At 39.1% G+C, this 435,730-nt stretch overlaps 22 protein-coding genes and 2 long non-coding RNA genes across 39 annotated transcripts in view; 11 read left to right on the forward strand and 13 right to left on the reverse strand.

Moving 5' to 3' along the window:
* schip1 (schwannomin interacting protein 1) overlaps positions 1–127,557 on the reverse strand; it is a 147,365-nt gene extending 19,808 nt beyond the window's left edge. The window contains exons 1-9 of one of the 4 annotated variants that reach the window (XM_077722308.1): positions 127,407–127,557; positions 127,216–127,306; positions 122,549–122,616; positions 121,847–121,936; positions 120,322–120,433; positions 84,299–84,363; positions 84,107–84,178; positions 83,703–83,838; positions 20,320–21,090 (exon numbers count right to left, since the gene is read on the reverse strand). In XM_077722308.1, coding sequence (XP_077578434.1) covers positions 20,320–21,090; positions 83,703–83,838; positions 84,107–84,178; positions 84,299–84,363; positions 120,322–120,433; positions 121,847–121,936; positions 122,549–122,616; positions 127,216–127,306; positions 127,407–127,429 — 1,428 coding nt within the window. In that variant the 5' untranslated portion in view covers positions 127,430–127,557. Of the gene's footprint in view, positions 1–4,337; positions 4,603–9,274; positions 9,673–20,319; positions 21,091–24,331; positions 24,797–83,702; positions 83,839–84,106; positions 84,179–84,298; positions 84,364–120,321; positions 120,434–121,846; positions 121,937–122,548; positions 122,617–127,215; positions 127,307–127,406 lie in introns of those variants that run through there. The other 3 variants (XM_077722309.1, XM_077722311.1, XM_077722310.1) reach the window with 3 other exon arrangements.
* mfsd1 (major facilitator superfamily domain containing 1) lies at positions 127,425–136,969 on the reverse strand. 3 transcript variants are annotated; one of them, XR_013327076.1, is made up of 18 exons: positions 136,722–136,969; positions 136,590–136,642; positions 135,435–135,547; positions 135,324–135,366; positions 135,186–135,253; positions 134,625–134,733; positions 134,449–134,551; positions 133,779–133,877; positions 133,512–133,623; positions 132,243–132,299; positions 131,827–131,983; positions 131,555–131,652; positions 131,347–131,459; positions 131,207–131,254; positions 131,043–131,109; positions 129,429–129,534; positions 129,031–129,141; positions 127,425–127,484 (listed from the first exon to the last, which is right to left on the reverse strand). XR_013327076.1 is itself a non-coding variant. In XM_077722312.1 (17 exons), the coding sequence occupies exons 1-17, from the start codon at positions 136,882–136,884 to the stop codon at positions 129,082–129,084; spliced, it is 1,569 nt and encodes a 522-aa protein (XP_077578438.1). In that variant the 5' UTR covers positions 136,885–136,969; the 3' UTR covers positions 128,480–129,081. The 3 variants fall into 3 exon arrangements, 2 of the variants coding, with proteins under 2 accessions (XP_077578438.1, XP_077578439.1); XM_077722312.1 differs by lacking the exon at positions 127,425–127,484 and having other exon boundaries at positions 128,480–129,141; XM_077722313.1 differs by lacking the exons at positions 127,425–127,484; positions 129,031–129,141; positions 129,429–129,534 and adding an exon at positions 129,613–130,245 and having other exon boundaries at positions 136,722–136,968.
* Positions 136,970–138,463: 1,494 nt separating this feature from the next.
* Positions 138,464–142,089, reverse strand: p2ry13 (purinergic receptor P2Y13). Its single transcript, XM_077723180.1, has 4 exons — positions 141,957–142,089; positions 140,893–141,084; positions 140,325–140,714; positions 138,464–140,022 (listed from the first exon to the last, which is right to left on the reverse strand). The coding sequence occupies exons 2-4, from the start codon at positions 141,070–141,072 to the stop codon at positions 139,564–139,566; spliced, it is 1,029 nt and encodes a 342-aa protein (XP_077579306.1). The 5' UTR covers positions 141,073–141,084; positions 141,957–142,089; the 3' UTR covers positions 138,464–139,563.
* A 215-nt stretch (positions 142,090–142,304) lies between these two features.
* On the reverse strand, positions 142,305–148,483 carry p2ry12 (purinergic receptor P2Y12). 2 transcript variants are annotated; one of them, XR_013327212.1, is made up of 4 exons: positions 148,111–148,483; positions 147,526–147,777; positions 143,940–146,937; positions 142,305–142,446 (listed from the first exon to the last, which is right to left on the reverse strand). XR_013327212.1 is itself a non-coding variant. In XM_077723179.1 (3 exons), the coding sequence occupies exons 2-3, from the start codon at positions 147,763–147,765 to the stop codon at positions 146,089–146,091; spliced, it is 1,089 nt and encodes a 362-aa protein (XP_077579305.1). In that variant the 5' UTR covers positions 147,766–147,777; positions 148,111–148,483; the 3' UTR covers positions 143,218–146,088. The 2 variants fall into 2 exon arrangements, 1 of the variants encoding a protein (XP_077579305.1); XM_077723179.1 differs by lacking the exon at positions 142,305–142,446 and having other exon boundaries at positions 143,218–146,937.
* Positions 148,484–151,486: 3,003 nt separating this feature from the next.
* On the reverse strand, positions 151,487–161,330 carry igsf10 (immunoglobulin superfamily, member 10). The gene is made up of 9 exons (XM_077723415.1): positions 161,110–161,330; positions 160,524–160,653; positions 160,012–160,402; positions 159,077–159,829; positions 157,329–158,990; positions 156,029–157,225; positions 154,926–155,829; positions 154,359–154,728; positions 151,487–154,283 (listed from the first exon to the last, which is right to left on the reverse strand). Exons 1-9 carry the CDS (start codon positions 161,316–161,318, stop codon positions 152,739–152,741), a joined length of 7,161 nt encoding a protein of 2,386 aa, XP_077579541.1. The 5' UTR covers positions 161,319–161,330; the 3' UTR covers positions 151,487–152,738.
* Positions 161,331–168,308: 6,978 nt separating this feature from the next.
* On the forward strand, positions 168,309–173,938 carry aadac (arylacetamide deacetylase). Its single transcript, XM_077722554.1, has 5 exons — positions 168,309–168,732; positions 169,903–170,131; positions 170,969–171,038; positions 171,997–172,168; positions 172,445–173,938. Exons 1-5 carry the CDS (start codon positions 168,592–168,594, stop codon positions 173,069–173,071), a joined length of 1,239 nt encoding a protein of 412 aa, XP_077578680.1. The 5' UTR covers positions 168,309–168,591; the 3' UTR covers positions 173,072–173,938.
* LOC144200415 (succinate receptor 1-like) lies at positions 168,992–281,010 on the reverse strand. Of its 4 annotated transcripts, XR_013327107.1 has the most exons (12): positions 280,808–281,010; positions 265,694–265,776; positions 247,543–247,648; positions 240,474–240,621; positions 238,752–238,856; positions 231,239–231,367; positions 218,550–218,644; positions 198,516–198,605; positions 197,980–198,134; positions 175,371–175,479; positions 171,473–171,582; positions 168,992–170,154 (listed from the first exon to the last, which is right to left on the reverse strand). XR_013327107.1 is itself a non-coding variant. In XM_077722559.1 (2 exons), exons 1-2 carry the CDS (start codon positions 179,350–179,352, stop codon positions 177,734–177,736), a joined length of 954 nt encoding a protein of 317 aa, XP_077578685.1. In that variant the 5' UTR covers positions 179,353–179,479; the 3' UTR covers positions 175,910–177,733. The 4 variants fall into 4 exon arrangements, 1 of the variants encoding a protein (XP_077578685.1); XR_013327108.1 differs by lacking the exons at positions 197,980–198,134; positions 198,516–198,605; positions 218,550–218,644; ... (4 more) ...; positions 265,694–265,776; positions 280,808–281,010 and adding an exon at positions 179,350–179,480; XR_013327109.1 differs by lacking the exons at positions 171,473–171,582; positions 197,980–198,134; positions 198,516–198,605; ... (5 more) ...; positions 265,694–265,776; positions 280,808–281,010 and adding an exon at positions 179,350–179,480.
* Positions 190,838–239,922, forward strand: LOC144200414 (muscleblind-like protein 1). Of its 4 annotated transcripts, none has more exons than XM_077722556.1 (10): positions 190,838–191,006; positions 212,131–212,896; positions 227,087–227,257; positions 231,173–231,373; positions 234,323–234,562; positions 234,669–234,819; positions 235,566–235,601; positions 236,180–236,271; positions 236,438–236,511; positions 236,905–239,922. In XM_077722556.1, exons 2-9 carry the CDS (start codon positions 212,723–212,725, stop codon positions 236,492–236,494), a joined length of 1,122 nt encoding a protein of 373 aa, XP_077578682.1. In that variant the 5' UTR covers positions 190,838–191,006; positions 212,131–212,722; the 3' UTR covers positions 236,495–236,511; positions 236,905–239,922. The 4 variants fall into 4 exon arrangements, with proteins under 4 accessions (XP_077578682.1, XP_077578681.1, XP_077578683.1 ...); XM_077722555.1 differs by lacking the exon at positions 190,838–191,006 and adding an exon at positions 196,606–196,766; XM_077722557.1 differs by lacking the exon at positions 190,838–191,006 and adding an exon at positions 196,606–196,766 and having other exon boundaries at positions 234,702–234,819.
* On the forward strand, positions 249,810–254,538 carry p2ry1 (purinergic receptor P2Y1). Of its 2 annotated transcripts, none has more exons than XM_077723319.1 (2): positions 249,810–250,148; positions 251,827–254,538. In XM_077723319.1, the coding sequence occupies exon 2, from the start codon at positions 251,860–251,862 to the stop codon at positions 252,913–252,915; it is 1,056 nt and encodes a 351-aa protein (XP_077579445.1). In that variant the 5' UTR covers positions 249,810–250,148; positions 251,827–251,859; the 3' UTR covers positions 252,916–254,538. The 2 variants fall into 2 exon arrangements, with proteins under 2 accessions (XP_077579445.1, XP_077579444.1); XM_077723318.1 differs by having other exon boundaries at positions 249,811–250,148; positions 251,796–254,538.
* Positions 262,053–264,583, forward strand: LOC144200416 (ras-related protein Rap-2b). Its single transcript, XM_077722561.1, has 2 exons — positions 262,053–263,142; positions 264,245–264,583. The coding sequence occupies exon 1, from the start codon at positions 262,544–262,546 to the stop codon at positions 263,093–263,095; it is 552 nt and encodes a 183-aa protein (XP_077578687.1). The 5' UTR covers positions 262,053–262,543; the 3' UTR covers positions 263,096–263,142; positions 264,245–264,583.
* Positions 281,011–281,618: 608 nt separating the features above from the next.
* Positions 281,619–300,565, forward strand: LOC144200412 (rho guanine nucleotide exchange factor 26-like). Its single transcript, XM_077722553.1, has 16 exons — positions 281,619–281,777; positions 283,031–283,397; positions 283,906–285,256; positions 285,500–285,551; positions 285,663–285,802; positions 287,958–288,014; positions 288,250–288,410; positions 291,038–291,190; positions 291,313–291,442; positions 291,881–291,955; positions 292,031–292,120; positions 292,194–292,348; positions 294,978–295,187; positions 299,308–299,378; positions 299,472–299,576; positions 299,683–300,565. Exons 3-16 carry the CDS (start codon positions 283,994–283,996, stop codon positions 299,823–299,825), a joined length of 2,805 nt encoding a protein of 934 aa, XP_077578679.1. The 5' UTR covers positions 281,619–281,777; positions 283,031–283,397; positions 283,906–283,993; the 3' UTR covers positions 299,826–300,565.
* A 438-nt stretch (positions 300,566–301,003) lies between these two features.
* Positions 301,004–302,866, forward strand: LOC144200711 (uncharacterized). The gene is made up of 6 exons (XR_013327179.1): positions 301,004–301,454; positions 301,532–301,623; positions 302,177–302,241; positions 302,324–302,612; positions 302,673–302,703; positions 302,782–302,866. It is a non-coding gene; the product is annotated as an uncharacterized LOC144200711 (long non-coding RNA).
* Positions 302,867–303,395: 529 nt separating this feature from the next.
* Positions 303,396–305,039, reverse strand: LOC144200785 (uncharacterized). Of its 3 annotated transcripts, none has more exons than XR_013327194.1 (7): positions 305,007–305,039; positions 304,369–304,417; positions 304,028–304,092; positions 303,894–303,956; positions 303,725–303,778; positions 303,600–303,655; positions 303,396–303,484 (listed from the first exon to the last, which is right to left on the reverse strand). It is a non-coding gene; the product is annotated as an uncharacterized LOC144200785 (long non-coding RNA). The 3 variants fall into 3 exon arrangements; XR_013327196.1 differs by having other exon boundaries at positions 304,028–304,248; XR_013327195.1 differs by having other exon boundaries at positions 304,028–304,248; positions 304,369–305,027.
* A 717-nt stretch (positions 305,040–305,756) lies between these two features.
* On the reverse strand, positions 305,757–317,048 carry dhx36 (DEAH (Asp-Glu-Ala-His) box polypeptide 36). The gene is made up of 26 exons (XM_077723327.1): positions 316,558–317,048; positions 316,293–316,408; positions 316,114–316,197; positions 315,740–315,968; positions 315,638–315,676; positions 315,386–315,556; positions 315,186–315,265; positions 314,711–314,785; positions 313,844–314,010; positions 313,676–313,757; positions 313,301–313,441; positions 313,031–313,136; positions 312,332–312,422; positions 312,021–312,076; positions 311,857–311,921; positions 311,387–311,530; positions 311,110–311,227; positions 309,734–309,832; positions 309,094–309,267; positions 308,909–308,995; positions 308,737–308,820; positions 308,127–308,226; positions 307,936–308,026; positions 307,297–307,417; positions 306,381–306,533; positions 305,757–306,262 (listed from the first exon to the last, which is right to left on the reverse strand). Exons 1-26 carry the CDS (start codon positions 316,936–316,938, stop codon positions 306,026–306,028), a joined length of 3,291 nt encoding a protein of 1,096 aa, XP_077579453.1. The 5' UTR covers positions 316,939–317,048; the 3' UTR covers positions 305,757–306,025.
* A 949-nt stretch (positions 317,049–317,997) lies between these two features.
* LOC144200915 (putative G-protein coupled receptor 149) lies at positions 317,998–329,475 on the reverse strand. Its single transcript, XM_077723293.1, has 6 exons — positions 329,433–329,475; positions 325,162–326,147; positions 324,049–324,228; positions 323,469–323,968; positions 320,712–320,855; positions 317,998–320,164 (listed from the first exon to the last, which is right to left on the reverse strand). The coding sequence occupies exons 2-6, from the start codon at positions 326,123–326,125 to the stop codon at positions 319,658–319,660; spliced, it is 2,295 nt and encodes a 764-aa protein (XP_077579419.1). The 5' UTR covers positions 326,126–326,147; positions 329,433–329,475; the 3' UTR covers positions 317,998–319,657.
* A 3,914-nt stretch (positions 329,476–333,389) lies between these two features.
* On the forward strand, positions 333,390–358,003 carry LOC144200093 (neprilysin-like). The gene is made up of 23 exons (XM_077721992.1): positions 333,390–333,713; positions 339,300–339,476; positions 340,362–340,397; positions 341,526–341,687; positions 348,020–348,100; positions 349,017–349,112; positions 349,176–349,294; positions 349,398–349,466; positions 349,911–350,045; positions 350,514–350,615; positions 350,718–350,854; positions 350,966–351,059; positions 351,179–351,307; positions 352,450–352,548; positions 352,635–352,712; positions 352,853–352,956; positions 353,201–353,256; positions 353,882–354,001; positions 354,789–354,922; positions 355,220–355,285; positions 355,481–355,576; positions 355,642–355,718; positions 355,804–358,003. The coding sequence occupies exons 1-23, from the start codon at positions 333,671–333,673 to the stop codon at positions 355,901–355,903; spliced, it is 2,310 nt and encodes a 769-aa protein (XP_077578118.1). The 5' UTR covers positions 333,390–333,670; the 3' UTR covers positions 355,904–358,003.
* A 4,326-nt stretch (positions 358,004–362,329) lies between these two features.
* On the reverse strand, positions 362,330–366,499 carry LOC144200644 (extracellular calcium-sensing receptor-like). Its single transcript, XM_077722889.1, has 8 exons — positions 366,071–366,499; positions 365,845–365,952; positions 365,505–365,671; positions 364,986–365,439; positions 364,401–364,631; positions 363,918–364,041; positions 363,365–363,837; positions 362,330–362,783 (listed from the first exon to the last, which is right to left on the reverse strand). The coding sequence occupies exons 1-8, from the start codon at positions 366,089–366,091 to the stop codon at positions 362,349–362,351; spliced, it is 2,013 nt and encodes a 670-aa protein (XP_077579015.1). The 5' UTR covers positions 366,092–366,499; the 3' UTR covers positions 362,330–362,348.
* A 4,194-nt stretch (positions 366,500–370,693) lies between these two features.
* Positions 370,694–373,652, forward strand: LOC144200096 (extracellular calcium-sensing receptor-like). Its single transcript, XM_077721994.1, has 6 exons — positions 370,694–370,884; positions 370,954–371,245; positions 371,328–372,116; positions 372,187–372,408; positions 372,481–372,604; positions 372,739–373,652. The coding sequence occupies exons 1-6, from the start codon at positions 370,796–370,798 to the stop codon at positions 373,650–373,652; spliced, it is 2,430 nt and encodes an 809-aa protein (XP_077578120.1). The 5' UTR covers positions 370,694–370,795.
* A 681-nt stretch (positions 373,653–374,333) lies between these two features.
* LOC144200094 (extracellular calcium-sensing receptor-like) lies at positions 374,334–377,282 on the forward strand. Its single transcript, XM_077721993.1, has 6 exons — positions 374,334–374,473; positions 374,594–374,882; positions 374,961–375,770; positions 375,885–376,112; positions 376,186–376,309; positions 376,378–377,282. Exons 1-6 carry the CDS (start codon positions 374,457–374,459, stop codon positions 377,280–377,282), a joined length of 2,373 nt encoding a protein of 790 aa, XP_077578119.1. The 5' UTR covers positions 374,334–374,456.
* A 4,151-nt stretch (positions 377,283–381,433) lies between these two features.
* Positions 381,434–384,582, forward strand: LOC144200824 (extracellular calcium-sensing receptor-like). Its single transcript, XM_077723152.1, has 6 exons — positions 381,434–381,645; positions 381,710–381,977; positions 382,146–382,958; positions 383,060–383,290; positions 383,374–383,497; positions 383,579–384,582. The coding sequence occupies exons 1-6, from the start codon at positions 381,440–381,442 to the stop codon at positions 384,487–384,489; spliced, it is 2,553 nt and encodes an 850-aa protein (XP_077579278.1). The 5' UTR covers positions 381,434–381,439; the 3' UTR covers positions 384,490–384,582.
* Positions 384,583–385,441: 859 nt separating this feature from the next.
* LOC144200104 (extracellular calcium-sensing receptor-like) lies at positions 385,442–388,166 on the forward strand. The gene is made up of 5 exons (XM_077722006.1): positions 385,442–385,720; positions 385,813–386,631; positions 386,746–386,967; positions 387,073–387,196; positions 387,268–388,166. Exons 1-5 carry the CDS (start codon positions 385,442–385,444, stop codon positions 388,164–388,166), a joined length of 2,343 nt encoding a protein of 780 aa, XP_077578132.1.
* A 508-nt stretch (positions 388,167–388,674) lies between these two features.
* Positions 388,675–392,840, reverse strand: LOC144200105 (extracellular calcium-sensing receptor-like). Its single transcript, XM_077722007.1, has 10 exons — positions 392,645–392,840; positions 392,492–392,574; positions 391,972–392,151; positions 391,608–391,796; positions 391,055–391,528; positions 390,544–390,661; positions 390,240–390,350; positions 389,975–390,168; positions 389,214–389,495; positions 388,675–389,097 (listed from the first exon to the last, which is right to left on the reverse strand). The coding sequence occupies exons 1-10, from the start codon at positions 392,838–392,840 to the stop codon at positions 388,675–388,677; spliced, it is 2,250 nt and encodes a 749-aa protein (XP_077578133.1).
* A 2,761-nt stretch (positions 392,841–395,601) lies between these two features.
* On the reverse strand, positions 395,602–430,198 carry plch1 (phospholipase C, eta 1). Its single transcript, XM_077722008.1, has 24 exons — positions 429,959–430,198; positions 424,819–424,916; positions 415,334–415,480; positions 413,414–413,657; positions 413,200–413,329; positions 411,472–411,642; positions 411,052–411,145; positions 409,578–409,781; positions 409,097–409,217; positions 407,359–407,530; positions 406,207–406,314; positions 404,853–405,011; positions 404,190–404,252; positions 403,927–404,021; positions 403,496–403,593; positions 403,232–403,411; positions 402,767–402,874; positions 402,553–402,677; positions 402,289–402,373; positions 401,858–402,004; positions 401,596–401,675; positions 401,402–401,461; positions 400,742–401,126; positions 395,602–399,457 (listed from the first exon to the last, which is right to left on the reverse strand). The coding sequence occupies exons 2-24, from the start codon at positions 424,895–424,897 to the stop codon at positions 396,960–396,962; spliced, it is 5,553 nt and encodes a 1,850-aa protein (XP_077578134.1). The 5' UTR covers positions 424,898–424,916; positions 429,959–430,198; the 3' UTR covers positions 395,602–396,959.
* Positions 430,199–431,658: 1,460 nt separating this feature from the next.
* c18h3orf33 (c18h3orf33 homolog (H. sapiens)) lies at positions 431,659–434,478 on the reverse strand. Its single transcript, XM_077722820.1, has 5 exons — positions 434,317–434,478; positions 433,753–433,812; positions 433,161–433,320; positions 432,363–432,523; positions 431,659–432,288 (listed from the first exon to the last, which is right to left on the reverse strand). The coding sequence occupies exons 1-5, from the start codon at positions 434,452–434,454 to the stop codon at positions 432,034–432,036; spliced, it is 774 nt and encodes a 257-aa protein (XP_077578946.1). The 5' UTR covers positions 434,455–434,478; the 3' UTR covers positions 431,659–432,033.
* Between the last annotated feature and the right edge of the window lie 1,252 nt (positions 434,479–435,730).

The following is a 435,730-nucleotide window of genomic DNA, read 5'->3' on the forward strand; positions in this document are numbered from 1 at the left end:
GGGCTCCTAATTTTCACAGAGAGTCCAGGTGTCATCTTATAACGAGTCGCGACATAAAGGATGAACTCAGCTGAACCTGCAAAACCTGTGAATTAAATTCAATGTTATTTCCACATATTACCCAAAATACATGTTCACAAGCAAGTGAATCTGTTACATCAAGAACACACAGCCAAATACTGATGTGACTTGCGTCTTGATGTGATTTTTCTGAAAAATGCAAAATGGACAAAAAAAATATTCATGGCGATAGGTGATAAATAGAAATCAAAGTAGAACGTGAGTTCTTCCATCGAGGCTCTGTCACCTTTCCTATTCCTCTGATATCCGCCGCTGCCATTCCACATGTGCCTTATCTACCTGATTCAGCCTGGCCAGAGGCCTGTCACACACTCCAGGCATTTCCTTCTATTGTCACACAGTCTGCCTTGGACTGTCTTCTCCCAAACCATCCTTTTTTCGCCAAGAATTTCCTCTTTTTCCATCTTATCTCACCTACAAGAGATCAGCCACCATTTGCCAACAAACAAAATCCAAGCAAGTAGACTTCAGATAGCACAAAACAGAGTAAACCTAGTACTCCTATTTCTTCACACACAAAAGGAAACATCAAATCTAATCCTATTTACATATATAATTACAATGTCTAAGATAGGCCATGGGAAACTTGCCACTCTTGGTTCCATTAAGATGGTGACAATGGAAGTCAATTCACTTTGCAACAACGCTAAATTGCCCCTCTGATCTTACCGTAAAGCTAAGTAAGGTGAACAGAGACACATCTTTTGCATTACAATGACATTTCAAAAGCAATCCATATAACCAGACCAATAACAACAATAGACACACGTTCTAAGCTTTTGATTACGATTCAATACAAAGATAAATCCATTAGCAGTCCAAACACACAAAGTATCTTTGAGTCTGTCACTCATGTCTGGACATGTTTTAATTCAAATTACCAGAGGTTATTTTGCATGAAAGGCTCCAAGGCCAATAGTCAATGTGCATTGCAAATGTAAACCTTGTTTTGATAAAGTTTGACCCTTTAAATTGTGTACAGGATTTTTTTTTGTTCAGAGAGCACAATAGCACTTACTGTTTTTGTCTAAACGTCATCTGTTTCTATTGTGAGCTTGGGTGGGCTGCGTGAGGGATAACAAACATCGTAAAGTATTTACAGAGGCGTGGAATACGACACCGCAGCGCACGATTGCCGAATGGGAAGTCGACGCGTGCCGCTGCTTGTTTTGCCTCCGCTCTCATCAACTGACCTGTTAATGTGCCCTGTCGAACTTTACATAAACGGCACTGGAGCTGCAGCATATAGAATTGCAAAGTAATCAAACGAATAGTTTATTGGAGCTTTGTCTTTCGGCTGTGAGTTTACTAGCTCTTTTGGTCAAAATGAAATCCAAACTTTTCCTGCCAGTTTTCCACGGATGGAAGATTTGCAGCAATCGCTTTAAATCCCTAAATGGTCAAATTGTCTTGGAGTGCTTCCATTTTTCCTGAAAGGATGATGAGATGAAAAATTGCAGAATCCATTGAATTAACATTTCAATGTGGGCCAAAGAGGATAATAGTGACAGCTCTAACGACCTCCTTTATCCTCGAGTATCCCAAAGGGTCCAAATTAGATTGGGGAGGAACACAATTAAGCTAATGTGTGTTTTCCACAAATTGACAAAGTGAAGAAAAACCCTCATTGATGAAGGTAATTCCTCCTCCTCAACATTGCAGTGGAACCTTTCATTTTGTGAGGGGAACCAGCCCACTCATTTGATTGAGAGACTTGAATATCAACACAAGAGTGGAGAGGATTTATTCCATTTGAGCTAGGGATGTTCAAACTATGGCTTGTGGGCTTACTGGGGACAACTGTCCAGTTTTTCTTGGATCTCTATTGCAGCCAATGAGGTAATGCATTACAATACATTACACACACCCATTGTGATTCTCAGTTCAACACGTTAACGTGGGCGGACCTTAAAACTAAAATATTTGGACAAGGCACCCATCTGTGACTTCCTATTTTCTCCATTTCCCCTTAACTGTGGTATTAACAGCTTTGTGGATATCAGCACAGTTCAAATAACCACTACAGTAAAACAGTTAAATCATCATGTTTCAAATGCTTAAGCTAATATCCACATGTAAAAAAAATAGCCATGTTTCCATTGAAATGTATAATTCCTTTCAAGCTATGTTATTTATGTCCACCTTTCTCTTTCGCCCTCCAGCCCACAGTACATGCTCTCTCGTGTTTTTCTACCAGCACAATGGAAGCTTTTCATCCAGTCACTCTGTGACTGGATATACTACACACGACAGTGTTCATGCAAGAACACACAACCACACACCAGCACGCACTAGATTTTGCTCGTGCAGGCTTGACATTGCAACGCACCTGTCCGAGTGTGTCTGGAGAAGTGATTACACAACCTTCAAAGCGGGGGTGAAGGGCTATTGGAATCCTCAGGGATCAGATTCCATTACTAAACAATTACTAGTATTATGAATATTAGGAGTAATTGCGGACAAACTTTTTCCAAACAGCTCTAATGAGGTTTTATAAGGCTCAGAAGCAATTATTATTCAGGAATCAACATGCCTGAAACTAACCAAGCTTTGCAAGTGTGTATATATGTCATAAAATACCCCCAGGAACTTCATATGAAATATTATTTTCTTATTCTCAAAGGACTTGTCCTATCGTTTGTATTTGTTTCCCCCTGGAAGTGTTGTCAACATACATGTATGTATAAATGCATGTATAAATGCACGTATAAATGCACGTATAAATGTACGTATAAATGCACGTATAAATGCACGTATAAATACATACACACACACAAACACATACATACATATTTCTCACTATGGCTCCCTGATATTCACCATATTTAAAAGTCAAGGTTATAAATGCACATTTTCATAAATAGAGCAGCGCCACCAAGCATAATGTTCAGATCATGGAAGGAGGTGTGCCACATTTAAAGGGGATGATTTGATCATTTTTGATTATTGGAGAATGGAAACAGCAGCACAAATCTCCCTTTTTTTTTTTTTTTGCTTGTGCCTGTCTGAAAAATTAACAGTATTTCTCCTCTCTATGCAACAGTCTAGACTTGCACTGGACACAAAAATGTAGCCTTCAATATTCAGCCTGTTTTGGCCAGTCTACATAACTATGATGCTAGAAAAATTCCATGTCCCTACATTGTTGATATTCTAAACAGAGTACAGCTTCACTCTGATATCTTTTCCAGTGCTGACAGTGATCTCCTGCTACTTTCATAGCTTTACAAACACACAAGGTCAGCGCGTGTTTTGACTATGCAGTATAGTAAGCACACAAGGGCTCACACACTTAGGTATTTTTATGTTCATCTCATAATTTCATATACATATGGTGCACCATGTTCAATCCAGCTCATTTTTTCTGTTCAAGGAAACATTCCATGCCAGAATATAGTTTTGCTCTTTGAACCTCCGCAAAGTTCGGCTACAGGCCAGTGCAATGCTGCTCCTGCCACTCAGCCTGGCAAAAAAACAGCTCTGTAAAGGGTAGCAAAAGAACGGTGTGTGTGTGTCAAGACAAATGGGGGAGGGCAACTGAGATAAAGGACAGATTCAGAAGAAGAATAGGGACGCAGTGACAAAAGGAGCAGGTCGAGACAGGACAATAGCATCCTCAAGTTACATTTGAGCTTTTCCTTTCCGGAAGGGTCACATGATGCAGCTTTGTGTTGCAATGCTGTGTAGAACAATCTATACAGGCCTTAGAACTAAAAAGCCGGGCTAATGAGACAATTACGTAATACTGTACGACAATAATCTTACATTCTTAACATCGACAAACTGCATGAACCCCAACACAACCACAATAGTGTCAGATGGGTGAATTCAACCATGTGCAGGTATTTTTCTGTTATTTTTCTCCAGAGTAAGAAAGATTAGACAACCACATTCCAGAATAGAAAACAGCCTGATTTCCATTGTTATTAAACAAGGGTGCAATCTCAAAATGTGAATCCTTCAGCACACACACAAAAAACACACCCTAAAACACATGCCAACATATTAAAGTTCAAGCATGATGAAAAATACATTAATTCATTAACACAATCTTGTATAATGACAATAAAGGCATTCAATTTAATGTAAATGTAATCTTTGCGCTCCACCTAAGAAGATATTTATGTATAATACTTCACATGTGGCACATATATACAACAACAACTAAAATATTTGGGCCTGTCCTGTTGATTGTCAGTGTTGAATTCCCATTTACAGGACAAAATGAAAAGCTAAACGGTACCAGTCACTTTTACCTCTTTGTAGTCGTCGCTAAGGCAAAGGCACGAAGCGTGCGTGATGACGTGTTCAACGTCATCGCATCTTTCTGCGTGATCCAGGGCCTGCCTCATCTCGCTCCCACACTTTGGCGAGCGTCATTCAATCCAGGCTCGCTGCCCAGCTTGAACTTTGTCTATGATCCGAACATATACAACTAGTACTCCAATCTACTCATCTAAACTGATGTATTTCCTGCTCATCCTCTCTTAGAGGCTGTGTGGAAGTTTCTCACTGTCTAGGATGCCTCCCAATGGAATGTGAAAGCATAGTGGTCAGAGGTAGAGACCACTTTTAGACCCTCCCTGCTTTAAACCCTCTGGTCAGGACGACCTCTCACAGGAGAAAATCCTCCCAGTGTATGTGTGTGGGTTTTTTTCTCCCTCCTCTTTACACATTCTGACGTGTGGCTAGCAGCTGCTTGCAGCCACATTGGAAAAAAAAGAACGCTCAGCAAGAATGGCCACGTGGAAAAAAGGTACCAGACCACGAAGAGGATTTCTTTTTATATGCTTCACTTGTTTTATGTCCAAAAGGGAGATTAACACAATTAAAAGCATTTTGGGAACTATTCTCTGGTTTCTTTAAAACACTTTAATGGGAAACTGACTATTTTTGGTCATTAAAAAATGGCATCCAGATATTTGGGCATCATCTAGGCCACAATATTAACATTTGGTATACAACTATGACATATATGACCTAAAAAGTCTTAACTGTACAATTTGGTAATCATTATAAAAAAAAGGGAAAATAATTTGCTTGATGGGGTTTTTTATGCAGTTAATTCATTTAGTTATTGTTCTACTTTTGTCATAATATACAAAAATTGCTTTATGAAAGGGGAAGCTGTAAAACATGTCCAACAGTGAATTATATGAACTATCCATGTAAAGGTTCACCATCCAAACCTCCCCACCCATTAGGCTGCACTATGAAAATAATCTTTAGAGGAGTTCAGACAATCATGTCTGCAACTTCGTCTCAGACTTGAGAAAGTTTGCTGTGTAGCTCATGATCTCATCACTGCAAGACATTATTGAGCTATGACTCAGTATTTGCAAGGGATGGAAAATTAGAATAAACCCCCAATCATTTTACGTAAACAAACAAACCTACCGGTCACCTTTCATGAAAATTACCATCATTTTTGGGGTCTCATAACATCCTATACTTGTTTAAATAATTCATCCCTTTCACATATAATTGATTAATCGATATCAGTAATACTACAACACAGCAAAACAAGAGGGGAATGCTAAATATTGCTGAGGCATGTCTTGAAGGAAAGATGAGACTGGCCTAGACAAATCATGAAATATTCATAGAGTTGGGGTGGAATATCAGCAAAACAGTGTCAAATATCAAACACACACACAACCAAGATCAATGTAAATTCCATTGTAAGTAAGCTAAATAAACCTAAATTACACACTTGCAAACCTCATTAGAGCATTCTACAAATTAAAGATGGAAAAAGTGACCTCCCACCACCACACACACAGGCACACACTTATGGACTAATAAAAGAGCCTTTAGCATCGCGATCGAGTGGATTTGAAGGGTGGGGCAGCTTCATTACTAAGGCTGACTTCACATTTAAGGTGAAGTCACTCTTGATCTACATGGCTTTTTCTTTTCAGAATAGGCTGATGGGGTTTAAATACACACTCCTGCTTAAGATCGCCGCTTCGGGCCTACTTGCAGGGTTGAGTTGGGGCTTGTTCTCTGCATGGGTGCACTTTGGAGATGGTTAAATAGCGAGGGAATGGCGTGACTGTCAGGTGAGGGTGAGGAGGATGCATGGGGTGGTGCTTGTCGAAGAGGGGCCGAAAGAGAGAGACATAAACACACTGAAAAAGGCTTTTTGTTCCAAGTGAACAGAGGGTGACTGTGAGAGAGAGAGAGAGGGATCCTGGCACCACCCCCATGGGCTTGGCATGAAAAGCCATTACACTCTGTGAGTGTATGAGTGTGTTTCAATATGGTCAATGCTGGTGCAACTCATTCTATAGTGATAAGAAAAGTTCTATTCGAACATGACCACTTTTAAGTAATATATTATAGTTACTAAGCCGAAAATCAGACTGAGGTCCTCCTTATTAAAGTTTAAGTACTCAAATTTGCCAAAGCAGAATGCATAAGCAATCAGCAGATGAAATCACTATAGTAATGGCAAACTTTTATTTGGGATGCGAGTAAATCAACATATGAACTCATTAAGCTCATGTCTCAAGGTATTACTGTAGTAATAATAATACTACTAGTACATACAGCCGTCATATTGTGCTCTGTGATTGGCTGGTCACCAAGTCAGGGTGTTCTCCCACATGATGCCCACACTTGGTTAGGATAAGCACCATGTGAGGATAAGTGACATGGAAAGGCAACACTGTCCCGCCAGGGTTTGTTTGCTAGCATACAAATGATTGGTTAACATTTACAGCACATCTAAAAGTTCCACACTCACACAATAGATTTTTTTCAGGGGCAAAACCAACGAAAGAGAAGTGGGTCTGCTGCTATAGCAACTTGGCCACAATATCTCCATGGTGACGCTATGTGTTCTAAACAAATTGGGCGGTGAGGGGACTATGGGACGGCCTATGGCGAGGTCTTTAAAAAAAAACTTCTTTTGGTGGTCCTGATAATAGCTGAAGTGTCAATTCAGCATAGTAAATATTTCCCTATGTCCAAGGTTTTTATTGGACTAATTTCATCCATTTATGAGCTTGCCCCATGACCCGAGGAGGGTTTAAGGTCTTTGAGATGCTGACATTACTCTTGCCGCTTGATAAATCTCCTCATATTGCTTTGCAGTGATTGTGGCGCTGTTACTGACGGCCAAGACAGCTCTATCAAGCGTTATGGTGATGTCAATAAAACAACAACAACAACAACAACAACAACAACAACAACAACAAATGACTAGAAATAGCTGTTTGTTTTTACATACTTTGGCCCTGCCAATGCCATCGTGGTAACAGTTTGGGTATGAAGAATTCCCTAACAAATAGTTTTGAGCTACATTAGAAGAGAAAGAGCAATTCAAGTCAAACATCTGACCATAAAATACAAAAGTATCTTGCAATCTCCACCTTCTGTGTCCCAGTACTTTTGTGCATGAGCTTACATACACAATTTCCAATGTGTGTACGTCTATACATGAGGGGCGCTGTCCTTTGCTGGTTGCCAGGTTACAGCTCTAATTAAAGGTCTCCAGAGAGTTGCTGTTATCAGAGACTGAATCCTCTGTTCCACTGGCCATCCTCTTTCTCTCATTTGCTCTTTCTTTCTATGCCTTATCCGTACGCCTCTGCATGCAACATCCCATTCGCACATTTCTCTCTTTTCCATTTTCATGAATTTCCAACCTCAGATGAATATTTTGCCATCAATTTTCCCTCCTCCTCCCCATAAGAAATCTGGCACCGTCCATCCCAGTGAGTGCTGTCGATATTCCTCTTGTTACTGTTTAATCTCTGCCTTTCAGCTCTTTCTCTACTTGCCCATAGGCATCCCTTCAGTCCATGCTTATCTCTGGCCTTTTACTGGTATCTGTCTGTCACTTTCTCCTTTTGTTTATTATCTAGCTGCAAACATAAGAGGAAATCCTTATCCTGTTACAGCTAGTACCCCCCTCCCACCAAATAGACAAAAAAATCCACCCACACTCCTGACACAGTCACAGACATTTAGAAACGGAAATAAAAAAAATGAGTGGGATGATGTGAGTCACGGATGAAGATTGTTGGATTTGGTGTTGGTAAAGCCATATAGACAAATCTATCTAGGTAAACCGCAAAAGATACATTTCAATGACCTAATGACAAAATATGAAATGAACTACTATTTACAAGGCAACACAATGACTGATTTTAAATTTAGTAGGGCCACGTCCATAATAAATCCCAAAACATCCCAACTTTAGCTCCTTCCCCAAATCCTGATATCCTCACTGGACATTAATAACCTTTCATTACAATGTGTATTACCAAAATCCTAGAAAACTCATTATTCTGCACAAACCTCAAAACAAATGCCATAATTAAGTCAAATTAAATAAACAGAATAATTGCATGACAACCAGTGGATGTTGTATCCACATTATCGCAGCATGAAGAATAAATATAAATAATTTCTTTAGTAACGGGAAGCACTCAATTGAATTGGTGGCCCGAAAAAACATGCAGCAGATTCAGTAGACTTTGATATAAAAGGGTATTTCTAATTAAATGCAATGAGGTCAACATAGTGAAAATTAAAAGCCTGACATTAATGATATGCAGATTTGCACACATCATTCACTGTTCTTGCTATGTTTTCAACCTCCCCTTTGGGTTGCCTCCCTTGGCATATACAGGGAGTTGATCTCTCTCCTGCCTTTTATCGACCATCTTCTTCTACCTTTCATCTTCCTCCCCACATTGTATACTCCACCCTATTTTTACAGAAGAGATGTACAGCTGTCACCTGACTTACTTGTTCAACATCACTACTGCCAGTGAGTGAGTGCTACATATTTGGAAAGCAGGTAAACAACTCCATGCCATTTCCTTTCAATTGCCCCCCGCAAAGTACGGCATTTAAGGCATTGTCGTTCCAGAATAGTCTTAAAAAGTCACATAAGGGCTACTTAGTGCTTAATTTGCAGGCTAAAGAGGCAGATGGAGGAGTTGGACAGGAGATTGGACATTATTCCCTTAAGTTAAGTGCTTCCTTGGCAACCATATGCATCATATTGACAACCCAAATCATATAACAAAATAACTCAAACATCTACCAGATAAGATGTACAAGTGTTTCCTATCCATACATTGCAACATCACAACAAATTAGGACAGAAGTCAACAAATAAAGCTAAGAAAAGTGACATTAAAAGACATTTTTTACTTCTATTCTAGCTGACATCTACCTTGTAGGAGCAGTTTTCCTGGTGGACCATCGTTCACTGCATCCTAGAAGCTACGCCGGTACTGAGTTGGGAGAGGAGGACTGCAAGCGGGACCGGGAGAAGAGTTCCCAGTCCTGCAGTGGTATTCCAGCAGGAAAGAGGAGCCGGGAACCCGCCCCAGATCTCAATCTGGCTATAAAAATCAAATAAAAATCTCGATTTGTCCCGACTGCCTCTCGCCTTGTCTGTGGAGTATCTCAGCCTGTTTTATGGGTTTGACCAAGAGAAGAGAAAAAACTTGATTCACGATTCCTTCTGCTTTTCAAAAGCCAAAAGCGTGAGGGGACCGAGTGGCAAGAGGAGGGGTGTGGGAACAAGAGAGAGAAAAATAGGAGGGGAGCGCTGAAAAGCAACGCACACTCTCACACGGTCGCCTCTCTGGAAATGGGGAGGAGCCACTAGGCTGAATGCTCCATAGTTTGAATGGAGAAAGGAGGTATGCTAAGAGAAAAGAGGGCGGCTGAGGTCAAGGTTGGGGTGTCAAAGTGCTGAATGCCAGACAAAATGACCAGTGACCCTCACTTTTCTAAACACCCATCAGAATTAAGGGCATGTTATCTTTACAGTGAGCATTACAAAAAAATGATAATATTAATATACAATGTGCTCTTTATTTACTACATCTGCACCGTTTTATGTAATTTAATCCACAATGTATGTGGCAATCTTGCAATTTTGCAGCCACAAACTCAGCACATACTGCGAGAAACCACCACTAGAAACAAAAATATTTATCTTTTTTTCCTATATGATGTTTATATTTAAGCGTTCTTGTTAGTGACATGTTTCCTTATTTTCAGAGTGCACAACCATGACAACAGAAATGGAATCCTGCAAAAATACTCAGTCTCTGCATGCCTCTGTGGGATTATAATCTCAGCGGCGGCAGATGGCCTCCCCATAATCCACACGCAGGCCAGTCGACTCCCATAATCCTCTCTGCACCTCCTCATTCTCTACCATAACATCTACGTAGAAGGTAAAGGCGAGTCCTACTGTATATCACTTAGTGGATCTTGCCTGATCTCGGCGAGAGTTAAATATACTGTAAATACTGCAATAAAAACAGTCATTTATGCTTGAATTAAGACAACATGAGAGTATTATATCAAATCTACTTTCACAGAAGACATTTCATTTTGAAATTTGCCTCACCACAATCAGATATATATTAATTTGCGAATGAAATGAACTAATCCATCAATTCAATTGCTATTTCTGCTTTTTGTTCCCTGGCGCCATCTCACAGGCAAGATCTCCATCTTCATATTGATGTGTGGCGGGTGATGCCACGCTTCCTGACAGGACCGCTCTTTGGATTAATGGCTTGGATGCGAATCAATGCAGCCACCGCTCGGATCGTTGCATCTCACGGTCAAAATACTAGCCAATACGGTTTGACACCCCCCTCCGCTGCGTCTCGTCACGCCATCTGAACGCAATTATCTGTGTGGGACATTGACCTGTGCCAAAGTTATTTTTCTTGCAATGACTGAATGAAAACACACTGTGTAGTTTACACAGAGTTTAGAGTCAATGCGTTAAATGAGGTGGAACAGTTTGTGGGGAAGACTGTATAAGAAGAAGGTGACAAAGTGAACCATAAATCAAAAAAACTAGAACGATTTTCGAACACATACTGCCTTATAGATATATACATATAGATATATACCTAATATATACATATCTATGTATATATTTTTTTAAATCTCTCACATGGACATATGACAGTTGAAGGACAACAGCTTGGCAGATCATTTATGAAAAGACAGTGGACCTAGCACTGACCCCTGTGGTACCCCCAGACTGTTATTCTGTGAAGTACAATTTTCAATTTAGCACAGTTGGTGAGAAAGCTACATGAAAAAAAATTCACCCACTGATTAATCCAGGCCTAGATTTAGGAACACAACAATTGCCATGGCAGCACTGTGCCCCAAGTTACCTCTGCTTCTCTTCAAATGGTTTCCAAGGTTACAATCTGATTCAGAACGCAGATGGAGAAAAAACATAGAATCTATTTATCATCAACAAAGCAATCTGAAAAAAATAGGCACCAGTCTTAAAACAATATTTTTGAACGGAGACCACAGTTTGGGGTCCCATGCAATTAAAATCATTGATGGGCAGAGTTAAACATCGATATTGAAGGTCAGCTGAACACGGTTATAGGAGAACAAAAAACATAGCTCTATGCCGCCTGTAATGTTGAATCTGAATTATGCATGCGGGGAGTCAGGCGCTCACTTTTAAGTGCAGCGTTCATGCTGAGAGGGAGCGCCACATTGTCGAGTGCCACCTCTCTTCACACGTCAACACAATTCACATACGTGTGCATGCCAGGCAATGTGTATTTAACCCTAACAGCGTGGGCGTATTTATAGACGTGAAGAGAAATGATGAATACTTAATCAGGAGGAAATGATTTGGGAGTGACAAGCAATGTGCTAGTAGGGTGCGGAAAGAGCTCAAATGTGACTGCCAGAGGAAGTCAATGCAGACGGTTTTAGGAGTTTTCCTTCAATGGCGTATGGTTTGCCATATTTTAAGATCAATTATTTCACATGATAAACTGAGAATTGGTTTGTTGATGTGTAGTAAGCCAAGAAAAAGCTAATTATTTTCAGCATATGGATCTTTTTGGTTATCATTTATTTATTCAGCAAGATTACGCAAAGATTTGCTAACCTTTTGGGAATAATGTTGGGGATCCACAACCTATTATTGTCCGCTTACATCGACATCCGCTCAAACTAAATACAGCAGTCACTTTCTATTTCATATTCCTGCCACCCACACATACTGAAGTGGAACAGTAGAGAAAATGGAAATGGTTTAAATTGCCTGGCCTTGGTGGAGGACAGTCTTCTTCTGGGTGTTTTGGCATCTTTTGTATTTTAGCTTTCTTGTTACAAAGACACCTATTTTTTTGTAAAATAAAGCAATGCAGCGCAATGAGTTACTAGAGGCGAAGGTAGGATATTATTTCACCTTGCTGTCTCATCCGTTTATTTTTAATGTTGTGATGGCTAGTGTTTTAGTTCTTTTTTTTTTTACAAAGAAAATTAAAATTGGATTCATGATTTATGTCGCAAAAAAACAATGGTTCATATATTTTAGGTAGGCAATTGCTCCAAAACGAAAACAAACTTTTAATCATTTGTATTTTTAAAACTCTTTGACAAGATAATGTTATTTAGCCAGTGTGTAAAAACCCATGATAGTGGGATTTGAAATGAAAATACATTGTAAACGAAATAACCATCCTGCCTCAACAATTTGCAAATCTAACTGTTGTCTCTCAGCATCCCGTCTCCTCTTAATGAAGAGTAGCTTGTCCACTCTTATGCCAATTGTTCCCTTCCCTCTTTCGGATGGCAGGTGGCTGTAACTACATTCGCTTCCTTTTCATTACTCCAATCCAAAGCTGCCGCCCTTCCCTTATGACTCGTGGCCTTGCCATGCCTCACAGCAGGGAAGACGGCAGCCCAGATGCTTTTAGTGCGCTGACATTTCGCACCAGTGCAAAAACACTGCATAGCGAAGCAGGTTGGCTCAGTGTGAGGGCGAGAATTTGGCGGTAATGAGCTCGCTCTGACAGGGAGAAAGAGAGTGTGTGTGTGTGTGGGGATGTCGTGTTCATTCACCGGAGTTGCGCTAATGAGGCCTGCGGTTGGTCCTGGAAATACCGAGCCTGCTGTGACCACCAGGCTGTAGTAATACTTCACATTTTGATGTGTCCCAACATGTGACTACCAACTGGGTTAAAGACCGACAGGAAAGCAATTACACTTGCAAGTAGAAATTAGAATTCATGAAGGAAGAGTCCATAGCTATTTGAAGCCTAACCATGCCACAGTTAACATAAAACACAGTGATGATTCGATTCCTTCCTTACAACTATACAACAAAATGCAGTAGAAAATCACAAAGTGGTAGAGGAGATAGGCAGAGAAGGACTCTCCAGTGAGAAGACACAAAATGCAAATAATTTACAGCGCCAAAACATATTTTTTCATATCGTTTTACCCATACTATATCTCAATGTATGATCTCAAAGGCATGTAATCACATTCTAAACTCAACTAATCTGCATCAAACCACTTAGCCTCTCCTGACACACATTTTATGGACCATCTGTACTATTTATTCCCCCCAAAGATATTTGGAACCATCTTAAGGATATTCCCAAAAGAGCAAAAACTGCAATTAGGTGAGTTTTTCAGCAAATAATATTGAATATAATGAACCACAACGCTGCAGGGGATTACTACACATGAAAATATTAAAAAAAAACCTCAGAAAATATCTGAAATTTAAACTGTCATAACGTATGCCATTCTGTTCATCCATCCAGAATCTAACATTTTTAATTATGAATTAATCAGAACATAAAAGCCAACCAAATCAAATGTGTTTAAATTGCCTAGATGCAGAAAATTAAGAAATGAAAGTAGAAAACCTCTTTAAAAATGAATTGCATCTTCATTATTCAAATCGAAGTAATAAAGATGCTTGACTGTGCTGTGGGCAATCGATGAGATAAAAGTGTTCCTCTCACCGGCAACAGATGAAGCGCTCAGCATGCTAGAGTACACTTTCCTACACACATGCACACAAGCACAACCCCACAGAAAAAAAAAAAAAAAAAACATTGAGACTAAAATATCTCCCTTTTGATCCTAGACTTTGCATGCATGCTCTGTATCTAAGTGCATGTTTTTAAACACAACTCTGTTATATTCTTAGACTGTGATAAACAGGCAACATTTAAAAGCATACTTCTCTGCCTCACAGACCTAAACTATAATTAAATGCACAGAAGACTAGTTTCCAGTTGAAGCACAACCCAAATGAACATTTATGTAGACACGGTTCAAACACAGGTCCATTTCAAGACTTGAGTTGTTGACGCAATAAACGCAGTCCCCCAATTACGGAGCTGACCTGCCTGTTTTTGTGTATGGAACTAAACTCAATGGGGACCGTGTAGTATGTATAGACTTGTGTCAAAGAGACAGACTCCCCACTGCTATGAATAAATCCTCATTTCCTCCAAAGTGCACCCGGACACTGACAGCCGGCACCCCCTCTTTGATCGTGTTTTTCAATGGAACCAGCGGTGGTTGGGGGGGCTTCTATGAAGAGGGCAGCCAGTGCCCTCCTGCTGCATTTTGTCTGACTGAAAACATTAAGCTTTAATGATTCCTGACAGTGTAAGGAAGAGAACAATTAGCATTGCTCACAAATGTTTGGGGGGAAAAAGAGAAGGCAGTATAAGGAGATGGTTCACATTGAATTCATGTTTGAGTGCTAAAACTAATGTCAATAGTGTGACGTCATTGCCATGTGACAGACAGACTGTAACTGACCAATGGAATTACAAATGGCTGCTTTCAAGCGTGAACTCTAAAACAGCTGTGGGCAAAATAAGGGGTGGACTACTAATCCTGTACTATTTGGTCAATTAATTATATTCTTGTGATTATTATTTGTAATTTTGAGTTTATAGTTCACATAGACTTTGATGTGAAACATGTATTCTTCCATTTTGATCAATCTGGGCCTTATAGGTTAATTTAATAAGCAGTCGTAAGTAGTTCTGGGACTGTGTTGAAGTTATCAAACAGAATATATACAAAACAAATGGTGAATTTGTCAATAGTAACAAAAATATAAAAATACATGTGAACTGCTTACACTGTGGAAATCCAGACTATGGCCCACAGGTTCACGATGGCTAGTTTTTATTGGCCTGTAACCAATTGTGAAAATATTCAATATGGCCCACAAAATAATCCTAAATCCAGCCTACATCCTTTTCCATTCCCAGATTTAACACTAGATGGAGGCAATTGCTTAAAAATAGCCTTTACTTGTGTAAAAAAAGTTTTGAAGAATGACAACACAAATATTACTACATATGACTGTTATAAAAACGGTGAATCACAGGGTGTGTTACTGTTAATCTCTTGTGACTATCACCCAGATTAACTGTGAAAGAACTTTACCTCCATGGTCACCATCCCTTCTACACCTAATGTTACACACACCTGCCACATGTTTTCTTCCAGTGATTATCAGGCTACATATAAAAAGTGAACTTTGGCAGCAGATAAGATAATAATAATAATAAAGACCACCATGTTTTTACCATACACAAAGCAAATCAGAGCTGATCTACAATGCAGCCTACTTTGACAACAGTGAACTAATTTGACCCATTTAAGGTAGTTCACCTGTATGACTTGTCTTCCACTCGCTCGTCCTTAAAAATTCTTACAAAATCCACACATCCAACTAAAAAAACTTCTAAAATGTCTGTGAAATTATCTTCCCTTAACTTATATTCCATCCACATCTTGTTTTGAATGTGTGTACCTTCACCATCATGTGACTGGTCAATTCCAACTTCACAGGGCTTCTATTGGTCTAACAGTTGGAAGTTGACCAGCTTTAACAACCATATCCCACCATTAACTCTGGTGTAACTGAGTGTAAAAATCAGGGATGCTGCTCAAAGTGAAGATATTCAAAATAGGTGCATCGTTTACTGCATAGCTTGACATTGAAATACACATTGCATTCAAATTTGACGACTAAGCTCTACATTTTCTCCACATATCAGCACACATGGTTACCTTTGTACACACAACCTCAACAGACAACGTGTCATAACAGAAGAATGTGAGGCCTGAAGCTAGGATGATCCACACAAGACTTTTGCCCAACGACGACTATTTCAATCATCTAATCTTCTAGACATTATCATTTCAAATTGTCCTTCCATTTGTTTTCTTTTGGTTCAATCACAGCAAAATATCATCATGTGCTTTACCTGAGTGAAGCGCCCAGGAGGCGTTGAGGAATCCAAGGTTAAAGTTAGATGTAAAAAAAACTAAACTGACAAAAATGGGGGAAAAAATCCCTGCAACAATGTTCACTGACTGCCAGACTACAATGTAGAGAAAAAGATATCCTTTGAGATAAGAAGGTGAGCGTGTGTACAAGAGTGTTTACGAACTAAGGCAAGACAGTTTAACGCAGAGGAAAAGGCGGTGCAAGTGTATGCGAGCTGGAGGCTCGGGCGTGTTTCACCCGGTGGCACCCACACACATGAACACACCCACAAATGCACATACACGTTAAAAAGCCATGGATAGCCAGCAGAGTTGAACCAGACACCACAGCCTGAGGGGTCACTCTGCATACCTGGCTGAAACCCCTCCACCCCTTCTCCTTCTTTCTCTTTATATTGAACATATTTTATTCTAAATCCTGACACAAAATGACATTTCTTCTTTCATTCCCCTTCCAGTACCTCACATTTTTTTACTGGGTCATTTTGAGTACTGAGAGTGGTTGTTATGGTATTTTTGTAGCGAAGCGAGCTCCAACATAATCACTGGTTTCTCAATCTTTTGCCTTTCTGACTTATGTCTCTCAACTCCTTGCATGCTTTTTTTGGGGCCAGATTGCCCCCAAGCATCAACTTTGTTTTCCCTTTAGCCTTTTTTTTCTTTTATTTTTTATAAAAAAAATACCATCTTCCCCTCAACTCAATGCTTGGCAACTTGCTCAGTCATCCGGAATAAGATCCTTCAAAGGTAGTGGACAACGCTGTACAAAAACATCCTGCAACTCTCGATGGGAATAGGCAATCAATTAGAACCTTTTAATACAGAAGATAAATTTACTCATTTAGGGAATGGAAAATGATCAAGTCCATTGCAGCCATAGTCATATTGTATGGCCTCAAATACAAGTATAGTTATGACCCATTTCTTATGCTGCTTTATTTTTAACTTTGAGGGCTAGTCAGTAATTTAAATGGCTTGGACATCTATTTTCGTCAATAGTAGGGAATGACTTTAATGTGATATTTTGCTCACACTGCATTCAATACAAACTGGTGGTCAAATAAGGTGGATGGATACCTAAAACACATCTCAATTGCATTCAATATTTACAAAGAGAAAATTCATTTTTATGAAGGTAGAAGTGGAATTACAAGTCTTGGAATATGCTATATCTAGAACTGTCGTTTTTTATTTTAATACTGATGCAGGGAGACTGGGTGTGTATGGAGGAAAACACGGAGGGAAAAAAAATAGCCAGAGGGCATGGAGATTTTCTTGATTCCCCGTTAGAGGCAAGCAGGTAAAGCAAGAGATCAAGAACGTGGGCTCACCTCTTCCCAATTACCTCTTGGCAGTCTTGGAAAAACAATATTGCTGTTTATTTTTGCACAATACCGAGCTTAATGGCGGGTTAGGGGTTCAGGTCCCGACGGGCTGCTCTCTGCCACGTGCCTCCCGAGTTAATTAGAAACAACTGACAAAAAGGAGGTCAGCTGATCGCTCTTCTGACCCCACAGTCACAGGCTGAAGGCAGATCCTGAGATTAGAGCAGTTAAAACCCCACCCAAGATAAACACACCTGCACCAATACCACTATTTAACTTCATTCATGCAAAGTGGATGGAAAGAAATATCCCAAAAATATAGTGACAATACTGTATGTCCTATACTTATGAAGTTCACTGAAATGTGAAGACGACTGGCCAGACACCCAAACGACATCTTGCAAACTCATCGTCTAGCCGCCATGTCCCACCAGTCTAGGTGTCGATAAATATTTAATAACATTTTAAAAGCAGCCCCCACGTCTTCCCTTCTGGGTCACTGCTAAATCCTGCCAGTTTGAGGATAAAGACATCCATAAATCATCTGGTAAAGTATAGCTTTTCCAAAAATCTGCCATAATGCTGTTTACGGTCAACTTCACATGCTATATAATAAGTCACTTGACCTTGTGGGGGGGTAAACCAGTTGCTTGGGTCTCGGAAAATGTCCTGATGTTCCAGAGTACAATTTTCATTACATTTATAATATTTGCCACCAGTTATCATGGCATTGAAAGTCAGAATGTCTCCTTTAAAGTGTCACAAAAGCCAAAAAAAGAGGTTCACAAGACTTTATGTTGTGTATTTACCAACAAAGAGAGTGAAATTGAAGCGTATTTGCGGAAATTGACTTTGCGTTAAACAAAATCGATCGACTTAGCGAGCAGCTGTGAAATTCATGTAAAATATCAACTATTTGGGGTTAATTATGGCCTAAAAACACAACATATCATAAGTTCTTGGAGGTCAGAACGAAAAAAAAGCCAAACCATGAAAAAACTTATGACTGATACGGTCTCTAACATTTACACATTAATTTTAAAGCAAATTTGCATACCCCTAGAATACAGCCGATCACCAGCACCACTAAAAATGAAAGCATAGAGCAGGTTCATATACAGGACAGCAGGTTCACCAGTGCCACGTGGCTAAGAAGGGCTTCAACCTTAAGATATCCTCTCCTTTCCGCTCTCTTTCCTCTCTCTTATCGCCCCTCCTCACATCTCCCACTGCATTCTTGACATGCCTTAGGGAGACAAGAGGGTGGAGTGGTGGGCTGGTGGGGGTCTCCGGGATCACAATGCACTTAGAATGGCAGTAACTCCTGCAGCCATTGTTCGTATGCACGGAATAAAAGGCCGTGTAAAAAGAGCTCTGGCCGGCTTTCTCAAATGTGTCTATTTAACACTACTTTTTTTCCAACTGAATGCCAGGTCTCTTCAATTTCCTCTCATTTTTTTCTTCAAAAGTCAAGTAAGTCTCTTTTGAGCTATGCAAAAATAACAAATCTGTTGAAGTTTGGGATTGAATCCAAATGATATAAGAATAAAAATACATCCAACACGACTTCCACATGCCAATGCAACACTACCACCTACTGGTAAAACCTGCAACAGGAGCTCAATCTATTGGCCACCATCCACACACAGGCTACATGTGAGAAAGACAAATTCACACTTAAATTCACAGCACCATTGATGCCTCGATTTGATGACGTCAAATCAAGTGGTGTCACTTTCATTGTTAACTCTTTGGGACAAAAGATAGATTATTGGCTATGATATGCTTGAAATTGGATCGTATAGAGAAAAAAATCCCTCAGCCTGCACATTGCAAAGTCCACACATTTGTGGAGAGATGATATTATGATATTATGATATCATGCTATCATAAGAAAATTAAAAAAAACCTCTGGAATCAACTATGTATGTGATTCATTGTTTATTGTGTCTATTGATATTGGAGTGCCTTCTTTATCATCCCTATAAAGATGCAATTTTCACTCACTGACTCATTTTATAGAAATCCATGCTTATTTGCGTATGCATGACTATATTATATTACTATTCCCTGATGGACAAGACCTACAACCCATAAGGAGTATCACAGAATTAATCATGAAGTAGGAAATGTTGAATTATTTATGTCATTCATCACTGTTACCAAAGATAGAAGACTGACAGTGCTTCCCTGTTAAAATGAATTGGAAAGACTTAAGTAAAATATTTGTGAATTTAGGGATAGTTCTAGTTGATTAGTGGCATTTACAATAATTTCAATAAGGCAAAAAAAATGAGATAACAATGGTAAAAGTTATGGGGCAATGTAAAGTCTAATTGGGCACCAATTCATGGTGATTTTCTGAAGGTAAAATGCCCAGCTGTTGCAATACATTTGTACATATACAAACATTAACGCGAGATCAGTCAAGCAAAGGCAAAATCCTTGGCATCACTTTGTCTGGCCGGGCGTGTGTATTTCCTGCTACAAACACTATTGAGTCACATCCTTCCTTCCTTCCTTCGCACTGCCTAGAGCAGCCTTCCCTTCCCTCCAGCTGTGCATCCCCAACTTCCATGACGGCCAGGTTAATAGCCAGGTCAACATAGCTTAGCGCTACATTAGCTCACTAATCCCTGTTCTTCACTTCGGATAACCTAACCTTGTGTATCTCGAGTCCATCTGACACAGATAAGTGCTGGATTAGAGCAACCCACCAGAGCTTGGGAACACTGAGGAACAGTGTGTGTGTCGAAGAAAAAAAAACCTTTGACATACACAAGAGAAGCAGAGAAGTAAAGAAAGAACAATGCAAACTCACCGAGGTGTAGCTGGTCTTGCCTATGATGTGGTTCTGGTTGTAATTGAGATTTCGGTTCTCCTGTTCTCGGCATTGTAGCCCTGCCAGGTGCCTCTCCAGGGCTGCCCAGTCCATGGTGGGCAGAGTTTCTTCTTCTAGACCTTCTTCTTCTCTGTAGCCCCCCATGCGTCCCACAGTCCCGACACCGCTGCCTCCTCCACCTCCACCGCCGGTGCTACGGCTCCCCCGGCCTTGACTGAAACTGTGGTTCCTCGGCTTGGGAGTCCCCGTAAGTTCTTTCTGTGGTGTAACAGAGGAGTGGAGTGGGTTACTACTGCGGGGGAAAATCAGATTCCCATTTTGTTTAAGTTCCTCGGGGACTGCGCCGTTGGTGGCGGTGCGTACGCTGGGCGCCGGGAGTGGCGGAACAGTCTTTACATCCTGCAATTCATCGGTGAGGCTACGGCTGCTCTTCCTGTAGGCCTCGCTGACCTCTTCGGGCTCTATAACGCCACCTATGCCTTCCTCCTGACCAGGAGCCGGTGGAGAGCTGCAGTCATCTCCGTATTCGCTCTCCCACTCCTCCATCACCTTCTTCTTGTACTCTTGGTAGTCCTCATCCTCCTCATAGTCCTCGAGCGTGACGAGGTCCAGAGAAGGGGATGATTTGTAGTCATCCAACGTGGCCAGGTCAGGAGAAGGGGAGCAGGGTGTGACTTTATTGGAGTTGGACTCTGAGCTTGAGCGGCTGGACGCATCGCTACCCAGGTCCATGCCATCTTCCCGGTAATCCTGTAGAGACACAAGAAAAGTCCAATGGCGTTAGACAAGGAAGCAAAGGGGTTTTTTCATAAAAAACAGAAACACAGAAATGAGCTAGGAGCATTCAACTAAAATCGTGGAGGTCTTGAAATACATTCCATGCAAATTGTTCTATCTTCATGTTTTGTTTTAATGAATAGGACAGTCCAAAAATAAAAATCTGAAGGCATTTTATCAATGTCAAATAACACAAAACTAAACAAAGATTCAAGACATTCTAACAACTGACTTCAGAAAACCGTTTTTGTCTCTTAAATGAGTTGATTGGCTGAGAAAGGTCTTATCACGCATGCCATTGGTCCCTATGTTTCATCAGTACTTTAAATACTTTAGTGGCTTTGTCGCTTTATGTTAGGTTTCAAATCCAAGTGTATCTTTTTGTGACTGTACTTCTGGATTCGTAAGTGACTGTGGTCAAGACTCAGGACTTGTCTAGCAATTATTAACTCTAAAACATGCTGTCTAAGACCCTATCTTGTGGTGCAATGTACTTAATGGGACAAAATACCACACTCCCAAGTTGTTTTGTGTCGTTTCTCGGGCTAAAATGTTTCATTTACATTCTTACACTGGAAATGTTAGGGATCTGATGGCTGTACAAAAGCAGACAAAAAAGTAGACCATTGTCAGATATGCTTGGCAGTTTCCGACTAGCAGCCTCATACCTCCTACTTCCTATCCAGCAGGAACTTCCTCTCCATTCATTATTTTGCAACCAAAGCCCCTTTTAGACCACAAATTCTCATAAACATTCCCCTGAACGTTGCAGAGTCAGCCCAGACATAAACACGTATAGCGAGCTACCCAACCTCTGCATGGCCACCCAGAAACCAAATGCTAAAAACACACGAGCCCAGAGGGACGGAACAATGTTACGACGACTTTGAGTGAGTGACACGTATGTCATAACATGTTCACAACACGGTCTGTTGACTGCAGAACCGCAGTGTAACCTTGACTCTCATTCTACCCCCCCCGCCACCCACGTCCCTTCTGCAATTACAACCCGAGTGATTAGTTCACAGGTAATGAAAACGTCCACACTGTTTACAACCCTTCACCGATCTTCACCTGACCTGAACACATCTGTCAGTGAGGTGCCAAATTTCTGTTCAGCGCCGTCACAAATCTATAACGTCTTTTCAAAGAGAGCTACATTCGCAGTTGCCCTAAAAAGTAAAATGATATATGGAGACAGCTTCTTGTAAGAGTACCCGTCTGTTGGCCAGGCGACGCACAGTAAAAATACTAGTATTAGTCATCATTTCCAACATGTTTACGTCAAGCCTTCCAGGCAAGACTGAAAATCTACTCTTTCCAGACACTTATTTAGGAATGCCTGTATATTATGGTAGTTGTTTCAATAGAATGGCTAGTGCTATTGAACAGTTTTTACCATTTAGTTTTTGAATGGTATGGAAGCACACTGACCTGACCAGTTGTTTTTTCATCTTTTAGTTTCAAACTCTCGATATCATGCAACATTGTTCTAAACGTCATGTATATATGCGTGAGTTGTGTTAGAAAGGTTCCAGGGGTGATGTCACAAATGATATTTTTGAAATCCAAAATATTCTGGTAGGAACAGGCAGACGCTCAGAGCATTTTGAGTCGGTGCCTGTCTACATTGAAGGGAAAACTTGTAGTTTTCCTTAGAAATGTTTGTTCTGTACCATAAACCCTGAAGCATCTCTAACAGACTCTTTGAGAAGCACATTTCTGTATGATGTAATACCACTACTTCTACTATAAATAGTGAGTGACAATATAGTACATGAACATCATGTTTGTGTGACTACTTTTACGAGTATTTAGGAATGGTCTATTAACAATTTGGCTGCTAAGGCCAATGATTGATGTCAAATTTACTTAGAATGGGAGGACGGCACTATCAGCCCTCCCAGTTAAAATTGATTTGACAGCTATCGTTATCACTGGCACTAAATTGGACAAAAACAGTTGTCAACCAAAATTGAACAGTCTTAGCTGATGTTTTTCTAACTACAATATGGGATCTTCTGAATAAATGATGTCACAACATTTGGGGAATAAAAGTTAGACAACAAAAAGCCTCTGCTAGCAAATACGACTCCGTATTAAACACTTTCTATTAAAACCAAGCCATTGCCTCAATGTAGACGGCACAAAAATCCCCGATGTACGTGTAGAATTATGTGCTTTACAAGGGACTTGTGCCCTCTGCAGTTGGCATTTTACAGCCAGAGTGCACAAGCGGCCACCTTTTTAGGTATTGCAGCTATAGCTAGGAATAATTGAGCTATAAAATAAAAACTGTGCAGATCTCAAATCAACCTCACTGAGGTGGTCATCAAACGCAACATACAAGTCAGCATCCCTATTGGGGTGCTGCCTGCCCCATGGTTTTGTAAGCCCCCTACATAAGTGCTGCAAAAGCGACCTTCTGAACCTTTTCCAGGCACTTCAAAAAGTGAGCAGATTGCTTTGCATAGCTTCCAAAAGCGCTGGCTTGTTTCTCCACAAAAAAAGTGCTAATCCGATTTGTGTAGCCTCCAAAACAGAGCAGCGTCTGGTTTGGGTGAAAAAAAAAAGAAAGCTCTATGAACCAATAAATGTGCCGGATTGCTCACATGAACTCAAATACAATATTCTAATCAGTTAAAGTGCCTGTTTATGATAGAGAATAGACGGGAGGGAGGGGAGAAGGCCCTGCAAGACGGCATCCGAAAAGCGGATCCGCGGTGGGATTAGCCAACATCATATACACACACACGAGCATCCACAGACACACACACACAGCCTGGATTTCATTTGGCCACCAAAAGAGACTGCAGGCACATTGGCAGCTGCAGCAGCCTCCCCAAAAGAGGGGTTCCAAGTCGTTTTCTTTGGTGCTTTGCACAAAACAAGGGGGCACCATCACACCAGCCCTGGTGACATATGTGCGCAAGCGTGACATCACTCCCTGCATCTGACTGAATGGAAAAAAAGGTGCGTCTGATTCTCTCTCAATGTGCAGAGTCACTCAGTGTACTGTCATGATGTAATGCCCCCCTCCTCTGCACCCTAAACTCCCAAAAGAAATCAGACACCCCCATCACAAACACGCGTGCGCGTTCACGCGACGGCAGGGAGAGTCAGAAACGCCCATATGTGTTCTAAAACGAGCGCTCGTGGTTTTACCCGGCATGCATAGTCGACCCACAAGTGCAAATAGAAGATTTCTACTCACTGTCATCATCTTGCAAGCTTTCAACCCTCGCCACACGTCTCAAGACATTGTCAAAGTGTCCAAATGACAGCTTACGACGGACTCCCCACCACAAGCAAGCAGCAGCTGATGATGTATCCTAAGGGCGGCTGCTGGCGGTGCCGGCTCGGCCACCGAAATCACAGACTGCCGGGTAAAGAAGAGGACACTGGTGTCCCGGCATCACTGCCGTTAGTCCGTCCGCGTGCGTGTCTCAGCGCACCGGCAGGAGGAGAAAGGCGAATAATTGATTGAATAAGAAGATGAGGGTTGGAAATCCAAAGGGTTCGTGCGTCCTCGTGGAGTGGAGTGACATGAAAGCCAATGCAAAAAGGTCCGTACAACTTACAGAATCGAGCTGACCACCCCCCCTTAAAAGCAATATATTCCCCCCTCCTCTAAAGCAGCGTGCACGTCTGGACTCTGTGAGAAAGTGGCGACAGAAGACAGGCACTGACCTTGCAAATGGTAGAGAGCAAGAGAGGGAGAGAGAGAGAGCAATAGAGAGTGAGAGAGAAAGAGAGAGAGACGGACGGAGGGAGGGAGAGTGAAAGAGAGAGAGAGACAGAGGGAGGGAGAGAGAAAGAGGGGAGGGAGGCGTGGAGGTGAGGGAGAGGAAACTATTTGGGTGAATTATTAAACATTTCTTCTGTTCTGAATTTAGAGCCTCAGACTCACGTGTTAGTGCATCCACTATTTTGGACTCAAATTGATTTCAGCACAAAACTACCATGTCCTGATTTCTTTAATGGCAGGTGACGGACAATAAAAGACTCGGGCTTATATGCTGTCAATTGGATACCAAATGCAAGCCCTCGGTAGGAGATTTAACTCTGGTAGGGCTGGCACGACGATTCCATAGGGGTGTCAAACTCCCTATTTTTGCGCCTGCCAATATGTGGAAGAGGAAGTGCACATTTGGCCGAGGTGATTGGTAGCATAGTTGCTAATGACTGCGAGAGAAAAGGAAGGGGAATTTGCAAGTTGCGACTGACGCACTAAAACACTAGCAAAGCTTTCAAAGACTTAAAGTATTGGATCCTTGTCAGGGTCGCAGGGTGCTGGAACCTATCCCAGCTGACCCCGGGCAAAACTCTTCTAAACTGCTCGCCGCACAAATACAACCATTCAAACAAACACCATTGAGTGGGAATCAAACCCACACTCCCCACACCGAAGTCAGACAAATCAACCACTATATCATTAGTGACATCTTCATCTATATTCATAATAGCGCAAGTCATATAAAATTACACGGTGTGCCTCACTTAAATGACATCACTTCTTAAACAAATACAATGTAACAGGTACAATGATATGACAGTCGTAAGTATTTAATTTGCCATTTTATCTTTCTCTGGCTGCTCAATACATTTTGCTGTGTTCAGTAACTCTACATCCATCTCAACTAGCCAACTGAGTTTATAGACAGATAAATGTTGTTAAAGTTGTCATTACAAAAAAAAGCACTGCTGTTAGGGAGCCATCTGGGGGCCATTTCCCAAACATTTTGCCAGGCTCGCCTCTCGGTGAACCCACGCATTTACAAGATGATGATTAAAGAATTGGATCACCATCCCTTGAGTTCTACTGCGCCGGGAAATGTCTCGGCGAGTCACCCTGCTTCCGCATTGCACATGTTGCCAACTAAGATTTGTATTTGTTTGATGCACAGGAGCAGACCTCAAACATGCTGCGATGAATGTGGAATAGCAATGGGTTCATTCGTATAATAACAGGGTGGTACTTAAAAGACCACCGACTGGGCTGCTCCTAGTATCACGGTGGAGACAGAACCGACTGGGAAGTCCCGCCAAAAGAAGACAGCAGGAGTCCAGAGTAGTGCTGAGGAGCGATTCTCCTTCTCTCTCATTCTTTTGACTCTCTTATCAGTCTGTCCACTCCCCCCTCTTCATTTTGACTCCCCCGATTCCCCAAGCAATACTTGGCCATAGCCAAGAAAAGTGAAGAGTGGTAAAGTCATCTAAGGGCACTTTTTCTTTTTTCATCTTGACAGAATTTGAGCAAGGAGAGCATGGATGCCCTCTAGACAATTCAATACCACTTATGTGTCAAGATATTTTCACTCTTGCACACAAAATATACATGCTCAAGATGGCTTACCTTTTTTCATTCTATTTTTAGCCCATCTATGAAGCTTCAAAAGGCAGATAATAGACTATTATCCAAAAATTTGCAACGTGACTATAGTACATTTCTATCTATCATGTAATATTTGGAAATATTAAAATGTAATTTGTGTATTAGCACCAACTACAGAACTGGAGTGCAACCAGCTTGTTTTGAGCCCCACTGTGAACCATGCTATTAATGTACATACATGGTAATTTCTAAAACTTTTCCCCAGCGTCTTCGTAAATAATGCATGAATCTTAATGAAAAGCCAAGTCAGTAATTTCTGAAGCTAAGCATTTTTCCAGGGGCATACCTCTTGCTTTAGAATCATTTCACATCATCACAAAATTAAGATGATAAGGACCTGTTTATGTACTTTAAGGTTACTCAAAAGTTCAAAGAATATTCCTCATCTGATCAAGCCAGAGGGTTGATAGCTATCAAACTGACATACATTTACATTTACCTTTTCGGCACTGCTCAAAACAACATATTCTCAATCTATGGCATCTAACGGACAGATTCTACCAGCTCGAAAGCAGCAGTCCATCGACCGAAACTATCTTCTGGCAGCAATCATTGAAGGCCCATTGCTGACAGACTGATAAGACCAGAGAAATGAATACCGTTTAGATAACATGGAAAAGTCGGCCGAACATCTTTCTCTGCTTATATCCGTCTCACAGGCTCACTCCTGACAGACAGTGAGAAATTAAAACCGTCTGGGCCTTGTCAGAAACTCACCAACTCTAACAGAGTGACACTAAAAGTGACCTTGGAGGCTTCTCCCTCTCTTCCTCTTGAGCTCTTTGGTGATGTCTAATCCTTAAATAGGCCAAAAGCAAAAGGCAAAAAAAAGAAATAAAGTGCAAAAAACTTGAAGTTGGTCTCAGGCAAGGCATGCAAAAGATTGAGTGTTCTCACTCTAGACGAAAAAGACACAGATGTCCCAAAACCAGACTTCAGACTAAGATGGTAATTGCCATGAATTCAATACTGAACAAAAAAGGAAAAAGAGAGGAATTCAAAATCCTAACTCAATTTTTAGAGAAGACAAATATTGAGCTGGGTGCATGCAAAAAGCTTTTAGATGAGAAGAGGAAAATTGAGTCAATTCTACTCCAGTTATGTTCATGACTTAAGTGCATGAAATAAGATCAGCCACTGTGGGGTATATTCTGTTCTTTTATGGTCCCAGTGGTGGTATTAAGTACTCTGTATTGAAAAACAACCTGACCAAAATACTGCTAAATTTCATATGACAGAACAAATGGTGATTAATATCAAGTTTGTAATTATTGCCTACTACTGCAGTATCTATCAATACTGAGAACAATCAATCAATGAAAGCATTCAGATCATTAGTGTGAAACAATAGCTCCTATGTATATTTCCATGTATTCATTATTCCATCCCATTCAGACACCCTCAATTGTTTTCCAGCCAATCGTAGGGTAAAATTAGAAAAAAAAATAAAACATTTGCATTGATAATCACAACTAAAAGTGTTGAACCAGCCTACCACATCAACCTAAAATGTGATGCATCTGGACGAGTGCATCAAATGCAGATGATGAATAGAGATGTCAAAGGGGCACAATAAAAGGTCAGATTCTTTAACTTGGCTGACTGACCTGCTTTTTTAAATAGAATGGGTGACCAAACCATTGAAAGCAGCCATCAATCTCCCTCCGACGCACAGTAATGATTTACTCCATTCAAGAAAATGGGCACAGGCAAAGAGGAGAAAGTGGCTTGGGGGACATTAAGATGGACTGTCTCCTATATGTTTTTTTTTTCAGTACCTAAACACATTTGTTGCACAATTTTATGATTGTGCTTATTTTCTGTTTATTACATTCCCTGTCAAAGTCTTGGTGCGTTTAGTGGACTGTGCTACTAATACCTGGCTCTAATGTATTGATCCCCCCCTTTCTATACGCTACTTCCAGACAGCAATTTCATTTGGTAACCAAGTGTGAAATGAATTGTGAGAGTAACATCTTGCTCAGTGTTGGACATGTACGCTGTGCCATTTAATCCACTTGAAAGGGAAGCACGTCCGAGTTGCTTGTGTTGTACTGTATGCAGCATATCTATATAATCTATTCGTAGACATAAAAGCGCAGGTTGTCGTTTTATAATTTAAGTATGGTTTGGCATTAGCAAATTAGTCAATACTCCTAAAACCAAAAGTAGCAATCATACATCACCAAAAATAAAGTACAAATACAAAAAACAGGCTACTTGGTAGAAAAATTGAGATGACAAACTAAATCATCAATCAATTTCTTTGAATACAGTCATTGTTTTTAATGTGTTAAGGAGGCAAGGCCTACGTCTGCTGTGGATTTCACCCAGCACAGTTGGGAAAAGTCAGCCAAATCGTTAATGAAGTTATGAATACCATCGTTTGCTGTGACCGAAGAGCTTATCGCCTGCAAGACATGGCCAAGACCTACCCTAGACCCATTTGGACTGCAGCTCACTAATTCTAATTAGAGCAAAAGAATTACAGCAACCAGGAGGGACTTCCTGGTGGGCAATGTGTACTGTTATTGAAGACTTTCTTCAGGAATGTTCCAGGAGGAGGCCTGAACCTTTTTTATATTATGTTGGGATTGAAATAAATTTGCATTTTGATCCCTTCTTTCACTGATTAACTATATGCCAATGCATTTTTTTTTAATTCAGCATCAAGCCATGTACTTAATTGTGTTCAATTGAAGATCTCTCTTCAAAAATTAAGATTTTGCCACGTCTCTCTGTCAGTCCCTTTTAGGCATTACAATATGTATTCTTAGCATTTAGGAAAATGCTTGTTAATCAAAGATGGTTTTGCAGTTCATCAAACTGAGACCCATTAATTTTGATATGATGTTCATTGCAATGCTCAATTAGGTAATCAGAATATTAAATTTGCCTCTCGGTGTGATACAGCATTTGCACATCTTATTAATGCTTGACAATCTGTCAAAAAATGTGGTTATCATAGGAACCCATTTGCTGGTTAGTGGTCATATTCCTGACATGCAACAAGGAAAGAACCAGAAATTTTAGATGCAAATGTGATTAAATCAAATATTTTTTTTAAATTAACTTGAAGACTTGTACATGAACCTGTTTTGACTTTAGATGTACAGTCTGTTGCTTTGGTGATCTATGCTTAACTGACTACTTTATTCCTGATAACAGCCATGGAATTGGATTTAACTCAATTGAAGACGTATGGTAGGTGCGCTTCAGATAAAAAAAAAAAAAAAAAGTAGATCAGCTGCAAACTTTGCAGCCTGCCAAAATCAGGGTAAGTGTACAGTCATCTAGAGCCGGAAACAGTCCAATACATGCCCCCAGCCTCTTGTTGTCTTGCCTCTACTGTTGCCAAAGCTTCTGCCGTGCCCCAAGCTCAGCTTTGCAGTGTGAAAGATGTCTACAAGATTTACAGCCTGCACAAAATTGGATGGTTTCTCAAGTGTTTTTTTTTGTGTGCAGAATTTGCACCTGCGTTTTGCCACATCCTCTCATAAACAACTAAATGTCCAGACAGAGCGGTGTAAAAAAGCAATGGCAGTGATTGATGGAGGAAATCAAATCAAGTGGGGCTAAATGAGATAGAAGGAACGAGTTGATGCAAAAAAGCATTTTTTTTTCTAATTTATCAAAAGAAAAAATTCAAACATATCATTGTGGGAGGGAAAAGACCAGACACAAATCATTTTAACTATCAATTAGACCCATGTGGACACAAATATGCACTATTTGTCGCTTGATTGTGAGAAGGCAGTCATGCTAGTTCCATAGAAAATGAATTGAACGAGAGCTATGTTGCCTCCCGTGTATCTCGCCCATGATACTTAAGTACAAAAGGAAATGTTTAGCACAAAACATAAAGTTGGTTTGAATATTCATCTGTTCTGGGCCTTTCTATAAATTTCATGCTGAATTGGCGCCATTAAATGGAGCTAAACTTGTGTTCTGCAGTATAGAGCTGTAAATGCAAATGTTTAAAATACATGTATATGCACAAACCGACTTGCTGAAAATGGTCATTTGTTTTTAATTGCATTTAGGACTGCATGCAGAAAAGGTCAACCTTTGCATCATTTTATGATATTTCATTTGATTAATGGCAGCCAAGTTGCTCCCATATTCAAACGTTATCCTGCCATAAAATATCAAGCTAATCTTGGCCACAGCACCACTATAATTAATCAGTTTCCTTTTAGTGTTCATTCAGCTGTTGCTAATAACTGTTATACCATCCTTGAATTTTACATATATTTGTGTAGATTTAATGTAAGCCAATTCCTGATAAAATGATCCCTGCCTTTCTTTAAGATAAGATCAGCAAATCATTTTAAAAATATTTAATTATATTATGTATCTTTATTACATTAGATGATTTCATTTCATTTAATATGTCTACAATTTAATACTTTTGATATCTTTGCCACCAGCATGCCAAAACAAAACAAAAAAATATTCTGAAGTCTAAAACCGCTAACCAAAAAATCTATAATAATTTTGAAAATCATATTCATCCCTATACCCCAAAGCAGACATTGAGAGATTAGAGGATGAAATAATTGGGGGCAGAGTGAAGGAGTTTGAGATGAGATTATAGCAGTTGGAGGCATAATAGCCACCTTTTTATCAGAGGATTATGGTGTATAATACAACTGTGATGATTAGCGCTAATCCATGACCACGGAGCATGGATAATGGAGAATCAGTCGATAGATTGCCAGCATTTATATGAAATACATGTTTGGTTATGTATTTACAACTGCTGCATATTATCCGAGGCTTCCTAGAGAGATAATTGTACGCCCCTAAGGCGCTAGATTGGCCGTCACGTCATGGCAAGTGAATCATACCGTACTTTTGCAGCACTGATCTTTTCGGAGATTAAACGATATCTACTGCGTTGTTTGAAAAAGACAAATTCACTCTAAGCACCTCCAGACAAATGCACTAGTTGAGGTTTAAACATTTTCTCTTCTCCAAAAAACTATAAAAGCTGAGACTCAGAAGATGTTTGAGTAAAAACCAATCTCCAAACCAAATTAAGGATGTTTTGGCTGTTAATATACCCGTAGGCGGAGCTTATCACGTTCCAACCACCCAAGTATTCCTTGTTACTGGCCGCAAGCCTCTGCCAATGTGTCATGATCCTCACTGACCCGAATCTCTTTTTGCTTGCTACTTTCTTATTCATCTTCTATCACCTGCTCCTCCTACAGGCTCAAAAAGTGCCCATGCTCCACACAGCATGAAAGATAGCTTCTGTAAGGGCTTGGAGGGTAAATAGGCGCGAGGGCAAAAAGCGCAAACTCCAGGATGACGAATCAGCAAGCAAATGGACCCTGCAATCGAGTGTGTTGAATCATTCAGGAGTTCCGATACAAAATAGGGCACCACGAGAGTAGTGATGTGTATGCATGTATGCATATACAATAATCTACAAAAATGTAAGTCCCTGACTTTACTTGAGAATGACTAATTCACCAATGAACAATGCAATGAATCTTTGTGGTTTATATTGCAAGTTTAAGACTACCACTTTTGACAAAGTTTCATTTGTCTCATAGTCCGAAAGCCAAGGAACACAAGACAATACAGACTTACCCCGTATGATAAATGTGAATATGCCTTATTTTCATTTTATCTTGTGTTGGTGATGATTGTCATTCAATGTCAATTGCAGTGCTAGACCCAGTATGGTGAGGTCGACTCAACCCTAGAGGGGGGCGAGGGAAAGCGAGAGAGGCAAAGGCACAGGGCTGCCTTCATTTTATGTAAACATGATGCAATTTTAATGGACACTAACATCCTTGGCAACCCCTACGTGAGGAAGCGAGGCAATAGATGTGGGAGGATTTCAGACCATTTTGCTTCTTTTGAATCTATCAATTCTACACTGCTTTTCCAACTCGTACCCCATCTTCCTCACTGCTCAACCATCCATCTTCTTCCAGCTAAGGTCTAGTCATGCATATTATCACTAAGCTGGCAGTATTAGGCTCTACTGAGGAATGATTTTGCCCAAAAATGCTCCCCGGGTGCCATCTTACTACCCGCAACTGCATTTTTACAGCTATTGCTCCACAAGCATGCTCCTCTCTGTTGCCTCTGAAATATCATCCATTCCCTGCATCCAGTTATGCGTGCTGTAATTTCTTTCCTCTTTGAACGGTCCAAGGCTTCAAACAGGTGTGACAAGGTTCGATTTCTCACACAATCAAGCCTCCGATTTCCCTCCGGCAGAGCCCGAAATATTGCAGCAAACTCCATAAATCTGCATCGAAGCCGTGGCGAGATGCGCAATGGTTTTGCCGGCTGACAACCTCACACTTGCAGGCAACAGCTTTTGCCCCACGGAGGGTATAAAGGACTCCATTTGAATGGCTATAAAAGATAAAGTGAATGCCATTAAAGTAGCACGCCCAAATAAACACTCATTTTTCATCGTGAAACATCAGAAGACTCCCAGATTGACCGTTTATTTAAAAATCAAGCCAAAACAAGCCATCTGCTATCAAACAAAAATAGTCTCAACTTTTTTTTTCTTCTTTATAGCGGAGTTTATATGAACTAGGTGCATAATTACCATCTAAATCGTCTACCTCAGAACAATTCATTATTCAGGGTTTTTACTCACAATAAATATAACTGCTTATAACATGGGCAAAAGCTGAGAATAATTAAATGTTGGATCTCTGGGTTGCCCTGCTATTTGCTGCCCACCAATTTAGGGTGTCTCTCGCCACAATACCAACTCGTATTATCTGCAACTCCTCACTTGGAATGTAATGGGAATTCCTAGTTTCAATCGGGCGATGTGCAATGCTTAAGAGATGTGCAATCAATATTCACTTATTTATAGTACAAAAGAATCTAATTAAAATAAATAATGAAGTTATTCTAAGTCTGTGTAGTCATTTCCAGTGTGTTCTTGTTCCATGTTTCATTATTTTCACCAAGTACATTCCTTCTCACATAACCCGCTAGCTCATTTGGGACAAACATTGCAAAACAAACATGAAGCAATGAGGCGGAATAGTTTCTGTCTTTGTGTGTCTTGAGATTACACTGCAAGATCTCACATCAGGAAAAAAAAAAGAATACAGCACATTGTCTCACTTACAGAGTTATAAAAAGATCTTTGATAGTTGTCATGATTATGTCAACACTTGATCTTTAAAAAAAATATGAAAGGATTAAGAACTATATAAATATGACCGTTTAGGGAAGTATATTGCATTCACCTTAAAGAAAAATAGTAATAAAAAAGCCCTGATCATTTAAAATAAATAAATATGATACTGCACATTCACTTGGCCTGTAGCTCAGCTTGAATTCATTGATGCCTAAATGCAAAGGATTTGAGATTATGAATACGGAAAAGGGCTAAATTGTACAATAGGGTTACTGACTTTACTGCGAAGGAAGGAAAAATTCTTAAAATAGCCTGGCTATATTTGCACCACACTTAATATCAAAAGGTAGGTATTTGTGGAGGAAAGCCGCCAACTGACCCATTATATTGAGGTCTTCTATTATATATTATTATGCCAGCTTTGGGTAAAATGATTCAATATGCAACATGTGTTTCACTTTGCAGATGTTGAGTTTGGAACATTCCTAGTTCTCCAGCGTGAGCATAGTGAGGCCATCATTGGCAGAACTGAATTCTAATCACAGCGGCAAGGTCAACTAAGCAATCCCCATCCACGCAAATGTCACTGTTACCCCAGCTCGGACACGGCTCTCCGCACACGCCATCGCAACATCCCACTATTGATCATGCACTAATTAGGGAATGGATAAGGGACTGATGTTGTACAATGGCATACAGGAACTGTCTTTAATTACACACTTGTACTCACCCAAATAGCCAATTTCAAATGCAACGTTTTATACAGCTAAAAAACGATGAGTGATCACAACCTGAATTAACCTGACACACAAACAGATGAAAATAAGTAAGAAGCGTCACAACATATTCCTGTGGCGTTCGAGCCACGGGAAAAGATTACTGAGCGAATTACTTACTGACTACAGTCACGAGACGAGCTTACGCATTTTCAACACTAGTGTGACGTTGTGAGTGGAATCAGACTGACGAGAACTGGAAACCTTGGTTTGACAGGCTGAACATATAACTTGGTGAGACTATAGTGCATTGGCGGGGGGAACAGTTAAAAACAGGACTTTTTGAACATGTATGTATCATCACAGACATTTTTTATCAACGCAAAATTACACACTTTAAACACTTAAATTACACAGCAAATTTGTAGTGTGTAGTTGTACATATTAACGCAAATCATCTAAAAGACTTCATTTAAATTTAACTGTTCCACTGTTACAAAAAGGGAGAGAGAGAGAGAGAGAGAGAGTTCACCATTTTGTCTTTGTTGTATTTTATGGGCATGTGTGTACAGAGAAGAAGAAAAGAGGGCTTTTTACAAGGTGCTTGGTCAGTTAACGATAGAGTAAAAGGGAAATAAAAGCTAAAAACAAAATAATAATAAGAGATTTCAAAGAGAAAATAGAGTTATGGTGCACCAAGGGTAAACAAAAAGTTGGTTTAAAGGATAAGGCGAATGCAATTAACAGTAAGCATGAGAGGCGCAAAACAGCTCAATTTATATAGAGTCTATATTCATGTCAGCATTATGGGATTTAAAATAAAAGCTTGATTGACGACCATTGCTGTGCTGACATTATTAGATTGATCCAACTGATTAACATTTTAACTAGATACATGCAAAAGTACTTTGTATGCGGTGCACTCAGGCCTTTTATGCATTTAAACGACATATTTCTTTGAAAATATGCATAAAGTCAACTTCTGGACACACAACATGTGTTACATTTTGATGGATGTTACTCCAAATATAGCTCCCTTTCTCTACCTTTGTTGTCCTTGTTTCCCTTATTCGAGTCAATTACCCTGAACCCACTTTTATAAGATGCGAGCCAGCGGCGTGCTGACTAAGACACACGTTATCTACACATCCGCAGAGGATCACAAACAATAACTCATTTCACCAAGCTTCTACCACACATAAACAGACTAGACAGAGGCCTTTAAATATAAGCTGTGAAAAATCGGCATCCGGAACCAGGAGTAACAAAATGCAGATGTATTACAGAATGCATAAGATATGCCGTAATTATATCACCTCTGTTGAATTCTGCTGCACTCGGAGAAATGGATTAGATAGATTGGATTTGCACTTGACTGATTCTGTCCGGGTCCCCTGATGGTAATGACTGCATCTCTTCTCTACCTTAGCTTATAGTGACACAAGTTTAATATGGGCTTCCACGAGAGAGTCTTAAAAATGTCCAGTGGACCACCAAAAATGTTCTTTCCCTCTTGGATATCAAGTTAAAAGAAATGAGAAGAAAACACAAACTTACACAAAAAAAGTATGTTTTTGTAAAGTGGAACAAAATGATGTATTGCATTGAAATAGAAAACGTATCAACTGAAAAATGGACGAGGAAAAGGGCAAAATCATATATAAGACGCACTAGAGTATAAGTTGCATTTTGGGGGGAAACAGCCTAGTTTTACCAAAATTGATTATACAGATTTTCCAACTACTAACTATTTTGCTGATGCTGCTTATGTTTCCACCTTTGCTCTTTTTTTGTGAGGTCATCCAAATGTTACAGATGCTTCTCAGTCCACAAGATGAGTTCTACAACTGCAAACTACAACCACATTGAAAAAATCTAAAAAAAATAGACTCTCCAAATTAAATAAAGTAAGGTGTCTTCTCTCTCACAAGCCTCCACTTTACAGCCCCAATTTCCTCCCAATCTTATTGCCTTTTTACATATTTATGCATGAACAAATGAGCATATCACTATGAATGTCATGCCTTCATCAACTTTTGGCAGCGTTCCTTTTTCTTTTTCACAGGTCATGTTCAGTTCAGTTTGCCTCAGTTGAACATGTACAGTGATGAGTGACTACAGCAATGAAAAGTGAGGGAGGCCATACGGCAGATGGATAATAAATAGAGATGTATCAACGCTGAGAGGGGTGCATTCATATTTCAGGGATTCTGTGATATAAAAGAAGCATAGCAGACATCTTAATGAATTAAAAGTCCATAAAACAAAAGCTGTACATTCCCATTGAACAAGATGAGCTATTTCTCTTTTAAGTTTTTAGCTGTGAAATAAAATGAGGGTAAATAAAAGGCTGCAGTGTAAAACTAGAGCCAAATGTAATCAATCTTCCCTCAAATGCCTTGAGTTGGTTCAAAATGATAACACTTGCCTCTTAAATGAAACACGGAATAGGGAGCATTTTAGCTCCTCCTCTGGCCCACCCTTTGCCCCCTAACTGCAAAAGACGTGAGCCCTAATTTTAGAGTCCGTATTTTTAGCAACAACTCTTAACAAATAAAGTTGTGCTCCTGTCTCCAGTGAAATCAGTAGCATTGATCTGAGACATAACCAAGACGAGAGTCAGATGATCTTTGTAAGCCTTGGAGTGGTCAATAGCCAATCACTGAAATCTCTATGCAGGTAGATAACATCTGCAGCTTCAAGTACATCAACAAGCAGCAGCTACAGTTCCTACCAAGGTTTGAACTGCAGTGAGCTAGATTTCCAAGGAACATCATACAAAAATTGTACAAAATGTCATCTTGTTATTTTTATGTAATCTCAATGGAGACTGGTTAAAAAAAAGAAAAACACTGCAGGTTTTGTTTCAGAGTCATGTGTCTTATCTAAGAATAGACCCCATGGACTTGTCCATGCACATACTGGAAGGCTTCTTGCAGCTCACTGCACCAGAAAGAACGTGTCAACAACATCCTCACTTGCGTTTCACGCGGTCATGTGTGAGCCTCGCACCACAAGCTGTTTTGGTCGCGGACATAAGTCTCGTCCCCACTCCAGTTTCTCTTCACGGATATAGAACAGATCGCTTCTCTCAGTGCTACCAAGGCACAACCGGCCTTGTGGGACAGTGTTTCTGGCGGGTTGTCAGGCTGCTGGGTCCTTTGAGATGAAGTTAGGGTTGGGAAGGCTTCCCTTTGGGATTGACCGGGAGCAGTCACAATGGGAAACGGGATAAAGTAGACAGGATTGATATACTACGATACATTTTAGACCCTTGAGGGAGAAAGGAAAGTAGAAAGTCCTCAACCACCTGACTCTGACCCAATTCGGTCTCCTTTAGAGCCACTTATTCCCCAAACAACCTAGCCAGTTACAACAAACACATGTACAAAAGCAGTGTCGTTCATTTTACTGCCATCTCCGCTGCAATTCCCAGATAAGAAAATGGACAATCAGACTTCATAGTATGGAGACAAAAGACTTTTTTTTGTCTGCCAATCTGCCACAGGCCACTGTCTGTAGGGCATAAAAGCCCAGGGGCCATGCAAAGTAAAAGTGCCAGGACAAAATAGATGATGTCCAGTGATGATGCAAGACTGTTATTGTAAAAGAGTTTCCACATGCCATATTGTGGTTCATTCATTGGGGTTTTAAAGTATCACATAAAAATTTAAATGAATATATCTGGACAGGTGATGATTTTACGGACTGTTACTGCCGAGTTATGTTAAGAAAACACTAACTTATAATGGGAATGGACATGCCATGGGGAATAAAATAATACATGTGCCACTTATGCATAATGGTGATGTGTGGAATGAAAAATTGTACTATCATTGATTTATAAATATTTAATGGCCCCAGCGCTAATTATATTTGTTTATTATAGTATGGGGAAGGTGAACAAGCATGTGGGAAATGTTTTGTAGCTTTGAATGCATATAGAGTAGTCACTTCTTAGAAAACTATACTTATTTATTTGACGATATTACAAAATGTGCAATGATTCAAGACTTTCTCATCATTTTTTCACATGCAGCAGAAACCAAATTTGTAAAATTTTCCAATTTTAAACAATAGCTGACAAAATTGTGTTCTTGCACAACTGCACAGTCATTGGTTTACTGTTCAAGGTGAATACACATTTGATAATATTCATATAAACAGTTTCTGAACGAACAGAGTCTTCATTTAAGATTATCCACTCATACCTTCCATTCACAAATTCTGCCTCACAAAAAGGAGATAGGGCAGGATTCTGCAAATATGTGCCAATATGAAGTGTGTGTTAGATTATCTGCGTGTGCTTGCGTTTGTGTGTCCGTTGCCTTGAGCGTCAGTAGCGGGCAGCCTTTCTCTGGGGCCCATCTGTGTAACCATAGTGATTGAACAGTCTCCATCTCTGTCTGTTAACCTAGCCTTCCCTGTGGGCTGCACTGCTTGTGTATTTTTTGTGTATATGTGTGTATTGTTTTCCCCACAGGCAACTCCACACAGGTTGGTGGCAAAGAATTCATTATAATAGCTCATTAATTTTCCTTAAACCGCTACTGGCTACCACCCATTGTCTCGAGGATATTATTTTATTATTTATTTAATTTTAAATTCACATTGGTCTGTGCTTTTGTTTCTTCTGTGTATGTGTGGCGAAAAACAGAGTGATTTTCACATGACATCTGCTCTATTGAGTGTTTGAAATATTGCACATAGTGCACATTACAGAGTTGCATATCTATATTTCAAATGTAAACAAATCACAAGGCTGTCATTTCAATAGTAATAATGCACTGTACAAAAAGAGAATAGATTGAATGTCTATGTACGTCAATAGCATGTAATAAGTTAAGGACCACTTGCTATAGACTTTATCAGGTACACTTCATTATCTAACATTCCTATAACGCTTACCCCCACTTAGGTCGCAGTGGTCTCATTCCCTTGTTGCAGCCTACCAAGCTCTTTTATTGGATGTGCCCATAGTATATTCTGAATGCATATGGTGCCTGTTTCTCTAATAACCTTTTTAGGGCTGTTATTAGATCAAATAAAAACAGCCTCTCTCTCTTCCTTGGTCAGCACAATAGCTGAGATAAGAGATTCCTTTCTCAATGTCTACACTGTCTACTGACAAGCCTTCACCTTTTCTTTCCTTTTTTTTTTTTTAATGTTATCAGCTCACTCGTGTTGCAGAGCGCAGTGTGACTATCTGATCAGTAATGTATTTCCTCTCCGTGTGGTGGTAGATGCTGATGATGCTGAGGATGATGATCTCAGCCTTTTTGGCAGTGGATTAGAGGACAAAATGAAGGGTGGATAAAAGAAGGGAGGACGGTAGAGTGTGTTGTGTTTAATGAACAGGTTTGCCTCCTCATGGATTGCTGTCTTTTAAACTCTGAAGATAAGAGGCCCCACACTGAGAGGTTCCTATCGGCCACTTACGGCTCGGAAAGGCGTGGATAAAGAGATGGTGGATCTTATCTTCCAGTTTTGGCCTCTTTTGATGCTTATACATATATCAAGGGCGGACGTGTTAAACTGCTTCGATACAGGTGCCCAAGGTAGGCAACTGGAGTCACACGAGTTGAGTGGAGTCATATTTAAGTAGCCAATTTGATTGAGCAATGTTTTAAAATGTATTATAAATATTTTTAAATTCTTAAGAATTAATTTTGTTGCAAAGGTATCAGACTTAGCTACTACCTCTACCAAGTAGTCTTCATTTTAATCTAATTTACCAAGTGTTTGCTCATTTTCATGCTTAAACGTGTTGTTAAATGCCTCACTGAGGCACAAGTAATTAAAAATATTTCCTGATAAAGGCACACTAATTGAACAAGCTACTTGTGAATATTAATGTGTTCATACAAGTTTCTTTGAAAGGTCGAAAACAATGTGCAAATCAAAGCGGTCAAGCTTGAAAAAGAGAAAAACAATATTTAAAAGGACTCTTCATCCCCAGACGATGTGGCTTTACAAGTTCCAGACAAATCAATCATCCCAGCCCTATTGGGATATGAATTATACTGACACGTTCAGTGCACAAGGAGACATCAGAAATAAACAAACAAAATAAATCCAACTGACCGAATCTTATGAACTGGGAATTTAGAGTGCAATGTAAATATGACAATAAATGTCCATCACACAATCCAAACAGGCAGTGAATATTCTGCAAGCCTTTTTCGATTCAGAATATGAAGTCTAATACACCAGCCTTAATCATTGGACCATTTACTGTATACATTTCAAATGCCATTTTACACTGGCAGTAAACCACCTAATTGAATCAAACACTTTATAATGAGTTTCAAACAATACTCAGCGATAATGCCAGTTGGAATAGCAAACTCTACACAATATAATGTAATACAATTCAGAAGTGAACAAAAATCTTTCTAAAATGCCCTGCCACACATTTTATAAAAACAACTAAGAATTCCAGCTTTTCTTTGGTTTTGCCAATGGCAGCACAGGAAATACATGCCAATGACGAGAGAACCAGACTATAAACTTCAGAAAAAATATATCCACTTACAATACAAGAATACTGTATATCCTCTCTGATATCCTAAAATCTTTCTGCTGTGAGACAAAGAAAGATGTTAAAGGTTGTGTGGGCGCCAGTTGCATGAGCCAGATAAAAACGGTGTCTTCATGTGTGTATACGATCTCGCCAAAATAGAAAAAGACAAACACTTCTTTAAAGAAACCATAAAGTCTTGGGCAGGTGGTTTGGAATAGTTAATATATTCCAAGTGCTTGCCCTTGCCTCTTGTCAATAAAAGGTTAAAAAAGCCTGTTGTCAATCAGGCTCACAAATTAATTTGACTAAATAAATATTGCATGTTAGGATTAACATTATTTAAAGAACTTGTACCCAGACAATTAAGTTACCTATCAGTATTAAACGGGCAATAAGAGCTAGGTAAAATCCAGCATTGGCCAGGCATGGTAACCCTGAGACATAATTATATATGAATATCGGAAGAGTAGGCGACCATAAAAAGCAACAGGCTGGCAGCCGTATGCTTTTTTTGCTCTTCCAAGACGACGAACCCCAGAGGAAATTAAACGACGTCTATAATCCCTCCTTGCTCCTCCAAATCAAAATCCCATGACTGAATTTAAGAGCTTGAATATCGCTGTGCATTTATGGGCGTGAAAGAGAGAAGGACATTGAGGAAGTAACAATATGAAGCGGATGCATACAAATGAATACGGATCTCGCCGCAGCAGATGGGCTGGCTGCAGTGTCATGGTGGGAACAACGTTATTTGACAATGTGAAGCTCATATTCAAATGCATAAGAATTTGCATAGCACTGACACTTTCAGACCATGTAATAACGTGTCTGTCCAAAGCTGACAAGTCGAGCATCTGCTTGAATAGCTAAAGCGATGAAATGCTGAATGCTCCGAGTTGTTTACTTACATTTTTTTCCTCTCCCTCTACACATTTCCAATTACTGCATTGCTATATTTACCGGGGAGATCATAAAACAAAATGAAAGAAATGGGATATGTGAAGGCAAAGGATTTGTCTTTTAGCGCTACCTGGATTTATCTTATCCATAAACGAAAAACTTCCATAATTGATTTACCTTATTGTGAACAATGGAGGGATTACAACTAAACACCATGATGGTTGTAACGGCTGTTTATTAGCAAGCCTTTGTAGGGATTAGCAAGGCGGCGAAAGCTCCACTTTAGCTTCGTAGCCTAATAAAATAGTCTTCATAGAGGGGTGTTTAGGTGCAATGAATATCAATGAGTGACTACAGAACAAGTTGAGTAAATGAAAACCATGCATCACGCTGACAGAAGACGCTCCATCTGTGGGCAGACTGCTGCTCGGCACCATGCGATTTGTTCTTTCCTGGCCCGGAGTAGAGTCTTAATTTAGAGTAGTCTCGCCTTTCAAGTTAAGCGGGCAGGTTAATAAATGATTAAATGTCCATGAACCCAATCTTTGTGAATCATATCCTAACACAAGGGGTTTTATGAACTGAATTTCCAGTTAATAGGTACAATCTTAGAAATAATGGTGTTTATTTTAAAGTATTGCTGCTGATTTGCATTATTTAGATAAGAAATAAGTTATTTGGTTGATTTAATGTGTCTACAAATATTCCATAAACATGCTCTCCACATGTTGATAATGTCCAAGTATCTGTGTGTATTGTGAAACTATTTACTTTTACAGATAGTATCATTGTTCCTCAGGGAAAGTAAGGATGCCTTAGGCAAGCGTGGGTGGTCAGCCAAGTGTCTGACATGTCAATCAATCTGGTCCTCAGGGATTCCAAGGACAGTATATACACAAGTTGAGCTGAGCGGTTCAGTGAACATTGAAAGTTTGCTGAAAAATTACTTTGTAAATATTTGACAAGGAAAGTAAAGTTCGAATAACTTTCATGGTCTGGTCTTCAGGTGGAAATTACAGCTTGAAGTCATGAGTTTACAAGCAATGTTGACTTTTTTGTATTCAACAGGCAGCTCATTGTGTTGACTGCCTAAGTTTAACTCCAAAATAAATCCACAATAATGGCCAACATTTTCCGAGTAAATTACACTAATTTCAGCACACAAATATGCCATAACAACTACATTTCAAAGTAAGTCATAAAAGAAAAATGGGTATGAGTCAGCTCTATTAATATAATCTGGCCTTGGTACGCCAACGTGACAACTTATATATATGAGCTATTGGGAGGTACGTGAACCACCGGAGGACTTCATTTCACATGCAGAAAAAAATGTTTTAGGTGTGGATCATGTCTCAAACAACCCAAGAGGGAGACGGGGAGGAGGCAAGAGTGACGCATTCAGGCTGGTGAAAAATGTCGGCGCTTGGTGGTGGTGGGGGTATAAGCGGGGGCCCAGTAGGAGGAAAAGCAATGAAAGCACAAGGGGTGGACACACACGTAAAAGAGTGATGAGGGAGGAGGAGCGCGAAGACATGAAGATGGTGAGGAGGCGGGCCTCTGCGGCCTTGGTATTCCCCTTAAGCGCTACCCCTTAAGTTGTCTTTCACCCAATCCAACCCTCAAAACCTCATTGCTTATTTACAGCAATGCTTCACTCTACTTACAGCAATGCTTCACTCTTCCGCAACTGTGCATATCAGTGGGATATATGTACAAAAGCAGATACAGCATGCATTTAGTTCGCAAAGAGAATGCGGCAAACAAACAGATGGCCCGGCGCGGATATGCATTAACGCTCTCCCTTTAAGTGTCACATTGCTGTACAGTAATGCTTAATATTCCCCACATTGGCTTGCTATCCAGCAGCATGTGAAAAGATGACATAATTAGACAAGCACTAGTAAAAAGTGGTTAAGCTGTGACTGCTATTCTTTGTGGTAACAAGATTCATACTTTCCTTGATGAGACGAGAGGGGAGGTTTCAGGACCCTTCAAAGATTACAAGGAATGTATATATTTTTTTAATAGTCAAATAGACAAAGACGATTATATTTGACCAGTAGCACAACGTTTCCACCATCAAATGTGATTAACATGTGGTTACATGTGCTTACTTGGTCTTCAATGTTTCCACATTGTTCTGATGAGATTTGTTACAAATTCACAAAACTTGAAATATTTGCAACCAATGCTTTCTCTCTATCTTTGCAGTGCATTTTGTTGTTAAAAGTATCTATCAAATCACTATGTATTGTTTTCCACCTAAGTTTTAGCTAAAATTCTATCATTTTACTCAGATGCAGTCATTCACAATAGCTGATGCATCAAAAGGATGGCTAATCTTTTTGATGTCAGCCCCTTGTTCGCTCCAGCAATTACTCAAGCCATTTAAAGATATCCTGTTTTTTGCCTTTCATCCTCCATTTCCCTCTTAAGTCACAGTCATTCAAGCTTGTGTAGGTCACAGACAGACAATCATTTCTTGTCACTTCTGGCAAAATCAATTTCTCTAGGCTCCATTTGAATGCATATTGCTTAGATCTTTGTGTCCTGTTCTTTAGAAAAATACATTTGTACATTCTACATTTAATACCGAAATAAAAAGTTCCAAGACAAAAAAAATTGTCCCATTTATTTCAGTCATGACTGAGTTATAGCCTTGAGATTGTGCTCTATCATCCAATTCTGCTCCCAGTCAGCCAATCAAATATGCTACATGTGTTCTCCTGCTAGGTCACAAAAAACAACAACAAAGCCTGAGAATAAACAAAGCATTCCGCCTACGACAAAGGGCAAGAAGGAGACAGCCACAACATACAGGGTGCTCAAACAAGGCAGCACTTCCTTTTCATGCTCCCCTGGCTGATTTGACTGCTGCTTGACTTGCTGGCTCCCCTCAACGAATGCTTTCACTGCCAGATTCCTGGTGAGGGAGCCAAACAGCAAATGGCACATAACGAGAGAGCTGTAAGCCCTGTTCTGACTCCAAATGACGAGGAATGCCAGCATGGGACACCTGTCGTTTTAGCGTGTGGACATTCTTTAAATGCTCAAAATATATTGAAGTGGATTTAAGATCATTGTTTTAATTGATGAGAGTATGTTCTCAAGACATATTCAAACCAGGAAAGTTCATAGTTCACTGGCTAGACAGACCAGACAGGGCATAGGCATTTATATAGCAACTATTACATTAGGTACAACTGCACCATCCAATGAAATTAGGCCCACCTTACCATACCCACTGACCAAAACTTGCCAACCAACCAACAATACCAACTGTTCCAACCAATTCCTACCCAGAACCCAAAATGTCCTGCCTGCCTCCGTACCAACTAGTCAATCAACTGAGTGCAATTCAACAGCTGTTAGAGCGTAGGTTGTTTTGGATCATATTTGAGTGAGATTATGCAAGATACAGTATAAAACTAAATTCTTTTGTAAAATGTGTCAGATTTGACACTGCATAATTACACCAAAAGAAAAGATCACACTCTCTCCTTGTTCTCTCTGTATATGCTAGTGTTTAATTTTGGCCACTTTGATGAAGGTGAGGGACAATGGGTACGGTGCAGCCATGTGAGTGGAAAGCCAGCAGCTCCCTGTCAGGCTGTCAGAAAAGTAAGCTGGGCCAGCAGCTGTGTGTGAGCATTAGCCCAAGTGCGGGTGTGTATATAAATGTGTGTGTGTGAGTGCAACCCGAGGATAGCTGGACTCAATGCCAGCGACTCAGCGGGAGCCAGCTTCCCTCTCGATGTGACACCTGCTGGCTACAGGCAAGAACAGGACCCACTGGAGATGGGGCTAATGGAAGGTGGCACCTGTCTGTGGATGTGTGAGTGCATTTTGGGACAAATCGATGACACACTTACAGGTTCACCCCATTCATGTGTGCACACTGGAGAGAAAATAATTAACAAGCCCCTTTACGATGATAGTGAAAGAGAGGCAGACATAAGGCACCTTTACTACTACTTTATATGTCTATAAGTAAAACTACATCTGGAACCTTTATATGCATTCATCTATCCACAACCCACCACACCATTCTCCATACATATCTACCCTTCCCCTTTTAACTCCCCACACACTCATAATAAGCATTTGTTAATTTCTCCGATATGGCCCAAAATGTCCATTTCTCACTCCGCCTCCTCTAATTATTTTCCCTGCTCCTTAATTTTCATAGGCTGGCCATTGTTTTTATTCTTGTGCTAATCGGCTAGCAGCAGACACGGCAGCAGAGACTCACTGGGGTGTATGCTCTCAGGAGACATGATGCACATATACGCTGACACCCCCCCTCCACATACACACACACATACACAAAGAGTATGCTGTCGTCCCAGACACAGGAGATTAAACAGCGGTTAATCCTCCAGCAGTGTTTCTGTCTTCTATGGGGCAATTTCGGTCTCGGTGCAATCCATCTACATCCAACACACATGCTCATTCACACAGCTTCACATACACAATCTTGAATCACTGTAAATGTGAAATGTCGACAGGTCATCAAAAGGTCAGACCAAATGGCAGAACAACTCAAGTGAAACAGCATGACTTAATAATTGTAAAACAATACATAGAAAAGTCATCCCTACCTTGAAGTCAATTTGAATTATTTCAGCATTTACACTATACACAGATTTTACACTAACAGTAAAAGAGAGAGATAACCAAAATTGCTTTTGGGAGGAGTAGTTGTGAAGAAGTAGCAACACTGGAAGCTATGTGACAAAATGGGTTACCTTGCAACTACTTACAATGTGTAAGAAAGAAATATATATGGGTGAACGAAAATATAACTATAATAATAACACAAAAACATGTTTTTAACTGTGCGAAGAATCTGTAGTATTTGGACAAAAGCGAACATGGAATCTCGATACAAACCCCAGCCGATTGTTCAGCCGAGAATAATAACGTTATACTACAGTGCCAGAAAAAGCTAAATTATTTATCTGAGAAAGTTTAACGTGCTAAGTAGAAAATCAGAAGATTTTTTTTTTAATTGTAGATTGCCATTTGGCGATTTACAGGGTGGGGGGCTTTTAAGTATCTCTTGACAAGAATCAAGTATAGAACGAGGGGAGGGTTGCCCAAATGGGCAAAATGGGGGGAGTAAATGTGAACCCTTTGAGCCATGGCCAGCCAGACGGATTGGCCTCAGATCAAAAAGATGCCACATGAAAAGAGAAAAGAAATCGGGGTGATTACTCCATTTGCCGCAGAGGAGGCGTTTTCACAAGAAATATCATCCATGCGCATGTCCTCCAAACCAACCTCTGATCCCCCATCTGTCTTTTTTCCTGGAATTTGAAGTCTAACTTTTTTCTTTATTTCATTACCATTATGTTAGAGCGCTTCCAATTGCATCACTCAACTCTATTGGTGAAACAGCAAGGCTCAGTAAGAGTCTATTCTATAGGCCTACTTGAAGGCGGACTTAGATACATAGATGTCGAGAGAGCCACTGGAAGAATGTTTATGTCGATAAATGGACACAAACCAATGATTAACTTTTTGGCAAAAGAAGTATCCGTTGGTCTTGCTGGCATAAGTCTCAAAAGCTTGGACTTCTCCCATGATTTCATTTCACTTTAAATAAAGGGATCACAAAAACCAACAGTGCATGATAGATAATAGCATTTGGATGCCAGGGAACTTAATGGACTTATCATATTACAAAGAACAAAGTATACTCTGCCAAGGAGAAACCTCTGCTGTAGTACATTACAGCATGAATAAAGTCTGTCAGTAAAATGACGCAGTACAAAAAGAAGAGCAGATAACCTCGTCCTGTAGTACAAACATAAGCAAAGTCGGCATCTGACAGAATGAATTAGCTAATGTATGACATGCAAATTTGCTGTAACTTTGTGTAAATGTGACATATTCCTGATAAATATAGATCAAAGAATGCTCTTTTAAAACAATGACAATCCCTGAGATGAAATCTGAGAGGAAACAAACAAAAGGGGGCGTACGATAGTGTGTGAGAGCAAAAAAAGAGAGACATCAATCACAAAGATGAGAGGATAGAGGAGGCATTAAAAGAGAGCAAGTCAGCGGGGGTGTTTTGATGAGTTCATACGAGTTAAGTCCTCTGTGGCCACAAGTCAGGACTTAACTCGGAGAGAAAAGGCTGAAAGGTCAATATTGACTGACACCTTCTCTTCACAGATGGAACACTGCACTTTTGCATGTCCATGAGGCAGCAATCTTTAACAAAAACCTTTACATTGATTTGTTTTCCAACTTTAAATAAGACCTTTCTCTTTTAGGGTGCACCAACTCATGAATCAACTATGCCTACCATGCAGCAACCTGGCCTACATAGACACATTGCAGCAGATTAGCAATTTGATGAAAATAGAGTGAGGCCTTGAGATATCAGTGACCTAAATTACATGTTTTTTGGGATAGCATTGCCTCCAGGTGGCCCAGTGTACACTAAAATGGAGCAGAACAATGTCTAATTAATTGAAACAAAGAATAGGAAAAGAGAAAGAACAACATAAAGCAATTGACATTGTGTTGGACCAAGATATCTGTAAAAACACCATTCATTTCCTGTACTAAGAAAAATCCTGTGTATCAAATACACTGCAGAGATAAAAATGAGTTACTTGAAAACATTTGTAGTCACGTATTGAAGCCATTGAGGGGAAAAAAGCAAAAAATCCCTGAGCTACTCAATGAATCATTACAGATCAATAATGTGCTCTTCCACCATGACAGGACAGCAGAAATGAGGTGCACACGTGGGGGAAAAAAATATAGAATCTAAGTTTCTGCAGTCTAGTAGGAGTCCCATGATATAAGAAATTGCACGGAAATGTTAGCCTTAACAATAACAGTCACAATCATGAGTCCTGATTCCTATTCAAACTGTCTTCTGGTGATAATGACACTCCAATCATGCTTCTTATGCACCCTTTTTCTCTTCTACTCTCTTTTTTTCAAGCTACAAGAACAAAGCTCTTTTTTTTGCCTGTACATATCTGTCACCAATAATGCAGTAGTGAGATGAACAGTGAACAGTGATACAGCAGACATTTCCAAACCCAGAAAATATGGGTTCGATTCCCCTACTAATCTCATCCAAGTACACTTGAGCAAGATACTGAACCCCACATTTCTCCAGATTGTGTTATTTTAGTAGTATGATGACAATATAATGTCAAAGCCCTCTGAGTGGCGTGAAGGTGGAAAGGTGCTAGACAAGTATAAGTCCATTTGCCACAAGCTCCGCCTCAGTTTCTTTGTGTTCACATCACAATTCGAAAAGAATTCAATCTTCCTTGCGGAAATATAAAATGAATTGTGAAATATGTGAGAATATCAATTCTACCATTGAGCTCTTTGACCACCCAGGTGATGCACTCAATCTTATTCTACCTATTGTGCCCAAGGGAATCGACTACACTGTATGTGCCACACAAAATGTTCCCAACGTTATCAGAAGTAATAAGAACATGAGGTGTTCAGTATTATTCTACTGCTTGTATAATAGTGCTGTCCTTTTGCAGTGTTTTCTGTTTTAATTAGCAGGAATTGACAGAATTTCGGACAAAAGAGTGAGTTCATTGTAAAACGCTGATGAACGTGAAGTAACAGTGCTTATGGAAGGACTGAAATAAAGCAGCGTACTGAAGGAGTGAGAGCACAATTTTCAATTCATTAACATGTCATTTTAATTAAGTATAAACTTTGCCTTAAAAGTTTATGCCATTCTCTCTGGTACAGCTATTGACAGTGATAGACACCCAGTCGATTTAGACTGAATCAATTGATCACTGCCAGTGCTTCCAGTCAAAATGGATCGGACATTTATCTCTGTTAATGGGAGACCAATGATTAATTGTAATGTTTTTTTAAAGTCCTGACAAACATTTAATTGATTTTGCTTTTCTATTTGCAATGTTAATAAGTGATGAAATAACTCCATAAACTTCCAGATCTTAAAAGCAGATTAATTATTGGCTTTCAGTTATTAAATATTAAATAGGTGGAAGTCAAGCGAAACCAACATCCAATTAACAATTTTGCTCGCCCCCGGAAAATCTCATCACACGCCAGACAAACTGTTGCTACCTTCAAGTGCCAGCAGTCTTAACTTTTAGCTCTTTGTGATTCAAGGACAGCACTCACTCCGTCAGCCCCCTCCTCTTCCAGAGTGATGAGTCGATGGTAATATAACAGCACTCAAGATAGAAAACATTTTCATAGTCTAACTTTATCCCCCTTTTCCAATCGCTTTCTTGGCCAGGCAAGCCATCTGCGGAAGTGACACCAAGTATCGATCTGACCCTGAAACATCTGCCATTAGTCACACAACCAGAGGAAATATGTGTGACTGGGTCTGGGAGACTGAACTAAGCACCAACATCAGTAATATCGCAAATCTGAAAGAACATTGTAACAATGAATCTTGTGATTTATACTAGTTAAGTGGTTGTTTTAAGCACATAGCATTAAATATATGAATTTACAACCCCAATTCCAAAGAAGTTAATATGTGGTCTCAAATGAACATTGCAACAGAGGAATTTGCAAATTTTGTTCAATACTAACGGAATATACCACAAATCCACGATATATTACACTGAAACAGCCAAACTGATTGGGGTGCAAGAAAGAATGACAGAAAAATGGAAAAAAACCCAAACAAAAAACAATTATAAACCTCTTTGTTCTGTGCACAATAGACGGAGACTGTTGTCGTTTCATTGCACACTACTATCAGCACAAAATTATATGCTAATAACTGTATAGCACAAGGAACCCTGAAGCTTTCTGGGTGAACTGTTATACTATCTGTATGTTCATATTAGTGCGCTTCAGTGAACAGCAGATACAACTAATTGGCAGTCACCGATAAAAAACCTGTATGACATTCTTACGCTGTCTGCCAACAAACATTTGCAAATAAATTAAATGCGTGAGCAAATACAATGTGGGTTATTTTTATAGTTCCATCATTTCCCAAATGAGTTTGTTTCTCCTAATAGGTTTATCATTCATTTTCACAACAAAATAATCGAAAGTATTTCACAATGCATGAATCCAATCCACAAACTTCATTTGCCTTTCCTTATTTTCTACAAGATATGCCTATAATTGCTCCAAGCCAAGAAATGATTTGCAATTAAATTGATATCTTTTTAATTTGTGAAATTGATGAATTTGTTTAATGTATATTTGGCTTGGATCAAAAGTAAAACAGGCTGAGCTACTGACTTGGTTTTAAATGAGGTATATTTGATACTGTATATTCCAAGAACCATGTACTGGATTTTCCGCTCTATGAGGCGCAACTAAAACTAAATTCCCTTTAGCTCAGCTCCATCTAGTTAATCTAAAACAAACTTCTTTAGGAACACAACTGGCCGGATGTTGTTGATTTCTAGTATGTATCTGTGTTCTGTAAAACTATAGAATACATGGATAGATGACAAGCATGTGTTGTGTTTTCTTTCAAGAAAAGGGGGCAGGTGTTGTGTGGCAGTCACATTGAAACTTGTGTCAGTTTGCATCCCATTTCTCCCTAAGGCAACTTTTGTGCCCAGGTGTTGGGCTCGGGTAGGCGAGAAATAACATTGGCAGGAAAAGATGAAACCGGAGATTGTGGCTAGCGGAGCGCATGGGGACTGAGCAAAGATGGAAAGGAAGGTTCCTGAGATTGATTTAGCATCAAAGCACTGTGTTTTTTTCTACTTTTACAACCCATCTTACACAGAAAGACCCACTCTAGCTAACCCCGCAGAGGTTTTTTTTGTCCTGATCTCTAAAACTGCCTGTGTAAATTTGTGAGGAGGGCTCAGACACACACAAACATGACATGCAGACTCACTGGAGCACTGGTTCCCAAAAAGAGAGGGACAAGGCTTAGTATACATTATAATTCCTTTCAGGGTTTTTTATTCCTCTGACTAAAAATGCTCAGTATGTGGGCCACCCTGCACAACATGCACTCATTGTGCCACCAATACTGTCGATTCTACTAATTGAGCCCAGAAAAGATGCATGCTGTGTGATCAAAACAAAACCAAGAGAAGAAAAAAAAGAACCAAATTTACCAGGTGCTCCTTTTTCCAAAAAAACAAACTCATATGTATCTCTGATTCGTGAGCGTAACAACTATTTTCCCATCATTGCTATGGAGACACAAGATTAACTGCTCTTTTATTAACCTTTCGAACACAAGGACTAATCATGCCGTAAATGTGTTTCTTTAAAAAGAAGAAAATGGCAACCTGAACTATAAATCTTCAATATTCATTCATACGGCTCAAAAAGACAAATATTAGCTCACATCTTCCCTTTCATTTTCCTTTAGGATGCATGTCCATTGAGCTCGGTTTAACCTTGACTGGGTCTTAAATGGGGAAATCTACAAGCTATAAAGTTTTATAATAGCCATAACCCTGATTGCCAAGTGTGACCATTCAGTATCTATGTGTCAAACCAGCCCTAGTTTAATCTAATAATTAACCCAAATATGACAGAAAATTCAAAGATATCCAAAGTGTTTTTAAAACTGACACTTAAGTTAAATTAAAAAAAAAGCTTTTTACGCATTATAGTGTGCCCATTGTAAAATATCAGACTTTCAATAGTATTTAGTAGGATTTTTACAGGAGAATTTTGATTAATTCATGCAGGCTAGGCAGCCAGTGGTGAGCATTTACGGCCTCACATTTCTAGGGTCGTGAGTTCGATCCTAGGTTTGTCCTCCTGTGTGGAATTTGCACGCTCTCCATGAGTTTGGGTGGGTTTTCTCCAGGTACACCGGTTTCATACCACATTACAAAAACATGTGTGGCAGGCTGGTTGAGCACTCTAAATTGCTTCTAGGTAAGAGTCTGGAAATGAATGGTTGACCCTCTCTCTGTGCCCTGCGATTGACGGGCCACCAATTCAGGGTGTTGTCCCCTGCCTGGTTCCCAAAGTCAGCTGGGATAGGCTCCAGCATCCCACATGACCCTTGTGAGATCAAAAGGCTATAAAATGAATGAATGAATGAATTAATGAGGCTAAAATTGAATAACCTTTAAACTGTTACGCTGATTTCAATGCAAATCATTAATTCACTTTGTGTAATTGTTGTTGTTTTAGCTTAAATTACATTTTTGAAATGGCATCAGGCTTGGGTGAACATTTAGAAAGATCAAATGTGCACAAAGTGATAGCTTAGAGGAAATTGCATTCTTGGTGCTAAAGCTGTCTAACAACAGTTGTTTGTGATGGGTTTCGCTATTAAAAAAAAAAAAAAAAAGATTTATATTGCTCCTGAGATGAAAAGCAATAGCAGCGGTGAAATATAAACACAATTACAAAACTAAAAACAAACCTACATGTGGTAATAGACTTCAACATACAAATTTGATTGAGGGTCGAAACGATTAGCCTTTCCATTGTTACTTTATGGGGGATTTGATTTAATGGCAGTCACTGCAAGGTATTGCCTGCCTTTCTGTCTTTATATCATATTTGAAAAATTCACCCTGTATGTAAACATAAGAAAAAAAAAAACAAAAATTCCAATGTGTGTATGTTAATAACATACACCCTCATACTTCTTTTTAAACTTATTATTCTCCGTCATCTTACAAATACCTGAACATGGGTTTTATCAGTGACGACATGTAATTTGAAGTGATGATCTGTCATAGTTGTGAAGTGTTACTGTTAAGATGTCCAATGGTTAAAGTGCTAAAATAGAGCGCTTGACATTTTGTACCAATGAATCCCAGCTAGAGCATACTGAACAAAACACCTGTGATGGAGCAGAAGATCCAGACATCATATATTTGCCTCTGTTTTACAGCCCAATTGATTTAGAAATTGAAGCATTAGGGAGTCGTTCGCGTGGGTTGTGGGAAGTGAACAGTCGGGCTTCTACGGGATGTATAATTTGGCATTTGAACGATACAAGGCTATAATGTTTTGCGGGTATGCTTTATGGGCTGCAAAGGGTGTTGCAAATAAAGGGAGAGGAAGACGAATGGGTTTACTCTGTGGCCGACAGCTCTGTGCCTTTTCACCTAGCTTCCCTCCTTCTCGCTCACCTCCTACCCTGCTCTACTTGTTGTCTAGCTTGCGAGGCCCTGTGGTGCAATATTGAACGCCTTGTAAAAGACTCACACTCTGCACATTAGAGCTAGCAGCACTGAAGAAAAGAAAAACGCACACACATAGACATGGCATACATGTCAAAGATATTCGAATGACTTAAGGGCGACTTTCTAAACCAAACGTGCACAGAGGACAAATAGTGGTAGGTGAAAAATGCATTTTCTAGCTTGCTTTCATTTTCCTATGGGCTATAGTACAAGAGAGTGTATTTGTAGGGTCAATGCATTTTATGGGCTACATTTCCATGACAGATGAGCTGATTATTGTGTTGATAAAAGCACTTTACATTGATATTAACACTTATATGTCCCCTTCTATATCTCAGCAGCAGGTGTAATCAAAACATGAACCAGCTCGGCATTCAGAAAATTCAATAAACTACCTTTTGTTGGCAAACATTATGGTAAACTGCCCCCAGACGTAACCTAAACTCTAGTTTGAGTGCTGGACAAAGGACTATAATATAATATGTCCCAAGGGTGGGAAGAGAGTCGGATGAAAGAAAATTATGACAAAGTTGAATTGAAATAGATCAGCCCTGTGGTGACATGTAACAGCTGATGGTATTAGTCACAGTATTAAAAGGACACCCTCCAAATTCCTTTATCGCTCATTTCCTCTGTCTTTCTTAATCCTGAGCAGTAAAGGATTTTGTGTTATCAAACATTTGCTGATATCTGGTACAGGGCTTCCCTTATGTTCTTCCTTGTACCTTTCATATATTTATCTACATGGTTTTGCTTTTACTTTCTTTTCTCTTCTACCATTGATTTTAATTATGCATTCTAACTGTCATTTTGTGGCTTACCACTATGTACAGTACTTTCCCGACTATAATATTTTTATAGCTTGGCTGGGCCTGCGACTAATACTCAAGTGTGATATTTGTTGTTGTATGTTGTTTTTTTCTTTCTGGCAACCAAAAACCTGTTTTTATTTATTTTATTTATTTAATTTTTTGTATGGTATTGTTATCTTAACTGTTATATTTACAAGTGCCTAGTGAGTCCGTTATTCTCCATTTTACTGTTGTTACTTTAACATGTTTGTTCTTATTTTTTGAAAAAATAAAAAGTTGGCCTCCCATAAATGCAACTTATATTCCAGTGTGACTTATATCTATTTTTTTTCATTTTCACTGTGTATTCTTTGGCTGCTCCTGCATACACCCAGCTTTGACTAATAGTCTAAAAAAAACTGTGGTTCTCTTTCCATTTAAATTGTTCTAGATGGAATATGTCCAAGTATACTAATATTTCTGTGTTGATCTGGTAAAAAAGTTCTGCTTATACAATTAATAGTCAATGTATCATGGTGACAACAATATGCCCTTGTATACAAATGTGAGCTATGGATAATTATTTATCAAGATAGAGAAAAATGTGAAACAGAAAGTTGTTAAATCGCTTTTCAAATGAAAGATGAAAAAAAACTGACCAAAATACCAAAGGAATGATTATTTTTTTTTTTGTCCTTTCCATTCTGCTTTCATTAATCTTACACTTTGGTTACCACCCCCTCCATCCAAAGCTGTTTTGCCATTTAAATTAGGAATCCAGACATCAACATTTTAACATTCCATCACTACTGCCAGGCCATAGGCGGTGCAATCGTTAAAGCAGAGCGGAGCGCTCAGTGCAGTCTGATTAGCAAAGGGCCAGCATTGATTTAGCCATCACAGAGAGGAGATAGTGTTCATGTTGATCACATACTTTGCATCCTGCCGCAGATGAGTTAGGGTAGCAGTTTGACACGATTGAAAGTAACTGTGCTGTAAATGCTTCAAAACTATAAAAACATGATTGTGGTTGACAGAAATCTATTCCACCAGACATTTAATGGGTTTTCTCAGGAAACTCAATACAAAAGTAGGCAAAAGAACAACTTGTGTGCAGGAGTTCTATGCAGGCTTTTGAGAAATGACTATTTTTCTCAAGCAGGTCACTTTTTGGGTCATGTGAGCTGATATTTAGGAATATCAAAAAAATAGATTGCTAACATTTAGATTTAGAACTGTTGTTCATTTGGGTACTGGTAACTTTAATTAATCTCAATTCAGTTTAATGCAGCGCAACAACATTTTTCCCCTTGAATGTCAGTTGCAACTCTAGAACAGACTTGTGATTTGAAGATGAATACGTAGTATATGGTTATGTACCTGGTCACCTCAACTACGACACACAACAATCATTTTATATGGTCCGCTAGAAATATAGAACACATACAAATTCATATGAAAAACTAGAAACCTTGGTAAGCAATGAGGAGACTTAATTTACATAAAAAAGGAATAAAGTTCACAATGTGTTGTGCAACCTCTTGATCAGTGGAATCCACCCCCGAGCGGTGCTGTGGTTCACAAGGTCAACTGAGCAATCATCTGACACCTACGCTTTTTGAATCAGGCAGACAGTACATTCAGTCATAGAGTAAAAAAAAAAAAAAGAATGTAAAACACAGGAACAAAATAGGCAAGGCATTAAAATCGAATGGCTCTCTACTGAAAAAGGGCGTCCCTGGATATTAGTACCACTACAACTCCATATAGTGACTTCAATGTATATATTATAAGTTACAAGACATGATCAAAAGAATAAAAAATCGAATGTATCCATGGACAATAGTTGCCAGTGCACTTAAAACCAGGTCAGTCAAAGAATAATCCATAATGAAAGCACACATCAGGCCCTTCTGTAGACTACAACACAGCTCTGGGTATTCAAGTATTACTATGTTTGATACTAAATGGTTACTTTTATTCAAGAAAAAATACCCAGCAAATAAATTGTCAATGATCTTTCAAAGCCTGAAATGCATTACTGGCATTTCAGTTCATTTCAATGGACAAAACTGAAAATGGAGTTACACGCTTAGTCAGGGACCAAATTAAAGTCTTGTATCAAGGTAGCACTCTATAGGATAATTATAAAGGATTGCTCTGCATGTGTGCCTGAATTGAGACTACGGGATGTTGGAGGCCGACGGCATATTTGGCAAAGAGCATCAAGCAGAGGCGATACTTGACAGAGAAATGCAGTCTATTTAGATTACATCGCATGATCTCCCAAGCCCATTAGCACGGAGGAGTAGAAGAGGGGGGTTGGATTGTAGATGTGTGTGGGTGAGAAAAGTACAAACCATGGGTTGACACATCTCAATGTTGGGAAATGAGAGGGATAGGCCAAGCAGAGATGAAGTATGTGGTGGATTCCAGCAATTAAGAGCAGCGTGAAATATTCAAAGAGGGCAGGAATGGAAAAGCCCATCCCTGTGTGACGTAAGATCACAGCAATGGTGGAATAACGCCAGCAGGAGGAGGGTTCTTCTGTGAAACTTGCAATATTGCCTCCCTTTGAGCCTACTGTCAACATTTATTCACGTACACCATGCTGATATGGCAGATCATATCTACGAGTAAAGACATTGACGTGTTCTGCAGCCGTGCTTCGCCTGACAGTTTTAATTAAACAAAATCAGCCCTATTAACAGAAAAGACAGAATGAGTTGAACCCATACCATATTTTGGGTAAAGTTGCCCTTTTTCTAACCAATAAATAGCCAGATTTTGGAAGGAATAGGCTTAATCAACACTCTAAATTGTCTGTAATTTTTCTGGCAAACAATTCAAGCGACTTTCGTGAGGATAAGCAAGAATGAATGAAAATATATTTTAATGTTACCTTTCTAGTCTATCTAGGTTCAAGGGACAGATTTCTCTTTGTCACCAAGCACTTTCTCATGTAAAGTTGGTTGGTTTTATTAAATACACTTCCATATTCTATGAGGACTGTCCTTGAACAGCTTAATGGGTAAAGTGCCTTGAGATGATTGCCAATGTGTATTGAAGCAGTATAAATAAAATTGACTTCCCTTAGAAAATTTTAACCCAGGGACAGCATTTTCCAGCCATTACACATAATATTTACAAATGGACTTTAAGTGTGAAGCAACCCAAGTTAAACCATCACAAATAAAATAATCACAATTGCTCTTGGTCTATAGTACCATCCAGTCTACTTTCCTTTTATCCATGCACACTTCTGACATCTCAAAACATTTAATCGAATGCAACCTCTCTTCATTCCAAGGTCACACCTTCAATTATTTCTTCTCATAGCTGTCAAATTTACCATTCCACCTTCATATCAACTGACATTTTCTTTTCAATATGTCCTTTAGTAAAATATGAGCGAGGGTATCCCCTCACGAGATGGAAGCAGCATTATGGATGACTTCATACAACGGAACAGGCGAGAGGGGCTTGAAGATAGAATGTCTCAGGTCTAAGGACCTGCATACCATACAATTGCCCCAAGAGAGACTGTGTAAATAAATAATATGGAGTGGAAACCATTTGAGCTCTTGCAGAAGAAAATATATGTCACTACATGTGTGATGTTTCAAAAAGTTGGATGTAATAAGTGTGACAGTAAAGAAAATAGGAAGCTAAATTCCCAGAACTCTTGTCTAAGGCAAACACGGGTGCCACTGAATACAATCAAGTCCAAAAGCTAAAATATGTAAGCACTCCACTTGCTGTGTAACCTTGGTGGTGCAAATGCACATGTGAAGATGTCATGAATATTAGTAATATCACTGCTTTATTCCGCCCAGACACGAGCCTCAGAGGCCCATTTTTCCAGTCGTATTTGCTGCATGACGGATGAGACTCATAATCTCTCAACGGATGTCTTGTGCTCATAAATCATTTGATCAAGATGGAGAAATGGAAAGAGTAGGGAGTGAATCATCGCCCTCATATTGTCTATATAATTGTGGTAGTTAGGGTTGGAGCTTATTCCTTCAATTTCCCTCACATGATTACTAAAAAAGATAATATATATATTTCTTAATTGGATCTTAACTTTTACCTGACTATTGGATACATACATACTTACAGTGTGCTCTGTATATAACACTAATAATTGAAATTAGCATCACCAGCTCTTTAAAACTCAATTTGCTGACTTCTATAGAACGACTTCAAATTATCCTTATGAAGGTGCAAAGTTTTTATTATCTTAACTTTAAGTGGGCCTTCTTCAATGGCAACTTTGACACCACCAGTAAACAAGAGTGAGGGCATCAAGGGGGTGATAAACATTACAGTAATGCCTGTACCAAATATCCATCCAAACAGTTGCCATGGAAAGTCATAGCATAATCCATAAATTCAATACATTTGGTTGTTCGCAAGGATGGTGGTCCAGAGCGTAGGTGGGAGGCCGTAAAGGAGAATCAATGGGAACATAAAAAGGACAATACAGGCCACTGATTCCCAGTGTCTTTAGGTAATGGCCCTCGTGAGCTTACATACACACAGAGCAATGTCAAGTCCAAAGCGCAATCTCACACTTTATCAACAGATTTGAGTATTTTCAAGAAAAATGCAGAGTACCCTCAATTGTTAACATAAAGCCTTTGTGGTAAACCTAAATGTATAGTTTAGAAAAAAACAGCCGAACATAAATGTAAACATTTTGAAGGCTTTGATGAAGGCATGAAATAAAAGCAAGATGTTGTTGTCAATGTTCTCCTTCCATTGACATTCATCATTTTTATAGTGTTTAAAAACACCCATATTGAATCGCGTAAACAAACAAGTATGGTTTAGTCTCTTTAGAAATCCCCGAGCACAGTTTTGCAGTGCGAGGCTAGCTCAGCGAAGACAATCTTATATGATTGTAAAGTTGTTTAAAGTCATCATAATTTCCCCTGGGATGCTGTATGTTGTCAACAAAAGACAGCTGTTCCTGACCGACGAGGGGAACTGTCAGCGGTTTGCAAAACCGTGGGTACACACACATTCCATATTAGCTGTTGGCATATGCATCTAAGAGTGCATCACCCAAGCCGTTGCTCGACAAACTTGTCTACCCGTCCCAGACGGAGTGAATTGTGTGAATAGAGACCTGGCCACTTGCTGTCAAGCTAATGCCTGATGTGAAAAAATCTCAACACTCATCTTCACTACAACTGGCTGATTCAATGATAGGGCCACAAAGAGGAAGCATCAAATCAATCTGCAGAAAACAAAAGAGCCAAGGCACAGAAATCAAAGATGAAAAAGCGTGCAACAAAAAGGAAAAATCTAAACTCCTCAAAAAAAAAATGAATCAAAACTTTGTTCAGATTAGGTGTTACAGCAAACCATGGAGAAGCATAAAAGGTGGTTCTCATCATTTTTTTCCCTCATCCTCCTCCAAAGTCATTTCCTCCACGCCCCCCCGTTGCTTGACCGGCATCGCCCTCACGCTCCCCATTAGCGACACTAGCACATTAAATTGTTGTCCTCATAAGGACAGTCAGCACTTGGGAGTTTTAGGTCGTAATTAGCTGTGGAGAAGGTAATTGCATCAGAGTTTACTTTACATTTAATGGGACTGCAGAAAATGTAAGTTGAAAGAATGCATGCTGATTGATTGTACATAGAATCTATTGTTATGTTAGAAATTACGTATCAAGTAAGTTTGATCATCATGTCAATGAGAACTGTTGTCCACAATAGCGCCATTTGCTTTTTAATATCTATATATATTTTAAAAATATTGGGTCGATCGCCAATGTACTAAGATTTAATAATCATTAGGTTCTAATCAGGACCTGAAGTACAACGCCTACAACTTATGCTTACAAAAATTGACTTTCAGAGCTGCTTGGTAACTTGGTCCTTTTATTTTGAAAAGATAAAGACACTTGCCCAATATATGCTTTATTTTGTCATTCTTTGTTGGTAATGACACATCTCAGCTGCCCTCTCTCCGAACTCAATGCCAAGTTTGTTTTTGTTTTAGCCAGCAGTGCACTTGGTGACGCTCCCAATATTATATAAAAGTTTAATGATCAGCCCAAGAGAAAAATGGGTCACTGCAAACATTGAAAGACGAAATATGGCAGAAAGCATACTTTAAATCGCATACTGATACAGTTTTAGTAATATTAATACTATTCAAATCTGTTTTATTTAAAAATCCAATTAGAATTGGTGAAGTAATCACATTTTTAAATTGTTAGTTCATGAAAGTGTTGCTACAAATAACATGAGAACAAGTTACAGACTGCTACGGGTTACAATTTTTGTGCATTTTCTATGCATTCTCCTAACAATACGAGTAATAAATCATCATGTCCCTTCCTCCCCAGCTACCTGATTGTTGCTCATTTGAATATTCTATGAGAATCTCTGTGCAGCCTTTAATCATTTTTAATGACCAGTAAAACCAAAGGGGGCTTCTCGGGCCAAAAACAATGAGGATTTCACAATAATTAATGTATTGATTACATGACCAATTAGCTGCATCAGTGGGAAAGTTTAATTAAGGGCTGCCACACACAAAACCAAATCCCTCACTGTGATGGTTTGTCACCGCTATAGGCAAGCGCCATTTGTAGCCAAGAAGACATGATGGAGTGCGATGTTTGAATAACAAATTCACCAAGTGCAATATTAATCTCATTTACATTTTGAAGATGATTTGCATAAGCGTTATCCCCACTTGAGGGAGAGCACTAAAACAGCCTCAAAGGTCAGGCGTTGCCTCCTGTGCGTGCCTCTCCAGGTAATAACTCCACACTATAGTCGAATGCAAACAGAAAGACAGGCGGCAAAAAGGATCTCACCGCGGGGATCAGTCGGATATGGCCTGATATATAATGCTACTGGTTTCCTCGTTGCATCCAGAGAGGCGGATAAAAGAGCCAAACCAAGCACATGAGAAAACTGAAGGATGCCTGAATAAAAGATGTCCACCTTGTGTGTACTCGTTTCATCAGCCGTGTTTTGCGACATGCTTTTTTTGGCAGTCCTTTTGCTTCACACTGGCTGTGAGACATCATTTAAACCAACACGCATTTCCGGTCGGTGCACAAAGCTGTAGAGAGCATGTGAACTCCGGGGAGACTCAGTGAGGGAGAGCTTAGAGGCTGTCTCGGTCAATATGTCAGCCAGCAGAGGACAAGGGCTGAAGCAGACCACTACTGTGAGGCCACGGAATCCACAGTGAAAGCTAAAACAGGGCTATGTACTACAATAAAGAATCAAGGGCGTCATAAAAGAAACTGACAAACCAATGGAAAAATCTCCAACAGAGGAAAAGCTACCAAAAGTTGAAAAGCAAGCTACTGTATGACGAAATGATTGTATAGCATAATGTCTATCCTTAAAAGGTTGGTAAATTATATTGTTACCATTGGGCTGATGTAGGGCACATCCAAAAGAAAGCAAGTTAGTATTTTTTGGAGATTCTATGAGCACTTTAAAGTAAGTTTTATAAAGGAACAAATTGATAGAATCCCCTAAAAACTGTGTGGTTTTGTGAAATTACTCCATGCTGCATTATGTTGAAAATAACAGATGTTTTAGAATTTAGACAATTGCCTGTTCTGTTAAAACATTATCTCACTAATGCTTCAGTGCAGACTCAAAAAAAGTCAGCCACTTAGGAAGAATGTGCGTGCAGATGAATGGTGCCTTTTAAACCACTTATGTAGTCAACTCTTGTTTTATTTATTGCATCATGACAACAAAACCTATGGAAATGAGTTTTTTTTTTAAGTAAAGTAAATTGGTTTGCTTTTTTAAGATTGAAAGTGCTTTGTCTGGTTAGGAAACAGTAGAGTAAAATTTCCAACCGCAAACAGTGCAGTCTAAGTAAAATTAAATTTGTAAAGGAAGGCATCACTATTTACGGTCTTTTGGCAATGCATTTCTTTCTAATTATTGTGCATATCACATATATTTGAAAAACAATGACCAGTGTAAGTAAATGACAAAGACTCTGCCAACTGCCTGAGCCATTGCCCCACTTTGCCTCAATGAAAAATACACTGTGAAATGATACATTGCTAATTCAACAAATGTATCAGAACCAAACTGAAATATATTTTGTAGAAACCATTCAGGTAATTGATGACCCTGCTAACCAACAAACAGCCATCAAAAAATACATATTGCCATGCCAGAGAAGATAAAATCACAACTTTTCAATTTCCATTGCTTGTTCAAGGCAATGATATAGGTGGCATAAATTCTGATGAATCTTTGATTCACTTGCCCGTTATCTGCACTAATAATCCTCACGCCTGAAGAGCATCACTGATAATAACGGAGGGTGCGGTGTCATGCTAAATAAATGAGAGAAAATCCTCTTAGGGTTCAAACATGCTAATTCAATCATGGATCTGATACGGTGGATGAAGTCGCGCAATGAGATTGGCCATTAGGCATTAGCGTATGTGGCCTAAGGGAACTGTGAGGGAATGTGACAGACCAGCACACACAGTGTTTGATGATGAGCTTAGCATCACTATGCGCAAGCATTCACTATTGCCATCGACAGGAAAATCTCCCATTCACATCCACTTTATCCCATTTCTTAGAACCCACTTGATCCGATCATGCGGCTTCTAGCAAGCTTCAAAGTACACTGCGAGGAGAGTGGAATGTCTAATTCACACAGGTCCTGCTTTCTCTTCTCTCCCGTTGTGTTTATCAGTTGTAGCTTGAAGAAAGAGTTGGATGTTCTGACAAACAGTCAAGACTTCAAAGACATGCAATCACAAAGGCGAAGGACACGCGCAAGTCAACGAGCAAGGATGCAAAGAAAGCGGTGTAGTAATGTGCATGCCTTCTGGGGGTGCTTTGCCTTCATGTGCACCAAAGTGTCAGATGTGCACAGCAATCACACAGATCCATTGGGGTTGTGCGAGTGTACTGAATGCTTCAAAATGTAGGTTCTCTGTTTAGTTTCTCATGGATGTTGTATGAAATCCATCTTATCTGGGTGGGGTTAATATCTACGTGGCTTTCATGGAAAGAGATGCCAAACCTCAGCTTTGTACTAATGGTAAAAGAAACTCAGCAGCATTTTAACAGTTCTCTACTTTCTTTCCCATTGCTATGCTTCAGCTTTGTACTCCTGTCAAAAGAAACTCAGCAGCAATTTAACAGTCCTGTACTTTCTCTCATTTTCTGTGTCCTTCAGACACAAAAAGGCTTCATCCATTAAGAATAGGTGAGAATTAAAAGAACAAAGTAACATACACTATACATTTTGATACACTATTGTAGTTCCTTCATGTTTCAACATCTTTGTTGGTTGCCATTGAGGGACATAATCAAACCAGATCTGCTCTAATAATGAACACATTTAGCATATTACCATTTTACATGTTCACCATTTAAGGAAAAATGTTTTCCTACTGTTCCAACTGCTTAATTGTCATTCAATAAATTAACATACTGGTTGGTGATAGACAACCAACATTATATAATGTGTGGTACTTATTTTGAGTAGTAATGCTGATGTGAAAAGAAAGTGAATCAGTACATCCGATCTAATAAATTAAAGCGATAAAGGTGATAAAATTTCTGATGTTAATCAAAAGTGGGCATTATATAGTGTTTCTGTAAACACATCATGTATTTGATGACGTTAGGTTCAGCAGGTTTACCTGATGAAGTGAGTTCACATGAATGATTCACAGTTTGATAGAACTCCTATGACAACTATTGACCGCCTAAGAAGACTGACGAGCAAAATTTGAGCGTTTCATTTTCATCTACACATCCGACAAGAGGAGCAAATATATACACTCACACACCCACACACTGTCATCCATCACCACGTCCCGTTTGTGGGTTAGAGTCAGCCTTGTAGGAAAGCTGACCGACAGGCCATTAGCCATGTAATTAGCCAGTCGCCAGCACCGTGTAGTGGGCGGTATGTAGATCTAGTCCACAATTAGTCAGTTAAGTTTAATATGGATTGTGATTAAAGAAAGTGAGGCAGAAAATCCTTCAGAAAATTCGTCAACCTCACACTCCCCTACAAGAGATGTCCGATTTGAGCAGTGTGCGTTTTACTAAACAAATGCATGTGCGGGTCAGTGGTCTATGTGGGATTATGGTAACACGACTCAGCAAAAAAGCAGACAGGGGGAAGCCCTGTGCTGTAAAACTAAAGCATGCAAAAACAAATATTTAAAGTACAGATCAGTTAACTGTCCACATAAGTGGAGAGAATACATTAATATTTAAGCGTCGCAAAATACTGGCACACAACCCATTAGAACAAGAAATAAAATACTGTGAAATGTTATTTTCGGTAATTAAATAATTTAGATTTTTTTGTGGACTTGGCAGAGATTAGTAGTACACAGCAATACCGCAAAAAAAAAGAAATAAAGGGGGGAAAAAAGGATCGCTCCATGTTTGTATGAGCAATGCAAAAGTTTATATTGAGCTGTAGGGCTCCTGGGTCATTCAGTCCACAGCTCCATCATTCACCAGCCCTCAGCCTCGATTTAACAAGCAGAATATTCTGAGATAGGAAAAATGTATAAAACATTTCAAGTGGAGATGGAGGTGGGGGGCACACACAAAGAAACAGGCTTCAAGTGACACAGCCTTGTATCGCAAAGGTGACACCCGGGCAGGTGCAGTGATTCATTGGAGAATCCATCCGGGGATGGAAACTTGGTGTGATAAATCAAAAAGCTGCCACAAGACATGAGCACGAGTCACAGCTCACTTAACTGTGACTTCCTAAAAAGTTTTATGTCTGTGTGCATATACCTTCTCCAGGTTTACATGTATGTATACTTGTATGTGCATTTGTGTGTGATATTGTCACTCACATAGTTCTCAGCAAAATACAATACAGTAAGCCAACCGGAATAAGTATTTCCCCAAGCAGAATTATTTTAACTACAAACACAATAATAAACATATTTCTGCATACTGATATAATGGTTGTTGGCATAAACTGTCTAAACAACATAAGACAATTGAGCCATGCAATCGTTACATCTCCCCTGGCCAAGGACATGATTTACAATGTTTACGTCGAGGTGAGTATTAGTTATGGATTGCCAATAAACAACAACTCAATATATGGTGAGCTTGGCTAAAGTGCCAAGAGATGAATGGGCATAGACTAGAAAAGCCAGAAGTGAGGGAAAATTAATATAATTTACTCTATATTTGCTCTGTTTTGGAAAATACTAACTAGCACTCAGACCTAGCTTTTTATCAGCAAGGTAAAAGGACTGTTCCCTTTTGGAGAGTCCATTGTATAATAAAATGTTAACATGCAATTTTAGGAAGAAAGCATGTGTTTTAAATTATAATAAATATCAAGGTTTTCATTAGACTAAATGTTGTCTTATAAAATTTCAATTCCCCCTGGATCTACTTCAAACATTCAGCACCACATATTAACAAAAAAGTTATGATTTATTTCTTAATAATTGGCTGCCATTGATACATAGACATCCAATTCATCCCAGTTGGAATGGATTCAACATGAATCACTGCCAATGGCAGTATATGAGATAATGGGGAATAATGCATGAATATTTCATGTGTGCCAAATAAGTCTCATATAGTGTTTATAAAGCAGCTCAACGAAGCGGTAGCATTTTACAGTCACACTACTGCATCTTAACCTTGAGACTCACTTGTTCACCAGTGAGGAAAAACTCAACTCTGGCTTGGCGTATGCATGATGAATCAAACCGCCAAGCGAACAAATCGTTACTCACCAGCAGCAGAAGCTGACTTTTAGATTCATTGTGGTTCGTGATTCAATAAGACCAAACACCGCAACCGCATAAGTCAGACCTAATTGGGTGCTATTGTGTAGGAGTTTTTATCTGATAGGGTGTCATTTAGTCTACTGCCTGATTGTAAAAGTAAATATGACCATTTGTTATATAGAACGCACAAATTGGCAATAGCTTTGATTTAAATTCAGGAAGGCTGGAACAAAGGATTTTTGCTTCATGTTAACCCTATTTAGGGCAATGATTTAACTCAATGGCTTGCATTAATGATGCTAGAGGTCCAATCAATTTGGACTGAAAAAAAGCTGGCAGCAATCCCTCCGGTCTAAATGGTTTGAACATTGAGCTCCATCAGTGGTACTAAAAAAATAACCATTTGCACTCAGTCTTACCATATGTGTTCCAAATCTTTCGTCCACATCAATTCTTTAGTTCCTTTTAATGTATCATTGTCCCAACTTCCAAGAGAATTAATTGATTGTTTCTCCGTCGTCATCCAGTTTTCATTTCCTTTCGAGAAAGAAGAGCTCCCTAGCAACAATCTCTCTGTCTCCTCGCACTTATCTCACTGTTACGTACCATCACCTTGCTATTCTCACTCACACAAATGCAGACACACTTACACACTAAACTCAGCACGACAACGAGCTTCCAATCGTCGGTGTCTTGAGCATATCACAAACTCATCAAAATTCATTGTGAGGTTTCAACGCAATGAATAAAAGTTTCACATCCTCCCTGCTGAGACTCATCACTTAAACCCCGATCTAATCATTTTTTTTTTTTGAATGGTGGCGGGATGGGACAAAAATATATAAATTAAACAGAGTGACTTGTCGGCGACATGAAGTCTCAACTCTTTGTCAAGTTTTCAGCTCACTTTGAAAGTCAAGCTAAATTATTGCTCAGACTGACAAGAGCTCATTTCCATTGACAGGTGTATGTTTTTTTATTCCATCAGGGCAGACATTCTGCGCATAGAGGACAGGCATGTATGTGAATGAGAGCAAAAGGAATGTGTTGCTGTTATAGAATGAATATGTCTGTTTGTACATCTGGGAAAAACCAGAGCAATGGCCTCATTGCACCATTTTCTTGGTGCATAAAATACTATGCTATCAACTCACAACGTCTGCCTCATTCTCCAGGCGAGCTCATGTGATTGGGGTGAAGGATCTGTGCTCCATTGAAACTCCCTCATCCAAGTTCTTTTCAGGCACGACAACAGTGTGGCCTTTGCACCGATGTGGTAAACTGGACATGTGGGAGACATTTGGATGAGGGGTGGTCTTAGCCGAGTGCTTCCTTCACGTCTGCACAAGTCCTCTAGTCGGGCGCTTAATTGGAAGAAGGATAATGAATGTCCACAAGACCGACGGAAAGTGGAAACATAATGATCCTGTTCCCCTCTTCTGCACAGACCTTTCCTCCATTTATTGTCTCCGTGCTGCTTTAATTTTCTCAATTTTGTTCTGGCCTGTGACCAGCCAGCTTTTATCATTTTTTTCTGCTTATTTTCTTCCCGTACATGCACCTACAGGAGAAATGGCCAATTACCAATTCACCCACATCAATGACTCTCGGGCCTCCTTAATAAGTGTCTAACAAAGTGTGTTCATGTGACATTGGTGGTGCCTAATGACTTCAAACACTTGGGGCTTGATGGAAATGAACTTTTAGGAGCATGAAAACAGGCACAATTGAGATTACGCATGCAAAAATATGTGGAAGATGATGTACTATCTCTACGGTCTGATTTTGAGTATGGAGCTAATTATAAGGAGTGATGCTATAGTATTTCTCCTGATAAATCTAGTAGTCATAGTATGCCAAATGTCATATTAAATGTCGCTGGTTGCGCACTCTTTACCACATGTTTAATCCAGCAATCCAGTTCTTGACTTCCTTCAAATAATAACTACAAATGATCACTGATCAGTCCAAAATATATATCTGTAAAATAACTTGTTGTTATTTTAGTTGATTAATTCTGCAGGCTATTAAACAGCAATACTGGCAAGTTAGCAGATCTTTATCAAATATGCTGATGTCAGAACAATCTCCATTGATTCCTTGTCTCAGTCTTCCATCTGTGATGGATTCAAGAGAAAACATGAGTCTGCATTCTGTTCAGAAAAAGGTGAAATCTACCCTTCATCCACTTATCTAGGTCCTCTGCAGCTTATTTTATTCAGGGTTGCAGTGAACTGGAGAATTCGCCAAAAGAGTCAGAAATATGTCTTGGAATGATGTTATACAATTACAACATGAATAACCACATTTTTGAATAAATATCTCTGACAGATTCATGGATAACTCTACATTCACAGTTTTGTTCCTGGTTGTACTTTTCTTATATAAATCTTGTAAGGAATATCATTAGAACGTAGATAGGCCACCAGTGTTTGGTCGGTATAAAATAAGCACATATGAGAACATAACACTGAGAAAGCATCTCATATTTCCTTAAATAACCTTCTGATTTAAAGCTGACTTTTATGTTTACAGCTATTTCGTGAGTGGCCCAGAAATGGAACCCTGAAAAATGATTCTTACTCAAAAATAAAACCAACTTGACGTTGTGAATGAAATGGCCTTGTTGATATGTGATATATTGAGCTTAAACCTGATTCCAAAGTAATAGTAATTCAATAATGCTCCTGATTTATCGCTCCTGCCTTTCTATAACATATAAACCTGACTTATTCTGCCCCTAATCAACTTTATGTAATTGCACCCGCCACAGCTCGACACGCTTGGAACACACGATGATTTGTATAGCCAAAGTGAGGCAGTTATGATGCTGAAGAGCACCAATAAGATCCAGATAGATGACGTTGCTTGGTTGGCCCACTGAAGAGTCCTTAAACAAAACCCTGAACTCAGGATTTTCTCAAGTGGCCTCAATGGCACTTTAAATGGCGGCCACTTTTTTTCCGCTTTATTCGGCATGGGTATATTATTGTCATTGTAGTGGGTTCAGCTACATTGCCAACATTTCCCAGCCTACGTCAACATAGCAGGTTTTGGTTTCCTTCTCAAGGACAAATTGGCTCGAGTCCGAAACCACAGGTCTTGTGAGCTACATAACCATTTTCACCAACCCTTTGGTAGATATTGAATGATACCCCCCACCCCAAAGTAAGAAAGTAATTATCTCCACTCCGTGCCCTTGAGCGCTGGAGGGACAGGCACGTAGAGTCATGCACGCACTGGCAAACAGAGAAGCTGACAAGGACAGACAGGGAGGAACGTGTCTACTAGCCGTGGTTTCCCCATGCGGTTGTCCATCAGACCAAATGACACGTGAGCAGTTGAGCTCGGTGTGACTTGGATGCAATCCTAATGACTCAACCTGAATGCCAGGGGGGATCCCTGGCAATCAAACATATGCAAGGCGGCACTCAATATTTCATGTAAAAGCATAGATTTCATTGAACAACTCCAACTCTCTCTAATTTTTCATTTTATGTTTTTCAAGTGACACCAAAAGGAGCAACACACACACAAAAAAACCTCAAAAGCAGCTGCTACACGATCACTCATTTTATCTTATACATGCATAGGGTGTGTTCAATGATTAATGTCTGCATAATTGCTCAGCCATGGGTGCTACAAAGTGGAACCATATATGAGGCAAATCTAGTAAACAGTCACTCTCATATACTTCATGTACAATGCCAAAGTCTAAATGTACTACTTTGTTGTTTTTACTCATTACCCCCGCTCAGTTTAAATTCCATTGAAACCCCTTTCACTGTTTGAGGCACAAGGGCATTAAAGAAAAAGTCCACCCTCCAGATTCATAAGAAACCCCCCATCTGTCCGTTATCCTCCATGAACCAGAAAGTATCCTGCGAACTAACAAAACAGATGGACAAAAGAATAGGATGCTACACAACTTTTTCATTGCTTTAGTTGTTTTACTAGTTTTACTGGATATGAGTTCCCATCTTAACTGTGACGATTGTGCTACTGTAAAGGCTGTACAGTATAATACTTATTGGTTCAAGCAATGGAACTTTTTTGTCTGATGTAGGCTAATATATGCTTTGTGGGGTTTTTAAGGCATATGTCAATACAAGGCCATACACAAGGCTGAGCTAGTCCAACAAGCAGACTGATTGTCATCTTTGACTGAACTGCTTTTCATGAGGACTATAAAGAGTAAAAAGTTGGTAGCTGTCCGCCTGCATAAATATTAGTGAACCATAAAACAGACTTGTACATTTTGATGACTCCATCTATAACAATATTGCCATTATTTTCAGATGACTGAGATTAATAACAGAACTGTAGAATCAATTAAAGGGGAATGGCACTAAAGAATAGGAAAAAGTAGCCTAATATTTTGCTTCGTTAGTAGCCATATGTACTGCATTTTGTGCTATAATACATAGAAAAAATGGTTGGTTGTATAGTATGCTCAGTAATTTATGACCATGGCAGTAAGAGAAACATCTATCAAGATTAAGAACTAAATATTGTATAATTGTTTGTAGTCCTGATTCAATGTTGAGCCTCAGGACAAATTTGATTAACAACAATGTCCGAAATCAATTAACAACAAACCCCATTGACTCCCACCTAATATTATAGCCATTGATGAAGCTTTTCCAGATCTGTCATTATTATTCCACCTATGATAAACAACATGAACAAATGTTTTTCCTTTAAGTATTGTAGTCCACAAATAGGAAGTGAGACTAGTTTTCTAAGGTAAAATAACTAACATAGGGAGTATTTGGAAAGTGCTGCCAATCCGTCAACACAGTTAGTTTTTGAGTGGGTGCACATTTGTGTGTAGCTCAAAGACTCAATTATTTTCTGTCTGTAGTCATAAGGATTAAAACTTTTCCCGCTTTCAAAAACAAATTAAAAAAACAAATAAATAAATAAAACCTAATTCATTTGCTGGAAAATGAGGCTAAAAACTAAATTGGTTTTCTCCGCTTCATGAGATAATATAGAAATACATTTGGCATCCACAGATTATATTTATAGTAGGCTGTGTCTGTTTTTCTGTCTCTTTTTCTTCTCCTTAAGACTGATCATTTGACATGATGTCCCGGAGATTAAAAAAAAGCAATCGTCTTGAAAATGAACTAATAACCAAGCAGACTAAACTGAAAAAACACAAAGAAATAAATGACATATGTCAACAGGAAAGATCCCAATCACTGATATAAGGCAAAAACTCTGTTATCTTTGAAGACCTCTACAAAATGAGTTCTTTGCTGTAAGGATTACTGTAAATGCCGAAGGATAAAAGATGAATAGAAGCACAAATTCCCTCATAATGAGGGAAAGGAAACTTTGCCCCCCTGTTATGGTAAGATAGAGATTGGCTATCAACTTGGAAAAACAGCAAAGCCTGCCAGATCAAATCAAATCTGTGAGCTCGAGTCAATTCCAGTTAACTTTAGGGAACACAATACACATAGTTTAGAGTATTTATAAACTAACAAAGCATGTTTTGAAATTGAGAATAAAGCATAGCGTATGTTCAAAGTAATGGAATTTCTGCGAATACTAATCATTTCTGGTTAAAAGTTATATTATGAGAAATATGAATTAGCTCTTATTGATTGATTAGCCTGAAGCTCGAACTACAATCAGCTGTAAATTAGCCTCATGCCTATCACTATTATTATTTTAGAACAAATAAACAAAGTCGATGCAGAAATTGCCTGACAGAGACAGCAACATTTCATTTATTATTGCTTCCAGGTTGTTATAGTTACCTTTTCTGGAGTGAAGGCCCTTCAATCTATCAATCTATCCACACGTGCAAAATTGTCAATGCTCAGAGCAGAGCCTACAGCTTAAATAGTTCCCTGAAGGCTATAAAAAGGTTCATGAGAGCTAAAGAATGCCTATGATTACAACAATTAGACTTATATTTTAGAACTTAGACTTGAAACGCAGTCATGTCTGGAAAAAATAAGTGCTTAAGGTCCCTCTCTGTAACTAGTATTTGTGAAAACATGTCAGAATCTTTCTCTGTTCAATATCAGAGATAGTTGCAAGGGAAGAAAAGTAAGGGGACAATAAGTGAACATGAATCGTTGTATTCTCTTAGAGTAGGGAAGGAAAAAAAAAGAAAACAAGAGGCGCCGGATATAAAACATTCGAGCAGAAATAACACTGCATCCCTGAGGGACCCGCTTCTTTGCATCTTTCACTGCACTTAAAAGCAGATTACCTTGGAGGGAGGAACGCCTCATAAATCTTTTCTCCTCTTTCCTCACATGGCGTGTCCACAGGGGCTATTAAATCAATATGGGACTTTGAGGTCAAGGACAAAGTAGTTGTACTCTTGACCTGTTTGTTCACACATGACACAACACTTGAGACTGGGTAAGCTAATAGTAAAACTTTTTTTTAAATTGTTTATAATTGTCATATCATTACAATGACAACCAAGCCAATGGGGACCCCAACTCTTGTCTAAAGTTTTGGCCAAGGACTAGATCTTACATGTAAAAGTAATGATGAAAATATTTATTTCAGAAAGTGGATACGAATTAAAAGCTTCTGGATTTAATGGACCAAGATGAGAATATGTAATGAGGCTTGGAAGGTGACACTGATATATAGAAGCATAATTTCTAAAATTGTAGTTGTGTTCATCATATGATCACCCAATATAGTACAGCCAGACCATTAGAAAGTTAATACCTTTGCAAACTACAACCACAACACTGAACACATTTCCGAAGCAATACATCACTGACAAAGACAGAAATATAGTAAAGCACTGGTTGTAAAAAAATGTGGTAAGAGTACCAAGAGTGGATTGTGAGCACCCTCTATAAATATTGACTAAATTAAACATTAAAATACTTTTTTTCTTTTCACAAGAGTGAATTAAACAAGTACAGATCGATTATATTTGACTAAAACAGCGATGTATCCACATTTTATATTTCAGAATTGTTTCTATTAATATGTTTATGGTTAGTTTATGTGCAGTATACAATTAATTGATTTTTTTTCTTCTGAAATCTAAACGCAGTTTTAATGCTCAAACTGTGGCTTTTAAAATAACTAAAACATCTGCCTTTATATATTACATTATTAAATACAACACTAATTATCAAGATTTTTAAATCAAAAACTTTGCTTAGGGTAAATGATTTAAAGGTGACAAATCCGTTTGGTGCACGTCTGTCTGGTGGTCCATTTCATTTCCATCAGACTGCAGTGTGCTGTCGCATCTGAACGGATAATAAACTCTGTGACAGGCAAATGAAGACAGGATTTGACCCACCTTCTTTTGTTCACAGCGATATTGCAATCTCAGGGTGGCTCTTATTTAATAAAAAAAATGAACTCATCTAACTCATTTCCTAGAAAAAGATGACCAGGGGTTTGGACAGTGGTACAGATAGCACATTAGATAGTGTGTAATTAAAGGGGCCTGTTGAACTGACAGTCTCAGCATTACAAGCGCAGCTGGCATATTTATATTTCAACAGTAGAGGTGATTGTATTGGGGGAGAATGTCAGAAAATATTCCCTTAGTGATGAATGGAGCTGGAATATGTAGAGAACCCAGAAGTAATTAAGGGACATGCATACTGAGAGAGCTACTAGTACACGTTATGGAGATACAGCCATTTAAAAATAGAAATACAGGCAGACATTATACCTCTACTATGATTTCCATTAGGCGATGTAAAAAAAATGTCATTACAGATGTGAATGTCAAGGGTAATGTTGACAAAAATCATATTTTGTGTTTTAAATGTCATCGTTATTGCCAGTTGAACACCTGTGCCAAGCCGATCTAACCGTGAAGAAAAACCACACGCATTTCGAGATAGCATGTATGCATGAATTATAGCCTCAGTAGGTAAACATACCTGTGAGGTGCATGAATATTTCAATAGGCCTTGCAATGTGGTGCCAATTCTTACGCTTACAGGCTGCTATGGTTGAATTGAAAAGAATATTAGGATGCAACAGGTGTTTATGGAAAATGCCTGGTGGGTTCAGTACTAGACTTTGTTACAAATAAATGCATAATGAGGATACAAAGTATAGAAGATGGTATATCGATGGGTGGTAACAGCATCATTTGTTGTCAAAGAACACATATAAGGTAAGATGCAATGAATGGATAAGTGGTATCCAAAAGACTGAATGAATATAATACAAGAAAAAAGTGATAGTTTAAAAATGTTAAATATGTTTATATTACTTTATCCTTTTCTAGAAGTACACCGACATTGACCGGTGTTCAAACTTGAACCCTATTGAACATGCATTTTATCTGCTAAGGAAAATTCAGAGAGTAAGTTAAAATTTACACTCTCCATGAATATTTAATTTTACATACACTGAATAATACAACCATCAAACGACTACTAAGAATGTCGCCAATATCTGCAGTCGCAACACAAACATTCAACCAAACACATGATTAATTTTGTTTAGTTAATACTATAAATACACTAAAACAATAAATGGATGAAACTGCCTTTACAGAGGAGGGCAGCCTTGTTTTACTAAATAAAATGAGTGGCCAAGCAAGGCAAGTGACTGTAATATTTCATCAGATCCATCATTTAAGAGACATTCCCAACCACTCCCTGATCTTATCTAGGGAATATTCTGAAGCGTATATGGCCGTCAGCTTTAAATATTGCAGAGAAAATGGAGTAGCTCTGCACAGAGCGAACAAAGTGTTCCGCAAGCTAAGATACGTGTTGTGTTTAAAAGGGAATTAAATCATCGAGCGGTAAGTCAAAGCCAGCGTGGCCAGGCGTTCATACGGAAGCACAGTCCAGGAAGTTCTTAACACTTGGGGGACCACGCAGGCTGATGACAATGCCAATGCACACAAACTACACAGTTAAATATTACAAATATATCTATTTACCCTTGAATATAATACTATATCAAAGAAATATGCTGGCTTCCAGTATTGGAAATGATAAAAATCTCCCTCATTGAGAAACCTTGATTCAAATGATCGCCAGTATAATTAAAATCATATCTCGCAATCAAAATTCTGCATGGATGTTTGAACAGCTGAGTATATCTACACTGACTGGATGTTACATTATTTAATTAGATTTGAAGGGAAAAGTAATGTGTAGGTTCGAGGGACTTGAACATGAGACGGTGATGAATATCCAATTTTAGGATGGCAATTCTGCAGACTACTAGTGACGAATCAAGACCTTATACCCAAATGAATACTTCATATATCTACAACTGAATTATTTCTATCCACAAACATCATTTCAGTTATCTGCAATGTAATCATCTGCAGTAAATAACAGTTGTCAGTATATATATCTAAAACAAGGATGAAGTTCTTCATAAAGATGAAAAAAGGATGTACCCTTATAATAATACATTATATGTACACAAATTAGCATGAATATCCCCAGTGTACATGGAAGGACACGAATAATTAATAACACAGAAAGTGGGACAGAAAGCAAGCTCCGCTGTTTAAAAAAATTAAAAATAAATATGGAAAAATAATGTTATATGTTCCTGCTGAACTACCGTGATCCTTGGTGACAAGCTATTTAGTAGCGGAGACATTATATATATATATATATATATGGCAAAATTTGTAATTGTAGAAGTGTACACATTGGCATTATAGCATTTTTAGATGCAATCCTATATTTGGTACAACTCCTATATTCAACATCTCATGCCAGATTTATAGTCTCATGTTGTGTTGCTGTATCTTTATGACCTAATGTCATGTTGTGGATTCATGGTTCTTATACACAGCTAGAACATGCAAAGAGCATGAATTATATGTGTCTATAGCAGCATAAACACTATTTTTTTTGCCTGCTGCTGCACCAGCCACAAGATTAAGAAGTATCTGCATATACAGCAATTAAGTATAGATTTAATTCATATAGCCACTATTTTTTGGGAGAACACAGTGTTGTTTTTGTCATGTTTTCAATGTTTGTGTTTGGTTAAATATTTCTTAAATAGCTTATGCATACAAATGGTTAAACATTATCATTCACCCCCTGCAATCGCCCCGATTATTATGCTTCCTTTTTTCTGTGACTTATCAAGGTTTTTCTTGGTTCGGCATAACAATATTATTTATGTGTAAACAAAACAAAAGACAGTCATGCCTAACCTGCATTTAATTGTAGTGTTCTCATAGAATTAAAATTCAATATGAATGGTTATAATTGGCGGAATATCATTATTGTTTGATATTTTTATTTCATGCATTAAATATCTGGAGAGATACGGTTGCCAAGTTTAATTAAAATATAATTGTAAAGCGTGATGCTATTTCAGTTAAGCCATGGCATCTCGGTCAGTAAACCCTGCTACTCATTTGAATAGATGGAAGTAGCTTAATCACAAGCTCGTTTGCTTGATGCCCGTTTCTAGCAGTCTTTAATTGCCATGAACTCTGGCTAATGACAGAGTGAAAGCCAAGATAAAAAAGAGTAGGGAGATGAGCAAGTTGTGCTGATTGGAGCAGTTGGTGAGGACATTTTGACCACATAAAGGAAAAACTATCTGGTCTTGAGTACAGTGGACAAAGTGGGAAAAAATATGCAACACCATATAGAATATTGTTTATGCCTACACATGTCTACTTGTTCGAGTAGTAAAATTGTATCTATGGGGCTCTCCTACAAAGTGACAACAAACTGAAATAAAGAGGCCAAACCTCTCGGAAATATTGTACTGAAACTTTAAACTGTTTGTCTTTTTTTCATTCTAAATGAATCAAACAGAAATAGACAGGGAAACTTGACAATTAGATTTAAAGTGTGATGAGTGAATTACACCATGTGAATCACTAGGTCAAAACTTTCAGTCCATTAATAACTTCATCAAGATGATTAAGTCAGAATTCATGGACTGATCAAATTATCATTGAACTCAGCAACCTGACCTGGCATGTCTTGAATAGAACATCATCCATTATGTTTCTTACTTGTCTGGACTAAGCAATGGCTCAGTTTGAGTATGAGTGGTTGAAAATTTGGATTTATGTCTGTCTGTATCCCGCCGTGACAATATTTTCTGAAGTTTGAACAAGACAACCTGGCGATAAAATAATATGAAGATGGAGTCCATAACAAAAATATGTTACGTCATGTTAAAAACAAACCTAACATACTGTTTTCCCTCCTTATTAGCAATATTGAAGGCATGTTTAGGGACAGTGGGAGACATCACATCGAGGTGACCAAGAGGACAGACAGTCTCTTCTTGGATTACTGGTCTGGACTGAATTAAAAATATGATAAACACGGGAAAAGTTAGCATCCAACATGAATTCCCTGTTAGTATTTAGTAAGAGTTAGAATGGAAATATCGTTCCGAATTTTGGTCAACTTTTTTTTTTTAATTTAAATCTGCCTTTTCATCATCTTCAATCACCAACATCATTACAAAGATGGATTTCCCATGTTTGGGAGTTATAAAGCGGGAGGAACAAAGGAAATGAACACTTTCCTCTATCTTTTCATTAATCACAAATCAGTTTATTTCTCTCTGGGGAGCCGATCACTCAGTGGGATGGAGAAAAGCCCCTTTCTCCCTTTATCGTTCCCACCTCTTTTTATCTGTTTTCTTTTCCATGTTTTCTTAAAATGCCGACCCCAATAATAAAAATAAAGTTGGATTGTTCAAACTGTAAAACAACGGATGAATGAAGTGAGAGGAACCCTTAATAATCCCAAGAAGAGAAGCAAAAAAATCTCATTCCAAAAAGGGACATGTCGCTTGACGTTATTACTTTTACAGCTCAAGTTCCACATGTATGGTATTCTCTAAAGATTCCCAGTACAATGCCCTCAATTGTATCTATCCATCAAAAGCATAGAGTTTACACCTACAGAACAATAATCCTAAAAGAAGAAACTGTCTCAGCGCAACAAAAAAAAGGACCTCACATAAAACCTACACTCCAACACTTTGGACAATGTGGCCAATATTGCTTTGATTAACTGTGCGAACCCCAATCAATAGATCTCAGGGCCTGAATAAATTTTTATAGCATCAATCTGCTGCTTTTTTTATGTCCACAGTCTCCCAAATTAGACATAATGCACAATTATGGCCTTGTTGGCGGGTGACTACAGGATCACTGAGATAATGGCCTGTTACTGTAATACACATACATCCGAGTATGGCCGCATACTCACAAAGTCTGACATCATTCAGAAACACTTTAATATTTCATTAGAAAGGCACTGAATCAAAAAAAAAAAAGAAAAACTCCATGAGAGGGGATGAAAGCAAAAAATGCAGCCTTTTATAAGGGGCAAAATTATGATAAAAGCATATTCTCTTTGAAAGAGGCACCCTGTGGTGGTGCTGATATGAGAGGAAAAGGCCTCAAATACAAGACTGTAAACTGTGATTTCCACCATATTGTCAAAAAGAACAGAATTGTGTTGAATGCAGGCTAATTGTGTACAGATAATGTCCTATAAATAAAAAGGTCCATTCCCCAGAGAAGAAGAAAATTTTTGCTTTGCAGGTTTCCTGGATTTGGAACTCCTCCCTGTTGTGGGTATCAGCTACGCTACACCAAAGCAGAACAGTGACCCCCCGAGGACTTTACTGGTAACACAATGTTAGAAAACAGGCACCTATCCATTTTTAGATTGCATTCTAAACTGGCAGCAAATGAGTTAGCTTCATCTGGTCTACTATAATCAGACATCCAATATTTCCTAACCAGTAGATTACTATTCATTTTTTTTAATAATTTATTCTAAATCAGTATATTCACACCTGGGAAAAGAAAGTCCTGCACTGTATAGCACGCATGAAAGAGTCCATGTTGAACATGTCACTTCAATGTTAGCTGAGCAGCTGAGTGGTCTTCCCTTTAGATCTATGATCAGAGCGTCTTACCCAATGAGTGTCACAAGAATGTCACTCTGAGAGCTAATTCAAGTCTCCAGCAAGTATGGCAGGTTACAGTTACAAAAGGGTTAACATTGTGTAACCTCCACTGCTCGACTCACCGCACGAACGCCGCTTGGCGAGGAAAAGGTCACTAATGATTTTGTCCGTCAATAACTCTCACGTCAGTGTGCCTCTGCAGTCTCCTGGCTGCCCGCTAAAGGGAGACACAACTTTATATCTGGGTGAGAGATTACGACAGGAGGGATTACGTCCATTAAAGCTTGGTATAGAAACCAGCCCTGGCGGGCTTCTCTTGGGGAATAAGGAGCAGCAGAAAAGCTTGTGTCGGCTGTCTCGTCAATCAATTTACAGTAATGAAAAAAAAAAAAGGAGGAGAGATTAAATGTATGAGCCTGCACGAGACTTTCGGTAAAGTCATTTAAAGAATCCCATTTTTATCCGACTATTTCCTGTGGTATTACTATAACAGGATCATAAAAATCATTGTACCTTTCTTTTTCTGATGAAGGAATGAGTAGGAGGAGATGAGCAATTATATCCAGTGGTGTAATGTGAATGTGGAATTTCCATAGTAACCAAATAGTAGCATAATGTATTATTATAAAATTAAAGAGGCTTAACTCTTTCAAAACCAGTGAGAATGATGTGCCAGTTTTCAGCATTCTGCTTGGAATTTAAATGTGTTAATCACTAATAGATGTCCAAAATGGATTGGATGACTAGCAATGTTAATGGCCGCAAATGATTATTTCCGTTGGCACAGTAGCAAGACGTACACTCATTAGGGATGTCTACAGTTCTTATAGTACACACATTTCCTCAAGTGGTGCATGAAAATGACTAACTTAAACTTGAATGTGTTCAAATTTGGTAAGCACACTAGTATTACTGTAACAGGATCAAGTAATTTGGAGGGCTGTCAGCGATTGGTCGATTTCATTCCAAATGGATTGCCACTGAAAAATGATAATTCAATACTAGCCATCTCTGTTAAAACGGATGTAATATTTATCAGAGTTAATGAACATTCGTAGATTTCATTTGCACTTTTCAAAATCAATGCTTTTTCCAAGAAATAAATTGATGCACAAATGGAGTGCATAAATGGTGCTTTAAAACAGTGACAAGATAATTGCAAACTGGTGAGTGAAGGAAGAAAGAAGGGCAAAGCAACCAACTTAATGTACAGTAAATACAGCAGAGGGGAGCCTGAGGGCCAAGTCAATTCAAACCATGTGATAATGCTTAGCCTTTAGTGTAATATCCCCTTTGCAAGGCTGACACAATGTGTGACCTTTACTGCTTCCCTCCATCCATAGCAATGAAAGGTTGCCCAGTGAACACAAAAAAAGGCGTGATTGAGGCCAGAGCAAGATTCCAGTTTCTACTATGAGTTGAATTAGAGGACATATGCTTTCGGTGCTGCCTGGTGGCTGAGTAATCTCTTAAGGTTCTAAAAGCTTTTTGTACGATGAGCCAGAAAAAAAAATGGCAGCGGGTTATTCCGGGACATCTCTGAAGCTAACCTTTAGAAGCAAATAGGCTGCTGTACAACAATGACTATGCAATCTCAGTGCCGGAAGTCACTGATTTTGGGACATGTGCTGAATTTTAAGGCTAAACACCAAACTCCATTCCATTCAAACCTACCAAACTTTGCCAAATATATCTTATCTCCACAACCAGCTTCTCATTGATGACTGCAAAGACGGATAAATGTAAGTAAATGCAAGGTAAAAAGAGCCAAGGTGAGGGATGAGTGAAGGGCATTCAATAAGAGGGATAAGTAAATGGAAAATTAAAAAAAAGTCAGTTATCTTTCTATATTCTGGGAAGCTGAAAACTCAAAGCTTATCCATTCATCTAAATAGAAAATTAGAAATTAGAATACAAGTGTATTCATAGAACATATTGACCTCTTCTCACAGGGCAATCAACTATTTGTTTACAGTACCTAACCTATTAAACACTCATTGTAATGCAGCAAACATATGATGAAATAAAGTCTGAATAAAATATTCCCTGTTCGAATTCAACTACATTTGAATACAAAATGTAAAATGATGCATAATGCAATTCAGAGCAAAAAGATAATAAGAATTGAACGTGGAACAAATAAAGATATTAAAATGCATCCTATAAATGCATGAAAAAAAACATGTTGCGCAGCAGTGAACTCTAGCGGCGATAATTCGCTCATGCAAGGAAGAATCAGCACCACAAAAGTGGACAGCTCCCCACCTTAAAGATCGTCTTTAAAGTGGCGCACTACCATCAGTTCAAGCGACGTTTCATTTTGGGTCATAATTAATGCAGTAATTTAGTAGCAATACTGCAAGAAATCCCCCACAAAGTTAATAGATTGACATGCAGTAATAAACACATATCAATCATGGTGACAGGCTTTAGTCATCCTTATATTGACATATTCGAGTCCCCGCCACCTTGAAAATGTGTGCATTAAGGTGCGTGTAAATTGATGCGGCAGTATATTATTATGAAAGAATAAAATACCAGCAAATTATGTCATAACAGAGTATAAGACCCAGAGTTTTGCCAGGTTCCCTCTTAATAAAAGCTATCATTTCTGCCTGGCTGGGTTGCTATGGAGCGCAAAGATCGATCATAAAGAGACACATCTACTGTCACCATTGCCATTGAGGTTAGTGAGCCATGGGAGCACTTCTACTTTCTCACATGTTATTTTTCCCCCATAAAAAAATAAAATCCCATGGACATGATGACTGAGCTCAAATTCTTTTCCACATAGAGAAAGAACAAATACTATAAGTATGTTACCATCTTTTTCTAAGCTATGCAATCTTCTTCTAAGAGTGATACTAAAGTCTAAAAGGTTGTAATTAGATGGTGGCAAACAGATGGTGACCACATCGGCGTCCTAATAAAATATGACTGTGTGTATGCCCACATGCATGTGCACAGTCTATAGGGACGGCAGGAACAGATGTCTAATGTAATACAATATAATACTGGTTCAACACAACCCAAAGTGAAAGAAAATTCAAGCATGGTCCGGCTTTTAGTTACTAAAGTGACAGTAATATAAGAAAAATGACTAGGTAGTTTTAATAGTTAGTTGGATTAACCTACAGTATTATTGAGAGGGGTTGTAAACTACTATATACTAACACAAATGCACCTATAGGTAACTACAACAGAGACAATTTCTGTAAAGCAATGATCCTCCGCCCTTCCCCTTGTCAGCAGGTCAAATTCACTGAGCTAAGCAATTCCCAGCAAGCACACAGGGATAAGAAACAGTGTGCACAATATGTGTGACTATAGAATGGCCTCATCATCATGCGCGAGTGTGAAGATACACTTATTTTGCAGTCAAGCACCCCACACTCCTTCACCTGACCTTTTTTTATCCACTAGATTTGAATCTAATCTGTGTTCTCGGCTTTTCTTTGGAGTGTCACAGTAGACAAGTGGCACCTTAAAGAATGGGAAAAAGAAATCTCCAAGACTTAACCCGCCTGTTGACTGCCATCTCGGATATTTTTCTCAGTGTGGAATTATAAGGGACAGAAGAAAAGCACTGGAGGAAATCCAGAGGATATTTTTTGTTATCGGGTTAAAATGGGGGGAAGATGGAGTGGATAGCAATGGTGTATTTTCATGTGAGTGTGTCTATGCTTGTCTAAAGAGTGGGGGGGATTAGGCAAGACATACTGCCTCCTTCTGGACAGCAAACAGATAACACTTTCTAATACACTCAAATCAGCCTACGTTATAAACCGAGGAATTGATAACATCCCAGAATGTAGACAATCAACTCCATAAGCAATCAAGCTGGAATTGAATTTTCCAGTCAAATATCAGCACAAAAAAACACCAAAAATAAAAAAAATTGAACTAAATACTCAGTTATTTACTCTTTAAACTATTTTTTGTTTCTAAATTATGTGAATTGTAGTTATGAAGCCAATAGCCATTTTTCCTTAATTATATATATTTTTAAACAGACATTGGTAAAAAAATAAGGTGCATTGGATTAAGTTGTTTATAAATTAGTCTAATAATTAATATGGAGTGTACCCTATGAAGACAAATGTGAATCCTGATTACTATCATCAACATAATTTCACCATAATATATGATGCAATTATTCAAATAATACTATTCATATTCATAATGAATTTTAAATATCAGTCAAATAAAACCCTATTCAATTCTAAAACTAAAAGCGCAAATATTTCGTATTTGACCCAAAAGTCAGATCAAAACAACTTGACTTCAACATTCTACTAGCAGGCTATTAAAGGTAACCACTTAGGTATGACTTACCGGTGTGCTGCCATCGGAAAGGGTAGCCATGCTGATGGACATGCTCATCTTATCCGACGATGACAGGGAAGATGGGGAGGGGCTCCTCTTGTCTGTTTCCTGCCTTTGAAGGAAGTCACGCCAGGCTCGCTGGATACTGCATGCACGCACACGCACACAGGTTAGTGTTCCATATCAAAAATTGCAATTTCCTCCTCACTAAATCCATATCTTCACCTATTTCTGTCACATAACTACCTAGGTCTACAAGTTTTATATATATATTTTTTATCACTCACAAAACTATCCATCAACGTGTCAGCTTTATGTCGTCTGGCCTTGCGTAAATCACAGCAAGAAAGTTTTAAGTGTTGCTTATAAAGTTTTCTGTGGGTTTGAGGGAAGAGATTTAGAGATAAACTTACATCAACACTTTGGTTTCAAAGGGTGGTATGTTCATGTTGATGTTGTCATCCTGGTCTCCCAGCAGGTCATCACTAGAAGGGGGGAGGTAGAGGACATACATTTTCAGTGTGTAAGGTCAGATATTTTTGATATTTTTTAATGGTGGTTCTGTCTACTTTGTATGAATTTGTTAAAAGATTTAGTTTACTTACGTCTGCAGCTGCAAGCTCCCATCAATAATGTTGTTGAATCCACTCTGGAGGCTCTTGAGCTGCTCCTATGTGACACAAATAGGCAAACCGTTTGCATTGATGTGATTTTCACCAGAAATTTTCTCTGCCATTGCTTTCATTTCACATTAAGTCAGGGTAAACATATCAGAAATGTGAACATATTGGCTAAATGTTCAGATTCTACACATGAAAATGGAAAAACAACCTGCTATTAACACAGCAACCCCATCATACACGATGGTGTGGTACCAAGACTAGCCCTTGGGAGGCAGCATGATACAATCAAGCATGTATGTGCTATTAAAGGCTGAAGACTGTCGTTTTATATAATCTCGTCACCCACAGAGAGAGGCCCACACTTGTAACTTAACTATAATTATGTTGCTCTGCCTGTTGATTGTGAAGGAGGGAAAATGCAACAGTTTTCTCCAACAGGCCAAATACACAAATGTATTAAGAAGGTGAAAAAAAATTAAATACCCATAAAAATCAGGTAAATTTCCTAACTATTTCCCAGTTCTCTCACTTGCTGTGTACTCCCTACTCACGTCATATTCCCTCCCATTCAGCTCCATCCTAATGAGGACAAGGCTGCTTCTGCATAATTGAGCAGACTAATTGAATTACAAGGAAGAAACAAAGTTTAAGTGGAGCAGTTCTTCCTAGAAGAGCCAATGGGGTTCAAATGTGGTCACGAGAGAGCAGCTTGAGTCCAACACGGCAACATTAGCGAAACGATGTGCCATTACGGTGCATATCGGGGCTGTGCTGGGCATGTTAAAGGCAAACTAGGCATTAATGTCAGTAAGACTTTAGAATATTACTTGCCAAATAGAAGTGCAGGGCTTAGTTAGTATTTAAACTGCAAAGTACTACTCTGATAATTATCACTATTGTGTGTGCCTCTAAAAAATAATTAAAGCTTCCTTCTGATGGGCATAAGTTGCATTTTGATGAGCTTTAATTGATAAAAATGTGTACAAAAAGATGCATTATAGAGGAGAATGCGATAATTAAAATTGCTTACAGGTTCTCTTCAGGTCTATTTAGAACATGTTTAAACTATCGGTGTACATTAGGCTGTATTAAATTGATTTCAATATTAAAGTCAAGTGTAACACTGAAAAAAAACCACAAAAACCTCCAAAAAAATATTTTTGGCAACATCACAAACTAGTATTTAGCAAAACTGATGAAAGAACATTAAATATGATAAAAAAATGGTAAGGGTAGTTAAAAAAAACTACATTGCTTATTATGTAGTGGCTGCACATTAACTTTAATGAGTATTCCACTAACTGGAACACCTAATGTCTTCTATTTCCTCAAATTAAAAAAAAAAGGTTTATTTTGGCTATTGGGTGCAATGAGCACTGCTTTTCTCATTACGTGCCCTCCCAGAAGGAACAAGTAGCTCATTAGATAGAATCAAGGGCTGTGATTAGTGATCAATGACCGCTTCAATGTGCTGTTTTACTCTTCAAGTACGTTTGCCTCAGTGGTTGTCTGATGAAAAGAGAAATCCTGAAGGAAAAAAAAAAAACCACCAGCGCAGCTTGAGATTCATACCTTTCTATGATCTCATCTTCCTGGAGAGTCGGAGTCAACATTTCTTTGTTTCCATTGAACAAAAACATTATCTATCTCGACCCAAAAGGACAGCTGACTTCCCATTCATAGTTGTTAGTTTTTACCATTCACAATCAGTCACTTTCAAATATGTCATTTGGGAATTTTCAGATGAGAGAATAGAATATCAAAGAGGGTTAGAAATAGACAAGCATGAAAAGGGAGTATCAATGACTAAAAATAGCTAAAGAGATGCAGAAGTGTCAGAAAGTACAAAAGGAAGTCTCAAAAGTGGGATGTGTGTGTAAGAGAGGATTTGGGATGGCGCTTTGCTTTAAGGTGAGTATGAAGGGGTTAAGCGTTTACAAAGATAAGCTTTGAACATATTGCTTGAAAATGTTGGCTGTGTGTCAGTCAATGTTCTTATACATTGGTGCGCAAGTCACAGAAAGAGATATTGGGAGTGATAGCAACATAGAGCTTGCTAAATACACGTAGAAAATGATAGGGTGATAAATGGAGACTACCAGTTTGAGAGATTAAAAAATTGAGATTGAAATAGATGTATATCTTGAAAGAAAGTGAAAATTAAAGATACTGTAGATAGCCGATGTATAGATACTTGAGTTTTCTATATCTAAACAGATGAAATGGCTCTTTAAATCCTTGCACGTTAATGGAGCAATTCCATTTGTTCTCATTTCTCTCCGTATTTTTAGGTAATCCCAACACAATGTCCAGTTTTTAGGAATTTCTTGGTCTACTACTCCTTCCAATTATGACTTAAAGAAGGGGCAATTTTTCCAAACAAGGATTGGATTTTTTTTCCTTTTTTTATCCAAGGATGTGTAACAAAATGGAAACCCCAAAAATAGACAAAAGGCAACCATAGAAAGATGAAAAATGTAGAAGAATTAATACAGCTACCATACATTTTTCTTTTAAAATTTGTATTCTGGCTAGATATAGGGGAGAACTATTTTAGTTTAATCCTTTAGTAATAATCACATTAATCACATCCTATAAGGAATTGCTGAGCGGTATTTAACCTAGATAAGATATGAGAATTAGCCAATAAGGTGCCGCTGCCTTTTACAGTCTTTGATTTGTGTAGTCTAGCCCTACTAATTGACCCGGTCTGTGAGCGTTTGCTTGCCAAACAGAAATCCTGCTGCCGATATCCGGAGTGCAATGTTCGCCACTTAAGCAAAAGCCTGACTTCAGCAGGACAATTTACAGCGACTACATTGTATCGATTTCAATATCTGCCTCTTTGTGTAATTACTCTGAAGGGGAAATGAAACTTTTGTATCTACTACTCTAGAAAAATGTTGTTAAAGTCACAAGAGCACACCTGTATCTTTACACCTGTGCCTAATTGGACCGTCCCGTCGGTGGAAGCACCACACCGATAAAAAAAATAAAAGTAGCCGATCATAAACTAAACGTTTGCATAATTTAGAGGCGATGCTGACAGGAAATCTATACTCATTTTGGGCTTTGGCAGTGCCAAGCAGGACTGTATTGATTGTTGTGTGGATGTGTGCGTGTTGGTTGATGTGTACGTGTCGGCATGCGTGTCGCTAGATTTATGGTAGAGCCTGGCAAGAAGCGAGGAAAGAGGTGGGATGGCTGGAGGAGAGAAATTCTGATAGAGAAGAGACCTTGAACCCAGAGGAACGTAACCGTGCGGAAAGGAAAGCACACGAACACTCCTAACTCGATTTCCAGCGTGGAAAAAAAGAAGACCATCAAATGCAAAGGTGAAGCGGATGTGTTGACTGGATTTCCAATGTGATAAAGGAAGGCAAACAGGAGAAAAAAAGAGAAAGACACACAGACAAATGTAAAAGTATAGTACACACACTGTTAGTCAAAATATTCAAGACCCAAAAAAGCAAGCAGTTAGAAAAAGTAGACACACAAGGAAAAAAAAGGTGGTTTAACAAGCATGTGTTTTGACAAATGATGTGTAGTGGCTAGTTTCTTTTTATTTAGCATATCTACATATATCTATCTAACTATATGTATATATATGTGTATACATGTGTGCATATAAATGTGTATATACATGTGTGTATATACTATGTGTATAACCATGTGTGGAAATATGTGTATAAATGTGTGTGTATATTTATAAATATTTTTTTTGTTGTTGTTGTAAATATGATAGTGCTTCTCTGCTTGCTGCTGTGGATCGGATATAGTGGACATTCTTTGCTTATGTTTTTTAAAGGAACCCTGGGATATGAGGAGCGACTGGAGTGAAATAGAAATGTATGTTTGCCAATGTAATGGTGCAGGGTCAAAAGTGCTGCAGGGTTTTAGGAGAAGCTCCCTGCTGCTGCCGGACTTTCACATGCTGCATGTCAGCAGTGGATTCATTTCAAGCACCTGCAGCTAGAAGAAAGGCCTGAATAGTGACTTGTCAGTGAACAACCAGGTGCAAGATGAAGGCTACATACAATCTAAAATGTGGCTTTTATTGACTCCATTCTATGTGTCACATGATGTTTCCTCAATTAATGTTTCCTCAATGTTTCCTTCGTGTCTTACAACATTATACTTAAAACCTAGGCAAATAGGCAGACTGGCCAGAAGCCACAAAGTTATTTTCTTACATTGTAGAGGAACTTTTTTAAAATGGATCTTCTCCAGAGCAGAAATAGCTACCCATGTGGAAAAAATAAATAAAAATAATTCATAAATAACAGTTAATAGGTGCCCTTTGCACAGTTGTTTTTTATTTGCTCCTTGCTGCCTAACCTGATATGATCGTTTTGTTTTTTATAAAGCTTATTGTTTTTATATTGACTCTGCTGTGCCGTGGGTTTTTTTTATGGGCAGCCACTATTGTTTGTGTCACATTTTACTGTTGTACTCCTTTGTCCCTTCTATCTATCCTATAATATAATGTTTTAAACCCTGTCTGCTTATCCTATTTTCTATGATAGGATAATAAAAAATATACATTTCATCCGACTGAGTTTTCTCTTTGAATGCAGCAATAACAAAACTCACAATTTGATCCAAATATGACGGTGCCTGTAAATTAAAATACAATACCAAAGCTCTAAAACCCAGACACTTTTCGGAGTTAAAATATTACTACCATTCCAATCGACTGACATTTTGCCATTTTATGTTTTTTATGTAGTTAAAAAAAACAAACAAACTTCAAGTTCAACATTAAGTTACTGCATTAAAATAATGCATTAAGATACTGCATTAGGTCAGTTTATACAACTTATAATCAAAGGATTATCTGAGGTACTAAGGTTTCTGAGTATACCGTATATGTTGGACTATAAGTAACTAATAAGAATACAGAATGAAGAGAAAAAAAACATAAATCGCATTTCTGGAGGACAATTGTTGTTAACATAATTGTTTTTCAGATTACAATAATCTAAAAAAAACAACAACATAATTTTTTTGGTCAAGCCGTAATGCTGATGTGTGTATTAATATTGGAACATTTGTTTCTATGACCATCACAGACCAAAAGTATACGTGCATGTCTAGTTTAGATTGGTCTTTCAACTCTAAACTGGGAAAAAATATCATAAGTTGAGGGTTAGAATGAAGCATGGTGGCGGTATACGAACAAGTGTTTAGTCCCAGAAGAAATTAAATTGGACCAAGGCCAGCCGTCAAACCGGGGAAACAGAGAAACAAGAGAAACGACCCACCAGGCAAATGGCCTTCATTTCGCTCCATACGCAGCATATAAATCTGTCCCTCGCACCTATGACCCATCCACAGACACGCACTTGTGATTTAAATAGCTGTCCCGCTCCTCTAAATGTCCCTTAACTCAGTCAAGGGAGCAGAGTGACAGACAGAGAGAGAAGACAAATGTATGGGCAGACAAACGTCTCGGCAGCCTATAAAAAGACAAAGTCATTTTCGAGTTCTCCTCATTCTCTGCCTTGTTTTCAACTTTCCTGCCCTTTTGAGGTCATCTTTTTAAAGTCACCACTGTGCTACACAAGAGACAGTTTTCCGCTTTTGGCCCCCTCCTTCCCCCCACACACATACAAACATCTCGGTATGTGGCGTAACCCGCATGGCTTGGCTCTGCTCATCGATAGTTGATGAACTTCCTGATGGGAAAAGCTGGCAACAGAACCTCAGCCAGCGTGAGCTCGGGTCACCATTCCGCACCGCAGCACGTTGGCCAGCTGTGTTTGTTCGCTTGATGAATGCAATTAGCTGCACAGTACACACAAACACAAACTTACAAACCCGTACTTTTTGTCCAATTAATCTATGTCTATTTGGTTGAGACCGAAGAATGACGTATGAACCCCATTTTTACTGCCTTTAAAGCCAAAACTGCCAAAGAGCAATGAAGCAAATGTCGAAAGTGATTCAAAAATGACAGGCAAAAGGGCTATTACTGTGGTTGGGACTTTTAAGAGGTTTAAGGCAATGACCATATAATTGCAAAGCCGCTTCTTTAGTTGAACTCAAACTAGGAAACTTTATCATTACCAAACTTTAGATTTCAATTTCAATTCACTTTTCAAAAGGTAGCTTTTGAGTGTTGCCATGTGGTACTTCACTTGTTTGTCAAAAATCCTAAATATATATTATTAAAAATCAATGTGAGTTACAGCAAAACTATTCAACCAGATAGAAGCCAACAAGAGCAACTGAATACAGCTGTATATTATATAATATTGCCTGCTAGATATTGAAGTCTGGATTTACAAGTCCGGATGAAGAAAAGCAATATAAAAGTAATCAAGAAAAAAACATGAATGAAATAAATTTAGAAAAAAAAGAGTTGCTATATTTACTACTCTGAACTCAAATAAAAATGATCGAGAATTAATAACTAAAGCAAGATGATTTAAAAACTATATGTTTAATGTTTATGTAAGTAGCCCACATTTTAAGAGTGAATGTGTGCAAATGTAGCATGGAGCATAATATAATTGGAATCAAGTCCCTTTTTATGTGCAAGTGAACCTAATAATATCTCCACAACTACAATAAAAGCTGTATAAAACACCTGATGGGAGAGCGGAGAGACAAACTGTTTATATTAGTCGGGTGGTACTTTGAATTACCCTGCTGAATACATAAAAAGGTGAAAAACTAAACACCCATGGATCGCATAAAGAACAGAACAAAACAAACAAAGACAATTTGCTTCATAAACAATACTGGCATCTTCTAATTGCATCGACTACTTGGGGCTATTTGGAGTATCACTAGGTAAGCCAGTATAATTATGGGTCGACCTTGAGGCTGGCAGTGGTTCCAGTCACCTCGCAGCCAAAAATCTGTCACAAACCTGCTTCTGCACTGATGGTAGCCTAACTGGTTTCACGCAGCAAGGCACCATCTGCCATAAAAAAATACCTTTTCCACGCTTCCACACACAAATACAGTATATATCCAGGACGCACAAAAAAACGTGTGTAAAGAGGTTAGAGGCAACTTCTATCAGTCTCCAGAGGGTACCCTGGCATAGTCGGTGCCAATTGAGCCACAGGGACTATCAGTAAACTCCAGTATGTGTTTGTCTGTGGAACTGATGTGGCCTGAGACAAGTTGTCGTATATTTTGTCAGACTTGGCCAAAGTCTGGATCTGATTTACTAAAATGTTGTGTGAGCAAAAACGGCAAATGTACTAATGATTTTGGTTCACCTAATCTTAAACTTGCATCTTTCTTAAACATTAGAATTCATTTGGATTGAGGGTCCAGTTAAAGTGGTAACTACTCGCATCCCTCTGGACTAATGACAGTCACCATCACTGGCACAGAACCCAAGCTGCCTAACAAGACTAGAAAATTGAGAAAGCAGATTGCATATACTGGAGCCAAAAACCTCAGAATCTATAATTAAGCCTTTTCGTAATGGCACCAATTGATAGACAAAGGAACTGTTATTAATGATTAAGTGGGGCTAATGTAAAAACAGAATATGCGATAGTTCTAAGGAGGAAATAACAGGTACAAATATTTTAAGATGGATGGATCTAGCTATCTTTACATTGTATGCAACGATACATCATTTTAGACATTTATTTATGTAATCCATCCTCACCCTTCAATGTAACCGTCCACCTATCTGTTATATATCTCAATCTAGCTATCCATTATCTACACATACTTCGCAAAATTATTGCTACAAGGGTTTTCATAAGCCGATTATGTAGCAACATTATTTTTGGAAAGTGCTGAACATGTATGATTTGCTCAAAATATTCGGTAACATAATTAGACTCATAGCTATTAACCAATGAAAACCATATATATGCAGTTACTGTATATATGTGTGTAGGCTGTGGCAAGAAGATTTAAGAACACAGTTAGTCCCAGTTGACTGATATTTAAAGACAGCCAAATGGTCATGCACTTTATAGCCATACATATATGAGCTCCCTGGTTGTCAAGCAGCTGTGGTCATCATATGTAAGGTGTCGGACTAAAACTACATCTGATGGCAACATAAAAGTGCAACCAGCTGCACTGAGGGTCTGAGTGTAGAGCCTCTTTGGGTGTATATTGTTTTTCACAGCTAATTGGCACTTTGCAAATATAAAGATTGAATGCTAGTGTGGGTTTGTGTGTGTGTGGTTAATTATGTATTAAAATTGTGTATGTATGGCACGTCCACTGTAATCCTACTGTAGCTTGGGTTGAGGTAGCATAATTTCCAATTTGTTGATGCAAGACACCAACAAATATTTAAAAAAAAATAACTTGGCAAATTGTAAAAAGTTGCAATCAGCATATATTTGTCCTCCAAAGGAACAGAATCAGAATAACTTGTGAAAATCATTTTTGTGTGTTTCCAAAGGCCCCCAGTGGGCTGCAATCAGAGGGTTGTAAAGGCAGCCATTAATTATGCCAGAACAAACACACAATAAAGCAGCTGCTTTTACAACACAGCTCAATAGTAGCCGTTGTACACGGCAGCCTGGCAACAACACACACATAACTGTACTATTGACTGGTTGGTGTTGAGTGTAATACATACATATATAGAAGATGAAGATCTCAAAGTAAATGCATGCCACTATAAAACGTGTTTTACGATCAAACGTAGGCATCGGCATTGTTGCTTAATAAGATTGTAAAAGCGGCTACAGGGTCAGTTGTAAAAGACGTGCAGACTAAGGACTATGGAGTTCCCTGGGGTCTTTTAGTTTGGGTGATATGATCCAATTTGGGACTTTATTTAGCGGGTAAACACATTTTACTGATGTTATTTAAATTGGACGCAAATTATGTGTCACTTCCTTGCTCCCTGGGGTGTATTGGGCTTTATGAATAAAACAATGAAGGAGTAGTGGTCTTACAGAACTTTAGTCAAAGGCTGAATCACTTCAAAGCAGTATTTTGTAGTTAAATAGTGCCCATTTTGTATGAAACTGTATGCAAGCTTTAAACAACCAGTTAGTTTATCAAAAATATTAGAGCTGGGTGCTATGTCCCTTTAAAGATATGCTAAATACAGACCCATCATGACTTGACGGTTGGGTGGCCTAATAGCTGTCACACAAGTGACAAATAAAAGGGCGTGTTGTTTACAAGGTTGCAGATACACATTCTTTTATAAAGAATCATGTACCAGTACTTGAACTCGCAGTTAAGGACCCTGTCCATTAGCACTAGACCGAGCTCTGTTTCCGGTTTAATGAAGTAGAACGACAGAGAGAAAAGAGGAGGGCTGATTAATGGCAGAAAAAGAACGGGAAAAAGCCTCGCAAGAAGTAACAGGAAAGTGATGCGCTAAGAATGAATGGTGAAGATGAAGATAGTACAGTTTTGGTAAACGTTAAGAATCCAAGGCCGGATACTCCATAATCAAATTAGTCATCAGTAAATATGAAGTTTGTGTTACGTATAAGAATGTGCAGAAACCAATCTATGGTAAACTCTGAACTGGTTGCCAGACAATTACAGGGCACATACAAAATATATTATTTTATAAAAAAAAGATATACTACAACTAAATATTGATGGAAAACTTCAACGCAGAAAAAAATGACTATAGATAATGTACACGCTTGAAGGAAGGGAGCAACCCATACGTGACCAGAAAGTCATACTTAGTCCATCCTGCTTTAGCTCCTCACAATTCCTCTCACTTTTCTACTATAAAATCACTTCAGAAAGCTCTCATGCCCTGCGTCTATGCCCGCTGCTTAATGCCGACCAAAGCTTGACGTGACTCTCCTCGGCTCAGCTGGAAATGATTAAAATCACAGACTGGTCTGCCGGTGGCACTCGGGTGGAACCATTCACACTTAAATAGGCTAAATACGCACACACACAAATGTAGGTAGTCACCTGTGCAGGGTCATGTGGAGAGTGTGTCTCGTTAAGCAGGGGCTACGCTTTTAAAGCCGCCAGAGAAGGTGAGGAGGTGTAGGCGGCTTGAGTGTTCATTAAAGGCTAGCGGTACCGTTCACAGGGAGAAACAAGGCCATAGAGGCAATTAATCTGGCCATAAACAAGGTGTCGCGCTTGTCCGACACAGCCACAAGCACAGGGGCATGACAGTGGCATCTTGGGACGGAAGAGAGATGAGCCATTCGTACCTTCCGGCTCTCCTCATTATGTTTCTGCGCCAAACTTTCAGTAAAATCCAAAGATATAAACACATTTTTACCATCCTTTAAAGCAGAAGGGCACTCATTTGAAATCGGGAGTGATGGCTGGATTTTGATTAAATGACGCTAAATAAAGCATATGGTTTCAAACCTATGGCTAGTGTACCATAAATAGTCCAGAGGGAGTGTTTGGTCGTTTTTTTCCCCTCCACTGTGAACCCTATACTTGTGTGGCTAAATTATGGAGTTTTACAGGCTAATACGTCTTTTGGTGTAAATAGTTTGTAATAGATAGTGAACAGTATCTGGCACAGTGCGCCTATATATGAATAAATAGGTTGGTTTATAGTCATGTGTGCCTTATAGTCTGAAAATTATGGTACATGTTGGGTACTCGTTGTACAAAAACGCCACATTGTTATGTATATGAAAACTCTGTGCATAAAAATCCAATGTGCATTTAATTTCTCAGAGCCGCACTAAAGATTGCAGATGATGAGTTGCATGCCTCTGCCCTATTGAGCAATAATGAGAGCACTGTGATTGCAGGCGCTAAGAATAGTAAAGCTGCTAGAAGTGGGAATGTACCAGTGTGTGTGTGTGTGTGCCAAAATGCCCATGGCGGCACTTTAACTAGATGCATCAGTACAGGGGAAGTTGTAACATTGCTTAGGAGACAAACAGGCCCAGAGTCCAATTCCATTGCTAAGCAATTGACTATAAGACGACGCGTGGAGGGGGGGAAAAAAACAATGAATGATATTCAAGGACAAGTAGAACAAAAGTCTTACAGCTTTTGTCAGAGCGCACGTAAACATTCAACTCCAGAAGAGGTCAATAATAAAGTATAGAGTCAAGGCTCCTTTAGGTCTACTTTTTCCTTCTAACCAATTATATTTAGCTAAAAAACATTTCTCACTGTTATTTCAGGAAACATGGCATTAATAAGCATTGGGGAACCCTGAATGTATTAACGTCATCCCGGTGTGCCTTTACACAATAATGTCACCTTTCAGGGGTAAAATAACGCTGAAATTACCGTTGGGTGTGAGCCATTCAAAGGAAAATGGGATGAAGGTTACGTAAAATTTCTAACATATTTCCAGCCATTCTTTGAACATTATGATTGTTTTATTTTTTCAAGACTAACAAAATAAGTCTTAGTATTAAATATAAACTTCATCAACCAAGGGCGCTGAAATGAAGCATATATGTGGCAAGTCTCTATATGTTAAACATCAAATTAACCAAGTACAAAGCAGCTGTGAGAGGTCATTCATGTTAGCCGACGATGTTGGCACCACACTCAAAATCCAGAGGAGAGCCTAATGATTGTAAAATGAGTCAGATTTGCATGTTCAAATAAAGTCTGAGTATTGAGGTCGGCCCATTGTGATGTCATGGTACAAACGACACATTGTTCAAGGCCTGAAGGAAACTAACAGACTTGATCAACTCTTACTCTCAGGTGATCTACCAATGATAAGAAATAGCCTGTATGGAGAAGCTTCAAAAACACTAGTGCGTTGAAATAATCTGAGTGAAATTTGGATCCCAAAAAACAACATTAAATTGAATGCCATGTAGTATCCTGCAACAGGTGATTCAGTTTGAGCATGCTCACACACACACATTGTATTGCATGTGCTGTACATGTGATTCAAAAGAGTGCTATAAGCATTCAAAAAGAAAAAAAATGGACAGACAAGCTGCACCTTTGCATTCCCTCTCTAAATTGTTGCTTTTGGACAGCATTTATTGGGTGTGTATTTGTAATGAGGTGACATGGCCAGTAAGTGAATGGCAGTAAAGTGAGAGGAAAATTGCATTTATAGCTGTCGGTAAGTGTGCGTGCCCGTGTATGCTATTCATCAAAAAGAACCCACCTGAAGCTTTGAGTGGCAGGTACATGGGTAACTGTCACTTGCTCACAGCTGATGAATATTCACAAGAATATTGCTGCGTTATTCACAGTGCACCCACACGCAACACATGTAAATACAGAAGCACATTGGAGAGGTTTTTGCTTACTCAAACTGACAAACATCAGCCCAAAGCGATGACCTTGAGCTTAAATTATTTCACAACTGCATACTTCCTTCCCTTTGAGTCTTTTAATTTAGAGATATATGACTTAATATCTTGAAAATAGCCTCCAAACAGACATGTGCGCAGGCACGTACAAATACTTGCATGTGCATGCACATGGGCTCTCAAGAGAGGCAGTGAGGCACCAACTTCCTGAACTTCTGAATAAAACATTCCATTTGTATCCAATGGAGACGCACCATAAATCACATTCCCACCCTACCTGCAGAGTATGGGGATGAGATGGGGCACGTGCGAAGGAAGCAGAAAGAGATCCATGCAGGGCTTGTAATAGTGAAAGGTGTTGGAAGAAAGAGCGGAAAGAACATGATGGAGAGCGGAAATCAAATGTAGCCAGATATATGAAATTCGAAGTCTAGAATAAACAGACAAAAGGTATTTGGCAAAATGCTGGGGTTCTGTCTCCAGAACGTACCGACCAAGAACAGAACATCACTGAAGTGGTGTCACACCAAATGTATGCTCAAATCAGGATATTCTTCTTCATTTACAATGTCACAACCACAAATTTACAGATTAAAGTAGACTTTGTGCAGTCATAGCAATATCAGTAAGCTATATCCCCTCATTTTTAGTCCATAATTCATTACTAAGACCAGAAAATCACTTTTTAAAAGTTCTTCTAAGTGAATATACATAGTTTCCATGCCTTCAAAAGTTAAGAGTCATTGAACTATTGTAGTTGCACAATCTTGGATGGGTGTATATTCCTTGACTCATAATTTCACCTCAAGTGGCATTTGATGAATTGGCCACCAAGCACATGTGTGGTTTTACGGCAGTGGGCCCGCTTTGGAGTCAATGAGACAGTTAAAAGGCTCTCTTGCTGCTTTGAGGCGGCAAGAAGGCGACACATTTATCCCTGTTTGAAGTTATGCTGTGTATGTGCAATGACCACGGTGGGAGTAAACAGGACATAAGTCATAAAATGTATCACAATACAGAACAAGGACAGATATCACAGGAAGGTCTATACGGCACAAAGGAACAGCGCATCGCAGACCGTTATCAGCAGAATTTAGTGCGAACAAGTTGAAAACTGATGTTTTTGGGGGAGTTATTTAAAACTCTTGCTGCGTTGGGCCATAAACTGAAACACTAGAGGATTGCATGGCCCTTTAATGGCCCCTGCAGGGCCTCTTTCAAATTGTTTGTGCGTACTGTATGGTAAGGCTATATTAATATTGCAGGTCTTAATGCATAAATCATGAGTATTTTGGTCATATCGGCTCTTTTTGTCCAACTATAAGACTACCTGTTCTTAGTGGACCAAAATTGGGATTTCTGGCTACCTAACCATGCCTAACCTGCCATTCCATCTTTCACAAAGATAAACAAATTGACACACAACACGTCAGACTACAATTACGTTACAAAAAGTATGGCCTAAATCATATTTTAATCCACATCTGAAGTGGCCTAAATTGCACTAGCACACATTGTTGAGACCGTCAAAAAAAGTTACTATTCATTGTGAATAAAGCGAAAGAGAACACCATGATGCAATACGTATGAAAAGCAAAGCACACAAGTTGATGATGCCAGGTGGATTTTTAAAGCAGGGTCACTGACACTAGCCAGGTATCAAACAACGGCTGAGAGAGCGACAAGTGCTTCACAGCTTGCTTGTGTTCATCTCACCATCTGTCCATGTACCTGTGAGTGTGATAACTTTTTTTTTATTTTTTAAGTCCACTCACTCCATTCCATGGTGGGATGACACCCACGAGCATGTCTCGGCCTCCACTAATAGCTCGCCTGCAAATTTACAGCCGGCACATGAGGTTGCATCTCGACCCCGTGTCGTATATCAGTGTGTTACCAACAAACACGGATGGACACAGCTGCAAACGCAAAACTCTTGCAGGGTAAAAATGAATTACAAATGCCAGAGTTGGTTTCTGGCATGCAACTAACAGAAAAGACACCTCCTCGTCTTCTATTTCTATCTTAACACACTGCATATATTCTACTTGCACGATTACAGTGTGCTTTTTCTTCCCCTTCTTTAGTTTGGTTATTAATGGTTCGAATTTAAGTGTAGCATCTCACACTCATTGCTCAGTTCCCCTATTGTCTTATTTAGCTGGTAATACGTGCCCAGCAGACTAATAATTTTAAAGGGACAGCAGGTAACAGCTCAGAGTGTAAACAAACATGCACGTTCCGTACAAGTAAGAGAAGCAGCATTGAAAGCGAGAGAGTGGGGAAAAACACACATCATGGCCATGTTGCAGGGGTAATGGACTCGGTAATTGCTTAGCAACAGGCAACCTGTCTACTGAGGTACCCACTGCTTGTGTGTGTGTGTGTGTGTTTGTTTGCACAAGACACATACACAACATTTATGTTTTCACTTTACCCATCTTGCCCAGTCCCCTGCTGCTCATGCTGTCCTGCTGGCTGGGTTTGTGTCAGATACATCACAACACTACTAAGCCTCACGGACACTTTGTGCGGAGCAATAGACACTCGACAAGAAAGTGGAGAGAGATGAAGAGAAAAACAGGTGTTACAGTTCCCTGGATCCTAAAGATTAAATTGGTTATTGATTGTGTATGTGTATTGGTCTGTTACTCCTCCTATAAAGTGACAATATCTTCTATAATTTGACAGATCAGAGAGAAGGGAGTTGTTAAAAAGGTTGGCAAGTCTACAAGTTTAAGACCCAAACATCACAAAGGAAAGATTGGAGCAGTTATTTTTTTACCATGAATATAATGTATTCAATTTTGAATAATGTAATCTTCTTCTGGAATAAACTTATGGGAATAGTTGTCTTTCAGATGTTTCCATGTCATATTGCACCGCAAAGTTAATTACAATACACAGAGCACCACCTGTGTATAATGTGTGCTATAATTATTCATTTTGTGATTTGACGAGAGCTGTCAAAGATAACAGTATATGCAAAAGTAAAAATAAATACTCATCTTTGTCAATCAATCTAAAAAAATACTTCTTTCAAGAAAATAACTCACATCAAACAATATAATTTATCATCCATTCATCTGTTTTCCACATCATTATTCGGGGTCATAAGAAGCTGGTGTCAATCCCAGCTGATTTAAAGGTGACAGATGGGATGGAACTTGAAAAGATCACATGTCAATCACAGCCCTGACATATGGAGAAGGACAAGCATTGAAATTCACGTTCACACCTTCAGGCAATTTACTGTCTTCAAGGAAACTACCAGATAGTTGCATCTGCCGTAACGCATATCGTCAAATAGTGATGCGTCTGTCACTTTAAAGTAAATGCTATAATAATCTTTACTGGATTTATTAGATTTGCACTTGTGCCCCTTTCTATACATCTTAAAATATCAGTGGATATAACAACGGGGAGGCCAGCTATCAGCAGGCATTGAAGACCACAAGAAATACCAGAGTCACACATTGGAAAAATTACTGTTCCATTGTATGATCACAGGAAATCAATCAGGGGTGTTCATTTTGGTCGATTTTCAATTCATTGCAGATATTGGGACAGCACGTAGGAAGGTGTGCCGAGTACCTGCTGGGAAAATAAACTTACAGACCCCCCGCAGAAAAGCAACGCCTCGAGCTCACCAACCTTGACGCGGCCAGAATAAAATGTAAATTCATACAATAAAACAGTTAGTAACTAGAATGGCATTCAGTAGAGCACAGACATTTGCCAAGGTTGAACTGTGATCAAAAAAGATTTAAGTTCGCAGGCAAGTTAATGACGGTTGAAGTAAAAAAGATTAAAAAAAACAGGACTGCCATTCTTGATTTTGGTGTTACAGGGAATGCATTCTAAATTTTAGTTAGAAAAAAACTGAGCCGGTCATTTTAATTATTGTAATTGAGCATTGCTCATAAATCCTGGGACTGATTATTGCACGCCTTGAAATTAAGCCAAGACTGTTATAAAATAAATATTGTGATTATATTTTAATAGAGTGAATTTCACCTCAAATTCCCAACACGTCTTGTGGTGGCCTTCTTTATAAACAAATTATGGCATTTTTCTCTCAATGTAGTAGTGTTAGTACCTAGCTGTACATTATAATTTTGTTCATTCTCATTACCTAATCACCCAGTCCTAAATGTATGCAGCTATAACCCAGGTGTACCGGACTTCTTGCCCAAGTCAGCTGCAACACTAACGAGTTGGGTAAAAAATTAATAGATGGATGGGAGTTTTTTGAAGACAGCATAAGTAATAATCCCACAAGAAAGTTTCTACTTGTGGGATAATGATAAATTGATTATCTGCTCATTCATTTTCCTCTAACTATGGCATGCCAAATAATGCCTGAGGGTTTCTGCTGCCTTTTCGTCATCCCACCGTTTGTCTCCTGGTGAGAGGAAACGAGGGAGGGTAGCGTCTCTTCCCACATGACTACTAATGGACAAGAGATGGGAGTCATCATGTCGGGGAGCCAAACTAAGGGGTCAAGGTTGAGGGAGGAATGCGTGGATGGGCATAAAAAGAAACAACGTCAGGGAAAAGGGTGTGTAAGACTGAGATAAAAATCAAAAATTTTGGCAAAAAAAACAATACATGAAGGAGATGCAGTGGAGTAAGATGAGAACATGAAAAAGTGTTGTGTTTAGCTGCTATGAATAGGGAAAGAGGATGAAAGCGTTTGGGAAAATGAATAATTCAGGCACAAAAACAAGGGGATCAGCAGACAGGAACCCCTTCACGCACCTGCACACAGTCACACCTGCATAGAGCTGTTTGCCGTCCAACATTTAAGTCTTTTTCAGGCAAAAAAGCTTTCATTTGCAATGCACCGCGGGTTCACGCCCTTGAATCTCTGACCTTTTCCTACTCTTCAGGGAGTGCTTTGATACGTGTGCTTGTAAATATGGTGACGCACAAGACCAACAAAGCTGATTATTTACCACACAAAAAGAGTAATACTGCCTGATGCTGTATTTAAAATCAACAGGATTGTGCTTTGATTGTTGACTTGTAGCTGTACATCAGCCAAGAACACTTAAATATGTACCCGCTGCTCCGACATGGCCAAATCATACTAACAAAACACTAATAGCAATAAGCTGGAAAGAGAGGGGGTGGGCAAATTGGATTTCTCTGCTAGTATATAATCATTTCACTGAGAGAAAGAGTATTGAAAGCTGGCACGGTATAAAAATCTACATTTTTTTAGACTCAGCTGTATTGATGTTGGCCAGCAAGTACACAGTAAATATTGAGTTTTGGAAATGTTTGCAAGTGCACTAGTGGGTGATTACTGACCCTCTCCGTCTACTGCTTCATCTCTCCATCCATCTTGGCGGCACACAACTTAACCACGCTCCTGCTGGCTCTCCATTTATCCCTCGGAATAAATTCTCTGTTATGGTGTCTCATAAAACAGACACGTTTCACCCGCACACAACTCCAATATATATACTTGCATCCTTGCACATATACTGTGATTAATGTTGGAACAATCAGATAAACCCAAACTGTGTAAACAGGGAAAAAGTCATTCTCACTGAGATTCAGTGGTAAATCTTATAAAAGGCACTTTATTACCATCATAACAAAAGTCAATCCTGTCAGTTTAAAGCCATGTGAGTTTCATACACCAGAACAATGGTACACCTAAAAATGCTTCATACTATTCTATTATAAAAAACATATTTTGTAAGGTTGTTCATTCAGTCAACTTCTAAACTGCTGCTTTTCTTCACAAAGGTTGTTGGGGTGCTGGAGCCTATCCCAACTAACAAATGATTTGGAAGAGTCCTCTCAAAACAGATGACTGTTAACAAAAGCTCTAATAAGGGGTTCTAATTTTTCCAGATGGCAGGATCCATTTAAAATTAGTAGAAAAAATGCCTCCCAAGTGGCAGTGCTCAGAGCTTTTGGTCAATTTTATTGATTGATCCATGTAGAAAATCCCCCCAGAAAATTTTCTTTGATTTATCTGGTGTGATCAAAAGCGCCCCGGGAATCGCTTACCGCACGCCTTCTAGGAAACATGCACACCATTATGAGAATTGCCTTCAAATGATCTATTTTTGTGGCTCTTGAGCCCACCCTTTAACAGCAAAGCCTTCCATCACACCGGACTGGATGGATCAATGTTGGCATTGATGGTCACTTCCCACACACATTTACTCTTTGCTTCCCCATAAAGCTGTGATTTCCTTCTCCCCTTGTCTGCTCTTTGTCTGACGCCCTTTATCTCAAAGTTAATCTCCTTAAAACAACAATCTCCTCATGCCTCCCCTGCTTTGTCTTAACAGCCTCTTTCTATCCTCCACGTGGACATTTGTCTCTGTGGTACCAGACCTCTCAATCTTTCTGCCCGTCTGGCCTGCCAGCCTTCCTTCATTTCTCGACGCTAATATGTCCAACCATCACTCTTCCCAGTCGCAACAACTCTGCTTTTGTTTCCTCTTGTGGACAACCTTGATGGATGCTTGTCTTGGTATTCAGCGTCACATCATTTTCAAGGTCAAACTAGATAACGGTCATATCCATGTAACAGAGCCTTACACTTTTAAGAGAGGGCATCCATTTCTTTAATGGCAGTTATTTGCGAGCGCAATAACAGTTAGATAACAACCAAAAAAAGAGGAATACATTACGTCAATCTAAAAAAAGAATGGTTCTCCCAGGGCTTGTGTGGGTTTTCTCCAGGTACTCTGGTTTCCTCCCACACTCCCAAAACATGCTTGGTCGGCAGGTTGAAGACTTTAAATTTCCCCTACGTATGAGTGTGACTGGTGGTCCATAACCTTGTGGCCAGCGATTGGCTGACAATTGATTCAATGTATGAATTGATGAATAAGAAAAAAATGAAATAACCACTTCACTTTACGTAAGTGATTGGCTTCTTCTGACACAAAATCTAGATGGGGACAAAACAGAAACTCGTGAAAAAATGACCCAAAAAATAGTTAGGGGAGAGGAGAAGAAGGCAGAGTTGCACAGCGAGACGGCAAAGTTGCGTTTCTTACTGATTCAAAGACGTTTGGGGCAGAAGGAGATTAAAGAGTGAGGCCACCTTAGGCAACACGATGAGGTGGTTAAAAAAAATGGAATAGTGGAACATATAGTTGAGTTACACAAATTGCTGCAGTAGTTGGCTTCTAGGCAGTTACCTGAAGTATGTTCCTTATGTGTTTATTGGCCTAGCAAGAGAAGAGACACTGTGTGATAAAGTTTATGCCAGACAGTATAATGCTTCACCTTTATTTTTTTTCCACTAGTTGCCTGCCCATCATGAACAATGTGAGCCACAACCATTTGGATCTTTTTTTTAATTATTTTTTTTACAAGGCTCAATCTATCATATTTATATCAATCTAATTTATAAAAAAAAATGTGGGAGAATGTAGAGTACTTGTCAAATATTATAAGTGGTATAAAAATGGATGAAAGAGAAGATTTTTTTTGTCAACAACTTCATTTCACCTCAAAACGGTGGTCAGTAGATTATGCGGTGTTTAAGAGGAGATGAAGCGGGGCAAGCAGAAGAAGACACCAACAATGGCCATTTAATTGTGAAGTCAGCAACCCATGGACGCCTTCGGCCTCAACTCATTACGATGGCGGCTTTCTGCCAACACCATCTGCAGCAAAGCTCGCACTCAGCTGCGTCTCACTCAAGCATATTATCCCCAGCATAATTGCTGCATTACTGAATGTCAATATAACAATAATCGGTTTCAAAGGGCCAAAGACAACAAGGACAAATCTTGGAATAACATTCACTCTCCACCAATTTGCTACACTCAATACGGACTCGGATGCCACTTGTATCTTGGACTGCCCAAGTTAATGGATCATTACTGAAAAGCAGCGTGCAAAACTCTGCATTATTGTATTCACTGCTGAGGAATCGAGAGGGTTGTATCATCTTTTATCTGAGATGATTAGCTGCACTTATCTCACAGGATGACAGCGCATGTGTGCAAGAGATAAGACTCAAATCTATAACCTTTCTTGGGACTCTTATTTATATATATTTAAAAAAAAAAAGCATCCAACCAAATCCACAGTTTTCGAAATGTAATAAATACATTGGGTTTAGGTTATAGAAAGACATGCAGGGGCTAATTCCTTTATAATTACGATCCAAATGCAAATGTATATACTTGAAACATAACCAAAAACCAGAGCTTTTTCTCTTGATACAAACAAGTCTTGTCGGAAAGTATTGTCCATTCCCAATTTCAAGGCTCATTGGTTGTTGTTTGTTATGCTGTTCACTGGTGGGGCACTGTGCAATTAGCAGGTCTCAATGATTAACATCACCAATGGAAAGTAAAGAATCTGATCTTGAGTTAATAGAACCCTTAAGTCTTCCGAGAGGGCAAAAAAGATCACATTTATTTATAATTATTTTAAGTCCTATTGGCAAATTGCCCAATACAAAAACCCTAATGCAAATGTGCGGTAGGGATGATGAATGAATGCTTGGTTTGAACCAACTCACTATCTTTTTGACAGTGAGAGTTATCAATACTGGACGGAATTGAGTATAAATGTGAACAAATGATTGAGTGTCTGAATGTGATTGGATAAAAGGACTGGGGCCTATGACCAAGCAAGCTGATATTTTTGGAGGAAAATAACTTCCTGTAACCGCACAAAGCTTGCGTGACATTAGAAAGTATTAATTTCCTAAAATTATCAGTTCTATACAAGTCCAAAATATTTGAAAAAAATACATTACTGCCACCCACAGGTCTGGAATTTACCAAAAGAGAGAGAAACATTCACTAAGAGCAGTCAAGTTAAGACTCACTGAATCTTGGAGCACTTTAAATCTCAATTTTGTCATCAGCCATACAGTCTGTCTAACAGTGTTTCTTAAATAGCGCCATTCAAGTCATGCTTTAGTGACTGAGACAGACTAATGGCAAGGAGAGTCAGCCAACCAAAACATTGCGGGCCAGTCAGCCGAAGGGGACGCAACTGTCAGGTATTTTAAAGCATGCTGTGGAGATCTGAACAAACAGACACAGATCTTCTTCTGGGCTCGACAATTTACAGTTGATGCCTCTTTTATGGTTGCAGGAGAAAAGAGAAGGAGACTGTGCAACCTTGAAGTGAAGAGAAGGTTGAGGCACGGATAAATCTGAGACCACAGTGCGTTGGTGGGACAGGAAATAACTAACAAAAGCCGCATGGAGAAGCGAATGAGGAATGACTTAAAAGAACAGCTCTGACCTTGACACTCATGTACTCTTTAAAACTAATAAAAAGTCTACCGCATCTTAAACCAGCAAAAGGTTGGTTTAATGAGGCAGTAGAACCATGTGGAGTATCAAAGCTATCCGGGAGAAAAATCGTTTAAAAGGGGAGAAAAAAAACATTCAGGAAAACCAGGATTAAAAGGTGTCTAGAAAATGGACAGCACATTAATTATCTCCTGTAGTTGCAGTATAAATGGAATGCATACATAACTTATTTTAGTCCTTCCAGAAAACAAATACATACTGCAATCTTTTCACACTACTCTGAAAAAACGCTACAAATCATCTACGGGAATTAATATGATTTCAATTTGTATTAAATCTAAACACAAATAGTCTGGCGAGCCACCAGATTGTTATCAAATTCAGTGGTCCTCCTGCATAATTAACTTGTATCATGATTATTTTACCGTGCTCACATTGCTGCTGGCAGAAGCCGGATAGCTTCCGGGCAAATCTCCAATGAGAGTGACAGCCATGACGTCTTATATTTGTTGATCTAACATCTCATTTGAGCCAGTAAGCGAGAAGGTTTACCAGAATCTTATCAGAATTGGATAGAGAAATTGAATATAGATGGAAATTTCTTCACGTGACTACCATCACAAGACTAGATTGTTATCAGTCCGATGCAAAAACTATCAGGCATGCTGCAGCTTGCTACAGTTAATGAGTCATGTGGGGCTTGGTGGAGAGTGACGTTATACAAATTGGTGTTTGTTGGTATTACATGTAAGCTCAAACAGCTCAGCAGGCCATTGGTATCCATTCATGTGTATTGGAGTCATCTAGAATCAGAGTTTTTAGGGCAAGTGTGCAAAACACTTTTCTCACTCTAATATGTTTGTATAAAGATGATTTTATTGTTTTGACAGAGATGGTAATCATCATTATTTGAATTTAATCAGGTATGATTTAATACAAATTAGATGTATTATGTAATAATAATATGATTTAATTAAGATTGTTCAAAAGAAAATACTAAACCAAAGTAATTACAGTAATCTGCATAAATATGTTCGTATTATTATTGCAAATAAGATAGAGGGGAAAAAAGAAAACAAGTATTAATTTGTGTTTTTTGTCATTGCACTGTTCCAAAAATAAACATTTATTTGACCTCATCTATCTCGGCCATCTATTGTTTTGATATCACTCAAAATCAACTGGCTTGAGCAATCAGCTTTTGCGATCTCATTTTCTTATTAAGTCCTCCTCAAAAAGACTAAGTGTAGCCTATTTTCTCCTCTCTGAAGGAAATCAGGCAAGGATAAGATTCCCAGATAATCATGAAGGAAGAAGAGAAGATGAGGAGCTGAAATGAGGAGGTATGGGAAGAAAAGACTACTGATAAGAGAAAAAAAATATTCCAGAGAAACATCAAAGACACAAAAAGGGTTTCAATGAATTCATCAAGACAACTTGGAAAGTCATTTTAACCTTTCATGCTTTACACTAAAATGAGAAAAATCTCATTTCAGTCCATACACAAAAAAAAGTTCTATCAGTTGATGAAAAAAAAAATCTCATCTAAAGCTTGGACAACGTTAACATTTATAGCCTGAAAACCCTTTCACACTCTCCCTAATGTTCACTTTCAGCCTCCATAGCAGATTTAGCAGTTGAAAGTAAAAGCATTCCTTCCTGTGCTATTCCATCCACTTTTTTCCATCCTGAAATTCCCCAAATAGATATTTCCGAAGACAGAACACCCTTGTACGCAATAGGTGTAGATATTGTTTTAACTGTGCTCATACTTAGTACAACTTGGACACTTCATACTAAGTAAGATCATTGAAAAATTTGAACAACCAATACATTGGGGAGTATACTCTTCTCTAATCAAAAACACAGATCAATTAAAATCTACCATGACAAAACATGGATAAATGAGTGTAGTACTCATGACAGTTTTTGTGAATAAATACTTTCTTAACTATGCATTTACCAATTAGAGGATGGAGTGTATACAATAAAGGACATTGTTAAGACTGACATTTGAATTACTGTGAATCAGTCAGCCACAATTTAGTGTAAGTAGTATACAATTTACACGAACAGATTTTATTTAAGCTGATTTGCATCTGTCAATCATTTTGCCCCATGTTTTAAACATTGATTGGTTACATAACATAGCTGGTACCTCATCATAATTTTTGTAAGATGGTCTGTTATGAATAGTGATGTTTATTGAATTCCATGCTTAATGCGCATTGGTGCCTAATATCCAAAACAAATCTACGTAAATACAAGCTTGGAAAAGATTAGATTCCTGCAGTGAAGCTGCACAAACAAGGATTTAAAAAAGATTATTTCCATGAAATCTAATAACAGACTTGAGATTAATCTATTTCTAGCAAATATATCTAGCATTAATTACAATTTATTTCAATATGTGTCGACAACAGGAGATGCAGAAGTTGTACAAAAGCGGTTTAAAAGTTCACTTGTTTGCAGATAATAAATGAGTTTATCACCAAGATGTCTCTGCAGCTGTGGCAGCTTATTTCTTTCAAATAAAGACATTTTGTCTCCACTTCAGCATCTCACAAACTTGTCTTAAAACAACCTAAACGATTGGCGTGACTGACAAATAAAATGAAGCGGCCATATAAAACACTAACAAGACAAGCCATAAACAGTGTTTGTGTGTAATTATGTGTTCAAAGCTATTTTTGGCTGTCCATTAAGTTTGCCAAACTCTAAATTAAAAGACGGCATTCATTCCATTTAAAACAAGTGGGCCTGCTTAATAGGCGATGATGTCATCATGAAAATGGAGCTCATGAAAAGAAGTGTTACTTTTGACAAATGCTATGCTAAGTGCATGGCCTTCAAAATTGCTTTTGGGCAGGAAGTTAAAAGCCTTTTTACGCTGGTGCAAGCAACACAGTGTGCTGCTGACAACCCCATGAATTGTATGTGTGGTGAGGGTACTCGTGCAAAAGAGTGTTGCTTGGTGGCGCAGCAAGAGTAAATATACGCGGAGGGGAGCGGCCAATAATAGAAGCATGTTCTGTTTGAGAAAAATTATGCTCTAGCATCAAATAGGAAATATTATATTATATTGTACTAATCTGGAGGGCAAATTTATGGGTAACGACATAAGGACAATAGAAGGTTTAATAAAAAAACATTTATTTAGTTTTTTTCCTGGAGCTTTGGGAAATTTCAATAGGGCCTATCAAATAATTCCCTGTTCAGCCTAAAGAATATCATGAAGTGGTTTGGTAGAGATTTGTGGGACAGAAACAAAATTAAAATCCATGTTTTTTTTGCGTAAAAATTAGTGGAGCCAGGGTTACGGTTGGTCTCTTTTCCTTATGATGAGTAAAGGCAGAGGCTTTCTAGTCTTGATCCACTTCAGAGGTGGGCTATGTGTCGATGAAAAGCCTCATTTAAAGCCTTCCTAAAATGCTGGTAGGTCAGCACTTTCAAATTTGTTGACGCTTGAATGTGGAATGTTGGCTTGTTTGTGATTTACTGTTATGCTTTTTTATTAATGTAAAAAAAAGGCCTTCACATCCAGAGGATGTTTGGCCAACAGGAATTTCCATCAAAGTTCAATTACCTCACTTGACCAGAGGGCGTAATATTTTGGCACAACTAACCTGACTCTGATTAGAAGTGACGAGAAGACGTGCATAATTCAAAGTGCAAGTGGAATAAAATGGCGACGGTTTAAAGCCATTATTGTGCTCACGTAATTAAGAGGCTGCAATAATGCCATATTAATGGGCCTCGGCTTCCACGTTCAAATGGGTGGAGAAGTATGTCCAAGTGTGCGCATGAAATGAAGGATTAAATCAAGATGTCGAATATACGTCCCAAGCCATATTTACTGCTTTAATAAGAGTTGGCTAAGCAAAGAGAAGGCCTGCAGGGGACTAGGAGTCTATGTCAGCACATATGCAAACACACACACATACCTATACATGCGCATGTATGTATATACTGACACCATCTCGTCCTTGTCAACTTGACCTTTTTTCCATAACAGACTCTTAAAAAAAAGAGCTAATCTACTGCTCAATTTTACACAGCTGCCATATATATGCTTTTTAGGAGTGTGTGCACAAATGTCCGTGTGTGAGTTTGTGTGGAACTGCTAACAAGCTGTAGGGGTCATCTTGGAAAGACAAGTGCAAAGCATTGAGGGTGCATCTAATTGTGAATAACATAGATAAGAGATTGGAAGATAAAACCAGGAGAAATGTGCATGTGTATGTGCGCCCAATCCAATTAAACGCATTTTCAGACATGATCTTCTCTGACCGTACAAAGACATTATCCCGACCAACATAGTTTCTGTTCCTATAGGTTTCCATAAATCGGTACATGGCAAAAATACACCTCACAGAGCATCAACAAATGTTGGGAAAGCACGGCGGGTCATCTGATGGTTTTCGGAGGGAGGGAAAGGAGCAGCAAAGGGGAGAGAGGTTGTGATATCTGACTGCTGGCTTGACGGGGAGGAGGTTTAAGGGGGGTGAGGGATGAAGAGAGATAAAAGTCCAGCGATAAACGCGCTGAGCACTGAGCTCCCCATAGAATCTCAATCAGGCCGTAACACAAAGTCAGGGGATTTGTTGAAGCAGTTAAATGTGATATACATCGACTGGCAACTGCAGTTGGTATGTCTGCACAAGTTAATGAGATCCAATACAAGAGCTATGTCAAAAGTCCACTTACAATGGCACAACAACCGTGAGATGCATCTTGAATACAAAGCACTCAATTTAAGTCCCTGTAATAGAAAATAGATGCCCATTTTGAATCAGAATTAGGGCTTGGAACCCTTGGATACCTCACCATGCAATACGATTCACAATACAAAGCTTACTTTAATGATTATCTCAAGATAAATTGAAACGAAATTATAGGTAAAGTGTCAGAATATCATTTTAAAATATTCTATATCACCAGTAGAGGCCCATTTGAACTTAACCACAGGGTCGTTTCCTGTTGACCTTCGGGCATACAGATCTCGGTATGTAGTAGATAATGTAGCTCCACTGTAGTACATTATATAACTTCATGGTGCATGCATTAGATCATAAATCATGCATTTTGTGCTCTAATAAAAGTGAATCATGAATAAAATGTTAGACTCTGCTAATAAAATTAGAACCATTGGCAATTCAATTGCAATTGTTCGCACAATTGCTTCTGAAAGGTTTACTGGAGTAAGGAATAATGGGAGAAAGGGCATTGCTTATTCAGAACATGCCGAAATCTCAAATATCAATATTGAGACTTAATTTAACATCCAGCTACAATGTATGGCATTGAACTTTTCTTCAATAGCAGCCAAGCAGCAAAAATCATTGTTCACTGTGTCAGCAGGCTTCCATCCTCATACACACATACAGAGCTACTCAAACCATCTCATTTACTAGTCTGAGTGCTTTCGTCATCCATGTGGAGATAAATGTCAGGCAGCGACCCTGCGTCCCCGCCAGAGCACGCTGACAGGAAGGAGGTCTGACCTCTAGCTGGCCACCCCGCAGGGCGTCGCAGTGACAGACGGCATGAACGAGCGAGATGAGCGAGTGAGGAAAATACACAAAAAAGATGGAGGAGTCATTTCCCCTTGACATTAAGCGGAGTCGGGCAGGAATTGTCCTGCTTCCAAAGAGAGACGTCACAAGCAGTGATAAGCTGCTGTGAACAGGGGGGCACGTGAATTTGTAAGTGTGGTCAAGGTTAGGGGTCAGCTAGTGATACAGTCGATCACTGGCCTCCTGCTAAGATTCCCTCATTTAGGCATGCTTGTGGGCATGTACTGAGCAATAGAAAACCAGAGAGCTGCATTAAGAGGATGGGAAATACAAATTACACCAGTATATTCAGGCCGTAACTTGATTTATTATGACTACTTCTGCGTCTTTGTCATTTGCTGTATATTGGATTTTGTAAATTCACCTTTTATTGCTTAGAGACACAGCGAATCATGAGGAAACTGGGGAGGGGGATATGGATTATATCGACCTCAATTGTCTCAGACAATAAGCAAAAATTACAAGACCTATGCTTGCCTTGTTTTGCACTTGTTCGTTTGTTGTAATAAAGCTATTATGTAAATGATCATTTGTTAATGGTCTAGATTTTGTAGGACATTTGGCGCACGACAAAAGCGTTAACCCAGGTGAATTTCACAACACAACTTTGTTTAAAATGTTCTACAAGGAACACTTTCATTTTGGAAGTAATCGACTTTCCCAAAAAGCTAACACAAGGGAAACATGCATTAAAGATGATATCCATTCACTGCCGCAGAGTTGTGGACAGGATTCCTCGTGTCCGCAAAAATGCAGTACTACAAAATGTGCAGTTATACAGTTGCATTGTGGTTTAATTGCAGGTGTAAAAATCCAGGTGTATTAAAAAGGTTCCATGGCATCAATGAAACATGCAATTAACAGCTTACTTATTCATAATTCAGAATAGAAAAAAACTAAACCGTTTTAGAGACTGCAGCACGCACAAAATATGATCAGACTTTGAGGCAGAGACTATGGTGATATTTTCCCAACAATTCCAATACAATAGTTGTGTGATAATTTAGATACTGGAAGAAAACCAAGTAGGATACTTTGTAAGTTTTATGTAACTAAGTAGAACTTCTGTTTAGAGTTGACTGAATTAACCCAATACTAAACAGCCTAAGTACCACGTTCCAATTATTCAATGCAAAAGTAATATCACACAACTTTGCCTCTAACATAACCTGCAACAATTTGGTACCTAAAACACGATGCAAAATCAAATAAACATATGCAAAATACACTTGCTATCAAACCTTTCACAAGCTACTTGATCGACAGTGAATTGCACTTAAATTCATCCAAAATGCACGGTACAAAGGCCATTCATTTAAAAGAGAAAAAAAGAGTAATTAAAAATTAACAAAACAGTATGTACCTGAACTGAATACTGACACTGTCCAGTATCCTTTTGCATCCAAATGTGCATTAAACAGGGATGTTCTAGAGAATGATATGTGTGGCGCAAATCTCAATCCTTCAGGCATTTTGACAGAAACATGTCACAGACATTGTATGAAGTCACCAGGGTTTCCCATTGTTTAAACTTGGGACTAAAAAAAAGGAGGAAACAATATTGACATTTTCAGTTAGTATGTACTGAACGCCCATATGGAAATTGGCTCCTTCTTCCTCCTCACAGAAGGATGACAGAGGGGATTTGGAAGCTGGCTGATGTAATGCAGCTTCAAACACTCCCCACCATCCGCCCACAAAAACACCACCCGCTTTCACAGGAAAATGATTTTTTTTTAAAAATCCACACACCGACTTTCGAACACTCATTCAAACTGACAGATTATTGAGAAGTAAACTCAGGAGAGAATGGGGAAGCAGCGCAAGTGAGGAAACAACAAGGATTGAAGAGGAGATGTGAAGAGCGTATCTCATGCTGAAACTCAATGTGACACCTATTTTAGAGTCTTTGCCCTCCAAACAAGAGGTAATTATGGAAGTTTTAGCTCTGCCAGGGCCAGAATGGCATCAAGGGTTGTGTGTTTGCACAGCTCTCAACAGCAGAATAGGGTCTTGTGTTCACTGTGCCGTCTGGGAAGAGGGGAACTAAATATAACACACACAAAGACACATTTCGACACAGGTTAGCACGGTGCTGCCGTGGCCATTACACCATCCAATAATATGGCTTTTTTAACAGACAACAACTTGCCCAAACACAGCAATTTCCATTCATTCCAATTTTCAATGAGGGATCCCGATATGACAATTACTGTGGAATGGCAGATCCCATTTAGTCACTATACCTATTTTCAGGAATAAAATAGATCAACATTCTCAAGACATCCATCCAACATCTTCTTAAGTGCATGTTTGAAAGCTGTAATGCAAAAGGGGTTGTCACACTACGCAAGACAGCACGGGAACCTTTGCATTGATGTCCATACATTATGCAAATAGAAACTTCCACGCAGGATTCAAAGATTCAATAATCTATTATAGACAAAGCTTCAAAGCCAAGGCCCTTGGCAGAGGAACATTCCTCAACACTAAGAGCGTTTTGGCACGCTCGCTAATTTATATGCACAAACACTGTCGGCGTGTATCCAGGTATTTTCTCAGCTCCTTATGTTCTTCCCTTTGCACAGAATGGAAACTCAATATGAGGCTCACACTACAAGAGGACACCACCTCCACATTTGGTGCTGGCGCAGATCAAAAAGACATGAGAAAGGGCAGAATGAGATCAAATGTGACTTTGACAAATCCACAGCCTCCCGCGGCATACTGAACACACTTCACACAATAGTGTGGACACACGCTCAGACCTGCACATTCAACGTAGAGTGGTTAATGGTTAACCTTGAAAGAGATGCTAAAGAATGGAAAAAAGGACCTTTTATCCATGTTGTTTTGCACACCCATGAACATACTGGTTCGGAGTAGAAATTGTTTTTTAAATTGTTTTTTTTTTTCTAATTTGATTTTGAAATCCATGATTAAAAATGGGAAAAGACCCATATTCCCAATTGCAATATTTATTTTTTTTAATAGAATAAAATCAGTTGGAAAAAAATCTGTAAGGAAAACTAATGGCCTAAAATATCCTTAATCTAACACAACATTGGTTCAATGACCCTTTTCTTCTGATCCTCTCATTTCTCTGATATTTAATCTCATGATTGGATGAGTCTAGTTTGCACATTTGAGCCTTTTATTTTTAACCTTCACATCCTCTCCAAGGACTAACAAGCAATTTGCGTCTCCTTGCATCCAAATGTCCACATTGAAAGCCTGCTGTCAGAGGAGGATTACAACGCCTATGATCTTGTTAATGGCTATTAATAATAGATGACTTGAGAAATGAGAAAGGAGGGAGCGAAGGGTGATGGTGTAGTATGGGGATAGGAGGTCAGAAGATAAAGTTAGAGGGGATGGTGGTTTCATATCAGTGGAGGTCAGAGTAGAGATTTCCCCTACTCATCTCTCCTCCTGGGATCTCATTACAGCCCAAAGGCTGGCTACGAGAACCGAAGCCCATCTACGTATGCGCTAAAGAGAGGTACAAAGTGGACGCGTGCGGGAAAGGCAAAGTAGGAGGGGCATAGAAAAGACGACAACTTGTGCTGGTAAAGAAGGCGTTGAGCACGTTGCCCCGACAGCAGATTGTCATGATGACTGCAGATGGCCGAGAGACGGCCACGGCAGATTTACTGGACGTGTGTTTTGTGTACACGAATGTGCTACAAGTGCACGCCTACGTGAGCACGCATGATGCCACACTTGTCGACTAAAACGGTCCCAATGTTTGTTGAGCCAGGGAACACCAATTATCTGAGAAAAATCTAACACTTAATGTCACAAGAGGAATGATGTAGAGCAGAAGTTCTGGAACTTTTACAACAGGTAAACAACTTCAAATACTGCAATATTATGCACAATCTGAACATTAACCTTCTCTGTAAAAGACACTGCAACTTTACTTGGGTTTTATGCTTTATGCATTAATTAAATGTTCCTACAGATTAAATGCCAATGTGTCACTGACTTAAGAGACAAGTTTATAGTCAAGCTACATGGCATCCTTCGGATTATAGGTTGACAAGCACTAAACTGTCATGGCCAGTAAAAAGGTGTCACTGATAAACGATGAATAACAAATAAGAAAAATGATGCAATAAAAAATACACAATAAAAGGGAGATGAAGACCTGTCATGTCCTATTTTTAACATCTCCATTCACGAGTGTTTAGTATCATGAATCAAGGATTATACTATTGGTTTTAGAATTATTTAATTACAACTGAAGTGAGCCTTTTTTTTTATAGATATTTTAGTCTAAAAAAATGAGCAACTGCTCTCTTTGCCAACTTTTTCTGTTGTCGATTTGTTCCCATGAGAACAGCAAAACAATATCTCAAGTGAAGGCTAGCTCTTTTCTGACCATTTAACTGTTTTTCTCCAAAATGTTGATCTTTATGGCGTTTAAGATTTCGCTTTCACATTAAAGGAATTAATGAACCAGGTTCAGGTGAGTAAGTAAATGATCCGATGACAATGTGCCGCTAACCAGTGTACAAGAAAGACCACAGCCCCAAAAATCATGTCAGTTAATCACACCTGCCTGCATGTCGGAATTGAAAATAGGTCCTAATAAACTCCAAAGTTTCCGACCATTAATTCCATTCCCTGGAGATCCTAAATGCACCTAAATGCCCCACTTGACCACAGTCCAGAGGTTTAATAGCAGCACAGTTCTCGTTTTAAAAAAACAGCACATAAACAACAGAAAGGAATACGCTAGAAAGGAAAACATCGTCAATTCCAAGTTCCAGACCCTATGTAGCAAAATACCTAAATGCAACATAATCTTAATCTGAATGGTCTCTGCGATTGACTAGTCACCATTCTATGCTGTACTCCGACACTCACCAAATATTAGCAGTGATAGGCTCTAGTTCCCCTGCTAATGGGGACACGCTCTACAGAAAATGGCTGGATATATGAAAAGTCCCCATAAATGATTGCAGACAACTTTGTATTTTCTACATTCACGCACATTAGTCAACATTTGGCGAAGGTAGAATGAGGACAAAGATGAAGGAGTGACACACATACCTAAGAATACTCACAAATGTAATTTAGCTGACGCTTTAATGCAGAGTGATCATCGTTATGAAGGCAACTCAGTGCTCCCTTCCTGCTCTCGCTAACCCCCACTTCCTCCCATATTCAGTTCATCAGCCATCCATCGTTCCTGCCACTCGTCCTGGAGTCATCAGCACGCTCTCATCTTCCCCCCCGCCACACTGTCCGGCCGTGATGAATCCCCAAGAAATCTTCCCAATGGCCTTTTACAAAATCAATGGATGTTTCTTGAGCAGTGCGTTATAGTTTTTTTTACGTCTGTGTGGAAGCCTGCTGTCAGGATTAGATTAGTAAAATATGAGCTTTTATTGTAAAGCAATGAAGGTGAGGGCGTGGTAAGCAAATGAATGACGAATGGAACATTAGACATATGCAAGCTAATGGACTTCCATTTTTGTGGAATCGGTAGTTCTAATGATACGTGTCCATATGGAGGAAACCCACTACGCACTATTGCTATTAACTTCTGTCTGAATTTATTTTACAGTGGAACATTGCACATATGCGGTTGGAGAGTTTTGTAATTAGTCACATTCGGAACGAGACCAGTTATTGAAAGATAAAAGCCAAAGCATTACAACCGCGAGAATCACCTCCCTATATTATTCTAATTTAGTGCCTGCATTATATTATGTTCAACCAACTAAAAGCCTAATACACAGACTAAATATTCCTGTCTTTAGCTTAAGTGTTTTTCAAATAAAATGTAAAATAAAAATAAAAAGTTACACAGTTGAGCACTCGGATGGCATCCTGTTCATAATTTGCACGAGCAATTACATTTTCTGTCATAACCGATACAAACGCAAGGAGTTACCGCCGCCCAGGAAGCCGTCTGGGCTTCGTTTTGACAGTAAATAAGCTAATAGGCAAATGGCACGGCTATTAAATGAGTTAAACCCGATCGATGTCGGCTTGGGAGCAGAGGTATATACATTTATTTCAAATGAGTCACCCCGACTGACACCAATAAAGCAAGTCATCTGTTAGCATCTGTCTGCAGAAGCGAGGGACAGCTGTGTAGATGTGTGCGTGCACAGGCAACAGGGAGAGCGAGGGACGACTTTTGCGCGAGCAGGTGGGAAACCAGGGTATTAAGGGGGGTGGTGGGGTATAGATGAAGCCGTCACTTCCCTTTGTGAGAGTGTGGGGCTGAGAGAGATGAGAGAATGATCTCCCACACAAAACCGCAGGAATGCTTACACTAACACTTTCCCTGCTACTGGAATAAAAAAATTAAATTAAAATCTTGTCACGGAGCTGGAAACAGATCAATGTCCACAACACACACACACAAGCCCATGAACACACATTGCCAGAGCCCCGATGGTGTTACAGGCCTTCGTTCACTGGTAGACTTGCAATCTTATAGTGAGGCAAGAGTGTAACTTTCTATAATTGTTTAACAGCAAGATGGGTGAGAAAAAGAGTGTGACAGTTCAGATTATTTTTTTGTACTTGCTTAAAGTGCCTCAAATGTTTACAGAACAAGTATGTTAGGTTCCCTAAAGATTCAGTGTATAAACTAACACTATTACATTGGGTTCAACAAAGACATAATACCCCCAAAAAAATCCAAACAGATAGAACCTCAAGTAATCATGGACAATTTTTTTCTGCATCATCACTGCGTGCCACCCTTCAAAATTGGCCGTTAAATGCAAAACAAGATGTCTCCTAATCACCAACATTAATGCTCGATCCAATTACCACTCCATTGCAGATCTTTATCCATTCACATTAAACACTGATGTACTTTCCTTCTATCCAGCCTTTGCAATCTAGAATTTATCATTTTGACACAACCAAGCAGCTTGTCATAAAATGTCCAAATGTCATTGTGTTGATTTGCTAGAAGCTGACAAATTGTGCCTATTGAAGTCTACTCCAAAACACACTACTGCGGGAACACAGTTTAGAGCAACACTGCCTTTGACACAATGTACATCCAACCCCAGGAGGTTAGGCAAAGGGAGACTAAAAAAAACCTGTGTTTAAGCTGTCAGATCTATTGATTTACTCTCGGAAGGCCAAGGAGGTTGAGACTGAGGCACGTAGGGCTCGGCACCTATGCGCAAGTTAGGTTCTAGTCTACAGTCCATATCTGCTGAGGCTCAGCATACAAATACCTATGAGAAGACTCCTAGGGAGATGCTTGTTCTTATCAAATACACATTGAGACAAAGAGTGTAATTCTCGGTGTTGTGTCGTGACTTGGTGTCTGTAGATGGAAAATAGTGTGGAAGAAAGAAACTGAATGCAGTTTCACAAAGTGTATGTGTGGCCATAGAACAGTGTTTTTATGTGTTCACTTTTGTGAACAAGCATGGTTAAACCTAGCATCTGTGTTCAGATAATATATTATAAATAAGCAGGGGTATAATACAAGATATCTTACCAAAAATACACACAAACATGCCTGGGTGAACAATTCAAGCCACTGACTAGGCTGAATAAAGCAATGTGGAAAAGGCACAAAGCCTATAACAGCACTTCAAAACAAAGACTTCTGCCAAAGGTAATCAAATGAATAGAGTCTAAACCTGACTGGAAGAAAGTAATACATACATTTGTTTCTAGCAGGTTAGGCTCATGTAACGATCTGCTGACAGAGCTCTCTTAACAAGCTATAAGAATGCTGCATTACATCCAGAAGGCTGCTACTCGAGTATTGACCCGAACCAAGAAATAAGACCATAATTCGTCAAATGCTTCGGTCTTCGTACTGGTGTTCTTTTTCACTGACGGTATAAACTTGAGCTCTGCTTATAAACAAAACACTTAATAGTCTAGGAAAATCAAGAAAAACATGTCCTGACTAAATCCAATTTTCAGTGATGGATGTCACAAAATAGTTGGCGAAAATGAATAATATTATGCAAGTTATCAAGAGACTTAGGAGAAAAATATAGAGTAGTAAAATCTTTGGCTATCACTAATGTACAACTTCCTTCTGTATTCTAGTGAACCACTGTCCCAGTTTGAGTATTAAAATAGCACTGATATACAATCTCTCTAGATTCTACTGCAGCTTTCTAGTCCGGTCTTGCCTGAAATAAAACTTAGAATAAATGTATTAGATGGTCCAGAATGCATAATTTAGGGTCATCTAGTTGTATGCAGACCATCATTTATTCTTTTGTGAAAGAGCAACTTTGTAATTAAGAAGCCATTTGCAGCTGCGGTAATAACAACAAACTCCTCCAAGCAGAACAAACAAGCTCAAAACAAACAACAAAAAACAGGCTCACCAGGAGACCCATCCATCTGTTTGTTAAAGAAATCTTGCTTTTTTCCTATCTGCCTATGCATAGAAAGAAGCCCACATAGACAGTGGTGAGGATGCAGACATGACATCATATTCTTTTGTCTCTAGTTTGTAATAAATGCACGGCTGGAGCTGTGCACATACTGTGAAGGTGGCAGATTGTGTGTGTCCTAGTCGATCATTCCAACATAAAAGCGTATTGTATTTGCAGTTATCTCAGCCTTTGTTTTGCCTGTTTATCTGCAACATCTCTATTTTGTTTGGATGCCATGCCTGCACCGGTGAGCACTGTTTAATTTCAATCCCTCCTCCCTTGGGAAATCCGAGAGATGAGGAGGGATGGGAAGGATATGGAGAGGGGAGGAGGGGCAATACAGGGTAGGACACGGCCAAAGACACTTCATTAATCAATCAACCATCTTTAAAAATTTACCTAATTAAGGGCTAATTACTGATCTGGGCCAGAAGCCAGCTGGCACCCTGAGCACCTATGCCAACCTATGCAACCCCTGTGCTACCCCAGATGACAGTAAAGGTAAACAGTCTTTCCTCACTCCATCCCTTTTCCCCTTTACTTTATGAATCTATCTATTCAACGCAGGTGATGCAAGAGTGTTTTTGTTCTCACCGGAAAAAGGTTGGTGGTCACGATGGTGTCATTGGTGCTCTGGTCGCTGTTCTTGTCATGTTCTTGCCAGATCTCACGGCGTGACATGATGGCGCGCCAGGCACGCTGAATACTGGAAAGTAAAGGAAATGTAAGTAATGGCAAAGCAAATGAATTCAACTGAACTCAAACACAATGATGCCGAATGATGGCTCGAGGAACCTCCATTGGAAGTTTTAACAAGTGACATCATCAGACAGAAATCTCCCCAAAAAGATCTTTTTGTTGGGCTAGTTTCAATGTTGGGAGTTTTCAAGTTATCATGAATGTCAAAAGCACAAATTAGCAGATTTTGGAGGGGGTTGGCAGCTGCGACATGTCTCATTACCAACAAAGCACGCCAAAATGAAGCATAGATGCAGCAAGTCTCTATCTGTTCATCATCAAAGCAACCACCTAACAAGCAGCTGTGACAGGTCGTTTAGGTTAGTGAGGCTGTCAGCACCACTCCTGAGAAACTGATGAGAGGATAATGATTGTTTAATGAGTCAGATATGTATTTTCAACAAAACCGGTGCACACATTGCGATGTCGTGATTGCGGTGTTTAGACCGGAAGGAAACTAACAATGGATCGACTCTTACTCTCATGGGGTTTACCAAAAGTAGTATATATATATTTATAATGGTAGTAATATGTCTAGAAAGTCTGTAGCATTCTTTCTGCTCATTTTTAAAGTTAATGATTCATTTTATGCTTTAAAAACACCCTTTAAAACAATAAAATGTATCCTCACATTTGCTGTCCATGATTTTTTTTTTTATAACATCTCACAGTGCACTGCAGCATTTCGCTTCCTTACACGTCTATTTCTTCATCGTGTTATTAACTATCTATTTTCCACCTTTAGAATGTGTTCGGCCTGTCTTGACCTCTCTCCTCCCGTCTGGCGCCACACCTCTGAGAGAGTGCTTGCTACTCATTCTCTACTTTTCTTTCATCCCCGAGTGGCCCCGACACCGAGGTCCAGTGTGGGGTGTCGCATCAATTACCCGATGGGAAAAAACATTCACTTCCATTGGAGCAGAGAGACAGCTGAAGTAAACGGAACAAATTGAATTGAGAAGAAGAAATCCAAGCTCTCCAAACCAATAATATCTTTGGCCTTTTTTTTCCGCTCCAACTCCATTTTGACCAATCTTACTTTTTCGTCAATTCTCTGGTGATCCAATGCCGGGCCTCTGCTTTACAATTACATTAACTCTACACAGAAACAATGGCTTTTCCTTCCTAATCTCTACTTTCCTGGAAAAGCCTGGAGGCGAGAGTCGTTTTACCCCGCTCTGCCATGGAAAGCTACCATGTGCCGTGGTTGTTTGGTAGCGTGACCCCCAACTCTGTAAAAAATGTGGCTGGACTCGACTAAACACAGAGCAGCTGGGAGGCATGGAGCACACTGGTCATGTGCAAGGTGAAACTGACCAAATGAGGGAATAATGGTGAGGAAATGCTTTGGAAAGTAAACAATCACCCAAGTGAAACTCACATAATAGCCTTGATTTCCAATTGCTGCTGCTGCTGTTGCCCGCAGCGATGAGGCCTGTTATCTGCCTCCCCTTCGCTCCTTTGGGGGTGACTGAATGAGAAAGGACAGGGAAGAAAATAATTATGAACCAGGTTGCTATTTCAAGACAACATTTTTGTTCCATGCCAAACTCTTGGATTTAACATGAAGTGTAAAGTATAGATTAGTTTCTGATAGAGCTCATGGTGCAATATTTTATAATGGCTTGCATTGTTGTGGAAGGGTTCAAAACAGGGTTTAATCCCTGAATTAATTCATTTACCACTTATCCTCACAAGGGTTGCTGGAGCCTATTACAGCCAACTAGGGGCACCAGGCTGGGTACACCCTGAATTGGGGGCCAGCCAATCGCCGCAAACCACACGGGATTAAACCCTCGATCTCAGAACTCTGAGGCCGACGTGCTAACCATTCGCTCACTGGGCTACTTAATCCCTGAGTTGGAGTTTCAAATTATGGTTGAGATTCCCAATTAAAGATTTAAATGTTTTAGGTTTTGAATTTGCTCATTTAAAATAATAGCCTTTCACGTTGTGTTGAATCCAGAGTTAAGAATTGTTCTTTAAAACATGAACAAACAGGAAGCCAACTATCATTCAAAGTCAAGTAGATTATATAGTTTTTTTTATGAATGTGCGTCAGGAATGCCATTTAGAATCTTACCTCTCCACCTTGGTAACTGTTTGCCCTCCACTGTGATTGCAGTAGCGATGATATCTCTTCACTTCTTCCTGTAAAGAGTAGGAGAAAGAAAAAAAAACACCAACATGTCAAAAACTACTGCAGACATCACACTCTAGGCAGGAGCTGGCCGTTTATGAAGGAGTTTTTGTATTGATCCAAATGAGTGTTTTTCATTCCTGGCAAAGGTCTACACTCTAATGAGAGCCATTTGAGTTTACCACATCTCTATCTTATCTGTTAATGGGTCACAAGACTATAATTCTCAATCTGTTCACATGAATGTAAATAATACCAGGAGTGCAGTTAAGGGTCAATTATGCATAAACCAGCCAAATGTAGGATGCTGTCCAAGGGTTGACACTCCCACATAATAGATAATTGAGACAATGCAGTGAGCAACAAAGCTTCAGCAAATATTTCCCTGCTGGTAACAATGATACACATACACACAACGCTAGTATTTGGACACTGTGCCATTGCACAGGAAACAAGGTCCCCAAGGACGCCTTGAAAGTGGGCAGTGGACAACATAAACTGCAGTAGAATTCATTCTTTGAATACGATATTTAACGAGATGCCGATCCTAAATAATGTTAACTCTATAGAAAATGAATTGATGCATTCTTGAGGTTTGTATTGGAAGACTATATAGAAGTTAATATTGTGACTAATGAGTTTATATTATGGAACGCAACAGCTGCAGTGGGAATGACAGCAATTGTTCAAAACAAAATGAAAAATAAAAATCATTTAACAAGAAAACTAACTACTCGCTCAAGCCAGATGTTCGTTTAAACATCCATGATAAATTGCTTAAAGTTGACTTTTTTTTTTTTAAATGAATCTAGATTTATCTCATCAAAGACCATTCATTACACATTCAGCCCAGTACTACTACTACTACTACATCTTCATGACAAGATAATGGAATTTTTAATTCGGACGGCAATTTTTCAAAAGTGAAATATCACATATTAAAAGTTACATGGGAGGCAGAATGGCTCATCTTATTTTGCAGATGCCTCTATCATTGTCCTGCGGCATCCCCATGTTTACAACCGGCCATAAAGAGTGCATCACCGTAGAGGATGGAAAAACACTTCAAAGTTGTACGGGGGCAAAGCAGAGTGAAATTGCTTTGGTTGATGACAGAAAAAATTGCAATAGTTAAAATCAATGGTATGATTTTGGGGAAACATCAATATGTATGCCACTCAACCCTGCTGGGATGGTGTCTCACGGCACAATTGAATTATTTTCAAATTCTTTATAAATGGTGATCAATGTGCTGTGTCACTGATGGAAAAATTGGTGGACTCATTGCTAAACTCATTTGCCAGAGTCCATGCGTCATTCACATTCAGTATAAACTTAAATGCATATTCTTCCATAAATAGCATGTGATTTAAAGCAATGGAACACACTCAGGAAGGTGTCTAGTATTTCGATATTCATATGATATTCTGCAAATATCAGTCATTCACAGGATTGGGCTGACAATGTGTAAAAAATCTGCAATAGTCTAATGGCTGGCGGGCAGCAGCTGGACAAGCAAGGAAGTGACTGAGGAAGACGAGCCTTGCCGGTCGAGATCTACATTAAGTCGTAATGAGTGTAAATCAATTTCATTTAAAAGGAAGATTATGAAAAATTGTATTCTTAATTGGTTGAATTTAAACAGCTGAGACTGAGTAAGTCATGCCCGCTCAAAACAATCTTTCTTGACTAAATACAATATTTATTCCCGTAAGCACTGGTACATATATACTATATATGTCCACATTTTGCCTCATATATCTATTGTGTATACCCATGTGAAATTTATAAGACATTTGGTGGCTTATTTGCGAAAGAACTGAAAAGTGCTTAAAGGATGTTCGGCAAACTAGTGAAATTATTTTAAATGGCAATGGCATATTCGTGATGACAATTAGAAAAAGAAAGTCATCTACGAGCAAGAAACGTGAGAACATGATCACACAATGTTTCAAAATGGAACACTTGAGACTATTCCCTTTGCTACAATTTACCGGTAGAAAGAGGCTCAGGCTAACATATGGTGAGGGAGGGGGGAAATGAAAGCGTTCTTTTTCATAAGTGCGCTCTTTCCCATCACCGCAAAGGTTTTTTTTCTCCAGTGATCAAAGAGAAAACTCACTCATTGAGACGATATGCTCACCCTGCAAGGCATGGTAATGGCAGGGGAATGACTACAAACACAACGGCATATACACAGCAAAAATATACACGCACCTCCGTTATAGGTATCACTTGTAATTGGATCCAAAACAGAAGACAAATACTATTTTGTTTTACTTTTCTTTTATCTTGATAAAAGGCATCACCAAAATAATACAACACCAAAGGATGTTGTGGTGTAATTCTAAACTAAACTTGAGTCAGATCACCATAAGTAACTTTGTTACGGAGATTCATATGGTGCCTTTGGGGGTAGATTCCGATATATTCCCTTTCCAATCAAACTCATCAATTATGTGTTAGTATCTAGAATTTTAAGAGTAGCTATTTTAAATCTTCCATCTACTTACTGAATAAAACAGCGACTGTTTATCCTTTATTTTGTCAAACCTTAATGTGTGATAAACTTAGATTTCAACCATAGATCAGTAAAGATAAGTTCCCAATGTCAAAAACAAAGATACAGTGATTGAGTTTGGGATGCATTGCTCAAATTCAGTGTCACATTTTGTAGAAAATCACTGTGTGATTAATTATAATTTAGGTTTATGCAAACATTACATCAGATCACGATAGATTAAACTCGGATAATACATGACGGTGAATTTAGACCAAGTAAATACGAAAAAAAACAGCTCCTAGGTGAGAAGCCGAACACTAAACAACATTACGATTATCCGTTGGACCTACGAGCAGATGTTCTGATTAAGCGTGTTGGATGCTGGGATACTTGGATCAGGACTGACCTCATGCTAGCTCATGATGGATGACTTCATCATTCCGGCTACAAGTGCTGCGTCAACAATTCCCCCTGGACTTTGTATTTCACACCCCATTTAGAAAAAAAAGCCCCCAAAAAAGTTGTCTGCCCCCCACCCTGTGCTGTTTAAATAAGCTTTGTGTAAAATGGTTACTAGCGACAGCCCGTTGGCTGTAAAAACTCTGCTGTCCCATTGATTATGGGGTAATAGCTGGACAGATGAACGTGTCTCTCAGCAAGCAGTGGGTTAGGGAAGGGATAAATTATGGCAGGGGTGCACGCCTGAGTGATGAACTTGAATCACTCCCACAGACACCAGCAAGTGGAGCCACCTCTATATCTAATAAACTAGATTTCTATATCCTTGCTCATATTTCACACGCTGATTATGGCTTATAGTGGTTTCTCTGGGAGGGAGGGTGGCACGGTCAAGTGTCCTCCACGGGAGTGAACGCTTACTAAAGAGATAAGCTAAGTCAAATTTGGAAAAATGTCATTTTGGGGAATAATGAAACTCCACTGGCAGGTGGGCACAGTGGAAATTGATTGGAGTAGATACCCAAAGCAAAAAAAATAAAAAGAGGGAGGGAAATCAGTGTGGGTGCATGCATGTTTATATATTTATGTAATTTATGTAGGAGCATGTGTGATTGTGTGTTGCTCATAATAAAACTGGTGTGCAAGTTGGAAAAGTGTTGATGGAGTGGCGTTTGCCCTGCTTGCAAAGCTCAATGTGCACAGCCGCCAATAATGCGCAACACTACATCATGGGCATCAAATATTCAGCAGCTCAATGCGAGCAGGTGAACTTGTGCACTTCTACACTTACAACATGACATTATTGAGTTAAAACAATACAATAATTGTATTGTATATGATTGAATTACTCTAAATACATTCAAAATGTCTAGAAAATGGGTCTCAGAACCCAAAATTGTGCCCTATTTTACCATTACCCAGGCTGGAAAAGTGACTATGGAGACTATTAAGAGCCACCCCGAAAAATTACATCCTAACAGTGTACAATGATGTAATTCAAGATCAGTGTAAAATGCAAGAGAAAAGTAAATGTCTGGTTTCTTTAAAGGTAAATTAAGTGCTTCTAAAAATACAATATTATACCTGAACTATTACGCAATATATAAAGAATGAATCCGGTGTAATTAAGGGCAAATTCCTCCCCCGAGTACAATAATGGACTTCAAGGATAACGTGTTAAATCTCTGCAATTCAGATTTCTATATAAAGACTGAATCATTCTGAAGGAGTGGCTTTAAGAGGATTAAATATGTTCCCATGGCAAATAAAAAAATGTCTAAGAGCCATATTGAAACAATGCATTTGAACGGCATAAAGGAAAAAGAATCCTCAGCAATTAAAGTTTCATGTTGGTTTTGAGTGAGGCTGATAATGTTGTGTAAATGGCTCCACTCAACTTCTTCTATCTCTGCCGCTTTTTATTCTAATCAATGAGCCTCCATGTCGTCTGATCAACTTCCTGCTGCCTTTAAAAGCCCAGAAAGTGCATTACATCACTGCTTATGCCACCCAGAGCTGAAGAGTGTGTGTGAGGAGGTAGAGGAGTACATCCACCCACCCACACAAACATTTGTCTGTTGCATTAATCCAACCTACGCTAAAATCGGGGCACCAATGAAAGGGTAAAGGAGAAAAAAAAAGAACTCACCTGGTTGTTAATACGCAGGGCAAGGTGTCTCCTCTCCCGTGCCACAGCACTCCCGCCGCGCATCCTAGCCTCCTCTCCCAGATGCGTGCCTCTGCAAGGACAGACGCTCAAGTTACCGCTGGCTCTATGCCGTTATGTGTCAGAATCCACGCAGCGCACATCACATTGAGAAACGGTAGAGGAAAACCAACCTGTGCGTGGAGTTCCTCAGCATGGCGCTGTGCCTCTGTCGTTCTCTCACTGTCTTGCGATCGCTTTCCCTCTTCTTTCTGTAGTCAGTCACAGATCAAGTGGACACTTTGAGAAGAGAGCAGCCGGAGAGATGACCTGACTTGGTTTTGGGGGGGAGGGGAGGGGGGTTTAAAGGGAAGGAAATCTCCCAGCCAATTGGATGCTGCGTGTGTGCGCGCTTTTTTTTTCCTTCATTTTTTTTCCTCCACAGTGTGTCACTGCATGGAGTATTGTGCACACTGTTAAGTGTTTGGCATGGAAAATGCATCAGAAACTAAACAAAATAGATGTGCAAGAAAGAAATAAGAAATGGACATTCATTTTCATCCAGTTATAGGTGAAGCATGTAATAAACTAAAGGGCCTACTGTAACAAATGTACTGACTAATTTATTACCTTAGGAAGGGTAAACATCCGAATTAGATTACATTATACAACAAGTGCCAATGTAGTGACAACACACAGAGGCCTGAAGAGAATAAGCAAACTCCCCAAAGGTAGTTTGGAATCCACCAGGGATTGAGCCTTTGATCAAATAATTGTGAGGCTCACATTCTAAACACTAGGCCACCAAGCCACCCCACCTCAGGGTCACATTTGAGTATATTGCATATTAAGGAAGAGGAATTTATTGCGCCACTATTTGTGTTAGTATAAGAATTACTGTCGAAATTTGCGAATGTTTACTATGGTTTATTTTTCCTTCATTGAGTTTTAATTATTCTTTATTTTATAGGTAGTAGCTAATATCCAACAGGTCTAAATTCATCTACTTTAGTACATAAGACTTTGAAGTAGTAATTTAACGCAACCTATAAAACCAATGCAAGGACTGTAAAATTGGAAATGTGCTGAGTAGGTCCAAGTGCTTAGATTTAATTATACATGAAGTCAAATAAACTAGGCCTGCAACAAATAATTATTGATTATCTGCTTATCTATTTTTTCTATTAACTGATCAATCGGAAGACTCTTTATTGCCAATACTTTTATTAGAGAACACATCATTATTTCATATCGACAGTGTTGAAAACAACAACTGATTATGATTTATTTTATGGTTTCCTCCATAAAAGGTCAAAAAGTTGGGCAAATCAAGTAAAAACCAGATGTTTCCCAATCTATTTTGATTTAAAGACACAGTATTTAATTTAGGAGTAAAGATATTGATTGAAATTGATTGAATTAAAAAAAAGGTATTATTTGATTAGAAAAATAGTAGCTGGATTTATTAGATAACGGATTTGATGTTGAGGAATTGCTACAAAATATTAAATCATTGGAATTTGAAGTTCATTCCCTTTATCGTAGCATACGAGCGCCTAAATGTGGATTTGTTTGATTGGGTTGCATTCTTGGAATGGTATGAAAAAGTATGTAAACAAATTAAAAATAGAAGGAAAATGAAGAAAGGCAAATTAAGTAAAATCAAAGAAAGAGGAAAAAGAGATAGTGGATAAGAAAGCCAGAATGGTAATCACCCATGTGAAAGTTGAAAGGGCCTTGAAGGTAAAAATGTGATGTCTACAAGTTCAGGAGACGGTAAACACGGAATTTCTCATATTTCTTATTGTCGCTGCATACTTGTCACATCGCTAAAGTGCCAGAGGTGTGCAGACAGCCGAATGAAGGGCATCACTTCAGAACACTCCTGTGGGCAAGCGATGACAGATGGCTGGAGCAGTGGCCTGGCAGCTAGGAGTAAAAAGTAGGAGAACACCTGATTTGGACTCAAGGAGATTGTGGGGGATACAAATACATCAGTAGAGCATTAAAATCAATCTGCTTGGCTCATCATCAACACCTCAAGGAGCATATTATGGGCTTAATAAATTCTGTAACAGACCAGTAGCCTAAAAGACATTTTATTGCCAACTACCAAATCATGGAGGGAAAAAAATCCAATCAAAAAGGAGCTTCACTCAATAGATATGTTGGGTAAACAGCTAAAAAAGACTGAGTTATTGTGTGATAATTAATACCTGTGTTCCTAATTTGGAGAGGTAGCGGTTGCGTAAGCCAAAAGCAGACATAGGTGACAATCTAGCCAGATCGCCCTCAGTAAGCTGACTGGGCCGTCGCCTTTTCCTACACCAATGACAAAGTTAACACTTTAGTAGCACAATAAAGACAAATGTGGAAAATAAAATGGAAATCAAACTGAACCATTGTTCATACATAAGGTCGTTTAATGCCAAAATTGCACTTGATTCAACAAAATAAAACAACTTGTGATTCTGGAATTTCTAGAGCTATTAACAGAACAACTTGTCTGTAGTGCAACAATCATTCTCAAACTGACAAGTTAGAACTTGACCTTAGTAATAGCTTGCCCTCAAAAGGACACATTGATAAAACGATTCTTAAAAAGTACAAAAGATAATTGAGTGGTTCTATAAATGTAACAAAAATACAAAAGGGAAGTACTAATGAATCCCCAAACAAGTGAAGAGCAGATAAAGCAATTAAATGATGGCTAAAATAAAGAGGGATGATCTGTTAAAGTAGCGAGCAATATCATTGTATAGTGTATAATGATTAAAATATAAAGTCCCTCTGCTTTCAGAGAATCCAGTAATTATTACAATTGAATGACATTAAAAAAATGGAAAAAAAGACAGGCCAGACAGTCAGTTGTGGTGGGGGAAGCGCCACGATAGCGGTACTGGGCAGAGTTACAAGTACTGCAGTCCTGCCCCTCTTGGCCCATGACTGACAGCTGAGGGGTGGACACTGCGACCTGCTGCCTCTGTATGCCCAGAACCATGTGCGATCCCTCATCATCATCAACATCATCATCTGTAAAATAGCAATTACAGCGCACAGCCACATTAGTCAGGCGTTCAGTACAACAGAAGAAAGATATTAAAGAGAGCTGACCTCATTTTCCTCACTGTAAAAGTACAAAATCCTCAATCTTGTCAAACAGTGTAAAGGAACCTGCTATTTAAATATAGAAACGACCTGAGCCTACTTTGTTTTTATGACCATGTAGAATACAAAGAGCTAAATTTTAATCGATATATTCTATGTAAATATCTGATGTTCACAATATTTACAAAAATCCTGAATTGGGATTCAAATTACTATTATTTTTTAAATATGTAATAAAAAATATTCATAAATAAATCCAGTAGATTTTGAGATTACTACAAATAACCTTTTTTTCTGACAAGAAGCAAGTCACTAAAATACCACAATCATTTCTATATCTATATATATATATGTTTTTTTTAGGTTAATCTTTCTCTATTCTTACTTTCCTCGCACCTTACATTATACAATAAGACATGACAATTCTGTCATGTTGAGGGTCCTGTTTTTTCCACTCATGACAGAGATGTTTATAAAGGTTCCTCACATCAATATCAGTGGGCTGGTGTACCAAAAGCAATGATTGTCAAGTGAGTTTGTGCCAGTAGACTAAACAGTCGATTCAGCTCAGGGAAAAAATCTGCACAGCAACTCTCTAAAGAGCCACAAAATATGTGCGTGGCACTTGATTAGATGAGTGGGTTGTTCATTACATTTCTAAGATTCTTGCGAGTGGGTGGAAAAATGGCAATGGTGGCGGCTGAAGTGCTGGAGTTACTCACTCGGCAACTGAAGTGGCCTCTTTTAGGAGTTTGGCTCTGGCTGCAGCCGACCGGTTCAAATCACCTCCTAGAGGTAGAGAGCAAAAGAGGAGGAGATGGAAAGATAAGCAGGTAAGTAGAAGAGTGCACTTTATTAGCATGTACAATATTAGACAGTCTTTTACCTCTTAGATAGTCGACCAAGTAAAGCATAACCACTGCCATCAGTGCAACTGGAAGGAAGACAAGTGAACACAGATGTGGAAAAATATCCAAGAGGTGTCAATCATAAATAATTTAACAACTGAAAAATGGAGAGACTCACTGCAGATACAGGAACAAAAAAAGACTTCCAGAAACAGGTATCCTTTAGTGTCTAGGATGGCTCCTGCTGTCATGGCGATGAGTGCCAGTCCCAAATTCTGGATGGACTGCATGCTATTGAAGAAATATTAACATTTCACTCAAGGTAACAGGACGTTTTTTTTTCTATTTTCTTTTTGTCTACAAAGAAAAAGTACAAGGACTCATACAAGCCGTAGGCTGTTCCCAGCTGGTGCTCAGGTACCACAAAGGCCACCATGGGCCACAGTGCGCATGCCAAGAGTGAGTAGGAAACCCCCAACAGTGACTGAAAGACACAAAAATGGATTTGCCTCCTGATATTGAAAGAATCATCCTATTTAAGGGTGGAGAGAAGACTTCAGAATGTAAAGTTATAGTATATATTGCAATAAAATAACTGAACCCAATTTCCTATTGCTCCATTACTGAAATAATTAGAGCATTGGGAGCTTTGAATTACCATGCCAATCCACGGGTTCCAAAAGGTGAAGGCCAGCATCATGTGAGAGGCAAGAGTAGTGCACACAGCGCACATCACCCAAATCACATTCCTCCCAGTCTTGTCCACCACAAACCCCAAAAATGGAGATGCTGGAGCCGAGATGATGTAAACGATGCTGATGGAGACAAAAGGCACATATAGTGACTAAATTAACATAGGAAAACCAACTGATTTGAACCCCTTATTTATTTTTAATTTTTTTAATCATGTATCAGTTTAGAAAATCCACTAAAGTATGGAAAATCACAAAAAAATACAGAAAATACAGGAAAAATATCCAGTTATCTGTATTGCAATAGAACATAAATGCAATTGGTAAATATACATATCAGTTTGAAAACAAGCTGCTATTTATTGCATCTAATAAATCATACCTGTTGACAGCTCTTGCTTCTGCAGGTGAAAAGTTGAACTTCTCGATGAAAAAGACCCTAAAGATAATGATGACATGTTATCAGTGTTGGCCAGCCAATTACATTCAAGGAGCTTTCAGTCAGGCATCCGTCATTCTGACGAACAATTGTACGAACAACTATACTTCCATTGGGGGCACAGTCTAGTGAAATGAAGACCCTGTGTCAGTGGCTAAGTGATTTGAGAGTGTCTTTGCAAGTTCCAACACTGTCAATTGATTTGTTTCCTCGCTGAGGCGTTTCAAAACCACTTTCCAATTCCAACCCCCACCTGGGCACCCGCCATTGGCTTCATAATAATGCAGCATTGTGCCACTAAAACTTACTGCGGATGTGAACATTGCGCTGATCTAACGAGACTCACTATTTTACAACTAGTGTGCCCTTCAAACATAACGACGTCTTTTCTGAGAGTTGAATTTTCTCTCATTCACTCAAGGGCGATAAATATGTTTTCAACAATGGTCACGGTCGTCTATGATGTGCAGTGCTCCCCGTGAGAAACTATTATTCTAAATTATAGTATCTGTAAAATGAATAACAACACTAATTAGACATAAAATGGCCTCATTCAAAATTCAGTTCCACATTTCTGAAGACAATTTCAGTTGTCTCCAATTAGCTAGTGGGGAGTGCAAGTAATAACAGACAGCATATCTATAAGAGTATGTCTCCATTACACAAAACATACAATAACTCGTAACAGATAAAGCAATATGCAAATTAAGAAGACATACATGACAAAAAATAAAAAAAAATAAAAAACGTGTTGACTTTTAGTATTTGAACATTTGTTATTTTGATGTCAAACAGTGAGATGCAGCACCACAACAGGCTCATGCTCACATAACAATTTTGATAAATACTAACACAAATTTTGTCTGTCAACTACATCCCAAAATCCGCCCATAAACAGCCGGGATTGAATTGCCTCCAGTAACCCCCCTGTTCAATTTAGATTAATAATTTCTACCGTAAAAATATCACTACATAAACGGATTCAATCACTATCAGTTAGTGATAATACAGAAATAAACTTGGAGGTGAGAGATGCAAAACATGAACTTAATTGTGATAATTCAATAAGAATTATAGGAATTTTAGTTTTTATTACTAATACCAGACACCATTGAGACCCCTGCTGAATTGATAGCATTTTTTGCAAAACTTAGGAATGAGAAACACAAATGTTAAACACTCTGAGTGAGGGTGTAGTTGTGTAATACTCACTGTCCCAGTCCAATAAAAGGGAAGATGGCCACATAGTAGCTCACGCAAATGATAAAGATGATCCACAGAGGGAAGGGGAAGTCTTTCACATCAGTCAGTTGAATAACCTCACCTGAGAGTCAGGATACAAACATGCATTAAAGCAGGAGCTAATTCAAAAACCTGTATAAATTATAAGTCACATGAGTGTTTTTTGCATAGCAAATATTAATTGAAGTCGGAAGAAATAACAGATGGTCATTTAAGGTTATGGTCTGAATACTTTACCAGTTTTTCCTTGCTCTTTCTTGAGGACTTTCTCTGCTCTTTTGTCAAGTAATGCCAGCACCACAGCACAGGTTAGAGAGAATATGCAGGTTGCAGCAGCTAAGGAAAAACAAATAATGAGATTGTAACAGTATTTGGTACTTGATTTAAAATATTTCAAGACAGATATGATGGATGCTAGGTTTCAAATCGTATTGGATTAATCTCAGAAAGATTTTAAAATGCCAGTGATGAGATGTCTAAAAAGTATGTGGCATTCAAAGATCATTTTTGTTTTTTTTAACAATATTTAAATTAAATAAAACATTTTCACTAGAATTGCCAGACCTAATGAAATAAGTAATCAAGTTTAAGCACTTGTACTTGGTCTATAAAAGTGTTATCAGTGGATTATCATTTAAGAACAATGATCATTCTCTAACGATCATTTCTGTTGACGCGATCAATGTGATCCTTGCATCCCAAATGTAACAAAAACATTGGGGGGGAGAAAAAATATAATAAAACCCAATTACCGAAGCCTAAAAAATAAACCAACACAATTAAAGTCATCATTTCTTTGTCCAAAAACTTAATTGACATCCCCAAAAATGAATGCTGAAGTAATTCTGAAGAGATTTAACCCAAGCCTGCATGTTATTAGTTGCTACATTTCAGTTTGTCACTTTACCTAACATGAGCGAGCAGCCTAGCGTTATGTGACCCGGGGAGCCGACCAGGAGAGACACTTTGCCGTAAACCCAGTCCATAATGTTCATGTTCACCGTGCTGCCCTGCACACCATAAGAGCAAATGCATTCACTTTAGCGGCATCTGAACACGATTTGAGTTTAATATTTCTCTTACCAAGCGTGCCATGCTTAACTGAAGACCAAACACAAGATTGAGCTCCTTTCCTTTAAACCAGTTGACTGCATACGTGTTCTGGGCAACAGCCAAGGACTCTCCTCCAATACTATACATAATAAAAAAAAAAAAAAATAGTAAGACAATGTAGGTATTTCACAATACATTGCATGCACTTGTAGTCTAAAAGTTAAATTTGTAGCTTGAAAAGATGAAAGTTTATGTATTTCAGTACACATGAAAAATCTTGCAATCAAATCTATTATTTTACATGAATAGCCTCAGGTTTGTTATTTTCTTAATTTAATGGGAAAAAATGAATCATTTACGTTTACTGCAAAGAGTATTTATATTACTGACAATTGTATTTGTAAATAAATTAAACTTTTTTTATTATTTCATTAAGTAGGTCAGTAAGTTTACTGTGACGAGATATCACAAATCATTTACTTTTGAGGATTTTGACACATTTCGGTTTAACAATGGCTTTAAATGACACTATTATCTAAGTATTTGTGAATTAATTTTATCACTGAATAGTTGACAAAAAAAATGCCTCACCCAAATACAAAACGTCCCAGTTCCATCAGCCAAATATGATTCACCAAAGCCCCAGTGGCAAATATGACCTATGTAAATAGACAAAAAAACATTAAAATACAATTGTTTTTAAAGAATACAACTTGTATAACAATTTACCTGTCCAGTACAAACAAAGAGGGAGAAAATGATGGTCCCCAGTCTAAAATGAAACAAAACAAAACCAGGTCAGGTGGTTGAAAAGGAAAACTTCACAAATTCTGATCTTACCTGATGCCAAAGACTCTATCGATGAGGAATCCCCCAAAAAAGCACAGGACAACATTGGGCCAGGAATACCAGGCATAGAACTGCATGAACTTGGCAGTGTTCAGGTTCAAATCCTTGAAAAAAAAAACACAAGTATTTAGTTGATACAAGTCCTGGTAGCTTTATATTGCAACAATGGATACATTAGACATTTGTCGTAGGTTTATATAATATCAATTCAAAAATAGATACATATGTTTTTTTTTTTTTAATGTGGGAGGAAAATTGAGTTCCCAAAAGAAGATTGTGGATCATCGGTGAGGACCGACATGGGATCAAACCTACGATCCCAGAACTGTGAGGCTGATACCCCAATCACTATGCCTTATTATTCCATGTTTTTCAATTAAAATTATATGAATTGATGTGGTCTTGGCATGATAAGGAGGAAACAAACTATTCTAAATTTTGAAAGGGAGAGTTGAATGGGGTAATTTTTATGTAAGACAATATTTACTCATGCATTTCAATATATTGAATTAAATTTAATGCTTTTATTGAATTGCATTGGATGTTTTCTATTGTCATCACACAAATATGAGATCTAGGGCTACTATATTTTTCAATTGAAATTATATAAATTGCTGTGAGTTCTTGGCATGATGAGAAAACAAATGTGTACATTTTGAAAAAGAGCTTTGAAAGGGATACTTTTATATAAGACTTACTTAAAAATAAGGATTAGTCAACATAATAAATAAGTAGTAGTCAACAAGGAATAAGTGGTCACATAAATAAGTGTTGGTGCACAGTGACTTAAGTGGGTAGGGGCAAGTCTTGATTAGTTGCATTTATGCATGTACATGATGAGACTGTTATATTATAATTTCAAGCAAGGGTGCCCAACTTTGGTCCTTGAGGGCCTCGATTCAATATGTATTCCATGTTTCCCTCCACTAGGACACCTGAATCCAATCATCAGGATCGTTATCGACCTTCTAGGATGAGTTGATCATCTGATTCAGGTGTGGTAGGGGGAGGATGTGGAAAATGGTGGGGGAGGATGTGGAAAATGGTGGGGGAGGATGTGGAAAACTAAAGGAATCGGATCCCTCATAGATCCGGAATGGAGTTGGTGCCCCACTGATTTAAAACCACTATTGTGTGATCATTTACCTGAAGAACTTGCGTCTGAAGAGCAGCTGGATTGTCATAACAAAAATAGCTCCCTGCAATAAAACAAAAATTGAAACAACAGAAGTTTAAAAGTAAATGTTTGAGTCCATCGTGGTGGAATGGCGTGCTTACCGAATCCGAGGAAACACATGAAAATCAGGATGACTACTCGGTGTAAACCGTGCGTCGGGTCACAGATGGCGGGCAACCGTCCGCGTGTCTCACCACCGGACACAGGGTCTTCATTGGTGGTCTCTGCGGGCAGCAAAGTCCGGTGGTCGTCGGCGTCCACCATGATCGGTAGACCGCGGGGAAAAGTTGCCGGAACTGGAAAGCAGGCAGGCGGATTGTCACGTGATCAAGCACATGTTGTCCACGTCACAGCACGAGGGAAAAACAAGAAGTCAATGCATAACAATGTATCCTGAAATGATAGGATTAGGATCATTATTTTTCGATTTAAAAGTATATAACATGTTCAAGAAACACAATTTAGTTTATACAATGAAGGCAAGGTCACAGTGACCAAAAATGACTTTTGATTTTGTTTAATTATGTCACATCACAACATGTATAATAACTGAAATAGGATGTCAGTGTATTGGGATCCATTTAAAATAAGTTAGGGAATGATTTTAGAAAGGTATGCAGGACAGTCAAGAATAAAAGTATGGAGTTTTGTTCTAAGGGCAAGTGACTTTGTGAAAAATGTGGCTCCCTAGTGGCGACTATAATGAGATTAGGTTGGCAGTAATGTGGCCCCCAAAGCAGAAACTCTTATCAATATAATTGACTTAACTTATTATGCATATAAAATCCTGCTCTTGATTTAGTATTACAGGATTATTTTTAAAACAATATACACAATATTTGCATTGCAAACCTGATCTCAAACATGGTTGGATGACTGCACAAATGCAGAAACATGCAAATTCTGTTAACATGAAGTGCCAGGCGGAGTCCTTGTACAACATTTCCAATCTGTATTGACTTTCCCGACTTCTACCTGTGTCCGTGTACACGATGCCAAGCAACACTATCTGCAGAGTTGATTTTATTTCCATGAATGTCATTTAGAATTACTCATAACTCATGGTCATGGCTGTCACAGGATTTAATCGGTGGTGACAAACGGCCTTTTTTTCTGGCTCCAGTAACTGCAACTCGGGTCGCAGCAAATAGCTCGTTAATTTCCTGACCAAATATCAGCCTCTGCAGTAAAGCCAATACATAGTTTGATGGAGGAAGATCATAACTCATTATTGCATTAATCAAATCTACATGCAGAGAAGATTGTAAATCAGGTGAAAGGTAGCATTAATCACCCACAACTAGTTTATAAATGTCTTTAAAATTGCTAAGGGAAGAAGTAGTGCTGTAAAAACAAGTCAATTTATTCTACTTTGATGCCTCTTAGTTTCTTGCTGCTTTTGTCAATTAAATGTATGCCTGATCAATAGCTTGCAGTCTTTTTATCCCTGGCTTAAGACCAATTACATATGAAAAATGTGCCCTATATTATACTCGAGAACATATTCTATCTTTTGTATCTGTTTCCGCTAACCTTAAATTTGGTTTTAGTGGTCGGCAAAGTTGGAGGTGGCACATCAGTATGTTATGCCGATAAATGATGAGGCCTAGAAAATAAACTAAAGCTGGTTTCACTCCAACCAAACTCAAATAGAGGAGGAAGGCAGTCTGGGTTGTCAAACCCAGACTATTGCCACCTACTCACGCATCATGGTAAAGGTTGTGCCCCACATGCATACATAATGTACTTACTAAGAAAACCACCACCACAAACCATAGCCTACTGCAACATGCATGACACATTTTGCACAGCTTAGGAAAATATGTCCAAGACATTTGACAAATTCAGCCAATTTGCTATATTGATGACAGGTTGATCACTTCATATCCACAACATAATATACATAATCCTTGTATCAAATATGAGAACATAAAAACACATTTACAAAGCAAAAAGAGTAGGTTGGTATATTTTTTTAACTGGTGGCAATGGATGTGTGCATAAGTGCTGAATAAATATTTGCCTCGACTTAACCGAAGGAAAATGTCGGTCCAAGGAGATTAGATTCCAGGAAGTTGACAATGTCTTTGCGTACACTTGACATCATGTCTTGTGTTGTGTGGCAAGAAAAGCATGGTCATTGTTACAATCTGCTGCAGTGAGATTCATTCTCTCCTGCATCAACATTGGCTATTATGTTCTTGTTGCTTGATTTGTAAAGAAGGTATATTTTGCATTTCTTTTTCACAATGTACAGAGTTCCAAGTATTTTTTAAAGATTCTTCTTAATACAGGAAATCTGAAAATATGTGCTGAGAATGAGTGGATTTTTCATTTTAGCAAGGACCAATACCACAATATGTCCATTACCGGGATCCCACAATGCCCAAAACAACATAGACTTTATCAAAAAATATCAAAAACAGGAAAAACATTTTTTTTGGAAACTTAAAGCAGAAGCAAGAGGGCTTCGCGTGTAATCCCATGTCGGTTAATGAGGCAGTATCCCCCTGTCTCTCTCCCCACGACACCACCACGTATCAGCTTTCCCTCCTCAATTCATCTCTCTGGTCAGCGTGACATATCGACTAAAACGGGTGTAAATTGACAATTTTTCTTTTATAAAAATATATATATATATTTAGAGAACATTAATTCATTGATAATGGATGAACCTGTGTATTGCCTCTGCTCCTAAAAAAACAAAAAAAAAACTAACTATTCAGTATGTTTTAGGAGGACAAAATTTTAGCACAAATTGTAGTTGAAATTACAAGCGTACAAGCGACAGCCTTGAATATAGGATGTATATCGCAGAAGTTTTATCAGAACTGGACAGCATGACTAACATCTAACTTATCACCTTCTGTTTTAAAGCTCCTCACCATTTTCCAAACAGTTTACATCTAATGGGATACAGCGTATTAGACACTAGTTTTGGTATTACTTTGGTGGCCCTGTGCTCACCAATCGGCCTGCCATTTGTGACATCTCTAGCTGTGTGGTCGTGGCAGTAGGAGAGTCTCCTTTGTATACGGGTTTGCGTCGAAGGACAGCTGTGAGTTTCTTCCTGAACATGCTGCACAGAAACACGTAAATGAGCGGATCCAGACACACATTGGTTGCCGACAGCCACAGCGTCGTCTCCTTGGCTAGGAAAAGCCCATTCACTCGGCACTGCTGTTTGGTTTTGCTGACTTGTTGCCGAGTGTAGGGAACCCGTGCAAAGTGGTAGGGAGCAAAGCAGATGAAGAACACAGCCACCACCACAAAGACTTTGGCTTTGGTTTTGTAGTTAGTTGCCTTTGAGCTGCTTTTTGATGCTTTGTATGACTCATACACTTTCTTGCTGATGAAAGTGTAACAGAACACCATTAGGGTCAACGTTGCCCAGAAGACCACCTGTAGGAAAACACAAAGAAAGAAATATAAAATGATACACTGGCACACATTCATCGTGCTATGCAAATTGCCATATTAAAGTTGTTGAGTACCTAATAATAAGCTAAAATACTGACCAACTAAATCAGTAAACAAAGAAGATTGAGAGACAGGATGTAATTTACCAACAACATCTCGTAAAATGCTATGGAAGTCAGCAAGATGACAATTATCTTTGTAAAGCCAGAACTTTGAATACATCGGAAGGTTATAGAATCTCCAATTAAAATACTCATGGGTGAATAATGAAGTATTATTCTCACCTGACAGAAGTAACTGAATCCTTCATGCCAGAGTAGGCCAATCTCGTTCTTCATGGAGGTGCACTTGACCCTTCCATTAGAGATGCGTGGCGGTTGGTTGCTTAGTATCACATTGGGTAACGCCAATGATAACATGACCGCCCACACGGCAACACTCAGCACCTTGCTGAACCAGACCTTCTGTAGAGTACCCTGTCCAAATGGCTGAACTATCTTCAGGTAGCGGTCCAGGCTGATTAGGCCCAGCCAGATGATGCTGATGTACATGGTAATGTAGAATAGAACGGCTGAGTAACGGCAGTAGAAAGCCCGGAGTGGACTTGAACCCACACCGGCGTCTGTCAGTATTTTGAGGGGGATCGTCAATGTCATTAATAAGTCAGCTACGACCTGTTGTTTTAAAAGACAACATACAGATATAAACTATAAATGACCGCTTTAAATTTTCAATATGTCAATAGTTTTCATGTTTGCTTTGCAAGTATGCGACAAGAGCTGAGCCACTACAAAATGCACTGATCTAAAACTTTGTGTGTATTTGTGCATATATAATAAAGTTACTACTCACCAGATTCTTTAAAAAGACCATGAAGGTTGATTTGCTAGGAATACTGAAGAAAATCCATGCCGCCAATAAATTGAGCAGCAGGGCACATATGAAGAGGATACTGTACAGGGTGGGAAAGACCACTGAGGTTATGGTGAGATCCCGTTGACACTTGTCGGTGGTGTTGTTGGGCAATGCCATCCTATTGTTTGCCTAGTGAGGAAAAAAAGTTGTATTACTAACCTACTAAATATGGTGTCAAACCGGTCTTCAAAGGGCCGCAGTGGGTGCCGGTTTTTCATTCGAACTCAACAAGAGGATACATTTTGCAAGTGTAATCAGTTAATTACAGTCAGGTACTATTTATTTTACAAGACACCTGATTGGTTAAAATGTTGGCACTGGATCGGTTGGAACAAATACCAGGACCCAATGCGGCACAAGTTTGACATGTGATGATATGCGGTAGAGTATTTATTTTCATTATTTCATACATTTTAAACACAACTTATCATTTTCCGGGTGGTGAGGCTTTCTCACCCTAAACTGGTCGCCAGTCAGTTGTAGAGTACAAGCAGAGACAGACAATCATTCGCATTCACAATCACATTGCCAATGAGTGGGAATCGATTCCACACTCAGGTGAAGCAGATGAACCACTACATCATCAAGGACTTACAGTATTTATACAGAGACAAAATTGAAAGAGCCTCCAAAAAAAGCACTACACAATGTTCAACAGTCTAGTGTTATTCATGTACAAACCATCATATCAACAGTATGTAGCACACGGTTTTAAACATGTGATCATAAAATCTGATTATTTATAGTTACTTGTTATATAGAATATAGAAACAGTAAGCATGAAACTTGTATTCACACCACTAATTTACTTAAATTATGCCATTCAAAGCAATGCAGGTTAAAGGGATTCTAAACTTTTCAAAATTTCCCTTGATAAATCTATATAAAACTAGACAATTAGTAAAACTAAATAAAGTATTATTAAATACACATGTTACTGTGACTTAACCTACATTCTAGTTATGTTTAGTTAATAGTAATTTGAAATGCTGAATTCTTACCTTATGTCTTTGAGAGCAATAAAAAAGTGTGCTGCATCAGTAAAAGTCGAAGAACATGTAAGGCAATGATGGGAAGTCACAATATTTCAGAAGGAAGAAGTGAAATATCCGATTCCGCTTTATCCTCATCAATCTGTAGGAAGTTAGTGACACAAAAAAACCCCAATAGAATATTAATGGGTGTTACAATGGTTGAAATAAGTCTGTATTGAATTTGTGCATGAGTTGTCTCTGGAGCTACTGTCCTCTGGCCCCTTCAACAACTTTGCCAGGTTTCCTGTCAGTAAAAAAGACTTCCCTTACTTACTTCCTGTCCCGATTCTTCACCAAGAGTTTGGCACTCATTTGTGCCAGATGACGGGCAACCAACAAGCTAGTTCCAGGGCACCCTTGCCCGGGGACCTCCTGCACAGCGTCCTAAACTGTGCCCTTCTTTCTTCTCTTGCAATTATAATGAAAATTGTGCTTCTGCTTTTCAGGATACTCCCTTCTAAAAATAAAATGACCCCATTGTGAGAACATGACATGCACATTTTCCTGTGTGACTTTGGTGGTTGGAATTGGACCAGGAATGACAGCAGGAAACAAGGGGCTTGTAGAAAGGATAGGGTTAAAATGTGACCTTGAATGTGTTTTTAATTAATTAGACAGTGCTATTGTACTTAAATTGATGGTTTTTGAAGACTGTACCACACAACTAACAAATAATTTGGAAAATACATACAATTTTATGTTTGTCATGCCGAACCTGGTGAAAATTGACTAATAAAATATTTTTAAATGTTTTTTAGTGATTGTATTTTGTATATATTTTTTGTTTAAAATATACACAGACACAATGATACTATACAATAAAGTCAAATAGGGGGACGCAAAATATTATCTCATGGGCTTCAATTGAGATGAATGAAATAAAACCCCTGATTTAAATCCAAAGATGAGTTTTCAAATAGGCATTTTAAAGATTTCAAATTAAGGTTTAATGGCATTTATACAACTAGTCATTTATTTTATATATTTTTTCAATTTGAAAGCCTCAGGCACAAGTCTTTTGGAAAAACTCTGGTTTAGAGAACTGCATATACTGAATAAATATGCATATTATGCTTCTTCTAAGAAGTAAAACCTTTACCTTCGGTAAAACAGCTTAATAACATCATGTGCACTTGCCAACACAAAACCAATGACTTTAAAAGTAAACAATGCTGGTAAAAAATATGCAATTTTTTTTTGAGTTTGCGTGGGAAACCAGAAATAGAACAAATGTTGGAATTTACCTGGTTTGGCAAACTTGCTTGATAAAACTGCACTTATTCATACATCATAATTCTTAGGTTTGAGCTTCAAATCAGAAGTTAGTGACAGAGTTAAGAACTAAAACTGGGGTAGAGGTTTCAAAGGGTTTACACTTTCTTTTAAAGTTCACTCCATATGAAAGTATAACTTCCCTAGTATGACAAACAGTTGAAAAAAAAAAACTGGCGCAACTGTTAAACGTCACATTTGGTAATGAGGCAAACCTGTATTTTTTTTTTTACATTTTTTTTGCATATGAATGACACTCTTACAACACAATGTGAATAGACTGCTTCAGAACAACCTTCCTTATTTCAGTTATGAGTTTTAGTAACCTCATAGTTGACTCAATGTCCACATACTAGCTATCATTGTGTCTTGTTTTTGGGGGAAACACCATTGATTGAAGTAATGAGCAAATCCATATACAAAAAAATGTGTGCAGTACACCTAACAAAGAAGTATTATTTCTCATATTTTGTATCATGCCTAGGTTTGCTAAACTAAACCCAAATAAAAAACATACAAATAAATAACTTACTACTTAAAATAGGCCATAACACATTCACCAATCAGAAAATTAGAAACTGTTTAACATAAAATGCTAAACTCAGCCCTTGAAATCCTTCACATTCAAAGCACAGTATAAAACAAAGATAATATATTCTACATTTGATTGATCCTTACCCGAGAGTTATTGTGCAATTTTGTGGTCGTTAAACTGCATTGCTTCATTTTGACAGATGTTTCCCGTACGCCCCTTCTTTGCTGATTCTACATAAGGTCACCCACATACTGCAAACTTGTTTTTGTGTGATGCTGTAAGTGTACATATATGTATTATAATGGTTTTCTTAGACACCTATATTATTCATAATAAAGTATCTTCCATAACAGACATAGTTACACATTATCAGTTGACTAATAATTGCTGTACAAGAGGATGACTGTCATCTACATAACAGTGACGGTCTGGATATTCTGGGATGTCAGATATGACTGTATTAACTATCAGAGTAGTGATGTGGTTTGCACAGTCATATGGAGCTATTCAGATACCAATGAGTTAGTGTTTTACTGTTGTCTGGAGAGCAATATGGACATGCGCCGCTCCATGTGGTTTATTGCTGTCTGCAGAGCAATTTCAAGACTAACCTGCTGCTACCAATTGGCATACTGTGCTTTATTGTTGTCTATTGAACTTGTCCATGTAACATAATATCCAATTTGAAGTTCGAGACTCACTTAAGTGTTATTTTTACATCAAAATTAGGAATTCAATTTGGCAGACACTAGGTTAATTTTATGCTTTAAGAATGGGGGATAGATGTCCTATTTAAAATAAATGGGTGGCAGTGAATGCTCTTATTTAACTTTAACTGACAGTAAGAGACTTTCAACATATTGGAAGTCTCAATCAAAATGGATTGGACGTCCATCAGTGGCAGTCAATGAATTTGATGTGAATTGATTTTGGCAGCTTTCACTTTCCCATAGTAATCCATCTGATTTACAAATTAAAAATGTTTTAATGTGAGGATTTATCATGTTAAAATATGACATCTATCAAAATTCAATGTATAATGTGATTACATATAAACATGTATGTATGAAATCTTGCACAATGTTATTTTTGAAGCCTCCTATTTAATCATTATATAAGTTTTAATTTCCAAAAACATTTTTAATCTCTACTGCATCACATTCCTCTTCAGGTTAACCTTGTAAAGCTGTTTATGCAATTAAAAGTTGTGTGACGGGAACAACAGAAGTCAAATAAAAGAGCAAGAATTTTTTTTCTTTCTCCCTTTCCTATTGTAAACAGCAAAAAATAAAATGAAATAAAAATCATAAAATAAAACGTCAAAATGAAAACTATACAGTGCAATAAGCTTTTACAATAGCATCATAAAGTTTCTGCTGTCAGAGCAGAAATTTTATAATTCACTTTTTATGTCCAATTTGTATCACCCCTGCAAAAAGGGCAAAAAAGGCAGCAACTGGGATTTCTTTATTGCATTGAATATAGAAAAATAGCAATCAATACCTTTGAAATTCATTTCTATTGGTCTACCTATATGATCAAATACAAGGGTTTTGTGTAAAATTACTGCCTTAAAAAAGATGAAAATCCTCACATCTGATTCATTTCACAATGTTTACTTTGGTCTTTGTATGTTGTATTTGCAAAATGATAGAAATATTAAAACGATACGGCTTCAGGAGGGTTATGTTGTGTTTTGGGATGTTGATGAATGTAGTATGAACGATAGATGAATTAAGTAATATTATATATTGTGGTGCCCCGGTGTTTGATCAGTCCTTGAAAATGATTGGCACAATGAAGATATTTTATGTAATACATTCCTGAGCCACCCGAGGGCAGCTGCTACCCATCCAGGATTTGCCAACTCAAAAAGCAGAGGTAGAGGGATTTTTTATGACCAATTTTAAAGTCAGTCTTGTTTAATGTTAATGTAGCCCGATTGGAATACTTTTTTTTAATAGGTATGAACTATGTTATTAAAAAACAACATGTGTGCTTTATGTTTCTCAATAAGGTGGCCTAAAATGTGAACTTGGAAGTTGAAAGTTTGGCAAAAAGGCCTACAGTGGCATTTAAAAAAATTACAATATACAACAGAATGGAACATTTTAAAATGTCTGTTAGTTGTTCCTTTTTTGTTGGTAACTATTAGAGAGTATTATTAGTGCTCATTATCTACATTGGATTTCGCAGCCACAAGACACAAAGAAATAAAGCCAATTTAAAAAATAAATGACAATTTCAAGAACCAAAGTAGAGCCCACATTGTAGCTCAGTGGTTTAGAGGCCTTAACACCCTACCGGTTCACCTCTGGCAGAGAAAGATGCTTCTCTGAGTGCAGTGTTGCTCGAATCAGTTTCTGAGCCCCTCTCTAGCAACCAGCTGCAAGTCCCAGGGGGCAGCCTGAGGGTCTTGAACAGGGTGATCCTGAAGGACTTGCAAAGAAAGAAGTAGATGAGGGGGTCCAAAAGGGAATTGAGGGATGACAGAAAGAGTGTGCCCTCTTTAAGCTGGAAGAGGAAAAGCTTGAGTTGGCAGTCAAAGAGGACATCCCGAGTTTGGCTCATGGTGTACGGCACTCGGGCAAAGTGGAATGGCACAAAGCACACAAAGAACACAGCCAGGACCACAAAAACATTAGTGTTCATTTTCTTCTTAGCCTGCTGCTTCTGCTTGGTTGATGTCCTGCACCCCCCGGGGCCGTGTGCCTTGGTGCGCGAGTAGGATTTATACAACTCTCTGGTGATTAGAGTGTAGCATAAGATTACAATGACGAGGTTTCCCCAGAAGATGACCTGGCACACATGGTTGACCACCACATGCCAAAATAGCCCAGCGCGGTCCTTCAGATCGTTGCACTTGAAATATGGGGAAGTCGGCGTCTTACTGGTCATGATCACGTTGGGTAAACAGAGAGCCAGGAGGAATATCCACATTGCGGCGGAGAGGTATTTCCTGCGGGCAAGTCTTGTGGCGTTGGTGCCTTTGAACGGCGCCAGGGTTTTTCTGCAGCGGTCAATGCTTATGAGGCCAAAGAATAGGATGCTGATGTACATGGTGAGGTAGAAAAGGACTGAGGAGACCCTGCACACGAATATTCGAAGGCCAACGGATGCCGCGTTGGAGTCTGATAACACCTGCAGCAACGTAGATTGCATCCAGGATATGTTTAAATTCTCCATTAGGTAAAACTACACACCGATTTGCTAAATTGTCTATGTGTCCCATCCATTCACTGCAGGAGACTAGTACTATACAAATTATCAACTAACTACCACCCCTGGGTGATATAAGTTGATAATTAGAATCAGTACAACATTAAGAGCAAAAAAAAAATATCTTGCATAAACTGTCATTTGATTTGTTGAGGTTTTCATATGAATTTTAAATGATTGCAGGACAGTAAAAGCCATCAAAAGGGAAATAACTTTTAGAAGCTCGAGCTAAAAATAAAAATGTTTTTGGCCACGGTCTTTTAAGAGCTGCATCAATCTTTAAGATGACTATATTCCTATGTGAAATGTCAGACTGCCATTTACTACACTATCTCTCGCCTTAGTCTATACTGCATGTCACGTTTATAATGTGGCAAGCTCAAGTAATATATTTTCTTGGGAGCAGACATGCCAATTTGCAAAGGTAATTTTGAACCTACAGTATTTAATTTTTACTAAATAAAGACTCTCTTAGGGGCATTGATTAAAAAAAAAAGTTAAGAGACTCACCTTGAAAGGGAACGTGAGGGTCATTATGACATCGGCAACCACAATATTTTTTAGGTAGATGATGAAATTGGAGCGGGCGGGGATGCGCAGGAACACCCACACCGCCAAGCCGTTAAGAGACAGCCCTGCCAGGAACATGATTGAGTAGAGGATGGGGAAAACAACCGTCTTTAAGACATTGTCTCGGGAGCAGGTCAAGGTGCTGTGATTGCCTTGGAAAAAAGTCGTGTTTGTGGCCATCAGGAGAGCGGTCTGAAAAATAATGCAATTCACTGTTATTTATATCTGGCATAATGTCAGAACAAAACTTGTATTCTGAACAGTATACATGAATATGGTCTAGACCTTTGATAAAGTGGGAAGAAAATATTAAAAATGGAATGCATAAGACATTTAAAGCTACATTAGCAATGGTCGAATTAAAAACTTTGATACAGTAATGTATAAAAATGCAAATGCAACACAAACTAGTCTTGGGTAACAGCTGGATTAAGCATTGAGCATTTATTCAAGCATGTACTACTCCACTCTTCTGACATCACTCATCAACCCACACTTTAAGACTATTGTTACTTATTCACTGACCAGCTGGAGTCGTCTCCTGAAGATGTCTTGAGAAGTCTGCTACATCTGCTGTAGAGAACTACAGAAAATCCACTTTGGAGGCTGCAGTATATCTTGACATTCACCGTCTCTCTTTTGCCTTTGCTTCTGCTTTCGCTTCCCTGTTATGTGAAATGCTAAGGACCATTGAAAAAAAAAAACAACTGGCAAAAAAGGCAACAGGAAGAAATTGAGTCGGCAGATAACAATACATTAGAATGCTTACTTTCCCCTTGCTTGTCTATTTGACTGGCCAAGAGGAGACTAAATAGCCACAGTCTTGAATGGGATATTTTTCTATTTTGCATTACATGATCATCAAGATGTGTTTTTTTTTGTTTTGTTTGCAAGAACCAGTAGAAATGCTGAAACTTCCCCTGTCTGAGCAAAACAAAGCTTGTCAGCATCATTTCCTTCCTTATTTAGCACCTATGCACGCAGAGATCCAACATGGTATAAATACTGCAGGTATCATATGCTTTCAAAGTAGAACTATAAATGGCTGCATGAATATTAAGACACACACATCGAAAACGTTAAAAGAATGAATTCAGCATTACAATATCACTTGTATTTCAAAAGTTCTCTTCAAATAAAGCTAATTATCAAGTCAAGTGTCATGAATTTATAGTCAAGTCAAAGACATTATCATTGTCAATCAAGTGAGACCCAAAAAATGGTAACAAAGCATGAATTGAATCAACTTGTTGGCATCTTTAACACTGTATTCATGTAAGTGGTTCTCACTTACGAATCTCCTCTTTATGGTCAAGTAAAATTACCCAGGCTTGGTAGCCAACAAATCACAGTCCTGTCTCCTTCACAAAATAAACTGGCATACAGACATGCACATGTGAAAATCTGCCAAAAAAAAAGGAATGAATTGAGGAACAGATAACTGGCTTGAATATCCATTTCGAGTCAGCCACCCTCTTCAGGGATATAATGCTTTTTCCTCACTGCAACACTTTTCTTAACCTCCCACAACACCCTCTGACCTGATTCACCAATACCACTTGTCAAACCACAAGGTCTTGTGTTCCCTTTCAGGATAAACAAGTGCAGCAAATAGAAAGAGGAAGCAAAGAAGTTTCATCTTCTTCCCGCAGGAAAACAAAAGTGGGTAAAACAAAAAAAGATAGAAAATATGACAACGAGTGGATTTTGTTCAAACAAATACAAGTCATGTCGCTCCATCATCTGTGCAGTGACAAATTGCGACCTCTCACCCGTTAGAAAAAACAGCCAGCAGTCAATCATCTTGTCATTGTGACAAGTCGACGTAACCTTTGAGCACACAGAAGGTGGTCCGTGTTGGTTTACCAGGCTTTTGCATCCATGCGTCGCCTCGGTTAGGTCATAAATGTAGTGAGTTCAAATGTGTGGGCCGGCCTTTGTTTGGACAGTTTAAGGTTACTAGACCACTATGACCGACTGGTAACATCTTGGGTTCTTCTTTACATTGGCAAATACAGGTTAAAGCATAAATGTGATATTTTTTTAACCACTGAAGGATAATTAATATAATTAGGAACGGTATTAATACACAGGGTTCACATGTAGTTTGTGGGTTTTAAATAGTTTTCCTGCACTTGTGTGGGTATGAATTAAATTTGCCTTGGCAATATATGAGCTATCATCAAATAATGAATTATTGGATAGCATTAAAAAATAAGTGCAAACTTTACCCAAAACTATGCATCTTTCTAAATGACAAAAATGTAATGTTCATCAAATGTATCAACAGCAAAAAAATATAAATATATAAAAAAAAACAATTGGGAAACCTTCTAATAACAAAAGCAGTGGTGGTAAACAACCATGCTGTTATTTCTCTCCTGTCAATCTATTCCTAGGCTGTTGCATTGATTTCTTACAATTGAAATGTCATATGTTTAAGACTCATAACACCCACATTTAATTTCTGATCTGCTGGTTCCCAACAATGGCCATCTTTGTTCTCCTAAGCCCCTTGAGACTTGTTCGATCCAGATTTTAGAGATGACCGGATCCATTTGGATCCTGGGCCTTCCTGTCTACAAGTGGATGATGTCGCTAGTTCCATCCCAACCACATAGCAACTGCTTTGTTTTTGGCTCAATAATGACTCACGGCACAGGTCTGCATTTTGCATTAGTGCTCAGTCTACTTGTTGTACAAATGGAACAGCCTAATCTGGCCAGTCATGCAGCATATGTTTAACTCTAAAGAGATAATGACTCTTTTGTATGACACTTTCCAGGAGAACAATTTACAAAACACAAACAATCATTTCCAAACCACTCAAGTACTACCCTACATTTCATGAATACTCAAATATGCATTGACATTGACGAAAATAATATATACCATGTACCGTATATCATCTCTACTCCTTTAACGGTCTCTCCCAATAAATGTCTCCTCACATTTGCCTTGCTGTGGTGAGGAATCTCAATGCTCTTTGACAATTTGTCCAATCATCTTTCTGCCTGTGTGCTCGCTATGGCAGGATGTGGAGATGTGGTTTTCCAGCAGACAAAAAAGACAACAGCTCCCTTTGAGAGGCTGCTCAGGCTGAGATATTTCACATATTTGACACCGTGTCTCTGTGTGCTCAGGAGACGCTTGTGTGGACTCACAACGCATCAGTTAACTTGCGCATACAGAGCCATTCACATGCAATGGTCACGTCAATAGGTACACCTGCACAATCTATAATACATTCCTGTACAACAAATAGTATCCAGTTAATAAGCCTTATATTCAGTTTTTGAAAATACTTGTATGGAAACAGGTATATTTAACATCAATGTTTGTAATTTTAAGAAGAATTATGTTTTACTGTTGAAACTATAACTTGTGAGATTGTTATATATAGGGACTTTGTGTATATAAATAAGCACAAGAAGACAAAAACATATAAGAAAGAATGGCCTGCCTGAAGAATAAATGGCTTTGGGGTGTTTGTGATGACCACAGCATGACAAGACTTGCCCTAAAGATGTGCAAAAATCTTACTTGTGGCTAAAAGGGTGAAGTGAGGATTGTACAAGTGTGGTGTGAAATTATATCGTCGGCGCGAACAGACAACTACGCACACTTAACTCTACTCTATGTTTCTCAGTGGATCAGTGAATGTGTGTCAAATGTTTGGTAACTGATTTTCCACGTCTACTTTGGGGTTGCAGCTACATTTGGGAGGTGATCCTTTGTAGACCTTTATGTGAATATCTTGCCAAGTTCAGCATCAAAACTATATAGCAGAAAAGTACTGTAAGTAGCAACAACACACTCAGGACTGATCCTTCCACAGAATACAATGTGGCCAAGACACACCTTACGTCATTCTGAGCAAAAATACTGCATGTTTATTTGACCTGACGTTAGTGTAACTTTCTATTCAGTGTCTCATTTTAGCGGTTGTGGTTACACTTCCAGACAAAACACACACTTCCTTTCAGTAGCCACACATTAACCATATTTCAAAATACAATTTTCCTCTATGAATTCAGAATTTGAAGGATTAAAATGGAAGACTGCATTTAAAAAAAATGATAATTGTGAAAGCTAAATAAAACACTTATTTTTGCAAGACCTGAAAAAATAAATGACCTAATCCTCAATGAACATATGGTATGAATGATAAGCTGTTTGAGGAGGAAAACACAATGTGGGTCTTTTAAATTGTGCTGCCATAAGAAAGCATTAAGCGAGTATTCTACATTCAATTCAATAGTATCCGCCCACCATCAACGCCACCACACTAATTCTTCAGTCTATGAAACACAAATAACAATTGTACTAATATCCAACTCTTGCTTCAATACAATGAAAATCCTAGCTACATTTCAGATAACAAGTATAATCAGCTAAATTGTGATCATAGTATACATATTAAAGTAAAATAATGAAAATAACATATCCCCAAACTATGACAAGTTAAAGGTTTATTTTTGTCCCATACATTAGTAGGTATTACACAAAGATATACGGTATTATTTTAGGCATAATGTATAACATTACTATAGGTTTTTGTGTACAACACAATCTAAAGTCTTTAAAATTATTGTAACTGCACACTGAAAAGAATAAATGAATCAGCCTTAATGACTGTATAATGCAATGGTGTATTGTTGTTATTAACTTTCTGTATCCAGTGTAAAACAATCTATCTAACTACAGTTTTGATAAAAATAAAGCTCCATCCATGTAATACTATTAATCGTTTGATCCTGCGAGAATTATCCAAGAAATTCATAGTTGAGCTTTTTAATTGGCAGTTAAGGGAAAAGCTACTGACAGAACTGCTTATTATATCAGTGTGTGGCTAGCATTAAACCCTCATTATAATTATTTTAGATTAGAATGCATGAAACGTTTGTTCCTAGAGAATTCCCCCATGAATGTGTACCAGCTATGTGATATATTTCCGGACGTTCAGCTCCAACTTAAAATAACCAATACCTACCGTCACAGATTTTTGTTTGTTTGACTTCAGTCCTAGTTTGTTGCATTCAGTATCAGCAAACTGTCGAAAACAATGTACTGTACATACTGTAATCTTAGCCTCACAAACAAGAGGGCCTGCAGATCCGAATGTATGTAAATCCTGTTTCCTTTTTTAGTTTTCACAGTACATGCACATGTACAGACTTGAGGTCTGACCCCAGATAGTTCTTGGCCACACACTTGTATGTCCCAGAGTTGTAGACCGAGAGCCTCTGGACGATAAGTGTACCCTGAGGGTGAAGAAGTTCACTTCCCAACTGTCTCCCTTGTTGTGCCATTGACATAATGGAGTGATCCGGCAACTCCCAGCTGATCTCTGGTTTCGGTATACCAGTTGCAGCGCAGTTCAGCCTAATAGGTGTCCCTGCCATTAAATTCAAAGTCGGGGGTGGCATTGTAGTGATACGTGGAGGGTAGGCAATAATAACAACAGGGACTTTTAGTACGGCCTCTCCCGCATCATTACGGGCTCTGCAGATATAGTTCCCTCGGTCATGGAGAGTGGTGTCATGCACAACTAGAGTACCATTCTCTCGCAAAGTGTAGCGCCCCAGGACTTGAGGCGTGTTGAGAGTGTGGCCCAGAGGAAGAGTCCAATAAATCCTGGGTTTTGGACTTCCGTCAGAAAGACAGTGAAGGAATAGTGGATCCCCAAACATAGTGCGTATAATGCCCATTGGCCTTGTCAGGATGTAAGGCTTCTGCCCCACATTCAAAATGATAAGCTTTTCAATGTAGCCCATTATGTTCTTTGCACCACAACGGTATTTCCCACCATCTTCAATGCGCGAGTTATGGAGGACCAAAGTTCCATCGTCATTTACAAGCCTGTGGGCATTATACCCACTGGTAAGCCGTGTTCCGTTTGGTAGGATCCAGAAGACATGTGGCTTTGGGTGTCCATCGGCAGAGCAGTTGAGAACATTGGTTTTCCCCAATGGAGAGACAATCCGTTCATTGAAAGGGTTTTTGAAAATGGGTCTTCGTAGCATATTGGTCACCTTGAGCTGTACGACCAATACAGACTCTCCTCCATCATTTGCCGCCATGCAAATGAACTCTCCCGTATCAGTAGGACGTACATTACGTATTTCTAAGGTTCCATTATGATGGACATTAATTCTACCACCGAAGTAAGGAGCCCTCAGAAAGATATTATCTGGCATTATCCATGTGATAGTTGGAGTTGGATTGCCTTCAGCGGTACAGTCGATGAGTTTCCTGGCATATTTACTCGAGAAATCTTTCAACACAGTCCTATTTTGATGAAAACCATTAATAACAGGTGGGTTATGGCCAATTTCAAGTTTGTAAACTCTTCTTTTTTCACCAGCTGGGTTGCGAGCCATACAAATATACTCCCCACTATCAATTGGTTTTGCTTTTCTTATATCCAAAGAGCCATTGACATGCATCAAGTAGCGCTCATTCGATGCTGCTATGACGTCATTGTTGGGTAACATCCACATGATCCTGGGTTTCGGTTCACCAACTGCTTCACAGTCAAAGCGGATATTATCTCCGGGTTTCAATTTGGCATAAATCTCACTGTCCTGACGTATTTTGGGAGGAGCAGCCACCACGGTGATATGAACATGCATTTCATCTTTTCCCACTTTGTTTTCAGCAACACAAGTGTAGTGTCCTTCCTCTGACATGCCAACCTAGATGAAAAATGCACATAAATTCAAGATCAGGAAAAATAAATTTGAAGGAAAAATACAGTGGAGTTGACTTACTTGGTTTACATAAAGCGTTCCATTCTCAAACAGAGTGTAGCGTCGTATTCTACTTCTTCCGCTGGAGGAATCAGCCTGAAGAGCACTGTTCACAACAGTGCCATCTGGGAGTCCCCAGGAGATCTCTGGCTTTGGAGCTCCTGATGCTTTACAGTCGACCTTCAAGTCATTACCATACATAACTTTCTTCTTCAAACCTTGGGGCTTTTGCTCAATCTTTGCCGGCTTCATTGACACTTTCACCTTCATGAGTTGAACATCATCACCATTTTTGTTTTTAGCCATGCAAAGGTAGTCCCCTCCATCTTTCTCAGTTGCAGAATTGATTATTAGCGTACCATTTTCCAGGACTGTGATTCTGGTGCTCACACTAAGAAATGAGATCAAATGAAAGGGCGGAAAATCATTATTTAATCTGTGTATAGTATGTTATGAACATTTTCTACATTTTAGCATTAAAAAGCAAAAGAAAACAGAGAATGCACTTGTTTGAGACAAAAAATATATACATATATACATATTTTTAATTTTTTTTTACACAATTACCCGAGTTTGCGGAAATCTTACCTATGCCTTTGGTCAACCATTGCTTTAGATGGTAATCCCCACATGATGCTGGGTTTCGGCTTTCCAGTTGCTGAGCAGTTTAGTTTGAGCTGATCACCAAAATACATCTCAGTTAGATGCTGTGATGTAGTCACTATTTCAGGTGTAGATTCTCGTCTCTCGACAGTCAGAGTCACCACTCTTCTCTCTGACCCTGTTGAGCTGGTTGCAATACATTCATATTTTCCATTGTCAATCGAAGACGCTTCCTGAATGTGAAGAGTTCCATTATCATGGACAGATATCCTCTTGTCCCAGGCAAATGTATTTGAATCGACTACCAAACCATCATGTAGCACCCAATGAATCCTAGGCTGAGGACTACCTTGACCTGTGCAGGGCAGCCATAGGTTTTGTTTTAAAACAGCCTTAACCTGCTGTCGTTTCTCTTCCAAGATACCTGGAGGAGCAGCAATCACATGCAGGCGAACTGTGGCAGTGTCAGCTCCGGCCGGGTTACTAGCAATGCACTTGTAATGACCTCTGTCAAAAACAGACACTGGGCTAATAACCAGAGTCCCAACAGCACTCACTGACACCCTTTCATTATGTGTGCTCTGTCCTCTTACTTGGGTCCGGTTTGCTAGAATCCAGGATATCGTGGATGTGGGCTGGCCATCCGCCTTACATTTGATCTCCACAGTTTTTCCAGCATGATACGTCACTTCTCTCATTTTTGGTTCTAATATACGTGAGGGGTATGCTACCACAGACAGGGTGACAATAAGCTTGTCTTTCCCATGATCATTCTCTGCAATACAGATATACTGGCCACGATCCGTAAAGTTGGCTTTCTGTATAGACAATGTGCCATTGCTCAACAATTCAAGCTTGCCCATTATTCCTTTAATGGCAACATTGTCTCCTAGATGGTGTAGGAAAAAATAAACAAGAAAACCATTGTAACATAATTCTTGAAAAAATCAAAATAAATGAAAATACAAGGATTTTAAGTTTATCAATGTTTCCAACTTAAATAATTGGCTAATTATTGTCTTGAGGCAGAATTTTTGATGATACCAAGATAAAATGAGAAAGCCACATACATAATATCTCTGTATTACCTGTGCTTGAAGAGAAGTGTTTCCAGGATATCACTGGCAAAGGGTCTCCAACAGCTTCACATGGTAGTAGGGCATCTGAGTTGATAAAAACTGTAAAGCTTGCTGCATTGCCACCAAGTATTTTGGGTTTTCTGGTCATGAGCATAGTAGTTGGTTGAGTGCTGGCAACAGAGGGACTGGCTGTGACAAGACCACTTTTTACACTGTTTCTGTTATAACTGTAAATGTAGTCTTCTTCTGTTGTGTATGTGGTCAATGATTCAACAGAAATGCCATTTTCTGCACTCTCTTTAGCGCCACTTTGCACTGTAGGTTTCCTTGTTGTTTCAGTGTGAGCAATATATCTCTGTGTTGGAGGTCTAAAATTGATGCCTCTGTTTCGAGAAGTTGTGTAAGATCTATCAGATGTAGAAATTCTATTCGAATGACCAAATGGTGCTTTTGTGGTATAATACATGTCCCAATCGACATCCTTATATGCATATACCTCCTGCTTCCATGTATCTGTGGTTCTGTCAATTTCTTTTGATGGTGTATATATTGGAAATTTGGAGGCACTTTTTTGCGGCATTAAAGTTGTTTGAATTGTGGTTTTAATAGTTGTTTTTCTGTTGTCAAAAAAATTAGTTGAGCTCATCGTAGACTTTTGTGTAGTTTTAAATTTATTTGAGGGTCTGTGTCTGTTAAAAGGTCTCCTTCTTTGTTCTGGGCGCCCCCGGTTTCTACCAGATATTCGTTTAGGTATATCATCTAGAAGCCCACCAGACCCATATGCTAATTCTTTTTCCGTATATTCCTCTTGGTGTGGTTTTACTGTAGGTGGGGATGCAAGAGTTTGTGATTGAAGTGGTGTTTCAGCAGTGGTCAGAGACCTCAAATATAATGTTGGAGTCATTGTAGTTAGTGGCTGAGCGGTAGGCTTTTCATATGATGGATCAAAATCTGCAGAGAACAAATCTCCATACTCGTCATCAAACAATGTGACTCTTGTTTCTATTCTCGTGTTTGGCGATTGAGCCTCCGATTGTTTTGGTAGGTGTGATGTGGAAGTGGGTAGAGTGGCAGGGAATGTTGTTAAGATGACAGTCTGAGTATTATTTAATGTTTTTGGAGTGATTAGCTTTCTTGTTCTGCTCTGTATCTTTTTGGTTGGTGCTCTTGCTCCAAACTGCGAAGTAGGTGTGGAAAGTTCCATATCTGTGGTTGCAAAAAAAAATCAATTACATCTTAGGTGGTTGTATTGAAAAAATAAATATATTTGTTAGACAGACAGGAAGAGTAAAAAGAAAAAAAAACTTACCGGTTGTCATTTCAATTCTGTATGGTATTGTAGTATTCCGCTCAGAAGGCTGCATGAGTTTATTAATAATGGATTGTATGTCAGTAATCCTTTTAGGTTTAATGATTCTTCCACGATTGTGGAAAATTCTTCGACGCCCACCTCCTCGGCTTTTCTTGTGTGGTATTATATGAATATGCTGCTTGGAGATGATGGTAGAGCCTAAAGATGGGGATTTTATCGTTTGGGTGGTATGGAAGGTGATTTTATCATTTCGTCTCTCTGTAGTGGTGACAGCAGTAATGGTTGATTGGCTTTCTTGATCTGAGTGGACATAAAGCTCTATGGGGTCTGTACTATCGCTCATTAGAGCAAATTTAGGATCAGTGGTAAATGAAAACACCTCAGTGGATGTCTCTGGTTTTGAAAGATGCTCTCCAGAGGACTGGAGCTGAGTTTCTTGGGAAGAATCTGTTTCGGACATGCCGATACTCTTGAAGGGATAAAGCACTGTAGTTTTGTCAAAAAGAAAGGATGATGTACTGGGTGAACGGTCATCATATGTCACACCTTCTCTTTTATTCTTAACGGGACTGTAAGTAAATAAGGATTCCTGGACTGGCATGAACTCTGTTTCTAAATTTTCAGTTTCACCACTGTTTCTTGTAATTTTTATTTCAGAGTCTACAGTCTCCTTCACAAATACAGTACCGTCTTGAGGGTTATATGTTGTTGGCAAATCTGTAGAAATTAAAATTAGACTGTCATTATCTACCTCACCAGAGCCAATTTCGTTATCATTTGAAAAAACAGTCTTCGACTTTTTTCCTATCTTTATCTTTCTACTACTTTCTATTGTTCCATCTTGGTTGTTCTTGATAAATTCTGCAAATATTTTCGGATCCACTTTGCTAATTGTTTTATCAAACACCCTATTGGCAAATATGCGTCTGTGGCTAATGGGACGCCTCCCCTTTCCCCTTCGAGCTCCTGAACTGCCTCTGCCCGGTGATCGTAGACCGGGACGACGTCGGTCTGAAGGTCTGGCTATTGCTTTCTGGGACGCCCTATCAAATGGTTTGTAGGAAAGGATGTCTACCTGATTCTCGATTGTCATACCTGATCCGTCATTATCAAAGTCAATCACCATCTCAGAGCTTTCATTTAAAGAAATCTGAGTAACAAGGAGGTCAACTCCCAAGTTATTAGAAACTAAACATCTATAAAAACCTTGGTCCTTAGCAGTGAGCCCCTCTATCAGTAGGGTGCCATTCTCATACACCTTCAAATTCCCTTGAGACCATTCCAATATTGAGTGGTCTGGAAGAATCCAATGCAACGAGGCCTTAGGACTTCCTGAGCTGCTACAATCTAAAAGAATATGATCCCCACTTTTCTGGGAAATGTGGACACCGTTGATATCTGCCTCCTCGACATTGGGGGACAAAACTGTCACACGAAAAGCCAGAATGTCAGCATCCAAATAGTTTGTGGCAATGCAGCGATAGAGGCCCGAGTCTAAGGGATCCGCTCCGCGAATTGTGAGCTTTCCATTTGTGTCAATTATGATCCGATTGTCCTCGCTTGCATAAGGGGCTCGCACCTTAATTTGATCAGGTAATATCCACTCCAACAAAGGCTTTGGCTCTCCTTGCACTTCACAGTGTAACTGTATAACCCCACCTGCATGGAAAAAGTTTATGTATTATACTCATTTAAAAAAAATACAATGCAGTAGACAATTTTGAATAGAACAACTCCATGCCCACCTGTTATTGTGGTGTGCTCAGTCTTGGTTTCATTGTCTTTCTTTATCATTGTCCAGGAATAGTGGTCATTTCTAGGGATTGTGCTTTCCAATCTCGAAGTGATGACAGACTGGTACTTGATATGCAGAGTAGAGAAAGTAGTTCTTGTACGGTCAAGCTGCAAACTAACCTCATCTTGCATCAGCCATGCTGGAATGGCTTTGATTTTGGCATCAATGTTTGTGTGTAGCTCATCCCCACTCATCGTCTTCTGAGTATATTGGTACACCATTTCAGGACTTTTAGTCAACAAAGATCCTCTCTCAAGTCTCATGGGAGACTCACTATAGGATGCCAAAATTTGCCAAACATTCTGGATATGTTCATGGCCAATATTGCAAACCAAATATGTAGACATCTTAGTAGTAAGTGTGCTGATTTTGTCATCCTCTACGGTGAGAGAGAAATTCTCTAATATAGATGGCTTCTGGACAGTACACGACAAGTTGGCATCATTGTGAAACTGATCTGTCAAGTTCATTTGTATGGAGCCGAGTGGTGCAATTAAGTCCTTTGGAAGAACTGGAGTGAAATCCATTTCATCCAAACTGATGTTTTTCTGCTTGAGATGGGGTTCAATCCAAGGTTTTTTACAAGTGTAAGCCTCACTTGGAAGAAAGAAAAGGGGTCTGTTGTGGTGAAGGGTTGGATTTTCACAAACAGGACAAAGCTGGCCTTGGGGATATCTTGTGTCACGCTTGCATTTCAGTACTCCTAGAAACATTTGAGTGTAATTCTTAGTCTGTTGTAGAGAACATATTAAAAAAATGGGTAGCATAATAAGGTACTCTAAAATGTTATCATTCATATAAGAAGCTAATTCATCATTTGATTCTAAATAAGCAGTCATGTCACCTAAGATAAGCATAAATATTCAAGCAAGCTATTCTACTGACCTGTGTGCATCTGATTCCATAGTGGGAACCAATTCATATGACAATTACATGCCCAATGGTTGCCATGGAGGAAAAGATTCTCAAGATGGCTGCACCCAGAAAAGATATCTGCAGGCAGGCTCGTAAGGAAGTTGTCAGAAAGGTGGATGGTCCTCACTGAAGATACCTTGAATACCTGGCTGTATCTCAGGGTAGTAAAGGTATCAGGGTGGAGCTGTTGCAAGTGGTTGCTCTCCAATTGGACCAACTGTAAATTAGTTAGACCATAAAAAGCATCTGGGCTAATGAAGTCAATGTAATTGTGGTCCATGTGGAGTCGCTGCAGACTTTTCAGACCTTTGAATGTCTGTTTGTGGAGCTCTTTGACTTTATTATAGGACATCTTCAGAACCTTGAGAGATGATACATTGAAAAGCAGGATTATTTCTATACAGACCATTATATTATTATTAAATTGATCGTCTTTGGTAAAGTTCACAACAGTTCTTCACTTGGCAAGTTAAAATGTTTACCTGTAATGATTGTAGGTCCTGAAATGCTCCATCTTCCATACTGTGGATAAGATTGCTGTGCAGCATTAGTATTTTTAGTTTACTCAGCACTGAAAATGCATTTATGCGCAAGACCGTAATGCTGTTGTACCTGCAAACAGAACAATACCATACATTGTCAGAAATGTTCTTAATTTCTGTATTATTTATGTTTTAGCTGTGGTATTTTATTACACAAACGTTGCATAGTTGCTTTGTGCTAAAACATTACTCTAGCATACATTGAATGGCATTAGCTATTGGACACAAGATCTACAGGTGAGTACACCTCTTCTTTACTCCTCAAAGAACAAAATGATAAGGCAAAGGTCTAATTTACCAAAAGCAGTTAATTAAAGGGTAGCCCCACAAGTTAAATGCACCATTTGAAGCTTATCTTTTTAAAGAAATCTCTCCTAATGTAACGATGTCAACCAATTGGAAGTCGTACCCTAGATAGGCGCAGGTGCAGCCATCAAGTGAAATAATGATATGGCATAGAATTATGTGCTTGAGAAAAAAAAAAATTGTGGATACTGTAACCTTCCAATTCAATTTGTGAACTCACCCAAGATTAATTATTTCCACATCTGGCTGAATCTGGGCAGGCACTGTGTTCAAGTATCGAAAGGTGCAGTGTACTTCCACGGGCATGGAGCACACGCACGATGTGGGGCAGTTACCTCGAACCAGCGAAACAGTGGCCAAGAGCAACATCAATGACACCAACAGACACCTCCGTAGGTAAAACCCACAGTAGGCGACCATTGTGCTCATTTGTCTGGTACTCACAACCCACCTAGAGACAAAAACATGTACAGAATGCTGTGATGACTAATTATTTCCAAAATGCAGCAAAATGGATCCAGTAAAAGTTTTAAGAGCAAGTTAACTTCTTACAAGCTATTTTCGAGTGCATGCTGCACAACAATCTGTGGCTTTAGTTAACTGCAAAATGTTAATCAAATAAGAGCTAATATAAAATACAGACCTGCAATAACAATTATATTTTGATTTGTATGATTTTCAAGTGTGGAAAACCTCTAAATATCCTAGCTACTAACAATCTCGTCAAATTCCTGTTTAATTTTAATTTAGTTACAATGGTTTCTATATATCTTTTCACATGTGATATACAATCCCTTTCCTAAATTTCTTTTAAACTGAGTCATAAACACTGCCAATATTATTATCATGTTCAGTCCTAAAATATATAGTTTTTACAGCATTTTTATGTACATATATAAAAATCATGTTATGGTACTCTCACCTGTAAAAATAGCAAAATTGCTGGCGTTTCACTGAAAATACAGATCCAGTAGAAGAAAGCGGTCCACTTTCAATCCCGGTGAGCTTCCAGAAAAATTCCCAAGGTGGGCCTGCTCAGTGTGGAGCGCATGTCTGAGGAGCGCCTGAGGCTGGGAGCTCCTTTTGGGCTTTTCCAACAATATCCCCCCACCTCCCACCCCCTCTTCTTCTCTGCAACCTGCCTGAATGTAAGCCTGGAGTTGCTGTGAAATATAAGGCCTGCTGGAAAAGCACACATCTTTTGGGAGTGATACATCTTGCCAGAAGTGTGTAGCGACTCATTGCTGCCAAAATAACAGTATTTCATTGATGTTGCTATATTTCAAGGGAGCACTCTGAAGAAAAGCAAAACTTTAAATTGACTTAATATTTCACTTTTATAGCACAGGCAGGCCTTAATATCATCTTCCAGTTAAAAACATATCACAGGCTAATGAAAAACAGCAATCTGAAAAATGGGTTGGATTCTACTATTGTTTCAACAAAAACAAAAATCTAATACATTTGAAAAATCATGTTTTTGTTTGGACTGGAGGTTGAAACATTGGTTGAAATATATGTGTAATCGGCAAGTGGCACCTTAAATCAAATTATTTCTTAAGCAACATTGTTAGAAAGTTCAAGTATCAAACAGAAGCCAAATGGATAGATGTCCTTAGGGAGCTCAATTTATTCAATTGATTTCTGACCTGACATTTTTTCCCCCTTGGTTAAACGAGACATCAGAGGTCTATTTATGGATAGTATGATCTTACAATCTGCCTGCCACGGCAGGGGAATACGTAAAGGGATCAGATAGCCTTCTCATATAAACGTGTGGATGGGTGATTCATGTGATTGGAATGAGAGGATAATGTGGATATTTCATCTGTTGATTCAGTTCACTGTGAATAATATAAGGCTTATTTTTATAGGTTTTTTTTTGTTCTGAGCACCTTGTCGTATTTTTCTTTAAAAAAAAGGAATCAATTAATTTATTGGCTGCCAGTAACGGCGCTAAACTTCAATCGCCTTTTCAAAATGGATTAGACGTCCATTGACAATCAATGTCTCCCTACTTATATTCAAGTTTTCACCTGTTAATGCAAATACTCTGATCCCTTCACATTCATTCACATTTATATGTGTATAATTTCATTAAAATATACGGAATTTGGGGATGATCCCCTCGAGCCAAAGTGAATTTTAATCTGCTAAAGGAGATGATTTTTCTCCTTGCCAGAGTTAATTATGTTCTGGCCCGTCTATAAATGAAACATTAAGCCTATTCTTAGATAGCAATAAGAAGCTTAAAAGGCTGAAAGGGGATGAAGGGGAATCACATAGATTTACGATATTTTCTATATCTGTGCAAGTTAGGTTGGTGAATGCTATGAAGTCTGTTTTTTAATTGTTTTTTTAATATTGGTGGAGGATTCAAAGAAACCAGCAGTAATGTGAACTAACAGTAAAATGTAAATTGTGATCTAACCGGAAATTCCTGTGCTCGTTTATTCAAACGACTGTTTTTTTTTTTTTTGCCTCATATATAATCAGTACCATAGCCAAAGCGGTGACTCAGCAAAATTTCCCCAGCAGGCTGGTAAGCCCTGTAGAAGTGTAGAATTGCATTACATCATACTGGGAAGCAAGTGTGATTTTTTGCAAGAAAGTAAGCAAAATATTAGTCTACTTACTCATGTTACTTTGCTGATCTTCTAAAAAAATCCTGTCGATAAAATATGAATTTAGGTCATTCCATGTCTATAAAACATTTCACTACATTAAGAATTAATCACAAGATGAGAAAACAGCATACAGTAAGTAAAATGTGCTTACAAAAGCTTCAACTTACTTTTTTTGTCAATCATAGACATTGCTGTTCCTAATGCAAAGAGTCATTTACATTTTAGTTAATGATTCTTAATGGAATCATTGAAATTTTAATTTGGTCTTATTTTTAACCTAAAATATCATTGGTGAACAAAAATCCCAAGTGTCCTTTTGGCATTGACCTGTTACCTTTGATTTACAAACCTGCCACTGACTGTCATCCATGTCAGAGAGCGTGTAAATCATGGTCATTATTGAAAGGCCACCGAGACTCATGACAAAGTAAATTAAGATGGATTCCTTTCAATGATTTCAGGTGGGATTTGCAACCTGGTGCTGAATTTGGTCTAGTGGTTTGATATAGTTGAAGTATTGTCCATTGTATTCTTGTCCTTTGCACACAAAAACCAGATGGTTGTCAAATGTTTGATGAATGGGCCGCAATAAGATCATGCCAGAAAGAGTGTGAACCAGTGTTATAATACTAAGTGGTGCTCCAACTCTTCTCCACAGGCCTAACATTTGGTATTCCACACTTAATTTGTCCATCCTTATTCCAAAATCAGGCTTTTCCATTGCAAAAATTTGAAATTCAACATATTGTCGAACTGTAAGATGTAGTTTATTTTTACAAACAGCACCATGAGCTGTTTTCCCGCAATGTGCTGGTGTAATACTGAAAAAAAGCGGAGGTTTAACTCTTCAAACAGATGTTCTATTTGACAATTTGCACCCACTTCTTTCCACTATTTTGAACAAGCTTTTAAATCGTTATAAAGACAATCTAAGAGTGCATGCAAATCTGCTTTTTTCTGTATCTGCAAGGGTACACTACAAACTTGTTAGCTTCAATATTATTATCGTCAGACTTAATTTTCATCACCAAAATGATGGAGAGAAACACATAATATAATTAACAGCAGTCTATGATTCAGATATTTTTTTAGGCCTGCAGAGAAGGCTTGCGGGGCCTGATGGCCCAGCACTGCTTGAATATTACAGTATGGTTAAAACTGATATTCAAACAAACGATGCAATAACAACAACAACAACAACAGTAATAATAATAATAATTGTAACCATAATTGTTTAGTTTTATAAAGGGGAATATGATGTGCCATTGATATTGTTTTTTCCCCTTCTTTTTTGTCAATGTTGTATGAGATACCACACCTCCAATAGCCTTACATAGATTTGACACTTTGGCCTGTCACCTGTAGAGGTCCCTAGAGCTATAGTGTGAAACCACCCTTGTGTCAAGTCAGAGACTCGAACATGCTGTCAATCTTTATCACTGAACACTATATATAGTGAAATTTAAAAAAAAATGCAAATGTCATGTGTTCATCATCATATCACAATACAGCCATTTTTCATGTTTTCATGAATGTGGCTACACAAGTATTGTTTTGCAGAACAATATTGACATAACAGATCATTATTCAAAATTGTCAGCAAATCAAAAGGTGAAACTTTATCAATATTACATTTATAACATATATTTAAATTGTAGGACTTAAACTGATGACAATATTGTGGGAAGATGTATAGTTGCATAATGCCACCATCTACTGGACGCTCAACAACACAGACATTCATTTTTTTTAAACCAAGTTTCATGTACGGTTAAAACACTTCATAGTACTTAATCTGAAAACAACGTTTTAACTTTATGTGATGCAATTAAAAGAAATTTGTAGGATAACATGAACTTACCATGATGGAGTCAGTGGGTTTGTTTTCCTGCTGCTTGCAGCTGTGACCTTGGTTGGCAAAATTTAATGCACATTGTTAAAATTCAACGCACATTGTCTTTTAACATCTGGATGTTTTGTCTAAATGTAGCCAAGAAATTTGAAGGGTTTCACTGGATGCTGACTTAGATGTTCACCGCAAATATAACTCAAAACGGCCGTGGCTGATGTGGATCACCTGTTACGATGAAGCCATAATTTAGAATGAATTTTGCCTTATTTTTTTAAATAAATCTTATTTTTGGCAATACAGTCAGGTGCGGCAGTCAAAATAAGGCAGCAGCCGCTGTTTTTTCTTATTTCAAAATAAGATCCGGAAGTTCAAATCATAATTAAGATTGTAAATGTTATTGAATGACACATAAATCCTTAAAAAATCATTGAATTTGATTTTTGTTTTGTTTTTTATAGTGTTAGAGATTAAAAACCACAGCTACCTTTGATGAAATCTATTAAATCTTTCCACATATATTCCATAGATGTGTATTGAATAAAAATATTAATTTGTATAAGTTTAATAAACGCAATGAATCATCTACAGACACAGCACATGATTTGGGTCGAAGACTCCTACATTCTTTATCTGGGAAGTCTTGCACAGGAATCTACTGATACAGTGCTAATCCTCTCCTGTTTCTTAGTAGCAGTCCCATGATCATGAGGCTCTCTGTGAGAAATAATACATCTTGCTACTGTGGTCATGTGAGAAGGAATATCTGTCAGTGTCAGGCAAACTGATTGGAATTTTTCCCCCAGGTTTTCAACTAGTATTTATTTCTGTGTTTTGGTGTTGAGCCTTAGGTTTGTTTGCTCATTTTCAGTTCCTGGAAAACCTTTCTTTCCTATATCTTTTTGATACATCAGTTTGTTTAAAAAAATAAAGTTTTTATCTGTCTAGTGGCTTTGCTTTTTTTCCTGTTTAATTAAAGTGCATTGTAACTATATGTGAAGACGTTTTGGTCAATATTATGTGGAATTGTAATATTGTATCGTAACATTGGCAAGCTTTGTTTATTGGGGGGTTGTCTTTTGGTTATAAGATTTAAAAAATAAGGGTAAAATAAAAAGAGATACAATATAAGAATTTGAGTCAGTTCCTGTCATTTGTGGTTTTAAGAATGGGTAGATGGATGTCAGTTATTGCTTACTTTCAGCTGGATATTGTTTGACTGGCTGTAATCTACATCTATAAGAAATTCTGATCAGATACATTCACTATTGGCTCTGGCAGTTATAAGAAATATCACAAAAATAGCCCTGTAGAACCTCAAATGAAATGCTGAATGAAAAGATGCAAGGACCACATTTGTCCAAATATGTGGGAAAGGAAGGTGAAACTTATTGTTTTGCTTTTCATTAGCAAAAAAAAAGTCTAAATGTTGGCAAACTAAAGTTTTTTTTAACCTCAACTGCTTATCAGAAAATGTTCCAAGTACTCCTCAACTTTGAACTGAGTACCCCCAGCTGTTCCTTGACATGCCACTTATGAGTTGTATATATTCATAAGTTAGTAATGTGCTTTCTACTGGTTGGGAATTCTCTTAGTGATATTATTTTTGACATGCTACGTACGTCGTCAATGTGGGTAAACTCGAAGATTATTCATAAAAAATACTTGTAAAATATGGACTATCGCTAGAAGCGGGCCTTTGATTTAATGGAAGAAGAATCTTTCACACAAAGCCAGCGGGTGTTTGGTGTCGATGTGGCTTGGCACAGCATGGCTCAAGACAGATGAAGACATCCACGATCCCTGACAAGTGTCGGCTTCGCTGACACAAGCGAGAAGGGTTTGATGAATAATTAATCCACCAAATAAGGTGGTCGCCTCACAAGTGTGCAGCTAAGGACGGTAGCTGAGAATGAGGGAAAGACCCTGAGTTTTTGAAGTTTCATTTGCATTCAAATAATTCATTTATTATTCCACTACTTAATACAGTAGTGATCAAGTTGCAAACTGAAGTTCTTCCTAACATCTCTTTGGAAGCGTACCTACCAGTTTAATGATATGATTCCGAGATCCCAATAACCTAGATACACTATATATACATATATATATCGTATTATTACTTGAATCCATACAGTTTTTTATACTACTGTGCTATTGCCAGATGTAATTATTCATTCAAGTAACGTATTCAATTACAAAAAAGAGAGATTAGTATGTGAAATCCAGGTTTGTCAGAAAAAAATCACAAACAAAACAAACTGAATAGGTTGCTAAAAACAAGTTTTGATTGAGGCTTAACACGCATGAGGACAGTCATTAAATATGCTCATGCCATCTGAGACCCTGGCTCCGAAAAGTATTTACCAAGCATCTCCTTCTAAACTCATCTCATAAAATATTTAATAAGATGGCGTTTGAGGTCACCACATGCAAACCAGATTCTGTGTTTAATACCTCGCCCCCCTCACTGTCCTCCAGAGCCCAATAGTCTGAGTACGCAGCTTGCTTCTTAAGTTTGCAATACATGTATACGAGTATTACTGCTCGTTATATAATTTTAGTACATTTGGCACTGCTTTTTTTCCCCTGGACGTACACATATCAGAGAAATAATCATGTCGACATCATGTGACGATGTTCCAATTCATTGAATGCCATTGACAGGGCTAGTCGTCTAAATTATTTGGAGTGGGAGAGGCTGACCATTTGCTGACCAGTCCTCCCAGTTCAAATGAATTGGACGTCAATTATTGTCAATTGTGAAGCAACGTTTGTATTTCATCCTCTGTTCTAATAACAGTACTGAAAATGAATTTATGAATAATTATTATTTCCGTTTGAACAACCATATACATCAACCCTCTCCCCCCCAACCCTTTATGCCATCTGATCAAAGGCACCTGAGGAATTTGCCCCTCAGTCCAAGGTGGGACGGTTCGTGCCTCGTGAGTGTGCATGCGCCTGTTATTTTTTTTTTTCACCCCCCACTTAGCCGTCACTAAAACCGCGGCTCCGTGCGAGAAGACATGCGCGCCCAGAGTAGACCCTCTTATGACCCCGCAAGGAAAACCGCTAAATGACACCAAGCACGTGCAGCTGTAAGGAAGGAAGAGGGAGAGAGTGAGAGTAAAGTATTTTCTTATTGCGCGTGAGTTGAGTCGCGTCTTGCTGTGACAGCGGGTAAACAATTTGGAGTGGTGTCGTCTCAACATACGCGTGCGACACGATGAGGCTGGGAAGCATCATTTTATTCGTGGCTCTCTGCTCCTTTAGCGCTTATTATGTGTATGAGCCCATTCCTCAGGATATTGAGCAGAGATGGAAACTCATGCTGACTGACGCTTTCTTCAGAAGTCTCAGCCACTTGGTAAGGACTTTGAATTTTACTTAAAAATCGAAACTTTTCTACCATGTTTTCTATGTGGGAGTTATTAGAAAATAGAATGGTATATTTATCATGTGTATAAATGGCTATAATTGTCTGCAGGCAAATTTTGAGTTTATTATACTTAAATATTTTGGTACATTTTGTCATTTTATTTGTGACTTCCAAATTGAGAGAGAAAAAACCCTAGCATTATTTTTTAATTATTTAAACATGTATAGATTTCTTTTTTATGAAATATATGTATATGTTTTTCTTTTTTTACCACATGCACAGAGGACATATTCACATTTAAAACAGTTGTGTTTTAACTGATGAAAAGAAATCATAAATGCATGAAAGTAAAGGTTCTACTTGTTGTTTTTCAGATCTTTGGGTTGTCGCATTGCATTGTATTTTGCTGATGTGGTTATATAGTACATAAGTGTTGCGCCAGATTATGTCAAATGCTAATCCTTGCGTAGTACAGTCCTGCTCGCACCTTCTAATAATAGAGCCTATTAACAAACATGCATGTGGCATACTATTTCTTATCCATACTTGCCAGAGGTTATTAATATAAGCACGCTTTTAAATTCACCATGTCAATTTGTTTTTCCTAGAAACTGTTATATCCGACAACATAATTTAAGGTTATAAACAGCACAGATTTTCTTTTTTCTGTTCTGCTTCATAGATTTGTATTGGCTATTTTCGATATACATTATAAACGGCAGCACAACCAAAACACAATATCATACTATCTCCATTGTTTTCTTTTTTTGTTTTTGCTTTTTATCGAGTTCAAAGGTTAATGATTTTCATAAGTAGCAATACAGTTCAGTGTATTCATGATGTGCCCTTTTAATGTTTGTTTAATAAAGATAAGCGATCCAACTGTGATTTCCCACAGACGCTTGGAGCTATTAAGTTTGTCATCATGGAGTGGTTTACTTTACAGCTGCCTCAACCTTTCACTCATTAAATGGAGTTGCATGTCAAATAGAATTTTTCAAATGGATCATACAGTTGTACAACGCCCATTTTACTTACTAACACAAAAGAAAGAAATACTACTGATACGTACTTGGGTTGTATTACTGTGTGATGCTTTCAGATACCATAGTTCTCCTGTCTATTCCTTAACACAGTTCTCTTCATTTTCCCTTGCAGGCAGACTTCTGTGAATTATTAGGGCTAAAGGACTACATGGGAGTGATGTACTTTATAACTCTGTTGGAAAACGTTGCGCCTATTTCCGACAAACACGTCAATGTGACCATGGAGAATTTTGATGGTGTAGAAGTGGTGCTTTACCAACCTAAGCAGCAAAGTGGTGACACAGAACTCAGGAGGGCCATCATATACCTGCACGGGGGAGGATGGTGCCTGGGAAGCTCTCGTAAGTAGATAAGGACACACTCACTAACAAAAAAAAAAAGAAAAAAAATTAAAGGCCATTTTAAATACCACTGACATTTACAATCACATTGTGTTTAATTACAAGGCTGTCAAACAAAACAAAATAAATGTTCCTGAGGAAATAACACACCGTCTGTTGGAACGGTGGGGACCTCAGAGGGTGCCCAGCTTTGCTACTCCAGAACTCCAAAGACACACCATTCATTTTGACACATTCCATGCTGTTTTGGCAATCTGTTTGTCCTAATCCAAGACACCTTTACATGCCCAAAAGAATTGGCCATTTGTTTGAAAGCACTGAAAATGTAAAATATAATAAAATAGCGGGAAAAAAACCCAGAAACTTATGCATTGATGTTATTGTTGTATTGCTATGACTGCTCCAGTGAAATGTTATAGATAAGCTTCACATAAACAATAGTTCACTGTGTGCTTTCTATGATCCCACTGCATCTCAGTGCATCCAACTTAAAAACAATTCACCATTTTTACCCTTTGGGTTTTGTTGGTGAGACATAGAACAAAAGGTTTAACGTCAACAAAAGACTTTGAGATGAATACAAACTGGAAATGGCAAAATAAGCAATAACAATGGATCTGCTTACATTATTTCCCAGAGGGAAGAATTCTGAATACATTTGATATTGACTGGATTGTTAAAATGGAAAGTGTTTGCCCTTTAGAGTTTCCACTGGAGGAGCATGGCATAACAGGGTTTTCTCTTTGCATGAGCAGAGTTGAGCAAATGTCACTTTTAAAGTCTTGGTTTATTGTGTAGCTGCTGCCACAATTCTGTGTTTTTTGTCTCCTTTCCTAGGCATGAGTCCTTATGATCTCCTTGCCAGAAAAGTAGCTACTGAGATGAATGCCGTTGTTCTCTCTGTAGAGTAAGTAGAGTACTTTGATACCTTAATACTTAAGGCTTTACTTTGGTTTAGTGAAAACAAAGGTTAAGCCGTCAATGTATCAAATTGGACACCCCAGAGGCACTTTGTAACAGAGAAATTCATTCCTACAGTCATACAGATGACTATTTTTCTCGTTTTCATAATGCCAACCATTGTGTATGATACATATATACCATACTTTGTTTCAATGATAATTTTCCAACTCAAAGAAAAGAAAAGGACAAGACTGCCTGACATTTCTCATGTGTGGACATCACATTTTTGGATGTCACAAGACTACAATGTTAACTTTTGGACTGCAATATAATTCTTTGTTTTTGCACTCATTAGGTCCCAATTAGCCTAAATTTCAAAGAGAAACTAAAAATTAATGCCTTGCAAGAGTTTGGGTCTTAGGAGGTTATTACATTTACCGTTTATAGTTTGTAAGTGATGAGATTTCAGCCTTATCTTATTGGCCTCTTCCAAAAGTTGTTGTTGTCACAGTCTGTGCGGCCTTTGTCTTCTCTTATTAGTTGTAAATCTGATGAAGAACAAGATGCAGCAGAGTGAGGCTAAATGCTTTTCATTTTGGTCTCATCAGGCTTTAACTGTACAAGCTTTGTCTTTCTACTGTGCATGATATCTGTCTTGTGATATACAAGCGTTGGACTGATGATCAGCAACTAGATGAATGACACATTCATCCTCAGTATTGTATAAACACCTTAATATGGGTACATTATTTTACGGAAATTATAAATATTCCCCACTAATTTAAGTAAAAATTTGCATAGTCTTTCCAAATTCCTCCACATTCCAAACTTCTGTTCTGTCGGACTACAATAAATGAATTACTTTTTTAAAAATATGATGAAATTATGATTGGACAATCTATATTGCCCCTAGGTATCCTCCTTTTTTGTCTACTCATGTAGATTACTGACTGTCCTTACAGGTACCGCCTTGCCCCTGCTCACCACTTCCCTGTTCCCTATGAGGATGTCTATCGTGTGGTCAAGCACTTTCTTCAGATAGGGGTCCTTGCTCAGTACTCTGTAGACCCGGGGCGCATTGCAGTGTCGGGGGACAGTGCAGGGGGGAACCTGGCGGCTGCAGTCTCCCAACAGGTAAATCGTTACGTTTTGGTTCACTAAACAAGGGTAAGTCAGATGAGTCGAGTAAACCTTGTAGCTCTACAAAATTCCAAGTGTGACAGTACAAATGGGATAGCGGTAAATATGTTGACTTTGGCTAAGGAGTCCATGGGTTATGTTGGCTTTTAATCACAGCCTGAGGGATGACACTTTTGTAAATAATACGTGTGAGGTGATACAATGTATTTACCCTTTGTTGCCATTGGTGCTTTCAGTCATTCGCATTTTTCTCTCCTTCGTAATCTTTAGTTAGCGAAGGACCCGACCCAAAAGGTTCAATTGAAAGTTCAAGCCCTCATCTACCCTGTGCTCCAGGCACTGGACCTCAACACGCCATCTTATCAGCAGAATCAAGACATGCCTATTTTGCCACGTACCCTCATGGTTCGATTTTGGAGCGAGTACTTAACCAGCGACAAAGCCTTTTTCAGAGCCATGATGGCCAACGCCCACAACAACCCCGAGTCTTCTGGCCTGCTGAAGTTCGTCAACTGGAGCGCTTTCCTGCCTGAAACGTATCACGGGAAATACAACTACAGTGCACCCGCTGTAGGGCAGGGGGAGGCAGAGCTAGCCATCGCAAAAAGCGGACCGTCACAATCTTTAACTGACCCGAGGGCGTCTCCTCTTTTGGTCCCGGATGCTGCCTTGCGCGCTCTACCCAAAGCTTACATTCTGACGTGCGAGTATGACGTCCTCCGCGACGACGGGATCATGTACGCCACGCGTCTACGTGCAGCCGGCGTGGAGGTGACGCATGAACACTACAAATCAGGATTTCACGGAGCATTGATGTTTACTTTGTGGCCTATGGACTTTCACATTGCAGACCACATGATGGACAAGTATGTGTTGTGGCTAAAAGAAAACTTGTAAAAGAAAACTTAGTTGTTGAGACCAAATATTCTCAATGCAGCAGCTTTGTAAATATGGTTTATTAGGAACTACCTAGTATCGTTGTCCAGTTTTTTTTTTTTTTTTGCCATTGTAAAGATTATTCACTGACCTAGTTTTTCATGAAGAAGTCATTCTGGAGAATGGACTCAAAGGAGACATTTTGAGTGTTTCACACAAGTTATTTTCACATAAGCGGCTGCTTGTAAAGCTGTAAAACCGCATGAGGTATGACAAAGAATTTGGATAGTCATTTCCTTGTACAGGAAGTGACAGTGGACATTACCCCTTTATGCGTATTAGATAGTTTCCACTATAGCTTTGGGAAATTGTCAACTTGTCCAAAAGTCATGTCGTACACCGCTGATGTTGAACCACCGATTGCTGTTGTAAATTATCATAAATATGTTGAACCAGTAATTAAGTCATCTGTGAATCTGTTTGTGGGATTTGCTTTGATCAAATATATGATGGCTGAGGATTTTCAAGTGTCACTAGTTGACTGAGGACTCTCTCTGATTAGTTGGAAAACTGTTTTAAGCATATGCCCATATAGTAAACACTAGTAATAGCACACCTTATGAATTGTTATTTTTTGGAAATGTTTGTGAGATTTAAATAAATAGTGAATTGAAATTAAAAGCTGCAGTTGATTAAATGCCTGCAAATGAAAGGTATTTTGTTGAATAAATCTATTTTTACAGGTTTTACCCAATGTTTTGGGACCATGTATCCATTATACTGTACATATATGCATGGCTGTTTGCCAAAGTGTACACTTTGATTTTTCCGTTAAAAAACTGCTCTTAGAGTGGTTATAAAATTTCGAATAAAAGCATGTTGGAGGTGTCTTTTCTAAGATGTGTGTGTGTGTGAGTGGAGGATGAGTGGCTGTTATGTTTTAGTGAGCTTTCTGAAAACTTCAATCTGTTCTGGGTCTAAGTACATTGAACACAAGGTGACCTTGGAAGTGGCCGGTGGTAATATAGTTTAAGGAAAGGAGTAGATCTTGTCAATTGTGTTGTCTTTTACAACATATCCTGTTGTTTTACAGGATCTGACTACGTTGATTCAAGGTTTCCCTGCAGGTCCAAAATTCATGAGACGGTTTAAAACCCTCAACATTTCTCCGTGTTTTATTTGCAACCATTGTGCCTGTGGGTAGAAGTGTCTTCTCTGCAAAAACACAATATTTGCTTAACCCATCTTTTTTATTTGCTGTTAAGGAGGTGAGCTATGGTTTGAATAGGAAACAGCCCAATATTGACAATGTGGAATATAGTGAAAACGTAAACTATTTGTTGACTAAAAGCTCTGTTGATCTGCCAATAATGGCCTCAGGCTAACTATTAGACCTTTTTTCTTTTTTTAAATATACTTATGTATTGGGCAAGTGCATTGCAAAAAAAATGATTGTGACAAATTTCCTGTTTTACTAAAAGGCATTCACTATCGTAGTTGTTTTTTCTTCATATAATCAAATTTACTAGGAATGTAACTACCCTGCTCTTTTAAAATGAAAGCAAAACAAAAGCAGGGGCAAGTTTTTCCAGAGATTAAAAAAGATACTTGAGGGGTCTCTGCCAAATTTTCAGCGAGGGAGGAATTCCTTTGTTACATTTTACTGAATCAGTCAAGCATGTATGTTTTAATCTAACATGAGTTACTTAACATTTTTGTTTTGACTGTTGTAAGATTCTACTGAAGTGGCTTTATGGTTGTTCAAAAGATAAAATAGCCAGCTTAAATGAAAATGCAACTTTTACAGTGGTTGAGAACAGCCAAACACAGCACTAATTACCATCACTAGACTGCACCTTCATACAAGATCCACAATTCCCCAAAATAATTTCTCTCAGATGGTATTACTCTATTTGAACTCCACAAAAATGAAAATGTTCACTTTTGTATTTTATCCAACATACGGAAATTCCTGGGAAACATCATGAACGTCTCTGAGAATTCTCGGCTGTTAAAACCATGCACGAGAACACTGCGTGCCAAGTTTCTTTAAATTGATTTAAATGCCCTAAGTGTTCTCAATCGATCTGCATGGATATTCTTCACATTGCTTCCCAATTTACCATTCACTACACATTTCAAGCTCCCCATAAGGATAGCAAATGCCATTATTAAGACGATAACATTCAACTGTGAATAAACTAATAACCGTAAACGATAAAATAGGGCATTCCTGTTCATGTCAATGTAAATTGGACTGTGCATGTGTTTTACAAATCATATTTAGTCATTTATACTGCATGCAGGTGTGCTTACTTACTTGTGGTGCACATTCTATTCAATCCCACTTTGGAGAGCTGCTCCTGAATTCTTTCACCACCATGAAGGGATAATAGCAGTAACGTGAAATGGATTATGACCGTCGACTCCTGGTGGGAGGAAAAAGACATATTGTTGGTTAAATGTTTTTTTAACTGGCATTGTTTTATGAAATGTGCAGTTGTGCATAACACATTCTCAACTTTAAACTGTAGTTCCCCGAAACATGTATGTCCATTTTGATTAGGGCCGATGTTTAGAGGGAAATATTATCATCTCCATGTGTTAAACAAGTTAGCCAAACTGTCAAGATGAATTAATTTTTCATGTTTTTATATTTGGAATGTGAGTTTAATTACTATTAGCCAATTCTCCTTTCACATTGTTATTATACTGAGAATCAGGAAGAATGCAGTGGGGTTAAAAACAAAAAAAAAAAAATAAGCTTGACTTTTCGAAATCATCCTTGAACTTTCCATTTATTGGCTTTTTCTGTTATAATAGGTCCAAGTAACTTGAGTACATTTAGTAACATCTTGCATTTGCAGTTCCTCATAAAACAATTTTAAATTCCAAGAAGAAAGAAACCCATTATATATTTATGCCTGTATTGTTTCCTGGCAATTCAATGGGGGCTCAAATGGCAGCCTCAGTCATTTTAAACGGAGTTGCCAAACTTTTCAAGTGGTTACTTGCTATTTGACAATTGATTAATGTAAGTAACTACCTGCTTGATATAGACTTCTGATTGAAGTTGTTAAGGTGCACAAAGTTGGACCCAAATGTCGGGAAGCGAGAGAATGGGCTAAAACTGTGGTTTTCTTCAATTAACATACAATGGTATTCCTAAAAGTGAACCTTAATATAAAAACTGGGGAAAAAAACAAAAGTAAACAAATAATAATATGGTAAAAACAAGTTACTTCATAAGGAGGACTCTCTGAGTGGGGAAACAATCGGTGAAATCAATGGGTAATCACAAGGACAAAAAGACAAGACTACAATAACCACCAAATTCCAAATCCCCTGACCCAAAATCCAATCCCCAAACCCTAAAAGCCATGTGCAGCAGAATTACTTTCTGAGGCTGTTGTCCAATGAATGAATAACTTCGGTAATTTTTCCTTTGCGATGGTCCAACTTAATGACGATGGATACTTGACTGTTTTTTACAAACTTTTAGGTTGTTGTGTTTTCCTTAGAGTTAATCCACCTTCTGTTTTAGATTTTGCCGATATTTTTGAACCAGCATAACCATGACCTCAATGATCGTCTCCAAACAACTGCCTCTGATTAGAAGTGATTACACTTGTCTTTTCTGATATTCCAGCAGTTCTGCAGAATACCCTTCATGCTCGTTTGTCTGTGTCTTGTTAAATCAGACAAAACTGTGTCCTGTGTCCAATGTGTTCATGAGAAAAAGATATGCAATATGTGAACATACAGGTATACCAGTGACAGATATATAAACCTGTCTACATAACCGAGGGTATCATAAACCCTTCCATCTATTCTTAGTACCACACACCCGAAGGACGGTGTGCTGGAACCTATCCCGACTGAACACGAGGCGAGGTACACCCTGAACTGGTGGCCAGACAGTGACAAACCACACATAGAAAAACAAGTCCTCTTCACAGGCAGTTTAGAGCCTTTAAAGAAACCAACTTCCCCTCAAAGAAAAAAATAACCACCATTGTCAGAAATGTGTTAACCATACAGACAATATTTAAAGTAAATTTGTGAACGACTCTGTCTAAATGGGTTTCGCAATGAACTCAAAGACAGTAAAACTGAAAAACAGTACAACTGCTGTATATGATAGGTTCACCAATAGGCATTCCCAAATGCACGTACAAATAAAGAGAATAGGCAATATTTAAAAAAAAAAAATCTTGCAAGGTGAAAGAACCAATTGTACCAAGTCCCCACTCCGTTCTGGCCTCGCAAAGATTTGTTGTTGTTTATAAGCTTCAAGGATTCTAGTTATAAAGGACGTCTCACTCTAAGGCCAGGGGTGGGAAACAGAAGTGAGACGTCAATATAGTCCAAACAAATGAAGGTTTGCAAGATAACTCAAGGTGTTTTGAATCTTCTTTCGTCAGTCCACTCCGAGCAGTTCAAGGCATTTTGGCTTATCTTTGTTTATTATAAAGCAAAGCATTTACTTGGTTGCAAGCAAACATACAATAATATGAAACTAAGTTTAATAGTAAAGCAAAGCATATTATTCATTGCAAGCAAATATATAAAAATGTGAAACTAGTGCAGCAGTTTAAACTGTGTCATGCAACTTTCGAAGTACACAAAACTAACGTGATGGGAAAATGAACGTATTTTGATCAATTCCTTTACTCCACTTTGTCATATAGGCTCTCCCGACTGCTCTTTCCGTCTACCGAGCTTTCTGAACTTGGCAAAGAGGAAATGTCTGCACTTGTCTCCCATGAGGAAGTAGAATACTGGGTTAATGACGCTATGTAAGAAGGCCAACGGCCGGGTTATGATATAGAGGCCCTCTATGTACATTCTTGTACATAGCTTTACCCCTGCCCAGGCCTGGCGGGATGCTATCCTGACGTTTCTCATCACATGGTACGGAGTGTATAGAACCAGAAACATGACTGAGGCCAAAGCAACAACCCTGAGAGCTCGTTTGTACTGCGTCGTCCTTCGATGAAAAGCTGTTTCCTGGGTCTGGAGTAGCCGCCAAATCCGATGGGAGAAGCCACAGAGACCAACCAGAGGTAGAATGTAGCCAGTTAAGGTGAGCCCCATACTGTACCCCAAAGCATTGACATCACCCTGGAGGCTGGCAAAGTCATTGCAGCGACTCCAGTTTCCACTTTGCAGGTCCTGGAGCATCAACGTTATCAATGGGATCACCTCGGCGTTGACGGCGAGCCAGCTTAGGCCAGTAATAACCAACGCCACTCGGGGTTTCAGCAGGAAGTGGTTCCGTGCAGGGTGGCGAATCAACAAAAAGCGATCCATGCTCAGCCAAACCATAAATAGGATGGATGAGTAGAGGTTGACATGCAGGACGTAGCGGTTGATGACACAAGCATAGTAGCTGGTCTCCTTCCGGTGGTTGGCGTATAGGAATGAAAGGCGGGGCAGAGTGCATAGGAATATGAGGTCAGAGATTGCCAGGTTGAAGAGGTAAACATTGCAGCTATGCCACTCGGGCAGACAAAAGAGATAGGCAAGTACGACCATAAGATTGCCAGGGAAACCGATACAGAACTCAAGTCCATAAAATGGTGACAGGTAGAATCTCCCCAGTAAGTCATCGATCTCTGTGCAATTAAAAACCTGAAAAGCAAATGGGAGACATGGAATGATAAAGCTTTGTTCAAAATGCCCCTAAAACATTTCACATTGGTGAAAGATTCAAGTACTGTGAAATTTGGTATGGGATGTTATTATAGACATTACTTGATATAGAGGACTCGATGTATCTGATGTCATTAGATTATATTAGATCTAATCTAATAACATTAGACACGATGAGTTCTCATTTTATCATAGTCAAAATGTGTCATGTTTCTAGGTTACGGATGGCACATGGGTAAATAATGTGTGTACTGGGTGGCAATAAACAATCACATTACAAATGAAAGTACGCTCCATTAAACACTATTTATGCTTATTTTCTTATTTAGCTGTATTGAATTCCTGATGGTGTTTTCCTACAAATATTTACTCTTATTGGGACTCAACTACCTTAGTAGATTGACGTGTACCTTGCTAACTAATGTGTAAATCTATTTCTTTCTGTCATTGGATGGATTGGAAGCAAATAACAGTCAACTTAACAAAAAGTTTTAATTTAGTGGGTGGGTCAGTTCTCCCAAAATCCAACTTGTTTGTGTAAAGACAAGGAAAAAATTAAATACTCATGCTCTCCTTAAATTAAATATCTCCCTTAGTATACATTACGGTTAAAACAACTTTAAACTATTTTAGATTGAACTCACCATTCCGTAATCCAGCTGGTGTTGGCGTAAAGCGTTGCCGAACAAGTGTCTCGTAAGTGCAAATTGAAAACGGTAAACACAAAAGTCTGCAGGTACTGCTGACTTTTTTATGACTGATCCAAAAAAAAAAAAAAAAAAACAGAACACTCTTGTTTAAGGCACACACACAATGCAAAAGACTAAAGGAATGGTCTAATATTTACCATCAGCAAACCAAACACAACCTTGTGTCTAATGTAGATACAGCAAATAATAGCAAGGTGTTGACTTTAATTCAAAAGCTGATATCGAGTATATTTTATGGTTATTTCACAACACGTGAGGTTGATTCGGACATGCGGTTGACTGCATATTTTGGCAACAACACCTACAATGTCGTTCTGCTTTTACAAAGCACATGACTCACTGCTGAGAAACATGTGAGACTAAGCTATAGTGAACTTACTTTCATTCTTTTATGTATTGTTTTCTTAGCAGAAGGACATCAGGGAGTGAGTGTAATCTATGTAGAACTTATTCTGCGTGTCCTTAAAAGACACAGGCTGCGTGGGTTATTTGGTTATATTACAAGCTCAAAAAGTAATCTTGCAGCATTCTTGTGCTTTAGTAGTGTAGGAGGACTTCCAGTTGAAGGTCACAAGTGAGGTTCGCCCGCAAGTCTCGTTTATTTGGCAATGCTGAACAACCTCGATCCAGATAACAACACAAATATTTGTTGGATATGTGAAATCTCATAGCTCTTTTGCAGACTAAACCAGGAATGGTTGAGACATACTTGTTGAATGTTGAAATGTTATAAATTGCTAAAAATATTTTACTTGTTATTTAGTTTTTTTATTAGAAATTCTATGATGACCAGCAAATGCTTTATGAGCAGGATTAATGAGAAAATAATTGATTATCTTATAATAAAATAAACAATGTACTTGTATCAGGCAATAACAATGCACTTTGACCGGCCAGGCTTTAAATAAATTATATTAGAGGACTTCATGGTCAGGAGATTTGTTTGAACTGTTGTTCGCAATGGTGATTATGGGGAATGTTAGCTGACATATATACACTATGTATAAATAAAGGTGCTCTATAAATATAAATAACTTAAAGACAGAAGTGTCTATGAACATTGTGCAGGTATACACTATCAGTAAACAAAGTATATTACATTGGAGGAGGATAGCAAGAGCAGAATATGATGACATAAATTGATGTGCAATTCCAATATGTACTTAATCACATTTTGAAATAAAGTGTGAGTTCCCTCTAGCGGGGGATTAGAGAAGATACCAGTTTACATTGCAATAATTAATTAAATATACTCCAGATTTACAGGTGAAGTACCATGCAGATTCAGGAAAACTACTAACTGAAAAACAGCCTTAGTTCAATTAGCTATGGGCTCTACTTAAATATGATTCTCACATGATGATATTAGTTATCTATCTATATTTCAAATAGGAAATGAGAGACATATTCAACTGGCAACAATTTAATTAACGTATTGGCTGCCAGTGAGGCAGAAAAACGTCCAATCAATTTGAACAGGGAAGATTGACATTGAATGATCATGTTCCATTGTGATTAAGTGAAACACATCTACGACCAATCAATTTGACTGGGAAAGGGGATGGCAATGAATACCATTGCCTGCATTTCCAGTCCAATTTATTGGACGTCCATTGCCGTCACTGGCAGCCGATAAGTTAATTACATTGGCGTTTTACTCTTTCAACTATACTGGAATAGATGCACTTTCACATACATAAAAGAGACATGAAACTAAAGTGATGTGATACTAAATAAAATAGACAGAGGGCAGCACTCCCTTGAATTTAATTGGCCAGAACCTAATTGAACAATTGATTGGTACTTCAGAAAAGAATATCAAATTAGGAACATAATAATGGGAGATATAAGAGGAAGAGTGCAGTTGCATAACACTAATTACAAACAAGAAAATCTGTATTGAATTGATTTGTCAAGGATAGAGCTGTGTCAATTTGTGTGTCAAAATGACCTTTTACGACTTCTGTATGAGAGGGAAAGGGAAGAAAAAAAGAGGAGGAAATCAAATGTGACAGCGTAAGATGTGTCCTTATGCAACAGACTATTTATTTGTCCTGCATCTGACACTGAAAATGGGGTCATTTCCTTTGCAGAGGAAAATGAAAGTGTAACAGTTTGGGGTTTATTCGATGGAAATGGAGTCAATTAAACACGTGAGCCATGAGTGTCACATGCTGGCCCATTTGGGAAGCCAGAGCCCCTATTAGCCTTGACTGTCCCACTTCAGCAAGGTGACACACTTAAAAGCTTTTAACGCCATGGTTCACATTTGACAGTTACTTAATTGGTTCCAAGACTTGAGCAGTATAATTGTGCGTAATGAAATAAAGTGTATGTTTTTTTTACATGTATGTACACATATATATGAAGAATATTCTAAATGTATAGACTTTGGTTTGAGCCTTACTTTATTCTTAATACAACAAGCAGCTGTCTGATTTAATACACCCCACACACAAAAAAACACAGTAGTGCATTTGATACCAGAACACTTTGGAGCTTGTATTTTTGCCTTAAAGCTGGCAGCTGCATGGCATGGATCCACTCCTCCCAGACATCTGGGTGTCATTTGCCTACTGTGTTCTTCCTAACACTTTCTATTCATTTCAGCAGGTGGTATTATAACGTCCTCTGTACAGTCATTTCCTTAAAAAAAATGTGTGCACACAGAGGCTGTTTCATAAGCAAGTTTTAAAGAACTCAACCCGAAAATAACGGCCCTTTTCTTCAGTGTCCCGACTTGATGACTTCATAGCTGTTGCAGTTATTTGTTTGAATGCTTTCACCCGCAAACTGTTTAATTTGTTTTAACAACACTGTATTTATTTGTGCAGGTGGTAATGCATTAACACTATGGAATGGATCAAATCATCAGATTTAAGAGGTTTAGCGCAACTGCGACCTGGTACGGTTCCAAGCGTGATACTATTAGTGGTAGAAACAGTGACTGTTCTAAAGGGACACAAAATGTAAAGTAAAAATGACCATCTGAAAGATGCTTATATAACCACACTAAATCACTGATAAACCTCAATACACAAGTGTAATTAAAAACAGCATTAAAAAACAGCATAGCATCGCGAGGAAGGGTGCTCAATCTGGAATACTAGTATTTAATTGGCTAAAATATTACCACTGTGGATAAAATGGCACTGCCATAATTTGACAGCAGAGCAAGATGACCTGCGTTTGCCATTCAGACTTTCACCTCCGTGGAAAGTCTGAATGCCATTGCAGTTGATTGTTTGTCAAAGTATTTATGATGTCAATGCCAGGGGAGATTTTCAGATTTCATTATTTTGGCTGCGAGGAATTGGTTAGTTCTACATATTTGTTATGTTATTCACATTTCAGAGTCGAGATGCCTTGTGGCATTGCATTGCAGGCTGTGAATTTTAAATCGACCTCTTAATGACACATTTATAGAAATCAATTCAATATCAAAAGGCAATATGATTGCAACTGATGTATATATCATGTGACAAAGTTTAGAATCACTGTTTATCTCAAGTATAAAGAGCAAAATGCATCAATCTTAGCAGAAATATGCATTACTAAATATATCAATGCATATCTGTCCTAAACGACAAAAATGTGAGGGCAGATAGTTGCGTGTTACATTTTGGGAATGTTTGTATACAAGTGCATGAAATTAAAAAGTCACAACATGGTAGAAGTTGCGAGAATCATTCAAAAAATGGCAGATATTAAACTTGCAACAAAGCAAAAAATGCCCAAAAAAACTAAGTAGGGTAACTAAGTAGTAAAGATGTTATTTTTTTGGGGCGCTGGTAACTTATATGGTTCTTTAATGGAAATGTATTCTCAGTATTCTCCTTCTTTGCCAGCTTTCTGCCTTGGAGGTGCAGACAGACGAATTGTGTGGTCTTTTACTTCCTCATTGTGTGTGTTGGCGTCTGAGGACAAAATCTATTTTTCTGCCAGCCATTGTGGAAGCGCTCAACTGTTCTCCTAAATAACTCTCCCACAGGAATGTGCTTCTGTCGGTTGAGATGTTACAAAAGAAGGGATGCTCAGAGAGCCCCGACTTTGACATTTCGCTAAACATTTTACCAAACTGGGACATAGACGTGATACTTCTGTTGACTAACTGACTCATCTTTGCCTTCTACTCAAAACTGTTATGATACTAATGTCTAGACTTTTCGTTCTCTTGTCAGGGAAAACATCCTCTGACAAAGGATATAGTATTTGGATGTATGAAAAGTCTTTGATTGTATCTTTTTGCTCAGTGAAAAGGCCACATATTGTTACCCTAGAGTCAAATAATTAACCCAAATGACACAATCGCACTCCTACTGTTCCCCCATTACCGGTATTGCACCTTGTCGCCGCTTTCATTTCCTCTCTCGGCAGGGTCAGAGTTCCCGCATTGTGACATCACAGGACTTTTCTTGTTTCACCACGACTGGCTCTCATTTCACCTCCACGGATTGGATTAGATGAGGCTCATATTGACCGACTGGCTCACCGTCCTTGACTTATGTTTGTTGAATAGGGGGTTGGCGGTCAAGGCAGGGTGGACCTAAATTGGATTTTTGCACGCATAGAAGATGCATTTCGAATGAACCTGAAGCAGATTTTCTTTCCTGTGGTTCCTTTTATTTGCATTTGTAACTTCAGGCGTGACCTTTTATTGGTATTCCAGATATGCTACAGCTGTGCGACTGGCATGGCAATGTTTGGTCATATATTTATCTCCACAGGATGGATTACCGTAAATGTTTGTGATGACATTAATGGTCTCGAGGAGATGAAGCATGGCACCTTCAGTGATGCCTCTGATGTCATCGCGACATTTGCTGAATTTACTGTGAAGTGTCTATAAATAATTCTGAAGATAGTCATGCTCACTGAAAATCTTAAGGATCTTCATTTTAATAAAAATAATACCGATCAGCTTTATGTACTACTTCGGCAGGGCACTTCAGCAAATTATGAAAATCTCAAAATCGGTACGCAAGATTTCAAAGGGTCAAAGTCCAGTTTTACTTGTTGCCAGAAGCATTACATTAAGTTGGCTCATTGGCAAATACAATAGCGACACTGACACACTTATCCAACTACACTCTCTTCATGTGGATCTGTTTACTTTCGTCCTCAGCCTCTTCCTCCAAGCAGCTTCCGTCCATCACTGTTGGCAGTGCACCACAACTGCTAAGCTTTTTCAATGACCCGCTGCCTCTACAAACAGCTTTACACTATCCCTGAGCTGGAGTCATGCATCTTGCACACACTCCAGCTTGCCATCACATCCCTGATTGCCTTGACAAAGCAACTCTCATCAGGCATCCCCATCCTTTCTATTGCACAGAAGCCTCTGTCTTTGGTGTGTAAACATTGAATACAGGTAAGAGTCTACACTTGTCTTTCTGTGTTTACACTAAAAGGGACAGAGGCTAACACAAGGTGTAAGCAGTCTTAAATTAAATGTCTGGGTGATGTCATTGCGGGTGCGGGCCAAGTTTAGCTTTCTGTGCACGAATGGCGGTGGTGAAAAAAAGAGAAGAGTCATTTTGCTCTAATACAACATAAGGCATTGCCGTTAGTAGTTTGGAGCAAAATCTTCAAACTAAAAAGTAAAACAAGCAGAGCAAACAATTGACTGATCTCTGAGAGTCAGATTTCATCTACAATCATTAGACTGTGCCTGACAACAGCTTCTGTTTCTTTTTTCCCCCTCCCTCGCTCGCTCGCTTCGTCAGAACACGAACGGAAGAAAGAAAAATAATATTGACTCCAAGTGGTAGACGCTGAAGTCATTTTTCCAAAACCATGACTCAAAGTGAACAACAGGTCAAAGCTGAGAAATGGGAGACGTAGAGTGTAGTAAGAATTCCATGGAGACCATGCTTGAATGGACTTGTAAGGTAACATTGCTTTTGGGACACTATATATGTACAGCAAATCCAGGTTCTCTCAGTCCCATTCACTAGAAATCAATACGAAATTATTGCAAAATACATGCTCAATTTTGCTACGCTGTAGCGATCTCATCAGACTATTTGAATGCATTCTAATCTGATGAAAGAAACCATACAGTTCATATATACAATCTCATTAGATGGTGCAATGTTTTGGGCCAACGAGTGTAGCATTACTTTCATTACCTGAGGCGTTAGAGACCTTTATAAATTATGCATAATAACATTGAGATGTGAAACTTTTTTCTCTATTGACTATAGCCTAAAAGGAGTTCTTCAGTGAAGGAAACTGCTTCCATTTCATTAAAATTACATTGTACACCCTACCATTTGTAGTCTTTATGTTCTGAGTGACCATTAAAGGCTCGAACTTTAACAGAAATTTAAATTTGCTGTCAATTTTTGTGCTTTGGGCTTACTCACTTTCTCTAGAAATGGTTTAAAAAATAAAGTGAAAAGTATCCTCCATGATCCTTGTGCAAAAAAAAAGTGAGTTGCACATATTTTACGGAGAAGATAAAGGGTATATACTGTTTGTATGTATGTTATGTAATAGTAGTTAATTATTTTGAAATCAGAAACCGAGTACATTCTAAAATAGTTTGAAAATTCAATTAACATTCATTTGTGAATTGAAGATATGTGTGGGGGATCACAGGAAATGTAGTGATGTCACTTAGAGTGTGGCTCTCAACTCTGCTCTCAGTGGGAGTTCCACATAAAAGGATTGGATATGCTTTACAAATGCTATTACGACTGCTGCCCTGGATTAGCGTCTCAAAACGAGAAAGGAAAAGTGAGTGGAAAAAAAGGAAACTCAGAGAGATTTGGATGTTCCTAGTGTATTGGACAGAAGAAATGCAAAGGATTAAAAGGATATATACATGTCAACCAGCATACTTGCGCTAAGTCAATAGTTCTAATACAAAGTGTTGTGTGAGCTGTTTTTAAAATTCCATTTAGCCGTTACAGTACACTTGGGATTGGAGTTAATTAAGATGTCCTGCACCTTAGAAGCTGACTTATTTTTAGCTAAAAGAGCAGAAATGTCAGCAAGACGAAAAAGACAACAAGGACCCTTTATGTTAGGGGAAAAAATGTGCTGTACTGCTTCCAAGCACAAGTAAATACTGAAGAAAACCCACAATGAAAGCGACAGTTTTTTTTCTTTTTTTCGGTTGCCTTCAATTGATTTCACCCACCAACATTTGGAATGATCCGAGTAGGAAAATGAGAATCATCCTGTTTTAAAATATAAGTCATTAGGTCGTGAAATTTCCCAATTGTGGGCAGAGGTTTCTATTGTACATGTCACTCATGCAGCTGAGCTGCAATCTTGCGGAGGCGGTGATTTATCATAAACCACAAGGATGGAAAATGTTTCCATATTCCAAGGGGATCACATATCTGTGTGAAACAAGAAGAAGCGTACGTAACCCGGATCGTTAGAGCAGGCTGGAGACGATTCTACCGTCCCAAAAGACACTCAGAGTCATCTTATACAGTAAATCTTGCATCTCACAAATAACACTAAAGCACACATTGTACGGAATTCATTGGATTCGGGAGCTCTCAAGGTTAAATCCCATTTCTTTTAATCAATTCCACCATTAAAGGCAGTGTAACAAAAATCAATAGACTACACACATTTTCAAATTCTTTGAAAGGTATCTCTGTTATCTCTGCTGAAGATCCAGGTAAGATGAGCTGAATTGTTTTTCCCTGGACATCTACCATTTGTTACAAGGTAGTCTTTAACCCTTTAAAGCTCAAACCACAAAATAATTGACAGCACATTAAATATATTTAATATCTGAGCCTTTAATGTAACTAAAGGACTACTACTCTCTTCCTTATGTCAAACAATGTGGCCATGGGGACTTAACACAAGCATATATAAATATATGACAGTTTGTGCAGACTGGCTTAACAGAGTGACTTTTCTCAACTTTAATCACACAGGCAAAGACAATATATTTTGTTTTCCTGGCTCATATGCTGGTAATTACCATCCAAACTGAAGTTGCATTTTTTTTCTGGCGCTAACAAGCCGCAAGGGTTGCCAATTACTTTCAAAGAGACAAATGTTTCGGCATCAATCACTTTTTCCCTCAATGACAAACACAATTCATACAATCAGTCTTTTCTGCCGTATTATCCACACGCGTCTGTGCCTTTTTGTCTGAGCACCTGTTGTTTTTGTCAAAAGTGATGTTCATTATCTTCCTGAATCTCTCTTTCTCTCTTCCTCTCTTCCTTCTTCCTTTCAGCCCAATGCTTTGAGCCTTGAAATGCTTCTTATGAATATTTAAATCCCTAGTTCATGTACTCTCTGATTAGGCTTATTGCTTCATACATACACAGTCTTTTTTTTTTCATTCTGTATGAAATGTACAAGATCTGACAAGATTCAGTAAAAGCTTTGTGAGATGGCCTAATAGGCAACACAGTTTATTATATTACATAAGTCTAGAGTGTGAAACCTGTAACGTTGAACACAATCTAACTGAAACTGTCACATATCCTTTATAAACAGTACTCTGCTCCTTTAAAGGCATTTTACACCTAGGACTGTTTGCCAGCCAATCACAATCAGACACATAGACAGAAACAACCATCTTTCCACCGACGACAAACTTTTCTTTCCTCCTGTAACATTACACTTAAGCTGATCGAATATTAAACTTAATTCCCATCATTATCACACATCTACTAAAATTAAAAAAAAACACGGGTCTATAACACTGTGAATGTAGTAATTAATACCTCAGCAGTTCCACCACCGTTATTATGCATGAGCTCAATCAATGACCATTGAACTTAAGCTCAATGAATCATTCAAGCATTGTGTGTGTTCCCGTGTGTGTCTTGTATTTATCATGAATTTAAATGTCTTAAAGACAAATAGAAACGAATATTGAGCCAGTGGACACCTGCTGCTACGTGATTAAGTCCAAGAGACCCGACTAATGATCCAACTCATCAAATGTGGATAACTGTTGCTGAAATTAACAGTCTTTATATGGTGCCTGACTAATAATAGCTGTTAAAGATATGGAAATAATAAAATGGGAATTGATTTCTATTGTTTTAATGTCGTTGAACAATGGCCAATCAGTTGCAAGCATATATTTTATTCTATTTCTATAGCTTTTGCCTTCATTTGCTCCTTCCTTTTCTACGGGTAGGCTTTTTAATCAATTTGACTAACCTGTGGACTCCTAAAGTAAGTCTACAAGGTGACAATTTGATCAAAAATAAGAGAAATGTCCAATTACAGGTTTCCGACCACATCTCTCTGACCCGAGAGAGGAGTGGTAGGCCATGCCCTACCAGCATTTCTGTGTAAAGAGCACCTTTCAGGAAAAATTTCCTCAGTCTGTCAAGACTTAAAATTCAGACAATGAAGGGGAAACTGAAGGTAGGATTGGTTGATTGAGCTTGGCTAGTCACTTCCTGATCCCGTGCCCAGAACACTGAATCCTCAGTGGTGACACCAACAACCCCTTCCACTCTGTTAAGCCTTCCCGCACTCAGCAATACAGCCAAAACCAAGAGAGCTGCCACCCTGTCTGCAGGGTTCACATATGTTAGCAAATTTTCATCATTTTATCATCTTGCTGTTTCAGGGGGAGAGTAAGCAATTGGATTTAAATTTTATCATTTTATCCATTCCATATGCAAGTATTTCCCATCATAAACTCCTCAACTACCACGCCTGATTATTTTAGCAGTTCTTGTTGGCCGTGTATCTTGTGTTCAGCTTACTCCAAGTTTTTCTCTTTCTCCAGGTGTTTTTCACAGTCTCGTCAAACAAATTGTTTCGACAATGCTGTCAAAATAATTAGGAAAAATGGTTAATTCCATTTTAGTTAGGATTATTTACAATCAGGTTTATTTACAGACAATTGAGCAATTAATTATTGGTTAATTTAATCTGTTGACAATGTTGAAGAAGCCTGAACATGCAGTAAGTCTTCAATTAAGATTTTTCTGCCCCATTTTTTTTTCATTAGTTTTTCTCTCTAGTGTATTATCGCTGAAGCATACACAAGTGAAAGTGTACAGACAAACACAAGAGACTACAAAAACACTTTGAACACGAAGCACAAAGTCAAATCCTACAAATGCTATGCCTCCTTATCTCTATTTTTGTTTGATTTCTCTATTTATGTTTAAGTGCTGGACATTTTTGAATTATTTTTGTAAAATTCTTGAGTTTATTGCCAAAGCCCTTGATCTTTTGTAATCATGCAATCCAAATCTATGGAGATGAATTTGAGCTGAGATGTTTTCAGCTATGATTTTATGAATAACTTGAAGTGATTGTTGAGTTTTTACATTTTGTTCATCATGAACCATTTTCTAACAAATACGACACACACTTTTTAATATTATGTATATATGATATGCATATTCATACGTGGAATGGTAATACTTTAAGCTTCAAGTGACTAACCATATCTCTCAGGATTGTCGTGGAAAAACTGGTACTCATACTATTCATCCGCAACTGTTTATCTTTAGCCGTGCCGATGTCAAATCCAAATCAACACAGCCATCTTCAGGGGTCTCCTAGCCCAACTATGCAAGCTATCACTCTTAGAAAAACATACCACACAAATACTTGTCTACGTGTCTTTAAAGCAAACATTTGAGATTCTATTTGATGAGTATAATTCTTCAAGAACCTCTCTTTCACGAAGGCTGTTCTTATAACCTCACTTCAGATCTGCAGGCGACATGATAGCTTTAAGCGTAAAACAAGACGTCTCCATGTCGAGAAATGGCACAGATCAGGAATGGGGGGAGGCTGAGAGTGTGATGATTGCTCTGCAGGATTTATAAGACCTGAAGGACGGCGGCAACCTTCCGCACACTCTGTCTCCAAGGGAGACGGTGGAGTGGAAGGCTCTTCTCAGTTTCAGTTTTTCGGTTTATTCATCCTCTGATCTAAATCAACTCTAAATGTGGATAGTAATGACAGTTATTTTATTAAGGGCCTAGCCTGTCCTTCCATATTTATAAATATAAGTACGCTTATGTCTAGTCTTTCACTTTACCAGAGTGTCCACTGGCTGTTGTTGGGCGGAAGTCTGTCTTATCAAAGGGCAACAGGCTCCGGTGGCTTTAAAAACAGAGGGAAACAACTATAAACAGGAACTATAGTCTCCTTGCAAAGAAACACATACACACCACCCTGTGTTTATCGCGGGTAGCAGAAGCAACAGTTGGTGATCACCAACCACGAGGATATTTCTGTCCACAAACAAAGCTGTGTTTTTTTTTCTTCTTTTTTTATGTTTCTATACTCGATTTCTACTATAGAAACATAAAACAGAAGGCGGGAGACAGTGGAGGTCGGAGTGGGGGGGTAGGAGGCTGTTGCCACAGCAACAGTAGCTGTGGTGGTCGTCATCAGAGGGGGATTTTTCTCCTCTTCTCTGATATTGTGTGGAAGTGGACACGGAATGTGCTAGTTCAGTCCTTTCTCTCCAAAAAAAGAGTTGAGGACACCATCACCCCCCTTGTTGAAAAAGAGACGCCAACAAGCGGTGCACTTTGCTGTCGTGCACATTCATCACTTTCTCTCGCAGGGGGATTTGTGGACTCTGGCTGTTACACCTGGCTGCGACAAACTGGCAGGTAAGCACCCCTAAAAAGAATCATGCCTCTTTGTTGCTTAATTGGCCTCGCAGTGTCATCAAATTTCAAATTAAAGAAAACTTGTGCCTACTTTTGCCAGCATGTGAGTTTCCATGTGACGTGAGTTGCTCGTCCTCTTAATTTATTTGTTTTAAAGTATCTAATTACTTCTGTACCTCCACTATTAAGGTCCATATATGGCGTCCCATCAACACAATTCTCAATTCCAACACTTTTAAATATTTATAAAATGTTAAGGGCCAGGTGAACAATCATTATTTAAACTTTCATAGTATTTAAACTTTCGCTCCAACTGTTCAGAGTTAATTCTACAGTGGAAACTCCACAAGGGGTGCAAACAATATCACAACTGACAAGATGCCATTAAACAATACAAAAAGCTAACTTTTTGTTAAAACTAATTTTGGGAATTAAATTATTCTATTCGGTGCAAGTTCTATGCAAATTTGCTAGCTTTGCGTGCTCTATCAAGGAGAAAAAAATAATTGTATGCCCATTTCTCTGCTTATGTTAGTTTGCATCTGTTGTTTGTTTTGTCAATGTTGAGGATTAAGTGATGTATTTCACTTGTTGACGTACTCACTACATTCATACAAATATCCGCTGATATTATTCAATGGGTCGACTAAATTTCCAATCTTTATCCACGGACTAAAAGACCAGGTCACATTGGTTATAGACAAAAAAATCACAATAAATCTGCAGTCTGAAAGAAGCCGAATTGGTCTCGCTGTTCTAATATTTTTGGCAGGCAATGCCTCTCTATAAACCTAATATTGTATCACACAAAGAAAATAGAACTGGCTGGTCACAACTATGAATAAGAACATTTACAGTGTCAACCCCACCCAGTTTTTCTCGAATGTATCCTGTGATCGATTACTTTTACTCTTGGGACATGAAAAACAAATGTAGTCGTTTTTTTGTGTTTACATCCATACGGAGCTGTCCTCTCTAAAGGTCATTTTCTGGTTTGAGGGTCAGCGAGCCATCCACAGCCTCACATAGGAGACAGACGCTGGCCGCAGGACTGCTTTGGAAATGTAATTACTTTATTAAGGGACTCAAATGGGAGATTCTGTTTCTGGATCATGCGATTCCACTGAGAAATCATGTTTGTAGTCTCGTGTGCAAAGGTTCCACACAATTCAAATAGGGCCTGAGTGAAAAATAGCTCACAAATAGAAACTGAACGACTCTGGGAACAAGTTGGGTTGCACTGTGATCCCTGAAGAACACGGACTACATCGCCAGTCATTTTACTTCTATTGGACTTGATTGCACACCCAAGCCTGGCCAGAGTTGTTAGATTTTCGCGGGTTCCCTTCATAGCATTTTAGGCAGCGACTGGGCTAAAATATGAAAATAACATGCAGCCTTTTTTCATTTTCCATTTGCTCAAAGTGCCGCTCCTGTCCTGCTGCAAATCCGACTGTCAAACTGACAAAGCCAGACACTAAAACCAACCTTACACCCTCCCCCCCTTTTTTTCTTTTTTTTCTATTAACGTTTCATTTCATTATGATCTCACATCAAGCAGACAGACGCCAATATAGCTCTGCCTCCACTCTAGAATTATTTCATAACTACTCTTCTTGTGATATACACGGTCCAGCAACAATACATTTAAGTATATTATCTGCACTGATCACTCTATTGAAAGATAACACTAAACAAAGTTCAAAATAATTATGACCAAATTCAAAACTACGACCAAAAACTGTCAGAGTCGACACAGTAAAATAATATACATATTAATCGTTTTATTTTTGTATTTTTTAGAATCAGCAGAGAAAGGTTTATAGAAGAAAAATACACTACAAAATACATAAAAAGTTTAACGATTGTAGAGTATTAAACCATTATAATATAAAATCCTACTAAAAATGAAATGTTCTAATGCACACTAAAATATAATATGATAAATTATTCATAAATATGTTTTGCATCGTATTCCACTTACTATATATCCTTTTTTATTAGTGCAAAAATAGAATTATTTAAAATATAATGCTAATTGTAATCTAATGGTTAGTTTTCATTTTATCTGATGAAATAGATTCACTAGTAATCATTTACTAATACAGTAGTCCATAAAAAAACAGATTGTGCCAAATCAGACATTCTTCATGTTTATATATATATATATATATTTTTTGTCTGTTTAATATTATAATATAACAGTTTAAAAGGACTAGTAAAAAAGAGGGTGGGGTGGAAATCTTAATTAACATTTTCTTTTTAGCTATGAGTGATTTTACATTCCAATTTATCATCCTTTTTTCCATTGGTTAGACATTTAAAGTGTAAGGCAGCTGTGATTAAGTAAAGCCATGCATATTCAGCTGTTTCAAAAAATGTTGACAAACCGGCATGAAATCCATTACGAGCGAGCAGAGATTACTTAAAGCAGATCACCTTGCTGAGAACGTTTTTAAAAAAAAAGCTTCTTTCGCTGTCAGTCCAGTTTTTGGCCTCACTTAGCATCAAACTGTGATAGATGGATCCGGATGTCACTGTTAAAACCCCCCTCTCTCTCGCTCGGTGGTCTTTCTTTCCTCATTCCTCTTTTTCTTCTAGGAATACATACTCATCTCCTTTTAAAGGATCACAAAAATATTGCAGCAAGCATGCCTTTCCTCCCACTCACACACTCAGCCCCCTTAAAAAGCTCTCCCTTCATTCTCACTAAATGATCTGCAATTGCAGCAATTACCTTAAAGTCCAAAACCTTTCAACATGCTGTGTTTTCTCACCAGTGTGCGCCTTAAAAACCCAAAGTACATCATTATTACTAGTGGGAAACAACTTGTATCTTTGTATTTTTTTCAGAGATCATCCTAATGTTTCATTTATTACACCAGTGGGTTAGTTTCATATTTACTTTTATAAACTCGCGACTTCAACAGATTAACGGCATAATCAGGCATTACAAAAATGAATAGATGAATAACGATTGTGTTTTGCATGCATGGATTAGCTTGTATCTCAATGCACTACCATCCATTTTTACATTACGTGTTCATTTAAGTGCTAAAAATCGCTTGCTACTGTTTTAAGATAAACAAGACTAAAACCGTTTCAAAGTCCAAGTAAAATGCTTTCAAAAAGTGACTGTGCAACACAATCTTGTAAAGAAATAAAACTGGTAGCCTCATGTTTGCTGTGTGAACCCTCAACGGCAAAAGTAAACACAAACCTTTGCTATGAGGAAAAGTGTTTTTTTTCCATTCAGAGTGACATCACTTTATATTTTTAGAGACCTTCTATAAACAATCATAATCTTGTGATTTCTGCGCCATCCCTTCCAGGATCTTTTGGCGAGTCACATGGTTTTGGGGGCACAGGTGGGACTCTTAATATTGCCATTTCATTCTACAAACTACTGCAATCGTTCTATTAGACTCATTTTGCTGTAGTACATACAGTACAAGATTGGAGGCTTTTGCTCTATCATGTAAACAGACTAAGACAAGCTAGTGTATTAAAAACATTTCAAACATGTGATTTGTTGGAGTCACAAGTCAGTGAGTGTGAGTCACTCACTGATATCCACCTGACACAAGCACATGCGCGGAAATGACGTAATGTTGATGGAGTTGGCTGCTATGGCAACACTTGTGACTTTTGCTGTCCCACAGTGGATGGATGCCGCGCAGGAGAGAGTATGCACCACATCGTGTCTGTGCGGCAATGTGTTTATTACTGCGTCACGCTGAGAGGCCATCCTGATACAGGCTGTCTCAAATAATGGACGTGCTTTGAAATATGATGACAATATCTAGGTAACTATGTCTCAGGGCAGTGGGGCTATAGTCATATTAAAAGAATTGGAAAATATATAATGCTGGAGATATGTATAATGTCACAGGGAGATATTTTTATATGTATCTTTTTTTATATTTTAGTTAATGTAAAATGTTTGAATACCAGACTGAACAGGATTGGTTGCCAACCGAAAAATAATACAAAAATACAAGATCACATTCACATCAGTGTCTGCATTTTTCTGTTCAAAAACTTTAACCTAATTTGGATAATCTGTTTTTAAGATGCAAGAAGATTGAAGAATTTTGGGGTGAGATAAAAGGTCTTAAAGGTCAGAAAATGAATTCAGTGGTAGGTTGAAAATGGAAATGGATGGTAGGAGATATGAGGAGAAAAGAGTGAAAGCATTTTGAAGCAGCAGGCTGCTTTGGCAGAAGTTTTCACACTGTGCTTCTTCTAGTTCTGGAATGTTGTCTGAAGCCAGAGTAAATTAAACCAGAGCATTTTTTTTCCAACAATATTCCCACATATGTATGCCAGTTACCTAAATTAGAATTCCAATTATACACACCACTCTCCTTATCTAAATGTCAGATAGAGCTATTTTATATATTTGCTTGATTTGTTAAAAGGTAAAAAAAAAAAAGCAAATACCCACACAATTTGAACACTCGAACACAGCTCAGTTGCTTGGCAAATTTGTCTGTGTTCCGAACTGTTGCCAAACACTAATCACAGCCATCCAGCCAATTGGGCCAAATCCCAAGAACATCTTTAATGAACAGCCTCAGTCCTACTTCAAGGTACAGACCACTTAGCTGTGAAGCATTCATTTACTGAAGAACATCAGAAATCTATCTTGTAGGTGTATTTATACAAAGTATAATATTCAGAAATTCATCTTTTTGGAAAGATGTTTATCCCTGCCATTTAGCAGGCCCCCACAGAGGGTCCATTTTAAAATAGTCCTTCACTTTTACCTATGAGGGAAATCTGCAGCCATTTATTTTACTGCCAAGGTGTCTCTCAAGCTGATCTTCAACTCAAAAGCGGTCAACTGAATTTAATCGCACTACAACATCAAAATCTACAAGGATTTATTAGTAACTACAGTTGTTTGAAAACTTTCCACACCTGCCTATTCCAAACTGAACATATATATCCACTATGGCATTAAAAAAAAGCAATTGGATTACAATTGACGACATTTAATCATAATTAAAGCCAAAGTTGGTCACGGTTTTACAATGTTGACTCCCTTCTCCAATCTTTGAATTCTAAAGGAAAAACATGAATTCCAAAGTCAACCTGTGTCCTTTGGCCTATTATCTTTGACCTTGGCTGTGTTTCCAAGCATTTTTTTGCCCTCACTCTGCTGATGTGGCTGTGTTGGTGCAGGTGGTGCCTTGTGAAATAACTGCATCTGTACGAGCATTAGCCTCTGCAGATGGTGGGGAGACAAGGATGAGGGAGGGGCTAGAACAGCGGAGACCACTTGAATCCCACTCCACGGTAGCATTTTCACAGTATGTGAAATTAGGGGTGTGTTGACAGAAGAAGTTTGTTCAAGCAAGCCATTCTCCGCCCCCTCTATTAACCCCCCTCGCCCCCTTTCCACGTGTCCTCCCTTTTGCGTACGACCCTGGCCGTCAGATTCCTGCTGCGGATAAATTGTGTGTGACACGTTTAACCGCGCTGCCTTAGATGGAGAAGCCGTGCGCGGCGTCGAATGCGGCGATCCTCTGACTAGAGGGAAGGCGGAAGAGAGAGTGAAGGGCGGGCGAGGGAGGATCGGAGGGAGGGAGGTAGAAAGAGGAGAAGGAGGAGGAGAACGAAGAGGAGGAGGAAGGAAAAAGGAGGAGGATGCGGAGGGGGCAGTGACAGAGGAGAGAGGAGTGCCGCCAAGCAAGCATGAGGTTTTCACTTTCCATTCTTCTCTCAGCAGCAGTCAGATGAGAGTCCTTGCGCACAGTAAGTCTGTTTACTCTGTATGTGTGTGTGTGTGTGTGTGTGTGTGTGTTTGAGTCTGTTTGCGTGAGTGAGTGAGCGAGGGAGAAAGAGAGAGATACTGCGTGCATTTAGACACGAGTTGTTTCTGATGACTTGGTCCTGTTATCACCTGGCATATCACTTTTTGGAATATATTGTAATCACCATCTGGCCGATCAGTGGGATGGATCCCTGCATAAATCTGTGTGTGCGTGTGTGTGTGTGTGTGTGTGTGTGTGTGTGTGTGTGTGTGTGTGTGTGTGTGTGTGTCTGTGCGTGTGTGTACATATAAGTGGGCATAGCATGCCGGTGGTCATCGTGCTTTTCTTCTAATGCGCAGTAGTGTGAGGTGGGAGACTTTGAATGTGGAAAAGAGCTGAGCGGACAAACAAATGGGCAAGTGTCAGTGTTTAATGTTGCAAGGAGAAGTTGGCGCACACACACATACACACACACATACACACACGGACATTGACACACATCCTCTGCTCTGGCAGACTATTTCTCACACTATCCCAATTGGACTGCACCATGGTGTGACTCTTACTGTTAATGCTGTGCACTCATATTTGAACGACAAAAAAAAAATGCACTCACATTGTCCTACGGGAACGCGCTGCTTAAGAAAACATTCAGAACTATGCATACAAGTAATTATTATTCAATTTTGCATTTGGTGCGAAAGGCAGTTGTCCAATTGGAAAGCAGTTTGTTGGAAATAATATCACTCTTTGGTACAGTAATTCAGTGTTTCCACTTGTTAACTCATTGGCAGCGATTGACGGTGAACATTTGTTCATGGGTTAGTAACCCGCCCTGTTCAAATGATTTGGTCGTGACAGATACATTTTCCCTCACATAAAAAGAGCAACATGAATACAGTTAAGTTTTAACGGAGGTTGCTCCAACCCAAAGGTTGATTAAAGGCAAGGCATTGATAAAGAAGCTTCACAGAAGAAAAGCATGCTCTCCAAACCATTCAGAATATGAACGCAAAGCAATATTTACTCTTTCTCTATATTCATAAAACTAATGGATTGCGGCCTTGAATGCACTTTAGTACTCTTTTCACAATTTCATACAATATCTGATATAACACCTGCACAGTAACCAACATCTGTATTCCATCTGAAAATTTCTTTCCAGTAGCATAGTGGCAAATTGTGACACTTTCAAAATAGGAACATGTACGTACCTTTGGCTGTGATGGTTAAATAGTCATCTTTCAATAGTTTCTATCCAAGTTTCCCTTTTGCAGATTATCCATCTTGTATCAACTTTCCTTCCATGATGCAATATTCAAGCATCATTAAAATGAGAAATGAAGCAATATGTTGTTTTGTTCTTTACCTTGGAGAAGAAATGCGTCAGCCTTTTCTTGCATTTTTTATACTATTCGATTAAGTTAAACTATGACATTTATCATTATCAATATAAACAGAACACTTTGGAGGAAATACAAACCCCAAAAAAACAGTATGTTCTTCAGGCTAATGGGGAAAAAATGAGTTATGGGAAATAAATGGTCAATGAGGGTGTATCCATCGATCTAATTGCCACATCATGTCAGGGTGGTAGGTGAGACGTTAGTTTTTTTCTTTGTCTTAGTCATACTTCAGCTTTTCAATTGTCTACTGTATTTCACCCCCCCCCCCTCCCTCACCCCTCCTATTATTTTTTAACACAGCTAACCCATGCAAATAATTTGTTATTATAAAAAAAGAGCAGTACCTGATTACAAGAATCACTTTTTTTTCCTGGTTTTCTTCCTTGAACACTTGTTGCTATGCAGATTTCATGGAAGGAGTTTTCGTCTGTGCCCTGTAAATCAAAAATGAAAAAAGATGTCTGATAAGAATTTCACAAAACAGCAATTAAAAAACTTCCATACCAGTTAATCACTCTAAAATAAATATTTTCACTGATGACTCACTTGCCTGAGTTGCAAGCATTATGAGATGAGTTTTCCTCCCATCCATAAAGGACCCACAGTAGAAAATAGATGGCTATTTCAATGTCAAAAACGCAAAAATCTAAATCTATATTGTTCTCACTCCATCTAATGTTGCTGCTCATTGACTCACGTTAAAATGTGCTGTTTTGCTTATATTACTGGCCGGTGGGGGTGAAGTTTCATGAACTTTTCTACTTTTTTCTGCCAAAGTACTCTCGCATGATTGTGATGTCAACATCTAACACTTCACTGCAAGCAAATGCACCCTTGTTTCAAACCCAGCACTTCTTCATTCCTGTGTTTGCTCTTTATTTCTACTATACTAATGTGTGCCACAGGAAAAGAGAAAAAAAAGGTGTCGCTTCAGATCGGATCAAACAGAAATTCAAGGGCATTGCAGGAAGGCACAACATCTAAAAAGCTACGCATGAATAATGATGTGTCTGTGTTGGGAGAAAACAGAATGGAATTGCCCAAACTCTGATTATAAAAGGGTTGTCTGGTTTCAGATGTGTGAACAAAGGGTGAAAAGTCAAGATGCATTCACAAAAAATGAGCTTTCTGTGATCAAGAAGGGGAAGGTGACAGAACTACAACACAGAGCTCGACACTGCCATTTAGACAGACACAAAAATGGCTGGGGGAGTCCTTTGAGAGTATTTGGCGAGTGCCAAAATCACAGGCGAGTCAGTCAATGGCGTGTGATTGCTATTTTCCCAGCAGTCTGTAAAGCTGTCGCGCCCCTAACACACACTCGTTGAAGATGTAATCTTTAGTAAATACAGCTGGACCCCTCGGAGTTTGCCCGCCGTGATTTCCGCAGATTACGGTGTCAATGTGAGCCATTAGTCATAGATGGCAGAGAGGAAAGATTACTGCCTGTTTGGCCTCACGCCGCTCCCGTCGAGAAAAATGACCACATCGCTCGTAGAAACGCGTTTATATCCAAATGACATATCTACTGGGCGCTGCCTTAGTTATGAAGCAATAAAGAAGAGAGAAATGCACCTGCGTGGTCAAATGAGAGCCAATACAAGAGCAATGCAGTGGAAAGGGATTCCTTTTGAACATTTATTTAATCGTAAAAACAGAAAAGTCATTCAGTTGTGCAGAAATATCTCTGTAGGAACCAATTTTTGCCCTAGAACAACATGTTTAGGGAGGAAATAGTGACGGTTGTACAATAAAACGTCGGATAAAACATGGACTTGCATTTGCAAATGACCATTATAACATGTAATTCTGCATAGTATACTGCATAGACTTAGGCAAATTCATTATGGAAAAAAAAGAAAGAATTGGCTTACAAGTAATTCCTTAAGCGATGTACAGATATAGTGATAAACGGGACTAATTTGAGCCTAATTATTCCTGATCAAAATCAGTAAAGACCCGATCTTTGAATGTTTCAAACACATTTTTCTCAGAGATAATTGAATGGTTCAGGGTCTATTGCGGTAGATATTTTTTCTTATTTTCCCTGATCTGCTGTAGAAAAGGTCAGGACTGATCATTCAAACGGTTTAACCTGATTATCTGACCTAACATCATGACTGTAATTCTGAAATATTATACATATTTCTATAAATCAATTACACTTTTGAAAATCAGTCAAGTGTTTAACAGGGAACATTCTTTTAATAACAATGCTTGGAAAAAAGATGTAAGATTTCCTTGGGCTTGGTGGAGTAAAATAAGATTTGAGAATTGTGCCTGAAAACAATTTATGGTTTTAAATAATACTTGTGTAAAAATAATGATGCAGTCTTCATGCCATTTTCTAAGTAATACAGACAGACCTTGACAGACCATACAAATTTACCAAAATTAGGTCCATCTGTCATTGGATAGCTATTCTGCCTGATTTTCATGTTGAGTAAACACATTAATAAAACCGTGATGATTTGACAAACAATTTTACATTACATTCAATGCTGGAGTGTCCCCCTCCCAGAACATCCTCTTTAATGGTTCTTTTGTCTTTGCCAACCTTCTCATCGATTAGTGAGACTATATTTCTTTCTGATTTATAATCCTTTCTGCGTGAGGGTAACGGATGCCAATAACTATGATAAGGCATTTTGAGGGTTCTAAGTCGAGAATGTTGTGTCTTCACTAAATAGCCATTTTTGGAAATGGGGTTTATGTCATCAGGAATGTTTTGTTTAAAGTATTTTTGTCTGAAGTCACAGATTGAAAATCTGCAAATCTGGAATGTTGCTCTCTACTCCACTTGGCATTTCCTGAATTGGCTACGACGATGAAATTTGCAGATCATGTGGTGTGTAGTCATCGGCTTTGTAATGTTGCATCATTGATTCCAATACATTTTGAGCAAACACCCAATATGATCATGCTCCACCCACTACAATCCAAGCAAGAATCCCTTTATATAATGGTTTGATAACTGCAATTTGTTATTATTTTACAAAAAAAATGCATGTACAACTGCAAAGATATGTTAAACACATCTGAGTACCCCCCCCCCTCTCCACTTCATATTTGTAGACAGTCTCGCCTCATCTCATATCTCATTTTCTGAACCGCTCTATAGTTCTCGAGCCAATCCGAGCTGTCTCCAGGCCAGAGGCAGGGGACACCCTGAATCGGTGGCCAGCCAATCACAGGGCACAATGAGACGGACAAACATCCACACTCACTCCCATACCTAGGGGCAAATTAGAGTGTCCAATCAGCCTTGCATGCATGTTTTTGAAACGTGGGAGGAAACCTGAATTAGTAGACATTCAAGACAATAAAATCTATGAAAACGGCAAAAAAAAATGGTCACCTTGTACTTTCAGTACATCAGACCATGTCTCTTCACTCAAATCTGTCTCCAACACCTGTCTTGCTGTCTGAATTTCAACACTCTTCTACTCAATGGAGGGGTAAAAAAGCACAGTGTACTGTATGTCTCTTTATAAGGATAGAGGCTCCATGGGTGAGGAAGCCTGTAAAACCACCCAGGGGAGCTTTTTTCAACTTTTTCCCTTGACCAACCTCCCACCTATTATGACTGAATCTCCTCCACTTTTTATACCCTTTATGTCTCCGTTGTTCTGTCTCGGGCGCTTGCTCTCATCTGCGCTCTCATCTTCCAATCGTTCTCTCTTTCCACTGCACTCTTTACACAGAGACATATACGCTCCTCCATTGCTATTCCTGCGAGGAGCAGACCAGTCTGGCGGTGGCTTGGTTTATGTCCATGAACTCAGTGACACACTCACTGCTGCTGCATTACGCCACACTAGCCTTACAACATGCAGGTAGTAAAAGGCATAAAATGTATGCTTTTCTCTACAATATGTGCACAGTAAAACTTACAATCATCCATATATTTTCTTTACTCCTTATGCTATTCAGGGTCACAAGTGTAGTTGAAGTCTCTCCCTTCATGACACGAGGCAGAGTGCAGTCATAACTGATCATATATCAATCATAAAGCCGCTCCTTTTTGAGCCATGTTGGAACATTTGAGGATGCAGGTAATGGCAAAATTAACCGTGTGCTAGCGTGAGTGTACCATGTTGGTCTCCTTTAGCTGCAGATGCTGCAGTATTATACTAGTCCCCACTTTACGCCAGTCTTGCCGAGCCACGCAGACACGCCCGTTGTCGTTGGCGATTTGTAGAATATTAGGCAGCATTTTACTAATATCTAGTGTAAATTAGAATATTGAAAAGTTCAGAACCAAAATATAGTTCTTATGTGTGACGCCCTTCAGATGACTTCAGATGATTTAGTGAGTGGAATTGTCAAGAATGCGGAAAAAAATTACTGATGGTTGAATTATAGTGTTTGCCCAGACTTATTAGTGGCTAAGACTGGTATTTACAATACTCTAATGGGATTTGGTCAACAACAACAAAAATCACAACTTCTTTCTAGCAACAAGTGGCGAAATAAAATTGATCTGTCATTGTTGTTATGCAGTCTGACTAAGGTTCAAAAACAGATGTGTGTGTTTAGCATATATTTATTCAGAGAGGGGACTCATATTTATTAAACTGATAATAGTTCTTATGGGGGTAGAAATGTCCTTAATGTCTGCCTGACTGTCATCCTGTTCTGTTGCTGCTGGCATTCATTCGAACAGTCAAGTGGGTAAGGCTGGCACATGACATTTTCTTTTTCCATTAGGCTCAAAAGTACAGACAAATTCTGTTGGCGATTAGCACAATCATTTTCCAGAACTCATATCCATACTCTAAAAACAGGTAGCAATGTTAAACTTTGTGTTCTTTGTCTTTCCATTCTTCAAAAGAGTGAATATTTGCAAGACTATTTTTTTTTCTGCCACTGTTTCTCTGATTTCACATTGCTGCTGGCACATATTCAAAAAGCTTAGTAGTGGAGGCTGGCACAATGATTTTTTTCCTTAGGCCTTTAGGGGAGCAATCTAATATTCTGCCTAGCAACAGAGTCTACCTAGAATAAGGTATTTTCTCTATTGTAAAAGGATCTATACGATGATTGACTAAAAAAACATACATTGTTTGTTCTTTCAGCTGAAGGAAGGAGTCTTTGCTCTTCAAAGAGAGATAGAGCCAATGTTAATCATATGCACACATATTACTCATCCGCTCGAGTCTTGAATATCAATGTTGTGGCTGACCTTCCATTCATCTCTTCACTTGTGTCCTCTCTTGATGATGCAGATCTGCTGCCTCATGCTTAGCAGTCCGTACTTGTGTGTGTGGAATTGAAGGATGTCAAAGATTGCTCTGATGAAGAGATGAGTGGAAATGACTTAATCCAAGGGGGGGAATGATGAGTATTCAAAGACAACACTGGCGAGTGGAATCGTGAGCTTGTAGGGGCGTGGCCAAGCTGTTGCTCAACAAGAATTCTCGCTACCTGACTCATTAATTCATTAATACGGACGGTCGTCCCCTCGGCAAGATGTCGGAATTCATTAATTTTGCAGTGATGTCCATCTCTTTCCCTCGTTCTTCCTTCCTGTCCTTTGTCCTTCCGCCCTGTCTTCTTGTTTTAACTCTGAGCATTTTTATTTCAAAAATGCATTAGATTTCTTGAACAGAGCAGCCATTTATTTTTTGCTCTGAGTGATGTAGGAAATGTATCTAGCCCTCACGATTATTCTTAGTCATTTGATTTAATTTATTCTTAATGAGGAACTTCTATGATATTAAGATTTTTTCTTAACTGGCTCACAACAGAAGCAGACAGATTTATTTTAGTGGCTTGACATTTACCTTCTCTTGTACTGTTAACCCCAAAGACGCTGCCATTTACAAAACTGCCCCGTTATGCAGATGGCAAAATACAAGGTTAGTTACGGCTACTATGTAAAAACAAATAGAAAGTTGTGCAACATCTGGAAATGTGATAAGACTTCATTGGAAATGCTGACAGCATTGCCACACCTCCACAGAGGGAAGCCAAAATGTTAATTGATCTTTTCCGTGGAAACAAGTAATCAGCGCTCAACACAGACTTTGGGCTATTGGGGATATATATAGCCTAAAGCAATTACTGTCAATTAAAATAGGGCCTAATTGTGAAGCTAGGCAGAGAGATACTGTATATTGTAACACGTGTGAATCAGGATTGTTAAAGTTTGTTGCTACAAATGTTGGGATTTCTTCAGAATTTATCCATCTTCCATTGCCTTCAGTAAAATCTGATTGCGGTTAGGTTTGTACTGAACCCTCTGCCCATCTAAATTATTGAAAGAATGAGGCCAGTACCTATTTAAATAAAATATTTGATCAAAGTTTTACATCGGGAGCTAATAAATAACTTGGAAAGATACTTTTTTTTTCCAACCCATGCATTTCTGGTGTTGTGAATATTAATGCTGTTCCAAATTTGTCTATATTGCCACATTAAGAATGTGTAACTAACATAAAAACCCAGTATATACATATAGTCCACCCTCTCAGATAGCTCTCTGGTTCAATGTTTATAATTAACAGTCAAATAAAGATATAGGGATAATTGTTCTGATACATCAGGTGGGAAACTTGACAAAAATAATGACCTGACTTGTGATTTTTGTTCCCTCATCTGTTTTTTTTTCCGCTTTGTCTTGCAAGAAAAAGCTTGCATTGAATTGAGTTTGAGTAATATTATCTGATTGCGTTGAAGTCAACTTAACTTGGCAACAAAGATAGTGGAAAAGATGGAGAGATAATGTAGACAAGGACGGATACCATTTGGGGGCTGTTTTCTTGTTTCTCACCTCCAACATGATGGCTCTAATGAGGTTCTAATTGATGTTACATCATATCGAGCCGAGAGCATTGATACCACAGAGGACCTGACACCATTAGCCACTTTGTCCTTGCCTCCAATGCTCTTTCTCTTGTTGCGACGACATCAATGACCTTGCAGCACAATTCTGTGCCGCTGCGGCGCCAAGGAGTGTTGTGTGAGGAAACCTTGCTTGGGAGGGGTGTTGTTCAGGGTGCTGACTATTTAAAGTCGAGACATGATGCTTTGGGTGCGACCAAGCAGAAGGGTGAGCAGATTTGTGGGAAGAAGGGAGACATATGCGTAACAAGAAATGAAAAATAAAAAAGGAACAGGTGGTAGATGCAAAAGAGAGATTTGTCATGTGATTGGACAATCAGAGAGAAAGGGATATTGGATGTAAGTATTTTTGTGTCACTTCAGGGGTTTTGAGTCTTGATTATGTTTCTATCAATACTTAAGAAAAGAGGCAGGGTGTACAAGTGATGAGACTCAATAGGCTGCTTTTCAATTACTACCTCTAATAGTTCGTAAAATATAAATTTTGAGATGATAAATTGTCAATACAAAGTTTTGAATTGGGAAACTCCACATGCAATAGGTGTGTACGGTCTTCCATCTTTTGTTAAAATATCACAGAATAATATTTTACAGCGTCATGAGAGTTGAAAATTAAATAAAAAAAGCAATCAATGCAAATCGCAATTGACAAGTAATGAACAAATTTTTTTTTTTTTAATTCTAGATTTTTTGGCAAAAAAAAAAATGAAAACTACACAATTCCTTCCACATGTTTGTCTTTGGGATGCTACAATGAAATTACTGTGTGGACAAAAATGTGCAGTTCATCATATTATGACAATTTTAACAATTTTATTCTATGTTGACACAGCCTGTCTACGCTAATGGCTTCTCATGACAAATGTTCAGTTAGCATTCGTACACAAGCCACGTCTGTTTCATCAGCCCAGTTCAAAGTTTAATGGATAATTTTATGGACAAATAATCAGTCGCATTCAGTCCCAGAAAAGAATTACCAGTAGTGTTGTCATTCATTTGCTACAAAGATGATGGTCATTGTCCAATATTGACAATAAACAAAAACAATGCGACACTATTCTTTTGATTATTATTACTAATATGAGCTCAACAAACAAAATGCAGTCTGATAAACCACTAATTTATTGGTTGCCTATCTACAGTAGTGTTTTTATTTTCCCAAGATTTTTGGGTTTTTTTTCACAAATTCAATAAAAGTAATGAAAATTATATAAAATCATTATAGCAGGGATGAATGTTGGCCAGTCCAGGTGTGGACAGCCATTCCCAGTGAGGGTATAATTTTGCATGTGTAAGCTACTAAAAATATTGCGTGTACCTGATGAGGACTCTTAGATGAAAGAACGGTAAAAGATTAAATTAATCATGATTTATGCCAGGAATCAAACTGGCCCCCAACTATTTATCATCTTGTGGTATCCAGTGGGTTCTAGCTTTCCATCACACTTGCCATGGCCTCCCCCATCCTCTGATACTACCGCTGGGCTTTTTGCTTGTCCCCCCCTCCCTTCGTTACACTGGTCCTATCAGTGTAAAGGTCAGATCAGGTCCAACATCCACAATGTCGTCGTTTGTAATACGACACGTCCAACGTCTGCTTTTTGCTATGTCAGTCATCTCGTATTACCGGATGACCGTGCTATCTTTTTTTTTTTTGCTCCGCTGACGTTAGTAAGTTTCAGACTTATCATATTCGGGCAAATTGTCAAATCGACAATCTGCGTTTTTCCTTTCCTTTAATTTCTCACCTGTCCATTTTGTTCATCTCATTCTATTTTCTGTCGACTTCTGCACGTGCAGAAAGAATTTAGCTTTTGATAAAGAAAACGGAGTATGTGCAGCATTTTGTTGCCCTATGCAAGCTTCACATAAATAGTCGACTTTATTTCCCCTTTATCTGGTTTTTAATCATCATTTCGAAGCAAAGGTTTATTATCATGAATCAACAGTAATCACCCTTGTCTATATCGAGGCTTATTGCCACAAGACTGCAAATAATCGTGTAGAGCCAAATGAGCACCGCCATTAGGACAACCATTTCAGCACCAGCTACAATAGCTTTCTGTAAACAAAGACCTTGAAGTCAAGAAAAAAAAATGACATTGTATGGAAATTGTTACATTTATAGAAAAAGATCCAAATGTTAACAAGATGTAATATTTGCAAAGCATAATAATGTATGCATGTTCTTTGGAAGGGAATAGTATTACATCAGATCAGGCAATATTTGTGCAACACAAGTTTTTAGCTTCATAGGAGCCAGTATAAATCAGACCATGTGATGTCACTCTTGGGGCTGACATGGTTCGAAAACCTACGTAACTTATTATTTTGTGTGCAGTTATTTTTCCTGTATTAAGTAATATATCTTATTTTATTTAAAATTCAGGCTTTTTTCCTGGTATGAGTGATGATATAAATACTGGGATGATTAAGATGATGATTTTATTCATGACATATAAGTTAATATATTTGGGGGACTGCATGTACATTATATATGGAAATAAAGAAGTAAAAAAATGTAAAAAATAACATCACATTTGGAAAGAGAGGCCCTAACGTAAAAGGTTATAATGTGATCTCAAATGTATTGGATAGGTGGGTTGCATTACTTTCCTACATCTCTCCTATCAGAGTTTGTCCAATAGTGTAATCATATCTATTTCCTCAGGCAATGGGAAATGGCCTGCATACATTATTTAAATATTCTGAGATGCTTATTGATGATGCCCTTATTTATGTATATATCTCCTCCTGAACACTGTTCCTCAAGGTTCAAGCCTTGTTCCACCATGGTCTCATTCATTCATTCAACCCGCCACAAACATGGCTCATTTTGTCACGGCTGTTGACGGGAGTCGGGCAAAAGCCGAGGGGAGATCACTTCTTTGCCTAATTGCCATTTGGACACTGCAGACTCATTTTATATCCATTTGGTCGGTGGATCTTAATGCGAGGGGATGGTACTCAGTTTTATCTGCATCCGGAAATGCAAGTGCGCCACAAGAACTCAATACGTTAAATGGACTCTGCTCTTCTCCGTAATAGAAATAACGTTTTGCTTGACTTTGTTCAAGACTTGTGTTCTAAAGCACAATGACTGCCCTCTTTAATGTGTGCTACTACTAAATTGAAAAAGAACTGCAGTGCAGCACACTGATTTGTAAAACACTGCAGGTTATTCTCTATAAAACGTTGCAGAATAATTCTGAATATGTTGAAGACTTCAGATCACGAAGTAGTGATAAACAGTATTCTCTAATACCTGTCAAATTATATTAGATTATTTTCTTTTTACATAGAGAACATACAGGTTAGCAGTCTTTATTGTTTTTTCTGGAAACCGCATAGAACCACTTAATTTGTGGAGGAATTCTGTTTTTATTTAAAGTTGGTCAAAGTATTGGTGTATTTATGAAAATTTAGCAAAAACAGGACTTGACTGATTCATTCTTGAGCTTATGGTACTTTGACCAAAATATGCTTTGAAATTTGGCTGAATTGAAAAGTCTTGTGCCATGGTCAATGTCAATCAAAACAGCGTTATAATTATTTATCTTATCTTCACATGTAAAAAAGGGCAAGTAAAATTGGATAAACCATGTACAGAATGTTTGGTGCCAAATCACAAGGCTTTTGTAACGGTGGCTCATTAAGAGTCTGTGTTGACAGTATGACTCCAGGGAACAATTTGGATAAGAGATGGGCCGACGTCCTTCAGTTGCTATGTGCTTGGTGCTTCATTTTGTACAGCTTTTCTGTTGCGTTTGACGAATCAACATTTATCATCAGATAGTGGTAGTTAAGAAAAGTGATTGAATAGACAATGTCCAAATAAAATTTTGAGTCAAAAAAGGTTTTGCTAGTGTTTAGTGCCAGGATCATTAGATAGTTTTTACCTTTCATTCCCTACCCTGTTAATGATATACTGTTTAAAAGGGTGAATAAGTGAATTAAGATACAGCCCGCTATGCTTAGATAAACACTGCACATCTAACTAAAGTGGCACATTCCAACGTTGTGCTATGTAGGGACACAATTGGGATACACAGTATGGGGAAAAAAACAAAGAAAAATGATGCAATTGGAAATTTTCAAAGCGGAATTAAGCCTTTTATGATACACTCCACCCATGCCATGTCTGACGTCATCCAAATAAAACTAATGCTTTGCCTCCACACACATTTGGACGAACAACATAACCTTATAAAACATACAAACACGCTCAGTGTGAAGCTTAGAGCAAAATCATAGAAAATTAAATTTCCATAATATGACACACTGCAGGTCTGTTAGAATCTGGATGTGAATGGTCACATTAATCAGTGTCCAGAGCACAGCTCCAGATGCTGCCTCTATGAGATAAAGATGTTTATCACTGAATGCCACCTATATACCCCAGTGGAATATTTCATCCACAGTGTTTGACCCTACAATCTGCCTTGAGAGAGAGCCGAGTGGAGCAATAGTCACGTTAGTCGGTGAGAATATGCATGCAGAAAAATCATTGTGCCTTTCTATATTGTAGTCGCTGTCTGACAATGGGACCTGACTTCTCTTTGCAACAGTTCAATTTCTATGGCTTAGTCAAAACTCACACACACATGCACATGAAATGTCAGCTATGGGCCCAAAAAGCTATTGACCACAAATGTGTTTCACTCAGTCCAATTACAACCACAGTATTATGGCTTTTTGTAAATATATTTTTCCTTGACTATTCTTGGATCGCAATAACTAGAAAGTGACAACATTGTTATTTTAGATCGCAGAATTGCTGAAGCTTTCTAGATAGAATAAATATGTGTAAATTACTCAAGATTTTTAACGAGTTTAAAAAGAAGTTATCCTGTTAGCATCTACTATTAGTGGCAAATCTCAGTCTGTTACATGTTAATATTCTAATCACACGTTTTTTTTTTTCCCCTCATCTACATTGTACCTCATTGTTATTACTTCCCCAATAATTCAATTTCAGTAGCAGTGCCAGTCTAGGTAAGATAAAAGAAAACAGTAAATGATTTTGCATCTCATTCTGTTCTAAAGTACTGTCGAGCATGATGAAATGAAGTCAGCAAAAGGCAAAAATGAATTGAAAAATCCACATGAGAATAATATGTCTCTTTAAAAACCCCTGCTACCTAAATAAGGTAGTCTATTTGTGCAGAAATCTTGCTCATTCCTGACTAAGAACAACAAACACTGTTATTTAAATTATCTATTACAGTATGTAAATTTGCTCAATGAGATTATCCAATGTTTTGGGATGTGTTAAAAGCAAATGTTTCCCAAAGGTCTAAACGAATCAAGGCTGATGACTTGAAAATTGAACATGTTCAAAACATTTAAAGACTAAAATTCTTTGAAAACAAATACCCTTGAGAAAAGCCTCCACTAAATCTAACTTCAGATTATTTCTAGCCAATCATGAAATTCCCTGGTTCAGGACTTAGTAAAAAAGTGTCAATAACATGTCATATTTTGTAAAAGTGAGTCCATCTTCAGGAACGCTTGCAAAAAAATAAGAGCAACAACAAGATTTACACACCCGAAGGAAAAATTCCATTATATCTCAAGAATGGAGAACTAGTTCTTGGAGCTGTGGGAGTGCTTATTTAACATCCGTACCAAGATTTTTCTCAGTCTTTCTTTTTTTCTTCTCTAGGATTTTTCTGTAAAAAAAAAAGTCCCAATAGGACAGCTATTTCCTGTCTCTTGTATTGGAATATGTTCCTACAATTGTTGTCCTTCTATTTCATTTGATCATACAAGATTCATATAAATTATAAATCAGGATTAGGAGAAATTCTGAATATTTATTCTGTGCTTTACTGCGTTTACGTTAACAGACCAAAACCAAATCAAATACGACCAAAAGTGCAATACTGTTAAATGATATATATATAGGAACATTACATTTAAAATAATGGGAATAGGATGTTGGGATAAGAATTTAGAAACGAGCTTTAAATAAAATATAACTAACAATGGAGTAAGTATACACAAACACATCTGCTCTAGTGAGCGGGGGATGTAGAGGTGATGTAATAACATGTGGGCTGCGGGCATAAGGGTGCTTACTGTGCAAAGAGATTTTTGTGCGACCGAGGAGGTTGAAATGTGTTTGTCAGAGTTCTTCTAATGAGGATGTGAAATAGAGTATCATCACTAACCAGGATTCCGCCTTCCAGTGACGAGAACACTCAAGCCTCTTTTGTCTCTATTCTTGTTGGCCGACTGCCAATACTGATTTGACATCAATCTGATTAGGATATGGGAAAGATTTGAACTTCTGATGGCAAGAAAAAAAAATCTGACTGAAATCTTGACTCTTTGGTTCATTGAAAACTCTAATCTTACAAATGACTTTCCAGAAGTAAGTCCATAATACATGTTTTCATGCATCTGACTAATAGCACACCCCAACTCCAGTTTCTCTTACTCCCTTTTCTATTTTGGCTTTATCTTGGCCGTTTTACTTGCAACAATATTTAGCTTGAGCTCTGGAAATTGCTCTGGAGAAGTGACCATTTCAGCCACTCTGTGTGAAGCAATTGAAATTGAAAGATTACTTTGTTGTCAGCCTATCTACTTACACTTAGTATAATCAGCCATGATGGACCTCTAATGTGAAATGACAGAATTGTTTTTATTGAACGTTATTATTCTTTTGACAGAATGACATTGTTGGTTGAAGCCTGTTGAGAATACAGAAGGCGCACTATTAGAGTAGCACGGGCAAATGTAGTAAATTGATTTTTCGCCAATACTATTAATATTGAACGACAATTAAATGTATTAAGTTTATGAATTATTTTCCTTCACCTAAATTCTTTTTTCTCCATTTTTTTTTACATAAATATTGCCTGCATTTATTACTTTAATGCAGCTATAATGTGAACTACTATCAGACTACAACACATACAGACCTACAGTATGTACAAATAGGGTTCATTCAGCCTTAGGGACGGAAATCTATTTGTAATCTGAGGTACTCTCTTAAGACTGTGACACATTATGGTTCAGAGCAACTGACTCTAAATGGGTGTAAAAGTCTAAGCCTCGGTTTTTGCGTGTGTTGCCCTACTGACACGATTCACTCCTTGTCCACAGAGAGAAGTGCCTTCTTGGACAGCCGCCTATGGCTCTTGGACTCCGCTAAAGCCGGCCACTGTCATCAGCACTGCCTCGCAGGGCCGCCGACACCATCTAATACGCAACTGATTTGCTGCAGTTGGCCCCTCCCTCCCCGCTTTTGAGGTTGAGAACAAACAGATTGAATCAGATGCTGTGATCGGGAAGGAGATCGTCACGTTCATCTTTTCCACCACGCCCTTCTCCTCCTCCTCCTGCTTCCCAGGAGCCCTGCTTCTTCCCATCATGGGCCGAGGCAATCAATAATGTTTTACCATTCTCTCATCTGACAGTCGAGTTGAGGAGCGAGTCAGTGGAGAAGTTTCTGACCGCAAAAGGCTTCCTATCTGAGCCAAACGGGCCCTGAGGATGAGCTACAGGTGGTAGAGCCTCTGGAGGCCTCTCACTGCTCAAATCCAAACAAAAACATTTGAAGCCCACCTTTTCCCATGTCATTGACTTATACATCCTCATTAGCTAAACACAGGCACATTCATAATTGCATTTGCTGGAGAGACATTATTCCTCATCAGCCCCCTTCGGCTGCTGCTGCTGTCGCTCCTGCTCCAAAATGGCAGTGAACGTGACACCGATCCGAGACACAAAGTGGCTGACTTTGGAGGTGTGTCGAGAATTCCAGAGGGGGACGTGCTCGAGGCCGGACAACGAGTGCAAGTTCGCCCACCCCGCCAAGAGCTGCCAAGTGGAAAACGGCCGAGTCATCGCCTGTTTTGACTCGCTCAAGGTGAGCGTGATAAACAACTTATCATTGCACCATCCATCACTGACCTCTCTGCTATTCTTCTTAGCTTTCTAAAACTCACTCGAGAGACAAGCATTTGTGTTTTATTTGAGCTACAATCCTAGTCATGCTCTCGCTTTGGTAATTCCAAGCTAAGATACTTTATGACTTTATTTCAAGGTTTATGTGAAGTACAATGCGATGTGATCTTATAATTTCATTCGTTTGCATTATCAATTCATCAATCATATGCAAAAATAGTTACTAATATTAATGAAAAAATGAATATTATAATTATCGCTGAAACCTGGAATCCACATATGTGAATAGCATGTCATTTTTAACACCAATTATCCATGCAATATGGGGAATAAAACGTGACACAGTGGTTGGCGCAACTACCTCACGGTCAATAGTTTCTGAGTTTGAATCCTACTGAGTTTAAATGGTCATTTTTATGCACATATTGGCCCAATAATTGACAATTGGCGATGTAGAGGATGATTTTGATGGTTATTATTAAATCTCACCATTAAAGGTCCAGTGTAAATGTGACACCATGACTAAAAAAGTTATCTAATGTAGTGGCTAGTGTATTAGTAAACACACAATGTTTGTTTGTGTTCCCCTGTGAAAATAGAGAAGGTGGTCACCACTCCAACATCTGTGAATACGATTGAGACATTCCTTCATTGGCAGTTTAACAGCGAGGTCTCTGGGTGGGACTTTGCTGGAGGTTTCTGTCACAGCAGATGGGAGACTGCAGGGGGAAGAGGGGGCGAGTGAGGGCAGCTCACACAGTGCCGCTTATGTTCTGAACTATATGTAAGAGTGTGTATTTCATTTTGAGGTCATGCAGCATAGTGGGGTGTTCTCAGAAAGCTCCGCAATTGACTCTATTTTTTGCCCTGGCGCTGACACAACACACTCCCACTGTGCGGCTCTACTTTCTCACTTCCCTTAAGATGAGGGAAAAGAAAATACAGCAGGAGGGATTGACATGGACGCACAGTGAATGAGGTGGACAGGTTCTGTAAATGTGTTTTTTTATGAAAGGCAGGGTGAAGGGTGGGGTGGGGGTTTTCCTCCTAGGAACCATTCCACTTTGAATAAACTCCCAAGAGTCTTGTACAAAATTTCCGTTTGCAAATGTTAATAGTATGTATTATTATCTTTTGGGCCTGAGAAGTACAGGAAGCTACCAGGAAACTGTTAAGTATGTGCTAAAATATCAATTCAAGTGTTGACTTGCATCTCTTGAAAGTACCTGTAAGTTCCTGGTAAAATATTTATGTTTTAGGAAATCAGTTGAGAGACTTCACCAAATTCAACTAATTTTGCAAACACGTGGCAACAATCTATGTCCTGCAAGTGTTGCAAAATATTCATTACAATATTTGACAGACACTTGGCACTTATCTGTGAAAGTTTTCATGGCAGGGCGTGGGCAGAGTTTGGTGGCAAAGTTTGATGACTCACCATACAACTCTCAAAACAGTCCCAGCTCAATGGACAAACAGCCTCTTAAAATTATACTTGTATGATCAGTACAGGAACAATATACAGTGAAACTAATTGACAGACATTTTGTACTCCTCAGTATAATACATTGTATATACTGCATGTACATATATAAACTAGGTGTCCTAAGAATATGATATAGATAAGCAGCAGCCATTGAGAAGTGTGAGCTAACTTAGACGACAAGGTTTGATGACAACTGAGGAAATAAGTAAATGAATAATGTCTCCATAGCTCCATCATTTTGAGCATATGCAGGTAAAAACGACTGCTGGAGAGAAGGGATATTAAGTGAGGAGGTGGTTGCATCTCCCAGTCACTTCATTACAGGGTCAATGTTGTGTGGCTCAAGTGAGTGCAGTGCGTTGGAATTCCTGTGTTGTATTTAGCAGTGAGCTACGTGTTATTTGGCTCCTATCTGATTGGCAAGCCACGAAACCAGAGAGCCGTGGTGGAAGTCTGTAAAGCCAACCGTGGCTTACCTTGGCTTAAAACTGAGCCTGTTCCTGCCTCAGCTGGCCTCTGTATTACAATCATTATTATTATAAATGGAGTCTGCCTGGTTGCTGAGATACTTGTGTGGGATTCAGTAGGTACAGGTAAGACAAGACTGGGCAAATGGAGGCTGGCGATGCCTTTTTGGATCATGAAAACAGTCCCTGCTCTACGTGCCAGAGCATTCCAAAGCATGCCTCCCTGACAGTTTGATATATCTGCTATATCCTCTTATGGAATCATTGAGGAGGCATGGATAAATGCATACTTTTAGACCAAACATTCTTCAATTTGCAAAGAGTTTTAACTACAAGGTAACACTGTACAGTATGGGAGACATTCATTAGAGACTGTATCATGTTATCAAAACGTTGTGTAACACTTGCGTACTTTGAAATCCTGGTGGCCTTCATCGACACATTCAAAACTCTCAATCACACTTTCCTTTCTGTGTGTGTGTGTATGTGTAAAACGCTTGAGAGGATGCTCTACATGGGATAAGACCTCTTTGAAAGGGAGGCACACTCTAGGTCCTTTAATCTGCTCCCTTTCTTCATTCTCCTCTCATGCTCTCCTCTTGTCTGCGTCTGTTAGTTTATTACTACTCAGCTGCATCCTCCACATTACTTTACAGCATGTTATTATTATTGTTTTTTTTTTTAAGTGTAGGCAAACACCGGGGAGAGATGAAGCATGGTCAATGGGGAAATTAGTATGTCTGGAGGAGTGCTCCTGTGTCTTGGAGAGCTGCTTTTGCATTATCAAAGATGGTAGTGGTGAATTAGGTCAAATGGATGCATACATTTCTGATTTGAGTAGTTAAGAACCTTTCATATATTGTTTTCATATGTCTAAGAGAGAAGAACCATATGAAAATTTCAAACATCTACAATGAATATACATGCAAATCCTCCAATCTGAAAAGTAATTAGGGCACTCAATGTTTAACATATAGTATCTAGTGTTAGAGTTTAAAAAAAACTATTGTTGTATTTGTTCAGAACTACGTATATTCCGATTGCAGCATCCTAAGTCAACCTTCAAAAGCAACCTTGAAAGGCAATAGCCATTCAAATGGGACCTTGCTGTTATCTCTTCTAATATACTCAAGTTTTGCTTATAATATAAACGAGTTGGGGACAAGCCTGTTGTTAAAACAGATCATTTATGTTGTCGAAACAATGTCTAACAATACCAAAATCCCTTTTTAGCCTCTACATTCCGGGTATAACCGAACAGGATCCATCCTATTTCATCTCACAGTCCTCAGCCCACACAAGACATTACGAAAGGAGGCTTTTATTAGCATCGGGCCATGAGACAAGCAAAGAGCAGACAGCCGCTATCAACGTTGTCTCGGTCGATTCATTGCCAAGCACCCCACCCCCCCCCACCCCCACCCCCCTCCCAACCTCCTTTGAAAGTTCTCCTCTAAATGTCTCCATGTCCTCAGAGAGGCTTGGCCACAGTTTTTACGTCGATCGTGTACGCTGGCTCAGCAAGCACACATATCCATCTTAAAACACGCCACATCAGCATAGAGACATGGCATAACAACGTTACAGCCAAAATATACACAAGGGCGTTCAGAAAGAACTTTCTAATTGTCCCAGGTCACCTTTTTCAGTCCGGACAACATGTTTATTTGTGTCTAGCGCTCAAATGTATCGCCCAAGTGTTGTATTGAGGCATTGGGGCGGTGACATCAGCATGTCTGAGTGCTGAGTCGTGATGCACCGCCACTGCTGCAGTTGTGAACAGAATAGCCAATCAGTTCTCGTTAGTTTCTCTCATTGCTGTCTAAATCCTCCTTAACACCCTTACCTCGCCGTCCTACTCTTTGTAATTCTGCGGGAGTGGGGCAGATTCAAACAAATGTTTAAATGAGGCTGCTGACAAATACGCCATAATAGGGCGGAGGCGGGGAGGCAGATGGAGAGGGAGCGATAGAACATAAACACGGCGGTGGACGCCCATCCGTCTGCTAACTTGCCACTCTTTTATTTCTTTTTTTTTAACGGGGGAGCAGCTTTGAGCACCGCTTAAGTCGTGTTCAGGTCTGCTCATCTTCCCTTTAAATGTCACTGACCCCATGCTCTTTATTTGATCCTGCAGAATCTGGCCGCAGAGTACTTTGCAAGCTTTAGCGTTTGATCTCAATGCCAGGTCATGAACACACCCATTGACATAGAGTACAAGTAATGAAAATCCATGAAAATATTGCAGATGCTCGCAGCTATAATTAGGTATCAGAAAGTACTAAGCAATAAGGTGCCAATGCAGAGCAATATTTATTTTAAGAGAGCTACTTTCCAACCGCTGGTCATCCTATCCAAGATGGCCACCAGCTACATATTGCTGCTCTAAAAAAGGGGTGGGGGGTTGCCCTTTCCAAGATGATGATAGATATCCAATCTTGTGGTTTTCATTCATCCTTCTGCTTTGATGATTGAATGAGTTAATCACTAGTCTGACCATGCCTTGATGGCAATTATATTACATTCAAATGAGTAAGCAGTAATTTACTATTAAAAGAGAAAAAAATCCACAAAAACACACACTTCTCATTTTGTTTCCTCTTCTACTGACTTAATCCTTCTTAATTTTGTAGATCTGCTTTAACATTTTATGACCATGGCCATTTTATTACCAGTTAGAGTCGATGAAAAAAATGTAAGTATAAAAGAATAAACACTCTTAAACATCCCACACTTTCAGCTAATCATCCTTTTTCTATTTTTCATGCATTGAGCAAAAGAAAGACGATGCCTGCCTTTCCCCAAAGGGTTGACTCAATGGTGGAAGCATATAATTGTTGAAAATGTCTTAGAATATAGATAAATAAGTCTTGCCCAAGCACTAATGTATCCATTGATTGAAAAAAGAGCTGTGTCCTAAGACTTTTGTCGATACAACAGAGCACTGATCTCACTTTAGAGTCCCTAATAATCCTGTCTATGCAGCCAATATATTCTCAAACACAACATCATATAATAATAATAATAAAGATAACAAGACGAAGAAGGAGAAGAATAGGAATTGTGTACAAGTTGTTACAGGCCTTGTGCTAATTTTATATAAAAGACCTAAAGCTACAGTCTGTACATTTTTTGGGATATCATGGTGAATATTCACTTTGTAGCCCATTCTTCAAAAGTGATTTTTATTTAGTATATTTAATAATGCTATCGTGAATCATGATATTATACATTGGAATGACTGTCTATACTTAAGCCTCTATTCAAATAACATTTAGACTTCTCCAACCAGTTGTTAGCCATGCAGATATCATTCCAATTAATGACAGAATGTCTGGGTCATGTGACTGTGAAATTGTTGTTGTTGTATTATTGGAATATGTATTTACATTTTTAAATTAGGTCAATTTATTTTTTCCTGACAAACAACCTAACCCGATTGCGCAAATGAATTAAGCCTTTGTTTGCACGCCTGTCACTTGTTTTTTTTAACACGCTGTTATTAACCAGCAGCCATCAGTGCGCTTGTGACGCCATCACTCATGCTCTTTTAATTAGAAAATAATCAGAGATGAATGAGATGTTCATTAAATCTCATCTGCAGGGCTGTCAGCCACAAGCAACACAGTAGTAGAACAACATTATGAAAAGAACTTGCTTACCTCCAATTTTCTTTGTTGTCTGGCCACATATTAAGTTGGGATGAATACATAATGAAGAAAGGCCCCAAAAAGAAACACCATGGAGGTGAAGTGACCTGAATGTGAAACAAAAAGAGAAGAGATTATTAGTGCAAATTAACAGAAACCTCAGTGTTTATCAGCACTTTGTCTTTATGCAGTATTGATCCTTTGAGAGCAAGTTGGAGTGCTTTCTTTTTCTATGTTTGCTGTTTTCCGAACACCTTTTTATTGTCTAGCTTCAATCTTTCAACAATGCATTAAGCCTATGAGCTTGCATAATCGTGTCTCTCGGTAGAGGACTTAACTGAATTTGAATACAAAGTACATTCCAAAATTATGATGTTTACAACAAATTGAAGCAAGAGCATACAGTAATTAGAAAGAAATCAACATAAGAATAAGCATAATCCAAACTGTCATCGAATTTACTGCCATACTGAGATATTAAGGTACTTAGGAATACAGTATGTCGATTGACTCGTAACATAAACTTTAATTTTAACATAATTGAACTTTGATTGCTATATATACACACTTAAAAAAATAATCTTACGTTCAGTCAAACGCACACTAATGTTTTTCAATTATTCCATGCTGAATATCGATTGTCATCATAAGTATGTCAAGGTATTACTGTATCTGGCCATGGACAGCATCCATTACTTGGTCAATGTAAAACTTTGACTTGTTACTGTTACAAACAGGTATGGAATGTTTAAGTGTTCCACATTACCAGGTTCCGTTTGTGCTTCCTTCCATACTTGGTTCATATCAATAATGCAATACAGTTAGAGGCAAAACTAATTGTTCCATGCATATGCTTTTAACCGTCACTCATGATGAATGTTTATGTTGATGAAAGTTTAGTCATGGTGTCCCAACCACCGCTCCGTCCCCAATGGGCGAAAGAAAAAACGGAAAGAGCTTTAACCGTAGTGAGACAAATATTGGGGAGTATACAAATAGCTGGACCTACAAAATGTATGCCCACTAGGGTGAAATTATGATTATTATATTACATGGTGATGAGTCCGTGTAATGTGTCTTCATTAGTGAAGTCAATATGGGCTTCATGAAGGTTTGCTTGGATTTTCTCAGATTGAAATAGTTTTTTGTTTTTTTTAATAGTTTCAACAGGTAGCCATCTACCAGCACTGCTACTTGTCATTTTGGCTTCAAGGCCATTTACTAATTTCAACAGCATTGATTATTAAGAGCGCAAAGCACACTAACAATGCTTGGTCTTTTAGGCATTTTGACAAATTAGAGTAAAACAAAATAACAATCAAAAATTATGTGATGTTGGATTTTGTATTAGTGCTTACTTAAAATTTAACACATGTGGAGTTGAAGTGTAGCAATATTGTCACACTGTTGTGAAGCCATCATCAAATTATCAATCAGAAATCAAAGCAAACACTATCACTAGGTAGAAAATCTGGAAAAAAAGGATTTAAAAAAAATCTTAATAAGAGCCATTCAAGCTAAGATTCCATCAAGGACCTAATTGAGACACATCATGTCATGGTCCGCAAAGGTCTCTATTTGAAAGAACAGTAGTTGCCCTCGTGAAGCCAATTTGCTGATTGCCCGTGTGATTGAATCATGATGACATGAAGACTGACAGAGGGCAGCCCGTGTCAATAGGCAGATTATAGACAGAGCGGAAAAGAGTGGAAGTGAAGGAGTGATGGACGGCTACACAAGTTTAATGGTGTAACACGAACAGTGATAGACAGACGGCAGAGGGAAAAAGCAGGAGATGGATGGGGGGAAAGTAATAATGTGGGGCTAGTTGCCTGTTGAGCGTGCGTGTGAAATTGAAGAATGTGTGTAATATACTTTAGTTGTTGGAGTGTGTACGGTGGTTGGAGGCTGTGATTCGTAAACAAGGTTTAAGGGGATTATGGTGGCGCTGGGAGCAGCCATCATGACAGATACAGCAGCTGGGTTGTGTTGTGTTGCCGTGACGACCCTCATCGCTGCTGCCTCGCCGTGTTAACACACAAAGGCACATTTTTTGCCACCTGCCCTCATTTTTCCTACATGCTGACAACATCAGACAATTCCATTATTGGAAGGTGATCACCCTACTAAGACTGCATCCCCAGCCCCCCGCCCTTGTTCAAGTGGTACAAGCCAACTTTGATCAGTACACATTGATGAGGATGAGTGTGCAGCCAGAAGGTGCAGACCTTTTCACTCTGTCACAGCGGGTGTGTGTGTGTGTGTGCAAAGATATAGAGCTATTTTTTCATATCCAGTGTAAGTCTAGACTTGTGCTGAGGAAGCTCTTTACAATGGGTGTTGGTAATTGTGTGGACAAGGGCACTTGAAAGACAGCATTTAACCTTTAAGTGTCATTTTCAGATCCAATCGGAGCCAATGAACAATCCCTGTTGCATTATTTTTCAATACAAAACGCTATAGTGATGCAATATTAACTGATTTGTTCTAAGAAATCCACACTAGGTGATTGCTGTCTTCTCAGACAATTTGGCGTCGCTTCAGAGCAACTTCCAATCAATACATTATATTACAAGATTGTTAAGACACATAAATAGTAAAAATAGTCTTACTAGGGGCCTTCTTGTGCCGTGTAAATCAATTTTCTTATGTCAGTAGTTCAATACGAGCTGTTCTTAGCCTTCAAACCTCTTACAGTATATCAGACTATTGTAACATGTATAGGATTGCATTAGCTTGTGAAAATATTACTAATATTGTGGTCAGTGCTTAATGCCCCAACAGCTTATTCCATTGATACATTTCTGGTTATGATGATTTTCTTCTGCTTATTATTAGTTGGCCCTTCATCAACACTTCTCTGAGCTTCAGTGTAAGGATTTAGCAGCTCTGCGGCCGTTGTTACAAAAGGATTATGAGCTCTATCACAGTTACGAGTCATGTACTTATGCTCTCAGCATTGTAGTACAGCAATATGCAGTGTGTGTCGGATATCAATGCATTCTGCGGTAATGAATGCTAATCCTTTCTTATCTGCTTTAACCTCAAGGCAATGACATGCTGCGGCAGCGACACACTGTTAGTAGGCTTTAGTGTGTGTATGTGTGTGTCTCTGTATGTTTTTGTGTGTGTGTATGTGGGTGTGTGGTCAGTATTAGCATGCTTATCCATATGCACATCTGACAACTGGATGACATCTTTACTCATTATGTTTCTAGGGAAGTGTAAGGTGTGGTCTAATGCCACCACCCCTTCCCATGAATCATGATCACAAGCTTAACACCATGAAAAATTCAAGCCTATTGCGACTCATATACCATTCACCATAATTGGATGAATAAACAACTGAAAATTAAAGGGTAAAAGCAGTCAAATGGCTAAATATTCAGGGTGATGGTCAAGTGTAACAATCATGTTTCAACTCAATGAACTGTGAAATATGGAGCCTTTCTTAAGCAAAAACACTTTGAAACTGCAATTCATGGTTTTATCATGTCTCAACTAAATTGTTACTGAAATACACTGTAACCCAGAACATGTAAACTGCAACAAGTAAGAGGGAGTACAAAACCCCTGATGTGGGTGCCTACATGGGTATTTAAAACACTCAACTCCTGGTCTAGTACACACGCAGTACAAACTTTCTAGTCAATTTGTGGCTCAACATACACACATTTCTAAAAGTCTAAAACTTCAAAAACGATTTTCATTATAATCCCATCAAATAAACAATCTTATTTTTCAGCATTGTTCACTTTTGTAATCTTGTCAGTAAATTCCAGATTCAGTTTGTTTTTTTACCCTTTTCTTGTATAGCTCAAGACCCGGATCAATCTGTTTTGTTACCAGACAATACAATTCTTCCATATTGAAGTGTAAATGGTGGTGCTTGCCAACAGCAGACCCATTTCAAGTACTAGATGCACCACCACTCTTGCATTCAATCTCTTTGTGATTTTTTTTTCTTGGCCCTCTAAATGGGAAATACAAACCAACAAGGCTAAATTTTCTAGCCATTTAAAAGAAAATGCTTTTAGAATGAGAATCAAAATATGGCAGCCACTAAAAGATGAATGCATCATGTCAAAGAAGGCTAGATCCCAAAAAAGTTAGGGCCAAAATACATAACACTTTTATACTATTTATCCAGAATCCAAGAACAAAGTTAACTTTAGAATGTGTGTCGCAACTTACGAAATATACAGGTTACAAAATCATTCCTGGAACTAATTAATTTTGCAAGTACGGGTACCACTGTATTGGTTGTCTAAATCTGCCCTGTGATTGCTGACCACTACACAGTAAACTCTTGCTTTTTGCCCAAAAACTATGGTAGGCTTCAACTCACCCACAACATCAAGAGGACAGGCTCTATAGAAAATGGATTGTTGTATATTTATAGATCACAGGGTTTGCTGGTCCACTCTTTGAGAGTCAGTTGACATGACTGATTGCAATGCAAGGATAAGTTTAGGGTTAAGCAAGTTGTTCGGATGTTTTTGGGGGTCGTCTCTGGGGCGATGGAAAAATTGCTCTCGCCTTTTTTTAATCATGGTTCCCTCTCAACCAGGCAGACGGCGCCTCCCAAATTGATGCTTAACGTCTAGAGCCGAAGGAAGGGGAGTTGCCGTTGGGAGAGAATTAATAAGCTTTTTTTTTTTCTTTTTCGGAGAATGGGCTGTTGTCTGTTGGTCGGTCCAGTGGAACTTTTGTCTGGCTGCTCGAAAACTATTCAAAAAGCACAGATTCAACCACTATTTAAATTGTTGGATTATGTGTGCTTTAGGTAAAATGAGTCATTGTTGATGAAAAGACTAATAGGAATCAATGAGTGATTAGGGAAGTGAAGGCCTGCAATGCGCCCAAGTCATCCCTTGGAGGATCTATTGAAGATGCACAGATGCCTTTGATTAATATTGATAAGAGAGGAGCTCTTTGCATCTGTCGTTCTTTCTGTTTCCCAAGCTCTCTGTCTACCTTTTTGTCTCTTTCCTGAAAGCCCGAGTGGAATTATTTCAAAGACTGATTCCACTGATACACATAAAATCTGCAGTGACAAAGCAGGGAAGAAAAAAGTAGTTGCCTATTGAGCACTCCCTAAAGTTCCTGACACTCCCCTGAATTCTACTGAAGTCTCATTCAAGTGAGCATTATGGTACAGTCATACCTTGAGATACCAGCTTAATGCATTCCGGGACTGAGCTCGTATGTCGATTTACTCGGATCTCAAATCAAAGTTTCCCATAGAAATGAACTCAATACATATTAATTCCTTTCCACCCTCTAGAATATATAACAATGGAAAAACATATTTTTACCAACAGAGTAACAGATAACTAGGGGTTATTATGATGTATTATAATAAAATGAGACATTAGTATTCAATACAACGTATCTCAAAATTTGTCCCGTATCTAAAGGAAAATATTTGTTACGAATTTTACTTGTATCTCAAGGAAGTACTGTATTCATAATAAGCCCAAGGTCGTGGCCAAACCAACATGATATGGTGATACTGCAGCAGCGGGAATGCAAGTAATGTGCAGTAAATCAGAATTAGGTGCTCATGCATGGTTGTTATGTTTGTGTGTACTCACAGTCAACTCGGGTTTTTCTCACTAGGGATTACAGGCACCCAGAGTATTCCTGTTACTCTAGAAGCTGCAAATGGAATTTTGACATTAGCATATTGGTCTCTTGTTGCATATTGGTCTCTTGTTACCATGACCCCATGAAGGCTAAGAGTTGTATAAAGGATGACATTACTGGAGCACGATGAGACAATTAGTATGTGATTGGATCACCACCGTTGTGATTTTGTTTTTATTGGCAACGTTTGGGGGAAAATCCTTCTTTGTTTGACCCATAGTGGTAGTTGTAGGCTCACTGGCAGGGAAGAGCTTAACAGGGTTGAGTCTTGAGCACTATTGGAAACACAAGTCGCAGGCCGAGCCAACTGTAAAAAAAAGGTTAATGTTCTTTTAATTTACTAGTTAAATGGGTATCCATGGCGACAACATTTTATTGGCCTCGAAATATTGAGACATTTTGGAATTCTGGTGGCTATCACACCACATGGAAGGGCCAGAATGTGGTGACAGTGATGAGTGGGATTCCGAGGGAATGTTAACTCCAGACATTAGTGTGGAAGTAAAGTCAACACTCCGAGGGCAGAAAAAAAAAAACGTTGACCGACACTGACACTCTTTTAAAGCTACAATACAACAAAGAGAAACAGTTGAAGATAAAGGAATCAAACCGACTCACGACACAATTGGGAGACAGACCTTTTATGAGTCTAGCTCAGGGGTGTCCAAACTTTTTCCAAAGAGGGCCAGATTTGGTAAGGTGAAAAGGTGTGCGGGCCGACTATTTAGCCTGACATTCTTTGAACCATTAACATTAAATACAAATTAACTTTTTGGGATTTTTTTTAATTACAAATGGCATACTTTTACATTTTTTTTTTACATTTAGGTTTTTACCGAAATAACAAACCACAAAAAATTAAGAAAACTATTTTATACTGTGGTCAACAGTGCTGGTGGGCCGTGTATTATTGATTTCATGATAGAGGCCGCGGGCCGGTAAAAATTTGTCCACGGGCCTTAATTGGCCCGCGGGCCAGACTTTGGACATGCCTGGTCTAGCTGATATAATACACTGAGCTAACAAGCACGCTAATATCGATTCCACCTCTACGCTAATGGAAATACATCACTCAGATAATGCCTTGACAGCGCTATCAATCTTCAGAGAAATTTGGTCATTTGCATGACTTATTTCCGCCTTCCTTTGGAGAAAAGGAAATGGTTGTGCTTTACAGTTATTCAGTTCTATACGAAAATGACCATGTTATCACCAGTTGTTATCTGGAGTTTTATGTTGTTTTTGTGCAAAAAAAGCAACAATCACAGACTTTCCACAGACATTGTCTTGATACACATAGGAGTAATTTGCCTTAAAAGGACATTACCCAATTAGCTTTAATTAATAAGACCAGCCATCCCACAAAGAGCAAGCAGGGCCGGATGCATCCATAATTTGCACCTGCTGGTTTGTGGGATCGCCATTTCGCTTTGAACCAATGGCGACGGCGAGAGAACTCTTGATACTCTTAACAGCAAAGTGTCTCCTCGTGCTGTCGCTAGGCAGACTAGTCAGACTAACAATGTGGAAATACAAAGGACGGCAGGGTTGTGATGCGTTTTCTCGCAGGTGCCGCACTGAGCCACGTTGGACATTATCTGAGGGAGATAAGCAGTAGCGTGACAGTCAACCTTTAATTCCCCGTGGGAGCAGTGCTCTGCTCTGCAAGTCCCGCTATAGAAGCATAATGGGGTGCCGGATGAATGCATGAACATGCTGGATGACAACACCACAGCCATTGTCCTTTGTATTCAAAACCATGCATATCAGCATGCACGTGGAAGGAAAGGGAATGAAGGGCAGCAGTAAGATATTACATCTTGGGGGTGTTCAGCAGGCATTATAAGAGCACAAATTGCATTCGCCACCTCCCTGCTTCTCCCTTCAGGGCGCCCGGGTGGATGTAATGACCCTCGGCGTGGAGAAGCCAGTCACAAATTGCTCCTGTCTCCATAATGCTATGGAGGCACGATGGCAAGATGAGGAGTATGTTTATTCCTGCTAATCAGGAAGATATCCTTTTATATTGAGAAATGACAGCAAATATTGACACTCGTCTCAACTGGAGGGGGATCGATAAAAATTCAGTCAGCCCTGTTACAGATCTATCATCGACTCGTGCCGCCTTCAAGGTGTTTGCAATTGAAACAGCAACAATTGAGAGATCGTGGGAATTGTGTATGTGATTGAATTGTTTTTTGTTCATTAACAAACTAATTTTACGCAAAGCAGGCACATTTAAATTTGGGTTTGATCATTTTCACACTAAAAAGAAATTGGTTTTAAGAATTTTATAATCCCTAATTGTTTCTCGGATCCCATGGGAACAATGACAGTAGAAGTAATATGATCCAGGTCCAAATCTCTGAATCATTCATTCATTTATATTTTCGTTCCGCTTATTAAAATCAGAAGATATTCCCAAAAGTAAAAGATTGTTAAAGTCATGATTAATAAAGAATGATGACAACTCTATTTCAGTTGTCGTGCAAAGGTATAAAGAAGTTTCTCAATGTATTACTATGGTACTAGAAACACTGATTAACTGATTTTCATCTGATTTAGGAAATGAGTAAACGGATGTTCATCTACTGTGTTTTTTGGCTGACTAGTGATTAGTCCATGGTGTATTTTTTTTGCCAGATGGAAGATGGGATGAGCTCCAGATACTGCAAAGGATAAATTGAAAGAAAAAAGTGGAGAAACAGCAATTAAATTGTTACTTCATTTTTTTTCCTGTGTAAACTATCCGAGTTATCAACTTTCGGAGCTACTTTATCATCTTTGAAGAGATTGGGGGAAAATATACCAAGTTCTAAATTATGTCATGAAATGGTTGTTGACAAATGGCCGATTTTAACATTACTCTGACGCACATTATGATTTCATTTTGCCACCAGGGCCGCTGTTCGCGGGAGAATTGCAAGTACCTGCACCCTCCTCCCCATCTGAAGACCCAATTGGAGATCAACGGAAGGAACAACCTCATTCAGCAAAAGAACATGGCCATGCTGGCCCAGCAGATGCAGATCGCAAACGCCATGATGCCTGGCACTCAGCTCCAGCCTGTGGTGAGTGGTGCTAGGGTCACACCCACTACTGAAAGGACCAAATTTTGAGGAAGTTCATACTTTGGACAACTAGGTTTGGTTCATAATTTGGAGGAATTTGGTGGTGAACATCTATCAAACAGCTTTGGAGTGATGAGCAGAGATTGTAAGCTGCTGCAAAGACTGCTGCTAGAATAGTTAAATATATTTTAGATCAATCATTTCTTAGGCAAGTGTTCTGACTTTTTTAGGACAAAATGTCCTCATTAAAAGCGGAGAGTGCTTGCACTTGACTATTTGGCTTCAGACAGCCTGCCCCTACCATAGATGCACCCACTAGCCAATGCCGCACATACATCGAAATGCTGACAAATGTGATGGATGGTCAAAAGAAAAATGTGACACTGTAGGCACTAATAAAATTTGAAGGGGTCATACCATAAATAATGCGTATACATATGGACTCTAAAATCAAGCTACTGTTAGGGTTTGCAAAATTGGTTAGAATTCCTGATCCTTTCAGTATGTAAATGAAAGTATGTCAAAGACGTTTTATTTACACATGGCACATTAAATTTTAATTAGAATGGCTTAACCCTTTTTAGGGTGACTATTTTGGGAATGGGAAAAAAATAGCCTTCGACATCACATGTGGCCTACATGACTAAAATGTGATGTACACATATGAGGAATATAATATATATGTATAAAAAATGTATGTATAAAAACAGACAAAATACATTGCACATCTTGGAATCTAATAAGTGCTGTATGAAGGGTTAAGGAAGACTCATATGATCCAAAATAGCTGATTGTGCATAAACGTCACCCTTATCCAATAGCTTACGACCGGCATCAAGTGGAAAGCCCCTTTGGAAAGGAACGTAGGAAACCATGAAAGGGTTTAAAGGGGCGATAGATCTCTGTGGGGCTGCCGAGCCATCCCTTTCTGTTTGTGTCACGGCGAGAGAAAAGGAAGGCGGAACACATGAGAGCGAAGAGACGAGAGATAAACGGCTAGAGAATGAAAGAGGACAGGTGGGATAAGTGAAGGCGATATATGACAGAGTGAGGGGAGACAGCGCTACAAAGTCGAGCAAACACACCTTTGTTGGGGCAAAATGTGTGACAACACTGCTCTTTCGAGGATTTGCCTACTTCTAGTCTTTGTGGTGTGGTTTTAAAAGCTTTACCTTCTCCTGTGTCACCGTGCCCCATTGCACGGATTTTCAAATTGGGGTCTGGGGATCTGTGATCCATGGGTTGGGGGCATGCAAAGTAATTACCAATAAATTATGCCTAGTAATCAAAATAAAACTGCATACCAACATAAGGGGATGGGCACCATATAAAACAAACACAATATTGTATACCAATTATTCCCGTTTTATGTTAGCTTTGGGCTAATTAAAGAATGTTTTCGGTTTTAAGATTTTTTTTTAATGATATAAAACAGTTGGAAAATATGCTTCCCTAAGGCAAATAAAATTCTTCTTTTGGTGTACCATGGATACCAACATAATGTCAGGAATAAAAAAAAAGCAATAAAAAACAACGAAAACAGATAAATATCATAAACCTAGAAAATAAACAATAGAGAAATTACGATCGAAAAACCAAAATGGTCTTTCATACCCGCAGTTTTGTCGAAAATTTGACGTAGTAAAATATTGCCTGTTGGGAGCCAGGTAATAACTAATATTTAGATCAAATAAAGATGGAAACAATTTGTAAAACAGTTCAGAGACTTCTTATCGAACAAATAAATGCTTCATTGCTTCATCCTCTCGGATGAGCAGATTCACGCTGAGTGAAAATTTCTACGTTCCTTCTATTACCGGGTGAAGAGGAGCAAAAAAAAAAAAAATCAAAGTGAAAGAGACCGAGCGGTTTGCTCACATCTCCATGCTTTGGGCAAACACTTCTTTCGTGGTATGCCGCATCGTCCATGCAAATTGAGGTGAAGTGGAAATGATTGCCGTTTAAGCAGGACACGGCATCACATTGTGTCGACAGGACACACTCTTAAATGCCAGAAGCTAAAATATTCACTTGCTCGGTTGAACTCATATGTGGTGATAGCAATGATGTTGGCCAGTTGCGCTTGTGAATATAGCAGCCTGCGGTTATGGACCTATGGGGTTCGCTGTACTATACTTTGTTGCAGTACTGCCAAGAGTGAGGCAATAAGAGAATCACATTGGCTCACAGTTTGTCTTCTGTACATTTATAACTACAAATAAAGTACAGAACAATAAACACCATAACTATTTTATCGAAGTCATATGACCCAACCTCTTAACTATGTTTTCCTCGGAAGGTAGGCGGTGGTTCCTCGTGGTTAAATGCGCAGTTAATCCAAATATGAACAAGAAAATTTCCGCTCTATGTTTTCGTCACTTCCAGATAAATCATCAATGCGACGTCAAATCAACATGTATCTATCTGCCTTTTCTGACTTTAGGGCTATTAAAATTTGCATCGATCTAGCCTTGAAATAAGACGGAAAGGTTCATTCATGTCAACTTGTCAACTCACAATCTCAAAATCTGTTCAATAGCCTATCAAATGAGACCGAAACGCTCATGTTGATTGAAATTTCACAGATATTTTGGGACTAAAATGGTGTAAACTCACTTATTCACTGACAACGTTCAGTCTTTCTCTCATTACCCAATTATTTGCTAGTTCATTGGCAAAGCCCCTTTCTACTTCACTCAGACTAACTTACTCACCGACACATATCTTCGCTCGACTTGAGCAACTCAATGACATAATTAACAAACTCTTACTCATTTACTGTTCACAATTTCATGCACTTCATTTGCTAGCTCTTAACAGCACTCATATCAATCATAATTGTATTCAAGTTAATTGTCCTTACGGTAAACGCGTTAAATCGGTCGTAAAGATTTGTTTAATTGGGTGTATACTGTGATTTCAGATCCTTTTGATGTTTCACTGGGGGGAAAAATAACATACCAACCTCACTTTGATGATGGCCTCAAAGCATTTGCATGTAAAATGCAGTGTTTACAAAAATAGTTTTGATCTTGACTTGAGTGATCTAAATGATGATTACTGTTTACAACGTCGTTCATCTACATGGTATTGAGGGCTGGTAAATCAGCCAGTCCCATCTAACTGCATGAATACATTGTGAAAATGTTAGCTAAACATCATGGTAAAATGATATTCCACAAATGACCATGAGCAGGGTTTTAAAAATATTTAGCAGATGAGATCATTGCACTGATGAAGCCGCATGACTGAGATTTATTTCAATGACATCACATCTACTTGGGCCAAGCCTTGAGCTTTGGCTTGATATCAGAGCACCTTGAGGGGTACAAATCCACTTTTCAAGTGCATCTTGTGATAAGATTTAATTCTCCAGATGCTCCTGAAGGCAACGCTGGAAATACTACAGATTTCATGCCATTTCTCTTGATTTAATGAGAGCAGCAAGGGTTTTTTTTTGTAGCAGCTCAGACCCTGGCTACCGTTACTGCTCTATTACTCATTGTGTCCTTTTGGCAGGATCTCAAGGGACGACTCTTAGACTGGGGTTCAGGTCAAGAACGTGAAGAGAAAACTTGAAGCATATTTTGGATGCTGCCACTTAGAGAATAACAATGACAGAAAAATACTCTTTTTATCGGAATGGCTTTCACAGTTTTTGTTTTTTCTTTCACAGACTATTGATGGCTTTTTAAAACAAGACTTTTTTTTTTAAAAAGTGGTCTTGTTTATTGCAGTATTTTAGGACATGCTTAAGCGCTGTATATTTAATACTAAAGGAATATGAAGTACTCAGATAAGATTAAAGCCTGTGTATTCTAAAAAGTTCTACATTTAGTGTAGAAACATGTGAAAAGAAATCTAATATTTCAAGTTTCAATCTAATTCGCAACTTGACCAACTCTTTCATTTCAGCCCATGTTCTCCGTCTCCCCCGGTCTGGCAACAAACGGCAACGGTGGCGCGGCATTCAACCCTTACCTCGGCCCGGTGTCGCCCGGTCTGATGCCTGCCGAGATTATGCCCAGCGCTCCTGTACTGCTCACCAGCAACACCAGCGTCCCCGTCCCAGTCGCCACGGCAGCGCAGAAATTGATGAGAACGGATAGACTGGAGGTGAGACAAACAGAGGCATGTATTATGGAGATTTTCAATCACTATTTAATCATGTCTATGTGTTTCAAGCAAAACTGTAGTAAACGCAACAACAATAACTTCACAGTCCAGCAAAGCAATTTGCTACCTAAATGTGGCATGTGTCTGAATACTGAAAACTCTTCCCACAAACAGTATCTGAATGTAGACTTTAATTATATATTCCCTACACAGTTTGTATACTCTAGACTACGCCATTACCATAATATGATCATTACCCGGGCTTGAGCACGGAGGAAGAGGCATTAATAAGAGTAGTTCTGTTCACACATTAGCCCAGCCCCAGTTTCCCAGAATCGGAGTGAAACTTGTAAAGAATCTTTCTTTCTTCCATGAAACCAATCAGTCACATGATGAGCGCCGCTCGTCTAGCTGTGCGCAGCTAATCATTAATTTGACGGTAGCTCAATCTCATCCATTATGCAGCCCCACCCAGGAAACAACGGTAAAAGAATAACGAGCTAATCTTTGGGATGCAGGCGGGAGGTGGTGGACGACGTTAGGATGGTTGCATTTAACGTAACAGTAGGCGGTCAGGTAATTGATGACGGCGGGGGCGATGAGGAAGTCGCCTAGCAGGCGACGCGCAGAGCGGGGGGGATTGGATTGGTGACAGGACAGAATAGATGGTGGGAGCAGACAGGGTGTGGCTAAGAAAAAAATCCATTCGGAGACCTGTTGCGATCATCAAGGAAGGAGCCTGAGAAGCATTATTAGATACAGAGGACTGAGCAGGCATTATATTTCATTGGAGTCAAGTGTCACACTGGAGACACAAATGAGACACGGGCCAATTCCATTTTTCATTAAAAAAATAAAAAAAAACTGGCATTGGAACCATTTTATCGTGCGGCTGTTCGCATTTATAGTCAAAGTCTGCATCTCCTCCCAACTATCCATCTTAACATTTCTATCTGTCTGTGTTTTCTGAAGTGATGCCACAGAGCAGTTTTTTTCGGGAATCTCACACTTTGGGAGACTTAACATTTTTGCTTGCAGCACCCCTCATGCAAATGGCCGAGAATGACGGTTACCATGGGGATGCAATTATGATTAACGGGCCCTTCATTTGCTTCCCCACCTAAGCACTCTGGGCAGGTTACGGCTCACTCTAATGCATGATTAAGCACTGTTAAGGGAGACACGCCGGTCCACGCAGGCTGCAGGGAACATCAAATTGCTCCAATTTGATCCGTCTCTCTTTTCTGAATCTCTCTTTTTTTATAACCTACCATATACACTGTTTCTCTCCAGCTCTCTGGTCTTCTTGATCCCGATCTCGCTGTCCTTTACTCTGAATCCGTCATCTACTCCCACATTTTCCCTCCCTCCCTACCTCCTTCCATCGCCCACCTTTCCAACATCTGCCTAACAACAAGGTGGCCTTTTTTTCTCAATATGGACGGTTGTAGCCATGGGAGGGGATGAATGTGTGTTACGTGTATATATTTAGAGAGTTGCACGAAGGCCTGAACCCAACTGTTCACTGTGATTGGTGTTCACACATAATTAGCCAACATGGCAACAGACAGTTTGTGCCCAAATTGCTTTTGGTGAGTAGAAACAGAGGCTGATAAACAAGCAAAGGTGGGGGAAAGGATAGACACACAGGGGTGTTATAATATTAAAATCAGTTTTAGTGTGTTTCAGACCCAGCAGAAGAAGACTGAGCTCGAGCAGGGATGATAAGTTACTGGGCTCATCTTAAAAGTGTCAAAATTTAATTCTAGAATGGTGGGGGTCTCATTTATAACTGTGTCAACCGTGTCTGTTCGCATGTGTGTTTTGGTAAATATGTCAATGTCGTGCCCCCTCTCCTTGAGTTCTCATATTTCCCATGGGTCTCACCAAGTGGCAAGTTCTTTGCTATTTGCAACCATTTGCTGCTCTCTATCGTCCCTTCGAGAAACAGCAAGGTGGATGATTGTAATAACGGTTGAACGCAGTGATTGATGAGCGTCTTAAAAAAGCGGCAGTCACGCTCTGTTCTGCCTATCAATCCAGAGTAATGTGTTCACCCTTTAATTAGATTGATTGTGTCTGTCTGCCTGAAGTGATCATCAGGATGTGAACAGGCGATGCAGATTAATTAATTTATCAAATGGTGAAGTAAATAAAGCTTTGGATTACTGATGGCTGCAACTTTGCATTTTTAGTGGGGTTTTTTTTTCCAATTAATTTTTATTGATTTTTTTTGTAGGAATAGTACATAAAGGGGCCCGCCCCTCTGCCTGACTGATGCAGTCTCCTGACCTGAAACCCATTGAGCATGCAGTTCACTTGCTGATGACAAAACTGAAGGGAAAATGCTCCAAAAACAAGCTGTAAATTAAGCTGTACAGGGCTGTCAGTGCTTCACCAGCAATGAAATCTAACATCTGGTGTTGTCCTTGGGATCCAATCTTAATAATGAAGCTTAATTCCAACAAGCTATAGTTTCACTGTAGGTAATATGCAATCATTAAAAAAGAAACCCAAAACTACCATGACAATTTGATTAAAAAAAAAGTACAGTTCTGGTGGATTCAAATACTCCTGTAGAATACTGAGGTTTCTTCCCACATGCCATAAAATATCATTCTATTTGTACAATGAAAATAAAAGCATTCCATTCAATACAAAATTATGCTTTAAAGGTTTAAATAAAGGACTCTAAACTCTTCATAGGTTTTAATTTTGTTGTAAATGGCTGTTTGTCGATATGCGTACTGTTCACCACCAGTAGTCAGCCAGGATAGGCTCTATCTAACCCACCTGCAATCCAAGTCAGGAAGGAGCCGTTCACATAATGGATGGATGGTTATTACCTTTGGTACCATCAAAGTGGGACGCATTAAAAAAAGATACAATTATAATATAAAAAGAGAAGATATTGACAGAGTAAATTATACCACACATTTTTGTATCCAGGTCTGTCGGGAATACCAGAGGGGCAACTGCACTCGTGGCGAGAACGACTGCCGCTTTGCGCACCCATCTGACAGCACCATGATAGACACCAACGATAACACAGTCACAGTGTGCATGGACTACATCAAGGGCCGCTGCTCTCGGGAGAAGTGCAAGTACTTTCACCCACCAGCTCACTTACAGGCCAAAATCAAAGCGGCTCAGCATCAAGTCAACCAGGCGGCAGCTGCTGCGGCCATGGTGGGCATCCTTGCTTTCAAAGTTAAAGTACATCCTCTAACTCTATCCTTTCCCCTTCTGCGCCGAACATGTCATCCGTTATGGCTGTTCTTATTCCCCTCATCAGGGGCTCCCTCCCGTCTTGCCCCCTTTACCAAAGAGACCCGCACTTGAAAAAGCCAACGGTGCCACCACAATGTTCAACACCGGTGTATTCCAGTACCAACAGGCCCTGGCCAACATGCAGTTCCAGCAGCAAGCTGCCTTCATCCCATCGGGTAAGTTCTGACACACAAATGTTGCCCTTTGCATGCCGCTGGCTGCCAAGTCATATAGAACATTGCTTTTCCACTAATCAATACAATATACTTCATTAGGTATGACATGACTGTTAGGATTAGGTCCAACAAAAATAAAATAAAAAAGTGATATGCCCAAATCTGTTTTTAGGCACTGCACCAAAAAATATATTAGTATTACGTATAATTCTACGAATTTAAATGTACTACAGTTTGTATAAGAAATTGTAAACAATGCAACAACAAAGAAACAATACAAATAGATCCTGAACATAGTTGATATGTACTTGGATGTCTAATGAGGGCTTGACGTGAAGGACTTTGTGCTCTATGTGAATGATCAAAGGACACTAAGGGAATTGGGCTACAACAATAAATCACAGTCACGGTCTGGATCCATTATGCAAACACAATGAGTATTGATACTCTGTCTGCATTGTGCGAGCTTTGTTGCTCAATCATTATTCTACTTTTGAGTCAACATTTCCACTCTATCAATGTTGACTGTTAAAAACAACCACATATTTTAGAACTGTAGGTTTTCATTGCCAGTAAAAGTACTAAAAACAATTTTTTTTTTGTTTTAATCTAAATGCTTCATTTTATGTGGCTACATGTTGTGATTCATGTGGAAAGCAATCATGTCTGATTTTAAAAATGACTTTTCTTAATTTTGTTTTGTTCCCCTTTCCACTCCACTTCCTGTTGCTATGCATGATGGGCAGGCTCGATATTGTGCATGACGCCTGCAACCAGTGTTGGTAGGTGCGAGATTTCCTTATCAGTTCCTCTGTTGTAAATTTTATTTAAAGCATCCACACCATGTGAGCGTTGTAGATGGTGGCAAAATAACAACATCAAATTATTCCTAAACGTTTCAGAGAGAAGGTTGCATAGTCACTAACTAATTTAAATAACCCAATGCTCATGTAGTGTAAGGTCACCCTTAGTTGTTTGAAATGATCCTAATGCCTGTCACCTAATGCTTGTTGCAGCCTTTTTTTTATAAATGTCTTATAAACTAAAGTCTCCGAAACACATCCACAGCATAGTTTTTTAGCAAACAGAATAGAACATGTCAAGAAATAATTGACATGAAACATGCATATTTTACTAGCAAACCCAAATGACAGATTTAAATCAATGACAATACAAGCACAACCAGAAAAGCACAAAATGATTCCCACATTTGGCCCTCAAGGAATACATCACAAACATCAGTAAGAATTGTGGGGAATCATTTCCTGATGACTCATCTTTACGGCTATTCTGCTTAAAATGCTGCTGATGAGCTGTTCAAACGCCTGTGTGTATATTTGTGTGTTTTTCCCTTCTGAAGTACCCATGATGCACGGTGCTACTCCGGCCACTGTGTCTGCAGCCACCACATCTGCCACAAGTGTTCCCTTTGCAACCGCCTCTGCCAATCAGGTTTGCTCCTTTCTTTTTTCTTCCACTGGTTGCCATGTTTGTTTGTATTCCTCCTGATGAATTATGAATGAAAGCATGAGGCTACTAAGCCTGTGTCAACTTCTCAGCTCGCATGATTGGTTAAATGATTGGTGATGCAAGCGAGGTTTTCTCTCTTCTCTTTTAGATTCCGATATTATCTGCAGATCATCTGACTAGCCACAAATACGTGACCCAGATGTAGGAGCCTCAATCACTGCAGTATGTACTGACAACTCTTTGTCCAAATTAAGTGATTCTTCATCTAACAGTGTTAAAAATAAAATGTAAAAAATGAACAATGTGCAAAACATGTTCAATGAAATGTTAGTGTACAAAGGTCCAAGTTCGCAAAGATCAGAAAATGAATGTTGCGATAACTTAATGACGGATTAGGTAATATAAGAAGAACTGAAGGGTCAAGGGTCACATAGGACATTAATATGGTAATTCTTGGAATTTGGCTACTTAGCCAAAGGCCTGCTCTCTCAGAGTTCTCCTCTAGTTTAAAATACCTTTATACAGAGTTCAAGATTAATACTGTATATGCATGTTAAGCCATCCAGTTAAGATATTTTGCAACTGGCCTGACATTGCCTTTGCCTTTTTCTCCAGGTGGAACTGGAGAACAAAGACCAGCGATTCAACAGGCAAATGGATAAGGAGAAAGTGATGAATCCTCACGTCAACAACACAGTTTGCAGAATTTGCTCCAGGCACTTCACGCACACCACATCCATTACAAGAGCACCTTCTTCCTCCTCTCAGTGAAGGGAAGGGCTCGTTTACCTTTATTCACCGGGCACACTTTGAATGTGAAGCAAATAAGACGATGTGCTGTGTCCATCGAAGTGGAGGAGGAAATTGTGTTGTCTTTTGTATGTGTTCATCGGTCGTCTCTCATATGTTTACAGAAAGGTGCACCTTATATTTCAGTTGAAGGAGACGAAGAATCAGACTGTTTCTTTGAGGTTTTTACGTTACTAGAAATCAACTAAAAAAAGGCCATAATTGTGCTATTACGCCAATGGTACTGTCTCATGCAAAGCAATCAGCTTTCCCTTTAAGGTTTCAAGACACGTCCATCGTCACGAGCCATCACTGCGGATACAAAATCTACGCTGAGAAGTCTAACAAAGATATAGAATTAGTTTTCAGTTGCCAAGACAACTGCTGGCGGAAATGTAATTTGTTGTTTTTGACAAGTTGTCAGTGTAGATAGGGAGTTAGAAAATATTTTGTTTTTTTTCCCCGACATTTCTGATTTTTAGCCAAAGTCTTTTTTATATGTGGCTGTTTTTGTGGGTCAATTTACGGGGTACACACATATCAACAACCTGAACTAAAGTTAGCTTTTTCCCCTTCACTAAAAGTTAGCAAAGACCGATTTATCTTAAAGATTGACAATGAAGATTCTTTGTTCGGGAGATGGCAATGGGTGATAATCGTAAACTCTAAAATTGTTGCATGATTCAATGGCCAATCTTTTGACTCTGTTGCAGTAGCCAATGAGAAAGCAACTATCTGTGTTGAGTGCTTGCCTCACTGTTTTTCCCAAAAGTAAAATGACATGCAGAAGAGTTTTAACTGCAGACTACCATTTAGCCAAGGTCTATAATTTCTACGTATTTCTGCGGCAAAAAGGAGCCTATCAGAGGCCATTGTTTATACTACCACTGCTAGTAAAAAAATATATACAGATACATAGTTGTGCACAGTAATCTCAAGTATGCCACACAGATCTTGCTTCTAAAACTGAGTACAAACTGGATATGTGTGTAACCCGAATTAATATCTTCATTACTTCGCTAGTAAATTGAGTTCATGGGCGATAGCGCATCGAAAGTGACAAAAAAAAAACGAAGAAAAAAAACCCAGGTTATGATTGTATCCCTCATCTTAAGCCTTAGACTGTACCATGAGGTCAGCACAATCCACCACGCCATTCGGACGCCTGATCCAAGCCATGCCAATACACAATTTAATTGTCTTGAATTCTATTTATCTCTATTGAAAGGTGTGTTTGAATGTCCCTGCGTGTTCCCGCATTGTCCCCCTGAAATGATGTGTATGTTTTGGTTTTAGGTGGTATTGTTAGCATTTTTCTTACGTTTATGCATATTGACAATATGCACATTAATGTTCACTCTTCTAATCTCTTGTAGCTATGAGCAAAGAGATTTCTATGAGTACCTTAACAGTCATAATATAAGAGGGAAGCCGAGTTGTCGCCACTGCGACTGTCGCCAGCGACAAGCGTTTAATATTTTAATGATTGTAAGGTTTGTAACTAGTCATTTAATTTAAAAGAATATATATAACAATATTGTTCTTGAGTGTTTTAGATATGTTCTTTTCTACTGTATCCATTTCAAATAATATCTATTGTTTGGATATTTTTACTCTCCTTGGAAATTGGGCCATTTGGGGAAAAACAAGCTGCATATTTTTTTTCTCCTTACCGTGGGTCCCGTGGCAGGAAGTCCTCGCTCACTCAGCCAATTGCAAACAAAATGGACGAGGGCTTGGAGAGCTCCCAAGGTGATAAAGGTTGACTTTTTGCACTTCTGTACATAGTCAAAAAAAAGAGAGAAAACATGTATATTGAGATCTTATTTTGAATAGAAAAAAATGTCTATCATGACAGAGAGTTTTGTTAGGATAATCACAAAAAAAAGGCTGCTTGCATCCAAAGGGCGCTGAATTGTCATTCTATAACCCGCCCCCTTTCAGTAACGGCTAATGTCGCTTTTTTCCCCCCTTAATTAAGCAGCAGCTTGTAATTTGCCCGGTAATCGTCCTAAAGAAGAGTGGGGGGGATCCACTATCCCTCCTCCTTGCACTGTTAGGCCTACGTGTGGAGGACCAAACATCATAACACATACCGTCTCTTTAACTGGGAGACAAATGCATGTTAAACATATAAACACATTCAAAAAAAAAAGAAAAAAAAGACACTACTAAGACTTAAGCAAAACATGTTACAAAGGAAGATGTATTTACAATATTCGTACACTATTCATATGTAATGGAATAAGATATTTATATGAAAAAAAATAGAATAGTGATTTATTTAAAAAAAAAAAAAGGAAAAATAATCTCAAGACTACAATATAGTCACCACTTGGAGAGACGTGCAGCACATAGCTCTCAATATGTTCTTCTGTTCATGTAAGCTGTGCTTCTATATAAATAAAAAATAAAATAAAAAAATGAACCCGACCAATAACAGCCACATTTTTCGGCGTTTGGTCACCTAATCATATCAACTTTCAACTGCGACGAGCACGCATGCATAGAATTTTTTTGTTTTTTTTGTTGTTGTTTGTTTATTTGCTTAGTTTTTTCTGCTCGTAGTGCTTATATGATGTTATCTGTCCTCTCTGCTGTTTGTTTCTGCTTGTGTGACTGCAGCGTGACCCCCCCGACCGACCCCTTACCTCCCTCCATCCCCTGTGCGTCAGTCAAGAGATGAAAAGCTAGTACAAAGCCATAAAATGATATGAATATGAATGGAGATGGTATGAAGCTCACACATTTGTTTTGTTTTTTTTTTCCAGGGGGCTGCATTGCTATTTAATTCTTGCTGTTATGAATTTAAAAAAAATGTAATAAAAATACAAAGCAACTGCAGACGTCATTTGAATTGTATATTTGTATAAGGCAGTGTTTGCCAACCACTGGTGTGTCGTGAGAGATGGTCAGGTGTGCCAAGGGAAATTATCTGCCTAGAAGTCATACATTGTAATGGTCCAAGAGATTAAAAATTTGTAATATTAAACTCATAATATGATGAAAATTAAGTCGTAAATTGGAATATTACAATATTAAAATATAAGCAATATTACGAGACAAAAATTATATTATTATGCGATTAAAGTAATTTTGTGGCTAAATTTTACATTACGGATGTTGCTCAGTCAGTGGACTATTGGCGAGATGAGGTTGGTGTGAAAAATTAGACTTAATTAAAATACTTGCTTTGCAGTTGTTTGAATACTGTAAATAAAACTTAAATAAAAATCAGGCTATATTGTTGAAAAAGTCAACAGAGTTTGGGATTTCAAGATTGTTAGCTGGTGGTGTGCCTTTATATTTCCTCAATGCAAAAGGGGTCATTGGTAAAAAAAAAGGATAGGGAAATATTAGTAGTAGAAGAGTAAGTGATTAGTATTCACCCTAACCTGAACTTGATTGGCCCAGCTTGATAAAATGCAGACACACTCTGTCCTTTAAGGATGTGTTAGGAGCTGCGAGATTGTGACACACCTTCCGGCCACAGGATGGAGCTGCCACTTTGTCACGTTAGGCTTACTGCACTTGAACCAGTGGCTGCAAATACACAATATTGCACAACATGAAATTCAATGTACTGTATGCAATCACAATAAATGATCTGTCACAAAATTCTATCAAAATTTGGGTATCATTTTTAATTATTGCAGGATAAAGCCAGGCAATATCACAGAATCAATTTCAAAATATGCCAGAGGAAAATTAGTTCAATTTAGGCATGCATGAATGTAAGCTACGATTCTCGCGAAAACGGCTGTTCATTTATACAATGGACACTAATTATCTGGTGTTACATGGGTTAATTGATGCCCATTTCACGAGTAAACGCATTTAACATCCGGAGTCATCTCTCTGGTATGTGTTCATAGTGTGTGTGTCTAATTACAGGACTAAGTGCATGTTTGCAGAAACAACACATGGGAGACTGTAGCATTTCAATTCACAAGCACGTTATTGATCTAGACTGTGAGACCAACCCTCTAATAAACACCAGTGACCAGAAATCTGCCATACCGCTGTGGTTGGGATGGACGTGATCCAATTCAAGGTCTGCATCTTTTTTTTTTCTTTGCCAGATAATGATTCTCATGCTAGAGGTAGCATTGCGGTTAATCATTTAAAATATTTCGACTCTGTAAATAAGCGGCAAATTGTGATAAAGACCCAAACAATGTGTGATCCATTGAAATATAAACACCATTACCAACCACAAGCACAAAACACGCTGTGTCATACTAATAGTCAATACCAGGTAACAGTGAAACCATTTCTGTTGAATGAAGATGAAATGTTAACGAGCTGATTGCGAAACAAAACACAACACCTCAAATGGTATATGCCTTAAATATACTAATTGGGATTATACTCAAAATGTCCAACCTTGATACAATGGAATGGATAAAAAAATCGAGGTGAATTCAAGGCCTAATAAGTCACATACAGGATACCAACTTTATCTGTTTCAGGACCAGGAATCATTAATTTTCTGAAGGGACAAGTATAAAACTAAGATCCCATTTTCCTCCCACACGGATTACATTTTTGTGGGTTTACTTATATGACATACCTAACATTTGATGTTGCATGAAAAAGCTTTGGGGGGATAAAAAATTGCAGAGGCAGCTACAAAACCAAACACATTTTGACCACAGTGAGCAAACCTGCCAATTTTGGTGAATTTCTTCAAATAGAGAATCGAAGAGGGGATTTACTCGACTTAACAATAACAAAGTGAGAGCAAAACAATGAAATCTCTTGCAATAAACTCTGAACAAATCTTGAAGTTTTCTTGCACATGTTCACGATCTGAGCATTTAGATTCTTGGAAAGTAAAACAACAAGCTAAATGGCGGTAATTCATCCGGCACTGACACAATAAATGTCACATGAATAAGACAGTGAGGGCACAGCTGTACCCCAACACATGAATGAATGCCATTCACATGTTGACAGGAAGTCCAGAAATGTAACACTTGTGAACTACAGCGTCTGTTGTGCATTGGTTAACTTGTCTTTGAGGGAATGTTGAGGTACAGTTTAAGGATGCCGGTCAAAGACCCTCCAAAAAGAATGTGAAGGCAAACAAAGCAAGCTAACAGATAATCACTGCCAACAGACCAATACAAATAAAACGAAAGGATTACAGCCATTGTGCCATGTGATTGGCTGGCCACCGATTCAGGGTGTCCACCACCTCTGGCCCAGAGACAGCTGGGATAGGCTCCAGCACCCCCAGCACCTCTAATGACGATAAAGCAGTTCAGAAAATAAGATGAGATGAGATAGCCTCATTGTAACCCACTGGAAATTCCTACATATACAAAGTAGAAACAGATTGTAGGCCAGGGGTTTCAAACAAATGACTTGCGGGTCAGAAGAGGGTCGCTTGAGAGTCCGATTGGCCCGCGGGGTGGTTCTGAAAATCCAAATTTACCAGAGGTTGGATATAGAGTGAATTTAATTTCAGAATGACGAGTAGCATTTATTAGCCAATTCTTGCTGGGATGCTGGCTTACCCCGCCCGAGGGCAAGTTCCCACCACCATATACAAACAGAAATAAAATTGGGTCTAAATGAATGTGCTCATCTACAATAATACAATGTCAATTACCAATGAATGAACATCACGTTCTGATGTAAATTGTAGTCCAACCAGATGTGACCCAGAGTTCAACATCTCTTCTGCTCGTCTGCGGTTTAATTCCCGAGAGGATAAATAATTCCGAGGAAGTGAAAAGAACGAAAGATATTAAAGGCAAGATATCAATAGGCTGTTGCCAGGTCATATCTCAAACTACACTGATGCTAACTATTATAAATTGATAGTTAATATCCAAGCGACCAAACATTTGCTGGTGAATAAGTCACTGATTCATTCGAGGCACTCAGTCTCTAAGTTTAGTGTCATTGGAGAAGTTTTTTGGGTCTGAAAAGCATGTACATTTTTTCATCAAAAGCTCTTTTGTGATTTATTTAATTCCTACGGAGTTGATTATTACTTTTCTAAATGGGATTTTTGTAGAGTAAAATAAAACATGTCCTAACAGTCATGCTAAACATGCATTTATTGTTTCTGAAAGTCTTCATTTGTGAGTGGCTGGGAGCTCCCATGGTGCACTGCTGTCTTCCTCTGCTCTGCACCAACAAGAAAGAGATTGTTTGCTTCTCGGCGCTCCCTATTCTTTCTGCCAGATGTGACGCGCTGCTGCTTCCTCCCTGCTTTTTTTTCCCTTTTGGTTTTTCATCTCTTCTGTCACGCTTTGCCTCTTTTTTGTCGTCCTTGTTCCTGCTGCTCTTTTAGTCATTCAACCTTTGCCTCCTCCTCTAAAGCGCTCTCTCTTTTCTCTCTGTATGTGTCCCCTCTTTCAAGTCGTCCACCCTCCTGAGCCTTTATATCCATCTCACTCCGACCTGTCACACTGCACCATATTGATAAGCGGGCATGTGACGGTGGGTGGGCAAGCGGCGTGGTTTTCTAAAGGGGTCCTCTTGAAGTCGCCTGTCAGTTGTTTCATTTTCACGGGCATTCACTCAGGACTGCCTTTGATTACAAAGTGGCATTGATTGGTACAAACGTTGACATTGAACAAATGAAAAACTTGGAATCTGTTGAAACTGGGGAAATAATGAACACACTATCATTGACATGTCAAGCTTTTGACCTTAGCAATAAATTTGAGCAATTTTTTGGTGTGTTTCCTTACCAATGTTAGGAGGACTGCTATAAATTTCTAAGTTCTCACTCAAAAAAATTAAAAGTGGACCAAAAGACAATTATCATCATTATCACAGTTCAAGGCCGTTTTAAAATTATTGCTCGAATCAGAAAAAAATACAACCGGTTTCCTAATACAATTTCTTTCTTGTTTCACTGCTAAGCATGTTCAGACACATCTCACAGTCAATGTGAAAATTCAATCACTTCATTTATCCGTCATTCATCATTTATGTTGGTTAACAAATGCGTGGGCATCTTCAGGTTGGATTCAATTCAGGAAATTCTTTCATTTTACAGCAGATTATTCCCTTGATGAGAAAAGTTGGACAAAGATGGAAAAAAGGATTTTCCTTGCAATGCTGCTGATTCTTTTACATGCATTAGGTGGAAGAAGATCAGATCCATTTTGATTAATATTCTGTGGGACATTCAAGGCCATCACAAATAGGAGGAAAATGAACCAGATATGATTTTATTTTTTATATTATATTAGGCCTGAGCAAGTTTGACAGAGATACCAGTAGCTTTTTGAACCAGTTTTGGGTTTTTTAGGAACACCTTAGATTGGACAATCCTAAAGTAAAATATAAAAATCCATTAGAGCTACAGCACCATTTAGCATCAGTTAATTTTCCCAATGTTTTCAGATCCCCTCAATATACACCCTAATTAAAAATATATTTCTATAAAATCTATGATTGCAAAAACGTATGCTTAACTTTGATTGGCACTGTCAAAGAAACACAGAAGAAAGACAGTCACAATAATACTGATAAGCGGAAAACAATGGAAGAAAAGGGCTGGGCGGGACTGTCGAAGAAAAAAATATTAGACTATTTTTGAATGAAGGAGCTATTACGATTCTATTCTCAGCCAAAAATGTTGGACTGAAAAATCAATAAGGCAGAAATTATGTCATGGGTCAGCCTCAGAACACTTATGCTTATGCTGCATCACAGACTAAACAGGAAGTAGCAAATGGCTCACTTGGAGTTCACTAAGGGTCACATGGAAGAATCCCAAGTCATTGCTGACCACATGACATTTAATATTAGCTTTATCATTATTACTGATTAGGGCAGATACTTGTAAATACATGATCTTTTATTGGTAAATGTAGTACCACTTCATGCACGATGGATATGATGCTATGCATTAATTTTCAAGCAAACAAGTTGTTATTGCAACAAAATGGGATAGCCTATCCAATAATTCAATAAACATTTTACATTCAAAATCACAGGTCATAGAAACTCAACATGGGTTGCGCATTGGAGCATACACATCGTGTTAAATTAATACTATACTAAGAAAATTTGGGAGGGATTTAGCAAATATTTTAATTAAAATCATTGATTTGTGTCTACATGATGCTCTACTGGTACAGGATTCCATCCATTCTGTCTACACTCATGAGTCAGCGGAAAGTCCACGAAAAGGTACCGACAAAAGCACTAATGCAACCTATTAGCTCAGTGACTCTTTGGCCGCCACTTTTGCACTCAGCACCTCCACTAAAGCCATCCTTAGGGCCAATAAATGATGGAGCGGAATGCTCCATTAGTCCGACCCGTGCAATCCTCTGGATCAGCCATACTATTGACCACACACTTTTCCACAATTGCCACTAAAATACATCAACTTTGGCCCTCAGGACCGCTCATGTGTCCGCACAAAGACTAACTTATAGTATATATTTCAGGGATCCATACATTCGGCCTGTTTTTACCACTGTTTTACAATTTAATCACCAATCATTATTGTTTTTTTTGCTTTACTAATGATGCCTTGTCAATAATCAAATTCAATACAACGTTAAGAACAGCAGATAACTAATAACAGCAACATAATTAGCCAAAGTCCAATGCTTAGTCCAATTTTTTGGCCATAGAGCTTTCAGTGCCTTCATAACTATGTGTCATATTACTCTTCCTCTAATAATCCACTTCATTAAATTTAATCTCGAACCACAGTCCATGAGAACATTCACTCTCTTAATTAACATTCGAGACACTCATCTGGGGTTTGTACAGTGGTTGCCACACATGATATTGTTTCTGGCACCGACATTATAAAAATGATCGATCCGGGAAAATGTTATGAATAGAAGTAAAAATGTGTTTACACAATAGCAATTGTTACTTTCAAATGGGGGGCAGTTAAATGCCATTACTAGTCGGTTGGGAAAACAACTAAATAAAGACATAGTGGATATGTTGAAGAGGCTTAACGCTGGAATCAAAACCGAATGTGTTGAACATGACAGAAAGTGTGTTCCGTAATGTTTGTGATCACGGAAGTTTGGAAGAACGTCTCGACTTATGACGGGAAGTGGTAACTTCCTGTTTAGTCATGATTAAAAAAAAAAAAAACAAGATTCAAAGTTCAAATCCTTGCTTGAAATTTACGTGACTAAACATACGAGCTCACATTAAAGTTTCGCCATTTGTGCTTTGTTTAAGACAAAACTATTTGCTGTTTTTCCATGAATAGAAAGAAATATGCTTGATGTCAATATACTTGACTCTGTTGATAACTGTTGTTTACTGCCAGCATAGAGAGATAAACTGTGTGGTCGCTTGTTAAATGAACAGGAGAAAAAAAATCCATTTGAATTTAAGAGGTTATAGAAGGTGGTCACTTTTCTATTAAAATATAAACAACTTGGAAGGAAAAAAAACTTGCTTTGCATCAGAGAATTGAGTCTTGCAATATAAAACAATACAACCATGCATTCATCATCCGTACTGCGCATCCTCGTAAGAGTTGCGAGGTTGCCGGAGCGTATCCCAGCTGACTTTGGGTGAAGGGCAGCCTAAACCCTAGATTGGTAAACCTTTACAGCATCAGGCGGCCAATATGATACAATAAAGTCACATTAATTGATTATCACAGAGAGCTGAAATACCAGCGTGAGATGAGTTATGTATATGAGGCTGCGGTCAATAGGAGCTCACACTGTATCAATGAAGTGATGCTCCTTTAATAACACACACAGGTACGCATGCGCTGCCGATGTGACAACTCCATCACAGTGACATTTGCAATTGGGAGGACATGGTGACCTTCTCATTGCTCCTCACCAAAACCTCGCTGACATTCACACGCCCATCGATTGAACTGCAGCAAGAGTCCTCCGTTGCACTTTGAAAATTTCATTTTATGGCTTTGTTAAAACTTGGCCCAGACAGGTTTGGAATGAGGTCAAAAGTGGTCATGATTTATTTTCCTCTTGATCCCAGTTTTTGTATGTGTATGCTTTCAGACACCTAATTGAATTGATCTTCCTTTAAAAGTTTTGTTTTGGTGTTGTTTTGTTTACCATTAATGGCAGGTTCTGTTAATTCCTGAAAAGCTTTTTATGCACCCATATTTTATCAAACTATATATTTTTGGCAATGATTACACCACAATTAAATTAAAAAGGTAACGTGTAAGTAAGGTAAAATGAAAAAAAAACTGATACAAAAGTTATGGCAAAATAATTGACAAATTACCAAATATTTTAGTGTGATTCTTTTGTAAACTTCTTAAAAATGTGATAAGATTGTCATTACTCAATGAATTTCATAGCATCCTTGGAGGATAAATGATTTAAATAGTAATTTTGATTACCCATCAAACTTATCCATTTGCTGTCAAATATGTACGAGCCATAAAATGGTAGTGTTGTAATGCATTTTTTTACCAAAGTGTGTAACAAAGAGAAACCACATAAAGAAGAAGAGACATGAACTGACCGCTTCCACGTGCGTGATGATCCCAACGCCAAAATTCAAGCCAGCTGAGTTCAATGGGCCTCCGGAATGTGGATTCTCATGGGAAATATTTGCATTCAAGGAGAACCTGGAAAAAAGATGGGATGGTAAACCAGCAGCAGATCAATAATATCCAGTCAGTCTAGTGTGTTGGTGGGATTATTGAAGCAGGAAATAAACACTTATGGAATCACCGTAAATGGAAATTCCTTCAGACAAATACATAATGCAACAAGGGCAGAGGAAGCTAATTCAAAAGCTATGAATAACATTGCCACAAATTGAAGGAATGCAACTCATTCATGATGATTTCCCTAATGAAACAGGAGAATTTTCCAGACGTCAGCCATCTAAGGTCAGTGGCATAAAACCACGGCTTTCGATCCCGCCTAATGAAAATGACACAAACGGCAAAGTGTGCCTGCTGATGCTGATTCGGGTGTCAGCGGAATCAGTGGAGCGGGATGTAAAGAAATACAGGTCAGAACCCGTGACATCTTGTTGGTGTTACCCTAATTTTAATGACTGTGGCTACAAAGATGTTGAGAGACAAAGTCATGCACACAGTAAATAAAGATTTTAATGTAAAGAAGTTATTTTTTTAACATTTATACTATGTTTTGTTAGTTTGAAATTGTGATTGTCATTTATGAACCTCTGTTGGGTCAGAAATATATAAAGTGTAATAACAAACCAAAGTTATCAGTATTTAGTTTTATTTTATGTCTTAATTATATATAAAATATCCAAATCAGCTCTCCAAAAAGCTCAAGTTAAACCAAACATTAACGACAAGGTAAAATATATATTTATTTAAACTCCACAGTTATAGACCCTTATTTCCTTTTAATGACTGTAATGGAACATTCCAAAGATGAGATGTGATAAAGTATAATATTTATTTAATCTAATCCATTAGACTTTAACAAGCAATATAATACGAAATGGCTCAAATCAACACATCACTTATTTTAATTTAGGTGACACCATTTAGATTGATATGACAACCTGGTACTCTGCGAGTCCACTTAGTGACATTAGCGTGCCCTTGTTTTTCCAATACGGGAAGCTTTAAGTGGCTTTTCTGTAAATGTAGCGAGACGTTAATTGCACATGGGCAGAAGCACAAGAAGTCTGCTCACCTTGCCAAGTCAATGCATTTAAATCAATTTTTAACAATGCATGACCCAGAAAGCAATAGGGCAGAAACTTTTATTTTAATTGCCTCCCTGACAAGACACATTCTATGTTTCCTTCTTGAATGCAGACATGCAAAGACACAATTTCCATGTGTCCTAATGTCCTCCTTGAAGGGTTTCTAGATGGCCATTTCATGAGTAAGACCACTTCTTGGCTCATGTTGGAGATGTTTGGTGTCGCAATGCTGTTAACCTTTAGCCCCCATCCTCGTCTGCTGCCAAGCACCATTTGTTTCCGCTTACAGAGTGCTGTCTAGTCTTACAGGACAAGTGACAATCCTGATGAGCTTGTTGCTTTTATTTATAGTTTGCTTCCTACGAAATGACTCCACAAAATTACTTTTGGCAAATAGAGCTATTATACAACCAATGCATCTACATATTAACAAAAAAAATCATTCTGGCATCTAAGGCGACAGTTCCTTTTCAACTCTACCCAAAATTCTAGATTCCTGTGTATAATAAAAATAGTCTGATTATTCTATTTTATTCTCCAGGGAACTCTTCATCATACAATAACAAGACTGTACTCAAACAAGAGTTACAGATTGACAAAACTAACAACAATGACAAGAACATTTGCAAATGAATGCAACTTTTTTTTTTCATTCCGGTCTTACACAATTTCCCAATTGTTTGTTTGCTTTGTTCCATCTTGAAAACTCAAACTGTCCACAATTCAAAAAATCTACATTCAATCCCAATTGATCATTATCACCTCCTGAACAGCCAGATTTGGATCTGATTAGGTGGGGCAAGTTTACTTAGAATTGTGATCTCGTTTAAACCTGACATGGAATAATCAGTAAAATCTTTATAATAATCTTCTTTTAACCAACCAAAAAGTAATGCAACACACACTGTAAACTCCTATAATGATTGATAGACATCAAGGATATGGGATATTCTGATGATGAGGGATCAGCCAATAAGCTTTGCTCATTCCACAGCATGGAGTCCAGTAACAGGAGGAGGTGCGTCTAGGAAGCCTTTGCGTTGGTTTTGTGCTCCCCCACCCTTCCTCCTTTTCTCTCTCTATCTTCCTCTCTCCCTCTCTCCCTCTCTCTCTCTCCTGCTCACCATGGCTCATTCACAACGTCTGCAGCTGTCTCTTTCTGTTGCTCAGTCCCACCACCGTCTTGGTGTTCGCCATATTCCACACACCAGTCCACCCACTAACGTAACTGACTTTCACCGACGCACACAAACACTCAAACTGCCTCGGCTGCGCCAGCTTGTGCAAGGTCGAGAGAGTACAACTTTTCCAAACGTCTTAGTGGACCCAACGGAGACACCTGACTCAGCCTAGATTTTTTTTTTTTTTATTATGATCATTTTTTGAATCCCTCAAGTGGGAAGAGGAATGTGGGCTACAAGTAGACCTGAGTGGTGAGTACACTACATGTGTTTGTGCACGCATGTGCTTGTCTGCGTGTGTGAATGATTGTTTCGCAAATGTAGTAGTTTGTGGACAACTACTTCGGCATGTGGGTGCCATAAAGGCAGTCAGATGTTGTGTCGTATATACACACAAAGATTATGGTGCTGTAATAGGTTCAGACGAAAAAGTGTTCACATAGTTCACGCCGTAAGGAAAAATGTTCCAGATTTGATTTAGGTGCCCTTGAAAAGAACAACAGGGGTGCTGATAAAGTCCTTGCTTCATGTGAGTATAGTGCGTTGAATTGAATCTACAGGGGAAGAAATATAAAATCATGCCACAAAAAATGAAATAAAAACTAGAGTGCAGTAAATTAGCTAAAGCAACATGTTGATCAAATGGTTTGGACAGCAATCAAGTTCTAAGAACGTGTTTGATTTCCACAGAGCGTATGATCATCAGACAGGAGCCACTCTTTGTATTTTTTTCACAGATTGTCTTTGAATGGTTTGTTGACCACAACATCCAACACCTGCAGCTGACTTGTCATTCCCCTCGAAATGATCAGCAAGTCGCCATACATTGCCTTCACTTGTTTTTTGACTGGATCAGACAATTGTTCACAAAATTCAACCAAAATCAGCATGTTCCTCTTTTTTTCTGAGTTCCCCAAGCTGTCTGCTCCACACAAAATTGGGCAACTCCACTAAATGCTCGGTTACCATTCGGCCCTTTTCCTGGGCACGTACAATTATACCGGCTAGCATTGCCTTCTTAGGTACTGTCTTACATTTTAACATAGTTGGCACCTTTTGCGGGGCAGGCTAACGTGACGGTAAAGCGCCTCTTCTCAATACCAGTGAATTTTAAAATAACATATTTCTCACCTTTCTTGTGTACAGTGACAGGTGTTGACATGTCAAAAAACTCAGGTGTCTGATCATCATTGCCAATTTGATCCAGTGAGTAAGAGTGCTTTTTCCACAAGTTGGTCACATAGCACTGAAAAGACACCTGCTTCTCTCCAAAGTCAGAAGGCAGGTGTTTTTCTAGACTTCTTCTGCGTCGCAGCATTAGTCCGTTACGCCGCAGCGTTAGTCCGTTACGCCGCATCATTATTTTATATCAACCGAGGCTTACATTGAAGTCAGCGGTGAGTATTTTGGGCTCTTTGGCAATTTTCACGGCTCTGCTGATAGGCACCCCACCCTTCCGTTTCTCGTCCACCTTCCTGTCGAGCTCATGGAAGCGGCCCGCCTTGAGGACCACAGAAGGCTTTTCTCTGACTCAGAACATTTTTAGACAATCTTTTTTAGCTCTTCACCTCCGTACAATACAGTCTGTGACACCATATTCCACAGCCGCTTTGCATCGTCTTATAATCAGGCCAATACGATAAACTGTTTATGATAGAAGTGTCAATCAGATATCACATCTATAATCTAGAATCATGAATGCTGCTTCATCAGGATTATAAAGGATGATCATATGTTAAAAACACCAAAATGTACGGTTTCCACTGATTTCAGATAGACCAGCTGATTCTGGTAGATGCCCCATGTCCTCTGACATATAATTTCAATAATAATATCATTTCGTGGCATCTTGAAAATAGCATTATAATGTGAGTAATTGTTGCTTGGTTCTCTTTACAGAATCTGAAATGTTTTCTTTGACTTCCTCCAGTCAAACGTCAAGCTCTTGGCCCTGACGGACACCATGACCTCTGACCTCAATCTGAGCTCCCTACTGAACGTGAGCGAGCTGCACAATCACTCGCGAGGATGCCCTCTCACCAAGACAGGCTTCCAGTTCTACTATCTCCCCACAGTCTACATCATGGTGTTCATCACAGGTCTGGTGGGCAACAGCTTGGCCATATGGATGTTTATGTGCCACATGCGGCCATGGAGCAGCATTTCCGTCTACATGTTCAACCTGGCACTGGCCGACTTTTGCTACGTCCTCTCGCTGCCCTTCCTCATCTTTTACTACTTCAACAAAACCGACTGGATCTTTGGTGACGTGATGTGCCGGTTGCAGCGCTTTATCTTCCACGTCAACCTGTACGGCAGCATCCTTTTCCTCACATGCATTAGCATGCATCGTTACACGGGCGTGGTCCACCCACTCAAGTCCTTGGGCCGACTCAAAAAGAAGAATGCTGTCATCATTAGTGCGCTGGTGTGGGCTGTGGTGATCCTGGCCATTTCACCCATACTCTACTACTCACGGACAGGCTCCAAGCGCAACGCCACAACTTGTTATGACACAACCACCGAGGATGAGCTTCCTGGTTACTTCATCTACAGCATGACCTTGACTGTCTTTGGCTTCTGCATCCCCTTCATCATCATCTTCTGTTGCTATGGCATGATCGTCAAAGCCTTAATCTACAACGACATGAATAATGCACCCCTTCGGCAGAAATCCATCCACCTGGTCATCATCGTACTGGCGGTTTTTGCCGTCTCCTACCTGCCTTTCCATGTCATGAAAAACCTGAACATGCGGGCACGGCTGTACTTTCAGAGCCCCGCCATGTGTGACTTTAACAACCGCGTCTACGCGACCTACCAGGTGACTCGCGGTCTAGCCAGCCTCAACAGCTGCGTGGACCCTATCCTCTACTTTTTGGCCGGCGATACGTTCAGGAGGAGACTGTCACACGCCACCAAGAAGCAATCCAGGAAGGGGGACAATGTCCTGCAGAGTGAAGACACTGCGCTCAACGGCCTGGCAGAGCATGTGGAGAATGGGGTGCGGCGAATGTGAAGTGAAGCCGTCGTTATCTACAGTATTGGATAATAGAAGCACTTTCCAATCCTATAGGCCATTTTTAACTGTGACAAATGATGTGCTCTAGTGCTGTGTTTTGCACACGTGTTGTCTTATGTGACATACCGTAGCCGCAATATTAGGCACACCTAGACGACTTATTGGTTAGAATGCAAATTGTGCTTTTACAAAGTTAATAATGCACTTTAGTGTTTTGGAATACTTATTTATATCCATCCAGCTATTTTCTATTCAGTCCTTTTTTCCTGGTCTGTTATAATTTAATAGATCTGTGTATTCAGTTATGTCATTTCACTCAAAAGAAGGGGACATATTTATTCCACTACATTCATCTATTGTTGGGTGTGGCATAGCCTACTTGAAAAAAACCAAAATAATGTGAGTAGATATCACATTCCGAACTTAAATATAAATTAGAGCATTTAACAAATTATTATTTTATTTTGTTTGTATGTTGATCAATATATTTCAAACTAATCAAAAACTGATTGTGATAAGAGGATAAGTGGATGAAAAAATGGCTGGATGGAATAGTTCCACACCACTACAATCATGAAACCAAAAGAATTATCATCCTTGTAAAGGAAGAATTTCTGTAACATCACATGATATTGTCCAGTTGTGTCAAATATTGTGGCCATTCCGTAATCCCCCGTGAAAACCTGACAGAATTCTGATGTCATACTTGGAACTAAAAGGAATCACTCTTTAATATGCTGAGTTGGAAAAGATTCAAAAAATTGCAAATTACCCTCTGCAGTCACTGAGCGTACGTTCCGTCAATAGTTGTTAAGCAACTGGCAGATAGAGTGGCCATAATACACTTGGAAGGACTTTATCTACTTGGACATGAGATTAGATACACCTAATGGGAGTCAGTATACAAAGCGTGGAGCACTTTTTTTCATATAGTAGTGAATTTAGTTCTTGTATCATGTCTTAGATGCTATTCTTAGTGAAGCTAAGCCACTAAGTATAATCACTGAAACAGATTTTGTGTTGCACTACACTGGACTGGGGAAGATTTGTGACCCCCGCCCCTCCTCGTTCTCCACCCCCATGCTGTGGTGGACCGTTTTGGCTGCTTGACAGCTCTGAAGTCGCAACAGATGTGTGGCGACCATCTTGTTAACCTGCACAGACACTAACCGCAAAACAAGAAGATAATACCTACAGTATTCTGTGTATAGGACACTGGAATGAATGTTTTATTCACTGTCCAGGATTTTGTTAATGTGTTTGTGAAGTCCCGTGATAAATGCTCGTCTAACTGCAACATGGAGAATAAACATGTTTTAAAAGAGATTCCCTTGGCAATAGATCGACACTGCACGTGCACCGGAAAGTGAAGTATTTGGTCAAAACAAACCTTACAGCAATAGTTGGAAGTTGGCTGTTATCTAGATTTTAGTTCAGGCAATGTTTTTCTTTGGTTCTACTATTCCTGGTCTTTCTTAAATTCAATGCTTTCAGATCACATGTGAAACTGGATTTTGGAAGATTCAATCTTGTTCATATGCATGATTTTCAGTCATCTGTGATAGTTGTACAATTGTCCGAAATGTCTTGTGTTGATAAAGAAGGAAAGTTTTGTGAGTACTATGGGTTGCGTCTGCTTAATTTACAGAATCAAAACCAGTTTGCATCCTTAATTTTTTTGTTTGTTATATTTTCCGGTAACCTTTTAAATAGTCTGCTCTTTTTCTCTTCACTCTGTAGGGTTTTTATTCTCTTTCAATATTGCCAGGAGGACACAACGGAATGAGGATAGGCATAAAAGAGTAACACTTCTTTCTTGAAGCCTATCCTTTGGGAGCTTTTGTGTCCGATGCAAGGAAGGGAGGGAGACATATTGGCAAGCCGAGGGCCACACATCGCTTTGGGCCATGGGTACTAATATCTATGCTTGGTCTGTGAATAAAAACAAGCTTTCAATCACCTCTTCACTTTGGGCGCCGGAGGTGATGAAGACCTTTCTTCTCATTGTTTTGTTGCTTTTTTTTTTGCCAAAACACTGACAGCCGTCTTTAAATTCAAGAGATTTATATCTCCTCTTGTGTGTGCCCTTTGATTAATGACAGGAAGGTACCCTTGCACACAATTTCGAATCTAGCTCTTGAGAAAGGGAGCTGAGTTGGACATTGACAACATGGCTTTAAGTTGTGTATATGAAGTAAACTTGCGTGTTTATTTTTTTGTTTTTTTTGACTGAGTCAGAGGGAGCTACAAATACATCTATCACGAAGAAACAACATGACTTCAGGAGAGCTATAAACAAGTGTCTTACGACAAGTCAGTGTACTAAATAGCATATTAACTGCACAATTTTAATACTAAAAGCAGAAACAACACATTCTAGGTGAATAAATACAGCTGCCTGTCTTAATAGTTTTGTTAAGTTGGCTTTGCAGTGCATCTGAATGCCGTTTTTTGATTTCCAATTAAGACTTTTCCGCTAATCAAATTCAGATCACTGGTCAGTAGATATTCATGACATTTTTGTGGTAAAACTACTTGTTGATTGGCATACAGAGGTCCCTTTTATTATGGTTGGAACCATGACAACCGGACTTTAGCGTTTGCCTCAACAGATCCTTTTTGTGAGTGGGCCAAAGTGTGGAAATGCTACTGTGGGAATCTCGCAAAACATTTCCTGTGGTTGGAAGCCACAAACTCCCAGTTACGATGAGATTCTCTTACTGCCCGTCTGGGCATGTTATTTATTCACCTCATATTGGATTTAAGATCCCTTGTAAATCTTAGAAATCAAAATTGTGTTGTTTTATTTAAAGTGTTATTTTGGTGGGGGTGGGGCAGCACTTACTGCAGAAGAGGCATATCTCACACCTGACTGACAGCCAATGAACCAAACTGTAAATGACTCAGACTGTGTGAGTCATTGACTGGGTCATGTGCAAAATAACAGAACTTCTTAATGTTTATCAAAAATTCTGCTATTTCACCTTCACTTTTAAAACTCAATCACATTTTTCATTGCTTTGACCTTGTTTTACCATATAATAATGAGCAGATAAAGCTGTGATATATGAAGTAAGGTACAGTACAGGCAATATAATCACTATCCCATATGCTACAGGAGGGAGCCTATAATGAAATACTATAATGCAATGCACCAAAGTATAAATACAAAATTAGAATAAATTACTCTAGATTCATATTTAATTTTCTTTTCTTTTTGTGCATTAAATCCAAAAGCAATGGTATGCATTTAAAAGGAATGGCAAAATTCAGAACTTGCTCCAGTAAAGAATAACATTGGTAAGCAATTCTTCAAATCCACATTGTCCACACTAAGAGTGTTTAATGGCGTATGGTCGCATCGCCTGAGCAACGTAAATAGACATCCGATGGGGCCACGACTTTTCACAGCACTGGCCGGCCCAGTGACCAGAAAGTCTTTAGGGGCCTACTGCAGTTGAAAATATTTCACTTTTGATTTTACATTTCCATCCTGTTGACAGATCCACACCAATTTGAGACTGAAAGGGAGGACACAAGTCGTGCATGCTCCTGTGAATTCTGCCAGGCAACATTTTTTAACAATGTTATTATGCAGCTAAGCGAGCAGTTTTTTCTTAGAACAAGGCCATTGGACTGTGCACAGATTAGGAACCATCTTGTATTCCTGCTGTTCTGCCGCATTGTGGCACCGCTATGCATCAGCCTTAAAGGTCACCGTGTTGCCGGACATTCACACATTACAACAGTCTTTAGTCACAATGGTAGGATGCCAGTTACTCTGTCTTTAAAGACTAAAAAAAGTCAGGTTCAGGATGTAAATGCATCCATTTATTTGGGTGTGGTTGACTTTCTTTTAGGGGCGCTGTTTAAGGCCATTTTTGCGATCAAGGCCGATATATAACGGTTGAGGGGCATTGCAAGGTAAGACACTCATGCTTTTGAGATCACCTGAGGTTTAAAAAAATAAAGCCTACAGCTACGTTGACAACAAATATATGGATTCGAAATAGATTATAGAGGGAAAAGAATACATAAAATGATTCGACCTATGAATGTCTACAGATACTGGACACTTTGTTGGGTGCAGTTGCACCACCGGATGAATACATGGGTATAAAAAAAATCAATTAACAGTTAAGATACATTATGGTACCATATGGACCAGAACAGTGACTTATCAAGTTATGCATCACAATATACCCAATATATATGGAATTAAATTTGGCTTATGAACTAAATGAATCATTTGGTATTGCTGTACTCAAAACTCATGATAGCATAATAAGCCACAACTATGATCCCTTGATTTTTTTTTTCTCACCACATATACATTACATTTACTTGCGTGATAATGACCCCAAAACACTGCTGCACTCCTCTATTATGTTACCAACTCCACTATCCTGTGGTGACCAGTGAAATGAAATGATCTATCCAAACTATCTACCCAGCAGCTCCATGTTTTCACAATAGTTTTTTAGGACAACTCATGCTTAGCAGCTGACTCTCTGTTGTTACTTGTCTTATCTCCTGCTGCTGCTGCTTATTATGGTATGTGCAAAGTCAGGAATGTCCAAAGGAAGACATATCGAGGCAGGAAAATTAGGTAATCTTCCGACTATGTTCTTCTTCCATTCATATGATGCCTTCCTAATCAACATTTAAAAACAGACACATAGAGAACATCTCACTGCGATCCTTGTGGGCATGCTGATCACGTAATCAGAACCTTATTTGATCAAAGGGCAAAGGCTAATGTGCTATCTTTAACGCTCTGCTTACCTTCTCTTTGCCTTTTTGTATTTGCTGTTATTCTGTCTATTTACACGTGCCACTGAAAAATGCAAATAAAAGCCAAATAAAAGATTCAACACTTCAATGGAACTGAGTTTTGCATTCAATAATGTAAAGGTTACAATCATTTTATGAATGCTATACTAGAAGACTTTTTTTTACCAATTTTGATGAATCATAGTTTCAACCGGACTCATTTTTTGGGGAAATGACTGCCCTGTGACTTCCTCATTTTAATGTATTTGTATACATTCTCTGCTGACTTTGACTCGAGTATCGCATTGTGTGAAAGTTGATACGGTCGTCCTGGATTCTTCGCTATACTTAGCTGCGGTTCCTCAACAGTGACCAAGCACTTTTTCGCAGGTTGTTGTCTCATCTTACCCAACGTGCATCAAGTCGCCAATCAAGACGCTATCGATCTGGCATGTGTCTACGAGAGTAGAAACCCTGCTAGACCTTACATACTCTTTTTAAGGTCATGTCAACATCATTGTTTAAAGAAGCACTACAAATAGGGGATAGCATTTCACAATCAAATCATTAGATGACAACTGTTGTGATCTCTGTGACACCAACAATTATTTCTAAGAGAACAAGGTACATGTTTTGCCATTTGTTAAACTTTAAACCCCAGTTCTGCCATTCTGAGTTACACTGGTCAATGAATAAGCCTCTAGCTTTTGAATATGCTAGAAAAATATATTTAATCAGTTAGAGCGGAACATAGGGGAGTAGCTGCACTTAAGTCATCGCTTCTAATCTTTTGGGGAATTACACTTGAACATAACCAATTGGTCAATGCAAAATGAAGGCAATCATGATGGTAAATGACGTCTTTAGCAGAAGGAATAACTTACTATTTTTGCATTCTGGATCTGAACTCTGGAAGCCTTTTAATTAGTATGTAAGGTTCCCCATTCTTCAGCCTATTGGTTATTAGTTAACTAACCATGACAGACGGACAGACTGAAGTTAGAACAGACAAAGTAATAAAGCTTGTTCCCTTTGACATCCTGACTGAAGTGGATTGTATGAGTTGAAATAGAATGTGGGCCACATTCCACCTAAAATTTGAAAGCTGCTATTGTGGACTCAATGAAAGATGCTGTGTCCTCTTAACTAGCCTCTGTGCTCGCACTCCTACACTGTAAATTCTAACACATTCCAGCATCTGAACACTGATGCATGGTTGAATGGAAGTCTGCTGCCTCCTACTGGATATCCAACTGATCTTACATGGCTGTGAGTATGCAAGCTCAAAATTAAGCAGTTATTTGCAAAGTTCTATATTTATTTGCACTTAGGCATGCATCTTTTTGCAATGAGGGAAGAAGCCACAACTTTAGAACTTGAAGAAAACTAAAGAAGCATCATGGCAAACTATATGACATTCTTTCTCACATTCAAATCCTGACCACAACTGAAAACTCATAAATGGAAAACGCACATCAAAAGATGCCAATGTTATAAAAAAAGGATAAAAACAAAAAAAATACTTTTATACGAGGAATTTTGACATTTGGCAGACGGCAGAAAAGCAAGTCTTTAACATACCCCTGCTCCACAGATGCGAGCGTGGCTATTTTAGGGAGGTCAACCAGGTCAACATCAATATTCAAACACTGAAATAAGTCATTACTTTCTCAACTGATTTTGCCTGACATTTAACTTTTGTCAATAGCAAATCAACATTGTTTTAGAAGGCAGTATTTTATTCATTTTTCTCAATTAGTGATGCCTACAACGGACTGGTGACCATTCTACGACCCTTACAAGGAGAGGTGTTGAAAATGAATGGATGAGATTGCAAGCTAACCTTTAGTTATTTGTTCGTGTTGACCATAACTATACTCAATAAAAAATACAGACAAATGGGAAAAAATCTCTTTCAGTCATCGTAACACTCACATTCTCACCGAAATATCAGATTTATAACTGCATAGCCACATCAAAAGATATTACTAGAGAACCAAAATCACATATTTACAATGCATCTGTATGCACCACTATACGAATGATAAACAACTGTTTGAATAATTCATAAATCAAAAAACACACTGCCTTTGAGGCTTAGTCCAAGCAAACTGAATTGAAGTAATTAATTCAGTGTGGGGAAGACTATAATGGCACATAAAAACATTGTCATTTCAATGGCTCAGCCTAAAACAAATTCTCTGAAATGCGTCTGTCTTCCAACAGGAAAGGGGAAACAACTAATCTCCTCAATTAATTAGCTTTGGTTGTCTCAGACATTTTAATTAGTCTATTGTCCCTCTCACAGGGCCAAGAATAAGGATTAAAGAAAGTGTGTGTGCACTGTACATTTTGTCCAAATTATCTCGTGTTCTTCTGAATACGTTTATCTTGTTCAGGGTCATCTCAAATGGCTAGCGTAGTTTAATTTTCAATTACAACATGCTGAAGATGATATAAGATAGATACTATAAATGGAGGCGAGTCGAGGGAATTGAAAGGTCATCACGTTAAATTCTAATGCCAAGTGATGAAAAAATGGCTTTGAATTAAGCAATATACTTACATTATTCTTTGATGACACCAAAAGATAATCATATATTAGGACTTTTTGATATATTAATCCAGGCCAACCTCTTTGGTCTAGATGACCTTTTTGATTCCTTCTCTGAAAATGTTTAAGTCAACTTAAACAGTTTTACACATGAGCACAACTGGAAAATTGGATAAAATTGCGTTTGTTGCATTTAATAGACTAAAGAAACCAAAGTATACATAGGTAGAGATTAGGAAAAGGCATGGAATGAATTGCTACATAATTAAAATGTGGTTTTCTCAGCTCAATTTAATGTACTAAGTAGACTTTGATTTAATTGCGTTCATATTTCAAGGGCCACTCCATTGGAAGTCAATTCTAATCAATTATTTGATTGTGTCAAGCAAAAGTATTGTTAACCAGCCAACCATATTTGAGTGATGAAAAACAATAATAAGCAAATTTCACAGGGCTTCAAATGGGGGGGGGGGGGAATTCAAGCAGGCCCATAACATCTTAGAGGCTTCAGACTTGCTGACCGTGCTGAAACAACGCCTTCCTCAAGTGTCAAATTTCTACTTGTTACCATAGCTTATTAGAATGGGAAATATGCACTTTTTCTAATGACGTTTCAGCCTTTGGTCATACAAAATCCGTACAGTTTAGGGTTAAGGGTGTTTCTTTGTGTATTCACAGTTTGAAGTTGTTAGAAGAGGCCACAACAAGTATGTGAAAATCCACACGTTGCCATCACATCACTCTTTGATCTCATCGAGTTGTTGAGCATTCAGCAAGGGGGTGTTAGAGCACCACAACCAGATTAGGTGCCCGAGTCTATCTAATTACCAGGGTAGTGTGAAAATAAGCACTGCCTCCACCTGACATGGTCACACGGTTGAGACCAATCCGCAACGCCTAAATTTCATTAGCCTCGAGCCAATCCGCGTGTGTTGTTTTCTCCGCTTTTGTGTAAGAGTCATGGAAATATACCTGGAAAAAATGCGTGACTCACAATCATGATTCAGGATGATGTGTGTGTTTATTTGTCAGCGTGTGCTGTTTTGTATGTGTGTGCCCTGCTGTTGATTTGTTGGCAAATTAAAACGCTATTGATCGAGCGGCCTTGACTGGAGGTGATGAAGTCACGCCAGCTTGCCTTTAAATCTCCATTGATCGGAAATCTGTGAGGTCGTTTTGCTGCCGTCTTTACCTAAACTGAACATGTGAGGATGTTCGTTACGTGTGGCAGTTGATTGGGAGGGTGGGATGTTTGGGGGGAATTGCGTGCATTGGCTGATATTGATCTGACAGCAAACACAGTCAAAATCAGTGAGCTGAAAATGTGATGAGTGATAGCATGTTGTATCACGAACACACTAAAGTTGCTGTTTTAGATGGTGTGTGTGGTAGGGGGTGTGGTATGCTGGGTACGAGAGGGCAATCTGTCATCTAATCATGGGGTCCAAATTGAATTTTTGTAAATGTGTGTGAGTAATTCTTAGTTAAGTAGACCTGTTGAATCAGACTTGGACAATAAATGATTCACTATCAAGGGACATCACCATCTTGTGAAATCCATGACTTTTGGTGGAATTGACATGGGTAAGAAATGTCAAGTGTCAATGTTTTGAATCTCATGATTTTATTATGTGCACCACATGAGACTATGACAGCACACAGAACAAAAGAATGCTGCAAATCAAGAGCTGGTAAGCCTGGGGATAAGCTATGTCGAAACTTAGGTGGGGCAACAGCAGGTCTTACGAGGTTTTGTGGTGTAGTGTACCTTTAAAACCCGCCAAGTGTTCACCCTGAGTGACGCTGTTCAGCGATCTTGCGTGGGCAGGAAGCCCGGTGCCAAATTCAAGTTAGACATTGTCATAAAGCACTGCGCCGAAAATGTCCATTCAAGAATTAAATAACATATGACAGCTGAAGATAGGTACTCGTCGATGTGGTTTTCTTTTGAAAGGTCATACTAGGAAGTAAGAGCGAGTTAGGCTTCTGTCACTTTATCAAACTGAGGAGGAAACAAACCCGGTGTGCCTACTTGGGCGAACATTGAAGAAGAGGGGGAGCTCGTTTGAGGAACCGGACGGGTTGTGCTTCGTGCCGACTCGACATGCCCCAACCCTAGCCTAGCGTCGAGTGTGCCTCGGAACGATCGTGTGCACCCCCGCTTCCACTCTTCCCCGATCGGGGCTAGTTGAGCGGCCACGCCCCGTAGACAAGCAACCGGAGACCCACCACCCACCAACCCTCACGAATACAACTGCTGGAGGCGAGGAAGCGAGGCTTGCTCTCTCTCGGGGAACCATGAGGGAGTACAAAGTGGTGGTCCTCGGCTCCGGAGGGGTCGGGAAATCCGCCCTGACCGTCCAGTTTGTGACCGGGTCCTTCATCGAAAAGTACGACCCCACGATAGAGGATTTCTACCGAAAGGAGATCGAGGTGGACTCCTCGCCGTCTGTGCTGGAGATCCTCGACACGGCCGGTACTGAGCAGTTCGCCTCCATGCGAGACTTGTACATCAAAAACGGCCAGGGTTTCATCCTGGTCTACAGCTTGGTCAACCAGCAGAGCTTCCAGGACATCAAGCCCATGAGGGATCAGATCATTCGGGTGAAACGGTACGAGAGGGTGCCCATGATCCTGGTGGGCAACAAAGTGGACTTGGAGGGGGAACGGGAGGTCTCGTCCGGGGAGGGCAAGGCGCTGGCGGACGACTGGAACTGTCCTTTCATGGAGACTTCGGCCAAGAACAAGACCTCGGTGGACGAGCTTTTTGCCGAGATCGTCCGCCAGATGAACTATGCGTCCACGCCGAATGGCGACGACCAGTGTTGTTCATCCTGTGTCATCTTGTAAAAGAAACTTTGGCTCCATGTTTGCTTTTTTTCATTTTTTTTGCAATGGTAAGTCTTTTCACTAATGCTCTGTTTGAAACTTTTCTGCAAAACTTGGTTTATAGCTTCCCTCATCCGATGATTATAAACTATATATAACTTTTTTTAAAATTTACACATTTAAATGAAAACTTTGTGCAAGGGTGGGGCAGCGGCTAAGACAGAAATCACATTCTTGATGGGGGTCCGTTTACACATGCTGTGTTGTTTCTGACCACTCCTGTTAACACAACAAAATGACTATGATATTTTAAACCTATTTTATGGTCGCTTTGGTTAATATTTTAAAACATACCTCACTGAAAGTAAACAATGTCCTTTTAACTCAGTATAAATGAGTCTTCCAATGTCAATGTTATGTTTCGGATGGTATACAAAAGGGAACTGAGCTTTTAAAACTTTGCAAAATTGAGTTGGCTACTTTTACAGGGCAAGTAAAATAACTGCATGTTAACATGTAGTTATTTTAATAAATGCATTAAATAATTATTCAAGAAAATGAATAAAACAAATAATCTGGTTATGTAAAACCTAACACTTTGTAAATTCCATTATTAACCCGTCCAATTCATTGAAACTGGGAGGATTGGCTTTGAATGATCGTCTTTCAGTGCATTATTGGCAGCAAATGTCCAATCCTTTCTGACTGGGATGAGCTGCCAACCTCTCCCAATCAAAACTCCAACTACCCCATTGACATGGAATCTATTCCATCATAGAGCAAATCTGCCAATGCAGGTTTACATCTACTCAATGCAATACTTCTTGGAATCTGGTGCCTTGCGGTGACTGGCTCATTGGTAGCACCACCTTGGACATGAACTTTAACCTTGCAGTCACTAAACCAAGCCCTTCCAGATTGAGTCAGCTCTTTTGTTTTCTCATGCTGATAGGATTGAGGAAGCATCTTGTTTGCAGAACTGGAGAGACAACTTGTTCCTCACAACTATGATTAGCTTTTAAAAAGTTAGCAGTAGGCTCTCTTTGTACAAGATGGTGTAGGCCTTTTTTCCACTTTCTCGGAGCTTGTGTCGTTGCATTGGCTACTTGCCAACGGTTGGTTTGTGGTCCATGCTTAATTGGTGACTATTCTTTTTGTTGTTTGTGCCAGTGTGTTGCAGCAAGTGTGTCTACTTGGCCCCTCAACCTGGCATCGGAGGGGAAATGAAGAGGAATGCTGCAGGGAACAAGGCGAAGAGGAGGAGGAGGAGAAGAAGGAGGGGAGCAATTGGGTCGGAGAAGAGGGGTCCATCCACTTTTTAGGAACTCTGCTGGGTCGGAGAATCTTTGTGGCATGGTCCATATCCACATTTGAGGGCCGATCCCACCCGGGAAAAAGACACGGAAAACATCCCAAGGGGATTTTGGGGGAAGAGAGACTGTGAAATTCTATTTTGCTAATAACCGTGTACTCAAGCCTGGACGAGTACAAATTAAAAGGTTCTTTTGAGTTTTTTGCTTTGGCTTTTGTTCCCAAGTCTAACAAGTTGGTGGTGGAATTACGTGACAACTCATTTTGCCGGGGTGGAAAGGAGATCATAGCTGACTTGACGTGAGGACCACCACCTTGAGTCCAGTGCCTTTTTTGTCCCCTTACCGAACACACTTCAGCTGTTCCTGTTTAGTGCCAACACTCCTCAGCAGGGCGACACAAATGTTATGTTCAAGCAATGGTGCTTTAATTGTACGTTTGGGTCTTTTTTTTTTTTTTCCTCTAGACAGTCGACAGTGTTTAGCACTACGACCAGTCTCGAAAACGCACAGGTACTGGAACCTTTACGTTTAAGAAGTGAACAGCTTCCAGACCTCTTCAATCAATGTTCTATTTTGTAGGCAAGTGGTGATGATGTACATGGTGTTGACAAATCTAATCCTGATTGTAAATTACAGACCTATGTTTCAAATGTGGGTGGTCTGTCTTTAAAAAAAAAAAACAGAACTTTTAATACAGATGCCATTTTTAAAGAAAAAAACCTGTGTACTCCTATTTATTTTTATTTTAGTGTTCAATAATGGTCAACTTACGTAATTTGTCAAGGACCGAATTTCAACAGATATGTTATAACAGCTCTATCATGAGGTAATCTAAAGGTGTGAGAATGTTAGTAGATAAAGTTGCATCCATTTTTCAGCAGGGTTTTTACACGCAAACAGCAGAAACAAACGCAACAGCTGGAGTTTGTTTTCCTAATTTTAACGCCTCATTTTCATACTCATCACACTGTTCAATCATTCAATTTAAGCAAAACTAAATGCATTTCTCTGAGAGGTGTCAAAATTCATAATGGAGACTAATTTTCACATTGTGGGTTCAGTTTACGATGGTTTCTTTTTTGCTGGTTGGACAAATCTTTATGTTATAGGCCTGGTTTAAGGACTGGGCGTTGCAATTTGCAGTTTAATTGGAGGAACGAAATGTGGCTTTGCTTCTCCATATAACTTTAAACATCTCCTTGCTTTCTAGTTTAATTAATTCCGCTATGGCAACAGGACCTCCACAAACATGTAAATGATTGGGTTTGTGCATTTTTAAGAACATAAACAAAAGGCTTAATCTTACTTGCATTCAAACTTGCGACGACATGGAGATAGGAGTTTGCAATTGATTTCCTGCATTGAAGAGTCAGTCTTCTTATTGTGGTCCTGTTGGCAAAACAGTCTTACGTTAGACAGGAAAAGAGCATAGTTTGGATTGAAACTGTCAGAGATTATTACATTCATAGTATATGTTTTCTAAAATATATATGATCATATGTCAGTGCATCTGCCATGTGAATGAGGAGTCTTCCACAAAGCTGAGTCAGCGTCTTTGGTCTGGCTGACGTCATGTGACCACGGAGCTGATCAGTGCTTCTATAAGGTGAGGATAACATTAGTTCAATGGCTTCCGTTGATGGCGAGAGATCTCAAATTTATTTTGATTGCAAGTGTTGGCAATGTCATTTCTACACTGACATTAAACTAAAATTTCCGAAGTTGAACATGTTCTAAGTTCCACAATTTAAAGTTTATTTTCCCCTGTGTATTTCTAAAAGAAGAAACAACTTCAGCTAAGACACTAGAACATGTCATTTCTTCCCAAAGACATTTTAAGTGTGTTGGGAGATTTTTAATTCAATTATTCTAAAAGGTGATATCCACATCGTCACTTGACATCAGTTATTACTAATGCATAACTCGTGTGCTTTTATAAAAAGTTGCGCAAGTCAGGAATTGTTTTTCAGTTGTACAGTCATGCATAAACGCCAGCATTTTGCGTTGGATTATTTCTAAAAACTTTGTTTTCCCCCTTCTCTTCGTTTTGAAGTTATATTAGTGGTACACATCTTTACACTTGTATAACAGTTAAGACTGTTAAAATGTCAATCAAGATATTGTCTTTAAAGTTTAGGGTAGTGACAGTTTGACCCTGAAGCCAACTGCTGTGCGTACAAAGTTTGAACAGTGATCATGAAATGCGTGTTGCAACTTGGTTTGTTTTTTCTATTTCACTGTTGAAAATCTCCTGCATAATAATGTGCTTGTGGTGAAGAAAAAAGACAAATATATCCAATAATCTGGCAAGCTCTTCCTGTGCTGAAACTTTCAGTGAAAGCAAGCCATGTATTTATTTGCATGGCTTGTAGTTAAAATTGAACTGTGCCTTGAACTGTGGCTCGATAAGCACGTTTATTGCTGCTTATAAGCCAGATAGTGTAAACGTTAAAGCCCCCTTAACCCTTCTCCGTCTTTAGAATGTTTTGATCATTACTTGTGGTGCAAACATCTGATAGCTAAAGAATTTGCCCTTTGGCGGAAAAGGTGGCGGGGAGCACTTTCTTTTTATCTCTGTTTGAGGGTTTCACTTACTGCTTTTTTTTCTTCATATTTGCAGGGCTAAAGTATCACAAGCGGGTCATTTAAAAATGCCATGAGGCACTCACGTGATGTGGTTGCCATGGTTAAAGGGGGTTGGGATGTGGTATAGCTGCTCGGGTTATGGGGGGGATATGGCCTCGTGACCTGGCTGCTGCATTGGTGGTGACGTCGTGGGCGTGAGCTGCCTTGACCGCACATATACTGTCGGCTTTGCATTAAAACTGCTTATTGATCTCCTGATGAATGGCTTTTTTTAATGCTGGAATCAGACTCTTGCCAGCTTGAATGGGCGGTGCACTTTTTTTCTTAAATAACATTTTTCTTTTCTTACACAAGACTTAATCACTATATAGACTCCTTGCTGAATTACAGGCTGCCACGACTCCCTGAGCGCCAGAGTGCTATTTCGGAGGCTCTGTTGTGTACAAGCTTGTGGTTTTCCTTCCTACTTCGTCGAGGCTCTCTGGCATTCTTCTTAACTGTATTAGCCTCCTTTTATCAAGTTACTCAATGCAGTTAATGAAGCTTAAAAAACGCCAGCGCAGTAGCTGTATTAAATCTTAAGTGACAACATGACTTGATTTTACGTGCACACTGTGGTCAGCAATGTTCTCAATCACACATCACTATGTGATCAATGTTTTTTGATGAACTAAATGCAAAATCCGTATGCATTCATATCAGTCCCATTTCCCTACATTTAGACATTTTTTTAATCTTAGGCCTCTCACACAAAATGAGGAAACAATACTTTGTTTTCTTAAGATTACCATCACAGAACACTCCACATCTGCAAGCACATTTCCAACGACAGTCGAGATAACTATACACATGTGACCATAAATATTGAGCAAGCTTCACTTTTAGTACTTTCAGGCCTGACTGTTGAGCAAAATGGTCCCTCTGAAGACACTCAACAAAAAGCTACAGCAAAAAGTGGAATAACCACTTCCTGTTTGTCCAACACACTTACATTTAAAGGTCTTTGTCTTACTGGACAAAGTTATAGATGCATTTAATGTCTGATGAATGTATAGTTTCATTTTGTTTCCCTTTCCGTTAGCCTTTTTATGGTTGAATGTATACTGTTGGGTAATCATAATGTTAATATCGCCGAATGGTTACGTTATAATAGGATATACATTGTTACACAATGAACTACAGCATTGGTGGTACAGTCTAAGTCCCAGATTGCTAAATGATCACACGACATCCTGTGTCTTTCCATAGTGTTAGCTCTGTCGGAATTTCCGCTGTGCTACTTCCCGCAAAGAAGCCGAGACTTGTTCGTACTGACAAGGGTTGGTCTGTTAACCGATTGGCGCGCCGTTTCCCCCGCAAGTGAGGGAGCGGCCTTTCCCCATGGAGCTCGGTGTATTGAGAATGGGAATGCCCCCAAATTCCTCCCATTCCCAACATTCCGTGCACTGTAATGTCTGGACATGCCTTTAGCCGGTACCCCTGAAGTAACGGGAAGGCTGTTGCTCCCTGGTTTCACACCCATATCTCTCGTGTTGAAACTTTTGGTCAATTAATAGCTTCACATACTATTTAACGTCGTTCATAGATTTACAATCCGAAAAGCACAGTGTGAAAGATTAAATCAGTGAGCTGTTGCTCAACTGTGTTCTTTCAAAAGGGTCCAAAAGGTAGTACGGCAAAATGCAGTTGGGAAAATTTGGTGATAAATACAGAACGCCTAAAAGAAATGAGGCCAAAGATCCAGTCAAACAGGATCAGCTACTTATGGCATCCTTTGAGTGGATTAGTAGCATTTGTCATGTGGCATTGCCATCACATTTTCAACAATGGCTGGTTTGGCAGAATGCCGTGAAAGCATAACGGCCATGTTTGTTTTCATATCCATATTTAGGTCTCTGTGGTCTGATTAAGTTGTGTGACACTCGTTCTCTCCTTGGTTTGGTTCCGTAAAAATAACAAACATTCTCACAAGAATGTATAGAGGAAGGTTTGCTTCAGTTTAGAGTTTTAAGTCATCTGTTCATATTTAATAATGATAGCAATTATATAGACCTGCTACTAGGCTTTCATATGGCAGCATATAGTCAACCTCATTTTATGACTTGAGCCATTAATATAGCTGACAAGTTAAACCAAATATATAGCCACAAAGTCAACTGCTTAATTTGTAAAACAGTTTAACATGCCTTAAAATTTTCCTCTAGTGTGCACACTAAAGAAATAATAAACAAATATATTAAAATGACCATATTTCAGTTTTTCTGTGCTGTCATGCAAAATAAAAGCTGGAAGAGGGATCAAAGATATTTATATCCAAAAGTGGGTAAATTGTCCTAATACCAAGTGTTCCGGTCTTTGAAGCGCTATGGTGCTTTCAGTCTGACTGACAAGAGTTCCTGAGGTTTGGGTGTGGTTTTGCTCCCCACCACTGAAGTTATGGTTTGGAACATTTCTTGGTCGTTTATTTGGTAGTGTCGCGCGCGAGGCCAACCGTCAGACGCTCATACGTAACCGCTTCAGTGCACACGTGCATTTAGAGAATGGGAAGATGAGTTTCTAGCCGAGCCTGCTATTTCTAGATGAAACCGCACAAGGGCCAACTTTGCGTGATACTTCTCTGGGAGTTTCTCTTTTGGAATATAATAACAGACACACACCCCTAACCTCTGGCTCCACAATTGTGACTGGGAGCCCTCATGGACCAGACGATCGCAGAATAGCATCTTCGTGTCTGGGACAGTTTGGTCAGTGTCTTTAGTGACAGAGTTGTTTAACTCATTGGGTGCCATTCAAAGATGAGCATTCGCAACTAGTCCTCCCATTTAAGTACACTACTTTTCAAGTCACGAAAAAGTTCTGGAACCAATTAATTACCTAAGTAGAGGTACAACTATTATAGACATGAATAAAATAAGAAAACATGCTGATACCTGCACTAAGTAATGGGGTTGTGGTTCATTTTAACCATCTAGTGCGCAGGCAAGATTCAGTTCCCGCTCAGTGAATAAAAAGGCCCCAGTTAATGACTTTCTGTCTGTGTCTTGTGATCGACTGGTGACCAGTCTACGCTTTACACAGATTTTCGCTTGAAGTCAGCTAGGAAAGACTCCAACCATTGCAACACTGAACAGAATGACAAATAGAAAATGGAAGGATGGAGGGTGATTGCTGCGTCAGAAATCCTTGCCGCATGACACAGCCCACCCAAGAAGAATAACAAACAGATGACAATAGAGGACTTCTACTTTTTGTGCTTTGCTTTCTTAACATTGGTCTGTTTATGACGTGGGGGTGGAAGAGCCATTTTGTCTTCTCTCCAATCTGTTATTTGCCTGCTCACCAATCCTGTCATTCAAACATTTTTGAACAGTAAAGAAGCATCAGGTTTTAGAAAATAAACTACATTTGACCTGCAGTTTCCTGCTCCCCCATCACCCCCATGATCATCATGGGCATTTAAGTGTTGTTGAAGCTTTGTGGCATCTTTCTCGACGCCTTGATGGCAGAACACCACCCTGTCTGTACCCTGCTGTCACCACAGCAACTAAACCCTGCATTCTGACTAACATGTCGCGACATCCCTGACCTTCCTACCCGCCCCCCTTCACGTTGTGCTCCTCTTTCCGTCATCTTCTATTCCTTCTTCCCCTCAGCATTCCTTTGCCTGTCATATTGCTACCGAGGTGTGTTTGCTTATCTCCGTTCGCCCTTCTTCCTTCGCCTTCCCTCCCCCGGTTAAGACATGTGATTCATCATCAAACTTTGTTCCTGAGGCACATTTTATACAACCTCTCTTTCGTAACCTGAGCAGCTGGCAGGCCTAAGAGAACCTGGTGGGAGCGGAAAAAAACAAAGCTAAATCTTTCGTGTATAGCACTAGAAATGATACGTATGTTTTAAAAGGGAGAATTATAGTTCTGGAAATCTGGCAGAAATCTCACGTTGATTTAACTTTTCATAAACTGCAAAATATCAGCTCTCCTGCTTTGCGGGAATTTCCGCACTTTTACAACAACTGTGCTGACATAGCAGTGATGTTGAGGCCTTTTAATTGTTTTTTACTGTTAAAGAAACAGTAAAGAATAATCAGTTTTACGTTTTTATTGCTCCCAGGTTTATTGCTTCCAGGCACACATTTTAAACAATAGCGAATAGCGTGAGACCTGCACTAGCTAGTACAACAATTTTACTGTTACAGGAGGTTTTCCAGGATGGCCATGGCGATGACAAAGAAGGGTGTACCATCCAAATAAATATAGCAAAAAAAAGCCAAACGCATTTTATTTGAGGTAATACTCAGTAAATTGTTTCTATACTAAAAAAACACAAAAACAACTAACAAGTTGGTACTCCCCCTGCAAAACAGCACTAAAAATCAATTGAAACCATTCACAAGCAAGCTTTGAAAGTATTGGACAGAAAGCTAAAAACACACCACCACTGTCGGATATTAAAGAAACACCTAAACTGGAACAATACTGGTAAATATGCTGATGCCACTCTAGTCTCCAAAATCTTCCAACACAAAGCCCATCCTCCACTGCAAGATTTTCTACAAAAAATTCCAACACATCAAGAAGGGCTGGCGCTAGAGGTGACTGTGTAGTTCCCTTCAAAAAGAGTGCTTTCAGCCTAAGCACCTTCTCTGTCCGTGCCGCACATACCTGGAACTCAATACCAATTAACATATGTGAACTCCTGTCTCTGAACCTCTACGCCAATCATCTTAAAGCCTGGCTGTTAGACGAATAAAATTGTGATCACGACGCTGTCTAAAATTGTGCTGTGTTTGTTTGTGTATATCATTAAAATATTCAAACTGTGAATGTGTGCTAATATGTGCTTGAAGAATCGTGGTAGATTAGGTCCATGCGTCAAGCTGATTTTGTTGTCTTTAGCGCAGCCAATTTATGACACAATCAATATCATGATGTGTTATCTTTAAAAATGCCCCAGTGTTGACCGTTGCTGGGAATTTCAGAGGAGCAAAATCTGCAGGAAATTGCTCATATCCTGAATGGAGCAATGGAAGAGGAAGTCTCCTCTGACACTGGGAAACTGTGGCCTTGTGACCCACTTTGGCACTGCTGGGGTGCATTCACTGTTTCGGGTGTACCTACAGTTTTATGTTTATAGCGGCTAATGTACTTGAACTCGCTCATCTGTATGCCGTGCATTTCAGGTGCAGGGAACCTCTACAAATTCTGTCCAGTAAAAGAATATTTCATTTTACTTCATGATCAAAATGGATGTTTCTGTGTAAATGTATAGTCCAATAGCTGTCAATTACATATTAAGGGGAAACTCCTTCCACATTTAAATGTCTCATGCAATGGTATTCAATGTGTTTTCAATAGCTGCACAATCAATGGTCACATTTTTGGGCCTGAAAGACTTAATTGTGAGTATATTTCTAAAGAACCGCACTTTTCTAGAGCGGTGTTGTCACATGTGGCCTGTGACATTAAACTGAATAGTGTCTATAGTGTCAAGTAACGAACAGGGTGCTAAGAGGAAGGAAGGGCGGATTCGCATCACAATCTCTGTGCCAATATTCTGACTGGGACTTTCACTTTTTTCATTGACAGTTAGCTATTGAACCCTCTGCCCGTCTTTAATGTGAAATGTTAATTGATGAACGAATCTAATACTAAAGCACTAAAGTTTATTTAAAATACATTTTTTGAAAATATTGTTCTTATATGACCCTTCTTTTTTTCAAGTTTTGCACTTAATGTAGTATTGATGTCCCAATCTTTCATCTCAGCAAATAAGCATATCAGCCTATTTAAATTTGTGCCCATATTCATTTGACAGAAGGACAAATGTTGACTAAACCAGATTCCCAAGCTGCCAATTGCATCCCTTGAGAATTCCTCTTTTAGCAAGTTTAATTAAACAGCCTGACTGATTGATATTTAATGTACAAAATCTCAGCTGTAATGAGTCGTGCCCCAATTAGGACAGAAGAGAAAAATCAATATCAAGACTAAGCATTTCAATGAGTCTAGAAGAGAATAAAGCTGAGAGGATGTAATGGTGCAGCAAAGGTCAATGTCATTAGTGTATTACAGCACTTGCAAGCAAATAGTATTGTCCATACGTCTTGTTTACTAACCTTACAAACCTTAAAAAAGCAGAACAAAAATCTATAGATGTCTTGGCCAAAACAATATTGTATGACAAAATGATTCTATATTTGTATACTTGCTTTTTAATTGTGTGATACTATAAAGATTGTAAATGCTGAAAAGTTATCTTCTACAAAAGTGACATAAAAACAAACAAGAAATACCAATGTGGTTTTGCATTTGTGTGTATTGGGCCCAAGTGCCTTCACAGGCAGGCCACATGGCACAGTCCTCACAACAAGATTCCCCCTACAGTACTCCAAAAAATAACAACTATCTGGAGTGTAAAAAAAAGATGCTAGCTCACATGCTCACTTATAGGTGTCTTTCTCTGCCATGTCAATGCCTCCTGGCCATATGGACTTTGAGGGGCTTACTGGACCCCTGGAACCTCCACCTCCCCCCCATGAAAGCGCCTGCTGTTCAATGGGCATCTTATCTCAAACTAACCATCAGGAGTGACTTCTCTTTTATGTTATTTTTACATCAACATTTTAAATGGAATAGCAAATATTTCACTCCTTCACAATGTTTCTCATTGTTGGTTTTCAATAGACATTTGTGTCTGTTGTTTTGAGGTGAAGTCTACACTTAAGAACAGGGATGTCAAAGTCACTTTACATCTCTGGCCACATTAACGCCAACTAGATCTCATGGGGGTCAGACCAGTTTATTTTTGGACCGAAAACTCATTTGCTGGCAGTGACGACGCAAGATGTTATTAGCACTGAAAGATGAGCAGCTAACCCCGATTAAGTGAATTGGTCATCAATTATTGTCAATAACACTCCAAGGTACTTAATTTCCTATTGATTTTGAGGGACTTTCCGGGAAGTCTTGTTCGTTTGTTGATCACTGCAAATGTTGGTGTATTTTCAGGTTACATCCTGTTGGTTTCAGTCTATTTTAAGGTTCCCTAATAACAACTCCGCGGGCCAGATCAGTTCCCATAGTGTGCCACTTTCAGCCCGCACCCACATGTTTAACACCCCTACTTTAGACCATATGGTGCCTGCTGGCTATAGATAAATCCCCACAGGACACTCACTCCCTAACACACACGTCACATAACGAGCCCACCTACGTTATCATGTTTGCACCCTCACGTCTGCGGTTGTGTAACTGCAGTGGGCTACCACTGTGTTAACAATGTCAGTCATCCCCCCACCCAACACAGGGGATGTGGCGTCTGTCTACTTGTTGGTACTCGTCTACATACAATCCATGTATATCTACTGGGGCTGTAATTTTACAATGGTCACGATTCAATTCGTTTCATAATTCATGTACGTAAATCCAATTTTAAATGCCAAAAGTTCATTTAGATAACATTCATACCAAAATTGAACTTCATGTGATTAACTACTGAAACATTCCACACTAATAAAAAAATAAATATTGAATGAATGTATAAACAAATAGAAAACAGCAGTTAGATGTTGCATGGATTTAAATGTGATTTACTTGTCCATTTCTCTACGGCACTTTAGGAAATAATTTAGCATAATGATGTTGTCTCTAATACATTTAATATAGTGTTGCCATCAGGCAGAAAATGTTGCAACTATTCAATGACCAATTCACTATGACTAATACAATTTTATGTTTAGAATTTCCTTTCATGCTGACATGAAGCATTTGAGTTACTTCATAGAAGAAAACAAAGCACACACAAAAAAACACTATCAGAAAATGAGAGAAATATCTCAAAATGTCTCAAAATGCAACCTTTCCAAAGAATTTCAGCATTCTCAGGCAGTTACAAAATCACTAAGACAGAACTGATAATTGCTTCACTTTGCCTGTCTGACCAGCAATGTCTAGCGGTAAGCGGTAGAGCGGGGAAAAAAGGAAGGTCACTAGAATCAAAGAACATAGCACTTCCTCTTTTTATTCCTGTTTGCTGAATAGTAAAATACGACCTCTTTTTCTAACAAATATGGACATCTAAACCCAATTTTCCTTTCCTGACCCAACATGGATGAGATCACAGCCGACAGAGGACGAAAAAGACATTTTCTTTGCATTCATTATCAGAATATTGAGGGAAAAAAAACATGCATTAGTGGAAAATGAAAGGGCATTCCAATGTGCAGCCTTAACTCCATACATGGCCTGCTCGTCTCGTTACCATGACAATGCCATACTTAAAACCACAGTTTTAATTAGCGCTATTCACTATTTCTATATGCAATACCTAGTTTTTACAATCTAGATCTTTATGTAAGCAAAATAGCTAAATGTACTCTTAGGGCATTTTCTTACAGGAATATAGGAATCCAAATCAATAAATAAAGTGCAAAAACATTTTTATAAACAGCAATATCCTTAACATAAAACCCAAATATTATTATATAAACGTCTTTGATTATTAATTTTAGTGAACATTTCATTTTACTAATCAAATGTTTCACTTTTATACTATACTAACTGGGAAAAGTCATTTGTCTTATTTTCCCTTGTTTAGTCATGTATATACTTAATATTAATACCTATCATTATTGTATTACCTCTTTACCTGACATTATAAACAGGCTATTATTTATGACGGCACAGAGACATTTTGTGATCGCAATGCTGATTTTAAAAGGGTCTAAATCTCCCTGGTGCTTTTCCAACTAATACAGGCTGAATGAAAGGCAGTTAGAAAGCATTTGGTGTTAGACGTGTTCTCGGGCGGCTTGTGATTAAACGGTGGCTGTCAAATAGCAGTTTACTGCCCTGTCACGCTCCATCATGCTTTCCTTGGAATATTTGCCTATTTCTGGAACCAAGCGTAGGCGGCCGAGAGCGAATTGTTCCAGCCACGAGAACGTGGTGTGGAGATGTTCTTATGTAGCTGTACATGCTGGCCACAACATTAGGTACACCTTCACTTCCTTCTATCACTACAAATGCCACAAAGCCTATCATAGTTGTGATTGACAATAATAGCAGTGATATTAATATAGCAATATATTTTTTTTCCACAGTGGTAACATCAGTGAAAAGATGCAATCAAAATAAAAATCTAATTTAATAGATTTCTTTTTGTTTAAATGCCTTTAAATACCTCTCCATATAATGTAAAAATTTACATTTAAATGCTATTTTAGAGCACAGCTAATAACAGGTGGCTCAGTCTAACATGGTCATAAGCTGAGTAGATGCAGGCATGGACGAGGGGGAGCTAGTTGTTATCGAAAAGCATTACAGAAGGTGTTTTCATGTAAAAACAGTGCAGCTATGCATTCCTGTGAAGTGAATTCACTCCTCTAACCTCAAGAGAACTTACATGCCAACACACACACACACACACACACATATACATGCATACTTTCATAACAGAGCTTGCAGGTGATAAGATAGTTTTGGGTGACACAGCTCACGGGAAGATAACATTGTAGTCGCTCTATAGCTGTTGACACGAAACAGTTCAGATGGTGTTATTCCAAATCAACATATCAAAAAACCTTATCATTTGATTGTCGGTTGTAAGCATCTGTTGATGGCCAATTCTCACGTGTGAATTAGCATATTCCTAAGAAATCTTTTTAAATGAGTTTAAGCAGGAGTTGTACACCAGGGAACGTATTGACAAACATTCATGGCACGTCTATAGACATTTTAGAGTCTGCATTGGACCTAAAGTGCATGCTTTTGGAATGTGGGAAGCAAGTGTATCCAGGGGAAGCAAACAACCCATATAAAAAGGCAAGCCACTGTAAGATCCTGTTGTTTGGGGGGTGAAAAAGGGAGTAGAAAGGAGGCATACTGAAGCTCATTCAATGTATTTGACCTGTGACTGTACATGCTGTCACCATTGTGTTGTGTTCAATACAAGCACAGTACAGACCCACAAACACATTGACCCATTTTCTTACAAATTGTTCAAGTGTTGTATTGTCTTTTATTATTAAAGCGGCTTGCGTGTGATTTTCAAATGTTGGCAACTTGTCAAGTGTGAAAAGAGGATTCCATGTTTAAAGAATGTCCATTGGAAAGCAAAGAGAACTTTCATGCGGAGAATCAGTCATCATTTATATTTCCAGAGGCAAAACAAATGTAGCAATTCATGCGTGGACACAAGACCTCATCTTTCTGATTGCTAGTATTATTTTGTTTTAGAAGAGGATGACTACAAGCGGCTTTGTTTGCTGAGCATCAGGAGTGCAAATAAGCTCTGTGCCTTTGTTGTGCTTGCATTTGTTCTAATGCAGCTCGTGGCCAAGTGTTGCATTTGTCGGCATTAGGTCACACAAACAACTCGTCTGAGTGGGTGGGCAAGGAGACTCTTGTTCAATGTCACCAGGCTAAATCCAATCCATAGACAGAGAAAACGAGCAAGAGATGGGAAAAAAATAAATGGTTCACGGAGATGGAAGACTGATAAGTGCGAAAGAGAAAAATAGTACATGAAAAGCTCTCTGAACATCAGGATGTTGATCACAACAAAAGTCCATCCATTATCTGCCTACCTGGCTTTAAGTGTCTATTCACCGCTTCCAGAACCATCCATTTATCTCAAGTGTTTGGTCCTCAGTCCGTTTGTACGTCCATTCATCTCTGGCTGGAGTTAGATGTAACTTTCTCTCTATGTCCATTCATAAATCTGATCATCTATTTCTAAGTCACAAATTTAAACTCCATTTAATAAATGTTTTCCCAATTATTTGTCTTTTGAGCATTTGGTCAATACATTTGCTCATCTCCAACAGGACCACTTTAACTAAATATAACTGAAAAATATAATTTTTAACTTTATATATACTCGACAAAACATATTTAGGTCCAATATCCTAACCTCTGTTTATCCATTTATCAAACCCATTCAAAATATTCTATTGACCTTTCCCAATAAGTACTGCAGTACACAAAAAACATTTCCATACATTTAAGTACATTTTCGAGTTGCACTTTTAACCAAAGTGTTGCCAAGCTAATATTGTCCGACTTCCTTTTTCACAGCATGCAGAAGACATGAGCTCACCTATTTCACGGATGAGCTCATACTGCAGTGCCTTTTGTTCACTCATGGGCAACACACCCCCTCATGTCCGCCACCATTCGCATTCATATATTAATGTCTACAGAAATGCCTCAGTATATCTACTCGATACCCCATCACATTCTCAAGAGTTCCATATTCCCAGTCAATTAAAAGTGAGCACAAACTGTTCCATGGACACCATGATAGGTACGTTGTACCAGCAATTCCACTACTAAAATACCCATGTATGATCAAAGCCTTACATTTAACCAAGCCATGTAATTACACATGTAGATGGTTACTTCAATAAACTATGCAACTGTTTCATTGCCCTGAGAGGCACATTTGTCAAACCTCAGAGGAAAGCGTACATGGGCCTTTGATGCCATTTAATTACGTCATCATTTTCATGGAGGCAAAGCACCTTAAATGATTTATGGTGGATGTTTCAGTGACCTTGCAGTGTATGTCTGCACATTTCCAGAAACTAACCATTAGTTGCATGATGCCTCAGCCATCATGTGCCACAAGTAGTGAAGATTGTGTCATGCAGAGAGCCACTACATATGTGCAATATATGAATTAAAAGTTTGAATAAACAGATCACAAAATAGGGAGGTTGTCATGTGTCATCAGAACACAAAACTGTCATTCAGTGATAGTGTGGGTCGTTCAGGCGGGAAAGCTGCATCTGAGAGCTGAGCCGTGTGGGAGGAAAGAATGAGAGGCGACACAGAGGAGTGATCTATTCAGAGCGCACTATGACACCCTGACAGGACAGTGAGAAGCATCACATGTTTGCATTTTCACCTTTCTTTTGAAAACAACTCAGCAGGGAGCACAGTAAGCATGTCAGAATGGGTTCAATGGTAACAGGCTCTGGTATTATTGGAAAAAAATGCATTTCAATGTATATTTGGTCCATGATAAAATGTCATCTAAAGTTAGCTCTGAAGATACTAATAGAAAAAACTGCAGGAGAAATAAATAATGACTTCTCCTAATAAGATGAGAGCAAAGTTAGCCTAAACATTTATCATGATGCACTAATGTGCCCTAGCACACAACAGGCTGAATGATGCGAGAGCATGCCTTCTACTGGCTAACTAGTAGTCTGCCCACACTACGCAATGTCTACAATAAATATATCTGACCTGTTAAAAAAATAAATAATATAAATCAGGATCAGAGGATCAATACTTATTGACCAATGCTGCATAGTTACCAAGTTCCAAGACATGCATTTCACGGGTTATATTCGGTAGCCATTCAAAAAAATACTGTATAACAACAGGAAAATAGCACTCTGTGTATATACCCATTAACTTCTGTATATACATTTAGTTTTTCTCTAGTGTGTGACGATTATGCCAAATGGGCAGCTCCAGAGAAAATGAGATCAATTAAGGTTTATTCTCTGAAGCTGCAGTCAGCTGAATGTGTGTGTGTAAGAAAACCAAACAGATGTGTTCCTCATGTCCACGCCCAGTAGGAATATCCACCTCCCTTCCAAACACACACACACACAATCTCTAAATAATGTACCAACATTCCTGCCCTCTGTCTTTTTAAGACATCTGTTGTATAAATATTCTCTACAGATGTTATCTAGGGTCTAAATGAGCATCCGCCTCTTTCAGAACCATCAAAACATCGCCTCAATGTGCACGTCATTAAGCCAAGAAAGAAGTTTGGTCAAAGTTAGAGACAATACTGGAAAACGAAGAAAAAAGATAACAACAGAAATGTTCCACTAGCGTAAATATATTATTTTGGGGTGCAGAATCTCAAATCTCTAATAGTTATCATTTAGCATTAGTTTTAAGAAGAAAAAAAAAAAGAGTATATTGCTGATATTTATTTTAAAAAAATAGCCCAAAAGTGGCCTTTTCTAGCATAATATTTTTTGCATGGGAACAGGGTAATAATAGAAAGTTTTGAAGGCATTTTGATGGCAATATTGAATCACCAGCTCTCATGGGATTGTGTGGGTGTCCCTAATAATGTGACCTGTGATTGTATACCAGCTTTGTGCTGCTTTCTAAATCAGACATTCCACCTCCAGATGAGTCAGATATGCGCCACGGGCTAAATGTGCTGTGCTTGTCTCTTTTACACAGCTATGGACTTGTGGACTGGCATCTTAGCCTGGGAGCATCCCAAAGGTAAGTAATTACTCTTAATGACATCCAGTTTGTAGCAAATGAGCCATCTAAAATTGTTGGTTATGATATACATAGAGAAACTGCTGTTGGGGAGAACTCCTTTGAGATGAGAGGGGCTTTGTAATTAGTAACTCTGAGATTATCTATTTTGCAGTTTTGATAAAAATTGCAACAACTCTTTGTTTACAGTGAAAAGTGAGTGGAGATTCTTGAAAGGACGTGATGACATCTTGCTGTCTTTTTTTGTGCCTGTTCTTCATCCAACGGGGGAAAAAAACCTGACCTCATTTGATTCACAACCTTACACAAGTGACTCAAAATTTTAGATAATAATAATGATCTGGTAATGGATAATATAAATCAAAACATAAATTATGGCCTATGAAAATGAGTTTTACCACAAATGATTTTAAAGATGCATTGGAATGAAATTAGCTTAATTAATACAAATGAATTTGACAAAGAAGTTATTTTTGTATTTTTATGCTGGTTGTACTGTACTTAAAATAGTCAAATAGTCCTCTAGCAGCATGTTGCAAGTCATCTCAATCTTTTTAGCATTCTCTCACCTCCAGGTGTGATCCGGTTGTCCATCGGCGCCCAACCGTGCTGCGAGGCACCACTTCCCATGACGTCACCATCCTACATGGGCAAGATGCCACAGAGAATCCACAGGGGGTGGGAGAGTCAATCACAGGTCATCTAATCAGTTCCAGCAAGATGCCCCGTAACCATAGCGACTGGCCCGAGTGCCAACAGTGTGTGCGACGGACGCCCCCTCCCCGCTTTTCTCGAGTGGTTTGAACAGTACATTTGTGTATATGGAGAATAAGAATGGGTTCATCAGCGCACTCACTGCCCACAAATTTACAGTCACTAGCAGTTGTTGTGCAACATATGGTTAATGCATATGTAATGAGATGCAAGCGGGCCGTTGCCAGTTCTCCACTAATGGGGGCCTGAGACACGTGGGTGGCGACAAAAGCGAGGAGAGGAGAGGACACCCGACAAGCTGAAAGCTCACTCAGCAAAGGAAAAATAGTCAGAGCATTGGAGAAAGCCATCTTTGTGGTGTTATGCAAATATAAAACAGAGAGAAAGAATAATAATTAAAAATATTATATGGAACCGCAATAACAGATATTTGACTGCATTTAGCTAATTCATATTGATTAAACCTCTAACCTGAGCTTTATTAAAAGCTGCAAGATGGACAAAATAAGTCTCATTTTGTTTTCTTCAGTGTTACCTACCTGAAAACCTATAAGCAAGTTTGTGGTCTCCATGTAACAAACCTAAGATACCACAAGAGGGCGCTTAAGCCACACTCAGGTAGAAATTAGTATTTTTAAGCAAACATACAGGGGGTGTTGGAGCCTATCCCAGGTAACTACTGGACGCCCTGAATCGCCTATCACATGGCACAAGGAGACCATTCACGATCACATTCGTAATTGTGGGCAGTTTAGTGTTTAACCAACCTACCATGCATGTATCGGGGATATGGAAGGAACCCAGTGAAAGGCCGCACTCCACACGGTAAGAACCAACCTGGGATCGAACCCAGAACTCCGAGAACGACGCACTAAACCTATGATCATATTTTTGGGCGGAAATTATACTGTATTACTGCGCAAGGTAGTCTACCACTTAATACATTATACAAATACATTGACTTCCCAAGTAACTTGCTAGCCGGTTAACTTAACCACACGATTTAGCATGTTTCTTTGCAAAATGTAACTACTGCATGACACTAGTTTGTTGCTTTGAACATCAACAAATGAAATTTAGAGTAAGTTTGTGAAAAACTTATTCCGGATCCTCCGTTTTTTGACTGTTAGTACCTTGCTGGTGCAAACGTGCTTACCAAACATTTTAACAATCACTTAAAGATATCTTGAAACTTATCAATCAAGTCAAACTATATGTCATATATATAAACGGATCACTTATTGTGACAAACAAAGCTGAAATCGGAATTAAAATGCACATTCTCACCGTTTTGGTCAATGCACATGAACTTGATTGCTGCTGATGCGTGTAAAGATGGTGGACGGGATTTTCCAGCATTTCCATATTATTATTATTTATTTATTATTTTTGAGGGGTGATTGAAAGTGTGTATGTGTATGCGTGTGTTTATGGTTTTTATATGTTTAATTACAATGTGGTGCATAAAATTAAATTCGATTAAATACATCATTTATAGGACAATTAAGTGGAATTGAATAGTGAAGTGGAAAACACATGGGGATCTCCGATGGCACAATGGCTTTGGACTCATTGCTACAAATAATAAATTATAGTTTTGATTGACATTTCCAGAGAAGCGTTACATTAATTTTCAACACTATCTATTGATGGTGCTTGAGCAGATGTACCCTTTTACAAGAAGAACAAAAAAGACAAAAAAAGACAACAATGGCTGTTTCCTATATAATATCAACCAAAAGTGCTGTTATTCCAGAGGTTTATTGTGATTTAAGGCCATCAAATTATAAATATTGTAATGGATTTAAAATCTAATCAATATAAAGTACTATTAGTATGTAAGCGATGGCTCTGCAACTTCAATGATTGCCACATGATGTCGCACTGCAGCAACTTATCAAATCATATCATAACATAACAACAAAACAGCACTTATGTGCAAATTTTCAGGCCGTAAATAAAGCAGGGTAAAGGAAATCAATGAAATTATTCACAATTGTAATTTTGCCATATGATGTTTTCAGTGAAATTATATTTTTTTAATTTTTTTACCAAGTCTCTTATCATTGTGTCTGCAGTTATTTTGATCCCGTGGTACTACAAGTATCGAGTAAATCGATACTGTCCACTCACTTAGGGGGTCCCCACATGAGAACCGGACGTGAGGTGTCTCCTTTCTGCGGAGATCTCCGCCCCATGCCCCAGAATGCGCCTCCGCCCCCCAGTCTGGTCTAACCCGCCCAGCATCACACGCACTTTGACGCGCACTTTGCTGGAGTTGCCTAAACTGAATCCACGTTGTTTCGCTCTTCAAATCGGCTTTCATGCACAGTTTGGCCTGTGAATTTCAACACAATGTTGGATTAAATCCTCGGAATTCAGGAAAGGAATTTGGAGAAAATGATCCAACTTTGGCAAGTCAACTGACAGTCGCTTTCGCTTCAGGTGAATATGAAACTTACTAATAAATGTCTGCATTTACTTTTAGTATTCCAGGTATTTCATTTTAGAGAGTTAAAAGGAATTAAGTTTATCCTCTCTTTAGGTACACTTTGGGAAATCGTGCTAATTAATAGATTCAAAAAACCTTTTTAACAATTAAATATTGATAATAATAGTCATAATTATGTTTTTCTACTAATACAAATTCAGCAATGTCTTTAAAGTTTGCACATGAACAAAGTTTATTTTGTTTGGCAAACATGTTTATCAATATACAAAATTCAGTCATTTCACAAGGTTACATATTTGTGTATATAGTGGCTATACTATGTATTCAATAATTTAAAATGCCACGACAAAAACTTTCACCGAAAGTTGTCGCTGAGTTTGTAACACTGTTCCCATTCACAATGCTATTGGTTTTAGTTGCCAGTTTCATCTGTTAATGAGTAAGCTGTGGGAATCCAGGCCATGGCCAATTGAACTGCTATTGTTCTATGTTTGCCTTCAGGGTTGAGATCGGCTCTCGGCAGGGCGGCGGTGTTTGCACGGTGGCCCTCCAGCTGTGACAAAGATAGGGAAAAGGACACAAGACGACTATGGATCTCGGCAACGACGTAGACCTGTCCAACAACAACATCTTACCCTTGTGGAAGCGTCGTACGGACAACCACAGAAGCGCGTCGGACTCGAGGATGCCCCGGCCACGAAGCTACCACACCAACGGGGTCATGATGACGGACTTCCCCTCCGAGGACAACAAGTGCAATTTCACCTTGAGCCAGCCAGCTGAAAAACTAGTACTCGCAACTCAGGGTGTGGCTAAAAACACTGCAGTACTGAAGCACGTTTTACACAAACCCACAAAAAAGTCCAGAGTTGTCCGAAGTATTAGCATCGGACATATCTCCAATGGCCGCTTCTCCTTGTCCAAATTCAAATCTGATTGCAGTAGATCACCTTCACTGGATAACAGATCTAGCAACACAAGAAATCGCAGCAACGGGGGAACAGTTTGGCCGGAGAAATGTGTCCGTTCCCCTCAGGCTCTCATTTCCAGTGTGTTTAGTCTGAACATACCTAAGGAAAAAAGCCCTTCATACCATAACCTATCCTCACCTGAAGCGGTTACACCTTCCCCAAACAATAACCGTCTTGAACTCTCCCTTTCTTCTCTACCAAGCCCTTATCCTCCTGCTCGACAGCCTTCTTCCCACAGTTCCACATCGAGCATCCCTTCACTTTCATCCCTCAACTCCTCGGACCCCCCGACCCCACGCTCGTCCTCGCCACCACTCCTCACCCACTCGTCTCCCTCGCCCGCTCTTTCGGAAGATGCCAGGCGTAGCTCTTCTTCATCTTCCCATTCTTCATCCATGTCACCCACGCCCTCTGTTGTCCTAAGCACCAACAGCCCCGCTGCCTTGAAGATGGGCACCCAGCAGATCATCCCCAAGGGCTTAGCCTCAGGTACCCGGCAGAGCAAGACCCCCATATCCGGCCCACAAGGCCAAGGGTTAGTAGGTCTTCTCGGGTTGGATGCTTCCAAGCGGACATTAAAAACATGCAGCATGGTAGAGACAGGGTCATACTTTTCCACGGGAGGGGGGCACGACGAGGGGACAGATGGCGAAAACGAAAGCCCGGGGACCCTTAAAAGAGGGCTGAGGAGTACATCTTACCGTCGGGCTGTTGTCACCGGCGTCGATAAGGAGGCCCAGGCACTTTCCGTGAAGGGATTAGATGGTGATAATAAATCTCCCCCGGCTAACCCAGGTGGTCTTTGCATTTTAAAGCCCACCAGCCCGGCGTCACTGAAGCCTGACAGCCCTACGACTCCTACTGGAACAGGAAAGAGCAAGGTAAGCAATGTTGGATCCGTCCAATAAAGATAAGGATATCATCATGATGGGCAGTCAACAATATGTAACACAAGAACAGTAGCAGTCTGTTGTGTGTTCCTCATGTATCAGGGTAGAAAAAGTTCACCTTGTTCCTGAACATGAAATCAGGACAAAACCTCAGCATGCTATGATTTGAGTATTTGACCAAATACACATGCTGGATCTGTTTGCACAGTCTCACCTGTCATATCCTATTTTCAGGTCCTTGACAAGAAAAACATTCTGAGCCCTCAACACACCTTTGACAGCGAAGGTGAGAGGAGGCCTCCACTATTGGATTACACTCTTAACCCAGCCACTGTTGTCATTTTCAATCCTTGTCCAAGACAAGCCTATTTGATGAAAAAAAATATATATCTTTCAGAGGAGGAACTGTACCAGAACTATCAGGAAAAGGCATTACATAACGATTCGGATGAGGACGCCGATTCCAGAGCACCTCAAGCCGATAGCATCGTGCTGCAATACAGACCTATCAGAATATCCTGGAGCCAGCTTACTGTGGTTAGACATTACAGACACTCCATATTACAGACACATATTGATGTTAGACAGATGTTATATACTCCCAGTTCCTTGAGATTTAGTCAAACCAAAAATTTCACAGTTGTTGACACATTTTCTATGGTATTTATTTTAGTAGATAGTACTTACACTTACTGTTTCGCAATAGTGCATCCGAGAAACTTAACTATAGCTCAACCAATTTAGATGTGATTACATATTCAATCCAATTCCTTGTAAAACAAGGTACATACCTTACATTTTGAATACAGAGCTTTCCTTTTCAAGAATCAGTGTCTATAGAGACATATGCTTAATAATTTAGTTAAAGAAAAAAAATTCCACACAGAAAAAAAACAATTAGGTCAACTGACATTTTTGCTTAACCCAAAACACGACCTTTTCCACATTCACTCACTGTAAATTAGTCGTGACAAGACTCTTTCTCCCCATTCCAGTCTCATCCTGTCTCTTTAGCCGATTACAGTATACATCACTAGAAATGTGTGCACTCTCAAGAATGCTGTCATATCCAGTTGGGTGAGTGTCACTGACTGCTCAGTCGGATTGCAGGTGCTCTTCTTCAAGTTTTGGGAGGCAGTCAGCCAGCCAAATTCAGTTTGGGAAGGCTGCTGTCTCATGCCAGTGCATTTGGCAAGCTGCTTTTATTTTGTCAGACTTTAAAGTTATGTTTACTATTTTGCTTTTGGAGGGACGTGCGATTATACCAGGTTGCATAATGCAGTCAGAGATCGGAATGGAGGGAATGCTCTCTAGGGAGAGATGAGTGAGTTTGTTTATTCCTGTGCATCCTCACTGGATTGTTTACTTGAATGTGACAAAACGTGAAGGAGTGGATTTGAAATGGCGTGCATACAGTTCTCGGTCAAGTGAAATAAATAGACAACAAATAGAGGAGCAGTCAGAGAATAAATAACTAGTCTTCCCTTAAATATGCAGTCAAATAGTTGAAAAACATCCAGAACCAGGTACCTAATGTCCTTCTTTTTTAGGTTTCATCTCATGGTAGAGGTAATAGCATTGAATATTGTTGTGATATGATGTAGTAGTTTATCATTATGGAGATTACCAGAGTGCAATAGAGTTACGATTGAAAATTCAATATCAGTTCAGATTTTCTGAAAATATGCACTTACTCCTTTGTTGCTGTTCTATCCTAACAATCAGCAACTATCGAGATTGAGTACTTGCCTTTCCAGTTGTCTCCATTGTGGCGCCTGCTTCCAGCAGATACCACATTGTTTCAGATAGACTGCACATAATGTTAAACATAAACATGTGAAGCATAAACATGTTAAACAATTGCAGTTGATGCAAGGCTCAGGGTAGCAACAATTAATTCCATGGAGTTCATAATTTTACTTGAACATACAATGCTTATTAAAACTGATTCAATAAAATGTACTCCTTGCCATACTTTGCTACAAATATAGGTTTAAATCTGTTGTGGTGTTACGAACCAGAACATTTCGAATAAGGCTATTTAGATTGTGTGGCAAACTTCAAGAGGTTTTTGCTGGCTTCATGTTGTGAACTTGCTTTGTTTGTTCCCAGTTGGGCTTTAAGCCAGATACTAAAGATGAAGCAGTATCTCTGCCTGGTGTGTTTCCAGGAAGAGGAACAGTCTTGGATCTTGGCCATTAGGGATCTTTTCTTGCATGTTTAATTTGAAATAGGAGTTGGCCTCGGACCTTACTTTTGCTACAAATGCTTTTAATTCAGGTGTAAGTTCTTTCTCACAAAGGCACTGCTGGAATTAGTTAGTCTCACTTCACTGCTTACACTCGGTCTATTCCATTGGTTTTGATTGTATTCACACACTTTTTTTCATTGCCCCTTCATTCTTTAAGCCAAACGATACTCAATGAACACAAGGGCTGGCCGTTTGTTACTTTCGCATGAGCGTGTCACCGTCGCCATGGATGTTCTCGTGGCAATGAATGAATTTTTTTGTGCTCTTTTCGTTAAGTGTGGTATGTAAAGTGCGCTTGTCATTGTGGGCTGGGACAACAGAAGCAATCACGGAAAACACTTGTCCTATTAATGCATTGGAGAACTTCTGCAATGCAAGTTGAAAATGTTACTCTTTATGAATATGCTGTTTTACTGACTGAAACAATTTCTTTCCTCCAAGGTCAAGAAAAACCGTCTGTTTGATCAGATGAGCCAGGAAGAACGAAAAAGACAAGAGGTATTGATTTTGGATTGCATTCATGCTAAATTGTGTATATGCCAATCAATTGTATATCATCAAATGATGGTAGAACAAAGAAAGTCTGCTGCTTCATCAGTGGTTCACCTTCAAAATTCCATATTTACAAATATCGCTCTTTCTGATACTTTGTGGACTGGACTCTTGGGACACAATGATTTATTCTTATGTGAATATATGTTAATATACTTAATAATGTAATAACTTTCTCCAGGCCATCTTCGAGGTGATCTCCTCAGAACACTCATACCTACACAGTCTGGAAATCCTGATCCGGATGTTCAAGAACTCATCGGAGCTCAGCGAGGCCATGACCAAGATAGAACATCACCATCTCTTCTCCAACATCGTTGACGTCTGTGAGGCAAGCAAAAAGTAAGAAAAACAAACATTTCTGTGCTTCTGGTTTTGCTTGTTTTCTGTGCGAGTTGACTAAATTTAGAACATAATAGACAAAAGCTGTGTTTTTTAGCTGCTCCTGTGCGCCTCATAAAAAAAAAAAAAGTTTGTGGTGTTTTGCTTTTGGCTAATGGGTCATATAACTCTACACTTAACAACACCTCAACACTTAGGAGTGCGGATTCAGTGCCGGGTGAAATGTTTTTGTAAGCACCGCGACATTTGCGCTCTTCGACACTTGCGGCTTGGTCTGAAAAGAAGTCTCTACTGGACGTGGAACAGATTTCTTCGATAAGATTGTGACTAAAAGGCATATAAATTCAAAAGTGTATTTTTATTGTTGTTTTGGTTGGAAGTTGTTCCAAGTGTATTGTGATTTAGAGCACAGACAACAGCTGTTAAATGACGATTAGTCTGGTAATAGTAGACTTGTATCAATCCTATAAAACGGTGACGTGGAAACAGACTTTATCCAAAATGGCTGGAAGAATGTGACCGTTTACTCTTGTAATTGATACAAGAGTACACATTAATCACTACATCTATTCAGATTCTTGGCGCCATAAGGTGTGCTTCCCCTAGACGTTCTAAAAATATTGTTACATTCTTACGCCCATTTCTGACACTGGAACGATTTAACTGACATTGTCCCAAATGCCTTTCATAAAATTATCTGCGTGGGTGTGTGTGAGGATAGCAAAAGGGTGGAACATTTCTGGTAAATTTATGAATGCTCTTAATGGGAAGTTTAGGAGACAACTTTTCATGGTATTTAAAGACAAATCATAGGAATTCATTGGAAATATTACTTTGGCTTTATGTATAAACACAAAGCTAATTAAGTGTTTTGTCATGAGCAGTTGTTTGTAAAATAATTAAGTAACATTTAAAATGGTTTTCTTGTATTTTTATTATAAGTAAAACGTTACTAGACATAACTTAGCCATTGGTTGTGTTTTAGTATTTGCCCTATTGGACTTAGAATTGCATATTAGTTTAATTAGTGTGCATACATGTTTGCTTTCAAACTGAATATTCCTATTTCCTAAAAAAGAACGTATTCCTAATTCCTTTCCTCTGTTAGGACTTAACCTATTACACCTTTCATTCCACAAACCCAAACTCTCTCCACACTTAAATTGTAGACAAAGAAGTCAAAATTAGGCTTGACCAACTGTTAAGATGTCTCCTAAAAAGCCACCACGCCTGCAGGCCTCCTGTGACGTTGACAGTATGTGATGTGATGTGATGGATTGTGGGAGTGCCTCACATGTTTTCCACGCAGGTGTGCTCCTGATTGTATTTCAATAGCTGCCTTAGGTTATGAAAAAGCTCAATTACACGGATTCCTCACATTATCGTCAAAGAGCACCTAAAAAAAATACTGTTTTTGTGCATGTAGTGGGAATGTAGGATTTGACTAATACAATATTAGGTGTGGACTTTGTTTGTTGTATTTGCATTACCAGTATATTATATCAAGTGAAACTGGTTTTAAATAGATGCACGCTATCAGGGAGAAAAGCTGATAAACTAAAGGAATGGAGACAGACTGGACGGGAATAATAGGTCACATAGCAGAAACATTTCTGCATACAACATTGTTGAGTGACCATGTTAAAGTTCCATCTCTACAATCGAAAAGATCGGATTCAACCAAAGAACTTTTGACCTACATTCATGCTGTTTTGGTTATTAAGAGAATTCAAACAGCATGCAACAGTGTTATATCCCAAGTAGCTTCATTTAAATCATCTTTTAGAACCGTAAATCCAGTCTGGTATCCACAGTTGTCATTTTAAGTTATCTTATATTGAAATTGCATTTAAAATCTCCTGTCAAATCCATTGGAAATGCCTTGTGATGCAAACCACAATGTTGTTGACAACATAGATCCAGGTCAGTGGGTTTTCCTACTCTTGACCTGTTACAACCAAGAATAGATGTTTAAGATACCCCCGTCTTTGATCCCCTGTGGGCATGTCGTCACAAGAAAAGAAAAAATGATAGATAGGCAAACCATCTGTTTGCGTGTTGAATAGCAGTCGGTGGGAGCAGAAGAATCTTTTGCAAAAGACTCCAGTCGCTCAAGGACGCCAGTCTTTCCTGTTTGTCAACTTCACATGATGTGCCACTGCCCTTTTTACTAGCATGCTGTTTAACTGACCATCTGTTGGTCTTCAGGAAGAGGAAAAGCCTCTGTTGTTATGTTTAATGCGAGACAGTGTCTCTATTTTAAGAGGTGTGGAGTTCCTCTCTTGTGATCTTCCTGGAGAAAGGTGTTGGAGATGTTTCCTGCCTCTCTGACTCCTGCATCTGTCATGTCCTGCATGTTCCCTTGGAGTCTTTGACATCCCATGAAGCCTCTGACTAACGTTCCTTTTCCTGCTGAAGCTTCAGGGCAGGGTTTTAGTTCTGACATTTGGGGGAATTGAATTATTCCATGCATAGTTTTAGCACAATTCATTTGCCTAAGGATGCAAGACAACAGGAATATATGGTGAATTGAAGAAACACCTTTGGAATGACTAATGGTTTGAAACAAAAACAATAAAAGTATGCTTCCAATGGAAATTATTTGACCGTGTCCTTCCTTTTTTTAGGTTCTTCAAGCAACTGGAGGAGAAACATCAACACAATGTTGTGATTGACAGCATCAGTGACATTGTTTGTAAGCACTCAGAATCCAACTTTGATCCCTACGTGACATACTGTTCCAATGAGGTCTACCAGCAAAGAACCCTGCAGAGGCTCCTGTGCGTAACCGTGCACGCTTGCACGTTTTATCTTATCTCATGTGGCTTTGGTCCAGAATGTACTCACACTTTGACCTTGGCAGTTTGCTAAAGCTACTTTTTTTCCTCCCATTCTCCTGCAGGTCCAAGAATCCCGTTTTTAAGGAGGTGCTGAGCAGAATCGAAGCCCACCCAGACTGCCGGAACCTCCCCATGATCTCCTTTCTCATCCTGCCCATGCAGAGGGTCACGCGATTGCCATTGCTTATGGACGTGAGTATGCCAGACGTTTGTAATAACGAAACTTTTGCTCTTATCTAACTGCTCTTGGTGACCGTCACAACGTAAACAGCTCACAGGGCGTGTGCCTCATGTGACTAACTGTAACATTTCATTTCAGGTGACATTACATCATGGTCTAATCTACTCCCTGTCTTATTACGTTCATTTTTTTAGTTTCCTTTTTTCTTCTTCTTCTTTTCTCGTGCTAAACATTCTCCCCCCTCTCCTTCAATATGCTGCTCGTCTCTCCCAAGAGTCTTTTGGGTTTAGTCCACATGGAGGCCTAGAGATCCTGAGAAAGTTCGGTTTCACTTCACTTACTTCCCACAGCTGCCTAGTTTCGACACGCTATCAAACATTGATAAGGCGCTATGTGCTTTTATAGGCACGATGAAGTGATCCTATTTTGGTTTGCTCTGCTTCCTGTAGACAATTTGCCAGAAGACCCCTAAAGACTCGGCGCCGTATGAGGAATGTAAAAAGGCTTTACATGCCGTCAGCAAGGTCAGTAAACAGTCCAGAAAAACAACAATGTTTGCTGTGTTGTGTATATTTTTCAATATCTGTCTACATGGGCAGGTGGTTAGAAAATGCAATGAGGGTGCTCGCACAATGGAGAGAACTGAGATGATGTATACCATCAACTCCCAGTTGGACTTTAAGATCAAGGTATGGTGTAATTTTTGATAGAATAGAGGTTTGGAGAAGGTTTTTAATCAAGGTTTTATCATTTTTACCTCAGCCTTTCCCGCTGGTTTCGTCATCCCGATGGATGGTGAAAAGAGGCGAGCTGACGGCCTTTGTAGAGGATAACGGCATCTTCTTAAAGCGAACGTCGCGACATCAGGTCTACTTCTTCCTCTTCAACGACGTCCTCATCGTCACCCGGAAGAAAAGGTAAGCGGACAGCGGGTAACTCAACTAATGCGACACACTGAGAGAAGGGAGTTAAAAGTACCAGGGCAGGATTGGAGGCACACCGAACTAACACTGACGTGACATCGACACAACAACAAAAAAAAAAACAAAGGCAACTTATATACAAAGACATTAAGAACAGATGTGTGACACACAAGGTGACAACAGGTGAAAAGCCATCACTAAATCAACACAAAACTGACAAAAGCAGCCAAGATTGAGTTTTACTTTAAACAGCAGGTGTCCAAAGCTGCAGCACCTCTTGCTTTATCAGCAAATTAATTTATTATCAGTGTCTGTTTCAAGATGATGACTACACTAGGAAGATTCCTGAAAACTTCAATTTTGCTCCCAAAAGAACCCTAAAAACTACTTTTAAACGCTTGCCCTCTGCAATCGATTGTCCTCCAACAAGTGCACTCAGAATTCCTAAGAATCATAGAGAAGGGTGGGGGGAATAAAAAACATTCCAAATGATATTTTTTCTGGGAGTAAAAGCTGGAGGACCAGACGGCTTTAGCGTGCGCAGTCCAATTGGTGTTTGGATGGAGGCGGCTTAAGGGAAATGGGTGTGTGAACTAGAGAAGCTGTTATAATATTGGTTTGTTCTGTAGTGTCACGCTACTTGGCCATGTTCATTCCAGCAAAATAGAAAACAGACCATGATATCATAACTTTTTGAAGGGAAAACATGTTTACTTGACCCTTATTTATCCACATAGCCTTCAGGTCGGATAAAGGCAAAGTGATTTGGGCTCTTTTTTAGGAAGGTGATTTTTAAATCAATCTCTTCCACTTGTTGGAATGATTGTTGAATCTCAGAACTGATAAACACTCAATGGATTTTTCCCTTTTGAAAATGTGTTCAAAGTGAACAGATTCCTAAAATATTTAGTGGAACGCAGACCCTGCGTCAAATTTGGCTGTCCAGCAGCAGGAAAGCATTGAGTTGCTGGACTAAGAAAGAACACTTATATAACGCCCAAAAATCTACAGCAGCTGTATTCTCTCATCTCCAGCCCCTAAAATGCGATTTAAAAAAACCTGCTAACTACTGATAATGACAATATGTTACTTTTAAAATAAATGCTAATGGGTTAAATGGTTTTAAAATCCAGGTGAAAAGGGATTTTGAAAGGAAATATTTTTAACATGAGTTGTTCCATTGTGTAAGATTAGGCCACTTTAAACATTTTCAAGGCATTTTTATCCACCTGCTCACCACAAGACCACGCAGGTTCTGATCGTGTTCTAATCCCCTGCCGGCATTCCAAATTTTTTTTACCAGTAAGGTGATCGGTCATAAAAACAGTGACGAGAAAGAAATACTGCAGTATGAGTATTTAGGCATGAGCAACACATAGCAGAAATGTTTCTCTACGCCTCGTTGTTTACGTCACATAATATTTATTAAGCGGACCAGCATGGACATGTTTGCTGATCAAGGCTATGAATAAGTATTGTACGAATTGTGTTATAAACAAAAGAATATTAGTTGAGGTGAATTTCAAACCAGATGATGTTTGTTACTATTTAATTATTGGTTTGTTTATATATTTTTCCCCTTTTTAATATTGGAATTTTTCCTCCTTTGTTCCATATTGTATAGTCAACACTGCTTCTAAGTGATTTTTTAAAAATAGAAATAAACATTTAATCAGTGACAACAACAACAACAAAATTGTAATTTAGTAATAATACATCTTGGTCTGTGGATAGATTCCCTGACTGGTCGTGACCCTCTTCCAAAGTCTTAATATTGGCGCTTTTTAAGTTAAGCTTTCGAAAACAGAAGCATTTAGACACCCTTCTATTTGTTTTGGGGCGACCTTTGCGTGCTCCCTAATGGATTAACTGGCTCACGTGACGTGACGCTGCTTCCAGCTCAGCCGCCGTTCAAGTCTCGAGTTGATAAAACCCACATGGGCTCGCCTTAAGCTCCTGTTCTGAGAGTACTACATAAACATGTATCGTATGTAAGATTGCACAATTGGCTCCAGATGTTTTGTACCGAGCGAGTGCGTTCACTGACAGTAGCTTACACCCTGGCACAGGTACTTGAGGGAAATATGGGCTGAAAAAACTGTTGTTGTCGTTTTAACTTCAGTAATGTATGCCATATAATTTAGCTTTTGATTTATAAGGGTTTTTTTTCGGTAACCATTATTAAGTCCTGAGTTTTATGCTTCCGAGGGTTTTTAAGGAAACCTGAGCTCGATTTAATGTTTTGGTGAAATTAAATCATCTGGAATTTCCGACTTTTTATTTCTGTTTTGCTATTCTGAGCATAGGTATGAAAAAAGTGGAAAAAAGGAAATTTTCTGCTTTTGGGGTTAGCAGAAATAGGATGATTGTGCTTTATAGAATTCTACACAACACAATGAGGGAATGAAGTTGAGCTGCTATTGTATGACGACCAAACAACCGACAATCCATTTTCACACTCAGCTTTTGCAGACTGTGAGTTATTTTTGACAGTAATAATAGCTGCGTAATTCCAAGTCACGACTCAAAAATTGGAAGTTGCTGCCTCATCGACTGTGATCTCAGATAAGTGAGGAAAAAAATGGATGGATGCGGTGATAATGATTTATTGTCCAATCCCCAGCGAGGAGAGCTACACTGTCATCGACTACGCCCTGAGAGATGAAATCTGGGTGGGCTCCTGCCAACCCGAAGAGGTCAACCTGTCGCCCGTTCGCGGCACTGCCGGCATGCTAAGCTCACGGCAGATCAGCGCCAATCACCTCTTCCGATTACGTTTCCTGAGCAATCACTCTGGCGAAAAGGTGCCCATGATCTTGGGGACGGAGCTACTGTGAGTACAATCAATCTCAAAACGTATTTCTTCAAAAACTAATACACCAAACAGGATTTCCACCCCCATCTCTTTTGTCCTATTTTGGTTTCACAAGGATATTTTGTTACATCTCCATTGTCACAGCATGACATTCACCTTTTACTGCCTCCCATTAATGGGACCTCGGAAATAAAGTTTATTAGTCTGCATAGTTATTGTGTCTCAGTCCTCACTGTGAGGCGAACCAGCTGCCCCCCCAAAGTGAATTGTTTTGTTGAGGTTCTATCCACTAAGTGGTTTAAATAGGATAAAACTTCTTCTTATATTATGACATTACCGCATTCGTCTGTCTATGAAGTACTTTTCATTGGATTACAGTTTTATCTGTTTGGCAACTGTTTGCCTGAACTACCAGTTTCATCTCCCTTCTGTACAGTAAATAGAGTGAAGGGGGATTGTTTAGACGGATTATGTAACATAGGCATAAACAAAGGCGATCTGTCATATATTTGGCTCTTTGCAGGGTTTATTTGTTCCAGCCTCGGTTTGAGAATGAACAGACGCACTCCATTCCTCATAAGTGTTGTAAGACTCAGTTCTACCAAGACTGGCATGAATTATCCCGTTTCATTGCCATTGACAGCGTTAAACATTTCATCCATTTGAACTACTTGAATTCATTGGATCTCGATATTAGAAGAAAATGTTTTGATTCATTTTTTAACCTAACTAACAACTTAAAAGCTGGCACTAGAAACATGTCAAATGGAATGACAAAATACTTTGCTTGGGAGCTAAATCTCTTGTTGCAATCAATATTCCAAGTATAAAAGCTGACCCCTTCCCCCCCTGATAAAGTGTGGACAGAGCGGTGTGATTGAAAACCCCCTCGTCCTTTGATAGCCTAGAGTTAGGGGGCCTTGGCTGGGATGTTACTGAGTGTCTGCACTGTAGTACTCTGGCAAATGTCCATTCTTACAGGGGTTGCATAGCAGCATCCCATTGTTAAATGGGCTATTTCCCACGACCGGCTTCCTCATTCATACACGTGCACGTACACACACGTTGGTTTGGTTGGTTCAGTCCCCTAACATGTCTTTATCACCCACCCAGTGTTTATGCCACCTTTTGTATTTGGTCAGAAAATAAACTAGCTTGCAGTTCCAATGCCTATTCTTGTCAAATTAGTGACTAAACCTCACGTGATACATTAGTCATTCTAATTAAATTGGATATTTATTATGCTTCATATTAACACAATAAAAGCTATCAGTTGATGTGGTCTGATGGTGCATGCTATTTTTTGGGGTTAGATGCCCATTAATGTTATAACAATAATAGACATAAAGTTAAATGGTCAACAGACTCAATATTATTATAAAGGCTAAACATTTTCTAGACCCTCTTAGACAACATCTCCACACTGCAGGCTAAAGGAACATTTTACACATTCTAAGTAAAGGTGTGTCTCTTTTTCACTGTGAAAATAAGCTTTCTTTGCTACTGGCTTTTCTCTTTTGGTCAATTTCCATAACTCCATAAGCTTGGTGACTTCTATGAAGTATTGTGTACTGGGCCAAAAACAGAGAATTGATCAAATACATTTTCATTCATAGTTATCACTGGTAAATAAGTTTATCTTTTGAAATAAGGTGGAAAAAAATATCCATGGCACAAAGAAAGAATGGCTACCTTAATAGCTTAGTCACCAAATTGCGTAGAAAAGGGGGGTTTGCATTTGCCATTGTTTTCTAGGTTCTGTGCTCTTTTGTTTCCATGTCAGGCGTACGATAGCGTGCCCCCCCATTCTGCAGTCAGTGAATAACTCATAGTCTGCAGGCTGGAACAGAGACACTGTCACACACAGAATAACACAGTTGTTTGTCAGACGTTCAATTCCGATATAGCAGGGACAGTTATGCAATAAAGTTATATAAAAGAGTACAATATACTTTTTTCCAAAGTCTATTATCGTAGTTTGACATTAACCACACGGAGGTCCATGCCCGTTGTGGATTTTTATTTCGATTGGACTTCTGTTTTTTATTATGAAAGCATAGTATAAAGTCTATGAAGATGCTTCACTGCTGGAAAATTCCAATATAGGTGTTTCCTTTCATGCTGAAAGACATGTCTTGTTTTTGTCAAGCGTAGGAAAATGCATTTGACCCGCTCTTTAGCTGGTGGAACTGTTCTGAGTTTGGGGCAAACACATTGATAATGAGAAACAGAGATGAGGAAGGAAGGATTGTAGAAAACTGTCACAGTTGTTTATCTAGTCGGGGAAAGAGGCTGCACATTGTACATGGACAGGGGTGTAAGATGATACCCTGATAATGGATTTATGATGATTTACATTCTCTCGCTCTTTTGCTATTAACCAGCCCAACACCTGTTTAACATACAAACATTTACACAGACTCTCTTGGTATGTACATTCCACAGATAACCATTAACACACTTTATCCATACTCCAGAAGGTATATTTAATGAATATATATCAAATAATATTAAATAGACAACATAAAAACACTCCTTGCATTGCAGTTATTCGCCATTGTGGCAGATTTTGGAACTTTTTAACCATGGTAAATGAGGTACTACTGTACACTGATTTGCAGATGTCTTTCCCTATTACAGCACACCAATTTTATTCATTTTTGAGACAATTTATGATATTTCTAGAGCCTCCTCTTACTACAGTTGCACTTGAGGCTGAGGGTTAAAAGGTATTCATCCTATGATAAGAATTTGTAGGAGTAAAGTGTTGTTGCAAAGTTATCCCATGTGTTAATAGTTGTGAATCACATACGTGGAGGGTCCCACAGGAGCATAAACGATAGGATGTATATCAGGAGGTGAGGCAAAGAAAAGTCTCGGGAGATAACACTCAAAAAGATACAAAAAGTGGCATTTTGGTCTGAAGCAAAACACATTCCATTCTAAACGTGATCCAAATAAGGCCTGTATTGTTTTATAGTGATCCCACGACTATTGAAGTAGGCAGCAGCAACGTCAGCCACTATTTCACACACAACTGAGAAAGGATCAAAGGGTAAAGTGTACAATCAGTGACCAATAATCCAAGCTGACTCACAAAGCACTTCTACATGTTAGGACAGACAGCACAACCTTTTACTTAAAACACTCATGCTCAATTATTCTTTTAAATCTCCTCGTTTCTCGATATAATGAGTGGGATGTGGGAACAGGTAAAACGAGAGCTCAGTGACATGGATATTGACCCACGTGGTTCCGCCCACCTTCTGTGTGTGTGTTTTCTTTCCACGGATCACACAACAGTGAAAGACACATGCTAAAGTCTTTCGGTGGTCTCCCGAGGCTTAACCTTTGTGCTGCTTGAGCTCAATTCGTCTGCCTGACAACACAACCTCTGTCTTTTGCAAACTTGCTGAGCCCCCACACAAAGTCAATGGATTCTTAATCAGGGGCCAGTTAAACTCATTAAAAAGGAAGTAAAAGGTGCTTTTATTTAAACATAATGCCCAATTTTGATTGGCATTGTGAGGAGCTTTCTTAAGCAATGTGTTTAGAATTGTTATTGTCTGTTTGTAGTATTAACAGCAGCCTCGATTCACTATAGTAATTATTTAAAACAACGAAAATGACACACTACCAACTACAATAATAAGCCTCCTTTAATAAGAAACGATTTCAAGCGATTTGTGACTAGCCAGTCAAACATTAATAGACCATTTACACATGGAATGGTATTATACTTTAATTTGGCTCATTAAAGTTGATATCATCATTCATATTTATCTTCATAAATGCCATTATCATGCTTGTTCCCTCTTTCTAAAGACCGAGCTCGGCGTCCCAGTTTGCGCATATAAATATCTTACTGGGAAAAAAAGACTTGTTATATATTTTCAAATTAAATTTTCTTGTTTTAACTTTTTTACAGATCAAATGTATTCCTTAAAAAAAGCCAATCCTTAATGTTCAAACAATTTCAAATAAAGCATGCACGTCTTACGTATGTATTTGTTTTTTAAGGTATAACCAAAATCCATTAGTTTTATTCAATTAAAATGTATTATTTTCATTTTATTGTCAACATACTAATTTCTTTTCACAAAAAGACTCATTTTTATTTCTTCTTTTTGGATTTTAGGAATGAGCGGGCTCGCTGGATCAGCGCCTTAGGCCATAATGTCAAGAAAGACAAGAATCAGGACAGGACCAGTAAGACATTTACGCCCCCCTGTGGCTAACAAGTAAATGAATAGAGACAACTGCAAGTGCCTAAAAGATGTTTTCCTGTTGTTGTTTTTTTAGACGCAACCCAGGTGGAAGTGACCCGAACCTACACCGCGAAACAGCCGGATGAGCTGTCACTGCAAGTGGCTGATGTGGTGCTTCTATCTCAGACGGTAGAAGATGGTAAGTAATATGAGTGGTCCATTTTTACATGTCCCCATCCCCAAAAATGTCAGGAAATTAAACGTACGCATTTAATTAATGCTTGGATATCCACTACCTCTGCCAGGTTGGTACGAGGGCGAGCGTCTACGTGATGGAGAGCGTGGTTGGTTCCTAGCAGAGTGCGCCGAGCCTATCACATGTCAGGCCACCATCGAGCGCAATGTGCAGAGGATGGACCGACTGCAGGACATGGAGACCAATGTTTGATGCTGACAATTGTGCATTTTGGGGAAAATAGGGCACTTTTGCCCCAGTCAAACTTTGCAGCCGTGAGCATAAATAGCAGAGGGGACACATGGTGCATGGCGTCATCCACAAAAAACTAAAATAATGCCTTCAAGGTCTCTTTAAAGAGAGCCTAGTGACCGAATTAGTAGGACCAGACAGAACAAAAATAATCTGTTAAAAGAACAGTTGCTCATTTATATCAGAAGGATGGACTGAGGCATGTAGACAACTCTTGTGGAGACTGTTGCCATGGTTACCTCATCAATAAGTTCTCCCATAGCTGATTACCTGCAGTTCTCCAGCTCCCCAAAAACTGCGAAATGTGAACCGCGAAGTTGTGAAGTATTTCTATTCTGTCGTATATGAGGAAGAAATCTCTTCATTTAAGTTAATATTTTTTTAGGTGCATGTGCTTCAGTAGTTTTGACCATGGAGGTGATGTGTAAGATGCCGCAACAATATGTGGAAAGGGGAAATCCTTTTTTGTTAAAAGCTAAAGGCACTTTTAAAGCAAATGAGGGGTTGGAAGGAAATTACATGAACTTGTAAATCAATTGTGTACTATTGTGTAAATATGTAAAGTCATCGCAAATTACTATTTTCTACAGTGGTGGACCGTTAGGGCCTGAAAGGCCTTCTCTACTGGTGTAAAAACAATCTGAATCACAGACTGATGTTAATTATATTTTGTCCCTAAATACTTATCAAATAATTCCAAATTGTCTGTCAGCTTCCTTTCATTGCTTTTATCCGGGTTGCGCTGCTTCCAGATATCTCATCACATTTTCTGAACCGCTTTATGCTCATTAGTGTTACGGGGGGTGCTGGAGCCAATCCCAGCTGTTTCCTGGGCAGAGGCGGGGGACAACCTGAATTGATAGCCAGCCGATCGCAGGGCAAAAGGAGAGGGACTACCATGCGAACTCAGGTCAACTTGATTTCACGTGGGCTGGACCATTTTAGATATAAAATTTAGATTTTTTTAATAAATTGATTAAAAGAACTGGATTAAAATACCTGAATACATATTCAGTTTTTTAATAGATCTAAAACAATGTTTATTTTAGCTTTTTTATATGTATTTTTAGGTTTTACAAAATGATTTCTGAACTAAAAACACAGAAAAAAATGATTAAAAATTAAAATTATTGATTTAAAAGGGGGGAAATCAGGAAATGTATCATAACATCTATACTATTCATTTTAATTTGATCCTGAAATAGAAAGTCGGCACTCATGATTTACTTTCCCCGGCCACACAATATGATGTGGTGGGCCAGATTTGGCCCACGGTCCTCCACTTTGACACCAGTGAGCAGGAGATTTTTTTTAAAAAAATGGGCGTGGACGAGGTCAGAGTTCAAAATGCCACCATCTTTAAAAATGGCGGATGAGCCAGGCGCCTGTATGCTAGTGGTCTGCAGAGCTGCTCAGAAGTGACGATTTACTGAAGAAAGACCCGATATACTTCTTACATGGCAATGCAGCGCATTTGCAATGTTGTCATTTGGAGAATTCGAAGCCACAGTTCTCATTTTAAGAGTACTTTTTGACGGGAGCATGCTTCATTGGCGTGCTGTAGCCCGTCGTGGTTGGAGACAGAAAAAGGTTTGCAAACAAATTGACTACATTGCGTTATCTCTAACTTTCTGTTTAATATGAAATCTTTCCATTGTGTCTTTCAGTTCCTCAACGAGCACAGATTGCCTGGAAACATCAAGAATGCGGCCAAAATGGAGCGGCTTGTCGACGCCATAACAAGCTCTTTGTCAGCAAAGTGAGTCATTTTAAATACTAGTTTCAATTCTGTCTGTCTGTTTAATCAGGAGACATCAGCGTTCGGTATTCTCAGCTTTGATCAATTAATTGTTGTTTTTTTTAACATTATGATCCATTTAAATTTCGAATGAAAACACATTAACTGGTTTGATTTTAAATAGCAAGTTACTCGTGGGGTTAACTCGCCCACAAGTGCCACCAGTGGAGGTGTAAAGAATTACAGGTACACTTGTAGAATGAATGTATACCTTTACCCTGGGCTTCCACTTCTTTAATTTATTTTTTTATTTAAATGTAGTTTTGACAAAGCCTGAGTGAGTCATTTATTCAACAATAGCCCAAGGGTCTTTTTGACTCTAGTTTAAACATATGGTAAAATAACAATTTCCTCAGTGTAAAAAGAGGAATGTAAGTAATTATTTTATAAATTGATGGATTTCAAATGATTGACTGAAACACTTCCAGGATGACATAACATGGGAAATGAATGTGGGTCATTTGTTCATCAAGATGGTTAAATAACCAAGTATATAATCACTGGTGTTTTGTAGATGTTTCAAGCCATGGAGATGGAGGGTGACAGCTGGAAAAAAATGAGGCAGAACTTCTGGATCAGGTAAGATCTAAGTGTTTTGGGTTATTTTATTTCTTTTTTTCATGTGTACTTAATCTACTCTTGTTGTCTTGTCTCTCTTCAGGGTCCACTCAACACTAAAGAAAGGATGACAGTCTTTGACATCAATATCCCTTCACTGCTACTTGTTGTTCTAGAGTTTGGATCTCTAACTCTGGTTGTCAATGGCCCCTGTCCAGTATGTTTTCCCATATCTCTCACCACATCTGATCATTTGATTTTGGTGTGTTGGAAGACATGTAAAATAGACTGAATAGGGGCTTTTGAGGACTGGAGTTGGAGATCCCTGTTAAAGACTCTTATTTTTGAGTCTGTACAGTGGTCAAAAAGAAAAGGCAAACCAAGCCAGAGGGGTATGTTAAAAAAATTTCATTTATTTATTCCTATTTTGCCTTCAATGTTTGTCTTTTTAGTGTTGGGGTGAAGTTTGCTGACTTACAAATGGTAAGTATCTTTTTGATACAAAATACTTAGTATTTTTTTTTTGTTGTATTATAACTTGACTTTTCTTTTCTTCCCCAGAATACCACCTAAGAAGAACTTTTCATTGGATGGATGCATCACTCAAAAGTTACTTTGTGGGAAAAATAAAATTTCTTGAAATGCATACATGTCTAATTCATTTTTCTTGTAAAAGAAAGCAAATATGACAGGTTAAAAGATTTTATTGGAACACAAGAAATTGACATCACATTGAAAGATGGCTGGACTTTTTTTTTCCCCCCTCTGCAGACAATATAAAAAAACAGGGATTAAACACTTAGGTAAAATTTGTTAAAAATAAAATCTGAATTTAAAAAAACAGGTTAAACACTTAGGTAAATTTTCCAACAATAAAAAGCAGAAAATTTTATTTAAAAAAAAAACCCCTATATTTTACAGAAGTATTTTTTTGACAAAAGAAAAAGGAATAAACACTTAGCCAAAATTTTCCACATTTCAAAAAAAACCAAGAAAGATGCATATATTTTCACAAGAATTTTTTATTAAAACATCATATTTTACAGAAGTATTTTTTTGAAATAAAAGAAAAAAAAAAAAAGACTTGACTCGTAAAGAGTTGCCGTCAAGTCTTTAGAAAATGTTGGGCAGGATTTAGCAGTCTTTTCTTACAAGAGAAGAAAAAGACTTAGAATTAAATCCTGCCCCCATGTTGGATTACATCAAATCACTTAACTTAAAAGTCTGATGCTTCACTTTGCCAACATGAGCCAGAGAACTGGACCTATAGAAGAGGGCGAGAAGCAACAACTCAGTGAAATAATTCATAAAATAGATCAGACATAACAAGATTATTTGGATGAATACTTAGATATTTTACAATAAACAACTATATTCACCTGCCAGCATGCTCCAAAGTGCAGAGGTTAGAGACACTGCAACTTCCGAGGAAGATCTGATGCATGACAAAAAAAGTTATCACATATAGAAATAAGCTTTCAGGTGTTTTCTAAAATTTTCTTACCTTAAAAGTCTGATGCCTTACTTTGCCAGCATGAGCCAGAGAACTGGACTTTACCTATAGAAGAGGGGGAGAAGTAACAGATCACATCAGAGTTACACAAGATTGTAATAATGATGTTTTAAGTTTTGTATGAAGACTTGGATATTTTACAATAAACAAATATATTCACCTGCCAGCATTCTCCTAAGTGCCGAGACACCACGTCTTGAAGGGGACAACCTGGGAGGAAAACCTGCGTGCAAAAAAAGTAAAAGTTATCATCCATAGAGATAGGCTTTGGTGTTTTTGGGGAATAAGTTTTACCTTGATCTGGCCCAGTCTTCTCTCCTATAAACTCAAGGGTGAGTGTTCTGGGCTGCAAGTTGATGCTAAACAGGGAAAATTTGCAACAAAAAAAAAGCAACAGTTATCATATATAGAGACTGGAGATTCAATAGATATGCTTTGGTGTTTTTGGGGAATGAGTTTTACCTGTTTTCTCTCCTATAAACTCAAGGGTGGGTGTTCTGGGCTGCAAGTTGATGCTAAACAGGGAAAATTTGCAACAAAAAAACAGCAACAGTTGTCATATATAGAGACTGGAGATTCAATAGATAGGCTTAGGTGTTTTTTTTTTTTTTTTAATTTTTTTTAAGTAGTTTTACCTTGATCTGGCCCAGTCTTCTCGTCTGGACGCACAGGATAAGCTGCATCCTAAAGAGGGAAAATTTAATCAAGTTATTTGGGAGTTGCCAAACAATTTTTACAGCCAAGAGAGAGAAACCTTACAAGAAATTTAATAAACGATCCATGTAAAGAATGAATAAGCTAGTCAGTCCTCTGTGCTTCCCTTTATAAGTCAAGATGATTAAATATACAGATCGACATTAACAACTAAGAGTCGAAGTGAAAACTATCATTCCATACAACACACCAGGAACTAAATCGTGCCTCTGGGAGTCATTTTGGAGTGATCTGTTACCCTGCAAACTGTCAGTTGAGGTCTCGGCTTTGTTTGATTAGATTAAATCTTTCTACACGACTCAATAATGGAGAGAAAACGGACAATATACGTTTTAAGTCAAATACTAAGCGTCATCGTAAATGTAACACTAAGATAACTAGTCAAATCGAGCACACAACTAGTGAGGGAAAGCAGCCCAAACTAAAACGATCGAGGATGTGTTTAACCTGGCATTAAACGAACACATTTGTTAGCGTTTTAGGCTCAATTTGCTCCTAAAAAAATCGAAGGAAGAGCGATAAATATGCACTTAGACGAGGAAAGTGCTCTACACCTTACATCGTCGTCCGTCGGCATAGAAAACGCCATTCGAAAGGGGCGAAACTCTGCACATGTGCTTAATTTAAACTGACAGCTGACTTGCCAATAGACGCAACCACGCCCACATTGTCCCGCAATATTAAATGTGGAAAATATGGTGGCTTGCTTACCGCGTTCCGATGGGGTTTGTCCTCCCACAATGAAACTGTAATAGATCTTTAAACTCAAAGAGGGATGCTATGGTAACTATGGCATCCCTCTTTGAATGAATGAACTGTAGTAGAGGTCTTGCATTCATTTTATGAACCACTTTATCCTTACTAAGGTCGCAGAGGGTGCTGGAGCTCTATCCAAGTTGACTTTGGGCCCAATGTCTGTCACAAATAAAGAAGAGCATTGTTACATTTTTTTATATGTGGTTTATGTATACTAATGGAAGGGAAATTTGGGTTGGCTGCTTTTGAATAATGGAAACATTTTTTTTCTCCATATTGTAAAAAGCATACATTTATTCTGTATTTTCTGGCAAAAGTGAATGCTGGGTTAAAGTAAAACATAAAACAGTTCATATTCCTTTTTATGAAAAGAATGTGAAAGAAAAAAGCTAACTTGTTTTGAATAAATATAAGTTTTGTTTATAGAAAAGGAAGGAAAATACTTACTTTTTACTATAAAGAGAACAAATGACATAAATGTTGTGATTATATTGCAAAAAAAATTGTGTGATGACAAAGCAATTTTATATTTTAAAAAAGCTGATCATACATATGGAAAAAAACATTTTATTTTATACTCTCATTAAAATAAACACATTAAAAGAAAGGGTTGCCAAATTCTGTAGGCATCCAAAATGAGAACTGGGCAAATGTTGGATGTTATATGATCCACTTGGCAATATTTTTGCAGGTTATTATTCAATCCCTTAGCAAATTTCCTGCTTTCGCTCTTTTAACTTTAGCGTGCACAATGTGGGGAGCTCTTCCTATAAATAAGACACAAAACCATTTGCAATAATTCTTCGAAGATCTAGTGCTGCACTAATTGTCGTCATCGCTATCCTCGTCATTAAAGTAAGCGTGTTGTCCTCTCAGGTTCGACGTCCTGTCGTAGCCGTCTCCGCCTCTCTCTGTTGCTGTCCTCGTCTCCTGCGTGGTAATGAGATCAATGATGGCCGTGATGACGGCGCAGTCTTTGGACTGACGGTTCTGCCAGTCCACAGGTGCTGGCCTTCGAATCTTGTCCTCCAGAAGAGAATGCAGCTCTCGCTTGAGACTCTGAAGGAAGGAGAAGAAAGATACAAGATGAGCTGGAAAAAAACTTGAAGATAGATCTAAATATGCAGACACACAGGTCCTAATTAATGTCACAATCGTCTCTATGAATTAAGCATACCTTGACCAGATGAGCCGTTCGTGCTGGGGACCTGAAGACAATCCACTTGTCCACTGCGATGGTCTCCTGGTCTTCATCCCTCTGGATGGTGACGTCACCTCCGAAGAAGAGCAGCGAAAAGGGTGACACTTCAGTGCAGTCGTACAGGAAGATCTGTAGGAGACGCAGAAAGTGTCATGCACCCTATGAAAATCACCCATTAGAGGTGGATGAAAATGTGCCGCTAGAGGAAATGTCATCTTGTCCTCTCTCTCTCTATGAAAAGGCACTCAGGCAGCAAAATGAAAATGTATGTGTCAAGCAGGTCAAGATAAATGTCGTTGTCAAGTAGAAGAAAAAGTGAAGGCTTCAGATTTGCACATTTGTCATCATAAATAGCTGCCCTCATGGAAAAGACATGGTAGAGTTAAGGCATTTGAAACTCCAGTTTAACAGCATTAACTGGCATACCAGTATAAAATTGGGTTAACATTTATTCATCCATTCATGGATTGAACCCAGTGAGAAATAAAATGGAGAGGAAGGAGACAGATTCCATTAAGGAGGAACGTGAATGTCTGCCAGAGAGAGAGAGTGTGTGTGTGTGTGTGTGTGTGGCCTTTGAAGCACACAGGCATTTGAGAGGCAGTTGAAAGGCAGTGTTTTAATCAAATATTAATTTGTGTAAAAGCTGCCAACCTTTGACCGGCTGGCCTTCTGAGAAGTCGCCAAAAATAAAAAAGGGACACACACTGTTTAACAATTTCAGCCTTTTTATCGTGTTGAAGTGTGTGTGAGTGCGGTAGCGTTTAATTTATTCATTTTTGGGGAATAAAATGTTGACAGTTATATCCTGCAATGCTAAGATAGGCATGTAACCACATTTGCTAGATTATGCACTATAAGCCAGTAAAAAAAGTATTACTCTTTTACTTACACTGCTGGTTCTCATCTTGAGGTGATAGATAAGCCACGTGTAGTTGAAGTTGGTCTCCTCATAATTGACGGACTTTGGATGGATGCAAACCTTCCCGTCATGTTGAGTGTACACTTTAACCCTGCAAACCACAAAAGAGTCAACTGAAATGCTAAAATAAATGTCCATTAGGCTAATAATATCAAATTCTAGATAAAAGTACTCCATATGTGTAAACAGTAACGCCGAAAACAGTTGAATTCAATAAAGCTTTTATCATATGTGTAAATACCCCTTATTTTCATTACCAACATCTGCTTGTGTTTGAAGATGTAGATTTTAAGTAACTTTGGATTTCATTTGAATTCTGGAGCAGCATTTGTCTGCTACTTGTTTTTCTGTTTTGTTTACAACTCTGCCAAAGTGCAGCTCAGGGGTAAGCGCCGTAGGCGAGAGCGATTTAGACAGCCGCATTTTCAATAGCGTGGCGTGAGCCAGACAAAACAATCCCATTGACAGCAGGGAAGAAATGCTGGGTTTGGCCCTTGAATAAATGAGAACAGCTCGTTAAAAGCTACTTTAAGTGAGAGTGGAAATGTTGCAGAAACACCCTAGAAAGAGTCGGTCGGTATGGCGATCAATAACAAAGATTTCTCTCACCCAGGCCTCTTTTTACTGTGTGATGGTCGAATCATGGCTACTTTAGGATAAAGACCAGCGACGATCACCGCTTTGATCAACTTTTCGTTATCTGAGGGGAAAGCACAATAGATTATAAATCTTTTTCTTTATTTATCTCAGCACACCATCACTTAAAGAAATATTAGAATGCAATTTCTTTGACTACCCACCTGAGTTGACATTAGAGTTTGGGTCTTTAGGATCCTGGCTGCTGACAAAGCCTGCATGCATGAGATGTTCAGCAAATTGTCCCTTCATGTTGTGTAACATCTAAACAACAATGACAGAAAGAAAGGCGGCATAATCATTTCTTTTGTTTTACAAACTTTGCAATTGGAGGCTATCAAACACATCATTGCAACAACAGCCTCTTAAAAACTTTAAAAAAAGATTAGCATTAAAATATTGGCTCTGCTGTAAGATTGCCTCCTTAGTCACTACCCAACAGTCTCCTCTAGTGGCTGGTTATGGGTAATATTAACTCCATCAGCAATTATTAATATTAAACAAGGTCATATTCTATATATTCTAACAATATATATATATATAAGTATTAACTGCACATTTCAACAAACTATGGAAAAATGAGCCTTAGAGTCAGGAAAGTAGAGTACTTCAAATCCTATGATCATCTTAAGGATATAAAAAATACATGACTAATATTTAAATACAGATGCAATATATTTGTAAAGGTCCAAAACTAAAGTCAAGAAGCATAGAAATGTCTTATGCATTTTCAAAAAGTCAACAAAAAATAATTCTTAACACTGCTGTCCTCACTTGTAGTGTGTTGGCAGAGAGGAAGTTGTCCCAGCAGAAATCTCGCTCACACCGACCACCACGTTGTTTAGCTTCTTGCCATCCCTGGAAAAAGTCGGTGAGTAAAATTTCAACATGAGATGAATTAAAATGTCTGTCATACTCCACAAACGTAGCTGCTTATAAGCACTACCTGAAAAGCATTGACCACAGCCAGGTGATCGCTTTTAGTGTTATTGGACAGCATTTTCCTCCTCTTGTCTGCCATTGTCTCTTTGCCCTAAGAGGGAGGAAGTCACAGGATCATTTGAGGTTACACTGTGTGGCGTGTGTATTATTCCAGCAGCTGTGGCTTTCATCTGAGGGTTAGCGACCTACCAGGGGTATGAAGAAAGGGTCTTTGAAGCTGAGGGAAGCGGCGATGGTGAGCACGGGGTCGAGGCAGCCCAGCAATGCTCCAAACAGAATAAGCTTTCCGATGTGAGGCTCGACGGGTAAGCGAGCCAGGTGGATACCGAGCGCCGTCAGGTTCTCCGAAGGGTCCAAGGCATTCTGACAAAAGCAGACACAAATGTCAACTTGGTGAAGAGATATGAGCTGTTAGAGACCTTGTAGAAAAATAAATTGAATACATTGGGATGGCCTGATTGGGAATTTCTTATACAATATCTTATTGGCAGGCAAAATATACAATCCATATTGAATAGGTGGTTTTTCCCAATATATTCTTGTTCAACATGACTTGTTTGTTTTTTGTTAGCTTCCACTTAATTTTCAGTTTTGACAACCTTAATTCAACTGCAATCTTTTCTGTCTAACCGACAAATAAAGACATTAACATTGGATAACTGCAGAACTGTCTGTGCTGGTTTTGATATATTTTTCTTTCTTTTCTATGCCTTACCATCTTTTCTGTCTAACAGACACATAAAGACATGAATAACCTTGGATATATGCAACTGAAGACATAACCGTCTCTGCTTGTTTTGATATATTTTCTTTCTTTTATGTTCCTTACCAGGTCTTTAAGGTTCTTTATGGCCAGATCCACAGCCTTTTCAGTCGGAGGGTCCAGAGCTTTCTGCAGGAATTGAGCGATTCCCCCAAGCTTTAATATCTAGATAATACAAAACAAGCCAATATATTATATGAATGGCACACACACACACACACAAATGAGATGACATTCATTGTATTTCTCATCGAAAGCATGCAAACTGATCATTAAGTGCACCGCCCACCTGCTTGTTTTAAAGTGAAAAAGTACTCCAATGCCTTAAAGCTAAGCCTCAAGCACAACGTTAATAAAACACTCGAATAAGCCGCCAGAGCAAAAACTCTATGGGCCTAACCTTTGCCTTTGTGTTCCATTAGCATGCGCTGAAGCAGGGACTTAGTGGATTGGAAGTCTATACATGGAAGACAGTGGAAATAAATGGCAAGCCATCTCTGAAGAAGAGATGCCCTTAGTCCTTTATGCAAAGTGCTGGATTTTTCTCTCCAACCAGAGAACACATCATTTATGGGCTTTCTCAAATCCACTAGGCTATTTTTGTAAATCAATACAATAGAGCTATACATAAACAGGTCTTCATTGTTTTCAAATTATATATATATTTTTTTTTTCTTTATAATTGTATTTAAAAGTATTAATTGTGTATGTGTATGGCCTTCCAGTGCTCATGACCTGAAATATATTAAACGCCCTGAAAACTAAAACAACATAGACCATTTTTTGTGGTGTTTTTGAGTGTTAAAAATCTGCGAAACTCGTCAGATTGCATCAGCAAAACTAAAAATATTTTCAAACTCCATTTCTGATGTAATTGGGTCAGTTTACTTTCATCACCCTATTCCACACAAGGGCTTATTTGTTTAGTGACCTGAGGGCAAATGTGAGTTTTTAGACGCAGTTTGATTTTCCACTTCTGATATAAACTCTGAAAGTTAAATATTACATGAAAGATATTTCACATGCGAGTTATTATAATCTATATAAAACGTAGACCGAGGGGAAATGGGCTTGAACAGGTAGACCAGGGGTAACATTTTGGTGCCTCCACTGTCGTAAACCTCCCATACCTGTTGACGATAGTGTAATGCAATATATATCATTACATAATTGTTGAGCTTTGTCAGTGGCCTGTAAAAAAGATCGTAACTCCTTGAAAGGTAGATCTTGGAGCAAAAAAGTGTGAGTGCCCCCGAGGTAAACTAACATAGGCATGGGAATTAAAATGCAATTTTCATGAAGGCATCCTTACTAAAAAGATTGCAGAAGAAAATACAACATTTGAGTTAATATGGACATGGCCTCAATGTGTCACGCACTTTCCAACCACACTATAATATTTGCGCTTTGATCTGTGTGCAACAAATTAATTGGAAATAGACCTTGATCTGCAGGCATAGCTCTTCCAGTGGAGTCCTCATGATTTCTGGTAATTGGTAGGCATCTAGAAGGCTGGCTCGGAGACCGTTGTACAGATGATAGCACTTGCCCGGGCTTACTCTATGCATAAGTTAAAAAAAAGGGAGAATAAAGCCCATGTTGGGGGAGAGAAACAATGGTATGAAACTTTTGGGGATGATATAAGGAAGATTGACACTAAATGTAGAGTAATGCCACTATAAAGGATGAAATGGTGAGTGGACAAAGACAAACACGCACCTGCCAGCACGACCTTTCCTCTGTTTGGCGTTGGCCAGGCTCACCCATTCGGCCGTCATAGTACTGATGTTGTTGTTGGTGTCGAAGTTGGTTTCCTTGATTTTGCCTCCATCGATTACAAAAACCACATCATCTATTGTGATGCTGAGAGAGATGAAAAAGGGAAAAAAAACCTTGGTTCAAAGATGCTTGAGTTTGACTCACATTCATGCTCGAGTAGAAAATAAAATTGAGGGCTGAAACACATTTAGCCCATATTTCTAGGGACAACATGCATCCCATGAGTAGATTTTCTAATTTGTGCATGGGCACATGGGTACATCGCTAGTTAGTCAGCTCCATTCAAGTCAATACTGTAGTGCTTCATTATTTAGTGCTTTGCACACACACACATATGCACACCCTGAAGTGAAAGTGGTAATAGCATCAGATAAATAAACTTTTGTCTCAGCGAGCCACTTCACGCCTACCTCGTCTCGGCTATATTGGTAGCGATCACAATCTTTCGTACGCCGGGTGGAGGCCGTATGAACACCTGGGAGAAGGAGGTTTAAATTGAGATTGGATTCTTAGAAAATTGAGGGGGAGAAATAAATCTGGACACTTGTCCGAGGGGCGGGCGGCGAATACTGACCTGAGTCTGATTAACCGTTGGCATGAGCGAGTGCAGAGGGATGATAACAAAACGATCTGAGCACAACAGGAAAGATAATCAAAGACACTGCAGGTAAAGGCAGAATACAAGTTGCAGACAGCAGTAGCATAAATGTTTTATAAAGTATATTTCCAACTAAGTTAAAATATAACAAGATGCTTCAAATGTAGTAGACATTAAGCCTAAATATAGTATTTTGAGAGATTGCCAATGACTATAGTATATTATTTGTGGTTGCCAAATAATACCAGACTTAAGAAGTATAAATGTGTTTGGTATTATTATTATACCTGATTTGAACATCTGATCTGCCATCAACAAGTCATTAAGGCCACTGATATTGTCCCAGCCAGGCAGAAAAATCAAGATGGCTCCGTCCTCCTGTGCAAAAAGATGTTGATTAATTTTAGAGTAGTCTGACTTAAGAGGCAAAGCAAATATTTAGGACAACTTTCATATCCTGCCTTTCACATAATCCACTTTCAGTTGTCATCTAACAGCAAGTTATTTTATCATTTCAGCCATGTTCACAGTTAGCCTGGTGAACCAGCATACATTTTTCTAAGTATAGGATACAGGACACTAAAAAAAGTGCCTTAGATTCTCTTAAGGAAGCTTCATTGTCAATTGTGCATCTTCCAAAAATAATAACCCAGAACCTTGACCAAACTAAATTAATAATATACCATCCGTGACAGTAACTAAAAATAATATGACATTGAGCCAGAGATAGAATGAACACACAACAGTGGAGCATCTGTGCAATTGCTAATTAACGCTGATTTGTTGCCCAGGAGCTGTGCCATTTCTTCTGATCTTATGTCATTGAGTGCCTGGATGCTAACCCTGCTGTTCCCTCCATCTGTTGCACATCCAGACATATATTTTGCAAGACTAACTTTAGATCTTCACCATTATATATGTAGTTGTTTTTCTGGTACTGCATCTATTTGTGCAATGTGCACTTATCGATTATGAGGCAAACTCACCTTTTCGTTAAGCACAATATGTCGGATGAGTGCCAAGATGAGTTCCAAATCTATCTTGTCATCACTATCCAGAATTTCCAGAGTTGCAATGGTGCTCTCAGAGTATCTGAGGAAAAACGAGTAAAATCCATGACGTATTTGTTAGCAGGAATTGTTGTCAAATTTAGCACGTTGACCAAGTGGTTGAGGCTGGCAGCAAATCATTGCTACCAGTCCAAATCCACTGGCCAATGAGTAAATTTAGCTGTCAAGGGATTCTCTTTAACGAACTTGGCATGGAGTGTGCGAGCGAAACAAGGCCAGCTCTCCTTGTATTCGGCTTCCTTCTCCTCCTTTAGAGGTTTGGAGTGTTTTCCTTGCCAGAAGCCTCTTTTCCAGGCAGGGCGGCGGTCTGGGTTCTTTGGACGATATCTGGTGGGGAAAAGACAGACAGTTCTAACTTACTTGAACCATGTACATTTAACTAGCGTTTTTTTCAGGACTGATACCGATTATTATTAGTTGAAGCAGGCAGATAACTGACATTTAGAGCCGATATTATCTTTTTCATATAAACCAGTCGGATTAAAAAATGTAAAAAAAGCTGATACCAATAGAAATCAAATTTCCAACGGTCCATCTCTACATTTAACTTCAACACGCTACCTTGTCATTTCTACAACATCCTCTAAAAGGAACTCCTCCACTGGAAATGTCAAGCCTGGGATGTGAATCATGGGGCAATTTTCTATAGGATGTGTCAGAAAAGAAGTGCAATCAATTTCTCCACTCGAATCCTAAGTGTTGAAAGACGGCAATTTGAAAAGCAAATACCAAAGTACTTGGAGAATTTCTCGGCATTGAGGGTGGCACTCATCAGGATGACTTTGAGGTCTTGTCGTATATACAGCAGATCTTTGATTATAGTGAGCAACACGTCAGACTGCAGGCTTCTCTCGTGGATCTCATCCAGAACCAAGTGGCTGATGCTCATCAACTTCCTAAAAAGGAGAGCAAGACATTAGTTTCTCCCATTGTGATTCATGGTTTTGGTCTGATTGGCTTATAAGTGTTGGTTTGCTAAATAATCAATGCATTTCCAATAGGAAATTAAAAGATAAATTGAGGTTTCAGGTTTCAAAAAAATAATCTATTGTTGTTGAACTATTTGTGTTTGGAAAAAAGTACAAAATTAACTAAGGGTTTCACAATGATTATAACTGGGATACAAACTGATGTTATCTGTAAATACGGTATTGGATTCTCTGGACTCAAAATGTTTATAAAATCATACTACAAGTCCAAAGGGCTGCACCAACATCATTTGGGTGGACTGCTGCCTAATGTAAACATTAGGCAGAATTGCTCAACCATTTCATTGGACTGCCCGTAGCCCTAAAACCTAAAATGACTCATAATGGTCAAGTTGAGACAAATTCAAGCTGAGCACAAATGAGATAACGAATGGTGGCACCCTTGTTTTGTACCAAGGATACTTGTGGCTATAGGAAGAGCAAGCGGATGACTCATCTATGTTTGTGTGTGTGTGTGTGTTTTCTTCTGCCTAGGAGGATGGGGTGTCCATACTAATATGTCTGACACTGGTAGCAGACACAAATCAATGAAGCCAAGAGACACAGGGCGAAGGGAAAAACAGTTGAAGCAACCGAAAAAGAAATACTGAATTGAGGGGAAACTCACGGGTCTGAGCGGAGCCACTGAAGGATAATGCCCGTCGTACAGTACAGGATGGAGCCTTGTTTCCGTGGTAACCGGCTGGGGAAAGATGGGCGGTGGGTTAAGGATGACAGAATAGTAAAAAAAAAAAAAGTTGGGAGTTTTGCAGTAACTTTGTTCTTTGAATTTGTAAAATAGATGGTTAAAGACGCAGATAGGAGGCCATTATTTTCACATTTTCTGACAGCTGACTTCATTTTCCACTGTCCTTTTGTGTAACTTTCAAAGGTTTTATGTCTAATGCTGTTTTTGGAAAACTCCAGTTTAGAAAGCATTCATTTTGTTCCTTTCTCTAATTACACTAGATAGTCACAGAATTAGTGAAAACTGAACCCATTAATGAGAAATTAGTACTTTAGACTATTTGTAGTAGTTCAACAATTCTGGTAAAAAGCTACTATTTATACTAATGTTTTAAAATAGGGATCTAAACACTTACCTCTGTAAGCGAATTTGGTAACCACATGAATTTCCACCCCCCACCTGTTCTGCCCTCTCGGAGGCTACGCGCTCTGCCACCTGCGTGAGATGCAAATGAATTGAAAGCTATTATTGTCATAACACATGTATAATGAGACAGGTGGGCAGATAAGACAGGGAATCAAGCCACGTGATGGCATAAGAGTCAGGGTGTCGCACCGAGATGGCACTGATCCGACGAGGCTGTGTGCAAACGACACGGCACAGTGAGCCCATGCTGCGGTTGATGTGGTCATCCAGGATGAACTGGGTCACCTGGGTGGTTTTTCCACAACCCGTTTCGCCGCTCACCACCAGCACTTGGTTAGAATTGATCAACTGGACCAGCTCCTAGTTACAAAATGGGGAGAAATTAATGAAAGTCGAAGGCAAAAATAGCGTAGATATTTGTATTGGAAATGAAGAATAAACCTCTCTTTTTCCATAAGATGGCAACTTCTCTCTGAACGTCTAAGGCATAAGGTAAAGACATATTAGTAAATATTGCAAAGCAATGAGAGAAATGTCACTTACCAGCATCTCCCTGTACTTTGAGTATGATTTCTTAGTCAGCAGATCTCTCTTCAAAGACTCATCCAGCATAACATCTCTCTTTATGTCTTGAAATAAAAACTCCAGATCTCGGCCCCTCAGCCCTTGTCTCTCTCTTTCTTCATAAACATTTAGTTGCGGTTGCTCTACATCATCATCAATTTCATCATCATCACTATCCCAAGTGTCAGGGATCTGATCTTTAAGGGTCCTGCAAAATGGAAGTCAACATCAATATGGTGTGATGAGCCAGAGAAAGTGTTTTTTATGATCCTGACAAATTTTAATGAAAAAATAGCATGCTCAAGAACAAGACATAAAAAATCGGGAAAAATAATCAGACGCTGACTGATTACCGTGTCAAGTTTGTCGTGCCGTCCTCGTCCTGCTCAAATTTGATCTTCTGTTTTTCTTCTTCTGTTAAGTCTCCATCAAAGTAGCTGTATGAATCACATTAGCCACATTCTGATTTGCCTTATGGTTCTGGTATTACCTCTGTTAGAAAAATAAACTCTAGTATTTCAAAAGTTCTCACCAGTGACCACTTTGATTGGGCGTTGGTCTGCTTGGACCCGTCTGCTCATTGGAGACTGAGTCGAGAAGTTTCATAATGCGCTGTTCTCTGCTCTCATCCATCTGGACAACTGCCCTCTAAAAACAGTTATAAACCAATTTATTAACCATATACAATGTGCATGCTTATACTACTAGTGCAAAAACGTGTTACTACACTGGAGCACAGTATGATTATAAACAAACAGTTCACACTGGAATATATTTTTGGGTGCATGTAAACATACCGATCTCCGATCTGCTTGTTTCTTCCTCACGGCTCCAAATCTTGCGTACCACAAGCCAATATCACGACCCCTCAAGTGGGATGGATGGCGACCACCGTCGTTGTCTTGGTCGAAGGAACCACTGGAACTACCTCCCCGGTGATCGGCTCTTTCTCTGCTGCCATCACGATATCCTCTACTACTTCCCCCTCTTCTGCCTCGCCCACCGCCTCGACCTCCGTACTTATAACTCATAACACCGCGGAAAAAAACAATCGGAGTTGACACGGGATGAGAGGACTTGTAAACAGAAGTGTTAGCAAACAGCAATAGCAACGCCTTGCCTAAGTGGTTAAACGACTGGATCGGAGACTTCAATTTGGAATACAAACCAACTAACATTGATTTCGATTAAACAGGCAAAGATCTTGCAATATGACATTTGAAACTAATATATATAGAACGAGATGTCATGAGATTTTCATGTTCGTGTTGCCATCCATTCGGCGGGTCGCACATTTGTGTCGTCATAATGAGGTCAAAATATTGCGGTGAGGGCTGTGATTGGTCGACGCGGGCAAGCAGCGTACACATGGGCAAATAGTGTAAACAGGTTTCTTATGCATTTTATGTAAAATAATAATAATAAAGCAGTCCTACCTTGATATTTTTTATTGTTCGTTTTATTTTAATAGAATGCATTTAAAAAAATAGCACCCAGATTGTGTTGCCCCTGCAAAGTAGGCTTGTCATGACTCATCGCCGGATCAGGATTGACCTTTTGTCTTGACCTTAAAGTTTACATCCAAATGAAAAAGATCTAACTTGATGGCCTATACAGTGCACTCCATTAGGCCTAGTGCCATCATACATCCCAAAAAAACATGCACGGTAGCTTGATGTAAAGCTCCAAATTGTCCATTGTTAGTGCATGGTTGTTAGTCTCAATGTGCACAATTCAGGATGTGTTCTGTTTTTCTAAAAAGACCTGTCATTTTCTCTTAGATAAGTTATAGTTGAATTATTGGCACCTAACAATTGAAACAGATTTCTGGCTGTTTATAATGCGAGGTTACTAGGGCGACATTGTAGTCCTTGAATAGAACGAAGAGAACAAGGCCATAGAATTTTATTCAGAATTGTTTTCAGTTAAGTTTTCATCTTTTCTATAGCTCAACTCTCACAGCATATTGCACTCACAAAAAGGAAACATTGTTACCAAGGTTAATGTAAATGATGTTCCGTAGTTATGTAATGTGGCTGGTTTGGGTGTTGGTGTCATGATCTAACATATCAACTAGGAAAAAAGTATATGATTTTTGTACAATATTTTTACCAAGAAGCTGCAAAAGAAAAAGTCCTCTTTATTTAAGCAATAAGAAAGCAAAAACAATGAAACACATCTTAATAGGACTGTTTTGGAATAATTACAGCACAGCAAAGAATGAAAGCCTGAAGTAATTAGATGATGTCCTCTGTTTTATTAGTTGTTTCTCCAACAAGTAACCCCAGTTGTATCCTATGCGTTGTGCCCTTTTTGTGACTTATGTTGAGTACGATTTTAGCTGGGTAACACAAATGAATAAACATGCAAAGAATTGTGTAGTATATGTGCAAAAACTGAATTTCCACTGACAAAAAGCCAAACATATAATAATCCGTTTGACAGAAAGCATAATTAAATGTGAGGTTTAAGCAGATAAATGAGTTAAATTACTGCTCCACTCATAACTTTTGTTAAAATAGTTGAATTCATGGTTTACATTGATGACGACTGCTGCATTTCTCCTACACTTTTCATTCATGGAGTATTTTCAAGCACCTTGGAATAGAAAGGCCCTCACGTCAAGTCGAAGGCAGTTTCCTTATAACAAGTCTATTCAGAGAGAGTAACATATTGCAGCTTATGAGCTGTACTCACCAAATGATGATTGAGCTTGCATATGATTGCCTATAAAATAATACATACAAGCCCAGCTACAAACCATCAAAAACATATCACATACAAACTAACAGCTTTTCAAATTGGTCTGGAATGACTATTTCACTGAGATGCATAGATGTCATGGTACTTAATTATCTGGCAGGGAGAGGGATATTTCGATCTGATAGATATGCGCCTGCTGATAAGAATTCAAATTGATGTTGAAATTCATATGACTTTGGAAATACACATTGTGGTGTGATGCATGAATGCAAGCAATCCCCTTGGCATGGCTCACTGATTTGATAGAAAGAGAGTGTCAAATTGCTCCTGTGATTGGCAGTGCTGTACATTCTTTTGTGCAGTACAAAACACTGTGCAGTCGTCTACAAGTGTTTGCCTCTTGCAGTCTTACTTTGTAGTATTTTTCATTTGATAGCAGAAACACTGACCACATTTTAAATAATAGATGTGTAGCAGCCGCAAAGAGAAACTCCATAATTAAAACAAAACGTGGCAGCAGATCAAAAAACATTACTATCATCAGCTCTGCAATCTTGTAGGCCAGGCGACTTTTTGTAATGAAACGTACAAAAATACACACACTAGAATGAGTCAGAGATTTGGGTCATATGACCCGTCCGCTAGCAGTTTGGTAAGCATTAGACGTGACCACATGGTCAACCCTAAAACATGCCCAAAACCATTTACCTCAGCCTGCTTCTAGTGATAGTCACGTTCTCCTTCATGAAAATCTCCACTGTCTTTCCCCCAACCGAGCGCCAAAAAATATTAATAGGTTTTGTATTGATTTCTATCACAGTGTGTTTGAATGTGTAAAAGCAGGATTACACAAAAACAAACCAATTCCCATTTCACTAGGACGGGTTCCACTGGGTGAGAAGGTCTTAATTTGAAGGAGTGTAAACATTTCGGACTGTTGGTCGCCAATCGATCATCTAAGATTGACAAACCAGTCCATGTTGTTTAGCCCAAAAGCAAAATGACAAATGTAACAGAAATTTACACCCTCAAACCCAAAATATAGGTATACTGTATGTCAACGGTAATTGTTTAATGCCGAGTGTAGTCAGCCTTTCATCTGCTGCAAGGCAAAAAGAAAAAAGAAAAAAAAACAAGCTTGATAACATTTTGGCCTTGGAAGAGGCCACTCTAGCCTTGGGTCTTTAGAGAATTTCAGTCATCTGTGTCTCCAGCTTGTTTTCTATAGGCTTCGTTGAGCAGCTGGATTTCCTCTTGATATCCCGAACTCCCTTGTGTTTGTCGCCAACTATTCTGCCGATGAGCTTCCACAGTATCGGGAATTGAGATGTTAATGGGCTCGGCCTCAGGATTCCCAGTGGTGGGGATAAGTAAGGAATAGGAGGCAGTTTCACCCAAATCACAGGAAACAAAGCGATTTTCCCGGCGGGAGTAACGCAGTGAGGGCGAGCGGGCATGGGTGGATGACTGACTGATGTTTGAGACAATAGAGACACTGTCCATGGCCTCCTCGTTGTCGCAGATCTCCAGGACCTCCAGGTGAATCTTTACATTGGTGTCGCCAACCCCGGCTCCAATGCCCATTCCGATGTCCAGTCCCATATTGACGCCACTTACGTTCACATCACAGGTCTCCCCTCCTGGTGTTTTGTCATCCGGACTGGGCTCGTGGCCCACCGATTTGGAGCGATAGACCTCCACCTGTACACCAACAGAGGATAAATATACCGTAGAAGAATACAGCTTCCTAACATTAATCAATACATTATTTATAGGATAGATAATGACTTGGAAGTGCATGGATTTTATATGCTTATCCTCATTGGGATGTGCTGAAGGATATTTCCACTGAATTTAGTGCGTACATGCAGGACTCAAACAATAATGTCCTTTTACATTCCTGGTGAATACTTTCTTTAATCAAAGTACCACTATTACAGGTTTTTATATCTTGTCAAAAGTATTAAAAATAAATTGCCAGTGCTTGCATGGATTTTTTTTATGGTCTGGGTACTTTGTTCCACTTCACAGGAATGATAGATTTATTGAAGATTTTTATATTGTCCATAAGTTTGAATGTGAGCATGAATGGTTCAGCTACAGCTCAGTTTAAAAGCAGTCCAAGGACAGCTAATTAGCCAGGATCGCTCAAGGCTGAAACGGTGGACCTAATGCGTACATGGGCTTGAAATAGGAAATGGAAACAGATTTAATATTGAATGAAAGAGGAGAGTTGCACTGTATTTACCCTTTTGGCATTGTTGGGGGAGATTGTCAGTCCATCGCTGCTGACCTCATAGGTGGATAGAGAGAGTGTCTTTCCAGTTGGGGCTTGCAGGGAGACGGTTCCCTGGAATGCGCACAGTGGGATGGACAGGGCAGCTGACGGCCTCTACATTGAGACAAGAGTCAATTTCAAATGATTTATCAATACAATGATTGAGTGAGAAGCACATTTGTCGGTTTGTTGAACGTGCGTATTATAGTCCAATGCAGCCTATGCATGAACTAATCCAAAATGTATACAATTTTTTAGGGTAGCTTGTAGTCAGAAAATGATGTTAATAATTTAATACTCAATGTTCTTGAATTTAACAATTTATGCGTGCGGTTTTGTCCTACAGGTATTTATTCTTGGACCAGCACATCAAATTCTCCAGAAACTGCATTTTCTAGATTCGGACAGTAATGACTAAAAAATCAAATGATGAAATATAATTATTGATAATATAGATTCATCACCGAGACCTCAGACTACATAGTAAAAAAGGTGAAAAGATAGTATATGAAAAATGTTGTTACGGAAACCATTATCATTAGAAGCAATTACTGAACTGAACTTACGTGATAAAAGCAAACTGCTTTCTGACTATTTTTTTCTACACTAAAGAAGTGATTATATAATTGCACCGCAGGTTGTTTTTACATTTTGATGTTTTTATCTCTAAATAATTGAGCAGCATTTGTTTTGTTTTGCCATGGGGACCGTGGGTGGAACTGTTGTAGGTACCATCAAGGCCTTAACATTGTTTACATTTAAAGGCTCTCTTTGTGGAGTTTTGTCCGTTAAAGACAAAATAAGGATGTCAGCGCTGGGCTCCATTACCTTGTCTGTGTCTGTGCATCATTGTGAATGAGTAGGTAAGGAAGGAGGGAGCGAGCGAGACTTGAATGCTGAGAACACATTGACAAGTAAATTAAATTATGCTTTAGAGGCTGGCGGCATGATGAGCCCCTAGATAGAAGTGATTGTGTTGCAAAGGCATCATTTTTTTAAGAGGGGAGACACTAAAAATCAAATCATGAATGATTACATTAGAGGGTGCTGCCTTGTAGGAAGGTTATACTGCATTGCCAAGTAGACTCTTAAAATATTCGTCTTCAGTTTATAATGATCCAAAGGGTTTACTATACTGTTTTCACCTGTGAGCCGGCCTGGATCGATGTGAGCATTTTCTGTGATATCGATTTCAGTTTGTGAGCGCTCTAGCGCATTGAATATGAATTGTCGTTTCATCGTACACATTGTAGTCATAAAACAACATCTATTTACATGATAAGGTGTTCTGGATTTGCGTAAAAATGATTTTATTCTGTTCTTCGTGAATGCCCAATAAAGGCTCTCATATCCCCCCAGGGAGGAGGATGGCAAATGTGCTCGCCGACAGAGTCTGAAGTCACTGAGAGGCTAAAGATGTCTTTAAGCCTTAATTTTGCTTTTCTCTGTGGAGAATGGAGGCCAGAAGGACTAACAGTGAGCTGCAGACACAATGGATAATGACATCTAGTCTGCTAATGAGCAACAAAACACAGCCAGGCGCACCATAAATCACAACATTTGTAAGCGATTTATAGCTGTGTGGGTCTCAAAAGCCTCCATGTCAGGATTAATAAGCTTTTCATATGCCATGGGGAGTAGAAGACTTTTTAATGTGGCCATCTTTCAACTTTTCATGCAGAAACCTCGAGCACCTTTGTGTTTGTTCAAACACATTTTCACAATGATGTGATATAATAGCTTTTACAGAGTATATTGTATTTTTCCCATAATGGTGCAATCAGTATAGCACAGGTGGGAGACATATAAGTAAAGTTAGGAATATGTGATGTTGGTTTAAAATGATCTATTTGTGGCAGATAGAAATTGAATATACGTGTCCAACCGAACCTGTTTTTCGGAATAGCAAAATGTCCAGCCAATTTGTTATTGTCTTCGTATGTTATCTTATTCCAAGAGTACAAAAATAAACAGATTCATGTGAAAGACAGAACCAGTTTTGCCTCGCGAGCTTCGATTATTCCAATCGCTGCTAGTCTTATAAAAGATTCATACCTGAAGTACCAGGGGACTTGATACAAAGAGCAAGGGCCGGTGCATTGAAGTGTTACTGTACAAACAAACACTAGAACTTGCAAATCCTACTTGAAACTACAGGTCGAATGGATATACTTGAATGGGCTTATTTTCCAATTTCAGCCATTGGTAGAGTTAAAAATTGGATATATTAAGATTATTCCAAAACCTACTCATGTGGGTAGCTGCATTCGCCAAATGACATCCATACTCAGAGCCAATTCAAGCCAGGGAGCAAACACTAGGCTTTTTAGCCTTGCTTTTTTTGTAACAAGTGGAAAACCTTTTAAAAAATCTTGGCAAGAGAAAATATGCTTGGACTTTACAGTCCTTGTTGTGTATTTGTTTCACACTGCGTGGCAATGTGCCATTAGGTAACTGATATTCTTCAACTTTATGAATACCACTTTAATTTTATGTTTATCTCCATTACCGTGTATATACGGTATATTTATATACTAAGCAAATGTGCATTAAAAAAATTAATTTCCCTTTGGACAAAATGTAAACATGATTGAAAGCCAAGTCCCTATTACGACTTGTCATTGGTCTTTAAAATCCACTCATAAAGTGTAAAATTACAGCTACCCAATGCCTAATAAAGTTTTTCAATGTCTGAATAACAAATGAAGCATGTGGGTGGTATTGTACCTGTCTGGGTGTTCTCTCTGATTTGCTCCTGCACCACTCCCAATCTGTTAGCTCAATTTTCCGTCCATCTTCGTGGGAAAGTCTTCTCTCGGAGCCCTCGAATACAGACGAGGTGTCAGTGAGATGGCGTTCCTTTTCCCAGTGATTAAGAGGTTGGGAGGGCGCATCTTGGAAGCCCTCTTGACCTCCATTCTGGTCATGGGGAAGCGGAGGACAATCAGCCAGTGCCTGATCACTTGTAACATCTTCTAACAAGAGTTCTGAATGAAAGGAGCTGTCAACGGGTAGTGGAGGACTGAAAGCAAAATTGGGGTCAGAGCTGGAGAGCCCACCACGCTCCAGTGCATCTAGACGACTGCTCGGGAAGTCGTTGTCGAACAAGCTGTGATAGGCTCGGTTCTCAGGTTGCGTGTTTTCCTGAGATGTTGAACCGTGGGAGAGTTTGAACACTCCACAACCTTTCTGAAGGGAAAGATTGAACTCAAATCTTCTTTTTATTACTGTGGAGATATAGAATAGGATATAAGATTTGTTGCAGGTATATGTCATTTGTTCGTACTGTATTTTTTTGGGGGGGTACCTGTGGGGTCTGGTGTGGAGTCATGGTTGCAGTTAATGAAGCAGCCACAAGGCATGTGGATCCAGCGCTTGGACAGCACAAAGAGAGGCGTGACGGCAGGCGCCAGCAACGTGAGGAAGAAGCCAAGCGTCTCGAGAGACGAGCTGCGTGCTTTGGCGGCGTGACGCACCAGCATCAGAGTCTGTGAATGAAAGGAAGAAGAAAATGAATATGAATAAAGCTAAGGTGATGCTAATTCAACTTGCCTGAGGGTGAAAACATGCCAAGGAATATGGATGGAACCTTTTGTCAGGACTCACTACATTATTGTGGTTTTGACTCTATTGTCATAACAATAGAAATGGTCAATTAGTAGCTGGTTGGTGTTTCTACAGACATTTATACTTTTTCTAAATCCATATCTAGGTTCTGAACTCTCTGCACTACAAAGATTCAAGACAAAATGTGCTCAATGTAAGATAGCAGCCCTATTTTCTGCCTCTAAATACAAAAAAATATATGTTTATCAGTTTTGTTTTATCCCTTATCGATGTTGTTTCAAAGTGGTTTACAAAAATGTGTTTATCAGTTTTGTTTTATGCCTTATCGATGTTGTTTCAAAGGGGTTTACGGGGCTTATCGGCATGCAAATTGAAATTCAGTTGCACATTTTTTTCCGCGAACTGCCTGGGAAACAGTTATTGCCTTCTAACCATTGTTAGCCGGGATAGGATCCAGCACCCCCGCGACCCTTACGAGGACAAGCAGACAACAAATGAATGAATAAAGGGTAGGTTTGCCCATGGACAGCCTGCTTCGGTTAATGCTAAATTTTGTCAATTGCCATACATAGGAAACCAAAAACAAAAAAATCTGGCAAAAGCTGTTCTAATCATGTATGTTGTCATAAAGTATAATAATTTGTATGTTGTTTTGAGGGCGGAATGACATTTCCATTCATTTCAGCTGGCAAAATGATTTGAAATATTACTGTTTTGAGTTACAAGCTGGAACACCTTCCCGAAAGTTCATACCTCAATGCATCAATGAATCACTTTGTTATCAGTTGAAGTTTGTTTTCGAAACACATTCTTAATAAGTATCAAGTGTAAGTGTTGGGTGTGTTGTTACTCATCATCATTGGCATCCACAAGGTGACCCTGACAACTGCCAGGATCATGGAGAAGCGCTTTTGCGCAAATACCACAGGTGTGTCCCCCACAACCGCTGACTTTTGTCCACAGACCGACCCCGACCACCCTCCCCCGGGGGTTCCCTTCTCCTCCTTCATCTCACACGTGGTCCCACACGAACTCGGGCTCAGTTCGTTGTAGGCACCGAAACTTTTATCCAGACTATCCCGGGAGAGCGAGCGCACATCGGCCAGGTATCCGGCGCACTGCACGCTCCTCTGCGGCTCTCCGGAGCACAACAGCTGATAGGTGAGCGGCAGGAAAAAGAAAAGTAAGCCGCAAAAGCACATCGAATACAAGAGGAAGAGCAGCAGGGTGTAAAAGCCTTCACTTTCCGGAAAGCAGCCGAGGGGAGCCTGCGCGAAGCTGCCCCATCCGCACAGTGGCAGCAGGCTGACGGCTAGGCTGACCGCCCACACGCCGGCGATGGCCCACATCACTCGGAGGGGTCGCCGGACCGATCGCAGGACCCCGAACCGTTTAGTCACGTAAAAAGTGTAACCGGCGATCAGGCAGGCCTTCATGTTGCTTGAAACACCCTGGAAGACGTAGAGGAGTCCGGCAAGGGTGCACAGGCTGGCCGATCCTCCGTCCCATCCCCACTCCCACTCCCACTGCATGAGGATGAAGAGGGACAGTGGAACCACGCTGAGGAGGTCGTCCACGGACATGGAAGCCACGATCAGACTCAGGGATGTTTTCCTCCTCATCTGTAGCAGGGACAGGAGCGAGTAAACGCCGCCGATGAAGGTGGCAGCAGCGATGGTCACGCACGCGGCGAAGAGTAAGAGACGGACACGTCCTTCAGCAATAGACACCTCCGAAGGGGTCGTCCGGACGCTGGTGGCGGCCGTCAGGTGGTTGTGGTGGCTTGAAAGCGAGGAGTTGACATCCGGCGAGGACATCTTCCCAGGGATGAAGTTGGATCTACACGGGCAAGGGATAAGCGAAAGTTTTCAATAAAGCCTGGGATGGGAAAACATGATGGTGATTGTTCAGTTTTGGGGCGAAGGGGTGTGGAGTCGACCCGACAAAGATGACTTGGCCACTCCAAGCGCGCCTCCACGGGGGGTACTCAAGCCTCGCGTCCAGCTACGGATGTGCACACACTCTCGTCACACACTGCTTTTCAGTCACGATGGGGTTGGGCTGAAAATATTAACCTGCTGTAGTACGTTACACACGAGCACATTGGTTGTATCCACCCCCAACACACTCGCAAATAAATCCATTCATGACGATTGGACGTCCATTGTCGTCAATGGCAGACAATTAGTCAATTTATTACCTTCCACCATTCTCAGTTTATATGGATGGACGTTCATTAAGGTTAACAGCAGCATTAATTACTGTAATATCTGCACCAAAAGTGAAGCTGACTTTAAATCACCATACTGTCATGTAATGTGGGAATAGAGATGGACCAAATTGCAGGGAAACTGAGGCCAAGAATGGTGGTAGTAACTCAAATGGTTTAATCTTTATAAAGAGAGAAAAAAAATAACAAAGGCAGTGAATCTGAAAATACTAAGGTAAACCTTCGGGCCTAAACAATGTTTCCTTTGTACCACGAAGTGACAATGTTGCCTAATACAAACGAACTGTCTTGGCTGCTAAGTCTTTCCTTTGACTTTGAAAAGCTTCATTTCTGCACCCTTTGTTGATGATAAAATGCATACCAGCTGCCCTCCCTTCGAACTCAGTGCTGAGTTTAAAAAAAAAAAATCTAGGTATGTCCACAAAATGAAACCGGAACAGTTCATTTGCTGTTTGTGTTTTTTTTTTTACTTCTTTGCAAGAATTAACTATTGAAAAATGAAAAGTATTTGAAAAGCATTAAACAATTAGATGATATTGAGCTCAACTTTTGTAGAAAAAGTCACAAAATCTGAAAATTGTCTTTACCCACTACCAAATATTATATTTGACGTTTGGCAGCTATGTAACACTAATAAGCAGTTAGTTCAGGATGGACCACCACAATCCTCATTAAGCCGAGTGATACACAACTGAACGATGGTTAATTTCTTGACAGTTGAAACGATGCACTGAAAGCTACAAAAAAAGGGTAGGTCAGAATGTTTTAATAATGATGATAATGTTTGATCCCTCAACAAATAATTCCCCTTTACATCATTTCCTATGAGGAAATGGCTATGAAAAGAGATTTTCTAATTCGAAGGGCACATGTTCCCAGTTTGACAAGGACAAGTAGGTCAACATGTTTCTGTTTGCCAGCCCCACCCTGGTGAGTCCTTGCCTCGCCCCCCCCCCCCCCCCCCCCCCCCCCCATAACCATTTCAAGGATTTGCAGCTACGGGAGACCACCATGCTTGTTGATAAGGTTTTTGAGTGTTTGCCTTCTATGAGATGAACCTATACTGCCATTGCTTTTGGTATTTGTTTTGTGTATCTGTACTTTGGAGAGCCATACTTGCAGTGTATATACAATGTGGGAAGCATCCCAGCTGGAGAGGTACAGAAACATGAGTGTAAATGTCTGTGACTTGCGGCCATTTAATTAAGTTTGAGTTTGAGCTAAGTGACTTGAGGCTGGCTAATGACTCCACTCTCCCGGGAGTCATAAGGCCGCAGAGGGGAACATTAGAGGTGAGAAGGCAACTCCCTTGAGTATGCAAAAGAAAATGTTTAAACACACAAAAAATCCGAGGACAATATCATACAATACCATTGCATTCTTAAAGTATCAAAGTGTATTCATTACACTGTATTGAAACTCCACATTGTAAGACCTTATGAAACTACCATCATTGATTTTCTAATGTCTGGTCATCAGCAGACATTACGTAATGATAATCAATGAAGATTACAAGATATAAAATGCAGAATTCAGATTTAGAAAAGGCAATTGGCCACTAGGTGGCCCTACTGTACTGTGGGACTATTTTAAAACCAGTGTCGTGTACCTATTTGAGTATAATCTTAGTTACTAATGCTTCCAGGGCCTCATATCTATTTGCCAGATGCTGTTAGGTAAGTTTGGATGTGATGAAGCCCCCCCCCAGCTGAGTCACAGCTACGTTTGTGAGAGGAACAACCAACAAAATGTTAAGAAATGCGGCAAATTAGATTAGGATTTTTAAGAGGGTGGTGGAGTGGGGTAGTCACCTCCATTTGTGAACTATGACCTTTCACCCCACAGCATGCTTCACACTAATCACGATGATGAATTCCTTCGGGTTGCCCGGCATAATGGAATCAATTACGTGCTGGGAAAGAAAAGAGGCAACCATGCAGAAGGCTCGTCAAAGTAAAACTATAAAAAAGAGGGGAATATTTTTATGGTGAGAAATTATGAGAAACACTCAGAAACAGTGTCAGTATGAAAACAACATCTGTCCAACAAGCACCATATGAACAGTGGATGATACTTCATTAAAAGTAAAGTAAATATAGAAATCTTCATTCCTCCAGAGTCAAACACAATGATGGTGGTAAAAGTAATCATTAAAGTTCATGCATGCCAAGTGAAGTTTTAAAAAAGTTTTATGTTTGATTGATTTAAGATGACCAAAACAGCTGTCAATAACCTCATGTTAAATGGTAAGTAAATAAGCCCTAATTTTAATTGTGGTTTTTCATTGAATAAATAATAAATAAATGCCCCAGAGCACTCCTTAAAATCGCCAAGTTGCTACCTCTCACCGAAGATGTTCGTTTGAGTTAATCGTTCAGCTATCAATTGGACAATTCTTCCATTTTGTCTTGTTAAATATTTAGGCCTAAATACTTTAGACAATTTTAATGCTCAGCAACAAGAAAAATACCGAGAATCACAGCACTGAAGAAGCAGCATGATGTACAAACAGCTTAAGTCATTCCATTTCCTTGGATCAACTATGTGATTAAAGTATTTAAAAGGAGCAATTTGTTAGACTGGGGGCCAAAAAATGAAATTCCAATCTGGATCAAAATATGGAAGCAGATCATTTCCACTTTGGGTTGCCAGATAAATGCTTGGCGATGGAGAATCATTCATCTCACTTTCACAATTCAATCAAAAGTTAACAAATGACCCATAACCCATGTTACTTTCTAGTGGAAATAAACAGTGTCACCTTAATATCATAGTATCAATCCTTTAAAATCCCATTAGACTGTTCTTATGTCCCTTATGTCAAAGTTATGCCTTCTAAAATAATAAATAGGTGAAAATATATATATTAATAATCCAAATATAGTACCACTGACCCTATGTGCGAACCATATCCACATTCAAGTTGCTTGCGGCCAAGGATGCTTTGTAATGTGTTGCTATGGAGACCGCAGAATCTGGCTTTTGTTAACATGTGACTGGATGTGCTTATGTGGAATTGATAAAAGGAGAACATAAACACAGGTCATGTGGATAAAAAAGCCTTTGGTTGTGCATGTATTGTATACTATTTGTTTTTAACTTGTTGATGTTTGAAAATATGCATCTATATTTCAATACTTTATTGAATAGTCTTGCAGATTTTCATGGAGACCCATTAATGCACCCGCAGGGCACATTTATATGCCTCTGATGGATTAAGAATAGTGAGGCAATGAAAAAGACACAGGCCCTTTTCATGTTGGCACTAATTTTCAGGAGCAAGAAAGAAAGAATTTTGAAAGCACATTTTTTTCAAAGACTGGCAGACTGTGTTGTGTGAAAAAGTATTTAACAGCTTTTTGATATTGCCTGTGACAAATGTTTATCCAAAATTCATATCAGAGTGATAAGTTTCTTGGCAGCCATCTGTGCACCGGCTTGGCTGGCGTCCCCAGAAAGTCAAACTCAAGCGCTCCAGCAAGCACACAGAAATTACAACCTGCAACTGCACTATCTAAAATGCAATGTCTTCTCAACAACACCTCATCTTGTGTATTTTGAACCACCCGCCATCTATCTGAAAGTGAAATGGGCATTTTGTCTGCCTTTAAAAACGAAAGAGTCTTCCCTCCTGTGAACTTCACTATAAATAGCAAGTGTGCTTCGCCACCAGGGGTTATAAAGCAAAGAGTAAATGTCGCTGTGCTACCATTACTCAACATCAAACGCTTTCCTTCTGTATAATGATGAAAGCGAGACTGAATAGCCCTATACGCCTTCATAGATACCCCTTTCCCACATGTCTCAAATTTGTCATTAAGCCTCATCTATTATGCAATGCAAAATGGGGAAAAAGGGAGCAATTTTGATGTCAGTAACATACAGCAATAGAAAAGTGTATAGGAATTTTTGACTGTTGATAGTATAGTGTTAAGCTTTTACAGATCATACAAGAAAAAAATGTTTGCCACCCTGGCAGGTACTGGTTGTGGTACTTTTACTACCAGCATGAAGTCAACATTGGCCTTTAACGTGAAAGCTATTCATTAGTTGCACATTGGATTAGGTAGAATTGTTCAATTTCTATTAGTGCTGTCATAATCATCACAATGAGCTAACAAATCAAGCAGTATAATCGCATTGACCTGCTTGACATCCAGCTGTTAAAAACGTTAATTGCAAAACAATCACAGCAGTTGTCATGGACATCAACACTAGCTGGTGGTAATGATTTAAAAACATGTTGAATAACCAGTTTCTAGAATATGAATGAATTGGATTTTGGTTCATTTTCAAAATGGTACAACAGAATCAAGAAGGAAATACAACCAACTTTTCCATAGCCAATGTATGGAGGACTAACACATATCACCAACATCATGACATTTGAGTCATTCTATGTCAAGGTCTCTTAACGCTTGAGGTTCTTGTGTTAAATTTTAACTCACCATTGATTAATTGACTTCAACCTGCCTGTCATTACATTATATGTCTAGTCGTTAATGTGCTAGCCTTGATATTGCCTCCTTAAGGTAACACCAGGAGCATCAGGCCTCTCAAGACTTGAACCTTTATCCATTGGGCTGCCACATCAATCATAAGCTTGAAAATTAGGGGTACTTTCTCTGACGGTCAAAGAGGGTGATGCATGGGTTGACAACCTTCCTCACAATTGTCACCAATTGTGTCTCCTTGCAAAGCTAAATATTTGAGAGGAACACATTTGTAGCCAATGATTTATATCCTGCCACATTATCTGTCCTCGCTCATTATTTCCATTTTCACTGTCCTTAGGGAAAGGCAAAGACATTGAATTTGGAGACAAAGACAAGCTGGTAATTTCCTCCCTTCTAAAAATAATACCCAAAAAATCTGAATTGGCTTTTCAAGTTCAAACAACTCACACTTGCTTTTCCCTAGTTTGTTATGATGAAAGAAGTTCTTCTCAAAGAAATATTACTGAAAACATCACGTCAGACAACTCTTGAGAAGATTCATCCCCCCAAAAAATGTATGTCCCTGCCAAGGTAAGTCTAATCTTTCTTTGATAGTGACACTTTTCCTTCACAAAGATGCTGTGCTATTTATTTTGGTTAGGAATCATCATGAATTTAAGTTCTGAGCCGACTATCGGTCGTTTCCAGATTGCTGTGCTATGGTCTCACGAACAAAGAGTGAGTGAAGGATTAAATCAAGTCTCTCTTGAAAAGCACATGTATAAAATGAGTGAAGTGTCTGACATGAAACTGGGAATTATAGAGAAAGTTGGCATTTGTAACCATTCTCTTGCCCATATCACTCTCGCTATCTTCAATCTTCTTTGAGCCTTAAAACCAGTGAGAGGCTCAATCTGTCTCTCGTTCTCTCTCTCCTTTTCTCTCTCTCTTTCTCTCTCTCTCCTCTGTCTCCATCCTTCTCTGAGTGACAGAAGCGAGCTCATTAAAGTCTTGTGTGTATGTTTGTAAGTGTGTGCCAACATGAGACCCAGCAGCCCGTCTGTTGCTGATAGGAGACCCTTTACCCCGATGGCTTCCCAGTGAGACAAGGCTGATAAAACAAAACTACTGGAGTGAACCTGATCCAAGCAAACAACCCCAACACCTCACTTTCAGCATGGTCACGTCACACAGGAGCTCTGTTGTAGAACACGAAGATAAGAAGAATGTGTGAAAAAAAAATCTGCGATTGATTCCAATTCATTAGTGCAGAAACAAATATTGATCTGTTAACAAATGTGGAAAACCCTATTTTGGAATGCTTTAAGTTTGTTTGTTTGTGGGCAGTCCACTGAATTGGGGTTTAGCACGTTAGCCTCGGGATTTTGGTGTCGAGGGTTTGATCCCAGGGGGTTTCAAATTTTCAGACAGAATGGAATTCTTATACGGTTATTGTGGGAACTCTCTGTTAGAAGGAATGAGATATAGAAGGCTATGGATGGTTGTGCAGGTGATATATTTTAACAATGAAAAACTTTACAATATTACCACTGCCACAACATAATGCTTCCCGTACACATGAGTGCATTTACTGACAAACACACTGACCTGACTTCCCATTCTATCTGTCAAATAAAAAATGATTTACATTGCAATCGCTCAATTGTCTCCGAGGTGACTTTCCTCAAAAGCCTGGAAGCCAAAGGCTACTTGTAGCTTACAAAAAATGGAATGTGAGAATTTTTTATATGATAGCTTGATCTACTCTGTTTTTGTTTCAATTTGGTGTAGTAGAATTTAATTCTGACAAGCAATGTAACGTACATTTCGTCATTTCAGACCAGAACTATTACCATCAACAGGAGTTTCTTTTCACCTGAAACTTGGAATGGCAATACCTTGTAAGTATTTAGGTACTAATGTCATTATTTCTAAGACGTCTAATAATTACGGTAATAATATTTAAACACCAAAAATTACACAGCTTACCACATAACCAACATCCTGTTGAAATACATGAAAAAAATGACGAAAACAAGCAAAACTTACTCGTAATATATGACTACTTTAAGTCAGGGAACAATACAATAATATAAGGCATTTCTATTTCTGAGCATAATATATCATGTGTAATATTATGTATTACTTTTACATTGACTAATACCAACAACGACTCATTTCCATGTATTTATTTTGCTCTTAATTAATCTGAGCCATCATATTTCCCAGCCTTTGAGCAGTTTACTCAGGGGAGTGGAGGTGTTTGGCTATGCGCGACTGCGTGAGTGTGCGTGTCTGCGCGTGCATGTGTGTGTTTGGCTATGCATGTGTCTGTGAGTGTGTGTGTGTGTGTGTGTGTGTGTGCGCGCGCGTGTGTGTGTGTGTGATAGTGGCTTCAAAGGGTTTGCAGCTCGCACCTGACCTGCACAAGTGTCCTTTTTTTCCAACTCTTCCTTTCATTTTGCCCTAATCCTGCTGCGTGGACGCCTTACTTGCTTGCACCCAGCAGGTAGTAGTGGCGATCGTGGGCTTGCATGTGCGTGTGCGTGTACGTGCGTGCGTGTGTGTGCGCAGTCCGGAGGCTGGGTAGAAAGGCGTCAGATGCGTGCGGACGAGGACGAGTGAGGGAACCTGCTCTTTGCGTCTATTCCTCCTCCTCCTGAGACAATTTGATGGACGTGTAACGAGTGGATGGGATGCCCGTTTATAGCATCGTCGCTAAATTCCCTGACGCGTCCGGTAAGTTGCCCTACTGCCGATTTGGGTGGAATGTGCGAGGACGCGTGGGGAATTGGCATGTTGGCGAAGGGACGTTGTACACTAGTTGATTTGTGAGAATTAAAAAAAAAAGATGTGCATTGGAGATCAGATGTGTCATCATTGTATGGGTTGCAATGGATCGTTCTTTTTGGACCACTTTACTTTGAATTATTGATAATATTTTTTATTTTATTTTATTATTGCATGAGTGAGTCATGAGTGGGGCCCAAAGTTTTTTTCTTTTCTTTGCTTTGTGGAGTTAGGGGCAAATGTCAGATTTAGTTTTAGGTCTCACTCTCTGGAGTTTGCATGTGCTCCCTGGGCTTGCTTGGGTTTTCTCCGGGTACTCCGGTTTCCTCCCACATTCCAAAAACATGCATGGTTGGCTGGTTGAACATTCTATGTAGTCCCTAGTGTGAATGATTGTCTGTCTTCTTGTGCTCTGCAATTGGCTCACCACTGATTCTGGGTATTCCCTGCTCGGTGCCCATAGTTGGCTGGAATAGGCTCTAGCACCCCTGGCAATCCTTGTGAGTGTGGAAAATGAATGAATCTAGCCTATAATTAACGAATAATAATTGTAGTTCAATAACCAGTCAGGTGTTTTCTTGTGTTGATAGTACAAATACAAATTAGTAAAATAAACAATCTTACATTTCCATCTCACGAGTTTGATTTGTTCATTCAAATGGTTCAGTGAGGTGATAGACAAAAGAGAAACATTTGTATGTGGTTAGCATAACTGCCTTAAATTTGTCGGGTAGGGGGTTTGAAAGTTGCTATAAAGGGGGTGACATGATCTCCCTGAACCTGTGGTTTTCTAACATCCTGAAATATTTCAAAAATATGAACATTAAACCATACTAAGCATACTAAAAATGTGGGTGTGGCTGTTTATCCACATGAACTCAGCAAGTGGCTGTTTAATAGTCCAAGTGCATCCCACCTCTGACCTGGAAACAGCATAGGTAGCCTCTTGTAGATAAACAATATCAAAAAGATGAAAAATTAGACTTTTACTGGCAAAATGTATTTGAAGAAAGAGGTATTGGGCATCACCAAACAATGGTGTTCAAGTTCCTGGGGGTGAGCCAGGGTCTTGATGAGGGTGCCCACAATTAAAACTTTAATGGCAATGTTTATGTATTCTTTCCCCCCAGTGCCTTTTTTTCCTCATAAAAATTAACATTCCAGTGCCCTCGTGGGGTGTGTGATACTTTGGGTCTTAGGGGGGTATAAGGAGACTATATATTAAAAGTTTTATATGGCCAAAGGGCTGCTTCTCCTGTGGAAATTACTTGTAGACTTGTTGTAACACCTACAGCATGGATTCCTAGCACACACAGTGTTACAGTGGATAGACTGGTGTCCCGTAGATTAAAAGTGGAATTGCCACTTAGTATAGTAGGAACTAGACTTCACTGACTTTTGGTAGTCAACTCCATTCAACTTTGGGCAGATGCTTAGTTCTTGAACAGACAGTTTGACAAATTTGTCAGAGAAACAGACTGAAACCCCACCCATTTCAATTCAACTGTGACGGAAGATACATAAATTGTGCAGTTTAATTGGACTCTTGAATGACAGGTACACCCTGTTCCACTGGGATGTGCTAATTTCAATTGTAAATAATCTATGTTGGTTTTGTTGTTCTCATTTGGTTTTCTCCAAACGATAATTGGAAGCTGCTGACTGTGTCCTAATAATGTAAGACAACTATACTCTGTATATTTTTTTTTAATTTATCTAAATATGCAATTGAAAAAACAAGATTCCCAAACATTTACATGATTTCCGTGTTTTAAATCACATTATAGGACGAAGACAACTCTAATTCTGATGATTAATTTTGCAAATAAGAGGGATTTCAATTTTAGGCAGCAGCAGCTACGAGTCACAAGTCCTACACAAGAGGTTATTTCAACTTAAACTAGCACACATTCCTATGACTATTAGAGCAGTTCAATTAAGTGCATGACATGTTAATGGCTGGCATGGATGTAGACTATAAAATGTCTGGACGTGGGTGTGTGGGGGGGGCGTCTGGGTGCTGGTGGGAGTGTATGGTAGGAGTGTATGGGTGTTTTTCAGGTGTCCTGGTGAATGATAGCTTTTAATTTTGAAGTAGTTGCAGAGGCCCCACAAGACATGGGGAGTGATTATGTTTTGGATATTTTGGTAGAAAGTCAGACGGGGGAGCTTGGAAACTTTGGGGTCTCCTTAAATAAAACGATCAGTGTGATAAACTAAAGATTCCAAAAACACTTGCTGCTCTGTCCTCTGTGAACTCACTTATGTTTTCTTCCTCATTGATTGGCTGTTTTTACCCCCCCCCCCCCCCCCCACCCCTCGTTTTCATGAGTAACTTCACCAGGTTGTGGTGAGGTCCAATAGCGGCCTTGTGCAAAAGCAGTTATTTAAATTCAACAATCTTACAAGATAAAATGACAATTATGATTGTAAATACAATCTTTTAGGTTTTAACAATCTTTCAGCTTCATGAGATCGTCAACATGTTTAAGTTTTTCAACAAACTAATATTGCCGAATTGCCCATCACTAACAGAACCTGGATATTAAATCCTAATGGGCTTTTCTGAACAATCCAAGAATCACGAGTCAGCATAGTGGGCTTGTGGAGTGGGAGAAGGGATTCATAAAATTTGGTACCCACTTCAGGCACAGGCAAAGGCCTTTGTCATCCATTTTTCAGTGCACAGCTTGCACAGTATCTTGACTTATACACAGAAGACATGTCTCCAGCAAAGAAGGTACAGTCTACTGTAAACTATCAATACCATAAAAATATAGAGTGAACTCCTGCATATTTTTCATTGACAGATTTTTTTTCCATGTACAAAAAACACTAATAGTTAGCAATACCTGACTAATTCCAATCAAATAAAATCGGATCAGAATACATCATGGCTTCTTTTATATTGGCGGTTTGAAAGGAAGTGTAGTATTTTAGTGCCTTCTGATGGACATGTTTAAAGAAAGTAAGAAGATAAAAGTCTCTGTTGATCATTTTGATGGCGCTGTGATCATATAGTAGACAGTGCAATCACACTGTGCATTTAGTTGTCTATCCGCTGATAGCTAATCTACACTAATGCAGCAAGATTGCATCAATTCTGTTGGCCGATCTATTCATCTCTTTCACTTCACTTTAGTTGTTTAAAGCAACAGTCATTTTTCCTCTGAGATACATTTTGCTCGGTGTTTAAATCATGAATGACAGTGTTTCTAGAAATGTTCACATTTTGAATCACAGCAATTTTATCAGTTATAATAGACCACTCATGAACTGCTGAATTCAACACGCTGCGTGAAAGTTAAGTTGGGTTCAGTCTTCAATGCTACTCATAAAGAGCAGTTTTGCAACCTCTATTTAACTTTAGATTTTTTATTTATTTTCAAAATTAATATGCTGTCTTACTCTACTCAACATCAGCTATCAATAATAATATGAAATCTCCCTAAATGTTTTATCACTGGTTTGAAACGAAAACATCCACGTCATTCTACACGATGAATGACACCTTCAAATCAAAACAACTTAAAAGTCTAACAACTTCACAGTTTATATTTAACTGTGCTGCACTTTGGAGCTTTCACTGTATCCACTTTCCGTGTAAAAACACATTTGCCAGCCAGGGTGATGGCGAATGAGTGACATCCTCTGATTGGCCCATAAGATCCATACCATACATGCCTCAGCTCAGTGTGAGGCAATTGCCTTTGAACGTGATTTAGAGCCTGTCGGTGTCCCACTTGGTTTGTACACCTCCTCCATCCTTGTCTTTCTTTCTGCACATTCCCTCACCGGGCCTTCACTGTTCTGTTTGTATAAACTTCATTGCATCTGCATTTCATTTCTTGGCACGCAATGAATCAGGATGGGGAGGCAGAACAATGTGAGCAGACATTGACGTAGACACACGCGTATGTGCACGAAGCCCCCCCATACACACAAACACACACACACTGTTTCATTGCAGCCACGGGACGCCTAGGCTGTCACCGTTCTGTGTTTTGCCTCCAGACGAGAAAATAAAGTCAAAAAGATCTGACCTCCCCTATCCTCCGCCTCCTCTTTTCGTCCGGGGAGATTGCACAGGATGTTTAAATTCATTTCCTTGTTTGTCTCTCTTTAAGTCAAGACGAGGGCGATAAAAAAGCGATAGAGCGACTTCCGCTTGGATTTCTGTGAACTTAAAGGATGCATACTCAAGTGAAATATATACCTTTGAGGCTTTTTGCCATCAATAGCCAACCTAGAATCTTTAGGGATGAATTCCCATAAAAATCTGATATGGCCTACAGTTCAATTCTAAACAAACCATGTATTTTGATGACTACAGCAGATTGTGTCTGTCTTAAAATATGAGGAATTTATCGGCTTAGCAACCCATACATTTACCCCACCTGTTGAATTATTTGGAAATCACCTTCCTTAGTAAAAACAATGCAGGTTAAGTTGGTCACATTTTTGCTTCACGACTTGACTTGGTCAAAATATAGCCAATCGTCTTATGTCATTATAACGAAACAATATAAATGCTGTCCTGTATATACTCTCATAGTTTTTAAACCGGGACCCTTTTTGTTATGTTCCTGAATAGCCCTACTTTAGATAAACTAGGCTTCCCTTCAAGGAATTGCACTCTATCTTGGCACAACTCAACCAAATTCCAAAACAGCAAGTTTGGCATTATAATAAAATTCCAAGAGCTCTACTTTCATACCAAAATAGACCCCAATGCCTTCAACTACACCCCAACAAAATCTGCACAGTCAAGCATTCTTTAACTCCTTTAAAGTACAACTCCCATAGCAAGGGTCTTCTTTAAACCCTGATGAATTCCCCAATTGCACTTGGAAATTTGGCCAATCATCCCTATGGATAAGAATGTTGACTTCATAATACACTGAAGTGTAGTCAACAACACAAAGGAAATAAGTTTTAACATACAGCTCTTATGTTTGATGCATGGGATTATAAATATTGTGTGTGTGTGTGTGTGTGTGTTTGTGTCTTTCTATTGGCTCAAAGGAAAGCCAGGAGGCTTTGTCCTCTGCCTGTGTGGTGCCCTCATCTTAGTGAGCATATGGAAAGACCCACAGTGAGTGTGGGCTCCTTATGACACCAGCTTTAAAAAGTATGTATGAAAGAAAGGGAAGAAAACACTACAGCTTTGAGGCTTGCCTGCGTGTGTGCGAGTGCAGTGATGGTTTGAGTGCATGCTGGGAGATTACGGATTAATTGCCTTCAAAAGATACTTTCCTGCTTTTTACATGGACTTTGCAAAGTTGTCACTTTAGCCCCAGAGAGGAAAACAATGCTGTTTAGCAAGCAGCAGGAGAAAGTTTTCCATCTAACTATCCGTTGTTTTTGATTCTGTGGTCAAGAAGTTAACTGCCAAATTCTTTCATTGCCTCTTCAAAATAGGATCATTGTCATTAAGATTGTACACAGAAAAAGTACTATTCACTCGAATGTAGAGAATATGTTTTGCTTGTCGAAATGACCAATCTAACTAACTTGTTTTGATGTGTTCATCAGGTGATTCTTTACAATTGTCTGCAGAAAGTGAAGAACTGACAATGACTGAAAACAACGTGCCTAAGACGGCCAAAAAAACCAGGTGGACCTCCAGGGAGGTCGGGCTCATCGCCGTTGTTGCCTTGCTATTGATCATTGTCGTTGCCCTTATCATCGTCTTTGCCACTCAACAGACTGGTGAGTGTCACCCCACCTTGGACCATAGCTAAGTGCTAGTTAGAAAACATTAGGTGGACTTTTGAGGGTATTTCAGGGTGGGCTTCATGGGCCTCATTCCACACTATGGGTTCAGGGACCTTGAAGGAGCACACTGACGAGGACTGATATGTTCTACTGACAAGTGTCTGCTGTTTAAGGAGAGAACAATAGTAATAGCAGTGGTGTGGAACACTTTCTATGTCCAACGGGATCTCTAATGACTCCTGTTTAGTCACCATAAAACACTCAAAGAATTTATTGGAGATTAGTGCAACCTCATTTGTTTCTTTGTTCAATAACTTCTATTGAAAACACTATTATAAAGCCCAAATTTGGTCATATTGGACCAAAGGACTAACTATGCAGCTAAAAAACCATCCAAAACAATAAACATGAACACTATATACAGTGATATCAACAGTAATATATCCAGAATAGGGCAAATATTCTAAATATTGAAAAGTACATGTGTACATATACTGTGCGTAATCTTCCATTTTGTACCCAAGAATAGAATGGAATAAATTTAAAACAGATTACAGTGATAAACAGTATAGCAAATATACCCAAACTAGGACAAATATTCTAAATATTGAATAGTGTATGTATACATATACGGTGTGTAATCTTCCACTTTGTACCTAAGAATAGATTGGACGGAAATACTAAAGTATACAGCAAAGTAGAACACAACAGAGATGAATAAAACTGAATTGAACCGAATAGGATAGGTGTCATTGAACAAATACGTGCAATGAGGCGTGGAAAGTATGTAACATTCCAATTTGTGTGGGACAAAACAATTTGTGAATTGATATTTTCATTTCATGGCCATAAATGATTTGTTTTTGTGTTTTTCTGTAGCTGAAATCTGTACTACAGCTGACTGCACTCGATCAGGTAAGAACTTTGTGTAATATTCCAAGAAAAGAAAAAAAAAGACAAAGTTAAAGAGAAACAGGTGATATTGACCAAATACATGACTAATACGACTTGAGCAACTGGCTTTTTGCAAACCAATGGCCTATTTCTGTAATGTCTGACAAATGCTCCTATCTGGGTGGTTCTCACTGCAAAATAAATCCACCTCCAAAGAAGCCAACAACAAAATGATATTCAACATGTGTGTGTGTTTTATTAGTGAATTTGTCTCTGACAGGCAAAAGGGTAGTTTGTTTTAAAGTGGACTTTTGTATATGTGCGTTTTTCAATGTACCAGTAGAGCGTGAAACATTGTGTTTGGGTGCTAGGCGCTAAGGGGAAAGGCCGGTGGTCCACATCATCGAGTCCTTTGGTCAAACTCTAAAGACGATGATGACAAAGAATGTGTTTCTTTGTTAATTTTGTGTCTACCAAAATCCTGTTTTTTTCTTTTTGAATCAAAAACAATGAAATAGAGGCAAAAGAATGACTGGTTCTATTGGAGAAAGTCAGTTCACAGTTTTTGTCCGAATGCATGGTGTTTTTAAGAGGTCTTTAAATATACTCAAATGTCTCTCGTTGAAATTTGAACGTTTTCTCCTCAGTGTGAGCACATTTTGTTATAATCCACATTCTTGTAGTTTAGTCAAGACTTAATAGTTGAAGTCTGGGAGCATAGTTTCATTGAATAACAATGGAAACTGTATCTAAAGTTTTTTTAGGCGGTATAAAGAGTAGGTTTACATCTGAATTCTTGGGTATTCTTTTTTTATACATGGGGATTATACAAATATTACCTTAAGTGTAACTGATACATCTTGAGAAAGAAGAGTTGCTCAGGTACTACTTTCATTTTAAAAACTAAATGGAAGTTTACTCATATTTAGTAAACGATCAAGAGTTACAAAGGAGTTTTAATTATGACAGATTTTTTTCTCTAATGTTTCAGGGCATTTATAGAAAAGAAACAAAATCTTTTTTCATATGTTTGCATTTTTTCCCCGTATGAGTAATACATGTCCATTCTGGTTTTATTTTCATACACTATACGTGATGTTTTAAATTATTTTCCTCACTTATTCAATTTTTTTAATGTCCTATATGCAGCGGCTCGCCTGATCGAGAACATGGATTCCAGCGTTGATCCTTGTGACAACTTTTACCAATATGCTTGCGGGGGATGGATAAAAAAGAATATAATCCCTGAAACCAGCTCAAGATACAGCACCTTTGTTGTCCTGCGAGATGAACTGACCGTTGTCCTGAAAGGTAAATACACGTGGACCTTCTGATTATAAACCCTTTATCCGTTTTTTATTTGTCATTAAATCCCCTTTCTTACTTCTATGAGTTTAGACCAGGGGTGGGAAAACTATTCGTCAAAGGTCTGCAGTGAGTGTGGCTTTTCATTGACTACCATTATTCACCTTTTCAGTTTTATATTCCAAACAAATCCTGCAAATGTGATGATCTTCATTCATTCTTGCAGTATTCCAAAATACCTTAACTGATCTTTATGACCTTAAACCTCATTCATTCATCCTCCATACCGCGGGGGTGCGAGAGTCTACCCACCTAACTATGGGCAGTAGCCGGGATCCGTACTGAATAGATTGCCAGCCAATTGCAGGCTCACAGTATGTCTGGCAAAAGTATTTTGTTGTTTATGTGGTTGAATTCCATTACAGGGCAGTGAAGTGTACACATTTTTTTTCTCAATGCTGTTTCTACCAATGACGGTACAAAGCAATCGATCGGTGGGTTGTCAAGCCCTTAAATCCTTCCTAGCAACCAGCGGCAAATGCTTAGTTTTGTATTACATGACTAGAAATAAAGAATCCAACCTATTTTGTGGATGATGAGGCGCCTCAGACTGTTAAAATGTCAGCTCTTTTTAATGAATTATGGGCACCATTTCTGATTCACATTCCTAAGTTTCAGGGTTCGAATCTGGGCTCTGGTCCGACTGTCTTTATGCCCCATTCTATATGAGATGGGTTTTAGTTCCTTTACTATTTTTAATGCAGCTTCCATGTTCCAAATGCAAGTTCACTGAAGTATAAATTGTCTAAAAATGTAAAGATAGTTTGATTGATTCTGTTTATTTGTCATATGTCATTGGCTGGCAACTAGCCAGGTCCCCCACATGTCCATCTCTGGATGATGACCTACAAAAATGATTTTCTTTTATCTGAACAATTTTAAAGATTGCATCTATTATAATTACGTGGTCAGTGTCTATTATTTTTCTCCCAAATTAACTGACCAAAAGCTCTACTGCATTTATCAAAGGGAAAACGAGGGAGTAGTGATGCAATTTCAAGTATAATAATGTAGTTATGGTCCATTTTTGCTGTAATGATAAAATATGACACTCATGAAAAGGACTACCTACTATTTTGTAATTAAATAATTACCATCGTCATAAAACAACATCTTTTTGTACCTGGAAATCATACAAAAAGTACATTAGGAATTTGAACATTCAAAGGTTTAGACATGCTCAAATCTATTTTTTAAAAAAAAATAATCATTATGGTTCATCCTGACATTCTATCCAAAGCTGAAGCCTTGATATTTTTGTGCATTTTCCACTTTAAAAGAAAGCATTATATTGAAACAAAGCCTTACACTCTTTAATGTGAATAAAGCCAATTTGAAAAAAGGCAAATGCTTACTTTGACTTGAAATATTAATGAGAGAAAGAGATTGAGGATTCCATTCATTCTGTAATTAAAGTGAACGTCAATTGACAAGGTGAAGCTCCGTAGTAGTCACAAATACCGACGCGCTGGTCGATCCGCTGAGTGAGCACTAAGGCTCCACCGCAGGCAGGATCAGTGCGTGTCTTTAGCAACGCATCGGATACAAGCAGACTGATATTACATTCTTCCTCACTCTATGACGTACAGTTGTAGTAAGTGAGAGGGTCGTTTGAGCAGCTTCGAGGTCACCGCTGTCAAATTACAGTCAGCGTGGAGCCAATTGTCTGAAGGACTAAATCTAAACTAAAGTATGCTGCCAATCAGGGTGATTTCTGGCTTCTCCAATATTTGGAGACATATCAAAAAACACACTATTAACACAAGTGTGGGGCTTTGTGGTTGGTGTTGTTTTAGTGTACTGGCAAATCCACAGGTGGTTGGAATGTTTCCACTCGTGATCAGTGTTGAATTAGCTCGTTTTTGCACTTATACGGCATGGTTTGTTGATGATTGGCTTTCGCAAGGCATTTATTCCTACTATTTCTTCTCCTAACATAAGTTGATGGGCATGTTGGAACTTTCAAAACACAAACCATTTTATGTGCTCCTTTGTTATTAATAATTTTCCAACCTAGTCTCTTTTTGACGTTGTTTTTGAGGCTGAAATGTCATAATTGTCTTGATTTGTTTCACTATTTGTTAAAGTTCAATCCTTCAAGTTGTTCTATTTAAATTTAGTCATTTAGAGGTAAGCTGGTGTGTGTATATATACATATAAACCTATATAAAGTGTGGCCAGCTAAAGTTCAGACTGTTAAATTACCAATCCATTCAGAGTTGGACATTGTTATTGTGTTCATCTTGCTGGCATTTGAGTGTGAGGCAGTATTGGTGCTTTAATGGTCAGCTTTGGCTTCCATTCACAGGTGAGATGCTGATACTGGATGATTTGTAATTTACGACTGCTGCTTGTGAAGTCATACAATATTATGCTCTTCTTGAGGGGAAGGAAAAGGCAAATGTTCTTTCTCAGCACGTTATCTGGCAATCTGGATGGCCTCGGAGCAAACAGATTATCGCAAACGTGTGCCTTGTTTTGCCGTGTTTTTACAGATCGGATGATTACATCCACGAATAAACATCCGTACTAAAATACTCGCTGGTAGGATTACAATGTGTGTGTGTGTGTGTGTTTGTGTGGTGATGCTAGGTGTTCTTTTTTATAATTTCAACATAAGGAATCCTATATTACGTCTGGACAGCTCAATGAAACTCTTCCATAAAATATGTCAATGTGGACTTAAAGGCTTAAAAAAAATAAAAACATTGACTCCTACAGGATAATGTTTTTTAGGGAGTTGGAGCAGCTGGAGACAGTTTGAAAAATAGAAGACTTTATATCCACTCGTACATTTGAACATTTATAATTAACCTCAGAGGTTGCACCATATAGAGATGTCCTAAGATATGAGTAACCCGATTTACATTTCTACTTTTAAATAAGAACTTAAATATTCAGCTAATTATTGGGATGAATTAATGGTATTTTTATTCATTTCAAAGTGGAATTATTACTTGACTGTTTTGGTTTTAAGCATGTGGATGGAATAATTGAACTTTATTCACCCCTTATATATCAGCTCTTTAGTTCTGCATTTCAATATTACATTCGCAGTTTAAGGACATCATTGCAAACATTTTTAATGTTTCAATCATTTCACCAGAGAGGGGTTTCAGCAATAAAATTGCATAATTAATATTTGTAAAGTGCCATTACTGACATGCTCAACTAAAATTCAGCATTTTCTCTCTGTCACTAATATGCCTTGGGACAGTCTGTTTAGTATAGTAAATGTTTATAAATGGCCCACATGAACTCATTTTGCATTTTGTTTTTATAACAAACAAACTTTACCCATAACTCCCTCTTTTCATGGCTGACTTAAAACACATTAAATTATAAACAGGGAGAGGAGAAAAATAGCGAAACAAATGTTGCTCAACACAGATCTTGATGTTTTGCATAGTTTTCGTTTTTTTGCTGTCAGCCTACAGAGAAATAAAACCCAAGAATGTGAGAAAAGAAACCATCCTAATGTGTTGTAATCCTACCCGTCTTTAAAAAAAATGTATTGCATTTCTGCCATACTTGCAGCTCATCAACAACTAAAAGCCACATCACAAGTATCGTTCCTTCACGCTGTCAGCTTAGCAGATCTATATAAACACATGTTCATGTTTATTTTTGTGTGTGGAAGTTGCCTAAGATCTTTTTTTTGGTTAAATTCTATCATGTTCATCAACAAAACACTGCAACAGTTTTGCCTCCCTCAAAAGTCACTCTTTGGGTCCAACATCGGGTCAAAAACGTATGGCTGGACTATTGCCGAATGCAAAACAGAACTTTCTATAATATGCTCAAACTATCGACCTTGGAAAAACAATTGTAAAGATGAAGCAGTAAAGTGGTTGCCACATAAAACTAACACATTTCTTTTAAAAAAACGGGCCTATTTCAACCCATTTGAGATAGCCATCATGCATATATTAAGTCGTTTATGAAATACATAACAAATCAACCATTAATTATGACTTGTAATGATACCATATGTTTTAAAAAATGCTGTCTCTTCTTATTATGCAGATTATCACGAAACTTGGGATTTTTTTAAATTTTGAGAGTAAAAAAAAAATGACAATGCATCTCTTTTATGAGGAGCTATCAAAATGAATGTCATCGTTTATGTCTTCCAAGTCAAGCTTGTTTATGTTTTCGATGTCTTTCTCAAGGGCCGTTGGCTATATCCGGCCTCCCGCATCATAGTAGGAAGCCCTCGAACGTCTGGAAATAATGCCATGTTGATGCTGAAAAATATTGCTTTAGTGTCATATTTTTTAGAGGCCCATATATAATTTTTCCTTACGCTTCCAGCCTTTAAACCAACACTCTACTGGCTTGAATTCAGGACATTTTATAACCCTTCGAACACTCCAAAATCAATGTTTTCCTCTTTGCTGGGAATACAAAACAACAAGAGATGAATTGGAAAACATCAACACTTCAGGTTTCAGACACGGCGTCACCTTGACGTTCCGGCAGCCGTTTTGCCAAACGCTTTACGTCTCCTGACGGTAGCAATTCACTTAACATCACATTAGTTTACTGATGATGGGCGCTGAGGGTTCAATGATAATTGCCTGCCAGATAAACTATTCATGCTGGGATGTACCTGATGCACTTTAATGAGCTCTTGCGCTGACATGTTATGGTTAATTTAAGTCAGCTGTACTTTGGAATTTAACAAAACTATAGTTTGTATTTGAACAAGTTCCAGCTGGGTTGTTAGTATGTAAGTGTATACCCTCAAGGTTTTAACATCATATCCCAAGGAACAATCCATACACTGGATTGGTTAAATGCCATCATATTGTTTTTCCCCCTTTAAATCCATGTGTGGATTCCAACTTGATTTCCCTTAATCTAAGACTAAAGACCACTATGCTTCATCCTCATTGTGAAATTTGTATAAATGCTTCTATTCAAGCGTACAAAATGCCTAGAATGAACATAAAATCAATTCTTAGCACTATGCACATAAGCATGAGATGTATTTGCATGCTGTATGACTTGTATTACAGCCTAACTGCAGTTAAAAGACTTTGTGCCAAGACAGTTGCTAATCCAATCACATACAGAATGTGTGTGTGTGTGTGCCCTTTAGTTGCATGTGCCCTGTATAAGCTCCCTCTTCATTAACATTTAATGAAAGCATAAATAGTGCAAATGAAAATGGAATGAGTATGGAAAGTCCACTAGAGGCTTACAAACGGAGAGCAAAGGGAAATAATTAACCTTTTGATTAGATATTGAATTAAATTTAGATTATTTTCCAATGGTGGTTCATGCAAGGGAGCATATTGGTTAAACGGTGCACTTTAAAAGGGGCTGCACTTTGTCTTCCTTTGCGTCCTTGTGCAAAATAAAAAGCACTAGACTTTCCATTATGAAGCAGCCTTTCTATAATATTAGTCATGTTTTCTTCAATCCTGTCACTTGGCTATGTCATTGACGTTGTGTACTCTTGTGTATTGTTCTTAAAAAGCTGATGACTTATTTCAGAAAAGTGTGGCCTCAGCAAAACATAACTTTGTTGAACATTAACGCAAAGTGAAGTGGTTTCATTTATATTTTGAGGAACAATTGGTGATATGGCACTACATGGTGTACTGAGGTCAACTAGTAATGTTATGGTGAGAAAGTTTTTAATATGGTGAAAAAAAAGTGTATTGCTAGTTGTGTATTATTCATTCATTTATTTCATTATTTCCAATTCAATAACCCTTAAATTTCCCTTCCCTTTCCAAACTTTTTGTCTTTTACTATCTTCAGCCATAAATGAGTTCATCTGGGCTTCATATTGGAATCTGGACTTTTCAAACCTACCTGTCCATCAACTTCGTGTTATGGATTCCCAAGTATGCCATTACACATGCCTAAAACGGAATCTCAGCCATAAATTATGCAGCTTTCTATTCTTTTTTACCCAACGGGTACGCTTCTACAGTGGCAGCATATGCAGGGGAGGCACCCGAGAGGCTGGTAAAAACCCCGCTCGACCCTTTCAGTTACGCCTCACTATTTATTGGCTCTCATTTTCACGAGCAGTCCAGCGACAAAGGCTATGTATCATGAGGCGAAGCTAACTAGTCTCCAAAAAAAACCCAGGTGCCTAACAATGGCATATAATATATCAAGTGGTGATATTATGACTCTGCCTTCTTTTCATGTTTCTTTTGGAACCTTACGGGAAAGCAATTCACCTTGTGATTTTCACAGTCCAGTTTGAATTGTGGTCATTGAATGGATCAGAGTATTTATTATGGCCTTTTTTTTAGGTGTTCTTGAAAAAAATGTGGAGGATGAATCAGAAGCTCTCAGAAAGGCCAAGAACCTCTACAGGTCCTGCTGCAATGAGAGTAAGTAGGCAAACAACTGCTATCCTTCAATTTGCCTTTTTCGTTTTTATTAAGGATTCAATGTTTGGGTCTCATTGGAGGAAAAACACTATCTTGATTCAGAGCTTAAGCACTAAAACAAAATGCAGACATGGTACCCTTGTAGTAATTTATGTGGTTAATCGAAACAGCAGCAGCTGTTGAGGCAAGAATCTCATGGGCTCGGTAAAACACCCAAAAAGATGTTTGGAACAGTTGGTAGAGAGAAGGCTACTTTAGGGAAATGAAACTCTAAATCTAGACAGCTTTATCTTGAGCCTAAACAAAACTTTACTGGTTTTTCGTGGCCACGCACATCACCATAAGATCAGGAGTGTCGTTAAAGACAATGATGTATACCATCGTAGCAATTGATTGACCCTTCGTGAAGACAAGTGGATTGAAGGACCAATGAATGGATATCAAGATAAATATTGGTACGTGTTTTGTTTCCTGATAAAATTTCAAATTAATGTCACTTTTCAGAGGGAAAAGATTATTTTAAGAATATATTTTTCTTTTGTTTGGCACTTTTTACATTTGGATCTCAAGGCAACATCTCTTCAGGGCCATTTACTATTTCTATTCTTTTTGTATGTTACTGGCAACAAGTTACTGGAAAGACCGGACATCTAACTAGACCATAAATCGTCTAAGGAGCTTCAACCCTCGAGGGTCTCCTCAGTTTACTGCTATCAAATTATACAACTTTTCAAGGTTCCTAACGAAGCGTAATTGGCTAGTTTTTGCAGCAGTGAAAAGTTCCAAGGCCAAGTAACATGAGAAAAGGCATCCTCGTTAACCATAATACAAATTGTGCTTCTGATTGTTTCATATTCACAACCTAAGACTATTTTTCAGTTCAAATGTTTGTGCCCCTTGCACCCCCGTTTCAAAGGTTTGACTGAAGAAAAAGGGGGTGGACCTTTGCTCATGTCATTGCCTGATTTGCAAGAGTGGCCTATCGCTGTGGACAACTGGGATGCCAACTATGGTAAAATACTTTTTGGGCCATCCTTGTGCAATCAACACATTCTCATTGAGTATCTTTCATCAGGTAAAACATGGCGTGTGGAGGATGTCTTAGCCAAATTAACTGTCAAATACCAGAATCCACTCCTTGTCTCCATGTACGTTGACATCGATGAGCGGGACTCTAAATCACACATCATTCATGTACGTGTTAAATATTTTTTTCGTAAGGTGTATCACTGAAATACGAATAAAAAATCAATTGAATTAATACATAAATTAAAAGTGTTTTTTCCCTCTTTGGCAGTTTGAGCAGCAGCATACCTTGGACCTGTGGTCCAAAAGTCACTATGCTTGTAATGGATCTTACGAAGAGGTATTTTATTTTTTTCTATATGTAACTTGTGGTGTCTAAACTAATGGTTTCACTTGGCAGGATGAGTGTTTGAATTGCAATTGGAATTCGAACTAGCATACGTGTCAAGAGCAAGTTATGATCTGGCGTCAAGTAGCAATAATCTCGACACCACTGGCCATCTAAGATTTGATGCAATTTACATTCCTAATATAGAATCAGGGGGCTGTTTTGACGATTTAGGTTAAGCAGACACATTTTCACATTTTTCCGAATGTTTAAAACCGCAACGGCTTTTGAAATAACTATATGCCTTCAGTCAATCCAGGCGAAAAACTGCCAGTTCAACCATTTGGGGTCTTAATCTCATTCCTGTTATTAGCACTCTTAGACATTTTTGGTTTTGTATCCCTGTCCCAGTTCATGCCATTTTAATGTAAATGCGGGGTCTGAATCACTTGACAGGCGTGCCGGCTATACAAGCAGTTTGCCATTGACCTTGTGAAGTTGATCCGCACAGACCGAGGTCTGTCCTTCAACGAGACGATAGTCGAAGAAGAAGTGACACGGATAATGGAGTTGGAAAGGCGAATTGCCGAGGTAAGCAAAAAATCCAGTTCTGTAGAATTCCAACAAAACAACTGAGAATATAAAATTTTGAAATTTCTTAACTTCCCCTATAGTGCTCAACAAAGAATTATCTTACCTTAAACTTAAAGCTTCCCTTACATCATCTCTCCCAACAATGTTCTTCACTTTGGTCATTGCGACACAAAGCAAAGCTTTAAGTACATTGCAAGCTATTGATGTGCTGACTTGTTCGTATTGATTTTTTCTCAACTTTTTATTCTTGTTTGCTATTTCACCGCCACATATGCTTCCCCAGCCGACATTCACAAGGCCACCATGACTATTCTGCAGCTCTGACATTTAGAGAAAACAAGGACACAACAGATGTTTGTTGTTCCCGAACTGGCACTTCAGCTAAACTCACACAACTCAGACAGACCGTTGGGGATAAACTGAAAGAATGAGTTGACTTTTAACCTCCTCTTTCTCTTCTAACAGGCTAACGATCCCCCAAGCGTCTCTAGTGATCGGGAGTTACGTTACAATAAGATGGAACTTGGCGATCTCAACAGCAATTTCACCTTTGAAGTTGAAACAATGGTATACTCAACGTTCATCAAGAATGGGAGTGTTTTATACCTTCCCACCTTCCCGCTAATGTACTTTTCTTTTCCTGTTTCGGATGACCTGATTCTTCTGAAGCCGTTTAACTGGAGTTATTTCACCGCCCAGATAATGAATACAGTCAACATAACTGTCACAGACACAGAGGAAGTCATAAACCTGAACCCCAATTATTTCAAAAAGCTTAACCAACTGTTGGCCCGATTCACAAAGAGGTGTGTAACCTGGAATGGATACTTTGACACACACATATATATGGTTGGATGTGTGAAGGTGGCTTACTATTTGATTGTAGCTCTCTTAAAATGCCATCCCTTTCCCCACAGGGATGTGCAGAACTACTTGATGTGGGGTTTCGCTTCACAGGTGGTGGTGCACTTGAGTAGAGCATACAAGGACACAGCCAAAGCATTCAAAAAGGTACAGCACAAGGTCGTCTATGGAAAACCTGAAACCTCTGGTTTGCTCAAAATAGCGTCATGCACTGAGGGGTTTGGTTATTATATCGAAAAGATGTGTTGTTTTGTATTTCTCTGCAGGCAATGAATGGTGCAACGGCAGAGGAACCTATGTGGCGTCAGTGCGTCGGGTTTGTCAGTAGCGCCATGTACAATGCCGTTGGGCGACTATATGTGCAGGAGGCGTTTTCCGACAACAGCAAAAAGATGGTCAGTGATTTTCTTGGCTCATTCCACTTTGCACAACAAGAGATGGACAATTGGCAATAGTTTAAAATTGAATGCTTAGCTGAAAGAAGCTTGAGTTTCAAAAGGTCAAAATGTGAACTATCAAACTTTGGTTTAAAGGTTTAAAACCATGATTTAAAAGTAATATTCGTGTTTCAAATGTGCTTTTCAACCAGGATTAGGATTCCAAATTGAAGTTTAAATTTAGGTTAAGTCCTGTGTTGATTTTTCAAATGAGGATTTTAAAAAGGGTTTCAAAATAAATAGATAATGAGTTTCTGTATGGATACACAAAGTACACTCCAAGCTTATTTTTTTGCAATATATATCTTAGAAATAACTGAAAAAATAGTTGGTATATATAGGGCGAAAATTCAAACCCGAAATGACAACAAAAACACGTGTAAGCAAAGTTATGGCTGGCACAGTATATTAAAACATTTGAGTATTGTTGATGCAGTAAAAGAGCAATGTTCCTCAATTACACTTAACACTACTGCATTGTGAGTTTCCCGTCAACGTGAATCATTTGGGAAATAAATCTCTGTCGACCTTTGTGTGCCGAGGCCGCAGTCTATTTACTAACATATGGTTGTACAATCCAGAAAAATCACACATACACACATAGTCCGAGGTCCACATGCACAACTTGGATACGGTCCACTAGATGACATTGAGATTTACAGTGTCTGTCATTTTTGACAAATGGGCAAGCACACACCCTCCAAAAAGCTCAAAACCGCTATGAAGATTTACAATTTGGCTGTTGTTGGCAGTGTGATGGCACAGACCCCATCCCTACTTCACTCACTTGTACATTGATCTCTTTCGCTGTGTTTCTTTTTAGCGCTAATTGCAACTATTACATTTTTACTACATCTGTCTGCCTTTTATTGCTTTTTAATGGCAATTGGCCTGTTTTTTGACATTGTTACAATTTTAATTACAAACTTGATGTTGCTTTGCTGCTTTGAATTGGGTAATCATGGAAATGCCTCAAAACCAGGTTGATTTTTTTATGACTTTGTTGCTCAACATCTTGCAAGATATGACCCTGATAAGAACATTTAAAATCACGCAAAAAAAACATTGACCTCTCTTTGGCTCGATTCTTTTGGCCCAAGATGGAAGACATGATTAAAGAGATCCGGGATGTCTTTATCAGTAACCTTAAGGAACTGACATGGATGGATGCAGTCACTAAAAAAGCAGCGGAGGAAAAGGTAAGGTTGGAAAGATTTCTTTTTGTTTTTTTTTGTTAAACGTCACAGTGACTTAAGATTGATTTGAAAAAATGAGTTCCCCTCAGGTTCGAGCTATTCGGGAACAAATCGGCTACTCGGACAGCATCATGGATGACCAATACCTCAACAACGAGTACAAAGAAGTGAGTGTCTTCCAAATGAGTCCGATTTCTGTAATGTGGTGGACAATGAGATTATTGTTTCTGTGCATTTATCTCGTGAAACATTTCCATTTTATGATTTGCCGATAATGGTTGCGCTATGGCTTGTGTGTTGGTGTTAGTTAAACTATAGCACAAAGGAGTACTTTGAAAACATCGTACACACTGCATCCTACAACAACAAGAGAATGTTGCAGAAACTCAGAGTGGAAGTCAACAAAGATGAGTAAGATTGAATCCATTCTTCATTTTGACATATGGCTTTTCCCATATTTGCACAAATGCATATTCTGCTACTGTAATTGCAATAATAAGACAATGTGCAGTGGAGATTTTCTGTATGTATTTGGCCTGAGAAAAATAACAAGGATATCCAATATTTAAAAGTGATTGTCTTACAAATATATGCTTTAACTTACATTAAAATGTCAATATTTGGGATCATCCTTTGCTTTTTTGTTCATGTCCAGGTGGGTGTCAGGGGCAGCAATCATTAACGCCTTCTACTCATCAAAAAACATCATAAGTATTCCACACTTGCTATTTTACTTTCACACATACAGTGGATGCAATAAGCCTACACACTCCTGTCCAAAACCAGCTTTTTAAATGAATGCAATCACGATAAGTGATTCATAATCATTTTCTAATGTTTCTGTCTCGGGATAATCAGTACCTGCCAGAAATTCCTCCAACTTTTCATCTTTTCATTCATTTTTAAGGGACGTTCAATCATTGACTATGTCATTGTTGCACCATATTTTTTTCACTTGATGATGAATGTCTTAACTTTGTCTTACGTTTGGGCCTCAAGAGTCCTTTTTCTACTTTTGGGATGTGACAATAAAAATGTTAAGTAGGATTGGGGTCTGGTTTAATCAGGGGCATCGGTGCAATGACTCCTGAATTAAATTATGACACATTACTTGAAAGCATAGGTTCGCTATATGCAGTCAAATCGTATCTTTATATTCTAAGGATTTTACTCCCATTTGGCGATTTGGACATTTTTTGTTTTATCTGGCCTCATTTTTCATTCACATAAATTTGAGAATAACGATGTGTAGACTTTTTATATTCACTGTATTATATGGGCCTTGTTTTGTTTGTATTGGGAATTCAAGACTCTCTGTTATTGTCTTTGGTGTCAGTATTCCCTGCTGGCATCCTGCAGCCGCCATTCTTCAGTAAAGGCCAGCCTGCATCTCTTAACTACGGGGGAATCGGTATGGTCATTGGCCACGAGGTTATGCATGGATTTGACAATATCGGTAGGTTGTTGGTTTACATTTTGGCAGTAAACTTTAATGTTAAATTAAAAAAATAGCAACAATGGTTACACGACTATAACACAAAATTAGTGGGCGAGTCACAGAAAATGCATTTAAAAAGTGCAAGATTACATTTAGTTTATTAAAATCCAGTTCCTCCAATTATTCCGACTCAAACACCAAATAGCCGCCCGACATTTTTTACGAGCAATGTATCGTAACAACATCGTTGGCAATTTATTGACACTTTCCCCCCTATGTGTCCACTTCACAGTTAGTATCTAATTTGCTACAAACAAAGACCCTCGGGATAGATGAAGTTTATTTCCATTACAAGTGAAATAAAATAAAAACTGCTAAAATTTGACTTATCAGCACATTTATTTGACAGCTGCCTTATAAACCTGAATAGAGTTCTAAAATTCAAGTTTGGATGTATATTAAAAAAGTTAAGCTACCCTAACATTGAGGCACATCACAATTCCAGTTGTTAATTGTGAGAAAAAATATTTTAAAAAGGAATTTGTGTGTGCTATTTTGTGTTATGAGATAACACATTCTTTAAGCAGCCATGCATACTAGTTAATTGCATTCCTAATCTAAATCTCATTCCTGCCGTAAACTGAGACTGCCTCCAGTATGATAGTAAATAATGTCGTTCCTATTATGAAAATGACAAGAGACCATCCAACATTTTGAAGCATGTCATAGTAGATTTTGGATTACGGTCAGCTCTGGACATTTTCCCATTTATTTTCAACATGATGTATATGTTCTTTTCTTTGAGGTCGTAAATACGATAAAAACGGCGACCTGAAGGACTGGTGGACGGAGGATTCTGCCCAAAGGTTCTTGGAACTGTCGGCATGCATCGTCGATCAGTATGCCAACTTCTCTTGGGACTTGGCCAACGGACTTAATGTAAGTCAAACCTTCCATTCCTTCCTTTACTTCAAGCAGACGTTCCCATTTAGAATTTTCCGTGACTCCCCACTTCTCCAGCCTGTCTTCTCACCCCCTCACGACTCTTTTATATTTTTCTGTTGACAGATTGCTCACTCCCCCGCAGCTCTATCTTATTTTCCCGCGGCAATGTTTCTTTTTTAAACCATTTCCTTCTATCCCAAAGAGTGAAAGCTGTTTACAGTGAGTGGCAAAATAAGAAATTCCATTTTTTTTGTTTTTTTTACACTGCGATCTCTGTCGTCCCTCTTCTAGCTTAAAGGTAATAACACCCTCGGGGAGAACATTGCTGACAATGGTGGAGTACGACATGCCTATCAGGTAATGAGCATTGATGCAAGGAAAAACTTGGTCAGAATTGTCACTTCAAAAATGAATATTTTGTAAAAATTGTGTCAAAATAGGCCTTTTTGTCTTATTGAGACTTAAGAATTTGACTTTAAACTTTATTCTAAAAAAGCTTCTCATCTTATTTTAAAGTGTGATAAGATAGAATGTCTTATTTGATGTGTACAGGCCTATAAGAACAATGTCAAGAAACATGGTGAGGAGGCCCAGCTACCAGGACTTCACCTTAACCATGATCAACTATTTTTCCTCAATTTTGCTCAGGTAGTTGACAGTCATTAAATGTAAGGCTGATCAAAAATAAACATTTTCTTGTTTCTGTCTGTCAGATTTGGTGTGGAACCTATCGACTAGAAGATGCTTTGAGTTCCATCCAATCGGACCGCCACAGTCCAGGAGAGTTCAGGTAATGTTGAAGTCTTTCAAATCATGCCATCAAACAGACTACAAGTTCAAAAGGACTGAAAGATTTGTGTGTGTGTGTGAAACAGGGTACTGGGCTCTCTTCAGAACTTCCCCGAGTTTGCTAAAGCCTACAACTGCAACAGCAGCAGCTACATGGTGTCAGATAAGGTGTGCCGCGTGTGGTGATCCGCAAAGCTGCGTGGACTGCCTTATCGGCTCTATGACCTCATGCGGGAAGTGAAAGCTCACAATATAAACGGACTTGGGCTGCGCGTACGCTTCCTCGGTGAATAACAGCGTCGACTCTTACGCTCCCCGAAAAGACGGGACATCAGTGTCCACCTGTGCTTTTCATCAAGAGAACATCACTCCTGTCATTTCTACAAAAAACTTGGAATCCATTTTGCCTTATTTTATTTTATTTTTCTGTACTGCACAGGGGGTTAATATACTCCAACCCACTGGCTTATAAATACACCAATGGCCCACTCACACTCATAGAAGAGGGCTGAACCACTGAGCTATAATGAAGGGGTTTCTACCAATTTCTTTATCTCATACGATGCCAGTGTTATTTTCATACTTAAATTTACAATTATAGCTGGAAATATGATTATTTTTGGTTGATTGGCACAGCAAATACATAACCTCAGATCTACACTTAACAAAATACTATTTTACTGAGGTATTTATTGCGCTTGTGTAGTTGTCAGACCTTTAATAGAAGTACAGTACGGTAAAAAAATCCATCCGTTGACTAACACTCCTGCCTTTTAATGTCCTTCACTAACAATTGAGTCTTTTTCTTTACAATTTCAGACACTTTTGTCACACATCCCAATGCCTTAAATGACTTGTGGAGCTTCTGTTAATGGGAGATTTGGGGATAAAGTCGGTTTACTAGATTAGTGTAAAATGTCAGCTCAGAGTCAAAAGTCCACAGGCTTTTTTTTTTTTTTCTCGATTCCAAAGTTATGTACCAAATATTTTTTTTTATATCGGTTGTATAATTTTAGCAGGTCAGGCTTTTAACTTTACAATCTAAGATAAGAGTAGGTAGGTATTTCATTCATTCTTTCATTTTATGAACCACTTATCCTCACAAAGGTCGTGGGGAAGGGTGCTGGGGGCATTTTAAATGTGCATAAATAAACCATTCTGGTTGTTTTGTCATATTTAAACATCATATTTTCGTCATTTGACATGCTGAAGATTAACAGAAGTCTATTTGCAATTGGGTACATGGCCTAAAATTTCAATTATGAATGAGAATACTGTGGCTATTGGCGCTAGAACATCTTTTGGTACAGTGGAACACGTCCCCGGGTACACATTCAAACCCTTTGCAATTGAAAAAAAAAGCACAATAATGCAACCTTTTAGCTGCTCCCAGAGCTCTTGGCTCTTTTGAAGTAATCATCCAGGTGAGAGTGGCGTATGATGTTAATATTTACCTGTTAGATGCATGTGTGTGTGTGGGTACTTCCATTGTAAGACTTGATTTATGGCTTATAATAAAAGTACCCCCAAACACATCTGACCGGCTAATGTTAGTAATACAAAAATCTACTAGGTGAATACTTTTGAAAAGCCCAAGGCCTCAAAGATGGTAAAATAAATACAAAAAATAAAAATCATGCCTACCGAATTGTATCTATTATTGCAAGTCTGCTAACCTTTCCATCATTTTGCTTTCTTACTGCGGAAAATTGCATTCATGTTTTTTTTTCTCTTGCAAAGTATTTGATAGTCATAAAAGTGTTTTTCTGTCACTGGCCACTATAATATATACATGGATTTAATACAAGCAGCATTCTAATCTATAACTTTTGCATATTGATGAAAAAACAAATATTACAAAGACACGTGTTAAAGGGAATCAACCATTACTAAAAACATTTTTTTTATAGAATTCTACATGGAGAAGGCAACCCTTATCCCAATTTTAACAGATTTTTTCTTTGAATCACTTTCTTTTGGCATCTGAAAAATCAGCATGTCATTGCCAAGGTCTTTAAGGACTTTTCCTATTCAATTGTAACTGCAGGTTGCACTCAAATGTCCCTTTGCCTTAGAAATCTTCTCCGAGATTTTTTTTTCTTTTCAAATGATCCGTTCGTACCAATCATTCAACTCAGGCATTCTTTTTTCCCCTCATCATCTTGTCACTTGTAGAAACACTGATATACCTCAGTTGCCTGCACTTCAGGATTTTATATGACTATAATAATCATCTTGAAAAGTGTTTTATTCCCCTTTCAAAATAAAATATTTCAATGACTGTGAGTGAGTGCAATTAGTACTGTTTTGCGCAATATGTGTGGGTGTACAGACATCCCAACTTGGCTTGGCTTTTACAAGAAAAATAATTCCCAAGACATGAAGATGATGAATATATTTTCTACTCTCAACTTCATCCAGCAGGTGTTTTCATTTTGCCTCTAAAAATCCCAAATCCATCCATCCATCAATGTGGAATGCAGTTGAATCATCCCATGTGCTATTTGCTAACTCCAAATGACTAGAAATACTTAAAAATGAGGACTTTTGATACACGATACACGTTGAAAAGTAGTTTGAATACACATAGAACACTCAACATAAAGTCTAAAACACTTTCATCTGTTCCATTTTCTCTTAATCTGTCGAGACATTGACATCCCATTATGAGGGTTCACCATACTCACACAATTAGGTTCTCATTTGACACATAGGATTTATAACATTACCACACACATCAGCATATCTCCCTGTAAAACAACTCACTTGTGTATGTGACCCCAACTGTGCCTGTGGAGGAGTGTATATGTTAGTGCGTGGGGGCATTGAGTGGTTTGATGGGCAAACGGCGCTCAATTATCGCCATTCATCATGCACACACAAAAGGATGATAAAAATACACTTGAGTACTGCAATGAAACCAAACTGATGAATATTTGAGCCAACCATGGCCAGCTCTCACTTGTAGAGAATCATGACAACTACCAAATGTGTTTTTTCTTAAATATATTCAATTATTTCTGAGCCATCGAAGGGCATCGGGTGGGGGGTACCAAAAATTAGAAGCCAGCCAATCACAGGGCACAAGGAGACGGACAACCAATCATAGCGAGAGGCAATTTAGAGTGGTCAAACAGGTCTGAATTTTTCTTATAATGCCAGTTTGAGAGAAATATAAACCAGCAAAAAAGTTTTAAAGTATGTGCATGTGTATTTTAGATTCAAATAGAAAAAAAAAGCTTTTATTTTTCTCTTGTAAATCAACGTGAAGTGTAAAAATTTACTGTTAAAGTATAAACAAAACCGAGCCAAGCTAGGGATAAAAAAGAAAAAGAAAAACAATAAATGACGGCTTTGTTTTTATATTTTTTAGTACTCTAAGCAGATTAATGTTGCACGGAAAAGCATGTCTAGTTTTATTTACTCATCATTCATTATTTAAAAAATACACTGCTTTAAAAAAAGAAAGAGCAAACAATTCCTCAACTGCAAAAACTTGTATTTCAAGTTTTGTCAAGACAGCATGAGGTCAGAATCACCCTAAGACATATCGCAGTATATTTGTGGTATTTTCTTTATATGCTTTTTTATTTTTTACTGAGAATTTAAGCGGCCAAGTTTCCATGAAGCAATCAAGTTTGTCTTGGAACAGAAAAGCCAGTTTAAGCTTACATCGTGCCAATAAACTCAAGATGAGCAAAAGGACACAATTATTTTGCATATGTGTTTTTACTTCTCACCATGTGTCTTCTTGTTACAATACCAAGATTTTGTTTGCCTGATTCCAATTTCTCAGAAGTCAACATTGCGTGTAAAACACATTTTAAGTGGAATATAATCATTTGGAATTTTAAAAGATACCCCACAAAGAATGTGGTTATGCATTTCATTAAATGTAAATCATGGCTGCCATTGACAGTGATAGTAGACTCCATTTTAAAGGGCTTATACGTGAATAAAAACAAGGAAATGGGGAAGAAAAGGCAAGAAAAGGCAAGAAAGGGAATAGGAATGCGAGAAGGAGTGTGTGCATGGCATAATTGGGCAAACACTTGTCTTTTGTAGAAATGCCAGCTTTCACCTCCCTTCTCTGGCTTGTCTTACTTCTGGCTTTCCTCCTAATTGGCCTCCATAATCAATACTGCCTGCTAATTGCACACGCACAATCACATCCATGTGAGATGCTTCAACAACCAATGTAACGTCGTCACGTTCATTATAGATGAAGAAGTACTAGATAAAGAAACAATTGCATTAACCTTTTGGGTATAGAGCAAAAATGGAATGATAATAATACAATAATTGTGATGGTAAGCACATATTTGGAAGATGATAGAGACTATATCAACAATTGTATTAATATTGATTAAAATGGGACATTTTTCAGTTAATTAGCGGTTTTCAATGGAAAAAAAAGGTGAAAATATGAAATATTTGTATGAAAAATGTGTACAGTGCAACAGCACGTTAGAGTTGGACAAAAAAAGTGATAGAAATGTTGAATATTCCACTAAAAATGCCAAGAAAGAATCTTCAAAAGCAATTAGGGTTCCACACACGTTCAAATGCCATGTAATGTGTTATATCATACCAAATAAAACCAACAATTAACACATTGTGGTGTGTGACAATTAAAAGAATAAAACTATCTAAGCAGTCAGTGCCAATTAAAGAAAAATGCTTAAAACTTGGTTGACAAAAATGTCAATAAGATCAACAAATATCCCTTGTTAAATCGCCTTCTCCAAATCAACCACAGGAGCATGAATAATCATTTCCTTCTGGGTAATCAATACTTGTCTTATGTAGCTACAGCAGGTAAAATGACCTAAGAGTATTCTCTTTGTTTATTGGCAACACAAATACGACTGTGAATATTTAATCTGGGATATAATTGATGTTCTGTCAATGTAGGAAGTCCAAATATACATTCAGAAAATACCATTTACACCATTATAAAGGCATACGTGGTGTTTTGAAGATTAAATACTACTTCAAAATACATAATAATAATATGTTTTGTAATTTAATCTGTGGCACAATAGTTTTTTTATACTTATGTCAAATGATTATACGTATTGTATTAATAATGTGTTTTTTCATTGTGGTTGTGAGTTTTTGGAGTATAATGTGTAACATATCGTATATTTGCCACGTAAAGATGGTTGGAAAAAATAATTTTGCATAATAAATCATTTTTTTTCAACAATACCTTTCAGATAGAAGATTTTTTTACAACACTATTTTCAAGATGTTTGTGTGGCTGATGGCAATGTTGCGTGCTGCTGTCACCTGGTGGTGATAATGTAAACAAGAAAAATAAAGGGGACATATTGTTATAATTAAAGACCACAAAGAAAGAGAAGGATTTTACATCTACATGTTCATGTTTTTTTAAACTAATGTGTTAGTATATTATAAATGCTGGAAAACATTTTTTCCTCCAAAAGTGACTCAAACAAATAACAGAAAATAGTTTGGTACTCACAGAGCTGTCTTCAGCATTCTTCAATGTCCTCCTGTGTTTTTCCACCATTTCAGTTTCTAGCATTCTAAATAATGAAGTTGCCCTTGATCCATCTCCCTCCATAGCATTCTCCATCCATACAGCAACAGCTGGCTTTGGCTCACATTTCGGTGGTCTTTTGTAGACAGTTGAATGTGCATAAATGGCTGAGATGTGAGAATCCCCGCTTTAATCAGCTGTTGATGTCCGGATACATATCCTTCGTACTTGTATTTACAATTCAAACCAAGTCATACACAGAGGAAAATCCCCAACATTTTCCTGCCGGCTCTAGATCCAGTTTTACCACATTACCACCAAAATGGCATATATTTTGCCATGATGAGGTGTGGGGGCTGCTTTGTGGTCATCTCCAACCAAGTCAAATGGCAAAATGTCCTGTGTGGGTCGCTCAGAAGAAAGGTGGATGACATGACGGATCCAGTAGAAGTGCATAGAGCTGCGTGGCCATCTGGCCATGGGTTGGCAGGTGTGGGCTTTGAGCGCTTCATTGGAGACCCACTGGAATCCCCTGATGTTTTTGATAGTTCTGAAAGCCCTGCTGTCATGGCCGTGTAGTCTAGCAGCAAGAGTCTTGTTAAATGGCTATGTTTCTGAGCCATAAAGCAAAATGGAGGGTTCATCTAAACTGTAAATCCTGAACTTTGTCGTGTGAAAGGTGATCTGGTCCTGCAAGAGTAGTTTCCAGGGAAAATTGCAAAGCTGAGACAGATGTTTGATAACATTTGCTAATGACTGCAAAAAAATACCAAGTCATGTGGGATACCTTTGCACAAATGTGGTATGTTACAAGTGAAATCAGTGGATTGCAGTCAGGTGCTTCTCATTTCAGCACAAAGCCCATTGGTTAAAGTGTCTGTGGAACAAAAAGCTCAATTCTAACCACAACAACAAAGTATACATCACGGGTGTTTGGGTATTTAAAAGTAGATCTTTGAGCAAAAATGTGTGCGCATTTATACATTTATATGGACATAGATGGAGACAATACTACACAAAAATGCAAAATATATCAAATTTGCCACAAACTTCATCAATGTATGTCAATAAAATATTATATTATGTACCATTCAGTCTCTCCTTAATTGTAAAATATGAAATTTGCTAAAACTTGTCCATTCTGGACATAATATGTTTCCTGGTGTTCTTTTGGGGCCTAAAAAGAATTAAGTAGCACTTTGGTGCAAAGATGCATCCTAGCAGGCCATAGCTGGATGCAAGAATGGCAAACACCTCCGTCACCGTGGAGTACTTTCCAGGGGAGCTAATGTACGCTGGGACAAAGGCCACCCACACTGCGCAGAATATCAGCATACTGAATGTGATCAGGCGCGCCTCGTTGAAATTATCCGGAAGCTTGCGAGCCAGGAAGGCCAAGAGGAGGCAGAGGCATGCCAACAGGCCGATATATCCCAGAACCAAACCGAAGGCCACTGGCGAGCCCTCGTCACATAGCAGAATAACAATGGCGCTCTCGCGGGGTATTAACTTGCGAGGGGTCGGGGGGGCCACGGTCAGCCACACTGTGCAAATGAGCACCTGTGAGTAGATAAAAACACACAGATATTGGATTGTTGTTTTGTTCAGATTTTAAATGAATTATCTACACAACAAATAAACCATCGTTTCATTCATATTCATCATGGCTTATCCTGCCATCTGTTTTCAGAAAGTTAATGCTTATTTTTTTTGGTCCGTAATATAATTAACAGTGATTATTGTGATGTTTTCTGATGTGCTGCATGAATAAAAATGAATTTAGTTCATTGTTTTCTAACATCAGGGCCACAATATAATGACAGATATTAATTAAAAAACACCGTTGGCATGTCTGTGATGGGGTAATTCATGGTCTAAGCACGCATAGTATTATTAATTTATAATATAATATAAAATTGAAAACAAAGTGGTCCTAACTGTGGTAAACATTGACATACCGTAATTAATCTATTTATTCAAATGACATACCGTTTATCCTCTATATTTTCTTTTTAAAACAAGATTTTTTTTACATTGCTTGTACTTAAATATTGTATTTTTATGCACCACTTCATTCAGTTTTAGCAAAAAAATAAATACAAAAACAGCAACTATCAAAGTATATCTTGAGTTATGCTTACCTGTACTAGTGTGCAAAGGCTAATGATGACTTTTTGCTGAGTAGGCCCAAACCACTTCATAACCTGACTCCCAGGAAGTGAAGCCTTAAACGCCATCAACACAACAATAGTCTTCCCCAAGATGCAAGAGATGCAGAGTACAAAGGTGATGCCGAATGCCGTGCGGCGCAGCATGCACGACCACTGGGAGGGTCGACCGATGAAGGTGAGTGAGCACAGGAAACACAAAGTTAAGGAGAAAAGCAGCAGGAAGCTCAGCCTGGAGTTGTTGGCCTTGACCACGGGCGTGCTCCTGTGGTAGGAGAAGACAAAAACCACGGCGCAGGTGCAGAAGCAGCCCATGAGGGATATCGCCATCAGCGTGATGCCCATGGTGTCGCTGAACGACAGGAACTCCACCTGTTTGGGGATGCACGCCGTCCTCTTTTCGTTGGACCAGAACTCCGGCAGGCAACGTACACACTCTATTGCATCTAGAAAGGGTGAAAAAGAAAAAAAAGGCATCGGCTATCTCACCTGAAGGTCTTGTAGTAGCAAGAGTTAGTTCCCTCACCGGTCTGATTGCTAATCTCCCCTGCTGTACAAACCACGCAATCATGGCAGCAGATAGGGAAGTTAGGTCGGATGGCCTTGCGGGTGCCTGGCGGGCAAATGCTGCTGCATACTGAAAGTGGGACCTGCGCAACAAGGGCAACACAAACTGCACTGGTTCCTATACAGACTCAGAATGATATAGATACTATAGTAAGTATACAAATCATGGGTTATTGAAGGAATTGCATATTTACGGGTCATGAGTTAAGACACATGTCCTGACTAAATGAATAAATAAGCAGAGTATTTCTGCTTAAAGTATTACTAACATGAGAAAAAGGCCTCAGACCAGATGATGACCTGCCACCGATTTTGTAAAATACTTTAGGGATGACACTCGCTTTGCTTAATTTAGCACACATCTTGTTTTCAGAGGGGGAAAAAGTATATATTTATTTATCTTGTCATGAAATGTCTTGCAATATTTTAATGAACGTATTACTTGGGTCTGGTTGCCATTCCACACCACATCCGCGGTCTGGATTTGGAAGGTCTGTTGTCTGTTGGAGACACTCTCGTCAAACTTCCCGATGGTGACGAACTTTATCCCCTCGCTTGGTGTCAGCTGCCAATTGACCAGGTCGTACATGGCCGCCGGGTCACCGTTTCTGTCAAATGCGATTTCATCCCCAAAGGAGGTGAAGTACTCCACTTGTTTAATGTAATGGAGCAGCTAAAAATGGAGAAGTGAAGAGAAAAAGTGCTTTGTCAGTTTAATTTTACCACTCAACTTTCAGGTGAAATTTCAGAATGAACTAAAAAGTTTGAGAACTTAATTAGTCTTTTTCCAGTGAAAATCCTGTTTGGAAAACACTACTGATCTGATCTTAAATTTTACAGGCACCAGTTCTAAATGAACCAGTAAATATTTTAGCCATTTTGGTCTTTGGTCTAATTTCATTTTAGATTATACAAAAATGCATACGTGCATTCAAAATGATCAATTAGGTCCACCTTGAAAGATTCTAGTTCCTGAAATTTGACCTGAAAGACATACAATCCACACTTTTTTCGTCGGTAACAATACCTGCCATGGCAGTATCCCATGTTTATCTGGACACGCTTGTAGAGCAAAAGGTCCTTTCCCATCGTCACAGCCTCCCATGCTTCTCAGCGCATAGACAATAGCGTACACCGCTTTATAAACATTGTAGGAGATCCTCAGTTGGGACACATCCGAGTAGATATTTTCCACATTTTTCAGATCTTCCTCTCCAGTGCATGATGGCTGAACACCTCCCTCTCTAAGGCTGCATTGGAAAACCTCTTCCCAAAACGATATCAGAAAAGGGTCATTGTCAGCACCGGGGCTAGCCGGATTCAGGCGTAGCAGAAAGTCACGCAGGCCTGGAATGTGCACTCGACGGATGGCGAAGCCCATGGAACCCTGGAGGACAGCGTGGTACTTTTTGGGTGTGGACAGAACAGCTGCTGTACTCCAAGCCTCGCTGGCCAGCCACTGGATTCCATTGAGACCCTCCCTGTGAAATGATATTTCTGACAATGGCTTTCTGCGGGTGATTGAAAAATAGAAAATTCATTCCACCTGAGAACTTCGTCAAAGAGCGCCGCTGCATCCTGTTCCACGGCAAACACCAGGACCACCCGTGCCCCAGAGGAGCGGATATTAGAAATGATGGCTGAAATGGCCTTCTGGGCTCGGTTCTTAGGGATGACTTCATGGAGAGCCACACATGCGCCTAATTTTCGAACCTGAGACATACAAGACAGTATACATAAACAGTCAGAGTGAACATAACAGAAGACAGGTCACACTTGAGTATAAGTCTATGGCCCAGCTAAAAATGAAATGAAAGTACAATTTATAATCTGGAAAATCCATATCTCAGTTTGAGAAAGGAACAAAAAATCATCATGTTTCTTACGTGATGAGCAAAAATGTTTGCACCATTTATGCCGTACGCATCATCGCCTGAAATCACGCCCACCCAAGTCCAGCCAAAATGTTTGACCAGTTGGACAAGTGCATCAACCTAAATACACAGCACACAATGAGCACAAAGCCCTGGATTAGATCCTCCTGTGTGGACATCACCCAAAATGGTTGAACAATTTAATTGATGCATAATGTCTAAAAAAAAGGGAACTCACCTGGAAGAAATCACTGGGCATGGTCCTTAGGAAAGCAGGAAACTCCTTTTTGTCACTCAGACAAGCACAACTAGAAAAGTAACTCACCTAGATGAAACAAACTACAAATCATCAACTCTATGTATATATTGACCATCTAATAAATAACCCTTAGTTGAATGCTTATCTCAACAATGCATGAGAATTCAGGCGTCATAACTATGACACCTGTCACTTGAATATAAAGTAATGCTCATGAAAATTGTCATAAGTGTCTTTCAGTAAGTTAGGTCACTTTTGATGGAAAGTTGACAAATTTCAAATGCATCTGGGTCAAAGTTTAGCCAATTTTGTTAAGGTTAGAACACTTAATAATGACATACGTATACAGAACTGAGCATTAGCCTCCTACCTGTGGCACATGGAAGACACCCAAAAAGCGGGCCACAACCAAAGACTGGGTAGATCCTCCATCCCCTATAACGGCAGATACTCTCCCCTTACAAATGTTTTCACCCTGCACCCCCCCTTCAGCCATGGGATACTTCTCACTGCTCATGAGTTCCATGGCAGCCTTGAGAGCCTGATGAGGGGTGCTACAAGAATCATATATCTTATATCCCAGAGAGATGTTAGGAAGGAGTTTGCCCTCCCTATTGATCTCCTCAATAGCAAAGATCATTGTCTGCATCCAGCGGAATGTCCGGAAGTTAAATCTGTTGGAAAATGACACAAAATTAAACCAATCATTTGTTATTTCTTGCCTAAAAAAGGATTACCTGGTGCATTGCGTGGATGGGGGCTTGGATGTGAAGGTCAGATTTGGCTCCACCACCGTATCATGAAGAGAGAAAAGACCCCCTAGGACGATGTCCCCTTTTCTCTCCAGCACTGGCAAGCTCCTAGAACCCGGAATGACGACACACTGTTGGTTAGGATCTTGGTGGGAATTGTGGGGGACCACCATGACCACCCAGAGGACGCTCCACACAACCAGTTCTTTCCTCCAAAGCATGTCAACATCACTCTTAATCATCTTTAAAAGCAAATGACTGTACTCCTTTCTAATTTCTAGGTAGAAACCTTTCACGATTCTTCATTGCAGCAGTGTGAGCACCCTGCGGCTTAACCGCAAAGCTTTATAGCTTCAAACCTACACTGTTCATGCATCCTGTCACATAACATTGTTCTCAAATTGAACTGATTTCCCTAGAGCCGGCAAATCAATGGAAACGGAAACCTGCTTTCCATGTAAATACAACTATAACAAGGAAGCACTTGGCCCAAATGGAGACAAGACATTAACTGTCAGGTCATCGTATTACGCCTGATTGGGCCTAAGTCAACCTTCAGTGATAGCAAGAGACAGATGGCTAAACACATACACACACATGCATAATGAGGCAAATGCCATAAAGATAAATAGATACAGTTTTCTGGTTGAGCACTTCATTATTTTGTCATAACACCTAACTTTTATTGCATTATCTCTTTGACTTTTCAATCCCATTACTGTTAACAAAAAAAATCTAGTAACGTGGAATTAATGAGCAGTTAATTGTGTTGCATTGTAGAACTTCAGGTTCTAAAAGTGAGTCTGGCAAAGACAGTTTTGTATTCCACATTTTTGTACTTCTTCAGGTCACATTTCCTAAAAACTAAAGTTAAGTGCTCTCTTACAGTTAAATTATGTATCACAGTCCATCCTTTGAAATTATTTCAGTTGAAAATTATGTAAATAAGCATTTTAGGATCATGTTTTAAGCATTTCAGTATAAAACATGCGATTTAGTTATGTATGAGGGAATTTTAATGTGTGTAAAGCAATTATTAGGAAATATCTGACTAAAATCCTTCATAAATTGGGGCTCCTTTAAAGTAATACAGTGAATTGTGTATTTTGCATTGAGAATTTATGAATGGTTGCCAAACATATACGTCTTTTGTAAAAACACAATGTTCATGGTATTAATGAAACAATATTATTTCACATCTAACTTGGGCCGACAGCTGGGGGACTGATACTGTTTTTCATTTTAATCAACTAGTCAGCAGCACTAATAAACTGCAGGTAGAGATTGCAAAGTAGACTTGGGATGCACTTAAATGTGTTATTGTGTCTTTTCAGTGATGCCGTCATCCTCTGTCTTGATTCCCAGCAGGCTGACAGGCAAGCAATGACAAGCCAGAGTTTCCAGTAAGACTGATGACATCTAAGCCCAAGGCTGCCTGAGAGACATGTGGTCATCAGGTGCCATGGGGAAAAGGAATTCATTTAAGCTTTAATTGGAAGTGTGCAGGGCTCTTTCAAAACAACTTAATGGGCTGACCTTTTGATAACACAATATATATACAAATCAGTGAAAATACAAATCAACGTGAAGGCCATCGAAGTAGTCTGGCATAGCCATAGATATTTGATATATTGTTGAGAAAATAAGAAAGACTTACAGTTCAAATGTGTTTGAAATTTGAGTTTGTTTATCATACAAAAAAGCGTTAAGAACATTAAATTTAATACATATTAAGTGAATTGAACAAACTTGAATAAAATCAAAGTAAATAATAAATATACTATCATATGTCCTGAAATCTGTGATTTACACAACTATTTTGAATTATATTACTAATTATTTTAAGGCTCAGTAAAGAATTAAATAACCATATAAATAATTTCTGTAGTAAATAACAATATAATATTTATACTATTGTTCATTTTCTGCAAATGACATCCTTTCTGCTTATGGTGCCTCATGTAAGTCTAAATTTGAAGTGCTCTTATATTTCATTATTTAATGGTCCACCTATTTCATAATCTCCATATTTCTATTCACATAAATTCAATTAGTGCACTTCTTACCTCAATTCAATAAGGCTGCAGTTTTCAAATGGTATAATGTATCTATGTGCATTCATGTGTATATTTTTATTAACTGCCACACCTGAGGATGTTTTTGAATGAGTCTTTGCATGACATAGCCAGAAGATGGCACGACAGTCCATGCTGGGTATGAATTGAACCTGTGTCTCTGCATGTGTGTATTAAAAATCAATGCATCTATTCATTATTTGCCCTGAATATAAAAATAAGAAAAGACTTGTGTCACTATCCCAACATTTATGGACCTGACTGACATATGATTACTACTTTACTCAGTTACTCACTCACAGACCTCATTTAACAATTTCAAATACGTAAACTTAGTCTGGAGGTTACCATTTTCCAATAAGCTACACGCTTTAACGGTGCTAAAGCAAGTCAAAGCTTTTAGGCCAATGGTGAGCTGGATCAAAACGCTGAGATGAAAGGTCAACCTCCATTTTTGGATTTCAACATCAAGGTCAAATTCAAGTGACAATTTAATGGTTTCTTGTGTATCACAAGACACCCCAAGGAGTTCATGTGACAACGGTGTCAACAGCACGTTGTGACAGCAGAAAGTAAGAGACAACACACTCCAGAGGGACATTTTAACTTGTTAGCCTTTGTGTGTCTCAGGTGCAAGTCCAGGTCATGCCCAAAGGCATCAGACCTCAATTACATCCTTCTAAAGAGCACCCCTGTGTGTTTGATCCACTCACTTCACAGGGAAACACACAAACATCCACTTGTTTAATTAAAACAAGTCCTGAGAGGTACATCAGCTAATTGTTACACATCCCCTTCATTGGAAAATAACAATAACAGCAAATTAAAGATCACACGGACCAGTGCTCTGCTTAATCATGTGCATAGAAGTGTTTATTTTGACCATCAGTCACAAGGGGAACTTTAATCCTCTTTTCGGATGCAGAATTGTTTCAAGTTAATGAGACAGAAATGACAAATTTAAGGACAAATGGATTTAAATGTGCCAAGATGTGTATGTTTTACTGAATGGATGGCGGGTGGGAAGAAAATCACAGTATTTGTCATTTTGAATGGCTTATGCTGTCAGTTTGAATTGAGCGAATTGTACTCCATAATATTGTGTAACACTTTCTTGCCTGTTCTGATGATAATCTATTCAATTTTTAATATTCGTCTCATTCGTTAATTCATTCATTATCTTCACAAGGGTTACAGGGGGTAATGGAGCCTATCTCAGCCAATCACAGAAATAGATTTCCAGCCACAAACAGACCACCATTTATGCTCACAATCACATTTCCACTTCGTGGGAGTTGAACCCAGACTGCCCACACAAAATCAAAGTGGGGGTTACCTTCATCTTTACAAATAAGGTCAACATATTGGTTATCATAATCATCTCACCTTCAAATCCATGCTCTGAGAGATCTAGGAATTTGATTCCCTTTGTGTTACAGTGTCTCACTGTTAGAAACATATACATTTCCACAATCCAGATATGAGATCCTAATTTCACCTTTATCCACTTGAATCCGCCAAGATACTTCAAGTTCAAGGTGACTTTCTTGAGTAACGGTCATTAAAAAAATATACTATATTGTCAAGGGACCATGCCAGATTTTTCAGTGCCCCCCTCCTTCTACACCTCATGGGTCAGCTTTAACGAGTATAAAAACCAACATGTGCTCTTTAATCCAAATAATGGTCTGTGTGTCATGTCACTTTGTGGTTTAGCTTCATGCTCAGATATCATGTCACCAACACACAGGTGGACAGAGCAGGGGTGGGCAATACTACATTTTATCCTAGTCGTCTCTTTCTCCTGGGCCAAGCAGCCAATCTGCAGGCGTATAGAAGACCTGGAGAGACCTCAGCTGTATAAGGATGGGGATATCATGTTGGGGGGGATTTTTTCTCTACATCGCAGCTGGAAAGACCGTCAAGATAGCTACGAGCAAAAGCCACAACTACTAGAGTGCACCAGGTAAACTTTTTAGCTTGGTTTAAATGTTACATTTCTTAAAATTCTGCTTCATTCAACTGTTTGTCCCAGTTTGAATTTTAGAGGGTTCCAGTTTGCCCAGGCTATGATCTTTGCAATCGAGGAGATCAATAACCACACCGAGCTGTTGCCCGGCCTTTCTCTCGGATACAAAATCTATGATTCTTGTGGCTCTATTGCTAGAGGAGTGAAGGTTGCTTTGGCTTTGACCAGCGGGGATACAGAGGGTCCGATGGAAGAGCTTTGCACAAGACCAGCCCAAGTGCAGGGCATTGTGGGAGAGACGTCGTCCTCTCCTTGCATGGCTATAGCCACTGTCGTTGGACCTTTTCACATCCCTCTGGTGAGTAGGAAATGAACAAAATGAATTATATGTACTAAAGTACTGAAAATGTTGTCAATAATGCCTTCCATCTTTCTTGCAGATCAGCCACTTTGCCACTTGTGCTTGTCTCAGTGATAAAGTCAAATACCCATCATTTCTCAGAACAATACCCAGTGATTATTACCAGAGTAGAGCTCTAGCCCAGCTGGTCAAGTACTTTGGGTGGACCTGGGTAGGAGCAATCAGAACCAATGATGATTATGGCAATAACGGAATGGCCACATTCATAGAAAATGCCCAAGAACTTGGTATTTGTCTTGAGTACTCGGTTTCTTTCTTTAGGACAGATCCACCAGACAAAATACAAAATATAATTGATGTTATTAAGGCTTCCACATCAAAAGTAATTGTTACCTTCCTCTCTCACTTGGACCTGGATGTGTTAATACACCAACTGTCTTATCATAACTTGACCGGCTATCAATGGGTTGGCACAGAGTCTTGGATTTTTGATTCCCACACAGCAGTTATGGATAGAAAACACATCCTTAACGGAGCCATTGGGCTATCCATTCCCAAAGTACATGTCAGCGGCATGAGGGAGTTCATGTTGGACGTGAAACACCTGAATTCATCAGGTGATGACACTTTCAGGCAATTCTATGAGACGTTATTCAACTGTAATCTTGATGGGACAAAATCATCAGCTGAGATTCAGTGCAGTGGTTTTGAAGACCTCAGCAATGTTCAAAACAGCTTCACCGATATGTCACTCATGCCGATTTTTAACAACGTCTATAAAGCTGTGTATGCCGTGGGCCATGCCATTCATGACATTCTGGGATGTAACACAACGTGTAATACAACAATGAAGCTAAACTCATTTGCAGTAAGTCTAAACACAAGAGTTTTTACATCACATAATTATCTTCGTAACAAAGTATGTAATATCACTTTAGATTTTACAGCAGGTGAAGAAGATTCGATTCAGAACTAAAGATGGAGATGAGGTTCACTTCAATGAAAATGGGGATCCACCAGCCAAATATGAAATTATAAACTGGCAGCCAACAGCAAATGGGGCAATCAAATTTGTCACAGTTGGGTTTTATGACGCCGTTGCGGATATACAGCTAAAAGTGTTTAAAAGATCTCTGATTTGGGCACAGAACTCACAGAAGGTGAATAAATCCATCATCGCTAGAAGAAATTGCAAACGTGGGTTAAAGATTTCATTCATTTCAAACCTCTAGGTCCCTGTATCGGTTTGCAGCGAGAAATGCCACCCAGGGACACGCAAAGTTCTGCAGAAAGGAAAGCCAATCTGTTGCTATGACTGCGTCAAGTGCGCCGAGGGGGAAATCAGCAACATCACAGGTATGATTTATCACAGGCCTGTGAAAATTGTCCCAATCAACTGCCATATTTTATTTTTAAGAGCCAGGCGAGTGTAAGGAGTAGATAACTGAGGGAAAAAAAGCCTTTACAAAAGTTTTGTCCTCCTTTTTCAGATTCTGTCACATGTGTGCGATGCCACCCAGAGTTCTGGTCAAATGAGAAGAGAGACACTTGTACAAAGAAGAAAGCAGAGTTTCTGTCATACCAGGAGGTTATGGGGACTCTGCTCACCTTGGCATCGTTATTTGGTTGCTGCCTGACGGTCACCGTAGCCTGTGTTTTCTTCAAATACAGGAAGACGCCCATTGTCAGGACCAACAACTCAGAACTGAGTTTTCTCCTGCTCCTATCTTTAACTCTGTGCTTTCTTTGCTCTCTGACATTCATAGGCCAGCCCACCCAGTGGTCCTGTCTCCTACGACACACTGCGTTTGGCATTACTTTTGTGCTTTGTATTTCTTGTATACTGGGGAAAACTGTTGTGGTGTTGATGGCATTTGGTTCCACAAAACCTCACAATCATGTCATGAAGTGGTTTGGGCCTCTTCAGCAAAGACTCAGTGTTCTGGCACTCACTCTCATTCAGATTATCATATGTGTCCTTTGGCTCGTAATTGCTCCACCATTTCCTTTCAAAAATTTCAAGGAGTTTAAAGATAAAATCATCTTGGAGTGTGCTGTAGGTTCAGCTGTTGGCTTCTGGGCTGTACTAGGTTACATAGGAATCCTGGCTATGTTGTGTTTTATTCTGGCATTTCTGGCACGCAAGCTGCCTGATAACTTTAATGAAGCTAAACTGATCACATTCAGCATGCTGATATTTTGTGCAGTGTGGATCACTTTTATTCCAGCCTATGTCAGCTCCCCGGGAAAGTTCAGTGTCGCTGTAGAGATATTTGCAATATTGGCTTCCAGTTTTGGACTGCTCATTTGCATATTTGTTCCTAAATGTTACATTATAGTAATGCAACCGGAGAAAAACACTAAGAAGACTGTCAGAAGTAAAAGTACAATAAAATCCTTTTGAAAGTATGTGCCAACTGTTTATCTATATTCACAGTAAGTGTGTAGCCTCTTTCAATAATGCATTTTTGGTTATAATTTATATGAATGCTTCTTATGACAGCTTGATGAGACTCATAATTAGGACATAATACCCGTTGTGAATATTTAATGATGCTCATGACAGATTTCATTAGGTGTCATTTGGAAAATGATGTCACTTTTGATGAAAAACATTGTTTTAAATATCTTGTCTTAGGGTTTAAGATTAAAAATAGAGTTAGGACACATAGTGACATCTGTCATGAGTGTTAATTCATGTTAATGACAGGTGTCATGTTATGATTACTGTGATAGCCTTTTTTTCTTTTTAAATGTTTACTCATATTAATCTAAAGGCCACCATTAGTTTTGACAACAATTTAGTAATTGAATAGAACATACCATGCAATATAAACACACAATGAAGTAATGGCACAATATTACATCTCTGTCATTTGGACAATAAAGGAATATTGCAAACAGTTGTACTTGTTTTTGGGGGGGTTTCTTAATGTTTCCATGGCAACTTTTCCCTCCTTGCTGTATAAAGCCCTGTCGTGTGCCAGCGGGGCTGGCTGGCCCGGTCTACAACAGCGACACTATGCCACTGTTGAGCCTTCTGATCTTGGTTTTGCTCACAGAGAAGGGCGGGGAATGTGTGTGCAAGTTGCAAGGGCCACCGCACCTGCCTGAGCTGGCGCAAGACGGGGATATTGTTATTGGAGCTATTTTCTCATTCCGCACAGGGCAAGACTACGCTGTTAATACATTTGAAGTAATTCCTGGGATGAGACTGTGCAAAAAGTATGTCATATTTAACACTCTTAGGCTGGACAATGTTAAATTTCAGCATCTTTTTTACAGTTACTACACAAATTGCTTGAATCTGACTCACAAGTGAAGTTGCATTTGTTGTCATCCCAGCTTCAACTTTAGGGAATTTAAATTTGCACAGACGATGATATTTGCCATCAATCAGATTAACAAAAGCCCTGATATGCTCCCTGGCATGAAGTTGGGCTACAAGATTTATGATGCCTGTGGAACCATGGACATTCTGAGAGCTGCGCTATCATTGGTGAGTGGCATCGAAAAAGAATCCAACATTGAAAACTGCACAAAAATTGAGACAGTGCAAGCCATCCTTGGGCATTCCGGATCCAGACCGACCGTCGCATTTGCACCGGTCGTGGGACGCTTCCGCGTTCCAGTGGTAAGAAAATCTCTTTTCATGACTTTAATAGTCGTTTGGGAAACTTAATCACAATATCACGTCTCTCTTTGTCAATAGGTCAGTCATTTTGCCACTTGTGCCTGTCTCAGCAACAGAAAAGAGTATCCGACATTTTTCAGAACAATTCCCAGTGACTACTACCAGAGCCGAGCACTGGCAAAGCTGGTCAAACACCTCGGCTGGACTTGGATCGGAGCTATTGCTGTGGAGAATGAATACGGCCTCAATGGCCTGGCTGCGTTCACCCAGGCTGCACAAGAATACGGAGTGTGCTTTGAATATTCTGATGTTTTCTCATCCTCTGGTCCACCCGAGGATCTGCAGAGGATAATATCAAAAATCCAAAGTGCTTCTTCTAAGGTCATTTTAGCCTTTATGTCTCACAGAGAAATTAAATTGTTGGCCCACGAGCTGTACAAACTAAACATAACGGGACTGCAGTGGATTGGCAGTGATGCCTGGATTACTGATCACTCTTTAACAGACAGTGATGGCCACAGTATCCTTCTAGGCTCGCTGGGCTTCACCGTCAGCAGAGGTCAGATCCCTGGGCTGGAAGATCACCTGAGAGGGCTCCACCCTTCACTGTTCCCTGACAGCCAGTTTACGCGAGACTTCTGGGAGAATGTTTTTGACTGCTCACTCAAACCGGTGACGGGGTCGCAGAAGCTCTGCGGGGGGCATGAGAGTTTGCAAGACGTCGAGTCACAATTTACAGATGTGTCCGAGCTGAGGTTCACAAACAATGTGTACAAGTCGGTTTATTCAGTGGCACATGCGCTTGATGCCCTCCTCAAATGTGAGGAAGGGAGAGGGCCTTTTCCAAATGGCAGTTGTGCAGATATGACACATATTGAGCCATGGCAGGTGAGAAGTGTTTTTTTTTTGTCATAAGTACCAGATTAAAATCCAACCAGTTAAATAGTAAATCAATGCTTTTGACGGTGCATTTTGTATTTTAACTTGTAACTCGAACACCAGGTCCTACAGTATCTCAGCTCTGTAAACTTCACAACTCCAGAAGGGGACAGAGTATATTTCGACAATAACGGAGACTCACCAGCCAGATACGAGCTTGTCAACTTGCAGATGACAAACAAGGGAACCATGGAAGGAGTGACAGTGGGTGTTTATGATGCTTCCCAGCCTGACGGCAATCAGTTCATCATGAATAACATTCTAATGGTGTGGGGGAACGGGCAGTCTGAGGTGATGTTAGTTGTTACTAAAACTCTACTTGTGTGGGCTTTATGGAGAATTGTAACTTGTTTTTGTGTGACAGATGCCTGTGTCGGTGTGCAGTGAGAGTTGTCTTACCGGAAGCCGCAAGGTACTCCAGAAAGGACGTCCAGTGTGTTGCTATGACTGCATCCCATGTCCTGCAGGAGAGATCAGTAATTCCACAGGTAATCCAACCGCAACTGGCCGAAGCATACCGTTGAATATTCCTAAAAACAAACAACAATGCTTACAGATTCTATAAACTGCATGAAATGCCCGCCAGAATTCTGGTCCAACGAGCGTAGAGACACCTGCATCCCAAAAGAAATCGAGTTCCTGACATATAAAGAAATCCTGGGATCTCTTCTGGCCTTGTTTTCATTGCTTGGTGTGTTCCTGACCACAATGACAACGATAGTCTTTTACTGCCACAAAGAAACGCCGCTGGTACGAGCCAACAACTCAGAGCTGAGCTTCCTTCTGCTCTTCTCCTTAACCTTTTGCTTCCTATGCTCGCTGACCTTCATCGGTCGGCCCACCGAGTGGTCTTGCGTGCTACGTCATTCGGCATTTGGGATCACCTTTGTGTTGTGCATCTCCTGCATTCTTGGGAAAACCATACTGGTCTTAATGGCCTTTAAAGCTTCTCTCCCAGGCAGTACTCTCATGAAGTGGTTTGGACCCATGCAGCTGAGAATGTGTGTGCTGGTATTCACTCTAATCCAAGTAGTCATCTGTATACTTTGGCTATCTATCAGTCCTCCCTTTCCATTTAAGAATATGATATTATACCAAGACAGAATCATCTTAGAGTGTCAATTAGGATCCGGTATAGGTTTCTGGGCCGTTCTGGGCTACATTGGAATACTGGCCATTTTGTGCTTTGTCATTGCTTTTTTAGCTCGAAAGCTGCCTGATAATTTCAATGAAGCTAAATTTATCACCTTCAGTATGGTGATATTCTGTGCCGTTTGGGCCGCCTTCATCCCTGCGTATATTAGCTCTCCTGGTAAGTTTACTGTGGCTGTAGAGATATTTGCTATACTGGCTTCTAGTTATGGGTTACTTTTTTGTATTTTCATGCCCAAATGCTTTATAATATTGTTTAGGCCTGAGAAGAACACCCGGAAACACATAATGGGAAAATCAAATAATTAGATCCCTAAATAGTCACCTGCCAATCACAAGAGAAAAGTATAGAGAAAGCTCGAGAACACAATCTCCAAATTTTAATATCATATGTAACTCCATACTAATGATCCTGATAAACAGGATAAAAATAAATCACCATACTATACTGTGTATGTGTTTTTATTCAATGCTTTGGAAGTAGTACTATTTATTGTATTGCCTATTATTTTTTAAATAACCACCCTGTCATTTATGCATAATCATTATACTAATAATCATTTATAAGTCAAGCACTTCATAGTAAAAAGGAATAAAATCAATGTAAAACTCAATTATGCATCCAATAATATTTGTTTTAATTATCTAAAATTAATGTATTACTAAAAGGATCCTGTAAAACAAAACACAATCAGGTGTTTCCATTATTATGTAATTTTTAATATCTTAATTTGTATTTGTTTATATTACAGTAGATACCAGCCATTTACAGAATAGGTTTTCATATCAGTAAATAATTTCCACATAATGAAAATTAGTAAAGCTTTAATTTAGCTTTGTTCTAAAGAGATGAGTTATTAATGATTTACATATCTGTTTGAGGCTTGCACATCTACCCCAAAAACCCCAGATGAATTGTTTTAAGTTCAAATAAATGGTGATGCAATATTAGGTCTTGAACACATTGGAAAAACAACAAAGAAGAGTACCAGAGGGAGATGAATTAGAGAAGTCCTCATCTGGTGCGTGCGGAATCTTTATACCCTTAGGTGCCCACCCATGGTGTGAAGACAAATGGTAAGAGGCAAGAGATGAAACAATGTTGCACCATTCACCCACAACAACCTGGACAACCACAACAATGGGATATCTGTTCATTAATACACTAATCACCACATGCCTGTCAAGTTTATGCCAATTGGGTGTTTGCATGGGTCGGACATGGGTCCTCCTTGGACTATTGTTTTTACTTCTAGTTCTCCTAATCAGGAAAAGAGTCATTTGCAATTTTAAAATATAAACTTCAAGTATTATTACACTTTTGACATACATAATCTTAAAAGTTCTCCACTGCACTGTATGAGAATACCAAATTCTAGGATAAACCACAAAAACCTCTACCACATTTTATCTTCCCTCCCATGCCTGAAGCATCCCTGCTTTTTTTAAGGTCATTTTTAGTATTTTATTGCGTGACCTTTATAATATTGTTCACATCCTAAACTGGCCCAACTTAATTTTGGTAATTGTTCTGATTGAACCACACCGTGACTGTTGAACTTTTGTGGCACACTTTGTAGAAACCCTTATTTGTGCATTTCAGACAAACTCTTTATGAAGATTTAAAAATTAAAAGATGTGTTGGCTTATAGGAAATTGGGGCCCTTGGTGTATTGCTGTCATATGTTTCCTCCTACTTTTGGTGAGAAGACGGGAAACTATAAGAGGTCAGCCTCCTATTGGAAGAAGGCTGATTTCACCTTAGACAAATCTTTGAGATGACATCATTGGTGTTTGTCTTTTTGGCATTTTACTTTTGGAAGGGGTCACCCGGCTGCTGTTCTCAGCTTTGTGGCGGGTTACACTATGAGGGTCCAAACATGATACCTCATATTCTCCATAAAGCTATGCGAATCTATGACAGGTGAGTACGTGACGTATTTTGCAGGTGCTTCATTTTATCTTTGATTTTTATGTCCAGGATATGGCAATAGGAACAGAATCATCAGCATCTAAGCAATTTCACATGACGAAGGCCTAATCTGTACTCTAGATTTCAATTTAAATCCCAATCATTTTACTGCTGATGTTATTTGGAAAATAACTAAGACGAGGGCATTTGTTGTTGTCAAAGGTCAATAAATGAAGGATTTTGTTCCTCTTTACCTTTGTAGATCTCCTCCAGAATATTCTGTCCAGCATGGTATCATCTCAAGGAGAGACGCCACTTTTAATGGCTCCCATCTCAGCAGATTTAATGTCTCCCATATCACTCCTCACGTTCAATCGAACTTCCAAAATATGGAATGCAACACAGAACTCCAATCCAAGCAGAATTTATACAAAGCAACTCACGTGTTGGTCGACGTGTGGGAACCTGTGGTCCAACCTGAAGCCGGAGAGATGTCCATGGCAGCGTCAGGACAGGTTGACATCGGGGTCTGCTGTGAGCAGGTTTTGCCTCTAAGATTACCTATGGAAAAGAGCAAATTATTGTCTTTCTAACATTAAGTGGTCAGTTACACCTCGACTATGTTGACTGCATTAGGAATGTTCCGTTTCATATTGTCCATCTCAAAGAAAAAAAAAAACGTTTTGGTCTCCCCAAATAGTCAAGTAACCAACTCATTAAAATGGAATCTAGTGGTAAATGTCAAAGTTGAAGATTTTCCTCTGTATTAAAGTGAATGAAGTATTATTTTCCAAAATTCAGATCCCAGCACAAACCTTGGCCACATACTCTTCAAATGGTACTTCTCCCACGATCGCAGGTAATAATGGGAGAGAAAATAAAGGCAAAATGTGACTAAAAATGTTTTAACTGTGGATTTCTACCTCACAGACACTGGCAGATCAAGGCCAACCAAGCAGGAAAGCTGCAGATGGGTCAAGAAAGTTTTTATGGCAGCCATCTTGCTGGCATGGGTTCACATCGCCCGGACAAAAACGGCATCGCTTCGAGCTGACAATATCTCCGTGCTGACATGTTTTTCTTTCAGCCTCCCATCAATGGTCACCATCCCGCCATCTTCATCTTGGATAACCTTGGTTGCTGGCCTGAAGTATTCTCTGGACAAAAGTTCACTTCTCTTAGTTTCCTGCAAGGCTGCACAGAGTGTCATGAAGTGGTTACGACCCAATTGGCAGCAATGCAGAGTTCTCCCTGTCATTATGCTCATACTCTCCTTGACTTTCTTCCCTCTTCAACCTCCCAAGCATGAGAAACATTTGTTTGAAGATATATTGCCAGGCTCACCATTGCAATTTTGCCCTGTGTATATGGAACTTACCTCTCACTTGGACTATGCATTTTTCATACTTTTCACTTTGGTGCTTTGTATCTGGACTCATCTGACTCCTTTAAGCCTTCTTTTGTTCATACAAATGGAAGTCTGTGTGCATAACTCAAGGTCAGCTAAAAAATATGTGCTGATTGTCAAGATAAATCAAGTAATATGACAAAGACTACAGATTCTGCAACACAGTGCAGCTCAATTTCGATTTTAAGAGCTATTATATTTGGATGTGTAATAATTTTTCCATCATAGTGCCGTAAAATAAGCATTAGTATATCAAAAAGTCGCTTTTTAAAATGCCTCACAACAAAATGATGCTTTTATTTGTCACAATGTTTTGGCATGACAGAATCTGAATGAAGAATGAATTTTAGTGTCTCATTAAAAACCTACAAATGAAGACTTTTCTTCTCATCTGACATATCCCAAGTTCTTAACCTTTAGCCTATCCAATACCAGTTTAAACACTGTTCCTTCCCACCCTGATGGTTTTGTGTGTGACTGTCTGAAACAGCAGAACTGAACTACACACGCTAATAAGACAAGGTTAATAAGAGCAAATTGCCAGTAGAGGGCAAAAACGTACCATTTTCTGATTTACAGTGAGACCACTTGGTGCACATAAAATGCAGTTTGGTTCAATTAGAAAAAGGAACAATTATAAATGTATTTACTCATAACCAGATATATGTACTATGTACAAAATGTCTAATTTTATGCATGATCAGAACCATGCATGCCACCTTTGTTTTTTTAAATGAGTATCCCACTTAAAGTTGTCGAAAATTGCTTGTTCTCTTCAGTGGTTAAAGATTATTGACCAAACAAAAGTTACATTTCTTGAAAAAAATGAATGTTCTGAAGATTCAAGGACTCCCCCACAACAACAAAAAATATTTATATGTGGCCCATCTTTTATTGTACCAAAAGAAAATATGTTTTTCCGTGTCAAATGCTTCATACAACATGTGATAATTGAAAATTAAACTATTAATTTGTAGAATAAGCAATTCATTGATTATGACTGAATTTGAAAGGGGAAACTACCACTGGAAAAACATGTGGTATTCATTTGGGAACTGGGAGAGCACAAATATAGGCTTTTGCATTTTCTATAAAGGTCAGCTTCCAGGGTCAGTGCGGCATTTGGAGAGGGGAGGGTAGTCAACAATGGGTTGGTTCATTGTGACGTTCGTCAGTAGCTTGCTGGCAGCCGCCAAGTCAGAGAATCAAACATGCAAACCCTTTGGGCAGACAGGCTTCTTGGAGTTCTCTAAGGAAGGAGATCTTCTGATAGGAGGGGTTTTTTCAATGGCAAGCACCCGTAAACTAAATGATAATGGCTACAAAGAGCTCCCAAATTTCTACTGCACAAAGTGAGTGTATGTGGTAAACTGTGTATTGTAATTCCAAGGATTCTACATTTCCAATGGTTTTCAGGTGGAATGACAGAGAGCTCAAGTTTTCCCGCACTTTGATGTTCACGGTGGATGAGATCAACAGAAATGCGCAACTCCTCACAGGAGTCACTTTGGGTTATCGGATCTACAACGGCTGCGGTAGCGAGAATCTGATAAGAGCGGCGATGGAAGCTGTAACTCGGGAGGAGTCCACATGCAACAGTCGCATTCAGGCCCTCCTGGGTCACTCCTCCTCAGGAGTAAGCGAGGATATTAACAACATTCTGAGCCCTCTTTCCATTCCACAGGTGGGGGGGAAAAAGTTGAAACTCTTTTATTATGGCAGAATTTCATTTCAGTGTTCTATTGAATGCTTATTAATTGTTCCCTATGATTTACTCTCGACCTTGACAAGGATAAGCTGTGTGGAAAATGGATGGATGTTTTTAATGTGCATTTCTTTGTTTCACTTAAAGGTCAGCCATCTTTCAACATGTGCGTGTTTGTCAAATAAGAAGCTGTACCCCACTTTCTTCAGAACAGTGCCAAGTGATCGTTTTCAGGTATTGGCTCTGGTGCAGCTCATGAAGTACTTCGACTGGCGCTGGGTGGGGATCATTTACTCTTCTACCTTGTATGCCACCGAGGGCACAGCTGAATTCATGGCGGAAGCAATGAAGGAAGGCATATGTGTTGAATATCGACTAACTTATCTAAGGAACTCTCCAACAATGCAGGAAAACCATGAAAACATTGTCAAGATGCTAAGGGAATCGTCCTCCAAAGTAGTGCTGCTGTTCATGTCCTTTTCCTACACCAAGTCTTTTCTATCCAAAATGGCCAGTTATAACATAAGTGGAAAGCACTGGGTCGGCAGCGAGGCATGGATCGCACAACAGGACCTTGCTTCTGTGGAGAGGAAGAGTATACTTCATGGGGCGATGGGATTTGCACTTCCAGAGGTGTCTATTCCAGGGCTTGGTGAATTCTTACTGAACTTGAAATCATCTGATGAGCCTCAGACTGGTACAATTAAAGCTTTCTGGGAGAAGTTTTTTGACTGTAGCTTCACTCCCTCCAACAATTCAATCCTGTGTACTGGTGCAGAGGACCTGAGGAGCATTTCCAATGACTACACAGATGTGACCAAGTTTAGGGCCGAGAATAACGTTTACAAAGCTGTGTACTTGGTTGCTCATGCACTTCATGCATTGTTACAGTGTGAAAACGATCGAAATCCCACAACAGGAAAGCCCTGTGTCGACAAGTCCGAGGTCCAGCCTGAGATGGTAAATATAAAGCATGCAGTATGTAGTGTCATTTTTGCATCCAAGCTGACAACTGAACATGCTTTAATTGACTCTTGATTTTGCTCACATGTCCTTTTTAGGTGTTGGAGCACATAAAGCATGTGAATTTTACAATGCACAACGGAGCCAAAGTATTCTTCGATGATAATGGTGATTCTGTGGCCCAGTACAACTTAATCAACTGGCACATGGGAGACGACGGCTCTGTAGAGATCGTAAACATAGGCCAATATGACACTTCTTTTCCAGATGGTAATAAGCTCAGGTTAAGTGAAGATGCCAGTATTGTCTGGGGTGGGGAAAACACAAAGGTAAAGAAATTAGCCTTGCAGTCTTTTTGAACAAGTGACAAATGGATATTTCTTGCAATTCTCTTTTTGTTTTGCATTGCCAGGTGCCACGATCTGTGTGCAAGGAACCGTGCCCTCCAGGGTCTCGGAAGGCCATGAACAAGAACAAACCAGTGTGCTGCTTTGACTGCTTTGAGTGCCCTGAGGGAACAATAAGCAATCAGACAGGTGACTGAATCAAATTGCAATCCGTTTGGCTCACTTTAACATGTGTCAATGATTCAATGACACGTTTCCATGTGTTTCTAGATTCTCCTGACTGTTTACCATGTCCACCAGATTTTTGGCCTAATGCCAAGAAAGACCGCTGCCTTCCAAAACCCACCGAGTACCTTTCTCACAAAGAAATCATGGGCGCGTTATTAACTGCATTGAGCTGCGTTGGCGTGTTTTTAGCTTCTCTCGTCTTAATCATATTTCTGACCCACAAAGAGACTCCTATCGTCAAAGCCAACAACTCGGAGCTGAGCTTCCTGCTGCTCGTCTCCTTAAAACTCTGCTTCTTATGCTCTTTAACCTTCATTGGCCAGCCCACTGAGTGGTCCTGCATGCTGCGCCACACTGCTTTTGGCATCACCTTTGTCATTTGTATCTCATGTGTACTGGGAAAAACGGTAGTTGTGTTAATGGCTTTCCAAGCCACAATTCCTGGGAACAAATTCAAAATGTTTGGGCATGCCCAGCAGAGACTCTGTGTGCTGGCTCTCACTTTAGTTCAGGTTCTCTTCTGTATTATTTGGCTCTGTACAAGTCCTCCATTCCCGGCAATCAATCTGAAATACTACAAGGAGAAGATCATCTTAGAATGTGCATTGGGTTCTGCTATTGGGTTCTGGGGTGTGTTGGGCTATATAGGACTTCTTGCCGTGTTATGTTTTATTCTTGCTTTTTTGGCCAGGAAGCTGCCAGACAGTTTTAATGAAGCCAAGCTAATCACATTCAGCATGCTGATATTCTGTGCGGTGTGGATCGCCTTTATTCCAGCCTATGTCAGTTCTCCGGGAAAGTTCACCGTTGCCGTGGAGATATTTGCCATTTTGGCTTCAAGTTATGGGTTGCTGGTTTGTATATTTGTACCAAAGTGCTATATTATCATCTTCAGGCCAGAAAAAAACTCCAGAAAACATTTAATGGGAAAAATACCATCAAGAACCATTTAGAAGTTTCACAGATATCATGAACTCTGTCACAATTTATGTTGATTGCACAATATACTGTATTATATCTATGTATTGAATAAATTGATGACAATGGGTCTGTGTCTATAGACGAAATATAAAATCTCTTGAATTTCAAGGTCAGGTGCCCTATATTAGCTAATACTTTGTAAATAAGACATAAAGTCAACTTTTTGGATTTTTATGGTCAGACTCACAGATAGTCTTTTCTATCGTATAACTTATCTGTACAATATAACATATATAGTAATATAATATGTAGTAAAATTCATTGCATGATGTTTCAGACAGTGGCTCCAATTCATGTTTTGTTTCATTGTGTAACATATTAGTTTGCCGCAATTCTTTTTGTATTTAACAAAACTTATTTCATATTTGAAATGATATTTTCCCACATGTCTATTGGTTAATTAATTGTACTTGGTGTATTGTCCTATATACTTATCATTATTTTCAAGACCAATTAAAAAAAGAAAATCAACAAACTGGATATCTTTTGACCCTATTCCACTTCTATACACTCAATGCGCAAACACTGATCTGTAACACCTGATGGCCGCTTCCTACCCATGGGAATTATATCCTCTGTTTATTGAGAGAAGTGAACATCATATAATAGCCGCCTCCTCTCTCCAAAATAAGAGAGAGCAAACATGCAGGCCAGAGGCATCCTCATGTCCTCTTTTTTGTCCTGTATTTTACAATTTGACATAGTGAGTGGCTGTGAACTCCTTGGTAGATTTAACATGCCTAGTCTTTTAAAGCGAGGAGATATCATGATTGGGGGCATTTTCCCAGTATTTAACAAAGAGGTAGGCAGTACTTCAACATTTCAGCAGAGCCCACCTGGAGTTGAATGTGTAGGGTAAGTTTACAATCTCAATTGTCCATCTTCTGTTAATCCATTGATCTCACTATTCATTTTAGGTTTGACATGCGAGCTTTTCGATGGACTCAAGTGATGGCCTTTGCAATTGAAGAGATCAACAAAAATACAAGCCTACTACCGAACATATCACTGGGCTACAGGATCCTCGACTCATGTGCATCGCCCACTAACGCTTTACGTGCAGCTCTAACACTAGCAGGTGGATTAGAGGAGGCAGAACCTAACTCATCATGTGTTCCGGCAATATCTGCCATCATAGCTGAGGCTGGATCTTCTCAGTCTGTTGCTGTAACAGGAGCACTTGGACCATTCCAAGTACCCATTGTGAGAAAATGCTTAAATTTACTACCTATATCTAACCCTAATCCAATAAGGACTTTTCTTTTCAATGTCTTTGTTTTGTTTTTGTTTTGTAGGTGAGTTACTTCTCAACATGTGCCTGTTTAAGTGACAGGTCAAAGTATCCTACATTTTTTCGAACAATACCCAGCGATTACTTTCAGGCAAAAGCTTTGGCTGCCCTAGTCAAACGATTCGGTTGGCGTTGGATTGGAGCCATACAGTCAGATGATGACTATGGACGTCATGGCGTCCTCGCCTTCAAAGAAGAGGTGGAAAAATTTGGCGTTTGCATAGCATTCGTCGGAACAATTATGCGCACATACTCAATAGAAAAAATCCAGACTGTTGTGGAACTAATCAAACAATCTAGCAGTAAAGTAGTTCTAGCTTTCCTACCGGAGTATGACTTTTATCCTTTAATGAAAGAGGTGGTTAGACAGAACATTACAGGAATCCAGTGGATTGCCAGTGAGGCTTGGATAACAGATGCTATTGCCGCTACCCCAGAAATGTACCGAGCTTTTGGGGGAGCCCTGGGTTTTGTGGTACATAAAATGGCAATTCCAAAGTTGAAGCCCTTTCTAACAGCAATCAACCCTTACACAGATTCAAACGCAGCATTTGTGGGGGAATTCTGGAAGGCAATGGTGGGATGCAAAGCTGCTTTACCAGGGGAGCAAGCTGACAACTTGCATGAAATATGCACTGGCAATGAGACATTAATGAAATCCCGGGACGATTTCTTCAATGTCACTCAGCTCAGAGTCACGTATAATGTGTACAAGGCTGTTTATGCCATCGCACATGCCCTGCATCGCCTGCTTTTCTGTAAAACTGTTAGTAGGGAACCAGCAAGACCATGTTTGAATGTGGCAGACATCCAGGCCAAGCAGGTGAGACTTTAACACATGATGCAATGTATATATATGTATATATGAACCATGTATGAATGGATGAAGAAATTCTATTCCATTGTGATTATGTTCTTGTGGCTTTTTACCAACAAGGTGACCTATCACCTCCAAAGAGTAAAGTTTAGGAATCAGTTCGGGGATAGTGTCTACTTTGATGAAAATGGAGACCCACCAGCATCTTATGATCTAATCAACTGGCAACTGACAGACAACAAGGTGAAACACGTAACAGTGGGTCACTTCATCTCCACCCAGAAGAGCGACTATGAGCTCAGCATCCGGGAGGATGAAATCGTGTGGCGGACGGACAAAATGGTGATGTCACTTTTTATTATTATTGAAATTGACAAGAAATATGAGTCTAACTGGTAGCACAAAACCTCCCATTGAAAAAAAGCTGACATATTCTTAATGCAACAGGTTCCAATATCAATATGCTCCGAAGAGTGCCCAGTGGGGACCAGGAAAGCTCAAATAAAGGGGCAACCTCTCTGCTGTTTTGATTGTATCCCATGCGCTGATGGTACTATTGCCAACCAAACAGGTAAACATGTCAGCATCTACTGCTAAGAAGAAAAGAAATACACTTTTTAAGCCTAAATTGTCACTCAATAGGTGCAGCAGAATGCACACCATGTGCACAAGAGTTCTGGTCCAACCGGAAGAGGGATAGGTGTGTTCCAAAAAGCATTGAATTTCTGGCCTACGATGAGCCGATGGGCATTGCTCTAACTGCTGTGTCACTATTGGGTGCATCCCTGTCTCTGGCCACTATGTTTATTTTCGTCTACTACAGACAAACTGCAGTGATTAAAGCTACCAACTCGGAGCTGAGCATTTTCTTATTATTTTCTCTCTTTTTGTGTTTTCTCTGCCCCCTCACCTTCATCGGGAGACCCACGGCATGGGCGTGCATGCTGCGTCACACGGCCTTCGGAGTAACATTTGCCCTCTGCATTTCCTGCATCTTGAGCAAGACAATTGTGGTCGTTGCAGCTTTCAAAGTTTCATTACCCGGCAGCAAAGTTGCACAAAAGTTTGGACCGATGCAACAGCGGATAATAGTTTGCACTTGTACTCTAGTCCAAATATTAATATGTATACTTTGGCTGAAATTAAACCCACCCTTCCCAGATATGGTTTTCCAATCTAGCAAAAAGAAGATCATTTTAGAATGCAACACTGGCTCTGAAGCTGCATTTTATGCTGTGCTAGGTTATATAGGCTTTCTTTCAATTATATGTTTAGTTTTAGCATTTCTAACCAGAAAGCTGCCAGATAACTTTAATGAGGCCAAGTTTATAACATTTAGTATGTTGATATTCTGTGCTGTTTGGCTTACCTTTATTCCAGCGTATGTCAGTTCTCCTGGAAAGTTTACAGTTGCTGTTGAGATATTTGCCATTTTGTCTTCTGCATTTGGTTTACTGTTCAGCATTTTTGCTCCGAAATGTTACATCATACTAATAAGGCCTGAAAAAAATACTAAAAGGCATGTTATGGGCAAAATATAGATTAAGATTGAAGATAAAATGATGAAATAAAGTCGATCAAATGATGTAAGCTTTTCTCTGTACTAAGTTTATACAACTACTGCACATAGTTGGTTTTCTGAATTGATGCAATTAAGTGAAAGGGCATTCAGACTGACCAAAAACGGTGGAAAATGGCTGTATTTTGGTAATGGGAAATGAAACTTTATTAAATATATAATAGTGGGATGAGTATGAGTACAAAGAAGTAGTTTCCCTTTACCATTAACAAGCTGGCATGCAGTGGCAAGGCATTATAATAATAAAGCCACTACAAATTCAGACAATAGGTATTAAAATTCAACTAAAGCTGTGGAAAAACAGAAAAATGACATCATGCGTTGGTCTTACTTAACTATGAAAAGAGCACAAAGTAAAATATGAGACAACTACGTAGTGAAATACATATGTCATCATATAATGCAGTACTAATAAGAAGAAAGATTGTTACATAACATGTAGAGATAAACGATAACCTCGTTTTTATTTGCTACCTGGCCATCAAATGTTTCTTGGTGTTTTTTTCTGGCCTCAAAAGAATGATGAAACACTTTGGGGCAAAAATACAGAAAAGTAAACCATAGCTGGAGGCAAGAATGGCAAAGATCTCTACAGCGACCATGTATTTCCCGGGTGAGCTGACATAGGCGGGCACAAAGGCCACCCACACGGCACAGAAAATGAGCATGCTAAAAGTGATCAGCTTGGCCTCGTTAAAGTTGTCGGGAAGATTCCTGGCGAGGAAGGCCAGCAGGAGACAAGTGCAGGCCAGTAGGCCGATGTAGCCCAACACCAAAGAGAAACCCACCACTGATGCCATGTCGCACTTGAGCGTGACTCTTAACCCTGGAGTGTCAAAGTCTGGTTTCGGTATGGGGGGGCTCAGGGAGAGCCATATTATACAGATGATGATCTATTAAAAACAAATATAAAATTCAAGGCAAATTCTCTGGTTAACAGAATTTTCGGACCAAGAGGAAAGTTAAGAATACTTTTAAAATAATGCATTTAGTTTATTTTTAGCCTGACCTGTACACAAGTGAACACACACACGCTGGCTCTCTGCTGTCCCGGACCAAACCACTTCATCAAGGTCTCGGCGCCAGGCCGGGCCGAGCGGAAGGCCGCCAGGACCACGATGGTCTTGACTTGCAGGCAGGAAACGGACAGCACAAAACTGATACCGAAAGCGGCCTGCTGGAAGCGGCAGGACCACACGGACGGACGGCCGATGAACAGAAGCGAGCAGAGGAAGCAGAGTTTGAGCGATAAGAGTAGAAGGAAGCTCAGTTCGGAATTATTGGCTCGGACCTGAAAATGATGATAAAGTAGCAGCATGTAATGTTGATGTAATCAGTTTGAGATTCTTTTACTTTTATGATGTTGTTTGTATGACATTAACTAGTGCAAAGATATTTGAACATTGAATATTTGGGCAGATTAAAATTTATATTTTTCTTTCTTTTATTTTTTTTACAATAAACTTTTACTCACCAAGACTTGTCATTATTAAAATTGTATTGCGATATGCAGAAATTTATAGAAGACTGAGAAAAATCCTTGTGAGTGAAGGCAGTGTAGCAAATTAAAGTTTGATTTATAAAGAGATTAGTATATTTTAAAATCATTCAATTCTATGGCGCTATTGTGTTTTAGTGTTGGCCACTTTACATTCTTAAAAGTTTAAAGGAAATGACGTAAGACTGGAAAACGACTGCTTTGTATTTAACAATTTCAAGCACAAAATGATTTCCCTTAAGGAAATCACTTAACATGTCATTGTGTCTTACCACAGGCGTGTGTTTATAATAGAGAAAGACCACAAAGACAGCAGTGGTCACCAGGGTTCCAGACACGGCCACTGCACTGAGGGTGATGCCCAAGGTCTCGTTGAAGGCCAGAAAGTCCAGCTGGCGGAGAACACAGACCGTGCGTTCGGGGTTGGACCAGAACTCCAATGGGCAGCGGTCACAAGTGGGCGAATCTTAAACAGATCAAGAGAAAGGATATCAAAATAAGTCAGTTACTGTAATGTAAACATTTGTCTTCCCTGACCGGTTAAGTTGCTGATTTCTCCTTCAGCGCATGGAATGCAATCAAAGCAACAGATTGGTTCTCCTTTCCTGGTGGCCATTCTGGTTCCAGGTGGGCAGTTCTCATTGCACACTGATTTGGGAACCTTTAAAGTCAAGTTGTACACTCATTATGGACTGCAAGTTTGTATAATTGCTTTAGAAATAGTGTTTTTCTTTTTCTTTTTCAGGAACCTGAGTATATGCCACACTCCACTGTACAGCCGAGTCATTCATGAGGATTTCATAGCCTTGTACTCGGCCAATTAGAACCATTTTTAAAACACCGTCAGGGGTCATCTGCCAGTTGACAAGGTCATAATTAGCCGGGATGTCCGCTCCTTCAAAATAAAGTCTTTCCTTCTGTGGTGTGGTGAAGTTAACGTTATTTAAGTGCTGCAAGAGCTGAAAAAAGGGAGACATACAGTATTAAGAAATTTAAAAAAATGTGTAAAGAACATTTTTTAGCTGGTTCAAAAGTAGATTTTATATTGTATTAATTTCTGTATGTTTGCTGTTTTCCATCATTCCAATTTTTGTATTATTTTTTTACAGTGTTTGTCCTTATTTAAAACTATTATTTGTCTCTATTGCATTGTCCTTTATTTAAAATATTCACATAGGCTAATTAGCAGCTGTAAAATCCATAGAAATAAAAATAAAAATGACTATCATTACAAACTGTCACTTTCTGCTTAAGTTAAAGCTTTCCTCCATTATCAGGCAGCCCACATTGTTAACTTTAACCACTACTAAAAATGTGAATGTAAAATAAATCTCACAGAAAATGATCTTTACCTCAGCAGGTTTAATGTTTGTGGGTGTTGAACAGGTTGAACTGCCGTCTCTGGAGACGGCATTAATGTGAGGGCAGGTCAGCCTATCGTGGAGGGCGTGAGCTGCAGCGTAAACCGCCAAATAGGCATTATAGGCCTGTCGTAGCTGGGAGGTGTCTGTGAAGAGATTATCCACCCCCTTCAGGGTCTCCTCCCCACTGCACAAGGGCAGGGCAGCCCTCCACTCAGTAATATTTGTGACATTGGACAGAGCAGGCCTGCAGGCGAATTGTTTCTCCCAGAATTCCCTTAAAATGTAGTCATCCGGGCGGCGAGACGGGGTCAAACTCCGGATGTAATCTTCGAATCCGACGATGGAGGAGCTCCGAAGGGCTGTGCCCAGAACGCCGCTCGCCACTTTGGAAGTGACGGGGTTTTGGAGAAGGTTTCGGCTCGTGCTCCAGGCCTCGCTGGCTAGAAACTGCCGGTCGGTCACCTGATGTCGTTGGGTGTAAAGATCACAAGATAAAGCATAGGAAAAGATTTCATAATGAAGTAGTCCTCAGTTTTCTCACATTCAATTCAGCCAGTTGCAGAAAAAGTTCTCTAACATCTGTGTACCAGGAAAACACCAGGATCACTTTGGCACTCGATGCTTTAATGGCGAGGGCTGCTTTCCTGGCATCATCTTTAATGATTTGTCTATTTAGAGTTTCCACGAAAGCCAGACAAATCCCGGACCCCCGGGTTTCTTCCTGGAACACCTAGTCGTCCATAACATGACATTGTTAATGATATTTTTTCCCCCCCCCATGTGTAATCAAGTTCAATTGTATAACGTTACGGACCATATTTGATGAATGGCTTGAAAAAAGGGCCATGATTTTAAGCATTTTTGAATACAAGTCTGATTTTTTGAAGATAGGATGTTGTTTTCACCTTAACAGCCACAAGACCGTAATCATTGTTTGCCACCACAGCACCGATCCACGTCCACTTAAAGTAAATAGCCAGCCTGGCAATAGCCCGAGCTTGGTAGATGTCGCTGGGAACGGTTCTGAAGAAGTTGGGAAAGCGACGTCTGTCACTTAAACAAGGACAGCTTGCTTGATAGCTCATCTAATAAAAAAAACATTTAAAAAAAGACATGACTGTATAATGATATATCATTCAAAAAATTGGAGTGCACTTAGAGAGCTGTTGGGGAAAAGCCTGTGCATCAAGAATGTAATAGGTTACTCTTGACATTCATTATTTTTAAACATTTCATTACATTTATCTATCATTTGACTACATGACTAATTTAATTGTGGTAAATTTAGAGTTTCCAAAATTCATGCAGCACACACATGATCAAAAATTAAAAAAAATACACTAGCCCAGAAAATCATATTAACCTAAACTCATTGCAAACTGAGAATGTCAATCAAAAGTGAACATGGTTATTAAATGAACTTACCAAAGGCACTGAGAGTGGGCTAAGCACTCTCGAGAGTATCATGGCTGTTTGGGATGAAGCCCCACCAATGATGAACGGAACACCTAGTAGGACATTAAAAATGTTTTTGTATTAACCACTACTTCACATGGTGATTATGCCATCTATTGTTACCTTTCCTCCCACTGTCTTCAAATCCATTCACTGGTGTTGCTTTGAGATTGCAGGTGCTGCTGTCCCCGCTCACCAGCAAGAGGGCTGCCTGCGTGGCCCATGGGTGCATGGCACAACTGTCGCGGATGTGGTAGCCCAGCCTCACGCCCGGCAACAGGCGAGGATTCCGGTTGATCTCTTCCACGGCAAAGACCATGGCGTAAATGTACTGTAATGGGAGCTGCTCCAAACTGGAGTGAAAGCACAACACTATAGTGAGTTGACTGGAAAGCCTGGCCCACCAATAAAATCTCCAAATTATGTTTTCAATAGGGAATGAGAATGAAAGAACTGAAAACCTAACATAAATATGTACACAATATTATAGAAACAGTGACAGTCAGTAATACCCGGTGCATTCTTTGTTATCTGGTTCATCAATAAATTCGTGGACTATGGCGGGTGGTGTGTAGTGGAGATGAAACAGTCCGCCAATGACGATATCTCCGTCTTGGTAAAGCCCCTGGTTTGCCGGCGTTCCCCACCGATGGCAAGTCTGTGCATGAACTGCCTGTAGACCAACCCTAAGGCCGGGCTGCCTGCTTACCAGCCCCACCAAAAGCATCAGCGGGGCTGATGATGGCCACCGGCGCATGGAGAAACAGGAGAGCCAAGACATGGTTGAACTGTGAGAAAACACGAGATATCATAATTTAAAAGTATAAAATACACCAATGAAATAGAAACAACTCATAATATATGACCCACACCTGAGAAGTACTTTCCCTCAGTGGCCGCCGCCTCCTGCTCTGTCTCATTGCACATCTATTTCTAAGTCTTGCAAACCGCCCAGGGCGAGATGACGCCCATACCATCTCCCTTCTCCCAAACACGAAGCGAAAAACATTCATTAAAAGCAGGCAGCTGTGTTTTTCACGTGCAAAGCAACAAGGCCGCAGAGACAACCCACTCAGGGAACCACTTGTTGAATAGCGGCCAGCCTCGGTGCCCAATGTTGGCTTTCAAAGTGCAACAAATTAGCATCTATTCAACCATTACAGTTAAATAACCTAAAAACATACCATACTATGGATAGGAACTGTACAGTGTCATAACTCAAGAAGGACTGTAATTAGTATTGGCAGTTTTATTGGCCCTGTCACCTTTGACCCTAAAATTGAATCACCATTCCATAGGTCTTATATACTGGCAGTCATAATAATCATAAAAACATGTAAATTGGCTGTAAATACATGAGGTTCATACCAAGAAAATCGCATCTCGCCTTCCATGTAGTAGGTTCGGGTGCAACTTCCATTGTTGCATCCAGTGGGGAAGCACATTTGACCTGGTGCTGGCACCCTATTTGCAGAGAATGAACAGTTAGTTATCTTATCAGAAGCAAAATATATACCTCAAAGGCAGATACTAAATACTATGACCTTGCTGGTTGCTCGCTTAGGCTCCCCAACCGTGAGTGCACAGCTCTAGGTGAAAATAAAATCATTGAAAATTATGGTGTCGGTATCTTGCGTTCCTGGAAAAATGAGGTAACCAAGTCCTTGACCTTCCTCTTTAATCTAACATCGGAGCTGGTAGGAAATCATTGTAGAGTTACCCTTGAATTTTCTCTGATATTATTTGTTAGATTGTGGAGTTGATGATAGCACAATTTATATACTATTTCATATAATCGACCCAATGGAAGGGAGGGGTAAATTACACCAGAGAATAACTGGGATTTTATTATTAAGAATGGTTATTGTGAAATGTATATCTATATAAGCAAACATACAAATCAACATGGAGGGACAAATTGAAGCATAATCAATGTGGCTACAAATTGGAAGAAAATACTTATACAACTGCACTGCTAAAATCACTCACATTGTATCATCTTCATTTTCTTACGGGACCAACACAAATTAACAGATTTAAGTGCTCATTTGTTAAAGTTGTTGCAGTTTGACAGCTCGATAAAATCCCCCCTAACCCAATTTGTTTTTCTTATATGGTAGTAACATTTTAAATTGTAAAGTATAAGCACACCATAAAGAGAAGACCAAGCATAATTTGACTGGTGAGAGATTGCCATCTAGTGGTTATCTTTCAATGTTTAAAATCCAAAGCATAAACAGTGCTATACAACTACAACTATTTCAACAGGCATTGAAAGAGTTATAAAAGGATTTCAATGATAAATAGTTTAGGTCAAAGGTCACCTCCCATCCAGTCTGTTTTTCTCTGATCTCGGAACAATGATGAAACATTTTGGGGCAAAGTATACAGACCATGAGGACGGATGATAAAGATCTCCACACCGACCATGTTCTTGCAGATGTGGAAGATTGTTAATGTTAATGTCCAGTAAACAAGATTATGATATATATCTGCTCCTGGAAAACCTGGAGTGACACAAATGGAGAAATACTGGCAAAATTATTACTGTAAACAAGGCTATAGGGTCAGAGTATACTTTCAAATTTTAGCATTGACCTCCACTTATGAACCCTTCTATGTAAGAGATATTCAGGTTATGAAAAGCCTCGACATAGATGTGAGATACTTGACAAAAAGCATCCCCTAAAACGTAAATACACATTTATTTGTTGTGGTAAAGTTGCTTTCCAGTTGGCTAGAAAAAAGGTAGTTTCAGAGGCCAGATGGCCTTCAACATCATAAACATTCATAATAAGGCGTGGCAGGTTAACTAGGGAGCTGCTTGCACGGAGCAACAGATGTGTCATTTGTTTTTTCCATTACAGCCTTTTGATTAGACAATTAGACCTTGTTGTCTATGAAGCCCTTATCGGGGCTGTTTACCACATTTTGAGCATTCTTATCAAGTAAATCTGAGACTTGGTAATATAAGTCAAGACTTTAAACCGCCAAGTTTTACTGTGATTTTATGCTTAAAGTACATTTCCAAATGTGATTAACATTACTGAGAAGAGAAAAAAAAACGTGATCCGTGAAAATCAAGTCATCAATTTTATTGCGTTTGTAGGAAAATGCTCCTGGTTATTAAATGAGCAACAATACAAAGAAAAGCGATGATTTCACACTGGAACAATAAAAAGAATACAATTACAACTTTGCTACTACGCTCACTTCCGACTCCTCCGTTCCACTACTGTAAACTTGTTTGTATTCTGTTACGAGTTGTACAAAATAAAAATCACCAGAACTGACCAAAGAGTGTATTCTGTATCAAAGCAATTAAAAAAATAAGAGCCTTTAACTTCCAAATGTTTTCTGTTTGGAGACCATAGACGGGAAAAAGTCCAGAAGCGCTCATGGGCGAGCGCTATAACGTCTTTTGCGTAAACAGGTGCATAGTCATGCTCAACGTGTTCACATGCACAAACATACGGTCAGTGAGTGTGCAGTCCCAATAAATACACTATTCAAGGATCCGAGACAAACAGTGGCATTAGTATTTATACGTTTTAAAAGAAAATATCCACATGAAGGAAGACTTTCACGGTGACGACCTTCACTTGTTTATACACCAAACATTCCGCTGATACAAACAAACACATTCTGATTCATAATCTTATTTTTTTGTTGTTGTTTTCTTGCTTGGAATTGCAGTTTTGACATCACAGAGACAACAATAACATGTCTGTCTTTTCGAGACATTAAGCAGAATATCGACAACTACACCGCCAGACTGGAACAACTTTTAACGAGTAAAACCATTGACGTTTCCTACATGCAGTTCTTGGTGTAACAATATTGTTTGTATGGCATCATTTGGAGTATTTGGCTGGGCATACACTGTGCAACTCTAGTGAGGGTGCCATCTACTAATCAAAGTTTGTTTCAGGCTGAAAAGTGAAAATAAAACAACTAAAAGTTTTTTCTTCATGCTCTCTCACACTAGTTGCCCGTAATTGTCTTTTATTACTGATAATTGAATCTCTGAAATCAGCGAGATAATGCCGAATATCTTTTCTGCTTTAGGATTGGCTCTTCTGTCTTCTTAGTGAATGGCTAATGAAGGTGAAATTCCATTGACTTAACACTAAATCAAGTCTATGAATTTAGTGTATAGTCAGAATAAACAATAATGCAGAACAGTCATATAATTATTGAGTTAAATGTTCTTACACAGACCTCTTCCAAACTCTAAGCACTTTTCCTTCACTGTGTATGCACCACTCAACCCTACACTGACGTTGCCAACACAGCAATGATCAGTGAATCCTGTAACACCTCCAGAGTAGGTTGAAATATAAACACACCTCCAAATTTGAACAGTGCATGTCCAGCTTTAGAGAAAATCTTGTGGTGTTCAGAAAAAAATAACTTTCTATTCCCATTGTATCTAAATTTACAGTCTGAGCAGAAAATAGACCTCTGGCTCTGATGAAAAGTAGGAGGAGTCTGGAGGTGAAAGAGAGTCATCGGTACTGTGGCGATCTACATGTTGATCTCCGTTTCCAAACCGTGAACAAGCTCCCTCGGGAAGTCCTCTGTCCTCAAGCTGCCCAAAGTAACCTGCAATGTACGATCCAGTAGAGTGTCTGTTCACAGGTGTATTCTGTGAGTTTGGTTTATTCCTCAAAACCACTCCACCCACAGCAGTGATACCATTTCCTGTGCTAACTGAGGGTGGTTTCTGGGCCTCCTGCTGTCTTTCACGGGCACGGTTATTTATGTGGCGTACTCGGCTTTGGCTACGGGACGATAAGCGACGGGCGAGTAGTGGAGGGGAATCATCGATACTCCTGGAAGTTGAGGGTTCTATGGTTGTTTTCCCCGGGGATTTCACTTCCACATCACATTGAGGGTATGGGGGCATTTCTTTTTCACCGTCTTCGACCTCAAGATTGACTAGTTTGCGTAATTGTTCCGTCAACGGGTCACGAGACTGAGAATGGTGAGTTCCTGCACCTAGGTTTCCCATCCTCTTTTGTTTCCTCATTTGTGGAGTGATGAAACTACGACTAATGATGTGATATTTGCTTTGAAAATTACATGATATGTCTTCAGACGTTAGATCTCCCAGGGACTTTGACTTACATGGAGTGTTGGCAGTAGAATTGACCGTATTTGACTGGGGACCAGTTGATAAAGACCTTACAGGTGAAATCTTTGGAGCTTTGGTTTGAGACTGTGCTTGGGGCATTGGATCATTTTGGTTCCACGAGTGCTTGGGAGTGGACACTTGATTTTGACAATGTAACTGAGGTACAGAACAAGGATCTGTAACATCAGAAATCTCCATGCGGCTATACGAGGTATGAAAATCAGAAGAAGAGAAAAGACCTCCAGACATTGAACTGGGAATTGGTAGTTTTCCAGGAGAGGAAAACCCATTTTGTAGGAATCTTCCATGCTCTGTGGCACCGTGTCCTTGTTTGACTTGGTGATAACCGTTGGGAATGTGGTTGCTTTGTCTGTCTTGTTGAAAACTATTTAGGATTTTGTTGTCATTGTGGCCTCTCTGTTGTGAGTCTCTATCGTAACAGAAAATATTGCTTTGAGAACTCGGATAGTCATTGTGGCTTAATGGTCTAGGTCTGGAAGATTTAGAGTCTACGAGTCTGTGCACCGGAGAAGACTGACGGCTGCATTGTTGATACAAACATTGATACATACCTTTAAAATGTGGGGAGGGACATGGCGAATATTTTGGGTACTGCTGGGGCTCATGATAAGGGAGAAGATGTCGTTTTTGGGAATATTTTGGAGTGGACTCGTTTTGGTAAATGGCGTTCTGTTTTGTAGGACTACTAAGGGCCTCCCATTTGTGTCTTGGCGAGATTAAAGTCGCCTCTTTTGGATCCTCATCAACGTTTACCTCCACCTCTGCAAAAGCATTGCCAACACGATTATTAGATAATTGGAAAGACTTGTTCACTGGTGATAGTATGTATCTTTGAGAAGAACTCCTCTGTTGCCCTGTTATAGGTGCTGGTGGATCAACTACTTCCTCGTATACACTCTCCTCTAACTCTTCTGGACGGTCATTCCTCCCTCCATTTGTAGGAATTACATCCCAACATCTATTCGTATGGCTTCCTCGGACAACCTTCACTGGTGAGGATGCCAAGTTGCTTGATGGTTTGTTGCCCACAGTGTATGTTTTACCATTGACTGACTGATTCTTTAGGTTGTACGCTACCACAGGGGGTGACAGTGTCTCCTCATCTAGAATGGTATAGACTTCCTCAAGATCAGTGGTTTCTGGACTGGAGAGCAGAGCAGAGTTTTCCTGGGGAATTGTGCCTGGTAACAGAACTTTCTGATTGGCTGGCATTGCTAAAGTGGCATCTGGAAATTGGCTTGAAGGAGAAAAGGTAACATTGGAAAAGGAGTTGAATTCATTTTGGTCGGCAGAGCTTTCAATTTGACCAATCAGAGCTGATATGGAGCCTTGCGTGTCTTGCTCATTGCTTAATGACATGGCGTCAATAAGTCTGGAAATTGTGCTGTCGTGCAGCGAGCTGGGACTCTTTAAGTCACGGTTGCAGTTGATTGGGGAAAGAGGGACAGTAGAGCAAGAGGAGGATGAGGACACTGAAGGGGCAATTGTCAAAACTGTGCTGGTAGAGGACGTTTCTGGTTTCTGCGATCTACCCTTGTGGTTGCTTGAAGTGGCAGAGTGGGTTTTAGCGAGATTGGCTCGATTGTTACCTGCTTGATAATTTACATAGTCATCCTCATTTGTAATGTTATCACCAACGACAAGATAAGAGGCCTCCCGTGGTTTGTTGAGCTCTTTTTTCCATTGGTTGTTCAACTTAGAAGGTGACTGGATGGAAGCTGATGACTTGGTGAGAGGATCCACAGAGGAAGACCTAGGTCTGTCAAAGGAGTAAGATCCTGTGGGCACAGATTGCTGGACATTAGCAAATATAAGATAGATATGGGGCTCATTCAAAGCAACTTATTAAGGCATCCAACAATAGCAATGATGACAATCAACAGTCCAGCCAATACAACGTAAACCACAGACAAATGGATCACCAAGTAGGACTGTGAGGGACAAGCTGGACAATGAGGATTTGGAGTCCATATTATCAAACATCATATCGGGAAAAAGATGTTCAGATGAGGTTGATCAAATGAGATTAATGGCAGGGCGATATTGTTTTTATATCACTTTCAAATGACCCCTTTTCGCTGCACAACACTGTCTCGGCATGACACAGTTTTATTTCGGATCTGGATGTTTTGTTTTGCAGTTCAAAATAGAACCACTGAAAAGTGTGAAAAGCACATCACATTGAATGCATCACTCAAAACGTTAACCAACAACGACAAAAGGGCACAGCGAGCATTTCCTGTGGCTGTTGATTCTATTCAACAGACTTATACATTAAAAAGGTGGACTCCATGCTAAAACAATACTCCACTTTCTCAAGCCAAAGTACACCAAAAAAGGTTGTTTTTTTGTGTTTAAACTGTAGCCACTTTTGAATGCTGCACGGTATTAGCCTAGGATTTTGTACAACTGATCACATACCAGAAAAGACACCTGGTAAGACCTGGTTGCGAAAGCTGTGCTGAGCCGAGTAAGCACTGTGCAGTAGAAAAGGAGTAAAATAGAATACACTGGGAAGACGCAAATACTGGCATGTTGTTTGAACGATGCAACCTTCAGACAATAGGCATGTAACTCTGATTTACCTGCTGGAACATCCTAGTCACTTCTCTACTACCGAGAAGCACAACAAATGAAAATTGGACAGAAAAGTCATGTTAAGGCATCATGGAGAGCAGGCATTCGTCTGTTTACTGCATATTAATCATGTAAGTTTTATGTAGCAGAGGAAGTAACCAGTAAGGAGATGAATTAGCAATTGGTTAGATAAGGAGGCCGGATCTTGCCATAAGAAATATCATGTCGTTTAAAGTCCAGTACATTTTCAAAGTCCGGGAGTTAATCATCTTGCCCAGAAACACATTTTTCCTTCTGGCCACCATTGATTGAATATAAGAAGCTTAACTTTGGAGGCTCCACTTTAATATTATTTTAAGAGAGCAAGCCTCACCAACCAAGACCAATGCTTAATGTCCGTATCATAAAAATAAGCTGAGTAACTGAAATTTTGATAATAAATTGTAAAAATCAAAGATGAAGAGAGCCAAAGAGATGATACCTACCAACGACTACGTTGGCACTCAAGTCATGCTCCTTGTCTCCGGTGCACAGGTTCAGCTGTCCCTGCAGAAGCCTGTCTAAAGGCATGGAGATGGGTCTGTGGGTGAGAAGAGGCCGTCCCTGTGGCCTCTTTTCCGCTGCTGCCGCTTTCTCAGACACTCCCTCCCCAACAGCCTCCACAACCGCACCGTTCTTGTGCTCTAACATGCAAGCCGCCGACTCAGACAGCGCCATCTTGGTTTTCTTGCGGCCTTTTGCCGGGGCACTAGCCGTGCGGCGCAAGAGATGGTCGCTGATGGAGCGCTTCCGAAGGCCTGTCGAATTTGTGTCCACGGATGACTTGGAAGAGCGGTTGAACAAACCCCGGATGCCTCGAAACTGATTTCCCTGAAATAAAAATCGGCACAATAGTTGGAAATATTAAAAGGTAATTCATTATTAAGTCTGTTTAAATAAGAACTAAAAATGAATAATGCATGATGGCCTGGTTTGAATAGAGTTGAGGTCTCGGATGCTTAAAAAAACAAAAACGCTGAATTAAAAAAAATACATTTTAATAAATGGGAGTTTAGTGTCATAAACAAAAACAAAGTGCATTGCATTCATGCATTTTTGTCCAGTTCATGCAACACAACACAGCTTTCACAAATCCATCCTAATACCTTGCTGGATCCCAGAAAGTGCATTATGGTAAAGCTGGGATTCAGGACTAGAGGACTCCACTAGAAAGACAAAAGGATTGTCAGAAAAGCGGATAAGCAGTGGTTTGAGAACAGGGCCGTTTCCTCAGGTCCTCTTCCAAATTATATCCCCACTCGCATAAAGCAGCCCATGAGAGCACCGCATAAAAACTCACTTTGCCGTAGACGTCATGCACCGACACGTGCACAAAGATGGACGCCTCGGTCAGTCCTTCTAGGTAGACGTGTCTGTAACCTGCCGACAGATTAAAAAAAGCATGAGCCTAAGTGGACTTGACACAAAAATGGAGCCCTGGGCAAAGATGCTGTCAAAAGTGAAAAAAAGAAACCCTTGTTCTAATCTGACAACATGTCGTGGTCTGTGTATTTATTGTGCTGAAACTAGCCTAACGGCGACCAGGAATGGTGCGTACGAACCGGGCATGAGGCTGCTGAACGCAACTGTCCGTTGGCCGATGAAGTCTCGTCCGATGGGGTCGTGATCCCAAACCAGGAAGCGTACCAGCGCTACCTCAGCCATGTGCAGTGTAAAGGACAGGGTCTCTTCCCACACGGGGTTGAAACCTACAGTGTCAAACAAGTGTCATTAAGTTGCATATTCTTAATAAATATGACATGTCGATTTTGTGGTACAGCAAAGTGCACGTTAGTAGTGATAACTAACACTTTTGGGCATTGAACATTTTTCCTTGTACTACCCATTGGATATCCTTATCTAGACACTCATAATGGAGCAATGGCCCCATCAGTGCCTCCATTCGACCTCACTTCAACCTTTAATTAGTTTATCTGACTCTTTAAGCCCACCAGTTCAGTACACATTGTCTGTTGCGTTTTTTTTCTCTTACCATTGTCATCGACAACGCGAGTTTGCTCTTTGCAGCAGTCAATTGGCAGACCAATGATCTCCACTTCCACGAAGGGATCAATGATCTAAAAACAAAAATCATACAATTTTATACAGCAATAACCTCGTGTTAATTTAATATTTTACATTATTGTCTCCGATAAAACTGAAAATGAGATGCAACATTTACACCGACTGGATAGGTTTTAAAAAGGTAAGATTTCTGTTAGCAAGATGATGTAAAAATGACTTGTTTTTGGAGTACCTCTCCACGGTCCCCCAACATGGAATCTGGCGGCTTGGGCAAATGCTGTCCACTAATGACCTTTAGAACAAGCTGCTTCTTTGGGCAAGCTGGAAGCGGGTCATCACTAAATGGGTTGAAGGTTCCTGCAGAGGAATAGAAAATTCACAGCTTTGATGCTAATGCTGTTATTCAATCGTATGAAAACAACTAATAGAGAAGGTGAAGGCAATACCTTTACACATGGGAGGAGGTTTAAGGACGTATCCGCTACCTCCATTCACCATGAATTTTGCCCTGTTGAGCTGCATCATACGGCCTTCTGTTTGGTAGTTCAGTGCCACTGAAAAGCAAATGTTAAAAGAAAGTATCTTAGTATTTTGGGGGAAATTTTATCTAATGAAATGTCTTCCATAAATATTAGTCAGTGATGAGGATAAAATAAACATAAGAGGATGACCTGAGTACTAATTTACTAAAACCCCATCACCGCCCAGTCGGGTGTCTTCAGAAGTGGGTTTGCAATTTAAAAGAAGTCATTAGGAAGCCCCCCTTCCCGATTAAAGTGCCATTTTTTGGTCCCATTGCATCCATTTTTTAAGATGGAGCTTCATTTTTGCATTTTTCAGTTACGGCCCGTGAGCCGTGTAGTGATTTGTTGTCGCCATTCATGCTGCAGAAATGCGGAAGACGGGCTTACCCAGTTGACAGCCGACATTCCAGTAGAATTGAGGATTAAAATTGGACGAGTCGATGCGGTATGCTGAAGGATAAATCCGTGACAGCTGCCTCTGATTGAAAGCCAGAAAGTGCTCCGCTCGGTGATTGACCAGTGACTGGGCTCTGGTCTCGCTGAATGACAGGACGTCACCGGGCGTACCTGAATGCCGGTGAAGCATGTTAGGCAGGGGAAAAAACAATGAAATTGTATTGGCTATGTATCTGAGCTGGCTTTTTGTTGCACCTTCATTGAGGCACTCCTGAGATGCCACAGAGTTGGTGAAGACCACCAGGTTGGATAAGTCCCGGCTCAACTTTATTGTCTTCCGCTTTCTTCCTCCTCTAAAAAGACAAAGACAGATTCAAAGAAGCGAAAATTAGAATAGGTCTCGATTTTTTTTCCAGCTAAACGAGGAACAACATTTCACACAAACATGGTTAACTCAATTCAGGGCGTAATGAGGGTTTGAGCGTGCCTTACATGGCAAACCCCACACTTGGTGTGTGAATAGGTGCTAATGAAAAGTGCTTTGGGCACGGTAAAAACATGCAGATAAAATCTGCTATATAATTACATCCCATCCACCATTAAAATATGACTTCAACAGCGCATGAGGACTAACAGGAGCAGTGATCAAACTTAGTTTATCATGTGAGACTGTGCTGAAAGATCACCTGTTAAATTGCCCTCCAGCATCCCGTGGGGATGTCTCCTGCTCATCCTCCTCCTTTTCCACACTTTGGCATGTCAGGCGCGATTTAGAGTGTCTCTGGATACAACACACACATATATACAAGGTTGTTGCATCAACAGACTTGCGTGAATCTCCACAAATCAACATGAAATAACTCATCAATGCATAACTGTCATGCAGCGTATAGCATGGAAGTTCAAGAATTGCCAATAAAAACACAAAAGGTCTTTCTAGGATGCCCACCTTCTGTTTTAGTGTAGTGATAAAGGATCGGCTTTGGGATTTCTTCAAAACGCCCCTGGAGTTCTGCAACATAATAAGTAGAAGGACACGACCAAAAGCGAATCAGGTGAGTGATTTATGATGTTACCAAGTCACATCAATGATTTTTCAGATTATTATGTCATGAAATAAGTGGATATCGACTACATCACTAAATCCTTACCGAGGCCTTTGAAATGAAATATATGATTAATATGGTATATTGACAATAGCATAGTCAACTTTGAAAAACAAACATCTCCAGCGACAGCAAAAAAAAGTAAAATTAAATAAATAACCATGATAGCTCACTGTTGAGAAGTTCAACAGAATGTTTGGTCAATATTTAATTATACACAACATATTTTTTTGGGCATAATGTGCCATGAAAAAACTGGGCAACGGGCCCCTGTTTGGCCCGTGGGCCGTAGTTTGGACACCTATGCAGTACATACAAGATGACCGTGGACAAAAGCTTACATTTTCTGTGCAAATGGGAACCCTGCCCCACTAAAAAAAAGCACACAAGGGAAAGTAGGTGAATTAAATATTAATACCACTGCAGAAGTTTCTCATCACTTTGGAGCTATTTTGACATCCCCAATGCATCGTGATACTTCATTTTTTCTGCTTTTTTGTGAGTACCTGTCGTAGGTTCTTGTGCAGGCCCTGATGGGTGGCCCTGAGCAGGGCTCTGATGCTGAAGCTGTCAGTGTCCTCTTTATCACCGATGCGAGACTCTTTCAGAAGGGAGTCCAGCTTCTTTCTGATGTGAGACTCCACTTGGTGATGCTGACTGTTCCCCTGTGAGGAACAAGACTGTTGAAAGTGGAATAAAATGTTGGTTTGGTTTATCCTGAATCATTTGAGGAAAAATAAAACTAGTAGTTAATGAGTACTATATTAGGGATACAATTGAAATTGGAATGCTGTTTTTAGGTGTCATCAGCACCTCCTTGAGAGGATATCCACACTATTTATTGGCATCATCCTAAATTATTATCGGGCTTGCACTAGGAAGCAATTAAAATACAGTTTTCTTGCACGGGAAGGAGGCAAGGAAGGGAGCAATTATCAGGCATTCCGGGCCGCTGGCATTAAAATTTAGTCTGCAGTTGAAGATGTTTATCTAGTTGTGGTTTTAATGAGCAAAAAAAAAAAACTAAGCAAGAGGCAGAACAAAAGAAATTGTCAGTAGAAGGCTGCTAGCGCGCCTTTAAAAGGGGCCTTACTGAACCAAAGTGGCATGTGTAGCCCACGTGCCTCCAGCTAAATATGGATGAATGCTGCTTTATTTAGTCCCACAGGGACCAGCGTGACAAATGATTGGTGTGCAGGCCTGTCTTATGGCTTAATGGTACACCAGGGGACTGCCAGATAAAAAGATGGAGCTTTTATGAACAATTTATAACAACAATGGCAAGACATTTTGGTCCTTGCATTGCTTTTGAGTATATATACATCTCCATTTTGAAAACTTGCGCTATTTAGCTGCATTGAGTTGAGTGTATATACTTCCAGTCTTACTTTACGGATGTCCCCAATCCAATCATGTGATCAGAAATTGGAACCGATCATTTTCAGAGGATCGGGATCATGTAATTTTATTTTAAATGGGATTTTTAAAATGTATTAGTGCACATTTAAAGCATTAACTAATTAGCTGCCCTTGACAACGAGAGGCGCTCGGTCCATTTTTTTGAGCATCTCTCGGCATCCAAAGCAGTGAAACATGACCATTTTCTATGACATTTGCTGAGATAAGATAACAATTAACAACAAATCCTTAAGTATAACGCAAAAAAAAAAATATTTATTTATTTATTTATATATATATATATATATATATATATATATATATATATATATATATATAAACAGCCTGTTTTATATTTATAGATTGATGTTTACTTGCAGAAGAAGATGAACAAGTCGAGCAACAGCCAAAAAAGTCAAAAACGATAAGCATGTTTGAGTATTTTCCATTTTTTTTTCTCACATTGCTGTTCTTGAGCTTAAAGTCGTCCTCAATTTCGTCTGCGCTGTCGTCGTCGGACACTTCGCCTTCCTCAGCATCCGCTGACAGATACGCGGGGAGACGCTTGCCCTAAAGAAAGCGCAGGGGAAAAAAGAGGTATTGTTGCATGTCATATTAATCAAAGTTGATAAATAAAGGGCCATAATCAAGAAAAACTGTATGTATATATCATAAATAATGTGTTTAAAAACATAGAGGTGTATTAAAAGAAGCTTTGGCAGTGAACGATAATTAGCTCAACGAATCTTGCCAAATCCCCCAGTTTAAATGATCTGGATGTCTTTTTCTCATTGGCAGCCAATGAGATAAAGTGTGTTGTGGTGACTCTGTGACCATGACAAAACGATCTGACTCGTCTTCTAAAAATAGTAGGAAAAAGAAACCGACTCTACGTTTAAACAGGAGGTGTGCTTCTCAAAATTGACTCATATGTTTTTTTTCTTTCTTTCAACAGAGGCACATTGCAAGCTACGGACAAAAATGTGCAATCTGCTGCCGACTCTCAGAAAAACTTCCCAAGAGAGGCTCTTCCGTTCGAGTGGGAGACCATTAGCGAGAGTGTGTGTGGGCCGAATTTTTTTTTCAGTTCCTCCATGCCAAAAACCAATGGACACCCTGCCGCCCCCTCGCTTCAAAATGCTACGACACATTTTTACTGCCACTCCTTATTTGACTCTTGCCATTTGCTTTATATGTCTCATACTCTCATGGGCCTACAAGAAGTCCAAACATGAATAAAAAGCTTTGCAAGAAAATCAATAAGACCTTTTTTGTTTTGTCTTTGAGGTTCTTCACTCCGAAAAAACTAAAGACTAAAAAAATCGCAATAAGTGAAGTCGCGATAATCGAGGGAAGACTGTAATCTTATATTTGTTGTTATTATGATTATTCTTTTTATTCAAATGTGCCTGAAAGCTTCTTTAAATCCCCCTTGATGGAATTTCACTTGGATTATGTCTCTGTGTGTAAACACCTTCAGAATCATAACACGGCACGGTTTATTATTTAATTTGATATTATTTTTTGACTGAGGACATTGTTGTGCTGACTTTTATAGTAGGCAGCCTGTGGTTTTGCATCTTACAGTCTGAAATTGTGTTGGCTCTGACTCACTTTAATGAGAATCTTTCCCTGGAGGCTTTGAGGGCTGGGTAGCGTCTTGGACTCCCTGCTGAGAACGTGCCCGACGTCCAGCTTGTCGGCAAACACTTCCCGCAAATACTGGGCAATTTTCTTCTGTTGTTGGATGTTGCAGTGATTTTCAATAGAAAGAAGGACCGGGTATCTGAAAAGGACAACCAAGCATTGATAAGGAGTAAGAGACTTGTGTTGAGTACTGCGTGTGTGTGGGTTTATAGAATGGAGTAGACTTTCATTTGGAAAAATGACTTTTGGTCACAAGGAAAAACAAATGTCAGCTTTGTCAGAGTAACAGCTTCGCCGCGGGGTAGCAAGCCTGCTTTCACCTCGGCGCACTCCCACATATAAACGCATGCGCAGGCACAAGCACAGGTGCTGTGCTAGTGATATAACGGGACAATAGAGGGAGTTGCATCCTGTCATTTCTTGTCTTTTATTGTGACATGTTGCGTTTTCTCAGCTGAAGCTGCTTTAAAGATAAGATTAATGAGAAAAGATAGAGCAAGAAGAAAAGGGAAATGCAGAGTTTTCCTTGGTGCCTAATAAATTAATCAGTTTTTTAAATAGAAATGAGTAGAAGTTACGCATTAATCAATTTAAACCTTCTAGAAATACCGCACTACCATTTTTTTGTTATGGAATTTTGATAATTAAGACAAATTGAATGAATACAGAAGACAAATATTTGTTTGTCTGTACTCAATTGGCTGTAAATAACAGCAACAGACATCAAATACATTTTAATAATTACATATTATTGCCATTGACGACAATAGACGCCTGTAAGGTGAAGTGAAGGACAACTATAAACTATACTATAGGTTATAAAGTCTCCGAGGATGCCTAAAAAGGCACAGATAAAAAATACTTTAAATTCTCTTCAGTTTAAAATACCTAATAAGTGCCATTTTCAATGTGCATTGCTGTCAGCAGCAGTTAAATTGACTACAACATAAGTGAATCTTAGCTTTGCTTGAGTTGCACTTAAAAAGCGAAACATTTCTACCAATTAATTGGACACGCAACCCCAGCGAGCAAACAGAACAAGCTGACAAGTCAAGTAAATAATAGCTAAACAGGCACACAAACCCAGTGCGATTCTATTTTTGCTCCAACAAGCTGCTGCCAAATTGAAACTTCACTTCAGACTTAATTACACGGCTCCAACGCAACTGCCGTGCTACCTCTGGCTTTAAAGCAAACAAATCGCTTTTTTAACCAGAGCTACTGGCTTCACATGGTAAGGAAAAGACTCAGTCACTTTCCCATGCTTGTGTTGTACTCTGCGGAACAAAATCAGTCCTGGGGGGATTTGGTGGGACAGCAGATGGTCCATTTAGACACTAATGAAGGCCAAAAATCACAGTATTGTTTTAAAAATAAAGGCAATGTGATGATAACTGCGAATGGCTGGCCACCAATTCAGGGTGTCCCCCACTAGTCAGCTGGGAGAGGCCTACTCCAGCACCCTCAACGACCACAGTTCAGAAAATGAAGGAATGTGATGATGATCTATGGGGTGATTGCTTCTCTATTGATTAAAAATGGCATTTACAGAGTGTTTAGGATTATTGTTTCATAAAGATCAAAACAATGGAGTGCGCCCGATCAATAATGCAATTAAGCAACGTATAGAGTTGTACTGTTGGCAGACAGAACGTCATTGTTGTCAGCCAAGCGGAATGAGGTTAAATGTCATTGGCGGTCTCACTGGTTATTGATGAAGGCGTATTTGTTGATGGTCTCGATGACGGACTTGAAGGTGATCTTGGAGGTCAATGTGTAGCCGTGTTGGACCATGGGCTCGCCATCTGGACCGTCCCAGCAGTCCACTAAAGAGAGAGTGCATGGGAAAAACACATTTTTCTTGTCAAGTGGGGCCTCGTGCCCTCATCTTTTGATAAGGAAGGTGAAGTGATGCTTGATTTTGAGAGAATATTGTTGCTATTTGGACAGATGCAGCTTTCTGTCATGCACTATAACAAACACGAAATGGCACATTATTATTTGAATATACTACAAAAAAGTGTAACTTATAGTCTAGAAAATTTACAGTATAACCTAAATGTTTTTTTAGGTGTATTAACAGGATTTTGCCACTCACAAACTGCTGGGATAAAGCAACTATTGGCTAATGGACAGAGCCATGTGATAGTTCGGATAAAAAGGTTATGGGTCTGTTTCCGACTGACCTTCGACACAGCGGCAACCGGATTGCAGAACCCAGGCGTACATGTCGGTTTTGGAGTGCGACAGGAGCTGGTCTCCAGTCAAATATGTGTTGTGAGAGGAGGCAATGAAGTAGTTGCACAAAGGTTGATCCATGTCCTGGTTCACGTCGTTGTGCAACGGGTTGAAGATGTCGCAGGTCGGGCTGCGCATGAAGCTTGTAAAACCTGGAGGGGGAAAAAAAACAACAATACTTGTTAAGTATAATAGTGTGATGTCCACTTCTGATTAAATCTCTACTTATAAGTAATAAGTAATATAATTTTCAATACACTATTAGAAATAAAACATTTTAACAACCTCCCATAATGTTATTTTATTATTATTTAAATTTCAGATCATAGGTATCAAGATATTACAAATACTTTTCACATAAAACGACAACTTTAATATGAAGGAAGTTAAATGTCAAAATACCATTGGTACTGTGTATCGCTTATTTCTGACTCATTTATTTCCAATACTACTTTTGTAAATGCAATCTGTTCTCATTTATAATGTGTATTTCAATGTTTAAAGAAGATTTTTTTAAATAGTTCATAATTTTGATTTATTAGCATTTGTTTCAAATCACAATTTGAAATGAATGAAACTATGTCAGTTCATGCTTTTCTAAAGCATATATCACTCCCAGTATTGATTTTCTTTCTTTGAATGAATTGAAAAGTGCAGCAGTGACATGATCTCTTCACCAGCCAGCAAAAAAAAAAGATATTATTTAGAGAGAGAGGTTTTCAATGGTATCAGATGTGGCCATGCGAGGTTGGAAAGAAAGACACCTTTCAGCCGGAAAAAGCAAAAAAAGACGGAATGAGCCAAGAATAGTAAAAGTCAGCCTCTTATAATGCGGAAAGCCATCTGTAGGGCTTTAGGGCAAAGAAAAAAAAAAGTATCTTGCTGTGGAAACGCACTTATAGGAGTGGACATCCATCTTGTCACGATTCCATCAAATTCTTGTAAATATTACCCATCTATGGTAGAAAAGGTTATTTCTGTCACAGAGGAGAATGTTGGAGCCCGTAGGCATTAGATCGGCGTCATGGCGTGATCAGTCAGGCTTGTCGTCCCTCCTCCCACGCCAACGACAATGACATTAGTCCCGCTCCTACACCTCTTCGCATTGCTTCGTGTTCCCCGCCATGTGCTGGCTCGCCAATTTTCTCACGGCTCTTTGCTCTGTCGCCTGCCATAAGTCAAGCCTTCAACTGGCACACTCAAGTGACACACAAAGGGGAGCGAGTGCTTGCTCATGAAGTCATTTTCTTTATGGGCAAACATATTAGGACCACTGTAATGTTGAAGAAAGACCCACTTGGCTCACTAGGTATTGTATGTTCTAGTTGAGCGCAAAGGTGTTTGATGGTCTATGGTAAAGATTATGAAGACCAAAGGGGTCATCGTCCATTCAAACATGAAAGATGAATTAATGGTGCTTACCTTCAATTCCCATGACGCCTTTTTGTTTGCTTTCATCGGAAACCTCAAACTTGTCAATGATTTCTTCCACAAATTCCAGAGTCACGTTGACCATCTGGAAAGACAAAAAAAAGTTAGGAGTGGTATTTTACGGACTATAAATTACAAAGTATTTTTAGTTTGGTGCGACTTACTGTTGAAATATAACATTTTATCAATTCCTAATCAAAGTATGTAGTACAATTAAGGCCTTTTGATTTGTAATAGTTTGATTTTTTTCATCATTTCTGAAAGTTCCAGCTTGTTCTCCACAACTCTTCATTTAAAAAAAAAAAAAAAACTTCACAAGTAGAAATAGGAATTCCAGAGCCTTGGATGTTGTGGCTCGCTGAAGTCCAATCAATCAATTACCCCTTGAGAGGCGTATTTTAACTCGTCTACCTTCTGTTCACAGCGCAACATGTTGGCCAGTTCATCAGCCGTCAGGTGGTCCTTTCTGTCACTGTAGGCCATCATGAGAAGGAAGAGGTCGCGACGCATAGACATCATCTTGTAGAAGACGGAGAACTCATCATAGGTTAGCGTGCCCTGCTGATCGTCCGTGTCTGCCTCCTTAAAAAAAGTGGAAAGTCACGACAGTCAGTCGTTCACACTATAAATCATGCAAACCATGATATATTGATGACCGCTGTAATTCATATTTCAGTGTGTGAGAGCAAAACATACTTTTTTTACGGCACTCAGGGTCTATTAATATGATCATAGATGGCTACTAATGAGTTTGGGATTGAAGTTTTCTTTAGTGTTATAGCTTTTGTGGTGGTAAAGTAAAATATTTAAGGTCAGGTATCAAAATCAAAGTCAGCCTTTATTTTAAATTAAGTGTCTTCATCATTATTTTGTCAATTTGAGGCTTATAAATATGAAAAAAAAAGATCAACAAAAGCTTTGTACTCAATAGCAAATCTGAAAATTATATAATCACCCAGAATTGCAATCACACTTGATTTTTTTTTAGTATATTAAACTCTAAAACCATTTCAAATTGCTACTAATGCTATTACATTTTTCCAGTTACAAGGTCCAAAATGTATTTCATAAACTCCATCAAAGCATGCACTCGTTTTTTTTCCAATAAGAGTACCACACAGAATGTGCTTTTTTTAAATGTAGTGGCTATTTGAGTCCTGGCGTGTCTCTCTCATATCATGGACTACCTTGCCCGAGGACACACTCTATATGCCTCGCTGCTCATTTCAGTTCACCTCAGAGTGACAGCTTTCCGCCTCTGCCGCCACCCAATAGCACCTGCATCTCACATGGACCAATTGCTGTCAACGGACGCCCAATCTAATAATGGTGGCTAATCCCTTTGTCGCAAGACAATCCTACAGTGAACAATGAGCTCAACATGTGCCAGAAACAGAATTTAAATGCAAACTCCCTGATGGCTATTGACAGAAATCCCTCAGAATTTACCGAAAAATGGGTTGCCTAGTTTATTTGTCACATGGGGCACATCTTGGCAACAGCGCAAGTACACGAGCTGCCTTTTTATCTGGTTTCCATAAAAACGAAAATAAAATGCAAGGACATAAATGGTACCGGGCTGGTTTCTGGTCAATAAATTATTTTCCGGCATGAGGCAAGGCTTTTAAATCGCCAGAACAAGTCGTCACAAATCACTGAAGACGGTTGAAAATCTCAAGCCAGACTGAAAGCGCAATGATCTGTTAGCTGTTCCGCTCGGGTTCGTAATAAAGTGAGACACTGGTGGCCATTAAGAGTGCAGTGCAGCACTGCATACTGGGTGATTCTCCTCAGAAATGTTGCTTAGTGCCAATGTGGACTTCTGATGTTAGCCCAATGTGACTTTTGCCTCAAAATATAGGACACCTACACCAAACTTTTATCCTTTTTTATTTTTATCCCTCACTTTAAACTTTTGTCGTCTCATTCGAGAATATGGCATTGCTTGGGCTGATCAAATAAAGACAAAAAATATCTAATTAATAGTTGCAAATTACCAATTTCATGAAAAAAAAATTGAACTGAGATGGTCAGCAATGAGCAATCGCTGACAGCCCTCCCAGTTCAAAAGGATTGGACATTTATTGTCGTCATTGGTATTATAAATTATCAATTTTTTATGTTTTTTTTTTTGCCAACCTGGAACATTTGCTTGACCTTCCTCCTTGGGAGATTCACGTTGAGTTTATGAAGAAGCTGGTAGATCTCATCAATATTCAGCAGGCCGTCACCGTTCTTATCAGCTTCCTCAAAAGTCTGCTTCATCCACGTCACCACACATACGTCAAGGCGAACCACTCAGACCCGGATTTATCCAGAAGAATAAGTGACATTTTGAATGTGAGAAGGATATTGGTCGTGGGTGCGCTGCCGTTTGGCCAGAGAGTCCTCGTCGCTAATGCCGGCCATTAGGTAGCGGAGGCCTGTGACCCAGGTCCGTGCTTCCTCCGAGTTGGAGGTGACCAAATCCAGGGACTCCATGTGGTTGCCGTGGTAGACCGTGAAGCAACACGCCGGGTCCAAACTTCCCTCGGCATGTCGATGGAAGATGTCCGACTGACCGCCCTCTGTCACCTTATACAGGGAGTCGATGGTGACTTACATGGGAGAGGAAGAGAAATAGCAAATTAGCAGACGGCCACTAATGAGGTTCTAATACTTGACATGAATTCTTAATCAGACGCAAGGGTATATTGAATCTCACGTGCATACATTTACATTTTAACTAGAAGCAGAGAAGGGTGTGGAAGTTTGTTTACACTGAATCTCAAGATATTTCATTAAGTATGATTTAAGATTATTCTAATGTAATCCAATGTGAGCTGCATCGACAAAAATTATCATTTTTCCAATAAAAACTATTTGTATTCTGAATATACATACTAATATATATATTATTATATGTATAGATACTTTAATATAATAGTTAGAGTAGCTAATGCACAATGTGATTTATATTCCAGTGTGATTTATACATATTTTTCCTCTTAATTTTGCATTCTTCAGCTGGTCCTACTTACTATACTCAGGTGCGACTCATAATCAGCAAAATGTGGGATATGACTATAGATTATAATTCATTATCATCTTAATTGGTGCTGTAAATTTACCATACAAAATGATAACATCAGTTCCACCCAACAAATAACATTTTTTGTTAACTATCAGCCATATTGGATGCACTCAATAAAGCAGCTCTTATAAGCCATTTGATTGTATTTCAAGCTAAACTGTTTTAGTCTCAATCCATTGTGGAATGATCCATTCCCCCCTCTAGCATAATCTTACCTCTTAAATTCTGCCCTGTCTGACAATATTGCCATATTAATTTGCATATGACACACACACGCACGTTGGGAAAGGACAGGGCACGGTTGTGAATTTCATATTTGGGGTGAGTGAACATTTTTAAGAGGCTTATCAAATGCTAACAGTCGCAAAAAGTGTCATTTCTAAACAAGTTGGTACACATCCATAGGTGCCTATGTGGGTTGATATGGGAAAATATTAATAATCCTCTCAAAGGCAGTACCGTTGAGAATTATTTATATACATATAGAAACACACATGGCTTGTCAGTATTTAAGGTGAAATAGGCTCACCACATTAAAGCGCTTTATGGTGTGAGATTGGACTTTTGTTCCTGGGTTATTAATGTTTTATGTGTACAACTGCAATGTGTCTAACGGTTTCTAGTAGTTAGCTATATCATAAATTGTGTAATATTTTTTAATATCATGAATCATCTTGTTTAGATGAGGGGCTGTCATCAATTAATTTGTTTTCTAATATTTATTTTGTGAATTACAACAATTTCTTGATAATTAGGGGGTTTTATTTATTTTCTGTAGTTTATGTAGTTTAAAATAGTATGTTTTTTAATTGCTATAATCATATTTATATTTGATAATGTCAAGAAATATTATTATTTTAATACCTTTACTGTATATTTTTAATTGTATTTTTCATTTTTTACTCCCTTACTTTGAGTTCAACATAATTGATTTGAATGATTGTTATTAAAAAAAAAAAGATATTCTTGTAAGTATTTGCTCTAGTTGAATGGGTTCCATTAGGAATTTTTAAATTTCATTTGATGAAATATTTTTTCCTTTTCCATTTATTTTCTATTTATAATAAGAATTTTCAATTTTTTCCTAGAATCAGTAGTACACTATTTGTACTTTCACTCCAAGTGCATTTGAGAGGTGGGCATTGCCATAAAGGAGTGTGCTTCTTTGCCGTGGGCGTTGCTGTGTGCATTCAAACGTACTTTTGGCCTTCTCGCTTTTCCGCGATGGCTTCCAGCGGATGCAGGAGCGATGGTCATCCAGGTAAAAGAGCCTCACCAGCCCTTTGGACCCCGCCTTCAGCTTCACCATCTGCGTCCCGGACTGCATCACACTCATGCATCGCTCCACTGAAGAAGAAGAAGAATGCACATTCATAACCAAGAAAAAATAGGTCAGTAAATTGTAAGTAGAAGCCACCAAAGGAGCAGGTGTGTGTCTTTATTTGTCTTTTATTATGTCTCGCTCGATGTGGGCAAGGTCAGACAGTAAACGGCGCATACAGAGATGCTGCTGTGTGTGGACACAAGCCTATCTATCCACTGAGAGAGAGTCCTGAAAGCAGCTCATAGAACGTAGACAACGAGTCATTGATGCACAGGAAGAAGAACTCAGCCTGCCTGGGCAGGAGGAAGCAAACGTCTCACACGGAAAGGTGCCAACGTCCTTTAGGTACACCTGCGCAACCAAAACACCATTCGGTAAAGACCATCATCTACTTAACAGAACAATTCCACCAAATACGAAAACGCACACAATAAGATATGGCCTTTGATTATAATTTCTAAAGTTTCTTACTAATCTGATGAAAACAAAAATCAGAACACTTATTTTTGCGTCCATTTTGGGATTTGTCAGTTATGCCCACACACGTACCGTATTTTCTGGACTATAAATCACGATTTTTCACTCAAGTGCATACCTGTCAATCTCGGCCAATTGGTCACCTTATTAATGATTGCAATTTCCCTTATTAAGCTATACAAAAAATTACAAATACAACTAGGCACATATTTACTCATAGGGTGCACTTAAAAGTCTAAAATTTTCTCCAAATGGACGGGATTCCCAATCAGTATTTCAACTTTAAGAATCAATACTTCAAGATTCTGTAGATTGCTTGCTGACGCACTTCTCTCTAACCACCAACTGTTATGTTTGTTTTTAGGCTATATAATCATTTGAAAATCCCTTGCAATCCCTTGCGTTTTACAGGTAGCACTGTAATAACATTGCCCAAATGACTGCAGTGAGGTCCTGATTTTGATCATAATGAACACGCACTCTAAAACAAAATGAGCATGTTCCAAAAAAAAAAATTAATAGACATAGTCTTTACTGCTTTTGCTATTTTATGCTCCACAAAGTGCAGCACCTACCTATGGGAAGCCAGAAAACAAGCATCACAAGATTTGCACAATAAACTCTGCTGATGGGCTATGAGAAGATAATATGTGCTTGAGAATATAATAGAACACTGAATACAGAAGAATTAATCAGAGACAAGGAAAAAGGCAAAATGTGGATTATTTATCTCACCCAAGCTTGTGAAGTTGACAGCTTCATTACTAGATGGATTTCAACAGTAGCCCGTGTGGGAATGTCATGTTATTGATTGTTTTTTTTTTTCCAGCATACTCTGCCGGGTGTCATATCTTAGATGCTCTCAAGGCTATAACCAACCACATGTGCCTGGAGCTACAAGCTTTCAGTGAAACATCCAATTACGTAATATTGTAAATACAACCGAGGAGGGGTGAAACCATGAACACCACTGCGGGAGTACTCATCAGAGTCAAAACATGAGGTTTCTCTGAGAAAAATGGAGGAGGAGGAGGGGAAAACAAGCTGGAATAGAATGCGCAAGTGTTGATTTATTTATTAATATCTTATCTAGCACAAGGCGGCATTCTTTTAATAGAGGGCAAGAAGAACATATGCAGGCATATTGTTGTATTTTTAAGTGTTGTTGTAATATAGAAGACATTTTGGAATATTTGAAGTAATTAAAAGAGTACATTTAAAAATGCATTGGACTTGAAGATGCTGAATATTCTCTTCATGATATCCAGACTTATTTGCAGAGAATATAAAGAAATCCCAATTGGCTAAAAAAGAGGAAAGAGTGACTGAGTTCAACTATTGTAAAAACTCATGTGGCTCTGGAGCTGTCCACGTCAGTGGTGCTGAAATGTATTTTGCTGCAAATGATTGCTGCCACTCCTCCCATTTCAAATGGATTAGACTTCAACGACAGCCAAGTTGATGTTTCCGCATTCGGGTGCAGCCAGAATCATACAATAATTGAGCATGTCGCAGTATACTTTGCCAAACCGACAGGAAAAATCAATATTCCTCTGTCATATTCAAGGCCATAACCTCACAAGGAATATTTTACTATGAAGTGTGACAACATTGATTTTGTCGCTTAGTTGAATAGAAAAATGGATCTTGAACCATTTACTATCCTGATTCTTAGTTATTTTTAGGGAGTTGTATAAATATAAGAAGCAGGCTATGGCAGAAGATGGCACAGGAAAGCTTTGAAGCAGCTAATTCAAACAAATTTTAATAGGCAAGCTGATGGGGATGACGAAATTGAACAAAGCATGTCTTCTCTCTGATGCACACAATGAAGATCAAGTCAGGGCGTACTCAGCACCCATTCACCCGTCTTACTTTAGAACCCAGGCTTTTTATCATTTTGGATCAGAGCCACTATTCTGCATGCGCTTTTTCCATTCGAAATGTCACAAAATGCATCACTGAACAGCATATGGTCTTACTAGAGATACTATATATGTGGAAAAAACAAATAATTAACCCCAAAATGGAGATAACGGATACTGGAAATGTATTTACGCTTTGAAAAAACATTTTAAAAAAGGCATGACAACTAAGGCACTGCTATCTGACTTCGAGGTTCACTTCCTTATTTTCATTGACTTGCTTTTCCAATTTGATTGACAAGCAAATGCCTGTAAAATCCCTTGGCGACAGGTTGTAGAACCCAAGACAAATCAGACAGCACTAGTAATGAGCGTCCCTTCACCTCAGGCTGGATCAAAGTCGTCGCGAGGATACTGTCGATACATAAACATGAGCTCCTGCTCCTTTCTGTGCTGCTTTAAATAGTGGCAGAATGCCAAATGCATAATCAATATTCAACATGTTTGGCCACAAGCAAACATATGTTTAAAACATCAGACTAGACCGAACTAGACTACCAAAACAATCAGGAAATAGTGTTCCTTATCTGCTTTTTTACCAATTGGACAATTTCATGTCCAATGCAAAACACAATCCTCCACTCCTTTGAAATTTATAAGTAATTTGAACATTTTCTTATCTGCACTGGACATGCAAGACCACTAAAATTGTATTAATTTTCACTCTTTTATGAAATTGTCGCTGCAGAAATGCTTTATCCTTTTAAATCTAATTCTTTCTTTATTGTAAGTGTGATATGTTCTCCATTTTTGGTTTGTGTAATTATTCCATACAACAATGATTATGGTTTTAATTGCACAATTTTGTATTTTTTATTTTACACTTGTATTTTTTTTATATTTTTCGGAAGGATTTTGGAAAAATATGAACAAAAATAGACTTTTGGTCAAAGATAAAATGTATATACCTCATTCTCCATATTCCAATGATATCAACAAAATCATTATATATAAAAAGTAAGAACCTTCCTATACAGGAAGCAAATCATTATAACCAGCATACAAACAAGCTCACCTATCAAAGTAAGTCTGCATTTCGGGGGTGCAGCCAACAGAGTCCCCCCAACATGCTCCAAATTCCGTGAAAGCAATGTCGCCACAGCTAATACTGTCGAATTCTCCGCAGATCCGCAAATAAGATTGGCGGGAGCTTTGTGTGAAGTGGGACCAAAGAGTGAAAAATAGATCTCCTCCATATTTTCTCTTTCCAAGAAAAAAAAAAAAGTTTTCAAGCGAAAAAAAGTTAGTCAAAAGATACTCCAAAGCCGTCAGTTGCGTCGCCTGTGGCTATTACGCTCTAGAAGGACACTTGACGGGAGCATGCTCACTGCACGACACAAACAGCAGCTGAGGAGCTCCCGCTGCTCATCCCTGTGATGTGTGTCAGCACCTTCAACTCCATCCCGGAAAACACACACCCATACGCATTGGACCTTACATCTGGCCACCACTCTTCTCGACACACTCTCATCTCATTGACAGAGGCACGTTTATCCCATGAAATTGCTATTGTTGAAGAGATTATAAAGTGAAGCAGTCTCCCCCGCAATCCACGGTATTTACTCGAGGGTCAATCGGCAAGATGTGAGGGGGATAACAACCCCTGGATGACATAACAGCCATGATAATACAATAATCTTGCAACATCTGGGATTTTTGAAGCTGTCCATGTGTCATTTGCAACCTTATATGCTTTTAAATGCCGTCCTGTTCTCAAGGTATTATCACTGTGGTAAAGAGTGTCAAACAAACACTGAGGGTTGACTTTCTAGTGTTGGTTTCGCCAAACATAAGCTTACAGTCTAATACAAAGATCAGAACGCGACCCCAAAATCATGATCAACCTCTAAAATGGGGGTGTCTGTTATAATGGCGGGGGAAGGTTTTTGTTCCAACTGATCCGGAGACAGAGACAGTTTAACCAATTCGTTTTTTTTTCCTGAAACAATCAGCAACCTGGCTGCAATAAGATGATTACACTTTTAGGACACCAGATTGGTTCATCGTTGGAACAGCAGCCATTGAGAACCAGTTTGGACACCCATGACAAGAGTGGACAATCAAATAATAATGAGCTGACTAATTGAGGGTTACTTACTGCACCTTAAGATCTGACTAGTCCCTTAAAAAAACATACATTACGTATAGCAACAAAGGCCATTGTGTATTTCTCATGTTTTTCATTCATTTCCTGTACCCCTTATACTCACAAGACTGGTGGGGTGCTGGAGCCTATCCCAGCAAACTATGGGCAGCAGACGGAGGACAATGGCAGGACACGCTCATTCACGCTCGCACTTATGCCAAGTAATGGAAGGAAGCACAGGTGTGACAAAATTGAGCAGCAACTCCAAACTCAGTCACTAGCCAAAACAAGTCAGGCACATATGGCCGCAATCCATCACATTGCCATCACTGGATTGATGACTTCATGAAGATGGAAAGTGCCGACTCATGAAGGCCCCTAGGCCTTTGCAGAGAGTGGATTAAACAACCTGAGTAGATTGTCAGTCAAATGACTTGCTTAATTTGTTCCAACACTGGAGGTTCGATATTTAGTGAAACCATCAAATTGAGGGAAATTCTGTACATGTGACCCAACTTCACCAAGTTGGGATGATTCTCCTCACAACACTCACATAGAACAGTACATTCAGGTTGTTATTTAAAGTAAGCAGTGAACGTATTGGATGCCAGAACTCCAATTGAGTTAAAATAGACTAGGTATTCCTCAATAAATAATAGAGTGACATTTTCAGACAAAATGGAATACACGATCTGGATAGCATGTTTTAATACTTTTCAATCTTTGGGTTTGTCTGTCATTTTTGCCGAACTACTAAATCCACGCTCACGTTCCCATTCCCCACATGCTATATTGAATATTTGAAACCATTCCAGTCTTCAGACGGGCCTTTATTGTTAATATCGTGACAAAGGCCACACAAAAATAGCCGCACCATCCCACTGGTAACATGAAAGAATCCAAAACACTGGGAAATAAGTCTCTAAAACACACTCTTTCCTATCTCACAGTCACTCTCACAGTCTTGGCTACTAATTAGGAAGCGCTCAAGGCAGCGCTTAAGTCGCCTGAGCTACAAATGAGTTTCCAGGTCTCCCGCAGAAGAAAAATATCCACGTGACGAGCGTGGCATCATGTGCGTACAAACGCCAACTGTTCTGGCGGGATGGCGCTCTTCAATTTTGACAACAAAGCGTGAAAGTGAAGTCTTCATTATGGAGTGTAGGTGTGTGTGTGTGTGTGTCAGCACATATTGATGTTGACTTCTCACTGCAAGCTTTAAGCTGGCACTTTTTTTCTGGCAAAGACGGCGACTGGATACATATGAGCAGATTGAGATATAGTATCTTTGGCAGCGCAGCCACTCAGGAGAGAAAACTGATTGATCTGAACGAGGACTCAGAAGAGGCGAGGGAGCTCATCTGGGCACGCCAGGCGGGTGCAAGAAGTGTTAATAAGTAGGCTGAGATTTTGGGGAGAGCTAGAGAGTCTGTTTCATTGTGCCTTGTGATTGGCTGGCAATCAATCCAGCATGTCCGTAGTCAGCTCGGATAGGCTCCAGCACCCCGGATAATTCATTCATCTGCCCAGCCGCTTATTTTCACAAGGTGTCGCTGGGGTCTATCCCAGCTGACTATGGGCAGTGAGTGTTTTAACCATTTCATGCCCAAATTATGGTTTTGACTTATTGATTTATTATGGCTATATAGTGCTGGGGTTTCAAACTTGTGGGCAGAGGGCCAATTGCGGACAATAGGGTAACGTTTGTGGCCCCCATTCCACATCCAATTGTAGTATGTGTTTTGCCCGCGTGGAGAGATCAATTTTTTAGCAATTACCGTAAGATTAAAGTAAAGAGAAGTAAGAATAAAAGAAATTAAAATAATAAACTATTAAATAATATAATCTATAATATATTCTTTAAAAAATCTGCATACCCTATTTTAGAGGAAACCGTTTTGATGCGCCACAAATAAAAACAAAAACTACATCGAGCAATTGTCACGAATTGTCATTGTGGTTAGGTCAATCCTTAAGCATCAACAATGCCTCAATATTGTTTAAAACTCTACTTCAGAAATTCCAAAACTCTGTTAAAACCTCCAGGCTTCAACTACGAAAACAACTGACAGATATTATATAGCAGCTGCTATTTTTTTCGCATTATTCAGCACACGTTCCCATAGAAAGCAGTATGTAGGAAGAAGAGAAGCAAATTCACTCCCAAAATTTTGCCGTGAGGCGTGAAGATATGAAACAAGGATGCCAGTCGTCCCCTGGTGTCTGTTAGCTGTTTTTTTCTAGCCTGGGGCAATAAGAGAGGAAGACAAAAAAGAGCGGCAACGTGCTGAGATTCATCATCATCATCATCACGGGGCATCATTAGTAAGGAGGAGACGTCTTTCCAGCAGATTTTTTTTACAAGAGAAAAACATTTCTTATGCATGGGGACAGGACTTTCTACTTACTACAGAGAAAAACCCAAGCCAAAAAAAGCAGTGATATTATTGTCCTAAATATATGATCATGTGATCCCTGCATAAAAATGCAGCAATGATGCTTCAACAATAGTCTCACACACATTGAATGCTCAGCACAATCTGACAATTTGAGACTTTCCTGCCCCCTAGTGCCACACACCAAAGGGACATTTCTGACATACATTTCCTCGTCCGTCCCTAGCCAATTAGTTCACGTTGCATTGTCGCATGTTATGCAATCCATCTTCTAACCGCAGTCAAAACAAGACAAACAAACCTCCATCAGTCTGCGTGCGCAATGCTTAGTTTAAGCACATTAGGACCAACATGACTCACTGAACTATGAATCATAATTATAAGACTCCTACTTACCCCTTTCCAAACTGGGATTCCTACAAACTTCAAGTTCAGCCATTGAGTTCTGTCAGAAGCTCCCTCCATGCACTTTAATGCCCATAATTGTCACATTCAGTGGTCCCTAAAAAAAACGCACCATCTCCAGCAGTGGCTCCCAATATGAATTTTTCCTCTTTTTTGTTTTACATCATATTTATATATCAATTTATAGTTGACATCCACAGATAGCGCAGGCACATTCCCTCCTCGCTGTCCTCAGTGTCTAAGCCGATTTCTCACACGCTCCGCGGACCCATCCACTGACTGAGCGCGTCAGTGTGCGAGAGGAAGAGAGGGTGAGTGTGTGGGTATGTTAAAAAAAAATAGAAGAAAAAAAAACCTAAGGCACCAAAAGGCTGACCCAATTTATGCTGAGTTGTGTTTCCCCGTCTCTATTTTGATTCCAGTAAGCGAGTGCCTGAGTGAGTATGCAATATAAACACAATAATGCACCAAAACAGTGATCCACTATGGATGTTGTGTTCGCTTCACGGTCTCTCAATGTGTTGAGTTGAGTGAATGCATGATGAAGGTTTCCTCATTTTGGAACCTTCCATATGAGTATCATTTAAGACGTGGCTCACATTTAAGCCATTTAATTTAGGATTGAAAGCAGGGTGACAATTATGAAGACAAAAAAAACACATAGACACACGTATTGTAGATGTACACAAGCACTCAGAAGGTGAAGCAGGGGTTATCCCCAAATCGATTAGAAACGTCTGGAAGAAATAAAAAGATGTCTGACCACCATGGTGACCCTCACTGTTATGTGTGCGTGTGTGTATGTTTGTCTATTATTGCCCATTTTGATTTAGTTGCACACGCACATCTCTACACAGTTCCATCTCAGTGCAGCTATCTCCGATATTTTCCCGCTAAATTATTATATTCGCTGAACCCCAACTCAGTCACTTCATACAGAAGAAAATAGAGGTGAGGTGTTAGAGGCAGTTGTCAGGGAATGTATATGAGGTGTAGTCTTCAATATTTATAGCATCCATCCATTTTTTTCCCACTCAACTGAAGTCACCCCGCAAAACTCAGACTTTCTTCTCACGGTTGAACGCTTGCTTCAAGGCCACTAAACACACAGACTTTTTGGGGAAATGCCCATGACCCCCCTGAGAACCTTGCTGAGGATATAGAGCTGATCCACTGTTCAAAAGGCCAGGACAAAAAAATACACTACTCCCACTAATCTGAGATACAACTTCCCAAATGACTCTCATCCCAAGTACCCTAGAATAGAACTTCAAAACAGAAGTTGAGGAGTTGATCCCCGTATAATTGGAACAAACCCTCTGGCTACACTTTAAAAATAAAGCGGAGCACCATCTCAGTCTGCCAATCCAGAAGCATTGTCCCAGATGGTCATGTAATGTTGAAAATGCATAACAACCAAGACAACTCCATACATACAGAGTTTTTAGAAAAATTCTGGGTCAGAACTCATGCTATGAGGAGCTTTTTAACCAACTAACTGACTCTAGACTGTCCAGAATCTGCTTTCTCGTGGGAAGGCATTTACTAAAAACATTTTTAACAGTTTATACTAGATTTTTCTCGCTAAATAAAACACAACGATACTTATTTCACAGCATATTCTGCTGTTAAGCCTGTAAGCAGCAATAACATATTTGTGACAAATTGCAGGTGTAATATAAACTGTTTAGAATAATAACCTGAAATTAGGACTGTTATTAATGATGTTACAGGCAAACTAGTGGAATGGAGTCTCCCTCTACTGTTCATTGTGTGACACACAACAACATCATCTCCATAATTTTAATAGGATTTAAGATCAGCATCTTTGAAGTCAAATCTGGTTTATTTATAGGATGTAGGCCTAACCAAAGATATGAAAAAATGGCAAAAATAGATTGAAAAACTGTTATTTGAGGAAAAGCCAGAGGAAAGACAATTGAATGCAATATTTGGGAATTTCTTGCAGTAAGAAAAGATGTTACTAAAGGCCCAGCCATCGATTGTGTACATAAAATTCATGCAAAATACAGTGATTGACTTTGAATTTACACAATTTTGATAGTTTTTACCTTGAGCAACGCTGTTGTTTGTCAAAAAATGACGCCGGTACTGCGGCTCCCCCTTTCTGTGCACCACCCAGGCACTCATGGCAGGAGAAAGTCAACCTCTGAAAAGAACATAAAAACACTTCAGGTCAGCATTTTACTTACAGTTAGATTATGAATACAATATTACAGCACTTGCGCACACTCAAGAAAATCGGTACTAAGAGTGCTGAATATGAATGACAGGGACAGATATCTGAGAGTGACACTCATCGGGTGCATCTTGATTGACAGCCATTTTCCACATCTCACTTTCAAGTACACATGTTTTAGTTTATGTCCACTCAAGTTACTCTTATTTTCTACTGCTGTATTTTCTCTTTCCCACCTGTTGTCTGTCTGTATGCCTGTGATGTATTACTTCCCCTATGGAAACAACACACACACACACACAATAGTTCTGAAATCAGTTTATCCTGCATATGAGTTATGAGCATCTGTAGCCTTCTGAACTGTAAAGAGGTTAAGTGCTTTCCTTCCATCAGAAGTGAGTGAAATAACACACACACACGAAAAATATCATGAGCAATAATGCAATTTTCTATTACTTTACTGTAGTGGTGTGTTACTGAAAGACCATCCAAAAGCTGTGTCTAATATTCCTATATTACCATATTTTACCATAGTTTTGACATGGCCTCATTAGACCTGGTGAAATGGTTTGAAACCACAGTCCTAAACATGTGGAGTTTGCATGTTCTCCCTGGGCTTGCGTGGGTCTTCCCCAGGTACTCTGATTTCCTCCCAAATACCAAAAACATGCATTTTATACACTCTAAATTGCCAATATGTATGACTGTGAATGGTTGTCCGCCTCCTGTCATTAACCTAAATATACATCAATGGCAGTAAATCCATTTCCAGTTGTGAAATAAGACCTTCCCAGGCTAAGATAGATAGAACCCATACCTGTCGTAAGTGTTGCAATACACACTTTCACTAGTAAATGGATACCAAGATCAAATGCAACAGGTGGTTCAACACCTAGGCTTTTCCACTTTCCCAAAATCCATTCAATTCCCATTCAGGGCTTCCATTCATCTTGGTCATACTGAAGGTTTCATCCCCATTAAGCGCTCTGAGCCATCTGCGGCGCACTGTCCCTCGTGGCCCGCTGCTTAATTATACAATAGTGTTACTAAATTGCTGTTTATTTTCACAGCGTGTCTTCAATGAGACACGGGGAAATGACAAGGGACTTTTTTCACCCTCCCTTTCTTAGTTTCTTTTCAGATGGCTTGTGGCCTTGTAGCTTTTGCAATAATTGTTTCATTGTTCATGAAATGAGAAGCCGTTGGGCAAAATGGTCAGCATGTAAACAAGATGATCATCATAGCAGATATATTCATGCAAATTGACTTTTGAATGTTTTGTATACAAATAGATCGACATCAGGTCTACCTTTAAATGAAGCAAAAAATGTAAGGCTTTACTGATCTTTACATTTTAGGAAATGTATTTCTGGCCTGTTACATCAAAGCTAATATGATAACGATTTTCATGCCTGGTATTTTGAAAAAACTATATTTGGACATTTTCAGAAAACAGGAAAGCGCTTTAAATTGTTTTAAACCCGTGTGATCGTTCAACATATTTATACATTTTTTAGAAATTGCCCCGTAAAATGGAATTATGCTGTAAAATTCAATATACCACATATAATTAGCGAGACTCCCACTTTGTATTGGATAAACTGAGATTGTCTACACTGTTACTCTCATCTTCTCTCTTGAGGAAGAGTAAAGAGTGATACTACTACTACTCCCCCTTTCTATAACTGCCGGTAATATGAGGAGACTTCTCATCTGTCATTGAGGTCTCAAACCTCAAGGGAACCATCTCCATGCTCTCAGGCAGGAGGGCGACTTGAAATAATAACCGCGACACACGTGCAGATGCACACCATCACTCATATTGAGAATGACATGAAAATAAGTTGAGGATATCCCTGAGTGAGAGTTTTGTCAGGGCAGACCTAACACAGAGTGAAGTAACACAATTATAGACAGACAGGTGGAGCATGTGCAAACAAGCAGTTTATCTGGCAACATAATCAAATCTTATAGCAACCCATATACTGCATCATGAATCCCTGTAGATCAAAATCATGAAAAATGTTTATGGCTCATGAATACATTTGGCGTATGACTTGATTAAGCATAGTGTTTGTTTACCATGTCTGTCTTTGCTCTGTTTAAAGTTACCCTTGACTTTCTAATAATACATTGCAAAGGTTGCATGTTACATCCACATGTATTCATGCATTAAGACAATGACCTGATAAATGCAGACACAAAGGGGGCAGCATCTGTCCCTTTCCATACTGACACATGTCAAAGTGCCTGCTTAACTTTGCGCCACGAGCTGTCCATCGCAAATAAAGCAAATTTCAGACAAGCTCTTACAACTCCAATTCAAAATTGTGTTCAACATAAAGACTAATATAATAATTTGCAATTCATGTCTGCCCTATATTTAATTTAATACTGTTAAGGCAATGAATCCAGTCCAACATTGACTAAAAATAGTGCCTCCTGATATCAAATCATCATTAATTCATACGGAAGGGGTTGAATAAATGTTAATATTTTTCAACAAATAAGACGGGAGAGGTCGAACTGTTTCACGCAGTCAATGAGTGACCTTACGTGCCAGTAAAAGCCTGTTAAAGAGTTATCAGGAGGGAGAACAAACAGGCTGCTCACGGCTTCAAATACTTTGACGCACTGGCTGAGTAGTTTTAGTAGAAAACAGAGGTCGAGTAAATGATACTCTAAAAACACATGAAGCATTTTGTTCAAATTAAACCACTTATACTATTTTTAACACAATTTAGCATACTGCACAATATGGATACTTTTTTTTAACTATAAGGTTGTTCCCTATGTTGTGTCACCTCCCATCTATGTTGAGTATACAGTTGCTACAATTCTGGTATCCTGTTGTAAACCTATGATAAACACCCATAAGAAACAATGAAAATGATCAGGCCAGGTCTGCCTCCCAGAGCTATTTGACCTGATAAGGAACCAGAGTAAACCCATTAAGGTTACTAAGGGGTCAGAGTCAGGGGGGAGACATCCAGAAAGCATAACAAGTCATAAAACTATAAACGTATATGAATCTGTTTCATGTACTTGTACATCTTAGATGTCTCCAAAAAAACTAGTGAATGTGAGTATTCAGAGAAGTTCACTTTCCCTCACTAAACTCCAGAAGTGGGAGGACCCTAACCAAGTCATCAGGAAGCATGACGGCAATAAAGACAATTTAAATTCAATGTTTGCTCGCCAGGTCCAAAGTTCCACATTTTCATGAAAGAGAAAGAAGTAATACAAGTGGTGGTACAATTACAAAATTAATAACTATCATTAAACCCAAACTGGTCACCAGCCAATTGCAGGCCTCAAGTAAACAACCATTCACGCTAAGACTCATACCTAGTGGCAATTTTGAGTCTTCAACCAGCCTACCATGCATGTTTTGGGAATGTAGGAGGAAATCGGAGGAGCTGAAGTGAACCCACACAAGCACAGGTAACAACATGAAAAGTCTGCACAGGAAAGTCAGAACCCACCATAGATTAAGCCCCCGATATCAGAACTGTGAGGCATCATGCGTGTAATTCCCATCCAAATAATGTTTTCTCTCATGCACGCTACAATGCAGCTCTGGACTTGAGTTATTCATGAGGGTGCAGAGCGCCCACAAGCAGCGTCTCCCATTACCCCTCCCACAACCCTATTTCAGCAAACTGATACACTGTTCACAATAGTTCGGCCACATCACAACAAGAGAGTCACTTTACAACTGAAGCATTCCATCACACACACACACATATTCATGCATACATTATTTACATGGAAGGGCGAAAACTACTGAATTAGTGGTTCAACATATCTGAAAAGTCACCAAGTTAACAAAGATGTTAAATTGTGACATGAAATTTGATGAGATAGCAATCATATGTGGCCTCAAATAAAACAGTCTGAAGTACCAATACCTGAAAATTAAAAAATATATATAATTTCATAAATTTGGTACATACCTTGATGAATAAATGACCTTTAATCAAATTACATGGATGGACAATGATAAAGCCCCATGTTTTTTTCCCCCTAAAGCAGCAGTTCGTAAACTTTATATACCATATGCATGAAAAATAATCTCAACTCAACTGTAATCAACAAATGTTCTGAACTGGATTTAGAAATGTTTCAATACACTGTAAAGTTAAATATATTTTGGACAATAAAATCCTACATAGGGCATGGGAGGGGGTCTTTTTTTTACTAGAATATAGCCTTTCGGAGAATTTGCAAGGGAAGCTTAGCTGTGCTGTGGGAAAAACAGTAGATTAATAATAACACTATTCAAATGTATTGCATACAGTATAATTTCAATAAATTTTTACCACTTTGGCTGAAAAAATGAGTTCTAAATTGAACTGTAGTTAGCAAATGAACTGTTAAACCAACTGGAGGTACTTTAAATTCACTGATTTTCTGCAACATTAATATTGTTTTTAAGTACACTAATGTACAATAAATGTTTAGATCATTTTAGATTTAAAAAATGACCAAATGACAAATTGTGTATAAGTTTTTCTGGCCTTCTGTTGTGCTCATTCATCCAAGTATACAGAGAAGCACTAGATCAAAATCCCTAAGGACTAGGTACTTTCTGGCTGAGGGGGGGAGTGCCCCCATGTTCTCTCTCTTTGGGATGGCTACCGACTGAGTGCTATAAAGGCCTTTGTTATGTTGCCCTGCTGCAGAAATCTCTGAAGCTGAGGCACAATGGCGAAACACAGCCACATGTGAGTGGAACAGTCCATCTTGATTAGTGATTGCAAAAGTGGAAATTGATGTCAGTCATTGTTAAAGTGTGATCAACTGCTTTAAAATGAGAGGAATTATTTAATTGGTAGATATTGTTGAATTATTTTTATTTACAGCACACTAAGCTATGCATTTAACATGTTTCTTCAACAGTATATAAAAAATATTGAGGTTACAAGTTGTTAAATAGATTTTAGATGAGAGATTAGTGTATGTCATGCATGCAGTGTTTGTTGTTTTTCTTGTTTTCTTTGCTTACTTACTTTTGTAGCTCTTGACAGCTCCTTTTAGAAAGTCCTGACAGCCTCAGCTGAGTTTTTCCTGCTTCCTGGATCCATCCATGGTGTGTGGAAAATACTTGTCAATATGTCATGGATGTAGGTCAGGATGCTAGTGGTTTTGGGCTCACGTGGGAAGAGAATGCCACCAGACTGTAGTGGTGGAGTGTGTGGCAAAGCAAAAAGTAACCACCAACACCAGCACAACCTCAAGCATGGTGCCTTATTCAAACACTGCTCCTCCTGGTGTGGGAACACTGGTGACCTGGAAAACATGAAGTGGAGTCACATTGGGCAAAGGAACTTGAGACATTTTAAGGATATGAATGTATGTATATTCATGGCAAAGATGTTTGTTTCATTTTCTCTATTTTAAGAAGAAATACTACATTTAACTCTTAAATTAGACAACATGTCATTGAAGAGGAGATTAAATAAAAAAATAAATCATAATAATAATCAAATGTGGCAAGTGTATTTTAAAAATTACTACAACATTATGTCTGGTGTAATGGTGACATATCATACAAAATAAAAAAAAAATCTCTTATCCTATACTTTCGGCATATTGACCTCCATTCGGTGTTTTGCCGACTGCCGGTTTTCCCTCCCACTCCTCCCAATGTGACAGTTCAAAGTCTGGCAGCCCACAGATGCACCTTACATTTTAAACCAGACAGCCAATGACGAGGCTCTCGGGCCTTAACAGACACTCGTGACATTTGCACAACAAAGGAAGGCCCTGGCTGATTCATCAAGCCCTTCACCCTCCCGTCTTTGCACGCTCCTCTCACCGCCTTTCCCTTGGCCTGCTGACTCCTCCTCTCATCTTTTGTGTTTGGCTCCCAAAAATCCCCACTGGGACCCAACTCCTCCTCCTCTTCCTCCTCCTTTCTACCGCTAATCTCCTTGTGTGTCCATTGGGATTGAGAGTTTCAGTGCACCCGCAAGGGATGCATTGCTAACTGCTCTCATTTGCAGAAAGTGCCTCTGCGTGGTGTCATTTTGACCTGCTATTGCTTGTACTGTAAACACATTAACACATGGAATTGGCTCTTCTTATTAGCAACCGCTCTCATTAGATAAAACTCCTTTCATTTGTGTGCAATTGACATTAGGTTTTTCTACACTAATGCATCTATTCGGACAACACCCCTCACACACACAAGAATCCCATGTGGTTTGAGCCAGGCCAATACAAACTACTATAGGCCTGAGTAGGCTTTGTATTTTGCATTTGGTGGCTCTATAGCAACAGCAATTAGTCAGGAGGGATAAATGGACCATGCAGTGACCACAGCAACACAAACAGTTAAGGAATGAAGGAGGAATCTCCAACAATCAAAACAACCCAAAGTCTTTCCAACCACTTTTAAATGGACATGTGTTATGTTCAGTTTTTGTACTTTTTGCATGACTTGTTCTGAAACAAGGTGAAATTCTTTTCAGCCTCTGTGCTGCAACCCGATGTTGATATTTTTTTTTTGATCAATCAGCAGTTGTAATGCTGGTCTCGAGCCAAAAATCCATGGGATTTTTTTCCCCAGTTTTGCAGGCTGCATGAGTTTGATTCCCACTCGGTTCCAGTGTGATGACTCACTGGCAACCAGTTAAATCCACTAAAGAATACTTGTCGTCTTTGCAATTTGTCCACAAGCTTCCCACTGACACATCCAACCACCAACAGCCAATCAGAAGATAGGATTTACTTCCAGTCAGCTGTATAATGACAACAGGCAAAAGTGTCTAAAGTTGAAATTTAACACAAATTGTTGTGCAAACCTGGTTAAATGGCATTTAAGGTTATGGAAATGCACAAAATGCTAATTACAACTTCCTTGTTACTTCAAGTAGAAATTCTTAGGAAAGTTAAGTGTGTAAGTCTAGCATGACATTTAATATGGAAGCCTTTTTTTACAGGCAGCTTGCTTCCAAATGTAGACCAGAAATGATTTTCTTGTCACAGTTAAAGGCTTAGACAGGTTTTCTTTTTCAGTAGCATGACAAAACCAGTCCAATCTGCACTTGATGGGTAGAAAAAAAAGTTTGGTATCTATTCATCAAGTCCTTCCAAAAAGCCTCTGTAATAGTCTGAATAATGCACTATTCCGCACTGCTTTTAAGGCCATCTCCCATTGGCTCTCTTCCTTCCACAGGCCCAGCCCTTTCTTCTCGGCTTTGACCTCTGCCCTGTGCAGCTGCTTGTGCAAATGCCAGTGCAGGCGAGAGTGTGGCGAGATTCCAGGTAAGGGCGCCCTACGGGCCAAGCCAAGGCGAAGTGCTTCCTCGTTCACAGAAAGGCACCATGGTGACCTCTTGTGGAGATAACAAGGAGACAAGAGCATCAAACTTTGGTTTGGTGATTATTTTAACGGGATGACCTGCTTACCTTGCTATGGGACACAAAACAGTGGAGCTTGTCGCCATGTCGACTGACCAGCTTCAACCATACTGTTTGCGAGGGAAGTAGCTTCGTCTGAAGCCATAATTTGCCTTCTGTGGTCAGATCCACTCCGGCAAGGTTCACCTGCAATGGGGTTGGGGGGAATACTGCAAATACAAATGAACACAACATTAAAATGCATATCGACTTACAAAGCATATACAATAGCATGAGAGATTAGAGTCTAAGTGCAATTACAAAACCTTTTTGGTGGATGCATGAATACACTATCATTTGCAATATTTGAATCCCTCAGCAGCAGGCCGTGTGAGTAATAGAGGTTAACTGTCGTACTCATTTGCGCTGGAGATGTAGCTCTAAGACATAACCGAGATATAAACAAAACATTTCGTAATCTAATGCAGTTGACAGTGCAGTCCGTCCTGGTTAACATGCATGACATACGTATCTGAATAGTCAGCACATTTCATGGTGTGATAGTCCATGTTTGTCCTTCACAGTGCTGATGGAGCATACACATGCACACACACACACACACACATTCACACACCAGAACCAGAGACACACGCACACCCAAGGCAAAGAGAGCCATGATTTAATAATATAACTAACGTGCTTGAAATGCACTAAAAATGTCACAATGACATTAGAAGAAGAAGAAACCGTTGCTCCAGCTTGAAGGCATATTATTGAGAGTCACTATGAGTGTGTGTGGTTTGATGCCTAACATTTTTCAGCCTATCGGACACCTTAAATTGATGGAGTGGGTGTTGTGTAGATGACCTTTGTGTTTGGCGAGTAGAGGTGAGAGCAGCGGTAGGTAAATGGGCACGTGCTCCACTTGCAGACCTTCTTCCGTGACGGAATGAATTCTCCCGCGGAGGCTGATGTTGCTCTCCACAAAATGAGAGGGGATTTCAAATGCAGTTTGGAATTTGGTGAGCTGTGGAAGAAATCAATTCAACTGTAGTAATCATTTCTCATGGTTATTGTTGGGAGTTTTGCCTGTAAATGCATCATAATGGAAAATTTAAAGTGGAAAGCTGAAATAATATATATCCGAAACAGCTCTCAATGTGATGCGGTTCAGTTGTACAACACTTGGATGACAAGATATTGTACAACAAATTGAAAAGGAAATTTAAGTATGCAAAACACAATTTGAATGAACTAATATTTATTTTTAATGGCCTTAAGTATTTTGAAATGCATTATCTACAGGGAATAAAATTATAATATTTAATTAAATAGTTTTTTTATATTAAAATATTACTAATGGATGTGGCCCAAAGAACATATTGCAACACTGCTGTAGATGCTTAAAAGTTCACCATCTTTTGTCTGTTTTTGATGTATGATGTGATTCTTGACTTACCAGTTTGATGCTTCTCGCTATTAGAATGACACCAGCAAGAGCAAGTCCGCCACTTATGCTCTGTTAGGAACACAAGAGATGCATATGACAGTGACAAGTATGCAATGTGCAATAAAAAGTAGCATCAAAAGTGTAGGTGCTGCATAGATGCTTCTGCACTGTCCCACTAAAATGAATAGACAAAAATAGGTAAACAATATATATGTATATTTAGAGCTTTTTCCAAAATACTGCCGTCTCCTTGTCCCCTGCGATTGGCTGGAGAATTCATGGTGAACCTGGTGCCTGTGGTTGGCTGGGATAGGCTCCAGCACCCCCGCGAGCCTTGTGACAATAAGCAGTACTAGAAAATTAAGCAACTAATATTGGACACAGGAATAAGTGTGATGCAATCCACTTTTCTACATAATGCAATAAAAAATTACATTATATGCAATTTGTTTTACTGTTATTCCCGCAACTGGTTAATTTTGCCATGATCGAGTGTTGCTTGTGTGTCTGCTGATGTGACCACGTCAATCAATCAACAACCAACCACGACTTCCGCGTTTAGGATTTTCCTACCCGCACTAGAGTGAGATTATCGTCTGCCAATTGAGAGATAGATGACACGAAATTGTGCAAGACCGTTTTCTCTCGCTGTGTTTGTGGAGATTGTCCTTCCCTGTCTTGATTTGGGGCTTCTTTGCAGGATTCCGGCATGTTGTTGACATGTGGCCGGAAATTCCGCCTTCTTTTTCCCCGCCTACGATGATTGACGTCGCAGTTGACATCAGCGGGTCTCCGCCCACCTGATGATGAATCTCTGACGTCAAGGCGTCATCAGACGCGTAAAGCATTAGTACTACATACTACTTTACTGTATTCTTAATTACATATTGTAGGAATGATAACATACATTCCAAGTAGGGAAATGGCACGTGGATAGGTGATACAATAACATGCTTTTGTTTTTGTTTTTAAATCACATGTGTACATATTTTAAAAATGCAATCATGACAACATATAATTCCCCAAATACGGAATTGGAACTGTGTTGGCAAATATCCGGAATAAAATGTGCATGTTGTGCTACTTTAATGTTTCAAAGAAAAATTCAATTAGAAATTAGAATGGTATTTCATTGCAAATATGTTGCATGAATAAATACATTATAAACAACATTATTATTATTAAGTAAAATACCATTATTATTATTTTAAAGTTAATAAATCATTTCAATATTATTTCAAAGTATTCAATTAATTGCTTACCATTCACAAGTATAGCTGTTGAATTCATTTACACTGCCAGGACTGGCTGTAAATGACCAGTGCCATTGACGGCACAAGACGCCCAATAGATTTTGACAGATGAGGGATGGGTGTGTTCATTCACTGCCAGCCTCTCCCAGTCAAAATGAACAGCCAATGAGTTAAAATGACCCTTGCACACTTGCTACCAGCCATTGCCAGTAAAATTGTTTTGGAAATGTAACGGTGTCATGGGCACTAAAAAGTGAGCATTCCCTGCCACCACTTTCAGTTTATGATAATGATGTCTATAGCATCCAACAGCAGGCAACAAGTTAATTAATTGAATTGAAATCATTTATTGTCATGACACAAGCATAATGAGATTTAAAGGTTCAGCTCGAAATGCACAAATGCCAACAACAAACAAACAAACAAATAAGTAGTCAATAACACAAACAAGTAGGGCCGTGTACAAATAATAAAAATAACCAAACGAACAGAAAATCAGTGCAAAACAAAAACAACAATGATACTACCACTATTACTACTAAATAATAATATAACAACAACAACAATAATAACAATAACAGTAATACCAATAATAATAACAACAACAGTAGTAATAATAATAATGATAACAACAATAATACGTACTCAAGAGAATAAATAAGTAGTTGTCAACATAGATAAGTAGTCAACATGTGGTGGTCCGAGGCTGGCAGAATGATAACACGTAATGACCT

Source organism: Stigmatopora nigra, chromosome 8 (assembly GCF_051989575.1).
Source record: "Stigmatopora nigra isolate UIUO_SnigA chromosome 8, RoL_Snig_1.1, whole genome shotgun sequence".
In the NCBI taxonomy this organism is placed as follows: domain Eukaryota; kingdom Metazoa; phylum Chordata; class Actinopteri; order Syngnathiformes; family Syngnathidae; genus Stigmatopora; species Stigmatopora nigra.

Bases quoted from the DNA above. Each gene is read 5' to 3' on its own strand.
- mfsd1 (XM_077722312.1), bottom strand. From the start codon at position 136,884: ATGGTGGACGCCGACGACCACCGGACTTTGCTGCCCGCAGAGACCACC. The intron at 131,653-131,826 runs GTAATTCAAAGC...TGTGTCTTTCAG, and splicing joins GGAACCCGTGGATTGGCATG to TCACTGTTGGGGGTTTCCTA. The intron at 129,535-131,042 runs GTGAGTAACTCC...TCATTGGTGTAG, and splicing joins GAGGCCACTTCAGTTGCCGA to GAAAAGGCGACGGCCCAGTC.
- p2ry13 (XM_077723180.1), bottom strand. From the start codon at position 141,072: ATGGCATTGCCCAACAACACCACCGACAAGTGTCAACGGGATCTCACC. The intron at 140,715-140,892 runs GTGAGTAGTAAC...TTAAAACAACAG, and splicing joins TGGTCTTTTTAAAGAATCTG to GTCGTAGCTGACTTATTAAT. The intron at 140,023-140,324 runs GTGAGAATAATA...GTTTTCCTACAG, and splicing joins GATTCAGTTACTTCTGTCAG to GTGGTCTTCTGGGCAACGTT.
- p2ry12 (XM_077723179.1), bottom strand. From the start codon at position 147,765: ATGGCCACAAACACGACTTTTTTCCAAGGCAATCACAGCACCTTGACC. The intron at 146,938-147,525 runs GTGAGTCTCTTA...ACGTTGCTGCAG, and splicing joins CCCTCACGTTCCCTTTCAAG to GTGTTATCAGACTCCAACGC.
- igsf10 (XM_077723415.1), bottom strand. From the start codon at position 161,318: ATGAGCACAATGGTCGCCTACTGTGGGTTTTACCTACGGAGGTGTCTG. The intron at 160,654-161,109 runs GTGAGTTCACAA...TTCTGTTTGCAG, and splicing joins GTGGAAATAATTAATCTTGG to GTACAACAGCATTACGGTCT. The intron at 159,830-160,011 runs GTCAGTAGAATA...AAATGTTTCTAG, and splicing joins ATGGAATCAGATGCACACAG to GAGTACTGAAATGCAAGCGT.
- aadac (XM_077722554.1), top strand. From the start codon at position 168,592: ATGAGGCTGGGAAGCATCATTTTATTCGTGGCTCTCTGCTCCTTTAGC. The intron at 170,132-170,968 runs GTAAGTAGATAA...CTCCTTTCCTAG, and splicing joins ATGGTGCCTGGGAAGCTCTC to GCATGAGTCCTTATGATCTC. The intron at 171,039-171,996 runs GTAAGTAGAGTA...CTGTCCTTACAG, and splicing joins GCCGTTGTTCTCTCTGTAGA to GTACCGCCTTGCCCCTGCTC.
- LOC144200414 (XM_077722556.1), top strand. From the start codon at position 212,723: ATGGCAGTGAACGTGACACCGATCCGAGACACAAAGTGGCTGACTTTG. The intron at 227,258-231,172 runs GTGAGTGGTGCT...CTTTCATTTCAG, and splicing joins GCACTCAGCTCCAGCCTGTG to CCCATGTTCTCCGTCTCCCC. The intron at 236,272-236,437 runs GTTTGCTCCTTT...CTTCTCTTTTAG, and splicing joins CAACCGCCTCTGCCAATCAG to ATTCCGATATTATCTGCAGA.
- p2ry1 (XM_077723319.1), top strand. From the start codon at position 251,860: ATGACCTCTGACCTCAATCTGAGCTCCCTACTGAACGTGAGCGAGCTG.
- LOC144200416 (XM_077722561.1), top strand. From the start codon at position 262,544: ATGAGGGAGTACAAAGTGGTGGTCCTCGGCTCCGGAGGGGTCGGGAAA.
- LOC144200412 (XM_077722553.1), top strand. From the start codon at position 283,994: ATGGATCTCGGCAACGACGTAGACCTGTCCAACAACAACATCTTACCC. The intron at 285,257-285,499 runs GTAAGCAATGTT...TCCTATTTTCAG, and splicing joins CTGGAACAGGAAAGAGCAAG to GTCCTTGACAAGAAAAACAT. The intron at 299,379-299,471 runs GTAAGACATTTA...TTGTTTTTTTAG, and splicing joins CAAGAATCAGGACAGGACCA to ACGCAACCCAGGTGGAAGTG.
- dhx36 (XM_077723327.1), bottom strand. From the start codon at position 316,938: ATGTTAGTTGGTTTGTATTCCAAATTGAAGTCTCCGATCCAGTCGTTT. The intron at 312,077-312,331 runs GTATAATAATAA...TGTTGTGCTCAG, and splicing joins AGATCAGATGTTCAAATCAG to ATCGTTTTGTTATCATCCCT. The intron at 308,027-308,126 runs GTGGGTAGTCAA...CTTTCCCCTCAG, and splicing joins AAACTCTAATGTCAACTCAG to ATAACGAAAAGTTGATCAAA.
- LOC144200915 (XM_077723293.1), bottom strand. From the start codon at position 326,125: ATGTCCTCGCCGGATGTCAACTCCTCGCTTTCAAGCCACCACAACCAC. The intron at 324,229-325,161 runs TGAGTAACAACA...TTCATTCACAGA, and splicing joins CTTGTGGATGCCAATGATGA to CTCTGATGCTGGTGCGTCAC. The intron at 320,165-320,711 runs GTAAATACAGTG...GTTGGTGTACAG, and splicing joins CCCCCAACAATGCCAAAAGG to GTGGAGGTCTATCGCTCCAA.
- LOC144200093 (XM_077721992.1), top strand. From the start codon at position 333,671: ATGCCCGTTTATAGCATCGTCGCTAAATTCCCTGACGCGTCCG. The intron at 350,616-350,717 runs GTATACTCAACG...ATTCTTCTGAAG, and splicing joins CCTTTGAAGTTGAAACAATG to CCGTTTAACTGGAGTTATTT. The intron at 355,286-355,480 runs GTAATGAGCATT...TGATGTGTACAG, and splicing joins GAGTACGACATGCCTATCAG to GCCTATAAGAACAATGTCAA.
- LOC144200644 (XM_077722889.1), bottom strand. From the start codon at position 366,091: ATGCCCAGTGATTTCTTCCAG. The intron at 365,672-365,844 runs GTAAGAAACATG...TGTATGTCTCAG, and splicing joins CAAACATTTTTGCTCATCAC to GTTCGAAAATTAGGCGCATG. The intron at 364,042-364,400 runs GTAATACGTTCA...CTTGTTGCGCAG, and splicing joins GGAATGGCAACCAGACCCAA to GTCCCACTTTCAGTATGCAG.
- LOC144200096 (XM_077721994.1), top strand. From the start codon at position 370,796: ATGTTGGGGGGGATTTTTTCTCTACATCGCAGCTGGAAAGACCGTCAA. The intron at 372,117-372,186 runs GTAAGTCTAAAC...ATATCACTTTAG, and splicing joins TGAAGCTAAACTCATTTGCA to ATTTTACAGCAGGTGAAGAA. The intron at 372,605-372,738 runs GTATGATTTATC...CTCCTTTTTCAG, and splicing joins GGAAATCAGCAACATCACAG to ATTCTGTCACATGTGTGCGA.
- LOC144200094 (XM_077721993.1), top strand. The intron at 375,771-375,884 runs GTGAGAAGTGTT...CTCGAACACCAG, and splicing joins CACATATTGAGCCATGGCAG to GTCCTACAGTATCTCAGCTC. The intron at 376,113-376,185 runs GTGATGTTAGTT...TTTGTGTGACAG, and splicing joins GGGGGAACGGGCAGTCTGAG to ATGCCTGTGTCGGTGTGCAG.
- LOC144200824 (XM_077723152.1), top strand. From the start codon at position 381,440: ATGGGTTGGTTCATTGTGACGTTCGTCAGTAGCTTGCTGGCAGCCGCC. The intron at 381,978-382,145 runs GTGGGGGGGAAA...TTTCACTTAAAG, and splicing joins GCCCTCTTTCCATTCCACAG to GTCAGCCATCTTTCAACATG. The intron at 382,959-383,059 runs GTAAATATAAAG...TGTCCTTTTTAG, and splicing joins CCGAGGTCCAGCCTGAGATG to GTGTTGGAGCACATAAAGCA.
- LOC144200104 (XM_077722006.1), top strand. From the start codon at position 385,442: ATGCGAGCTTTTCGATGGACTCAAGTGATGGCCTTTGCAATTGAAGAG. The intron at 385,721-385,812 runs GTGAGAAAATGC...TTTGTTTTGTAG, and splicing joins GACCATTCCAAGTACCCATT to GTGAGTTACTTCTCAACATG. The intron at 386,632-386,745 runs GTGAGACTTTAA...TTTACCAACAAG, and splicing joins CAGACATCCAGGCCAAGCAG to GTGACCTATCACCTCCAAAG.
- LOC144200105 (XM_077722007.1), bottom strand. From the start codon at position 392,840: ATGGTCTTTGCCGTGGAAGAGATCAACCGGAATCCTCGCCTGTTGCCG. The intron at 390,662-391,054 runs GTAAAGATCATT...CCCTTTTTTCAG, and splicing joins CAAACATTAAACCTGCTGAG to CTCTTGCAGCACTTAAATAA. The intron at 389,098-389,213 runs GTCAGGCTAAAA...TGTTTTTAATAG, and splicing joins GTGTGTTCACTTGTGTACAG to ATCATCATCTGTATAATATG.
- plch1 (XM_077722008.1), bottom strand. From the start codon at position 424,897: ATGAGTGCCTGGGTGGTGCACAGAAAGGGGGAGCCGCAGTACCGGCGT. The intron at 411,146-411,471 runs GTAGACGAGTTA...TTGTCTTTCCAG, and splicing joins TGTTGCGCTGTGAACAGAAG to ATGGTCAACGTGACTCTGGA. The intron at 401,127-401,401 runs GTATTAGGATGG...TTTTTATTTCAG, and splicing joins ACTTTCTGGGATCCAGCAAG to GGAAATCAGTTTCGAGGCAT.
- c18h3orf33 (XM_077722820.1), bottom strand. From the start codon at position 434,454: ATGCCGGAATCCTGCAAAGAAGCCCCAAATCAAGACAGGGAAGGACAA. The intron at 432,524-433,160 runs GTCATCTACACA...TTGTATTTGCAG, and splicing joins TCTACTCGCCAAACACAAAG to TATTCCCCCCAACCCCATTG. The intron at 432,289-432,362 runs GTAAGCAGGTCA...TATCTCCACAAG, and splicing joins GTTTTGTGTCCCATAGCAAG to AGGTCACCATGGTGCCTTTC.